Here is a 576,716-nt window from a genome sequence, read left to right as displayed (position 1 = left end):
ATCATATCGTATTTTTATTTTGTTTTGTTCATGTTTACTTGAGGCAGGAGGAAAATCAGATTGGAGTGGTATTAAAATACTTGAGTTCTCTTTGGCTCTACCTTTAATCAGCTTGGTGGCCCAAAGCAATTCAGTAAGTTGAATTAGAGGTTTTAACTAATGACTATTAGATCCTTTCAATCTCTAAAATAATATAGGTTTATGAAGAGTATTTGGGGAAAGAAATGGCTAGCAGAATAGTCTGGGATAAATTCTTTCCACAAGTGAGTGTTCCTATTTCTCTCCTATCTGAATTTGCCCCATTCCAACATGACCACTTCTCCAGTAACTTCTGATTCTCATTTCTCTACTACAACTTCACACTTAATTCTCTCAATTCCCTGCCTACTCAAACATCAATAATTCTTCTTTTTGAATTCCATGTCTTATAATTCCTATTTCTAATTCTTTTGTCTCCTGTGTCTTTATATATTTTCTTTGCTTTTTTATTTTTAATCTGAGCACAAATACAGGAGTTGGAGTAGCACAAATGTAAATGCGCAGCATGTGTATTAGCAAAACTTTTGGTTCAGAAACAAATATGATGTGTACTTTTTTTTTTACTACATAGTGATGCTTAGACTCTGAGCATCACAAACTGGATGATCTAATTAATTTTCCCAATTTAATGAGCATATTGTGTCAGGTATAGACATGACAAAGTCAATCTGTAAAGATTGTGTCTGTATGTAGTGCATGTGTCTGTATGTGTTTGTTTAGCTTAAACTCACATTTTAATTATATGCCTACTGATTTTCTAGAAATTATTGTTAGTTTTAATGAGTTTTAGTTTTGGAAAAGGTGACTTTTGTAATTTTAAGATTTTTCTTTATGTAAACTTCATAAATCAAAGTACTTAGCGTTTGGGGGGATTCTGACTTTCTATTAAGGTAACACAATACTGCTAATACTCCTAATAACAATCATATACATTAATGTAACAAATAAATGCCCTGATGGTAAAGAAATCGAGCCAATTTCCTGTATATTGTTTTTAGAAGGTAGTGTCCATTTCTAACTAATAGATGGAGAGAACTTTGATGTATGTAGTGTGGTTTGAAGTGTACTGAAAACACCACATTTCAAAAATACTTTCTATGCTATGCAGTTCCTGTGAATTACTAAGGATTGCTCCTATATTCCAGGAGACACACAACCACGAATGGGAAGTCCACTGTCTTTCAGTTATTAATTTATACTTACAATGGGTTTGAGTTTTCAAGTGTGAGAGTTCTGATCTACAACTTATACTATAGGAATAGAAAAGAAGAAATATTTGCGAAGGAGTTAAGTATCAAGGAATTTCTGAGGGAAGCTGACCCACCTGTAATGTCAGGGCAAGTTGGATTTTGCAAAGCCAGTAGGACAGCATGAGAAGAGAAGGAAATATAAAAAGGAATTGAAAAAGCGCATAGACGGGAGATGTGAAGGCAGTGTTCCTGACTTTAGGGTGCTGAAATTAAAACTTCATAGCAAACTTCATTAAAAAATTATAGATCTAAATTTTCCTCCTTAAAATTGGGTAGTGAATATTATAGAACAAATTTTAATATACCAATCAGTTGATAATTCATATTTGGAAGGGGAAACTCCAAGTTACTTTCTGAGAAAATTTCTACTTTTTCTTGCAATAATTTCTGTGTACAAGAGAAGTGGTACATTCTTTTTTAGAAGATTCGCTAAACTTTAGTTTTCATAATGCAGCTACAGACTCATTCTGGGTTTTAGAACATTTGAATTGTCCCTTATTTCATAGTAACCCTATACTTCTAGTAGTAAGAGAGTAAAGAGTAGTGAGAGAGCAGATTGGAACAGTCTTCTATCTAGCTCCTGTCAAAGGCAAAGTGATGCTTGGAGAAAATTTTATGTTTATGTCATTTGTGCTACTCAAAAATATCTTTGTATTAAAAGATACCATACAAAATATAACTTGGTCTAAAGATTTTAGTACAACATAAAACCACTTTGAATGAATTCAGTTTTGAAACTCACAGTGTGAAGCAAGGTTATGCTGAATAGTAACTCCCTAATCTCAGAGACTACAGATAGGTTTTATTTCTTGTCCATGCCTTATGTTCATTTCTACTCTCAGATGTCCTGCTCTGAATTATTCTCACTCTGGTACACAGGCTAAGGAATGGCTACAATCTTGAACATCATCACTGTACCATGACAGAAGGAAAAGAGTGCTGTGGAGAACCCACACGGGCAGTTAAGTAACACATGGCACTTACACTTAAGAACCATTAACTAAACCGTTCATATGGCTGGACAACCACAGTGAGCAAAGAAGTGCAGCTGTCATCTCTGTCTAGAAGAATGAGTATTGGAAATATCCAGGGAGTAGAATATATAATCAATACATACATAAATACCATAAACAAATATTAAAAAATATTTTTACATGGTCTTTTCCACCATGTTATACATATATTTGTTATACATATATTACTAAGAATATTTTTTATATGTATATTTGTTATACATATATTACTAAGAATATTTTTTATAAAAGTTAGAGTCTACTATATAAGATCCACATGAAAACTTATTTTAGATTATAAAATCAAGGAAAGTTTAATTTTTGTTACTTTTTACCCTGAGATTTACTTCCTGTCTGATAAGCTTCACTGTATAATTGAGTTTTTTTCTTTTGTGTCATGATTGTCAGGAAACTTAAAGTAAATTTGAAATTCAATCAAGAGTAATTTTTCTGAACTTTAGAATTATAAGGTTTTGTTTGTTTTTTCCTTAAGAAGCATTTGCTATTTGTATTTCTAGTTTAATATTTAGGTTAAACATTTAAAAGAATGAATGAAATAGATCTTTCTGGAAAAATAGGTCATTATGATTTTGTTCTACAGTGAACCCTGATTTCTTTTTAAAAAATTATTGTTTTTAATGTGGTAAAATAACTTAATCTGACATTTACCCTTTTAACTGAGTTTTAAGTGTATGATACAATATTAACTGTAGGCACAATGTTGTACAGTAGTTCTATAGAACTTATTCATCTTGTATTACTGAAGCTTTAAACCTGTTCATCAGTAGCTCCCCATTTTCTCCTCTTTCCTGCCCCTGGCAACCACCATTATTTCTTTTTCTATAAGTGTGGCTATTTTAGTATCGTTTAGAAGTGGAGTCATGCACTATTTGTCTTTCTGTGACTGGCTTATTCCACTTAGTATTATGTCTTCAAGTTTCATCCGTGTTTTCACATATTGAGAATTCCTTTCTTTTTTTAAGGCTGAATAGTTTTCCATTGTATGTATATACCACATTGTCTTTATCCATTCAGCCTTCAATGAGCATTTAGGTTGTTTCCACTTCATGGCTATTTTCAATAATGCTGCAATGAATGTGAAACTGCTAGTGTATCCTCAAGATCCTGATTTCAACTCTTTTGGATTAATACCCAGAAGTGAGAATCCTGGATCATACGGTATTTCTATTTTTATATGTTTAGGAAACTTGATACTGTTTTACATGGTTTCACTGTTTTTCCTTACCACCAATGGGAAGGGTATAAGGGTCCCAATTTTCTATATTTTTGCCAACATTCTGTCTTTTTTTTTCTTATAACAGCCATCCTGACATCCTGTGAGGTGATTTTCATTGTGGTTTTGATTTGTATTTCCCTGATGATTAGTGATGTTGAGCAGTTTTTCATATACCTGTTGGCCATTTGTATGTCTTCTTTGTAGAAATGTCTATTAAGTTCCTCTGCCCATTTTTAAATCGGGTTATTTGTTTTTATGCTATTGAGTTGTGGAGTTCCTTATATATTTTGAGCTCAACCATTTATCAGATATATGGTTTGCAAATATTTTCTCCCATTCTATACAGTGTCTTTTCATTCTGTTGATTATTTCCTTTGCTATTTAGAAGCTTTTTGGTTTGATGTAGTCCCACTTGTCTCTTTTTGCTTTTGTGGTCTTTGCTTTTGGTATCATAGTTGTGAAATCATTGCCAAGACCAATGTCATAAAGCATTTCCCCTGTGTTTTCGTCAGGAGTTTTACAGTTTCAGGTGTAATGTTTAAGTGTTTAATGTTTAATGTTAATGTTTAATGTTTAATCCATTCTGAGTTGATTGTTGTGTATGGTATAAGTGTCTTATTTCATTCTTTTCACGTGGATATCCAGTTTTCCCAACACCATTTATGAAAAAGACTTATCCTTTCCATACTGTGCATTCTTGACACTCTCATTGAAGATTAATTGACCTTATATGCATGGGTTTATTTCTGCACTCTCTATTCTGTTTTATTTGTCTGTATGTCTGTTTTTATGCCAGTACCATCCTGTTTTGATTGCTGTAACTGTGTAGTATATTTTGAAATCAGGAAGTGTGATGCCTCCAGTTTTGTTCTCTCTCAAGTATGATTTGGCTGTTCATGGTCTTTTGTGGTTCCATATGAAGTTTAGATTTTTTTTGTACATCTGTAAAAAAATATCAATGGGCATTTGATAGAGATTGCACTGAATCTGTAGATTACTGGGTATTATGGAACTTTTAATATTGTTTCTTCCAATTCATTAACACAGAATGCCTTCCCATTTGTTTGTGTCTTCTTTAATTTTTCATTAATTTTTTTGGAATTTTCAGTACATAAATCTTTCACTTTTTTTAGTTATTTATACTTAAATATTTTATTTTTTGTGTGTTGTTGTAAATGGGATTTTTCTCTTCACATAGTTCATTGGTAGTGTGTAGAAATGCAAATGATTTTTGTATGTTGATTTTGTATATTGCAACTTTGAGGAATTTGTTTATTAGTTCTAACAGTTTTTTGCAGAGTATTTATGGTTTTCTACATATAAGATTATATCATCTGGAAGAGGGACTTCTTATCAGATTTGGATGCTTTTTAGTTCTTTTTCTTGCCTAATTGCTCTGGCTAAGATTTCCAGTACTATATTAAAGAGGAAAAAGTGGCATCTTTGCCTTCTTACTGATCCTTTTTAAAAAAACTTTTATTTTTTCACCACTGAGTCTAATGTTAGCTGTGGGCTTTTTATATATGGCCTTTATTGTGTGGAGGTACTTTCCTTCTATTCCGAGTTTGTTGAGATTTTTATCATGAAAGAGTATGGAATTTTACCAAACACTTTTTTTTTTTGCATCTATTGACAATCATGTGATTTTTATCTTTCATTGTGTTAATGTGGTGTATCACATAAATTGATTTTCTATTTTGAACCACCCTTGAATTCCAAGGATACATACTTGAAATTTATCCATGGTGTATGATCCTTTTAATGTATTGTTGGATTCCGTTTGCTAGTATTTTGTTGGTAATTTTTACATCTATATTCATCAGGGATATTGGCCTGTAGTTTTTCTTTTTCATGGTGTCTTTGTCTAGCTTTGGTATTAGGGCAATGTTGGCTTCATAACATAAGTTTGGAAGTGATCCAAACTCAAATTTTTTGGAAGAGTTTGAGAAGTATTGCAATAATTTGTCTTTAAATGTCCTGTAGAATTCACCAATGAAGTGAATGGAGTGTTTTAGAGCATATTTCTCAAGGAAACAAACTGAAAACCTCTAACATGGTTGAGTCACCTTGTGATGCATCATCTGCATCAGAGGCAGTCAATTTGCATATATACTGTGAACATTTTCTAACAGAAAGCTATAAAATATCTTCTTTTTATAATGTTAGTATATTCTGACAAATTTCTGACATATGGAAATAAAGTATTTTGCAGAAGGATCTCGTCTTGATAATTTGTGTAAAAGCACTATAGAGGCTAGTAGTGGCCCTGTTGGCAGAAGTGTCACAATGTATTTTATTTCTTCAAATAAAGTGAAATGTTGACTTGATATCCTTGATGGAGACTCTTTAACCTTGGTCAGATTTGACAATGATGTTAATATTATCGAGTTATCTTTCTTAACATGATGCATTAGTATGCTCAAAGTACATAAACTTAAATATATAGCAATTAATAAAAGCATTTTCTTGAGTTAGTAATATATTACATTTAGATAATGCTTAAGAGTGATTTTTTATAATAAATTCAGCTTGAAGCTAGTTTATCTCCTATATACAATTATATAATCTTTTCAGCTCAGTCTTCACTTTAAGTCCTTGCATCATATAATACCAAATTTATATGATTTTCTTGCAACAGTTACTTAGGAGTTGAGATTTCTTTTCTGCAAAAACAACTTTCTCATTATATGGCCAGCATTATGCTTATATTTTAAATTTTCTTAATCACTCTATCTCTGTAAAGTTCATAATTAATATTCAGAAGCCAGATTTAATTAAGACGGTGCCAAAGAAGTGTATGTTGGTTCTGAGTGATTTGGGAGTAGGATTGTTTTCTGCGTGCATTTCAAGTTTGTAATTAAGCAAAATAGCTTTAGATGGAAAGATGATTTAGCATCCTTAACTAAACACCCACGTTTTTAAGCAAACTTGTAATTTGCATATTCTAGGTGATTTGCATTTGCCGAGCTTAAGCTATACCAGGCTATTTGAATTTAGGTAAGTGGGCAGGCAAATGGCACAATGCATCAATATCTATAACAACAACAACAACAACAAAAAGAACAGCTGAACACTGTTTATAAAGTGCCTTTGAACTTCTTTATAGTGATCTGCCAATGATCATGCCAGCTGCTTCAGGTGTAATTGGTATGATCAAAGAAAAGCTACCATGTCAGAGATAAGAAGGTAATAAGTGAAGGGAGGTGGAACCAAAGGAAATAATTACATTTGTGGATTTCAAAATGTATTTGATTGGAATATAAATTAATAAGCCTTCTTGAACAGGTAGGACTTTATTATTATATGTGAATAACTTTGATTTCATGCATTTACTGTTGAGAAATAATGTAATATAGTATTTTTTTTCTTCAGGTTTTAATTAAACATGACCCTAAGATAGAATCAAAAACCAAGGAATGAAATCACACTTTAAAACATGATCAAAAAATATGTGCATAATTAATCAAACATTCAACCCAACTGGCCCAGGCCAAAAATAAAGCCACAAAAAGGGAATTTTAACATAAATTTTAAGTAATTATTTATATTCATAAAAAATACTTCTTAAAATAATATGTGTTTTTCAGTTATCTCTAAGATCTTTTTGGCTGGTAACTAACAATTTTTGTAACTTTGGAAGGTTGAATACACTTTCATTATTAAAAATATGTTCAGTAATAATCCAGTCAACATGATGTAGTCTTTGCTGAATTATTTTTATTACAGAGCTTAAATGAGACATTAAATTGAAAGATTTGTCTTTGTCCTTTTCTGTCAACCCCACCTCCACATCAGCAACTCTCCCCTCTGGAGAGCCTATTCCTCCTTTCTGCTTGTTTTGCCTTCACCGAAGCTAGTTTCATGTATATTACATATAACGTAAAGTTGTAAGTAAACTGAAGTACTAGTGTACCCTTCTTTTAACCTCTTCCAAAATGAAAAGTTCGTCTTAAAAAGACTTAAAGGTAATTTGGATGTAATTAATCATATTTTCCCTTCAGTTTTCATTTAAAATTAAAAGTATATTATCCTCAAATTTGAGGGAATCAAGTTAAAAATCACCCTTAGTAGCAATAAGCTGTTTTGGGAGAAAACTGATAAAATGTCCTGATATATATATATTTATAATAGCATTCATATTGCAGTGGCAGAATTTAAACATTCAACTGACTCAATGCCTTGAAAATAGAGTCTTAGGAAAGACAAACTGTTCTTTAATGCATTCACCATTCATTTACTAGCTTATTATCCAGTAGAAGAGACTAGAAGTTAATTATTACCCAATTAAATGTAAAATTACAATCTGAAATAATACTGATGAAATGAAAGTTTCTTCGTGAACAAGTAGATTCTGTCATATATATTTGCATTCATACTAAAGTAAATAAATATTTCTTTTCAAATCCCAACCATTTTAGAATTTTTTATAAACTAAATTTATCTTATGGGTAGCATGCTGCTTTTCCTTAACAATCTTAGATAGTAGAAATTTTTCATAAATATATGTGGTATATTCTTGGGGATTAGAACCAGTTTAACTTTTTTCATGCAGAGATTTTAAATGTTATTAAAAATGTTAACATATTTCAGGATTTTGGTATATTTATTACATTTGTGAATTTTATAATATTAACTTTTTGACAAGTTAATACATATTACCATTTTGAATTATTTTTTTCTGAGTGTGAGAGACCTTCAGGGAACTCCTAATAAGTATTTATGTACACACATATATAAATAGTACAGAATATAATTTCTGAAACTTTATTCTTTATTTTGTTTTATGAGGGAACAAAGTAGAAGGCTTGGAAGTTTTTTTGTTTTTTTCCTTCTCATGTTAAAATTTGGATTTTTACATTCACTGTGATAGTTACAAATAGTTCATTTAAGAAAGCAATGCCACTGGCAATATTATTAACTCCAGGGAAGAATATCAACACTATTCATTTACTTATCATGACCATAATTTTCTCTACATTTATTGGAATAATGGATAAACAGTTTATTGGGAAAATGAATAAATGAAGTCATTAAATAATGTTTTACATATTTTATTAACTATTTATGTATATAGAAATAATTATTATATCATTTTCATTTTTTACTTACATCAGACTTTCCAATTATTTCTATTTCCTATTCCTTACATTTATATCTCCAGGTATGATTTGAAATTCATCTAGAAAGATGAGCAATTATAATGACCGCTCACACATTTATAGAAGCAATGTGTTTATTGGGAAAAAAATGGAAATGTAAATTTAACCAGAATTAAAGCTGTGAATATAATTGTGAGGTAGGAAAGCTTTTGTTTTCTTTAGCAGCAGATTTTTTTTAATGTCTGAAACATTTATATTAACATATTTCCATACATATTTCCATACAAATACAAATATAAGATTTTTAGAAATTTCATGTAATGTCTGAAACATTTATATTAACATATTTCCATACAAAAATCCCAATGAAAGTTTAGTATTAGTTGTTTTGTTTGTTTGTTGTTTTATACTGCAGGTTCTTATTAGGCATCAATTTTATACACATCAGTGTATACATGTCAATCCCAATCGCCCAATTCAGCACACCACCATCCCCACCCCACCGCAGTTTTCCCCCCTTGGTGTCCATATGTCCATTCTCTACATCAGCAGCAGATTTTTAAAAATTTAATTTTATTTATTTATTTTCTTATACAGTAGGTCCTTATTAGTCATCAGTTTTATACACATCAGTGTATACATATCAATCCCAATCTCCCAATTCATCACACCACCACACCCACCCCCACTTTCCCCCCTTGGTGTCCATACGTTTGTTCTCTACATCTGTGTCTCTATTTCTGCCTTGCAAACCGGTTCATCTGTACCATTTTTCTAGATTCCACATATATGCGTTAATATACAATATTTGTTTCTTTCTGACTTACTTCACTCAGTATGACAGTCTCTAGGTCCATCCATGTCTCTACAAATGACCCAATTTTGTTCCATTTTATGGCTGAGTAATACTCCATTGTATATATGTACCACAACTTCTTTATCCATTCATCTGTTGATGGGCATTTAGGTTGCTTCCATGTCCTGGCTATTGTAAATAGTGCTGCAGTGAACATTGGGATGCATGTGTCTTTTTGAATTATGGTTTTCTCAGGGTATATGCCCAGTAGTGGGATTGCTGGGTCATATGGTAATTCTATTTTTAGTTTTTTAAGGAACCTCCATACTGTTCTCCATAGTGTCTGTATCAATTTACATTCCCACCAGTGGTGCAAGAGGGTTCCCTTTACTCTACACCCTCTCCAGCATCTGTTGTTTGTAGATTTTCTGATGCTGTCCATTCTAACTGGTGTGAGGTGATACCTCATTGTAGTTTTGATTTGCATTTCTCTAATAATTAGTGATGTTGAGCAGCTTTTCATGTGCTTCTTGGCCATCTGTATGTCTTCTTTGGAGAAATGTCTATTTAGGTCTCCTGCCCATTTTTGGATTGGATTGTTTGTTTTTTGAATATTGAGCTGCATGAGCTGTTTATATATTTTGGAGATTAATCCTTTGTCCATTGATTCACTTGCAAATATTTTCTCCCATTCTGAGGGTTGTCTTTTCATCTTGTTTATAGTTTCTTTGCTGTGCAAAAGCTTTTAAGTTTCATTAGGTGTCATTTGTTTATTTATTTTTCTAATTTCCATTACTCTAGGAGGTGGGTCAAAAAAGATTTTGCTGTGGTTTATGTCAAAGAATGTTCTTCCCATGCTTTCCTCTAAGAGTTTTATAGTGTCCGGTCTTGCATTTAGGTCTTTAATCCATTTTGAGTTTACTTTTATGTATGGTGATAGGGAGTGTTCTAATTTCATTCTTTTACATGTAGCTGTCCAGTTTTCCCAGCACCGCTTATTGAAGAGGCTGTCTTTTCTCCATTGTATATCCTTGCCTCCTTTGTCATTGATTAGTTGACCATAGGTGCGTGGGTTTATCTCTGGGCTTTCTATCCTGTTCTATTGATCTATATTTCTGTTTTTGTGCCAGTACCATATTGTCTTGATTACTGTAGCTTTGTAGTACAGTCTAAATTCAGGGAGCCTGATTCCTCCAGCTCCGTTTTTCCTTCCCAATATTGCTTTGGCTATTTGGGGTCTTTTGTGTCTCCATGTAAATTTTAAGATTTTTCTCTTCTAGTTCTGTAAAAAATGCCATTGGTAGTTTGATAGGGATTGCATTGAATCTGTAGATTGCTTTGGGTAGTATAGTTGTTTTCACAATATTGATTCTTCCAATCCAAGAACATGGTATATCTCTCCGTCTGTTTGTGTCATCTTTGATTTCTTTCATCAGTGTCTTATAGTTTTCTAAGTACAGGTCTTTTACCTCTTTAGGTAGGTTTAATTCCTAGGTACTTTATTCTTTTTGTTGCAGTGGTGAATGGGATTGTTTCCTTAATTTCTCTTTTGATCTTTCATTGTTAATATATAGGAATGCAAGAGGTTTCTGTGTGTTAATTTTGTATCCTGCAACTTTACCAAATTCATTGATTAGCTCTAGTAGTTTTCTGGTAGCATCTTTAGGATTCTCTATGTATAGCATCATGTCATCTGCAAACAGTGACAGTTTTATTTCTTCTTTTCCAATTTGTATTCTTTTTATTTCTCTTTCTTCTCTGATTGCCATGGCTAGGACTTCCATAACTATGTTGAATGATAGTGGTGAGAGTGGGCAACCTTGTCTTGTTCCTGATCTTAGTGGAATTGGTTTGTTTTCACCATTGGCAATGATGTTGGCTGTGAGTTTGTCATATATGGCCTTTATTATGTTGAGATAGGTTCCCTCTATGCCCACTTGCTGGAGAGTTCTTATCATAAATCAGTGTTGAATTTTGTCAAAAGCTTTTTCTGCATCTATTGAGATGATCATATGGTTTTTATTCTTCAGTTTGTTAATATGGGGTATTACATTGATTTGCATATATTGAAGAATCCTTGCATTCCTGGGATAAATCCAACTTAAACATGGTGTATGATTCTTTTAATGTGTTGTTGGATTCTGTTTGCTAGTATTTTGTTGAGGATTTTTGCATCCATATTCATCAGTGATAGTGGTCTGTAATTTTCTTTTTTTGTAGTGTCTCTGTCTGGTTTTGGTATCAGGGTGATGGTGGCCTTGTGGAATGACTTTGGGAGTGTTGCTTCCTCTGCAATTTTTGGTAAGAGTTTGAGAAGGATGGGTGTTAGCTCTTCTCTAAATGTTTGATAGAATTCACCTGTGAAGCCATCTGGTCCTGGGCTTTTGTTTGTTGGAAGATTTTTAATCACAGTTTCAATTTCATTACTTGTGATTGGTCTGTTTATATTTTCTATTTCTTCCTGGTTCAGTCTTGGAAGGTTATACCTTTCTAAGAATTTGTCCATTTCTTCCAGCTTGTCCATTTTATTGGCATAGAGCTGCTTGTATTAGTCTCTTATGATGCTTTGTATTTCTGCGGTGTCTGTTGTAACTTCTCTTTTTTCATTTCTAATTTTATTGATTTTAGTCCTCTCCCTCTTTTTCTTGATGAGTCTTGCTAAAGGTTTATCAATTTTGTTTATCTTCTCAAAGAACCAACTTTTAGTTTTATTGATCTTTGCTATTGTTTTCTTTGTTTGTATTTCATTTATTTCTGCTCTGATCTTTATGATCTCTTTCCTTCTACTAACTCTGGGTTTTGTTTGTTCTTCTTTCTCTAGTTCCTTTAGGTGTAAGGTTAGATTGTTTATTTAAAATTTTTCTCGTTTCTTGAGGTAGGATTGTATTGCTATAAACTTCCCTCTTAGAACTGCTTTTGCTGCATCCCATAGGTTTTGGATCACTGTGTTTTCATTGTCATTTGTCTCTCGGTATTTTTGGATTTCCTCTTTAATTTCTTCAGTGACCTCTTGGTTATTTAGTAACGTATTGTTTAGCCTCCATGTGTTTGTGGTTTTTAGGGTTTTTTCCCTTTAATTGTTTTCTAATCTCATAGTGTTGTGGTCGGGAAGGATGCTTGATATGATTTCAATTTTCTTAAATTTACTGAGGTTTGATTTGTGACCCAGGGTGTGATCTATCCTGGAGAATGCGCTGTGTGCAGTTGAGAAGAAAGTGTGATCTGCTGTTCTTGGATGGAATATCCTATAAATATCAATTAAATCTATCTGGTCTATTGTATCATTTAAAGCTTGTGTTTCCTAATTAATATTCTATCTGGCTAATTTGTCCATTGGTATAATTGAGGTGTTAAAGTCCCCCACTATCATTGTGTTACTATCGATTTCCTCTTTTATAGCTGTTAGCATTTGCCTTATGTATTTATGTGTTCCTCTGTTGGGTGCATATATATTTATAATTGTTATATCTTCTTTGTGGATAGATCCCTTGATCATTATTTAGTGTCCTTCCTTGTCTCTTGTAACATGCTTTATTTCAAAATCTATTTTTTCTGATATGAGTACTGCTACTCCAGCTTTCTTTTGATTTCCATTTGCATGGAATATCTTTTTCCATCTCCTCACTTTCAGTCTCTATGTGTCCCTAGGTCTGAAGTGTGTCTCTTGTAGACAGCATATGTATGGGTCTTGTTTTTGTATCCATTCTGCAAGCCTGTGTCTTTTGGTTGGAACATTTAATCCATTCATATTTAAGGTAATTATTGATATGTATGTTCCTATTACCATTTTCTTAATTGTTTTGGGTTTGTTTTTGTAGGTCCTTTTCTTCTCTTGTTTTTCCCATTCAGAGAAGTTCCTTTAGCATTTGTTGTAGAGCTGGTTTGGTGGTGCTGAATTCTCTTAGCTTTTGCTTATCTGTAAAGCTTTTATTTCTCCATTGAATCTGAATGAGATCCTTGCCAGGTAGAGTAATCTTGGTTGTAGGTTCTTCCCTTTCCTCACTTTAAATATATCCTGCCACTACGTTTCTGGCTTTGTAGAGTTTCTGCTGAGAAATCATCTGTTAACCTTATGGGAGTTCCATAGTATATTATCTGTCATTTTTCCCTTGTTGCTTTTAATAAATTTTCTCTGTCTTTAATTTTTATCAATTTGATTACTATGTGTATTGGCATGTTTCTCCTTGGTTTTATCCTTCCTGGGACTCTCTGCCTTTCCTGGACTTAGGTGGCTCTTTCCTTTCCCATGTTAGGGAAGTTTTCGACTATAATCTCTTCAAATATTTTCTGGGGTCTTTCTCTCTCTCTTCTCCTTCTGGGACCCCTATATTGAGAATGTTGCTGCGTTTAATGTTGTCTGGAGCCTACCTGGCTCTCTGGTGGGGCTAATGGTGGACTCTGGGAGGGCTCACACCAAGGAGTACTTCCCAGAACTTCTGCTGCCGGTGTCCTTGTCCCCATGGTGAGCCACAGCCACACCCCGCCTCTGCAGGAGACTGTCCAACACTAGCAGGTATGTCCGGTTCAGTCTCCTATGGGGTCATCGCTCCCTCCCCTGGGTCCTGATGTGCACACTGCTTTGTGCATGCCCTCCAAGAGTGGAGTCTCTGCTTCCCCCAGTCCTGTCGAAGTCCCGCAGTCAAATCCTACCAGCTTCAAAGTCTGATTCTCTAAGAATTCCTTCTCCCGTTGCCGGACCCCCAGGTTGGGAAGCATGACATGGGGCTCAGAACCTTCACTCCAGTGGTGGACCTCTGTGGTATAAGTGTTCTCCAGTTTGTGAATCACCCACCCAACAGCCATGGGAATTGCTTTATTGTGATTTCACCCCTCCTACCATCTCATTGCAGCTTCTCTCCTGTTCTTGCATGTGGGGCAATTTTTTGATGAGTTCCAGTGTCTTCCTGTTGATGATTGTTCAGCATTTAGTTGTGATTCCGGTGCTCTCACAAGAGGGAGTGAGCGCACATCCTTCTACTCCGCCATCTTCAAGAGTTCTTTTCCAGATTTTTTTTTTCTTTTAATTAAGAATTTTTGTGCTAAATAAGGGCTGAATAAATGAATCCCAAGTATCTTAAGTAAAAGGGATTGGTAACTCCAGGTATAATTGTTATTTATCTTCTTGTGCCTATTTTCTTCTTCTTTTCCATCTGCCGCATTAATCTCTTTCTATAAGAGTGGAATTTAGCCTGAATACATCTTCAATAACTCAGAAAATATGTAAATTTAGCATACCAATAAGTTATCTTAATAAAGATTTACTAAAGGGACGACTATAGAAGCAATATGGATCTTAGGATAAATTTCACTGTATGTTTAGTAAAGATAAAAAATAAGTGACTGCTTTGTGTGAAATAACATCTATATTCTGACCTGAGGAATTAAACATTTATATCACAAACCCTGGCAGTTCCTCTGACCGCCAGACTCGCATATTCAACTGCTCATTCCACCTCTCTCTACATATGAACAGGAGTCACAAAATTAATATATCTAAAACTGAACTCCCAACACTTTTCTCAAAAAAGAACCTGTTTTTTCCCACGACATTTTACTTCTCAGTAAATGGCCATTTTATTCTTCCCGGTTCTTCAGGCTCTTTCTCTGACACTCTGCCTCTAATTTATCAGAAAATTCTATGAATGCTATCCTCAAAATGCTAACAAACCATTTAAAATAAAAGGAAGGGAACTTAATAGTAAAAAACCGTAGCTCTTTTCATTGGAACAGTTTTTCCTAGTCCTTAAATAATTGTAAACTGCCAAGTAAAGAATGTCTCTCGCCATCCAGTTCTACAGGGATTGAGTCCATAGCCACTGCAGTCACTGACCTTCAACACACCCTAAAGGAACTCCGGGAGATCGGGAATGAGGCACTCTGTGCTCTGGGAAAACTGGCTAAAAAGGACTTCAGATAATTAGGTATTTTCAGGAGAAAATTTTGTGAACCCCAATTTTTGCATCTTCCCATACTTGGAAAACACTAAAACCACTAACTAAGATACCTGTTCTCTGTGACAAGCAGTAACCTTCTAACTAGATGTGTGCTTCATCGCACTTACCCCCTTTGCCTAAATCACATGTATACTGACCTCACCCCTTACCTCTTCTGAACAGTTTCTCAGAATTATCTGATAGGCTCTTCCTAGGCTATAGTCCTCAGACACTGAATCAACTTGACCTCACACCTTTTACATTGTGTGGTTTTTTTTGATTCAATGAAACATAATAACAATTATTATGTTTACAAAAGCATAGGAAATTATTTCAGTAGGTCACTGAAGTTCTGATATGAAGGCAGATTATACAGATGATTACATGCAGTCTTTCATAATATCAATGAAGTCACTAATCAGTAAACCAAGGAAGCATGTCCATCAAAACTAAGCAAAATTTATCAGTCTTAATATACTTTATAACCCCTTCACAGATTCAGGTATCATAAATCAAGAAAAATAAAATTTAATTTCCAAATTTTATCTTTCATTATGCTCTTTTATATTCTGGAAAATGCTGATTACTTTAAAGCAGCAATTTTTAAAAAGCATTCATTTTTAAAAATAAATCATTAAATATTTTTAACATTTTCAGTTTTTATTTCTCATGTAGTAAAATAATGAAGAAAATTTGTGTCCTTGAAAAACAAAAAAGAAAGAAAATTTGTGTCCTCAGTGATTTTAAGAATGTAAAGTGATCCTGAGTCAAACAATTTGAGATCAGCTGCTTTAAGGACAAAACTACTCTTTGACCTTAGACACACACACACACACACACACACACATACACACACACACACAGTTTCAGAGTTTTATTGTTGTGCCACTATTGATGCTAGTATAGTCTCAACTACTCATATTAACTGCTACCTTTACCCACACTAACTGATTTCTATTTCACAGAGAAAACTAAGACATGGATAATTGAGAACTGTTTGCAATGTAAGCCTTTTAGCCAACTATCTAAGTGTTTGAACACACACTAGTCTCATTCACCAAAGATTTACCTTAGTTATTTGAACTTAAGTTATTTAAAATATTTTGAGAGTTTGCATTTACTGAAAGAATATATTTTTTGTAGTCCATAGCATTTAAAGTATTAGAGATTTAGTTTCCTTATTTCCGGGAAATTTTAGGAAAATTCTATTTAAATAAGTGCTTAATTACTTTTTAAGCTAATCAGAATAGATCTCTTTTAATTTAAGGGACTTTATAATCCAATTTATTAATACTCTCTGGAGAAGGGAAAATATTTTATCATCACACAAGTGGTCAAGACCTCTCTGAATTACAGACACATAGATACATAGATACATAGAGAGCTTATAACTTCATTTTACAATTTCAGCAACAAGTCAAGAGTACAAACAAACACAAGCATTCCTTCCAGACTTCAAAGAGCCTGTCTCCTTCTCAGTAGACATAAAATTCCTCATCGATTTGATTTTAAAACAAACAAATAGACAAACAAATACAAAGGACTAACAAACTAGCTCTTTACTGTCTCTCACCCAACAGATAATGTATCTGTATCATCCATCTCACATCAAATACTCAGACGATAAAACCAAAATTCCAGTCATCACTGACAGCAAGGGGAATAAGTTATCAGTCATGATCCATGCATGAACCAAAAACACAACAAAACACTATGTGAAATCAGTAAATAAAAAATTCTAAAGAAGCAGTTACAAAAGTTGAAGTTCTACTGTTGCTTGATATTCTGTCTGGGAACCATATATATGATATATATACACATACCTAGGCTTAATCTATCATAAGTAACACTTTATGACCGTGCGGTTTACCTCTCTCTATCAGGTGAATCTCTTTGGGGATATCAGTGGATAAACTCTAAAACTGTTGAAACAATTTTTTAAGGTAACTTGCATACAAGTATAAATTTAATGTGTGTCAAGGACTTTAATTTTGCCTTCACGAGGGAAGCAGTAAAATGTAAATATTGGTTCAAGGGAGAATTCAAAGAATACATACATGTACAGGTAATCAGAAGGGCTGAAATGAACCTGCAACTAAATGCAAAGCTGGCCTCTTTCATGGGTGGATGTCAACTGCACCTTCACTGGGAAATGTACATTTGAATTATTTTGAACAGGCTTATTTGCACCACCATCAGCCCTCTACAAGTAACTTCTTTCTCTACAAAGTTACAAAATAATCAAAGACAGTGAAAGATTCAGATCCCTACAATATCAGATAAATCTGGAAGGTGCATGTGGATGTATACAGTGCCTAGCATTTTACTGAAAGGATACCCATTTATCTTTTTGCCCCTTTTAAAATGTTTCACTTTTTTCCCTTGACATAATGTCTGCAAAAAAGAGGCTCTGGATTTGTTAACAGCCCTGCATCTGGGAATTAGGTATACAAATATGAATCCCTCTTATAAGAATTGAAATCAGTTTTATGTCTAGCAGACTCAGAATTCTTCTATGTACATGATTCACGTAGCCCTTAATAGACTGCCCATCTGTTTAATTCCTTGAGACTCTGAGATGAGTTAGCCATCCTCACAGACCTCTGAAGAAAAAAGCAACCTGAACACCAACATCAGTGTAGCTTATTATGCCAGTCATTCCCAACTTATGCCCAAGGTTTAGCAGTCTCATTCACCTCTGTCTGGGATCTCATTTCCATTGAAATCAGGAGCCCAATAGCTCTGAAGCGTGTTTTACTACTATTTCCAGACTATAGTTGGAAAACACCACAAAATTTTATGAGGATGTTGTTGGACCCCTATCCTATCAACCTATATAGGTAGATTTCTCTATTCTATTTTTTCCTGTTATATGTTTCTGGTACAGCAGCTGATTTATGTAGGACATCTGATGCCTGTTATTCCTAATAATGAACTTCTCTCTGATTGAGTCATCTCGATTTTTCCTCTTCCGTGGATTATTTATGTCATTCTTTCAAACCTTTACCGTACCTTTTATAGACTTTCTATGTTAATTATTTTGCTTATTACTTCCTTTTAAAGTTCTCTTATAGCAATATTTCCCTCCTAAAGATTTTATTTTATAGTCGTTATTATTGTTTTGTTATATTTGGTCATTTATCTCCTATTTCATGGTATATGGAGTGTATGTGCAAAATAGCATTCAAAATTATATTATTTTTACTGTATTTAGACTTCTTCCAAAATGTTTAGTCCAATTTTAGACATTCACTCTCAGAATATTACTCCTAATTCTCTTTTTGTTTTTACCTAAGTAAAGAATATTACCAAAACTTTTGAATTATTCAGATTTATATTCCCAATATGTACATCACCTGGAATAAAATAAGCTCTCAGTGTTAATAACATCAACAACAGAAAATAATGGAGTGAATTAAATATAGAGATCAAATTCAGAATTACATAATTCTAAAGAATTTTAAGTCCTAAAAAAGTCAAAAATACTCATCATGTTAACAATAGAAATATATCATGTTAAGAAAGATCTATTATGTATATATTTCAGTAAATTATAATTTAAAAATGAAGGATTTATTCATTGATGCTACCTAAATCCAATTGTGCAGACTTAACTGTACATGGCCACTGTTTTTATATCCAAGGATATCTTTGACTACTTCTTGCTACTTCTTACTTTCTTTCATTCAATAATATTTCTCACTAAAGTAATTTTTTTGCAGAAAATCAAGAGGCTTTATAATCTTTGCCTGTAATTCCCACTATTCCTGTAATTTTTATTAAAGAATAAAAACTACTTCATCACTGATGCAGTCAGTGAGAAATGCTACATGCTGGTTATGACACAGCAACCCTGGCTGTCAACAGCTCACATCTGAGGTCAATGATATAAAGGCTATAAGAGATTTTAATATCACATACTCTAATCTTTTAGTTATATATAGAAAGGACATGAAACTTGGAGATAAAAGTGATTTGTCTTAGTCACACAGCAAAGGTCAGAGCTGGTATGCTAAAAATTATATTCTTTTAACTCCCAATTACATATGGAAGGAAGAAATAGTTCAAAGTTTAAATTTTTCCAGGAAACATACTGAAGAGTACATACTTATCTCTTTTTATATTTGCATTCTTTATTGTGACTACATATAATAGATGAGAATGTATGTATGATGTGTATTTAAATAATAATAATAACGAACAATCTCACTTCACATCAAAAAATAGAATTCTACCAATATCTTGGAAGCCCCTTGTCTCTCTCTCCTCAGTTGTAAACTCCTACCTCATCACTTCCTTTTCAATTTATGATTTCATCACTAAAGAGATGAAATGATGCCATGGAGGACAGTGTTTTAAGAGAGTGGATTGGAGATAAAAAGGAAGGACTCATGTTTTTCAAGGACTCATAAAAAATAAAAATAGCTCGTTTTGCCCAAGGAAAATTGTTAAATTACAATCAACACCAAGACTCATACTCAAATTCAAGGTTAGAGAAGAAATCCTACAATAATACTAGCAAAAGATGTAGGAAAAAATCAACCTGGCATGGCTTTCACTCGGCAGCGTTGGTTTTCTGAAAATGGAATAATGCTTACAAAGCTCAGAAGGGAAAACTGTGTTACACAAGTAGTCTATATCTTAATTATTATTAAGAAAAAATCTGGAGATGTAAATAAGTCTTATGGAATTCAAAAATGTGAATGGAATTTACAGTAATAAATGTCAAGTAAGAAAATATTTAACATATTCAACAAAAATAGTCCTACAATTCAAAATATTGCCGACGTATATAAATAAGTTTTATTCAATTTATAACAACTTATGTAAATTCTATTTCTAACTTTAACAACTTCCTTATAGCATAGAATAATCTCTAGAGTTCAGAGAGTAATAAGTTATGTGAATGAACAGAGGGGTTTTTTTGTTTGCATTAATGAAACTTGTGCTTTGATTCCAACAGGACTTTTTAAATTTGCATTTTATACAGAATATTTTTAAAGGAATCCAAATCATTGCTATATGATTTATTTTTTTTATAAGTATTTTTAAATTTTTATTGGAGTATAATTAAATGATTTATTATCAGTGTTACTTATGGGGGGAAATTTGGAAACAAGATCTTAATGTAAATTAAGTTGTTCATGGGAGTTGCAACGAAATGCATATTTACCTTAACCAGAAAGAGATTACACCTCATTGTCATAAACTGAAGATGTTATGATTACAAAGCTCCAATTGAGAAAACTTGGTTCAGAATTTTTCCAGTGGGCTCATTAATATTACTAATAATGGATGAAGAAAGATGTATACTTTGCACTCATCTTAAATCAGGTAAATGGAGTTGTTACTGGCTATCATCAATACTAATTATATTTCCCCTCAAAAAAGGTTATAAAAGGACTCAAAATTCCTTTCCTTAGAGCCAAAAAGTTTGTATCGAACTCCATAAAATGTAGGAAGTCCATATCTACATAGACTATTCATCCTACAAACAAAGGTCAAAAACTCTGTGATAATACTGGAATGTTTTGAATGTTTTGTGTTTAATTGTTTAAAATTAGTGGATATGAAGCAGCAGAATAATAGCTGTCCGCCTATGTCATAGGTTCCAAGTATACTAGGTTTTCCAGCTCTTTGATTAATTAAATAGTACATCAAGCTTAGAAGGGAGTCATCCTCACAGTTGGCAAGTATCTATTATGTGGTATTTACAATTAAAGAGGATATTTGACACATCTGTGCCTAAGGAATCATGATATTTAAAGAGCACATCACTTTTTTCCCTTTCAATTCATCAAGATGTTAATTCAATTAGAACATTTAATTTAGATATCTGATTGATGTCAACATATATTAAAATATTAGAATAAACTTTGGAAAGCTTGATGATCCTCTGGAGTTTATTTGAATGATGAACTGTGTACATGTTCCATACACAGTAGCATGGAGATTTAACTTTATGATCATATGCTTTATCTGAAGGTGATTATAAATTCATGAGGAACCTCTCTTCGTTGTGTTGGTTTTCAACTTGTTCATCATCTATCTTTTGAAGAATCCCGTAGACTTTTAAAACCACACAACTAATCAATATAATAAATTCTGAGTCCTGGAGGAATATACTCATGTTAATAATCATCTTATACTCAGTTCTTCTTTGTCTTTCACCCTTAGATTCCATTTGCTTCCATGCTCTTGGGATTCCTGCCAGGAAAACTGGCAAACCCTGCAAATCCTTGGTGTGTAATCTATCTGCTCCCAGATAAATTCTTATACAGGAGTATATAGGGATTTAGCTCAGGAGACCTAAAATGAATCGGGGGCAAAGAGGGGTGATGAACCATTCCAAGGAAAATAAGCATCCTCTGTTAGACAATGAAACACGTAAAGTCCTTAAGACTTTTTGTTCCTAACTAATAAGGATCTACTGTATGACACAGGGAACTCTACTCAATACTCTGTAATGGCCTACATGAGAAAAGAATCTAAAAAAGAGTGGATACATGTATTTGTATAACAGATTCACTGTGCTGTACACCTGAAACTAACACAACGTTGTAAATCAATTACACCCCAATAAAAATTTTAGAAAAAAGAATCAGATCAAATTGTACTCTTGTAACCTATGGTGCAGTTCCATGTACATAATAGATTCTCAACAAAAAGGCATTGTATTGAAAAATTTAAAAAGAAAAAGACTTTTTGTTCCTGAAAAGATGTTTCTTTCAGGTACTTGTAAGGATGGGAATAGGGACATGTTGTTTCTACTTTCAAAAAATTTCGTGATATATTAGGGAGTACAACAGTACCAAATTTATGTGTGTCTTCGAAAGTTCCGTTTAGTGAGAATTGTTCCAGTGCTTCACTATCACTGCCCTTTTTTGAACATAAGATGCCTGGTAGAGCTGTGTATTTATTAGGTTCTTCTAATCTACAAGTATCGCATTCATGTTCTAGGATTAATTTCAGCCATGTCTGCCCTTTACATACTTCAGATAAGGTATTACTTTAAAAATATCAAGGAGGCTCTCTAATCTTTCTAATTTTTTAATCAGGTTTATTGAATTTATGAATTTAAGACATTAAATTTGTACTTTACTGTATATACTCTCTAGGGCAGCAGAAGATTTCAGAATGCCCAATAAGCTTTGTAATTGTCATTGATGCCATATGTCTGGTGCTAAGTCCACTTTTTCTACCAATGTTCAACTCTCCATCTCTCTTTAACCCTATGCCGCTATTGTTTATAACTAAAGCGATCATAGTACCACTGCCTTGGATTATTACTGTTTCATTTTTTTTTCTCCAGCAAGGAAACTGTCCATAAATTAATTAAATATATGACATACCAAGTTCCAGAATCCTATTTTGAGGGTCCTTTTCCTGGGCCTACTCATGGTACTAATTACTGTGTCAGTTCTGGTCCCAGAAGGATGGCTTACTCAAAGAGAAAACTTAAAAGAATTTAATAAGGAGATCATGTATAAAAGTATGGGTAGAATTAAGGGAACTAACAAAGGAAGATTAGGTACCCAGTAACTAGCAGCGATGTGAATTATTATTCATAGGTCTAAATGGAGAAGAACTTTGGTAAATTGAACCTGAGGAAAATTTCAATTTGGCAGAGGATGGCCAAAAAGGAGCTATGGCTACAGGTAGAAAATTGATGCCACTAATTCAACCACAGACTGGTGGGAGAGAACCAAGAATATAATTCCCCCCAAACTTCCTTCCAACCCACAATCTCCTGCCAATACTTTGCATTATCTGAACCCAACTAGAAATCAAGAGGAAAGGAATCCCAACTAATGCAATAAAATAAATTATCCTCATAGAGCACAGAGAAGGACAAAGAAGGGTAGAGAGTGTTTCAGAAGTGATAAATACAGAATAAACTTCCCACTGTATCAAACTTCATTGGCCTAAAATAATAATTGTGTTCCCACTGTTTTCCTCTTAGTTTACCAAATTGAGAACTGCTATATCCATTGACATAATTCCAGGAATTTCTGTGGCCTCAAAGAGTAGTAACTCCACACCTTTATCACCCTCTTCTATAGATTTCTCGTTATGTTCATAAGACTGGACTTTTGCTATTACATTCCTCTGGTTAGAACCATGGGCCTCTCAACGACTACTCACCATGTCCTATCCATAAAGTGGAATCCACTGCTGCCTCCATTTCTTATTGAGTCTCAAGAGATTTTTTTTTTTTTTGGTTGAGTTCAGATAACTTATCTGAGGTCAACTGGATATATTCATTTCTCTGTAACTCAAGGTGAAAGAAGGAAGGAAGGAAGGACGGAAGGAAGGAAGGAAAAGAAAGAAAAGGAAGGAAGGAAGAAAGGGAGAGAGGGAAGGAAGAAAGGGAAGGAGGGAGAGGGAGAAGGAAGGAAGGAAGGAAGGGGAGAGAGGAAAAGAGGGAGGGAGGGAAGGAGGAAGAAAGAGAGACAGAAAAGAAGACTACACATCTAAATTTGAATTCATCGTAAATCACACCATTCGAATCTGTTCCTCTGTGCGTTCTCCATCCTAGTGAAAGACACTGCTTTTCTTTTAGTTGCCAGCATCAGATATCCTTAAGTTAGCACTGACTTCTTTCCATTATGCACTTTAACCTACTTCCAGTTAGTGTCAATATCCTGTTAATTTGACCATCTAAATATTTCTCAATCAGTCCTTTTTCCTGATTCACTAATGTTAGCTAAATGTCTGCCTTTCTCAATTTGCAACTGCATTGCTTCAGTAGCTTCCTAACTCATCACTTTGCCCATAGATCTGTCCTTCCTTCTGGAGTGCTGTCTAAGTGATCTGTACAAAACACAAATCTTGATAGCAGTGACCTAAAAGTCATTCATGACTGTTCTCATATTGGCACACAACCTTCATGATCTGGTCCCTCCCTGTGTATGAAGCTGATTGTCCTTCATTTCATAAGTAACTAATGATACAGCAATGTTTATGGTTCTTTGGATATCTGTTTCTTCAATATGGAATACTATTTCAATTCATTCTTCTGAATTTATCTATCTCCAAACTTACTTAAAGTGTCCATTCCCTTCAAGAATCTTCTCTTACTTTTTTTCTGAATTGTTACTCTCTGCCCCCATAATTACTTTGCTTGCTTCTGTCATACTGTATTATAAGTATCTGCTTTTTCCACTAGTCTGAGATACTTGACTGTTAGACTGAGTCTTATTTATGTTTTGAGGTTTACAGCTCCAGTATCCAGCAAAGTATCTGAAACCTTGTAGATATGAAAAGAATATTTAATGAATAATGAATGAATGTTTGGATCTTTAAAAGATATATTCCTGAATAAGGATCACTCATTTGAATTCTTAGACCTGAAGAGTCCCCAACATTTGATGGGATTGGACTCCGTGGAGCTAAGAAGTAACAAATCGTTATTTCCACTAGTATAATGCTGGCCCCTGACTGATGTGGCAACACTGCCTGGCTAGTTTCTTGTAATCAGGTAAATAACTCTTTATCTTTCTCCTGTCCTGATTCATTGACCTCTAGCTAAAGTACTTTATACTTTCTTTTCTCTAACTCCTATGTGTTGCTCAATATATCAATATTGACTTATTTCCAAGTCATGAATTTTAGCATTTTTCTAACATGTTCTTATTGCCCCAACATATATGGAAATTCTCATTTAGATTTACTTTCAGAGCCAAAGAAATAACAGCTTTACGTATTCTCAACAATTGCAAAGATTTCTCCTAAAACACTAATTGTATTTGAAATTACTAAAAATCATTTAGAATCAAATCTACCAAATAAGGTGAATTAGAAAATTGGATAAAACAGTTTTGACCAAGTACACAAAGTTCATATAAAGTAACATCACTAATTTATTCTTGAAGATACCACATAGATGTCTAAAAAGTATAAGACAAAAGTAAATAAACATGTAAGAGGCTGCCATCAAAAACACAAAGAACCACAAAATAGCAATCACATTTTTTCAGTGTATTTTTATTTAAACTGAAATTAAATATTTTTTCAGTATAGTTTTAAAGTTTGATTTTAAGCATGAGAAAGAATATGATGGAAAATTATTGAAACAAACAAAGCACCTGCATCTCCCAAACTTGGATATGCTTGATCCCAGTCATCTGGTCACAATGTGTTCTCATGTATTAGTTTTCCTGGGCTGCCATAACAATATACCACAGACTGGGTAGCTTAAACAACAGAAATTTATTTTTTTCACAGTTCTGGAGGCTAGAAGTTCCAGATTGAGGTGCCAGTAGATTCTGTTTCTGGTGAGGCCTCTCTTTTTGGCTTGCAGTCACCTTCATGCTGTGTCTTTACATGACTTCTTCTCTCTGTGCACATCAGAGAGAGAGAGAGAGAGTAAGATTGCTAGTGTCTTTCCCTCTTCCTATAAGGACACCAGTTCTGTTGGATTAGGGCCCCACCCTTATGACTTCAGTTAACTGTAATTATCTGTTTAAAGTCCCTATCTCAAAATACTGTCACATGGAGGGTTAGGATTTCAGCATGTGAATTTTGTGTGGAGGGTGGGCACAATTCAGTCCATAACATCTTCTCAGCAAATATCATACCCTAAAACCAGATCTGATAAATGTAGTATCAGGAAAGGAGGCAAGTATACTTACATTGAGGAAAGCTTTACTCAAACATTTTAGGGAAAAAGTACAGATGAGGGGGCATTAATTTCTATCTTCAAACTAACTTCTACAGTCTGAAGTTGAAAACATAGCAGAAAATAACAGATAGTTCTGAAAGAATAAAACAAAGTATCTTTTAAACCAATCACAAATTAAAATGCAGAACTAAAGCCCACCAAATGTCTGTTCTCTGCTAACACCTATTCCTCGGCATTATAAAAGGAAATTTTAGTTGTATATTTTTAGTCATAAAACCTGTCATAATTGATCTGTGATGAACATGCTTTGCAAGTTTATTATAACTGATAGGGTTTATGTAAACATAAGCTAAACCAAGTGACATTCAAAGAAGGTGACAGGAGAAAGATCAATCTTTATCATTTTGGAAATTCTTTAGTGTAAGCAAAAAGATCTGTAGCACTTGACTATGCATGAGTATTTTGAATATGCATGACTGTTATAATGAGCGAAGTTTGCTGACCTCTAGTTGTAGGGTCACAAGAAAGTCAAAAACAACATTCTGTTAAGAAAAACTTTACTGGTTAAAGAAATAATCTGAAAATTAATAACTGAAAATCAGTTTTATGCAAAATAATCATGTCATTTTCTAGGAATGAAATTATTCTCCAGTTTCAAATAGATATTAAATCTTGCAAGTTCTTGTAGTGTTATTTACTACTTACGTAAATAAATGATATTAAATTTCTGTCTTTCTTTTATTGTACATAAGATTTGCTAGATGGACCTTTCAGAATCTATTTGATAAGTCTAAACTGAACCACCCTACTGGCTCTCTTTCTACATTTTATTCTTTATTGCCTGATTCTGTTTTTCTGCTAGATCTCTAAATATTGGCATGCTAGGGCTTGGTTAAAATTGTGCATTTAACCAGAAAAAAAATCATGTAAGAAAATAAAGCTCACTATACTTTTTTTTTTTTTTTTTTAAACAACAGCTCCTGTTTATTTATTTTATTTTTTTTTTATTTTATTTATGGCTGTGTTGGGTCTTCATTTCTGTGCGAGGGTTTTCTCTAGTTGCGGCAAGTGGGGGCCACTCTTCATCGCGGTGCGCGGGCCTCTCACTATCGCGGCCTCTCTTGTTGCGGAGCACAGGCTCCAGACGCGCAGGCTCAGCAACTGTGGCTCACGGGCCCAGTTGTTCCGTGGCATGTGGGATCTTCCCAGACTAGGGCTCGAACCCATGTCCCCTGCATTGGCAGGCAGATTCTCAACCACTGCGCCACCAGGGAAACCCTCACTATACTTTTGACATGAAGAATAAATTGATCTTCTTACATATACTCAGATATAAAGCAGAGAATCTATATATACTTACCAGGAATTAAATATCTAAATGTAAATAATCCAGATAAATTAGAAATGAATTAGCTGGCATTTGGGAAAAGAATGTCTGTGCCTTGTTTCAAACTTAGGGTTAAAATACTCAAAAGTCTTATGATTAAGTGTGATATTATATGTAGTTTTTTCAAGATGCCTTTCATCAGATTGTTGGGATTTCTTTTTCATTCATATTACTGAGAGTATGAGAGTTTTTCGAAATCTTTTTTTATCTGCAACTATTTAGATAGCCATATGATTTATTTATTATTCAGTTAACATGTTGAATTATATTGAATGATTCTTGAATGTTAAACTGACTTTTAATTCAATTAGTTGTAAAATGTTATCCTTTTTACATATTGCATGACTCAATTTGTTAATATTATGTAAAGTATTTTTCCATCTATGTTTATAGTTTGCATATCAGTTTGAGTACCAGGTTTCCATGAGTCTCATAAAACAATTTATATAAAAAAATGATTCTCTTTATTTCCTGAATCTCTTATTGAATTTACTAGTGAGGTCATATGGCTGGAATTTTCTTTGTAATAACTTTTTTCCTAATAATAATTCTCTAACAATAGTATTTAAATGACCTAATAGGTTATTCAAATTATCTACTCCTTTTTTGTGTCAGTTTTTATAAGTTGTGTTTCTCCAGAAATTTATAAATTTCATCAAAATCAGAAAGTTTATTGCCAAAAAGTTTTCATAATATATTCTTACCTATTTAATGTCTGTATTATTTGTAGTAATTTTCTCTCTTTCCTTTCTAATGTCTATCGATCTGTTTTCTGTTATTTTTTTTCTTGACTACTTTGGCTAGGAGATAATTAATTTTATTACTCTTTTCAGGAACCTACTTATCACCATGTTTTTCTCTATTTCTTGTACATTTCATTGATATCCACCATTATTCTTATTCACTCATTTCTTCTACCTAACTAGGTTTAATGTGCTCCTTGTTATCTACTGTTCTAAGGTGGAAGCTAAAATGATTGATTTTATACTTTTGTATGACAGAAGCATTTAAATCTATAAATTTCTCTCTAAGGGGTGCTTCATTTTTGACAGTTACTTTTGCTGTCAAAGCAATTCTTGGATGACAATTTTTATTCTTTCAGCACTTTAAAGATAATGTCCCATTATCTTCTGCCTTCATTGTCTGTGATGAGAAGACAGCTGTCATTCTTAACCTTTACCCACTGTATGAAATGTGTTTTTTATTTTTTTTTATTCCTTTACCCACTATATGGAATGTGTTTTTAAAATAGTTTATTTTTTATTTTCAGCAATTCACCTCTGATGTGCCTAAGTGTATCTCTATTTTTGTTTTTTCTTTTCCTTTTTTTTAAATCTAGCTTGGACACATTAATATTTCCATATCTTTGGGTTGATGTCTATTTGTAAAATTCTCGGATATTATCTATTCAAGTATTTCTTCTTCTCCATTTTCTTTCTCTTTCCTGATAGTATTATAGACTATTTGGCATTCTTCTATGGATCATAGGTACCCTGCTCCATTTTTGACTGTTTTTTCTCTTTGATTAACTTAATGATAATTTCTGTTTATCTACCTTTATGTTAATAATTATTGGCTATGCAATCAATTTTTAAGATCTTAAGTTGAATTTGTCACCTCAGATATCACATTTTTTTAATTGCTAGCATTTTCAGTTGACTCAATTTTTATAATTTCATCTCTATATTGATATTACTCATTATATATGCACATTTTCCATTCTTTACACTAATCTTTTATCACATTTATCATAGTTATTTTGAAGTTTTTTGATAATTCTTACATTTTATCCATCTCTTAGTCTGCTTTTATTGAACTTTTCTTCTCTTAATCCTGAGTCACCTTATGCTTCTTCACCTGCCAGACAATGTATGCTAGTAAATAGTACAAGTGAAGATAAATAATATTTACACCCAGAACAGGGATACCTCTTCTTCTCTAAGCCCACTAATCTGAATTGAGCAGAATGTATGCTGCATTGAAGTTAGTTCCAGTTTCTTACTTGGTTCAACGTTTTAAAATGGGATCTGTATTAAATGTTTAGCTTGGCTTGATATCTGAATACCAGCAACACGTATTCAGGATATTTTGCTCCTCTCCAACCTAGCACCTAGCTTTCTGAATCATGGGGAATTTTGCTCTGCTTTACCACATGGCTGCCAGTTTTCTGGTGTTCTAATGGAGTTTTTGTAGACTCTAATTTCAGTCCTGGCACTGAATCTCTCTACCTTAATGCTCTGTCTCCAACATTTGAAAGACCTGTTGTACCAACACACTTAGCAAAGATTCAGGGAGCTTCAAAGTGATTTCTTTCAGATCTCCTTTTGCACACCCAGCCTTCAAGAGCCAGAAGCCAACATCCAATAGCTTGCTCTCAACAAAGTCCAAAAATCTGTGGGAGAAATGTTTTTCAACTCTCTGGTCCTGCTTCCATCTTACATGATTCAGTGGTTAGCTTCTCAGTACCCCTTTTGACCCTGGCTTTCAGTATAGTCTTCAGAGATGTTCTTTGGGAAAGTGCGGATGGTGGGTACAAACTCTCTATGACAGGAGCTCCTGGTAATTTCTGTGTGTTACACCAGCTCCCACATGCATGCTAAAGTTTATTTAAAATGTGACTTTTTTCTTCCCCATATTTAATGCAAATCCCTCCTCCTCATGCCTCTTTGTCAGGTATGAATATAGCTTTAGGTATCTTTTTCCTAAGAATTTCTTGGCATTCTCTATATTTTAATGAATTCAGGTTTATTAGAATTTTCAGCTCTCTCATGAGGGAATAACATTATAGTCTGGTTTGTTTTCGTATTTAAGGTTGGGAATAAAAGTCATGAGACTTCCTATATCCTATTAAGAAGCAAAATCAAGTTTTGTTTTTGTTTTTACTGAAAACATAATCACAAGTTAGACATTAGTTTTAAAATACAAACTGGTTTCTTTTGACTGTTATATGAATAAAGGCATCTTAAGGTGTTCTTTAAATTTCTTCAATTTTTTAACAAATTTTCTTTAGTCAAATAACTATTGGGCATCCACTTTCCATCGTGTCTCCATATAATTGTTGATATTTACTGTAAAATGAATCACATCAAACATTACGCGTTAGCTTAAAAAGTGAAATCTAGACAGTTAGGAAGACAGAGTTTGGAGTTTTCCCTTAAACATTGAAACAAAACAAAAGAAAAATTACAAATCACACAAGACATTTCTCATAGAAATAAGGCCCACTTGTACTCTTGGAAATTTTCAGTGATAATGCCACATTTATTTTTTAACCAACTTTTCAAATACTGTGGCATTATTATACTTTGACTCATATCTCCATTTTTTACAAAGATTTCCAAAAATGCTGTGGTTATATATGGACCACATACATCATCTCTGTTTCTTCAACCACATTTTCTCTAAGTATGGACCACATACATCATCATTGTTTCTTCAACCACATTTTCTCTAAGTTCTGCTCTAGTTACAGTTACACTTTTTAAATTGTTTTTCCTTAAGTCTTTTGTTTTTAATTAAAATAGACTTTCTTCCAAAAATACAGAAGTACAGAAAAGGGCAGTGATGAAAGATCTTGCAGAGTACAGATAAGGAAGAAATCAATTTGTCCACCATACTTACTGATTAAAAATAAACAAACACCCAAACAGAGAGAGAGAGAGAGAGAGAGAGAGAAGGATCGAATGTATAATAAAATTATTTTCTAGTGATAAATTGAAAAATGTTGCAATGGCTACACAGAAAAAGCAAATTTCATTCAGTTACATGGTGATGTATTCCTGTCCATTAAGGACATGACCATGAATCAAATTCAGTATCGGTGTCTGATATTAATAGATTAAGACTGCCTTTAGATCCACGTTTTCTATTCTGATATATGATGACAATTAATGCCATTGTGAAAATCTATCAATACCAATCTGAATCTTGGACACTCAGGAATCATGTTTGTTCATGCATATGTAATTTTAAAATGTGGTAAGATAGTATGTATTCACAATGTTTGCTGATTGTATTTATATTATAGTAAAATTAATTAAATAGATATGGTGAACTTAAAGGGACCAAAAACAGAGTAATTACTTGATATTCTATAATTATAATGAAAAAGTATTTCTATATTTTCCACCTAAAATTTATGAAACTATATTTCATTGGAAAAATAAAAATCAATATCTATGTTAGTATTAAGAGTACAAGTAAATGTATAGTGATAAAACAAATCATCATCATACATATTTTTCCTAGTATGTTCTTTTCCTGAGCAAATCATCTCTTCCTCTTTTTACCTGAAGTAATTTAAAAAATACTGATGCTTTCATGTGATAATGTGGGCCCAATACTTCCTAATTTTATCTAGTTCTAAAAACTAACAAACAAAAACCTATTAAGCAGAAAGTCTTGTCCCAGTTTTCTTGGTTAGAAATAGGAATTAATTAAAATCTTAATAGATTCCCCATTTTTTGTTTGTACTTTTGAGACAAGAAAGGGTGAATGAAAGGTAAATTTTTAGATGCTCCTCATTCCCTAATCATTTCACATGTGTTTCTTGGCAATCTGCTGCTTAAAACTCAAGGGATTTAATGCTTAATGAGAATGTTTTCTTGATTAGGAAACAAAAACATATAATCTATGACTTTTGGTATGCTCTAATACACGTTTAAAAGATAGTCTACCAAGAATAGGAAAAATCCATTAAAAATATTTAGAATAATTAGCATCTAAAAATGGTTTTTGTCATTTTTATTGGTTTGCCATCTTTAAACAACTCATTTCAATATGTAATTATTGTAAAAAATATTAGTGAGATATTTTACCTTTTTTCACTTAGAAATTCTGACTAGCCACATTTCAAGTGCTCAATAACCACAACTGACTAGTAGATGCTATGTTAGAAAATGAACCTCTAGACTCTTAATTCAAAGAACATTTAATGAGCACACTATAAGCCATATGCTGAGCTAACTCCTAATTAATTAAATCAGTTTCCTGAATTTTAGAATTTGGTGATGAAGGAAGGTTAACAAATAGTCCATATAAAACAGATATTTCCACAGAGATTAAGTGTAATTTGGAGACATGGGATCATATAGACACTTTCCTTTACAGTGACGAGATAGGTATATATTAGTTTTTGAAAGGTTTCTCAAATTCAGAACAGAAAAGGTTAAAAAGAAGTGTTAAAAATACCTGAAAGTTATTTAAAGTTTTCGGAATCTTCTAAATGACTTTAATATAGTAGTAACTGTAGTAACCTTAAGATCACTTAGGGAGCCTTATTAAAATGCATCTGTCTTAGTTATACTTACAGAAATTCTGATTTAATGGGTGTTTTCTGGGTCTGGGAAATCGTATCCATTTATTAAACATCCCCATTGTTTCTGGTAGAAGTAGCCCATACATCACACTTTGAGAAACACTGTTCTAGTGTCTGAGTTTTTCCTTTAGTCAACAGTCTTTAACGGTTTTTTCTCTACATTAGCACTTTGAAGAAGCAAAAATTAGGGGAAATTTCTCCAAGTTATCTATCTATCTATTTGTTTGTTCACTTATTTTTACATTTTACACATAAAGGGATTACCAACATTAGCTCTTTTTCAATATTTTCAATGTTTTTCTCCTTGAATATTTCTTATTCATATTATGCTGTTTATGTTTTATGAGTCACATTACTTGAATTTCTCTAAGTATGTTAATTAGGGGCTTTTTGAGAATTATTTTGTTTCTTCCAAGTTCAGTTATTGGGACTATTTATCTTTCTTGTTCATTTTGATAATTATTTTGCACATGTATGATGATCTTGGTGGTCTAGTGGATCTACTTTACCAAAATAATCACACGTCAACATCAAGTTTGTTTTCACTGACTAACAAATCTTCCTTTGAGAGCTACAGAATATAGCCTTTTCTTTTAAACATTCTTCTGCCCTCCGATTTTTTGGCAAATGTTTTAGGGTTTTATGTTGTTGATTCTGATTAATAGCTCATTCTTTTTTTAGATCCCTAAAATCATTTATACTCTTCTCAGTTTTCTAATTTTTACTTGGCACAAAGACTTATTTTTTTATGACCAATTTATGATTGTTCAGGATTTGAGTGGGAATGTGAAAGTAATTTTATGGAGCACAATGTGTGTTTAGTTCAATAGGGCCTTTACTGAAGTTATACTTTTAAGCCTGCCCAAAAGTTACATTATTTTTGTCTTAGAGATATTTCAAAGCCCTCCAAAGGTAACTATTTCACTTGCTGTTGAGAAATCATAAAGTTATGTCCTTGTAAAGTACATTTTATCCACACTTCTTTCTTCTGTGCCTACAAAGTGAAATTAATACATATGGAAGATTTTAGAATTATATAATTGTAACTTTTAAAAATAGTCATTTCATATAGGATTTTTTTTGGGTTTTGCTTCAATTGCTACACAGGCAAAATAGCATAACCATATTTTTAGATGACTGCATTATTAGAAGTATGGAATAAGTGTCATGGTCCTGAAATACTTATGTAATTATATGCAAACAGCACAAAAGTACTAGATACTGAAGCGTTAACTTCATAGAGAACGTATCTGAGCATAACATGTCAGAACTGTTACCCCATACTGGACAATTTCACAAAAAGTAAGCTGGTGCCTGAGGAAAATACTTCTGCTTTCTCTAAATGTAGCAAAATCAACTATAGTGCAAATTAGTGGTTAGAGAACAAACTATGCTGTTTAGGAGTAACTACGTGAATAAACATATGCCTCTATTATAGCAGTCTTTTTCCACATGACTACTCCTAGGACAATTTTTGCAATCTGAATATGCATCAAATTAGGGATGGAGCATTAGAATTACATTTCTAGGCTTCATGAGAGATGGTGATGGAGGCAAAGATGCAGGAAATTTGTAGGGGATTCATATATATTCCTTTATGTAGTAAAGATGTCTGAACATTACCATATAGTTTTATCACATAATATGACAGAATTTTTATGTTAGAAGGAAAACTAAACTATGGGAATACAGATGACCTGTAAGTGAGGGCCATAATTTCAAAAGTAAAGAATGTTGTTGCAAATAAACTTGATACGTATGATATGCTTAATAGAGTGCCTGTCATGTAGAAAAATGGAAACAATTCTTTGGATAATTCACATTAACGTTAATAGTTCTATTTTCAAATACTTTTTAAAAATACTTTAAGAAAATAAGCAAAACTATGTGCTGTCTATAAGAAACTCACTTCAAACATAATGATTTAGGCAGGTTAAAAGTAAAAGGATGGAAAAATACACAGCATGAAAATATTTAGCAAAGAGAAGCAAGACTGACTATACTAATACCAGATAATATTAGCAAAGAAAATTACCAATGACAGAAAAGGGCATTATATAATGATAAAAGGTTAGTCCACCAAGACAGCATAGCCATCCTAAATGTATAGGCACCAAATCACAGAGCTGTAAAATATGTGAAGCAAAACTGATAGAACTGAAAGGAGACATAGACAAATCCATATTTAAGTTGGAGACTTTAATACACCTTTCTCCAGTTAATTTAAAAAACTAGACACAAAATCAGCAAGGATATAGAAAACCTCAACCAAACATCAATCAAGAGGTTCTAATTTACATTCATAGAACAATCCACCCAACAGTAGAATTTGCATTTTACTTAAGCCCTCACAGATACGTATAGGCTATATTTGGGGCTTTAAAATAAACCTTAACAAATTCTAAAGAATTAAATCCACACAGAGTGTTTTATTTGACCACAGTGGAATCAAACTATAAATAAATATCAGAAAGATAATAATAAAATCCTCAAACTCTTGGAAACTAAACAACACACTTGTGAGTAATCCAAGGATCAAAGAGGAGGTACCAAGAGAAAATGAGAAAATATATTGAATTGAATGAAAATACAATAGAGTACGTCAAAATTTGTGGGACAGAGTTGAAGGAATACTAAGAGAGAAATTTTAGCATCAAGTGCATAATTGAAATAAGAAAGGTTTTTAATCAAACTGCAATCTCAAGAAAACAGAAAAAAAGAGAAAAATAAACCCAAGCAAGCAGAAGGAAAGGAATAATAAATATAAAAGCAGAAATAAAAAAGACTGAAAATAAAAATAATAGAATTAATGACACAAAAACTCATTTTTTGAAACGATCAAGGAAATAGACAAATCTCTAGCAAGACTGACAAATATAAAAAGAAGAAAACATAAATTGCCAGTATTAAGAATGAAACAGGTGATATCACTATAAACCTTGTAGACATCAAATGCGTAATCAAAGAATATTAAAACAACTCTGCATACATAAATTTAACAACTTAGACAAAATGGACATGTCCTCAAAAGATGAGAACTATGACAACTCACGTGATATGAAATATATAATTTAAATAATTAATAATTTAATATTTTCTATTACTGAAATTGAATTTATAATTTTAAAAAGTGAATTTATAATTTCTCAAAGTAAAAGAAATCTCCAGACCAATATAATTTTACAAAAGTGTTCTACGAAATGTTTAAAGAAATATTAATATGAATTCTACACAATCTCATCCAGAAAATAGGAGTAGGAAGTGCTTCTCAGTTCACTTTGTGAAGCTAGTATTACCCTAATACCAAAACAAGGCAGTACAAAAATAAAAACTAAAGACCAATATATCTCATGAATACAGACACAAAAATTATTAACAAAATATTAGCAAATAGATTTCAGCAATATATCAAAGACTTATACACCACAACAAAATAAGGTTTATTGCAGTGATGAAAGGCTAGTTCAATAATCGAAAAAAATCAATGTAATTAAGCTAAAGACGAAAATCATATAGTTGTATCAATTGATGTAGAAAAGGTATTTGACAAAATTCAGCATCAATTTATGATAAAAACTCTCAGAAAACTAGAATTATAGGGGATTTTCTCAATTTGATAGAAAGCATCTAAAAAAACTACAGGGAACATTATACTTAATGAAAAACGATTAGCTGCTTTCTCCTAATTTTGGGAACAAGGCAAGCATGTCTGCTTTCACAACTCATAGAACACAGTGTCTGACTTTCTAGCCACTGCAATAATGCATGCAAAGGAAGTAAAATACGTTTAGATTAGAAAGGAAGAAATAAAACTGTTCCTATTACAGACCGCACGATTGCCTATGTAGAAAATCCCAAGGAATCTACAAAAATAAAAATAAAAATTCCTAGTCCTAACAAGTGAGTTCATCAAGTTTGTAGAATGCAAGATAAACATACAGAAATAAATTGTATTTCTATGTACCAGTAATGAACACGTGGTCACAAAAAATTAAAATGCAATACCATATGTACTTGCTCAAAATAATGGAGCATGTAGGAGTAAATCTAACAAAACGTAAAATATTTGCTTGCTGATATCCACAAAATACTGATGAAAGTAAGTTTCTAAAGATCTAAATGAATGGGGAAATATTTCATGATTATAAATTGAAAGACTTAAAGAGTAAAGATGTCAAGTCTCTACAAGTTGACATACAGATTGAATCAAATCCTGTCATACTCTCAGTAAAATATTTGTGTAAATATAGACAAGATTATTCCAATATTTGTGTAGAAAGGTATAGACTCTAGAATAACTAAAACAATGTTGAAAAGAAAAAGAATAAAGCGGAAGAAAATCAATCTACCTGAATCCAAGATTTATTATACAGCTGCAGTATTCAAGACTGTGCAAGTGGCAGAAGATTAGATACATAGATCACTTGAAAAGAATAGAGAACTTGGTAACGAATCCATACAACTATTCCTGATTTTGACAAAAATGCAAAACCCATTCAATGTTGCCTTTTCCACAAAGGTTGCAGGATCTCCCACTTTACACAAAACGGATCATGGACTTACATGTAAAACTATAAAACTTTCTGAAGAAAACAAAGAAAATCTTTGGGCTTCCACACTAGGCTAGGCTAAGAGTTCTTAAATTTGAGACCAAAAGCACAATCCATTAAAAAATATGTTGATAAACTGGGCTTCGTAAAAACTAAACAAAAATTAAATAAAAATTTTGCTCTATGAAAAATCCTTTTAAGTTACAGAAGATACAGACTGGAAGAAAATATTTGCAAATCACATATCCAGCAAAGGACCAGTATCTAGAATATATAGAAATTTCAAAACTCAATAGGAAGCAAAACAAGCAATCCAATTTGAAAATGGGAAAAAGTCATTAATATATCATTGAAAGGATACATGAAAAATAAATAAAAGATGTTCAATATCATTAGCTGTCTGAGTTCCTTCACTAGACTCCTGAAATAATGACAATTTGTGTTAAGTTTCTAAGAATATGTCTTGATGGTCCATATATAGCCTTGCCAGCCTGAGCTAGTGCTTCTCTGGTTATTATCTTGAGGAAAAAAGCAACCCTTTTTCTCTTCCTACTTTCTTCTTCAGGTTTGAGATCTAGAGGAAGTCGAGAGCAGTATCAAGTTCTGACATGCAGAATTTAGAGTCAATTGTTTCTTCCTAAATACTGTTTCACATCAGAGCTAAACATATCTAATTCATTTTGCCTGAGTCTAGGTTTCTCCTTTCCAGGACTCTATTTTAAAATATCTAGCCTAAGCACTTGTATCAATGTGTCAGCTGATGAGGAACCTGGAGCCTTTTTGCCATGCAGCTATTTTCAGGAACCACACGTGAAAATCTTTCCACAACCCATAACCCACACACGCAAGAATCATCTATTTGGGCAAAAGGATATCAGTATCTTAACAGCCAAAAGAAGCCCTTTAATGTGTTCATGTAGGTATGTATGCACAGGGGGAGCAAACTGGGAAAAATAAGAAGATAGGAAACCAGAGTAATTATTTAGGTCATGTAAACGATTAAGCAAAGACCATACCTGCTTTCCTTTTTAACCCCAAAAGTCAAAACACAGCAGAGATCAGATTAAAAGGAGAGGATGCCCACCTGGTAATGGATATAAAGCAGGAAGACAGCAAAAACGTGTCCCTGCCTTCCTCCTTCTCATACTGCCACCTATATAGGGACACTTTGCCACGTTTTGGGTCCCCTGAAGAGACAAGGAAAATATCCTGCAAACATAAACTAGAGAGGCAATAACTCTGAAGATAAAATGAATGTGGCTGAAGATGAGACATCAGCCTCTAGCACCATCAATATGTTCCTGTGGCTTTCTTTATGTCATCCCTGCCACCCAAATAAATAGTATTCTATGAACCAGGCAAGGCCAGCCCTAAATAGTTGTATTGTGCAAGAGAAGGATAATCACGACAAAGGGAATAAGCAGATCAGACCTTTTTCAGTTTTTTTTCGAGTCAAGTAAGTTCTGAAATGCCTGTTATAATTCAAAGAGGGAAGAAGCTTCCAGAGTAATAATTATAAACTAATTAACTGCAATGAATGGTATGTGTGTGTGTGTGTGTGTGTGTGAGTGTATGTCCGCAATTAACATGTATAATGAGAGGTTTCTTAAACTTCACAAATTGTGGGAAATTTTATACTTCTCATGAGTAGTGACTTTTTTTCCCCTTTCAATATTTAAAGTATATGGATGTGGAAACCAAGAGAGATTAAGAAGGCCTTTTGGGAAATGGTTCACTTATCATTATCATCTTTGCCAATTAGAATTTATTGAGCAACTGGGCACTTGGTACTTCAAGAGTCCCTTTGGAGACTCCATATTGAGACAGGTTTCTATATTCTGTAAATTTATGATCATCTGTAAGAGGACAAGATTAACCTGATAATGCATTGTATCATGTGAAATTATTCTTAGGTTTGTTTTTCTAAGGGAGATAATATTTTTAAACAAGTTAATCTGTATATCTCATTCAAATATTCATAATTGGAACTTTATTTTGTTTCAATAAATACGATTTTACAGAGCTGGAAAAAATTTTTCCTTGTAAATTGTTGCTGTGAACATTGGGGAGAGCTATGGACCAGTTCTTACTCACAGTGGCATAGATCTACAAGTTATATCATTTTTTCCAATCTGATTTTGCTGAGAGTAAAAAGCTGTTCCAATCCAAGGGAGGAATAATTTTCCATGTTAAATGTTATTTAACATTAAATTCACTCTAATGTTATCAGAATTTTCCTTTTTGTAGCAACTCTAATTTTATATCTTTTTTTGATAATTGTGGTAAAAGAATTGACCAATAGAAAATAGTGAGTATTGTCTGTGCTCATCTCTATGCTAAAAACTAATGTTCACAATTTCTTTTGAAGTCTGACACTTAGACCAAAAATTAGCTCTCATACATGCATCCAAAAACAAGGCTATTTTGAAGTTTTACAGAAGTAAACAACAGTTTTAAGTGTGTTGAGAGTCACAAATTTACTCTCTCAGAAAGTCAGATATAGAGAAAAAAATATAATTTACTTACCTTCAGCAAGAGACCCTACCTTCTTGGAGGGAGAAAAAAAATGAAAACAGTCTCAGCTGCTGATCACACAGTCCCTTTACGTAATGCTTATTTCTTTGAAATAGTCATTCAGTATTGCTGTTACTGTTGCCTCAACATTTGCTCCTCTCTGAGGTTGTTTGGATGTTCATGGGGAGAGAGACTCACGTGATCTCTTGGCAGCATCCTTAAGAAGGCAGATAAGTGTGGTCAGGCAGGGAGGATGCGATTGCACTCTAAATACTCCCCTGTACAGAACTGATGCTGAGTTGGGAGATAATAGGCTTACCATGAAGTCTGCCTAGGCAGGGGTGAAACAACCTTCTAATAGGCACTGTGTGTACAATATCTAATTGAGGAGCTAGATAAAGTCTGAGGCCGAGGATAATAAGTCAGCAGGTTTTAGTTTCCAAGCTCTGATTCATTTGAGAAAGATTACAACTCTGACCACAAATGCCAGCAGAAAGCAGCAGCAGGATGCCCAGGGATTGGACCAGGCTAGCCACACCCAAAAGTTATCAAACCAGCTACCTTGCAACTTGGCCAGAGGATTCAGACGGCAGCTTAAGGCAATCAAAATTCATTTATTTTGCCATTATGTCAGATGATGGCGTATCTCCCTGAGAGGAAATAGAGAGAGGATAAAATATGAAGAAGGGTGAGCAATTTTCTTCTAAAAGATTGAGCATTGTCTAAAATGACTGTATATATTCTTAAATTAGACTAAGTTATGAAATGAAAAGGACTAAACGTATTTCCCACCACTCAGTAGATCCCTCTACTCACCAAACTTGGTGCCCATGTACACACTGCATATACAGCCTCAAATAAATAACAAATAACCTTCTGCATAAGGTTCCTAAGAGAGGTACATCCATAGATAATGACAAACAAAATTGTATTTCTTTTATATAGTTAATCTTAAGTCTCAAGAACTCAAGAACCCTAATGAGTTGGTATAAACCTTACAAAGAGGTCTTGTACCCAAACGAGCTCTACTTAAGTGACCTGTAAAATATAAGGCCAGCTCTAACTACTTCACCTATATGAAAACCCTAATTTTTTCCTTTTTTTACTATTTTTTAAATTGAAAATATAGTTAATTTACAATTAACTATACAATGCCTATAATGCTGTGTTAGTTTCAGGTGTACAGCAAAATGATTCAGTTATATTAATATATATATATATATATATATATATATTCTTTTCCAGATTCTTTTCCCATTATAGGTTATTCTATAATTTCTTAATTTGAGTCTTACTCTTACAACCAAATGGAGAAAAATAAATTTATAAATAAAAAATAGTACAAAAAGAAAAACACGTGTTAGAACATTAATGCAAATGCAGTAGAGAGAGCAGGAAACAAGAAAAAGGGGAAAGCAATGACCTACTGTTTAGAGTAACATTGGCCTAAGCTCATCAGTCCGTGCTTTCTAACACAAGTAAATTAGTGCTGAACTTCGTTATTCTTTAGAAGAGATAGTCATTCTTTAGAAGAGAAAGGATACAAAGAGAAATATTTTGCTTCAATTTTTCTGTTCTATTTTACAACCACATAGGTAAGAGAGAAGTTGCTGGAACCACACATTTTTAATTCCTTGGAAAATACCATCCTGCTGGGTTGGGGGTGGGGAAGTGGTTCTAACCATTGGAAATCCAAAAGATAAAGTGATCTTCCTGTTAGGGGTGTGGAGATAGGGGTATAGTACAGCAAAAGAGAAGTTCTGATCCTGAATGCTCAAAAGATATAAAGCAGATAATTTATGATACAGTGACCTATAACGTATATCAGAAAATGAAAAGATTGTCTGAGTGCATCCTGCATCTCATCAGTTTGCCATCATATGAAAGTGGGCACAACAGAAATATCCATTTCTTCTTCTTATTTTCCATATTCTATAACCCCATTTTTTGACATTTGATGAACTCATAGAAACAAACTATGTGTAATTACTCCTCAGCCTACATGAAAACACCCATAGTGGTTCATTCTCTCAAATAAGCCTTGAAATAAAGATCTTGAGAGCAAGAATGGTAGTTATACCTGGCATATTTCAAATTTAGGAAATATGAAACCCCTACTCTAAACTTCTTGCAGTTATGCTTATATGGTATTATTTATTTTTTTCTCATAAGATAGGTAATTTATTCCATCTCCTTGCCTTCAGGTAAACTCACACACACCATTTCTAACCAGGAGATAAGGTCTTTTACTAACAAATTTCAAATAAAGAAATTTTATAATAAGTTCTGCTAATTCATTCTCATTTAGCCTCAACATGTCAGGAAATGTTATTTTACTTATAATTCACATACTGTTGTTAGCACTTTTCTCATAAGGAGAAATAACAGACTGTTGGGCAGATCATGAAAATTTTTCTATAGTCTCTTTTTCTAAACATTAAAAATATATTTATTTTCCTCAGTCCCCCATATAATTTGAAGTTTTGTATTCTCAGCTGTTACGTCTAACTCTCAAAATCTATAACTATTTTTAGGCTATCTTCTGAATTTCCACTTCCACTCATTTTCTAATTCTTCTTTGCCAATGAGGATAACAAATTTAAGACCATTTCTGTGCAGTACCTTTTCTCTTTATCCCCCTAGCTGTGTATAAGTAAATCACCTAAACCTCTGTGGTCATGCAAAATTCTTAGATTGTTAGAATTAGTTTACTTTTTAAAAAAATAGATCTTGCATATCCTCCAGTAGGTGAAAGAGAAAGAGTAGCTCTCCTACCACATTCTATCAGATTATAATAAAATATTAAAATTTTAGATAAAATTCTTTAACATTTACAGATGTAAGGTTGGTAAAATCCTAGCTCCCTGTTCTTTTTATTGCCCTGCAAAAATATTAAATATATCAACAGCAGAAAGACCCTAGCCAACTATCAAAGCCACATATAGAAGAACCAGCAGGGAGTCAAAGGACTATCTAGGGATTAAAACTAGGTTAATTCTCCTAAAGAAACACAGGAAGAATAAGATAAAGCATTTGTGTTTAATAACAGAGAGTAGACAATTGCTACCATTTAGGTGAGCAATTAGAGAATCATTTACACTTTTTCTATATAGAATTTAGGATGCTCACAACACATAGATTGATTATTGCTCTAAAATTGTTTTAATAATACTTTTCCAATTTTAACTTTGACTCCTAATTCATTCTAATTTTAGAGCTGTATGACTAAAAGATAGTTATTTCCAGAGCAAAAATTTAATGTTAACAGGGTAAAAATAGAGAGTAAGCCACATTGCTTCTTTTCCAGTTGAAATATCTTCACATTGATATGCAGGGAGCACTGATAGCAGGAATGACTATTCTACTGAGTACAGAATTTGCAATAAAATGAGCATTTATTAGTGTCTTTACCAGTATTGTGATGGTAATATGGCACATATGAGGTCTCACTAGAATATCCCAACAGAAAAAAAAAAAAAAAAAAACTTAGAATGGAAATACATTCAGTAGGGAAATGATTTTTATTTAAACCTGACTCTGCAAGAAAATCTATTTTCAGAGTTCTTAGCTCTTTATTAAATGACAACTACACATTAAAAAAATATTTCTAATGAGATGGTGACATTTCACCAATTTAAAATTCATTTCTAAATTATCTTACCACATACTTTTTGATCACTTTTCGGTCTGATTTATCATCTTACTCTAATTTGACTAAGAGTTTGGATTTTTTTTCCATAGGGTCTTATGTCTAGAATTGAATTTTTATGTTTCCTAGTAAACAATTCTGCATTAATTTTGAAGAAGTTGATTCCTCCCAAGGACTCAAAACTAAACTTGCCACAGTAATAGACAATGCAATATAGGGTTGCCGAGGTAAAAATAGCAATTTAGTAAACAGTATCCTTCCTAATGTTCGAGTTCAGTTAAAAATAATCTAATAATTATTATAGATTGAGTTCAAAGCCACTTTATTTCATTTTGTGATAACAAAAATCAAATGAGAGACCCAAGAACCTATGAATCCAGAAAGATAAACTGGACAGAAAAATACATTAGTGGAAATATAGTAGCATGCATAGTAATTAAACTAGTGTTATTGGGACCATTGTATCAAAATGAGATATTGGAAAATATATTAATATTTTAAAAAATATAAATCTACTTTAATTACATTTTTACCCTTTCATAGTTTGTAGAATTAAGCAGTTCATTTCTACCAAGGTAAAACAATGAATAAATCCAGTGACCAAACCTTAAGAGTTGTTCATGCCTAAATGCAGAGTACAAAAGCTATAAATGTATTCTAGAAGATAGTAAAAATAAGCACCTGAGCTCTGGAGTCAGGCTGACCCTGTTCACACCCTGTTTTTACGAAGTGCTAGTTGTGTGATGCTGAGCAAATTTGTTAATCTCTCCAAACGAATCTCTCTTCATCTATAAAGCTGTTTTCATGTATTATCATGAGGCTTAAATCAGTTGATATGTGTAGAATATTTAGAACAGAGCCTAGAGTATAACAATAGCCAATAAACGTTAGCATTTTTGCTGTTTGGAAAGTTGTCTTTCTCTGATTCTGAAAGGCAGTTTTGTACAAAATGCCATGAGGGAGATGAAGCTTCTGAGAACGTTTCATGTTTGCTGTGCTCACAGAAGAAGTTAACATCTATTTCATGTTTTGCTTTTCTACATTCGTCTTCTATTCTTAAGTATTTCTAAGTAATTAGTCTTAAAGGTTTTCACTGTAACTTAATTTCATTACAATCATTCATCTCTGTCTCCACTACTCTTAATTGCATCACATTTTCATAGAATCCTGTTTCCATTTTGTATTCCACGTAGTCCATCTTTTAACTTTTCTTGTATAGTTTCTCAGCATACTTATTCTCAGCCATTTATGCTACTTGTGAGTAAAATATGTACAGTTATGGTTAGCTTAGTAACTGCTAAAAATCACATAAATATTGGAAACGTTTTTTTTTTTTTTTGGCTGCGTTGGGTCTTCGTTGCTGCACGTGGGCTTTCTCTAGTTGCATCCAGCAGGCGCTACTCTTTGTTGCAGTGCCCAGGCTTCTCATTGCAGTAGCTTCTCTTCTTGCGGAGCACGGGCTCTAGGCGCGCAGGCTTCAGTAGTTGTGGCACGCGAACTCAGTAGTTGTAGCTCGCGGGCTTAGTTGCTCCATGGCATGTGGGATCTTCCCAGACCAGGGATCGAACCTGTGTCCCCTGCATTGGCAGGCGGATTCTTAACCACTGAGCCACCAGGGAAGTCCAACATTGGAAATTTTTACAAATAGAATTCATATTGTCCTTAAAAACATTCCCTGTTCTGTACTAAATTTAAAGTTTAATCCTAACTGATTTAAATTTTTATACCATAAACTTTCTAAGAGCAATTTAAAAAGGCATTTATTTAAAAAACAGAAACTAGCTAGTTCTTTATATTAGTTTTACTCATTATTTGCATATTAGAAGATGGAGTTTCAACTGATTTTATTTTACATTGATTTGATGCAATGTTTATAAGAAAACAGACTTTGCATAACTTCAGTCTTATTTTAGTGCATATCAATTGTCTATGATACAGAATGTGCCATGTGAACTTGAGAAGAGGGTATATTCTGCTGTTGGTGGAGTATCCTAGAGATGTCTCTTTGATCTAGTGGATTTATAATGTTGTTGATGTCTTCTGTTTCCTTATTGATCTGCCTAGTTATTTCATCCATTATTGAAAGTAAGGTATCAAAGATGCCAACTATTACTGTTAAATTGTCTATTTCTCTCTTCAATTCTATCAGTTTTGGCTTTATTTTGAGGCGTTGTTGTTAGGTACCTATTTTTAACTGTTATCTTCCTAAGGGATTGCTCTTCTAACATTATAAAATATCACCTCTAGTAAGAATATTTGTATTAAAGGTTTTTTTTTCCTGATATTAGTATAGTCACCCCAGCATTCTTTTGATTATTGTTTCCATGACATATCAGTTTCCATCCTTTTACTCTAAGGATGTGTGTCTTTGAATCTAAAATGTGTTTCTTGTAAACAGTGTAGAGTTGAATCATGTTTGGGTTTTTTTTTCCTTGTCTATTCTAATCTCTGCCTTCCAATGGAGTATCTTATCAATTTACAGCTAATGTAATTATGGAAAAGATAGGATTTGTCTCTGCCAACTTGCTCTTTCTTTTCTATATATTGTATGTCTTATTTCCGCTCTTCTTTTACTACTGTCTTCTTTTTTGTTAAATAGATATTTTCTTATATAGAATTTTAATTCCCTTGTTATTTCTTTTAGCATTTTAAGTTATTTTCATAGTGGTTGTCCTAAGTATTACAATTAACACCTTAAAACAGTCTGGTTAAGATTAATACCAACTTAGTTTCAATAGTATCCAAAAAACTTTTCTCCAATATAGCTTCATTTTATCCTCCTACCTTTGAGCTCTTGTTGTCAAATTATATCTTTATACATAGTAAGCACATAAGCACTTTTTTATAATAACTGTTTATGCAGTTGTATTTTAAATCAGATAAGAGAAGAAAAAGGCTACAAATAAGATAAATGTATTATGTCTTTTACATTTACCTATGCAATTACCTTTCAGGCATTCTTTATTTCCTTGTGTGGATTCAAGTTATTTTCTAGTATCACTTCACTTCAACCTAAAGATCCCATTTGGTATTTCTTGTAGGGCAAGCTGGTTGGTGATAAATTCTTTGAGCTTTTGTTTATCTGGGAATGTCTTAATTTTTCCTTCATTTGAAGAGTAGTTGTGCTAGATAGAGAATTCTTGATTGACAGTATTTTTCTTTCAGCCCTTTTGATATGTCCTCCCAACATATTCTGGCTCCCAGGGCTTCTGATAGGAAGTTAGCTGTTTGTCTTTTTGACATTCTCTTGTATGCTATGAGTCATTTTTCTCTTGCTGCTTTCAAGATTTTTTCTTTGCCTTTGTCTTTCAGCAGTTTGACTATGATGTAGCTAGGTGTGGTTCCCTTTGAATTGATCCTAGTTGGTTTATGTTGGGCTTCTGGGATGTGTACATTAATGTTGTTTTTTATTTTAATAAAATCTGGATAATTTTTGGCCATTTATTTATTTCAAGAGATTTTTTTTCTGCCTTTTTCTCTCCATTCTTTCCTTATAAGATTACCATTGTGCATATGTGGGTATGCATAATATCTCACAGGTCACTTAGGCCTTATTTATTTTTCTTCATTCTTTTTTCCTTACTGTTCCTCAAACTGGATAGCCTCAATTGAACTACTTTCAAGCTGATTGACTCTTTCTTCTGCCAATTCACTTCTGTTGAGCCTTTTAGAGAAATTTCCATCCCAGTTATTGTATTTTTCAACCACAAGTTATCCATTTCTTTTTTATAATTTCTATCTTTTAATTCATAACATTTGATAAGACATTATTCTCATGTTTTTCTTTAATATTTTAAACATGATGTACTTCAGAGATTTTTTTACCGTATTTATAATTGTTGATTCAAATTCTTTGTCTAGTAAGTTTAACATTGGACTCCTAGAGAACAGTTTCTGTTGACTGCTCCCCACCTCCATCCCAGGCATGGGCCATGTTTCCCTGTTTCTTTGCATGCTTCTAATTTTTTGTTAAAAATTCAGCATTTTTAATAATAAAATGTGGCAGTGCTACAAATCACCTTCCTGCTCCCTCCCCAAGGTTTGTTATTATGGCTGCTTTTTGATTTTTTCTTATAGTTATTATTACTTCTGTTTATTTATTCTGTGACTTTCTTGGACTAAGTCCAGGGTCTGTATTTCCTATATAGAGCAGGCACTGAAGTCTTTTCTTAATTAGCTTAGTAATCAGTCAGTAATTGAGCAGAGATTTCCTTAAATGCTTTGAACCAATCTGCCTATTTGCCAAAAGATTCTGTGTGTATCATGACGAATGCCTTTAAATTTGGCACTTTAAAATTCAGGCTTAGCCTTCAGTTTGTGTTCGTGCATGATCTCAATGTCAGCCGCACTTGAGAGATCAAGGCTTTCTCAGGTATTTCTGAGGCATATGCACTGACCTGCACTTGCATATGGACTCCTAGATCTCAAGGATACTGAAATTTTTCCAAGCCCCCTGTGGACATATCATTCTTAGACTTTCCTTGTAAGATTTTTCTTCCTTGCTTGTTTTTGGCCAGTCTTTTATTTGTCTCAATTGGTATTGCTGTCTTAGGCAGTTGCAATGTTAAGTAATTGCCCTTAATTGCTTTTGACAAAAATACTAAGGATAAGGCTTTTCTCACTACGAAAACTGAGTCAGGTCAAATAAAGACAAATCATAAGAATATGACTTTTCCAAGGAGCTACCAAGCAGATGAAACAATGAAAATGCTCTGGAGATGGTTCTTTTTGAGAAACCCCCAAAACTACCTCCCACCTGCCACACATACCTCAGTGATAGGTAGGGTACTACTTTTCACAACCACCATGGTTGCAATGCTGCAGTTCAAGACTAGCATTGAACTGGAAAGAAGGAGATGGGACTCAGACAAAGTAGAATACCACAAGATTCAGCCATTTTTCTTGAATAAATGCTCCTCAGGTTATTATTAACTTTTGGTTATTTTCCAGAGTCCTGAAAAAGTTGATTTTTACAATGTTTGCAAGTGTTCTCATTGAATTTCCCAAATGGAAATCCCTCACATATGTATTTTTAATGTTTGAAGACATCTTAGGGAGATAAGAGAAGTCTCAATCCTATATCTTTCACAGATTTTTTAAAAAGTCACTTCAGAATATGGCACTATTCTGAATATTGAACTTCTTTACTTTGTGTTGTTCCCTTAAGTACAAATTATACTATTATAGGACCTGCTCTTTTGAGGAGTTCAAATCTATATAATTATAAAAATTGATGTATTTTAAAGAAATATTTTATATAAATCTTATATTTTTGTGAAATATTTTCAGTTTTGTCAAGAAGGGTTGTCACAGCTCTTACATAAAAAGTGGATATTTTGGCGTCAATCTTTCAAATGTGATTTTCATAAACTCTATCATTTAAGATACTATATTGCTATTTCCAAGGACAAATATATTTATAGATTGTATTTCACTGTCTCATATATTTTTCTATTTTATTTATCTTGACATTCATCATTCTGTGTTTCCCCAATTTATTTTAATCAAAAATTTTTTAAAAAACAGAGAAAAAGAGAAAGACTAAAAATTCGGAAAAAAATGTGATTCTCTTTTGTCCCCAGTGTTTAGCGCCTTATTCTTTGAAAGGAAAATAGAAAGAGATTAGTCTAGTGTCATTTTGTTGTGAATGATTTCTTTACTCAAACAATATGTCATATTATAAAAGATACATTATTTCTGTCAATTTTGGTGAAAATCTACCCTTAGCATTCTAAATAAAGTCGTATTTTTTCCACCCAATTTATTTATTCATCCCAAGGCAAAGCTTTCATGGTGGAGATCATTTGGGACTCTTTTACTAATTTCCTACTGATCCAAAATGTGTCAAAAATTAAAAAGGAAAACAATTGTTGAATAGCCATATTGCAAGAAGAAAAAGAGGAAAGGGGAATTCTCATTGAGAACTGCCCTCTAAAGAGGCCCATCAAAAGCTTGTTGAAGGATATGCCGAGCTTGATTATTTGGAATCTCAACTGTACACATTTCCATTAAAATCCCATCCAGGTCTATTTAATTTATTTACAAATAAACAAAATGTTCTTTATTGCTTTGAATGCAGTTTTGACAGATGGCTCTTAGCATTCTGTCCAGGTGTAAAAAAACAAAGATAAATGAGTCTGTTCTTTTTAATTCACACACTTTATGACTTTCATCTCCACCTGAGAGCACCCTTTGGCTCTCTATCTTCTTCATGTTCCAATAAGAGACAGCTCTTTTTCTAGCTGGAGCTTGCTTCATTGTGCTCCTAAAGAGAAGCTACCTTTGCTTAAAACAATCAGTTGGGAGCACAGCAAGCAAACAAATGATTCTTTCTAAAATTTCAAACATATTATTATTTTTAAGCTTATTAGAATTGTCTTAAATATATATAAACCCATCAGAGGTATCTATGCATGGATTATCCATAACTAGAGTTTAAGGTGGTTAAGGCTTCAAGATATTCATTATTATGCAAGTGCTTAATAAATGTCTTTATCCATTGTGAAGCAAATTTAAAATTAGCTAAATAACTGAAATTATTGTTAATGTTATATTTCTTATTTATAACATTAAATTTTGAAAAGCTAAAACATTGAGCTTAAACTCAAATTACACCAAATTGCCAGTGTTCAAAATCTTCAGGTATGTTTTAAAATACTATTTCAAGGAATTCAGCATGTAAATTTTGTTTTAAATTATTACTACACATTGTTTTATGTGTAATAGAATAAACTCATTAGTTTTCAATAAAATAGGAAGAATTATGTCAAAATGTTAAATTCTTATGGATTAAAAATCACACAATGAAGTGAATGGTAAGATAGCCCCCCACTCCCATGACTCAAAAATAAATTATTCATTTAACACAGCAAAAATGAACTTGTCCTTACAGTTTAGTTTAGGGATAGGAATTTATTACAGTTCATTTTTACTGGTATAAAAAGCAATCTAATGGTGTAAAATTCAACTGTTTTTTGCTCTTTGAAAATATTTGCTTTGTATTTGCCGAAATATTTATATTGAATCCCATATAACTGAGGGAGTGGTTTCTGAACTGTGATCCATAGACTCCTCAGGATTGTCTAAACTCTTTCAGGTGGTTGAAAATTCTTTTCAGAATAGATCTAAGCATTATTTCATATTTGCCTTTTTCACCGTGTTAACATTTGCACTGATGGTACAAGAAAACTGGTGGTAAGTAAAACAACATGTGCCTTAGCAGGAATTAGGGCAATGGCAGTAAACTGAACTTGTAGTGATCACGTTCTCAACCACATTCCTCATAGGAAAGTCATACGTATACTAATCTTCATTTTACCCTACCTATCATCAGCGTTTGACAGAATTTTCACTCCCTTCTCTTGGAAAAAAAAGTCTTTAATTTGATTCAAAGACAACAAATATGCTTATTTATCCTTTAACTCACTGGTGGCTACTTCTCAATTGTCTTTAAATGTTTCTACTATCCTTCTATACCTTTTAACATATAGAATATGCCAGAGAAAAGTCCTTAGATACCTACATACCACTGATAAAATAAAAACTCTCAAATCAAGGTTAGACTCCATATATCAACTTGCTTACCCAGTATTTCTACTTGGAGGTCTAATAGATATGAAAGAAAACACTTTTATTTTTGGAAAACAGGGGAGATAATCATAATAGAAAAAGAATTCTTAGAAATTTCTAGAGCAACAGAACAAACAGGGTCAGACGGACGAAAGATCAGATAAAGGAGAATCTACCTGAGGAGAAAGTTTGCAAGAATAAACAATACAGCCACAACATTTCCTCTATCAGTGAGTGGTAAAAACATGGGCCAGTTGTGGAGGTATGCACTGAAGTGTGTTAATATGTAAGGCAAATACATATACATACACACTAAGGCAAATACTCAGTTTCTTATACACTGAGCAGCTGGCATTGTAATTCACTCCAAGAGGTTTATTCAATTCAGTCTGCTCCCTCAGTAAAGTCAAGGATTGTTAAGACACACGCTTAAATGTGAAAAATCAGTTAACATAGGGACAAAAATCCCTGCTATATTTGGGAAACCTCTACAAAAGTGAGAGAAGAAAAAGATGCTGACACAAATTAAATGCCATAATTTTCTCTGATTCTTTTTCTAACAGTTTTATTCAGATATAATTAATACATCCTAAAAATTCACCCATTTTAAGTGTACAATTCCTTGGTTTTTAGTACATTCACCAGAGTCTAACTTTAGAACATTTCAGTCATCCCCCCAAACAGCCACAGCCATTAGTAGTTCACTTTCCCTTCCTCCCCTTCCTTAGCACAAGGCAGATATTACATATCTACTAACTCTTTTTGTAAGTTATTTCTTAGCGTAAAGCTTTTAAGGTTCATCCATGTTGCAGCAGCATTTCATTCCTTTTTAAAACTGAAATGTTTATTGAAATAACTGTAGATTGACATGTAGTTGTAAGAAATAACACAAAGAGATCTCATACACTTTATCCATTTCCTCCCCAAAAGCAACATTTTGCAAAACTATAGTATAATACCACAACTTAGATGTTGCATTGATCTAATCCACTGATTTTATTCAGATTTCCACACTTTTACTTGTATTTTATTTTGAGTATTTGCATTTACTTCTATACAATTTCATTACATATGTAAGTTTTGTATCTACTAACAGAGTGAAGAATCTGGAAAGTTCCATCACCACAAGGATTCTTCTTATTGCCCTTTTATAATCACAGCAACACCTCTCCCATGTCCTTCACCTCCAGTAAACCTGACTCTGAAAACCATTAATCTCTTCTCCATTTCAAAAATGTTACATGAATGAAAGAATATTGTATATAACATTTTGAATACATTTGAATTCAACCTATTCAATATTTAAATTCTTTTAACTCAGAATAATTCTCTGGAGATTCTACAAAGTTGTTAGATATATCAGTAGTTAGTTAGTTTTGATTGCAAGAGTAGTATTTCATGGTATGTATGTAACAAAATCTGTTTAACTGTTTACCTGTTTAAGGACATCTGAGTTATTTTCAGTTTGGGTTATTACAAATAAAGCTTTTTATAAAAATTTTCATAGAAGCTTTTGTGTGAGCATAAGATTTCATCAACCTGGGATAAACATCCAAGGGTAGAATTGCTGGGTCAAATAATTGTTTCATGTTTAGTTTTTTAAAAATTGTCAAACAGTTTTCCTAGTATGGCTGCACCATTTTACATTCCAAACTTCAATGTATAAATGAATGATCCAGTTTCTCCACATTCTTACCAGAATTTGATATTGTCACTATTTTTAAAAAAATTTTAGCCAGATAGGTGTGTAGTTAATATCTCATTGTGATTTTTGTTTGCATTTCCCTCATAACTAATGATATTGAACATGTTTCATATGCTTATTTGTCATTTGTATATCCTCTATGGTAAAATGTCTGTTAATGTCTTTTGCCCATTTTGTAATCGAATTTCATATTTTTTTCCTGTTCAGTTTTAGGAATTCTTTATACATTCAACATAACAGTCCTTTGTTGGATATGTAGTTTGCAAATACTTTCTCCTAGTTTGTAGCTTGTCTTTGTATCCTTTTCACATGGGCTTTTGTTAGCCAAAGATTTTAATTTTAATGATAGCCAATTTTCCCTTTAATGGAAATTAATTAAATTTTCCCTTTTACGGATTGTCTTTTCACTATCAAATATAAGAATTATTTGCCTAACCATAAATACCAGAGATTCTTCTCTCCTATACTTTCTTCAGAGTTTATAATTTTAGCTCTTACATTTGGACCTGTAATCCACTTTGAGTTATTTTATACAAAAGGTGTGAGGTTTTAAGTCAAAGGTGTTTTTTTTCATTTGGATGTCTAAGTGAGCATCATTTATTTTTCTTTTATTTTTTATTTTTTTAAATTTTATTTATTTATTTATTGGCTGCGTTGGGTCTTCGCTGCTGCGCGCGGGCCCCCTCTAGTTGCGGCGAGCGGGGGCCACTCTTCGTTGCGGTGCACGGGCTGTGGGCAGGGGCCACTTGACTTCTCATTGCGGTGGCTTCTCTTGTTGCGGAGCACGGGCTCCAGGTGCGTGGCCTTCAGGAGTTGCAGCATTCGGGCTCAGTAGTTGTGGCTCGCGGGCTCTAGAGTGCAGGCTCAGCAGCCATGGCGCACAGGCCTAGTTGCTCCGGGCCATGTGGGATCCTCCCGGACCAGGGCTCGAACCCGTGTCCCCTGCATTGGCAGGCAGATTCTCAACCACTGCACCACCAGGGAAGCCCGATGTATCTTGTTTGATTCCCATGTGTTTAGATATTTATTTTTTTGTCTTTCTAGTAACTGATTTCTAGATTGTTTCTTTTATGCTCATGGAACGCACTTTATAATTTCAATTATTTTTAATTTGTTAAATTTTGTTTATTTGTTTTGTGTGGCTCATGATATAGTCTATCTTGGCAAATGTTCCATGGGCATTTAGAAGAAATGTATTCTGTTGTTTTTGGGTAAAATGTTCTGTATGTGTTCATTTAATCCTTTGGTCAATTAACGTTATCCAGGTTTTCTATATCGTTCGTTGATTACTTTCGGTCTAGTAGTTCTATCAGTTGCTGAGAAGCAGCTTCTGAAGTCCATAACTATGGTTGTGGATTTGTTAATCTCTCCTGTCAGCTCTATCAATTTTGCTTCATGCATTTGAGTTTCACTGATGGTGTATAGACATTTAGGATTTTTATGTCTTCTTATTTTTTATCATTATGAAATATCTGTCTTTATCTCTAGTAATTTTCTTTGCTCTGATATCTACTTTAGCAGATTCTAATTTGGCCACTCCTCCTTTTTTAAAATTAATGTTTGCATGTCATGTATCTTCCCATCTTTTTACTTTCAACCTGAATGTTGTAAATGTTAACTGTATCTACAAAATACCTTCACAGCCACATCTAGACTAGTGTTTGACCAAACAGCTGGGCATCAGAGCCTAGCCAAGTGGATATAAAATTAACCATAACAGTACAATTATACCACATTTTGCTTATCTACTCATTAGCTAATGAATATTTGTGTTATTTCTACTTTTTTTGGCTATTATTAATAATGCTACTATGAACATTTATAAACACTTTTTAATATTGACATATATTTTCATGTCTCTTGGGAAGAAATTCCTAGGAGAGGAATTGCTGGGTCCTGTGGTAATTCTCTGTTTAATATTTTGTGAAACTGCCGAACTGTTTTCCGAAGTGCTGTACCACTTCACATTCTCACCTGCAATGTGTGAGGGTACCAACTTCTCCATAACCTCACCAACATTAGCTTTTACTCTGTGTCTTTTTTTTTTTCTTTTATTTATTAAGATATGTGCTATATACATGGGTCTTTATTTTTCTTTTTGCTATATATTATATACATATATACACACACATATAGAGACACACATACATATTTATATGTGTATATATAAATATCTGTTACGTTCATTCACGTATATTCATTATGTTCATTTTTAAAAATATTTATTTATTTATTTTTGAATTTTATTTTATTTTTTTAATACAGCCGGTTCTTATTAGTTATCTATTTTATACATATTAGTGTATATATGTCAATCCCAATCTCCCAATTCATCCCACCACCACCACCACCACCACCCCCGCCTTTCACCCCCTTGGTGTCCATACGTTTGTTCTCTACATCTGTGTCTCTATTTCTGCCTTGCAAACCGGTTCATCTGTACCACTTTTCTAGATTCCACATATATGTGTCTTTTTAATTATACCTCTCCTAGGTTATCAAAAAGGAAGCACTTGATATAATTACAGTATAGTCTGTAACCAAGAGATATTAGAGAAAAGGATGAAATAGGTTGGCTCAGGCACCCATCCTCAATGTGTAGCTAGGCTTAGGAAGGCTTTTTCAGAGACTTGTCAAAATGTAATGATTAAGAGTACTACCTTTGTTCTAATCCTGCCTCTACCGTTTCCAAGTTATGTAATGTTGGGCAAGTTATTTAACCTCTCTGTCTTGCTTCCTTTATCTGAAAATAGAAATCATACAAGTAACCATCTAACTCAAGATGTGCTATATAATAATTTATGCTAAAATAAACTTAAGAATTGTTAGATACTATTTTTTTTTTTAAACATCTTTATTGAAGTATAATTGCCTTACAATGGTGTGTTAGCTTCTGCTTTATAACAAAGTTAATCAGTTATACATATACAATATGTTCCCATATCTCTTCCCTCTTGCATCTCCCTCCCTCCCACCCCTCTAGGTGGTCACAAAGCACCGAGCTGATCTTCCTGTGCTATGCGGCTGCTTCCCACTAGCTATCTATTTTACATTTAGTAGTGTATATATGTCCATGACACTCTCTCACCCTGTCACATCTCACCCCACCCCCTCCCCATATCCTCAAGTCCATTCTCTAGTAGGTCTGTGTCTTTATTCCCGTCTTGCCACTAGGTTCTTCATGGCTTTTTTTTTTCCTTAGATTCCGTATATATGTGTTAGCATACTGTATTTGTTTTTCTCTTTCTGACTTACTTCACTCTGTATGACAGACTCTAACTCCATCCACCTCATTACAAATACCTCCATTTCATTTCTTTTTATGGCTGAGTAATATTCCATTGTATATATGTGCCACATCTTCTTTATCCATTCATCTGTCGATGGACATTTAGGTTGCTTCCATGTCCTGGCTATTGTAAATAGAGCTGCAATGAACATTTTGGTACATGACTCTTTTTGAACTATGGTTTTCTCAGGGTATATGCCCAGTAGTGGGATTGCTGGATCGTATGGTAGTTCTATTTGTAGTTTTTTAAGGAACCTCCATACTGCTCTCCATAGTGGCTGTATCAATTTACATTCCCACCAACAGTGCAAGAGAGTTCCCTTTCCTCCACACCCTCTCCAGCATTTATTGTTTCTAGATTTTTTGATGATGGCCATTCTGACCGGTGTGAGATGATATCTCATTGTAGTTTTGATTTGCATTTCTCTAATGATTAATGATGTTGAGCATTCTTTCATGTGTCTGTAGGCCATCTGTATATCTTCTTTGGAGAAATGTCTATTTAGGTCTTCTGCCCATTTTTGAATTGGGTTGTTGGTTTTTTTGTTATTGAGCTGCATGAGCTGCTTGTAAATCTTGGAGATTAATCCTTTGTCAGTTGCTTCATTTGCAAATATTTTCTCCCATTCTGATGGTTGTCTTTTGGTCTTGTTTATGGTTTCCTTTGCTGTGCAAAAGCTTTTAAGTTTCATTAGGTCCCATTTGTTTATTTGTGTTCTTATTTCCATTTCTCTGGGAGCTGGGTCAAAAAGAATCTTGCTGTGATGTATGTCATAGAGTGTTCTGCCTATGTTTTCCTCTAAGAGTTTGATAGTGTCTGGTCTTACACTTAGGTCTTTAATCCATTTTGAGTTTATTTTTGTGCATGGTGTCAGGGAGTGTTCTAATTTCATACTTTTACATGTATCTGTCCAATTTTCCCAGCACCATTTATTGAAGAGACTGTCTTTTCTCCACTGTATATGCTTGCCTCCTTTATCAAAGATAAGGTGACCATATGTGCGTGGGTTTATCTCTGGGCTTTCTATCCTGTTCCATTGATCAATATTTATGTTTTTGTGCCAGTACCAAACTGTCTTGATTACTGTAGCTTTGTAATATAGTCTGAAGTCAGGGAGCCTGATTCCCCCAGCTCCATGTTTCGTTCTCAAGATTGCTTTGGCTATTCGGGGTCTTTTGTGTTTCCATACAAATTGTGAAATTTTTTGTTCTAGTTCTGTGAAAAATGCCAGTGGTAGTTTGATAGGGATTGCATTGAATCTGTAGATTGCTTTGGGTAGTAGAGTCATTTTCACAATGTTGATTCTTCCAATCCAGGAACATGGTATATCTTTCCATCTATTTGTATCATCTTTAATTTCTTTCATCAGTGTCTTATAATTTTCTGCATACAGGTCTTTTGTCTCCTTAGGTAGGTTTATTCCTAGATATTTTATTCTTTTTGTTGCAATGGTAAACGGGAGTGTTTTCTTAATTTCACTTTCAGATTTTTCGTCATTAGTGTATAGAAATGCAAGAGATTTCTGTGCATTAATTTTGTATCCTGCTACTTTACCAAATTCATTGATTAGCTCTAGGAGTTTTCTGGTAGCATCTTTAGGATTCTCTATGTATAGTATCATGTCATCTGCAAACAGTGACAGCTTTACTCCTTCTTTTCCGATTTGGATTCCTTTTATTTCTTTGTCTTCTCTGATTGCTGTGGCTAACACTTCCAAAACTATGTTGAATAATAGTGGTGAGAGTGGGCAACCTTGTCTTGTTCCTGATCTTAGTGGAAATGGTTTCAGTTTTTCACCATTGAGGACAATGTTGGCTGTGGGTTTGTCATATATGGCCTTTATTATGTTGAGGAAAGTTCCCTCTATGCCTACTTTCTGCAGGGCTTTTATCATAAATGGGTGTTGAATTTTGTCGAAAGCTTTCTCTGCATCTATTGAGATGATCATATGGTTTTTTTCCTTCAATTTGTTAATATGGTGTATCACATTGATTGATTTGCGTATGTTGAAGAATCCTTGCATTCCTGGGATAAACCCCACTTGATCATGGTGTATGATCCTTTTAATGTGCTGTTGGATTCTGTTTGCGAGTATTTTGTTGAGGATTTTTGCATCTATGTTCATCAGTGATATTGGCCTGTAGTTTTCTTTCTTTGTGACATCTTTGTCTGGTTTTGGTATCAGGGTGATGGTGGCCTCGTAGAATGAGTTTGGGAGTGTTCCTCCCTCTGCAATATTTTGGAAGAGTTTGAGAAGGATAGGTATTAGCTCTTCTCTAAATGTTTGATAGAATTCACCTGTGAAGCCATCTGGTCCTGGGCTTTTGTTTGTTGGAAGGTTTTTAATCACAGTTTCAATTTCAGTGCTTGTGATTGGTCTGTTCATATTTTCTATTTCTTCCTGGTTCAGTCTCGGCAGTTTGTGCATTTCTAAGAATCTGTCCATTTCTTCCAGGTTGTCCATTTTATTGGCGTAGAGTTGCTTGTAGTAATCTCTCATGATCTTTTGTATTTCTGCAGTGTCAGTGGTAACTTCTCCTTTTTCATTTCTAATTCTATTGATTTGAGTCTTCTCCCTTTTTCTCTTGATGAGTCTGGCTAATGGTTTATCAATTTTGTTTATCTTCTCAAAGAACCAGCTTTTAGTTTTATTGATTTTTGCTATTGTTTCCTTCATTTCTTTTTCATTTATTTCTGACCTGATCTTTATGATTTCTTTCCTTCTGCTAGCTTTGGGGGTTTTTTGTTCTTCTTTCTCTAATTGCTTTAGGTGCAAGGTTAGGTTGTTTATTCGAGATGTTTCCTGTTTCTTGAGGTAGGCTTGTATTGCTATAAACTTCCCTCTTAGCACTGCTTTTGCTGCGTCCCATAGGTTTTGGGTCGTCGTATCTCCATTGTCATTTGTTTCTAGGTATTTTTTGATTTCCCCTTTGATTTCTTCAGTGATCACTTCGTTATTAAGTAGTGTATTGTGTAGCCTCCATGTGTTTGTATTTTTTACAGATCTTTTCCTGTAATTGATATCTAGTCTCATAGCGTTGTGGTCGGAAAAGATACTTGATACGATTTCAATTTTCTTAAATTTACCAAGGCTTGATTTGTGACCCAAGATATGATCTATCCTGGAGAATGTTCCATGCGCACTTGAGAAAAATGTGTATTCTGTTGTTTTTGGGTGGAATGTCCTATAAATATCAATTAAGTCCATCTTGTTTAATGTATCATTTAAAGCTTGTGTTTCCTTATTTATTTTCATTTTGGATGATCTGTCCATTGGTGAAAGTGGGGTGTTAAAGTCCCCTACTATGATTGTGTTGCTGTCAATTTCCCCTTTTATGGCTGTTAGTATTTGCCTTATGTATTGAGGTGCTCCTATGTTGGGTGCATAAATATTTATAATTGTTATAGCTTCCTCTTGGATCAATCCCTTGATCATTATATAGTGTCCTTCTTTGTCTCTTATAATATTCTTTATTTTAAAGTCTATTTTGTCTGATATGAGAATTGCTACTCCAGCTTTCTTTTGATTTCCATTTGCATGGAATATCTTTTTCCATCCCCTCACTTTCAGTCTGTATGTGTCTCTAGGTCTGAAGTGGGTCTCTTGTAGACAGCATATATACGGGTCTTGTTTTTGTATCCATTCAGCCAGTCTGTGTCTTTTGGTGGGAGCATTTAATCCATTTACATTCAAGGTAATTATCGATATGTATGTTCCTATTCCCATTTTCTTAAATGTTTTGGGTTTGTTATTGTAGGTGTTTTCCTTCTCTTGTGTTTCTTGCCTAGAGAAGTTCCTTTAGCATTTGTTGTAAAGCTGGTTTGGTGGTGCTGAACTCTCTCAGCTTTTGCTTGTCTGTAAAGGTTTTAATTTCTCCATCACATCTGAATGAGATCCTTGCTGGGTAGAGTAATCTTGGTTGTAGGTTTTTCTCCTTCATCACTTTAAGTATATCCTGCCACTCCCTTCTGGCTTGCAGAGTTTCTGCTGAAAGATCAGATGTTAACCTTATGGGGATTCCCTTGTGTGTTATTTGTTGTTTTTCCCTTGCTGCTTTTAATATGTTTTCTTTATATTTAATTTTCGACAGTTTGATTAATATGTGTCTTGGCGTGTTTCTCCTTGGGTTTATCCTGTATGGGACTCTCTGTGCTTCCTGGACTTGATTAACTATTTCCTTTGCCATATTAGGGAAGTTTTCAACTATAATCTCTTCAAATATTTTCTCAGTCCCTTTCTTTTTCTCTTCTTCTTCTGGGACCCCTACAATTCGAATGTTGGTGCGTTTAATGTTGTCCCAGAGGTCTCTGAGACTGTCCTCAGTTCTTTTCATTCTTTTTTCTTTATCCTGCTCTGCAGTAGTTATTTCCACCATTTTATCTTCCAGGTCACTTATCCTTTCTTCTGCCTCAGTTATTCTGCTATTGATCCCATCTAGAGTATTTTTAATTTCATTTATTGTGTTTTTCATCGTTGCTTGGTTCCTCTTTAGTTCTTCTACGTCCTTGTTAAATGTTTCTTGCATTTTGTCTATTCTATTTCCAAGATTTTGGATCATCCTTACTATCATTATTCTGAATTCTTTTTCAGGTAGACTACCTATTTCCTCTTCATTTGTTAGGTCTGGTGTGTTTTGACCCTGCTCCTTCATCTGCTGTGTGTTTTTCTGTCGTCTCATTTTGCTTATCTTACTGTGTTTGGGGTCTCCTTTTCACAGGCTGCAGGTTCGTAGTTCCCGTTGTTTTTGGTATCTGTCCCCAGTGGGTAAGGTAGGTTCAGTGGGTTGTGTAGGCTTCCTGGTGGAGGGGACTATTGCCTGTGTTCTGGTGGATGAGGTTGAATCTTGTCTTTCTGGTGGTGTCTGGTGGTGTGTTTTGGGGTGTCTGTGGCCTTATGATTTTAGGCAGCCTCTCTGCTAATGGATGGGGCTGTGTTCCTGTCTTGCTAGTTGTTTGGCATAGGGTGTCCAGCCCTGTAGCTTGCTGGTCGTTGAGTGAAGCTGGGTCTTGATGTTGAGATGGAGATCTCTGAGAGATTTTTGCCGTTTGGTATTACGTGGAGCTGGTAGGTCTCTTGTGGACCAGTGTCCTGAAGTTGGCTCTCCCACCTCAGAGGCACAGCCCTGATGCCTGGCTGGAGCACCAACAGCCTTTCATCCACACAGCTCAGAATAAAAGGGAGAAAAAAATAGAAAGAAAAAAAGAGGATAAAATAAAATAAAATAAAGCTATTATAATAAAAAATAAGAAAAAAAATTATTAAGAGTAAATGTATTCAGAAAAAAAATTTTTTTAATTTTTAAAAATAGATTTATTAATTTTTTATAGTAAAAAATAAGAAAAAAATTTTTAAGAAAAAAATTTATTAAGAAAAATAAATTTTAATTTTTTAAAATAAAAAATATGAAAAAACTTATTAAAAATTTTTTTAATTTCTAAAAATAGAAAATACGGAAAAAATTATTAAGAAAACATATATTAGGAAAAAAAAATTTTTTTTAAGTAAAAAAACAAACAAAATAAAATGGACGGACCTAACCCTAGGACTGATGATGAAAGCAAAGCTATACAGACAAAATCTCACCCAGAAGCATACACATATACACTCACAAAAAAAGGAAAAGGGGAAATTAATATATCCTGCTCCTAAAGTCCACCTTTTGAATTTGGGATGATTGTTGTCTCTTCAGGTATTCAACAGATTCAGGCACATCAAGTTGTTTGTGGAGCTTTAATCCGCTGCTTCTGAGGCTGCTGGGGGAGATTTCCCTTTCTCTTCTTTGTTCGTACAGCTCCCAGCGGTCAGCTTTGGATTTGGACCCGCCTCTGCATGTACGTCGCCTGAGGGCGTCCGTTCCCCGCCCAGACAGAACGGGGTTAAAGGAGCAGCTGCTTCGGGGGCTCTGGGTCACTCAGGCGGGGGGAGGGAGCGGTACGGAGGAGGCGGGGCGAGCCTGCGGCGTCAGAGGCGTCGTGACGTTGCAGCAGCCTGAGGCGCGCTGTGTGTTATCCCGGGGAAGTTGTCCCCGGATCACGGGAGCCTGGCAGTGGCGAGCTGCACCGGCTCCCGGGAGGGGCAGTGTGGAGAGTGACTTGTGCTCGCACACAGGCTTCTTGGTGGCAGCAGCAGCTGCCTTAGCGTTTCCTACCAGTCTCTGGGGTCCACGCTGATGGCCGCGGCTCGCGCCCGCCTCTGGAGTTCGTCTAGGCGGCGCTCTGAATCCCCTCTCCTTGCGCGCCGTGAAACAAAGAGGCAAGAAAAAGTCTCTTGCCTCTTCGGCGGCTGCAGACCTCCTCTCCGGCTCCCTCCCGGCTCGCTGCGGCACGCCAACCCCTTCAGGCTGTGTTCACGCCGCCAACCCCAGTCCTCTCCCTGCGATCCGACTGAAGCCCGCGCCTCAGCTCCCAGCCCCGCCTGCCCCAGCGGGTGAGCAGACAAGCCTCTCGGGGCTGGTGAGCGCTGCTCGGCGCTGAGCCTCTGTGCGGGAATCTCTCCGTTTTTCCCTCTGCGCCCCTGTTGCTGTGGGATCCGCGCTGATAGCCGCGGCTCGCACCCGTCTCTGGATTTCGTTTAGGCAGCTCTCTGAATCCCCTCTCCTTGCGCGCCGTGAAACAAAGAGGCAAGAAAAAGTCTCTTGCCTCTTCGGCAGCTGCAGACTTTTTCCCGGACTCCCTCCCGGCTAGCACCAAAGCCCGAGCCTCAGCTCCCAGCCCCCGCCCGCCCCGGCGGGTGAGCAGACAAGCCTCTCGGGCTGGTGAGTGTTGGTTGGCGCCGAGCCTCTGTGCGGGAGTCTCTCCGCTTTGCCCTCCGCACCCCTGTGGCTGCGCTCTCCTCCGCGGCTCCGAAGCTTCCCCCCTCTGCCACCCGCAGTCTCTGCCCGCAAAGGGGCTTCCTATTGCCTGGAAACCTTTCCTCCTTCACGGCTCCCTCCCACTGGCGCAGGTCCCGTCCCTATTCTTTTGTCTCTGTTATTTCTTTTTTCTTTTACCCTACCCAAGTACGTGGGGATTTTCTTGCCTTTTGGGAGGTCTGACGTCTTCTGCCAGCGTTCAGTGGGTGTTCTGTAGGAGAAGTTCCACGTATAGATGTATTTCTACTGTATCTGTGGGAAGGAAGGTGATCTCCGCGTCTTACTCTTCCGCCATCTTGCCCCTACCTCCCTAGATACTATTAAGTAGAACTGCCTTTGATCTCATCCAAAGACAATGATGACTGATGGATAAAAACTGGTTGTTCTTTAGATACTTTAATGTCATGGACTCCAAAAATACTGTTGTAATACTTCTGTGTGCTTACATTATATATCAAATTAGAGTGTGGATTTTTATATGGTGCTATTTTAAATTATGAAAGATATTTTATAACCTAATATGGAAGCAGATTGATGCAATTGAAGCAGTGCTGGACTGGAAGTCCAGTGTGATTTACCCAGTTGAAATCACTTAAAGTCTTGAACTTTACTTTCCTCATCTTTACAATAAGGAGATTTGACTTGATAACCTCTGGGGTCCTTTAAATCTCCTCACTCATCATTGTGAATACAGTTTCCATATTTAAAGTGTCTTATTTAAATCACTCCCTCCTCCTATTTTAATGAAATAGTTATGTAAAACATATCTGTTCTTTTGTTATTCTAAATGCTGTCAGAATGGGTGTCAGGAATCAAGGAGACAGACAAGAGCTGTCATTTACTAATGAATTACTTTATTGATGAGGAATTATATATTCAAGCAATAATTGAACTTTATCCTACTTCACTGATATATTTATAGCTGAACTTACTTAATATTCTTGATCAAGCAAAATATCCCCTCAGGATAGATAGTCTCAGTAAAGTTGTTTAACGATGTTCTGGACCTCAAATCCACACAAGTATATCAGAATTTTAATGGAAAATTTTGCTATTCTTCTATATTCAACTCTTTATAAATGGGGGGGGGGGGCGCTTAATGCACCTGTGACCATTTAGAAACGAAATTAAATAGAAATCACAGAAAAGGAAATCAAGTTAAATGATTAGTCCATTAATCAAGCTTATTTGTCACTTCATTTGTCAATGAAGTCGTCCTGACACCTGGAAATCAAGATTAAGTCAGACAACAAAACTAAATATGCTCTCGTTTTGAGTTTAATTTCTTCCATCTGCAAGGCTTCAAATGGCCATTTAAAAATTCTCCATTATGTTATGACTCCAACTATCACTGGGAAAAGAAGCTTAGAACAAATTATTTATAGGACCATTATTGATGCAAATATGTAACTAAAGATCTCTTAGTAAATAATTTATTGTTAATCCTGGCTTATACAACTTCAAAATTATTTGCATATATCAATAATTTGCAAGTCCTGAAAATATCATCTTTTCTATATCTATATTTTGTATAGGTGCTTTCTCCTCCCACAAAGAAATTTCTTGTTCAGCCTTATCATTTTCAAGAGACAACTTAAAAGCCATATTTCTATAAATTTTTAAAATCTCTCGCTTCAACCATTATTGGCATAGGTCTGTTTGCTCCCAGAGTTTTCTGGTAGTAATGTGTATACATGTCTCTATTTTACTCTTAAGTTGTTTACTTAAATTATTTTTTCAAATGTTAATACTCTAAATAGGATTATAATTTTTTAAGGGCAGATATTGGGTCTTATGTTTCCTCATTGTGTCTTTGATGCCTGGCACTCAAATTGGTAACAACTCAGTAAGTTGTACAAATGTCCTCTTATAACAGAACACTGCTCAATAAATGCTAGTTGATAATTGTGAAATTGAGATTTCTATAGATAAACACTGTTAAAGTGATGAAAATTTTCTGTGAGAGCATAAATTGAATCAGTGTGTATCATTGCTTATGCATTGGTCTGAATGGGGCAGCCCATGTCTTAACAAGGGAACAAATAAAAGGAGCTATAGCATTTTCTTAACTTTGGCTTGATTTCTGAGGTTTCAGCCCCAAATTTGTCATTTTTCTAGATTATCTCCCTTTCATTCTAAATGTTAATCATTTGTTTTAAGCAGTGTGCAAATTCAGAGCAACCTGAACTAGGGAAACATCAAATTACTGCAGATTAAACCTCTGTCTTGGAGCTAAAATTGCTTTAAACTGTTTTCTCCTTTCTTATACATTAATTGTTTTCTTTATCCTCCAAACTCCAACCAGTTATGCAGGGCCTCATTCATATAATGTTTAAAACATTGTTCTTATTACAGATATTAATACATCATTTAGATAATTAGAAATTATGAACAAGAAAATTTTTAATATTTCCTGGAATTAAATTCTCAAAGGCAGCCATTTCTACTAGTTCTGTACACATCCAATCTTTTTCTCTTCTAATAATGATGTAAAATTGTATAAATTGTGCATATTATATATTATGCACTGTATGTAATACATTATGTGTTATGCACACAGACACTTTTGCAAAAACTGCTAATTATTTATCTCAATATTTTAACTTGATATTCCTATTGGAGATAATTCTTATGTCCTTGTATATGTGAATACATCTCTATTTTTACATTTCTTATATGGTACGATAATTGTTTGACAGATTATTTACATGTCTAAATATATTTTGAACTCAGTGGGGTCAAGTCGTGCTATATAACAAAAATGATAATGATGATGATGACGGTGATAACGATAAGAAGAAGAAGAAGGCAGAAGAGGAGGAGAATAGAATCTTAACACTGAGTATTTGTGTAGCTATTCTATAAGTAGGTACAAATGTCCTTCATATTTTACAGAAGAGGAAACAAAGCTTATATAATTTACATGTGTTACATACCTTCCAATGGAAAAACAAACACAAGCAATGTAAACGTCATACCCATGCTTTCACTGTTCCATGTTTTATAAACTAAAATGTATTTCATCAATGTCCCATTGGAGTGTGTTTAGGTCTTTCTTTTTTTCTTCTTCTGTTACAAAGAACACGTGAATAACTTTATATATATATATATCTTTGCATATATTTTTTAACATCTTTATTGGAGTATAATTGCTTTGAAATGGCGTGTTAGTTTCTGCTTTATAACAAAGTGAATCAGTTATACATATACATATGTCCCCATATCTCTTCCCTCTTGTGTCTCCCTCCCTCCCACCCTCCCTATCTCACCACTCTAGGTTGTGACAAAGAACCGAGCTGATCTCCCTGTGCTATGCAGCTGCTTCCCACTAGCTATCTATTTTACATTTGGAAGTGTCCATGCTACTCTCTCACTTTGTCCCAGCTTACCCTTCCCCCTCCCCATGTCCTCAAGTCCATTCTCCAGTAGGTCTGTGTCTTTATTCCCGTCTTGCCCCAAGTTTCTTCATGACCATTTTTTTTTTTTTTTTAAGATTCAGTATATATGTGTTAGCAAAAGGTTTTTTTTTTTTTTTTTTTCTGAATTACTTCACTCGGTATGACAGACTCTAGGTCCATCCACCTCACTACAAATAACTCAATTTCATTTCTTTTTATGGCTGGGTAATATTCCATTGTAAGTATGTGCCACATCTTCTTAATCCATTCATCTGTTGATGAACAGGTTGCTTCCATGTCCTGGCTACTGTAAATAGAGCTGCAATGAACATTTTGGTACATGACTCTTTTTGAATTATGGTTTGCTCATGGTGTATGCCCAGTAGTGGGATTGCTGGGTCATATGGTAGTTCTATTTTTAGTTTTTTAAGGAACCTCCGTACTTTTCTCCATAGTGGCTGTATCAATTTACATTCCCACCAACAGTGCAAGAGGGTTCCCTTTTCTCCACACCCTTTCCAGCATTTATTGTTTGTAGATTTTTTGAGGATGGCCATTCTGACCGGTGTGAGATGATATCTCATTGTAGTTTTGATTTGCATTTCTCTAATGATTAATGGTGTTGAGCATTCTTTCATGTGTTTGTTGGCAAACTGTATATCTTTTTTGGAGAAATGTCTGTTTAGGTCTTCTGCCCATTTTTGGATTGGGTTGTTTATTTTCTTGCTATTGAGCTGCATGAACTGCTTGTAAATTTTGGAAATTAATCCTTTGTCAATTGCTTCATTTGCAAATATTTTCTCCCATTCTGAGGGTTGTCTTTTGGTCTTGTTTATGGTTTCCTTTGCTGTGCAAAAGCTTTTAAGTTTCATTAGTCCCATTTGTTTATTTTTGCTTTTATTTCCATTTCTCTAGGAGGTGGGTCAAAAAGGATCTTGCTGTGATTTATGTCATAGAGTGTTCTGCCTATGTTTTCTTCTAAGAGTTTGATGGTGTCTGGCCTTACATTTACATCTTTAATCCATTTTGAGTTTATTTTTGTGTATGGTGTTATTAGGAAGTGTTCTAATTTCATTCTTTTACATGTACCTGTCCAGTTTTCCCAGCACCATTTATTTAAGAGGCTGTCTTTTCTCCACTGTATATTCTTGCCTCCTTTATCAAAGATAAGGTGACCATATGTGCGTGGGTTTATCTCTGGGCTTTCTATCCTCTTCCATTGATCTATATTTCTGTTTTTGTGCCAGTACCATACTGTCTTGATTACTGTAGCTTTGTAGTGTAGTCTGAAGCCAGGGAGCCTGATTCCTCCAGCTCCATTTTTCTTTCTCAAGATTGCTTTGGCTATTTGGGGTCTTTTGAGTTTCCATACAAATTGTGAAATTTTTTGTTCTAGTTCTGTGAAAAATGCCATTGCAGTTTGTTAGGGATTGCATTGAATCTGTAGATTGCTTTGGGTAGTATAATCATTTTCACAATGTTGATTCTTCCAATCCAAGAACATGGTATATCTCTCCATCTATTTGTATCATCTTTAATTTCTTTCATCAGTGTCTTCTGCATACAGGTCTTTTGTCTCCTTAGGTAGGTTTATTCCTAGGTATTTTATTGTGTTGTGCTTTTCTAATAATTTGTCCATTTCTTCCAGGTTGTCCAGTCTATTGGCATGTAGTTGCTTGTAGTAATCTCTCATGATCCTTGGTATTTCCGCAGTGTCAGTTGTTACTTCTCCTTTTTCATTTCTAATTCTATTGATTTGTGTCTTCTCCCTTTTTTTCTTGATGAGTCTGCCTAATGGTTTATCAACTTTGTTTATCTTCTCAACGAACCAGCTTTTAGTTTTATTGATCTTTGCTATCATATCCTTCATTTCTTTTTCATTTACTTCTGATCTGATCTTTATGATTTCTGTCCTTCTGCTAACTTTGGGGTTTTTTTGTTCTTTCTCTAATTGCTTTAGGTGTAAGGTTAGGTTATTTATTTGAGATGTTTCTTGTTTCTTAAGATTGTATTGCTATAAACTTCCCTCTTAGAACTGCTTTTGCTGCATCCCATAGATGTTGGGTCGTCGTGTTTTCATTGTCATTTGTTTCTAGGTATTTTTTGATTTCCTCTTTGATTTCTTCAGTGATCTCTTGGTTATTAAGTAGTGCATTGTTTAGCCTCCATGTGTGCATTTTTTACAGATTTTTTCCTGTAATTGATATCTGGTCTCATAGCGTTGTGGTCGGAAAATATACTTGATACGATTTCAATTTTCTTAAATTTACCAAGGCTTGATTTGTGACCCAAGATCTGATCTATCCTGGAGAATGTTCCATGAGCGCTTGAGAAAAAGGGTATTTTGTTGTTTTTGGATGGAATGTCCTATAAATATCAGTTAAGTCTATCTTGTTTAATGTATCATTTAAAGCTTGTGGTTCCTTATTTATTTTCATTTTGGATGATCTGTCCATTGGTGAAAGTGTGGTGTTAAAGTCCCCTACTATGATTGTGTTATTGTCGATTTCCCCTTTTATGGCTGTTAGCATTTGCCTTATGTATTGAGGTGCTCCTATGTTCGGTGCATAAATATTTACAATTGTTATATCTTCTTCTTGGATTGATTCCTTGATCATTATGTAGTGTCCTTCTTTGTGTCTTGTAATAGGCTTTATTGTAAAGTCTATTTTTTCTGATATGAGAATTGCTACTCCAGCTTTCTTTTGATTTCCATTTGCATGGAATATCTTTTTCCATCCCCTCACTTTCAGTCTGTATGTGTCCGTAGGTCTGAAGTGGGTCTCTTGTTGACAGCATATATATGGGTCTTCTTTTTGTATCCATTCAGCCAGTCTATGTCTTTTGGTTGGAGCATTTAATCCATTTACATTTAAGGTAATTATCGATATGTATGTTCCTATTACCATTTTCTTAATTGTTTTGGGTTATTTTAGGTCTTTTCCTTCTCTTGTGTTTCCTGCCTTGAGAAGTTCCTTTAGCATTTGTTGTAAAGCTGGTTTGGTAGTGCTGAATTCTCTTAGCTTTTGCTTGTCTGTATAGGTTTTAATTTCTCCGTCAAATCTGAATGAGATCCTTGCTGGGTAGAGTAATCTTGGTTGTAGGTTTTTCTCCTTCATCACTTTAAATATGTCCTGCCACTCCCTTCTGGCCTGCAGAGTTTCTGCTGAAAGATCAGCTGTTAACCTTATGGGGATTCCCTTGTGTGTTATTTGTTGTTTTTCTCTGCTGCTTTTAATTTTTCTTTGTATTTAATTTTTGATCGTTTGATTAATATGTGTGTTGGCGTGTTTCTCCTTGTATTTATCCTGTATGGGACACTCTGTGCTTCCTGGACTTGATTAACCATTTCCTTTCCCATATTAGGGAAGTTTTCAGCTATAATCTCTTCAAATATTTTCTCAGTCCCTTTCTTTTTCTCTTCTTCTTCTGGGACCCCTATAATTCAAATGTTGGTGTGTTTAATGTTGTCCCAGAGGTCTCTGAGACTGTCCTCAATTCTTTCATTCTTTTTTTCTTTATTCTGCTCTGCAGTAGTTATTTTCATTATTTTATCTCCCAAGTCACTTATCCGTTCTTCTGCCTCAGTTATTCTGCTATTGATCCCTTCTAGAGAATTTTTAATTTCATTTATTGTGTTGTTCATCACTGTTTGTTTGCTCTTTAGTTCTTCTAGGTCCTTGTTAAACGTTTCTTGTATTTTCTCCATTCTGTTTCCAAGGTTTTGGATCATCTTTACTATCATTATTCTGAATTCTTTTTCCGGTAGACTGTCTATTTCCTCTTCATTTCTTAGGTCTGGTGGGTTTTTGCCTTCCTCCTTCATCTGCTGTGAGTTTCTCTGCCTTCTCATTTTGCTTAACTTACTGTGTTTAGGGTCTCCTTTTCGCAGGCTACAGGTTTGTAGTTCCCGTTGTTTTTGATGTCTGTCCCCAGTGGCTAAGGTTGGTTCAGTGGGTTGTGTAGGCTTCCTGGTGGAGGGGACTAGTGCCTGTGTTCTCAGAGATGAGGCTGGATCTTGTCTTTCTGGTGGGCAGGTCCACGTCTGGTGGTGTGTTTTGGCGTGTCTGTGGCCTTATGATTTTAGGCAACCTCTCTGCTAATGGATGGGGTTGTGTTCCTGTCTTGCTGGTTGTTTGGCATAGGGTGTCCAGCACTGTAGCTTGCTGGTCGTTGAGTGGAGCTGGGTCTTGGCGTTGAGATGGAGATCTCTGGGAGATTTTTGCCTTTTGATATTACATGGAGGTGGGAGGTCTCTTGTGGACCAGTGTCCTGAACTTGACTCTCCTACCTCAGAAGCACAGCCCTGACGCCTGGCTGGAGCACCAAGAGCCTGCCATCCACACGGCTCAGAATGAAAGGGAGAAAAAAAAAAAGAAAGAAAGAAAGAAGAAGATAAAATAAAATAAAATAATTAAAATAAAAAATAGTTATTAAAAAAAATGAAAGAAAGAAAGACAAGAACAACCAAACCAAAAAACAAATCCACCAATGATAACAAGTGGTAAAAACTATACTAAAAAAAAAAAAAAAAGGACAGACAGAACCCTAGGACAAACGGTAAAAGCAAAGCTATACAGACAAAGTCACACAGAGAAGCATACACACACACACACTCACAAAAAGAGAAAAAGGGAAAAATATATATATATCATTGCTCCCAATGTCCACGTCCTCAATTTGGGATGATTCGTTGTCTATTCAGGTATTCCACAGATGCAGGGTATGTCAAGTTGATTGTGGAGATTTAATCCGCTGCTCCTGAGGCTGCTGGGAGAGATTTCCGTTTCTCTTCTTTGTTTGCACAGCTCCCGGGGTTCAGCTTTGGATTTGGCCCCACCTCTGCGTGTAGGTCACCTGAGGTTGTCTGTTCTTCGCTCAGACAGGACGGGGTTAAAGGAGCAGCTGATTTGGGGGCTCTGGCTCACTCAGGCCCGGGGGAGGGAGGGGTACGGAGTGCGGGGCGTGCCTGCGGTGGCAGAGGCCGGTGTGACGTTGCACCAGCCTGAGGCGTGCCGTGTCTTGTTTGCATATATATTTTAACTTAAGGGTAAAGAAAAGTATTGTGAAAATTTTAAATGTAAATAATAATTTTTTGTACCACCTATCAGACTCCATAACCAAATATTATTTTTAACAATTTTGACTTTCTGCCAGATGAAAAAAATGTGATTATTTTATATAACTGAATTCTTTAAATTATTTGTGAAGTTGGAAATCTTATTAGTTTTCTTTGCATGTTTAATTCTATTGTGGATTAAGCTACTCATGATCTTGATAATTATTCACTTTTGTTTTTGGCAATTTTTTGAATTATAATTTATATACAACAGGTTATATACATGTCAATAAATTTTGACAAATACCTGTGAAACCACCACCACAATGAAGAACAATCTTATTACTCCCCACAAATAATTGTCATTCCCGTTTGCAGTGCATCCCTCCATCCCTGACTCTACGTTTTTATATTATTGATTAGTTAGCATATTTTAGAATTTTAAATAGAATTGTAAAGAATAAAATTTTTTTAAATGTTTCCATCAAATGTGGGAAGCTTATAGACATTATTTCATGAAATATATATTCTCCCCATTTCTCCTTCTGATTTTCTAATTACAAAAATTTTGTACCACTTGATATTGTTCCAACAAACCCCTGAGGCTCTGTTCATTTCTCTTTACTTTCTCTCTCTTTTTTGGAAGAATTGGATAATTTTTACTGATCTTCCTTCAAGTGCATTGATTCTTTATCTGCCATCTTCATTATGTACACAAAGATAAGAATAGTAAGGAATGACTTCAACAAATTTGCCAAATAGGAGGTTTCAGCTCTCATCCCCCCCAACAGAAACATCAAGTTAATACATTTCAATGGACAAAAACACCTTTATGGGAGCCCCAGAACCCAGATGAGAGATTACAGCAGTCAGGTGAAGCACAGAAATGAGGAAAGATGCATTGAAGAGAGCAGGAAGGACAGTTTCAAATGACCTGTATTTGTGTTTACCAACTCTTGCTTGATCTTGTCTGCTCATTAACCCTTCTAGTGAATTTTTCAGTTCCATTATTGTATTCTTCAGCTCCATAATTTCTCTTTGGCCTTTTTAAAAATGTTCTCTATCTCTTTGTTGAAATACTCATTTTGTTCATACATCATTTTTCTGATTTCATTGAGTATTTTATGGCAGTTTTTAAAATTCTCTGTCAGATGATTCATACCTCCATAACTTTAGGGTCAATTTTTGGAGATTATTTTTTTTGTTCCTCTGTTTGGGCTACATTTTCCTGTTTCTTCATTTTCCTTGACACTTTGTGTGGGTGTTCGTGCATTTGAAAAAACAGTCACTTTTCCCAGTTTTTCTGGATTGGCTTCATATAAGGGAAGATCTTTGCCCGTCAGCCCTGCTAGAGCTTCTGGCAGCTTCTCACAACTTTTCTGTGGGTATGTGTTCACTAGACTGTGCAAATTCATAATTAGAAGGATTTTCTGGTTTCTTATTCAGGAGTACATCATTTCTTGCTGCCTCTCGTATCTGTCTGCTGTACTGTGGGTTCTGTGGAGCTGCAGCATACCACTCCACTCATTTTTTGGTTATCAGCAGGCCCCAGGCATCTAGATTTCTTCATTTCCCACCAGCACTTTGAGACAGTTGAAACAGAAACTAGTCTCTTGGGCAGCCTTCTGAAAATTCTGAATGTTGGATATATGTTTCAGTGTTCTCTTTCCATGCCCAGAGATATGCCAGAGGCTGTGAGTTTTCCTGACCTTATCACAGGGGCTCTGATGGTGATTGCGTACTATTCTAAGCCACCACCTTTGTTCTCAGTGGCCCCCAGGCAGCAAAAGTCTGCCAGGGTCCCCTCAGTGTTCTAACACAGGTGGTTCCGAATCTTGTCACTTCGGCAGCCCCCTGAAGAGCCGAAATGTTGGATGGGTGTTTGCCTGCTGTTTCTGCTGTGAGCTGGAGGGACGGGCTACAGCCAATGAGGGTGTCCTAGTCCAAACTGTCTCCTTTGTTCTTAGCAGCTCCCAGCTAAGAGGCTCTTCCCTAACAGTGCTTAGATTCAGGCATGACAGAAGCCAGTCCCTTGAAAAGTCAGAATGTTGGATGTACTACCTAGTCCTCTCCTTCCCTTGGGAGAATCTGGGCATTCCGAGTTTCCTCCTGATATGTGATTGTGTGGTACTGTGCTTGGGAGAGGAATTACAGAGAAAGTATGCCACAAATTTTCCTCCCAACTTCAGTGTGCCTCCCAGGGGGTCTCTGGATTTCTCACAAAAGGAATTCGTTCCTGTATAGTTGAATCATTGTGTCTGTGGGAGGTATAGGAGGGCTGGGGCTTCCTATTTCACCATCTTGCTCATGTTCCCCAACCTCAATTTTCTAAAGTCCTTTAGAGTGTTCTAGCTATTTATTGTCCAGTTGACTTCTAGCTTAATTGCATTGTGGTCAGAGAACAAGCTCTATATGACTTTAGTCATTTCAAATGTGTTAGCATTTGCTTATGGCCAGCCAGCATAGTATAAGTTTTTTGTTTTTTTTTTTTAACATCTTTATTGGAGTATAATTGCTTTACAATGGTGTGTTAGTTTCTGCTTTATAACAAAATGAATCAGCTATATGTATACATATATCCCCATATCCCCTCCCTCTTGCGTCTCCCTCCCACCCTCCCTATCCCACCCCTCGAAGTGGTCACAAAGCACCGAGCTGATCTCCCTGTGCGATGCGGCTGCTTCCCACTAGCTAGCTATTTTACAATTTGTGTTTGAAAAAAGAAATATGCCCATATTCTTGGGAAGAGAGTCATATATATATATATATACACACACACACACACACACGGCAATTTTGATTGTCTTCAGATTTTTTTAATCTTTGCTAATGTGTTTTGTCTTTTTAATATTTCATTAATGACTACAGGTGTATTAAAAACTCACTCTATGATTTAATTTACATATTAATTTTTGTATGGCTGTACCTTTTTTGTTAAATATATGGAGGTTATGTTTTAGGACACAAGTTTAAAAATTGTTATATCTCTTAGGCTTCTAAAAAATTTATTCCCCACTATTCTATTTAGTCTCAAGGCAAGTCTCCTGTAGTTCCCTGCAGAAGGTGGGACTGCTGGTGGTTTACTTTTGATTCATTCCTATTCTGAAGATAGAGTCAATGTAGACAAACATAAATTTGATGCTGAACCCCATTCTCTTTTTTTCAAGTCCATCAAAGCCACACTTCAGTTTCACAGCTTAATTTAATCTAATGAAGCACCTACTTTGAGTGTTTTGTTTACATCTCAGGATTTTCCCTCTCTCTTTTTTGTCCTGATAATTTGACTTTCAGAACTTTGATTGATTTTTGAAAATCATATTTTCATATTTTATCTAGAATTTTGAATTAAATATGTTTTGTTTTTCCCACAGGAAAATGCTTCTATATGAACTAGCCCACCATTTACTGAAAATTAGAATTCATGTCGTCAGTACTTTAAGAGTTTGAAGCTGCTGTTTAATTGTGCTTACCTGTAGCTGACTTCCAGAATTAGCTTCAGCTATACTGTTCTTTTTACTCATGGTTCCCATACTCTCTCTACTCTATGGTTTTGCTTGTATCTGGAATTTTCTTTTCTTCCTCCACTTGTATAACTAAGTCTCACTCATTCTGCAACTTGAAACTCAACTATAGGGAATCTTTCTCTTACCCCCCAAAAAGCTAAATTCTTTGTATAAAATAACTGAATGAAATAAATGAGTAAATAATAAATTGAAATGTAGAAGTACTTATTCAGATGTGCAATGTAAAAGTCTGCTCACTATTAATTTCTACATAATCCATGTTTGCTTAATTTTTTCTGTATATTTTTCATGATATTTGGATGGGGGAGAATGTGTCCAGGTCTCATTTGCCCATTAGCTTATTCTTTAGAATTAATCCTATTTTTCTGGTATTAAAGGTTTAAGTGATCCTTTCTGTCATTCAGTCTTCCTAGAAGAAGGAGATATATTACTGTGTACAGGCCACTGCATTCAGTGTACTATGTTCCTATTTGATTTCTCTGTATTCTGAAAACACTTCCCCTGGATTTTTCTGCTTGCTGTGTCCTACTCTGTCCCAATAATTCAAACCCCATTTGAGTTTGTTTTTGTCCCTGGTTTTAAGTGAACTATTTAATTGAGTAATTGGATTAGGATGAAGTACCTCATCAGGTGTTCTTATTTTGTGGATCAGAATATATTTTTCTGTGCATATCTATTTATGTTTGATAGTTGCTCTACAACTATAAAACTGGGTCATAGTTCATTCTTTGAGTTTCCTCTCATCTTCCCTCATCTTCACCCTTCAGTTCTACAAGAAGGCATGGGCAGAAAATATATAATTGCATAGTTTTGTTTTTATCCTGGATGCTAATGCTGATTCAAAATTTGGGAATGGGATACATGTGGGGCTGTTTCCATATCCTCTTGTTTTGAGAAGTCCTCTAACTCGACATCTTGTGACAAGAGGACAATGGGTGCTTTAGAAATGCATACACTTAACTTATATCACAGCGCACCTCTTTTGAGTAGGGAAATTGTCAATTCACAATTTCTTTTTTCCTATTTGATTTTAATTTCCCTAGATCTTGGAGTTACTTCTCAGAGTTTGTAAAATGACACTGTATCTATTTGCTAGCTTTAACATGGATGAAGTTTATATATCTCTATTTCTGGTTTCTTTCATTCATTTCACTGAATATCTTGGAAAGAGTTTATACCTGTATCTGCACTAGAATCTACCTTTGAAACTCTCATAATTGAAAAAAGAATCAATGGTAATAACATTATATATGTAACTAAAATCTTGGAATAAGTGATTTGCAAATTAATATATGAAAACTAATACAGGAAACAGACCATTTGAATACCTTATTCTAACACACTGTGTTAGCTTTAGACATTTGAATAACTTCTTGTGGGGAGAACATAGATACTCACTACTATATGCTGCCTTTTTACTAGCAAATAATTCAAGTTGATATCAAGGAAAGCTTCTAACTTTTAACAACTAAAGAATATATATTATGATAGGAGTATATTTTGAATAATGCTGAAAATTAAGTATATTTGACCCTTGAACAACGCAGGGGTGAGGGGAGCTGACCCTCTGCACAGTCAAAAATCCACGTATAATTTATAGTCATCCCTCCATATGTGTGGTTCCTCCAAATCTGCAGTTTCGCGTCTGTGGATTCAACCAAACAGGATCATGTAGTACTGTAGTACTTGCTATTGAAAAAAGTTACATATAAGTGGACCCATGCATTTCAAACCTGTGTTGTTCAAGGGCCAACTGTAGTTAGGAGGATGAATATAATTTCTCAGATGTTTCTCATATAGTACATTTATCCTCTATAAAACCGAGCAAGTTTTATTCTCCTCTATAAGCACATACTTATGACTATAGAGAGCTGGGTTTCTGTAGTACTGATTTTAAAAACATCTTTAAAAACCTTCAATATTGTATATAATTAGCACTTGGCTGTAATTATTCGAAACCTGTTATTTGCTAATACACATTTTCTTCAAATAAATTCTGACAGTTTTGCAGTCATAAAAGTCCATGTGAACAGTGTGAGGTATTTCCACATGACAGGCATATTAAATTAATTCAAAAAGGTACACTTAAATGTTTTTGTTATTTTTTTCCTTTTCAAAAAGGAAACAGACCAATTTGTCTATTTCAGGTGTTTGTCTTGCTGTGTGCAGCAGCAAGCTCTCATGTGCTTGTCTACTTGAAGTAAAAACTAAGGCCACCATATTCAGCTTTATAGCTATTGCCATCTTTAGGACAATAATGTCTTCAAAAGAGCTCTCTGCCTACCAGCATCATGACTCTCTTCTTTTGACCAATATCTAATTCATTATAGAAGACGTTTAGTGGAAGAATATCATTTTGATCATGAGCAACAATAAAGAAATAAACAAAAAATATGATGAAAGTGAATAAATATACTTGTTCTTCCTAAGTGAATCCATAAAGAGTGGTTAAAATAATATTCAGGACTCTCTATTGAATTTTCCTTGAAACAAAATTATAGTTTTCTCAACTCTGAATTATCCCAAGAGTGATAAAAAAGACAATCAGAATGTTTGCATTTTTCCTCTGACGTCCTACCAATCTTATCTTTGAGAAATCTGATCAAAAATAACATGGCAGTCAATCATGAGACGAAAATGAATGGGAAATGGTGTATATATTGCAACTAGCGAAGTTACTTATACACAGTAGGAAAATAAATAAAATAATTATAATAAATATTGACTTAGAAATAAATAGAGCTTAGTTTAGGGAAAACTATACCCTCCTACAAATCATGATAATAAATATCATTGTGAAAATTCGGGTTTTATAGCACTGTCAGAAAAAAGACTAATTTTGAAAGTTGACCAATTTTTCAACATTCGGCAAAATGTCTATTTCTATATAAAATTATTTTTAAACATCTATAAAATCCTAGAGATTTTAGACATTGAATCAGTTTATTCTTTATTCTTGTTACAAAGCTTTTCCTCCTACATAAGACGTAATTGTCAAGATCTGTTTCCTCACTAAAGTATACTTTATGGTTTGCAATGTAACATGTAGCACAGCTAAAAAGAAAACATCTTTGTTCTCCTGACAGAAAATTTTTTAAAAGACATCAAAAGATACATGCCATCACCATAAGAAACTTTTACATATTTGCTCACCCTCTTGGATTATTTCTAGTCGCTAACCTTCCACTGTCACCAGGATTCTGATTTTTTTATACCATAGATTCATTTTCCTGATTTTGAATTCTATATAAATGAAATTATGTAGTGTGTGGTCTTTTTTATCTGACTACTTTCACTCCGTTATTACATTTATAACAATCATCCATATCGTTAGTAATTATAGCTTATTCACTCTCTGTACTATATAGAATGCCATTGTATGAATATGCTCCAATTTATTCACCCAATATACTGTTGATGTACATATGAACTGTTTTCAGTTCAAGGCAATTATAAATAGCACTTTTATGAATATTTATGTACATGTCTTTAGATGAACATGTAGACCTGCTTCCAGTGGTTCCACACCCTTGTGACTATTTACTGTTAACAGACTTTATTTACAATATCAGTTATACTGGTAAGTGTGTAGTTCAGCTTTGCATTTCCCTGATGACTAAAAACTATGAACAATTTTTCATGCATTTATTGACCACTTGCATATCTGCTTTTATAAGTTTTTCCAGTCTTCTGTTCATGCTTTAAATTGGATTGTTTGACTTTTATTGAGCTGTAAGAGTTCTTTACGTATGTGGGATACTGTTACCGAAAGTGGGGGTCCGGCTGCTGCACGCTTTAAAAGCCAATAAAGAGGCAAGTTGGTGGAAAGGAAAGTTTGCTTTATTTCAGAGGCCAGCAGCCTGGCGGGGAGGCGAGCGTGGACTCATATCCAAAGGCTGACTCCTCCCACTGACAATCAGTGGGCAAGAGCTTTTATAGACGGCGGGAGGGGGCTACATGTAGAAACAGCACTTTCAGCTCTGTCGTCTTGAAATTGGTCATGCAGTGGTCTGATCAGCATCATCTTTACTGTTTTAAGTACAGTTAGTCTTTAGTTCCAGGGTCAGTTTGTTCCCATTTCTTTAAGGCCAGTTCTCAGAATTGTGGAAGCTTATCAGTCTGGGCACCATGTAGTTAGCTTCTTCCACCTGGTGGGGATCTCAGTATCTATAAGACAACTCAAAGCATAGGGCTCAGGATATGATCTATAGCCCCTGAATAGGAACTGAAGGTCCTTGACTTGCTTAATGACTAAACTATTATCATTTGGTCTCGTTTGACTCTTTTCCTTTGTTTCTGTATTTTCTCACTTCTCTGATTAAACTTATTCTTTGGCTAAAGTTTTTCTACAGACAAAAGGCAGGCTGAGGACATGGTGGGGGGCAAGGACCATAGGGTCCCACTGAGTTTCAGTCTTTTATTTGCGAGATATTTCATAGATATTTTCTCCCAGTCCCAAGGTATAGACTATTCATTTTAACTATGGTATATTCTGATTGGCAGAACGTTTAAATTTAGATGAGGTTTAATTAATCATTTTTTTCTTTTATACATATTACTTTTGTAACCTGTATAAGAAACTATTTCATATTACCAAGTCATGAAGATATTCTTCTATATTTTCTTCTAAGAGCCATATGGTTTTAGCTTTCATGTTTAGGTACATGATTCTGCTCAAGATAATTTTTTGTGTGATATTAAGTAGAGATTGAGGTTTATTTTTTTCCCAAATAGATATTCAGTTTTTCCAGCACAACAACTTGAAAAGATGTCCCTTTCCCATTTAATAGCTTTGGTAACATTGTGAAAAATCAGATGCCTGTATGAAAAGGGTTCTATTTCCAAGTTCTTTATTTTGTGGCATTCTTTGATTTCTTACTTTTCTTTGTAGTAAATTATTGTAATTCTTAACTGACAACTAAGACTTGTCAGTTAGGATATGTAATACACACTATTCTTTTTTTCCAAGCTAACTTCTCCATATAAATTTTAGAATCAACTTATTAAGGTTAACAAAAAAATGTCTACCAGTATCACGATAGGGATTATGTTAAATATTTACACATATGTGTGCACACACATGCACACACACACACACACACACACAGACACTACATTCTACATGGTGTGAAGCTCTTATTTCTTTTTCTAATGTGGTCCCGGAGCTGAAGTTGCAGGTAAGGCTCTCATAGAAAGATAATGATCATACAGTGGAAAATAAAAGTCAAATTGGAACATAACAAGATGGACTGGAATCCTCTTGGGTCTCACACTACTGTCAAGCCTCCAATTTTGATGATGTAAAGATCTACAGGAAAAGTGGTTAACTTTTGTCCTGAAGCTAAACATGCATCCAATCCAAGAGTTTAGAAAAGTGGAAGGAGAAAGTTTGGTGGGATGTGGAGCTCACTGCTGCCACATGAAACAAAGAGTATTTGTGATGGTGTTAATGAGGTGCAACAGCCTCACCTCCTGTCTTCCCCTAATCTTCACAACGTATATACAATATTGCAACTATTTCATGTCTGCCTTCCAAACTTCATTCAAAATGTCTTGTGCCCGCACACCAACCTGGATATGAACAGGAAGTGGAAATCTGGAAACATAGACCAGTTGATCTAAATTGACCCAATATAAATCAACCACAATTATTTTTGATGAGATTTTGTTCATTACTTTTTATTTGTACATAGGAAAACTATAGGTCATGGAACGCTGGTATAGATTTTAGGCAATATTTGTGAACTAACATATATGCCTGAGAGTTTAATTTTTTATTTTAGGTATTTTAATGATCCAAATCTCCTTACTGCAAAAAATTATTACATGACCCTTTAGATCTTTCTTTTCTAAAACTTCACACCTGTTATTTCTTTTACTTTTTCTATTAGTTTGTGAAGACCCCCCTGCAACAATGCAGAACAGTAACAATAATAGCAAGTGAACCAATTTTTTCCTTGAATTTAAATGAAACGTTGCTAATTTTTCATCATGACATATCATTTTTGCTAATAGCTTCTGATGGGTAACTTTAATCAAGTTTTTAAAAAGTCTAGTTTTCTCAGGTTTTCAAATATGTATTGAATTTTTACCATTTTTTCCATATAAACAAACATTTTAATATGAATATATTAATTTAATAAATTATTTATTTATCAATGTATTTCCTTAAATTAATCTCTCAGCATTATCCACTTCTTGAATTAAAGGCTAAGTTAATTTTCTTTCAATCTTTCTTATTATTAGATAAATAAATTTACTCCTATAAATTTCTCTCTCAAAATCACTTTGACTAAATCCCAGAGTTTTCATACTAGCACACAATGCCATTCATTTAATTTTTTTTCAGTTTCTGTTTTCATGTCTTCTACTCACAAGTTATAATAAAGGATATATTAAAATTAACTTATGAATTTTTTTAAAAAACTAACTTTTAGTTATTGGTTTATAATTTAGTTGCATGTGATAAGTGAATATTGCCTTATGATATTGATTTTGTTGTAGTTGTGAAATTCTTCAGGCCTATTATATGATCGGTGTTACCAATCAGGATTAGGTTTGTATATGAGCAATGGGAAGAAAAATACCATTGGCTTAAACTCGATAGAATTTTATTTTGCTTTCATGTAACAGTTTGGAAATAGGCTGATATGAAAACAGGCTGCTCCATCAATTCTCCAGAGATGCAATCCACTTAAGTCTTTCTACTCCACTGTCTCTTAGCATGTCCTTTATCTTCATGAAAGATCAAGCTTCACGTCCAATATTTACAGTCCAAAGATAAGGATAAAGGCATGCAAACAACAGGGCACTAGGTGTGCACTAGTTTCTTCCTAAGAAATAGTCCAAGAAACTGCCACATGACAATTTGCTTAAAGAGTTGTATCTGAAATACTACATCTGACTCAAGTCTAGGATCTCCACGTAGTGCTCAATCCTCTCTATACATGGAGTTTGGCTTTATAAGTGACACATAAACAAAGAGATGATTTATTTTCTCAACAACTCCCCAAATACAGTGGTTGAGTAAAAATGTTACATATACAGTAAAAACTCCCATTCAGAAAAAGGGAGGATGTGCAAAACTCAGCAGTAATTAGTTCATAGCATTGAAAAAATCCTACTGGATAAAAACTGGAAAGATTTCATCCCACTACTAGAGTATATGCCATGATTAGTCTATCAAGTAGCCCTTAGTTCTGCTTTCTGGGAAGAATTTACTTTTTCATCATCTCCACAGGCCCATGGACCCACGCTTCTCTCCTAGGGAGCTGTAGAGTTTTGTAGCTTGCCTCATATGAGATAATGTTGCTGACAATCTGACAGTACTGATTTTATTCTTAATTCTTTAAATGAGTGTAAGCCATGTGACTTGCCACAGTGGTGTCTGGGTCTGCCATTTCAGCCAACCCAATGCTACCATTGATACTTCATTATAATGGTTGTATAGTGTGTTCTTATAAACAACATATTGTTATTTGTACATTTATAAATGATATACAAGATTGATTGTTATATTGCTCTTCCTTAGTTTCCTCTGTAGTTATGTGTCTAGTTATCCAGAAAAACTTTACATGGAGTGGAATTATGATTGGTAGTGAGACTCCCAGGAGCATTTTTAAGTTTCTCAAAAGCCCAGGGATATATTATGTGCCTAGGCAGTATTCAGAGTTAGAATATCATTTCATAAACTTGTTAGGATAATTCATTACATTTGAATTTTAGAGAATTATCATTAAACTTACTATTATATTTATTTTTAGCAGATATATATGTCTGATAGAGTAATTTTATTTAAGATTATATAACCTTACATCAATAAGAATGATCTAATTAGAATAAACATGAAATAAATTAAAAAATAAACATATTTAACAGTAAAAAATGAAAGGAGTGACCTGATCACACAATCAACTAAACAAAAAGACAGCATCAAAATAAGTTAGAAATGGAAAGATATATTATAGAATTTTCTTAATATTTATGTTTTGAAAAAATGTTCTCCAACTTGAATGACTAATTGTTAAAATACAATATCTAAAAATGTCAGCACCTATTGTATTTAGGGAAGATGTATAGTGACTCATGATTGGTTATTCAAACTTAACATTCTATAATTGCTCCAAAACCCAAATTGTAAACAATTTAAAGTTTTTCTGCTACACCAACTTTTACAAGGCTGAATTTGTCTCTTTGTAAAAACTTTCTTTAAGTCTCTGAAGTATTTACATAGAGCACTTCAATTGTATGAATCAAAATATATTACCCATATATAGTCTATTCATCATAATAAATTAGGCTTGCTTTTCTTTTTTTTTTAGGCTTGCTTTTCTTTACACTAACAATAACACAACTGTAATTAAGATTCATAAGAATAAAAAAAAATTGCTGGACTTCTTTTTTACTGGACTAAATCCATTTTAATGATCCAAGCATTTGAGAAAAAACTGGGGTGGAATCACTGTGATGCAATTTTAAATAAAATCGTATGAGAAATGAATTCTTAGGGAAGGCATCTGGACACTTCATAAACTATATCATTGACTTTTACACACGGGCGTCTCTATTAGGTTATGGATGTGGTTAGCACTAACTTCAACTTAGAATGGCCTCTAAAGTTAAGAACTAACTATAAAATTACCTTGGAGGTAGAATAAAAATCTATAAAGATACTAGTAGATTAAAAATTTATAGGACACGATTATAATTTTAAAGTTCTTAAATAAGTCCTGTAACACTGTAGCTGATGTGGTTTTTCATGTAGGCTTTTTATACAGATACATCATATTTTTTTGTGTATTCCAATAAAACTTAATTTATTTTTTAACTTATTTTTTATTGATGTATAGTTGATTTACAATTTGTGTTAATTTCTGCTGTACAGCAAAATGACACAATTATACATATATATACATTCTTTTTATATTCTTTTCCATTATGGTTTATTCCAGGATGCTGAATATAGTTCCCTGTGCAATACAGTAGGACCTTGTTGTTTATCCATTCTCTTTGTAAGAGTTTTCATCTACTAACCCCAAACTCCCAGTCCATCTGTATCCCTCCCCACCCTCCGCTAACTTCCTTGGCAACCACAAGTCTGTTCTCTATGTCTGTGAGTCTGTTTCTGTTTTAGATAGGTTTATTTGTGCCATATTTTAGAGTCCACTTGTAAGTGATATCATATGGTATTTGTCTTTCTGACTTACTTCACTTAGTATCATAATCTCTAGTTGCAGGATACATCATATTTTTAAATATAATTCAAAAGATAGTGATTTTGTAAGGGAGAAATAAAAGAAATTCCTTCCCAGTTTGTAGATGATTTACCTTGGATCAAAAAATTGGTTGCTTCATTTCATACCAGTCTTTTGTACTGAAAGCTTAGTATGTAATTTAAGTAGAGAGATAACTGGGTTGTATGCTTTATTTTGTTGAGATAAATTTTAGGAGTTATTGTAATACTTAGGAAGATTCTTCACTTCTTTTTCTTTTTTTTTTTTTTTTTAAACATCTTTATTGAAGTATAATTGCCTTACAATGGTGTGTTAGCTTCTGCTTTATAACAAAGTGAATCAGTTATACATATACAATATGTTCCCATTTCTCTTCCCTCTTGCATCTCCCTCCCTCCCACCCTCCCCATCCCACCCCTCTAGGTGGTCACAAAGCACCGAGCTGATCTCCCTGTGCTATGCGGCTGCTTCCCACTAGTTATCTATTTTACATTTGGTAGTGTATATATGTCCATGACACTCTCTTACCCTGTCACATCTCACCCCACCCCCTCCCCATATCCTCAAGTCCATTCTCTAGTAGGTCTGTGTCTTTATTACCGTCTTGCCACTAGGTTCTTCATGGCCTTTTTTTTTTTTTCCCTTAGATTCCGTATATATGTGTTAGCATACTGTATTTGTTTTTCTCTTTCTGACTTACTTCACTCTGTATGACAGACTCTAACTCCATCCACCTCATTACAAATACCTCCATTTCATTTCTTTTTATGGCTGAGTAATATTCCATTGTATATATGTGCCACATCTTCTTTATCCATTCATCTGTCGATGGACATTTAGGTTGCTTCCATGTCCTGGCTATTGTAAATAGAGCTGCAATGAACATTTTGGTACATGACTCTTTTTGACCTATGGTTTTCTCAGGGTATATGCCCAGTAGTGGGATTGCTGGGTCATATGGTAGTTCTATTTGTAGTTTTTTAAGGACCCTCCATACTGTTCTCCATAGTGGCTGTATCAATTTACATTCCCACCAACAGTGCAAGAGTGTTCCCTTTCCTCCACACCCTCTCCAGCATTTATTGTTTCTAGATTTTTTGATGATGGCCATTCTGACTGGTGTGAGATGATATCTCATTGTAGTTTTGATTTGCATTTCTCTAATGATTAATGATGTTGAGCATTCTTTCATGTGTCTGTAGGCCATCTGTATATCTTCTTTGGAGAAATGTCTATTTAGGTCTTCTGCCCATTTTTGGATTGGGTTGTTGGTTTTTTTGTTATTGAGCTGCATGAGCTGCTTGTAAATCTTGGAGATTAATCCTTTGTCAGTTGCTTCATTTGCAAATATTTTCTCCCATTCTGAGGGTTGTCTTTTGGTCTTGTTTATGGTTTCCTTTGCTGTGCAAAAGCTTTTAAGTTTCATTAGGTCCCATTTGTTTATTTGTGTTCTTATTTCCATTTCTCTGGGAGCTGGGTCAAAAAGAATCTTGCTGTGATGTATGTCATAGAGTGTTCTGCCTATGTTTTCCTCTAAGAGTTTGATAGTGTCTGGCCTTACACTTAGGTCTTTAATCCATTTTGAGTTTATTTTTGTGCATGGTGTCAGGGAGTGTTCTAATTTCATACTTTTACATGTACCTGTCCAATTTTCCCAGCACCACTTATTGAAGAGGCTGTCTTTTCTCCACTGTATATGCTTGCCTCCTTTATCAAAGATAAGGTGACCATATGTGCGTGGGTTTATCTCTGGGCTTTCTATCCTGTTCCATTGATCTATATTTCTGTTTTTGTGCCAGTACCAAACTGTCTTGATTACTGAAGCTTTGTAGTATAGTCTGAAGTCAGGGAGCCTGATTCCCCCAGCTCCCTTTTTTGTTCTCAAGATTGCTTTGGCTATTCGGGGTCTTTTGTGTTTCCATACAAATTGTGAAATTTTTTGTTCTAGTTCTGTGAAAAATGCCAGTGGTAGTTTGATAGGGATTGCATTGAATCTGTAGATTGCTTTGGGTAGTAGAGTCATTTTCACAATGTTGATTCTTCCAATCCAAGAACATGGTATATCTCTCCATCTATTTGTATCATCTTTAATTTCTTTCATCAGTGTCTTATAATTTTCTGCATACAGGTCTTTTGTCTCCTTAGGTAGGTTTATTCCTAGATATTTTATTCTTTTTGTTGCAATGGTAAATGGGAGTGTTTTCTTAATTTCACTTTCAGATTTTTCATCATTAGTGTATAGAAATGCAAGAGATTTCTGTGCATTAATTTTGTATCCTGCTACTTTACCAAATTCATTGATTAGCTCTAGGAGTTTTCTGGTAGCATCTTTAGGATTCTCTATGTATAGTATCATGTCATCTGCAAATAGTGACAGCTTTACTTCTTCTTTTCCGATTTGGATTCCTTTTATTTCTTTGTCTTCTCTGATTGCTGTGGCTAACACTTCCAAAACTATGTTGAATAATAGTGCTGAGAGTGGGCAACCTTGTCTTGTTCCTGATCTTAGTGGAAATGGTTTCAGTTTTTCACCATTGAGGACAATGTTGGCTGTGGGTTTGTCATATATGGCCTTTATTATGTTGAGGAAAGTTCCCTCTATGCCTACTTTCTGCAGGGCTTTTATCATAAATGGGTGTTGAATTTTGTCGAAAGCTTTCTCTGCATCTATGGAGATGATCATATGGTTTTTCTCCTTCAATTTGTTAATATGGTGTATCACATTGATTGATTTGCGTATATTGAAGAATCCTTGCATTCCTGGGATAAACCCCACTTGATCATGGTGTATGATCCTTTTAATGTGCTGTTGGATTCTGTTTGCGAGTATTTTGTTGAGGATTTTTGCATCTATGTTCATCAGTGATATTGGCCTGTAGTTTTCTTTCTTTGTGACATCTTTGTCTGGTTTTGGTATCAGGGTGATGGTGGCCTCGTAGAATGAGTTTGGGAGTGTTCCTCCCTCTGCAATATTTTGGAAGAGTTTGAGAAGGATAGGTGTTAGCTCTTCTCTAAATGTTTGATAGAATTCGCCTGTGAAGCCATCTGGTCCTGGGCTTTTGTTTGTTGGAAGGTTTTTAATCACAGTTTCAATTTCAGTGCTCGTGATTGGTCTGTTTATATTTTCTATTTCTTCCTGGTTCAGTCTCGGCAGTTTGTGCATTTCTAAGAATCTGTCCATTTCTTCCAGGTTGTCCATTTTATTGGCATAGAGTTCCTTGTAGTAATCTCTCATGATCTTTTGTATTTCTGCAGTGTCAGTGGTTACTTCTCCTTTTTCATTTCTAATTCTATTGATCTGAGTCTTCTCCCTTTTTCTCTTGATGAGTCTGGCTAATGGTTGATCAATTTTGTTTATCTTCTCAAAGAACCAGCTTTTCGTTTCATTGATTTTTGCTATTGTTTCCTTCATTTCTTTTTCATTTATTTCTGACCTGATCTTTATAATTTCTTTCCTTCTGCTGGCTTTGGGGTTTTTTTGTTCTTCTTTCTCTAATTGCTTTAGGTGCAAGGTTAGGTTGTTTATTCGAGATGTTTCCTGTTTCTTGAGGTAGGCTTGTATTGCTATAAACTTCCCTCTTAGCACTGCTTTTGCTGCATCCCATAGGTTTTGGGTCGTCGTATCTCCATTGTCATTTGTTTCTAGGTATTTTTTGATTTCCCCTTTGATTTCTTCAGTAATCACTTCGTTATTAAGTAATGTATTGTGTAGCCTCCATGTGTTTGTATTTTTTACAGATCTTTTCCTGTAATTGATATCTAGTCTCATAGCGTTGTGGTCGGAAAAGATACTTGATACGATTTCAATTTTCTTAAATTTACCAAGGCTTGATTTGTGACCCAAGATATGATCTATCCTGGAGAATGTTCCATGCGCACTTGAGAAAAATGTGTATTCTGTTGTTTTTGGGTGGAATGTCCTATAAATATCAATTAAGTCCATCTTGTTTAATGTATCATTCAAAGCTTGTGTTTCCTTATTTATTTTCATTTTGGATGATCTGTCCATTGGTGAAAGTGGGGTGTTAAAGTCCCCTACTATGATTGTGTTGCTGTCGATTTCCCCTTTTATGGCTGTTAGTATTTGCCTTATGTATTGAGGTGCTCCTATGTTGGGTGCATAAATATTTACAATTGTTATACCTTCCTCTTGGATCAATCCCTTGATCATTATATAGTGTCCTTCTTTGTCTCTTGTAATAGTCTTGATTTTAAAGTCTATTTTGTCTGATATGAGAATTGCTACTCCAGCTTTCTTTTGATTTCCATTTGAATGGAATATCTTTTTCCATCCCCTCACTTTCAGTCTGTATGTGTCTCTAGGTCTGAAGTGGGTCTCTTGTAGACAGCATATATATGGGTCTTGTTTTTGTATCCATTCAGCCAGCCTGTGTCTTTTGGTGGGAGCATTTAATCCATTTACATTCAAGGTAATTATCGATATGTATGTTCCTATTCCCATTTTCTTAAATGTTTTGGGTTTGTTATTGTAGGTGTTTTCCTTCTCTTGTGTTTCTTGCCTAGAGAAGTTCCTTTAGCATTTGTTGTAAAGCTGGTTTGGTGGTGCTGTACTCTCTCAGCTTTTGCTTGTCTGTAAAGGTTTTAATTTCTCCATCGAAACTGAATGAGATCCTTGCTGGGTAGAGTAATCTTGGTTGTAGGTTTCTCTCCTTCATCACTTTAAGTATATCCTGCCACTCCCTTCTGGCTTGCAGAGTTTCTGCTGAAAGATCAGATGTTAACCTTATGGGGATTCCCTTGTGGGTTATTTGTTTTTTTTCCCTTGCTGCCTTTAATATGTTTTCCTTATATTTAATTTTTGACAGTTTGATTAGTATGTGTCTTGGTGTGTTTCTCCTTGGGTTTATCCTGTATGGGACTCTCTGTGCTTCCAGGACTTGATTAACTATTTCCTTTCCCATATTAGGGAAGTTTTCAACTATAATCTCTTCAAATATTTTCTCAGTCCCTTTCTTTTTCTCTTCTTCTTCTGGGACCCCTATAATTCGAATGTTGGTGCATTTAATGTTGTCCCAGAGGTCTCTGAGACTGTCCTCAGTTCTTTTCATTCTTTTTTCTTTATCCTGCTCTGTAGTAGTTATTTCCACCATTTTATCTTCCAGGTCACTTATCCTTTCTTCTGCCTCAGTTATTCTGCTATTGATCCCATCTAGAGTATTTTTAATTTCATTTATTGTGTTTTTCATCATTGCTTGGTTCCTCTTTAGTTCTTCTACGTCCTTGTTAAATGTTTCTTGCATTTTGTCTATTCTATTTCCAAGATTTTGGATCATCCTTACTATCATTATTCTGAATTCTTTTTCAGGTAGACTACCTATTTCCTCTTCATTTGTTAAGTCTGGTGTATTTTGACCCTGCTCCTTCATCTGCTGTGTGTTTTTCTGTCGTCTCATTTTGCTTATCTTACTGTGTTTGGGGTCTCCTTTTCACAGGCTGCAGGTTTGTAGTTCCCGTTGTTTTTGGTATCTGTCCCCAGTGGCTAAGGTTGGTTCAGTGGGTTGTGTAGGCTTCCTGGTGGAGGGAACTAGTGCCTGAGCTCTGGTGGATGAGGCTGGATCTTGTCTTTCTGGTGGGCACGTCCACGTCTGGTGGTGTATTTTGGGGTGTCTGTGGCTTTATTATGATTTTAGGCAGCCTCTCTGCTAATGGATGGGGCTGTGTTCCTGTCTTGCTAGTTGTTTGGCATAGGGTGTCCAGCACTGTAGCTTGCTGGTCGTTGAGTGAAGCTGGGTCTTGATGTTGAGATGGAGATCTCTGAGAGATTTTTGCCGTTTGGTATTACGTGGAGCTGGGAGGTCTCTTGTGGACCAGTGTCCTGAAGTTGGCTCTCCCACCTCAGAGGCACGGCCCTGATGCCTGGCTGGAGCACCAAGAGCCTTTCGTCCACACGGCTCAGAGTAAAAGGGAGAAAAAATAGAAAGAAAGAAAGAAAGAGGCTATAGTATAGTGAAGTAAAATAAAGCTATTGTAAAGCAAAGCTATACAGACAAAATCTCACCCAGAAGCATATACATATACACTCACAAAAAAAAGGAAAAGGGGAAAAATTAATATATCCTGCTCCCAAAGTCCACCTCCTGAATTTGGGATGATTCGTTGTCTATTCAGGTATTCAACAGATGCAGGCACATCAAGTTGTTTGTGGAGTTTTAATCCGCTGCTTCTGAGGCTGCTGGGAGAGATTTCCCCTTCTCTTCCCTGTTCGCACAGCTCCTGGGGTTCAGCTTTGGATTTGGACCCGCCTCTGCGTGTAGGTCGGCTAAGGGCGTCTATTCCCCGCCCAGACAGGACGGGGTTAAAGGAGCAGCTGCTTCGGGGGCTCTGGCTCACCTAGGCCGCGGGGAGGGAGGGGTGCAGAGGAGGCGGGGCGAGCCTGTGGCGTCAGAGGCCGGCGTGACGTCTCAGCAGCCTGAGGTGCGCCGTGTGTTCTCCCGGGGAACTTGTCCCCGGATCACGGGACCCTGGCAGTGGCGGGCTGCACAGGCTCCCGGGAGGGGCGGTGTGGAGAGTGACCTGTGCTCGCACACAGGCTTTTTGGAGGCGGCAGCAGCAGCCCCAGCGTCTCACGCCCGTCTCTGGGGTCCGCGCTGATCGTTGCGGCTCGCGCCCTTCTCTGGAGTTCGTTTAGGCAGCGCTCTGAATCCCCTCTCCTTGCGCACAGCGAAACAAAGAGGCAAGAAAAAGTCTCTTGCCTCTTCGGCAGCTGCAGACCTTTTCCCGGTCTCCCTCCCGGCCAGCTGTGGTGCGCCAACCCCTTCAGGCTGTGTTCACGCCGCCAGCCCCAGTCCTCTCCCTGCGATCCGACCGAAGCCGAGCCTCAGCTCCCAGCCCCGCCCGCCCCGGCGGGTGAGCAGACAAGCCTCTCGGGCTGGTGAGCGCTGCTCGGCGCCGAGCCTCTGTGCGGGAGTCTCTCCGTTTTTTCCTCTGCGCCCCTGTTGCTATGGAGTCTGCGCTGATAGCCGCGGCTCGCGCCCTTCTCTGGAGTTCGTTTAGGCGGCGCTCTGAATCCCCTCTCCTTGCGCACCACGAAATAAAGAGGGAAGAAAAAGTCTCTTGCCTCTTCGGCAGCTGCAGACTTTTTCCCGGTCTCCCTCCCGGCCAGCTGTGGTGCGCTAACCCCTTCAGGCTGTGTTCACGCCGCCAGCCCCAGTCCTCTCCCTTCGATCCGACCGAAGCCCGAGCCTCAGCTCCCAGCCCCCGCCCGCCCCGGCGGGGGAGCAGACAAGCCTCTCGGGCTGGTGAGTGCTGGTCGGCACCGCTCCTCCGTGCGGGAACCTCTCCGCTTTGCCCTCCGCACCCCTGTGGCTGCGCTCTCCTCCGTGGCTCCGAAGCTTCCCCCCTCTGCCACCCGCAGTCTCTGCCTGCGAAGGCGCTTCCTAGTGCGTGGAAACCTTTCCTCCTTCACGGCTCCCTCCCACTGGTGCAGGTGCCGTCCCTATTCTTTTGTCTCTGTTATTTCTTTTTTCTTTTGCCCTACCCAAGTACGGGGGGAGTTTCTTGCCTTTTGGGAGGTCTGACGTTTTCTGCCAGCGTTCAGTGGGTGTTCTGTAGGAGCAGTTCCACGTGTAGATGTATTTCTACTGTATCTGTGGGAAGGAAGGTGATCTCCGCGTCTTACTATTCTGCCATCTTCTCTCCTCCTTCACTTCTTTTTCTACTGGAGTACACATGCTTAAAATAGCATATTTAGGAGTTTAAAATCACATCTATATTACTTTAATAGCCATTTATTCTTTTGCCTACTACACTGATTGGATTAATGTTTTCTTGATGTATTGCAGGTTATTTCTAAATTAAAATAAAGATAATATTCTAAAATAACTTTTCAATACACTCTGATATGTAATATTCAGTTACAGTAAACATTTGATCAAAACTTAATTTGCCTATCATGCTGTTTTTGAGCATCAATAAAACATTTTAAAATCCCTTTTGATGCCAAAGATATCAATAAGCATGAATCTCATACACTGAAGTGACTTGCATTCTTGTTGCCAAGTGTTGCTTAAATGGAGAGTGCTCTCCACTAACCTTTGAGACAATATTAAATCATTTGGCAGCGATTAAGGAGCTATAGTTTTTAAAACTATATGTATTATTTTATTACTGTTAGTATATTGTCTTCAAGATTAAAGTTACTAAATTATTAAGTTTTTGTCACCTGTTTTGCACATTGTGTGCCAAAAATGGCTGAGGTCAACATGCTAACTCTGCCTAATTTAAGGTAAAGTTAAAACAAAGACTCATTTTTCAATAGTATCAAGCATAATATCAGGGTTTTTAAAAATCTGCTATTATATAGACTTAAGTTGGAACTACATAATACAAAATAAGCAAAATAAGAGAGAAAAAATTACAAGCTGGGTTTATGTTTCACTAATTATCAAAACAAATTCACTCATTTATCAGACATGATGTTTTTATCTACTCATTAGCTGGTGCTGGGTTGAGTTCTGGGGATAGGGAGAGTGGCAATGTATAAAGAAGCATCATAAAGCATACCATGGACAGCCCAATTGCACTGTGGACATATTCAATACATATGTAAAGAGTTCAATATAAACATTATTTACATGAATTTAGAAGATAGCAAATAATCATAAATCTGTGGTAGAGATATGTCTAATTCAGTTGTATTTTAAGACCAATGGGTTGACAAAAAAGAAATTAAGAAAAAAATTAATATATTTACTTAGCATTTATTTGGCATTCTTTGTTGCCTGTTGTTACCAGGCAGAGAATATAAATCCCGTGATTTCATTCTCTGCTATTTATTGCTACCCTGTACTTCTCCACACACTCATCTTTCAGCCTGTTTCCTGCATCTTCCTTCTCCTGCTCCAGAACACCCATATACCTCTACACTGGGAACAACCATAAAACTTTGAAGGAAAAAAGATTACTCTTGGCAATGGAGTCCCACTTGGTAAGAGCTGACTGAGGGCTCCTAGAGAACTCAATACCCATGAGATTCAGCTGCCTACCACAATCAAAGATATCAGAGAAGCAATAGGAGAATCTCTGAATAGATGAGAAATCAAGGTCCAGCTACTCATTTAAAAACTCTTAAAACCTCTTCTTTCCACACTGAGTCATTGGCTTGCAACTGTGGGCTAGTGAGTAGATGAGAATTTTTTTAAAAAATCAGTGATCAAAACAGAGAATCAAAATCATATTATTCTCATTAATATTGACAATGACTGTAAGCTTTTTCTGGGGAGTTATAATCAACCGTTGGATCCCCAAGGGAAGCTAAAGTAGTTGAAAGCACATGAATAAAGACATACTTGTAGAAAGGAAATGATAAGCATTGGTGAGAAATAGGAAAATAAACCTATAGAGTGTGTGGATAAAAAGAATGGCAACAGTGAGAATAGAGGAAGAAAAACTAGGAGGAGTCGAAGTGTGCTGGAGCCCTTATTTAAGAAACAGTATAGAAAAACAGCACAAAATTCATCCTTTTTCCCTCTGTGGGATAAATATTGCTTTATTTTTTGAAGCTGCCCACAACCAGAAGAAAAAAATTAACACCATATGCAACCTACGTAACTAGAGATGCCCTAATAATGTCAAAAGGATTTTTCTGTTACATAGGTCATAATTCTGATTTTCTACTATTGAATATTTACCAAATAGATGCATTACATAAGAAAGTGTACTACAGTTCTAATCTCCAAACTTCACATAATGTTTGGAGCTCTCCTTGCTAAAGAGACTGAAATGTTTGAGTTTAACGAAAATCAAGAAAATAAGAAGTTAATCGCCTCTTTAGATACCTGACTAAACCATTGGAAGAGACACCTGATTCCCAATTTTATGTAAACATATATAGCAATGAAGAAAACTGTAGTTAAACCCCTTCAGAAAATGTACTGGTGCTCAGCCAATAGAAAAACAAGGTGTTTGTGTAAATCAGATTTAGAGTTTTAGGTGTTACCAAAAGTGTGTTCTCATAAATTTCCTTTCTTATTTTGCTAGTCTCGCAAGTTTTAATGTAATATTTTGTGGTGCTTAGTGTCAAAAAGAAGTTGCTGTTAAGAAATAGTTTCTTGTTAACTTCCAAATATCATCTAATCATCCAATCAATCTCAAAACAATAGATACTAAACCTTTTTCCTAGACAGACAGTAGAAATGAAAATGCTTCTGACTCATACATTATAGGCTTTATATTTATTTAATTAATGACTGTGGAAGTGGATTTAAACCAATTTAAGCAGAGTAGCTCATATTGAATTGGGAAGAAAGGATTAAGGAAGATCTAGAAGGAAATGATATGCTAAATATTTATATGAAACTCAGTTTTCAAAAAAATTTAAAATTTTAATAGTCAAATATAGTTCTAAGATAGGAGACTTGTTGATTAGGTTTTACAGGTTTTAAGGTAGAAATCCATGATTAATATCCAAATTTAATTAAGCCCTTTTAATTTTCATTTTGGGTATTCCAAATTGTACAACCATAACAGTGCAGAATATATTATCAACTGCTACTTCATTTTATTTTAAATGTATTGACTGAATCTAGTATGATTTTCTCTGTTACTATAGTTCTGAATATCTAAAATTTACTTTTAAAAATATTAGTCAATAAGTCTATACTTGAGTTTGTCTTTGCTCATTCTACTAATAATTTATCTCACAGATAGCGTATTTTAACCTAACTGAGGAAACAGTAAGGTATCCAGATAGAGTAATTTTTTTCCTATCTGTCATTATTGGGAAAATCTGCAATATATAAAGCTGTCATAAGTAGCCTTAGCAATGCCCCATCAAAGTTGGCCTAATCACTACTGAATGTCTATTTAACAGCGGAATATGATAAATGGATTATTTTTGTCCTTTTTTGTAGATTTCTTTGGAAAGCTAACTGCACATACACTGAGAAGTTTGTTCTTAAGTTATATGGCATTCAGTAAGAAGGCCATGTAGCATAAGACATAATTTTTTTTGTTGTTTATTTGTTGCCATATGAAGCATATGGATTCTATGCTACATAGAAAACAAATAAACAATTATCTTCAAATAATGGGGATGAGTCATGTGGAAGCAAGTAAATGGTGCAATTAAAATTCTTTTCGTGTTGGCCTTCCTATCATTCAATGATATCACTTTGAATCTACATAGTTGACAACCATTGGCCTAAAAAAGTAAGGAGGAAAAAGAATGAAATCTTTTCTACCTCCTTAAAACTTTCAAAGAGCGGTGATTTATTTTTACTTTACCACAAGAGTTTTTCTTACATGCTTTATCCTAAAGCAAATACTGAGAATAAAGCAAAATGGGCTAATTCATTTCACTTACAAAATTGTCAGGTGCTTATTGTCTGTCTATACAAAGGTATGTTTTAACTTCATCCTGAAAGGTTAAAATGAGAGGAAACTATCTTTTGTAAGTAGAAATATGAAATCACCTACATTCTGCTAAACTCCCTGTATAAACCTTTAAAAAAATGATGATGGACCATTAAATTTTTTCTTTCAAGTAAGAACAGCTAAGGAGGGCCATGCAAGTACAAATTTTGGAAAACAACTAGGAAAAGTTAAACATCACACAGTTTTCCATTCTCAATACAATCATGAATATTCATGATAACATATTCATTTTAACTGTCTGGCACTAGGGTAAGGATTTCTGAATTGGCATGCCTGGTAGAGTACAGTGCATTACTGGAAGTTGAAATGAATGCTGGACTCCTTTAACCTTTATAAAATCTGTTTTTGAGTCCTTGCCTATTCCTTTTGCATCTCATCATAGCAGCCAAAACCATAAACTCAATGAAAAGACTGAGAAAATTGTCAGCAAATACAAAGAATCACCAGAATGATTGCCAGGAAGAGTAATGAGAATTTTCCAAAACTCTATTGAACTGTATTCTTAGGATACCAAATAGAGAAAAGCAACCATGATACATAATTGCCTTCTTATGACTTGAAACATAATTTTTTTCTTCAACTGGTATGAAGAATTTTAAAAATCTGGTAGGTAAATTATAGAAGACTTCTGAAAAATATAAATGTAAAGCATGAGAAAAATAAAGGATAGGAAAAAGAGCAAAACAGTTTGGTTTACTTTTTTAAATTATTTTAAAAATTTTTTTCGATTGGACCATTTTTAAAGTCTTTATTGAATTTGTTACTATATTGCTTCTGTTTTATGTTTTGGTTCTTTGGCCGCGAGGCATGTGGGATCTTAGCTCCCCAGGGATCAAACCCACACACCCTGCACTGGAAGGCTAAGTCTTAACCACTTGACCACCAGGGAAGTCCTTGGTTTATTTTTTTAAAGATCTAATTCAAGTAACTTCTCTTCAACCAATAGTTATTGAGTACAAATTAGAACAACATACTGTAACTAATGAGGACTAATAACAGCAAATAGTTATTGAGTATCTTCTGAAAAAATATCAGTCTTAGAAAATGAAAGGCTAACCATGCTTCTTAAAATTGTCCATATTTAGAGTTTGTCGAGGTGGTTCTTAATCTATTTTAAAAGTCAATAGAAACTATTCAGCACTTTTTCTTTGTCTTATTAAGATATTTGTTATCTTTTAAATAACCAGGAAAACAAAATGTAATATAAACATGAAGGAAGACTGTTGAAAACTTAAATCATCATTATTTCTTTCAAGATTTGTTTTTATTTTTTGCTTATTTTTCAAGAAGTATATATACATATATACATAATCTCTTTTGTATATCTGAGAGAATAAATGGTAGAAAAGGATGGACAATTTGAACAACTTTATTCAAAAGAAATATAGGTAATCTCAAACTATGATAAAGCAGATGAAATTGTCAGGGAATTATTCTCAGATACAGGGAAAACAGTGACAGAGAATCCTGAAAGACATACAAAAGATATGTCAGTGAAATTTAAGGTAAGTTAGAACACTAACGGGTTTTATTTTTTCATAGAAAATAGACAAATCTAAAGGAGGAAACATCTTTAAATCTACCAGGCTTGTCATTAGTCTCTCTATTTGAAGAAAAATAGAACTATCAGAAAACTTAGTGTGCTAATATAACAAAAGAAGTTCATGTAATTTCAAGAGTATGTTTTAGGACTTCCCTGGTGGTGCAGTGGTTAGGAGTCCACCTGGCAGTGCAGGGGACACCAGTTCAATCCCTGGTCTGGGAAGATCCCACATACCGTGGAGCAGCAAAGCCTGGCGTCACAACTACTGAGCCTGTGCTCTAGAGCCCTTGAACCACAACTACTGAGCCGGTGTGCCACAACTACTGAAGCCTGTGCGTCTAGAGCCCGTGCCCCGCAACAGGAGAAGCCACCACAATGAGAAGCGCACGCACCACAACAAAGATCCAAAGCAGCCAAAAATAAATAAATAAAATAAAGAAATTTATTTTAAAAAAGAGAGTATGTTTTAATGCAAACTCACTACTAGAATAGTTCCTAGAAGTAAGGAAAAGTGTCCATGTTGAGAGAAGTTGAAAAGTCAGAATTACTGTGGCCAATGATAAAGGTAGAGACTATATGGTTCAGAGAAGTGAGCAGCTTGAAGTCAGGAAAGTCTCCAGATGACTCTGTTCTACAGTAGATCCCAAAGTATACACCATTTACCAAACAAATAAGGAATGGATGGTGAGAGAGCCCCAGCATCACTAAAAAATTGGTGATGGCTTTCCTCTGCAGGTCCTAGGTAATGGTAGAAGAGGCTGTTACAGAACTTAGTTCATTGATTGCATAGGGATGATGACACTAAAACAGTAGAGGACAAGTGGCAGAATCTAAGTTCCAGAAGCTAGGAGAGACAATTAGTATAACTGGACAGGTCATAGTTTCAATCAAGGGGATCTGAACTGCATAGAGTTATGCAGAAGGATCCTAGAACATAGTATTCCCATGAGAAAAAGAAAAGTGGATAGACAAAAGCAGAATGTTACTTACCTTGTACAAGAAGGGTACATCCAGGATGTATAACAAGGAATCTGAAGGCAAATGTCTCAAAAAAAGTTCATGGATCCCTTGTCAATTTCTGAATGTGGGCTAAAGTTTAGACCTGGAATCTACTTAACAGAAGAGCTGGTCTGGAAAACTATGATGATTATATATGGTAATGATTACCCCAGTTCTTACCCCAAAGAGGTCTATGACTATTTACTTGGGCTACAGTGCACTGAGAAAAGGGGAACACCCAGACCTTTTGAGGACCTCTGAATAAAAATTCTGAGTTGATGTTGTTACCTAGAGACCATGGTACTCCTGTTAAGAGTGTGAACATATATCGGGCCAAGTAATGATTGGATTCCTGGCCAAAGTTGTCCATACAGTGGTCTACTGGGTCTGCAGACCAACCAGGTGATCATTTTCCTGGTCTGTATTCATAATTTGGATCTAGGTGCTTAAAACTTGATGCAGCCTCCTCATGGGATCCTTGGTCTGTGAGGTAAGAGCTTTCATACAGAGGAAGGCTGAGTGCAAGTCTTTGAAACTATCCCACAGTACCCCACAGTGTTAGTAAATCAAATAACACTGCATCCCACGTGTGTGCTGGGTAGGGTTTAAGGGAGGGTAGGGTTGTGATGACAGAGATTAGTGAAATTATTAAAAATATAAAACATGCCAGATTGGTGATTCTCATTACAGTTCTGTTTCACTTACCATTCTGGTCCCTGCCAAAACCAGATAGTTCCTGAAGGATGATTGTCAGTAGACTACTGAACCCTCAAACAAGTGGTACTTTCAATCATAGCTGCTGTGCCAGATATGTTGGATTTACTAGAGCAGATTTATATGGGCTTGGGTACATGATATGCAGACATGGGTCTTGCTGCCCAATTGTAGAAAATGCAGTCAGCAGTCAGAAGCTCTTCAGCATCTGTCTTAGCTGTAGAGAACTGCACTGCCTGAAGTCAACCCTTACAAGGCAGCCTGAATCCTGTTACTGAGCAAGGTGAGGTATAAAGTCCAGACCATACCATCCTGATACAAGACACAACTCTAATGGGTGATATCCACTCCAGGTATCTTTACCAAGTAGGCTGAGGATTTTCAGATCTTTTATTCAATACTCTTCCTCCCCATTTCTTTCACACATGTTGATCTTTAAAAAACTCTATCTTGATGATGATTTCCTTCTGTATGCAGAAGCTTTTTAGCTTGGTGTAATCCCATTTCTTCATTTTTGCTTTTGTTTCCCTTGTCTTTGAGTCAAATTCACAAAAACATCGCTAAAAGACTGACAGCAATGAGTTACTGCCTCTGTTTTCTTCTAGAAATGTTATAGTTTCAGGTCTTACATTCCAGTTTTTAATAAGTTAGTTTTTGTGTATGGTGAAAGATAGTGGTCTAGTTTCATTCTTTTGTGTGTGGCTGCCCAGTTTTCTCAACACTATTTATTGAAGAGACTATTCTTCCTCCATTACGTGTTTTTTGCTCCTTTGTTGTAAATTAATTGTCCATATATGTGTGGGTTTATTTCTGGGCTCTCAATTCTGTTCCATTAATCTGTGTCTGTTTTTGTGCCAATACCATACCTTTTGATTACTGCAGCTTTGTATAATAATTTGAGATCAGGAAGCATATCACCAGCTTTGTTCTTTTTTCTTAAGATTGTTTTGACTGTTTGGGATCTTCATCCCAAGCAACATGTCAGTGTCAGCTTCAAGTGTTTGATTCCTCTTTACTACAAATAAATCAATCAGCCAATTACTCTAGTTCCCTTCCAGTTTTTGACATCTTTACATTTAAGAAGATAATAAAAATATGTATCCTCTGAATTTTCCATGCATTTCTGCATCATTTTTAGGTGAATCTTATTAGTTATGAATAAGATTTGTTTTAGTTCCAGTTCTATAGTGGAACAAGGATAATAGTAAGTCCAATCAACATTTTTAATCTTCTCAAAAAGTGCTGATGGTAACAATGATGCCACTAGTTCAGTTTGTGTGTATCCTTCATATTTCATGGGTAGGTGCGATGGATATACAGTCCTTGGGTCACACCTTCCCAAGATTAATGTAGATTAATCTTGCCTGCTTTTGAAATTCAATAAATGGAATTATTTATTATGTATTTTTAAAATCAGGATTATATAACTCAACATTCTGTTTATCAGGTTTACACATATTAGTGTCTCTTTCTGAATATTATTCATTCTCATTGCTGTATAGTATATGTATATATACCATAATTTACTTATCTCTTCTACTGTTGAAGGGCATGTGGTTTTTTTCCACTTTTAGGCATTAAAAATTGTGAAGCCATAAACATTCTGATATATATGTGTGTGTATACATATATATGTGTGTGTGTAAATATATATATATATATATATATATATATATATATATACACACATGAATTTTGGTAAACATGTTCACATTTCTGTTGGGTATATGCTTACAAATAAAATTTCTGAATTATAAGGTATGAGCATGTTCAGCTTCAGCTATTACTCTTTTTTTTCCTCTTCTTCTTCTTGCCAGATATTTTTTTTTTGTTTCAGGTGTACAACAAAGTGACTCAGTTTTATATATATATATTTTTTCAGATTATTTTCCATTATAGGTTATTACGAGATATTGAATATAGTTCTCTGTGCTATACAGTAAATCCTTGTTGCTTATCTATTTTATATATAGTAGTGTGTATCTGTTAATCCCACATTCCTAATTTATCCCTGCCTTCCCTCCCTTTCCCCTTTGATAACCATAAGTTTGTTTTCCATATCTGCGAATCTGCCTCTGTTTTGTAAGCAAATTCATTTGTATTATTTTTTAGATTCCACATATGAGTGATATAATATTTGTCTTTCTCTGTCTGACTCAATTCACTTACTATGATATTCTCTAGGTCCTTTTGTGTTGTTACAAATGGCAATATTTCATTCTTTTTATGGCTGAGTAATATTCCATTGTATCTATACACCACATCTTCTTAAGCCAATCATCTGTTGATGGGCACTTGGGTTGTTTCCATGTCTTGGCTATTGTAAACATTGAGGTGCATCTATCTTTTCGAATTAGAGTTTTCGTCTTTTCTGGTTATATGCCCAGGAGTGGATTTGCTGGATCATATGGTAGCTCTATTTTCAGTTTTTTAAGGAACCTCCATACTGTTCTCCATAGTGGCTACACCAACTTACATTCCCACCAACAGTGTAGGAGGGTTCCCTTTTCTCCACACCCTCTCCAGCATTTATTACTTGTAGGCTTTTTCATGATAGCCATCCTGACTGGTGTGAGGTGATACCTCATTGTGGTTTTGATTTGCATTTCTCTAATAATTAGTGATGTTGAGTATCTTTTCATGTGCCTGTTGGTCATCTGTATGTCTTCTTTGGACAAATTTCTATTTAGGTCTTCTGCCCATTTCTTGATTGGGTTGTTTGTTTTTTGATATTGTGTTATATGAGCTGTTTGTATATTTTGGAAATTAACCCTTTGCCAGTTGCATTATTTTCAGCTCTTACTCTTTTGTCAAAATTATTACCTATCACATAACTAGAGTGTTCTTGTGAAAGATTTCAATAAATAGAATGACTGAAATTTATTATGTAATTCTAAGTATCTTTATATAATCGCTCTGCTTATTAATTTTTATTTATCATTGCATGAATTGGTTTTCCTGAACCAATTATCTCCACATTTCCTGTGTAAGTATGTTGAGGAAGAGGCTCTAGCAATGTTCCCAACTAGCTGTTTTCAAAACTCAGAGGTTCTTTTCTCTATTGCTAAGTTAGTTTTCTTATTTCATTTAGTTTTGTCAGTGTGAGTCTTGGTGTATTCATGCCCCCTTTACTTCTCTGAACAAAATAGGTTTATTTCACTTGTTGCAAGCATGGGTTTTGTATTTGTCACTTCAAATTGTGCACCTAAAGATGACTTCTGTCAATGTACTTTTTTTGGTGCATTCTGGGACCTATGGCCATTGGGTTCTAATCATATATGACAAGGGACTTTTATCAATCATAAAGAATTCTTAGAACTCAATAATAGAAAGGCAAATAATCTAATTAAAACATGGTCAAAGACTTTGTATAGGCAACTCTCCAAAAAAGAAATTCAAACTGGAAATAAGCATGTGAAAGGATGTTCACCATAATTAGGGAAATAAAACTCAAAATTACTTCACACTCACTAGAATAATTATAATAGTAATAAAAAACCTAGATGACCATAATAAAAAAAACTAGAAAGAGTATAATAAAAAAGGTAGAAAATAATGAGTTGGTAAGGATGTGTAGAAATTGGAACTCTCATACATTGCCACTCAGAATGTATGATGGTGCAAATACTTTGGAAAACAATTTGGCAGTTCCTCAAAATGTTAATATAGAGTTGTCATTTTACTCAGCAACTCCACTCTTAAAGAAAGAAAGAGCTTCAAAGAAATGAAAGATATGTACACACACAACACAGAGTGTTTCTATATGAATGTTCATATCAACATTGTTCATAATAACCAAAAAGTAGAAACAACTCAAATGTCCTTCAACTGATAAACTGATTACAAAATGTAGAATATCCATACAATGAAATAGTAGTTGTCAATAAAATGGAACAAAGTACTGATGTATATAACTTGGGTGAACCTCAAAAACATGCTATGCCAATCATTTCATAATTCCATTTATATGAAATATCCAGAATAGGCAGATCTATATAAATAGATGGTAGATTAATGGTTACCTACGGCTTGAGTGTAGTGTGGGGGAATTGAGAGTTACTGCTAATGGTTAGAGGCTCATTCTAAAATTAGGTTATGGTGCTGAATGCACAACTCAAAACCATTGATTGTACACTTTAAAAGGGTAAACATTTTTTATAAATTATATAGCAATGTACTGTTAAATATTAATTATTAATATATGCTAGGTACTACTCTAGCCATTATACAAGAAACTTAGGATCATTGCCTTTAATTATTATAGCCATCTTGCAAGTTTCCTTGTCCTCAAGTAATGATTAAAAAACAAAACACACAAACAAACAAACAAAAAACAAACAAGTTTTGTGAGTCCTTTGAGGCCACAGAACTAGCATAATAGAGGAAGAGATTGGAAGGCAAGTCTCCCTGACTCCAAATCAGTTTGCATTATTAGACATTGTTCCATCAGGATAATAATGTTCTTTGAGCTAATGCGTGTGGAAGAGGCTTTCTATACCACAAATCCCACAGGCACATGTAAAGTATTTTTTTTAATCATACTCATTGAGAAAAAATTTTTCCTTAAGTCTCATTAAAGGTTCTTTATGCATCTAGCACAAATCACATTTCCTTCAGTCAGTAACAGTAATGTGATAACATGAAGGCTTTACACACACACACACACACACATATCTATACAACATAGAAGAACCATATAATGAACACATAAAGGCATATAAGTACATGACAAGCAAAAAGCAAATCCCCCTTTTCCCCCAGAATTTTATATTTTACAGAGTACACAGTTTATATTTTACTAGAGAAATTATTAGCATTTGTGTGCTCTATTTAGAAATACCTTAGAAACAAAATAGTTTTTATCAAAGGAGTTTAAAAAAAAGTTTTTAAGTGGCAAACCATCTCCCTTTTTGGAAAAAGAAGTCTATTTCTTTTAGGCTTGATGAGGTAAAAGTCAGGCACAATCTTTCCATGTTATAAATCTCTTCCAGCTGTCATACAGAAGTAGCCTCTTGTAAGGAAGTATTTCCTTAAGTGGTTCTTAGATGCTAATTAACTTCATCCAAACTCTGAAATATCTTTCAAACACATTTTCATAAGTGTTTCTGGCATAAGTGAAATAGATTCCCATTTTACCAACATACATTGATACTCTAATAACTAAATCTTAGGACCTATTACTTAGTTGTTTTAATAACAGTGAACTTAAGTGAACGTCATATTGATGAACTCATTAAATCTACCAACTTTGTACAATGTGAAGGGTAATTTAAAAAACTGATCATTTCAGATTCATAAGCCAAGAAGTATGATTCACTTTGTTTTAATAGCCAATTACTTTACCTTGAGCCCTTCAGTGGTAGAGATTTTATATATTTGTGTTTTTCATAAATGTTAAAAAGAGAGATGCTGCAGACGTGGATATGTTGACAGAATACTAGCAGTTTGGTAAAAGCAGTTCTCCTTTCCACAGAGCAGAAATTTGCTTTGATTTTTTTTTTTTAGAAATGATTTTAGAAAAATCAAGCTTTGCATATCATGATAAGATTTCCCAGGGACAGCTGGAGAAAAATAATAGTTTGATGGACGGGGAGCCTGTAGGGCTTCCAATGTTCGGCAGGAACAGCCTCACTTGCACAAATGTGAGAAACAACTCCAGCTTCCTCCACCTAGAGATGGAGCTTTCTAATCTGTAGGAAAACATTTAGAGCAACAAGGGACGAGACTATTTACCTCCTTAACCTGCTCTAGTAATGACATTCCTAGTCTCCTTCTCAGGGACTTGAAGAGGAGTAGAGAAGCAATATCTCAGGTAAAGCAGCCCCAAAGAAAAGAGTTGCTCTGTCCAGCGTATGGATGACCAGAACTGTAGGTCATAGGGGTGATAGAGCAGGAGCAGTGCTGGTGACCATGGTGGTGGTCAACACAGTGTGCTAAAAAATGAAGCAAAAGGGGTCAAGGGCCAAGCACCAGGTGTTTATAAAGGTTGTCAGTTGTCAGAGGCCTAAGAGATGGTTTTAGCCTCACAACCAAATGCAGAGATTACGAATCCAAATGCACACAGAGGCCAGGAAAGTAACATAAATGACTGAAGCAGCGCACACTTAAGAAAAATCAATTTCTGCACATGGAAATATAATCAACATGCCATTAAGTTGTGAAATTTTTCAAAGATATAGACAATAGTACTATAATCAATACCTTTACACACGCCAGCTAGCTTTATCAAATGTTGCCATATTTGATTCAGTTATTTTCCTCTTTTAAACAAAACATTACAGATGAAGTTATAATCTCCTCTATTCCCGTCTGCATTTTATTTTTCTTCTTCCCCAAGAGATAAGCACAATCAAGTATTTGATATTTATTATTTTTGTGTATGTCTTATATACTCAGTTAATTTTTGAGTAATAATAATAGATGGTATGCATCATCTCACAACCTACTTTAATTGCTTGTATTAGGTTTTTGAGATATATTCATGTTGATACATATGACATGCTTATTTATTTTCAATGGTATGTATATACTATTTTATCATATAAATAAACCACCCTTTAATTAATCAATTTTCTTTTTTATGGACAGGTCATGTTTACATATTTTCTTCACCAAAAAACGCTGCAATATATAGTTCCTTGGAGAAATGCATGAAAATTTATTTAAAAGAATATATGAAATGATTGAGGCATAGGATATATGCATCTTCCATCTTACTAGTTGTCTCCAAATATCATCCAAAATTGTTGCTGTATACATACAGTCTGCACTCCTTTCCCATGGATGTGGAGGGTTAACTGTTGTACATATGCCATTTTATATCAGGGACTTGAGCTTCCTCTGATTTTGGTATCTGGGGCAGGGGCAGTGTTCCCACAACCAGTCTTTTGTGGAAACCAAAGGATGACTGTAAGTCAAAAATTTAAAACATGCCAAATGCCCAGGTTAAGAAGCAGAATGTTATCAGGATCTCAGGAGCTCCTTTGGGCTCCATACTGATTGCATTCCCATACTTTCCCAGAAGTAATTACTATTCTGACTTTTGTGATAATAGTTTCTTTGTTTTTTATTCTTTTATTGTATTCTATCAATACTTTATATTTTGTAACTACCATGCGTCAAAATTGATGCTTTTCTCTTGTCACACAGTTGTAGGCATTTTAATACATGTATACATTTGGATAGTCACCACCACAGTGAAGATGCAAAGCTGCTCCATAACTCAAAGATCTCCTTAGGCTATCCCTTCTTAGTGATCCCATCACCCCCACCCGTACCCCCTGATTAGCCACTGATCTGTTTTCCATGACTATGGTTTTGTATTTTTAAGACTGTTGAATAAATGGAATCACACAGTAGGTAATCTTGAGACATGTAATCATTCAACATAACGTCTTTGAAATTCATTCAAGACATTTGCTTTTATCAACAGTTTGCCTTTTTACTTCTAATAGTATCCCATTGTATGGATGTGCCATAATCTGTTTATCCATTAACCTGTTGAAGGACAATTTAGTTATTTCTATCTTTTGGCTATCACAAAGAAAGCTGCTGTGAACATTTGTGTACATGTTTTACTGTCACACATAAACTTCCATTTTTTAGGATAAATACCAAGGAGTGGGCTTGCTCAGTCATATGGTAAGTGTATGTTTAACTTTGTAAAAAACTGCCAAACTGGATCTGTTCTCAAGTTCACTGATTCTATCCTGTCATCTTCACCTACTAAGTCCATTCAACAAGTTTTTAAAATTTCACTTATTATATTTCTCTGTTCTATAATTTTCATTTGGTTCATTTTTTAAATAATTTCTGCTTCTTTGCTAAGATGTTTTAAATTTTTCAGTTATTTAAAGAGAATTTGTAATTTATTGTTAAAACATTTTATGGCAGCTGGTTTAAAATCTTCGGCAGATAATTCCAACATCTGGTTCATCTTGGTGTTGTGTCAGTTGATTGTCTTTCCTCACTAAAGTCGTGATTGTCTCGACTTTGGTATAAGTGATTTTTTTTTTTTTTTAAATTATTTATTTATTTATTTATTTTTTATTTATTTATGGCTGTGCTGGGTCTTCGTTTCTGTGCGAGGGCTTTCTCTAGTTGCGGCAAGCGGGGACCACTCTTCATCGCGGTGCGCGGGCCTCTCACTATCGCGGCCTCTCTCGTGGCGGAGCACAGGCTCCAGACGCGCAGGCTCAGTAATTGTGGCTCACGGGCCTAGTTGCTCTGCGGCATGTGGGATCTTCCCAGACCAGGGCTCGAACCCGTGTCCCCTGCATTGGCAGGCAGACTCTCAACCACTGCGCCACCAGGGAAGCCCGGTATAAGTGATTTTTAATCTTAACATTTTGTCTTTTATGTTAGGAGGCTCTGGGTCAACATTACCTCTTTCATTTTAGCGAGAAGTTACCCTAGTTGGATTTAGCACGTGGTCCTGGACTTCTTTTGTAGATTGTGGTTCCAATTACAATTTAATTTTCAGACATTTGAAGTATTATTTTGGCCTGCTGGTTTATTTATGCAGTGCTATTGTGGCTCCCACTGTTCTCTGCTGGCATTGCCTGGGGGAAAGGAGCGGGGCTGGAGACTTAGATCCAGAGTAATGAAGAGGCTGCTAGTGTCTGTGCCACCGGCCTACCTTGGTGTCTCCTATTAGGGGAGGAGAGTCTCTGGCCTGTGGAGACAAAAAGGCTTCCTTGACTGGGTGTTTTTCGTGGTGAGATCCTCCCACCTGTGACCCCAAGACTCCCTGGTGCTTTTATTATTTTAGAACTTCTTTCTGTTTTCACCAAAATTTTCTTAAACAACATTGTTCCAGATTATCGAATATCCTGGAAATTGATGAAGAAAATATTTTATAAAAATATAATTTTAAAAGACAATGTAGTTATTAGTAATAACAATATTGGAAATAATTTCATGAAGGCTTAGAATTTGTATAATAAACTTGTATCCGAGAGCTTTACAATATTCAGAAAAGTCTAGTGAAAACAAAATAGTAGATGCTTTGTGATCATGAAACGTTATCCATGGTGAAGAATATGGAATGGTTTTCTACCTATTAGCAAAGTAAAATGACTGGAATCATACAATTTTTAACATTGGAGAGTACTGTACAAAGGTCATTTTTTCCAACTCCCATCCTTTTCTTTCCTGGAATTTTTACCACAGCATCCAGAGCAGTAACTGTGCAGACATTGCTTGAATATTGACAATGGCAGAAGCAAAGAGGCGTTAGCATAGTTGCTGTTATGTTTCTGGTTTCAGAGAAGGACCTCAAAATATTATCTTTATATTATCACATATACTCTTGGGCTACATTAGGAAATACATTTGACGTGAAATTTTGAATGGCCTTTGCTTTGGTTTTCCATCATTATAAAAATCAATACAGAAGTGTCTATTCGATCTGAAGATCACTGCTTATATTGATAAATGATCTTTAGTTACAGAGATGATACTGTCTACAACTGTACATCTGATTTTTGAGTCATGCACTAATCTGAGTATTGAGAATTCCTGACATTTCCAGGAAAAAATATACTCAGTATGGAAAGTGTGTAAGATGCATGGTGTAAGTGTATGGAAGATAAAGCTGGATCATAATTTTGATATTATGAAATCTTTGCATTCTGCTCTAGAGCTATGGATATAAAAGATTAAATGGCATATATTGCTATATAAATGTAAAGTGCAGTCATTATTATTATTCATCACTCCTTCTGTCTTCACCAAAGTGTAATTTGACTTCTCAGCAATGTTCAATTTATGTGCCAGTTCAAATTAAAGATAGATCTTCCAGGTGCTTGAAACAGGGCTAGAAGGTATCTAAAGTTCCATATAGACACATTTGTCTATAAAATGTTGATACTACTTTTTTATAATCCTATGACATGCAGTTTTGTAGCATGTACTTTTAAAATGTCTGTAAGATTTCTATGAATTATTCCTTCTGAAAAGCTCAGCTTGTATCTGTTCAATGGCAATTAATTTTATTACTGTTTTCTTAACTCCCTCTTAAAATGATACAGATGTGTTCTTTTGCCTTTTTAAAAAATATCATATTAGTGCAGAACACCTTTAATTTACTCCTTTAATAATGGAGTAAACAGGAAGCTTATTTCCCTTATTCAATTCATCAAACAACGTTTATTTAGCACCAATTCTACCTAGCTCTGTTCTCTGTATACAAAATGAATATCACTATCATAAAAGATTTTATACTCTTAAGGCTAAAGATATTATAAAAACTTGCAGTGTTGAATAACATAAACTCTCACCTTTGATATTATGAAAAATTTCTGAAAGATGTGTTCTGTCAACTTAGGAAATAAGGACTTTTTGTAATAAGAAATTTTAAAAAATCATTTATTTAAAAATTAATTATTGTTCTTTCCACCCATTTTGCTTGTTAAAGTTTGAAGGTATAAATGTTAAAATCTATGAATGATTAGTTCAATATACACCAAGAATAAGCACAGATGATTAACCCAACACATAAATATATATGTGAGTGTTTTTAAATGCATTACATGGATTAGAGAGAAATCTTAACCTTCCTCCCTCCCTGCCTGTTTTTTGAGCTATATCTTAATTTTCAAGAAGATAACCAGAACCACATCTCCTGGTGCACTTACATTAGTTTAAATTACACAAGTAAAAATAAGCGAACAAAGAAAAACTCCTCAACCAAAAAAATAGTGTTATGAGAGTAAAATTTCTTAACTTTTATACGTGTGTATATATACATTGCATTACCAAAAGAGCATAAAAGAAGCCTTTCTATAGTTTTTTTCTCCTTTCAAGACATGACCAACCTACAGAAAAACATTTCTGGGAATTTGATAACACTCCGGATAGCGTTTTCAGATTATCCTTTAAGGGTAAGAAAGCATTATCTGTTCTAAGAGCTGTGACAAGAGCTGTCTGAATGCCAGCAGAAAAGGACATTAGTCACCAAGATATATCATTTACAATGTGGCCTTTTTATGACTCCTGTCAAGTTACAGCATGATCTGAAGAAAATCAACATCATTTAAGGTTGCAATGACCTTCTAAGGGCTTGTTTTTAAGAGCAGAGGTTAGAAGGCACAACAGTATGAGTCACTGAATATGATTGTACTGAAGCAAGTTTTCTAGAATGTCATTTTCTTTTAACTCTGCTTGTAAGTTCAGTGTCTATTATATAATTTTAAAATACTTTTGGAAAATTAAGGATCTTTGTTAAGATGTCTGGATTTTTTTTTCTTTTCCAATTTGATTTTCTGTATAAGCTTAATAAAGACATATGGGCATAATGTCTATTAAAATGTGAGCCTCTTAAAAAATGGTTAAGAGACCAAAAAAAACACATGAGCCTCAACATGATAAGGATATGCTGAATAACTTACTATAATCAGCTTATTATGTGTTGCTTTGTTTTTCATAAATTAAAACAAAGAACATAGCTCATCAATATATGAAGGAGACTACTGTGGAAGATATTTGGTGACAAATCAGAAGACAAGGCAATAATCCATAATGACTTGACAAACCAGATGACTTTTATAACTTTTGAAATGACCGACTAGGAGCAGTAGCACTCTAGAGCAAAGTTACAATTTATTTTAAACGTCAAGGAGAAGTTCTAGTCATGAGAGTAGAGACAAAGCACACACAATCTTTTCTTCTTAGGAAGCTTGAAAATGAAAATAAATTCTGAAAAAAATCAGTGTAGGAAATAAATAACAGACTAGTAAACAATCATGAAGAGAAAATAATTACTAGAATTTAGAAATGAAGACGTACCACAGAACATATCAGAGAGAAATAAAGAGATGATAAGTATTAAGAGTTGAAAGATGAACAGATTGAGAAGCTTCAATTTTATTTAAGAGGATTTTCAGGAGGAGTAATCATAGAAAACTGAGGAAAGAAAATATTCAGATATAATGCTTGAAATTTTTCAAGAATTGAAGAAAGATCTGAGTATTTGTATTGAAAAATTCATCAAGACTGAACTAACTGAACAAAAAAAAATCACATTTAGACAGATCATAGTCAATGAAAACCCTTTACTGTTTTATAGAAATCAAACGGACTACTTTCTTTTTCTTATAACCTATTCCCCTGTTATTTTCTATATAAACTTTAATCATTTCTGTCTATATGTTTAAATTTTTGCATTTTTTTCATAATATTACTGGAAGCTTCACTTTCACTTTTTGAAATTCTAACCTTCCACTATATTTAAAATATTCATTGGTCATCTCAAGGAGGATTACTTTCCCTTTAGTAATCACCTCTGGCCCCTTCTTTGTGTATATATTTTAATTATTTTCTTACTTTGTTAGCTAGCTTACTATACAAAGAAACATTTCTTATTTATATTTTCAACCTCTGTATTTTTCCAGTGTTCTGTGTATAGTAGACCCTCAGTAAACATTTTTTATATAAAGCAGTGAATGAATGAACCCAGATAAAGGCCTCCAATTATTCCCAGCCATAAACTAGGCTCTTATCTAAATATTTGATTTATTGGAAGGCTTAGCATTTTAATACTTTCGGATAAAAACACGATTGGCTCTCATGAGCTGTAGTAAAATTTGCTTAGTTATAATAAATAAAAAGCATCCTCCACAAAGATGTTTGTATTTAGTGAGTTTGAGATAAATAAGGATTAATAAAGTTTTCTTTACTGTAAGCAAGTTAAATATAGGAAGATTTTTTAATTATCTGTTACCACATGAATAATGTGAATAGATTTTCATTTAATGCCCAAAAAGGAGAAAATATAATAAATTCATGTGAGTTAGGTTAATAATAACATATTTCCTTATAATAAAGGTTGATAAACATTAGAAATAAAGATTTTGGGATAGGAAGGGTGGGAGGGAGGGAGACGCAAGAGGGAAGAGATACGGGGACATATGTATATGTATAACTGATTCACTTTGTTATAAAGCAGAAACTAACACACCATCATAAAGCAATTATACTCCAATAAAGATGTTTAAAAATATAATAATAATAAAGAAAGAAAGAAAGAAGGTTTCCTAACAATTGATACATGGAAGAGGATTGACGATCATCTGTCCTGAATTGTGCTAGTGGGATGCCTTGAGATCTTGAGTGGGGTTTTTCTGAGATACAAATAATCTATGATTTCTTTCTGAGCTGCAGCCTCTCTCTGTTTTGTTCATTCTGCTCAACTGGGGCCATTTCTCATTTCTCTCTAACCATTTAACATTAAGTTTGACCACTCCACTATAGATCAGTTTTCATTTATTCCTTCTATTCCCTTTCCTGCTTTAATATCAGGGAATAGTGTTTCAAGATAATTTGAAAGAAGTAGGCTAACAATTGTAGGAAAAAGCAAGCCTCTGTATGTATCTGTGTGTCTATGTCTATATTCAGTGCAGGACGGCTGGCTGATATGAAGAATTTTGAGAGATGAGTATTCTAGGTATCAGACTCTTCCTCCACAAACACTACAGGGCAGAAAAATACTTGCTTTTAAATTAATGGTATTTTGACAGTTGTATTTACATTAATGGAGTATTTAGTTGCTCGATGAGGATTAGAAAAGCACTGTACTTGGCTGATGAAAACTTATATTTTAACTATCAAATTAATTAAAAATGAGAATTTCTAATATGTATTCTTTATAAAGCCATATATAAACCCAAAATAGATCCTCAGAAAGAATAATAATAAATATTTTGCATCAAAAAAAGCAAATACTTGGATTTTGACTTTCTAAAATAATGGATATAAAAAGTGGACCATTTTCAGCTCACGACTAGTGAACACAGAGAAAACTTACAGATTCTGGTTGTCTGAGTGATCACGTTCTAATTAGGTAATTCCTGTCATATTGACAGCTTTGAGTCTTTCAGGTAAATATTTCAAGAGGAAAAGATGATGAATAATATGATTAACAGAGAACTTAAATTACTTAAATCTCAGGCTTTTCTGGTAACCCATGAAATGTTCTGGTAACCCTGCAAGTATAATGAATAATCTTAGATAATGGCTGCATAATGTAGGGAGTGCTCTCTGTTTCCATTCCTTCCATAAAGCAATTGTGGTTACAGTTGGCATTTTTGAGTATAAATGCTGCTTCTATAATACTAGCTCCCCTGAAAAGTTTGGCAATAAGTGAGACTGATGACTGAGAACTACAAAACTTTCTTGGAATCATTGGCCTTTCTGAAACATTCGGAGCATCCATCTTTGTCCTCTTATTTTGAGTATCACATAATTGGAAATCAGGTGATCTAGATTACAATTCAGGCTCTGCCTCAAACTGGTTGTGTGACCTTGGGCATCTCTCATAAATCTCTTGAGTTTACCTATTTTATTGCAAAATGAAGGGGTTAAATTAGATTGCTGTTAAAGTTCCTTATAGGCCAGCTCTAAAATTCTGTGAATCTAAAAACATCTGTTAATATACAAAAAACATATGTACTTTTTTATTTTGGTTTCTTTTGGAATGGGAAAGGAAAAAAATTCCTTTATGTTGGGTTCAAATGGGAAAATATTATCCATAAAGTCCACAGAGTGTTGGAGATGTGGGAACAGTTTCTTACACCATAAAACAGTCCCGCACCCACATCCCCACCAGGCTCCTTTTCTCCATAAAACTTAGGACATTAATTCTCTACCTTCAAACCTACTTGACTATACCTTCTTAGTAAGCAAAACCCCTTTTTTTTTTCTAGATTCCTTTCTCTTCTCTTGCCCTATTAACTCTCAGCCCCCTTAAATGATTTTCTGTCCCACTGAGAATCTTTTTCTGGCTCTATTTTCTGCTTCTATATTCAGTCACTTGGGTCGCTCTACTTCCATTGCTGATTGGAGATGACAGGTAGAAGGGAGGTTGGAAATGGTTCTTTGATCATGAACTGGCCTCAGAGTGGAATAGATAAAAGCTGATCCAAGTTCTCAGTATACAGAAAATTCCTGCTTTCATGTTGCCTCTATGATAGGAAAATGATGTATTTCTCTGTCTGTGCCCAAGAAGAGGGCGGGGAGGTGGACCAAAATCTGCTCTACCACCTGCTGCCCTGGTAGAATCCCTTCAGTCTTGAAAACTCCCTCTCTTCATAGTAGATAAAAAAGAATTCACTTGAACGACTGCTTGTCGCACAGCAGGTAGTTAATAGTTTCCCTGCCCACTTAGGTGCCTGCTTTAGGTCATCTGTCTGTGGCAACTTGTCATTTATTGCTTTGCTTTGTAATGGCTACTTTATAAATTCTCCTTTGAATATATTCATTCTTTTTTTTAACATCTTTATTGGAGTATAATTGCTTTAAAATGGTGTGTTGAATTTAAAAAAAAAAAAAATCCCACAAGGACTCAGAGGCAAAGAATATACAAATCAATTTTCACTGCAAAGTAAAGGAGCTGTTACAGTGGAGGATTACTGGACTGAATGTCAATATTATGACATAGTATGAGTGTGTTTCATGTTTGGTAATTGCAATCATTGTTGCTTTTGTTGTGGTCATCCATGTACAATGCTTGGTGTCAGTCTATTTATGTCTTGTAAAAATAAAATACAGTGTGTGTGTGTGTGAATAAAAAAAAAAAAAAAAAAAAAGAAAATGTAGCAAAAAAAAAAAAAAAAAAAATGGTGTGTTAGTTTCTGCTGTATAACAAAGTGAATCAACCATACATATACATATATCCCCATATCTCCTCCATCTTGCGTCTCCCTCCCACCCTCCCTATCCCACCCCTATAGGTGGACACAAAGCACCGAGCTGACCTCCCTGTGCTATGCGGCTGCTTCCCACTAGCTATCTATTTTACATTTGGTAGTGTATATATGTACATGCCACTCTCTCACTTCATCCCAGCTTACTCTTCCCCCTCCCCATGTCCTCAAGTCCATTCTCTACGTCTGTGTCTTTATTCCTGTCCTACCCCTAGGTTCTTCGGGACCATTTTTTTTTCTTTTTTAGATTCCTTATATATGTGTTAACATACGGTATTTATTTTTCTCTTTCTGACTTACTTCACTCTGTATGACAGTCTCTAGGTCCATCCACCTCACTCCAAATAACTCAATTTCATTTCTTTTTATGGCTGAGTAATATTCCATTGTATATATGTGCCACATCTTCTTTATCCATTCATCTGTCGATGGACACTTAGGTTTTTTTCCATGTCCTGGCTATTGTAAATAGAGCTGCAATGAACATTGTGGTACATGACTCTTTTTGAATTATGGTTTTCTCAGGGTATATGCCCAGTAGTGGGATTACTGGGTCGTATGATAGTTCTATTTTTAGTTTTTTGAGGAACCTCCATACTGTTCTCCATAGTGGCTGTATCAATTTACATTCCCACAAACAGTACAGGAGGGTTCCTTTTTCTCCACACTCTCTCCAGCATTTATTGTTTGTAGATTTTTTGATGATGGCCATTCTGTCTGGTGTGAGGTGATACCTTGTTGTAGTTTTGATTTGCATTTCTCTAATGATTAGTGATGTTGAGCATCCTTTCATGTGTTTGTTGGCAATCTGTATATCTTCTTTGGAGAAATGTCTATTTAGGTCTTCTGCCCATTTTTTGGATTGGGTTGTTTGTTTTTTTGACATTGAGCTGCGTGAGCTGCTTGTATATTTTGGAAATTAATCCTTTATCAGTTGCTTCATTTGCGAATATTTTCTCCCATTCTGAGGGTTGTCTTTTCGTCTTGTTTATGGTTTCCTTCCTTTGCTGTGCAAAAGCTTTTAAGTTTCATTAGGCCCCATTTGTTTATTTCTGTTTTTATTTCCATTTCTCTAGGAGGTGGGTCAAAAAAGATCTTGCTGTGATTTATGTCATAGAGTGTTCTGCCTGTGTTTTCCTCTAAGAGTTTGATAGTGTCTGGCCTTACATTAAAGAATCCATTTTTTTCTTTTTTTTTTTTAATAAATTTATTTATTTATTTGTTTATTTTTGGCCGTGTTGGGTCTTCGTTTCTGTGCGAGGGCTTTCTCTAGTTGCGGCGAGCAGGGGCCACTCTTCATCGTGGTGCGTGGGCCTCTCACTGTCGCAGCCTCTCTTGTTGCGGAGCACAGGCCCCAGATGCGCAGGCTCAGTAGTTGTGGCTCACGGGCCTAGTTGCTCCGTGGCATGTGGGATCTTCCCAGACCAGGGCTCGAACCCGTGTCCCCTACATTGGCAGGCAGATTCTCAACCACTGTGCCACCAGGGAAGCCCAAAGAATCCATTTTGAGTTTATTTTTGTGTATGGTATTAGGGAGTGTTCTAATTTCATTCTTTTACATGTAGCTGTCCAGTTTTCACAGCACCACTTATTGAAGAGGCTGTCTTTTCTGCATTGTACCTTCTTGCCTCCTTTATCAAAAATACAGTGACCATCTGTGCATGGGTTTATCTTTGGGCTTTCTATCCTGTTCCATTGATCTATATTTCTGTTTTTGTGCCAGTACCATACTGTCTTGATTACTGTAGCTTTGTAGTATAGTCTGAAGTCAGGGAGCCTGATTCCTCCAGCTATGTTTTTCTTTCTCAAGATTGCTTTGGCTATTTGGGGTCTTTTGTGTTTCCATACAAATTGTGAAATTTTTTCTTCTAGTTCTGTGAAAAATGCCAGTGGTAGTTTGATAGGGATTGCATTGAATCTGTAGATTGCTTTGGGTAGTATAGTCATTTTCACAATGTTTATTCCAATCCAAGAATATGGTATATCTCTCCATCTGTTGTATCATCTTTAATTTCTTTCATCAGTGTCTTATAGTTTTCTGCATACAGGTCTTTTGTCTCCTTAGGTAGGTTTATTCCTAGGTATTTTATGCTCTTTGTTACAGTGGTAAATGAGAGTGTTTCCTTAATTTCTCTTCGGATTTTTCATCATTAGTGTACAGGAATGCAAGAGATTTCTATGCATTTATTTTCTATCCTGCTACTTTACCAAATTCATTGATTAGCTCTAGTAGTTTTCTGTAGTAGCATGTTTAGGATTCTCCATGTATAGTATCATGTTACCTGCAAACAGTGACAGCTTTACTTCTTCTTTTCCTATTTGGATTTCTTTTATTTCTTTTTCTTCTCTGATTGCTTTGGCTAAAACTTCCAAAACTGTGTTGAATAATAGTGGTGAGAGTGGGCAACCTTGTCTTGTTCCTGATCTTAGTGGAAATGGTTTCAGTTTTTCACCATTGAGAATGATGTTGGCTGTGGGTTTGTCATATATGGCCTTTGTGATGTTGAGGTAAGTTCCCTGTATGCCTACTTTCTGGAGGGTTTTTATCATAAATGGGTGTTGAATTTTCTCGAAAGCTTTTTCTGCATCTATTGAGATGATCATATGGTTTTTCTCCTTCAATTTGTTAGTATGGTGTATCACATTGATTGATTTGCGTATATTGAAGAATCCTTGCATTCCTGGGATAAACCCCAGTTGCTCCTGGTGTATGATCCTTTTAATGTGCTGTTGGATTCTGTTTGCTAGTATTTTGTTGAGGATTTTTGCATCTATGTTCATCAGTGATATTGGCCTGTAGTTTTCTTTTCTTGTGGCATCTTTGTCTGGTTTTGGTATCAGCATGATGGTGGCCTCATAGAATGAGTTTGGGAGTGTTTCTCCCTCTGCTATATTTTGGAAGAGTTTGAGAAGGATAGGTAAAAAACATATGCACTTTGAATTGAAGGAAACTACTGCTATTATTTTGCAAATAAGTAAATGTTTGAATTTAATCCATGAATCTTGGATCAGCTACATTTTTGCCCATTGATATCCATTGCGAGCACATTTCTTTTTTTTTTAATGTTTATTTATTTATTTGATTGCACTGGGTCTTAGTTGTGGCAGGCAGCCTCCTTAGTTGTGGCATGTGAACTCTTAGTTGTGGCATGCATGTGGGATCTAGTTCCCTGACCAGCTATCGTACCCGGCCCCCTGCACTGGGGGCACAGAATCTTAACCACTGGACCATCAGGCAGGTCTGGATGAGGCCAAAGCCAGTTTTTTTAATCAATATAGTATATTGTTTGAATATTAGATTGAAACTGTATCAGAAAGATCAAAGAGAATAAGCCTTCTAGGATCACAGGATGCGCTGTTGGCTACATTGTATTCCCTGATTCATTGTATTTGGGTGTTTTATCTCTCCAAAATTACAAAACTCCTCTAGGGCAGAAAAGTGTGAGTCCTTCCCTTTATCCCGCCAAAGGGCTAGCACAGTTGGGGAGCAACATGCTTTGGTTGTTCCATTGGTAAATTTTATTTTCTAATATTTGATTTATAAGTACTCCCACAACATTTAAAAAATGTAGCTGTGTGAGAATCCAAGTGAAGTGGATGAACACACTGACTGTACAAACAGCAGTTTTCAAAATAATATTTCCTCAAGATTGAGGAAGAGGATGGATAGTGAAATTATTTTTTTCCTCCTGTTTTTGTTCCTAAACAAGCTCTGTTCACAATTCAAGTATCAATTGTTAAAATAATTAAACAAGGAGGCCATTAGACTGAGGGGGCTCTAATGCCTTGGTAGCCCACAAGCAAACCAAAACTTGAGCCAGAGTCCATGCACTAGAATGTAAGAAAATGAAACTCAAGAACAACCAGTCAGACAACGAAGTAGGCTTTACCAAATAAGGCAACTGCTTAAGCTATAACCAATCAAAGAATTGATTTGCTTTGCTTCGCTTCACTGACTTCTCTATAAAAACCTTGCCTCTAGCTCCTCTTAGTGGAACACTCCTTCACCTTTGGTTTCATGCTGCCAGATTCCAATCCATGTAAGCTCCAATAAACAGTTGAATATTTTGATGTGCCTCATTTTACCTTTTAACATAGTTTTCTGCCCCTTCTTCCCTACAGTGACTTTGTACAAAAAAGAAATTAGATCAGAGGAAGACAAGGGACAAAAAGGGAAATGATGTTTACCACTTACTAATAACAAAGAGAATAAAAATAAAACCTTCCAAAAATGAGGGCTTGGGAAGATATTTCATCTCTCTCAAATTTCAATGTAAAAATTGTTCATAAATAATTTCCTTTTCATTGTATGATTATCTAAACATAAATACATTTCTACTAATAAGAGATGCTCTGTAGTCACATTTCTATAACTTAGTTCAGGTCTACCTTCTCTCCTCTCTAATTCCACTAATTCTAGCTTCATCAGCTTTACTCTTGTTACCATAGGGTTCCCATTAAAAAAGTAAAAAGTAGAATATATTTCATTTCCTATAAAAGCAAATGCTACAAAAGAATTTAAGGAAATGACTTTGGTAGCAACACATAAAGCTTTCGCTTCTAAATGACAAGAGAGCTGTAGGAAAATTGGAGAGGTGTTATTTGTACAACAAACGCAGTAATTGTTTTTTCTGTGAGATTGGAAATCTTGATAGCATGTTTATTTACCAACTGTTTTCCTTGAAAAACTCACCTTATTTTATTTGGATGAATATGTTGTCCAGAATTGTACCAGTGACATGACTTGAATTATCTCTGTCCATAAAAACCATTAGTTGACAGATACCTTCTGAAGGTGAGATATATAACTTTACATAAACTGTGTTATGAGGAAATTTATCTTTTTTCAACAGTACTTTTAAAACCTCTGCATGGATATTTCCCCATGAAATAAGTGTTTAAGTAGCCAAAGGAAAGTTGATATATTTCTAATTATTTATTCCTAATGATAAAATATATACATTTGTTAATTACAGTTCTTCTGGGAGGGAAAATCCACCTTTTTTAGTTCACTATGGAAAAATTATCTGTTCTATAATTTATATAGAACTAACATTTTAAAATTAAACACGCATAGCATTTTGAAATTACTTAAAACCAATTGATAACATATTTCAAAAGAAAATGACATTTTGAGTTATTAGTGATAAATTTCTTGGCTCCAGAGACTGTTATTCTAGTGTCAGATGCATCATATCCAATCTTTATCTATAAAATATAATTTGAAAAATCTTACGGATATCTGGCTACTTTTCTAAAAATTCTTTGTTATCTGTCCTAGTTCCTAGATCAGCAGTAATGAGCATACATCAGGAAGCTAATACCTACTTGTCGATGGATTAAGTTAAATCATTACAGTCCAAAAATTTTATTGTGCTTTAAGTGAACTAGTCTTCTGATAATAAACCATTTACCTATTTTATGTTCTTAGTCTTTTGACATTATACACTTTAATTAGCAACGTACAGAGACATGAAATTATATAATAAATATAAAATTATATTTGATAGAAAATATTTGTCATCTTTTAATTCTGATGAAAGTTTTAGAATTATTAAATTTATTGCTTAGCATGTTTTGTTTATATTTTTTGGTATACTCATATCAGAAACATGAAGTGTATTTAGATTTTACTGTTTTTAACAAGCAATCCCTAAATTTGTATTCCTTAAAGTAATACAATTTTGATTTTTGTTCAACTATATTTCCTCACAAATTGAGAGGAACAGTTACTCATTAATTACTAAAAAACACAGACAGGTGGAGTATCCACCATCTTGGATGTTTCCCTCTCTTTGTCAAAGGGTCTCACACAGGCAATTAAATATCAGGCCTGAAAATGATATACAGGATTTATTTACCAGAACTACATGGAAATACCAAACACACTTACAAAGGAGAATGAAAAAAGCAATCCTACCATGTTTCGTGGAAGATATAGAGCTGTAATTACTTTTTGAGCAGCATAATGGCTACTACGTTGTTTGTTATGGTTTTTGTTGCAATGACATTTTATATATATTGTAATTGAGTATAGTATAGTGGCTAAAAGTGCATATTCTAGACCTGGAATGCTCAATTTTAAATCCTGGCTCTGCCATTTAATTAGCTATAAGTTGAGCAAGTTACTTAGATTCTTTGTTCTTTAGTTTTCTCATCTGGGTATGTTGGTATCTTCCATAAAGTGTCATTCTAAATGTTAAATATGGTAATATGTGTAAAACACTTAGAACAGTGACTGGCATAGAAACTGTTAAAATGTTGGCATATGAGGTCAATATAATGCTGTAAAATCACTTCTCAGTGTCATTGTAGATAGGATTTATATATTTCATGTCAGTGTATGTGAGTGCTTTAGGATTAATTGGATTAGATCTAAGATTCAAATATACTTGATGTATAGTTAAATGAACTGTCTTCTTTTCCCTGACTTTATGTGTATCTACAGATTCACAGGAAGATCTGAAGGAAAGAATCTCAAATGGGGCGAAGCATGGGCTGTGTCTTATATCAGCAAAAACAGCCTGGAAAACCTAAGACTGACAGAGATAAGTGCAGGTAAGGACAAGGATGGGTAAGTCCAGGCCTGGCCTAGCTGCAATGTTGCTCTCACAGTTTCTGGAAGGAGACTGCAATGAGTGAGAAGTGAGGACCCCTCTTTCTGTTGCAAAGATGGTGGGTAGGCTCCTGGTTCTGTCTTCCATGGCAAGAATTCCCAAAGCAGTGGCAGGAGAAACTCTGATTGGCAATAACGAGGAATTGTCTCTTACTGAATTTAGATGGTTCATAAGGAGAATATTCACAAAATTACTACGGAATTATCGGTAGTGATCTAGTTTTGAAAATGCCTTAAGTCTGTAAAATCTTCTTAGACATATTCTTAGTGTGGACAAATTCTTCGCCTAGCAGGAAATTTGATTTTTCATCAAAATTAATGACTGAATCACAACATGGATAATTATACTTGGTAATACCATTACAAAAGTAAGAATAACTATGAAGTAATGGTACTAGAGTTCTGTAGTTCATAAAATAATACTGTAGGCATTTCTTTTAAAAAGTTTTTTTTAAGTATATATGAGCAGAATTAATTCCAAACCTGATCTCTTTAAAAGTTAGCAATTGCTTGAAATTATGGGTATGATGATATGATGGTAGTTTCATTAAAATAAAATTTACATATATAATTATGTAGACTTGTTCATCAATTGTACATTTATTAACTTAATTATGACTTACTGAATAATACTAAAGGGACTAAATATCTTGGTTTGGTATAATTAAGCCCACACAGGTCTAACAAGTCACAGTATATATTCTGTAAATATGCAGGTTTTATTGGGAAAAAAATCACATGGTGGAAGGAGAAGCACATGGTTACTAGGTATTTAGTATCCTTGACTAGGTCATCTGAAAAGAAGTTCTTGTGGTTCATTTTGTAACTAGGTCCCTAGGCCAGCTATGAGCACATTTTGGCACTGATATGAATATTTACTGTCATTTCCCTCTAAATCTCTAAATAGGACAGCATTGATAAGGAAAAAAACAGCACAAGGAAGTAAAAAAAATCTGATCCATTGATCCATTGTGATGCTCAATCAGAACTCCTGTGAACACTCTAGATGAGGTGAAAGGATCCAGCTGCTCTCATTCCTAGTTTCCAGGATTAAACTGGGCCAGCTCTATGCTGCCAAATGTGGAGCTGCTTAGAGCCCTAGTGAGGGGGGACTCTTTCTTCCTCCTATTCTATTTTCTTACAATATGTGTTAGAAATACCTAATACATATGGTTTAAACAGAGCAAGGTTTAGACACCAAGGTATCTGAGTATGAAGGCCAAGTATACATGAAGATGTCAGGGCTTGGATGAATTTGAGCTTATATACAATGACCTTCGGTGAAGCTGGAAACAAGCCTGTAAGCAAAGAGAGCTTTCCCACCTCTTACACACTACCCAGTCTCCTAGAAAGTTGATCTTAGCTGCAGATTCTCCCCTTGGACCTTTAGAGAAATAAAAACTACAAATGTCCAGTCAACATATTGGGGTCTCTTATGACCATCTGCTTGTCTTGATACATATATTTCAAGCCATGTCTATATAATCCAAATACATCAGATCTGATTTTTAAAAAGTCAATCATAATGATCCCAGAAATCCAAATCTATGGTCAGGCTTCCATATTCATCAAAATGAGTCCTTCTTTGCAAATCAGTGAGCAAAAGAAAAGCTGTTATGTGGTCCATAGTTTTAATATATGAATATTCAACTCCTCACACTAATACTCATACATCAATTGAGGTCACATTTGCCACAAATTCTTTTAAAATTTGGTTTTAGAGCTTTTATGATTTTTGAAGATTGATTAAATTACATTTAATGATTGTGGATCTGACTTGCAGATTTATTTTAGGAACCAGGAATAAGGAAGCCTCAGATCTATTAACTTTAACTAAAGTACGACAAAATTCCCAAATGAGCATCATAATGGATCTCATGTACATATATTTTAAATGACTGGGCTATTTTTTCCTTATCCATACCAATTTTGTGATATTTAGAAGGCACCAACTGTAAGAGACCAGTATCAAAGCAAACAGGCATTTGCAGCTGGCCTAAGAAGCCACAAAATGTGCAGCAAGAACTTGTTCAGTTGACTGAGTCAAAGCTGGTAAATACAGAGTTCTAGGCCATGGGTTAAGACCCAAATTTTAATATTGAACAATCCAAGCAGATGCTTGAATTTGGTAGTTTTTGAAAGAATTTTTCATTTTCATATGAATATCTAGTACAATCAAAAATGTACAAATGCATGTATAGAGAAATAATTATGAGGCATGCTTATTAGAAACATATGTATATATGTATATGTATATGTATTTAGAGTGGCATTAAGATCACTCAAAACTAATGAGATGAAATCAGAGAAAGATAATTTCAAACTTCTGTTAAAAGCATTTGAATATAAATGAGAAGGAAATAAAATCATACTCCCTAAAGAATGATCCTTCCTTTTAATTTATTAATGTATATACTCATCCGTTTATTCTTTCAGTCAAGCAATATTTAATGAGTGCTAAGTTGCAAAAGTCAACATAATGTTAAGCCGAGCTTTGAGTTGCTCATAATATTCATCAAACCTTGGGCTAGTGGCAAGTATACTTTCAACTAATGAAATCAGGAATGTCTTTAAATTTAGAGAGTAAGTTCTTGGTGGCGGATAAGAACTTTGGATTTTGAGCCAATCATGACCCTGGGCATAAAATTCAAGTAGTGTAGCTGTGGCTTAACTTGTTTTTTTCTCAGCAATGCCTTTCCATTTATCCAGTATGTAGGAGAGGAGGTTTACATTATTGTACTCACACAGTAACACACTACATAGTGAAACACATGCACTTGAATACAAAGTTTTAAAGAACTCTTGGGAAAACTTAGTGTTTAATTTTACCCTTATCTTTTTTCTCTATCACTTGGCTACTACATAGATTTTGGTGATTTTTATATTTTATTCTCATTTTTAATAGAGAATTTTAGGTTACTGATTTAAGATTATTTCTTTTCTAATGTAAGTATTTAAAAGCTACAAGTTTCTCTCTATGCATGGCTTTATCTATGTGGTATTTTGAAATGTTACCAGATTCTAAAGATTTCAAACATGGCTTCTATTAGTTAACCTGTTTGATACAAATATAATTGAACAATCTCTGTTTACTGTTAAAAATAAAAATTAAGACTAGACAAGCTAAAGAACTAGTACTCAGAGTGTGGCTGAGAGGCACTCCAGCTTACCCATGCACACGTTTTCTAGTGATCACCGGAAAGTCCTCTTTCACCTTGAGGCGCAGCAAAAGTATGATTCTCACTCCCAGTACATCCAACAGCCTGAAGAGGGCTTCACAAACACTCTAAAACTTTTTTTTTTCTGCTCTTTTCCTCCTTTCTATTTTGTTCAGCCTCTTGAACTTTACAACTCTCAGGAACCAATCTTTTTTAGGCAGAAAGCTGCATGAGTGATAATCCAGCTGAGCAGTGTCATCCACCTGAAGGATGACACTGGAAATTGCATGATTTGTAAGGAAGGAAATTGTCACATTCTGAACAGTGTTTCACTATGAGTCCAAGCCCGAGGACATCTTCACACATACCGTTCGTCTCACACCCACCCCAAATTATACTGCTTCATGAACTTCAAGTCATGAATGCTCGTGTAGCTATAGTGCAGAAGGGCGATTTATTTAATTAATGTTCTCAAACAAGTCTCAAAGGTGAAAAATGCTATAAGTTGTTGGAGATAATTTGTTGGGTTCTATTGTGCATTAATGTTATTTATTAATGAATTGCAGCTAGTGTTTAACATTTGCTTAGTTCTAAATATAGATAGATTATTTCACTCTAACTCATGAAATATGAACTTTATAAACCAAGTACATTAAAGTTTTATTATTTTCAATATAAAAATTTTTCAAAATTATTTGAAAGTGGATTTTCTGTAGGGAAGGTGTTTGCATATGATTAACCATTTGGTAAAAAGCCTAAAGCAAGGAGAATTTTAATACTGAAATATTAACTTCATGAAACTATTAAAATATTTCAAAAATAAATTAGATATATACACTTAAGGGATCTGTTTATTGTGAAACAAGAGGTACATATTTTTCTGGAAAAAGCAGTGGAATGGGACAAATTGATTTTTGGCAAATTATGGATGTCCTCATAGTCTCTGACAGTCCTTATTTATAAACGAAGAACTTGTTGCTAAGGTCTCTTCCAGTCATAAAATTACAATTTTATTTTTTAAATAGAAATTCCAATATTCTTAATTCATAAGAATATTGAATGTTATAAATAGATATAAATTTAAATCTTGTATAAACGTGATGTAAACTTTGAAGACACTGTTGATTAAATAATTTCTTTTATATTATACTTGAATTCTAATTTGAATTGTCTATATTCATATAACTCAGTTTTGTATTAATATTTTCATAATTTCAAAACCCTAGAGGAACAATCATATTCAATGATATCTCCCGCAAGGTAGATATATATATATGTATAATTTAATATATATATAAGTAAATAGACGTCTAATACATCATTTTAATTCTTCTGTTTCTTTTTCTTCCTGGCTGCTGTGGGAATTATAACATGCATTTATTCATCATAATTCGGGGTCAGATTAATACTAACTTAGTTCTGGTAAATGTAAAGGCACTGTAGCCATTCAGAAAATGCAAGTTTCTCCTTCCCACCTTAAAAAGTATAATCTTGGGGATTTCGGGCCCTTTCTGTTCTTTCTTGTTTCATCTTTTGCCACTTTAGCTACCACAGCAAAAAGAAACCAAGGGATCCATTGAGCTAGGATTAGATTTATCATTTTTCAATTTTGTTGGTAAATTTTACCTCTCATAACAGATCACAGCTCAACTTCTGTTTCACATATGGGTGATTCCAAAGCAATCCAGGCATCAGGGCTTCAGCAACCCCACCTCTCCCTCTTTCTTTTCCCCAAACAACGCTTTAGTCATGTTTCTGTGAATGGAGGTCGTTTTAACAAATTCCATCATTGCTACTACTTGGATTGGGAGTCCCAAGGCCACTCACGTATTTGGTGATTTCCTAGACGGACTCAGGGGACTTGAAGGCTATTATACTCATGGTTGTGAAATACTACAGAGAGTGAATACACAACAGGATTAGCAAGGGGAAAAAGACACATCTCGCAGAGACTGAATGAATCCCACCACAGGTTTGCTATGTGCTCCTCAAAGGGGCGACAGAACACACGCCTTCCTCCACCAGTGAAATGTACACGACTTCCGCACAGGAAAGTCTGTTTGAGACTCAGAGTCCAAGGTTTTATTAGGGGCTGGTCACATAGGCACTCTGCCTAGCCACAGCTACCAAAATTCGATATTCCCAGAGAAGGAAAGCAGATGTTCACCATAAATCACATTGCCTATACAAACAGTCTACACAGAACAGTACAGAGACTTGATCAGTTTACAGAACATTTCAAAGCCAAATTTCCTGAAGCCAGCCAAGGGCCAGCTCTGCAAACAAGCCCTTCTAAGGATCAGTCCTGCTATGTTAACTGTGTCCTGAACGTCCTAACATGCTGTCATTACTCAATTCCCATTTGATGCTGTCTTTAATGCATGTTGTCCTATTACATCCTCCCAATAATTTACTGAGACACATATTGTTATTCCCCTTCTACTTTTCTGATGAGAAAACTGAGAATCAGAGAGAGAAAATTAATTTCAAAAGGTGATATAACTAGGAAGAGGTAGCAAGGTTTGACTTTGAAGTCAAGATTTTATTCATTAAATATACCCGCATCATATGTCTTCAAAAAATATTTACTGAATGAGCAGATATCAAGTGAATTGGGACTGAAGGTACCATATTATTTAAAATAACTGTATATGTGTAGAACCCTGTATTCTTACTGTAACTCTGTGAATTAAGGCAAAACTTATTATTGCCATTAGACAGAAGAGGAAAATCAAGAGCTGAAGTATATAGAAATATATAGCTACTGATTATCACTTAGGATTTAAATAAACTTACTAACTCATTCCATGCTTTCTTTCTACACCAAGAAATATGTGTTTCTCATTACAACTATGATTTTTAAATGCTCTAATTAATATGCCCAAGCACTGTCAGAGACAGGAAAACTGCTTGCAATTTTGGAAAGAGATAAAGCTCAAAGGATTAAATATAAGTTATAATCATTTTTAGAATGCAGCTCAGTTGAGTAGGAAAGCTTCTCTAGACTGTTCTTCAGGGATGGATATTAATCCAGCACACAGTAATTTGCTCACACATCACATCAAGGCAGAGCCACTAATGTGTGGCAAGCTTGAATTTCAGGGTTCTCACAGAAACAAATTCGTTCAGACAATACTCTTTTTTATTTTTTCATTGTAATACTAAATGCTGACATTTGTGCAGAAAACTATAAAGAAAAAGAAAAATGTTGGAGATTAGTCCAACAATTAATGTAATTTGGCAAGAGCAAAATATGGTGTACAAAATAATTTTCTTTACAATACTTAAAATAATCACAAATATTTGTCCCTAAAAGAGAAGAACTAGAAATTCAGACATTATCATGGAGGTAACTAAAGCATTTCTTTTAGTCAGTTGAGAATGTACAAGGAGTGTGCTTTTAGAGCTTAAGTTTCAAAAAATGTTAATATAAATTTTTTCCGGTCTTTCTCTCTCCCCTGATGTTAGCAGATTATCATAGTTAGTACAGATTTTAATATTTATTGTTAGTCTTTTAAACTAATAAGGGAACTCTAAATCAACACAAGGTGCATATACTGAGTGCCAACTATCAATTAGAAAGCTTTCTAGGTGGTTTAAAGTATAGCTAGGGCTGAGAACTATTGAATTAGAGAATGCCCATTCTGTTGTTTACAGAACCTTTTTCAGTTAACAATTGTGATTCATTTCCACGTCAACGATACCACATGTGCATTTTCTATAGCTAGATAGCAGTCCATATAAAATTAAATATATTGTAATTTTGAAGAATACAAGGCATACTTTTGTATAGATATCTTTTTTTTTTTTAATCAGGTACTTCTTGTTAGTTTATTATTGGTAAATGTATAGATGTCTTTATTTATTTATTTATTTTAACATCTTTATTGGAGTATAATTGCTTTACAATGGTGTGTTAGTTTCTGCTTTATAACAAAGTGAATCAGCTATACACATACATACATCACCAAATCTCCTCCCTCTTGTGTCTCCCTCCCACCCTCCCTATCCCACCCCTCTAGGTGGTCACAAAGCACCAAGCTGATCTCCCTGTGCTATGCGGCTGCTTCCCACTAGCTATCTATTTTACGTTTGGTAGTGTATATATATCCGTGCCACTCTCTCACTTTGTCACAGCTTACCCTTCCCTCTCCCCATATCCTCTAGTCCATTCTCTAGTAGGTCTGTGTCTTTATTCCCGTCTTGCCACTAGGTTCTTCATGACCTTTTTTTTTTTTTTTCTTAGATTCCTTATATATGTGTTAGCATACGGTATTTGTTTTTCCCTTTCTGACTTACTTTACTCTGTATGACAGACTCTAGGTCCATCCACCTCACTACAAATAACTCAATTTCGTTTCTTTTTATGGCTGAGTAATATTCCATTGTATATATGTGCCACATCTTCTTTATCCATTCATCTGTTGATGGAAGATGTCTTTAAATACCAATTTAAATTCCAACATGACATTTTACACAGAGAATTAGAAGACTGAAGATTTCATTTTAGTATACATAGTAATAAAAAATATTCCTGTTGGCAAATATAATATTTTTCAATTCAAAGGCACCTAGTCTCATAGTTGGCAGGAAATAAAACCTAAGCTTGCGAAATCAGCTAAGAGATCAGTTTGTTCATCACAAAGTCCTGAAAGGCAGTGTCATTGTCTTTGTAAATGTTACTGTATTGATTTAAATTTTCATCTAAGTTCTTTGGTTTGGCTTACAAATGCCCTTAACACACTAGCCTCTCATGCATTCCGAGTCAGTGTTTGAAGCAGCCATGCTCTTTCATGATTCCATAACTTCTAGTTACTTTATCTTCCAGAAATCTCCTTCCTCTATTCCTACTCGTCTCTTAAGACGCAATTCAAATTGGGGTCTTAACACCCCATAGTTTTTCCTTCATACTTTCTAATCTGGACTTAATGTTGCATCTCAACATATTGAAAAATATATTTTAATGTATTGTAATCTGATTATAAATCTATCTAATGTAATAGTTTGTGATCTCCTCCAAGCAAATAAGTTCTATATTATTCATTTTTACATCATGTAAACCAAGCCTAGTAATTCTTCATATATTTATAGAAGTTGCTTGGGTAATTACATACATACTCCCTCTTCTGTAAAGAGATTGAATTCAGAGTTTACACAGTTTCACATATGGTTACTGTTGGAAACATTGTTTAGCTGAGTGATTCCACAAACTAAGCAGCACACCGGAATCACTTCTTTGATATAAGGCCCTGTGCGTAGAGAGTCTGAGTCAGTAGACTATCCACGGGCCTAGGAATCTGTATTTCAACACAGATATCTGGAAATTCTCATGCAGTGACCTTCAAGAACAATGGTTGAGAACACTGATATGAAAACCACCAATTCATGCTGTCTTCCCTTTCATTTGTTGATTCAATATATACTTACTGAGTCTGGCACTTGCAAGGTGTTAGGGGGTTTAATTGGTGAACAGAAGAGCCCTTGTGCTTACCCTCAGGGAGATGACTGTCTTGTGGCAGTAACAGATTCCAAGTATCGTATCAATACAAATATAATTATAATTGGGAGTGATAAGTACTGTGAAAGAAAATGAGTCCTAACCAACGTTTTCAAAGAGGAAGAAAAGCTTTTCGGAAAAATGGCATTTAAGAAAAGACCATATAAAAATGAATGGAAGCTAACTATGTAAAGAAGGCACAGGAAGAAATTAGGTGACAAACATCATTTCAGGTAGAAGGGAATTCTTCTACACTCTGAGGAAGCAAGACGGAGCTTGCCACTTGGAGAAATCCAGAAACCCTTGTGACTGGATCAATGGAGATTTGTGCAGGGTAAGTTTAGAGTGTGTATGGGGAGGGGTGAGGAATCATTCAGTCTGGAAGTCAGGTTAAGGATTTTGATCATCATTTCAAAAATAATAGGACGAATTTTAAAGGTTTAAGCAAGACATTCACATGATGAAACTTAGATTTTAAAAGGACGCCAACTGCTGTGTGAAAACTCAGTGGGCTTGGGGTGGAGGGTGGCTGTAGTTGGGGACAAAAATGAGAGCAGGCAGGTCAGTAGAAGTTTGGTATTAAAATCCAGTGGAGGAGTAACGATACCTTAGCCCACGGTGACAGCCAGAGGCAGAGACAAGTGGACTTTGTCAAGACATATCAGGAATTAAGGAGTGCTTTTTGGTCCCTCAAAAATAAATTTGTTTCCTAATGTCTTTAGAATGGGATAACTGGTTTGCCTCATGTAGTAGAGGGTTTAGGACACAAGGTGGCTAAACATTATTAGGATGTGTACAGGGCATTGCACTCTTAGAAGAGGCAATAACTTGAAATGGAAAACACGATTGCTTTGGATTCAAAGAACTCATGCTCTGGCTCTGAGTTTACCGTCGACTTGTCCCTTAAGTAAATCTCTCAAGCTCTTTGTTCCTCAGTTCCTCATAAGGAAAATTGGAATAGTCTTGAGGAAATCCAAGTTCTGGTATGGTTTCACAGTATGAGACTATTTCTTAATTTTTCTGGAAGGGCTTGGTGGGTCTACAGTGCTATTTGATTATGATTTAGAAAACCCACTTTAAGACTTGATACTCAAATAAAATTTCCAGAAATTCCACTTGATATGCTACCATAAAATATGAATAATATCTTCGTTTTTGGTTTTCAGGCAACATCTTTGCCACATTTTGTGATTCATTTCTTTGAAATATTTTAGAGTGAAACTTGCAACAATCCCCATCAAAATTCCTCCTCTTAAAATTAGGCTTCAGGCTGAATGACAGCAATGTAATTACTTCTAGTTTTAATTAAAATATAGCTGATAAGTAACTATTAAAATGATAGTTTAATTTAATGGAGCTGTACATTTTACTTCAAGTGCTACAGTCCTTAACTTCTTGGAAATGATTGGTAGAGATAAGCCTTAACACACAAATGTTTTCCACAAGGATTCCCAGCGTCTTTAAGAATTAACCAACTATCCATTTTTTAAACAATTTATTCATTCATTTGATTCACATTTATTGATTGTCTACTACATGCCACATATAAGTTTGGTGCCCTAGAGGACATTATTTGGGGAAATGTTGTCAGGGAATATTTACCAGGAGGTGTGGCATTTAGGGTGAGACTGGAAAGTATTAGTTTCTCAGGGCTGCTGTAACAAAGTACCAAAAATAACAGATGGCTTACAATAACAGAAACTTACTGTTCACAGTCTGGAGGCTAGAAGTCTGAAATCAAGGTGTCAACAGGGCCATGAGAATCCTTCCTTGCCTCTTCTAGCGTCTGGTGTCTGCAGGCAATCCTTGGCATTTCTTGGCTTGTGAATGCATCACTTCAGTCACATGGCCATCTTCTCCCTGTGGTTCTTCATGCTGTCTTTCCTCTGTGAGTGTCTGGGTCCAAATTTCCCCTTTTTATAAAAACACTGGCCATACTGAATTAGGCTCATCTTAATGGTCTCATTTTTCCTTGATTACTTCTGTAAAGACCCTATTTACCAATTAGATCATATTCTGAAGTACTTGAGGTTAGGTCTTCAGCATATCTTTTTGCAACAAACACAATCCAGCCATAACAAAGAGTAAAAGTTAATCAAGCTAAAGAAAGTAAAGCAGTAGCAAGAGAATTCCACAGTTAAATGAGCTGTGTACCATTACTGCCTTGAAATTCACTCTGAAAATAAAAAGGTAAAATGTGGCTCATCAACAGGATCATTGTATATTCTTTAGAATAGTATCCCCAACTGCTTTGATTAGTCTTACGGGATGGAAGGGGAGGGTTTTAGCTAATGGTATATAATGTGAGACTCGGGAATGTTTCTAGCACCCACTGGTGGGGACTTCCTTCTCTCCCTTTTTTCCTCCCCTCTCTTGCTGTCAGCAGCCTCTCAAAGTCACTATACCATCACTTATTTAGGGGTGAGTGAGTGTTTTATTCTAAGAGCTAGTCCCCTAGGCAGGGATTCTGAAGGTCTGCAGTGAGATACCCAGGACAGCAGATGACCATGTCTGACAGATAACTAGACATTCTTCACTAGCTTGAAGTCTAGACCTTTCTATTTATCTCAAGAATAAATCAGAATGGGGACTTCCCTGGTGGCACAGTGGTTAAGACTCCGCACCATGGGTTCAATCCCTGGCCAGGGAACTAGATCCCGCATGCATGCTAGAACTAAGAGTTCGCATGCCACAACGAAGGAGACTGCATGCTGCAACTAAGGAGCCCACGTGCTGCAACTAAGGAGCAGGTGAGCCACAACTAAGACCCGGCACAACCAAATAAATAAATAAATTTTTTTTTAAAAAGTAAAAAAAAATAAGAATAAATCAGAGTGTATGGGAATAAAAGAGAGTTTATTAGAAACATATCCTTAATGTAAAACATAGAACTATATTTATTTTTAAAGTAAATTACTGAAATGGCAATACTTGGACAACCATTATTTATCCATGTCTTTTTTTTTTTTAATTTTTTTTTTTTTAATTTATTTATGGCTGTGTTGGGTCTTCGTTTCTGTGCAAGGGCTTTCTCTAGCTGCGGCAAGTGGGGGCCACTCTTCATCACGGTGCGCGGGCCTCTCATTATCGCAGCCTCTCTTGTTGCGGAGCACAGGCTCCAGACGTGCAGGCTCAGTAATTGTGGCTCACGGGCCTAGTTGCTCCGCGGCATGTGGGATCTTCCCAGATCAGGGCTCGAACCCGTGTCCCCCACATTAGCAGGCAGATTCTCAACCACTGCGCCACCAGGGAAGCCCTTCATGTCTTGATAGACGTCGCAAACACCAAACTCAGGGGGAAACCTTCAAGATAGTGGAGGAGTAAGATGTGGAGATCACCTTCCTCCCCACAAATACATCAAAAATACATCTACATGTGGGACAACTCCTATAGAACACCTACTGAACACTGGCAGAAGACCTCAGACTTCCCAAAAGGCAAGAAACTCCCCACATACCTGGGTAGGGCAAATGAAAAAAGAAAAAAAACAGAGACAAAAGAATAGGGACGAGACCTGCACCTCTGGGAGGGAGCTGTGAAGGAGGAAAAGTTTCCACACACTAGGAAGAGCCTTCACTGGCGGAGATGGTGGGGGGGAAGCTTCAGAGCCACAAAGGAGAGCATAGCAATAGGGGTGCAGAGAGCAAAGCAGAGAGATTCCCGCACAGAGGATTGGTGCCGACCAGCACTCACCAGCACGAGAGGCTTGTCTGCTCACCCGCCGGGGCGGGCAGAGGCTGGGAGCTGAGGCTGCGGCTTCGGAGGTCGGATCGCAGGGAGAGGACTGGGGTTGGCGGCGTGAACACAGCCTGAAGGGGGCTAGTGCGCCACAGCTAGACGGGAGGCAGTTTGGGGAAAAGTCTGGACTTGCCTAAGAGGCAAGAGACCATTGTTTCAGCGTGCCTGAGGAGAGGGGATTCCTTCCCTGTCTGCCCACAGAAGGCAAAACACTGCCTAAACAAGCTCCAGATATGGGCGCAAGCTGCAACTCTCAGGTTGGACCCCAGGGACGGGCATGAAACACTAACATTGCTGCTGCCGCCACCAAGAAGCCTGTGTGCGAGCACAGGTCACCATCCACACACCCCCAGGAGCCTGTGCAGCCCGCCACTGCCAGGGTCCCGTGATCCAGAGACAACTTCCCTGGGAGAACACAGGGCACGCCTCACGCTGTTGCAATGTCACACCGGCCTCTGCCGCTGCAGGCAGAGTGAGGGGATATGGGGATATATGTATATGTATAGCTGATTCACTTTGTTATACAGCAGTAACTAAGACAACATTGTAAAGCAATTATACTCTAATAAAGATGTCAAAAAACACCAAAAAAACCACCAAACTCAGTCTTCAGTCTTGAGAACAATGACAGTTCATTTATTTCAATTCATTCATTCATTTATTCTTCTAGCCATCAATTTGACTCACATTTAATTGGTGCTTGACAGATGCCCAGCATTGTGCTAGGTGATGAAAATACAAACAGGATTAAGCCACTGACCTTGCCCTTAAGTAGTTTGCAGTCTGGAAGTAGGAGAGAGCATGAAATAACTGTCATTCTGTCTTGATAATGCTGACCTACACCCCCCCCCCATCAGATACCTAAGCAGAAACATGAAAATGTTAAAAATGGCCAAGTAAATTACATCTTAAAAGTAGAAGGCAGTGTTAAAAGTGGCCAAGTAAATTTTATATCATAATAGTAAGCAAGTTGTATTTATAAGCATTTTCCCAATATCTAGTCCAGTGAACTGCCTCCCCCCAACAAATAAATAAATTTTAATTTAAAAACGTTTCTCTGGACTTTCAGTTTTCTCAGGTCTGTGGAGGAAAAGGGGTTGATTCTAGAGATACGAGGTTATATGCCTGTATTGGACCCCACATTTTATATTGTTTTAAAATGAGTGTATTAATTTGAAGAAATGTCATTATATAGAGAGTGAGGATAGAGAGAATTTGTTATAAAAAGTGAATCTTGTGGGTTTTTAGGTGCAGGGATTAGAAAATTGTGAAGAGCCAATGCATGGGCAGTAAAGTAAGAAGTTTAGGAATCAAAGGTGGGCAAAAATTTGGCGGGGTTATCAAAAGGTACTCTGATTAATGAATCATAAGAATAGATGGAATACTTTAAAGCAAAGGTAATATGAGGTGACCCAAATGCCCACAGCCTAACATACCCTGTCCCAGACACTCAGTGACACAGTGAACTTTCTGGTCCATTTTAAATGTAAGTGGCAGAATTAATGTCTTCCCAATTCAGTGCTTATGGGCAGCCCAGCAAGGTTACTGTCAGTGGTATTATCAGCCCTGCATTTAGAAAAACAAAATCTCTTCAAAACAGTATCTTCCATGATAGATGGGGCCAAAAAATTATATAACCATTATTTGGGGCAAAATTGTAAAACAAAGTCACAAAGTGTATGAGGACTATAAACAGTGTAATATGATCCTTTAGCCCATTGAAATTGCCTGCTGGTCTTTTCTGAGGATGGGGTAGAAAGTCGGAAGAATTAAACATGCTATGTCTCTAGCTAAATTAAAAACCATGAATACATCTTCTGATCCTGATACCCACTGAAAATATTTCAGGTACCTATCCTTGGCTTTTGTAGGTACACTCTATGAGAAAATTCATAAGCATTGTTAAGAAGATTGAAGTAGCAGCTCATTTCTTAATGATTCTGATAATTAAAAAAGCATTTTCAAAGTGTGAGGATTGGCATTGGTGAAGAAAGAAAGTGGAACTTCTGGGAGAAAAAAATCCAGCTTTGAAACTAGTACATCATACTCAAATTTAATTGCTTCCCAATTGCTCCTATAAGATGTACCTAACAGATTTGTATACATCTACTAAGGTAACCTTACCTTGTTATGGAAAAGAGCAAGTGACTGCTTAGCTTAAAATCTTTGCTACATCAAAGCCATATTTTATTAATTTAACCCTGGAAGTTACCTTTTCGGTTGTCTTTTCCCAATTCCTAGGTTTCAGCAGAGGCAAAGGTAGTCATAGCACACATGTATTAGTGATTTAATTCCAACTAAACATAAAACGATTGTACTACAGTCTAAGTAAATTTTTAATATTTTCTTCAGTAGTCTAGAAAAAGAGACTAGCTTTTATGAAGTGAATGACTATTTTTTAAAAAATCTGTTCAGGGATCTGCATGACATTCAAAAAGAGTTACATATCTCCCGATAAATGCCATTTGAACTATGTAAACTGGGAGGGGAAGTTTTCATGGTTGGCATTTCACTCATTTCCTTGAGTGGATACATAGAAACCTACCCTGTAGCTCTTTCACTCTCCTCCTAATCAAAATATTAATGGGTTTCCCTGGACCCAATGGCCAGAGGATAAAACTTAAAGTACACAGTGAGTAGGCCTAATCCAAACGTAAGCATGGGGTTCAGTGTTGGTGCTGAAATTCCCTGTCTATACATACTCCCTCAGTGAGAAAAGTCCCTCAGCCTGGAGGACATAAAAATCTTCACCACCAAATTTTAGAAAACACTGTATTTATGTTGAACTCCCAAAAAGTTATGCTGTGAACTATAACAGATTGTTAACCTGACATGGCATAATTTTATCTCTTGTAACTGCATCTGAAATACCTATTTTAATAAAGGCTCGTTAAAATATTTCTATGTGAAAGAATTGACTATTAGCTGGTTTAGCAGTTTTCAATCAATTGGTCTTTTCCTAGACAGTAATATGTAAGTTTTTAATGAATTTAGCAATTTACTCTATGGTTTTCTTCCCATAAAGCAATGAGTTATGATATTACACAGGCAAGCAAGATAAATCTCTCACTGATGATGGCTGATTTATAACAAGGCTTTGTAATTGAATATTCATGTTACAAAAAGTTCTTTTAAACATAAATGATATATAATGGCATCTATAACTCATTTTTCTTCTTTTACTTCTGTTCACTGCAACACTGGTATATTTCTTTCTTCCCCTGTCACTTTTATATTCTTGATTTACAGTTTCTTGAAATGGAAAATATATTTTAATATGCAGTAAGGTGTGTGCGTGTTGTGTGTATATGTATGTGATTATGTCACTGCAATCAGAGTAGCTGATTAAATTTTGACTGAAGCATAGCAAGATTAACATTTAAGCTCAGGAATAAACCACTTCAATTACCACAAATCCTCAATGAGTAAATAACTGGTATAAAAGCTCTCATGCACACCGTGTAAATCTTGGATGATAAGGAGGAAGGTTGTTCTCTTCTGTATTTCAGGACCTAAAATAGCTTCTTGGTATTCTCCATTGTATTTAATTTTTAGCCCTTTCATAGACAATCAAATTGATTTGGGTATGCCTCTAAGAACACTGGAAAATATTTTGATTTACTGGTCACTTTTGTGACTGATATTTGACCCGGACAGTATTTGTAAACTGGGAAATTTCATATAACCTGTGTTTCTAGATTTCCTTGAAAATTAAAAGATTGTAACGTTGAGCCTGTATTCTTCATAATAAAAAACTGAATGGTTCTCAGTAGCAGCATCTTTCAACAAGAAAGTGAAAAATCTTTCCCCGACTTAAACATTTCAAGTGGTTTCAAGAGCCAGGGAGACGATGCACATAAGTGATGTCAGTCAGACATAACGCATTAGGGAGCTCCAGGGCTACAGCAAATGCATGTCCTTTCTTACAGGAAGCGGCTGCTATCTGCACTATTCAAGTGTTTATTATGAGGGAATACGGTCTCATTGTTGCCACATCTTAGTTTTTAAGAAAATCTGGAAACTCTGATTATTATGTGGGTTTTCCCAGTTTTCAAGCACTGTGTGGGTCAAATGTTGGCTGACCGGATCCAGCATGCGACCACCAGTTTGCAACCCCTAAGGTAGAAGACTGTTTTTAAAAAATGTTTATTCAGGAGGATTTCAGACACATATGAAAGTGGACAGAAGAGTATAAAATATCAGTCTCTGGCTAGCTGTGTCCCATCTACATGCCATCCACTACTCCCATCCTGTATTGTTTAGAAGCTGATCACCAACATCACATCATATCATTTGTAATTCAGACTGTGTTAGAGGTTTCTTTAGGGAAATAAAATGGTAATATGTTTCAGCAAAAATAATATCTGTCCAAGGTCATGTGAGCAAACCTGACCACCAATGTTTTTTTTTTTTTTTTAAAGTCAGGGCATTTATTCTGACAAGGGAGGTTTTTTTTAAAAATTATTTATTTATTTATTTTTATTTATGGCTGTGTTGGGTCTTCGTTTCTGTGCGAGGGCTTTCTCTAGTTGCGGCAAGTGGGGGCCACTCTTCATCGCGGTGTGCGGGCCTCTCACTATCGTGGCCACTCTTGTTGCGGAGCACAGGCTCCAGACGCGTAGGCTCAGTAGTTGTGGCTCACAGGCCCAGTTGCTCCGCGGCCTGTGGGATGTTCCTGGACCAGGGCTCGAACCCGTGTCCCCTGCATTGGCAGGCAGACTCTCAACCACTGCGCCACCAGGGAAGCCCAACCACCACCAATGTTTTATTTGTTAAATCACCTAAGTTTAAAACCCTACTGGGCATCCAAAATTACTCAAAAACTCAGTATAGTTTCTAAAACTCAAGAAACAATATGGTTGACCTTTTGGATTCCTGTCTCATTCTGCTGTCTTATACCAGTGAGAATAAAATAAGGTATATATGTTGATTTGGGCATCAACTTGGGTAGATCCTGAGAAAAAACTTTACTATTGTGATTCCAAATTCTGGTTCATTTATAATAGTTGTTAGAGACTCATGATGATAATTCTAGTATTTCGTTGACATCTAGATGAGCAGGAACAGAACTCATGATAGGAGAGCATCTGCTCGTGTTTTACTGACAAAATCATAATATTTAAGGCCCTCACTCAGCAGATAAATAGAGCATGTGAAATGTTCATCCCCTTTGTGATTTCTTTGTTCTGGAAACTAGCACTGTGTAAATCCAGCATAAGGGTTTTGAATGTGATGGATAGTTTTAATGAATACCCTTCTGAATCCTACTGTTTTCAAAGTTGTCCATAAAGAGGTGGTGAAACTTGAGTATAAGCTGCTCTTATTTATTTCCAATTCATATTGTGAAACACTAACAATATGTACATGAATTTTCTGATTTTTAAAAAATCATGGTTACATTCAGTGCAAATATGTTTTTACCATAAATGTAAGAAAGTAGATATCCCCAGAAACCTCATTAGAAATTTGAATAAAAGTAGCAGAGTAAAATTATTTGCTATTCTGAATAAATTTTTTTAGAACATGCATCTTATTCTACAAGGCATTTTGCATTCAAGACTGCTTTGTCCCTAGACAGTAGGTACTAACAAAATGTATATTAAAATTTTTTAAAAGGAAGGAATTTCATAAAATTAGTATGTGTTTGTTTATAGGATGTGGATATTATAATAATTTTTCCTGGCTCTATGCAGCAGTTTAAAAATGAAACTACAGTAACATACTTTTCCCTTCATTTTCAAACTGAAGTGTCGAGCTTCATTAACTTTGTTGGAAACTTAGAAATATAATAAAACTGCTTTTCAATGCCCCCTTTAACCTATGATTTAGATGAAACTGAATTTCAAAGCAAAATGGAATTGAAACTAGACAACACATACATTTGTGGAATTAAGAACGTAGTGTAATTTCATGCCGTGGTACTTTATCAGACTTTCAATAGCATGGGGGTAATATTCTTGGGGAGAATAGCAAGTACAATCACAAAGCTTCCATTTAATTATACTTATATAAACCAAACTTTATACCATTTTTGGATTTTAAACCCGGATATTCAGTATATGCTTCCATCAGGAGGCAGACATGTCAGTGGTCTGCTCAGCACAACTCTTGGATGATAAGAGAAAAATGGTGAAGATAGGAGAACTTGCTCTGTTGTTTAGGTGGCTGGACTTCTCAGTTACCACTGTTCCCACCAAAGCTCCATCATGTATCTGCCAGTCATTCTAATGAGATGCACCTGGTCAATTAACTGAGTGATGCTAGAATGTTCAGACCTACACTTCATTCTCAATAATGCCAAGGACTTCAGGCAGGGGAGCATCATAACTAGATACCGGCATATAACAACATATGCCAGACAAGGTGGAATGGCAGACAAGGCGCTAATAACGAACCGCAAGCACAAAGAAACAGCCTTTCCAGGCTCTTCTCATTGCTCATTCACTTTAACTTTGCTGAGAATAATAGTTTCTGCTTTAAATAGAAATGAGAAAGAGGGCTGCTGGGAGGAAAAACTTGTTTCTCTCTTCAAATCAGTCTTGGTTTGAATTAAGGAAGAAAACAAGGACGCTGCTGTGAACTAGATTCTACACCAGTGATGTCTGAGGGATGAGAATCTGGTATTAAACACTCCTATCAAAAAATGTAATACAATTGATTAATTTATTAAATTCTTAGGGAACTGATTTTTTTTTTTAATTATTAGCACCTTTAATTATTATTTATTTATTTATTCATCCATTTGGCTGTGTTGGGTCTTCGTTTCCGTGCGAGGGCTCTCTCCAGCTGTGGCAAGCGGGGGCCACTCTTCATCGCGGTGCGCGGGCCTCTCACTATCGTGGCCTCTCTTGTTGCGGAGCACAGGCTCCAGACGCGCAGGCTCAGTAGTTGTGGCTCACGGGCCTAGTCGCTCTGCGGCATGTGGGATCTTCCCAGACCAGGGCTCGAACCCGTGTCCCCTGCACCGGCAGGCAGACTCTCAACCACTGCGCCACCAGGGAAGCCCAGGGAACTGATTTATATTTGATGTGGTTCTTCACGTAACTTATTTTGGTTATATCAAATATATATGACAGTTATAAAATATTTACCATGTTGCAACTTTAGCTGATTTTTATTTCCTCAAGATATAGTAAATACATATTTTCAACTATATCATTCTAGAAAATAGAACAAAATATCTATATTAATGATAAAAATTCTCATATGAAACCATTTTACTATGTAGCATATGAAGCATTATAATACTTTGCCCACCACTGAAATGCAATTATCTCTGAGCTGAACAACAACTAGAGTTTCAGAGCCTAGAACAGCAGTACATAATAGAAAAGAAATGACTTCTCCAAGCTGGAATCAGAGAGCAATTTTAGGTATGCAGAATTTAATTATCCTCAGAATCAGGCCAGTAGGCAAATCTTTATTCTCATGAGATGCCCAATAGTGTTTTTTAATGATCAAAATGAAGGGAATGTGGGTTTTCCACATCATCTCTATACAACTTCTTTCCTAGAACAGCATCTTTTGTTCCAGGAGCATGCAAATACGTGTAATGATTTTTTCTAAGAAGTCTAGTTATTTTTCTTGACCACGTTTTATCCCCAGACTGACCAGGACCAGTCCTTGTGGCCACAAGGTTTAATTAGTTTGACAGCATAAAATGTGCATTACACCTTTTTGTGTATTTGTAAATCAGCACTTTCAATCAGGTTGACATTTAAGAGACAGCCCATACCCACAAAGTACACACCACCAATCCTAATTACCACTGTCTTTATAAAATATTCAACTTTGGACAGGATAAAGGGAAGTTTTTATTCTGTTAATTTGAGGAATCTATATTTATTCTCTTTGTGTGTTCCTAGACTCTGGACTATTTTTTAAGGAAAAGAGTTTAAATTGTGCTTGCAATTAAAGGGAGTGAAACAGGAGGTATAATGGATGAAAAGTGCTGAGGAGTGAATGTTTGAGGGCTATAGGAGACTTGCATTCTCTGTTCTCTTACTAAGGTATTTCCTGTGAAATGTTGCTTATTGCTGATCATTCATTCTTTCCAAAGAAAGGCTGAAAGTTCATTTGTTCTGCTTCATTGTGTTTAGATATTAGGGATGTCTTCAAAACAGCTCAGGGATTTTTGCTTTTTATCACCCACCTCTAATGTACACTTTTGTCAAAGGTTTACAGTTTTTGTTTTGTTTTTTAATAACTTTTAGAAGAATCCACACAGATAGATAAAATCTCGACATTCTTAAGATGCTTTAAAAACTGCTTTTTATTGTTATCTTTTTTAAGTGTAGGTTATATCAAACAGTTATATCAAACAGTAGGTTATATCAAACAGTTCTTGGTAAAATTCACTGAGATTACTTTTAAAAAATAAAAATATATATAGCAATATCAATAATATTTATGGAACACATCTAAATTATCCATATAATAGCATGTATCCTATTTTTCAACTACAATAATTATAAAGGTTATTTCCTTCCAATATTTGCAATTTATCATTTCTTATTTTTTTAATTATGTGACTTTTTGTGAGATGCACATCATTTTTCTTTATCCCTTCCTTATTTTCCTTCATTTAGTTTCTTCCATCATTTACACCTCACATCCTTAAACTCAAGATTCAGCAAAGACATCGTATTTTGTTTCAGTAAGCATAAATTAACATCAGAGTTTGAAAAAGCAAAGAAATATCTGTGCAAAATTTCAAAATTGTTTTTTATCTCAAGCTATGAGGAACTATGCATTTTATGCTTCTTTATGCCTCATGCATTCCTGAATAATATTTATCATATATACAGCTACTGTTGGAAGATGGAATGGGAATATTTCAGTAATAATCCTCTGATCTGAAGAGGTCTTGAAAAGCATCAGTTAGTCTACTCCATAATGTGGTAAAATCAGAGCTAAAGACCCCAGGATAAAAAGTGATATTTTCTTTCTGTAATGGTTTCTATAAAGATTTCAAGCCTCTCACTGTAAGTACTTTAGCTCCCTGACATCCCTAACCATTTTTCTTTTGTCATATATGAATTTAACTTGCAATTAAAGCCCATTTTCTCATTTCAGAAAATATGGTGAACAGCTGTTGCCTTTTCTTCTAATAATCACCTCACATTTCCTAACATTTCATTATTGTCACCTACTTTGTTTAGGTTACTTCCTGGCATTGAATTTTCACTTTATTTTTTTGGAGCAAAATGAGGCACAAGTACTCACATCTCTTTTCCAATACGTATAAAAACATCACTCCCAACATCCCCTTCTTCTGCAATATTTTTATCCCTTTTTCGTCTTTCATATTATATATCCTACCAGGCTGAGGTCAATGAGTGTTCATTCCTTTTTTGCATTTAATAAATACTTGGAAATGGCTCCTCTATACCAGTCACTGTCCTAAACATAAGAGATATGGTGTCGAACAAAAGAGACAAAGTCCCTGTCCTCATGGAGTTTAGAGTCTAGCAGGAGAGGTAGACATTTAAACCAATAAACTAATACACATACAGTAGTAGGTCAAGTGGTGATAAAGTTACTCACCAGAGAAGAGTTAATGCAGCGGACCTGATGTTGCTCCCCTCTCCTGACTTCACGAGAGCTTGCTTGTGTGGGTGACCCCTGGATAGCCCTGGGAACTTAACCTTTGGAAAAGTCCCTGTGCCACCAATTGGTAAGGTTGTTTTCAATGCCTGTGGCACTGAACCGTACTGTACCAGCTTTTTTTTGTGGAAGCAGTGTGATATATGGTGGACTCTTGCTTTCCTCCTGGGTCTGGAATTTCAGTAATTATGGCTGGCTGCTTGCACAAGTGCTGTGTGCTTGTGTGAGCAGCCCTCTATATGAAGCCTGGATTCTGAGGCTCACGCTGGCATCTCTGGACAGAAACATCTCATATGTGTTGTTTCAGTTCATTGCTAGAGGAATAAGTGTATCTTGTATGACTTCTAAGGGAGAGAACTTCAGAAGCCTGCACCTGATCTCCTCCAGACACCACCTGATTCATCATTTTTCCTTGCTGAACCTGCTCTTTTAATGTGATAAACTTTACCTGTAAACCTGTAAACTTTTAATGTGATAAACTGTAACCTTGAGAATGACTACTTCCAGTCCTGCAAGTCCTTTCAGCAAATTACTGAATGGATTGTTGGTCATGGGAACCCTGTTCAAAACATTGTCAGTTTTAAAAAGTAGCAAAGTAAGGGGTTGAGGAGTGATAGCAATATTATATTTCAGACAGGATTATCAGGAAGTCTCTTTCTAAGGAGGGAGCCTTCCAGCAGAGGCCTGAATGAAATGAGGGACCAAGTTAGGCAAATATGTGAGAAAGAACATTCCAACTAGAGGCAAGAGAAAGTGCAAAGCCTACAGAATAGCTTGGTGTTTCCACTGTGGCTAAAGCTAAAGGAGTGAGGTGGAAAGATGTGTGATATAGATTAGAGAGATAGTTCTGGCACAGACAAATCAAAGAAAAACTTACAATATCTTACTTCTTGATAATTAATTAAGAAATCAAAGAATATATTTAAATGATTTCTGTTGAGAAAGGTAGGCCATATATTGGAAATGAAACTTTTCTCTCCGAATGAATTTGAAAATGTCCCTCAATAAGGGACATTGTAATGAAATTATATAAATAAGAGAAATAAAGTTTTTCTCTTGGCATTAAATGAATAAGATCCATATAGTATAAGATTAATGACCAGTAAGACAAAACCAAAAAATTATCTAAATATGTGACTACAGACTTTGAAAACAAGAAAAACTCAAGTCAAATTTATCTGAGAATAATTTAAAGGATGTTAAATAGGCACAGTATTTGAGAACTTAGAGTATCTTATTCACTGAAATGGAGCACCATATAAAACCGTGTGGACCAAGGGAGCACACATTTGTTTTACAGCAAATAAAGGAGTGTGCATCTATGCCCATGGGACCCAATGGTCCTATTAACTACTACACAGTCCAGGAGCTGCCAGACTATGTGAGTAATGAAACAGACTTTTGAAGGTGCCTGTGAAGTATCAGCTTGAAGACGACACTGCCAGCATGGGAAGCTATCCTTCAGGATGTGGTGTACACCTGGTGCAAGGAAGCTGGTCCTTGTTGGATCTATGCTTATCTCCAAGGATGCCTGGAGCCATGGCATTTGTTGGCCAAAATAAGGATGAAATATAGCAGTTGGTGATTTATAATGATCTGTTTAAAATCTGAAAGTCCCCTGAGGCACCCTGTACTAGATTACTTACATTGTTTATAAAATTTTACTGAAGGGTAGTTTGCACCTGATTTAACTTGTTACACAGACCAGTGCAGTACAATACCCCTTGGTAAACTCATACCTTGAGTTTCCTGAGAACAAAATCACTTGTATGTATCTAGGTAGTTCAAAATCCCAAGACTGAAGTGCATTCTGTGCAAAGGACCCAGGGAACAATGCCTGGAAGTTTTTCAACTTTTCTATGTTTGCCTGCACTTTCTTTCTCATGTTGTAGCACATCTTTTACCATTAGTGAAGCCTATGTGAGTATACCTTGTGAATTCTCAGCAATTATCTGACCCTGTATAATTTCTGCACATTGTAAGTTAACAACCATGTAATACTGCTCTGTTCACAAATAGTGTAGAGTGTGGTCTGAGAACCAAGAGGTGAAACCGAGTGATCAGCTTACTCATAAATGAGGCTTCCTTATGGAAGAGTAACTATTTGTTTCTTAGGTAATTCAATAAATATTATTGAGGACATTGATAACAAACACTGTCATACAATGTCACGCAATGAGGATATTGCGGTGAAGAAGGGCGCACAGTTCTGCGCTCATAAAACTTGCAGTCTAATGGGAGAGTAGATATTAAACAACTTATATTATTTGAGAACTATTATAATAAGTGCCACAAACATATTACATTTATTATTTATTACGCTCATTTGCATTACCAATAATCATTGAAAATGAATTTTTAATCTTTTCTAGGCTACATACAATATGTACATGACATGTATTCATATTATTTAATATATTCTATTATGAAATTTGGAATACATGATATTTAGGCTTCAGAAGTTTTTCTGTAAATGATTAATAGCTCTAAGCATGTTTTGAGGAGTTATTAGTGAAAGTGCTACACTGATTTTTGAGTTTACTAACCTTTTCAAAATCATCTTCAGAAGGAGAAAACATCACAGGTAATGATGAAAAAATGTGAATTTAGTCAAGAAATGAAATATTTGTATATTAAGCAAGGCATTGCATATGCTCAAACAAGCAGCCTCAACATAGCTTTAATCTCTTCTTTAAGAGAAATTTATGATCATAATACAAATCAACTTTATTTTTATATGAACAATTTAAAAAGAGAATGAAGGAAATTATTCTGACCTTTGGAACAATGTAGTTTCTACTCTTTACTTAGGCTTCTCTTGTTTTATTTCTTGTGAAGTGACCCAGTGATACAAAGACAACAGTGCGATTTATTATTTTTATTATACAACATTTCATATTACATAGAGATATTATCATTGAAAAAATTGGCTTGTACCTCCAGATGCAATAACAAAATGACAGCTTTTATGATGAACTTCTTACTCACCACACTCCTGTGTCTGTTCTTCTAGTCCTTGGGTTACTGGAAACTGAAAACTACACAATTATATTCATAAGTAGGAGTCCTTGTTTATTAGATATTTCTGTTTCTGGCTTTATTCTAATCTGCTTGTCAGTCATAATTGCCAACAATTTATTGAGACAAATGATAGCCTGTCACATTATTTGGAACCATATAAGATAGCTGTAGCATTAGTTCTAAAGATCCAATTCGAATGGCTCAGTTATATGACTGTAAATTACAGTGGAAGTTCAAATTGCTTATGGCCACTGGAAGTTCCTCTCATTTAACATTCAACCTGCCATTTGCATTATTTTGACTTAAAAATACAAGATAGCCCCATGACATGACATTTGTTGGAATTTTGTATAAAGCTATTTGGAAATTACGTGATGGGTTCAAGTAATTTTAATATGAAATCCCTAGCTTAACTAAAAATAAATTACCTACCCCTTCATTACTGCATTTTAGACATGGACATATTGTTTTATGACAGCTCTGTAAAAGAGAAGGAAATACAATATGTTTTAAAACTGCAACAATTGAGAGAGCAGAGGTAATTAGAAAGCCTACCAGGGATTTAAAATGTGACGATTTTAATGGCCTTCAGCCATCCCCAAAGTCATTAATGACAAAGAAAAAAAATCTTTGAAGTTGACTTACTGTCAGTAAGTGAGCAGTCCCTGATTTAAAAGACTATAAATATTTCTATGCTTCCACAATGCAAAATTTTCTCAAAAAATAAATTACCTTAAGAAGATGCTTAACCATTATACACTTCTATGAGGTTGCCCCAACATCCACCTAATTCTAGTTATTCAAATACTTAACAACTGTTTAAAAAAAACAGTATTTGATTGAATTCCAAAAGCACTTGCATACATAGTTTGTTATATTACTTCTAAATAGTTTATATATTTTCATTTATTTTAAGAGCTTTGTCTGTCCCCTTGTTTCTTTTAGTTATAAGATGAATAAGGTCTGAGAATCTAATGTATATAATGGTGACTATAGTTGATACCCCTGTATTGTATAATTGAAATTTGCTGAGAGTAGAATTTACATGTTCTCACCAAAAATTTTTAAAAAGGTAAATATGTGAGGTGGTGGATGTATTAATTAACTCGATGGGGGAATCCTTTTACAACATATATATATATATATATATATATACATTCACAATATATATCAAATTATCACATGTATACTTGAAATATCTTATAATTTTATCTGTCAGACCTCAATAACTGAAAAGTATATATATTTATACAAAAATTATATATAAATCATATTTATTTAAAGTATAATTTTGATAATATATATTGTTTAAATATAAAACATCCTTTAAAAAATTTTTTATTGAAATACAGTTGACTGTTGATTTACAAAGTTGTGTTTTGGGTATACAGCAAAGTGATCCAGTTATACATACATATATTTATTCTTTTTTACATTCTTTTTATATTTATTACAGTATAATTTCTATAATATATATTTTGAATATAAAACATCTTTCAAATTCATAAAAGAAGATTTTACATGAAAATTCTAGAGTTGAGCCCAATTCTAGATTTTCTAATTCAGTACGTTAGAGTGGAAGTCAGATAATTTGATTTAAAACACATCCCTAGGTAAAGCTCTTGCTGTTGGCCCAGGTACCATAGTTTTCAAACTGGTATTATCAGACTGTTGTAAAGTGTTTAATAGTCAGAATTGTGGAGTATATCCGGCATAGATTAAAATTCATCACTTAAAATCTTTGGCAAATTAATTAAACTATTTTTCTCCTGTATCCTTATTAATACACTGCTGGTGGGTAATATTAATACCTCTATGTAGGGCTTGTTGAGAAGTTACGAAAGACAGTAAATATTAAACGGATCAGAATTGTGTGCATAATACTTACTCAACTAAAGAAACCTTTAAAATTTATTTATTTTAAATAATATGCACTGAATGCTGCCTGGCATGATGTTCTTAAATGTTATTGAAGGTCATTTGGTGGTATCAAGATTTAGATTTTGTCATCATTTTTAAACTTTCTTTTTTTCTTTAGTTTGTTTTTTACAACTTTATGTATAAGTGGTATATAGTAAATTAGACATACTTAAAATTATTTACATTGATACATTTTAACATATGTGTACATCACTAAAATCAGCACCCCATCACCCCCCCAAAAATTTTCCTTTTACCACTTTATAAGGGCTGTTTACTGCCCTCTAGCTTCCTATCCCCATCCACACTGATCTGCATTTTCCAGAATTGTGTATAAATTGAATTATGCATGTGTACTCTTTTTTGTCATGTGTGTTATTTTTACCTGCCTTCTTTCATGCAGTATAATTATTTTGAGATTCATCCATGCTATTGCAGATGTTTATTTCTTTTCATTGTTGAGTAGTATTCCATTGTATAAATATACAATTTGTTTATCAGTTCTCTAGCTGTTGAATATTAGGGTTGTTTCCAGGTTTTTACTATTACAAATAAATCTTCTATAAATATTCATGGTTCAGTCTTTGTGGGAAGACATTTGTATTTCTTTTGGGTAAATTGTAGAGAGGAATGACTGGATTATATGTCTAACATTTCAGGCAATTTCCAAGCTGTTTCCCAAAGTGGTATTTTATATTCCCACCAGCAGTGCGTGAGAGTCCTAGTTACTCCACAACATTTTTTACACTTGGTCGGGTCAATGTTTTTAATTTGAGCCATTTTGGTGTGTGTACTCATATCTCTTGCAGTTTTAATTTTTATTTCCTTAATGACAAATGATGTTAAAAATGTCTTGTTGTGCTTATTTTCCCTCTGTCTTAGTCTGCTTGGGCAGTCATAACAAGACATCATAGACCGGGTGGCTTAAACAACAGGAATTTATTTTTCTTAGTTCTGGAAGTTGGGAAGTCCAAGATCAAGGTGCCAACTGATTTGGTGTCCAATGAGAGCTCTCTTCTTGGGTTGCAGAAAATCACCTTTTGCTGTGTCCTCACAAGGCAGGGAGAGAGGGAGTGAGCTCTCTGTTCTCCTCTTATAAAAAGAACACTAATTCTAATAGATCAGGGTTCCATTTTATGATCTAATTTAACCTTAGTTATTTCCTTATTCCAAATACAGCCACACTGGGAGTTAAGGCTTCAACATATGAATTTTGCGGGGGACACAATTCAGTCCATAGCACCTTCCATATAATTTCCTTGGTGAAATACCTACTCAAATTCTGTGCCTATTTATTCTTATTGTGTTTGTTTTCTAATTACTCTATTATAAGACCTCTTCATATATTCTTGATACAAATCCTATGTCATATATGAGTTTTGCAAATATTTTCTTTGAGGTTGTGGCTTGTCTTATTTTTTTAGTGGTCTCTTTTGAAGAGCAAAAAAAATTTTTTTGGATTAACAATCTACTGAATTTTTCTTTTATAAATCCTATCTTTTTGGTATATATTTAAGAAATCTTTTCCAAACCTAAGGTTTCTAAGATTTGTTCTTGTATTTTCTCCTAGAAATTTTGTAGTTTTAAAATCTTATATAGAGTCCTGTGATTCATTATGAGTCAGTTTCTGTATTTGTGTGAATGAGGTAATTATGGAAGTTTTCTTTTGTTTTGCACAGGTCAAAATAATTTGATTGGATTACCTTTCCCATTGAATCAATTTCACATCTTTGTCAAAAAACAACTGACTTTTATATATAGTTCTATCCTGTTCCACTGAAGTTTCATATAATATGTGACCCACACAATTTTTATTACCATAGCTTTATAACTGTTGAGATGAGGTAGCTTTTTTTTTTTTTTAATTATTATTTATTTTTTTTTTTTGGCTGTGTTGGGTCTTCGTTTCTGTGCGAGGGCTTCCTCTAGTTGCGGCAAGCGGGGGCCACTCTTCATCGCGGTGCGCGGGCCTCTCACTATCGTGGCCTCTCTTGTTGCGGAGCACAGGCTCCAGACGCACAGGCTCAGTAATTGTGGCTCACGGGCCTAGTCGTTCCGCGGCATGTGGGATCTTCCCAGACCAGGGCTCGAACCCGTGTCTCCTGCATTAGCAGGCAGATTCGCAACCACTGCGCCACCAGGGAAGCCCAAGGTAGCTTTTTTTAAGTGCTCCAACATTTTTCGTTTTTTTCAAAGTTGGGTTAGCTATCTATGACTTCTGCATTTCAAAGTAAAATTTAAAAGAAGCTTGTCAATTTATTTTTCAAAAACGTTCACTGTAATTTTGATTAGAATTGCATTGAATCTATAGGTCAATTGTGGGAGAATTAACATCTTAATAATATTGAGTTTTTTGACTTCTGAGCATGCATCTCTCCCTTTATTTTAGGTCTTATTTCATTTCTCTCTGTGATGCCTGTACTTTTCAGTAAACAAACCTTGCACATCTTTTGTCAAATTTATTCCCATATATTTCATATTTTGTATGTATGAAAATATGTATTATTTTAATTTAAGTATTTTTTAATTTAATTTCTGAGTATTTTTAATTTAATTTCTTATAAGTATTTTTTAATTTAATTTCTGATTGCTCATTACTATAAGATAGAAATATGATTGACTTTGTAAATTGATCTTAGATGCTGCAGCCTTATCAAACTCAGTTAATTCTAGGAGCTAATACTCTGTCCTGCTTAACTCTTTTCATTTTGGTCTCTTGGGATGCTTAGCTCTGGAACCCACAAGGCTCTGTTTTAGTTTTCCTTCCCTGGGCCAGCACGTGGAAAGTCTCTCTTAAGCAATAAGCTGTAGCAATCATAGGGCTCACCTCCTTTGTTTCTTGCCCTTTGTTTAATATCCAGTGTCTAACAATCCATTGTTTCATGAATTTTGATCATTTTTTGTTTGTTTCAGGCAGGAAACTAAACATGGTCTCTGGAACTCCACCTTGGTTGGAATCATAAGTCTACAACATTTACATTTAATAGAATTATTAATTTAATATTTAAGTCTATCATCTTGTTCTTGTTTTCTGTTTGCATAATCTGTTCTTTGTTTCCTTTTTAATATTTTTCTAACTTTAAATAAGTGCATTTTAAATAATTCCATTTATCTCCTCTGTTGATTTATCAGTTTTAACTCTTTGGCTTTTTTATTATAGTGGTTGATTTGGTGTTTATAGCTGTGATCGCAGACTTTTTCTGTAAAGGACCAGATAGTACATAAATGCTCATTTTCCACTCCTATAGACTCTGTCGTAACTACTTAGCTCTGCCGCTATAGCATGAATGAAGTTGTAGATAGTGAGTAAAGAATGGGTATAACTGTAATTTGATAAAACTTTATTTGTAAAATCAGGTGATGGACTGGATATGCCAACATCTGGATTATACCATACATCTTGATCTTAACCACAGTCTACCTTCAAGTGATCATATATCACTTCATATGTAGTATGAGAATCTCAAAAATTATACTTGCCTTTCTCTCCTCCCAGCAATTTTGCCATACATTTTACTATTAGATATATATATTAGAAAGTCCAGATTTTGTATACCTGTAAAAATATTTATACCACCATAATTTATGAAAAATTTCTGTTATAAAATTCAAGATTGACAGGTTTTATCTCTCAGTAATTTAAAGATGTTGCTCTACTGTCTTTTCCTTGCATTTCTTGATTTTGACAAGACATCTGTTGTCACATTTATCTTTGTTACTCTGTACATACAGTATCTTTACTATTTTTTGACAATTTGATTGTCATATGCTTGGTTGAAGTTTGCTGAGATTCTCAGATCTGTGGATATGGAGTTTTTGTCACATTTCAAAAAATTCCATCCATTTTTTTTCTGTCTCACAGCTCACTGGTACTCTATTCACTTTTTTCAAAATTTTTTGTGTCTATGCTTCATTCTGGATACTGCTCACTGTCATGTCTTAAAAGTAACTAAACTTTTCTTTTGCATTGCCTAGTCTGTCATTGATACACTCAGTGTATTTTTCATCTTAGACCTTGCAGTTTTCTCCTCTTGAAGTTTAGATTTGGTCTTTTCTTTTTAAATATCTTTCTTCACTCTACCTAAATGTCTGAACATATGTAATACCTTTATAATAACTGTTTTAACGTCATTCTCTGCTACTGCATCTGCTCTGGGTTGGTTTTGATGGACTGATTCCTTTCCTCTTGTTTGATCATGCTTCCCTACTCCTTTATATGTCTGGTAAGTCTAGGTTGTGTGTTAGGCAGATCTTAAAATGACTCCCAAAGATCTCTGCCTCCATAACTCACATTCTTTCATGTTCCCCTCCCACTGAGTGTGTGCTGGCCATATGACTAGCTTCTGACAAACAGAATATGGAAAAAGCAATAGAATGTCACTTAGGTTATGAGAGGTTGCAGCATCCACCTTGCGAGCCGACTCTATTGCCTTGCTAGCTTGCATGCTTTGAAGAAGCAAACTGCAATGTTATAGAGGCCCATGTGGCAAGAAATTGAGGGCAGCGTCTGGTCAACAGGCAGTGAGGAACTAAGGTAACCAGTTCAACATTTGCCTGCAAGGTGTACTGTATTGAATCATGCCAATAACTATGTGAGGTTGGAAATCCATTGTTTCTTAGTTGAGCCTTAATATAACCAGAACCTGGCAAGATAACTTCTTAGCCTGTGAAAGATCCTGAAACAGAGTCCCTAGCCAATCCACGCTCAGATTCCTGACACACAGAAACCATTTTTAGCCACTGAATTTGTCACACTGTTGAGGCAGTAATAGATAATTAAGTTTTCATGGTAGACCATGTGAAATTGACCTTTTCTGATGTGGTATTCCTGTGAATATTCTTGGGATTTGTTCCTGAGATGCTGTTAAGTTTCTTAGAAAAAGCTTGATACTTCTGGGTCTTGCTTTTATGATTTGTTGGGTGGGACCAGGGCAGTGCTCAGTCTAGGACTGTATATTCCCTAGTACTGAGTCAAGACCATTCTTAGTAGTCTACTAAATGCCCTGTGAATCATGGATTTTTCCTGTCTGGCTGGTGGTAAAAGGCATTAGTTCCACCACTTTGTGATCACCTTTAGGTAGTACTTTCTCCAGCCTCAGAGATTCTCCTCACATATATATGTACCTCAGTACTCAGCTGAATAGTTGAGGGTGACTCCCAAGTATTGGATAAATGCTTCATCTAAATTATACCTCAGGTGCACAGACTTTGAGTCATGCTTTGTGTAGTCTCCCAAAGGTCCCCAGAGGGATTGAACCACAGTTACCACAGGAATTACTTGCTCAAACTGTATATTAGCTTTATATTCTTCCCTTTCTCAGTTCCCCATTAAACTACCAGCATTTCCTGAGATTGCCTCCCAAACAATTTGCACTCAAATTGTGTCCAGCGTCTTTTTATGAGAGAATCTAACCTAAGACAAACCCTTTTGTTAGTGTTATGTTATTGTTATTTTATCAGAAATGATCATTGTTTTACTCAACCACTGTGTGTTTAAATTTGTCACAGCCCTATTATTTTATTTGCTCACCATTTCTTTTCATATCTAAGGCTTTCTATTAGGATCTCTTTCTTTTCCCACTTTCCCATACAGTATATTCCTGAGATATGTGTTTTTTTCTTCCAGTTTTTATTGAGATATAATTGACATACAGCACTGTATAAGTTTAAGGTGTACAGCATAATGATTTCACTTACATACACCATAAAGTGATTAATACAATGATTAATAAGTTTAGTGAGCATCCCTCACCTCATATCAATACAAAATAAAAGAAATAGAAAAAATATTTTTTCCTTGTGATAAGAACTCTTAGGATTTACTCTCTTTAACATTCATATATAACATGCATGCCTCTGATAACCAAAAATCTGATCTCTTTATCTATGAGTTTGTTTTTGAAGTATAATTGACCTATAATACTATGTTAGTTCATGGGACACAACATAGTGATTCGATATTTCTATACATTACAAAATGATCACCATGATGTCTAGTTACTATCTGTCACCACACAAAGATATTACATTATTATTGACTATATTCCCTACACTGTACATTTCATACCCGCGACTCATTTATTTTGTAACTGTAAGTTTGTATCTTGGGCTTCCTGAATTTGACAATAGATGCCTCTTGTCAATTCTGGAACATTCTTAGAGTTATCTCTTTGGATATTACCACCTTCTTATACTTCTTATCTCTTTCTGAAACTCCAATTATAATGATGTAAATCTCACACTGTTTTCATACTGAAGCTCACATTCCTTAGAGATTTATAAGAGAAAATTCTTTGAGACTGGTTTTAAAGTATGCTCCTCTAGAGAGTATTTCTGTTTGCTTCTGCTGGGTGTCTAGAGTACCGCCAACCTGGAACCACTTTCAGCAATGTACTCAGCTTGGAGATTTGGGGATTTCATTGGTAGCATTATTTCAGTCCCAAAATTACATGAGAGGTAGCCTGTGGTTACAAATTCAAGAGAAGATAAACTCTTTACACACACCATTAAAACTAAGTCAGGCAAGTTACCTTAGAGTCTTCTTTTTGGCACCTGTTTGTTCTGATTCATCTTTTCACGAAAGTGTGGTCCTTAATCGTTTCTGTCTTTCTGCAGGTTTCTGTTTATAAACTTCTCATATCCATACCTCCTGCCTTGCATGCATGATCAGTTGAAATTAAATATCTGGATTATTGGTCATCAAGAGTTACTATTGTTTTCTTAGCCCCTAAAAGAATCTTGATAAGTTGTAGATCTATGATATCTAAAATTTTTCAACCTAAATTTTAAATTGTTTTGAAATACACAGTCTCGTGTTTTAATATTGAAATTTCAGAGTAAAACTGTTACTTCACTCTTTTAAATGTTTTCAATAGAACCTAAGTAAGTTAATACCCACTATTATCCACATAAAATATATTGTAATGTTATGTTTCAACATTCATAAATCTTACATTGTTTTCTATGCTAACGTGGTCCCATGTGTAGCCCCATGTGTTGTACAAAGATTCTACAAGCTATGGTGTAGGTTAGCAACAGATTTTATTTGGGGGAAGCCAGCAAGGCTAAAGTCAGCCACAGAGAAGGCATGAGCCCCTATGCTCCCGTTGTCCCATGAGAGGGCAGCGTGCCCTGCTGGACATGCAATATGGATTGTATTCCAGTGGATGGACATTCTCCTCCATTTTTCCCCTTAAAGCTATGGAAAATGTGAGAACAATCTTATGAGTGAAGAGTCACATTAATATCCTGCACACCTATAAGTCAGGATTTGAATGACAGCATTTTACAAAAACTATTTGGAATACCAGGTGCTCATCACCTGGAAGCCTTGAGGTCAGTGTTAAATTGTAGACCCCTCTAGTGGTGGAAAAGCCCCTGGTCCCATTGGAAACTCATTTTTAATATAGCCTCTCCTTCTGAGAAAAGAAAAGAATCCAACTTAGCTCATGAACCAAGCAATCCTGCATGAGTACCTTGGATTATTTTCAGTCAACCAGGTGCCTTCCTTCATCAACTCGTATTTGCATGGCATTTCCTATACAAGAAATGTATTATGCTATATTTTATGCATGAACTTTTTTTGTGGCTCTATCATATTTCTCAAGTTAATTATATTTATAAATTGAAATTGATTTTTCAATTCCTATAAAGCTCTAAATGTTAACAAGGTTTCTTTGTATTAAATTACTATATAATTATTAATAGTACACAATTGATTAAAACATGAAAAATAAAATTTTACTGGAAATGTATTACTTAATGAGGTGGATAGGTCTCTTAAAAATTAATTCATGTACTCATAGATGAATGAGACTTATTGCTAGAATAAAGCAAGCCTTCAATGGAAATTAACAGCAAATGAAGAGAGAGTAGATGGTCTACCAATAAATTCGGGGCTTACAAAAGAGGCATTAATTATTGTTGTTAACAGTAGAATTCTCAACATATTCCAAGTAGATTAATATAAAATAAGTACATGAAATGCACAAATAATTAGGCATATAATTAGTTGGCTAGTGACAGTGAGCAGATAAGCATCCAAGTATAAATAACGCATAAGTATTTTTCAGTGTCCACTAATCTATTGCCAAAATTTAATGAAAATGACCCTCTTATAAGCTTCAATAATTGTTTAACCTAACTTATCTCTGACATATGTTTTTGGAATCAAAGATATAACTTTGATATGTCAAAAAATGACTTCTATTTGAAATCATGCGAAAAAAGCAGCTGAGGCAGTTCTTTGATTACAGAGACTATGCAGAGAAGATTATTTTGAATTGTTCTTTTAAAATGTTTGTTTTTTGAATCTTTTATTTCCTTCTATTTATTTTATCTTCCCTTTTTTAACCACTTCAGATTTTTTTATACATAGACAATGTAATTCAGTAAAATTTAGGTGGGTTAAAATTTTGATTTTTAACTTTTTTGGGGGCTGGGGGAGTGGGAAAATTATATTAGGAAGGGTAGGAGCGGAAACTAGAAATAGCAACGCTGCTGCAACTTTGACCACAGGCATATTCTCAGACAGATGAATTTTAGGAAAAAATACAGATGGAAGTTAATGTGAAAATAATTTGTTTAAAGCTGCTGTCTGTGCCCAGATCGACTAGAAAGTCCTAGTGTAATCTGGAAGCATACACTGAGGTTTGAAGACCTCTGCTCTGAGCCCCCAGGATCATAGAGACAAAAGGCTACAGTGCACATCAGACTTCATTTAGTGCTTTGCATTTGTACTTTCTTGTCCGGTTTTGGTCTCTAAGGATTTCCCGTACTTTCCTGCCACATGAGCATGTTAGTGTTCATTAAGAAAGTTAAAAATGTGAGTATATACTTTTTAAAATTTTGGGTGGTTTTTAAACTGGAAGTGTTTTGTCTTTTTTTTAAAGAAGGGGAGGGAGAATAGCTAATATACCAATATATGGAAAATAGAATGCACTATGTGTTATTTTAAAAAAAAGTTAAATATATAAGTTAATTTTTACTTAGTTTAACAATTTTTTATTTATTTAGGGTTTCTGAAAATTCTTAGATTAATTGCTCATTCAGACATATTTGAAATTCATGAGAAAAAGAATGTAGTTACTTACTCAATGAATTATTAAGTAGGTTATTGCTATATGCCCAGCAGTTGTTTAATTGATAAAATTAAGGTTATAAACAAGAGGCAGAATAGTGTCAAATTTGTGCTATGTAATAAGGATCTTCAGGGAAATGGCTTTTCAAGATAACAGAAATTTATTTTTCAAGGTCACCTGGCCACTGAGTCTTCTTTGTTTTGTCTTTCTGATGATAATGTGAGTCTAATGTTTGTATAATTCCCTCAAAAGGAAGGTGGTTAGTAGAAGATAACAGGACTGTTGATGTAAATTAGTATAAAATAGCAGTAACACATTAAGAATTACCTTTCAACTGTGTGAACTTACCTGAGATTCTAGGGGCCAAGAAACAGTTTTAAGCTACGGTGAATATGTTCTTGTCTTATGTAGCTACCACACTTTTGATAAGCTTTTCCAGCTCAGGTTAATCAGATGAGGTGCTAAAAATCAAGGGATATGAGTAAGTATTGCCTCTTATTAATCCATAATTACTTAACATGCTTCAGGTGGTATCAGGAATGGATTTGGCATGACAACCATGACTTCTGTAGTTCGGGTTTAAGGGAGTCAGAAAGTTATAGGAGAGAATCTTGAGCTAAGTATATCTCTTAGAGAATGGACTTGAGGACACGGGCGGGGAAAGGGTAAGCTGGGACGAAGTGAGAGAGTGGCATGGACATATATACACTACCAAATGTAAAATAGATAGCTAGTGGGAAGCAGCCACATAGCACAGGGGGATCAGCTCAGTGCTTTGTGTCCACCTAAAGGGGTGGCATAGGGAGGGTGGGAGGGAGATGCAAGAGGGAGGAGATATGGGGATATATGTATATGTATAGCTGATTCACTTTGTTATAAAGCAGAAACTAACACACCATTGTAAAGCAATTATACTCCAATAAAGATGTTAAAAAAAATTTTTTTTAAAAGAATATCTCTTAGAGACAAGCTGACGGAGGCCTGTATGACACTGAGTTTTTGAGGAAGATTTTGTGAGTGAGTTATATTTAGTGGGGTTTGGCACCATTCACCTCCTCTGGCTGATGGGATTGGTAGATAATTACCCCGATTCGTTGGGTCTCCCTAAGGAGTAAGTGCGATCAAGGATCTCCAAAGACAGTTGAAGATCCAAGGGAATGATGGGTGGTCCTTCACATTTAAGGCAGAAATTGAATTGATTGGAAGTTTTACTTGCAAGAGCAAATGAGTGGAGCTGAGAAAATTCTACACCTCTTATTAAGTAATTTTCTCTGTGTGATTTTGCATCAAGAAAGAGCCTGGTTCCAATGTAGTGTGTTCTTTTTGTTGTTGTTGTTAATTTGTTTCATCTTAGAACAACACTATTTTAAAATATATGTGCTAGATTTCCACCCTCACACAATTTTCTACTTGAGAATATTCGATATAGAGAGGTTGGGTTAAAATTAGTGTTCAATGGGGTCAAAGTTTATATAGGACCAAAACATGATACAAAAAAGTCTTTTTCAAGCTCTAGTTGCTGCCCACCAGACAAAGACCACCAGGACCATACCTCTAGTCAAACTAAGTGGGGTTTATGACTTCTTGCAACAAGGATGACTGCACACCACATGGAACCTGGGGCATGTAAACAAGAGGGTTTTGTTTTGCTTTGGTTTTTAGAAGAGGTTTGTAATGGGGGTTAGGCTTATGTTAGGTGTTTTAGAGGAGGTTTGTGATAGTTGTTCTGCTGAAATGTGGTTTTCTTGTGGATTGGGTATTGCTCAAAAGAGGGGAAAATTTTATGGTTGGGTTTTTTCTTTCTTTCTCTCTCTCTTTTTTTTTTTAATCTAGGAGGTGGAGAAACAGAGTGAGGCTAAAAAGGCATCTCATGAGAGAATTCTCTTATGTGAGCCAGGAGAATATGATTGGCTATTTTTGTGGCTTCAACCATGTCCTTACTTTTGTCTGTTTTTAAACATGCTTATGGAATGGTTCTACTTTTGAATAGCTTCATCATAGTCAGAAAGTGATCTTTGATGATGGTACACTCTGAAATTATTTACATCCTACAGAACTATCATATGATGATGGAAAGGGATGCATAATACAAAAGGTGTTAGAGAATTCATTACTACCAACCCCAAGGATTAATGTTCAATTAAAAAGCAAACAACTGTGTTATAATATGGATGCCATTATCATCCCCATTTTATAGATAGAGAAGATGAGGTTGAGAGCTGTGAGGTGTGCCCAAGGTTACACAGCTATTAAGTGGTGAAACAGGCTCACTCAAGAGTCTGTACTTAACAAACTGACCCTGCTACCCCATTTCCCCCAGGATCTATGATACTTAGATATATGACCTATCGAGTTTCAACAGACATTGTGGAAACAGATTTATTGGGATCAGACTCAGTATAAGAACCATTAAGATTTAAGGGTGGTATAGCAGAGTTGAGGAATTGTCTATAGGAAAATATAATTTCCAGAAAGCAGGAAGGCTGAAAGCAGGTATATTATTCAGTAAATCTGGGAAAATCACATGGATTTGACATTGCTGGGACTTACTTTCATTTAAGAAGTAAAAGACCCTTTAAATGATGTAAGCTTCATGTGATCACAGGGTAACTGAAATTTCCAGTGCTGATAAGACCCTATATTGGGTGAATAATCTCACCAAAAGGTGTATATATTTCTTTTTAAGTCTTGAGGTTGGAAGAGAATAGGATTTATTTATGCTGAACCTGCCCCTGGCTAGTGGAACCTCTTGATTCTGATAAAATGACATATTCTTATGTTGATAAATCAATAAACTAAACTAATGTTTTACGGATTGTGTGTTGGCAGGGGAGTAGGGAAGGGCATGTTCCTTCTTCCCAATCATAATCCATCTGATAAGAATCAGGGGCCAATAATCATTCCTGAAAAAAATGGAGTCTCTTGATTAAAATGGCATTCTGGAGATAGTGATGTGGAAATAAATTGCAGGCTGCATTGAATAACCAGAGAGATTAAAGTTAGGAAAAGAAATAAGGCATTTTCTATCACAGGGCATGTACTTTGACTAAGAGTAGGCAGTGGGAATGGAAAAGATACTGAAAATAAAATGCAGTAGAACTAATTATGAATTAACATTGGCAAAAAAAAAAAAAAATGAGAAAGAAAATCCTGAGAGTAAAGTTCAAACACTTAAGTGTTATAGAATCTCCATAGTAAGGGAGCTGAAGAAGAGAAGAAGGAGCTAGTAAAAGAGATGGGAGAAATCACAATGCAACTAATTATTTACTCATTAATAAATCAAGAAACATTTAATGAGTTGCTGCTTCATATCAGGCAAATCTCTAGGTGCTGAGGCTGCAGCAGTAATTTAAAAAAATAAAAAGACAAATTTCTTACCTTTGTGGAGCTTACATCATGGTTGAAGGAACAGATAACAGACAGATAATCATAGCTAAGTCAGATGGTGAAAAAGGCGAGAAGTTGGAGGGATAGTGATTTAAAAAAAGCATAAGCGTCTCAGAAACTAAGAGATTTCCTAAATTCTGTTTTATTTTAAAATAATTTGGTTTAAAACTTTGAAAGAAATGGGAATTTTTTTTATTTTGTTGGTTTTGTTTTGTTTTTTTATTTTCCATCATTTTATTCAGTCTTATCTCAAGTCAATTTAACTTTGAATAAGGTGGAAGGAACATAGGGGGATTCAAAAGATGAATTATGAGGGTTTGGAAGTGCCTCTATGGGGAATGAGAAAGGGAGTTGACAAAGGACAAATGAACCCAGCTGAGTGTTGGGAACCCAGATGAACCAGTGAGGTGGGTCATCATACATTTGTTATGTTGTTAGAAGATTAATAGTAATAATATCATTATATTATATGCTAAGCAATGTACTAAACATTTTACAATAATAATTTTAGAATAACATTTTACTTAATACTCAAAGCTATCTGTGAGGCAAATATTATTAATTCCATCTTAACATGTGCGGTAACTGAGGCTAAATGACTTATTCAAATTCACACAGATAATGAGTGGCAGTGTCAGAATTACCAGGCAGCCCTTTTTGACTCCATAGTTGGATCATTTAATAACCATACTAGCCTAGATCTAGAGGAACTTAGCTTACAGGTTTCGACATACTTTATCTCAACTGCAAAATTACTCAGCCAGAGGGCAAGCCCATCACTCTTTGAATGTAAAATGTGAGTGGCCCTGTTGGGAGTGAGAGGGGCAGGAGGAGTCCAAGGTAATCTCCAGTGTCCTCCCAGCTCAAACACTGATTCTATCCTATAGCAAATATGCTCAAACAGAGCTTCCACTAGAACGAAACACAACAACAGCCTGTGTGGAGTGCCTCTGATGCCTTGTATTTGTATAGGGCAGTCTTCTTTGCAATTGTTTCCAATTCAAACCGAGAATCTAAGCCTGACAGCTAATAATTTGTTCTCAACCACATTTTACCTTTTACCATCCTTGGCTATCAAGTTTTCTTATTCTATACAAATTTCCTGCATTTTGTCCCTGCTTTTTAGCATTTTTGTAATCATGGTAGCTAGCCTTTAAGTTTTCTTGACCCCTTGCAGACTCATCTCAATCAGAGTTAGCAAATGGATTGCTGAAAGCCACTGTTTAGCTGGATTGGAGAATAGGGCCCTACCTGCCTGCAGACAACTCCTTGCTGGGTATTTCTCAAGTCTAGCACATTTCCTGCTTAGATATATGGGTTTTTTTTCTTTTTTTTAACATCTTTATTGGAGTGAAATTGATTTACAATGGTGTTTTAGTTTCTACTTTATAACAAAGTGAATCAGCTATACATATACATATATCCCCATATCTCCTCCCTCTTGCGTCTCCCTACCACCCTCCCTATCCCACCCCTCTAGGTGATCACAAAGCACTGACTGATCTCCCTGTATTATGCGGCTGCTTCCCACTAGCTATTTTACATTTGGTAGTATATATAATTCCATACCAGTCTCTCACTTTGTCCCAGCATACCCTTCCCCCTCCCCGTGTCCTCAAGTCCATTCTCTACGTCTGCATCTTTATTCCTGTCCTGCCCCTAAGTTCTTCAGAACCATTTTTTTCTTTTTTTTTTTAGATTCCATATGTATGTGTTAGCATACAGTATTTGTTTTCCTCTTTCTGACTTACTTCACTCTGTATGACAGACTCTATCTCCATCCACCTCACTACAAATAACTCAATTTCGTTTCTTTTTATGGCTGAGTTATATTCCATTGTATACGTGCGCCACATCTTCTTTATCCATTCATCTGTCGATGGACGCTTATGTTGGTTCCATGTCCTGGCTATTGTAAATAGAGCTGCAGTGAACATTGTGGTACATGACTCTTTTTGAATTATGGTTTTCGCAGGGTATATGCCCAGTAGTGGGATTGCTGGGTGGTAATGTAGTTCTATTTTTAGTTTTTTGAGGAACCTCCATACTGTTCTCCATAGTGGCTGTATCAATTTACATTCCCACCAACAGTGCAAGAGGTTTCCCTTTTCTCCACACCCTGTCCAGCACTTAATATTTGTAGATTTTTTGATGATGGCCATTCTGAGTGGTGTGAGGTGATACCTCATTGTAGTTTCGATTTGCATTTCGTGATGTTGAGCATCCTTTCATGTGTTTGTTGGCAATCTGTATATCTTCTTTGGAGAAATGTCTATTCAGATCTTCTGCTCATTTTGGGATTGGGTTGTTTGTTTTTTTGATATTGAGCTGCATGAGCTGCTAGTAGATTAATCCTTTGTCAGTTGCTTCATTTACAAATATTTTCTCCCATACTGAGGGTTGTATTTTCGTCTTGTTTTTGGTTTCCTTTGCTGTGCAAAAGCTTTTAAGTTTCTTTATGTCCCATTTGTTTATTTTCGTTTTTATTTCCATTTCTCTAGGAGGTGGGTCAAAAAGGATCTTGCTGTGGTTTACGTCATAGAGTGTTCTGCCTATTTTTTCCTCTAAGAGTTTTATAGTGTCTGGCCTTACATTTAGGTCTTTAATCCATTTTGAGTTTATTCTTGTGTATGGTGTTAGGGAGTGTTCTAATTTCATTCTTTTACATGTAGCAGTCCAGTTTTCCCAGCACCACTTATTGAAGAGGCTGTCTTTTCTCCATTGTATATTCTTACCTCCTTTATAATAAATAAGGTGACCATATGTGTGTGGGTTTATCTCTGGGCTTTCTATCCTGTTCCATTGATCTATATTTCTGTTTTTGTACCAATACCATACTGTCTTGATTAATGTAGCTTTGTAGTATAGTCTGAAGTCCAGGAGTCTGATTCCTCCAGCTATGTTTTTCTTTCTCAAGATTGGGTGTTTGGGGTCTTTTGCGTTTTCATACAAATTGTGAAAAATTTTGCTCGAGTTCTGTGAAAAAGTCCATTGGTAGTTTGATAGGGATTGCATTGAATCTGTAGATTGCTTTGGGTAGTAGAGTCATTTTCACAATGTTGAGTCTTCCAATCCAAGAACATGCTATATCTCTCCATCTGTTTCTATCATCTTAAATTTCTTTCATCAGTGTCTTACAGTTTTATGCATACAGGTCTTTTGTCTCCTTAGTTAGGTTTATTCCTAGGTATTTTATTCCTTTTTGTTGCAATGGTAAATGGGAGTGTTTCCTTATTTCTCTTTCAGAGTTTTCATCATTAGTGTATAGGAATGCGAGCGATTTCTGTGCATTAATTTTGTACTAAAGTCATTGATTAGCTCTAGTAGTTTTCTGGTAGAGTCTTTAGGATTCTCTATGTATAGTATCATGTCATCTGCAAACAGTGACAGCTTTACTTCTTCTTTTCCGATTTGGATTCCTTTTATTTCTTTTTCTTCTCTGATGGCTGTGGCTAAAACTTCCAAAACTATGTAGAATAATAGTGGTGAGAGTGGACAACTTTGTCTTGTTCCTGATCTTAGAGGAAATGGTTTCAGTTTTTCACCATTGAGAATGATGTTGGCTGTGGGTTTATCATATATGGCCTTTATTATGTTGAGGTTGGTTCCCTCTATGCCTACTCTCTGGAGGGTTTTTATCATAAATAAGTGTGGAATTTTGTTGAAAGCTTTTTCTGCATTTATTGAGATGATCATATGGTCCATCTCCTTCTATTTGTTAATATGGTGTATCACATTGATTGATTTGTGTATATTGAGGAATCCTTGCATTCCTGGGATAAACCCCAGTTGATCATGGTGTATGATCCTTGTAATGTGCTGTTGGATTCTGCTTGCTAGTATTTTGTTGAGCATTTTTGCATCCAAGTTCATTAGTAATATTGGCCTGTAACTTTCTTTCTTTGTGACATCTTTGTCTGGTTTTGGTATCAGGGTGATGGTGGCCTCGTAGAATGACTTTGGGAGTGTTCCTCCCTCTGCTATATTTTGGAAGAGTTTGAGAAGGATCGGTGTTAGCTCTTCTCTAAATGTTTGATAGAATTCGCCTGTGAAGCCATCTGTTAGTGGGCTTTTGTTTGTTGGAAGATTTTTAATCACTGTCTCAATTTCAGTGCTTGTGATTGGTCTGTTTATATTTTCTATTTCTTCCTGGTTCAGTCTTAGAAGGTTGTGCTTTTCTAAAAATTTGTCCATTTCTTCCAGGTTGTCCATTTTATTGGCATATAGTTGCTTGTAGTAATCTCTCATGATGCTTTGTATTTCTGCAGTGTCAGTTTTTACTTCTCCTTTTTCATTTCTAATTCTGTTGATTTGAGTCTTCTCCCTTTTTCTCTTGATGAGTCTGGCTAATGGTTTATCAATTTTGTTTATCTTCTCAAAGAACCAGCTTTTAGTTTTATTGATCTTTGTTATTGTTTCCTTCAATTCTTTTTTATTTATTTCTGCTCTGATCTTTATGATTTCTGTCCTTCTGCTAACTTTACGGCTTTTTTGTTCTTTCTCTAATTGCTTTAGGTGTAAGGTTAGGTTGTTTATTAGAGATGTTTCTTGATTCTTGAGATAGGATTGTATTGCTCTGAACTTCCCTTTAAATTTATTTATTTATTTTATTTGGCTGTGTTGGGTCTTCGTTTCTGTGCGAGGGCTTTCTCCAGTTGCGGCAAGTGGGGGCCACTCTTCATCGCGGTGCGCGGGCCTCTCACTGTCGCGGCCTCTCTTGTTGCGGAGCACAGGCTCCAGACGCGCAGGCTCAGTAGTTGTGGCGCATGGGCCTAGCTGCTCCGCGGCATGTGGGATCTTCCCAGACCAGGGCTCGAACCCGTGTCCCCTGCATTGGCAGGCAGATTCTCAACCACTGCGCCACCAGGGAAGCCCTGAACTTCCCTTTAGAACTGCTTTTGCTGCATCCCATAGGTTTTGGGTCATCGTGTTTTCATTGTCATTTGTTTCTAGATATTTTTTGATTTCCTCTTTGATTTCTTCAGAGATGTCTTGGTTATTTAGTAGTGTATTGTTTAGCCTCCATGTGTTTGTATTTTTTACAGATTTTTTCCTGTAATTGATATGTAGTCTCAGAGCGTTGTGGTCAGAAAAGATACTTGATATGATTTCAGTTTTCTTAAATTTACCAAGGCTTGTTTTGTGACCCAAGATATGATATATCCTGGAGAATGTTCCATGAGCACTTGAGAAGAAAGTGTATTTTGTTGTTTTTGGATGGAATGTCCTATAAATACCAATTAAGTTCATCTTGTTTAATGTGTCATTTAATGCTTGTGTTTCCTTATGTATTTTCATTTTGGATGATCTGTCCATTGGTGAAAGTGGGGTGTTAAAGTCCCTCCTATGATTGTGTTACTGTCGATTTCCCCTTTTATGGCTGTTAGCATTTGCCTTATGTATTGAGGTGCTCCTATGTTGGGTGCATAAATATTTACAATTGTTATATCTTCTTCTTGGATTGATCCCTTGATCATTATGTAGGGTCCTTCTTTGTCTCCTGTAATAGTCTTTATTTTAAAGTGTATTTTTTCTGATATGAGAATTGCTACTCCAGCTTTCTTTTGATTTCCATTTGCATGGAATATCTTTTTCCATCCCCTCACTTTCAGTCTGCATGTGTCCCTAGGTCTGAAGTGGGTCTCTTGTAGACAGCATATATATGGGTCTTGTTTTTGTATCCATTCAGCCAGTCTATGTCTTTTGGTAGGAGCATTTAATCCATTTATATTTAAGGTAATTATCAATATGTATGTTCCTGTTACCATTTTCTTAATTGTTTTGGGTTTGTTATTGTAGGTCTTTTCCGTCTCTTGTGTTTCCTGCCTAGAGAAGTTCCTTTAGCATTTGTTGTAAAGCTGGTTTGGTGGTGCTGAATTCTCTTACCTTTTGATTGTCTGTAAATGTTTTAATTTCTCTCTCGAACCTGAATGAGATCCTTGCTGGGTAGAGTAATCTTGGTTGTAGGTTTTTCCCTTTCATCACTTTAAATATGTCCTTCCACTCCCTTCTGGCTTGCAGAGTTTCTGCTGAAAGATCAGCTGTTAACCTTATGGGGATTCCCTTGTACGTTATTTGTTGTTTTTCCCTTGCTGCTTTTAATATTTTTTCTTTGTATTTAATTTTTGATAGTTTGATTAATATGTGTCTTGGTATGTTTCTGCCTGGATTTTTCCTGTATGGGATTCCCTGCGCTTCCTAGACTTGATTGATAATTTCCTTTCCCATATTAGGGAAGTTTTCAACTTTAAACTCTTCAAATATTTTCTCAGTCCCTTTCTTTTTCTCTTCTTCTCTGGGACCCCTATAATTCGAATGTTGGTGTGTTTAATGTTGTCCCAGAGGTCTCTGAGACTGTCCTCAATTCTTTTCATTCTTTTTTCTTTATTCTGCTCTGCAGTAGTTATTTCCACTATTTTATCTTCCAGGTCACTTATCTGTTTTTCTGCCTCAGTTATTCTGCTACTGATTCCTTCTAGAGAATTTTTAGTTTCATTTATTGTGTTTTTCATCATGTTTGTTTGCTGTTTAATTCTTCTAGGTGCTTGTTAAACGTTTCTTGTATTTTCTCCATTCTATTTCCAAGAGTTCGGATCATCTTTACTATCATTACTCTGAATTCTTTTCCAAGTAGACTGCCTATTTCCTCTTCCTTTGTTTGGTCTGGTGGGTTTTTACCTTGCTCCTTCATCTGCTGCGTGTTTCCCGGTCTACTCATTTTGCTTAACTTACTGTGTTTGGTGTCTCCTTTTTGCAGGCTACAGGTTCGTAGTTCCCGTTGTTTTTGGTGTCTGCCCCCAGTGACTAAGGTTGGTTCAGTGGGTTGTGTAGGCTTCCTGGTGAAGGGGACTAGTGCCTATGTTCTGGTGGATGAGGCTGGGTCTTGTCTTTCTAGTGGGCAGGGCCGTGTCAGGTGGTGTGTTTTGAGGTGTCTGTGACCTTATGATTTGAGGCAGCCTCTCTGCTAATGGGTGGGGTTGTGTTCCTGTCTTGCTAGTTGTTTGGCATAGGGTGTCCAGCCCTGTAGCTAGCCAGTCATTGAGTGGAGCTGAGTCTTAGCGTTGTGATGGAGATCTCTGGTAGAGCTTTCACTGTTTGATATTACTTGGAGCTGGGTGGTCTCTGGTGGACCAATGTACTGAACTCAGCTCTCCCACCTCAGAAGCACAGGCCTGACACCCGGCTGGAACACCAAGACCCTGTCAGCCACATGGTTCAGAAGAAAATGGAGCAAAAAAAGAAAGAAAAAAATAAAATAAAATTTATTAAAGTAAGAAAAAAAATTAGAAAGTAATAAAAAATGAAGAAAAGAGTGAAAAAGAATGAAATAGAGAAAGAAGAGAGCAACCAAAGCAAAAAACAAATCCACCAATGTTAAAAAGTGCTAAAAACTATACTAAAAAAAAAAAAATGCCAGAAAAAACCCTAGAACAAATGGTAAAAGCAAAGCTATACAGACAACATCACACAAAGAAGTATACACATACATACTCAGAAAAAGAGAAAAAGGAAAAACATATATCTATATATTAAAAAAAAAGGAGGAAGAGAGCAATTAAATCAATAAACAAATCTACCAATGATAATAAACTCTAAATACTAAACTAAGATAAACATAAAACCAGAAACAAATTAGATGCAGAAAGCAAACCCCAAGTCTACAGTTGCTCCCAAAGTCCACCGCCTCAATTTTGGGATGATTTGTTGACTATTCAGGTATTCCACAGATGCAGGGTACATCAAGTTGATTGTGGAGATTTAATCCACTGCTCCTGAGGCTGCTGGGAGAGATTTCCCTTTCTCCTCTTTGTTCGCACAGCTCCCAGCGTTCAGCTTTGGATTTGGCCCCGCCTCTGCATGTAGGTCGCCTGAGGGCGTCTGTTCCCACCCAGACAGGACAGGGTTAAAGTAGCAGCTGATTAGGGGGCTCTGTCTCACTCAGGCCGGGGGGAGGGAAGGTTACAGAATGCAGAGCAAGCCTGCGGCAGAGGCAGGCATGACATTGCAACAGCCTGAGGCATGCTGTGTGTTCTCCAGGGGAAGTTGTCTCTGGATCACGGGACCTTGGCAGTGGTGGGTGCACAGGCTCCTGGTAGGGGAGGTGTGGATAGTGACCTGTGCTTTCACACAGACTTCTTGGTGGCTGAAACAGCAGCCTTAGCATTGCATGGCCGTCTCTGGTGTCCACACTGATAGCCGCAGCTCGTGCCCATCTCCGGAGCTCGTTTAGGCGGTGCTCTGAATCCCCTCTCCTTGCGCACCCCAAAACAATGGTCTCTTGCCTCTTAGGCAGGTCCAGACTTTTTCCTGGACTCCCTCCCTGCTAGCTGTGGCGCACTAGCCCCCTTCAGGCTGTGTTCACACAGCCCACCCCAGTCCTCTCCCTGCGATCTGACCTCCAAAGCCCAAGCCTCAGCTCCCAGCCCCCACCTCCCCTGCGGGTGAACAGACAAGCCTCTTGGGTTGGTGAGTGCTGGTCAGCACAGATCCTCTGTGCGGGAATCTTTGGGCTTTGCCCTCTGCACCCCTATTGCCCCTATTGCTGCACTCTCCTCCGTGGCTCCAAATCTTCCCCCCCGCCACCCCCCATCTCTGCCAGTGAAAGGGCTTCCTAGTGTGTAGAAACTTTTCCTCCTTCACAGCTCCCTCCCAAAGGGACAGGTCCCATCCCTATTCTTTTGTCTCTGTTTTTTCTTTTTTCTTTTGCCCTACCCAGGTACATGGGGAGTTTCTTGTCTTTTGGGAAGTCTGAGGTCTTCTGCCAGCATTCAGTAGGTGTTCTGTAGGCGTTGTTCCACATGTAGATGTACTTCTGATGTATTTGTGGGGAGGAAGATGATCTCCACATCTTACTCCTCCGCCATCTTGAAGGTCTCCGTCAGAATTGTTTAAAATTAAGAAATATCAATGACAATTAATAACTGTAATTTTTAAATGAATTAACCTGGAAAATGAGCCTCTTAACAATGTTTATTGCTTCAGGCTTTGGATGTTCCCTTCCATTATATCAGATTCTCTGGGCCACTAATCCCAATATTATACCTTGGAAATTTGTGTTTTCTCTCTAGCATGTTATGTAGCGCCCTCAATCATCTCCTTTTAGCTTGGTTCCTCAAAGAGTTTTGATTTGTACTGAATACAGGTCTGTGATTCTGACAGTCTTCATTTCTTTTTATATTTCATCCACTGTGCATTTGCTAAATCTGCATAAAAGTCGGGAGATACGAGTCCGGCCCAATTTTTGCCACTTACATATTTGTAACCTTGTACAAATCATGTAAACATTGTGAATCTATTTTATAATGTGTAAAAAGGGTATAATAGCATCTAACAACAACTATGAAAAAATCAAATGAGAATGTATGTAGAAAAGTGTTCCGTAACTGCAAAATTCAAAGCACATATAATTGATTATTATTATTTTTTTACGATGTTACCCTGCAGTGGCTTGCCAGCACTTCTTAACACTAATGCAGTTGAGATTCATTTCTCTTTTCTCCACTTCATCCTCAGACTCCTGATTTTAGAAATTCTTCAGCATTGCATATTAAAGGAGATAGAGTAATATAAAAAGTTCCAGAGCTTATATTAACACTTCCCATGTGTAAAACAGATAGCTAGTGGGAACTTGCTGTATAGCTCAGGGAGCTCAGCTTGGTGCTCTGTGGTGACCTAGATGGGTGGGATGGGGGTTGGGGGGTGGGAGGGAGGTCCAAGAGGGAGGGGATGTATGTATACATACAGCTGATTCACTTCGTTGTACAGAAGAAACTAACACAACATTGTAAAGCAACTATACCTTAATAAAAAAAAACAAACAAAAAACTCTTCCCTATAATAACTTCTTTTTTAAAAATCCTATGACTTGTAACAGAAATTTTGGAGTTCCTATCCTCTATCAAACTAATTCTGCCTCATGAAAATAGAGGACTCTATTTACAGCTGTAGGCCACTCTCATTGCATATATGATTTCCAAATGCTGCTTAACTGTAAGTGGCTGATTTTGCAGTCTTATTATTTGTGCCAGTTTTCAGTATCTCTTCCACATTCTTTCTACCATAGCATATGGCTTTGCATGGTCGATTCAGTAAATATTCATAATTATTCCACTGCGCTTTGGTGATGATGAATGTGTGTGTTATTGGAGATAAGTTGTGCAATCTGCAAGGAAAACAAAGATGAGTTCTTGCTTGGATATTTTTATGCATTTGGTGCTGGAGGCAGATGCTCTACTCCATAGAGAAGCAGGGCATTGCTCTGGGGAGAGGGATGCTGAGCCAGTCACATGCTTTTCCTCTTCCTTGTTTGTGCCTCATGACTGATTAGCATGCCTTCCCGAAACACTTCTGATATATGCATGTAACTACTTTCCATACAAGGTTATAAGAATGGGGTAATGCATGCAAAGGCTATTCCTTACCATAAGCAAAACTGAACTATGAATGTAAACATTTCATGATACAAAACCAAAATATTTTAATATATCTTGATTAAATATTAGAAGGTGCTTTCTTTCTTGTGTTCCAACACAATGAACACTTAGACAAAGGCAGTAGCTGAAGTTGTATCAGCAACCAGTAAAGGGTTTTTTGTTTGTTTGTTTTTTACTTTTCCTCTGCTGGCCATTATCCTCAAAACTAATAGAGAAAATCATGAAACCTCTCCTTTCTAAGTTTTACAGTGGAATAAAATAGTTACAAATAGTTCCCAGGAAGTCAGAATTACTACTGTCAAAGAAAACCGCATGCCCAATTACCAGTATTTCATATTTCTGGACACAAGTAAATATGAAGTATGACCCAAATTCGTTTGTGCTGCAAGGCTGGAAATACACTGGGATTTTCTCTTCTGTGAAAAAATGATTCTTTATAAGAAAAAGGATGAAATGGCTTTAATGTGGATTTACTACTGCCATTGCTGTCTGGGTAAAGCTTAACATTTTACTTTTGAACCAAAAACAAACCATCAAGTCACAGAAGTAGCGAGTGAGCGCTTTTATACAAGCTTGAGGTTTGATTCAGTAGAAATATATCCACAAATTCTATGAACAGAGACATGAAGGTCTGAGTACACCGGATCTGCAGGTTCATAAGAAACTAGTAAAGCAAAAGGCAAAGAAAGAAAGAAGTATGCCTTCTCTTTGAACAACATTCTTTGTATTCTAGCAAAGTCATTACAAAACACCCAGAGTACATTCAGGCACAATGTGATAATGCGCAATCTTCACAACTTGCTTTAGTTTATAAAAATGACTGCAACCCCATTTTGTTCCTGGAACTTCCAGAAAACAGTAAAACTTCTCCCTTATTTTAATACTCACCAGCCACCCAGCTAAATGATTTCAGTTAATAGCAGTTATAATATACAGAATATTAGTATTTGGAGGGATGTAGGGAGGGAACTAAATATCTTTATATAAAAAGCTTAGTATAATTCTCTTTTTATAAAGGCCTATAAATAAGACAACAAACAACTTTCCTCAGCAAGCCCATTCACATAGTCCTTTATCTTCCTTTGGAATCTCTTTTGCTAGGTCAAATGAAAGGAATTAGGGTATCTATGAAGGGAATGCAAAGGAAGGAAATGATGAAGAAGGAAAAGTGGCCTCATTTACACTTCCTGGGCTCTTGGCCAGTAGCCGTTGCTTAAGATTCTGCTGGAGGCATTCAGGCTGTTTCTAGGCGCTCGGCTGACTTCTAATGGACAGTTCAGGTCCTACTCAAAAAAAGTAACGATGACTGTGGTCCACAGGGGTGCCATTGACATTTCTCCCTTCTGTGTTTTTGCCTTTGTCTTTGACCTTAGAATGAACAATCCTCAGAGAGCTAGTATCTGCACTGACAATTGAAGCTGGAAGGTCTCTGCAGCGCCCAAGGGTGCACTATCAGTTCACTCATTAAGCAATGGTGACCTCGCTTTTAAATTAGGGAAGTTTGTTCTTCTGAAAATAACTCACAGACAATTAAATTTGTTTGTTTGTTTGTTTCTTTGTTTGCATACATTCAGGAAAAGAAAGCCTCCTTCAATTCTAAGGTACAGTATACTAGGAGATATTTCCCTGGTTCCCTGGGACTGAATTTAGCGATATTTTATATGGGAGAAGAGCCAAGGCATGAGTGTTCCATTAAAAAAGATGACAACAAATACATTTTGTGTAAGCAGAAATATCCCATGACGTACAGGGAAATGTTTATTCTCTCTCATTTTTCACTTATTCATCATTGCCCCAACTTCTTTCAAAATTGATTCAGGTCAATTTGTAAAAAGACCCAAATGGAGTGGCACATGTCTTAAGTTGGGTTCCTCAGAAACAGATTTTGAGATGAATATTCATATTAAAGTGAAATACTAGAAAGTGTTCTCAAGAAAAAAACAGTAGGAAAGAGGGGAATTGGGACTTGGAAAAGAATAAGGCCAAATAAAATCTATAAATATGTGTAGTTCTCCATTCCATATGAATTCAAACTACTTCTGATTCTCTTTCCTAATGAGTATTAAAGAGAACATACATTTGTAGATCAGTGTGCATACCAAGTGCCAGAGGGCCTGTTGATGTGTTCTGGTAAAGACACTACATCTAAAACAGCAGTGTGAGTAAATGGCCATAGAGTCCTTTGGGGGAAAGATTGGAGGAATCGCTACCGTACACACTTAACATTGTATTATAGGGTTCTTCCTAATCCACATTCACATTCTCTCTTAATGTATGGGCTCTGTTTCTTGGAACTTCCTAGAAGTTAATGTCCTATGTTTGTATTACAGTCATTCAGAGCCCCTTTTTTCCTAAAAGTTTAATGCTTAGTCTCAAATCTTGTTATACTCATTATCACTAGAGAGCCCATTTTCATAAATGCAACCTCTATCATTAACCCCTATGTGTATAGGATAGCTCACACTGAGCCTCTTTACAATGTCAGTGTCCCCCTCCCCTATCAAAGTGATCCTTATAGCCTTAGTGAAGGTAGTGTCTTCTGAGCTCTGTTAGAGAAAGAAGACAACTGGGGGAAGAGGTTAAGGTTATTGGGTTTTTCATAGCTGACCCATTAGAATAGCTGCCTCTCTTAGGCTACCTTTATATCCCTTTCATAACATTCTGCTAGGGCATGTCTGGCAACACTGCTTAATTATTATTATTTTTTCTTCCACTTTTACTGAGATATAATTGACATACAGCATTGTATAAGTTTAAGGTGTACAGCATGATGATTTGACTTGCATACATCACAAAATGATACCACAGTAAGTTTAGTGAATATCCATCATCTCCTATAGATACAAAATTTTTAAAAAAAGAAAAAATATTTTTCATTGTGATGAGAACTCTTAGGATTTCCTCTCTTAACAACTTCATATATAACATGTATCAGTGTTAATTATATTAATTATGTTGTACATTATATCCCTAGTACTTATTCATCATAACTGGAAGTTTGTGCTTTTTGACTGCCTTCCTCCAATTCCTCATCCCCCACCCCCTCTTCTGATAACCACAAATTGATCTATTTTTCTATGAGTTTGTTTGTTGGTGAAATATAATTTACCTACAACACTATATTAATTCCTGGTGCATAACATAGCGATTTGATATTTCTATACATTACAAAATGATCATGATAAGTCTAGTTACCATCTGTCACCATACGAAGGTATTAAATTATTATTAACTATTCCCCACCCTGTACATTTCATACCTGTGTCTCATTTATTTTGTAACCTGAAGTTTGTACCACTTAATTTCCCTCACCTAACAGTGTTTCACTCTTAATATGAACCATTACTTTTTCTAAGCCTTGAAGAGTCATTCTAATTATAGTCAACTATTATAACTGGATCAATAATGTCAAGGCTTGGTGAGTGGTAAGAGTAACAGAACTACAAAAAAGGCCAAATTTGGAGCCTCAGCAAAGTCTCCAATGCTAAAGTCACAGATGATAGGGAAAGAGTAGGACTCTGAGACTTGGGCTAGGGACATCTGAGAAGATTCCCTAAAGAACACTGAACCCCAGAACCCTCTTGGTCTGCTAAAATAAATTGCTATAGGATATCAAGGATAGGGTAGGTCTGAGGACCATACAAAAGATTCAACTGTGGTGGATTCCTTGCAAACTGATAATTTTCTTCCTCAAGATCTGGCATCCACCTCTTCTGGCTATTAAACTCAATAAGTAGGTCAAGCTGCAGCAAGGCCAGTTGGGAAAGATAGCCTTGCTATAAAGGAATAAAGGAATTACTGAAGAAAGAGCTACAGGACCTGACTAATATGTGACAGAAAGAATGGCAGAGCATGCCTGAGAATGGATTTTGAGGGTATATTTCTCATAGAGGAATAGGGAAGTAGGACCAGGAAGGGAGGGGGGCAAGTAAGGTTGCATTATCAAACAAAGTCATGCTCAAGTTAACTCTGGCTCAATTTGAGAGAAGAGCTGTGGAAACACTGAGGATCTCACCTCCAAATTGTCTGTTCAGAGGGGAAATGTATGGATTATTTATATCCCTATGTGCCTTAGGTATCGGTTAAAAGCTGCCCCTTTTAATCAAAAGGAATATGTAAATTTCCAGGCAAATTTGGCTCTCTGTGGGCAAAGGTAAAGTGATTTCTAGCAGCCTGACCAAAAAATACTGATGTTGGGTTTTTGTTTTTTTTTTAAACATCTTTATTGGAGTATAATTGCTTTACAATGGTGTGTTAGTTTCTGCTTTATAACAAAGTGAATCAGTTATACATATACATATGTTCCCATATCTCTTCCCTCTTGCATCTCCCTCCCTCCCGTCCTCCCCACCCCACACCTCTAGGTGGTCACAAAGCACCGAGCTGATCTCCCTGTGCTATGCGGCTGCTTCCCACTAGCTATCTGTTTTACATTTGGTAGTGTATATATGTCCATGACACTCTCTCACCCTGTCACATCTCACCCCTCCCCCTCCCCATATCCTCAAGTCCATTCTCTAGTAGGTCTGTGTCTTTATTCCCATCTTGCCACTAGGTTCTTCATGACCTTTTTTTTTTGTTTTCCTTAGATTCCATATATATGTGTTAGCATACTGTATTTGTTTTTCTCTTTCTGACTTGCTTCACTCTGTATGACAGACTCTAACTCCATCCACCTCATTACAAATACCTCCATTTCATTTCTTTTTATGGCTGAGTAATATTCCATTGTATATATGTGCCACATCTTCTTTATCCATTCATCCGATGATGGACACTTAGGTTGCTTCCATGTCCTGGCTATTGTAAATAGAGCTGCAATGAACATTTTGGTACATGACTTTTTGAATTATGGTTTTCTCAGGGTATATGCCCAGTAGTGGGATTGCTGGGTCATATGGTAGTTCTATTTTTAGTTTTTTAAGGAACCTCCATACTGTTCTCCATAGTGGCTGTATCAATTTACATTCCCACCAACAGTGCAAGAGTGTTCCCTTTTCTCCACACCCTCTCCAGCATTTACTGTTTCTAGATTTTTTGATGATGGCCATTCTGACCGGTGTGAGATGATACCTCATTGTAGTTTTGATTTGCATTTCTCTAATGATTAATGATGTTGAGCATTCTTTCATGTGTCTGTTGGCCATCTGTATATCTTCTTTGGAGAAATGTCTATTTAGGTCTTCTGCCCATTTTTGGATTGGGTTGTTTGTTTTTTTGTTATTGAGCTACATGAGCTGCTTGTAAATCTTGAAGATTAATCCTTTGTCAGTTGCTTCATTTGCAAATATTTCCTCCCATTCTGAGGGTTGTCTTTTGGTCTTGTTTATGGTTTCCTTTGCTGTGCAAAAGCTTTTAAGTTTCATTAGGTCCCATTTGTTTATTTGTGTTTTTATTTCCATTTCTCTAGGGGCTGGGTCAAAAAGGATCTTGCTGTGATTTATGTCATAGAGTGTTCTGCCTATGTTTTCCTCTAAGAGTTTTATAGTGTCTGGCCTTACACTTAGGTCTTTAATCCATTTTGAGTTTATTTTTGTGTATGGTGTCAGGGAGTGTTCTAATTTCATACTTTTACATGTACCTGTCCAATTTTCCCAGCACCACTTATTGAAGAGGCTGTCTTTTCTCCACTGTGTATGCTTGCCTCCTTTATCGAAGATAAGTTGACCATATGTGCGTGGGTTTATCTCTGGGCTTTCTATCCTGTTCCATTGATCTATATTTCTGTTTTTGTGCCAATACCAAACTGTCTTGATTACTGTAGCTTTGTAATATAGTCTGAAGTCAGGGAGCCTGATTCCTCCAGCTCCATTTTTCATTCTCAAGATTGCTTTGGCTATTCAGGGTCTTTTGTGTCTCCATACAAATTGTGAAATTTTTTGTTCTAGTTCTGTGAAAAATGCCAGTGGTAGTTTGATAGGGATTGCATTGAATCTGTAGATTGCTTTGGGTAGTAGAGTCATTTTCACAATGTTGATTCTTCCAATCCAAGAACATGGTATATCTCTCCATCTATTTGTATCATCTTTAATTTCTTTCATCAGTGTCCTATAATTTTCTGCATACAGGTCTTTTGTCTCCTTAGGTAGGTTTATTCCTAGATATTTTATTCTTTTGTTGCAATGGTAAACGGGAGTGTTTTCTTAATTTCACTTTCAGATTTTTCATCATTAGTATATAGGAATGCAAGAGATTTCTGTGTATTAATTTTGTATCCTGCTACTTTACCAAATTCATTGATTAGCTCTAGTAGTTTTCTGGTAGCATCTTTAGGATTCTCTATGTATAGTATCATGTCATCTGCAGACAGTGACAGCTTTACTTCTTCTTTTCTGATTTGGATTCCTTTTATTTCTTTTTCTTCTCTGATTGCTGTGGCCAACACTTCCAAAACTATGTTGAATAATAGTGGTGAGAGTGGGCAACCTTGTCTTGTTCCTGATCTTAGTGGAAGTGGTTTCAGTTTTTCACCATTGAGGACAATATTGGCTGTGGGTTTGTCATATATGGCCTTTATTATGTTGAGGAAAGTTCCCTCTATGCCTACTTTCTGGAGGGCTTTTATCATAAATGGGTGTTGAATTTTGTCAAAAGCTTTCTCTGCATCTATTGAGATGATCATATGGTTTTTCTCCTTCAGTTTGTTAATACGATGTATCACGTTGATTGATTGGCGTATATTGAAGAATCCTTGCATTCCTGGGATAAACCCCACTTGATCATGGTGTATAATCCTTTTAATGTGCTGTTGGATTCTGTTTGCTAGTATTTTGTTGAGGATTTTTGCATCTCTGTTCATCAGTGATATTGGCCTGTAGTTTTCTTTCTTTGTGACATCTTTGTCTGGTTTTGGTATCAGAGTGATGGTGGCCTCGTAGAATGAGTTGGGGAGTGTTCCTCCCTCTGCATTATTTTGGAAGAGTTTGAGAAGGATCGGTGTTAGCTCTTCTCTAAATGTTTGATAGAATTCGCCTGTGAAGCCATCTGGTCCTGGGCTTTTGTTTGTTGGAAGATTTTTAATCACAGTTTCAATTTCAGTGCTTGTGATTGGTCTGTTCATATTTTCTATTTCTTCCTGGTTCATTCTCGGCAGGTTGTGCATTTCTAAGAATCTGTCCATTTCCTCCAGGTTGTCCATTTTATTGGCATAGAGTTGCTTGTAGTAATCTCTCATGATCGTTTGTATTTCTGCAGTGTCAGTTTTTACTTCTCCTTTTTCATTTCTAATTCTATTGATTTGAGTCTTCTCCCTTTTTCTCTTGATGAGTCTGGCTAATGGTTTATCAATTTTGTTTATCTTCTCAAAGAACCAGCTTTTAGTTTCATTGATTTTTGCTATTGTTTCCTTCATTTCTTTTTCATTTATTTCTGATCTGATCTTTATGATTTCTTTCCTTCTGCTAGCTTTGGGGTTTTTTGCTCTTCTTTCTCTAATTGCTTTAGGTGCAAGGTTATGTTATTTATTCGAGATGTTTCCTGTTTCTTGATGTAGGCTTGTATTGCTATAAACTTCCCTCTTAGAACTGCTTTTGCTGCATCCCATAGGTTTTGGGTCGTCGTGTCTCCGTTGTCATTTGTTTCTAGGTATTTTTTGATTTCCCCTTTGATTTCTTCAGTGATCACTTCGTTATTAAGTAGTGTATTGTGTAGCCTCCATGTGTTTGTATTTTTTACAGATCTTTTCCTGTAATTGATATCTAGTCTCATAGCGTTGTGGTCGGAAAAGATACTTGATACGATTTCAATTTTCTTAAATTTACCAAGGCTTGATTTGTGACCCAAGATATGCTCTATCCTGGAGAATGTTCCATGAGCACTTGAGAAAAATGTGTATTCTGTTGTTTTCGGGTGGAATGTCCTATAAATATCAATTAAGTCCATCTTGTTTAATGTATCATTTAAAGCTTGTGTTTCCTTACTTATTTTCATTTTGGATGATCTGTCCATTGGTGAAAGTGGGGTGTTAAAGTCCCCTACTATGATTGTGTTACTGTCGATTTCCCCTTTTATGGCTGTTAGTATTTGCCTTATGTATTGAGGTGCTCCTATGTTGGGTGCATAAATATTTACAATTATTATACCTTCCTCTTGGTTCGATCCCTTGATCATTATATAGTGTCCTTCTTTGTCTCTTGTAATAGTCTTTATTTTAAAGTCTATTTTGTCTGATATGAGAATTGCTACTCCAGCTTTCTTTTGATTTCCATTTGCATGGAATATCTTTTTCCATCCCCTCACTTTCAGTCTGTATGTGTCTCTAGGTCTGAAGTGGGTGTAGACAGCATATATATGGGTCTTGTTTTTGTATCCATTCAACCAGTCTGTGTCTTTTGGTGGGAGCATTTAATCCATTTACATTTAAGGTAATTATCGATATGTATGTTCCTATTCCTATTTTCTTAAATATTTTGGGTTTGTTATTGTAGGTGTTTTCCTTCTCTTGTGTTTCTTGCCTAGAGAAGTTCCTTTAGCATTTGTTGTAAAGCTGGTTTGGTGGTGCTGATCTCTCTCAGCTTTTGCTTGTCTGTAAAGGTTTTAATTTCTCCATCAAATCTGAATGAGATCCTTGCTGGGTAGAGTAACCTTGGTTGTAGGTTTTTTTCCTTCATGACTTTAAGTATATCCTGCCACTCCCTTCTGGCTTGGAGAGTTTCTGCTGAAAGGTCAGCTGTTAACCTTATGGGGATTCCCTTGTGTGTTATTTGTTTTTTTTCCCTTGCTGCTTTTAATATGTTTTCTTTATATTTAATTTTTGATAGTTTGATTAATATGTGTCTTGGTGTGTTTCTCCTTGGATTTTTCCTGTATGGGACTCTCTGTGCTTCCAGGACTTGATTAACTATTTCCTTTCTCATATTAGGGAAGTTTTCAACTATAATCTCTTCAAATATTTTCTCAGTCCCTTTCTTTTTCTCTTCTTCTTCTGAGACCCCTATAATTCGAATGTTGGTGTGTTTAATGTTGTCCCAGAGGTCTCTGAGACTGTCCTCAGTTCTTTTCATTCTTTTTTCTTTATTCTGCTCTGCAGTAGTTATTTCCACTATTTTATCTTCCAGGTCACTTTTCCGTTCTTCTGCCTCAGTTATTCTGCTATTGATCCCGTCTAGAGTATTTTTAATTTCATTTATTATGTTTTTCATCATTGCTTGGTTCCTCTTTAGTTCTTCTACGTCCTTGTTAAATGTTTCTTGCATTTTGTCTATTCTATTTCCAAGATTTTGGATCATCTTTACTATCATTATTCTGAATTCTTTTTCAGGTAGACTGCCTATTTCCTCTTCATTTGTTAGGTCTGGTGTGTTTTGACCTTGCTCCTTCACCTGCTGTGTGTTTTTTTGTCGTCTCATTTTGCTTATCTTACTGTGTTTGGGGTCTCCTTTTCACAGCCTGCAGGTTCGTAGATCCCGTTGTTTTTGGTATCTGTCCCCAGTGGCTAAGGTTCGTTCAGTGGGTTGTGTAGGCTTCCTGGTGAAGGGGCCTAGTGCCTATGTTCTGGTGGATGAGGTTGGATCTTGTCTTTCTGGTGGGCACGTCCACGTCTGGTGGTGTGTTTTGGGGTGTCTGTGGCCTTCTTATGATTTTAGGCAGCCTCTCTGCTAATGGATGGGGCTGTGTTCCTGTCTTGCTAGTTGTTTGGCATAGTGTGTCCAGCACTGTAGCTTGCTGGTCGTTGAATGAAGCTGGGTCTTGATGTTGAGATGGAGATCTCTGAGAGATTTTCGCTGTTTGGTATTACGTGGAGCTGGGGGGTCTCTTGTGGACCAGTGTCCTGAAGTTGGCTCTCCCACCTCAGAGGCACAGCCCTGATGCCTGGCTGGAGCACCAAGAGACTTTCATCCACACAGCCAAGTACGTGGGGATTTTCTTGCCTTTTGGGGGAGGTGTGACGTCTTCTGCCAGTGTTCAGTGGGTGTTCTGTAGGAGCAGTTCCACGTGTAGATGTATTTCTACTGTATCTGTGGGAAGGAAGGTGATCTCCGCGTCTTACTCGTCCGCCATCTTGCCCAGACCCCTCCTGATGTTGGTTTTTAAAATAGAAGCTCTATTGTGCATTGTGCATAAAAATTTTCTAAGGATTCAAGTGTATATGCGCAGAACATTGACAGTATCAGCCACAAAACCCTTTTTATTATGCTACATGGTTCATATGGAAAATTACTCCTTCATTTAGAGTGAGGTAAATTTCCATTACAACTTGCAAGGGATGATCATAGGAATAATAAATACACTGTCAATTGGTTCTATAGGTGACAGTTTTAATCTATTTTCAGTGAAATGTATGCTTTTTCAATTGTTTTGATGAGTTTGTGTTAAAATTAAGCCATTCATGATTTACAAGCAAAAGTGTGGGTGATTAGCACAAAAAATTGGGTCTTGGTATGCAAACTGCAGCTGTGGAATAGATTTTTTTGCTCTTCAATGTGAAGGTTTAAAACAATTATGGCCTCATTAATTCTATGTACTAACCTATTTAGTAAAAGACTTTCTGAGAAGACTAGATGAGGAGTGAGGATAGACAAAGCCAGCGGTAAATTTCTTCAGGAAAAAAAAAAAAGATGAATGAAGTAATCAAATTGGAAGATATGAGGCTTAGAGAATAGGCACCATTCCTTGTTAAATATTGAACAAAAGACACATGTAGTAGAAAATTAAACTATCCTTTCAACATGATGTGAAAACTTTTATAGATTTCCAAAAATTTACACCCAATCACTAGTCTCCAGTAGACAACATGATAGGCATGCGTTTTCTAAAATTACATTATAGATCCATTTATTTTAGCTATAAGATTAACTTAAATTGTATAATAGGGGAAAGAGAAAAAAATAAGAATGAAATAAGAATGGCCACGGGAAGACTGTGTACTTCTGTTGTCTGACCCAAATTCACATGCCTCATGCACAGTGAGGCCAAACAAACTGAAACATCAAAGTTTGAAGAAGAGAAAGGTTTATTGCAAGCACCAAGGAAGGAGAATGAGAATGAGTGGCTTGTGCTCAAAAGCCTGAACTCCCCGATGTTTTGGGGGCAAGAGTTTTTATAGGCAAAATTTGAGGGGAGGTCTGCAGGGTGTGTGACCTTCCTCTGATTGGCTGGTGGTAAGGTAACAGGGTGGTGTTCCAGGAATCTCAGTCATCACCCTTCTGGTTCCAGCTAGTCTGGGGTCCACATGCTTGTGCTCAGCCTGAAGTTACAATCCTCCACCTGGGTGGGGCCTTAGTGCCTGTAGAAGAACTCAGAGACTCAGATGCATATCAGATTGCTATGCACATCCTGAGGAGGAACCAGGACCCTGCCCCATCCCTGCACTATTGTTTCTTGGCAGCCTTTCCTTTGTTTCTGCATTCCCTCACTCCTCTAATCAGTAACTGTTCTAATCTGCCCTTTGGAACTCAGGGAAGGTCTAGGTGGCTGAAACCTTTTTCCTACAAATAAGAAATGGGGGACATGGAAAGCCTTTTTGTCCCGGTGGACCCCACAGGGTCCTACTCAGTTTCACCTCATACTTTCTGGTCTAAAAAGAATGAGGAAATATATGGAACAGATGAGTATATCTCCCAAAAAGCCTAGCTGGGCCCCCTGCTGAAGTAGATTTGCCCCAATTGACTCATAGATGCACTGATAATAAAAATAAATGGTTGCTGGGGCAAGCCACTAAGATTTGGGATGGTTTGCTATTCCAATAGCAGACTAATACAATAAACCAGTCCCTTAAATATGAATATTCCATCTTTTTTATACCCACTATATATTCTGATACTACAAAATTATATCAAGTCTTTCCAGAAAAAGCTTTATGGATCTCAAGGGCAGATCTGTTAGGGTCAGAAAAAATGAGGTCTAAATGAAAATAAATCATTGTTTTTGTGTTATGCCTTTTAAGAACCTGAATCATCATTGACCTCGAACGTCATTCCACATCTCTGGAACTCAAATGAAATGCTAGAGAAGATGACCTGTAAAATTCCTTCAGTTTCAATATTCTATGATTAATTGCATTATGATTTTTGTTAAGACCTGCTATATGAGTAACATGGACTCCAGGTCCCAGGGCATGATGCTAACTGTGGGAGACCCAGTCCCCTCACCACCTATTCCATTCCCTCAATTTCACTTTAGTGAAACATAGGTGAATATATATATATCAACTACTCAGAGATGTTTACCCTTTGCAGAAGTCATGGCTGCAATTCGTCAGAATAACACAGGCAGGGTGGTAAGAAAGAACAAGTTTCTGTTCTGTATGAACATGAAGAAATATACAGGTAAGTTATGCAAACTAGTTCTGCTAACATCTACAGAACAAACCACATCTAAAATGGGTGGTACTAAACACGGCACTATACTTAACAAAATCTGTGATGTGCTTTCCCTTCCTCTGAGCAGTAGAGCCTGATCAACCCAACATGTGAAGTAACTCATGTGTAAGGAACAAAGTGCAAAGATGAACTGTAGGTGATTCTGCAGGGCTGTTCTACACTCTGAAGTGAATACCCTGTTCCCTGTCTCTGCCACCATCAGAATTAAATTATTCTGTCATTTTCTTCAACTGGGGTATGACTTGAAGGATGTCAAAAAGCCTCTTTCTCAAACTGTCTCTCTCACACTAGCTAATAAAAATAGCTCAAATATCGCCACTAGTCCATTTCCAATATTTTCTGTAAATCACTTCCGGAAGGATGACGTACTACATCACTTTGTAGCTATTGATATATTAGTGAAGATAAGTGTTCATATTCCTAAAGAAGCATGTTAGTGAAGGTTTCCTTCTTTATCTCTGTCCTCTAAAATATAATTGTGCCTCGGTGACTACTAAATGAATTCAAATCCTTTTAGCTTCCCTTAATCCAAGTTTAACTCCCTTTTGCCAGTTTATATTCAACCACCTTCCATGTCCAGCCATCTTTCTATATGTATTAGTTCTAGATTCAAGTCAGACGTAGTTCTGAGATTATAATTTACATTCTAAAATATACTTTTTCTTCTTTTATATATATGAAAAATATTCAAATAATTTCTATTTACTGTAGCGTGTTAAGTGATATGAATTACTATCAGGGAAAATAATTCCAGGAAGGCGAAAGGAAAGTGAAAGATTGCAATTTTAATTATACTGATAAAGGAAACATGTTGGAGTAAATGGCATTTGAGTAAAAATTTGAGATTGTGAGAGAGTGGGCCATATGTTTACTTGGGAGAAGAACATGCCAGGAAGAATTAGTACAAACCGGAAAGACTCTGAGGCAAGCACCAGCCTTCTGTGTTTATGATTTGAGATGGAATGAGCATAAGGGAGACTGCTAGGAGATGAGGTCAGAGAGATGATGGACAGGTAATGTAGAACCTTGGAGGACACTGTAAAGAATTTGCTTTCACTTCAAATGAGATAGAAGGCCTTGGAGGGTTTTGAGCAGAATGATGTAATCTGTTTCAAGTTCCAGCAAGGTCATCCTGGCCACTGCCCTGGCTGTTAATCTACAAGGGCAAGGGCAGATGTCAGAGAACTTGTCTATTGCAGTGATCCAAGTGAGAGAGAATAGTGACATGGATGACAGAGTTGTTGAAAGCTGATCAGATTCTGCATAGATGTTGAATCTAAAACCAGTAAGTTTTTACTCATCTCAGATATGACTTGTGAATAAAGAGAAGCATGAAAGAGAAGAATTTGGGGCTTACAATGGGAAGGACAGAGTTTCCATTAAGATGAGAAGATAGTAAATAGAACAGGCATGAAGGAAGATATCTGAAAGTTAGTTTTGAATGTGTTACATGTGAGATTTCTAATAGACCTTCAGATGAAAGTAGAATAAGAAGTTAAAATGCTAATCTGTAATTCAGCATAGAAATCCAGGCTAGATATGTGAATTTGGGAGATGTGACTACATAAATTATATTTAAAGCCTTAGACTGGATGAGATCACCAAGAGAGTGAGTGTGTAGATGAAGAAGAAAAAAGCATTGATTTAAGGCAAAAGCCGCTTAAAGACCAACAAGATGAGGAATGATTAACAACTGCAAGATTTAGCAACATGGACATAAGTATCCTTATTAAACGGTTTTGATGGAATAGTGGAGTCTAAATCCTGATTTTAGTAGGTGGAAAACACAATTTCAGGACTGAATCTAAAGAGGGCAAGTCCAGGCAAATTTTTTAGGAGTTTTGCTGTAAAAGAAAGAAGTGAAATATGAGGAGCTTTGGAATGAGGAGAGGTGTTTTGGGTTATTTTGTTTGTTTGTTTTAAAGATGGGAGAAATATGTTTGTATGCTAAATTAGGATGACTCATCACAGAGGTAAAAATTTATGATATGGAAAAGAGAGGGTAGAATTAAAGGAGCTATGTCTTGAAAGGAGAGAAGAAATGGGATCTTGTAAATAAGTGAAGTACTTGGCTACAGCTAGGACCACAAACATTTAATTCATATTAATAAATTAATTCATTTAATTCATATTAATGAGAGAAAGCAAAGTTTACAACATAAGATTTAGGAAGAGAGGTAGTTTTGGTAGTCCCTACAGCATGAGGAAATTCTCTTCTATATTTTCTTAACTTAAGGGCAATCATATTTATATACAGGGGCAACATTTGACATTTGAAGAGTGAGTAGGGTGTATATGCAATCTTGGGAGAAGGATAATGAACCAACCAGGGAAATGTAGTCTAATGCTGAGTCGTATTAAAGGTCCACTTGAGATGAATAGTCACGTATTTAGAGTGAGATCAGGCAATATGGCTGTGTTTTCTTCCCCCCAGAATGAGCTGCTAAATTTAGGTATGGAATAGGAGGAGAGTTTTATTTCAATACCATTTTTGTTTTGCCAAGCAAGTACGAGGAATTGAGAGCAGCACAAGGAAACAAGACAGAGAAGGGTGTGATTACAATGACTGACCATGGAATTTAAGCTGGCATAACAGAGTAAGGAGGAATTAAAGACAGGAGGGAGATGAAGATAGTGATGGGAACAATGACAGGTAGGGCCTAGTGAAGAAGGGTTGCTGGCATGGGAGTATAAGAGAGCATGAGAGATAAAGTTTGGAAGTGATAGAGGAGTTGGAAGCTGGGAAACTGAAATTATGAAGGGTTTGCTACTACAGGAAATGACAACATTTAAGGGATGACCATGGAATAAGTAGTTGCATGAGGGTGGAGAACATGCTCATTGAAGAGAGGAGGTTGAGGGAGTGCAGGCCTGGAGTACTGGAGCTATTGCCCCATGGGTATTAATCACTAAGAATTACGATAGCAAGATGAATGAAGAGAATGGCAGTGACCAGGAGCCAAAGGAATGAGAGACTTGGGAGCTCAATGCAACAAGGCAGAGCAGTGCCAGCACAGTCGGATTACATGAGATTAGCAGCCGGGAGTTTTATGGAAAAGAGAAGAACGACTGGGAGGGAGCAACAATGAAAATCAGGAAGAACCTTCACCTGCCTCCTGGCCAAAGGATGCAGAGTATGAGAAGAAAACTACCTCTTTTTGAGAAGGCTCCAGGGAAAGCAGTGTCCACAGGGAAGAATAACTGGAAGAAGCTGAGGGGAGCTTTCAGAGATACGGTGGCACATATGGGGGAGTGGGTGGATTATTTATGACTGACAGTGAATTCAGAAAGCATAGAGGCAGGTCTTCAGGACCCGTGGAGACACAGAGGAAAGTGTTATCAAGGTGACACACAGAGTCAAGTGGGTATTAGAGTCCCCATAGACAATGAAGTGACTGAGAAGATCTGTTACTTGATTTGTTCATCCGTATAGTCACCAAAGAATGTCTTGATATTTTGCACTAATTGGTACTGATAGAGTTATTAGATATTAAAAGTAGTCTAACTCCTTTATTTTTTAAAAATAATCTGAAGCCCAGGGAGAGATGCAGTACCTCGTTTGACTTCTTCCAAATGCAACTCACTGAAATGGTACATCTTTCATGGAAACTTCCTCCCATCATTATTCACCAAATCAAAGTTAATCTCTGGCATGAATTCTCATAGAAGTGTATTTGTCCCTGTTTAGTATTCTGATCACATCTTTCTTCTATAGTGGTTATCTGTGCTTATTGAGAGAGGACTGTGACTATTTCACTTCTGAAACCCCCATGTCATTTGACCAAGCACCTTGTTAATTCTCTTAAGAGATGCATATTTGCTAATGTGATTATGTACCAATGGACAACTGACTGAGAAAACGATCACATAAATTTTGATTTAGAAAACGTAGAGGAAAATTTGCACAGTATTAAAAAAGCAAGTTGATGGAAAACCAGTGATGATGGAAAACCAGTGATGACCTTATTGGGACTTTAAGAAAGCAAGAATAAAACCCATGTGTTCCTAAGGAATGGAGATTAGGGCTGAATCAAAAAGAAAGAGAATAGGCTAAAATAGCAGATAAAAAATGTCACAAAAGCCACTTAAATTTCACCAAAGTGTTGTCTTGTTCTTCAGAGGATCAGCCTGCCTGTAACTGCTAGAACTGTAAAGTGAAGATATTTATACCTATTGAGGCTCTATTGAGACTGAGTTAACAATTCATGATGTTCTACTCCAAGAATGAAAAATTATATAACCTGTATTCTTGCTTGCATAGCTTCATAGACAAATATTAGATATTTCTTTTCTATACATTTTCATGTGATACATCATAATTAGTATTATTAATTTTTTCCCAATATATGTGTGTAAGTAAGGAAATATATTCAACAATAAAAATGGTTTTCTCTGGGTAAACACATTATAAATGATTTTTCTTACCCTTTTCTTTTTTGAGGCAGACAACTGATTTACTGCAATGGATATATTTTACTGTTAAAATCAGAAAAAAAGAGTTATAAAATGAACATTCAATAAAACCTGTAATTTATAACAGAGAATATTTGTTCTCAACTAGCCAACTCTGTAGGACATAACACAGTTTAGATATTAACTGATTTTTTTCTGTAATCTCATGTTTGAGTGTGAGGGTAAGATATACATGAAAAGATCACTGGTGAGTTATAGAATTTGCTTGTTTGATTATAGGTGTTTTAATTAACAATGAATGTGAGGAAATATATTATTTTCTGAAAAAAATGTTTTCATGATGTGAGAGGAGCTAAGAAAAATAAGAAGACAATGCTTAGAAACTGAATAACACATATATAAGGGCTTTGCCCTTCATTCTGTAAATCATAAGAATGTGGAAGCTAGATGCAATTTGCATAATGAACAGTGAAGGAAAGGGAGGATATGCTAAAATATTAAGATTTTCCTTTCCTTCTTTACCTTTTTCGTAGTCTCTTTAATATGAATGTATTTAAAGAACATCTCCCAATCAAGGAACTATTAGCTGAGGTCAGATTTTAATCGATAAAACGATGGTAGAAACTAGTCAGCATCCAAGATCAATAAGATTTCATCATACAGAGGACCCTTTCTCCCTATAGCATATGAAGATTTCTTCTTTAGTTCTTTGATGACATGAAAATTCTAACTATGTTGCTTAAAGAAAGGAACAAAAAAGACTAAAGTTTAATTATACTGTTTTATTTCCCTTGCAGCTGTGTCGCATTAGCCACTGAGCAATGGGAAAGTTCTTTGTAATCTTTGACCCTCCTACCAATACAATCCTGTGCAAACTGGTAATTACAATTAATTATAGGCCACAGAGTGGTGAAAGAGACATTTTTTTTTCTCTTACAGAGTCCTATGAATTAACTTTACAGTCAAGCTATAACTCTTCAATTTCTGGGCCTGAAGCTACTAATAAGTTCAAGATACATGGTTGTCCTTAATATTGTAATAAGCTGCTAAGAATTGTGATGCTTCCTAATTCTAATTCTCATCATCAGAGGTCGATTTTTTTTTATGGGTAGGCATATTTTCACATGTTCTTGGGCATCAAGAGCATGCAGAGCTCCTAGGCAGAGTAATAAGAGCAGGGAGAATTGCCGTTAGGGAGAATAATAAGAGCAGGTAAAACTTAACCACATTTTTTAATGCAGTTAATTTATTAATGCATTCATTATCTTTGATATCTGCAGAAACCGAGGCATAGAGACTCTGAGTATTTCCTCAAAGTTACACAGGAAGTGCTGGCTTGAGGAATTGTACTCAAGTCATCTAGCTTAGAGTTCATCCTCTTACCTAATGTGCTATATGGCCTCATTGCCTATTGGGATCTTTATGGAACTATAAAAACTTCATGGGAAAAGGGCCATAGTAAAAGGGAGAATAAACAAGTAGACATAGCACTTACTACACTACTGAACAGCCCATGGGGATCAATAATTTCTTATTGACTGCCTCTTCTCTCATTTAGCTTTAAAAGGAATGACTTTCTACTGAAGATGTTGTGATTTATCAGATTCTCATCACCTGCCCACTGCAATGTGATAAAGGCAAATGGCATAGGTCCTACAGTTTAGTTGGAAGTGCCTAAAGATTATAATTTCTGATGTATCCCTGACCAATGCAGAACTAAGTAGAAGCTGGAGCTTTGAGTGAAGTATGGAGGAAGAGACATAAGTAGGTGTTTGGGGCCACATTCTCCAAATTTTCTGGGGTTCAGAGCAGCTTGTATCTGAGAGGAGGAAGGAACGGCCTCTTAAACTGTTACAGATGCTTAGGATATGATAAACTACCAAAAGCTTATAACCCCTGCCTCACAGGACAGCCTCACAATTTGCAGAGCCAAGTGTAGAATAAAAACACAGAGCCTTTTGTTTAAAAACTTTTAAGAATTTCAAGACAGCGAGAGCAGAACATGAAACCAAGCATGGGATCCTCTAAGCATGGGACTTCCTGTGACTGCACAGAACACACACCCATGAAGCTGTCCTGACTCCCCACCATTTCTCAATATTCGTTCTCACTAATCTGAGAGTGGCAGGCCAGCCTTCCTCACTCAACTCAAATACAGCTTTTCCTGAGGTCCTGCCTGTTCCTCCGTTCTAACAGCACAGTACACATCCTTCTCCAGTGGAACTCATGTGTCCAAGACTCGCAATCAGAGAAATGTTCTCCAGCCCATTCACGTCTCCTGCACACTGAGCTAGAAGTTGATTTTCTATCAGGTGTACATAAAGGAGACAGGCCAGCAGCCCATTCCTTCCTAGTCTCAGGCCTGACTGGTCCCAGAGGTACTGAAAGAGAGAAAAATCAACCCTCTTCCTGTTCTCTATGGCTTCATAAAAACTTGTTTTCCAAATATGATATAGAAAAACTTTCCTCATTATTCCCTCCTTCACAAAAGACTGAAGGATTAAGATAGCTCTATCAGTGATCTTTCATTCTTCCATATTTGCCAGAAACTAGAAATAAACTTTATAAAGGTCAGTTCTAGGAAATGCATTTAAAAAGGCAGAAAATTGTATGATAGTTGAATGTATCTTCATTCTAATCTTTTTTTCTGTATTGCTGTAAAAAGAGCTTGCCCAAGTTTTCTTCTTGGGGCTATTTCCTAGTTGCCTTTTTTCTTTTTGACAGCACTTTTGTAGAAAGTTTATCTTTTATTAGCTTTTAGGCCTCCAGTCATCATGCACTGCAAAATCCTCTGGGGCATGTTGAACTTTTATTCTAGTGTTGTCTCTCTCTCTCAAAGCCTTATCGCTATCATTTCTTTGAAAGGCTGTCCTCAGCTTAATATGTGAAGGTTAGTCTCTGACAGAACCTTTTAATCACACCAGCACAGAACTCAACCAGTAGTATTACCATTGCAGTCTCGTATTTATGAGTTTAATTAGCTTGGTTAAATAAATAGCAGAGAAACTTGGGCCAATAAAGAGAATTTGTTGATAACTATTTAACTTCTTGCCTTATTTTTTTTTTTTTTAATTTTCTGTACCTCTTAGGGTTGTGATTTTTTTTTTTAATATTTATTTATTTTTGGCTGTGTTGGGTCTTCGCTTCTGTGGGAGGGCCTTCTCTAGTCGCGGCAAGCGGGGTCCACCCCTCATTGCGGTGCGCGGGCCTTTCACTATCGCGGCCTCTCTTTTCGCGGAGCACAGGCTCCAGACGCGCAGGCTCAGTAGTTGTGGGTCACGGGCCCAGCCGCTCCGCGGCATGTGGGATCCTCCCAGACCAGGGCCCGAACCCATGTCCCCTGCATTGGCAGGCAGACTCTCAACCACTGCACCACCAGGGAAGCCCCTTGCCTTATTTTTAAGAATATACCTGAATATGCTTATAATTAAATAATTATACTTATGCTAAGAGAATAATTTTAACCACCCACCTTGAATATTTGTACATGTATAAGAATATAAATTTATATTATTATATTATATATTATATTATATTATGTATTTCTCTGCAACTTTACACCTGATTTTTACTGACCAGCTGAGCATCAATGATATGTTATATATTTTCCCTAGTAAATGGATGCCACTTAGATAAGAAAACACATTGAAAAAATCACATTAAGGTCACACTCTCAAAAATATTATTGTGTGCTTCATGCAGAATTAAACATTTTTGTTATTACCCTGAGGGTAGTGGTAATCTTTGAGGCTTATTAGCAGGAGAACACACAAAACTAGAAAGATATAAAGGAAGGTTTATGTTCTTTGTTGGGCTCCAACTAATTGCATTAAAATAAACCTAGTACTTTTGCCAGCTTTAACGCTCATAGAAGAGTAAGCAATCTAGACTCCATTCTTTTGATGTGGTCATATATCTATTGCCAAGTTTCTTTTTAAAGTCCCCCAGATAAACATGTATACCAATTAAGCAATATAAAATAGAGAGGAACTTCTTGTGCCCGCATGCCTTTTTCTCATTAATTCTAGGAAATGACTCCAGGACTTCTCATTATTATCCAATAGATTAAATGACATCTTCCCCCCAACTGACTCAGGTAAAAGTGCCAGGTTTACTTTCATCTTGGACTCTATTCTTTGAATGAAGACCAGACCAAACAGTGCCCTTTTGAGGTTGAAGATGCCTTTCTTCATAATGTCATCCATTAGAGAAAAGTTTGAGGAAAGGTCAGATCTATCCCAGTGTAAAAGAAAATGCTGACAATTCACATAAAGCCACTTATTGCTGCTTAGAAATACCCTCATTTCAAGTTTTGTTGCAATAATTTACCCATCAAATAGATTCAAAACACCAAATAATAGCATAGGTATGTGCTATATACCTATATATATAATTCAAAGTAAAAAACATTTCATTTACAGTAATGTAGTTTTGAAGTATGAAAGAAGAAATCATTAAACAGGGTAGAGATGACACTCTGTTCCAGTCTAGATTCAGGCATTAAAAAAAGCACTCTTGAAGTGTTAATTGAAGTGGATACAAAGAAAGAACTATTTACCATGGTGTGGCCAAGAATAGAAGAATCAATAAGATACTGTGAAGAACAGTGACAAAGAAGAGCGGGGAACCGTGATCATCTCTAGCTTTATACGGATAAGGACACAAAATAATATAACTAGAACTAGGCAAAAGCTATAGCCATAGGAGCTCTGGCTGCAAGTAAAGAACACAACCTCTGCCGAACCGTGGCCAGTGAACAGGTGGGAAAGGCGGGGAAGTAAGGACCAAATATTCTTCCCTTTCTCCCTATGATCTCCTAATGGTACCTCCCATTGACTAGGCCATATGGGAAGCAAGACTGAAAGATAGCATTAAAAATTAGAATTTCTGACCTCAAAAGAGGGCAGAAAAGAATAGAAGATGATCTGTGGGAAAATGAAGCAAAACCAGTACCCATATATTTTGGTCTTCTTTGAAACTGAACCCAGTATTTCAACACACATACTTTTTATCAGAACCCTTGACACTTTTGGAATAGAAGTCTGGAAACAGAGGTCTGCCAAGATGAGAATAGGTTGAAGAAAAAAAATAGTTTTATGGAAAAAGACATTAAACATTTAAGCTATTCTCGCTATTTAAATGAAATTATTATGTTAATAATTACATTATTTTATTTCCTTTTCACATTACTGATACTAAGATGTCCTCTGATAATTATAAACAGAGACTGCCATCTTGATTTTAGCCCCCTGGCACATTAATTATATATTCTTACTTCTTAGAGATCTTGGAATAACACAAGTTGGCTTCATATCAAAGAACCAGACTGGAACTTTTATTCACTTCATAATTCCTTACTATGATAGTCATAAAAATGAGCAATTCAACTGTTATTTTATTTTTTATCCTTAAGTGTTACAGCAATGAAAACAGGAAACAACTGCACAGATCCCTGTGCTGGAAATCCCCACATTATATTGATCTCAGCATAAGAAACACATTGAATTCCCCTCCGATACTTCAGAAAGGGCATCTTACCTTTATTTACTTTCAATAAGTTTATTAGTGTCTACAGGGCATATAATTGTGTTGTTAGAACAGAAATGTTTACATAATTCCTGTTCTCAAAATAATTAAAATTAAGATCAGGATCAAGACTTAAAGTTTCACATTAATACAATTGAGTAATTAATATAATATAAAATAAAATAAACTCTATCATAGGAAGAAACCTCACATTTTGCCATTCTTATATGTCCCAACCAACTCTTTAAATGATGCTTATTCATGCATCCCTTTGAAAAAAGATCATATGAATATGCTCCATGACCTTGGTAAGGAGTAGTCCCAGGCTATAAAAGAGGTAGAATCAAATTGTGAAAACTACTGATAATGTATCTGTAACTCAGCTTCAGGCTTATAAGTCAGGATATGAGGAAGAAAGACTAAGAAAGACAACAATATAGAATCCTCTTTTTCTAGGATTGATTAAATATTGGTATTACTCTTCAAATATCAATTTGAGATTTACCTGCAGTAATTTCAACAATGATCTCATATGTGTCTGCCTATGTGAAACAACAGAAAATTAACCTCCTTTGTATCTTAAGTCCTGATATATCTAGAGTAGCTCTAAAATTTTTCTCTTCAAGAATCTGTTTCCAGTACGCAGTTCCTTGCAGGCACTGGTTTTCTTTTAATTTTATATATTTAGTATTCATACAGTAAAATTCACTCTTTTTTTGGTACAACCCCAAAATCAGGACACCAAATGGCTCTATAACTCCAAAAAACTAGTTTGTATTATCCATTTATGGTCACACACACATACACACTTATCCTACTGATAGATTCTCCATCACAGTAGTTTTATCTATTCACCAGTGTCATAAATCAAATCAAATTATATTCATATATCATGTAAACATTTGAGACTGACTTCTTCCATTCAGCATGCTTTATATTCATTCAAGTTGTTGTCTGTATCAATAGTTGAGTTTTTGTTGTTTTTAGTTGCTGAGTTTGGTGTAATTATGCATACAGCTGCTATAAACATTTGTATACATTTTTTTTTGGTGATCATAAGTTTTTATTTCTCTAGATTAAATAGTAGTGATGTTGCTGAGTCATATAGTAAATGTACGTTTAACAACTGCCATATTGTTTTCTGTGGCTGTATCATTTGTTTGTTTAATTTTTTAATTTATTTATGGCTGTGTTGGGTCTTCGTTTCTGTACGAGGGCTTTCTCCAGTTGCGGCAAGTGGGAGCCACTCTTCATCGCGGTGCGCGGGCCTCTCACTATCGCGGCCTCTCTTGTTGCGGAGCACAGGCTCCAGACGCGCAGGCTCAGTAATTGTGGCTCACGGGCCCAGTTGCTCCGCGGCCTGTGGGATCCTCCCAGACCAGGGCCCGAACCCGTGTCCCCTGCATTGGCAGGCAGATTCTCAACCACTGCAACACCAGGGAAGCCCTGTGGCTGTATCATTTTTCATTCTCTTCAGTTATGGATAATAAAGTGACTTGCTCAGCATCCTCTCCGGTATTTCGTATGGTTAGTATTTTTTACTTTATCTACACTAATAGATACATAGTATGTCTCATGGTCTTAATTAGCATTCCCCTAATGAATAATGATGTTGTGTAGAAATGGTGTCTTCTCAAATAGTTGATTTCGCCAGGGAAATCATCTGAGCTGGTGATTTCTTTTTAGGAATATTTTACAAACTACATTTCTGTAAGAGCAATAGAATTTCTCTTGATAAGAACAGGTCCATTTGATCTGAGTTGCCGAATGTATATGCCTTAAAGTTATACATATTCCCTTGTTATCCTTTAAATATCTTCACAATCTATTGTGACACCCCTTTCATTGCTGACATTGGTGATTTGTCTCTTTTCGTTTTTCTTTGTTAATCTTGCTAAAAGTTTATCAGTTATATTGATCTTTTCAAAGAAGCAGATTTTGGTTTATTGTTTTTTCACTAGTGTAAGTCTGTTTTCAATTTCAGTGATCTCTTCATCACTTCCTCTCTTCTACTAATCTGGATTCATTTTGTTCTTTTTCTTCTTTATTCTAAGTAGAAGCTTAGATTATTGATTTGAAATCTTCTCTTCTACTATAAATTATTACTATTATAAATTTCCCTTTATGCATTGCTTTAGTTGCATCCCACAAATTTTGATATGTTGCATTTTCATTTTTGTTTAATTCAAAGTACTTCTGGGCTTCTCTGTGGCACAGTGGTTTAGAATCTGCCTGCCAATGCTGGGGACACGGGTTCAAGCCCTGGTGCAGGAAGATCCCACATGCCGCGGAGCAATTAAGCCACCCACGTGCCACAACTACTGAGCCCACGTGCCACAACTACTGAAGCCCACATGCCTAGAGCCCGTGCTCCGTAACAAGAGAAGCCACTGCAATGAGAAGCCCGCGCACCAGAACGAAGAGTAGCCCCCGCTCTCCACAACTAGAGAAAACCTGCGCACAGCAATGAAGACCCAACGCAGCCGAAAATAAATAAAATTAAAAAAAAAAAAAGACCCAATGCCTTCTTTAAAAAAGAAAATCTGATATCAAAATACTTCCTTATTTTGCTTGAGATTTTCTCTTTAACCCCAGGGGTTATGCATTTAGAATTGTGTTGATGAATTTCCAAATTATTGACTATATTCTTCTTATTTTTCTGTTATTGTTTTCTAGTTTAATTCTGTTATGGTCAGAGACATACATGTTAATTTCTATTCTTTTAAAATTGTTATGGTTTCTTTTATGATGCTGGGTATGGTCTATCTTGCTGACTGTCTCGTGCACTTGAAAAGAATGCATATTTTGTGGTTGTTGGGTATTTTTATTCTTTAAACGTCAGCTTAATTCAGGTGGTTCATGATGTTGCTCATTTCTTCTATAACCTTCTTATTTTTTGTCCACGAGTTCTATACATAACTGAGAGAGGAGTGTTGATTTCTCCAGCTGTAATTGAAAATTTCTTCTCTCAGTTCTGGCAGTTTTTTGCTTTATACATTTAGAAGCAAACATATGCATTCATATTTAGAATTGTTATATCTTAGGTTTGCTGATTTGGATCAGATCCATACATGTGCAGCTTGGGGTTCCATCCAGGAGTTTATAGACCACATTATGGGATTTATCGCCCAACCTCCTTCCCCTTAATGCTCTCCTTGGTGTTTTGTTTCCCTGGGGATCCCTTTTACTTTCCTTCAGAGAGAGCTGGACCTTTATTTATCCAGCTCTGTCACACAGTTCTATAGCTGCACCACATCTGAAGCAAGCCATCAGAAGACAGGGTGAGAAAAAAAGCCACATGGGTTTGTCCTCACAGTTTTGGGGCCCCGATCAAAGAGGAAAGTTCCCCTTCCTCAGAGTTTTGGCTCCTATGACTTTCCACTGCCAGCTCTGCTGCTATGCTCTGCAAATTGCTTGGGGGCTAGAGCATGAGACAGTGGAGAAAATAATTAAATTAAGGGGAAGGTGGGTTTCGCACTCTTCTTAAGTGTTAAGAGCTCCTTTTCCCACATCTGAACCAAAATGAGAGTGCTTCTCCAAGAACTCTCTTTGCACCCGACTGCCACATCTGGGGTTTCCTACTGCAGTGTGTTCAGGCTGAAGACTACTCAAGGGAAAAAAAAAAAAAATGGTGAACTTGCTGCTGATCTGGTGTTACTTTGAACTCCACTCTTCCCCAACATGACTGCTACTATTTACTTTTTAGTGTTCTCACATAGCTACTATATGCATCCTGTCCAGGTTTCATAATTGCATTCAGTGGGAGAGAAAGGATAGAATGCACTTATTTAATCTTATCACACACCCAAACACACTGAGAATTGAATGTGACTTAAGTTTTTGCAAAATAAAATTTATTTGCTAATGAAATTAAGAAAATATAGTGAAAACCAAGAAAATGCTCTTTTGGAAGATTTTATCATATTTCAACTATATTCTATTGATAATAATTACTTCTATTTTTATTATTTGTATATCACCTTTTAGTTTACAAAGTCTTATCTATAATTCTCTCCTACCTTAACACTAGTCAAACCATTTGAAACCATTTGAAATAGTTTGATGGGGCTTTGTGACATAGTGTAGCACATTTTCTACCACAGATTTTCCAGGATCATATAATGAAAATAAATTTATAAGACAGGTTTGGATAAGCAACTATTTCTTTGCTTCCTTGTTTTCACAGATGAAATTATGTAATTCCATAAGTATATTTTAGTCAACCAATCCTTTTGTTACATAATGGAAAGGTGACAGCTGCTCATTATGTTGTCGTCAGTCTACTAGTAGTAGACATCTGTGCTAGTTCTTCCCCCATTTTCTTGATAATACTGTTATAAGCAAATAAAGAGATAATTTATTTAATGACATAATAAAATTTTAATTAAAAAATTTCAAACTCAAGTTGTTTTTAAAGTTTTAAATATATATGGTGTTTGTTTAAAAAATTCCTGTTTAAAAGACAAGGGAAACATCAGATGATTTCCCCATATAATTCCTTCATTCCTTGTTAATGAGGATCTACATTTAAAAAGCAAGAGATCTTCAGTTTTTTTGTGAGTGCTGGTTTTATTTTAAAGTTGAACACGACTGAAAGCAGAAGTAGAACTTTAAGGCAATTAGTCTGGATGTCATAATAATTTTTCTTTTCTGAATATATTTGTTTTGATTTTTTCAATTTGCAATAAAAACAAAATAAAATATAAGTTGTAAATTAAACCTAAAGAAAAATGCTTCTAAGTGAACTTAAATAAAAGAATTTAACCTTAGAGATTTAGGTGATTAGATTTATTGCCTATCATTAAAGTAAAACTGGACAATTCATATTTGGACATATCCATATACAAAAAGTTTAAAATTTATTGAATTAATTTGACAAATTATGCAAAGTCAAAAAATTTCTTACAATGTAAGTGTACAACTTTTTACAATTTACTAGAATGGTTTCCAGATTTCTAAGCATAAAATGTGTCAAGTAGGTGAACTACAGTTTGTTCCAAATTTGCTCAGATGTATTTTGAGGACTTTTTAAATTGCCTTTTTTCACTACTCCTCTTCTCTGCCACTAAGAAGTAAACCCTTACTAAACCTATATCTTTAGTGCAATAAAAGAAAATACCATACCATTCTTTTAAGAGTTTCTATTGATCTCTTTGTGAATTTTTTCTAGATTTCTAGCAAGTAATATCCTCTTAGAACCTCTGCAGGTATAATACTGGATCAACTTAATATCTGTGAAGGAGTTAGAAAATATATGATTTTAGCTCTGTTCATAGATCTTTTGTAGAGTGTGAACCTACTTTATTTCTTCTCTTAGCATAATTCTAAATTGTTAGGTAAAATAATTGATTGCAGGTGAAAATAAATAAATTAGCAAAGCAGTCTTTCATTTTGAACTGTTCTATAATGCAAGATTGAATAATTTTCAGTTTAATACATATATTTTAAGGAAAAAATAATAACACTTTTAGGTTGTTAATAGTTGTCAGTTGTAGTCAGTCTAAAAGCTGGCACCTTCTACTAGACCAAAAAAAACAGAGAAAAAAAAAAAAGATGAGCGTCCATTCTGGATAACATATTTTGGGACTGGCAGATAAAGCAAGAGGTCACAGGAGACCTTACAGATACGTGAGAAAAGAAGGGACATAAGGGCACCATGGATAACCCCACAACTTTCTGCCTATTTTTACTTACTCTTAATGAACCGAATATGCTCAAGATTTATATTTTTGATTTTTATAGTTTTAAAGAAGTAATCAGAAAATTTCAAAGGACAATTTATTTCTTATGCTGTGGTTATTGAAATGAGCTTGGCCTCCATAATCCATGTAGAAATGTATTTCAATACCAACTCTGTTAGTTGTTTGCAAACTTGGATAAATGAGTCTCAGATTTTTCAAACAAAAACTAGTGTAATAGTATTTACCTCCTGTAGTCGTTATGCTGGTTTAAAAATTGACTGAAAACACTAGAACACTCTAAAGTGGAGCAAGTAATTTTTTAGAAAGTAACAGGTTAATTCATAACATTTGTGTTTTGTTTAATTGTAGGTAACAAAATAGTCATTAAAATGCAATGAGTGCTATAATGATTTGGATTCCAGCTCACAACTGGCTCATCCTAAAAGAGGCAAGCAACGTTCAAAAGGAGTGGGAGTGATTTCAGGAACAATGAAGCACAGATAAAGAAGCCGATAAACCTTAACCTGACCTGCCAGTGAGTTCCCAACGTAACTGGGTACTGTCTACTTCTTGATTGAACATAATAGCTTAGAGACTATGGGAATGTAAAGCATCAGGAAGTCCTTAAACTTTTTTTCTATTACAACACACATACCAAATATTTGCATGCATGAATGAAGTAGCCCTATGAATTCACCAGATTACAAGGTGTTAAATAAGTAAAAAGGGCTACAGGTTATATCAGTCTCTTGTTTTCTATGTCTTCCCTCTTCCATCAAAGAAAGTTCATAGAAGTGTGCATGAGAACAAGCAGGGTTTATTATATGGACCACTTTAGAAGTACTCTAATTTTAAAAAGTTAAAACCATTTACATAGTTCAATAACTCTAATTATTATAATATTATTTGATCAAACCCACAATGGAGTGTAATGACAGTTAAGTGCCACTACTTAGAGTATAGAAGGCATATTAAGTGTCATATAATTTTAAAATCTTACTCTTTGTATTATTTCATTTTATCATTATTGTTTATTGTAGTATATAAGTAGCTGCATTTTTATAGCTTATGGAATTATCACTCTGATTTTATTACATCTCATTTGCCTGAAGCCATTCAGACTGCTGAGATGTATACTATCTAGTGAAAAGAATGGCATCTAGTGACAACTCCTTTGAATTACATACTCAATTAGATCCTGAGGTACATGTATCCTCATCCAGTCTGTATTGTATTTTTCAAGTTTGCATTTAGCCCTTTTAATCCACCTCTTCCAAACCAATATTGAATTTCAGGACAAATTAAATTAGAATGTGAACTTCCCACCCCATATTGTTGCAATGTATCTATGAACAATGTGGGTCCTGCCACCCCTGACTATATGAGCTCTTGATGGACTTAGATAATATTGTTTCCCATAGTGATTACCTCTTAACTGAAAAAATCTGCCAGTAAGCTCAAGGAGAACAGCTTCACTGGTTCTCTTTTATCCCTATCATCAACACCATTATGGTGTATGAATCAGTTTCAATTTTGTCCTCTTTTAAAAGTCACTGACACAGCAAAGAAATTGATGTTTTGACAACCATAGCACACCAGAGCTACCAAACAGGAAAAGACACAACTAACATCATTTTTATAGAATGAGGAAATCTTAAAAAGAATTTTAAACCATTGCCCAAGAGGACTCTGTCAATCATTTGTTTAACCAATGCCATATGCAAACATAAAGGCCTACTTTTCAAGCTAATCAGTACTCACACATTCAATAGTCACTCAACAAATACTCATGCCTGCTGTGGGTCAGACACTGTGCTGTACATTATTCCCCTCAGCTGTCTTTGAGCTGAAGACAATTTCTCAAGTTAAAAGATATCTAGGCAGCTAGGGAAAAAATTCTTATTTGAATACAGGAAATGAAGAAATACACCTGAAAACTTCAATCTGTTACCTTCAGTCCAATATCTTTTCATGTGATTTTGCATACATACTCTTCTTTAGGCAAACACTTAAAAATCACATCCAAAACTGAATGACCAGGCAAGTTGACATTTCCCAGCCTCAGTGTGACAGATGTGAATACACCATGCTACTTCTTTAGCATTTTAACATTTTGCTGTTTTCTTCTTCGGCATATATATGTTCCAGAAAAAAGTTTTTAATGATTTGTCTGCCTTTTGATTTGCTTGCTTTCTAGAAGGGAAGTGATAGTCATGTACACTTCAGATGTTTTGCTTCAGGGAAGTGATGGTTGGTTAATAGCTGTTCTCAGAGGTTGCTTCCACTCAAACCCTGTGTACTGCAGGCAGGGAGCTGGACCAAGCATAATTCCTACTACAGCAATTTTCAGTAAATTGTTCTGCTAAATAGAAATATATTACTTGAAGGCTGGAAAAGTGATGATAAACCTGACCCTTCAGCTCTACTTCTAAAGATCATTTTGGTTAAATGTAAGCAAATTGTGGTACAAAGTACCTTTTACTTGCTGTTTCTCACTTATATCTCCCCTCATACCTCATTATGCTAATGTAGTGACTTATTTGACAGAGTAGTTTCATCCATAATCTTGGAAATATATAATGGATTTAATTTTCAAGGTTATATTTTCAGAAAACTATTAATGTCCCTTTCAAAGTCATTGAGACTGAATTATGTTTCAGCAAAATATTAAGTACATTAAAGGTCCCTTTTAGATTTGAGTAAAGCCAATTGGCAGTCCAGTTGCAATTATTTAACAGCTTTGAGCCTTGAATTGTTAAACTTATTATGAATTATCCATGCTAACCATTATCCTAAAAAATTAAACCTCTCTGCCACATTCAAACTTCCTCAGAGACTGTCACCAAAATAACTGTAGATTTTTTTAAACTGTCAGAGCTTTTCATTTTTAAATGTTCATTAGATAATGATCCTTAAGTATTCAGGAAATCTTCTTACCCAAATTGAATGAGACTGCCTCTTGTTAAAAAGTGACTTTTCTTTTCCAGTAGAACACAAGAATTTGTGTATACCATCTCCTCCATCTATATGCGTGTAACCAGAACTACTTAAATTGTGTACATAATATTGAAAAATCACCAGCACCAGATTATCATAATGATGATTGATCCTTATAATTAAGTTCAAAAATCTCTTCGGTCTGGGGTTGGTTCTAATTAACAATCTGGCCAAAAGCTCAGTATAAAACACATGTCATCTGGGGAAAGGTCTGCTCAATGGTCCTAAGAAGGCAATCTCAGTGATTCTTAGCCGGCAAGGAACCTATTCGAATCAATAGGTCCAATAGGTTTTCTTTGCACAGAAATTTAGATTTCTTTTATCATAGTTATCCTATAAAATGAAATATGTGGGATATGTCAAGATATGTAATTGGAATGGGTGGCAGTAAATAATATCAGACACATATGTATGTTTGTCATAACTCTTCAAGCTCTTGTGCTTGATACCTTACAAATTGTAGATGTCTTCCATTTAGAATCTTATTATCTAAAAGGTAGCACTAAACAAAAACACATGAGAAAGTGTATTTTAATGCCAAGAAGATGGCATTAACCGGTAGAGGAGGGTTAAAAGTCTTTACCAGAGGTGAGTGATGGTTAAGTAAATGTTGGTGAGGTTCTGTACTACTTATCATGTGTCCTTCTAACTCAAGGACATTATTCTATCACTTCAAAAATGGAGTAGGTATGGGAATTAAGTCAACAAGGCCCAAGCTCGCTGAACTTATGGCTTCACTATGCCTAGTATGTTGAGCTCACAAGACGACTCATTACTGTACATGCATTTTGGCAGGTGGGAAAGGGGGATGAGCTGAAGTGAGGGGCAGTACTTCCCCATTATGGGAAAGGACCAGAATTTGTACACATCACTTCTACTCATATATTATTGGCCACACCTTAGACACATGACCACTCTTAGTCATAATAAAATCTGAGAAATCTGGTCTTTATTGTGGATATCTGTGTACCTGGCTGAAACATTATGTTCCTGCAGCTAAGAGAGAGAGAATTAAAAACAAGACAGATATACTGTATAATTAGAGCATGTGGAACAGGCAGTTAAAGAAGAAAGACAGGGATAGAAGTAAGATTGCCAGGCCAGCCCATGAGAGGGAAGAAGGGGATCATTCAGGTTATTTACACATCTTTGGAGCAAAGTAATGGGATTACTAGTCATAGTTGTTTGATTGGAAAACAACTAAAACCAACTCTTTTTATCAAAGTGGAAAGGGATTTATTGGAAAGCATTTGGTAGTTCACCGACAAAAGGCTAAGAGAATGGCCAGGAGTCCAGAGAGCTTGGGTCTCTTAGTATACATCAGCTCATTGCCCAGGACCAGAGTAGTTATAAAGCCACCACCACCGGCACCTTCACCACCAGACACAGGCTGCTAGACTGCTGGACTCACCTCTGTTGCCACTGCTAAGTCAAAACCCTCTATGTTCCTCTAAGTAGGAACATACAGTTGACTGAGCATCTAAACACACCAAGCATCTGATTGTACTTCACATGCCAGGGCACTGAGAATTTAATTTAGCCTTCTTTCAGCTTCTTCAATGTGGTTGAATATAATTCATTACATTCAACACACACACACACACACACACACAGTCACATATTCTTTTTTTTCTTCCCCCTTTGGCTATCAGTATCAGGAATGCTATTTCCTGCATAATATTTTACTTTCCTCGTGCAATGCTGAACTGCCCCGACCCAATTTAGGGATCTCCCACTACCAATTCTTATTGTGTGACCTGTGGAAAGCATAAGAAATTGAGAATTTCTTCCTGGATTCCATGCCTACAGCAAGTAGAATTTAGTTCTAATCTGCCCTCCCTATGGGAATTTCCAGTGTCTGCTGATGGACCAGAATCATATTTTCTTATGGATGTTGGAAGCCAGTCCTAACTTCCCTTAAGTTCAAAGCCTCATGTTATAAATAATGACACCACTTTAAGTCAGATCACCTCTGAGCAAGGTATAGTAGTTTACCTGCTCAGAATAAGGTAACACAGAACACAGAAACAGTGGTGCTACCAAAGCTATTTTGCACACCTGCTTCAACACACACACACACTCATTCTAAAGAGCTTGTAAATTAGAATTTTCTTTTTAGGGGTTCGGGGCAAGATGGCGGAAGAGTAAAACGCGGAGATCACCTTCCTCCCCACAGATACAACAGAAATACATCTACACGTGGAACTGCTCCTATAGAACACCCACTGAATGCTGGCAGAAGACGTCAGACCTCCCAAAAGGCAAGAAACTCCCCACGTACTTGGGTAGGGCAAAAGAAAAAAGAAAAAACAGACAAAAGCATAGGGACGGGACCTGCACCAGTGGGAGGGAGCTGTGAAGGAGGAAAGGTTTCCACGCACTAGGAAGCCCCTTCGTGGGCAGAGACTGTGGGTGGCAGGGGGGGGAAGCTTCGGAGCCACGGAGGAGAGTGCAGCCACAGGGGTGCGGAGGGCAAAGTGGAGAGATTCCCGCACAGAGGCTTGGCGCCAAGCAGCACTCACCAGCCCGAGAGGCTTGTCTGCTCACCCGCCGGGGCGGGCGGGGCTGGGAGCTGAGGCTCGGGCTTCGGTCGGATCTCAGGGAGAGGACTGGGGTTGGCGGCGTGAACACAGCCTGAAGGGGCTAGTGCACCACAGCTAGCCGGGAGGGAGTTCAGGAAAAGGTCTGGAGCTGCTGAAGAGGCAAGAGACTTTTTCTTCCCTCTTTGTTTCCTGGTACGTGAGGAGAGGGGATTCAGAGTGCCGCCTAAACGAGCTCCAGAGACGGGCGCAAGCCGCGGCTATCAGCGCGGACCCCAGAGACGGGCATGAAATGCTAAGGCTGCTGCTGCCGCCACCAAGAAGCCTGTGAGCAAGCACAGGTCACTATCCATACCTGCCCTCCCGGGAGCCTGTGCAGCCCACCACTGCCAGGGTCCCGTGACCCAGGGACAACTTACCCGGGAGAACGCACGGCGCGCCTCAGGCTGGTGCAACATCCCACCAGCCTCTGCCGCTGCAGGCTCACCCTGCATCCGTACCCCTCCCTCCCCCCGCCTGAGTGAGCCAGAGCCCCCAAATCAGCTGCTCCTTTAACCCCGTCCTGGCTGAGCGAAGAACAGACGCCCTCAGGCGACCTACACGCAGAGGCGTGTCCAAATCCAAAGCTGAACCCCGGGAGCTGTACGAACAAAGAAGAGAAAGGGAAATTTCTCCCAGCAGCCTCAGAAGCAGAGGATTAAAGCTCCACAAACAACTTGATGTACCTGCATCTGCTGAATGCCTGAATAGACAACAAATCATCCCAAATTGAGGAGGTGGACTTTGGAAGCAGGATATAATATTTTTTCCCCTTTTCCTCTTTTTGTGAGTGTATATGTGTATGCTTCTGTGTGAGATTTTTGTCTGTATAGCTTTGCTTTCACCATTTGTCCTAGGGTTTGGTCCGTCCGTTTTTTGTTCTGTTTTGTTTTTTTCTTAAAAAAATTTTTTTCTAAATAAATTTTTTCTTAATAATTTTTTTCTTACTTTTTATTTTAAAAAATTTAAAAAAAATTTTTCTTAATAAATTTTTTCTAAATAATTTTTTTATTTTTTATTTTAAAAAATTAAAATTTTTTTCTTAATAAATTTTTTCTTAATACTTTTTTTCTTATTTTTTATATTATAATAGCTTTATTTTATTTTATTTTATCCTCTTTCTTTCTTTCTATTTTTTCTCCCTTTTATTCTGAGCCATGTGGATGAAAGGCTCTTGGTGCTCCAGCCAGGCATCAGGGCTGTGCCACTGAGGTGGGAGAGGCAACTTCAGGACACTGGTCCACAAGAGACCTCCCAGCTCCACGTAATACCAAACGGCGAAAATCTCTCAGAGATCTGCATCTCAACACCAAGACCCAGCTTCACTCAATGACCAGCAAGCTACAGTGCTGGACACACTATGCCAAACAACTAGCAAGACAGGAACACAGCCCCATCCATTAGCAGAGAGGCTGCCTAAAATCATAATAAGGCCAAAGACACCCCAAAACACACCACCAGACGTGGACGTGCCCACCAGAAAGACAAGATCCAGCCTCATCCACCAGAACACAGGCACTAGTCCCCTCCACCAGGAAGCCTACACAACCCACTGAACCACACTTAGCCACTGGGGACAGATACCAAAAACATCAGGAACTACGAACCTGCAGCCTGTGAAAAGGAGACCCCAAACACAGTAAGATAAGCAAAATGAGAAGACAGAAAAAAACACAGCAGATGAAGGAGCAAGGTAAAAACACACCAGACCTAACAAATGAAGAGGAAATAGGCAGTCTATCTGAAAAAGAATTCAGAATAATGATAGTAAAGATGATCCCAAATCTTGGAAATAGAATAGACAAAATGCAAGAAACATTTAACAAGGACATAGAAGAACTAAAGAGGAACCAAGCAATGATGAAAACCACAATAAATGAAATTAAAAATACTCTACTCTAGAAGGGATCAATAGCAGAATAAAGGAGGCAAAGAACGGATAAGTGACCTGGAAGATAAAAAAGTGGAAATAACTAGTGCAGAGCAGAATAAAGAAAAAAGAATAAAAAGAACTGAGGACAGACTCAGAGACCTCTGGGACAACATTAAACGCACCAACATTCGAATTATAGGGGTTCCAGAAGAAGAAGAGAAAAAAAAGAGACTGAGAAAATATTTGAAGAGATGATAGTTGAAAACGTCCCTAATATGGGAAAGGAAATAGTTGATCAAGTCCTAGAAGCACAGAGAGTCCCATACAGGATAAATCCAAGGAGAAACACACCAAGACACATATTAATCAATCAAACTATCAAAAATTAAATATAAAGAAAACATATAAAAAGCAGCAAGGGAAAAACAACAAATAACACACAAGGGAATCCCCATAAGGTTAATAGCTGATCTTTCAGCAGAAACTGCATGCCAGAAGGGGGTGGCAGGATATACTTAAAGTGATGAAGGAGAAAAACCTACAACCAAGATTACTCTACCCAGCAAGGATCTCATTCAGATGTGATGGAGAAATTAAAACCTTTACAGACAAGCAAAAGCTGAGAGAGTTCAGCACCACCAACCAGCTTTACAACAAATGCTAAAGGAACTTCTCTAGGCAAGAAACACAAGAGAAGGAAAACACCTACAATAACAAACCCAAAACATTTAAGAAAATGGGAATAGGAACATACATATCGATAATTACCTTAAATGTAAATGGATTAAATGCTCCCACCAAAAGACACAGACTGGCTGAATGGATACAAAAACAAGACCTGTATATATGCTGTCTACAAGAGACCCACTTCAGACCTAGGGACGCATACAGACTGAAAGTGATGGGATGGAAAAAGATATTCCATGCAAATGGAAATCAAAAGAAAGCTGGAGTAGCAATTCTCATATCAGAAAAAATACACTTTAAAATAAAGACTATTACAAGAGACAAAGAAGGACACTATATAATGATCAAGGGATCAATCCAAGAGGAAGGTATAACAATTGTAAATATTTATGCACCCAACATAGGAGCACCTCAATACATAAGGCAAACACTAACAGCCATAAAAGGGGGAATCGACAGTAACACAATCATAGTAGGGGACTTTAACACCCCACTTTCACCAATGGACAGATCATCCAAAATGAAAATAAATAAGGAAACACAAGCTTTAAATGAACAAGATGGACTTAATTGATATTTATAGGACATTCCACCCAAAAACAACAGAATACACATTTTTCTCAAGTGTTCATGGAACATTCTCCAGGATAGATCATATCTTGGGTCACAAATCAAGCCTTGGTAAATTTAAGAAAATTGAAATAGTATCAAGTATCTTTTCTGACCACAACGCTATGAGACTAGATATCAATTACAGGAAAAGATCTGTAAAAAATACAAACACATGGAGGCTACACAATACACTACTTAATAACGAAGTGATCACTGAAGAAATCAAAGGGGAAATCAAAAAATACCTAGAAACAAATAACAATGGAGACACGACGACCCAAAACCTATGGGATGCAGCAAAAGCAGTTCTAAGAGGAAAGTTTATAGCAATACAAGCCTACCTCAAGAAACAGGAAACATCTCGAATAAACAACCTAACCTTGCACCTAAAGCAATTAGAGAAAGAAGAACAAAAAAACCCCAAAGATAGCAGAAGGAAAGAAATCATAAAGATCAGATCAGAAATAAATGAAAAAGAAATGAAAGAAACAATAGCAAAAATCAATAAAACTAAAAGCTGGTTCTCTGAGAAGACAAACAAAATTGATAAACCATTAGCCAGACTCATCAAGAAAAAAAGGGAGAAGACTCAAATCAATAGAATTAGAAACGAAAAAGGAGAAGTAACAACTGACACTGCAGAAACACAAAGGATCATGAGAGATTACTACAAGCACCTCTATGCCAATAAAATAGACAACCTGGAAGAAATGGACAAATTCTTAGAAATGTACAACCTCCCAAGACTGAACCAGGAAGAAATAGAAAATATGAACAGACCAATCACAAGCACTGAAATTGAAACTGTGATTAAAAATCTTCCAACAAACAAAAGCCCAGGACCAGATGGCTTCACAGGCGAATTCTATCAAACATTTAGAGAAGAGCTAACACCTATCCTTCTCAAACTCTTCCAAAATATTGCAGAGAGAGGAACACTCCCCAACTCATTGTACGAGGCCACCATCACCCTGATACCAAAACCAGACAAAGATGTCACAAAAAAGAAAACTACAGGCCAATATCACTGATGAACATAGATGCAAAAATCCTCAACAAAATACTAGCAAACAGAATCCAAGAGCACATTAAAAGGATCATACACTATGATCAAGTAGGGTTTATCCCAGGAATGCAAGGATTCTTCAATATACGCAAATCAATCAACGTGATACACCATATTAACAAATTGAAGGAGAAAAACCATATGATCATCTCAATAGATGCAGAGAAAGCTTTTGACAAAATTCAACACCCATTTATGATAAAAGCCCTGCAGAAAGTAGGCATAGAGGGAACTTTCCTCAACATAATAAAGGCCATATATGACAAACCCACAGTCAACATTGTCCTAAATGGTGAAGAACTGAAACCATTTCCACTAAGATCAGGAACAAGACATTGCATTTCTATACACTAATGACGAAAAATCTGAAAGTGAAATTAAGAAAACACTCCCGTTTACCATTGCAACAAAAAGAATACAATATCTAGGAATAAACCTACCTAAGGAGACAAAAGACCTGTATGCAGAAAATTATAAGACACTGATGAAAGAAATTAAAGGTACAACAGATGGAGAGATATACCATGTTCTTGGATTGGAAGAATCAACATTGTGAAAATGATTATACTACCCAAAGCAATCTACAGATTCAATGCAATACCTATCAAACTACCAATGGCATTTTTCACAGAACTAGAAGAAAAAATTTCACAATTTGTATGGAAACACAAACGACCCCCAAGAACCAAGACAATCTTGAGAAAGAAAAACAGAGCTAGAGGAATCAGGCTCCCTGATTTCAGACCATTCTACAAAGCTACAGTAATCAAGACAATATGATACTGGCACAAAAATAGAAATGTAAATCAATGGAACAGGATAGAAAGCTCAGAGATAAACCCACGCACATATGGTCACCTTATCTTTGATAAAGGAGGCAAGCATATACAGTGGAGAAAAGATAGCCTCTTCAATAAGTGGTGCTGGGAAAACTGGACAGGTACATGTAAAAGTATGAAATTAGAACACTCCCTAACACCATACACAAAAATAAACTCAAAATGGATTAAAGACCTAAATGTAAGGCCAGACACTATCAAATTCTTAGGGGAAAACATAGGCAGAACACTCTATGACATAAATCACAGCAAGATCCTTTCTGACCCAGCTCCTAGAGAAATGGAAATAAAAATAAACAAATGGGACCTAATGAAACTTGAAAGCTTTTGCACAGCAAAGGAAACCATAAACAAGACGAAAAGACAACCCTCAGAATGGGAGAAAATATTTGCAAATGAAGCAACTGACAAAGGATTAATCTCCAAGATTTACAAGCAACTTATGCAGCTCAATAACAAAAAAACAAATAACCCAATCCAAAAATGGGCAGAAGACCTAAATAGACATTTCTCCAAAGAAGATATACAGATTGCCAACAAACACATGAAAGAATGCTCAACATCATTAATTATTAGAGAAGTGCAAATCAAAACAACAATGAGATATCATCTCACACTGGTCAGAATGGCCATCATCAAAAAATCTAGAAACAATAAATGCTGGAGAGGGTGTGGAGAAAAGGGAACCCTCTTGCACTGTTGGTGGGAATGTAAATTGATACAGCCACTATGGAGAACAGTATGGAGGTTCCTTAAAAAACTAAAAATAGAACTACCATATGACCCAGCAATCCTACTACTGGGCATATACCCTGAGAAAACCATAATTCAAAAAGTCATGTACCAAAATGTTCATTGCAGCTCTATTTACAATAGCCAGGACATGGAAGCAACCTAAGTGTCCATCATCAGATGAATGGATAAAGATGTGTCACATATATACAATGGAATATTACTCAGCCATAAAAAGAAACGAAATGGAGTTATTTGTAGTGAGGTGGATGGAGTTAGAGTCTGTCATACAGAGTGAAGTAAGTCAGAAAGAGAAAAACAAATGCAGTATGCTAACATATATATATGGAATCTAAGGGAAAAAAAAAAAAGGTCATGAAGAATCTAGTGGCAAGACGGGAATAAAGACACAGACCTACTAGAGAATGGACTTGAGGATTTGGGGAGGGGGAAGGGTAAGATGTGACAAAGAGAGAGAGTGGGATGGACATATATACACTACCAAACGTAAAATAGATAGCTAGTGGGAAGCAACCGCATAGCACAGGGAGATCAGCTCTGTGCTTTGTGACCACCTAGAGGTGTGGGGTGGGGAGGACGGGAGGGAGGGAGATGCAAGAGGGAAGAGATATGGGAACATATGTATATGTATAACTGATTCACTTTGTTATAAAGTAGAAACTAACACACCATTGTAAAGCAAGTGTACTCCAATAAAGATGTTAAAAAAAAAAAAGAATTTTCTTTTTATTAGTTTCAAAAATTAATGATGATTTAATGAGAGAGAAAATACAATACCCGCTGTTCTTTGTTGGAAAAATATTCTTCATAATTCAGTAGTAAATACCACTGGATAATACCATTTAAAATATACACTGAATACAAAAAATGCATGATTATGTTTCCCTTAATATTTATTATATAAAAGCAAGTGCAATTTAATAGAAAAATACACAAATTTCTTGTCAATAACTCCCCAAATCACTTTCCTTAATACCAATGTATCAGATGAGGATTTTAAATTTATTAGCAAATTTAGCAAATAATTTCTATTTTTTCCAAATACAATTAGAGAAGGAAGCAAAAATATAAACACAAAAAATAAGTAATAAAAATCATCTGAATATTAATTTAAAACTTTTTGCGGCACATAATGAAACAGACACAGAAATAATGGCTTAGGCAGATGTTACTTCTAGAATTAGTCTGTCGAATCCCCTACAGGGAATGATGACTTAAGCCAGAATGAAGGAAAAATCAGTGAAGTAGAAAAATGGAGTTAAGCCATCCAACCAGCTGACAGCATTATGATTAAATTTGACATACAGTAATCTAGAAATTAAAACTGCAAACTAGTTAAAACCAAAACAAATCTTATAACTTTAGAAAGATCAACCATGAAGACAAGTAAAGTCAAGTGTTGATAAACTGAACATACACACTGAAAAGAATAAAAGATGTTTCAACTTTTAAAAGGAAAAATGGTTTCTTTCAGTAAGAGTTAAGATGCTGGACAAAACTATAGCATAACCTGCATGTGTGTTATTGTACTTGTGTGTATTTGCTGTAGATTTTGGTTCAACTAGGAAAGTGAAGAAGAAAATTGAAATAAATAAAATAATGAGCTCTATGAAATAAATTTTTTCATCTGAAATAAAAAAAAACAACACAAGACATGAAAGAATAAGAGCTTATTTTGAGTTTAGAATGAAAGAAAAAGGTTAAAACTGTAAATAGTTACTAAACAACAACTGAAATATATAAAACCTATTTCCCAGTGAAGTTAAATTCATTCCCTTCAAGAACAAAGGATCAATGAAGAAAGAAATTAAACCATTCTAAGTTGGAGTGGGAAATTAAGTTACTGAGGGCAGCAAATGAGTAGGTGATGGATTACTACTTTCATTACCTTTGGGAAAAGGGATATTAAAGCCATATCACTGATGGAGTTTTGTACTTGTGGTGCCTAAGATAACTCGAAGGAATGTCTAGTGAGGTAGAAGTATGTTTGCCAAAGTATTCTATTTCATACTTGAACAAATTATCACACCTGAGACATTTTTCTAAAACATCATGCTTTTAACAATTAAGTGGGAAAAAATATGGAAAAGGATGAGAAGGAATTGTTTGTGATCAAGAAGTTAAATTTGTAAATATTTTAATTTCAATAAGCAGCTGGTATAGAATTTAAAACTAAAAATCCAATCACCATTTTACCTCAAGATTTTGTTGTAACAATTGAAATAAAGTATATGAAGCAGTAAAGCACTGATCCTGGCGCATAAAAAGTGCACATAAGTGTAATAACAATAACAACCATAACAACAACAAACAATAGTAGCAATAACATTCATAACAGTAACAGAAAGTTGAAAGATGATAGCCAATATGATATAATGATTGAGACACCTAGGATATGGGTTTCATCTCTTACCCCACTCGCTATTACATATTCCAAAGTTTGGGGATAATTCACCTAACTTCATCAAATCTTACACGTTTTATTTCTCAAATGAGTGTGGTACAGTAGCTGTTCTTGCTCTACTCTGCCTCCCAGCTTTGAGGCAAGTCCCAGTTTCAGAAAGAGCCATCTACTCTTTATCAGTGAAAGTTGACTATGTTTATTGCATTGGATTCTTTGAGTTGTAAGTAACCAAGACTCACATAGTCAACCTCAAATAGTGGAAAAAATTTTAAGGATGCATAAAAAGACACAGGTATCCAAGGACTGAGACATAGTTTGGAAGTTAGAAGATAACTAGTACAATTTACTACAAATATATCTATCAGCAATACTAGCATTCAATCATCTGATGGGGCTTAGTATAAAATTTGCTGCACAAAATATAGCCCACCATAACTGGGGTAAGTGCATTAGGTAGTCACACATTCATGATATTATGGCCTCACTGCCAACCTGTGAAGAATGCTCCTTGTGGGGTAGAGTCATTTGGTTATCACCATCAGATTGAATTGGGCCCTGACAATTACATTTACAAACTCCTTAACCTCAGTGCTAGAACCAAACTGTTTTATTTTTCCCATATCAGGATGTCTGTATACTACCAATAATCCCTTTTTCCACCACAATTCTAATAGATGCAGAGTAAGTGTAAAGTTGGCTAGCCAAATGAGATTCTAGTATTTTTAAACAATTATGCAAATAATGTACTTAGAACACCTAATAGTGTACTTTCCAAATACTACAGCAAATAATATAAACAAGAATGAGACTAAATTGAAGCTTCACACTCTCACAAGAATTTACTCTCTGAGTTTATAAACCCAAGAAACTGCATAACAAGATGGAATCACATCTTGAATAGTAACAACTAGTACTAATGAATTTCATGTAGTTCCTAAGGACACCATGTTGTCTCATGCCTCTACATGTTTCTATAGTCTCTTTCCTCTGCCTGGAACACCCTCTCCCACCAGTTTACCAGCCAAATCACTCTGTTCTCCCTCAATTCTCAGTTAAAGTTCCACCTACAATTTTAAGACATCTCTACTCTTCTGACAAATACAAGTGTTCTACTGACCAAGCTGGCATCACGCAAATTCACTTAGTTAATTAAACTGATTATTTGTCCCCTAGCTATATCCCATGTTGTTGAAATCAGGAAGCTAGATGTTTAATCTATCTACACCTCTGCAACCACCACAATGGCTAGCTCCTATTAGATGTTTAAAAAAGCAGTGTTAGTTGTTTAGGATGTTCTGTGGAAATATTTTTATCTCCAGATCCAGAGAGGAGACTGTGGCATTCATGAAAAGAGATCATTTACCTATATACAGTTCCATCTAACAACAAACAAGTTAGATTAATATTAGAACAAAAAGATTTATTTAAGTTGTATATTTATCATTTTATATCATTTTGTTCGAGCAGGCAGTTAGCCAGCCTTGAGCAGAGAAGGGAGGCAAGGGTCATGTGACAGGAAACCATACATCTTACAAGGATCCTAAAGGCAAACAAAGAAAGGTGGAAACTCCCAGCGTCTGAATGTAACATTTTTGCTCATTATGCTCTCATTACAGTAGAATTAGCATTGCAACCAGAGCAGTACACATCATGTACTGAGACCATGACAGATCCTAGCAAGACCAAATAAGGACAAAAACCACCCCCTCCCCTCGGGAAGGTGCAACTGAGACAAAAACCAGGAAATTACCCCCCCAAACTCTTCCCTCCTCAATGAATATTCTGCCCAATTATTTTCACATCCAATATAACCAGCCTGTCAATAGGAAATGGGGCAGCTGCTCAACTGAGCCTGCCTGCTCTCCCTCCTGAGAGTGTACTGTTTCTCAGTAAATCCTCACTTTGCTTATTTCGTCTCCTTGTCTCCTCTCTGAATTTTTTCTGTGATGAAACAAAACCTAGTCTCTGGAAACAATTTTGAAAGTAGCCTAATTATTGATCCTTTAGAATTTTTAAAAGTCATGCAAATAAGAGAACTTCGTGTATTTTGATGCAGGGCTTCGCTAAATTGGTGAGAAAAGGAAGCTGAATATACATTTTCAAGGTCAATCAGCCAATAGGAATTGGGTACCTACATTGTATATGGTACTAGTAGATAAAAAATTACATAATATATACATAACTTCCAACTTCTACAGATATTTAAGGCATAAATATTTGAAATATACGGTGTTAATAATACTAATATGGTTTAAAATGCAATGAGAAGAATTGGTAAGCAAAGAAGACTGCAGAACTTTAAAAATAAGTGTGTAAATCTCTTCCTGGGGAAATAAAAGGAGGCATAATTTGGGGCTTTTATTATTTCGGTAGGGACCTGTACCTTAAGCAAAACAGAAAATATTTTTTTCCGATAAATCAAGATTACTTAGCTCAATGGAAAGTGTAGATCACCTTCTTAAAAGAGAACATATTCCCTTTTCTAAATGGATTTACATTATAAATGCAAGTATCCCAAAAGTAATGGTTGTTTGGGATCTGCACATGCTTAATTTAACAGAACAACAACGAGCGAGAGAATCAATTTGCCTGAAGTACATACTGATGGTACTAACAATAATGAAGTCAAACAAGATGTCATAGCTGCCCTTGACCCAAGAGCCAGTCACTGAAATCAGGATGCCATACTCCCTTCCCTGGTACTACTCATCGCTGGCTCCCCCAGGTAATTTCTAAAAGTAACTCCTTCAGGCTGAATGAATCACAATTGAATGAATCAGTTGAAAAATATTTTTCAATCACAATTGAAAAATATCAGGGAAGGTCAAAATGGATCCAGCAAACGAGCCCCTCCTTCTGAGCAAGGTTGTGTTTAGTTGACAGCTTTGTTGTTTTTCCATTGGGTTAGAAAGAGTAAATATTTTTCAGGAAAAGAACTGATGAAGAAAGGAGGAGTCCACAAGAAGAAAAACAGGAAACTGAGGGCTGACATATCTCATCAAGAGCAACGGCACCTGGGAGAGCAACCTCCCCAGATGTAGGATTAATCTTCAGTTGCCTTCTCTGTAAACTGGAATTGCAGTCTGAATGAATCTGAGGCACATAGAGGTAAAATTACTTACCCGAGGTTGAGTGTGGTTTCAAACTTAAGCATTTTAGACCCTACTTTCCTAATTACTTTGTACCCAGCCTTTCCTCTTCAAATTATAAATTTCCTTTGTACATTGTAATTTCTCTCTGAAATTGCCCTACTTTTTATCATAGGAGAACTTCATTTGTTGGTGGAGTTGCCTGAAGAAATAGTGTAGTAGAGAAAGGAGACCTTAACCAGATTTTCTTCTCGTAAGTTTCAGTGCAGGGGTGGCAACAATTAATTTATAGAGTGTCCAGTACTCAGTGGCCAGTAGGGAGCAGAAGATTAGGAGGGCAGCCCATGGAGATAGAGAGGTAATGAGGAAATGACTTCAGTGCTAAGGAAACACAGCGAGGTACACTTGCTCTGTTTGAGAAGGATCAAATGTTTAATCCCACAAAGTGAGAACTGTTTAAAAGAGAAAGTCCAGGAGACTTCCCTGGTGGCTCAGTGGTTAAGACTCCGTGCTCCTAATTCAGGGGGCCCAGGTTCAATCCCTGGAACTAGATGGAACTATATCCCACATGCATGCCGCAACTAAGAGTTTGCACGCCACAACTAAGGAGCCCGCGTGCTGCAACTAAGACCTGGCGTAACCAAATAAATAAATGAATAAATAAATAAAAATAAAAGAGAAAATCCAAATCTCTAAATTAAAAAAAAAAAAAAAGGTGCACCAGCATTTTTTAAGTGCAAAACCAACAACTTTCAGATCAAACCTCTAATTCCAGGGGAGAACTTGTTATTTTTTAGGAAAGAAATGGTTTAAAGAGACAGCCATATTGAGGTGATTGGTGAGTTGGGCCTGAACTATGTGCATTGATATATCTATCTGTACCAGATCTGATTGGTGTCCTACAAGGTGGTGTGCAGTTGTTTAGCTACTCAGAAAATTCGAGAAGATCTAGCTAGAACTGAAACACGAGAGTCTGGCTTATGTGAAAATAATGAAAATTCATGCACAGCCACACAGATTTAAAACCTGAGTAAAAAAGATGCCCATCATAGGTAGATAGATAAAGTGTGGGATAGTCACATGATGGACAACAGTTGCATCATGAGTAGTTGCAATGAGAATAAACAAGCTACAACTACATACAGGAAAGTGGATGACTCTAACAAACACAATACTGAGGAGAAGAACCCAGACACCAAGAAGTATATACAGTATGGTTGCATTTACGTAACTAAAAACCGGACCAAACTAACCTATGATGTTTAGTCAGGACAGTTCTTATCCCTTGGGAGTGTGGTCTATTGTGTCTGAAAGGGGACAGTAGGAGGGTTTGGGAAGTAATGTTCTATCTTTGATCTAGGTTGTGGTTACATGTATGCTCAATTTGTAAAAATTGACAATTGTATGTGTGTGTGTGTTCTGCTTCAATAAAACAAGTTTAAAATTTCTGTATAAAATCTTAACCCAGATACCTGTCACTTCAAGCAGCTCCACCAATAAGTGGTTTCCTCCTTGCAAACTTTAAACTGATAATGGAGGGGGAAAAATAGACAGAGGAAGAGAGACAGATACTGTGACAATTAAAAATTAATTAGCTCTGTGTTTTAACACAATTGGATGCAATTATCTATGCCTTCAGACACGAAATATTATTCTTTTGTCAGATAGGTGACATTTTAAAATGCTAAACTTATCTGGGATAAAAAGATACACCTATTTCAAAATTCCTATTGTTTACTTATTTATTAATATAGACTCTTAGAAAGGGATTTCAGACTCCTCTGAAAAACTTCATTCTGTATTCTTTCTAACATCAGAAGGAAGTTGGCAATATTATTCACACATTTACTAGACAGAAACTGGGAAGAAAATACATAAAATTAATCTCTAGTGAACAAAATTTGAAATAACACATTTTATGTTTCTTTTATCTTAAATCTGAAAAAGTTTCTTTTCATGAGAACGTCTACACATTCTGTAACATGCTTTGCCCAGAGAATGTCCGAGCATAACATTTACTTGGAGATTGCTAATCAAGTATGCATGCTGTTGTGGTTTATATAACAAATTTGATTGACCCATTTAAGCAAATGTAAGGGCATCAATGCTCTTGAGCAAGCTTTCCTCCTCTTTAAACACCCTGTGGTTGATAACTTTTTAATGAGTCACTTTGTATTGGTTAAAACAGTTCCCTCCTAAAATTACCTCAAGAAAAGGGTAGCAAGCATTTTAAGAAAACCTGTAGACTGGAATTGTGATAGGAAAATCAGATGGAATGAGGCAGCTCTGAGAACCAGTTATTCTATATTTGTCCTTGGCTCCATGGGATTTATCATAGTATTCCTGCTTCTGTGCACAAAATCTCCATTCTCTTCTAGATACTGGTAATTTTCTTTCTGTTCTTTATCTCCTAGTTTTTCTTATTTATAGTCTCTCTTCCCTACAAACTGATTTTTTTAAAAATTAAGATTCTTGATTGCATATAAAAAGAGCCAACTAAAGCCAGCTTAATTTTAAGGGGAGGAGGGATATAAAGGTATACACAGGTAAGACCCCAAGGGCAGGGTCTTCCTTTTCAGGAAGGGAACCAGAATATTTTGCCTTGAACATTCATCTCTACTTCTCATTACATTTTTTTCCTTTATTCTTTTTCCTTCTCTATAGACCAATTTTCTCTGTTCCCCAGTTTGCATGATGAAATATGTCCACCCAGAATTACTAAGCCCACGTTCAGAGGTCAATATTATGAAGGACTTGCCTTTCTCTTAGTTCTAATTCCATCTTAGGAGAAAGTATCCAATTGCAAATATGGCCACAGAGCAGGGCTTCCCAGTGAAATAAGGCTGCTAGAAACTCACCACTGAGGAGGGGTAGGCAATTAAAGGGGAGAAGGACTGAGCAGAAAAGCCAGTGGTTGCATCCATCAACATGCAATGACTCCAAGTGTTGCAACTCTTTCCCCAGGCATCCTCAGCTTTGAACCTCTTAGCCTGCAACAATTAAGTCGGTAACTTTCTAATTCAAATTTCAGAGAGTGGATACCATTTCAAAACATTTCTTTCTTTTTTTTTTTTTTATAATTTTTTTAATTTTTATTTTTATTTATTATTTATGGCTGTGTCGGGTCTTCGTTTCTGTGCAAGGGCTTTCTCTAGCTGTGGCAAGCGGGGGCCACTCTTCATCGCGGTGCACGGGCCTCTCACTATCGCGGCCTCTCTTGTTGCGGAGCACAGGCTCCAGATGCGCAGGCTCAGTAATTGTGGCTCACGGGCCCAGCTGCTCTGCGGCATGTGGGATCTTCCCAGACCAGGGCACAAACCCGTGTCCCCTGCACTGGCAGGCAGATTCTCAACCACTGCGCCACCAGGGAAGCCCCCAAAACATTTATTTCTGATAGCTGGCCAGGCAGTGCATCACTAGTCCATCTATGATTTGAAACCCTTATGCCAGAGTCTTGAGGCACAACACATTATTGTCTAGGCATCAGAGGATCGATTAGAGTCAGTTTTTCCCAGAAGGCATGGCAGACATTCTAAGATTTGGCCTGTCCAGTACTGTGACTTAGTTCTCTGAGTTATATCAAAGAGAACTATCACAAATATATTCTTTGTATAGTGATGCTAGCTGTGGTCATTCCAAGGACCATTATTTGTTTGGAGATGTTTGTTGAAGGGGAAAATAAAATTCCATGGACAATTATGTTAGGGATAAACAGCAAGACTAATCCCCTTTTTTTTGAGATTTATAAAGTAGATTATCAGATCCTCAGAGAACATTTATACCTTTGTTTAACCCATTTTCCCACCCTTATTGGATGATACAGCACAGTTAGAGCTCTTATTTTGAAAATTACAGAAACCAATTCTTCAGGTCATGTTCTATGGGAAAAAAATGAAAATCAACTGCACATATAAACTAGGAACCAAGACACTAAAGTTCTTAAAAATTCAGGGACTGTCTTCTCTTGCTCTTCCTGTCTCTTCTCCCTGAATAACTACTTCAGTCTTCTCTCTAAGCAAGCCCGACTCTGTATTCAATCAGTATACAAGACAAAAGGTTACTCCATTAATTATTTTTTTAACTTCCTTTTTAAAATGCTATTTCAGATTTAGACTATAATCTTTTATTTCTGCTTGTATATTTCAAGGAAAGGCACTTGGGAGTAGTGATGGAGGTAGGGATAAAATTGGGTATGTGCCCAATTATTTACATACTGTTGGGGGGTCAGCACCTGTAAATTAAAGAAAAAAGGGGACATAAAACCTGCCAAAAAGGAGGGCTGGTAGTTCCCTGTCCAGGAAATTGGAATAAAGTGTGTTCTACGTTATGGAAAATTTCCTGTAGCACTAACATCAGTTAGCATTAAAAGAGCATGTATTATGAAACAAGTCTAAACATTCTATGTTTTTGAATTTATTGCATTCATATAATAAGTTTATGATGTAGTACAAATATTATTCTTATTTCCCAGATTAGGAAACCGAGGCACAGAAAGCTTTAGGTAAGTGGCTTAAAAGCACAAAACCTGCAATTTGTAGAGCCAGGATTTGAACAACATACCTGACCCTATAGTGTTGTGAATGTCAACAGATTTTTGTGTTTTTATATGTAAAGGTGAAAAGTAAAAGAAGTAAAATTTTCATTATTCAGCTCCGAATTTAACAATAAATCTATTAGAATTTTTAGCATGTTATGGGTCAGCGTTTAATTTTATACAAAGAATTTGTATATAGCAGTATCTCAAGGGATCTTAACTATAATTCTTTTTTCTTCTAACTTTAGACAAACTCCAGTCAAATCTGCCTTACCTAATCCTCTTCAGTTTAATTAAGACTTTTTCAAAAAAAGACTCACCCTAAGATTTGAGTACCTCAGTTATTTGAAAGATTCATGTGAGGTACACTTATGTTTATTGTCATGTGTGTAAACCAAGACTTTATAGTTCATCGCTTACATCTAATTGTGTGTTGATGACAGTGTCACATATTAAACAGAAGGTTTCCTTTATTGTTGAATTAGGCTATGTGCTTGGTGAGCTTTGATTAGTCAAAAAGCCTAATAAAATAAAATTTATCTCACTTTATTTGCCAAGTATATATCAAACCACCTTTATAAAAGCAGATTAAGTATGTCTCAGGTATTACCTCCATTTGCACTTTCAAATTCCTTTTCTAAAGAAACCATGTACTATTAAGTTTAGTATAGCTTAAAAAAAGTAATTTCCTGAGGGGCTAAGGAATGAGACCCAATGAGTACAAAAAGGAGTTGCCTGTTTACAGTACTTTCAGTCTGATTCCTAGAGAGCTGGGCTAAACCCAAGTGTGGGTTTATGCATTTTATACCCTTTAATGGCCAAATATACTTGATAATAAATCTATTTTAGCAAAGTCCACAGAACTGTTCCATCCTATTTTAAATTTGTGGAACAGGTTAAAGATACTTTTAATTGCATACTTCTTGGCATATTAAAAATCTTACAGCATTTCTCATAATTCAAAGGTTTATAATAAAGTAGTAACTTGAGAAACTACTGAAAAAATGCTCGCTCTCTTTTTTTTTTTTTTTTTGCAATAATAGGAACAGAATAATGCTCTTGTCTTAGTACAAGGTTAATGTAGTCACATCTCTGGCATTGTTTAAAAACAATTCTTAATAGTGGAATAATTATTCCCAGATATTTAAATATACATTATTTTAACTTTTTTTAAAAATTTTTATTTATTCTTTTTTTTTGGCCATGCCCTGTGGCCTGCAGGATCTTAGTTCCCTGACCAGGGATCGAACCTGGGCCCCCTGAAGTGGAAGCACAGAGTCCTAACAACCAAACTGCCAGGGAATTCCCCATAAATATACATTATTTTAATATAAATTCTGGATGGATGCTGTAGCAGAAAAAAGGAATTATCTGTCAAAAATCCAGGTTCCCTGTTACTTAGGTGCAGACTTCTTTCTGGAGGTGAATCCCCAGAAGGAGACTACATTTCCCAGAGCCCACTGCAGTTAGGTGTAGCCATATGACTGAGCCTGGGGCAATGGAATGTGAGCAGAATTTCTGCACATCACTTCTAGGCTTGACATATGAAAATCTCCTCTAAGTTTTGTTTTTCCAATATCTTTCCTCTTCCACTAGCCACAAGTTAAATCCCAAAGAAACTTTAGAAACACTGTTCAAAATGGCAATATGTATCACTCTGGGTCACTAAAAATCTGCATGAATAAAAGCCCTTCTGCATTGCAGTTCTGAGCAACACTGTATTGGAATGTAAGGTGAACAAAAAATAAAACTGTATTGTGTTTGTTAGACCTCTGAAATTTGGGAGTCTGTTTTAGCAGCTAACATTATGCTAACAAATCCAAAAGCAATAGCTGGAAAATTGTTCAAGACTATGTTATTCTTTAATGTGCAATGTTATTAAAGCTCTTTTCCTCTTTAAATATTTGAACTACTACTTTTTCTAATAATTATATATTTATGAAATATAACTGAAAAGCACATTAATGCATGATTTCATATAGTATGTATCTATTCAGGGAACTACTATATATAAGGTCCATTGTTCAACACTGGAGGGTTTAAGCAATATTTTCTACAGTCCCTGTCTGCTAGGAACTTACTCTGCTTGAGCAGAAAATAAAGCTATATAATTAATCAGTATATGATAAGTGACACTGAAGGTCCATCTATTGGCAATAAAGCATTTTTTTGAAGACAGAAAACAGCTCACATATAAATAAATAGTGGGGAAAGTTTGATACAAGAGGTGAAATGTCAACTGACTCAAACGGGAAATTGAAAAGAGAAAAAAATGGGAAGACATTCTTTGCAAGGAATTACATCAGATGGTGATGCTTAATATCCAATGGGAAAAGTGGAGGAAGTACTTAGAGGTGACAGAAAGTGGATAGGGGAAGAACAAGAGGACTGATTTCATTAATTACATTGGGAAAAATCTGGATTACTTATATTGGGAGGAGATTGAGTAACTACTCCATCAGGATGGATCAACAAAAAAGAGAGAAATTCTATCAGGACAAAGAACTAAATTTACAATAAGAGAAAGAGTTACTGTAGCCTTTTGAATAGGATAGGATATTATCAAAATATTTTTAGAAACGTGAATCTGTTGGCAGGGTATAAAGTGGAGGTCATCAAGAGTCAGGAAGAAGACTGAGAAGTTATGAAAAATGTCTGGATATAAGGTAATCAGAGTCGGAATGAGAGTTGTTGCAGGGAAAATGTAGAATAAGAAGCAGATTTTAAAAATACAAGTTCTTTTGAAAAAGGAACAGAACTTCAAGATTGGGTTGGATACAAAATCAGTAATCAACCACATATGTTTTTCGATTACTCTAAATTAAACAAAGAAATCTTCTAAACCATCAATATAATTACAAATCTATAGTCAGATTTTATTATCATCTACTATCTTGCTTGCAGATGCTTCTATGATTCCAGCATATAATTAATGATAAATAATCTCATAGGTCAAAGTAATAAGCAAATTCATGTTGGAATGTTTCCATAATAATTTGGTTTTCAGAGTGTTTTATTTCGTGATATTGTTATTATTTATTTATTTATGAAGTATAAATGCCATCAATTAAACACAATTACTTAAGCATTGACTGCCCCCCAAATTCCACTGTTAGAACAGATGTTCTTTTTTGATACAAATATCTGCCCAATGAGAGAAACATATTGTTGGCTAAGCAAGTTAAATAAATGAAGGAAAATTTCTCATGCTCCCCTTAATGTTAACAATAGATATACATTCTAGCCCTCTCCCGTAATATTTTAGAGAAAAAAATTCTAAAAACATTATGTATTAATATCAACAGAAATACATAACATTCTTGGATTTTTTTCTCTCTAAAATTTTAAGAGAGAGGGCTAGAATATATGTCTTGGTTTACATAAGGGCAACATAAGAACTGTTCCTTCATTTATTTAATTTGCTTGGCCAACAATGTATTTCATTCATTAGACAGACATTTATAACAAAATTAGAGCATCTGTCCACACAGAATCCAAATGGAGCATTGAAAATTTCATGAAGATATATAAAAAGCCAAATGTGGAGGCATTAAAACAAAAACCGTTAAATAAAAATTAAAGGCCCAATGGCAAAAATCTGTGTAGAATTTCCATTAATTACACTGTTGATTACAATGCAATAGAATCATATTTGGAATATCTACTACACACTTGAAGTCCTGCATCAGAAAAAGGCAAGTAATACTTAAAAAGGAAAGAATTGATTTTAACTCATCCAGTGTCTTGATCCAGTTCTAGAAAACAGGCATTCCTTTCTTTCTGTCTCAGAAAGGGAATGGCTGTATTCTCTTGTTTCAGTAAGCAAGGATGAGAGCCCTGTTTGGTCATTCCTCTCCCTAAACATCCCTCCATTCAATTCATGACTACTCCAAGCATTACATCTTGTGATGCCAACTTGCTTAAGAAAATGTGTTCAAACCAGGATAGATACAGAAAAAGCATTAATTTGTCTTCGTAGAGAGCTATAAGACTGTCTCTAGCGACTCTATAGTTTAGCCAGAAAATAATTGACCATAGTATATAAATGACTGCTAGGCACTGGAAATTGAAAGCCATAAAATTTCAATAGATCTCTCTCCATTCAAGTTGACTAAACAAACTAGCCCCCCCCATAAACCAAACAAAAACAAAAACAAACAAAAAAATTGTAAGCCTCCAAAAAAGTGTGCAGCATAAAGAAAATAAAACAATATATTGATACATTAAAAAGTGTATTTATATAATTTACTTTTCAGCAAAGAACAGATGAAAATTTCAGTACACACTTATTTAAGTCCACCAAAAGCTTAGATAAAATTCTCTAAAACAGGACTAGGGAGTCATATTAAGTGTATAGGCTGAAATGCAAAAATGTAAAAACAAAAGAAAAAGAGAAAAAAAAGTAAGAAAACCCAAAATGGAAAAACAAAAATCAATATTCTGGATAGCAAGAGGCAGAGAGGCAGGCTTAACTTTCTATGTAATTAAATGTGAGATGTGGGGAGAAACTATTCCAAAATGTCAAAGAAAATGACAAAAAATGAAAACAGTAAGTGGATGTGATTATCTCAAAAAGTGAAGGAAATAAACAAGAGTAATAAGAACAAAAATAAAATTCAAATATATAATTAGAGAAACTTTCCTCAAATTGAAGGATTAGCTTGGGCTACAAATATACCTTTATTCTTGAAGATACAAGATTTTGCTACAAAATATTGAAGCCTCACTTCTAATATAATAGAACATCTTCCTTTAGAAAACAAATCCAAAAAAATAAGGTAACTCCTAAAAGTATATGAATTTTTAAATTTAAATTCCTAAGAAAACAGATATTCATCTATTCCAAGATTAAGTTGAAATTGTAAATTCAGAAAGATGAAACTAAATATATAAAAAGATCAGAAGTAAGCACTAAAATCAGTTAGACTGAAAATTCCATGACAGTAAGCATTGCATCCTTTTTGCTGAGTGGTTTTTTCCAGTATGGGCACAATGCCTGGAACAGAGAAGATACTCATAAAAGTATAAAATATATAAAACTATTCAAATAATTGTAAATATGGTTACAAAATAGAATTCAAGCAAAATTACTTAAAATCAGATGTCTATTCTTAATTATGTGTAAAAATAATTAGGTTTATCAACATATATTAATTTATCAAAGATTGAAAGATAGAGGAAAAAACAAGGGCAATGGAAGTATCTGAAATAACAGTATATTTTATTTGTCTTTGATAATGAAAGAATTGTAAGTTTAAATATGAATTTTATAAGCTCAGTGATAGTCACAAATAGCATTAAGAACAGAACTTCTATCTCCTAAATCTTACAGATGATAAACACCAATAAAATATTATATAAACCAGGAAGAACTCCAAAAAAGAAAAAAAATTAAATTAAATAAATAAGATCTCATATAACACAAAAATATAAATTAAAATATGAAGTAACTCTCGGGAATTCCCTGGCAGTCCAGTGGTTAGGACTCCATGCTTTTACTGCCCAGGGTGTGGTTCAATCCCTGGTCAGAAAATTAAGATCCCCCAAGCTGCGAGGCACAACCAAAAAAAAAAAAAAAAATGAAGTAACTCTATATGGAATATTCTTTTTGAAATCAAATTTTATCTCATGTTACTTTACAAAAAACTGGCCTCAAACAAAATAATCCAGAATGTAAAAGTAGAAAAACAAAAAAGCTATACCCTACAAATATAACTAAACATTAATTGAGCAAGCAAGCTGTGGTGTTAATATACAAAAGAAAAAGAAAAAAACACCCAAGACAAACTGCATTAATAAGGACAATTGATACTAATGAAAATGAAAAGTGTATGAGTGCAGTCTCCATAAGGGCAGAAATATATGTTGGTTTTATTCACTGACTATCCGTGTACCTAAAAGTGTTTCTGGCACAAAAGTGGTTCTTGCACTGAATGCTGTGGTGTATCCTCCAGATCCCAGAACCTAACCCCAGACTAAGTTTGCATCTCCCAGCTGCTGGGAGTGCTAGCACCACAGCTGATTTCTCCTCCAAAACTAACCTTCAGCCAAAGACAGCCACTTTATCCACGGTCATGCTTCCTTCTCTGGTGCATCCCAGACCAAAAACTAGTTGAGGTTAGGATATAAGGTCCTACCGCTTCACCTGAATGCAGGACAATGCTGAAAGGCTGTCACAGCACAGAGCTCCTCACAGGAGCATCCCAGTCAAAGTTCTTTCTCCCCCTAATTTCACTGCTTTCATTCCTCAGCAGTTACTGTACCTGAGATGAGTCCTCAGTAATTTCCCACACAAAAATCTCTATCTCAGAGTGTTTTCCAGGAATCCCAACCCAAATCAGATCTAAAAAATTGTTAAATGAATAAATGATGAAAAATAATAATGATGATTGCTCATGAACTCTATACTAGCCTCAAAACTATAACCAAATAAAGCTTATGACTTATAAAGATAAATGTAAGTATTTACAAATAGGTTGGATGGTATCTACTTACTCCTAATAGTATATGGCAGACAGGAATATTAAAAACAATGATATAAAATAAAATAATAATGATTCTGTCGACTTTAATTTTCTTATACTTCTTTTTTCAAATTATTGTCCCTTATGCTTTCAGCTCTTAATTGTATATTTTTATTTCCTCTTTGAAGATATCTATTTATGTAAGGTCAGATTTTGTGTACATTTTAAAAAATTCATTGTAGTTTTCATTTTTGAGTTTTTAAAATTTTTAAAGATTTTTTTGTGACCCAAAATATAATTCGTTTTCCTAAAAGGAAGCAGTATTTGTTTCATATGAAAGTGACTGAAAGACATTTTCAGAGATGTGAACTTGAGAAATATACCTCCCCTAAACATTAGCACTAGCAATGTCTTTACATTTTTATATTACAACAATTGGCACGAGCTCTAAATCTTTAGAATAATGCATGGCTCTCCACAAATATTGTATTGTTAGCATGACTAAGCCTTCTTTTATGTATTTGAACAGATTTCTAACCTTTTCTTTCTAGTTCTAATTATCATGCAGTAAAAGAAAGAATGACACAAATAATACCAAAATGACATGAGCTGAACCAATAGGAAACACAGAAAATCTTGAAATTAAAAACAAGTCTTTTTCCTCTGGGGAGCCTCGTGTGTGTTGTGCTCAGAGCCACCATGTTACACATCACCAGGGGACATGATTCACATTGCATTCAGCTTGTATTCTTTTGTGACTTTGTTTTCCTTACATAATGCAAAATTTTCCCACATCTCTAACTTCATTTTATGTGCTTTATGCAACAATTTGCATACAGTTGATTTCATGTAAGCCAAATGCTATATATTAGAATTATCTATACATGTATAACGAGGTGAAGAAAAATTGTATTACCTTAATGTACTATACTAAGAGTAGCACGCTTTTGCTATACGCATAGAAGAAAGAGTTAAAGACAAGAATGGAACTAGGGATATGTAATAATTGCAATGAATTCCTTTTTCTAGCCATTGATAGTACTAATAATTCAATAAAATGTTGTAGATATTCAATGTAGTTAGAGATTGTAACGTGTTGTTAGGTTTCTTTGCTTTAGGCTGTATCCACACACATATCTACCACCTTCTACATTGATGGAGGACATGTTCCACATTATAAGATTAATTTTTCTGCTTGTGTTTCACATATGTCTTCTCACCTGTTTCAGGCCTCCATTTTAGTGATTATCACTTTCCTGTGTGTCTCTGGAACAGATGCCATAGGTTGATAAATCCCATCACCTATCCAGTTCTCTTCTCTCTTATCTGTCTCTCCTCCAAAGGCTATACAAGCTTTAAAAATGCTTGATTTCCCAGCCTCCCTTTCAATATTGGTTGATCATGTGACACAGTTCTGGCCAATCTGATATAAAAAGATTTCCAAAGTGCCACCTTTCTTTTTACCCCTTTTATCCTGCCCGGAAGGTAGATGTTGAGGCCTAGAATACAGTAAGCACTTGACCATGAGGCCACATGCAAGAGCAAAAAGGAAACATGTCAAGGATCATGAAGCAGACAGCTAGAGACAATTGGATCCCTAATGACAAGGTTGAGCTTCTACGATCCTTACCTCCAGGGGTATTATGTGAGAAGAAGAAACTCTTATTTCTTTTTGAAACTTTTAGTTGTATTTTCTGTTATTTGCAGGCAAAAATATTCCTATATACTCTGTTTCCTCTCCTTTACTTTCCACATGTAATCCTCAAATCTGTCAATTTTACTGCCTCTTGAATAATTCAGTATTGCTCTTTATCTTCATACTGATGCTCCAGTTCAAGCTATTACTATTATTTGTTGTAATTTTTTACAGAGCTTCCCGGTATCCCTGCAGGTACTCTCACACACCACCCAATCCAAACTCAGATCACCAGTGTTTCTTGATTATTTTCAGTAGGAAGCCCAAGACTCTTATGATGACACATGAGACCATTAAATCTACCTTTGCCTATGTCTCCAGTTTCGTACTCATCAAAATGCTCCTCCACCTGATACTTCAGTGTGCTACTATGGCCTCACATGTTTTTATGCCTTATACATGTTGCTTGCTCAACCTGGAATGTCCCGGTTTTCACTGTCTTATACCTTATCCTTATTTATTGCTCAGACTAGATCCTATATTTTTCAAGTCAGAGGAGTCTTCCTTAATGCTGTACTTTGGTTAGATATTACTACCACATGATCTGTCAGCACCCCAGGCTTAACATTACTACTACCATAATTGCTGTATTATGAATATGTTTGTTATCTTTACCAGCCAGTTCTCTGGATAAATTATTGATTTAGTTTTATTCCCGTATACCCAGTGCAATGGCCAGCATATAGCAGATTCTCAGTAATGGTTGAAAAATACACTAAATGGAAAAATGAATGGTAATTTAGATTGATTTAATCATATATATTATTAATTAATTTTATCAATAGTCTACATGTAAATTCAGCTTATTAACTTCCCAAAGTAAATTTGCATCTATTTTATTTTGACAATACTACATCTTCGCACAAAAGTATAGATAGCCCAAGTGTCGTTTTTCTCTGTGCGGCAGACCAGACTAAGGTACAAAGAGCAGACATGGCTTCCATATTTAAATCCTACAGAAGAATACTCAAAATGCTTTTTAAATTAATATCCCATAGAAACATTCATTATTTGTTGCAAATGTTACTTGTTGCAAACGGTACTGATGAACCTAGTGGCAGGGCAGGAATAAAGACACAGGCATAGCAAATGGACTTGAGGACACAGCGGGGGAAGGGGAAGCTGGGACGAAGTGAGAGAGTAACACTGACATATACACACTACCAAATGTAAAATAGATAGCTAGTGGGAAGCAGCCGCATAGCACAGGGAGATCAGCTCGGTGCTTTGTGACAACCTAGAGGGATGGGATAGGGAGGGTGGGAGGGAGGCTCAAGAGGGAGAGGATATGGGGATATCCCTATACATATAGATGATTCACTTTGTTATACAGCAGAAACTAACACACCATTGTAAAGCAATTATACTCCAATAAAGATATATTTAAAAAATAAAGTTGCATATTTAATACAATGTTACTCTTTTAATAGCACCAATATGTAGTTTCCTTCATTAGAGAAACATTCCTAAATTTGATTTTCTTTTCTCATTGGTAGAGGTGAGACATGTAAAGATTTGTCTTTCAATTACGTCTCTTACTTGGGGTGACCAAAAAAAAAAGAAAAATGTAGAACTTGCAAATATCTCTGCTTTTGGAAACATTAGTAAAAAAGGAAATATTCTCAGAATAGCAACGATATCAGAATCCTCTTCAGAGGTTTCTTCTGCCAGAAGCATTGTAATAACCTCCTCCTGGACCTCCCTACTCCCCAACAATCCATACTAAAGAGCAACCAGAGTGGTCCTGCTCAAATGTGTATTTGATCATGTTACTATTTACAGTTGACCTTTGAACACCACAATTTCGAACTGTGCAGGTCCACTTGTGGATTTTTTTTCAAGATACAAAAATATACATGTAAAACATTCTGCACAAGACATTTATTAAGGTGGACAGCCTATCCTTACATAGGCATGAGTGACATTAATATAAAATTAATAATGTGTTAGTTTTCTTACTGTTTTATAGCTTTGCTTTCAAAGAATTACATGACTGTATAGTATTCCTCTTTCTCTCTCATCACTGGAGAAACTGTATCAGCCTATCATCACAGGTTAAGTTCTTTTTTTTTTAAATACAACAATGTTTCCAATACTGTATTATGAATATGACTGTACTACTGAATCCCATAAAACTTTATAATGATTCATTCATTAGTGTATAGGTTACCATGAAACAATCCTATTGATTACACTAAGATACCATAAAGCAATTATATTGCTGTTTCTTCATTATCAGTGCATGAATTGTTATATCTGTAAATAAATATTAATTTCTTTTTCACATTATATTTCATTTTTGATGTCTAGTGTTAGTAATATGTATAACATCTACAGTGTTTTGTGTCCTATAAGGTAACATCAATATAGGTACTGACAGATGATTCATCTTATAAACAGATGACATAAATTTATGGTATTGATAAACAGAGTACAGTACTGTAAATGTATTTTTTCTTATGATTTTCTTAATAACACTTTCTTTTTTCTAGCTTACTTTATTGTAAGAGTATAGTATATAATACATATAACACACAAAGGGTATACACCCTCAGTAATAACAAGAATGCCTTCTGGGGATCTAATGTACAACATGGTGACTATAATTAACAGTACAGTGTTGTATACCTGGAATTTGCTAAGATATTAAATCTTAAATCTCTGTTTCTCTGTCTCTGTCTCTGTCTCTCTCCCTCATATATATAAATACATATATAAGCTGGGAAAAAAGAAAAACCTCATGTATCAATGCAATCAAATGCAAAATATTAGATTAGCATGCTGGTTTTGAAAGAACAAGTAATAAGATAGGATACATTTTCATTCAAAAAGTTAAGAAGCTGTGAGGATATTGGTACTTTTTTTTTCATTGCTTTTTTGAAACTTTTAAATGGTTGCTCCACTAATGTTCCTAGTGAATGTTTTCCACACCCTGACTACTCAAACTGTGGTCCATGGGGTAGAAGCAGCAACATCAACAGTAAGCTTGTTAGAAATACAGAATCTTGTTCCCACCCAGTCCAACTAAATCAGAAATTGCCTATTAAAACAACAGATAATTATATGCACATTAAAGTTTGAAAAGCACAGACCTTGATAACCCAAGTTTGAAAGTTGAAAAGTAATAGTAACCTTAATAACTTAATCCTTTTTTAGTGGTTTAGCAGGGTTTTCTCAGGAGTGGGGTTGGGCAGCGAGAGCAGTCTATTCTGGGTGTTGGCAATTGTTTAGAACTTAGACCACTATCAACCACAAAACCCTGGAAAGACATGAATTTTATCAGTGATATTGTTTCGAACTGTTCGTGAATGCTAATAATGTTCAAATACTGCTTTTAGTCAGTTTTATTATTGTTTTAAAATTCTCTGCATTCAGTCCATCCCCTTACTGCTCACACTTGGGGTGGACCAGCCTCATGGCCCCACTCTTGACATGTCACTGTTGTTTATAGAACACTTGTTGTTGTTATTGTGCTTTTATTTTGTGAGACTATTTTTCCATATATTTAATATACGATATTTATTGCGGATAGAAAATAGTCATTATGGTACAGGATATCTTCTAAAAATGATCCAACATCATACAAAGAATGGTCAGCAAGACTACAAAATGTAGAGCATATTTCCATATCTCCTGATTTTTTTGCCTAAATGTCCATAAAACTGCTTCCATAAAATGTAAATTTCCAGATCCGTTGTCGGGAACTGAGTAGTGGTAAGAAATTAGAGAAGTCTGTCTACATATGTTATGTGCAACTTAGACCTTTATGTCAGGTTTCTATCAGCCCCCCCAGCGCACACATGTGTGCATGTACAACAGGGAGAAGGCAAGGAGTGATGATAACTCCCGCCTGTGTTGCTTCTGTTGCGTCAGGTCTCCACGACTCTTTTTCTTTTTTTAAACAAAGAAGATGGAAACAGCTGTGTCGAAACATTTAAAAGCTGCATCCACTCTTGACAAACAAAAGAGATTTCCAAGGCATTTTTTTAAGCCAAGTAAAAAAGATCTTTTGAAATCAGAAAAGACAAGATAGCTTTACTCAATCTTTTTTTAGTACTTATGCATTTTTAGCCATTCACATTTTCTTTAAAAATCAAGTCAACGGAGTTCATCCCCTGTGGAGTAAAGCGAATAGCACTTTCAAGAGAGAATGAAGAGAGCAGCCAGTGTGAATGCTTTTGAACCCAGCATGATCAGTGCTCTCCAGCTCTGGCTGCAAAGAGAAGGTGCTGTGTTTCAGAGGAAAGTCTCCTCACGTGAGTGCCACTCGACTCCAGGGGGAGTTATCAAGGCCAAAGGGCCAGAACTTTCACTGCCTTCTCTGCCATTTCTCTCTCCTGAACTGAAGTCTCTCCATCATGGCACTGCACTGGACCGTAAGATACATTTGAAATAGAGTGATAGATGTGGGCTATTCATCTTTCTTTCAATCCATTAGATCTTTGTATTCCTTATAGAGGTTGTATGTGTTGTATTTGTTTTATTACAAGGAAGCTCCATCAGCCTTCCTTTATCTCACCCAGAATTTTGGAACTGAAAAAATGGATCTCATCTACACAGTGCTTACGATAGGAAGGTGAATGCAATGGTATTGCCAAGTGGTAACTCATCTTTCTAGTCTTTCCGACAAAGCCGGTTGACAGAGCACTATGAAAATCATTATTAATAACCAATTTGTGTTGCAGTAAGCAACGCAGAATATTGTCTAAGATGTGAAGAACTGTGTTGGTGATCATTCCTTATAATTATTAGAGGTCTACAACTGCATTAGGATGAGGTAAGACACTGTTCAAAAAGGAGGAAATTTTGTGCCGCGAGATGTTTGTTTGGGGCTCGTTCAGAATAGGGTTTGCTTTCCCGGAAAGATCAATGAAAAAGCTAACTAGTCTGTGACACTGATGCAGTGACTCCCAATTATGTCCACTCTAAATAATTATATAACTAAAAATATAATTTTAAACAAACAACTGATCACCAAAACTTGTTTACAACCAACTGAGAAAAGACTGAAGGATATGGGGTTAAATGAGAATTATATATAATTGTTAAGAATGGTAACTAAACTGATAATAGTTTTGCTATAAAGATTTCCTTTAAAAACAGTAATATATGGACTTTTCCTGAGCTAAAACATGTTGTAAGCCCTAGGTTGTATTCATAAACTCTTCTGCCCACTCATTTTGCCAGAAGTACAGTCAGGAAGCAACTGGAAGCAGCGCGTGAGGTACACTGTCACTGTATTTGTTGGCATTTAGGGCATCTGTCAAGGAGGTTTAAGCCACACATTTTCTCTGTCTGGAGTTTATAATCTAGTGAAGTAAATAAGACACATGCTAAAAATGTAACAAAAGTACAATGGCTGTACATGACTGTATCAGTTGGGGATTGCAAATTGTAAATGCTATTGCATTTAGAGTTACAAAGGTGGGATTTTTGTTGTTTGCTTTGTTTTATTTTTTAGTTAAAGGCTATCAAAGCTCCAGGTCATATACATATATTTAAAAAGCACTGCTTTGCTTGGGATGAACATATACACACTACTATATATAAGAGAGATAACCAACAAGGACCTACTGTATAGCACAGGGAACTCTACTCAATATTCTGTGATAACTTATATGAGAAAAGAATCTGAAAAAGAATGAATATATGTATATGCAGAACTGAATCACTTTGTTGTATACCTGAAACATTGTAAATAAAGTATATTTCAATTAAAAATAATTGAAAAAAAGAAAACATGCCCCACAAATGGGGAAAGGATATTCTAGGCAGTGAGAAAATCCACTTCAGTTGCCATGAATGAGGTAGGAGAGAATTTGGCATGTTTGAAGAAGAGCAAGAAGGCCGATGTGCCTGGATTGAGTGAACTGAGGTAAGAAAGGTAGGAAGTGAGATCAGAAAGACACAGTGGAGTGGCCAAAAGCAGCTCATGTACAATTTAGAACAGCTTTCTTGGCTGAAACTCTGTGAAATAACTTATTTTGGATCTATTCCATACTAGCAGATAGTTAAATGAGTAAATATCTCTGCCTTCCCAGAGTACACAGTATTGAGAGGGAGACAAACAAGAACATAATTGTAAGGCATTGTGATATGTTTTTTTCTAGGTATAAGCTCAAGTTGCTAGGGCACACTTAGAAGAATGTGTGTCATCTTCCTGGTGCAATCATGGAAGGCTAATTGGAGCACATAACACATCGGCTGAGTTTTGGAGGCAAATCATAGTTCATCAGGTGACCAATGAGATGAAAGTATCCCAGGTTGCCTGAATGGTTTATTCAAATGTACAAAGGCATAAGAAAGCGTTGCAATTTTAACTTGAATGGTGTAGTGGAAAAGTAAAAAGCGTTGGAGACAGACAAGTTTTTTCTCTGAAATAGAGAACATTACTTAATCTCCCCTTAGAAAGAGATTAATAATCGTGCCTATCTTTGAAGCTCATTGCGATGAGTAGTGATTCTAAATGGTAATGTGCCTGGCTTATATTGCATGGACAGTAAATCCTAGTTAGTTTTCACATAGAAAACTCTAGTATTCACAATAGGTACAGGGTTGGTTTCCTTATTTCATTCTCAGACTTTGCTCAGAATCTGAAACAGCATGGGTGCTCAGTGAATATTTGATATAAAAATGAATGAGCTGGCACAGTTTCAGTTTCCTTTCAATTGCAGTAATGCAGGTGATAGAGAATAAAAAACTGCATCAGAAAAAAAACAAAACAAAACTGCACCAAGACAATGGTGGTGAACATAGGAAAAAGGAGAGATGATTTAGAGATATTTAAGAGACAAAAGATACAGAATTTGTCACTAATTGGATCTGAGGGAGAAGGTTTCAGAAAAACTTCCAGGTTGACAATTGAGTAACTGGATGAATGTTGGTGACATTCACTAAAAATAGGATAATGGGGAGGAATAGGAGCTGGTTTAAGTGGTGTAGGGGGAGAAAAAAAAAAAAATGAGGTCAAGTTGACTTCATAATTTTGAGATACATACTGGCCACAGAGCTGAAAAAGCTGAGGTGGTCAGAAATGAAGTCTATTACTCAGAAGAGGGTTCAAGCAAAATAGATACACTGGCAGTAATTGAAGCTTTTTTTGTGGGTGAATTTAGTAGAGAGATTATTATAGAAGAGGAGAAAAGGGAGCAATAATATATTCATTTTGCATTTAAAGAGCAAGCATAACAAGGAGAATCCCTTGAAAGGATCTCATGAATTCACAGATGAGTTAAGAGGATCATGAGAGACAGCACTTCATAGTTTACTTTTCTGTGTATCCGTATAAAAACAGTACAAAGTATAGTTTGTTACAAGCTTGAGTATTCTCTCACTGAAGAACTCCCTAACTTAAATCACCTTAATGGCACAAACTCTAAGTGCTCATAATGGTGTGTGAGAAATGATCAATGATAGTAAGATAGTAAGACTCATAACTCAAAAGACAAAGTTCTGTTTGGTTTATGTGATTTAAGCATTATGAGATCATTATTTCTCATTTTCTTATTGGGCATTCAACTTAATATTATTCAGCAAGTAATGAGCAGAACACTCAGAGAGTGATACTGTTGATGGAAAGTTTTCCTTGGTAAGTATTATTTATATCATCTGCTCATTTCATCTGCTCATTTTCAAACTTTATTCAGAAAATATTTAAGATTTTTTTATTGTGTTCTCATTATGCTTGAATACACAGTTTGATACTAATCCAGAGAAGGCAGTCACTAACATTTTTTAAAAAAAATAGTTGGAAGATCTGTGCCCTAACTGAGATAAATGCCAACTTTCTTTTCATAGCATTCATTCAGTAATTGTGTCTGAAGATTTCCTCAGTTGTTTAAAAACTATTTTCATTTTCAAAATGCTATATTTTTCTATATTATTTTAGTTGATTATAATTTGGTGTTTCTGTGAATTGGGACTAAAATTCATTAAACTGTATTGTTTTGCTGTAAAGAATATCTATGTGGGAGTATAAGCACACATTTCACATTCAATTGAAAAGTGCAATGCTGACATTAATTATCATAATGTGATCCCAGTACCTCTAAACATGGTTTTACAAAAGCATGGTCTGGAAAAGTTCAGATATCAGTGAAAGGATGCCAGCATCCTGATGCAATGGCCTCTGTTACTGACTTAGCATTTATTCTGACATCATAGTTTAAGACATGAGCACAATATATTAAAATGTCATGAATTGCTCCTAACTCAAATAAACCATCACATACCAATTGGACACAGGGTCTTTTAGTTGGTTTTCTCTATGAAAAAAGAAAATTTCCCAATTGTTATAAATTATAAATTCTCCTGTCTCTAGGAAGAACCTACCTTATGCATGTTAATTAAAAATAAAGATATACCAGGAAAAACAGATTGTCTTTTTGTTGTTCACATTCATACATCAGTGAAGTAATGGCTTATAGTCTGTTTGTTTTTCATGAAGTATTACATGTAAAACAATTTAATCAAAACCATAAGTTTCTTGAGTAAATCATTTGCAGAAGATACACTTTTGATTGTTTATTTCTCAAGGGTTATCAATCAATGTGAGGAAAAGTAAGTGATGAAAAGCTAGAGGCAGAACAAAGAAGGCAACCTCAGCCAACTGGGTTCCTTTTTTATCTCCAGAAATATAAACAATGACTAGGCAGCTTCTGCATTATGAGAAGCAGAGGAAAATGTGTTTCTCTGAAAGCAGCAAAATGTTAAGAGGCCCTATCGTTAATTAGAATTGTGGCACATGTATTTCTAAATACATGATTTTATTGGAATTTGAAATATAATGTTTTTAAAGAAACAAGAACATTAGTTCATTGATTCCTCAGTAACAGTATTCTTCTTCAAGCTGATTTTTTTTGTTTTGTTTTGTTTTCTTTCTTTTTTTATTGAAGTAGAGTTGATTTACAATATTATATTATCTTCAGGTGTACAACATAGTGATTCAATATTTTTATAGATTATACTCCACTTAAACTTATTATAAAATATTGGCTATATCCCCTGTGCTGTATTCACATCCTTGTATCTTCTTTTTTTTTTTTTTCACATCTTTATTGGAGTCTAATTGCTTTACAATGGTGTGTTAGTTTCTGCTTTATAAGAAAGTGAATCAGATATACATATACATATATCCCCATATCTCCTCCATCTTGCATCACCCTCCCACCCTCCCTACCCCACCCCTCTAGGTGGTCACAAAACACCGACTGATCTCCCTATGCTATGCGGCTGCTTCCCACTAGCTATCTGTTTTACATTTGGTAGTATATATAAGTACATGCCACTCTCTCACTTCGTCCCAGCTTACCCTTCCCCCTCCCTGTGTCCTCAAGTGCATTCTCTACATCTGCGTCTTTATTCCTGTCCTGCCCCTAGGTTCTTCAGAACCTATTTTTCTTTAATTTTTTTAGATTCCACATATATGTGTTAGCATACAGTATTTGTTTTTCTCTTTCTGACTTACTTCACTCTGTATGACAATCTCTAGGTCCATCTACCTCACTACAAATAACTCAATTTCGTTTCTTTTTATGGCTGAGTAATATTCCATTGTATATATGTGCCACATCTTCTTTATCCATTCATCTGTTGATGGACACTTAGGTTGCTTCCATGTCCTGGATATTGTAAATAGAGCTGCAATGAACATTGTGGTACATGACTCTTTTTGAATTATGGTTTTCTCAGGGTGTATGTCCAGTAGTGGGATTGCTGGGTCATATGGTAGTTCTATTTTTAGATTTTTAAGGAACATCCATACTTTTCTCTATAGTGGCTGTACCAATTTACATTCCCACCAACAGTGCAAGAGGGTTCCCTTTTCTCCACACTCTCTCCAGCATTTATTGTTTGTAGATGTTTTGATGATGGCCATTCTGACTGGTGTGAGGTGATACCTCATTGTAGTTTTGATTTGCATTTCTCTAATGATTAGTGGTGTTGAGCATTCTTTCATGTGTTTGTTGGCAATCTGTATATCTTCTTTGGAGAAATGTCTATTGAGGTCTTCTGCGCATTCCTGGATTGGGTTGTTTGTTTTTTTGATATTGAGTTGCATGAGCTGCTTGTAAATTTTGGAGGTTAATCCCTTGTCAGTTGCTTCATTTGCAAATATTTTCTCCCATTCTGAGAGTTGTCTTTTTGTCTTTCCTTTGCTGTGCAAATCTCCGAAGTTTCATTAGGTACCATTTGTTTAATTTTGTTTTTATTTCCATTTCTCTAGGAGGTGGATCCAAAAGGATCTTGCTGTGATTTATGTCATAGAGTGTTCTGCCTATGTTTTCCTCTAAGAGTTTTATAGTGTCTGGCCTTACATTTAGGTCTTTAATCCATTTTGAGTTTATTTTTGTGTCTGGTGTTAGGGAGTGTTCTAATTTCATTCTTTTACATGTAGTTGTCCAGTTTTCCTAGCACCACTTATTGAAGAGGCTGAGCAATCTACCAATTCAATGCAATCTCTTTCAAACTACCAATGGCATTTTTCACAGAACTAGAATAAAAAATTTCACAACTTGTATGGAAACACAAAAGACCCCGAATAGCCAAAGCAATCTTGAGAAAGAAAAACGGAGCTGGAGGAATCAGGCTCCCAGACTTCAGACTATACTACAAAGCTACAAAAATCAAGACAGTATGGTACTGGCACAAAAATAGAAATATAGATCAATGGAACAGGAAAGAAAGCCCAGAGATAAACCCACGCACATATGGTCACCTTATTTTTGATAAAGGAGGCAAGAATATACAAAGGAGAAAAACAGATTTTGATTGGCTAGAAATTGAGAAAAATAGTAAAAGCAGAAGGTATTTAAGAGAAGAATGGGAAAGCAGATAAACAAGCCAGAAAGGAGTTGTGCATTGTGACTTAGGGGAAAAAAATTGAAACTGAAACTTCATGAACAGGAGCTGGAAAAAGAAAACTATGTACTGAATAGTTAAATAGTTCATAATGATTTCCTCCAGGCTGGATGCTTCAAATGAAATGCTACAAAGTTGTTATTAATCATTGTCAGGGAAATAGGATTGGGTGTGTCTTACATTCTAAAGGGAAAGAAAGTGTTCAGTATAGTATTATTTTCTCTGAGAATGGGACATTTAAGCCAACTATACATAATCATTGAACTGATTAAAATGAGAAATGAGATTTTACCACAGAAGCAAACTATGCTCCTCTCTAGAGGAGGATAATGAAAAGAGGGGAAAACAGGGATAGTTATGTCCAAGACATGTCTACTAAAAAATTGGAGACACTGAGTAAGGCAGAGGAACAACATTTTATATTCATAAGAGATTATACATATATAAACAACGGAAGATTATTCAGCCATAAAAGGAAGAAAATCCTGCCCGTTTTGAGAACATGGAAGGACCCTGTGGGCACTTTGCTAAGTGAAATAAGTCATCAGACCGAAAGACCAATACTCTATGTTCTCACTTATATGTGGAATCTAAAAAAGCCAAACTCATAGAAATAGAGAGTACAATGGTGTTTTCCAGAGGCTGAGGTGTGGGAGAAATGGGGAGATGTTGGTCAAAGTATGTAAACTTCGCTATAAGATGAATAAATTTGTGGGCCTAATATATAGTATAGTGACTATAGTTAACAGTACTATATTATATACTTGACAGTGATGAGAGCTGATCTTAAATGTTATCACCACACACAAAAAACACATAATTATATGAGGTGCTGAAGATGTTAACTAACCTTATTGTGGTAATCATTTTGCAATATATACATGAATCAAATCATTACATTGTACACCTTCAAATTATATATGTTGTATGTCAATTATATCTCAATAAAGCTTGGATAAAAATCCCAGTATTTAAGCAAATGTCTGCCTGGTAATAATGCCCCTTCTTGCATGCCCTCTTTGAGTGATTCCCTTGGCATTTCTCTCTTAGATTCAAGGGAGGGAGTCATTATTTAATGGAATGGAATGTAGTATATTCATTAATTATATTCTAATATTTAGTGATTACCTTAAAAAGGAGCTTTTCAGGGTCTGGGTACTCAGCACAGCAATGAACAAGACAAAGTCCCATCCTGGAAATGACTTGGGAAAAAACAAGTAATAAACTAGTAAATGAGTTAATATTTAAGAAGATCACAGATTCTAATAAGTTCTATAAAGAAAATAAAGAGTACCTCATGCCAGGGAATCCACTCCAGTTAGGATGGATCAGGGAAGGTCTCCCTGAGGAAGTGACATTTGAGCTGATACTCACTGTTAAGAAGGTTCTGGAGATAGAACATTCCAGGCAGAGAGGAAAGCAAATGAAAGAACTTAAAAAGACTACCATATGACCCAGCAATCCCACTCCTGAACATATACCCGGAGAAAACCATAATTTAAAAAGATACGTGCACCCCAGTGTTCATTGCAGCACAGTTTACAATAGCCAAGACATGGAAGCAAACTAAATGTCAATCAACAGAGGAACGGATAAAGAAGATGTGGTACATATATACAATGGAATATTGCTCAGCCATAAAAAGAACAAAAAAATGCCATTTGCAGCAACATGGATGGACCTAGAGATTGTCATACTGAGTGAAGCAACTCAGAGAAGGACAAATATATGATATTGCTTATATGTGGAATCCTAAAAAAATGGTACAAATGAACTTATTTACAAAACAGAAGTAGAGTCACAGATGTAGAAAACAAACTTATGGTTACCAGGGATAAGGGGGGGGGGAGGATAAATTGGGAAATTGGGATTGACATATACACACTAATATATATCAAATAGATAACTAATATGAACCTACTGTATAGCACAGGGAACTCTACTTAATACTCTGTAATGGCCTAGATGGGAAAAGAATCTAAAAAAAGAGAGTGGATATATGTATATGTATAACAGATTAACTTTGCTGTACACCTGAAACTAACACAACATTGTAAATCAACTCTACTCCAATAAAAATTTTTTTAAAAAAAGTATGGTCTGTTGTCTTTGAGGAAAATAAAGGAGCTCTGTGTGGCTGGAGCTTAGGGTGGGGGAAGGAAGCACTAAGAAGTGTGGTCAAGAGAAGTGGAGGGAGGCAAGGATTTTGTTCTAATCATTTATCAATCTTTGGGATTAATTGGGCTTCAGGCATATCTATTATAAATTGCATACAAGTGAATTATTTTCTCTCAATCTGATTTTTAAGTGGTAAATGATCTGTGATATGCTATGATAATTGTTAAATTTGTCTACATAATCTACCATCTTATGTTGTGTTTTACCCTCATAAGTCATCTTCTTTACCTTTTTCCTTTCCTTTTTGGCCTACTTCTGGTTTAGAAGTTAAAAATTCTACCTGAATATTTTTAGCAGTTATGGTCCCTTTTTTTTTTAACTTGCATACTTCATTTTTAAAAATGTATATACACTTAGTAATCCACCCTCCTCTAGAGTAGCAAGAAGTCTTTGAATGCTTTAATTCCAGTCACCTTTCTAGCTTTTATGTTATCAATATTCTTATTTCACTTTGCTTTTATATCTCCAAAAGTAGTCATAATTATGATTGTATTATTCAAAACATTCTTATATAAATTTACTGAAATATTTATCAATTTCTTTGCTCAACATTCCCTTTTACATCCCAGCTTTCCTCCTAAGTTCTTTTTTCTCTAAAGTATAGTCTATATTATTTCTTCATTAGTGGATTGTGATTGTTAATTTGACTGCTGTTTTACTTATTTAAATACCTTAACTTTATCTTCATTTTTGAATAATAATTTAGTGACATATATAATTTTAGACCAGTAATTATTTTTCCACAGTGCTTTTAGGAATATAAACCCAGTATCTTCCAAACTCTAAAATACTTGCTCTTAGCAATTATTATTGTTATTGTTACTATATTCCTATAATTAATATTATTATTATTTTGAGGTTAGCTGTAGTCTATTTGTTTTCTGTTTGTTAAAAATTTGTATTTCCTTCATATTTGATTATAAGATGTAAACTTTTTGTTAAGACCACAGACTAGACTAGAAGTGAATCTATTTATTTTTAATCCTATTGCAAGGAATTGTTTTCCTAAATCTGAAGATTCATATCTTTCATCAAGGTTCAACCATTATCTCTTTGAGGTCAAGACACAGATGCAAATGAGTATGGCTCCCTTAAGGAGATCCATCAGCTTGGAGATAAGCACAATAATGCCTGACACAGAAACTAAAGGAGTTTTTCAGTGGAAATAGAGATAAATCAATACATATTTGTTGAATGACTCAATAAAATGGCATTGCAAACAATAAAAATGTCTTCTTTTAACTTTTCTATATGCTGCAACAAAAAGGCAACTGTACAATGAATTAAGATAAAACATTCTTAGGTAGTGAGCAGAACCTAAATATTAACAGTTTTTTGTCATTCTGATGATAATTCAATTTGTTCTCAAGTTATCTGCAGAAGTCAATCAATATTTCCCTGGATATAGATTCTTTTATTATTTAAAAACAAGATGACATGTTGATTTGTATATCCCTAGGAAAGCAGTCAGTGATTTTGTCAAAGATGATGCAAAAACATTTAAGGCAATTGGATTCCAAATTCTAAATAGTAAAAAAAAGGAATGGATTTTGAGGAGACTACCCCAGCATGAATATTTTCATGCTTGCTGTGCTGTTAATTGGACACGGTGAACTGGAAAAAATAGCTGACTGGAGATCACATCAGTGGAGAGCTGCTGTGGTCATCGATGTGAGACCACTGTGACCAAGGGAGAAGACTCGCTTTCAGATGGCCAGAAAAACAGCCCTAACATTTAGAGTTTGAGGCATAAACACAGGAAAAAAAGTGAAATCCACTGAATGGGTTCAATTAACAGTTGTACAAAGATATCTGATGAGTTCCATGAAAATTTTAGATAAAATATAATGTTGCACTTAACCTTTTCTCAGCACTGAAATGAGAGAAATACATTCTAAAACTGAATTTTAGAGCTACTGACTTCTTCAGGCTACATCTCCCTTTCACTTTTCAAAAATTTGCATCTTTATTATATAAATTTGTATTTATGTTATTTATGGTATATACATTTATATTTATCTGCCTATCTATATATTATCTATCATCAAATGTTGTAAATACATTAAGAATAGTGTGCTTCATTGTGCAGAATTTCCTGAATTTCAACAACTGATTAGTTTACCGATTTAAGTTACATGTGTGACAATGCATGACCAAATACATTCTAAGTCAAAGGTTTTCACTGTTGAAACACATATGCAAGGGTTTGCCCTGGAATAAAAATGGTAATAACTTTCAAACTAGAGCCTAAGTTAGATCACTGACATTACATGCTGTCACTCAGTGGGAAATACCCCCACATAAATTGAATATTTCTTGATAACTTACATTCAGTGATGTCTACAGAAATTAGATAGTTATTTTCTGGGAAATATTAGGCACAGTAGTGCTAAAACACATTTAGAAAATATTATGACATCTTTTAGAATAATGCAAAATGTTTCTATAAATATTGCACAATCTCATTTGACAGGTGTTTATTTTGATATTTCAGTCTTCTTAATTAGATATGCATTAATTGCTAAAACTGTGAGAATATTTGTGTGTGTATATGTAGGCATTATGAGAATATTGTTCTGTTTCCTTGTTTAGTATCAGGGAAAGTACCTAGAGAATTCTGTCATATATTTGCCTCCATTAACAAGAATGAGTTGAACATATAATTTCAGGTATGCTGTCCCCAGTCAAAATCTTTGAGCAAAAAAAAAAAAAAAAAACATTTATAATTTACTCGTGTATTTTCTTTTTTAAATTCAAATTAATTTTTTTCTTTAGTATATATTTGAAGGAAAAAAGTGATTTAAATCTCAAAAGGTACTTTTCCTCTGAAATTTACTTTGAGATTCCAGCATTAGCAAAAGAGATGAAAACAATAGAAATGGCCTGTGGGAGCTGATTTGAACTGTCTAACTTCTTTTTGCTGACTTCCTTTACTTTTGCTTCTTTAAACTATCTGCTGTTCTCTTACCGATTTCACTGTCCTTGATTTTGCATACTCTTACCTCTGCCCTTAATAACAAACATTATCAGTTTTTCCAATCCCCACTTAATTCCAAAACCTTTGTCCTTGGGAGAAAAAAAACTTTTAAAAAATGTACATTTTCTTCATCTGTGATCATGACTTTCTACCTTGAAGAATATAGAGACATTTCAGATATAGGAAGATGTCTAGGCTGACTCAAATTATGTTTGCACAATTGTGGGAAATGCCTGATCCAAGCCCCTCATGCACTTAGCCTCTCTCAGCCATAAATGTCTCACGTAAATGGATGTGCTTATGGGGATCTTGGTTATAGAACAGAATTGGCCCATATAGTAATCATGTTCTAGCTAAGTTAACTGACTAGCTAGATTACCTATAAAACACTAAAACTTAAAGGACATTAACTATCTGAAGTTTTTAGAGTTTCTTGTTATAAAATGTGTTGTTATTTAACATCGAATGTATCAGCAAGGGCAGATTGCATCATGAAAGATACCCACATTTCTTACTTCCTGAGCCATAGTTTCTTACGTTTAAGCATACTAGTTTCTTGTTTAAAGATGAATCCCAATATCCAAGATACAAGAATTAAAAAAAAAAAAATCTGACAATTAAAAGAACTCCTTCCACCCCAAATAAGTGGTATTCTGAAATAAACGAATGGATTCATGCAACCAATTCAGAAGATTAATGCCTGAATATGAAATGTACAAAGCATAAAAGCTATGTTGTCGGTTGATACAGTGGCAGAGTCAGCAGATAAGTGAATATTCAGATTATTCAATATCTCCTTGGATTTTTTTAAGGTTAACTTAGTTGTCAGTTTCAGCACCTTTACAACTGCTGAACTTATTGGCAACAGTAACATAGCAAACGTGATCAGTCCTTTCCTAGAGTTAGTTTCCTTCCAAGTTCAGAGTTAACCACCTACAGAGTAAGGAATAAAGGTATTATACATTTCAGTAGCCGTGGAAACAGGTACAGAGCACATTATAAACAAAATACAATTTCGAGAATAAGTCCCAAAATTTGTAGCTCAGTGATTTCAACAGCCACATATGTTTAGAAAATTTTTTCCTTCAAAGTGTAACTCTCCATATTTGAAAATTAAAAAAAAAAAGATACAATCAAAACTTAGGGAAGTTGGAAAGTGGATTCGGGATGTGAGAAACCATGAGGAATACTCCTGAATCTGTTATTAACTTAATGTGTGACCTTCACCTAGTTACTTTTCAGTTCTTTATTTTTCCCGTCTGGACAACATTATCTGCCTTCCTTGCTGGAATCTTGTGAAGCTTAATTAATGTTTGTGAACCAGTTTGGCTTCCACAGCTGGAGGATGTTGAAGAAATGCAAATTATTATTATTGTTATTTATTATTTATTGTTCTCTCTCTAGACTTGGTTCCAGGCTCTGCAGGCTTACCCCTTGAGCCATGGAGACAAATTAATAATAAATGCAGTGCTAGTCCTTCAGCAAATACCAGAATGGCTCAATGGGAAACAGTTAAAAAAAAAGTCTACAAAATTATTACGCTTTACTCTTCTATTATAAAATTCACAAGAGTCAAAAGTTTAAAAAATTGCCAGAAATATAACAAATTTATTCTTTTTGACTGATTCTCCTTTACTTTGAATTGCTGAGGATTTTCATTGTGTGCAGTATTTTTATTCAGTTGAATTAATGCCATTTTGGATTGGCAACCTGTCTCTGCTTAATTTTTTTCTATTGGGAAAACTATACCATTGGTAGTTTTAGTCTTTTTCCAAAAGAAATCTACTTTTCAACTTTGTTTCATTTACAAAAATAAAATTTGAAATGATTGTTCTATTTTGCTGGACCTTTTGGGTTTTTGTTTCTAAGCAGATGCTCATCTTCCCTTAAAATAGGTCAGTTTGCCTTTTATAAAGTTTATAATTACCATATAACATGAATTATGTTTTGTAAATATTGAATAAAAATTATAGATGCTTTTGTATTGGATATTATTAAGAAATTCTTATTAAAATAAAGTTACTTTTTTTTGTAGGACATGATAAAAAAGTTTACTTTTAAAATGAAGAAACAGCATTCACATCTTTCCCAAAGATCACCTTTTCTTCCTTACTAATAGATGCCTCATTTTATGTTTAGATAACCCTGCAGATCTTGCCTAATGTCTGGGAAAATAGGGCCCTCCTGCATCCTCAGGGGATGGTTATAATTTGTGGAAGCCAAGAATGGCATCCTCTTTACCAGATATTCACTGTCACAGGCTCCCTTGTTCCTAGGATGACATGTGCCTGGCCAATGAGGTGGAAGAACTTCTCTGATAATCTTCTGGAAAGATTCCTCTGTCTTTTACTCAAGAAATATGTCACTCATGCCTTTCCTTTTTTCATGGAAGGATAGTACAGGACATTATGAATGCATTTTCCAGCCATTTTGTAACCAGAAGAGAAACTTGATAATTTAAAAGATTTTTATAAAAAGCCATGCTGTTTAACAAACCCTTGCTTGTCTAAATAGACTTTTCCTTATGATGAATGTTTCTTTTACTTTAAGCTCTTCAGTTTGTCAGTTTTCTGCTAGACACTGAAGAAAACAGTCTTAACTAATAGACGTTACCTGAGTACACTAACCTTCATTAATCTTCTCCTCCATACTTCCGTAGCGCTTGTAGTAACCATATGTAATTTAGTATTAAATTATATGGTAACTTGTATTGCTTGGCATTAGTTTTATAGATCTCCTGAACTAAATTGTCAGCCGTTTGAATGTGGAAGCACCATTTTATCCTCCCTGTGCTTTTCCCCTATGCCTTGCACTATGCTGGCTCAAAGGAGGCTCACTGCATTTAAAACAAACAAACAAAAAACACGTGTGTGTGTGTGGGTTTATGTTGCCTTTTTCTTGCCTTTAAACTCAAAACTCTGTCACAGCTCTTCTGGAACATGGCCCTTTGCCATGTTTTATTCTTCCTTAGACTAATTCTTCTGTTTTCTTTCCTGTTCCTTTTCTTTCTGTGGTCTCTTTGTAGGTATTCCGAAAAGCTTCATCTTTGGTCTTATGCTCCTTTGCTGCTCTGTTCTCTTGAAGATCATATCCATTATGACTCATCTACTTACGCAAAAATGACCATTAGGGGCTTCCCTGGTGGCGCAGTGGTTGAGAATCTGCCTGCTAATGCAGGGGACACGGGTTCGAGCCCTGGTCTGGGAAGATCCCACATGCCACGGAGCGGCTGGGCCCGTGAGCCACAACTACTGAGCCTGCGCGTCTGGAGCCTGTGCCCCGCAACGGGAGGGGCCGCGATAGCGAAAGGCCCGCGCACCGCGATGAAGAGCGGTCCCCGCACCGCGACGAAGAGTGGCCCCCACTTGCCGCAACTAGAGAAAGCCCTCGCATGAACCAAAGACCCAGCACAGCCAAAAATAAATAAAAATAAAAGTAGCTATAAAATTTAAAAAAAAAAAAAAAGAAAGAAAGAAAGGTAGCTGGATATTTAAAAAAAAAAAAAAAAATGACCATTATATGTGACTCCCAGTTTAATTTCTACCCTGCATATCTATCGGAATTCCCAACTACCTTTACAATTGGTACTTTCCACTGAATATACAATTGAAATTTCACTCTACCTTCAGTCACTGAAAGTTGAAGTATTCTCTCCTTCCTCTGAATTTCTATAGCTAAACCACACTCTACAACTACTGCTTGCATTAATAATTTATCCTGCTTAGACTTTAAACTCCTTGAGATCAAGGACTATGTCTTGTTACTCTTTAATTAACCTCCACCTATATATGTCTTATATATAAAATATGAAATCAATTAGTGTTTGAATGGATATATGACCACTTTATTCCAACATAGAAGCATGTCATGTTGAAAAATTGGTTATACTTTCTCTTTTTTGTCTTTATATATACTTCAGGATATTTGGGGGGTTTATATAAATATAAATATATATATGTAGAGAAGATATATTTTCATTGATATGCTTAGTATGTAGAAATTCTACCTGATTATGTTTTCAAATGTCCATATTGATGTAGTTCAATTAAGATCAACTTCTGGTTTTAGCATCTTTTTAGTACAAATAATTATATTTTATTAAGATTACATATTTTCCTAAACATGTACAAAAAAATACCAGGTATCATGTTATCACTCTTTATTACAAGGGTAAAAACTCCATGAATCTACTCCAAGAGAATTAAAAACATATGTCTACACAAAAACCTGCACATGGGGGCTTCCCTGGTGGCGCAGTGGTTGGGAGTCTGCCTGCTAATGCAGGGGACACGGGTTCGCGCCCTGGCCTGGGAGGATCCCACATGCCGCGGAGCAACTAGGCCCGTGAGCCACAACTGCTGAGCCTGCGCGCCTGGAGCCTGTGCTCCGCAACAAGAGAGGCCGCGACAGTGAGAGGCCCGCGCACCGCGATGAAGAGTGGCCCCCGCTCACCGCAACTGGAGAAAGCCCTCGCACAGAAACGAAGACCCAACATAGCAATCAATCAATCAGTCAATAAATAAATCTTAAAAAAAAAAAAACCTGCACATGAATGTTTATAGCAGTATTATTCATAATAGCCAAAAAATGGAAACAACCCAAATTTCCAACAACTGATGAATGGATAAACCAAATGTGGTATATACATACAATGGCATATTATTTAGCCATAAAAAGAATTAAGTACTGATACAAGCTCTAGCACAAATGAAACTTGAAAGCATTGAGCTACATGAAAGAAGCCAGACACAAAGACAATGGATGGTATGACTCCATTTATATGTAATGTACAGAACAGGCAAATCCATAGAGACAGAAATTAGTGATGGCTAGAGTCTGGGTAATGAGGGAAATGCAGGGTAGCTGCTAATGAATACAGGGTTTCTTTTTTGATGATTAAATATTCTGGAATTACATAGCAGTGAAGATTGTCCAACTTTGGGAATCCACTAAGAACCACTGAATTGTCATTTTGAATGGGTGAACTTTATAGTATGTAAATTATATCTCAAAGCCTTTTTAAAGACAAATTCCATGAAAACCCAGGATTCTTAGTTTTTATGATATTTAGATTCAGAACATAACAGGATATATAGATCAAGCACAGGTTTTAATAAAGATGTCTTAATTTTTTTCCAAGTATAAGAGATTTACCAAACAATGGCAACCTATACTTTGTAAATAATATAACATATTCCTATCATTCATATATTACTTCATTTATAGGCGATCTACTACTCTCCAGGGAAGGCTGAATTATAAGTTAATGACATGTATAGTAATAGTTATTATTCAATGAGTTTAACTGGCGTGAAAATGCTGCAGGGGAATTGAAAAGGATACTCCTCATTTTTCCAGGGTTGGAAGTACTGGATAGTGTTTGCTCTTGTTTTTAGAGGATGAGTAGAAGTTTACCAGATGGGATAACTTACTTCATGTGAAGGAAATAAAAATACAAAGGAAATCTATGAAATGATTAGAGAATGATGAGCCAACTCTACGGCAGATTTTAGGATGAATGAACCACAGTGTAAGAATAAATAGAGTTACCTTCTCCCTTCTTATGCTATTCTATGGTTTCCCCACCTTCCGGCTGCATTAAAAAGGAAACTGTTCCTGTTTTAAAGTAATTAATCCTTAAAGACCAAGAAATGGTTGAATTTTAGCACATCTATGTGTTTTATACAAAATTCATAGGTTGTTTTGCCTTAATGACAGTTGTACCACTAAATAAATATAAAGTAATGATTTGATTCATAAAAATCCTACTAGAGTCAACCAAAAATATACATGAAAATTATGTAAGTCATTATGCTAAGAAGTGAGGGGAGAGAGATAGGAGACACAGTCTGTTTTACAAGGCATCGAACAGTTCAAGTCTTTGAATTTAGGTCATTTATATCAACACTTGAAAAGACCCAGAGGAAATAACTCTGGAGGTGGGAGAAATCGGTCCTCTGCCACTTGTTAACAGGTAAATGGTCAGATTTATATAGAAGGATTTATGAGGGGAAGAAGATAAGGGAACGGGAAGTTGAAGAAAAGAAGGAGGAAAAGAGAGGCAAACTTTCCAGTTACTGCCCTCAATCAAGCCACAAGCTCTAAAATACTCAGCTACATTCTGTTCTCCTAGGAATTCAGCTGGGAACATACTACCTGAGGAGACTGCAAAACCCTCAGGTCATCCAAGACAGACCAAGAGTAATTGGTGCTTGCCTAAGAATAGTATCCAGAGAGATATTGCTCCAAACACTACTGAATAAATTTGAGCATTCTGCTATATTTCTCCGATAAAATTGCTTTCTCCCATGTAAAAGTGCCCAGAGTAACTGACAAAAGGTTAAAGATCTCTTTGGGGTATAGTAATTTACTAATTATTCAATTTATAAATTTAAAAAAAATAAAACCTACAGTTCTATAATGGCAAAATCTTGAATGCAGAGTTTGAAACACAAACTAAATCTCATTGTGGTTCACTTGCTCTTTGTGACATCAGATATTCTAACGTCAAGATAATGGGTGTTATGTTATTGAAAATTCAAAGTCAAAAATCACGTTTTTCATTCACCATTCTAATCTCTGATATCCTCCCTTTCTCTGTTTCCAGTGATCCTTTTAAAATATTTACTCAGAGGTAAATAGCTTATCTTAAGTTCTCCAGTTGTGTCTCTTCTTCACTTGCACACAAATAGGACTTTTTTTCTCACATATGATTTCTATGGATATTATTTCTCAGAGGCTCTCTCTTCTTCAGGATTGACATGCTGGTGAGTGTTCAATCAGGGAGCTCAGTAGATTTAATACTGAGTGTCATTACACAGTGACATTATGATCGGCATCAGATTAAAGCACCATATAGAGTGCCGAAAAACCACACTGATATTTGAACCTTTGCTACTTTGAAGAGGAATTCTTTCCCTGACCGGCTCTCCTACTCCCTTTTTTCCTTCACCAGTTTTTGAGCAGAAACATGGTGGGTAGGAGGAAATTCCAAAGAGACCAGAGCAGACTCTTTGTGAGGTCTGCTATGCCAAAAACTCTTCTTGTCATTTTTACACAGGTTTCCTTTTTGTTAATTCTGTAGTGAACTGGGAAAGAAGGGGACTAATATAGATGAGATAGAAGATAGAGATGAAAGATACAGATAGATCCTTTATTCCCAACATCCATGCCATTTCTAACCATCTCCCATGATCTCTGTTATCATCCACAGCTCCAACATAGGAGCAGTGACATGAGTGGCCATAGTCTCTCAGAGCTCCATTCAGTCTGGTATGCTCTGCATTGTGACGATCTCACCATCCCATGCCCATCACAATGCTGTCTATATGTTGCATCCTTCCCAACACAAATGCGCAGATTGGTGCACAGGGAAGAATTTGGATGTATGGCTAACTTTGGGAATTAATGCTTTCAAACTTCGGTTTCTATATAATCTCCAGTTGACAATTCACACTCTACTCTGCAAGAAAGTCCCATTTACAAATAAATATAAGAATACCTAAAGACTAAGGGAAATAAATCCAAGTTTTTTAAAACTATTTCATATACATGTCAGTCGCTTTATTTCAATCTTGAAATAAATGGTCAATTTAATATACAAGTAAGGAGCATCAATTCTGGAGCCAGACTTCCTGGATTTTAATCACTTCTCTGTTATTTTACTAGCTGTGTGAACTTGTGCTGATAAATTCTATAGATAATTCCTCATCTATAAGATGAAAATAGTAACACTACATCATAAGGGAGTTGTGAGGGCTAAATGAAGTAATATACGTAAAGGGTTTAGGATAGTTTTTAGTACATAGTAAGCACATAAGGGTTAGATATTGTTATCTTATATTTTCTCTGAAAATATCAAATAATCATAACTAGTATTTTATTTGTATTATCTGCTAAAATATTCTAACATGGCCCTCCCCCTTTTAACTTATAAAACTATTATTATTCTTTTAAGAATAATCAATTCCCTAGATTTTTTAAAACTGGAAATAAATCATGTAATATAATGGAAAGAGCATGGATTTAGCAGACAATACAGGAGTTTGATTCCTGGCTGCACTACTTATATCTGTTTTTTTTAGCTTTATTTTTCTGGCCAATAAAATGGAATTTAAATATTTAATTCAAAATAGTGAACTGAGATTACATGTTTAACTAGACACACTTCCCTTTGCAGATTCCCACCCACAAGAATGCCCACTAAAATTACAATAGATTATAAAAGTAGAAATAATGTGCATATAAAAACAGTAAATAAGAGAAGGCAACTATTACATACAGGAATTTCAAGAAATTTCTGCAAAATGTTTTAGAGATAAGACAGACTGAAGGTAGTATAAACTGTTCTCATAAAATAAACCCCACTAAAAACCTTAAGTTTGGAGCTCTAGGTCAAAATTCAACTTATTTTAATTGCTACCTGCATAAAATTTTAAAATTTTATAATTGCATATAATAAAATCCTATATATATATATATTATTACCACAGCAATATCACATATTGAGCAAACTCATAGAATAGTACTGTGTGAACTCACACAAATCAGAGATTTTACTCATTAAGCTTTACTAAGTATTAAGGACACAAGTAATCAAATGGCTCAGAAGAAGCAGTGAGGCATCTGGGACATTGAGAGCTTCTCCTAGGCCCTTCCTTTCTGTAGGGGTGTGCACCTATGACCCAGAACACATGAAATCTCTCACGGATGTTTGTAAGGTCCCTCACATAGTAGAGAGCATTTAACTTATGTAACATTTTTGTCTTTTTAGAAAAATAAGAAATAAAAATAAAACAACATTGCTTCCTCTAAATAGCTTATGCAAAGGAGATGCAAAAATGAAAAATATTTATTTGTATCACATGCTTATCTCAAAGGACCCTCAGGCTGGGAATACATTGGTCATCATCAGCATTATCAAGCAATATTGCACTGGGGTCAGAATGAAATTATTCATTTGACTTACAAATAAACTCATATCTATTATGAGTCCCCTCTTTATGCACATTGCCAATAATAGAATTAATAGGGTACTCATGCTATTGCTCACAGAACATTTTCTCCTGCGAGAAAATACTGAAAATTATGAACACTCACTAAAGCAGGACTGTTCCATGCAATGACCTGATGGATTCACAGCTTTATCTGAGAAGTTGTTTATAAACTTTCTGCTGTTCCCTGAAGAGAGAAGAGCTAACAGCATGATGATTGAAATTAAAATTTTAAGAATGGAGAGAGCATTTTTTAAACATGGAAAAATTGTCATCTCAATATTTTTAAAAGATGTTCAATATTTAAATAAGATCATTTCAATATCTAATGAAGCATATACAATATTTAATTGAATCATAATTTTTCTTTAGAAAACAGGAAGCCTCTCACACATTTTCATTAATTATGTAGTAGCTCTAAAGTTAAGATTTACCTTAACAAAACAAATTAATAAAAAAAAAAAAAACCACATATGTCTTTAACTATGCAAAATCAGAGAGGAACAGAGCACTAAGCTCTGTACTGGTAATGCATGGTCAGAATCAGTATTTGAGTAAGGGAATTGTGTCTTGATATATGATACATATAGGTAATGTATATTAGTGCAACATTAAAAAGACCCTTATCTTCTGGTAAATTGTAGCTAGAGACAGTTTTCAAAATTCACATTTTGAAATGTGGGTTGAGCACCTACACTCATTTTCAATTCCATATACTACTCATAAATAGCCAATATCACTAGTAAGTGCTTAAAATACTTGTTAAGTTAAAATACATGCACATTCATAATTTATTAATTTAACAAACTTTAACTGAGTGCCTAATATGCCACATAAAAAAATATTACCACATCAAGAGAAAGTAACTTATCTATATTTAATACCTTTGCCATTGTTTTTTTAAAATTCTTTATCTTGTAGTTTCAAGATAAATTACTTAACTAAAACTTCAATTTTAATTATTCTTTTCTCAACTCTATGAATTAAATTTTCTATTGCTTCAATTGAAATAGATGTCACTAATAAATGTCTTCTGCTCCAAGGAACATTGCTACAGTAGACCTTACCAATCAGGAAGATTTAAGTGGCTTCAATAGTGGCCCTATTGAAGAAGAACCGAAACCTTTTGGCATAATGTCTACCCAGGACTTCTTTGCTCTGAATTTCCTACCCCCTTAGCATTGGGCTACTGACAGCTACTCATGTGCTCTGCAATGCCACTTTCTCAGCTACAGGTGATTAAATAAATTCCATTAAACTTGGAACAAAGATTCAAAACAGATGGTTATTCTTTGCATGTGGCTAGAAATTTAACATGTAGCATGGGGAGCTGGAGGGCAGTTATATTGTACTGTGAAGATGAAAAGCAGAGGAGAAAGCTGGTGTGTTGAGAGAGAAAATATGGAAAATAAGTAGAAACATTTTTGGTACCCATTGTTCGTTTCCCAGATCCTGTCACCATCCCATCCTGGACCCTGGGAATATTCCTCCCCTTGGATTGTGGGATTCCAAGGCCTAACCAGGTAGTATTATAATAATATACCTCTCCCTTTGTTCCCTTGAACCACCTTGATTTGCTTATTTAAACCTACTGGGATTTAAATAATGTAAGACTTTATGGGACAAATGGGAACAGGAAATGAAGTGAATTTTTTTCATATCCATTTTTTATAATATTTTTATACCCATTAAAATTTTAAAAAAGAAAATTAGCAAGCTAAAGTTAATATCAACTTCATTTTTGCTTGAATTATTGACTCCTGCCTATCTGTTACCCTATTTTCTGGGGCCTTCTTACAGGTAAAACTCTCCATTACAGGTTCGACCACATCTTCAGATATCAAAGTAGCTTAGATGTTAGGAGCATGGGGTTTCACAAAATATCTTTCCATCTTTGCTATGGTCTGAATGTTTATGTCCCCCTAAGATTCCTATATTGAAATACTAACCCACAAAGGGGATGGATTTAGTAAGTGGGGCCTTTGGGAGGTGGAACCCTCACGAATGGAATTAGCACCTTATAAAAGAGGTTCCAGAGAGATCCCTTCTCCTTCTACCATGTGAAGATACAATGAGAAGTCTGCACCCTGAAAGAGAGCCCTCACCTGACCATGCTGGAACCATAATCTTAGACTTCCAGGCTCCAGATTTTTTTGAGGGATAAAAGTCTGTTATTTTATAGCAGCCCAAGCAGACCAAGACAGTCTTCCTTGCCAGCACTCCAAGTGTGGAGACTTCAGATGATCGCTGATGAGTAAGTTCATCCTAGAATGCCTGCTGTGAGCCCCTCTTCATTCCCAAATATCTCCTCCAGACCCCACTAGAGATACTTCTAACCCCTAGGTTTACTTCCTTCATCGGTTCTTCCTCAAAACTCCAATGGAAAAAAAAAGCATTATTACTTAACATTCATAATATTTTTCTTTTCTGTTCTCAATACACAACTTCTCTAATTTCAAGAAGAACAAGTTTGCTCTTATTTGAACCAATATTCTCATGCTTACAAATATTGTATGTAAATCTGTTTATCATAGGCTTAGAATTCTCAAGGAGAACTTGCTTTGGGGAGAGATTAATGTATTTTTAAGCAATTATTTCATTTTTTTCAGCAGCGTTTTAGTCAATAATAAGTAAGATCATTCCTGATTATTTGCAATCTCTATGGTATATAGCACTCTTTATGTTATCAGCAATAATAAATATGTAATTATGTTTAAATGCTCTCTAGCTATCTTTTTAAGGCTTCCCAGTGCCCCAATTTGTTCAGTTCATTTTTTAAAATACATCCTTAAAAATTATTAGCAGTTGTATAGAAAAATATAATCTTATAATCAAACATCTGTTTGAATCCTGGATCTACCATTAATGCCTGTTTATAGTCAGAAATCTTTAAGCTGCAAATGACAGGAACCCTTTTCAAGCAATCTTAACCAACCTACCCTACTCTCAACCAAAATAGAACTTATTGACTTCCATTTATTCATTCCACAAATTATTGAGCACTCACTATGTGTCAGGCAATGTACCAGGTGCTGGGGGTTTACCAGAGAACAAAATCCCTGCCCTCTTAAAGCTTGCATCACACTGGATGGTGGTGAGGAAGGGATCAAAAGGCATGATAAGACATGATGATAAGTGTTGTGAGGAAAAATGAAGCAGGAAAGGGGGTGAGAGAATGACAGTAGTGGCTAGAGAGAATTAGGGAGTGTTGCTGGGGAAAGCCAACAGAGAAAATGATATCTGAACATGATGATGGTAAGAGAATGAGACATGAGATTTCCTGCAGAAGACTGTCTCATGCAGAGTAAATAAGCAGTGCAAAGTTCCTGTGTCAGGAGTAGGCCTGGTATGTTTGAGGCACAGTAGAATCAGTATGATAGGGTAAGTGAGGAGGGTAAGAGCTGAGTTTAGTAAACCATTGCCACACTTTGGTATTTACTCTCATGTGACTATAAAATGATACTTTGGCTGAGATATAATAAGATATTGTTAAGACTTTGGCTTTTATTCTCATATGACTCTCATGTCCCAGGATTGAAATGGGCTTTACACCAAGGATTAAAAGGCTATTATCAGGATTTTCTTTTTCTCTTGTTCTTGGCTTTGTCTTCTCAGTTGGCAATTTCTCTCTTCAAGTCACGTATATGAGAGAGAGACCCCAACAACCCCAGAGCTCACATGCTTCTCAGTGCTAACAATTTCAGAAGGGGAGAGACCTTCCTTTCCTAGTACGTATGCATGTAAGTTCTCCCCAAAAGACTCCAATGGTCCAGGTAGGGTCATGTGTACAGCTCCACAGTGGGAAACCTGGATCAGTTCAATGACAATTTCATCCAAATCACATGAAATAGGAGAGGAGAGTTCTTAAAAGAAACGAGTACAGGGTTTCCAAAAGTTAGAGAGGCCTACTGATACTGTTTGACCATGAATAAGTTACATCATCTCTCCAAGCCTCAGTCTCCTCATCAGGAAATTGGAAAATATCATGCCTACCTCATATGATTGTTGAAACAAATTAGAAAATGTTAGCAAAGTGCTTTCCCTAAATGGCCACTATATGGTACCCATTATTACTATAACTTAGTGAAGATGTCTTTGGAAAGTCTAATATATACAATGAAGCATTAATTAGAGAATTTCAACTGTCCAATTATATTGTAGATTATATTGTATATTTCCAAGGGAAAACAGGATCTTAAAAATTGAAAACTTCGGGAGAAAGTAAGAACCTATAATAGAGAAGGTCAAACTATTTAAATTGATATCATCTGGTCATGGTTATTTAAGAGTACAATGACTTGTTTTAAAACTATAAATCACAACCGTAATGATAACAGGAACAAATATTTGACATTGGAATTGACTAAAAAAAATTTGTCTACCATAGACTTGGCCTTTATCAGAGTATCTTCTATTGTTCCCTGTAAGGTAGCATCTGACCTAGTGGTTTTGTTTTTCTCCCCTAATAACATTATCTGAATAGTTATGGCCACAGGATTAAAGGCAGTGGACATAGGATTAATGACAAGAGCCTTTGATATCAGGCATGTTAATTCCCTTTCCCAGGTCTCATGTTTCTTATCTATCATATGACTGTTTGGGACCAAATACTCCTGGAAATCTCTTTTAGGGGTATGATTCTTCAAATAAAAACTTGCCAGCATTACACTATATTCTACAACAGCCCAGTGAGTTCTGGAGAGTTGCTTTTATGGTTAATACATTCTTCTTTCCTGATTTTTAAAAATAAGTTATCTTGGGAACACTTTAATTCTGCATATTGTGAAGAGGGTCAGGTGTTAGCCTGGGCATTAAAAGAAGAAAAATTAAATTCCAACTTTCAGAAGCCAAGTATACACCTAAAGTATTTTGCTTTAATCCTTCATGGCTGGCTTCTGATTACTTCTAGCTCAGATGATAGAAAGCAATTTTCAGCTAAGTGCTTAACTCCAGTAGTCTGCTTTCACATCTGGACCTCCAGGGCCCTACTTATATATCCCATCATGTAAAGTGTCTCCACAATTCTCTGCCTTTCTTGGAAGAACAATCCTTGGAGGTTTTACATGGCTTTCCATTTCAATCATTCCATTAAGCCCAAAGCTCTGAACTTTCCTTGCTTTTTCTACTTTATGAACTACTACATTTCTTATGATGAAAGCAGAAAAGAAAAAATTGAAGTTTCTTGCAATTTAATTTCTGTCACACTAGATGTGTTTAACTGTTTAATCAAAAACAACAGAGAATTCTAAAGTATGCATTGCTGATCAGTTTACAACCACAAAATGGAATTAAAATAGAGTTGGGCAAAATGACTATGACAATTCTACACATCACATGTAGGTAGAAACTAAAAATCTATGGGTGGTTCTGCATAGATGAGCCATATCTCAGTGGAATAAAGATGAGAGTAAAAGAAGGAATTAGCCATGGCTAGTGTATCTTTAAATTTATTTGTTATTTTGGAACCTAGAGCATCCTCATGAGACAACGTTGTGGCTCACATAAAGAGCCACACAGGGACATGATAGTCAATGGTCATTTTTGATTCCCTACAATGAGTGTAAATTTTTCAGAGAAATTATGAAAAAAAAATCAGAGCATTAATATGTAGTTTTGATGAAGAAATCTGAGGATCTCAGTGAAAATCTTGGACCAAACTTAGAAACAAGGAAAGACACATAAAAGAATTTTACTAGAAGGATGTGGCCAAAGGTGAGAACAAAACAATGTCAGTAACATTTAAAATGGAATCTTTATATCAATATGACTTAAGAAATTTTTAAAATATGTTTAATTAAACTGTTTCACAATTAAATTTTAAACTAGGGGAGAAAGTTTGTGTTTTTCCTGTAACTGGGTTTTAAGACATGTATCTTCTTATCAGTAGAAAGTGAAAGAACTGCAGATAAACATTTAAAAGAATAAATTAGTCATCGCCAGAAAAACAAGATGGAAAGGTAGAATTGTAACAGAAAACTAAAGATATTTTTATGTCTCTATAAAAATGAAATGGATATAACCTGAATTTGAAAAGTAAAAGGTAGTAGGGTAGATCTATAAAGGAAGAAAGGTAATCAATGCAGACAAGTAAATGTTTAGGGGTCAATGGAAGGATCTCCTAGATACAGCACATATTTAGAGAAATTAATTCCCATTACTAGAGTTTATATGTATACTTAGTTTTACAATGACATAAAGTAGTGCCTTAAAAAAAAAAAAAAAAGAAACCTAATGCTAAAGTTCTAATACTCACAATTAGCAGCAGACAGAAGGAACTGACTCATTCTGGCAAGATAGGAGCAACTTATATATATAAACCTGATAAAATGACAGGTTTAAGTTGTAGAAAAATTTATTTAAAACACTAACTACATTCATTTTGGCATTGCATATTGTGGTCAAGATTTCAGGTAAGTGTGTAAGTTGAAAAACCTGTTTCTCGGATTACTTTACACTCATTAAAATGCATCAACAGGTAAATAGGAAATAGCCTACAATTTTTAGATTGCTCATAATGACAGTTGCTTCATTGATTCAGAAAACAGACTTCAGTTCTAACAATTGCTTAGTTATTTCTTGATGATGATCTCTCTAGAGAGCATTTACTTCCAAATGACTAAATTCAGAACTCAACTTAAAGATTAATGTGGCTATAAACCATTAACATAACCAAATATATGGTATAGAGCCTTCTCATTTACGCATCTCCCCAAAGGAACACCTCAGTCTTAAATAGCTTACTATGAAAAGAGCATACACTTTAAAGACTAAATTTATAAAGCCCACCATTTGCTTTATCACACCTTAGGGAAAACTTAAGAAACTGGTATTTAAAAAAAAAAAAAAGGTTGACCTCAGAATAGCTTCTTTTAAAATAAGTGCTATTCTACTCCATTCTTACTCCAATATTTAGTTCAAAACTCTGCAGACCTTCTCAGTGTTGGGAAATCCCAAAGAGTTCGTATATTTGCCTACATAAGTTATAAAGCTTATTTTGAAATCAGGAAGTATGAAGCCTCCAACTTTGTTCTTCCTGATTTCAAAATATATTACAAAGCTACAGTAATTAAAACAGTATGGTATTTGCACAAAAATAGACATGTAGACCAATGGGACAGAATAGAGAACCCTGAAGTAAACCCACACATACATTATCACCTGATCTTCCACAAGGGTGCCAAAAATACACAATGAGGAAAGGACAGTCTCTTCAACAAAAGATACTGGAAAAACTGGGCATCCACATGAAAAGAATGAAATTCAACCCATATGTATGTATGTACACCATACATAAAAATCAATTCAAAATGGATTAAAGATTAAACACAAGACCTGAAACTGAAACTTATAGAAGAAAACGTGGGAGGAAAACTTCATGACATTGATCTTGGCAACGATGTTTTGGCTATGACAACAAAAGCACTGGCAACAAAAGGAAATATGGACAGGTGGGACTACATCAAACCAAAAAGCTTCTGCATAGCAAAGGAAATAATCAACAGAGTTAAAAGAACGGGAGAAAATACTTGTGGACCATATATCTAATAAGGGATTCATATGCAAAACATATAAGGAACTCCAGAAACTCAATAGCAAAAACCCAAAAAAACCCTGAATGAAAAATGTGCAAAAGACTTGAAATATTTCTCCGAAGAAGACATACAAATAGCCAAAAGGTATATGAAAGATGCTCAACATCATTAATCATCAGGGAAATGCACATCAAAACCACAATGAGATATCACCTCATACTTGACAGGATGGCTCTTATCAAAAAACTAAACATAGCAAGTGTTGGCAAAGATGTGGAGAAAAGGAAACCCTTGTACATTGTTGGTGGAAATATAAAATGATGAAGCTGCTATAGAAAACAGTATAGACGGGCCTCAAAAATTAAAAATAGAACTATCATATCATCCTGAAATCCTACTTCTGGGTATATATACAAAAGAGTCAAAATCAGGATCTCAAATAGATACCTGCACACCCATATTCATTTCAGCATTATTCACAATAGCCAAGATCTGGAAATGACCTAAATGTCCTTCAGTGGATGAATGGATTAAGAAAAGTGGTATATATACACAATGGAATATTATTCAGCCTTAAAAAAAGGAGATCCTGCCGTTTGCAACAACATGGATGAACCTGGAAGACATTATGCTAAATGAAATAAGCCAGTCACAGAAGGACAAATACATCATGATTCTACTTAGATGAGGTATCTAAAACAGTTAAACTCATAGAAATGGATAGTAGAATAGTCTTCTCCAGGGGGCTAGGGGGAAGAGGAAATGGGGAGTTGTTGTTCAACAGGTATAAAGTTTCAGTTATGCAACATGAAGAAATTCTAGAAATCTGCTGTACCACATTGTGCCTATAGTTAACAATTGTGTATTGTGCATTTAAAATTTTGTTAAGAGGGTAGATCTCATGTTAAGTGTTCTCGCAATAAAAAAAAAGTGAAATTGTGAAGATTAAAATACAGCGAAGTTCACCATGAAGTAATAGAGTTTAGGAACATAGCTCAAAAAAGAGTATTCTACTTACTTTTTCTCTTATATTTTTGTTAAACACTATAAATTTTATGGAAAGAAATTCTGTTAAGAAATAATTAATGGTAAAAGCTCTAATTGTAACTAATTACTAAAATTAAGGTAGTTTTCCACCAATATTTTCTTCCTTATAAGTCTTTCTTCAGTACTGGCAGATACAAGGGAAAAAACAAACAATGATATTAAAATTCTATACTTAGAATACTCACTATTATAAACGGACAGGATAATTTCCTTTCTATTACCATTGGTTATCTCAGATCTCCAACTCAAACATGGAATTGGGATTTAATAACAGTCTGACATTGCTTAGTCCCACTTTCTTATAGTTATTTCTTGTTGACCTCAAATAACAAAAAGCAAGAGTATTGAATCTGCAGGCTTGCCCTATAAGTGAATGTGTGGAATAAAGCAACTTTTTTCAAGGGACCAAATGTATTCTTCATTTTCATGACAAGGTTTCTTGGAAATAAATCAGCATCATAAGACAAGGCAAAAAAGCAAAATAAAACTAAGATGAATGCTTTGCTGCGACAGCACTGACCTTAGATCTGGACAAGTAGCGCTCCTCCTGTGCCTCGCACTTCAGGATACCCCCATGTGGCAAAGACGAGACACCTAAAGACATTTTTATTCATCTCATAAGTGGATTTTTGTTTTGTATTGTTTGCTTTTCCAGGGTTGGTTTGTTTGGTTAAGTAACTGGCTAATAGATTGAGAGGGTTACTAGAGCTGAAGTGAGTCCCCAGGCCAGAGAATGCAAGGGTGAGCGCCTGAATGCAAGGGTAAGGTGTGTGGGGAGAAAATCACAAGTTCTGCCCTGGAAAACTGGGGAATTTATATAAAGTTAGTCCTCAGAATCATCAAATTATGGGTCTCAGACTGGGTTCTGCCAACAACCAGACAATTGTGGCCCCCCAGTTTTCTCCTTTGATGGTCTAGTTTGGGGAGGACAACCTGGAAATCCTGAGCTAGAAAAGAGAAGTGAGTGGATGGTAAATACACTGACCTTGGCTTCTTGGGAAGTTTGCTCTATCTTGCAGCCAAAATTCAGGTGGGTTGAGATCTGAGTCTCAGCCCAGCTTTGCTTTGTCTTGTCCCAGCAGATCCAGTTCATTCAGACGGCAGAAAAGAGCACCTTTGGGCTCCTGGTTACAAGGACCATCACTAGGGAGTAGGCTGGGACTCCTGGGTAGGAACATGAACAGGGGCATTTATATAAATTGATGTACAGCATTCAAATATTTAGGAGTCTGATACAGTGGTCACAGACTCCTCTGTACTTTCACTGTGTACATGGATGAGCATATTCTGCATTCCGCCGGCAGTTTAAGGCAGATGCTGCAGTTTGTCTCTGTCCAACTGTTGTACTTTTCCTACATTCTGATTTCCCATAGTCTTTTTTCCCCCCAAATTAATGAATAGTTTTCTATTTTTTATTCTAATAACTTTTCCCAGCCTACTGTAAAATTTTCCCCACCAAAAAAAGAAAAAAATTATATATGTATTATATATATATTTTATATATATATATATATATATATTTCTTTTCCACTGTGCCCTTGGCAGTGTCCTGTTCCGTGCAAAAGGTACTAGTCTTCTGGAAATGCCTTTGAATTGTTAGAGATGCTGAGGAAGTCTCAACGGGACATGCCTAAGCTGCTTAGACTCCACTCCTCTGTGGGTATTAAACACATATCAGAAAGTCTCAGGCTATTTGTGAGTGGAAGGGTAAGAGCTGGCAGCCTCAATGCCTGTAGTCTCTGACTGGGCACTTCAACCACAGCCTCTCCCTCCATTGCATAGGAAATCTCAGAGCAACTTATAGTTACTTCAACTTAGATGACGCTGCTGACTCAGACTTTGTACTTTGGCTGATAGTATGTCACCATTTTATCCTTTCTTCCTTATCACATCCTTTTAGATATTTATTGTATTTCTACTTATTTCATTTTCAGTAAAAATGCAGGCAGGAAGCAACACTAAAAGCACTGTAAATTATGGGGATATGCAGTGAACTGGGAGCTCAGCAGAGAGATTAAACTTGAATTTTCTAAGAGAGAATTCTTGTCAAAATCCTGACTGACAGAAGAAATAGTTAACGTTTGCTTAATGGGAGTAAACACGTAGCTATGTGACATTCTTCCATCAAATTAGGATAAGAACATGGCCTGCTTAGAGCTTATCAGCTTAATTTCTACAGAAACTCTTCAAATGGGTGTTTTTGTTTGTTTGTTTTTAATTGAAGTTTCAGTGTAATACAATATTATATTAGTTTCAGGAGTACAACATAGTGATTCAAAATTTTTATAGATTGTGCACCAAAGTTATTATAACATTACTGACTATATTCCTTGTGCTGTACATTACATCCTGTGACTTATTATATAACTGGTAGTTTGTACCTCTTAATCTCCTTTAACCATTTTGTCCATCCCCCCCACCCCCTTCCTCTCTGGCAACCACTAGTGTGTTCTCTGTATCTGTAAGTCTGTTTCTTTTTGCTATATTTTAAAATTCTAAGCTCCAAATAGGAAGCAGTCAGATGAATTAAAAAGTCCATATTTTCTGTAAAAATATGTTTGCAAGGATCAAGAAACACATTCTTCCATGAAGAAATGGCTGAGAATTTCCATATTCTTTTAACTTCTAGGAAGCACAGAAAAATATTTAAACTTAAACATTTAAAATTATATTAGTTTTGGTGGTAAGTGCATTTATTTTTATTATGTGATTAGCATATTTATCAATTTTAAATTGTTTTATATTATCTAAGTGGCTTTACTGATGAAACATATCAAATCACATTTAAAGGCATATGGGCTATAAATATTTAACTTATTTTAAATTGTTTTGAATAATAAATAATTTGTTAAAACTATAAGCTTCATATTTATTTTCCATTTATTTATTTCTTATGTTACTCATAATAAACCTGTCAGGTAGACATTTTCATAGATAAAGAAAGTCAAATTCAGAGGGTTTAAATGACTTGTCCTAGATTACTTAGTAATAGCAGATAATGAAATCTCCAACATCCAGTTTTCTTTAAATCTAGATTTCAAATAATAATACCATCAATATTAAAATCAAAAACAGAAGACATGGCTTTAGAATAAAATTTACCATCTGACATGTGTCAACGAACATGTCTGAGAGGTCAAGTTTTCTCAATTTTTTGCAAGTTTTTATTTTGTAGCCTAACAGAATCTAATTCAATGACTATATAACGTGTTTTATTTCTTATTTAATTAGTCCAACTAAAGAAATAAAATTAATAAAATACATTATGTGTATCTTGAATCTAGATGATGAAAATAATTATCATAATACTTTCCATTTTCTCAAATTTCTAAAATCCATGGTTTTAAAAAGCAACAAACTTTAAATTTTATTGTTTTATAAAGAAAAAGGGACTAATGACTTGCATATTATCATGTATACCATATCTATTTATGTGTGGTAAATATGTGGTTCAGTAAAAGCAACCAGAACATGATTATTTTCTCTCATCAAGTAGTAAATATTTCTGGCTTTGGATAAACCTATCTTTAACCCCCAAGCAGTTACAGATGGCTGATTCTTGTTGAGACAACTGAAAATCCTTTCTTTTTAGGAGAAAACTGACTTTTCTCCCTTCAGCTTTTCCTAATCCAAAGCAAGTCATGGTGTTTATGCTCCCATACTACATATTAAATGAGATAAAAGAGGATTTATCTTCTTGTGTCACCTTTTTATGAAAACATATTTACAGTTTAGTAAGTGTTGTTAATATATCCTCATTAACCTAGTTGTGGAAGTTTTGATAACAATTTAAAAACTTTCATGAAGCTTTTTAAAAGTCTAATGTATCTGTTTACCCTTTATAACTTATCCTTTTCTTTCCTTCTTTTAAAAATTTTTTTCATGTATGTTTTATAATTTGCTAATATTTGACTTTATGACCATTCAAATACCACTTAGCCAAATCTTTTCATATAACTTACAAATATTTTTCAAACTCTTTAACTATATGTGTTTTGGTTTGGAATGCTATAATAAATATAAAATTCTGGAAAACATTTGATCATATAAAGACTTTCGACTTGTGAAATAGTATAGTTTTGCACCATCATAACATAAGCATCACTATTGACCAAATAAAGTTTGTTTCAAAACATGCATCATATGTATCTACGTGGAGGTGAACACATCAGACAATTTTATTTGGCTTAGAAACTGGATTCCAAGTATCTCGAAGAGAGAAGGTGAAAAAAATCTAATGCTGTTAAAATCCAACACTATGTTTCTGCTATGTGTCATTCACTTTCCTACCTACACGCATTGATATCAGTTGCAAGGGCAGGCCTTAGGCAAATAGAGAAGTGGCTGTTTTTTGATGTCGTTGCTCTCCCACATGCCCTCTCAGGCTGCTCCATTGCCTCAAATCTACTTCAGCTAGTCTCCATCTGGCGCCTTTATTTGCTCCCTTGTGTGGGAACTTACATGTCCTACAGCACACATTCAGGGTCTAAGAAGTCAGCTAGTAAATTAGCTTAATTCATTAGATTTTACTAAAGGTCATTTGGAGAAATATTCTCATGAATTATACATATATAAGCAGTATACTTTCATTTTAACTTGGTCTCCTACAGATACTATCCACATATTTAATATTTACTGACGACTAAAGATTTCAGCAACCTTAAAGAAAATCTAATTCTGGGTCTGGCAGTGGGAGCTTAACTTTGTTGTTCTGTACATTTCCTTTCAGTCTTTCCTCCCAAAAACTGCCCACAAAGGCTGAAAATTCTAAAGTGGGTTTATTTGCATTTGTACAAGCTATCATTTATGTATCTAAACATAATGAAAGTCAACAAAATGAGCTGCAACTTGGTTACTTCCTGAAGCTAAAGACCATGTAATTTATCTCTGTAACCTCACTACCTAGCATAACACCTGAGGCACAATGGATGCTTGATATAGTTTTGTTGAATGAATGAATAAGTAAACGTACGAATGAGTAAATGAAGAGGCATTATAATCTATGGATATAGAAAGTATGTCTGTGGTCTATAATATATCCAATAGCTTACATTACTAGGAACTTATCTACCTACAGCTGAATATAATTTAAACCATATTTTTAAAAAAGGCCTTGGTCACATATTTTTTGGATGGGGAAATGGCCCCTCAAATTTCATACACATTTTGAAGAGGTCATCAGAAAACACTGATGTGTTCAATCACCCTCGATCATATCTAATAAATATTTTGCCAATTATCTACCCTCATTGCAGTGTTTAAACACTGAGAAAAAAATAATTTTTGTATAAATGCATATGCATTAAATCTTTATACACATATATATATATATATATATATATATATATACATTCAAGGTACATATTCAATAATGCATATATTCTAATTACTCTGTTAGTAATTAGAGAAATGAAATGGAATATTAATATCTCTCATTTAAAAAAACTATATATTATAACAATAAGAAACTAAAGCTTAATTCCTCTCTTTCTACAGATAAGGAAACAAGAATTTAAATGGGTGAAGTGATTTCCACAGAGCTACACAGGTAAGTAACAGAGATCAATATGTTCCCTATTATCCTGAATCCCAAATCAGTGCCCTCTTAATTAAAAGATGATACTTAGCTCTATAGCAGTGTTCTAAAATTATTATGTAAGATAATTTTATTTATTTAAGAGAGGGCATTTTGGGAGTGAAATCCACAAGATGTCAACATACTACACTAATGATAGAGCCTAAGTGTGACAATCTTGAGTAAGTTGCATTAAAATTGTACCATTCCAGATATTCAATAATTCATTCATTTTAGTAAACATTTATTGACCCTACTTTGAGTTAGGCATTCAATATGGAAATGAATATGAAACTATCTTTTGCTTTAAATAACTCACACTTTAGTGAGATGGACATGTGTATCAACAGATAAATCATAGAACAATGTCATAAGAAATGAATATGAGTTACGAGCAGAATAGGGGGAACAAAAGGTAAAATCTTATAAGATATCTTTATAATTCAGAGATGCTCTGCTCTTACAGAACTTAGCTGGATTTGGCCAAATTAAGAGTGAAGAGTACAGTTCTCCATATTGTTAAATCTAACCAAGACTTCTGACTCCAACTGCAAAGAGTGAGGGTCCAACTACAAAGTTAGAGAAAAGAGTCTACCAAAGACAACTCTCACTTCTGACATCAGATGCAAGTTTGATGGTTTCCCCAAAACACCCATAAGTTTGATAATTCCCTAGAAAGGCTCACAGAACTCAGTGAAACCTATTATACTCATAGACTACATTTATTGCAGGGAAAAGATATAAATTAGAATCAGGCAAAAGAAGATATGCATAGACCAGAATCTAGGAGGATTCCAACACAAAGCTTCTGTCGTCCTCAAGAAACATTACCCTCTCACACTGATACGTGATAATATGTATGAAGTATTACCAACTCAAGAAGCTCTGGATGTCAGTGCTTGGTTGTCCAGAGCCTATACTGATTGACTGATTCATGGGATTGGACTCATCTCTAGAACCACACTCCAACTCCTCCAGGAGACCCAGGCTAACCTCACATGGTCCAAATCCCCAAATCTCTAATCATGTGATTGGTGTTTCTGGAATAGCCAGCCCCCTAAGAATATTGGTTGTGTATGGCCCCACCCTGAGTCATCTCTCTACTAGGTGTGGTCCCATCATGAACAACAGGAATAACAAAGACACTTGGGATACTTCCCAGGAGCTGAAAACACTTTACCTCCCAGAAACTGAAAACAAAGGAAAGACCTCTCTTTAGGCAAGACTAAATTAATTATGACTCAGAACTGTATGTAATTTATAGATAATCCAAAGCATTTTTCATTCTATAATCTGTGAAATCTAATCTCTAATTAAACATTTTATTTGTGAATCTGAGTAGGTAAAATTATTTTCATGGTGTGAAAGGAAAATCAAAATGAGGTTGGTATTGCTAAGAGAGCCCTCTAAAATGGAGCCAGGAGGCTGTTGAGGAAGTGTGACTCGTGCACATCTCAGCCTGAATGGAATCTGACATTTGACCACTTATTGTCTTAATGCAGGCATCCAGAACATCTATCTGCCCAATGTTACAGAAACTCAAGATACTTATTGGACCCTTACCCCAAATAAGTTGACAACCTATCTCTTAAAGACAAATATTTCTTTTCTTGCTTCAGAGTCAATCATAATTCTCATCAGACAACTTTAGCAGCCATGTGATTTTTGCCTTTATAAGCCCCTGACTCTTTCTCTCCCCTGAAATACTCTTTCGGTTTTACCTGAATCTGTCTCCTGAATTGCAATTCCTAAGACCCCAAATAAACCCTTTCTTATTTGCAGTCTTCAATGTTTTCTTGCTCAACAATGGGATTCTTCTCATTTCTTTCAAAACATCATCAAACGAAGGTGTTTCCAAATAGAGAAAGATGCAAAAACAGGAATGTCATATTAAGAAAAAGGATTTCCTAAAGACTAAATATTCAACATCTGAATAATTATATGTAACAATAAATTCATTTACTGACTATCTCCTATGGTCAAGGCACTGTCCTAAATACTGGAGAGAGATTCACATAGATGACATTCTCCACCCTCAAACAGCACCCATTCTACTAATGGAAACAAACATAAGCATAAGTAACCACGGCATAGAAAGAGCACATTAAAGCACTCTGGCACAAGTGCAAAGGGCTATGGGACAAAAATATGGAAGAAAAGGTTGCACTGAGGCAATAGCACAATGGCAGTTAAACTTGAGTGAGGTCTTGAAGGGTAAGTAGATTTTAATAGGAGGACTATGGGGATAAGTGCATTTCTGTAAAAGATACAGTGAGAAAACTACAGTGTGTACTAGATGAATAGAAATGTATATGGAAAGAAGGGAACAAAGGATAATAGATGGAATATGTGGGTTTGGAACATCATTTGGGAAAGAAATTTAAGGTTAGACTGTGTGGGACTTTGAATTCCATGACAATGACTGTTGAACCTTTTTTGTAAACAGTCAGGAGATGTTTTGCTTACTGCAATGGCTAATCTGTAAGTAGAGTGGTGGTAGATTAATACTTTTCCCTTGAAAAAAATGATACAGTAATATACTCATATACCAACTTATTAAAGTAAGGTTTATCCAAGTAATAAAAATAGTGAAGGAAACATGCTACATCATAGAACATGAATATATGTAGTATGTTTCCTTTGCTATTTTTATTACTTGGGTAAACCATACTTCAGTAAGTTATGGTATAATTCATATCAATTTTCCATAATTATAGAAGAATTACTGAAGTGCAGAAATACACAGGAAATTTGAGGATATTTGGTCAAATCATGTACAGAGTCAATCAAGCTGTGTAATGTTTAGAAGAGTGTGTTCATGGACTTCTTCAAGATAGCATTTTCTGTTTTTTATTTTCTCTTACTAAACATTCCTGGAGGAAAGGAGATAATTTACTTTCTATTTGTATGGACTATAAACATTAAGAAGATGAGCCTTATACACATAAAAGGAAAGTGTTTGAAACAAGTGTTTGTGCTGCTCATTCAGAGTCCCTCATGATTTTCTTTCACAGGCTTCTTGACCTCTACTTCTAGAACTATTTCTATCTGAAAAAAAACTCTTTTCTCTCACGTATTTTTTACTTGTGTTTTTTTTCCCTACAGTATTGGTGTTGAGGAGAGTTCTAATAATAAAAAATTTACTCTTTCAATACATATAGGTAATGAGTACTTTTCAAATGAAGCAAGTTCAAGCATTTGTCCTGGGATTAACACATTGTCATTTATAAAATATTTCCTTTTCTCTCCTAAAGCTACCTTTCACTTTCACAGTAATTTTCTCAAAACTTTTGGATTAGAAGATTAAAAAATACTTTTTCATTTTAATATTTCTTGTCTTTTCTATTATCTGTACCTTGCCAAATTTACATAGTATTTGATTTACAAATTTATATTCTGCCTCATGATTGATCTACTCAAATGGCACCTCATCTTCAGATTAACTATCTGTATCTTGACTTACCAACTAATGCAAAATTAAAACAGTTTAATTTAGTGTGTATGATTAGGTTGACTGGACTTTATTCTATATTGTGTGTCAGAAAGAATTGAATCGCAAATCCAAATGTTTTTAGAATACTTACAAGGTAAATTACGAATGGAGAAAAATGGATGTTGTGATTATATTTTAAGAGGTCTGGGTAGGTGGTAAGATTTATGGTAACATTTTATTATTTACTTATAAAATATTAAGTACATTCTAATATAACATGAACCTTCTTATGAGTCACAAATTAAATAGCTTAGACACACCAGCAGCCTCTCTTTCTTCTTCCCTCTCCTCATTCTTTCTTCTGTACTCCTCAGGAAGAGCAGTCAGACAGGCAGCATTTATGTGTCAAGAGGATGTGGCTGTCTATTCGACAGACCAGATTATTAATAGTTATTTATATTTAAACTTTAGATGTCTAGTCATTTTCTATTTACCTTATGCTGTCTAGTACTTATGATTGAGAACTTCACAAATAGCACTTGAGAATCACAAATAAAGAAATCTCTCTGAGAAAGAATACCTAAAAGAAAATATCCAAAACAAAAATGGCTAAGTGAACAAGTATATCTCACGTATTCTGAGGCCACATGGAAATGTAAAGGAGTGAGGCTGACTTGTACTAAAGAAATAACATTAATTTCAATTTCCCACTAACTGATAGATCATGATGTCAAGGTCATGCGATATTCGATGAAACTATTACTGCAAGTGCCGTATGGAACATATCACATGAGTGTAGCTGCAGTCCTCTGTTATTACAGATATCACTTGGAGTTTGTAATGCCAGAAGGATCAAAGTAGATATATGAATTAAAATGACATGCTCATAAATTTGCAAAATACAAAGCTCATTAGAGTGTATTAACTACTTAGCACTCACAGGTCCCTGGAGTAGAAGGGGCAAAATTATTACTCCTTCAATAGAAAGAAATCTGGAAAGTTCAAGTGATTTTATAATAAATAAAATACAAATCAATGACAAGCACCCAGGGTTCCAACATCCAGGTACTATGACCTTTCTTCACCCCCACCCCTAATTTCCCAGAAATAACTAAGGCAATAGACTGCCTGACCATTTTTTTAGGTCCAAACTCTAAACACTGTGAGGGAAGCTCACCCTCATAAGTGGTCATTATAAGCAACATTAAAAAGTAGAAATAACATTCTCCCTGGCATTCAATCTGCCTGGAATTGAACTCCAGTACAGCCCTCTAGCAGCTATGTAGCCTTTAGCAAATTGTTTAATCTCTCTGAGCCTCAGTTTTGTAAAATAGGCCTGCCTTCACAGGATTTTGGTAAGGATTTGAGGAGGTGTAATTATTTTTGTATATTTGTTTTCAATGCAACTGCTATTAATATTAATTTTAAATGATCATTTAATTAGCCCTTTGAACAACCAAAGGAAGCAAATGATATTCTCCTAATTTTAGTGATATAGACACTGAAGCTTAGAAATGCCAAGTAACTTGTTCAGGATCACACTACTGAGCAGTGACGGGGCCAGTGTGCAACCCCCATATGTATAACTTCAAATCTCTTATTATTTTTTGACTTTAACATGGAAATTCCAGTCCTAACCAGGGAAATATGAAGGTCAAGAATAAACAAAAAGCAAAATGAGACTGGCCTGTTAATTTTAGCTTTCTTTCTTGACTTAAAACAACACTGTTGGGGCTTCCCTGGTGGCGCAGTGGTTGAGAATCTGCCTGCCAATGCAGGGGACACGGGTTCGAGCCCTGGTCTGGGAAGATCCCACATGCCTCAGAGCAACTGGGCCCGTGAGCCACAATTGCTGAGCCTGCGCGTCTGGAGCTTGTGCTCCGTGGCAGGAGAGGCCGCGATAGTGAGAGGCCCGCGCACTGCGATGAAGAGTGGCCCCCGCTTGCCACAACTAGAGAAAGCCCTCGCAGAGAAACAAAGACCCAACACAGCCATAAATAAAATAAATAAATAAATTAAAAAAAAATCATGTTAGTGAGAATAAAGGCTTTAAAAAAAAAAAAAAAAAAAAAAAAAAAAAACACTGTTAAAGGTTAAACCAATAAAGGAAACATTGATGAGGAATGGTATTTTTCCATAGTGCCGGGGTCTTATATATTGCTTAATGTTTAAAAGAGGAAAATATAGCTTTACATTGGAAGAACAGGGCTGATAACCATTGAACTGTGAGCGCTCTCTCAATGGATCACTAGGCATCAGACAACCAGACTTTATGGGGTCCTAATGATCACAGTGTCACATACAAAGGAGCATTCTTGTCAAAATGTTTAATCTGTGGTGGCACCCCATAAACACCTCCTCCCAGTAAAACATCTCAGCAAGCTTTTAGTAGAAATTGCTAGGCTGATTCTAAAATTTATCTGGAAATACAAAGGATCTAGGATAGCCAAAACAATCTTGAAAAGAAAGTTGGAGGGTTCACATTGGCTGATTTCAAGGCTTTTTATAAGGTAACTTTTTTCAAGGAAATGCAGTATCCGTGTAAACAAAGAGAAATAAATCAATCAAACAGAATGGAGAGTCCAGAAGGAGACATGCATATATGATGACTAAATTTCTTAAAAGATGCAGAAGCAATTCTCTAGAGAAAGTATTGTCTTTTTAATAAATGGTGATGGAATTATTGGATATTCTTATGTAAAAATACAACTATAACTTAGATCCATACCTCACACTGTTTATAACTGTTAATGGACTATAGTTCTACAAGTGAAACCTAAAACTATGAAACTAATAGAAGAATACACAGAAGAAAATCTTTATAATTTTAGGTTAGGGAAAGGCTTCATAGAGACAACACCAAACACAATTCACAAAAGAAAAAACAGAAGTTAAATTAGACTTCCTCAAAATTAAAACTTATACTCCTCAAAAGACATCATTAATGAAATTTTAAAAAGAACAACACAGACTGCGGGAGAAAAACAGAGACTGAGGAAAGAAAGTTGAAAATTATATGTTATAGAATTTGTGTCTAGAATATATAAAGAATTCTTAAAGTACGAAAACAACCCAGTTAAAAATGAACAAGATTCATAAATAAGCCTCAAATCAGGATTGAGATAACCTATATTTGGAGTTGTCTGTGTACATGTTGTGTGTGTGTGTGTGTGTGTGTTATTTTCCAAAGGTTATTTTTTTTAAAAAGATCACTCAGGGTAAGGATGTATTTTTCCCCTACCTTACTGCAATAACAACACCCAACTTGCATTCCTTACCTCAATAAAAGTGTCCTTCCTTCCAGGTGCATTGACTCAAAAATAATCCTTATTTTGTTCCCTTCCCTCTTCCTTCATTGCTAGATTCATTTAGTCACCAAATTCTGCAAACTATATCATCAAACTCTCCTTATTATTTATATACCGCCCCATATTTCTACTACCGTTGCACAGTTTTAGAATCCCTCTCATAGTTTCATCTCCTTATCTATAATTTCTCCCCTCTACAATTCCTTTGACCAACTGCAGCAATATTAGTGTTCTAAAATAGGTAGGTGATCATGTAATTAATCTCTGCCTCTGAAATTTCAGGTTGTCTTCAATGTAAAGGGAATGCCTGGTGTTTAAAGCTGTTCATAAATTTTTATTTTTCCTTCCAACTTAGTTTCCTATAACACCTCACTTATTAAATGTATGTGTTAGTCACACGTCAATCTTCTTACAATTGCCTGAATATCTCTTATATATGGATCCTTCATCCAAACTGTATTCTCCAACTATCCATATCTCCAATCTATTATTCCCCAAAATTCCAGTTCAGAGTTCGGCTGTTATTCTCGAATAAGCTTTTGCACATTTCCTCTATTGAAACAAATCTTTCCTTCACATATAATAAACTATGTAATGGCCATTATTATGTTAATATTAATTTTTAACAATGTGTATCTCTCTCATTGAATTGTAAATTCCTAGAGTTTAGGAATCATGTCTTTTGAATCTACATAACCTCCAAATACCCAATATTATACTTAGTAAATATTAAGCACTACATATATTTGTGGTAAATGCAATAACAAAACTAGGTTAGAATCAGCAGTATCCTATTTCTGCCCATCCATTGTTCTCAGAATAAGGTAAATCCTCTTTCTAATAAGAGGTCCTGGAAGTAGATAGGATAACATAGGAGCGATATAGACCACAACAACTGCATTTTGAAACTGCTAGAGCACACAAATGTCATTATTAGTAAAGGTAATTATAATATGTGCAATGTCTTTTGAATGTTCATTGTATCTTTAGAAAATTAAGAATATTTTAATAAAAATTATTTTATTACTCAGTTTTGACCATAAAGATATTGTATTACAATAAAACCTTGTTTTCCCAAATCACATTTACTCCTAAGTAACAGTTTTCTCCAATTCTGTGAATTTTTACTTGAAAATCCAAAATATTAAATGATATATTCATTATTAATTGAACACCGCTCTACCAATAATTTGAAGAAAAAATCAAGAGTGATTATTAGTTACCTTGTTGTGGTTTTACCTGTGTCCAGATCATGGGTGATCTACCAGGACATGAGCTGAACACTGGCTGAACAGAGTAAGAGTGAAATTTCCAGCACAAGTACCTAATGGCACTGTGAAATGTTTTCAAATTTATTTTTCTCTGAAACTCTGTCAACCCCAAACATCTACACGTAACATTTGCAGTGCAGTTGTAGACGTAGATAACTGAATGAAGTGAGCTGCCATTAACTCAGGAAAGAAGAATCTCTCTTGACCTGTCTTCACTCTAGGTGGTAAATCCAGATCTTTAGACATTGTTGCACCCTAACTGTACAGCCCACAGTTTATATGAATATGGATTATCTTTTTGAAAAAGAAGAGACATTTTTTATTCACTTGAAAATTGGAATGCTCAAACTGTCTCTCTCTGGATCATTTTTTTTTTTTTTAATCAGATGCTTTCAATATGTTCTCTAAGGACCACAATGCAATAGAATCCAAGATTATTGTATTCTGGTGTTGCTAAATATTTCACTGGAGGGGAGTAAGAGATATTGGTGAGAAAAAATAGAACAACATGTCTTTTGGATGGTGTGGCAATTGATGTATCATCTTAAAACTGTGCACAAATAAGAGGCACTATAAGGTTATAAATAATAAAGGAACATTATCATTACTCCTGTGGTGGAAACAATCACTCAGCTAAACACCAGTAAAGAACATTAGATTTAAAGTACTTTGCACTGTTTTAATGTAATAGATTCTTTATACATAGGTAGTAAAGGAATCCAATTTGTAAATAAATATTTTTACGAATAGAAACATTTTCTGTATGGTCTACTGCTATAATGCCATAATTTTGTCATCATAATGCAGAGTATAGTGTTAATATGGTGATTCTGTCAGCATAATGGGAAAAGAAAATACTAAGATGACAGTATAAATGGAGGAAATCTTCAAAACTTATAGACCTTCCATCTCTCTTTCAAAGACTGTGTTTATTAGAAAGGTAAATTATAAATACACCTTGTAAAATGCCACACACTGTTGTCACGTCACATCAATAATACTTGGTTCACAAAAAATTTCACAGAAACTACAGTGTTAAAAAGTGATTTTAAGAGTATCTAATGACAAAAATGTTCCTATCTTATCCAGTTCTCACTTTCTCTTTTTATTATTGAAATGTGAATGGCATAATTATGCTAGAAGTGGAGGGCTTACGTGAACAAAGCAGGTTATTTGTAAATTATAAAGTAAGTTTATACAATCCCCTAGTAACATTGCCAAATGCAAATCACCAGATATAATTGGATAGCTTTTCTTTACCTCTATCTCTCTGGGTAATGACTGTGTATGTCTAAGAAGTCTAAGAGAAATTACTAGGGAGCTGAACTACTATTATATGGAATTGAACTACCTGAATTATGAGTTTGAAGATCCTGCCTTCCGTCCCTTTGGCATCCGCACAGGTCAGAATATAAACACCAAATACTCATGAGACAAAAACCTCATTTCGGAGGTGTTATAAACCATTTTGGAAAAATAGAAATAAAAAAGAAGAAATACAACGTCATCCAGGTAGATTGGAGTTTTAGTATGAACAATCTGGCTGTACATGCAGTAGTTTTGATAAATCATACAGTATTCAAGCAGAATTCCCTGTAGCTTACTGAATGTTTCAGAGTGTAAAAGCTCTAATGTACATTTGATGAATTTCATTTTATCACCAGGAGAAACGCTGTCAAACTGCCATTAAACTGAGTTCCTCTCTAAAGTACACAAAAACAACACTTGAAAAATTTAAAAACCAGGCAAAGTAAGTTTCTCTACCACTCATAACATGAAAATGATATGAAGGAAATACTCTCAAGAAGAAGTAATGCCAATGGAGTAGCACAACAAATGTAATTGACTTTTTTTTTGTATTGTTTAAATATGTGTGTATGTGTTCATGTGTGTATCACTACCAAATCACCAAGGAAGAAATTTAAATACTTTTATGTTATCACATTCACTGTAAATTACTTGCAATGCATTTTAATGCATTTTAGACCAACCTTGGGAACACACTAGTCTCTATGAAGAACAAATAAAATCATCAATTTATTAAAATTGATGATTTGCTTTAGGACTAGAAACTAGGTAAGGCAATTATATTACACCTAATTTTTTTTCTACTTGGAAAAGGATTGATGTGTTTTGAATTTTTTCTTAATTTATTTTCCCTATAGAATTTATTCCCTCATGATTTTCTCAAGGAGAAATGCCAAGATAATTGCAATTTAAATAAAATCATGAGAATTATGAATTACCCTAACACCAGTTTGGCGGCCAATAATTAATTAAACAAATCTCTATTAAGTACCTATCATGTGTCAAAGCCGTGTTCAATGTGTTGGTGATACAGTTGTGAAAAAGATAAGTAACATATATATATATAAACATATCTATAAAAACAAACAAGTGAATAAATAAAGACAGAAAATTATTCCTGCTTTGAAGAAAATAAAACAGGGAAATAGGAGAGGGAAAATTACTTCACCAAGGTGCTCAGGTCTTCCCTGAAATCAAAGACAAGAATAATGATAGACAGCTATGTAAGTATCTGGTGGAAGAGTGTTCCTGGTAGAGTAGAGAAAAAACAAAGATCCTTGGCAGGTATAAGTTGGCTAAATGTGAGGAACAGAAAAATATGCCAATAGAGTATAATGAAGGATGAAAAGAGAAGACTAGATCAAAGACATGGGCAGAGGCTGATTCTATAAAGACTTGAAAGGTATGATATAGAGATTGAGTTTTATTCAAATGTCAATGGCAAATTGATATAATTCTGATTTTTAAAAGATCATTATGGCAAATAGACATAACCAAACTGTACTGGGGAATCAATGAAACCAATTAAGAAGCTGTTGTGTCAGTCAAAAGAAGAGATGATGGTAGTTTGGACTGGAGAGATAACAGAAAAATAATGTCATCAAAGTTGACACATATTTTGGAGACAGAGATGACATAACTTTCGTATAGATTATATGAGATGGTGTTCATGACCCAAAGGAAGAACTAAAACACAGTTTTTAGGTTTGGAGATTGAACTACTGGATAGATATGATGCCATACATAGAAATGTGAAAGTTCCACTCCTGATAATGGTGAAGTAGTTCATATTATGTCAACCCTCCTTTAGACAATAAATGTAACTCTGGATAAAATTAAGAAAAATCAAGTATGTGAAAGTACTGGAACATGAACAAAATCAGAAAGAAAGTACAGGGAAATTGATAACTGAAAGAAATGGAACAGAATGAATTTTCCACTTTTATGGCTTTTTGGAAGGGGATACTCCCCAGTCAGTATCTTATGGGGACAGCCAAAACTCAGGGAGAATACTGTTAAGTGATTGGTTGAGGAATCAGAGGACAGAGTTTCAGGACAATTCAGAAGCTGGGAATTGGGACATCCATAAAAGAGAGAGCCACAAAGAGAGAACCTCATATACTGGATATAAGTTCTGAACAAAAGTATAGCAAATTCCTGAATTATATGTTAATGAGGTGAACTCAAAGCATCCCACTAAGGCTAGAAGAGCTAAGAGAAGTTTCAGCTGGTGCCAAAAGGAAGAGAGTTTGAAGTTTGACTTCAACTAACTTAAATGCTAAATAAATAAAAATTTTAAGTCACAACAATATTTAGAGAAACACAAGAGAATATAGAATCTTTGTATGTATAATTCATAATGTCCAGGATAAAATCCAAAGCAAAATAGACAATTAAAGAAAAGAGGAAATATGACTTCAGTCAAGGGAAAAAGAGCAATTTATGGAGACTTAGAGATGACTAAGACAAGATTTTTGAATTATTAGAGAGGTTTTAAAGATGTTATTGTAAGCATGCACAGGAACATAAAGGAAAACACACACACAACAAATGAATAGATAGGGAATCTCAGAGGAGAGTGAGAAAATACAAAAAGGACCAAATTGGAATTCTAGTATGGATAAAAATATATGTAATATATAAAAAATACTGAATGGGTTAAACAAAACATTGGAAATAGAAGAAAGAGTCGGGTTCCTTGATAAGAAATCAATAGAAATTTTAAAATGCAAAAAAGGAGAAAAATGCAGAATAAATAAACAGTCTTGGTAGCTTATTAAAAATACCAAATATTTTAACTTACGCATAACCAGAGCTCTAGGAGATGATAAAAGAGAAATGAGGCAGAAAAAATATTTAAAAGAACAATAGCAGATAATTTCCAAAGTTGGTGACAGAAAATTAAAATATGATTAACACACAAGCACCAAGAAGGTATAAATATAAAGAAAGCCATACTGAGGCACATCATACTGAAACCCCTAAAAAACAAAGATAAAGTGAAAAGCTTGAAAGCAGCCCCCAAAATATGTTACATTAAGTGAAAAAAATGATATGAAGAACTTCAGACTGCTATGGAATGATGACCTAAAAGTGCTGAATTTAAAACAAAAACGAACTGTCAATATTGAATTCTATATTCAGTGAAGGCATCCTTCAAAAACGAGGGCAAGATATCTTCATATAAACAAAGCCCAGTAGAATTTGTTGCCAGCAGAGCTGTATCATAAAAAATGTCAAAAGAAATTTTTCAGCATAAAATAAGACCAAATGAAAACTCAGATTCTTAGGAAGGAATGGAAAATGCCGGAAGTGGTAAATGTATGTGGAAACATAAAGTATTATTATCTCAATTTCTTTAAAAAACCTTTGAATTTAAGAAAAATATATAACTTTATATTGTGAAGTTTATAGATGTAATACTTTAGCCTAAAAGATGTTTAAGGACTATATAAAACTAGTCATAATATTCTTAAATTTTATGTGAAATGGTACAAAATTAAGTCTAAATTAGAACTATGGAAAGTTATGAAAGTATATTTTAATCCCTAGAGCAGCCAGTAAAAGGAATGCAAATAGGTATATGTTAAAAAGCTGTTAGGGAAATTAAATGCTAAAAAGTACTCAATTAGCCAAAAATAATATATACAATAAAAACAGAAGAAAAAATCTATGGGACAATAAAAAACCCAGAACAAAATGATACAAGTAGAATCTACTCAATAATTGAATATCAGGAATCAGACTCTGCCTCCAAATTTGCATCAATTGAACAAGACAGTCTCCATGTTGAGATACCTTCAGTCAACAAAACCCAGTCATGTTATAGTGCCTTGGACTCAAATATGACAGACAACTAAAAATAACTAGATACTTGAGCGAAACCTCTAATTTTAAAGATAGTAATCAAAAACAATCAAAACAACAGCAACAAAGAGAGGAAGAAATTTGGAGGAAATTCAGAGAATGTAAGGAGAAAAATAAAAGATAAGAGAAAATGCATTCAGAGCAGAAAAATGAAAATTCAAGAGGATAAAATAAAAGTTGTACTCAAAGATTTGAAAGATAAAGTTGAAAAATCTCATGAAAAGCAGAACCTATAGAGATAGAAAAAAAAAAAAAATATATATATATATAATTTCCAGAATGAGGAGACATTGTGGAACTTGAGGGAGGAAATTGTTCAAAAATAATGCAATACGCCAAATTTTAAAATCCTAGGAATTAAGGGAACAATTGGCCACATTTTAAGGAATTACTGCTGCTTAGCCCAATACATGTAAAAAGATTCACAACTCAGGATAAGACCATGAAATTAAAAAAAAAAAAAAAAATTCCAGGTAAAAATAGTATCCAAAAACCTGCCAGAGAGAAAGAGTGGAGAGAAAGGTCACATGACAAGTATTAGTAATCAGAATGGTGTCTGATATCACCACAGCAACACCAAATTCTATTTTTTTTAATGAAGCAATATCTTGACAATCGTAAGGAAGAATACCCAGATGAACTGTCAATCAAGTCTAAGGGTAGACTTTTCATATATGTCAGGACTCAAAATAGTTTCTTCTCATGAACCATTTCTCTGGAAGCAGCTAGGGGATCTCTTTTCCCAAATTGGAGGAAAAAAACAAAGGAAATCTACTGAATGCTAAGTCCCATGTCTTTAGTTGTGAAGCAGGAGAAGAAATCAACCACCGCAGAACAAAGCAGAGTGGGAAGGTGGTGAAAGGAAAACCTCCAAAAAGAAAGAAAAAAAGAAGAAAAAGGAGGAGGTGAGCAAACTGAGATGTCTTGACATATTCGATCATATTGAGAAACTTTAAGGTTCAAGGGGAAAATTGGCATTGAAGTCATTAAATTAACTATAGGAAAAACCAAAAAGTTGAATAATAAAGAAAATGTAATCATACTATACAATAGGTTACTAAAAGCAATATTTTATTATATTAATAACACAAACACTAAATATTGATTTAAGAAGTTTGTATATATATACGAGTATGTGTGAACTGGCAGTATGTGAGAGAGCCAGATACTTATTTTCTAGTTTAAGAAGTGAAAAGTCATGTTCAAATTGAAATGTCAATACAGATCAATACAGAGAAGCATAAAATAATATAGGAATGGAGAAGAAAATAAAAGGATGGAAGCTTTCTTTAGAGCTTAGGAAAGTGTGAGTTCAGGTAGAGAGTATGGGGGGCAATGAATTACTGTTTTTCATTATAAACCCTAAAATACTATCTTAAAATACTTTCCGAATACTTTAAAAAAATAAGCACATATAATGTTTTCTTAGAAATATAAATTTTAACATTATATTTGATTCAGCATTTCCACTTCTGGGAATTTATCCTAAAAAAGATTATTTCAAAGTAGAGTAAAGGTAGAGATGTTTAACTGTCTATAACAGGAAAATTTGGAGGGCAACTTACATTACTAATAAAGTTTCAGTAAAATGCATTTTATTCAGCCCTTAAAAATAATGTCAGAAGATAATATTTAATGACATGGAAAATTCTTTATAAATATATATTATCATCATTTAAAATTATATATATACATATCTATAGCATTTTAAATCTTATATAATTTTATATATATATACATATGTGTATATACACTCTCACTAATCATCATTTTCAATGTTTCAGACCTGTTCCACTCTCTTCAAAAGTCTGACTCCCCCCTTTGTCACTGAATTTTTTACAGACAAATTTGACTTCTATTCCACAAAGATAGTAGAAAATGTAAAATAAGCTACACCACCACATTTCCCACCAAGTTAAGTCATCTTGGATCCTACCCATCCTCCTTTCCTATTACAGTGAACAGAATACCTTTCTCCAATGGAAGATTAATTCCTCCTGTGTCATCTGAATCCCATATCTTGTCATCTTTCTGAATTTCTACTCCCTATTTGATATTTCTTCTCTTTCTACAACTTCTTTTTAATCTTTACTGTGTCCTTCCAATAAGCATTCATACATGCTCTAATCTTTTCCATCTTACACAAACAAAACACACACACACACATACATATACCTTTCTGGTGCGAATTGAGGTATCACATATGCACCTCAAATTAGGTACCTAATTTGAGGTGCATGTGTGTGCATTTTGTGCACCCCTATGAAACTTGGCTCATCCAAGTTAAGGTTTCTGCATCCATCCAGTGTTTTTTCTGAATGAAATGGCACATAAACAAGTAAACATTCAGTAATGCTTAATTTTTTTTCTAACATATCCATCCTGACGGAACAAATTCACATTTTCCAGACAAGCATAAATTGACTGTACATTGCAATTTTTCTTTTATGGAATACCATTCTAAGTTTTAGTTTCAAATAAAGCATCAAATCTTAAATGTGAGTTAAGCTTGAAATTCAAAAATAATACTAAGAGTTTAATCAAACTAGATTGATAAAGAGAGATACGTTCCAGATTTGCATGAATTGGTTGGATACAATGTGCTTGAAAGTAACAAAAAATCAACCAACCAAACAACAAATAAAAAATAAAAAAATGTCTTCTGACAAATATAATCCTCAATTATATACATAGAGATAATGCTGAAGCCTTTTTCTGTGCTAAAATGAATGGTTTTGAATCAAATGGAACCACTAAAACTAAAATGTTCAGAGAAATCCCAGATTACCTATCTTACTTTTCAATAATAAAAAAAGCTTATTTTGCATAGAGAAATTTTATGCAACATAAACTTAAATTGCCTAGAATCTGTGCAACAGAAAAAATAGGTGGTGTACAGCATGAAGCTTCCTCAGTTATCAACATCTTTGGAAATGAAGCTCCTCCAAGCATGCTGTAAATACCTGTTTTGTGAAATGCTTCCTTGCTATACAGTCAAAATGTCAATGTTGATGCTCAACAATATTATGGTGTGTATTTACTGCCTCGTAAAGTTAAACTAACTATGTGTTGGCCATGGCGATGATGGAAACTTATCTTAACGCGATTTATAGTGGTGCTAATTCTGCTGGGGTCCCATGCCACAACAGGATGAGGTAGTAATGCAGTCATTAATTAGAAGGATGAAACAGACTTTTCACATGTGGCTCAGAGCCCAACTTTAATTACCCTTTGGCGTCAAGGCCTCTAGTAGGATTATTTCTCCAAGTAGTTTCTTAGGTTGCTGACAGTGTCTTATATACTTGACAGACTCCGATAAGGCAATGGCAATGGTTTCACTACTTGTATTCTTAAATTTCATCTTAAGATAATGAGGAGTACTTAGCTGGCTGGTTGGAAATGATTTAAACTTTCGTTGGCAGCCTTACATGAGACACTGCAAATTATTTATAGACTTATATGTAAAATCAATTCTATGCTGTTATATTTTCTTCTGTAGTTGTGATATTGGTAGCCATCCATATTTATAGCATGAAAGGCTGATTTCAGAATACTAACTATCAAGCCTCAGTACTCATAAATCCTCCACCAATAAAACCCCAATCTGGTAATAATATTACGAGTAAATCTAATAATATGAATGGACATATACTGAGGACTCACTATGTGCTAGGCAGTGTTCTACGTGTTTTAATATATTATGTCATTTATATCTCTGCCAACATCTGTTGGGGTAAGTTTTATTATCATCTCTATTTTAGAGATTCCCAGAGGCACAAAGAGGTTCAGTAACTTTCCCAAACTCTCACACCAATGGAGTAACAGGTCTGGCAGGCTTGAATTAGTATGCACTCTCTTTTTCTGCACCTTTGGATCAGTTTAAAAATGTCCACGGAGACCTATATTCAATATCCTATGATAAACCATAATGGAAAAGAATATTAAAAAAAGAATGTATATATATGTATAACTGAATCACTTTGCTGTATAGCAGAAATTGAACCATTGTTAATCAACTATATTTCAATTTTAAAAAATGAAAAAATAAATACACACTGCTCTAAGGTGTCATTTCTTTTATGATTAGTCAGTGGGAAGAAACACACACAGATCGTCACAGATTCATAATGATATCTGCAATAAAAATTCAATGCCACAATTAAACACATAAGAAAACATAGGGGAAAACTTCATGGCATTGGATTTGGCAATGCTTTCTTGGATTTGACACCAAAAGCACAGGCAACAAAAACAAAGATAGATAAACTGGACAACATCAAAATTATTAATAGTCATTTCTCCAAAGAAGATATACAAATGGCAAATAAGCACATGAAAAGAAGCTAAACATTACTAATCATAGAGAAACGTAAATCAAAACCGAAATGAGATACCACCTCACACCCCATTAGGGTGGCTACTATCAAAAAAAGAGAAAGGAAAGGAAAGGAAAGGAGAGGAGAGGAGAGGAAAGGGAGAAAGAAAGAAGAAAGAAAAAGATAACAAGTGTTGACAAGGATGTTGAGAAATTGGAACAGTTGTGCTGCTGCTGGTGGAAATGTAAAATGGTGCAGCCACTGAGGAAAACAGGGTGGTGGTTCCTCAAAAATTAAAGAGAGGATTACTATGTGATGCAGCCATTCCACTTCTGGGAAATACTCAAATGAATTGAAAGCAGAGACTTGAACACCTGTGTTCACAGCAGCATTATTCACAATAGCCAAAATGTGGAAACAACCCAAGTATCCATCAATTAATGAATGGATTAAAAAATGTGAAATACATATATATATATATACACACACACACACATATATATATATATAATATGGATATTATTCAGCCTTAACAAAAAAGGAAATTCTGACACATTCTACAACATGAGGATGAACCTTGAAGTCATTAGGCTAAATTAAACAAGCTGGTCACAAAAGGACAGGTACTGTATAATTCCACTTATATGAGGTACCTAGAGTAGTCAAACTCGTAGAGACAGACAGTATAATGGTGTTTGCCAGAGGCTGGTGGTAGGGCAGAATAAGGAGTTATTATTTATTGAGTATGGAGTCTCAGTTTGGGAAGATGAAAGTTCTGGAGATGGATGGTGGTGATGGTTGCACAACAACGTGAATGTACTTAATGCACTGAACTGTACACTTAAAAATGTTTAAATATCAACAGTTTTACACACTGCCGCATCCTATAATACACAAAAGTGTTTTGAAATTACATCTGTAGTACAAATAAAAACTAACCTACTAACTTAAGCTCAATTATTCTTGCACTTTTTTGTTCTATAAAATAATATGAAATATGAAACAGTGCACCAGTTAAAATACCAGGTTGACAAGATATTTGAATTAATTCATATTTATTTCTGTTTGTAAATAATTTTTTCTTACTTAATTTTTTTTTTAATATTTAAAATATCGTTAGAATGTAAAAGAAAAAACATATGGGAACTTACGCACAGAGAAGTCTTGCTGTCATCTCAATGCCTTCTACCCCATTCCCATCGCTCCTGTATCCTTTAAGCTTTTTCATTAGTTTCTGGTTTATCTATTGTTTTCTTTTCCTAAAAACAGGAAAACACACATATTTATTTGTGAACAATTTGGGATATAATTGGCAAATATAACTGATATACAATAAGCAGCATGCTTAAATTTGGTAAGTTTGACATAATATAAATTTGATGTATTTGGCACATTGGCTTATGAAATCATCACCATGATCAAGATAATAAATATGTTTATTGCCTCCAAAAGTTTTCTCATGTGACTTTATAATGCCTCCCTTTTGACCTTCTCCATTTACTACCCATCACAAGGCGACAACTGATTTGCTTTCTCTCTCACTATGGACGTGATGGGCAGGATACTAAAATGACATTCTTTGAGTGACGCCCTTTATAATCTTGTCTCCTGATGTGTGAGCAGAACCTGTGACTTGCTTCTAGCCAACAGCATATGGAAAAGGTGATGAGATAATCACTGCCTTGATTATGTTATGTTATGTAAGACAATACATCTTAGCAAAGTAGAGTGACTCTTTTGCTAGCTTTGAAGAAGTAAGCTGCTTCGTGGTATGTTTTAAGAGGGCCACATGATGAGAAACTTGGGGTGGGGTGTAGAGTATGAGAGCTCTAAGAACTGAGAGTGCCAAATAGAAGAATTTCAGTCTCACACCTATAAGGAAATGAATTTGGTCATCAACCAAGTGAGCTTGGAAGAGGACCCTGAGCCTCAGATGAGCCACTAGACCTTACTGATACCTTGATTACAATCTTGTGATATCTTAAACAGAGGATCAAGTTAAGCCATGTTAGAACTCCTGACACATGGAAACTGAGATAATAAATGTATGCTGTTTTAAGATGCTAAATTTGTGGTCATTTATCATTTATCAACAGAAAAGTTATGCATTTCATTTTGTAGAATTTTATATAAATGGAATCATATAGTATATATCAATTTCTGTCTGGCTTCTTTCACTCAGTATAACTATTTTGAAATCCATGTTATTGCATGTATCAATAGTTCATTCCATTTTATTATTAAGTAATATTCCATTGAGTTACTACATCACAATTTGTTCATCCATTCACCTGTTGATGAACATTTGGGTTGCTCCAGTTTTTGGCTATTACAAACGAAGCTGCTACAAACTCTCATGCACAAGTCTTTATATGGACGATGTTTTCTTTTTCCTTGGGTAGAAACCAAGAAGTGAAATGGCTAGATGATATGGTAGTGTATATTTGTTAAAGTGGTTGTACTAGTTTACATTCCCACCAACAGTGTGTGAGAGGTTCAGCTCCTCTGCACTACCACCAACACTTGGTATGGTCAATCTTTTAAATTTCAGCCATTCTAATAGGTGTATATGGATATCTCATTATTGTTTTAATGTGTTTCCCCAATGACTTATGATGTTTAATTTTGTTTGAATTTTCAGTTCACGTTTCTGTTAGTCTATGCTCTTCAGTGTCTCCATAGCTTCTCTCACATAGCAGTTTATATAGATGTGTTTATACTAATAATTATAGTGGTTTCATATTTACTTTAGCTGTTTTTTTACTTCTTCTATTCCTTTCTATCCTGGGGCTTCCTTAACAACAAGAATTATTTCCACTTACATAGCACTAGCACACAATATGAGATAAGCAAATTATATCATTGGATATTATTATTTATTTTAATTTATTTATTTTACTTTCTGAAACATAATTATTATTAAAGAAAATAAGATTTTTATACTGTTTGCAACACCTAGCACAATCCTTGAGTGGAAATTGTTTAAGTGATGGCCTTAAAAGGCTGAATGAATCTTTTACAAAATTTTTAAAATTAATATAATCGATCATAGTGTTAAGACTCATTATATTTCCCTATTCCTGAAAAAACAACTTTTAAGTAGTACTATTTAGTAGTACTATTAATAGTACTACTATTTAATCACTATACAATAAAAAAAATTCCCTCCCTATAGCTGGATAAAATCTTTACTACATTTGATTAAAAATATAAAATGAAACAAAATGTATTGTGTTTATATTGGATCAGTGAAAATCCTTGAGGATCTTTTGCTGAAGTACTCAATGATTCTTTAAACTAGTATGTCTGTCTGTTAGGAAAGAAGATAAAAATATAAATGTTTTGCACTGCTGATTTATAATTCTGGGCAAATTTGTTGTGTTGCTAAATATGGTGGCCTAGTTTACAGAAAAACAGAAGCTGTTTATAAGTTGTCAAATTAACAGATCTAAATTAAACCTTCCAAAGACACTAATAACAGCTGTGCTTTTAAATATTTTTTTGAGCCATTGCAGTCTGCATAGAAACATGTGGTGTGGCAGCTACTGCAGTGAGTTCTATATAGGATGACTTTAGAAAAAAAAAAGGAAGGGGTTGTTATGTTTTTAACTTGAAACTAAATATTTATGAAGGTATTATATGAGATGGGGTGCTGAGATATATTTAGGAAGTGTCATGACCCTTACATTTAAGTGAGAGATGTATTTATATCAACCTTATTATTGTATTATAACACTTTGTGTAGCACGTTATGGATAATTGTGGAGCAACCAACTTAAAACATTTTCAAGAGGAAATTTACATTCTGAATTTCTACATTGCTAGTAGTAAATTAATCTAAAATAAATAAATGTCTGTAGAGTGTACTTAAATCATCACATAGTTTACTTACTTATAATGCTTTCTGAAAGTAACACAGACTCTCCTCCAGTTGACCATTAATGAGGGGAGGCTTAATAAAGCTGAAAGCAGTGACTCCTATTAGTAGAGTAAGAGCTGAAATCAGTTTAAGACACTGTTCAGTTTATTTTAAAAGTATGTTTGATTGAAGTGTCTTAACTGATTATATTATTGGGTTGGCCAAAAAGTTCGTTCGGGTTTTTCCTTAACTCCTTAATGGAAAAACCCAAACAAACTTTTTGGCCAACCCAATACTATTGTGCAGACAATTCCATTGTCACTGTAGTAAACCTATATCTTTCACTTTGCTTAGTTATAAATATATGCTTTTTCCTTTCATCTGTTACTTATTACAGGTCATTTGTATTTGACAATTATGAGAACACAGGTAACAATATATGCCCATATTCACTATATACGTAAAATACTAATCATAATTTTCTTTTTCTTTTTGGAGATTTTTTCTTTTGTCTTGGTGTATCATGTAAAAAATGCAATATAAATAATTTTTTTTATTTGGAGAGAAAGGGCCAAAAAAAGGAAAAGCCTGTGCATTATGTTTTCTAGTTATTTTGTATTTTTATAATGTTTTAATTTTCCTCAAATTTGAGAATAAGATGTATTAAATGTAACATAATTGCCAGTAGATCTCAAATTCTTTTTAAGGCAAGTAAAATGTACTAAATATAATAACTATGATTCAGTTATGCCATTATTACAGGTTGTGAAATGTAATACAATTTAACTTAATTTCAACACTACGTTATGTTCAAGGTAATATGCCACTTGACATAAATTAGAGAATCAGGGAAAACATTTGCATTATTCTAGAGTCTATACACTAATTCTCCATAACTTAAAGAATCACATTAAGAATAGCAATAAATCCAAAAAGTGCAAAGCAATGAAGGAAGCATTTTTAAAACCTTAGTTCTTCAATCATTTTAGCTTGAATAAATTTAAGGCATTGTTGGCTGAAGCCTCTTATTTGTCCGCAAGTCTACACTTAATACAAAATTACTCACTCAAATATGCATATAAATGTACCAGAGAAAATGACACATTAATTGTAATTTTATAGGTTAATGAAATATCTGGAATAATTTCAGAAATGCAGATTATTTGGAGGTTTCTTTTGGATATCTGGTTCCTGCTGAGTGCTTTGTGAGGAAAAAAGTGATTTACATGCCTTCATGCTATCTTCTAATTAAATCTAAATTGGAACTCCCATGATTAATCAAAATTAGAATTATTTTATATTTTTACAAGGTAACATATCTTACAATTATATATTATAAAGCAGATGATCTGTTTTAGAAACTCTGCATTTTGTTGTATTTCTTTGGAGAGTGTTGAGTTTATTCTTAACAGGTAGTTAAATTATTGACAGATCTTGACTTTCTAGAGGCTTAGTATGGGGTTTCATTTGGGAGTGTTGACTGGCCTTCCCTTTTTATTTTTTGTTCTGTCCAAGTTCAGATTTTATATCAATTTTATGTTCGTCTCAGATTATGAAGAGTATTTCCACTCCTATCCTCTGAAATGTGTATAAAAGAGTGAAATAAACCTTACCTTGAATGTTTGATAGAACTGACTATAATTTCATCTGGACCTTGTGATTACTTATGGAATGATTTTCTCTTCTGATTCAACTTCTGGAATTGTTAGAGTGACAATAAAAATTTTGTTTAATTATACATCTATATTATTATGACAATTTCCTTTAACTTTTCTAGTTTGTTATAGAATTTTGTTATTCTTTTTAATCTCTGCTTTATATGTACTTATTACCCTATTCTTTTTCTAACCATTTTTTGCTTGAGGTATAGTTTTTTGTTTTGTTTGTTTGTTTGTTTTGGCTGTGCCACACAGCTTGTAGGATCTTAGTTCCCCTACCAGGGATTGAACCCGGGCTCTCAGCAGTGAGAGCGCAGACTCCTAACCACTGGACTGCCAGGGAGTTCCCTGAAGTATAGTTAATTTACAATGTTTTGTTTGTTTCAGGTGTACAGTAAAGTGATTCAGTTATGTGTATATGTTCTTTTTCAGATTTGTTTCCATTACAGGTTATTACAAGATATTGTATATACTTCCCTGTGCTATGCAGTAGGTCCTTGTTGTTTATCTATTTTATACGTAGTAGTGTGTATATGTTAATCCCAAATTCCTAATTTAACTCCCCCCCCTCCCCCTATTCCCTTTGGTAACCATAAGTTTGTTTTCTATATCTGTGAGTCTATTTTTGCTTTGTCAATAAGTTCATTTGTGTCATTTTTTTTTAGATACCACATATAGGTGACATCATGATATTTGTCTTTGTCTGACTTACTTCACTTAGTATGATAATCTCTAGATCCATCCATGTTGCTGCAAATGAAATTCTTTTTTATTGCTGAGTAATATTCCATTATATATATGTATCACTTCTTTATCCATTCCTCTGTCAATGACATTTAGGTTGCTTCCATGTCTTGGCTATTGTAAATAGTGATGTAATGAACACTGGGGTGCATGCATCTTTTCAAATCATGGTTTTCTCTGGATATATGCCCAGGAGTGGGGTTGCTCGATCATATGATAGTTCTGTTTTTAGTTTTTTAAGGAACCTCCATACTGTTACCCTTAGTGGTTGTACCAATGTACATTCCCACCAACAGTATAGGAGGGTTCCCTTTTTACTGCACCTCTCCAGAATTTATTGTTTGTAGACTTTTTGATGATGGCCGTTCTGACCGGTGTGAGGTGACACCTCATTGTGGTTTTGATTTGCATTTTTCTAATAATTAGTGATATTGAGCATCTTTTCATGTGCCTGTTGGCTGTCTCTATGTCTTCTTTGGAGAAATGTCTATTTAGGTCTTCTGTCCCTTTTTTTGATTAGGTTGTTTTTTTTTGATATTGAGCTGTATGGGCTGTCTGTATATTTTGGAAAGTAATCCCTTGTTGGTAACATCGTTTGCAAATATTTTCTCCCATTCTGTAGGTTGTCTTCTTGTTTTGTTGATGGTTTCCATTGTTGTGCCAAAGCTTTTAAGTTTAATTAGGTACCATTTGTTTGTTTTTGTTTTTATTTCCATTATTCTAGGAGATGGATCCAAAAGATACTGCTGTGATTTATGTCAAAGAGTGTTCTGCCTGTTTTCCTCTAGGAGTTTTAGAGTATCCAGTCTTAAATTTAGGCCTTTAATCCATTTTGAGTTTATTTTTGTATATGGTGTTAGAGAATGTTCTAATTAATTTCATTCTTTTACATGTAGCTGTCCAGTTTTCCCAGCACCACTTATTGAAGAGACTGTCTCTTCTCCATTGTATATTCTTGCCTCCATTGCCATAGATTAATTGACCATAAGTGTGTAGGTTTATTTCTGCACTTTCTATCCTGTTCCATTGATCTAAATGTCTGTTTTTGTGCCAGTACCATACTGTTTTGATTAATGTAGCTCTGTAGCAGAGTCTGAAGTCAGGGAGTATGATTCCTCCAGCTCCATTCTTTCTCAAGATTGTTTTGGCTATTTGGGGTCTTTTGTGTTTCCATACAGATTTTTTTAAAAATTGTTCTAATTCCAGGAAAAATGTCATTGGTAATTTGATAGGGATTGCACTGAATCTGTAGATTGCCTTGGGTAGTATGGTGTTTTAACAATATTGATTCTTTCAATTCAAGAACACAATATCTCTCTCCATCTGTTTGTGTCATCTTCAAGTTCTTTCATCAGTATCTTATAGTTTTCAGAGTACAGGTCTTTTGCCTCCTTAGATAGGTTTATTCCTAGGTATTTTATTCCTTCTGATGTGGTGGTAAATGGGATTGTTTCCTTAATTTCTCTTTCTTATATTTCATTGTTAGTGTACAGAAATGCAACTGATTTTTCTATATTGATTTTGTATCCAACAACTTTACCGAATTCATTGATGAGCTCTAGTAGTTTTCTGGTAGCATCTTTACGGTTTTCTATGTATAGTATCATGTCATCTGCAAACAGAGAGTTTTACTACTTCCTTTTCAATTTGGTTCCTTTTATTTCTTTTTCTTCTCTGATTACTGTGACTAGGACTTCCAAAACTATGTTGAATAAAAGTGGCAAGAGTGGGCATCCTTGTCTTGTTCCTGATCTTAGAGGAAATGCTTTCAGCTTTTCACTGTTGAATATATTGTTAGCTGTGGGTTTTTCATGTACGGCCTTTATTATGTTGAGGTATGTTCCCTCTATGCTCACTTTCTGAAGAGTTTTTTATCATAAATGGGTTTTGACTTTTGTCAAAAGCTTTTTCTGCATCTATTGAGATGATCATATGGTTTTTATTTTTCAATTTGTTAATGTGTTCTATCACATTGATTGATTTACAGATACTGAAAAATCTTTGCATCCCTGGAATAAACCCCACTTGATCATGGTGTATGATCCTTTTAATGTATTGTTGGAGTCTGTTTGCTAGTATTTTGTTAAGGATTTTTGCATATATGTTTATCAGTGATATTGGTAATTTTCTTTTTTTGTGATATTTTTGTCTGGTTTTGGTATCAGGGTGATGGTGGCCTCATAGAATGAGTTTGGAAGTGTTCCTTCCTCTGCAATTTTTTGGAATAGTTTCAGAAAGATAGGTGTTAACTCTTCTCTGAATATTTTTTAGGATTTACCTCTGAACCATCTGGTCCTGGACTTTTGGGAGTTTTTAAGTTACTGATTCAATTTCAGTACTAGTAATTGATCTGTTCTTATTTTCTATTTCTTCCTGGTTCAGTCTTGGGAGATTGTACTTTTCTAAGAATATTTCCATTTCTTCTAGGTTGCCCATTTTGTTGGCATATAATTGCTTGTAGTAGTGTCTTATGATCTTTTGTATTTCTGTGGTGTTGGTTGTAACTTCTCCTTTTTCATTTCTGATTTTATTGATTTGGGCCCTCTCTCCTTTTTTTTTCTTGATGAATCAGGCTAAATGTTTATCAATTTTGTTTATCTTTTCAAAGAACCAGCTTTTAGTTTCATTGACCATTTCTACTGTTTTTTTAGTCTCTATTTCATATATTTCTGCTCCAATCTTTATGATTTCTTTCCTTCTACTAACTTTGGGTTTTGTTTGTTTTTCTTTCTCTAGTTGCTCTGTTACCCCATTCTTAATATTATTTATTTATATTTTCTCTTTTATTCTTCATCATTTCACCAGAGGATTTTCTACTCTAAGTACATTCCATGGGAATGTTGGAGCAGAATAGTGTGCAATAAAGGAGTTAGAGATATGTCTGCCAAGGTATGGATGCCCTCATACCCTCATACCTTGGAGACTGCAAGGGCCAGCAGCAATGAAACATCTGTCTTTGAACCTTGAACAGCCTTATTAGTTAACCCCTGAGTTTTGTACTATGACATAATTTTTTAGATGTGTCAAGAACCAAAAATATTTGGGAAGCACTAGTTTATTTTATTATTTTTTCAAGAACAAAATTTTGGATTTGTTGCTTACAAAATAAGATATATACAAATACCAAATAAGCACTTGAAAATATGTTCAACTCTTCACTCTTCAGAGAAAAAAATACAAATATATACCAATATGTATTCTTTAGAATGGCTAAATTTAAAAAAAAGGGCTTCCCTGGTGGCGCAGTGGTTGAGAATCTGCCTGCCAACGCAGGCAACACAGGTTCGAGCCCTGGTCTGGGAAGATCCCACATGCCGCGGAGCAACTAGGCCCGTGAGCCACAACTACTGAGCCTGCGCGTCTGGAGCTTGTGGTCCGCAACAAGAGAGGCCGCGATAGTGAGAGGCCCGTGCACCGCGATGAAGAGTGGCCCCCACTTGCCGCAACTAGAAAAAGCCCTCGCACAGGAATGAAGACCCAACACAGCCAAAAATAAATAAATTAATTTAAAAAAAAAACCTGAAAATACTAAATGCTGATGAAGATGCGGAACAGCTCAGATTTTCATACAATGATGGTGAAGTGTTTAAAATTCCACAACAACATTTTAAAACATTTTGAAAGTTTTTATAATGCTAACTTAACTTATGCCATAGCCTACTAATTACATTCCTACATATTTACTCAAGATAAGTGAAACATATGTCAAAAAAAACTACTTGTACAAAAATCTTCTCAGCAACTTTATTTATATTAATCATAAACTGGGAAAAATACCCATCAGGAAGTGAATGTATAAACAAATTGTGATATATGCATACAAGAAAAACACTAAATAAAAACAGCTATCTGGTATTCTTCAAAACATAAGTAAATCTCAAAAATATTGTGTTAAGCACAGATACAAAAGTATATATGTTGTATGATTCTCTTTGTATGATGTATGAGAACAGTGAGGTAATTCAGAACTGTGGTTGCATCTAGTATGCAAGGTTTGATGGGATAGAATGTAAGAGATCTTTCTGGAGTGAGTGAAATGTTTGAATGGGATGATAGTTACACAGATGTAAATACAGGCAGTTCTCACTTTGTACAATAATGTGGGACCATTCAAGCTGAAACGGTATAAAGCAATCTTAACATTCAATGGGAAAATTGTTTTATTGTTCTGTGACCTTTAAAATTTTTTGTCAAAATGTTAGAAACTTTTTTATTGCCAATTATAAATTTGTAGGAAAATGGAAATAAAACTAGTATTTATTTAGTACACTGTGATTTAAAACATTAGAAACGTTGAGAATAAAAGTGTTTTATTTCTTTGTAAAAAGGGAGGGAGACACAAGAGGGAAGACATATGGGGATATATGTATATGTATAGCTGATTCACTTTGTTATAAAGCAGAAATTAACACACCATTGTAAAGCAATTATACTCCAATAAAGATGTTAAAAAAATAATGTATTGAGTAGTTTGAAGTTTGAATGGTACTTGCCTTCCTATTTTATTCATATAACTTATAGAATGAGACTCTTTTCTGTACCTAAGTGAGAATTATACTCTTTCTAAGTTTGAAACAGCTTCCAAGATTTTATCCCTTGTGCTTTTAATATCATGAAGTATCTCTGTGAGATTTATTAACGTGAAGTTTTACCGGCTTCACTTCCTCTGGGACATCTTCATCCTTTTTGAAACAAACTATTTATTTATGTCAATATGTTCACCTTCACTAAGATATGGCTTCATATCTAGAGTCTGTTGAGTGGAGGTAGTGCCAACATTCCTACAGTCAGCTATTTCTTCTATAACTCTATTTATGTTCTATTCAAATTTCACTTCCAGCATTATCAGTTTTTCTTTTTTGCTGCATCTTCATCTTTGTTGGCTAATGTTCTCTCTTAATCACCCATATTTGTAAAATGTCACATGGGTTTCATTGAGAGAACAGGAGGCAATACAACTACATGTTTTACTGTCTGTTTATGATTTGAATAATAGACTGCAGCAACCAATCACTGACATATTTTGAAAGAAGTGATGTGAATGGTCAGTAATCATGATGTTCATCTGTTATTTAAATAGGGATTTGTGGACTAAAGAAATAGCAGGTGGTTTCCTGATAGCTTCCTTTCTTGCTGGCCTGGTGGTAGGAAGACCAAGGAATGGACTAGGGAAATAGTACATTGGTAATTACAAGGGTAATGTTAATAATATTCTAATTTGTAACCTTGACCATGAAGCAGAACATACAGTGGAGTAAGCAGGACAGGAGCAAGTAGAGATTTTTTGTTTTTTACATAGAATGGGAGAATAATGTGCTTTCATGCTTATGTAGGGACAGAGAAATTCATGAGAGAACAGAGAGAAGGTGGATTATGCAGAAACAAAATTTTCTGAAAGGTGAAAGAGCATGGGACTCAGAGCCCAAGTACATAGGCTGGTCTTTGTAAGGGACAGGAACATCCACTCATAAAAGCAGAGAGAACAAAGGCTAAATATACAAATATTTCTGGGTTGACTTGTTTGGTAGGTAAAAGATAAGGGAGCTCAAGATCTTCAGCTGGTGGTGAGGAGACAAAATAATGTGAGTTAAGAGAGAAAAAGTTATGAAATAGCCTAAAATAGAAGGGCAAATTTCTTACTTGTGTACCCTGTGTATTTGTGGCCCAAAAACCTATCATATTAATTGAAGGTCCCAGGAAACTACAGTCTGGGAGAAGCAACCAAAAATACAACTGTGGGACTAACAAAACAGCATGAAATTCCCTACTACATGAGGCCCTTGACACAAATCATCAAGACTTACAAGCTACCATTCTAACTTTATTTCAGTCAGAGTTATACAGATGAATACAGTTGTAAAGTCTAAGGAAATTTTGCCAATGGAAATATTTATAGTTTCTCTTTCTGCATTGTAATTTCTCATTGTCATTGCAAAATAAAGCCATTTTATATTTTTCAATGATAAAAGAAAATAAAAAGTATGTTTTAGAACTCCAGTTATTAAATTAAATTCCAGAAAAAATTAAACCCTCTAACATTGTTATTTGCAGGTTTTGCTTTGTAACTAGCATTACTTAAAAGGAACTGAGCAGCTGACAATCACAATAGTAACTAGAAGGGAAGAGTACTGGCGTGGATTTTCAGTGTAAGTGAGGTATTTACAATTGCTGTGTTAAAATAAGTGTTCTCCCTCAAAATTTCTGAGGAGAGATAAATACTTATATCAAGATATTTCTGTTTCATGCACAAGCATACAAATATGGTTGATTTTGTGGGTTTTTAAAAAATTGTCTTTGGTGCTAGATTTCCAAGTCATGAAGAAAATCAAAGTCTTTATAGACTTTAGACTTTAATATGGGTCCTACAAACTCAGAAAACCAAAACATGTGTTAACCAGTGCATCTCTCAGCTACTAGAATGCATATGCTCTTTCTCCTATAAAAAAAACTAAGGCTCACTCAAATTTCTTTAGCCAGGCAAGTGCGTAACTTTTAAGTGTTCTGCCTTAGGAGAATGTCTCACTTTAACTTTCCCCTTTAAAGGGACTTATCCCAGGGCATAATCTTTCCTTGATGAACTATCCTGCATCAGATTTCTATCCCTCTCAATGCTCTGGCCCCTCACATAGGCCTCCCAAGTGCACCCACAAGCCTGTGTGTAACCTGCCACAATACAGTCACACCTTGATGTCAGATAAATGTGGCATTATTCAACTAACTAACTATTTGTTCACTGCATCCACTTAATGTTTGTTCAAAAATTATGGTTTACCTTTTAGATAAATTTGACACTATAAGAATATCAATATTTCAAAGAGCTTCAGCTTCTGTAAACAGGTCAAAAGCAACAACATGATATTTTGAATGCTCTTAAAAGGGACTACTTCATAGATTGCAATGCTAATATTCATGTTTGTGTTTATATGCTAATCCATTACAGAATAGTCAAACCTATCAGTGTACCCCTATCTATATAAAAATATATATGGAATCTGTACTTCAGTGGTATTTGTTGACTTTTTCCTACTTTGTTTTAATTTTTAAATTTTTGATTATTTCTTTTCCCTGGAAGCGTATTCCTATAATTGCCCCCTCATTGTTGTACTGTATCCACAGTGTATTACACAGTGCCAAGCATTGTAAGCATTATTAAAAGTAGCTATATGATTTTAATATTAATATTTAAATTATTGAGACTAGAACATTGCTTAGAAATGTCTAGACATGTAGAAATCTTTTTGAATATTAGTTAAAATAAGTGAATATAATATTCTCAAATTGCTTATAATTTCATCACCCTGTGATACTCTGATCAAAAAGAAAGGATCTGTTAGTGAAATGAAAGTAGGGAAAAAATACCATATCATTTAAAGTGATGGTAGAAGAAAACTAAGCACACTGAAAAACAAAAAGCAAAACTGGCATGCTTTCTCAACCTGGTCCTTCAATGGCCTGTGAAATTTTAAGGAATGTTTCACATACAAAGGACACAGCAAAGGAAAGACCGAAAGGAGCTAACACTCACAAAATTACCTACATTTGAGACCGACTCACACTTAGGAAACAGAAGTTACTTTTTCTTTTTCTTACCTGCTTCGTCCCTAACACAAGGAAATAGTGTTGGCCACATTCTAGGACATTAATGGCATTAAACCTGGAGTGGCCAAGTGATGATGCGATAAAAATAAAATGCAGAAGTATGTCTCTAAGATGTAGAAAAAATCTTTACACAGTAAAATAGCAGACCCCTGAATATTGATGTCTTTCCCCAGCTCCATCCCTGCTAACAAATCTAAAATTGTAAAAATGCATTAAGCCCAAGTGTTACCCTCTCTTAACCTGAGAATTTCCTCACTCCTTGAAGGCCACTGTTTTGGGACTTGCTTCCATGAGGCATCGAGGAAGCAATAGAGAGCCTCCTCGTGATAGAAATCTTGACTTCCTGTATATTCTTCACATTGATGGTTGAGTAACAAAATGAGCAAAATAAGCAAAAGATTAAATTGTTATTATCACTGTTTCTCAAACCTGGGCAAATGTTTTACAGTCTGGTCTAGTGAAAAAAGAGAGGAGTATATGCTTAATAAATTTCAGATCTGAATTTTGATCATAAGCAACTTTCTCTTATTGAAGATAAAAGGCAATATACTAATATTTGTTTTAAAAAAACTCTCTGATAAATTGATTTTTAAAATTTATACACAAATAAGAGCTAAACAATTGTAGACATGGAATCATAATCACTAATTCAATTAAAAAATAAGCCATACTATTCCAATTTTATTTAAAAGCAAATTCAACTGGAAGAACAAGAAATATGATAGCAACTGAAATATGATTTCAGTAAGAATTGTGAAAGTTTCTCCCTTAAGACCTAAATGTAGAAGTTGGAAATAAAACTGATAGAGAAGTTAGTTCTCAGTTAGACAGTTTTTCAGTACAAGTAATAGAATGACTAAAGTGGCTTAAACAGTAGGGGTTTATTTATTTATTTATTTTTGTTATCTTTTTAAAAAATTTTGTTTTATTTTTGGCTGCCTTGGGTCTTCGTTGCTGTGCGCGGGCTTCCTCTAGTTCCAGCGGGCAGGGGCTACTCTTCGTTGCGGTGTGCGGGCTTCTCATTGCAGTGGCTTCTCTTGTTGCAGAGCATGGGCTCTAGGCACATGAGCTTCAGTAGTTGCAGCATGTGGGCTCAGTAGTTGTGGCTCACAGGCTCTAGAGCGCAGGCTCAGTAGTTGTGGCACACAGACTTAGTTGCCCTGTGGCGTGTGGGATCTTCCCAGACCAGGGATTGAACCTGTGTCCCCTGCACTGGCAGGCAGATTCTTAACCACTGCACCACCAAGGGAAGTCCCAGTAGGGGTTTATTAATGAATCTTACCTACCAGGCTTTCTGGAGATAGATGGTCCCAACATTGATTAACTCAGTGGCTCAGTGTGTTAGGACTCTGCACTTCTCATTCATATTCATTCTCTCTCTCTCCTCCTCCTCCTCTTCCTCCTCATCCCCCTCTTCCCTCTCTCTCTCTCTCCTTTACAATCACAAAATGGCTGCCAAAATTCCATGCAACAGGATGCCCTGCAACAATGTCCAAGGAAGAAAGGAGGTAAGCAGGATTAAGCAGAGGAAGAAGTCCAGCTATAATGTAAGTACAGTGACAGCCTCAACTGACTCCATGGGGAGCCGATATTACCCCAGAGTTGGCTGATACGGACAGGCCTTTATACTCCCTCACTGATCACTTATTAGATGTATACCTCCTCTGCAAAGGATGTCATGACCTTGGGCAAGGCAGCTTTCTGCAGTAGGGGCAATGCCTCTACCTAATGGGGCTGGCGGCTAAATAAATAAATGGAGAGATGTCATGTCTGTGAATTGGAAGACTCAATATTAAGTATGTTAATTATCTTCAAATCAATCTTTGTAATCAGCACAATTGTATTTTAAAATTCCAGAAAATATTTTTATGAAAATTGGTGAGTTTCAACTATAATTTATATGAAAATACAAAGGGTTAAGAAGGTAGTAGACAAGGTAATCTTAAGAAAGAAAAATAAAGCTGGAGGACTTACAGCATCAAATATCAAGACCCATTTTAAAACTATAGCAATTACACCAATATGGAATCAATGCAAGGACAAACAGAGACCAATGGAACAGAATACAAAGTCCAGAAACAATTCATTCATATATGTTCTTTTGATTTATGACAAAGTTTACACTTCAGTGCAGTGGGGAATGGATGATTTCTTCAATAAATATTTGTTGGGTCAACTAGATATCCATGCAGAGAAACTGAATCCTAAAACTCCTACCTCATGCCATTTGCAGAATCAAGCCCAGATGGATAGGATAGGGAAAATATGAAAGGCAAAAAAAAAATAAAAATAAAAATTTTAGAAGAAAACATAGGTGAATGTCATAAGAGCAAATAAGGTAAAGATTTCTAAGACAGGACACAAAAACTACTATCATGGATATATTTGAATATATTAAGAACTTCTGTTCATCAAAATATATCACGGGGCTTCCCTGGTGGCGCAGTGGTTAAGAGTCTGCCTGCCAGTGCAGGGGACACGGGTTCGAGCCCTGGTCTGGGAAGATTCCACATGCCGCAGAGCAACTAGGCCCGTGAGCCACAACTACTGAGCCTGTGCGTCTGGAGCCTGTGCCCCGTAACAGGAGAGGCCGCAGCAGTGAGGGGCCCGCGCACCGCGATGAGGAGTGGCCCCCGCTTCCCGCAACTGGAGGAAGCCCTCGCACAGAATCGAAGACCCAACACAGCCAAAAATAAAAATAAATAAATAAATAAATTTAAAAGAGGGATTGCACAATCAAAGGGTATATGTGTTTAAAAAAATATATATATATATATATATGTCACTAAGAGGTTAAAAAGACAATTCGGAGGATGAAATAAACATTTGCAATACAAATATCCTAGAAAGGAGTTGTTGCCAGAATATAAAAAGAACTCCTATAATCAATAACAAAAAGTTGAAAATACAATCTAAAGATGAGAACTGAACAATGACTCATACATTTACCAAAAACAAAAGAAAACAAAGCAAAACCCAATTTCATTAGTCATTAGGAAAATGCAAATTAACTCCATAATGGGTTACCACTACTAGCAGAATGGCTAAAATTTCAAAGATGAATGCATGAATACTGACTGACAGTTCTACTTATTATTGCTGAAGATGTGGAACAACTAGAACTCTCAGTATCTATTATATCTGAATATATTCCTCACTACAAGCTTGTAATTTTCTCCTATATATGTGAATATACATGTATATAAACATATACATATATTCACCAAAACAAAATATCTAGAATGTTCAAAGCAGCACTATTCAGACAATACAGATTATTCAGATAATATAGGCCAATCTCATAAACATAATATTAAGAAGCAGAAGAAAAACACAAAAAAGAACATTGTATTATTCCATTTATGTAAAGTTCAAACACAGACAGAACTAAGTCATGATGTGAGAGGTTGAAGAGTGCTTAGTTTTGGGGTGGGGAGTGACTAGAAGGGGGCAAAAGGAGGCATTTTGGAATACTGGTAGCATTTTATTTTTTAAGCAGAGCCCTTGTTTCAAAGGTGTGTTCACTTTGTGAAAATCCATCAAGCTTTACACTCATAATTTGTGCACTCTTCTGAGTGTAGAATATATTTAATAAAAAATTAAAGTAATAAAATCCATTCAATTATTCATCTTTCAGTCATAATACCTCTTAGGCTGATGCTACTTTTTTTCACATGTTCCTAAAGTGCTTTGATTGAATGACTTTAACTAGACTGTCTAGGATTTCTTCAAAGTTCTTTTTGCCTTCATCTCCTGATTTCTCTCCCTGCTTTCTTTATTTTGACAGTCTCTGTACTTCTCACTTCATTCCTGTATTTTAAAGTCTTGTGATTCTGATGGGAACCATCACTTTTTCTTGGCCCTCCTCATTTCTTAATTTTCCTAGAAGTTCTCTTCTCTCCATCCTCTGTGTTCTGTAGATCTCAGAGGAACCTGTCCTTGAGGTAGGGCTTCTCTGCTCCTTTAATTAACAGGGCCCATCAGTATTGATAAATTCTTTTTTGACACCCAACTTTTGCACACAAGCCGAAACTATAGATTTATAGTTGAGTTTGCTCTTCAGCCTGACATTCATTATTCTGAATAACAGGCCAAAATATGTGTCTTCTAAACTACAGAAATAGTAAGCAGAAGCAATTATATTTTCTTAAATATTAATTTTAATTCTTTTAATTGTACTTTATTTAACTATAAATATTTGTTGGCCACAAAATCCAATTTTATCATGTTAACATGTTAGATTCTTTTTACTTAAATATAAGTTTTGAACATGTATCAATAAAAGAGTTATGAGTATTTAATTTCCCTGAAATAGCTGTAAAATTAGGTAGGTACTTCTGGTATCTTTGATTTAATAAACATAGGATTTTTAGGTACTCTTTTGATCACCAGAGGTAGCTTATATAGTATTACTGAAATTACAGTGTGAAGCAATATAAAATTAATTTTAGATAAGAAATACAGGGAATTTAAATTGTAAAATATGTTAAATCTCTTGTGCATGTCAGAGTCCATGGTAAGTAGAGATTTTTGTTAAAGTCATGTTTGGTTTACAGAAAGACCATTGATTTAAATAAAAAGTGAAAACCTCATGTATTTCATATGACTTGACTTCATAAAATTGGATATCAGAAAAATATTAATTGACTTATTGTTTAGCATAGGAAATATAGATCATTGATTATGATATCAAATAACAATTAGTTTGAGGTCACAAGTATAGAGAAATATGTAGAAAAAATACAGCAAGGTAAAATGAAATGTAACATCATTTAAAGTAGAAAGAAGTAGGAATTATACACAGAATGAGGACTACACGGTAAAGTGCTAACCTAGCAAGGAAAAATGTCACAATCACTCCAGATTGTAGTCTGAATCAGCAGGACTGATAAGAAAGGAAACATACTGCATGGATTAGAGAAACTGCATTCTCTAACTATACTATTCATCTAAAGCTCAGCACAGATGCTGAATTTTGAAAAGGATTAGAAAATAGAACATTTAGGAAATGATAAACAAGTTCAGGTGATACAGCACAGTGAAAAGAACAGTTGGTAGTGAAGGCAGGTGTGTCCCCGAGGTTACAGCAAGGTCACCAGTTAACAGAGGCCACAGTCAAGTCATTTCATGTCCCTTAGCCTTGCTGTCCTCTTTTGTCAAATGAAAAAATTTAGAAAATCACCTCACAGTTCCCATGCAGGTCTCAGATTTTACTATGATATGAATTAGGAATACATGGGCAATTGAGAGACTACTCATACAGTGGATTTTAAATAAGTATAAAGGTATTCTATAAAAGTTGATACACTATTTACTACATTCACTGATGACAGAAATGGAACAAATGGACTTAATCAGAAGGAAGAACAACATAGTTTAGGCCAATGGTTCTCAATTCTCACTGCCTTACATTCAACTGGGGATCTCTTTACAAAATACAGACAGTAGTCTTTACCCCCAGGATTCTCTTTCAAATGGCTTGGGGTGAATCCAGGCATCAGCATATCTTAACAGTCCCCCTAAATGTTTCTAATTTTCATCCAGGTTTGGAAACCTCTGGATCAGACATAATAAAATATTACCTGCCAACGAAAGATTACAGATATCTTTCTCTAGAGCCTATAAATAGTATAAAATCCATTTATTAACTGCAAAATGAACACTATAATCACAATAATAATTAATATCTATTTATACCATATTTACTAGACAATTTTCTAGGTACCTTGAATACATGAATTAATCCTCTCAACAGTGTTATGTATTTACTTATATTTTCTTGTTTTTAAAGATGAGGACAGAGTCATAGGGAGTTCATAAATTGAGGAGTTCTGTACACACATTATGCTAGATCCTATATGATTTTACCTTCAGCTAGAGTTTCATTTGCCTTCAGTTCAATACCATACTGTTGTAGTTATGACTAAAAATAAAGGAACAGAAGAATGTCAGTTCTTTTACTATGCCCTATCTTCTCCCCAAAGCATTCCATTAATATAAAATGCCTATTTAGTGATTTCAATATACAACATGGCTTAGTTTTCCCACAAAATCCATATCTCCAAATTAAACTCTTTCAAATGTATATTTTCTTTGAGAAAATGTCATTTGTATTTTAATTATTTGCATTACTTTAGATTTCCCATTGAGTTTGGTGTTCTAGTAACTAGGACATAAAATTGCCATGTTCTTTTTCAAAGTTTCTGTTGAAGTCAGTATTATGACTTTCACTATATCAGAAATTCTCTCCTCTCTGTTGTTTCAGGCAGTCCCTGTGTTGTAGGCATTTTATGACTCTTTAAGATTAAGATATCTCAAACCTCAGTGGTTATATGTTACCACTGGGATATTGGAAACAGTCTTTACAGTCTCCACAATGTGATTTTTAAAATAAAATTCCATAAATTAAGGCTCTTATAAACCTTTGGAAATGCTGTTGTTGTGAACAGCTGTTTTGTTGCATTTGATTGCCACACTAAGGTAGAGTTCATGGAGATATGGTATTTAAACCTGGACTGCCCTTAATTAGCATGAAGGTCTTGTGAAAAGATTATGCCTTGGCAAAGAGCTTATGCCTATTAAAAAATTTCAGACAGAAGATCAATATGTAATAACCACCTGAAATATACTAATCAGAATACACTACCTTGAAGAAATTATCAACTGTACCTGTTTACAACACAGCTAAAGGCCTGGCAGTAGAGGGAGGCTAAAACTGGGTTAGGGTCAATGAAGAAATTCAAGCTTCAGTTTCCATCCCACAAAATAAAATATACAATATAAAAAAAATCTTTTCAAGGGACACACATTGACAGCATTGGAATCACTCAATCCAAGGGACCTTAATATTGTAAATTTCGCATTTGAGCTATGAGTACCTAAATGAATAGGAACTCACATTTATGGATTTGTTTCAATTTCATATACCTTCAGCAAGAAATAGCAGACAAGAGGAGACCTCCTATGAATCAGGATATAGACAAGGACAGTGATGATTAGGGGATGATTCTGAAAAATTTGCTATTTTTACTATTGTTTTCTTTGTGTCTCTATGGGAATCAGGAATAATACTTTCAAATGACTTCTAAGTAAAAGCCAAATTTTTTATGGCATTATTGTATCCTGTCAAAATTCATATATTTAAATCTTAACCCCCAAGATGATGATATTAGGAGGTGGGGCGTTTGAAAGATACTTAGGTCAGGAGGGTAGATCCTCCATAAATGGGATTTCTGCCTTATAAAAGAGACCCCAGAAAGCTAGCGTGCCCCTTCCACTAAGTGAGGATCCAGTGAGAAGTCAGCAATCTGCAACCTGAAAGAGGCCCTTAACCAGAATCCCACCATGCTGGCATTCTGATCTTGGACTTTCAGCCTACAGAACTGTGAGAAATAAATTTCCATTGTTTATAAGCCACCCAGTCTGTGATATTTTGTGATAGCAGCCCAGACAGGCTAAGACAAGCAACCTGCAAAGCTTTCAAAAATGTGTGCTCCTTCCACACATTTTTGAAGTGTGTGAAAGGAGCACTTACAACTTCGACCTTTCTCAGCAAATGTCTCCCCTCCCTCTGCCCCAATCACACAGGCTGACCACACCAGGAAAACTCCCTCTGCAGGATCTTTGCACCCACTGTTTCCTCTGCCTGGCTTGTCCTTGTTCTCTCCCTCCCTTCAAGTTTTAACCCAAAGTCTTCTTAGTGAGGTTGTTCCAGATCCCCCTATCTAAATTGCAAACAACCGTTAACCACCTACAAACTTCGTGGATACCACCCTCTTATTTTTTAAATCACATTATATATTTTAAATATTTATCTTGTTAATTCTCTGTCCCCTTCCTTCCTCACATGTAATTTGGATTAGGGTAAGAATTTTTGTTTATTGTTCACTTCTGTAACACTAGAATCTAGAACAGTGCTAGTCATATAGCAGATACTCAATAATTGTTGACTAAGTGAAAGAACTTTTGAATTATGCTTTTTATTTTCTTTCATGTGTGGAGACAATAAGGAAAGTCAAATTTAGGGAGAATATGGCTGACTCTAACTAGACTTGAGGGGGACTGACTCTAAGAGAAAAAAGAGGTGGATAGCAGTATTAAAAAGGAAAAGAAGGAAGTGAAGTTAAGCTGAGTCCTATACTTTTCAATCAGCTAACTTCCCCCTAAGACTTTCAACCTGCACCAAGAAGAGTAAGCTCAATTTTTCCTCTCTCCTCTCTACTTCTCCACAATAAGGGTTAAGCCCTTGACCTTATCTCAAACAGTTTATTTTTCCTGACGCTATGCAATGTCTCCATATCTGGCCTTTCGTTGCATTACAACAGCTGTGGACATCAGTTACTATTTTTCTAATACCAATTTCTGGAACTTGTTGCTTCCAACTCATCCTAATGATAACCACATCTGATACAGCTCAGTTCCTAGTCCCTCCCATGGAGCCCTATGTCACAAGACATTCATTTTGCACTAGTTGTGATCATGAGTTAGAAAGTCAACAAATAAAATGGAAATTCTCCCTTTCTATTTAGTGGTGAAGATTCTGTATCAAGCTCTGTTGGTTCTGTCCTATGGAAGGAAAACAGACCAATTTATGATGAGATTAGGAAACAGTAACTGCAAATCTAGGGCGAAGATTCTTCCCTGTCGATACCTCTGTCTTGTTTATAGGTAGAATGTGCTCTCCTCTCTACTTTTCCAGAAATAAAAGTAATACTTTATCAGAGCAAGAAAGCTATGATTAAGTGAACTTTCAAATCTCAACAGTGGGGATAGTATCTCAGAAAATTTAGAGCTTTGGGTTTGAAAATACTTGTCTGGTCACTTTTTATATGAGATACAATCAGTCTGGAGTTCCACAGAATGGGATGAGAGAGCCATTTGGGGCTATGCACCACGACACATGCTTTGTTAAGGAAAATAATTTACTAAATACACTGATAATCTCAGGAGGGAAGCATATACAATTATTTTATCCATAAGAGAAATAAAATTTATCCATGTTTTATTTATCTTCCTATTATCAATATACAGCATTGAGCCTTAGCTAACATTTACCAGTCTCTTACTGGGCGACAGGCACTTTGTAAAATGTATATTATTCCACTTAATCCTCATAAAAGATCTGTAATATAGATTCTACTATTATTCTATGTAGAGGATACTAAAGCCAAAATAGTTCAGGTAATTTCCCTAAGATTATACAGCTAAGTGCAGAAGTGGGACTTCTACCCAAATGTCTAAACTACAGAAGCCCCTGATATAACCACTGGCTGATGTAAGGTATTACACATACACGTAAGATCAGACATTTAAATGGAAACTTCAATTGATTTTTAAAGGGTATATTTCCTGTTTCTGATAGGTTCCCTTGTTTTGGAATATGTGCTTTAAAACCTGCACTACCACCAACCTAAACAACTAGGCCATTATCATCCTGTACCTGGAGCTGACCTAACTCTTATTTCTTCCACTCTTGCCCCCAACTGAAATCATGTCTTTTCCTTCCTTAAAACTCTTCAGTGGCATCCAAACACACTTGGAATTCCACCATGACCATAAAACTATCTCTAGATTATTTTACACTCATTTTGAGCCACTCTTCCCCTCCTTCTTTAAGCTCAAGTTACATGGTATTGTTTTTCTCTTCCTTCAACTTTCAAATGGCTTTCCTTCCTTATGGTCTTTACAAAACTTTCCATCTCCCTATACACTGCATCTTTTCAGGTAGTATGCCTAATTTATTCTTATCCTCTAGATTTCAGTTTATATATCACCTCTTCAGGCAGGCCTTCGGTGTCCACTCATCTAAAATACATGTGCTGTTATTTACAAAACAGAAACAGACTCACAGACATAGAAAACTCATGGTAAACTTATGGTTACCAAAGGGGAAAGGTAGGAGGGAGGGACAAAACAGGAGTTTGGGATTAACAGATATACACTACTATATATAAAATAGATAAACAATAAGGTCCTACTGTATAGCACAGTAGGCATTCACTATATTCAATACCTTGTAATAACCTATTTTGGAAAAGTATCTGAAGATGAATATATATATATGTATTCAATTATACTGAATCACTTTGCTGTACACCAAAAACTATCACAACATTGTAAATCAACTATACTTCAATACAAATAAAATGAAATACATGTACTGTTCTTCTGTTCTAAGTTATTTTCTATATCAACACTCTGTCTTCCTTATGATAGTTATTATAATTCATACTCATTTTGCTTGTTTAGTTACTGTTTTGTTTTTTAACTTATTATAATGCCAACTCCATGAGAATAGTGATTGTGCCCATCTTTTCATTACTGATCCATTGATATTTCATCATTCATCCAATATCTAGATTGGAGCCTATAGTAGCCCAGTAATTTTATTTGAGTATATTATTTTGTTCCCCAAGTTAAAATGAAAATGACTTTCAATTTCAGATAAGATTGAATTTCAAATTACTTAGCCCAGCATTCAAGGTTCAGCCAAGCCTTTACTTGGTTCTCTTTTCTCCTAAATCTATTGTAAACATTCTACAAACCAGCACGTCAAATCCATCCAATGTTTTCTTATCTGGACGTCTTTACTCACAACATTCTTTTTCTTGAATGTCTTCTACTTTTCCAAATTGTGCAAATTTCAAGATAGGAAGCCTATCTTCTTTCCCCATTATTCCCTTTCCTCTATTAAGGAAAATTAATTGACTATAATCTGAATTTCCTTTGGACTTTGAAATATTCTGTATATAGAGGAGTGCTTTCAAGTACTGAAGCAGGAGAAACCTAGTTGCCCTAGTTGCCCACCTTACTCCACCATTTACTATCTGGGAATCTTTGTTTCCTCATCTATAAAATTAAAATACTAGAGAATGGACTTGAGGATACGGGGAGGGGGAAGGGTAAGCTGGGACAAAGTGAGAGAGTGGCATAGACATATATACACTATCAAATGTCAAATAGATAGCTAGTGGGAAGCAGCCACATAGCACAGGGAGATCAGCTCGGTGCTTTGTGACCACCTAGAGGGGCGGGATAGGGAGAGTGGGAGGGAGGAAGAATCAAGAGGGAAGAGATATGGGGACATATTTATAACTAATTCACTTTGTTATAAAGCAGAAACTAACACACCATTGTAAAGCAATTATACTCCAATAAAGATGTTTAAAATAAATAAATAAATAAATAATAAAAAATAAAATTACAATAAAATTTATATCTATAGCATCATTTATATTTTTTTATACTTTAAATTTTTTTTGTGTGGGATCTGCCTGAGCCAGGGCTCAAACGCATGACCCCTGCATTGGCAGGCAAAGTCTTAACCACTGTGCCACCAGGGAAACCCCCAACTGAGATTTTTTATTTTTTCCCAAAATTTCCAGTATTTTTGAGTAATCTTTCCTTTTTAATTAATTAATTTATTTATAATTTTTTTCAAGGTAACAGTAGTGTGTGTGTGTTTTTAATTGCACACATCGATAAACCTAATAAATAGGTTTTTTTCTATTATTTTTATACAGCAGGTTATTAGTCATCAATTTTATACACATCACTGTATACATGTCAATCCCAATCGCCCAATTCATCACAGCACCACCCCCACCACCCCCCGCGGCTCTCCCTCGTTGGTGTCCATACGTTTATTCTCTACATCTGTGTCTCAAACACAAACCGGTTCATCTGTACCATTTTTCTAGGTTCCATGTATATGCGTTAATATACGATATTTGTTTTTCTTTCTGACTTACTTCACTCTGTATGACAGTCTCTAGATCCATCCATGTCTCAACAAATGACCCAATTTCGTTCCTTTTTATGGCTGAGTAATATTCCATTGTATATATGTACCACATCTTCTTTATCCATTCATCTGTCGATGGGCATTTAGGTTGCTTCCATAACCTGGCTATTGTAAATACTGCTGCAGTGAACATTGGGGTGCATGTGTCCTTTTGAATTGTGGTTTTCTCTGGGTATACGCCCAGTAGTGGGATTGCTGGATCATATGGTAATTCTATTTTTAGTTTTTTGAGGAACCTCCATACTGTTCTCCATAGTGGCTGTATCAATTTACATTCCCACCAAAAGTGCAACAGGGTTCCCTTTTCTCCACACCCTCACCAGCATCTGTTGTTTGTAGATTTTCTGATGAAGCCCATTCTAACTGGTGTGAGGTGATACCTCATTGTAGTTTTGATTTGCATTTCTCTAATAATTAATGATGTTGAGCAGCTTTTCATGTGCTTCTTGGTCATCTGTATGTCTTCTTTGGAGAAATGTCTATTTAAGTCTTCTGCCCATTTTTGGATTGGACTGTTTGTTTTTTTAATATTGAGCTGCATGAGCTGTTTATATATTTTGGAGATTAATCCTTTCTCCATTGATTCGTTTGCAAATATTTTCTCCCATTCTGAGGGTTTTCTTTTCGTCTTGCTTATGGTTTCCTTTGCTGTGCAAAAGCTTTGAAGTTTCATTAGGTCCCATTTGTTTATTTTTGTTTTTATTTCTATTACTCTAGGAGGTGGATCAAAAAAGATCTTGCTGTGATTTACGTCAAAGAGTGTTCTTCCTACGTTTTCCTCCAAGAGTTTTATAGTGTCCGGTCTTATATTTAGGTCTCTAATCCACTTTGAGTTTATTTTTGTGTATGGTGTTAGGGAGTGTTCTAATTTCATTCTTTTACATGTAGCTGTCCAGTTTTCCCAGCACCACTTATTGAAGAGACTGTCTTTTCTCCATTGTATATCCTTGCCTCCTTTGTCATAAATTAGTTGACCATAGGTGCATGGGTTTACCTCTGGGCTTTCTATCTTGTTCCATTGATCTATGTTTCTGTTTTTGTGAGAGTATCATATTGTCTTGATGACTGTAGCTTTGTAGTATAGTCTGAAGTCAGGGAATCTGATTCCTCCAGCTCCGTTTTTTTCCCTCAAGACTGCTTTGGCTATTCAGGGTCTCTTGTGTCTCCATACAAATTTTAAGATTTTTTGTTCTAGTTCAATAAAAAATGCCATTGGTAATTTGATAGGGATTGCATTGAACCTGTAGATTGCTTTGGGTACTATAGTCATTTTCACAGTATTGATTCTTCCAATCCAAGAACATGGTATATCTCTCCATCTGTGTGTATCATCTTTAATTTCTTTCATCAGTGTCTTATAGTTTTCGGCATACAGATCTTTTGTCTCCTTAGGTAAGTTTATTCCTAGGTATATTATTCTTCTTGTTGCAATGGTAAATGGGAGTGTTTTCTTAATTTCTTTTTCAGATTTTTCATCATTAGTGTATAGGAATGCAAGATATTTCTGTGCATTAATTTTGTATCCTGCAACTTTACCAAATTCATTGATTAGCTCTAGTAGTTTTCCGGTGGCATCTTTAGGATTCTCTATGTATAGTATCATGTCATCTGCAAGCAGTGACAGTTTTACTTCTTCTTTTCCAATTTGTATTCCTTTTATTTCTTTTTCTTCTCTGATTGCCGAGGCTAGGAATTCCAAAACTATGTTGAATAATAGTGGTGAGAGTGGACATCTTGTCTTGTTCCTGATCTTAGAGGAAATGCTTTCAGTTTTCACCATTGAGAATGATGTTTGCTGTGGGTTTGTCGTATATGGCCTTTATTATGTTGAGGTTGGTTCCCTCTATTCCCACTTTCTGGAGAGTTTTTATCATAAATCAGTGTTGAATTTTGTCAAAAGCTTTTTCTGCATCTATTGAGATGATCATATGGTTTTTATTCTTCGGTTTGTTAATGTGGTGTATCACATTGATTGATTTGCGTATAGTGAAGAATCCTTGCATCCCTGGGATAAATCCCACTTGATCATGGTGTATGATCCTTTTAATGTGTTGTTGGAATCTGTTTGCTAGTATTTTGTTGAGGATTTTTGCATCTATATTCATCGGTGATATTGGTCTACAATTTTCTTTTTTTATAGTATCTTTGTCTGGTTTTGGTATCAGGGTGATGGTGGCCTCATAAAATGAGTTTGGAAGTGTTCCTTCCTCTGCAATTTTTTGGAAGAGTTTGAGAAGGATGGGTGTTAGCTCTTCTCTAAATGTTTGATAGAATTCACCTGTGAAGCCATCTGGTCCTGGACTTTTGTTTGTTGGAAGAATTTTAATCACAGTTTCAATTTCATTCCTTGTGATTGATCTGTTCATATTTTCTATTTCTTCCTGGTTCAGTCTTGGAATGTTATACCTTTCTAAGAATTTTTCCATTTCTTCCAGGTTGTCCATTTTATTGGCATAGAGTTGCTTGTAGTAGTCTCTTAGGATGCTTTGTATTTCTGCGGTGTCTGTTGTAACTTCTCCTTTTTCATTTCTAGTTTTATTGATTTCAGTCCTCTCCCTCTTTTTCTTGATGAGTCTAATGGTTTATCAATTTTGTTTATCTTCTCAAAGAACCAGCTTTTAGTTTTATTGATCTTTGCTATTGTTTTCTTTGTTTCTATTTCATTTATTTCTGCTCTGATCTTTATGATTTCTTTCCTTCTGCTAACTTTGGGTTTTGTTTGTTCTTCTTTCTCTAGTTCCTTTAGGTGTAAGGTTAGATTATTTATTTGAGATTTTTCTTGTTTTTTGAGGTAGGATTGTGTTGCTATAAACTTCCCTCTTAGAACTGCTTTTGCTGCATCCCATAGGTTTTGGATTGTCGTGTTTTCATTGTCATTTGTCTCTAGGTATTTTTTTATTTCCTCTTTGATTTCTTCAGTGATCTCTTGGTTATTTAGTAACGTAGTGTTTAGCCTCCATGTGTTTTCTTTTTTACTTTTTTCACCTGTAATTCATTTCTAACCTCATAGCGTTGTGGTCACAAAAGATGCTTGATATGATTTCAATTTTCTTAAATTTACTGAGGCTTGATTTGTGACCCAAGATGTGATCTATCCCGGAGAATGTTCCGTGTGCACTTGAGAAGGAAGTGTAATCTGCTGTTTTTGGGTGGAATGTCCTATAAATATCAATTAAATCTATCTGGTCTATTGTGTTATTTAAAGCTTCTGTTTCATTATTTATTTTCATTTTGGATGATCTGTCCATTGGTGTCAGTGAGGTGTTAAAGGCCCCCAATATTATTGTGTTACTGTTGATTTCCTCTTTTACAGCTGTTAGCAGTTGTCTTATGTATTGAGGTGCTCCTATGTTGGGTGCATATATATTTATAATTGTTATATCTTCTTCTTGGATTCATCCCTTGATCATTATGTAGTGTCCTTCCATGTCTCTTGTAACATTCTTTATTTTAAAGTCTAATTTTTCTGATATGAGTATTGCTACTCCAGCTTTCTTTTGATTTCCATTTGCATGGAATATCTTTTTCCATCCCCTCACTTTCAGTCTGTATGTGTCCCTAGGTCTGAAGTGGGTCTCTTGTAGACAGCATATAGATGGGTCTTGTTTGTGTATCCATTCAGCAAGCCTGTGTCTTTTGGTTGGAGCATTTAATCCATTCATGTTTAAGGTAATTATCGATATGTATGTTCCTATGACCATTTTCTTAATTGTTTTGGGTTTGTTTGCTTGTTTTTTAATTAATTAATTAATTTATTTTTGGCTGTGTTGGGTCTTCGTTCCTGTGCGAGGGCTTTCTCCAGTTGTGGCAAGTGGGGGCCACTCTTCATCGCGGTGCGCGGGCCTCTCACTATCGTGGCCTCTCTTGTTGCAGAGCACAGGCTCCAGACGCGCAGGCTCAGAAGTTGTGGCTCACGGGCCTAGTTGCTCTGCGGCATGTGGGATCTTCCCAGACCAGGGCTCAAACCCGTGTCCCCTGCATTGGCAGGCAGATTCTCAACCACTGTGCCACCAGGGAATCCCTTTGGGTTTGTTTTTGTAGGTCCTTTTCTTCTCTTGTGTTTCCCACTTAGAGAAGTTCCTTTAGCATTTTTGTTGTAGAGCTGGTTTGGTGGTGCTGAATTCTCTTAGCTTTTGCTTCTCTGTAAAGCTTTTGATTTCTCCATCGAATCTGAATTAGATCCCTGCCAGGTAGAGTAATCTTGGTTTTAGCTTCTTCCCTTTCATCACTTTAAATATATCATGCCACTCCCTTCTGGCTTGTAGAGTTTCTGCTGAGAAATCAGCTGTTAACCTTATGGGAGTTCCCTTGTATGTTATTTGTCGTTTTTCCCTTGCTGCTTTCAATACTTTTTCTTTGTCTTTAATTTTTGCCAATTTAATTACTATGTGTCTCGGCGTGTTTCTCTTTGGGTTTATGCTGTATGGGACTCGCTGTGCTTCCTGGGCTTGGGTGGCTATTTCCTTTCCCATGTTAGGGAAGTTTTTGACTATAATCTCTTCAAATATTTTCTCGGGTCCTTTCTCTCTCTCTTCTCCTTCTGAGATCCCTATAATGCGAATGTTGCTGCGTTTAATGTTGTCCCGGAAGTCTTTAGGCTGTCTTCATTTCTTTTCATTCTTTTTTCTTTATTCTGTTCCACAGCAGTGAATTCCACCATTCTGTCTTCCAGGTCATTTATCCATTCTTCTGCCTCAGTTATTCTGCTATTGATTCCTTCTAGTGTAGTTTTCATTTCAGTTATTGTATTGTTCATCTCTGTTTGTTTGTTCTTTAATTCTTCTAGGTCTTTGTTAAACATTTCTTGCATCTTCTCCATCTTTGCCTCCATTGTTTTTCTGAGATCCTGGATCATCTTCACAATCATTATTCTGAATTCTTTTTCTGGAAGGTTGCCTATCTCCACTTCATTTAGTTGTTTTTGTGTGGTTTTATCTTGTTCCTTCATCTGGTACAAATCCCTCTGCCTTTTCATCTTGTCTGTCTTTCTGTGAATGTGGTTTTTGTTCCACAGGCTGCAGGATTGTAGTTCTTCTTGCTTCTCTATAGCATCATTTTTAAATTAAAGTTACAATACCTGTAATGCCCAGGTACAGTGATTACTATCATATACTAAGGACTCTATATAAGTGTTCATTATTCCAAACAGTAGAGTTTACATTTAGTTAGTATTACATTTATTTGGATATATGCCTTGGAACTACAAAGGGACTATAAACTTCCTAAAAATCTATTAAAATATATTATTCTGATCATGTTCCACAATCTTCTGTGTAAAGAAGGTATTCGATTATATCTGTTGACTTGACTGATTGCATAGATTAAAGAACACTTTTTCAAAATGAAGCTTTGCCTGTAAGTATATTTCTTCCAAAAATAGGAAAATTGTAATTAGCTCTTATTGTGCAGAAAATTCATAAACCTGAATTGCTATGCAGTCCTTTTTCTTCTACAAGTATATGCTGTATATGATGCTTAAAAATCATTAGAAACCCTTTGGAGGTAATCAGCTTTCCTTCATACTCTATGTAGAATATTTTAAACAGCATTTGAGTGAATCTTGTGGTTTGAATTCTATATGATGTTAGTTTTCACTAGAAGCCCATATCTGATGGTTTTTCATTTAGAACAGTGGCTCCCACATGCCACAGACTGGCTAAATTAGAATCACCTGTGGTGATTATTAGCCTCACAGCTTGCTGGCCTCCATGTTCAATCCACTCATCAGATTCTCTGGGGGTGAGGCCCTGGAAATTATACTTTATACAAACACCCTTAGAGATTCTGATGCATGGCCAGGTTTAAGAAGCTCTCCTCTAGAAAGCAGCTCAATGTTATCACCATGTACAAAATAAAAGGCAGTAGACTTTTATATTAACTATCATGCCTATTATGATCTGAAATGAGAGAAATTTCATGTTTTAGGCTTTACTTTCACATAGAAGCCTAAATGAATATCCAGTATATTTTTTCTTACTACAAAATTAATGATAAATTTAAACTTACAGTTTCCCATTTTTAAACTGATAAAGGCTTTTAAATATCCTGATGGGGCTATAATATTAAAAATGTGTACTTTATAGAACTAAAAGGGTATCATTACAGGATAAGTATCAATAAAATTTTAAAAATTATGCATGATTTTAGGATCATGATCTTTTAGGATGCCACTTTTAGGATCTGACTGTGGCAGCAGATTTGAAAGTATATGTTCATTTTATTGCTAAGTAGTATTTATTTTATGAATATACCACATTTTGTTTATCCACTCACCAATTGATAGTCATTTGGACTGTTTTCTATTTTTGATTATTATATAATGCTGCTATAAATATTTAAGTATAAGTCTTTGTGTGGACATATGTTTATATTTCTCTAGAGTAGCTACATAGAAGTGAAATTGCTGGTCCGTATGATAATTTCATGTTTTTAAGGTTTTAAGTGTCAAAATGTGTTTTTGCAAAGTGGCTTTACCAGTTTACATTTCCATTAGAAAAGTATGAAGTTACCTGTTTCTCCGCATACTCTCCAACACTTATTATCACATGCTACAACATTTATGAATCTCAAAAACATTATTCTATATGAATTGTCAGGTGCAAAATACCACATATTGTATGATTCCATTTATGAAATGTTTGGAAAAAAATCCATAGAGATAGAAATTAAATCAGTGATTGCCTGAGAGTGGAAATAGAGGTTTTACTGCAAATTGTTATGAGGTATATGGAATAATAAAATGGAACAAAATATTGGTTTTATAACTATGTAGATTTACTAAAAATGTATTAGTTTTATGATATACTAATAATACCCAACTAAGGATATCTATGTTTAGATGTAAATGCATGTGCAAGTATATGTGCATGTATACATATATATATATATATATATTTATCGAACTGAATATACATTCAGTTCAATTTTTTCAAAATCCTTTTATTCCAATTACCAAGAAACAGACTTCCCTACTATATTGAATATAGTAAATGAACATGAGAGCTCATGGAATTATCAACAAAGTTAGTGGTTATGTCAATTATCAATTTTTCTGTGTCTTTTTAAGTAGAGAATCATTTCTTGAAGAATGTGTAAAAGACAAAACCATGTATTCCAGAAATGCCTCTTCGACCAAAAAAAAAAAAAAAAGCCATTTTTTTTTCAATACTCAATTTCCATTATAATATCTTCCTTGACTCATGTGCAGTTGCGGCACATGGGCTCAGTAGCTCCACAGCATGTGGGATCGTCACGGACCAGGGATCGAACCCCAGTCCCCTGCATTGGCAGGCAGATTCTTAACCACTGCGCTGCCAGGGGAGTCCCGGAATATAATATTTTTAAAAAAAATCTCTAGGGTGGCTACAATAAAATCTTACATTTTAAACCAATTAAATAAATTGCCCAGTCCATGTAACCAGACATAAATTATATAAAATCATATGGGCATGCAATGTGAGTGATCTCACACCTGCTTGTTTGTCGCAGAAAGTGATTATTGAGAGTGCTATTTTGAGAAATTTAATTTGTAAATCTGAATTTGGGCATATTCTATAGAGGTATCTTTTGCTTTTCTTATTAGATGTGCTTCCTTTTTTTCACTGCTTATTGTCAACCCTCAGAGGTTTATCTCTACACCTGCTACACTCTTTGAAAGTTATTTTCCTGATTAGCATTTCTTATTTTAATACATGAACATCTGGTAAAGGTTTACTTTAGAAATCCCCTAGTCAGAGTTCATCTGCTTCTAATATTTTACTTTCTAACTTTACATTATCCTCCTGAGTTACAGGACAGTGACATTTTAGCCCCAGAAAACAATTATTTCTGATGACTCTTTAATATTCAAGATGATAATCAACAGGATTTACTGGGTACCAATTTTTTGCTCAATACTCTGATGAGCCCTGAGGAGGAGAAAGTTATATGACTTCATCCTTGTTCTGAAGGAATTTACAACCTGGTTGGGACAAAACACTAAAACTCAAACAGAGTGAACAGTACAAGGTAGTGCATCATTAAAATTTTTATTTTGTGGTTTTACAGAGAGAAAGAGATGAGGGCTGAAGAAAAGAGAAAAGGTTTCATAGAGGAGATGTAACTTGAGCAAAGGATAGACTTCGGGAAGATAGAAGTTAAATTATACATTATTATAGCCAAGGGAAATACCAACTAATTTATCGTGTGGCAGTATTACTTACTTTTATTATTTTATTGAATTTTACCCCCAAGTTATTCCTGGTTTCCTTTTTTTATTAATATAACCTTTATCAAATTCCTTTAGTTAAATTATAGACTTAAAATGTTTGTGATCTTCCAGTCTTGATTAATAAGGACTTGATTTCTTAAGAGTGGTAGATGCTATTTTGCTCATGTGTTTCCTAGACCAAAGTTGGGGCTGTGGAGAAATTTTCTGCTGCTATGAAAATGTCTTACAACCTTTTTACTAACTTTATTTTATTGACTTTATTTGAGGCGATTAGGAAGAAAATATTTGGGCCTCTAAATCTAAGCTACAATTTTACTCTTTCACCCTGCTAATAAAAATTTAGCTCATAAAATGTTCATCATTTTTATACAAAAATAACAATTTCCCATTTTGTTGAGTACTTCTCCGTAAGGAAAATAAATCAGTGAACTTCACAAATATAGGATACAAACCAATTTTTATATTGATAAATCAATTTGTCCTTCTTGTTTCATACAAGTAGTACTATAAATACAGGTTAAACAGTCGAGTATGTGTTTAAATAAGGTAATTCTATGGCAATTTCTTCACCCAGCCAATAATTCACCATTTATGTATATCATAGCTGATATCTAAGTTGAGGTTTAAATTACACTGTTTAACACATAGGTGGAACTAATTTTAAGAGGATAATAATTCTCTCATTCATCTGAAGATTCTGTTTTAAAAAACATTGAAAAAAATAAAATCTTTCTTTTGGTCTACAAAAATAATATTGTTGCTGATTGTTGGACAGCCGAAGAAAAATATGGAGTACCCCCATATTCCAGCGTTTCATGTAAATCCTATGATTTCTGGCACTCAGAATGCTAAGAAGTAAATTCAAGACTCAGGAATTGCAGAAAATTAAGGAATAGAAAGAGTCAATTCTGCTATATATCCTCTTTCTCACTAATAATTTTTCAAAGATGTCATTTTAGAGCAATCCTAGAACTTGAGGCTTTAATTTAAGAGGGACATCCATCCATCCAATGCAGAATGATATGCTCATTGCCTGTTCTCTGGGACCTATTTTATAATGATTTCAGAATGGCACATTTGCAAATATGTGGGACAAATATCTACTGAATCACTCACTTCTGAAACATGGAATATGTAAGTCATGGAGGACTTCTTCAGCATCCACACTGAATCAGTTATTCAATTCTATCGATGTTTCATCTTAAATACCTCAAATTTATTCTTTTTGAAACTATACTTCCATTTTGGTCTTGGTTCAGCATTAAATCGTCTTTTTTCACAGATTTTGGGCATAAGCAAATTGTCCTAAAATTGAGCATGTTTGCATGCTATTCTGGCAACAGAGGGAATTGACAGACAAACAGGTCTTTAAACAGATAAGGATCATCTCTCTCTGTATACACACCTGTGCGTGCGCAAACACACACGCACACGCATGTGTGTGTATATACAAAAATCCAAATACACGTGTATGTGAATATTTGTTAAATAGAATTTACCAGTTTCCAAATTTCAGTCGTAGTGAAGGCTCGGGAATAAACAAGATCCTTCTTTATTTGTGCTGGTTCTGCGCTCCCTCTAATCCTTCTTGCCTATTTCTCCTTTCTATGCTGGACCACACTGCTCTATGGCAATACCAAAAATGATATGCTAATTGTAGAGAGTCTCTGAAAATGCGCCATAACTATTCCTTAAAATATAAAGACTTTATATCTTGAATACAGTTTTTGATCAACTGTATTTTATGGCTTTAGTTGTTCTTTCCCTATTTTGCTGTTTCACCTGCAGCAAGTCAAAAATCTCAAGATATGCAAAATCCACCTTAGATTCAAATGTGCTCTGAAAAATCCTTTCAGTCTTTGAATAACTTTTTCAAATATCTTTTGTTCTGCAGGTGAGATGGAAAGAATATTAAAGACTTTCTTGAATTTACAGGGAGAAATTATCTTCCAGGCTGTGTATTGCCTGGACAAATCTTGCCAACATTCCTAAGAAGTTTTTTTTTTTTTCTTTTCTTTCATTTTTTTCTTTCTTACCATTAGGCTCAGCGTTTCAGTTCCCTGTCCTCAAAACTCATATTTCCCATCTTGAAGTAATTAGTGGTAAATGCTTTAAAGATTCTTTAACATCCCTTGACATGAGAGAGTGGCATGGACATATATACACTACCAAATGTAAAATAGATAGCTAGTGGGAAGCAGCCGCATAGCACAGGGAGATCAGCTCGGTGCTTTGTGACCACTTAGAGGGCTGGGATAGGGAGGGTAGGAGGGAGATGCAAGAGGGAGGAGATATGGGGATATATGTATATGTATAGCTGATTCACTTTGTTATAAAGCAGAAACTAACACACTTGTAAAGCAATTATACTCCAATAAAGATGTTAAAAAAAAAAGATTCTTTAACATCCTTATATTTCACAATTACAAAGTTAAGAGGAGCTCTTTGTCCTGGAGTTAAAGGTTTAAATTATTGCTTAAGCTTGATTAATATAAATTGCGTTGGGCACTAACCTGAGTAATCAGTCTTCTAATTTTTTCATCATGTCTTCTTTTCCTTTAATTGAAAATACTGTTTTTGTGTACATGTAACTTATATTTGTTCTGTATTATAGTTCTTTCTTTACAGATGGCAACAGGTAAGTATATCTGCTCTTGAAAAGCACCAAGCGAACTACTGTCCCTGATATTCCCATAACCCAGGTGTAATCAGGATTTGCATTTGCATGTCCATTCTTTCAGGCCCTTTTCTCAAGACATCAGATCTCTCACCAGTAAATGTGACCAAACTGGAGTAACTATGACCTCACTGTACTTACTTTTATTAGATGTTTTTTAGTCATGTAGGTATTTTCTATGAATTTTTTAAAATTAACTCCTTTTAATCTATTTTCATCTATTTATTAAGATATGAGTACTTAGCTATCTGGACATTTTAGACAGCAGTATAAAAAACTGAGAGCATTGAGGAGGCCAACACAATTTTCCAGCTGATTGAATGGGAGTTTTAGTCTTTTATTTGATTCCACAGATATTTGCTGAACAATAGTGTTAGTCACACTGAAATGCTAAAATGGACCTCGGCCTCAAAGGTCCATTTTTTTTTACTGCAATATTTAAAATGAAATTCAGTCACAAGAAATAGAGGTAGGAAATAATTTTCCCTAGTATTGCATGTTTCCACATTTGTCTGAAATTCAATTTATTGGGGTGTAGAGGGTTGATAGAGGGAGAAAGAACCAAGTACATATAAATGCAAATTACCTAAACAAGAATCAATACTTATGAATGAAAAAGTGCTGGCTACTATTTATCAAATCATTACATCATTAAACAATAGAAGAAAAGGACTTTAAATGAAAATGAATATATGATACATATATAAAATGTGTAATACCTGTAAAGTTATATTTTTAATATGCAGAAAATGTTCCCATGGTCCTAATTCCTGTGCTGCCTGGAAGACTAGGAATGTTCAAGAACTGCTACTGAAACATGAGAGACAGTAAGAGGTGCAGAGACAGAAGCAGACATTAGAAGAATTACAGGCAGTTCAGCATATAGAATAGTAAATAGGACTGTAAGAAATAAAGTGGGATGGTAAGTGGGAGCCAGAACCCCAATGACCAGAAAATTTGGACTTGATCCTAAGAACAATGGAAAATCCTTGAAAGTATTTAAAATCAAATGACATGACTAGATTCGTGTTTTGAACGGTCCTCTAGCTGCAGGGAAAAGAATGGATTTGAGGAGGTAAACCTAGAGGAAGGTGTTGTCATCATCTAGTAGAGAGGGAATGATGCCCTGAACCCTGACCGTGAAAATGCAGTCCTGTGTGGACAGCTCAGCCATGGAATGAATCAACTACCTTTCCAATGGAATCTTAGTCTAAGTGGCAGAAAGTCTTCCACCTTGTGTTGGAAACAACTGCTATCACAGTGAATGGGAAAATAGGCTTCTGTGGAATGAGTCAGCTACAGCCTAAATCGACTAGATCTTTTCTCAGAATTTCCTAAGTTTTCTACTTATTGAGGATAGCAGACCACATGGATTAACTCCACATCTACCATGTTGTTTCAGTGTTGAGTCTTTGGGAAACTTAACCCCTCTATGTCTCAATCTTCTCATTCACAACATAGGGGTAACAATAGTAGCTATCCAGTGGTGTGCTGGCAAATGTTTAACAACTGGCCCTTGGGGAAGAAGGTGGGGTGGGTAGCCATACTTTGTAGTGCTTATTGACTTCCATGGTGTAAATTATTCCACTATGGCCACTTTCAAACTACTACAACTTGATATCAACTAACTAACAAAATTCCTAAAAATTTAACTACTGGTTCTCATAAGCCAGTACAAATCTGCTCTGGCACATCTCTATTTACCTTATAAGACTATTGTTAGGACTGAACGTTCAAATACATGTGAAGTACTTACTGTACTGCCTATATAGTACTGCCATATTGAGAGCTCAATTATGTTTATTATTATATTGGTTCTGATGATTTTCATCCTCAATTCTATTCATGATTATGTAAAAAAATACAATTTGATTGCCTCATTTTAAAAATTATATTTTAGAAAGTCCTCAAGCTTTACAAATTTCTAAATAAACAATATTCATAAAATATCTCATTTCTTATGGTCTCCCAAAGTTACATAGTTTCATTCCAGTGAACTCTGGGAAGTTATTTCTGATTATTTATGAAAATTATTTCATTTTTCTCATTAGTTTTATTGAACTTAAATCAAGTTACCAGAGAAAATTCACAATGAATTCTTATGAGGCCTTTTTTGAACATGACTTTACACTGCAGATAATGTTTGTTATACTTCAGAATAAGTGCTATATCTATAGAAATTCATCTTGAAAAATAGTAAGTATTGCTAGTATACACTTAAAAATTAATTCCTAAAGTACAGATTCTTACTACCAAAAATGAGGTACAAGTCACTATCCTTCATCAAATCATTATAGTATATCTTTATGTTTTTTTACTTTATTTTAAAAATCATTTTTATATAAAAGTAATATCACTGAGAAATTCATAACTTGGAAATTAGTGTGCAACAACAGATATAATGAAATTCAGAAATGGAAAGAAATTAGTTCCACTTACTCCTTTTTTATGACTAGTACCTTATATGAATAATCATTTCTAGGGTAGGATTTGTGAAACTAGCCAAAAGGTGGGAATTTGATAGAGAACATCTTATACTAAAATAATATAATTGCTAAAATATGTTGCTAAAAGGCCTTGCTACAAAGCAGTTTTACCTGAAAACTAGGATACCTGGAACAACAGGAATGACTAAATTCATGGAGATATCATAATAGAAGGCTTGAAATCATGTGTCCTGAACCATCAAGAAGTTATGGTAGTGTGATAAAATTTTATCATGGGGTTCATGATCAAATATCTATCAAATTCAGATAAAAAATATGTATCAAACATGTATCAAATTCAGATAAAAAATAGTGAAATACTAAAGAACTGATCCAGAATATAGATGTACTATATTACCGATTTAGACACATATATCTTTCACCTTAGATTTTAATTTGAGTCATTTGTTGCTATACTAGCTGATAAACACATCTTAAACATCAGTTTTTTACTTAGCTCATTTACCTTGAAGATAGCTTAAAAATATTATTAGGCTCATACACACACACACAAAAATACTGACCAATAAAGTTTGCCTAATACCTCTTTATATTTACAAGCTTAATTCTTTCCTCACTGTGATATTTTTCTATGTTTGTTGGCATTATAATCTCCACCCCCCCGCCTTGCTCTAAGTTTATTTCATGAGTGATGAGAAAAATTAGTCTATATATTGAAGGTGCCATTTCCACACATCAATGACCAATAAAACCTCTAGGAAATAGAACCCACTCACCAGACAATTAATCAGTGTTTTCTCAACACTTATTTTTAGGACAAGAAGACAAATCACAAGAGACAGTGTGCAAAGAAGTATATTCAGTTTGACTGAACAGACTTGACTCACAGGGGTATAAACATGGTCCAATTTTATTTTCCAATAACTTCTACGAATCTGATCTGTTAACCATCCCTCACCCCTTTCTGCCGAGTGGCAGTCATCTTTAGTGACAGTTCAGTCTGATTCTATACATTTTTTCTGTCACCTTTGGTTATTAGAAGTGTCATTCCAGTTCTTAAGACTCAGTCCTCTTCATTTTAAAACTAAGTATTACCATGATTGTTTAACCTCAGTCAACATTTTGCACTGTTTCCCAGAAGCACAGAAAAGTCATACCTCTTTGCCATGCTGCCTCTGCACACCTCGTCTTACCTTTGTCATCTGTTCCCAGTCTCTCTCTCTATGTCTTGGCAGAGTCCAGCACATCTGCTCAGTAACTTTCATACGGGAGACAACCGCCCACCAGTCCTTGAGTTAAAATAGGAGGGATGATGGTTAACCAGTCCCAGTTTTGTAAGAATGGTCTGTCTCTTCTGAAAACAAGAAGAGGAGAAGGACTGCTTTTTTAAAAAGAATAAATAAATACAGAAATAAAAGCCTGCTTTTAGAAAAGGCTGCTAAATCACTTTGGTTTCTCTGGCTCTAGGATCTCTCAAGAGTCACAAGCCAAGAAAAAAGCTTGTTAAGAAATTTTCCCAGAAGTCCATATTTTTGCTAACAACCACATAATGTCTTCTCTGTAATTTCTGAAGGATTCTTATTTAATAGAAAAATATTTTGCAACCTAGTGATAATAATATATTACAGGTAACTTTTTAGGCTATCTTGCAGTCAATACATGTTCAGTTCTAAGATTGAGAGCAGTAAGTCTGAAGATATTTATTCAGTGTCCTCAGGCATCAAGGAGAGATTAAATACATTTTTATTAAAATGTATAATTAAAATCAAGATAACACAAAATCAAGAAAAACATTTAGTAAATGTTAAATTCAAAACGATTTTTGTTAATTACCATATTCCATATGTTGCAACTCATTGAAGCTTCACTATATTATATTCTGCAGGGAATTAAAAAGCAATAGAAAGCACCATCTCTAAATGCCAAAACTTCCAATGCAATGCATAAGTATCCCCAGAGCATCTTTCTGAACAATTTAGGTTCATTGATTCTACTCAGGTCCACCAAGGTGTGTTATTAAGAAAGAAGTAAACTAATGTTAGCAACCCTTTTTTCCAGTTCCACCTGAGAAAATAACTAGCTTTGTATATCTTAAGGAGCTAACTTGGTCTTATACTGTCATTGACTAGGGGTATGACAGGAGAGATAACAATTGTCAGAGGTAAAGTCTATGTTTCAGGACGATTGGGAAGCATTTAGGATGGAGGTTGACACTTTGAGTGGGAGAAGATGAAGTTGAGGGCAATAAAAAGTTTGAGCTTTTCCAAAAGTTGAGAAGGAGTCTGATTGCATGCGGGGGAGTGGAGTCATCCAAAGGCTTATTCACCCACCTATTGATGTTGGTAGGTTGATAATTAGAAAGCTCAAACAACAGGAGTCTAGAAGAGCCCCTCCTTAGGCATCTTTCTCTTATGTACAGTCTCAGTATGGTCTCTTTAGAATGGTTGCTTCAGGGTAGCTGGACGTCTTACTATAAAAGCACAAGTTCTGAAAGACAAAGGGAGAGAGAGAAAGAGGTCAAGCAGAAGGTATATGCCTTTTATGATCTAGCATGAAAAACCACACAGTGCCACTCTCAACCCATTCTAATAATTAGAAGCAAGTTTCTAAGGTTGGCCTACATTCCTACATTCATGAGGGAAATTAGGCTGCAGTTTTTAATGGGAGAATGCCAAATAATTTACAGAAATGTTTTAAATTCTCTGCAGTGAAGAAGGAGGAGGAGGAGGAGGGAGAGGGGGTGGAGGGGAGGGGGAAGAGGAGGAGATTTATTTTAGGAATATCACAATTTATGTCTATGTACATTCAAACCACAGGCTTAGAATTTTATTTGGCACAGGGAAAATTACCTTCATTATGTGTTTAATCATCATCTCTGTCAAAATAAAATACAAAATGGACACCAGAGTTGAAAATTCCTTGAACACACAAAACCAGGTAAGCGAAACCTAAATTAGCTTATCCTGCAACATAAGCAAAATTTAACTTGTGTTGTTTCTTGTAAATGCCTCTGAAAATCATAAACAATACCTAAATTGTTTTCCAAAAATGACATAATCTTTTAGCCAATCCCCTGTCATTGGAAAAACCCTAATGCTACAACCAATCATTATAAAGATTAAACAGCGTCCATGTTTCCACTATATAAGCTGTCCTAGAACAACATGCCTCTGTGCTTCATTCCACTACTGGTTTGAATACTCCCAGTCATGAACTGTTCTTCTATGCACAATAAATTCTGAAGATGCACAGCATAAATTTGACTTACATACATCATGAAATGTTACCACAATAAGTTTAGTGAATATCCATCATCCCATTTTGACACAAAATAAAAAGAAAAAAAAATTTTTTCCTTGTGATCAGAATTCTTAAGATTTACTCTCTTAATAGCTTTCATATATAACATACAGCAGTGATAATTATATTTATCGTGCTTTATATTACATCCCTAGTATCAATACTGATTTATCTTATAACTGGAAGTTTCTATCTTTTGACTACCTTCGTCCAATTCCCCCTCCCCCCAAACCCCACCTCTGGTACCACAAATCTGATCTCTTTTTCTATGAGTTAATTGTGTGCTTGTTTTTGAAGTGTAATTGACCTACAACACTATGTTAGTTCCTGTTATACAACATAGTGATTCAATATTTCAGTACATTTCAAAATGATCACTAGGGTAAGTCTAGTTACCATCTCTCACCATACAAAAATATTACATAATTATTGACTATATTCCCCACACTGTACATTTCATCCCCATGGCTCATTTATTTTGTAACTGGAAGTCACCTAAATGTCCCTTACCTATTTCTCTCCTCCCCCCACACTCCTCCCCTTTGGCAACCACTTTTTTGTTCTCTATATCTATAAGTCAGTTTCAGTTTTGTTATGTTTGTTCATTTGTTTTGTTTTTTAGATTCCACATATAAGTAAAATCATACAGGATTTGTCTTTCTCTGCCTGAGTTATTTCACTTAGCATAATACCCTCTACGTCCATCCATGTTGTTGAAAATGGCAAGATTTCCATTCTTTTTCATGACTGGGCAATATTCCATTATACATATATATATCACACCTTCTTTATCAATTAATATATAGATGAACACTTAGGTTGCTTCCATATCTTTGCTCTTGTAAATTATGCTGCAATGAACACAGGGGTGCATATATCTTTTCAAATTAGTGTTTTTGTTTTCTTTGGATAAATACTCAGGAGAGAAACTGCTGGATCATATGGTAGTTCTATTTTTAATTTTTTGAAGAATCCCCATACTGTTTTCCACAGTGGGTGCACCAATTTACAATCCCACCAACAGTGCATGAGGGTTCCTTTTTCTCCACATCCTTGCCAACACTTGTTATTTGTTATCTTTTTGATAATAGCCATTCTGACAGGTGTGAGGTGATATCTCATTGTGGTTTTGATTTGCATTTCCCTGATGATTAGTGATGTTGAGGATCTTTCCATGTGTCTGTTGGCCATCTGTATGTCTTCTTTGGAAAATGGTCTATTCAGGCCTCTTCCCAATTTTTAATTGGTTGGTTGTTTTCTTTGGTGTTCAGTTGTTTGAGTTCTTGGTATATATTGGATATTAACCCCTTATCAGACTTACCATTGCAAATATCTTCTCCATTCAGTAAGCAGCCTTTTCATTTTGTTAATAGTTTCATGCAAACAAGGGTTGTGACTATAAAGAGCAGTAAAGGGTGCTCATGGGAGCAGACTGGGATCTTCTTAGCAGATTCAGGAGTCTAGGGTGATTTTGAGGCATGTGGGCCAAGGACAACACTCTGAGACACACAGATAGAGACCAGTGGTCTCAAATGAGTATCTCCCAGGCACACCAAGACCACTGATGGGTTCCGTTTGGCCATTGGTGTTCAAAAAGTATTGCATTCCTTCCTAATGTTCAACCACTGAAAATTTTCACATAAAAATCCATGTTCCTGACTTTTTTTTGAAAAATTAGAAAATGCAGTGATGCTAGGCTGTCAGCCTACACGGCTATAGTCAGCAGGAGCTGGGTGCTTAATGCCCCCTTTTGTGGATTCCAGGATGCACCCTTTTCCAGAGTTTCTCTCACGCTAAGCTTTGGAGTCAGTGCCATTCTATGAACTCATAAGCTGTTTGCTTTATCAATTTCCCCAAAAGTCCCCTGTGGATATTTGAGCTCCTGAACTTCATCTGGCCTTCATGTATGACTGTCTTTTAGATAACAAAGCTTGAGGTGAGCTTGGGTGTCTCTCTGACTCATTTCCTTCATAAACTTGAAATTAACAGTCATTCTGAGGAAAGAGGATACTTTCTAGGTATTATCAGAGACTTGGCCTCAACAGTTTGAGTTATGTTTTATCTGTCCTTAGGGTAATGACACAAGGCACATTCAGTTTCTAAGTCCTACATTTGGATCTCTCAGCACTAACATATCTTATTTATAAACCTGACCTTCCTATCTACATGGAAATCCCTATACACCCTTTAAATTCACCTTTTGTAAAAACATTTGACTGTTGTAAAATGCTTTGACTATTTTAAGTAATATACCTTTAAAACTTTAATCACTGTAATAATGTCTTTGGTAAATATAATCAAATTTTAATAATTTTACCTTTTAACCTATTTTAAATGCAGCACTTGCTCTTAAGTTTAGTACTTGATGGAATAATCCATTGCTTAATTTCCTGTTCAATTGTAAAACACTTGGATTTTTCCAGGTGGGCTTTGCTCTTTAATACATGAATTCTTCCACCCTCTAGATTCTCCAAAATATATGCTCTAGCTGTGAAAGACATGGAATATCATTTTTCTTTCACCTCAAACAGTTGGAGAATTATAGGGTCTAGCACAGGATTAACACTTCTGGTGGAGGTCATGCATGAAAATTAAAATACCATTTTTCATTGTGCTGTATTATACATTGCTACTGAAGCTGCAAAGAAGTTCTCATTACTTCTCTTCAAAAACACTGTAAATTTTGTTAATGCAAGCATCCTGCTATGAATGCCAATTTACTATTTTATATTTTTACATTCTGAATTTTTCCCTTTCTAAAGGGCAAATGCTCAAGTATTGACCCTAAGTATCCTTTCTTTAGAAAACGGTCTATGTATATATAAGAACTAATCTCTAAAATATTTCTGTCCTCACTACTTTTACAAAAGTCGCTGATTAAGAAATGAGCTGAGGACATCCACAGACATTCTAACTGGACTAAGTCATGGATCAGTGGCAATCTGCTTTGTGTCCAACGTCACAGTCTCAGTTGATTGTGTCCAAGGACATTGTCTGAGTTGAAAATTATAACCTGAATCCATAATGTTTACCTGCTAATTCTAAGAATGTCAAAGAATCTAGGTAAATACACTTAAAAGTCTATCTAAATTAAACCATTTAAGTCTTTGGCTTTAGTCTCAGTTTCACTCAGGGCCCCAAGAAAATAGAAGTCAACATTTTCATATCCAATACAGGTTGGTAATTCCATATTTGCAAAGGACAGTTCCAAAAAAATTTTTTGCAATTATTTTTCCTCATCCACATTAAGGATCTAAAGATTTGGGGTAAGAGAATGAGGTGCACTTTGAGTTCCACCACGGAGAAAAGGCAGGCTGGAGTGGCTTTTTTGCATCTCATGCCAAGAGAAAGGGCTCGATGAGACCATGGGAAAAGCTTGTATTGTGACTGTTGGAGCTGTGGGTCACAGTAGACTGATACCTACTCATGCATGAGGATCTAAAGGACAATCAACGTAGCTACTCAGAGAGGAACACTGAGATTAAGCTTTACTTTGTACCTTTGACAGGGACAAGGATAGATAAATGTTCCCCATGAACAAAATATGCTCACAGCATGATGAAATAATGCTCATATACATTACTCTTCAAAAGGACCACCAACAGTGCAAGAGGGTTCCCTTTTCTCCACACCCTCTCCAGCATTTATTGTTTGTAGGTTTTTTGGTGATAGCCATTCTGACCAGTGTGAGGTGATACTTCACTGCAGTTTTGGTTTGCATTTCTTAATAATTAGTGATGTTGAGCATCTTTTCATGTGTCTCTTGGGCATCTGTATGTCTTCTTTGGAGAAATGTCTATTTATGTCTTCTGCCCATTTTTTGGACTTAGATAGAGTCTGTCATACAGAGTGAAGTAAGTCAGAAAGAGAAAAACAAATATCGTATATTAATGCATATATGTGGAATCTAGAAAAATGGTACAGATGAGCCTATTTGCAGGGCAGGAATAGAGACACAGACGTAGAGAACGGACATATGGACACAGTGGGGGAAGGAGAGGGTGGGATGAATTGGGAGATTAGGTTTGACATAAATAAACTACCATGTGTAAAACAGATAGCTAGTGGGAATCTGCTGTATAGCACAGGGAGCTCAGCTCAGTGTTCTGTGATGACCTAGATGGGTGGGATGGGGGTTGGAGAGGGAGGTCCAAGAGGGAGAGGATATATGTATACAGATAGCTGATTCACTTTATTGTACACCAGAAACTAACACAACACTGTAAAGCAATTATACTCCAATAAAAAAAAAAAGGACCACCTAGAATGGTAGAAAGAATTCAGAAGAAAGCAGCTTGGAATGGACCATAACTTGCCTACTGATAAAAAGATAGATATGTAATCTAACAGGACTCTATAGGGCCTTCCCAGGACAGACGGCCCCCACCCCGCCCCAATGTCCTCTGTCTACCTCTTGTTTGTAGAAAAACTTTAGTCTCCCAGGCCTTCCCTGAGTCACAAAAGGCTAGCTGAAGAATGAACAATTGAAAGAATGTGGACATGTAGTAACAAAAAATAGCAGTTGGACTAGGAGAACTGGTAACAATTTAAACAGTAAATCAGCCATACAGCAGTCACAGAATCTTTAGTTCTTCCCTGAAGGACACAGATAACAGTGTCTGATGCACATACCTGAGTTGCTTTACAGATACTAAAACCCCACCAGACAGAAGAAGCTAACTGCATGATGATCATGAGGCATAGCCTCCACAATGGCTGGAGCCTGAGGATTGATAATGTCAACTCCTGTGACACTGCCCTGTTACCTCCCTATCAACCAGAGAATTGTGCAGGAGCTGATCATGCACCCTGTGACTACCCTCCCTCACTTTGCCTTTAAAAACTCTTCCCTAAAAGCCATTGGGGAGTTTGGGCCTTCTGAGCATTAGCCACCTGTACTCCTTGCTTGGTGCCTGCAATAAATGCTGCACTTTCCTTCACCACAACCTGGTGTCAGTAGATTAGCTTTACAGTGTATGGGTGAGTGGACCCAAATTTAGTTCAGTAACAGATATTAAAAAAACAAAATAACAGGCAGATGGAGACCCCCATGACTAGGGGACCTTAAAGCTAGAAATTCATATCAAGTTAGGAATCTCAAAGTGTCTTTTAATTAGAACACATTCCAAGCCCAGTGGTGCCAAGGCCAGACCATTTAGTCCTGGAAAATTCATAAATGTTTCACCCCTTACCTCTACTTCTTCTTCTTCCACTATTCTTCCTCCACCCATGTTTAAACCAAAGAAGCCAGAAGCAGCCTTTTGAGTGGGAAGGAGAGGTGGGCAAATGGAGGAGAAACTGTCTGATCTTTTCCACTTTGGGTGATGGGGGTAGTCTTCAGAAGTCCCATGCTAGACAAGGAGAAAAGCCATAAAAATTTTAAAAAGCTATAAGCATTTGACCATTATTCTATACAGGATATAGTCATTACTAAATTAAAACCGATTTTTAAAATAAAGATCATAAAAATTTTTTGATCACCTAAAAATAACCAGAAATATCATGAGACATGCTAAGTTTCACCTAAGTTGCTGAAAAACTAAGCAACTCTTCAAGGTGTGTTTGAACCACCAGAAAACTGAATTAAGGTGATTAATGACTATTGCCACCACCCCAGCTTCTTCCAAAGTACAGTGATGACTATCACCTGAAACACCTCCTCCTGGGACAATCATTCCTAAATATATGTCATGTCATATATTAATATGGTGTCAGGTGTCATATATTAATATATTAATATATTAATAAAGTAGTCTTGTTCAGGCTTCAGAGGCAGAAGCAGGCTTCTGATCAACCTGTGACCTTGCCTGGACAGCGCTCCTGCTTGCACACCTAACAATTGCTGCTAACAAGTCAAACGGCGCTTACAATAAAGGGAGCGGGTCTTGGAATTTCTTGAGCCCTGGGGACCTGGGCAGTCCCCAGGGGTCTGGAAAATCTTGTGACTCAAGATGAAATTAACAGCATTGTTACAATTGAACCAGAGCTGCATTTTTGTGCACAAACTGACAATATCAGTTTGCGGCCTGGAATTATAAGTGGAAGCCCCCAGAACTCCAATCTGAAGTCTCACCCATGGGGTGGGTGCACTGTCCGGGACCCCGGGCTCCAGATTGCTGTTACTTGGGACTTCCCAGCTGCTGTTTGGATCTGGAAGTGGGTGTCAGGCCAATTTGGTGATGTATACCCTATTATGTTTCTCTAATATTCTTATTCCTTTCCTTCTAATGATTGTATATTAAAATTAAGCTAAATCACTTTTCATTAAAGAATTGATCAGAGCTGTTTATTTGTGTGAAATGAGTGGTTATTTTGCCAACAAATCCAACGAACCTTAAAACCGAAAGCAGGCTTATGGCAAAACAGTCGGGATCAGCTGTGGGTGGCATTTCCTGCATTGTGACAATGGTCCAGCAGGTAGGCTTGTCAGATTTAGCAAATAAAATAAAGGATTACAGGTTAATTTGAATTACAGAAAAGTAAGGAATACTTACTTCCAGTATAAGTGTATCCCGACCATAGCATAGGATATACTTATACCAAAAAAAAAAAAAAAAAAATCATATATTTGTCTGAAAATCAAATTTAAGTGGTGTCTTGTACTTTTATCTGACAGGCTTAACAGGGCTTCTTGCAGTGACTGAAAAAGGCAAGGAACAGACTCCTGAAGGCCCACTCCTGTGAAAAGTTGTGAGTGGTCAGGGTTGGGTGAGGTATTTAGGACAGGAGCAGAGATTGGGAAAGGGAAAAAATGGAAATAGGGGAAATCATGAGAAACGTTTAAGGCAGATAGGACTTTCCCAAGATGTCAAAGGTAAATGTGGCATTATTTAAAACTTAACATTTCTTTAAAATAAAGAAGTGTAGTAAATGTTGGTGAAGCCCTGGAATGATAAGACAATATTGTCCTATGTTTTCTAAAAAATTTCATTCTGTTGACAAAAATAATGGAAACAAAGGTTTTCAGAGACCTTTGATAGATGGGCCCTGTCAGTATTCTGTTTTTCACTGTCTCTCAATGTCATGCTTACTCTTCCTTTTTTTCGAACTGTGAATTTTGTGTGACTAAAATTCAGCTTGTGATTCACTATAAGCTCTGTTTTATGTTTTTCTGTCATCTTATATAGACATCCATTCTCTCAAGATTTTTTTTAGCTCAATTAGTTAAATGTTCGGTCCTGTATACATCTCTTTTAACTTATCTTTATTGAACTTTATAAATCCACACTTCCATTTTGTAAATTACATTTTGTAAATTACATTTCTATTAAATAAGTAAATTTCTATTAAATAAGTAAACTTTTTCTATTAAATAAGTAAATCCAGCAGGAAACAAACTTTCGATCAAATTTGGAATTTAATACTTAAATTGTGTCTTACTTTGATTTACATTCAAGAGCATATTTTTTTATTCATGCACCTGTAAATCAACATTATGGAGACAGCTATCCAAGTGTAAGAACAAATGAATATGTATAAACAAAGTTGTGTTCGTAAATATGTAGACTGAGGTAGTAAACACCTTGAACACTAGTTAGAAATCTGTCACTGATTATACATAAGGCAGAAAGCAAGCATCACATTTTTAGTAAATAGCTTAAGAATTTTGGAAATATCAGTGGTCCAAGTAAAGTTTGCATTCCATACTGATAGGTTGGATATAATCTTTGATTACAGATATAGAGACATGCATGCAGAATATAAATACACACAGTCATATTTACAACATGTTGTAAACTTGAAACAACTATTTTTCACACAGAGGGCTCTGAACAATCTATTATATAATTGAACTTTTAGAATATCATCCAAGAGCACTGTCCTTTTTATTCTGTCTTATTGGAAATAAAAATGAGTGGGGTTATCAGGTTAAATGTATTTTTAGTATACCTTTCAGTGACAATTAATAGCGTAATATATTTTTGTCCCAGGATAACATTATCTTGGCATAGCTGATTCTGGTTTCAAAAGATTTTTTAAGCCTAATGGGCTAAAGATAGTCAAGCTCATGCCTGCGCCTCCTGACTCGTGCTCAGGCTTGTCTCTACCAGCCAGAGTCACTGGGCCCCTTATTTCAATTCAATGGTTTTTTTCACAAAGGACATGAAAACCTCTAAGTCAACAGCATGGCTCAGCACCTCACAACACTGAATTGCTCATTTTCCCAAAGAAACATCAAAAAGTCTCTTTTCTTTACTTTTAAAGTATTTTATTAAAAACCAATGATCATATACAGTAAAGAATATCACAGTGAAATAATGAATATTCTCTTGTCAAAATCACAGAGCATTTTATATGTTTGAGGACAGAGAATAGTATGGAGGGGTATACCCCAAGGGAGTATGAAGAGAAGGGCAAAGAAGATTCTTTATAACTTTATTTTATTTTTGGCTGCATTGGGTCTTTGTTGCTGCGTGCGGGCTTTTTCTAGTTGCGGCAAGTGGGGGCTACTCTTCGTAGCGGTGTGCGGCCTTCTCATTGTGGTGGCTTCTCTTGTTGCGAGGCACAGGCTCTAGGTGCGTGGGCTTCAGTAGTTGCCGCACACGGGCTCAGTAGTTGTGGCTCGCAGGCTCTAGAGTGCAGGCTCAGTAGTTGTGGTGCCCGGGCTTAGTTGTTCCGAGGCATGTGGGATCTTCCTGGACCAGGGCTCAAACCCGTGTCCCCTGCATTGACAGGTGGATTCTTAACCACTGTGCCACCAGGGAAGCCCAGAAAATTCTTAACTGTTTTTTAATGTATCTTTTGATTGTTTCACTCATTACAATCAGCATATTTTAATTTTAATTAAACAATTAATTAAGAAAATCATATGGAAATAAAGACAAGGTAAAATAAAAGGGGCAGGGAATTTTCTCAGCCTGTGTGTGAGTCCTCTATTATGAGAAAATTTGAAAAGATTTGCAGAAACTCAGTGAAATACAAGATTTTCTCAGTCGAATTACAGAAAAGACTTCTAGGGGAACTTGCTAGGGTAGCAAGGTTGAGATATTTGGGCATCACTTCCTTGTATTGATTATATTTCTAAATCTCAAAAATAATATATAAAATTCAAAATCTTGAGAGAGTGTCCATGATGGAGGTGTAGGAAGACCCTGGGTTTACCTCCTCTTATGGGCACACCAAAATTACAACTACTTACAGAGCAACTATTGATAAGAATGACCTGAACTCTTGTAGAAAAAAATATTCCACAACTAAAGATATAAAGAAGGAACCACAATGAGATGAGTAAGAGGAACAGATATGCAGTATAGACAAGACAAATAGCCCCAGGTGGGTAACCCACAAACAGGAGAATAATTACAGTTGCCGAGATTCTCCCCAAGGGACAAGGGATCCAAGCCCCACATCCGGGTGCCCAGCTCTGGAATCCTGCACTGGAAAGATGAGCCCCCAGAACATTTGGCTTTGAAGGACAAGCAGGGCTTACTTTTGGGAGACCCATAGGGCTGTGGGAAATAAAGACTAAATTCTTAAAGGCACACACAAAATCTCACTCACTCCAAGACCCAGGGCTGAAGCAGTAATATGAAAAAAGCCTAGGTCTAGACCCAGAACAAATAATTTTAAAATTTGTATGGAAACACAAAAGACCCTGAATAGCCCAAAGTATCCTGAGAAAGAAGAACAAAGCTAGAGGTATCACACTCCTTGATCAAGCTATACACAGCTACAGTAATCAAAACAGTATGCTATTGGAACTAAAACAGACACAATGGTTAGTGGAACAGAATAGAGAGCCCAGAAATAAACCCAAGCACTTATGGTCAATTAATCCATGACAAAGGAGTCAAGAATATACAATGGGGAAAAGACAGCCCCTTTAATAAATGGTGTTGGGAAAACTGTACAGCCACATGCAAAAGAATCTAACTGGGCTACTTTCTGAAACCATATACAAAAATAAACTCAAAATGGATTAAACACTTAAATGTAAGATCTCAAATGACAAAAATTCTAGAAGAAAACATAGGCAATACACTCTTTGACATCAGTCTTAGCAATATTTTTTGGATATGTATCCCCAAGCAAGGGAAATAAAAGCAAAAATAAACAAACGGGACTAAGTCAAACTAAAAAGCTTTTGCACAGCAAAGAAAACTACCAAAAAAATGAAAAAGTCACCTACTGAATGGGAGAAGATATTTGTAAATGACGTATCTGATAAGGGGTTAATATCCAAAATATACAAAGAAATCATACAACTCAACATCAAATAAACAAACAACCCAAATAAAGAAGGGGCAGAGGACCTGAATAGACCTTTTTCCAGAGAAGACATATAGATGAAAAGGCACATGAAAAGATGGTCAACATCACTAATCATCAGGGAAATGCAAATCAAAACCACGAGAGGACTTCCCTGGTGGCATGGTGGTTATGAATCCGCCTGCCGATGCAGGGGACAAGGGTTCAAGCTCTGGTCTGGGAAGATCCTACATGCCGTGGAGCAACTAAGCCCATGAGCCACAACTACTGAGCCTGTGCTCTAGAGCCCATGAGCCACAACTACTGAGCCCACGCGCCACAACTACTGAAGCCTGCATGCTGAGAGCCCATGCTCCACAACAAGAGAAGCCACCGCAATGAGAAGCCCACACACTGCAACGAAGAGTAGCCCCCACTCGCCACAACTAGAGAAAGCCCATGTGCAGCAACGAAGACCCAACGCAGCCATAAATAAATAAATAAATGTATTTTTTAAAAAAATCCAATCATGGTTAAAAAAAAAAAAAAAACCACAGTGAGATATCACTTCACACATGTCAGAATGGCTGTTACCAAAATGATAATAAACAACAAATGTTGGTGAAGAAATGTGAAGAAATGGGGACCCTTGTGCACTCTTGGGCTAATGTAAATTGGTCTAGCCATTGTAGAAAATAGTATGGCGGTTCCTCAAAAAATTAAAAGTAGAACTACCATAGGATCCAGCAATTCCACTTCTGGGTATTTGCCCAAAGAAAACAAAAACACTAATTGGAAAAAAAATATGTACCCCATGTTCATTGCAGGATTATTCACAATAGCCAAAATATGGAAACAACCTAATTGTTGATAGATGATAGATAGATCTATCTATAGATAGATATTGATAGATGAATGGGTAAAGAAAATGTGGTATATATAATATTACTTAGCCATAAAAAACAATGAAATTTTACTACCTGTGAGAAAATGGATAGACCTAGAGGGCATTATGCTAAGTGAAGTATGTCAGACAGATAAAGACAAATACTATATGATTTTATTTCTATATGAAATTTAAGAAACAAAACAAATGAAAAAATATAACAAACCAGAATCTGACTCATAGATACTAGAACGAACACGTGGCTGCCAGAGGGGAGGAGGTTGAGGGGATGAATAAAATAGGTGAGGGAGATTAAGAGGTGTGAACTTCCAATTACAAATTAAATGAGCACAGGATGAAGTTTACAGAACATGGAATATAGTCAATAATACTGTAATGGCTTTGTATGGTGACAGATAGTAACTAGGCTTATTATGGTGATAATTTTGTAATATATAGAAATGTCAAATCACTATGTTGAGCACCAGGAAATAACATAGTTTGTAGGTCAATTATACTTCAAGAACAACAACAACAATAAAAACAAACTCAAAGAAAAGGAGATCAGATTTGTGGTTATCAGAATTAGGGGGTTGGGGGAGGTGAATTGGATGAAGTTGATCGAAAGGTACAAACTCAAGTTATAAGATAAATATCAATAAGTACTAGGCATGGAATATATTGGATTGGCCAAAAAGTTCGTTCGGGCAACATGTTACGGAAGAACCCAAACGAACTTTTTGGCCAACCCAATACAACATGATTAATATAATTAACTCTGCTGTATGTTATATACAAAAGTTTAATAGAGTACATCCTAAGAGTTCTCATCACAAGGAAGAAATTTTTTTCTTTTTCTTTTATTTTGTATATATAGAGACGATGGATGTTCGCTAAACTTATTGTGGTATAATTTCATGATGTAGGTAAATCATTGTACATACAACTTAAACTTACACAGTGTTGTATGTCAATTATATCTCAATAAAACTGGAAGAAACAAATTTAAAATCTCCTTTGCTGAAATAATAATTCAATGAAAGGAGACTAAAACCGCATTGTATCGATATATATTAATACTTGTTGATCTCTCCTTGCTCTATTTTTTATTGCAGATCTTAATCTATTCCAAAGGAAGGCTCTCTTACTAATTAGTATGATTGTCTGGATCCAGTAACATGCATATATATTATTACCTAAAGGTACAAAATTGTTTTGTGTATTATTTCATTAATTTTCCGTGAAGATTAAAATATCAGGTTTTTATATCTATGTATTTGTATCTTTGAGAACTTGATCTTTGCGACTTTGATGGTGCAATTGATGTTGAAGTTTTTGTTTTCTCTGTTTTAAAATAACATCTTCAAATGAAAATGTTTTTGCTTTGTTTCAAGATGAGTTGGAAGAAATGATTTTTAATTCTTGTATTGTACTCTTGCCTTGGATCACATAGTATTTATTTATATAACCCTTTCTTCTCTTTTCTGTGCTTTGCAAAGAACAAAGAATTCCACAACACTTCTCTAAAGCATATAGTTTTCCTCTTATTCTACAGTACAACAGCTTAGATTACTGAACATCATATATTATAGTGGTTTTTTATACCAAATCTGAGTCTGATTCACTGTGAGCCAGTAAGTGATTGACCTAAAACACTAGCTTGTATAAGATAAACTTCAATATATGAAATATCCAGTGGAATGGAGGGGAAGTTACAAAGTTATTTTTTGATGGAACCTGTTAAAGTCCAATTTCAGTCAACATCATGAAGCTGACTGAGTTTTTTGTAGCAAGAAACTGATTCTTGTACAGACAGTTCACTTCTCACCTGAGCCTTAAGGGTGATAGTATAGCAGGGAAGTTAGCTCAAGCTTATCCTGTGATACAGAAACCTAGCTGAAAGAGTAAAGAAATATGTATGAGAAGGATTTATTCTTCTGAGGACAAGGAATGTTCATGAGAAAAAAAAACATCATGAGGGAACCACGTTTAGGCAAATACATTCAGTTTAAGGACAATACACTAGCAAGTGAAAGAAGGTCATGCTGAGTGTATCATAGAAGTCTCTGTCATAGACCCCATGAAGTTACATCTTATTAGTAGGGTAAACTAACTAAAATAGAAAAATAAGGGAAAAACAATTGAGCAGGACAGAGAGACTGCAAGACATCAGAAGAATACTTTCAGAAGTTTTGCCAGCAACTGGAGACTGGATTCTCTGTGCAGGTATTAAAGCTCTTTCTATAGGTACAGAACCAGAAATGATAACTACTGAGGAGGCAGCCCCAAGTTATCCCAATCTTATCATTGTAGACAGTCTTCTATGCAGTATGGTCTGAAAGATTTCAAAAATAATCTGTTTCTACAATCCTCACTTCCAACTGAAAGCAATCAGGCACGATCAAGAAGAGTTGATAAGGCATTGCCTACAAACCAGCAATTCTACTCCTAAGTATACTCCCTGACACACCTCCTTGCCAATGTTCACTAAGAGATATTCACAAGGATGTTCATAGCAGTAATGTTTGCAACAGAAGACATTGGAGACAACATATATGTATAGATATAATTTCATAATAATAAAATATTTTATAATATTAAGAATGAATTTAAAATGAGACAAATAAAATACATATACAAAAAAAAAAAGATCCTCCCAGAATATTCCTAGGAAGGACAAGCAAGAAAAGGTACAATCCTGAAGGCCCAGGTGAAGGTGGTAATAAAGAGATTTTTCCCTAGACCAAGAAAGAGAGCCATGAAATAGACTATGAGTACACCATATCCAAAACACTCCTAACTGTGACTTCTATAGCCTCTTTTCTCCTTCTTTGACCATGTCTCATATTATCTTGCTTCTTACACTGACCTTCCTTTGGTTTCTCCAAAACTCCACAGTTATCACTTCAGGATAGTTGCACTCTCAGTTCTTTTCACAGGAAATTCTCCTCCTCCAATCTCCCTACGGTTTATTTTTGTTATTGGCTCAAGTGTCATCTATTCAGAGAAGTCTTCTCTAACAACCAAAATTAGAATTCAGTTCTAGTAATCAGCCCTCCCATTATCCTGTTTTATCTTCTCTGAGTTTATGTATTTTGTGTATTTATCCAGCCCCCCCCCACATCCCTACTAGAATTTAATCTCCATGGGAACATGGATATTGTCTCATTCACTGCTGCATTAGGCTCCAGAATATTGCCCGACATAGAGCAGGCTCTCACAAAATAATTTTTGAATATTTTTAAGTAAATTAACTCAAGGTGGAAATAAGGAATCTGCGCTTTCAAAATTTCTCCAAGAGACTCTGACAATCAGAATATTTAGAAACAAGTAACCAAAAATATATTTCCTCTACTATCACTTGTCTTTCTGACTTCTAGAAAAGATTCCCTGTTGGGGGTTCTAGCAAAATGAAATGAAATCCCCCTGAACTGCTAATACATCCTAGAAACCTTCTAATCTTAATCAAGACAATCTTAGTATAGTATAAGGAGGCAAGTCTCAGGACCAAGTATTATCTCTATTCTTGCCTCTGAAATAAATACTTTTCGGAAATGAATATGGAGGGGGAGTGAGGAATCTAGTAAACAGAAGCAGTGATCTGTTAATTCACATGATTCACTTCCTTCTTCTACTTTAACAAAGTTCTGACTATAATCAGCTTGTAAGAATAAGGTTATTTCTATTTGCTGCATACTTTCAAATTCATTTTAATTATCTAGACTTCTTGGACGTATTCTTTCTATTTTGCTTTATATATTTGAAAAATGAAGATCTACCTGTAGGTAATGCAATAAAATATATCAGTGTACTATGCTTTATGACAACATACTATAATATTCAACATGTTTCACCTTATCAAATTGGGAGTAAAAGTTTTCCCTTTGAAAGAATACCACGTATATCATCTATCATGACACTGTAATCTGGTTTTTCAATGAATTTGTATGGCTTGCCAGGCTTCAGATCAAATCCTTCTTGTATCAGTAAAATACTATCTCTATGTATTAAATATTTAACAGACAAAACAGCAAAAGTAGAAAATTGTCACTCTCTTTCAGACTGGAACCTATGACCAAGTTAAAAGATTAGGATGTTTAGCTTTTCTGGAAAATCAGTTAATAATAATATTCATGGCAATATGAATATTAATAATAGGTAGAATTTATGTAATAACTGCTATGAGATAGGCACTAGCTTTACATGTTAAACTTACACTTAACAATTACTCTACAGGTAGGAAATATTGCTTTCTCCATTTTACAACTGAAAATACTGTGATACAGACAGGTTGAATAGTTTGTCCTGGGTCACAAAGCTAGTAAATGATAGAGTTAGGATTCACACCTAAGTTTTATATCTAGAGTCCATGCTAACTTATAGCCAGTTATTACATGGAAAGGTCATTTGCAAATATTCTTCTTTTACATTGTAATCAAAATACAATATGTGGTTTTAAACAGAGATACTGTTCTTAAGTATTGACATAGACTTAAAGAACAATTATCTGTGTTATTTTTACACACACACACACACACACACACACGCACTGCCTGTTTCTCTAAAAAACTAACAATTATTAAATGCAGTCTATGTTTATTTACCAGAGCTTCTTTTAGATAAACATCATCATTGCTACAGTAGAATTTCATATTCAAGGAGGGTTACATCCTGAAAGGTGCAATGCAGGGAGAGGAAGTTTAAGAATATTTAAGACACTTTGGTTTCCGCTTGTGAGATTATGGAAATTACCATCAGCTGTGAAGTATGACTCACATCTGAGCACTCCAAACAATATTTTTTTTCTCTTTCAAAAAGAAATCCTTTTACCAAGACTGAGTTGAAGTACATAACTATTTAAAACATGGTAATTCTTTTGCATTTCAACTCATTTGATCTCTGGCCTTGGACTTGAGGAAGATGGTGGTTATTTTTGAAGAGAATATAAGAGAATCGAGTAGTGATTACAAGTGTTCGGCAAGGAAATAGACTACATTTTATTGGCAAAAAAAATTAAAGAGTGGCATGGTGCTGGGCAACAATCTCATGGGTAAAAAAAATGAGCAAACAAATGGTAATTTCCTGTGTAATCACCATACTTTACCTTTGAGTTTTATTTGGCCTCATACAGAGAATATCTTTCCAGTCAATATCTTTCCTCATAATAATCTTACCACTATTTCCTTCTGACTTTGACAATGCTATATTCAGTCACAAAATTGACTGGTGAAGGAAAATGTTTATTCTGCCTTTTTTGATGGAAAAATATGTTTCCTATAGATATATATCAAAATATAAAGCCTAGGGTACCTGAAGTTAATTGTATTTAATATGTAGTATATGTGTTTATTTCATTCAATACTTTCTATTTGTATGTTTATCTAGACCATATTAGTCACATCATCCCTATGTTGCACACTGTCTGCAGGTGGTAAGTGAAAATATTTTATTCCTGCAAATTATTTCTTCAATCCTCACTTCAGTGGAAGAAGTGGGGGAAATATATGAGTAAATGTGGTAACCTGTTGTTTTTATGATGACCCAACACTTCTGCTTCTGATCTGCTAAGGCACTTACAGTTGTCCGAGAGTGCTTGATTGCATTGACTTTTGTCTTGTCTTATTTCACCCTTCCCACAGAAATGTGTTACTTGAGGACAGGAATCATATCTTATGCATTTTTGTTTCACCTTAAATGCCCATCAGAATGTTTTCCATATTATGAGCACAAAACAAGTGAATAAAATTCGTGTGAAAAGAATGAATAAAAAGTGATTTAAATAGTATTTTATAAAACTGTGCTTTTAAAAACACTCGAAAACTTTCTGACACATGTCTCTAGCTCCCCTTTCCTGTGAAATTTTATCTTTCTGTGTGATTTCTACTTTTGCCAGAATCTCTGTTGCCTATTTTGACTATCTCTTAAACCCAGATTCAATCTCTTTCTACTATTAACAAAATTTACTGGAAATGATCAAATATATTCATCCCTCTTAAGTTATAAAAGACCAATACAAGATAAAAAATAAACGTACAGGGCTTCCCTGGTGGCGTAGTGGTTAAGGATCCGCCTGCCAATGCAAGGGACACGGGTTCGAGCCCTGGCCCGGGAAGATCCCACATGCTGTGGAGCAACTAAGCCCGTGCACCACAACTACTGAGCCTGTGCTTTAAAGCCTGTGAACCACAACTACTGAGCCCGCGTGCCACAACCACTGAAGCCTGCATGCCTAGTGCCTGTGCTCTGCAACAAGAGAAGCCACGACAATGAGAAGCCCGTGCACCGCAACGAAGAGTAGCCCCCGCTCGCAGTAACTAGAGAGAGCCCACGCAGAGCGACGAAGGCCCAACACAACCATAAATAAATAAATAAATAAATGTATTTTTTTTTAATTAAAAAAAATAAAAGTACATAAAAATTTAAAAGGGAAGAAAAACAAGACAACATAGCACAGTGGCTAAGAATCAAACAAAACTACATTTAAATTCTGTATAGCATCTTATAAGCTACGTGACAAGCAAGTTAACTAACCTTTCTAATTCTCAGTTTCCAAATTCAAAAAGGGAAATGATATTTATTTCATAAGGGTCATTTTGAGGGTTAATTAAACATCAAATATAACCAGTATGGTGCTTGGCATATTGCAAGCATTCATTTACCGGTATTCATTACCATTAATATTATTTTTGATTATTATTATATTATTAATTATAACAAAAATTATCAATAGCTATTGATAGAATATCAGTAAGTTGATTAGTATATTGACATATTGATAACATAAATATCAATAATAATATAATAATTATCAATAACAATAATGAATATATAATATTAACAAGGAGCAAATCTAGAAGTTAAGAGAATCTATCTTCAAATTTAGGTATCTGAGCATCTCTGAATGGGTGGGAAGGAGGACTTTCTTCTGCCTGCATTCAAGATGAAACAAAAGGAAATAACTATGTTTCCATCTAAAAAGATTCCCATGTAAATATTGTGAAAATCTAGCTTTGATAACATTTATAGAAAGAAACTGAACATACACATAATGTAATTGATGATATCAAAAGATCTTGATCTATAATACAACTTTTTTCATTGAAAGAGCTCCAGTATTGGGGGAAAACCGCGCAGACTGCTACTGTTACGTGGCAACTAACAGTCTAAGTAGCAGTTTGTGAGAATATGTTTTAAAGTGAGCATGCTTCTCATAAAAATATTATTCTCAAAAAATATGTATATGATGATTATTTATTACCACTGACCCAGTTTTTCTGAACAATAAATCATCAAGTGACGGTCTCAGGTTTTCTTTGTTTAGGATTGTTCTGGAAATCTGGAGCAAAAAATATAGTCCTCATATAAAGATTGGGCCTAATGAACCTGAGGGACTTTCACCTCTTCTGCTAATCGTTGCTCTCCCCATGAAAATAAAATGATTTTTGCCACCAAGGAAAAGACAAAAATCATAATTTCAACTATGAGCCATGTGTGCTGAAAATAAACAATAAGTGTTAAAGATTTTTGTTTAATTAAAGTTCAGTGCTCTCTGTATCAAGTCAGTGACAATTTAGCTAGTTTGCAATGCTTTCTTGTTTCTCTCTGTGCTGGTCCACATTTTCCAAACTTATTTCTGTCCTTTTATTTATCAATGACCAGTTGTCAAAACATTACCTTGCAAACCAAGGCAAGAAATAAAAGAACATTCACTTTACCAGACTCCTTTCTTCCTACTTACCTCCCCCACTCTTCAATCTTCCAAAGATTTAGGTAGAATGAATTGAATTAAATGAGCTCTTGAGTACTCCTTTTTTATTATTATAATTTTATTTTCTTGGATCTATAGCTGAAGTATCACTCAGGGTACAAAACTGTGGCAATACCTTGCAATTAGATTGATATGCAAGGACTAGAGGCAAAGTGAAAAGGCCATCTTTCTCAAATGACAGACTGCAGATGCTTCAAAAGGATGTTTATTTCCAAGAGGCAGCCTTCTATGCAAAAAATTATCATCCCTGAATTCAATTTACTGCAGGTTGAAATACAAGGACAGTTTGGTATTCTTATAATTATCTGACTTAAAAAACTGACAAACTTTGATTTGAAGAGGTCTTTTTTTCCTGAAAGCAATAGATTCTAAAGACGTACAATGATATAGCAAGTATTTTGGCCAATATTCTATGCAAGCAGTAGTACTGTTATAAATTTTAACATATTATCTTAAGATGAATATTGAGATTCAGAAGGAAAGTAAATGACACCTTAAGAATCATAAAATGTATAAAGCAGTTGTAGATTGTGGGAATTATGGTATCTGGAGAGAAACATCTGGACCCCCATGGTTAGCTCTGGCCAGATCACTGAGTCTCAGTTTTGAAACATGATAAATACTGGACTACTGGATTTACTCAGTGAGTCTGCACATGAGATTGTAGCTTCCACCTGTATGCTCCCCAGGTCTCTTCTTATATGAGTATGTAAACTCTATCTGTCTAGAGGAATTTTCATAAATAAGGGCAAGAACCACAGGCTATAAGATTAGTAGGTTGACAGGGAAAGAACACGTGAGAGGATCAGAAGTGATTTCAGGTCACTAAAGAAGAAACTACAAAGAAGAGAAAAATTAAAAGTTGACAACATAAAGAGAGAGAAAAGAAATTTTTCTTCCTTAGAAGTAAAAGGATTTTGCATTTAATCCCTGCTTTTCTAGGAGAAGGAAAGCTAACTCCACAGACTGTTAATAATTACAGAGTAACTTTCAGATTTCTGCAAAGTGGGAAAGAGATCAGATATCCTCCAAAGCATTAGAAAAAGCAGTTTCTTGCTGCGTCAAGAATCAGAAGCTTCTCCCCTTCTCCCCTTCTCAGCAAGGCAATGTCTCTCGCAGGACCAAAACATGGTGGCACTCGGCAGAAAAAGGAAAAAGGAGACTGCCAGCTTTGTTATCAGCAACTATATTAATGTTAAACATTATTTTTTGATTAAGTATGTTAATTTCATACTCTGCCAGTAAAGTTTACAAGAAATGTTCATGAGATAAGGCACTAACTTGTTTAGGGTCAAACAGTTTTCTCATATAAAATACACTGAAGAAATTAAGATATTTATAAAAATTTTATACAAGGCATCTTGAGCAAGAGGGGCTATGAGGTAATATGCATGTCACTTCAATTTCTCATTTAAGATAAGTATTTTTATATCAAGTTGAAAAGGTTTTTCCCAAAAGGTTCTGAGAAACTTTTTTAAAACTAGTATTCCATGGAACCTAATCTACAAGGTATTCTTCCCAAAAATGGGTTCTGTGGCAAACTCAGTTTGAGGAAGATGCACACTAGATTTCCCCGCTTGGATATTTGCCTTGATTATAAGCATGTTTAAGTTTCTATAGTAAAGAAATACTTTCAATCTAGCAATTTCCCAGCCTCTTTAAGCATGAAATCCTCGCTCTCTTCTCGACAATCATGAACACCTATTGGCATCTCTTAGAACCACTGTACCACAGAATATATTTTGGAAAATGCTATTTTAGGATAAGATAAAAATATTGTTAACCTATGAAATATGAAGAGGTTACTCAGTTTATATTATTTTTAAGGTTGCTTATTAGTTTGAAAATCAAATTAAAAGCTGAAAAGCCATTTTTGTTTCATTGGTAATTTCTTGAGAAAAGAAAAATCTGCTTATATAGAAAACTATCAGGCATACTTTTCTTGAGATCAAGTTAAACTTTATTCGGACAAGTTCTTTTAATTTTTTCATGCCAAATATTTTCCTCATCTTTACTATTGTATTAAAACATCTTTGTGTTAATTATTGGCTAGTTATATTCCCAAGTTTAAAAATTCACTTGATTGAATTCAGTCAACAGTTTGTATTGATTTCACCTAAAATAGATTTTACTCAAGACTTCATCTCACTTCTAACTCTTGATTTATTCGTGCACCAAAGTGGTTAGTTACCTTGATTGTAAGAAAATCAGATCTTAACCATTCACCATGAGAAGAGAACACGGGTCACTGACCCTCAAAAGTAACAAAAATAATCATATTATTTTATATACACCTCCTCCAATATGAGGTGTTTCTTGACAGAGCTGCTAACAAGTGGACATATATAAGTTTTACTACCCTTGCCCCTCAATTTAATATAAACAAGCAATCATAATGTAAGATGCCTTTGTAAGCTACATGTCTGATAATCAGTCCAAGAGTAGGAAAGAACGGACAATACCTTTAAAATGGTTTGGCTCTCAATATCCAGATTTGCTCTATTTATAATGAGAAATTATGCCATTTTGCTTTCATATTTGAGAACTGCAGAAGAGTAGTGAAAGAATGTAAACTGATCTTCACTTAACCTGTCCATAGAGCCAGCTGCTTTAATTTGAAATATTCATTGAATATGTGTTCAATAACCATGGCTAGACCAAATGTATTTCAGGAGATACAGCTACTTATTAAGTGCATGGAGTTCTGCCAATCTACTCTGTTTGAAAGTAGGTCATAATTAAAATGAAATCACTTAGTTTCACTGGAATTTCTGCTTACGCTTAAGAGTCAGAATGAAACAAAATCACAGTAAGAGGTACTTCTACAATGGCAGGAGAGATTTGTCTTCCTTTTGAACTAGGCTTTGCTTTTACTCTTCAATGTTGCTTTTTCCATGACTTATTTTCTTATTAACCAAAAAGATGGTATAAAAAGATGAAAGGACTCACGGGGATCCATGATATTTTAGGCACGGATGTTACTTATGCCCATTTTCAGGCACTTTTCTATAAGGTTTTCCCTAGTAAAAGTTAATGAATATCTCTCTAACCTAATTTATAATAATTATAGAAGACATTTAGCTACTGAGAGTAGTGGAGTAATGCATTTACAGTTCTAGGGAATTAGTCTGAGAAATTTGAAAGAATATTTAAAACTTAAAATTCTTTGAGTAAGTCAACTCTTCACAACGTCTAAGTAGAATAATATGCAAATGATATTTTAAGTTAAATTCTATAAATACGTAAAGATAAAAAGATACAAGTTTAAAATTTAACCCAAGTAACAGCTGTGCAGCACATTCTGGAACTTGTGAAAAAACTTCGTGAGGTTCCCTACCTTAATTTCAGGAAATTTATTCACTAAGAGAATGTGATTCATATTAGTTTGTAAGAAGAGTCCTCTCTATATTATTAGGATTACAACATCTATCAATGTCAAATCTATAGTCATCAACCAAGACCCAGTAACAAGCATTAGATTTTTCCTTCCACCTTTAACAACTAAAAATACAAACAAACAAAGCAAAACAAACAAAAAATATGTATATACATACATATAAAACAATGGTTTTCAGGCAGCACATGACTGATTCCTTGAGAGAAGGAAAACAAACAAGTTGATCCACATGACTGCACTAGTTTACTGTTGGTAATGAAAGCAATGTCCAGGCTGATGCTCAGGGTGGGCAAAATGCAGCAGAGCCTAATCGTTTTAGTTAAATTTAAAAAGACAGAAACTAAAGAGTACATAGTTAAGAAGTGAGCCAGTTTGTCACTACATATAAACATCTCCCTTGGGAGACTTTACTAAGATGGTTATTAGAATTAGTGATAAAAGAAGAGTTTACCAGTCTCTCTGGTAAATAGTTGTGTTTGGTTTAACGTAAGACAATTAGTATCCACTGTTACACAACTGAGAAATTCACAGGAGGGACAAACATTCAAAATTGGGTTAAAGGAAGAATACACCATATTTACAAGGAAATTAGAACTGTCCCTCTCCACCCCCCACCTTGATCTGCAATGGAGCGCCTCCACTGAGGCAACAGAAATGTTGTTAGTGCAAAGTCTGGCAGTTTCTGAATTGAGAGGACCAGCTGAAGATCTGTGGCCACACATCAGTTAAGTAAGAGATCCTGAAATATAAAGTAACCTTTCTAGATTTCTGCTGCTTTGGAATACAAGCCAGACAAACCACGTTCTCCAAATTCAAGATTTTACTACTGAATAGTATGAATAATACAGGCTCTGAAATCCTATCAGGATCTCCATATGATTAGAAAATATGGCAAGCTAGGAATTTTTCCTGCAGGAAAAAGGAATTTTCTCTTACTCTTTTCTCTTAAAGGGGTAATAACTCTGTCATATCTGAGGTGGGTATATGAGAATCCAGTCTTGCAGTGGTCTATGGACAGTTACTTTGATTTGGTTAAACAAATGTATTTGCTCAGGCTCTTAGGCCTCATCCTAGGCAAGTAAATTACTGGCATTTATGCAATAAATATAATTCTAAGAAAAACAACTAAAAATAAGTTAGATTGCCAAAAGAAAAGATTGAGAAAAATGGAAGAGAAAATGTGAGAATTAAAAGCTCTTTGCCTTTCACAGAACCCTCCTCCTTTCTCTGCTGTCCCTGCTGCATCTCTTCCCATGGAGAGAACCTCTTTATCCTTCCCTGCCCCACACTGACTTTGGTGAAGGGTCAGGTGATGAGTTTTTAAGAGGGTAGCTCCCTTCACTAGTAAATTTCTCTGTAAAGAATGAGGGCACGACTTCATTACCTGTTCTGTTTAAGGTCACAGGCTTATGAGCCTTGTGGCCCAACCTGAATCCATTTCATGTCTTTGCCCAATTCCACCTCTAAGCATCACATATCATCCAAATACCATGCAGTTAGGGAAGCAGACATGATAGAGACCTAATCAGAGAATAACTGAGAATTAGATAAAAGATAGTATCCCTGTGTGAAGACAATAGGATGGAGAATAGCTGCACTAATCACTTGGAAAAAGGCAAACAAACAAGCTATTAAGCTGATGAATTAAGGGAGACAAAAGTATCAGATAATTTACATTTCTCTTAACTCAGTGTGAGGAAAACCAGTCTTTCCTATTTGGATAATTTTTGAAAAGCTACCCAGGACTCCCAGTCATCCACATACCTTGAATGCCAGCTGATATTAATCACTTAAGGACTTCTTTTCCTTGTGCCCAGAACTTTGCAGAAGAACCCCACCCATGTTTCAGTTTATAACCCCATGCATGATAGGTACCCTGGCTCCTGTATAGAGTTCTGCAAACAGCAGAATTTGCTCCTTTGATGGAGTAATAAGCATGTCAGGGTCCAGATTTCCACATCAAGGAAAATGGTAGCTGAGGGAAGCTGACTATCCGCACAACTCCACAAACAGTAGAATGCATCTTCATTAATTTTTGAGAATGACAAAGTAAAAGTAACTAATATGTATCCAAGTACTTAAGCCTTAAAATTGACACAAAAATGTTTTGTTAACTGGTTTTATTGGACGGATGATGTAAAAAAGAAAAAAAATAACATCTAATTTACAGATAAACAGAAATCTGGCATTATAGAGAGAAACTGCAAAAAAAAATCGACTTGATTAACTTTGGGATATAAGTTCTCTGCAGACCCAGAATAGATAAAGAAAAGTGAATGCCAATTGTTCATGGAAATTTGATTGACTGTTACAATAGTATAAACAGTGATTTATACTGGACACAAAAAGAAAATAAAAATGTCCTATAGGGTAAGCTTGTCTTCAACACCTAAACAATTAAACACATATAAATTAAACACTGGAAGTTTAATTTGTACCTTTTAATGGATGCCTCATAATCAATCTTTGACACTAGATGATGGCTGCAGGTCTTTGTATTTCAATTTTGGGGAAAATTATTGGGGTAGACAGAATAATTACTACAGGGCCTAAATCATCATATAAATATAATGCTACTTATATGATTGACTAAAACTTAGGAGAAATTTACTAGACCTTGCAAGGGAATCTCTTAATTAAAATTTTAGATTATCAGGCTCTAGAGTCAAGCTACTCCTTAGGCTTGGATTGGGCAAGACTTCATAAGGAACTACAAATAATTTTTAGATCATTAATCATTTGAAAATGCAAACAATAAAGAAGATATCACAACAATTTGTAAAATTAATGTATGACTAAGAAAAATATTTGTCTATTGTTAATCAAGAATCTGATTTAACCATTCACCATTGATATGATATATTCAAAGTTTATTCCTTTAAGGCAAATAATGTACTAACTTTTAAAAAAATTCAGTAATTCTGTTATTTTACAGTGATTTTGATAACTGTTTTGCTTTGCGATAGATTTGCTGCATAGTTAGACAGCTGTAAATTTCCTAAGAACCTAGTAATGATCTCCTTGAAATGTAATTTTCAAGAAAGATAGTGCCCTATTTCCCAGTTATCGTGAGCAGGTAGAAGCCTAACTTCTGAGGGAGCCTAGCTCCAAGTTTCAAAATTGCCTCTTGTCATAAAGGCATAAGAAGTTTATTTTTCCTTTGGATTAAGTCAATTAGCTAACACAGGTGATCACTCCAACTACCAAGTAAATTTAGAATAAACTATATTTGATAAATGGTGCTATCAAGTCCTCTCATATGAGGACTAGTTATTGTTTATTTTGAGAGCATTTATGTAATGGATTTTATCTGCTTGGCTATATAAAAGGCGAGATTCCTTTCTGTCTATCTTTGTAATTTCTTAGTGGATCGCCTGTGATCTGCATGACATTCTGGTTTAATGCCTCTACATTTGTGAGGAGTTTTCTGGATTGGAAGAAAGTAGATATGGGATATTTGTACATTAAACAACTCACTTCTAAATACATCGGTCAAATTTGAAATCACTAAGGAAATTAGAAAACAAATCCAATTGAATGATGATGAAAATTCTACATAATAACATTTGCAAGATACAACTAAAGCAGTGAGTGCTTAGGGTAAAATTTGTAGCTTTTTAATGCTTGTACTATAAAGGAAAAAAGTTTAAAGTTAATGATCTAAGTTGCCATCTTAAGAATTTAGAAAAAGATGAGCAAGTTAACTGCAAAGTGAGTTGAAAGAAATAATGAAATAGAAAGCAAAGTAGAAGGAAAGATATCAGTGCATTCAAAAATAGAAGAACACTAGAGAAAATAAAGCCTAAAGTTGGATCTTTATAAATTTGTAACATTTAGCAAGAGTGCTCAAAGAATGAGAGAAAAAGCAAATTATCAATATAAAGATAAAAGAAGACAGAACTAAGGATTCTGTAGACATTAAATGAAGACAAAGGAATATTATAAAGAGTTTTTGCCAATGAATTTGATAACTTATGTGAAACGGACAAGTTCCGAAAAAAATTACACCTCTCCAAAACTGGCATATAAGAAAATAGAAAAATCCGCATCATCCTCCATTTTAAAATTTAAATTTATTAGAAAAAAAATCTTATAAAGAAAATTCTGGGTCCAGATAGGTTGATGAGTGAATCTTATCAAAATTTAAGGAGGAATAATATCAATATTGAACAAATTTTTCAGGAAATAGAGGCCAGTATAACCCTGATACCAAAATCTGTGTCTTTAAAAGAAAATAACACTACAGACAAATATCATTTTAGAGCATGTTTAAAATTCCTTTATAAAATATTAGCAAATAAAAATCAAAATACATAAAAGATAATATATGACCAAAAGAGATTATATCAGGAATGAAATGTTAATTTAAAATCTCAAAAGCAATCAATGTAATTCACTATATTAATAACTAAACAAATAAAAAACATTATTTTCTTCATAGATTCAGAGAAAGCATTCTAACAAAATTCAAACACTCTCTGCATACTAGAAATTAAAATTTCTCAATCTGATAAAGCGCAACTATGAAAGACCTCAATTAATATCTGAACAAAAGACAAAATATTAAACACTTTCATCCTAATATCTGGGACAAGACAAGGCTGTCACCCTCACCAATTAAGTTTAACACTTTACTGGAGGTTTTAGACAATGCAGTAAAGCAAGAAAAATAATAAAAGCATAAAGATTGAAAAGGAAAAAAATCAAACTCTATTCATGGAAGACATGATTATATCTATGTAGAATGACTAAATTATTTATAAAGCAATGACTAAAATTAGTAAGTGAATTTTGCAATGTTACAGGATACAAAGTCAAAAATTATTTGTTTCTATACAGCCATATTAAACAAAAAAAAAGTGAAATGTAAAAAACTCAATATGTAATAACATCAACAACCACAAAAAATATTTATAAATAAATTTAATAGAAGTTGTATAAGACCTCCAAACTAAAACATTCAATATAGTCCTGAGATAAATTAAAGAAGACCAGAATAAATTGAGAACATGTCCATAAATTGACACACACAATATTGTTAAGATACTCCTATACTGATAGGCAGCTATATTGCAATCCCAATCATAATCCCTGCAGGATTTTATAGAAACTGACAAGTTGATTCTAAAATTTATATGATAATCCAAAAGACTTTTTTAAAGTAGAAAAAAATTTTTGATAAGGCAAAATAAAGTTTGAAGATGTATACTACCTGGTTTCAAGAATTGTTTTAAAGCTACAGTAATCAAGATAGGCTTGTTGTATAAGCATAAGGATAGTTAAATAGATCCATGAAACAGCTTAGAAAACACATTCACTCAATTTTAACAAGGGTACCACTGCAATTTATTAAAGATAGGGAAGTCTTTTCATTACATAGTGCTGAAACACTTAATAATTTATATGGAAAGAAAATGCTTTCACTCAACACTTACCTTACAGTATATATGAAAATTGATTTGACATAAATCACAGACCCAAATATAAATGCTAAAACTATAAAATGTTAAAGAAGACACAGAATAATATATTCATGATACAGGTATAGCCACGGGTTGTTTTGTCACATCACAAACAGGAATGACTAAAAAAGAAAGGAATGGAAATTTGATAGTCTTCATCAAAGTTAAAAATTTGGCCTCATCAAAAGACATAATTAAGTAAATGAATATGCAAACCAAAGACTGAAGAAAAATATTCACAGAAGATATATTTGACATATTTTTTTCTGAAACATACAAAGAGATCTTACAAGTCGTTAATAATATGCAGGTTTTTAAAAAATGGTCAAGGACTGGAATATACACTTCTCAAAGGAAGATATACAAATGATAGATAATCCCATGAAAAGATGTTCAATATCATTAGAGAAATGTATATTAAAACCACAGTGAAATATCATTATACAAACAGTGGAATTACTAAAATGAAAACAACTGACAACTCCAAATTTTGAAAGAATGTGGAGCAACTGAAAATCTCATATGTTGCTAGTGGGGATGTGAAATGGCACAATCACTCTGGAAAAAGGTTTGGTAATTTCTTAAAAAATTAAGCATACAACTACCATAAGACTCAGCAATTCCATTCCTAGATATTTACTAAAGACAAATGAAAACATAGGTCCACATAAAAACGACTTATACAAGAGCTCTTTTATCATCATAATAATCCCAAATTTTTAACATTGATTTGATCATTTGGATGAATGAGGTGGGCTAGAACACAAACTTTCTTCAATAGTAAACACATCTACTGAAAACCAGTTGTTGCAGAGGATCAAGAGTTCCCTACCCTGACCTAGACAAGAGAGTTTTGAAGGTACTCTGGGCTCTAATCTCAATGTAAAGTTCTATATTACAAAGATTTTCCCAATTCATAATTGAAAGTCCCTTTTAGTTTGGTTCATATGTGTTCATTCTAATTTTCTAAATTTCTCTATCCAATAATGTAAAAAAAGAAGAAAATATATTCTTTTGGGAGCAAAAGCACATAAAAAAATAATAAAAATAAAAGGAAATGGGTTAATAATACTCTATTTTAAATGCTTATTGTCTCTCCTTTTTCCACAAACTTGCAAAGCTTTTATTCTATTTCTCCTTCTGGGAAAAAAAAAAGAAGTTACAATAGTTGGAAAGGCAATTATGTTTTCCAAAATATTCTCTGGAGAGTGATAGCCTGCTCTTGGTCACAGGAGCTGGGGTCAATTTTCCAGGAGTGATGATGACACATCACTGCACTAGATTATGCTGGCCTGGCAGTCTCAATTTAAGTAATTCACTATGTGTCATTTCCATTCTGAGGAGTGACAGTGTTTCCTCTCCCTCAGCCAAAGGCTTCCTCAGGAGAGAGCTACTTCTGGTCTGACAAAGGTTTAGCCGCTTCAGGCATTCCCCAGGGAATTATCTAATGAACTCTTTATGACAACTGATATTTAATGGTGATATAGTCATCAGTCCAGAGATGTGTTACAAGTCATATAGTCGTTGGGTAGAGGTAAAGCAAACACACCTCTGTCATTCAACATAATCGTAAATTTGGATTACCAACTGTTCATTCCTGCATAAGAAACAACTTAATTATTAATTCCACAGAATAGACGGATGGGCAATTTGGAGATGAAACTAGTTAATTTTCCCGGAGGTGCTAGTTATCTTTTCCCAATAAGTGGGAGAATTAACATTTATTGAAAGCCTAGCCCTATTGCTAAGCACTTAATATAAATGATCTCAACAATTTCCTCCTTAACAAACAAAGAAACATACCTAAGAAGTTTAAAGTTGTCCAGGGTCACACAGCTAATAGGCATTGGCAACTATTGCATGGAATTTAAATTACATGGAAAAAATAAATCTTCATGAGTGAGCCACTTATAGAGCAAAGAAAAACACACATTTGGAGAAAAAGTGTACCAGTGAATCCATTTAAAAATGTTTACTAGAAATCTCTTCTTCATGCAAGTTCAGAAGAACCTAATCTTTGTTACCTACAAAAATAACAGCAAATGGTATACACATTCAGAGACTAAGATGCATCTCTTCAAAATGGGAATGCTGCAGTAAAAATCATAAATGTGCAAACAGCTCAAACTTAAGAGCAGAAAACATTGCACTATAAAAACTAAAAGAAAAGGACAACCTCTGAAAATCAGTTAACAATGCTGTATAAGCATCAACAATATTTAACTATAGTGTGCAGACTAGATCCACTATGCTACTGACAGACTTGTGTTTTAAAATTCATTAAATTCAAAGGAATCAAATTCATATGAATCAAAATTCACAGTGATATCAAAGGAAATGAGCAAATTGCAAGCAAAGAATTTTTAAGACAATTTAACAATATCAACTACTGACTTTCCGACAGAAAATTAATCTGACAGATTAACAGAAAAATAGAGCGGTTACTGCAAACATCTGGATGAAAAGTAAAAGATTTAGTTAATAAGCTTTCAGTCTACATGATGCCTAACACTAGGTTTCATAAGCTGATATATCAGTTTGTCAAAAATAAAAACAATATAAAAGAAAAAGAGGGAAAAGTATGTTTTCTCTATTACTGTGCTTATAAGAGTATGCTATAAAGGATTGGACAATAACAAGATAGACTTGAAGAAAGTATGGTTGTAACTAATTTGACAATACTGGGTCTTAGCAAATAATTTAGTTTTCTAAATTTCATTTATTTTTCCCAAAGGCTCAGTGATCTAGGACTCAGGGTTTATTTCCATCAATTCTTGTTGGTTAAATTCTGTCTAAAGATTTACTAATCCCATGGTCGTGAAAAAGAATTGTTTATAGTGTTAAACCACAAAGGGGCTTGGGTAACCACAATGATATCAGAGAAGATTAGACATTTTGACGAGAGTACATTGAGGTCTGTCAGAGCAAAAATTGCACCAGTCAGGTAAGAAAGAGTTTCTTCAAGGTTATTGCAGTAGGAGAGAGAGACCAGAACTAAAATCTGAACTCTACTATGCTAAAGCAAACAGTGGGAAGATTTTTAAGCACTGGGGTGAGAATGAGAACACAGGTCATGTGTGTTTGCTAATCACTTCACCCAAAGGAAAAAGCTTTGTATCTTCATGACAGGAGATAGTTTAGAACTCAGAGCAAGGCACCCACCAGAAGTTAGGTTCTTACCCTCCCACAGAAACTGGAAGATAAAACTGGCATGAGACTTACATACATCTCAAACGGGCAGAGAAATAATTTGCAATTACAAGTTTTCTTTTAATTTTTTTAAATGTTATTTTTAAAATTTTTCTTTAATATTTTTAAAATTTTTTATAAAAAATTTAAAGGTTACTTTCCATTTACAGTTATTACGAAATACTGGCTATATTCCCCCTGTTGTACAATACATCCTTGAGCCTATCTTACACATAATAGTTTGTGCCTCCCACTCTCTATACCTCTAGATTGCCCTTCCCCCCTTCTCCCCACTGGTAACCACTAGTTTGCTCTCTATATCTGTGAGTCTTCTTTTTTGTTATATTCACTAGTTTGTTGAATTTTTTAGATTCCACATATAAGTGATATCATACAGTATTTATCTTTCTCTGTCTGACTTATTTCATTTAGCATAATGCCCTCCAAGTCCATCCATGTTGCTGCAAATGGCAAAATTTTCATTCTTTTTATGGCTGAGTAGTATTCCATTGTGTATATATATATATATATATATATACCACATATTCTTTACCCATTCATCTGTTGCTGGACACTTAGATTGCTTCCATATCTTGGCAATAATAAATAGTGCTGCTATTAACATTGGGGTGCATGTATCTTTTCAAATTAATGTTTTTGTTTTCTTTGGATATATACCTGGGAGTGGAATTGTTGGGTCAAATGGTAGTCTTATTTTAGTTTTTTGAGAAACCTCCATACTGTTTTCCACAGTGGCTGCACCAACTTATATTCCCACCAACAGTGTACAAGGGTTCCCTTTTCTCTACATCCTTGCCAACATTTGCTATTTGTGTTCTTTTTTGATGATAGCCATTCTGTCTGGTGTGAGGTGATATCTCATTGTGGTTTTGGTTTGCATTTTCCTGATGATTAGCAATGTTGGGCATCTTTTCATGTGCCTGTTGGCCATATGCATTTTCTCTTTGGAAAAATGTCTATTCAGTTCTTCTGCCCATTTTTTAATCGGGTTATTTGTTTTGTTTTGGTTTTTTTTTAAGTCTGAAAACTATAAGACACTGATGAAAGAAATTGAAGATGACATAAACAGATGGAAAGATATACCATGTTCTTGGATTGGAAGAATCAGTACTGTTGAACATACCCAAGGCAATGTACAGATTCAATGCAATCCCTATCAAAATACCAGTGACATTTTTTACAGAACTAGAACAAATAATTATAAAATTTATATGGAAACACAAAAGACCCTGAATAACCAAAATGATCTTGAGAAAGAACAACAGAGCTGGAGGAATCACGCACCCTGTCTTCAGACTATACTATAAAGCTACAGTAATCAAAACAGTATAGTACTGGCACAAAAACAGACACATAGATCAATGGAACAGGATAGAGAGCCCAGAAACAAGTTTTCTAAACTGAATATGTTACTAAACCAAACTTGGATCCACTCACCACATGCAGTAAAGCCAATCTACTGACACTGAGTTGTGGTGAACAAAACTGCAGCATTTATTGCAGGGCACCAAGCAAGGAGTCTGGGACAGCCAGGGCTCAAAAAGCCCAAACTCCCCAATGAGTTTCAGCAAAGCATTTTTAAAGGCAAGGTGAGGGAGGGGTGTCCCAGGATCTGTGAACAGCTCATGCCTGATTCTCTAATTGGTTGATGGTGAGGTAACAGGGCAGTGTCACAGGGGTTAACATTATCAATCTGTAGGTTCCAGTAGGCCCAGGGGGGTATGTGCTCATGGTCATCAAGTAGTTAATGTGTTCCATTTGGTGGGGATTTTAGCATCTGTAAAACAACTCAGGAACTGTGCATCAGATACTGTTATCTAGGTACTTTAGAGAAGAGCTAAAGCAGAGGATATGGGGGCGAAGCCTGTCCTGAGATGGCCCCATGGTATCCTGCTCAGTTACAGTTGCTCTAAGAAAAGGGCAGCGAAGGCCTAGAGTCAGGAGGAAGCCTGTCTAAAGTTTAGTCAGGCTGAGGAACATTTAGGCTGTCTTGGTAAGTCCTAGAACTAGAAACTCTGGCATAAAATATAAATAACTAGAAGATAAGTTATAATCATTGGTCTTTGATCAGGGGGACATTCTAACAACACAAATGTTTTCCAATAATAGGCCCTAAAGCCTCTAAGAAGGCAATGACGATATATTGTGGGCAATTACGACTTAGAGTTTTTTGAGTATGTTTTGAAATTTGGGTTGGGCCGAAAGCATGAAAATGCATTTTCAAAAAATGACCAGTTATCAGTGGCATTAATGTGTGTTTCAATTTCATCTCTGGCCTTATTTTCTATTCCTTGCCCTACTGCAAGTCCCTTCCCCCATTCACTCTTACTACCACTCTAGCTTTGGTATTTGCATTTTTGCATTTGAATCCCTTGATCTGAGATATGAAACTAATTACAGAAGGTTTCCATTGTTCCTTCTCTTTGTCCATTCCTACAATAAACCATATGACTTTGTGAACTGATTCCAAGGATTAACCATTACACCAAGGCTACAGTAAGTGCAAATGGTCTCTATAGAAATATGAAATTAGAAACTGGTTTTGTGGGTTGATGGATAAGCAAAGTTGGTGAACAGAAGGATAAGCTAATGACAATCAAAGCAATTTGGGCTGACACCTGGCAAATGCATTATGTTTACAGTTGAATGGCTATGTGTATAGCAAGAAATTAAAGCCCCAATATAAAACTAATAGCATTAATGCCAACTGAAAAAGAAGTTTTCAGCAATGCATTGACATCATAGTTGACTCTCAAAATGCATGGATACCACATGGAACGGTAATATAATTGGAATAGCACTAAGAGATCAGCACATTTTCAGCCTGAAATAGTTTTGTCTTAGTTGTAACAGAGATGGAAAACAAACAGCATTATCACTCTCCTCTCTCATCATTGCCAAAATTCTCCCTATTTTCACTCTACCTTAATTTTTTTCATCTAGTATTAAAGACCATATTCTCATTCCACATATATGAGGTAAATGCCAAAACCTTTTCTGTCACCTGTTCTCGTATTTTACTCTTTAGTCACTTGCTTTAGTCTCCTTCCTTTCCATCTACAAGCATACTCAGAATTCCCATCTTTAAAACTTTTACTTAAACTTGTTACCTACCCACAAACTGTTATCTTGTTTTTTTTTAATACCTTTATTGGAGTATAATTGTTTTACAATGTTGTGTTCGTTTCTGCTGTACAACAAAATGAATCAGCTATATGTATACATATATCCCCATGTCTCCTCCCTCTTGCGTCTTCTCCCTCCCACCCCTCTAGGTGGTCACAAAGCACCAAGCTGATCTCCCTGTGCTATGCAGCAGCTTCCCACTAGCCATCCATTTTACATTTGGTAGTGTATATATGTCAATGCTACACTCTCACTTTGTCCCAGCTTCCCCTTCCCCCTCTGTGTCCTCAAGTCCATTCTCTACATCTGCATCTTTATTCCTGCCCTGCCACTAGGTTCAGCAGTACTGTTTTTTTAGATTCTATATATGTGGTTAGCATACGGTATTTGTTTTTCTCTTTCTGACTTACTTCACTCTGTATGGCAGGCTATAAGTCCATCCACCTCATTACAAATAACTCAATTTAGTTCCTTTTTATGGCTGAGTAATATTCCATTGTACATATGTGCCACATCCTCTTTATCTTGTTTATCTTCTTATTTTTACAACTAAAATTCTTAAAATGTATGCCACACTCACTGCCCCCACCACCTCATCTCTACCTTGCACACTCTTTAATCCACTGCTTCAGAAGTTTGTCTCCATTATTCTACCAAAATGCCATTTAAGAGATCACCAGTGACTTTTAATCTTGAAATGCAATGACCTTTCTTAAACCTTATCTCTTTGAGCTCTTGATAGCATTTGACACAGCTGATCAGTCACCTCTTCCTTATAATACCTTCTATTAGAACAAAACTTTTCCATATTTGAAGTACTATCACTTGCAGTATCTAATTTCATTCTGCTTTTAAAAGATTTCAAAATCACACAACTAATGACTGCGTGTTGATCCTTGGTCCAGTGCTACTGTCATTATGTCATGCTGTTGAGATAGCATGGTTCAGTGAATAAGACCCGAGCTCTATAATTAGAAAAAATTTCTCATTCTAATGCTCATTTTACTTTAAATTTTCTGCATTACAGTTTTCTTATGTATGAAATGGGAATAGCTGTGCCCGCATCATAAGATTATGGTTGGGATAACAGTGTAACATAAGTAAAGCCCCTAACTAAATTTTGTCATACATGATACATAATAGACATGGTTATTTCCATCTCCAAACCATTATCTACATTCTCAACAATTTAGGTAAATAGTAACTGAATGTTTCTTAGTCCTTAGAGAAAACCAGAGACTAAGCAGAAATGGAGCTTGTAAGAGTTTGCACTTTGATTACTTCCTCTCTTTTCTCTCCACTTTTGTGACACTACACTATCCATATTCTTTCCTACTGTTTGCTTAGTCCATTCCATTTATTCTTTTCCTAGCGAGTCTAATTCCTCCTCCTTATATTAGGCCATACCCCAGAGTCAGTCCTCAGATGTCTGTTATTCTCCATGCAATCTCTCCTATAGGTATGTAAAACTTCTCATGGTCCAGCTGTAACTATCTCCTAAACTTTAATTTTATATCACCAACTGCCATCTGTAAATCTTTGCTATATATTCAATGTCTCAAACAAACCTATCAACTAGCGATTAACCAGATTCATCTTAAAAATTTGCCTATTGCTACCAGCCCTGATGCCCTAGAGGAGTTTCAAACTGAGCATTTATAACTCTATCATCCTACCTTCCCATAAGCTTGTAAATATTTTCATATCCCCTAGCTCTCTGATGAGGCCACCTCCACCTGACTTCTAAAGCCAGAAACCGTATAGTTATCTACTGTCCCTGCCTCTCCTCGACTCATCTATGCTACGTCCTTAATTTCAATCTCATCCTCCTAGATTTTTTCCAGTGTTCATCATCTCACACCTGAAATACTAAATAAACAAACGAAAAGCAAAAAAGCTCCTTAAAAATCACCTTTTCTGATACCCATTCTCCTGACCGCAAACCTTTCTTGCACCCTCACCATTTGCAATGCATTCACTTTGTGCCGGCAAATTGATAATGTGCATATTTCACACCATTGTCCATCAAATTACCTCTCCATTGCCTCATGGATGGAACAACACATTGAACATGTGCTCAAGAACATACTTCATAAGCAGAGTTCTTTTTTCAAAGTAAACTTCATGCAACCAGACTCCCCTGCCATTAGTCTCCAGCCTTACAGCCAATAATCAGTGTCACACACCTTCCATACTTTTCATAACTGTGCTTTCTCATACGCTGTTCATTTGCTCAGAATGTTCTTCCCCACCGGTGTGCCTGGAAAAAGCCTAGTAACCCTTCAAAATCTTGTTATTAGCAACAATGGCTCCCTTATTTTGAAGTGCTCACTATGAGCCTGGCACTATGCACATTCACTTAACCCATTAGATTCTCATCACAATTTTTTGAAATAGGCCCTGTCATTATTCTCATCTTATAAGTACAAAAACTTTGACACAGAGAGACTAAGTAACTCACTAAACATTGGTAGAGTTAAGATTCAAATTTCATTTTGGCTTGACCCCAAAGTTATCCTGAACCATGCTGACCCCACAGTGTTTATCCCCTCTTCAGTGAAGCCTCTCCTTTTCCTCCCACCCACTGTGCCCCAGTCCCAATCATTTATCATTTCCTTTGCTGTGGCCTTCTGTACCTTGCCTGTACTCTCACTTTCTGTATAATAATAATAATAGCTACAGATACTTATATATGTCTGGCAACGTCCAAAGTGATTTTACAGTGTAATATTTTTTGATCCTCACAGTAACCTTATGAGAAAGTCTATCATTATACCCAATTTTCTAATGGAGAAACTGAGGTACAGAAAAGTAATTTCTCCTAGGAAACACATAATTATAGTTTCATGGGCATTTTGAGAACAAAGCTGTTTTTTTTCATCATTTTATCCCCTGAATGTAGAAAATACTTGCCCCCTGGAGGAGACTCCACATATATTTATTAAATTGGCTATCCTTGCCTGTCCCTGTCCACTAACCCTACCTCTACAACTTTATTTCGCAACATAGATAATAATTCATGTATTGAGCATTTACTCTGTGTTCAATATTCTCAAGCATTTCACATACATTATGTAATTTAAAATTTAAATTTCATTTTCTAATAGGGAGGCACAGACTCAAAGGAGCTTTTTATACCAGCCAACGTGGTTCTGGATCCCCTAAATTTTCATGTGTTTCTGGGCTAGAATGTTCTCCAGTGACTTAGGATATTTCAGACCCAGGTGTCATCAGGGATCATTTTCTAATTTCTTCTTTTTCATGACCCATTCTTCAATTTTCTGCAACCAAAAGGTTAATGCCTTATTCAAACTCTTTCAACATTTATTATTTGTTTGTCACCTACCATGTTACTATATCAGATGACCCTCATTGTTATCATGCTTGTTTTATTTCTGTTTTTCTTCTGGAACTCAAGTTTAAGCCTCCTTAATGCAGGAATCGTGTATAAACATCATTTCATCCATGTAACTTTTCATAATGCCTTGTAAATATTATCTGTTTATAATGACAGGGCATTAGATATAGGCGGTGGTTAAGAGTTTTTATTCTCCTATAATCACTATGAACATTGGGAATGTGATGTAATGTAAATATCCACATCAGGAAAAAATGGTAAATAGATGTAATTAATTCATAAGTTTCTTATGAGAGAAAAAGTAAATAAGGATGTTTGACAGAGAACAAGGTTTAGCAGAGCTAGGTTGTCAAACAGATAACTTCTTTTTATGTTTTGTTTTGTTTTTTTAATCTTGCCCTGTGGAGATTCCATAGATATTTCTGATGTTTTAATTTTTCTCTGCAATAGTTAGATAATTTTTTGAGATGCCAATTAGTGCCTACACTTTTAGTGAACATAACCATAAATAAGCATGTTCGTGGAATCATTATATAAAGATTTGCATTTTCAGTGAACAAAGAATTCCCTTCATATGCCCTTTCTTAGTCATTTTTTGATCTTTTAAATCAACCTCAGCAATTCTTATTATTATCTGAGAAACAAACAAATAATCTTATCAATATTTAAATGGATTAAATTATGTCATTGAAACCATCAAAATTTTATGTAGTCAAGTGATGGTAAACCATAATGGCCTTATAATAGATGAGAGAAGGATAAAAATACTTTCCATTTTTCTTAATTTTAAAATCAAGAAAAATAGGTCCATTATATGAGAAACAAAAAGGTTCTAGCATGAAAAGACTAGAAAAATCCTCCTCTAGAGATCTAAAATCTCCTTGAGAATTCAATCAGAAAGAAAAACTGCTTGTAAATCATTTTAAATTTGCATTCATGCTTTTGACTTAAAAAAAAAAACTTTCAGGGGCTTCCCTGGTGGCGCAGTGGTTGAGAGTCTGCCTGCCAATGCAGGGGACACGGGTTCGAGCCCTGGTCTGGGAAGATCCCACATGCCGCAGAGCAACTAGGCCCGTGAGCCACAACTACTGAGCCTGCGCGTCTGGAACCTGTGCTCCGCAACAGGAGAGGCCGCGATGGTGAGAGGCCCGCGCACCGCGATGAGGAGTGGCCCCCGCTTGCCGCTGCTAGAGGAAGCCCTCCCACAGAAACGAAGACCCAACACAGCCAATAAATAAATAAATAAATAAGTAAATAAAAATAAAAAATTAAAAAAAAAAACAAAAACAAAAAACAAACTTTCAGCTTCATCTATAAGAAATATGTAATTAAGAAACTATATTCTTCAATACTCTAAATGATTTTATAAAATCAATTCACCATTTTTAAAGCAAGACTTTCTTTCCTCATAGGTGTAAAATTTGTGCTGAATTTCTCTTAACTAGCCTAATAATGTGGCCGTTGAATTTTTAAAATTGGAATCAATAGGTTTTAATCACTAACCAGAGTGCATGTGTTTGGGATGTGACTACCCAAAGTTAAGTTATGAGGTGCTATCTAGGGAATAAATTACATTATGAAAGACCAATAGTTTAAATTTTAACAAGTAATATTAGAATTTTAACCTCAGAAGATGGCAGGAATAAATTAAGTAGTTAGATAAGATAGAATTCACATGATCAAACTATAGTCTGCTAGTACCTTGAGCATTTTACACATATATCTGACATATCATTGGTAGTTTTGTTATTTTAATAATGTGTATTCAGTTTCTATAATACTGATATGCAGAAACAAGTAAATTTTTGAGAGTTCTTTCATTGCTATTTTTTGGGATTTGGGTTGTCTTTAAAGTACATGAAATATGTGGCACACTTGATTTGGGGAGAACAGTGAAAGCATATTTATTTGATGATATATAGCACATGGAAATGTGCTCTTCATTTGAAAAATTTATTGAAACTTGTCAGTAGCTTACTTCTTTTGTTTATAGCCTGCCTAACCTATTGGAAAAGGGGTTTAACGGCCAGCCTGAGCAGATAAAGAATACACAAAAGTTCAGCCTGAGTGGAGTTTAGATTTATAATTCAGTTCCAGCACAAAACAATGTCTTTATGACATTGAGACTAAAGAAATTATCCTCCAAATTAGACTGAAAAAAATTATCTTCAACAATTTCTAAAGTGTTTGTAATGATGCCACCAACATGTTCACTTTTGGGTTTTTTTGAGCTTTTTTTCTTCAGATATTGCTGCTTTGAAAGGCAACTTTTGGGTCTCCACTGGCACATGGTCCCATCTCTTCATTTATAATGTGCTCAATTCTGATTTCAAATGGCAAGTCAATCGACTGTTTTTCTGATTGTTTATTTAAACCATTTAATAAAGTCCTGTAGAAATTTTTTAAAAGTCAGATATTATTTTTAGTCCAGATAATATTCTCAGCTTATATGAACAGAGGAAAATATATATACATATTTAAGTAAAATGGGATTTTTAATATTAAGTTTGAGATTAACATTTTAATTTTGAATTTTAAAAAACAGACGAGAAATGCAGAAAACAGATTTAGTGGGAGCTTAGAATAATGCATGAGAGATTTCAAAGTTGTTATAAAAAGTGTGTCTTTAAACCTTCCATGATCTTCTCTGCCATTTAGAGCACTGTTCATCTATATTTCATCTATATTTCACTTCTGTCAAATCATAGAGCCTCTCAGTCCTCAAAATAACTTATCAAAGACTTACAGCTAAGAGTACCACTTTTTGAATACCAAAGTATTGTAACGGCACGTAAAATGAATGAATTCAAAGAACAGAATAAAAAGATGATGTTTCCTTAGTGAAATCTTGTTTTTCAGAAAGTCTTTGTTTTTTCTATAAATTGTTCTCTTTAAGCCAAGGAAAATCTGCCTGTACCATGGCACACTACACACCCTTTTGTTTTCAAAATGTTCAGTAGAAGACTCAAGTAAAATTTCACTAAACATTTAGCTCCATATGAGTAAACTATGAGTAATAATAGGTACATTTTGAACTAGTGATTCTCTATGAAATTTTAAAAGTAAATTTTGGATGTAATTTCATTATCTTTCTCCTTGAAAATTCACTGGTGTTGACTTTTCAAAGTTTGGAGCATACTTCATTATATTCAGCTTGATGGTAGTTCTCCCTTATATCAAAATAATATTGAATTGCCTGTATACCTAAGGATTATTACAATTGAATCTATATTCATATTCAGTATAGGAAATTATAAATATAGTGATATTTATATTCACTCTAGACACCCAGGTTCTTTAACATGAAAGTGTGTCAACGGTTTAGTAGCACTTTCATAGACATAGTAGACTGAGTGAGACACCAAGCTGAGCTGATTTGATACAATTATACAATTCAAAAAATGCCCCCACTCCCACCCTACCCAGGGTATCTTGTTTCAAAATATCTCTGCTGAAATTTCACCTTCACAGATATTCTAAGCTCCCACTAAATGTATCATTAACAAACTCTGTCAATTGTATATATACTTGGGAAATTTAGGTACCACTTATAAGGTAATATTTAAATCAGTTACCTTTTCAGAAAAGAGTTCTGGTGATTTCAGAGGTAGCCACAACTACTACTAGCCAGCATGTATTAGATAAAAAGTTAAAATATAGTAGTGCTGAACCTGGAGCACAACCCTGCCTGTGTTTTGAACTGGGCACAAGTGGTTAACAAACAAACATGGATGCAGAACAGGAGCTGGGAAGAGAGCAAATTGAACTTCACCTAAAGGTCCTTGCAGCAGGATTTAATTTTATATATATATAATTACACATGGTATAATATTTGCCATGCTGCCTTCTTTTCAAAAATTTTGCTAAAGAATAATCTATTAATTTTATAAAAATAATATACATTCTTTATTAGATTTGGAGCACCATAGTAAATCACAAAGAAAAGTGAATATTAAGGGAACATTATTCCATACATATCTTTATGTGTATATAGAGCTAGGAAACATAGAAAATAAATTTAAAAATTTGTAAATGGTATCATGTTATACAAGCATTAATTTCACTTGAGTTTCTTAGGTGAAAAATCTTAAGTAAAGCTAAGTAAACTGATAAACTTCAGCTAATATTTTATATAAATAATTCTTTATCAAAAGAATTTCTCCTACAGATCTAAAAAGTTTAATAAAAATTAATAAATGGAATCTTTGTGTTTTAACACTTTTTCTAGACAGTATTAATGGACCCTCCACTTAAAAAAAAATTGAAGATATGCAGGTACCAGTCAAATATATATTATTATTTTTATTGTACTTAGTCTTCAAATGCTCTCCCCACATTTTTTCTTAAATCTACCGCAATCACACTTTCACTCCAATCAAACTTTGTTAATGATCTCCACATTGCTAAATCCCATATTCAATTATTTTTCTTTGTTTTACATGAACCAACAACAGCATTTAATATAATTGATCCTTCCCTCCCTTTCTTCACTTGGTTTCAAGGACACCAGACTTCATAAGTGGTTCTTTTTCTGTCTTCTGTGCTTGTATCTTCACTCTGATCTTTTATCATTGTAGAGTTCCAAAACTCAAGGTTTTGGACCTCTCCTCTGTTTACACTCATATCCACTTACAAAACATTAAAACCAAGTATATATGGGCTCTCTAATAACTCATGCCCTGTGCCTTGAACTTCGAATTCATATATCCAATTGTTTACTTGAACTTTCATGTAGATGTCTAATAGATACTTCCAATATAACATGTCTCAAACTAAACTTTCAACAGACCACAAACAAACAATACATAAATGAATAGTAAGTAAATAAATAAAACACCTTCTCTATTTGTTGCCTTTTACATCCTTTCTTATAGACAGCGTTAATTCCATCAGAAAAGTCTCACTGGCTCTACAGTTACAATGTGTCCAGAATTTGACTTCTTCCACCATGTCTACTGTTACCACCTTGATATGATCTACCATAATCTCTTGCCTGGATTAGTGAAATCACTTTCAGTTGTTTTATCAAAAAGAGATCATGGATGCTATATTCTCTCATTCTTTCATATTTTGGACGGTCTGGTATCTATAATTGAACAAGAAACTGTTCTCATTTCCTCAATGTAGAAATTGCTCAGTTGTCTTGTGACATTGACTAAATTGTTCCTCATTCATCTCGTCTCTAAGCGACTTGTTTTATTTGACCTGGATGCCTGAAGAGCTCTTTGTAAATGCAGTTCAATAACTTAAAAAGGATATGTCTTAATGTTGATCATTCTATACCAAGATTTCCCAGAAAAATACAAGTTCTTTTGATTTTCAAACTCAGTTCTCCCTTTATTTCAGGGAAATTATTAAATTATATTTTTGTTAATAGTACCTCAATTTTGGGGGACTCTGCTAACAATTATTTGGCTTCTCTATATTTTTTTTAACCACTGTAACCTCTCTGCCTCTTTTTTCATTTACTCTCATTATACCACACCTTTCCTCTGACTCTGAAACTCAATTTTAAACAATATATAGTCTATTGCCTTATATATATAATATACATATGTTAGTTCTATAATCAAGTCATTCTGATATATTATTACATCAATGAATTTTTATACTAAAATAAGTTTTATAAGTCCTATAGCAAAATCACCATTTTTTTTCTTTTCCTTGGGTAATGTTTGTTTATCCTCTGGGATTTTTGTTGTCTTTTCCTTTTCTTTATTTTTTTTCTAGAAAGTTTGTTTAATTGCTACACTACATATCTTCTTCTTTCTCATGCTTAATATTAGCAACTTAGTCCAAAATTTCTATTATCTCCTATGTAATGAGGGTGAGTTTTCCTCGACACTGGTCACACTTTACCTGATAGCTGGTTGACACACTCTCTTGAGCTACAGTTTGGGAATTGGAGTTTTGCTGTTATATGTACTTTTGGTACTTTAAAGGTGTGGGCAGATTAGAGATAAAAATCTGTATTGTTTGAGTGCAGGCTTTTTTGAACAGCCAGGTCCCTGCTCTCTCTTTTGAGATTTTGTTAAGTGTTTTTAGCAGAATTCAGTTCACTGAGTTCAAGTGTATATTATTCTGGAGGAAGGATCCACTTGGATTTTTGATCATTCTCCTGGAACACAGTGACCCCTGGTGGCTTTTCCTACCTCTGCTGAGAGCCTGATAACCTGCTGGTAGCATAGACAAGATTCTGTTCTTAAAGAGCTTTTCTCAAATTTTCTCTGTGCTGCCTAATTATCCTCTCAATCTGCTTTTCTAAGTATTTTTAGAATGTTTTCAATTCATCCTCTTTTCTCTTTATGGCATTTGAGAAACAGAGACAGGGATGAGGATTAAACTGCTTCATACCAGAATCAGTTACTTTTCAAAATTTATATTATAAGGTTGAATTACTTTGCATATTTGGATGCTGCTAGTGAATTCATTGCTGGTTATGCCAGAGAATGGCGGTTGTCTACTCTCATTACATCTTCTTCATTTCTTCCCTAGTAGTAGAACATTTACTCTATTATTGTATACATGACTTCTTAGAACAGAAATTACATATGCCAGCATCTGCTCTAGCTAAGTGTAGGCATGTAACTAACTTTCGGTTAATAAAAAGTAAGAAGAGTTATTTTCTGGCACATTTTACTAAACCTCCTTAAAAGATAGTAGACATGCTCCCTTTGCTATTTTCTCTCCTCTTCATCCTGCTGTGCTGGCCTAATACACGGAGATGATGGATAGAACTCTAGCCACCAATTTAGAACCTGAGAGGAACAGTCACATTTTAGGAATGAAGGAGTCAAAAGCTGAAATAAGCCTGGGTCACTGGCAGTTCCATGAACGCACCAGAATTCTCTTATATGTGAAAAATAAACAGTACATTGTTAAATCTACTACTATTGGGGGCTTTTTATCACATGGAGTTAAACGTAATCCTAGTAATAGGCTAGTTTTACTCTTTTTTGTTAATTGTTTCAAGTATTGGATAAATGGAGATTCTGTGATCCAAATTTGTTCCTCCATTATCATCTAGTGCTTATTTTTTAAGCCAACAATTGTGTGGTGATTTGTTATTTTAAAAGTATTTCATATATATGTAAATTTAAATATATGTATACATACATAATTTTTGTTAAGCTTTCAAACTTTTTGACATAGTTTGTCATAAAATATCTTTTTTCATTCCTCATATTTTGCTTATTTGTGTCAGCTCATCACAAAATTTGTCTATTTTTAAATTTTTCAAAAAATAAACTTTTGGCTTTTTCCATACCATTTTAATTTTGTTTCCTTTTTCATTAATTTCAGTTCTTACCCTTATTGTCTCCTTTCTTCTACTTTCTCTGGATTTATTTGACTCTTTTATCTTTAGTTTCTTAGTTTCGGTTCCTAGCTCATTAATTTTTAGCCCTTTCCTTTTCAATTTTGCTACTTAAATTAGAATTTTTCTTTAAGATATCAATATTGCTCTGACCATATAGTTTGATATGTTCCAGTTTCCTTGTTCTTTAGTTACAGTTATTTTAAAATTTTATTATGATTTCTCCTTTTACCTATGAGTAGTTTAGAAATGTGTGTGTGTTTTAATGTCTAAACATGAGGGGAGGGGCAAATTTATATTTTGTCATTGATTTCTAAACAAGTTGTACTATGCTAAGAAAACAGGGTCTAGTGTTATACTCATGGTATTAAAATATGTAGATACTTGATCTGTAGCCAGGCGCATGGTCATGTTGTTAATGTTTGTCCTGTTACATAACTGTTACATAGCAGGTTCCATATAAGTAGGGTTTCCATAGGACCAATTGGCCTAGGTGAATCCTCGTTATGCTTATTGGCCCAATGTAATCATCTATAGCACCCCTCTCACTCATAAACGTTTACTATAAATTTTTTGGTTGAAACATTATACTATTATAAAATCAAAAATAAACTTGTCCTTATCAATTGTGAAATTCAAGTCTTTGGTATCTTAACTAATTTTTTTGCCATTTGATCTCCTGATAAATGAGAGAGATTTCTCTCCCACTGTGGTGATGCATTTAGCAATTTCTTCCTGCAGTTCTATTCATTTCTTCTTTATTTATGTTAAAAAATATTTTATTAGATACATAGATGTTTACAACTGTCATAGCTTTCAAGTGGGTTGAACCTTTTCTTTTTTCATTGGCTGATTTCTCTTACTAACTCATTTTTGTCTTTATTAGCTATTTTAGCAAAAAAAATAATAATAATAACTAGCCACAAAGCTTTATCTTAGTTTGCATTTTCTTGTTTTACATTTTTTTACTTTCAAACTTTTGTTTTATGTTTTACATGAGGCAAGTCTAAAAAGGGATACCTATGTATTTAAGGTTACCACTCAATAAGAGACAAAGACAAAACTCAAAACCAGGTCAGCTGATTCAAAATTCCGTGTTGCCTTCAATAATAATCACAAACATTGATTCAGGGCCCAGTTGAGTCAGGTACTATACTAAAAGCTTTATATATAACATATATACATACATATATACATACATACATATACAAATATATTATCCCTGCTATTTCCATTAAACTCTAGTGCTTCTTCAGATCATACATGGCATTAGTATGTGATAGGTGTTCTAATATAAATGAAACGATAAATAGAAAAACAAGGGAATCATTTGAAGGTATTTTCTTTCTTGTTCCAGATAAATGGTGTACTATGAAAGCAGACTGAAGGAGAAATTAATGGTTTTAAATCTAGGTTAGATGTGCACATGATTTCTTCCATTTCCAGCTGTTGTTGGTGAACACTTTAGGTTAGCCTGTCTGCACTTTGGCACCTCTTAGATAGGAAAAACATGTGTGTATTGCTATTTTTGAAACTGCTAAGAGTGATAGGGACAGTCCCCTGGTGTGAAACTCATCAGAAATTCAACTCCTTTATTTGACCTACAATCTCAGCCTTTTATGAAACTGCTGGTTTTATATCAGAGCCTCAAATGATACTTCTCAGGAAGCTGCTCCAAAGGCCAGATCCCATGGAACTAGAAGGATTCTTTTCTTTTTCCTTTCTTCCCTTTTTTAATTCTATGTTTAGATTAGACCTGATTTGTAATTGGAAGAATCTAAAGTCTCCTAGATTGACTCTTTTCAGCAGTCATGCAGAATAAGACAGCACAAGGTCCATTTGAATAAACTTGACACTTATTTACCTTATCTGGCTTTCTGTTTGCAGACCCTCAAACCTAATTTTTATTGAGCCAATTGCTTAAAAAGAAAGGAAAAAAATCGGTAAAGCACAATAGTATTATGTCCTTAGTTACTTTGATTCTCTCTGCAAAACAGTCATCGCATGTACTTATTACATTATCGCATGTACAGTTGCTACCCCACATGGCTGCTGGGTGACAAGCTCTAAGTGCAGGTTGATTGTCCCCCAGAACCTAAAATCCCTTCTGTCCAAGGCAAGAAACCTAGCTCATTACTGAGGTTGTTTTGTTAGGTTCCTACTTGAACCTTAACTTATTCACTTATTCAACAGACTTTATTCACTGAGCCCCTTCTGTGGGCTAAGCACTACTCACAATCTAGTAGGAAGACAGGCAAGGAATAACAATGAGTTAAAAAAAATAGAGAAGTATAACATCAGAGGCAACACAGAGTAATATAAATAGAGTGAATCCTCTAATATACCAGTCATCCTGTTACTGAGTTCTCTACCTATTACCTATGCTCATCTCCGGTATCCCCACTGTAGGAAGTCACTACCAGTTACTGGATGTTCCCATTTACCTTGCTGCACTTGAACCAATATTCTCCTTCACTCCTGCTCTCAGATGCCTAAGTAATCGTTGTTAACAGTAATCGTTGTTAGGGCAGTGAGCATGTCTGTCTTGCTTAACCCAGTGTTCTCAGCAGCTAGCAGAGTGCATGTGGTTACATGGTTACATGTTTAATAAATAACTGCCAAGTATATAATCAAAGAATAATCTTAGAAATGGCATGAACCATTGCTAAGCACTCAAATCCCATCCTTTCCCAGCCCACACCACCGCATTCTCATGTCACATACCTCCATTTTGGCTCACACGCCTGTGTGGCCACACCTGTCACTGCCTGGCATGCTCCCTCTTTTCCATTCTCTAATCCAGTGGCTCCTTTGGGATTCCCATATCTCATCTTCTACCTGACTCTGACACGTTCCTTAAAGATTCAAAGCTGTGAGAACACAAAGCCTGCCATGGAAGACAGCCAGATCCTCCGGGAAGAAAATAGCATACTAGTGGGTATTTGACAGTGCTGCCTTTGTAAATAATAAGTGATTTGACATTCAAGACTATTTAAGGAGGTGTGTATGGAAGAAGAGTCAGCTGCCAGGGAGGTTTAATTAGCACAAAGGTCACGGCTGTGCTGCACATATTTTTGTAAGATACCATATCTAATTGTTAGGGAGTTAGAGTGTGCTTATTTCAGACTGCTGGGGTTTTTTGCTTTAATGAGACAGTGCAGTGCCTCTTCACAGATCACTGACCATTGTTTGAAGCATTGTGATGATAACTGCATTTAAAGTTATTGAGCTTGAGTTTAAATAAATTACACAGAGGTCAAAGAACACATATTTGGTGTTCTATAAACAGCTAGAACCAGCGAATCACAGCCTCTGAGAGAAAGAAAATCATTTTTTAAAAAACTCATACTCTGCATCTCACTGCTAGGTTTTTCTTTAGGCATTCCATTATTTTGTAAAAATAAATGATTTTTGTAAATGACCCCTGAAACTTTTCTATAGGTTACATGAACATTTTCATATATCTTTTATTTTATTAGGTTAGGACTAAGTAATATGTACTGAAACTCAGCTGGCCAAATACTTTGAATTATAAGGCTAAACAGTAAGAATATTCAATTTATTTTCAAGTAGGTAGAAAAGGAAACCCATCACTGAAACATGCTTATATAAATGTTGTTACTTTCTATAGATTGAAAAAAAAAGATGATAGTTTTGTGAAAATCATCATTGTCATTTTTGTAAACCTTGTTTTGGTAGCTTCCCAATTTATATATTAAGCACATTTAAAATTAGATAATGACATTTAAATAAACAGTATCTTCATTAAAGGAAAGTGGGTGAGTGGGTAACTGAGCTCCAACTATTTGCTGGACTTTATTTTAGAAGCTTCCATATATGATCCTATTTACTCTGTACCACAACATTATCATGTTAGTGCCATTATCCATATTTCAAATGTGAGGAAACTGAAGCACAGAGAGGTTAAGAAACATGCCTCAAATTATACAGCTAGTAAAAGAGAGTCCCATGACTTAAATTACGAGGTGTGGGCTCCTTCTACTTGATCCCATTCTTTAAATTTCAAATTTTACTAAATGATACATTTAGGAAATCTTAGATATATCTAGGAAAAAAAATGCTATAATTATTATTTAAGTAATATAAATACTGTAATAGTTAATGACACCATTATAGTCTGTTATTTTACAAGATATTTATTAACATACAAACAAACACACATATATATCTGGCTTACCAAAATGTTACAAACAAATTTGTGGCAGATGCTGTAAACTATGTTGCTTAATTCCTTTCCCTGTGTCCTCTATAATGTAGGCTAAAAAATTAAAATACTGAACTTTGCAGTACTCCTTACTAGTAGGAGTAGTCATACGACTCAGTTCTTGTCAAGGAAACGTAAGTACGAGAGTGAGGGTTCTTGGGCTTCCCTGGTGGCGCGGGCTTCCCTGGTGGTGCAGTGGTTGAAAATCTGCCTGCTAATGCAGGGGACACGGGTTCGAGCCCTGGTCTGGGAGGATCCCACATGCCGCGGAGCAACTGGGCCCGTGAGCCACAACTACTGAGCCTGCGCGTCTGGAGCCTGTGCTCCGCAACAAGAGAGGCCACGATAGTGAGAGGCCCGCGCACCGCGATGAAGAGTGGCCCCCACTTGCCGCAACTAGAGAAAGCCCTAGCACAGAAACGAAGACCCAACATAGCAATCAATCAATCAATCTTTAAAAAAAAAAAAAGAGTGAGGGTTCTGCATCTTCTCCTTCCCTTTCCTACTTGCCTGGAACAGATACATGAGGCTGGAGTTGCAGCTTTCACCACTAGGATGGTAGCCCTGGAAATCAGAAGGAGCCTGATTTCTGAATGACATTGAATGACATTTTGGTTCACATTGGTGAACCACTCTGCCAGCCATAGCTTTAGATTCAAAATATAAATCAAGTTCTCTGTGTATATGTACTGAAGTCTCATTTCAGTTAGAAGTAGCTCAATAAATCCCTAACTGATACAATCCTCACCGTGCTGACTTGGCCTATGGATTCAATAGTAATTGTTATCAAAACTAAGTTTGGGGGTTAGTGTCCTGGTATAAAATTCAAGCTTAATTAACACACATCTTCTCTTACTTGAATTAAGTGATTCCACATCCTTTTTGTAAAAATGGATAATTTTATCCACAATAATATAGCCAAAAAGATTTTACAGATTTGTTTTTTATGCCGTCTCCAGTCTCCTAAAAGAGCTATCTAAAAGTCTTGGCTGAAATTGGGGAAAGACCTTCTAACATACAGTTTAGGCAACATCTGATCCTAATGCCTGGTTCAGTTGAGCATTTGGTCTTTGATTCCACAATGGCTTACTCACAAATGGATAGAGTCAACCATCAGGTTGGAGAAACACAAGATTGCCTTGCCCTCAAGCCTGGAATTAAGCAATGTTGCCAGGTGACCCTGCCCCTATTCTGAACTCTGAGCCCCTCATAACAAGTGTCTTTAAGAAGTTCGTTCTATGAAAATGGTTTTTGGCAAAGATAGTCTAAAGAACAGATATTGCTGGCCAATAATAGTCACCATGAATAGCCCAAGAACAATCAGGAGACTGAAAAGATCTAAATCTTCTCCAATAAAATAATTACCATTGAAATTTCTCATCTAATTTTAATTTCCCAGTTGCTACTTACAGAAACAGTTGTACAACTTTGAAAAGAAAGATAATATATCTGTTCACAATGTTACAAACACAGACTGGAAACTATCCCCCAAACAGAACAAAATATTCTAATAAGACTTTCTAATTCCAGGTACAATTTACTCTACCGTTCTAAGATCATTAGAGCAGCATATATTCCTCTAATTCCCTAACAAAATTTTTTACACAAACTTTTATAGTGTCAGTGTCTACACTCAGTTATCTCATCTTTATTCCCAATTAAGTTTAAATATTTTTGTTCCTGACTCTTCAGAACCTCCTCTCAATTGTCTAAGTAAATCAATCTTCCATTTTCATATAGTTCTAAACTATATAGGGGGTGAGGAAATGGAAGAAGACAGGACAAAGAAGAGGGAAGATGAGAGAAGCCAGCAACAGCTGGGAGCCAGCTGGGTCAACCTAAGGACTTTTAAGAACAGAATTAGATTATTCTAAATGAAGATAAGAGCTAAATTTCATGGTCAGGTTAACATCATACATATTGGAGAGAGCATAGGACCCTAGGAATTCAAAAAGATTTCAGTACTTTGGATTCCACTAACCATGGATAAAACTTCAAGCAACTTTAACTAAGTAATAATGCACTGGAAAGCTGTCCAGCCTTGGCCACGCACATACTAGAGACAATCTTAAGAACTCATTTATCTCTCCTTATGATTACAAAAAAAAAAAATGTGTTTAAAATGCATGTGTATGTAATTTTTGTGAAGAAATTAAAACCTGGATATTACAGCTGTTATTTCACAGAATTCTAGATTTGAAAAAATGCATTAACTGACCCAGAAGTAGTTTATTTGGAAAAGTTTCTTTATAGTTATTTTGAGTAAAGAGGGTGTGCACTGAAATGTTTCAATCTCAGGACTAACTCTGTGGCTGAACAGATAAGATTTAACACCTTCTGAAAGTCCCTTATATGAACTGCTGAGCTAAATAAGACATTTTTAAAGAGATCAATTGAATTAACAGGAAAAATGTCATCTATAATTTTATGTATTCTATATGAGAGACTTGAAGACATAGGTTAAAAGATTTTTTTTCTTTAATGGGCAGAAATGTAAGAATTTCCAAAAATATCATGACCCAGCCCTTCAGTATATGCCTGAGTTGAAGTGTCTGGACAGTCTTAAGCCTCCAAAGAATATTAGATCACTGCAAAGATAGCTAAAAGATCAGATATGTTTCTCCCTGGGGTGTTAGAAAGGAAAATAATTTTTGTCTTTTTATCTAAATACTTCTTATAATAAAAATGTAGCTGTATTAATGACAGATTACCTTTTAGTTGTAATTTTAGCTTACATTCAAAAGGAATATGCATGATGACTACTAAAAAGCATAAAAGATAATACTGCTCTAACCACATTAATTAATAATGGATTATTACTTAAAGAATTAATCTGAAACTTTAGAAATCCAGATTTTAATTGAAAGGTAAAAGTAAATTATTAGGTCTACTGCTATCTACTTTGAATGCACTTTTAAAGGGATTAGGAACATTCTCTATTGCTGTTATTGATTATTAATAAGAATGAGAACCATATCACTAACTCCTTATCATTCTTCTTCACTTCATATTAAAAACAAAAAAATATAGTGAGAAAGAGAATTTTAAAATATGAAAGAATTTTAAAATAGATTTTCTAAGTTAAGTAGAAACTGTTTAAAAAGAAATAGTTTTAAAACAATAACAATCTAAGAATTACACACAAGTCTTCTAATATGTGAGATTACTTCACTTTGCAGAAGAGAAAGTAGTATCATAGAAAAAATACTTGACCTAGAAGAAAGTGTAGCTTTTTTCTTGAAATGCTTTTTAAAACCACTAGAACTGGTATAATTCAGTAATTTGTATTTCTGAAAGATTAATTTTCAGTATCTTGTCATTAATCTGATTTTGCTGTCACATTGCTGTTTGGTCCATATTTACCTATCACTACAGCAAAACTCATATTGAGTTCCTACATTATTCTAAAATGTCTTTCCTAATATAAATATCTTATAAAACAATTTACCCAGTATAAAGTCCCTAATTTATTCCTTCATTTATATAATTCTCTTACATACCAAACAGTATCTCAACTGGGTTTTGAGGCTTCCTTTCTCTTTTTGCTATAACATTAGTTTTTACTCTCCAGAGCAGGAAACACTTTTCTTCCTCCCGCCCTTGCCAGTGTTTATCAATTCCTGCAGCTTCAGATGCCATGACTTGAACTAGGAAAAAACAAAAAAACAGAACTCTGCACTACTCTATAAAATAAAACTATCCTTCCCTCAGCACTACCTCTGTTAACCATGAGCAAGGCTTTACTGAAGAAATAATAAGAGAATCAAAAGATGGCCTGGCAGAGATGAGACAGCCACACAACTGAGCTCTTCATAGTGCACATGCTCAGTAGCTGTTCAATAAATGGACAAATGGACAAATAACTGAAAATTAGGAAAATGTTGTGCTCCTACTCCTGCACTGAAAAAGAGGATAAAAATGTTTGTGGAATCCAAACTCATAGCATATTTTATTATAGAAACATTGTACTAAATTGTGGTTAAATGCTACTCATATTGTAGTACTTGTTAAATAAATTTTTATATAACAGTCTCAGCTTCTATACACTATTAGTTGAGTTTCAAATAAAAAATAAACACAGGCTATATACCAACTGTATTAGTCAGGGTTCCCCAGAGAAATAGAACCAATAGAACTGCATATATATATATATATATATATATATATATATATATATATATATATATATATATATGAATATGAGAGAGAGAGATTGATTAACTCTTTATATTGGCTCATGTGATTATGGAGTCTGGCAAGTGCAAAATCTGCAGAGCTAGAGCCAATGTCTCAGTTTGAATCCAAAGGCTGGCATACTGCTGTAGAACCAGGAAGAACCAATATCCCAGTTTGAAGGCCATCAGGAAGGGGAATTCTCAAGGGAGGGTCAGCCTTATGCTCTTGTCAAGCCTTCAGCTGATTGGCTAAGGCTCACCCACCTTTTGGAGGGCAATCTGCTTTACTCAGTCTACCAATCTGTATGTTAATCTCATCCAAAAACACCCTCACAGAAACACCCAGAATTTTTTACCAAATTTTGGGCACCCTATGTCCCAGTCAAGTTGACACATAAAATTAACCATCACACCAACTAAATAGTAAGTCATAAACTTAGCCTCTGGAATGTTCCATTTCCATGTCAGGAACAGTAGTGAAAATGTCAGAAGATCTAGTGTGAATTCTCTATCCATTAAGTATAAGCTGTATTATTTTGGGAAAAAATAAACTTTTCTCTAAAAGTCTCAGATTTTCATTTGTGGAATGCATGGTAGCTTAGCTGACATGTGTCAGTGGAATAACTAAAATTCCATGAGAAATTCCCAAATTCTATTTCTCTCATTTTAATATCTGTAAGAATGTTGTGATCAATCATATAGAAAAACCATGAAAAGAAATTCAGCATTCAATCAAATTAAAAGTTTTAAGCCTTGCTATAAAGATATGTAAATATGTCAAAAAGCCAATAGAATATAAAATTCAAATTTGTTAATTTAGCCATCTAGGTAGACATTACTCCTTGAGTAAATGGAAGACTTAGATAATGACATGACCCAAATCCTGAGATGTGAGTCAGCAGGCAATGATAGGACAACTAAACATAAGAAACATCAATTTCTTATAGTTGATAAGTATACACTGTCTGGTTCAATAATTTCTTTTGTTAGGCAATCTCAAACATCAAAGAAGGGATTCCCAGATATCATTTAAAATGAAAAATGTTTCTTCAATGGATATGAATCTTTTAAAAAATTTTATTGAAGTAAACTTTACAAAGAGAAAAGTGCATGGATATATTTTTTTTAAGTGCCTGGATATTAATTGTGTCATTTGATGAGTTGTTATACATGCAACCACCCGTGTAACCACCATCCCAATCAAGATATAGGACATTTTTATTGTGCCTAAAAGTTTCCTTTTGACCCCTTTCAGTTAACCATCATTGCCACAGGAAACCAGTATTTTGATATCTATAATGATAAATTAGTTTTACCTAGTTTAGAGCTTCAAGTAAATCAAATCATATGGTATATACTCCTCTTTACAGCTTCTTTTACTTGGTATAATGTTAGTGAGATTCAACCATGTTGTTGAGAGTATCAGTATTCATTCTTATTGCTGAGTAGCAATCCATTTTATGAATCTGCTACAGTTTGTTTATCCACTCTTCTGTTAATTGACATTCAGGTTATTTTGGAGATGTCTCATCATTTTTCAACATGTCCTTTTACTCTATATATTGAGTGAATGAAAGTTTTGTCTTAGCCTAGCAAAATAGAGTCACAGCCCTTAGGATTCCTTGAGCATAGTATTGTGTAAACTATAATTCTGGTCTTTGTAATGAAATTTGCTATCCTCAGAACTGTATATATACTAGAACTGTGTGTAATAAACTGATAAATTCAAGTCTTTGTGAAGCTCCTGTGGCCTGGGTCATCTAAACCAAATTGAAAACATTTTAAAGTATACCTTCCATTTGTTTATTTTTGTTTTTATTTCCATTTCTCTAGGAGGTGGGTCAAAAAGGATCTTGCTGTGATTTATGTCATAGAGTGTTCTGCCTATGTTTTCCTCTAAGAGTTTTATGGTGTCTGGCCTTTCATTTAGGTCTTTAATCCATTTTGAGTTTATTTTTGTGTATGGTGTTAGGAAGTGTTCTAATTTCATTCTTTTACATGTAGCTGTCCAGTTTTCCCAGCACCAATTATTGAAGAGGCTGTCTTTTCTCCATTGTATATTCTTATCTCCTTTATCAGAAATAAGGTGACCATAGGAGAAAAGGAAAATTTAAAAACAGCGTTACAATGGGCAGGATCTCAGAGCTCCTGGGATCATATTCAATTAAAAACATTCAGGCAATACCATAAAAATAAATAAATAAATAAAGTATACCTTCCATCTTTCCTCCCACCAGTCTCTTTTTACTCTCTTAAAATTTCTTTTAACTTGACCTCTAATATCTCTAGATCTGGTGCTTTTAGATACTTCTAAAGCATCCCAAATACATCTAGAGAAAAGGTATAATGTCTTCAAGTAGAGATAGCATTTCCTCCTGAGAGGTAACGAGCATTCTAATTTTGGGGACTTGCAATAATTCTCAGATGCTAAATGATTTTTGGCTGCTCTATATTTAATATGAAAGATACATAGCAGACATTTTCTAGTCTATATGCCCCAATATAGAATATATAATACTTTCTATTTTGTTACATTTTATAGATTATAGTATTTTAAAGTTGTATGAGAATATTGTGAACATGGTAGCAGCCACTACATTATTTCCAGGCCCTGGCCATTGTGTAATAACCACGGAATTGGAGTGGAATTGATCCATACACCCAGATCCAAGTGAGGACCTTGATGATACAAGCCAATCAATTATAGTAAATATATATGTATGTGTGTATAGTAAAAGTTATTAACTTGTCTCAATCTACAATAATTGTTTCAGGGGTTGACAGCTGACACATGACACGAATTGGACTGATCAGAGTGAGGCACAATACTTTGCTGATGATTAGGGGAAGAAATGTGAACAAGGAAGCAGGTAACCCAGGCTTCTGCTGGGAACCACCCTAAAGCTTTGATGAGAACAACCATACTGAAAGTTAGAGGTAGAATATCTGAACAAAACAGTCCCTATTGACATTTTAAGCCTCTGAATAAGCCCTCACTTAAGCCCTCACTTACATGAGTAGAAGATTTCCCTTTGTGATTTAACTCAGTTTGATTTAAGCTTTCTGTTATTTGAAGTTGAAAGTATTTTAATTTATACAAGAACCTTAATACACATCATCTGGTGAACCTCCAGTTCCAAAGAGTTCATGTAGCAACTTAAAGGCAAAATGAAGACTGAACTCAGGTATTTATATTGTCACTTCTGTAGACTTTTTGTTAACTTTCCTCATTAGGTATAAATTCTCATTTTCATCTCCAATCATAGCTGTAGTTCTCTTTAAAACTTGGGTATGATAACCTTAGACCCCTGTAAAAACAGTTTTATTATTTGTTTCTTGGAAAAAAAGATTTTAAACACTGAAATAAATATCCATATAAAAATGAAGCCCTTAATATTTCCCTCAAAGCTGTTATTCTATTATTAAACATTAGTTAAACATTTAATCTAATAAGGATCTATTCAAGAAATGGAAACAAAATACCCCTCACAGTCTGATTGTTAAAGCAAGTAAATGAATATATAATTATGGCAGGCATGTTAGGTCCTATATAAGAAAGAGAACTGTAAAATGCTATAGAGTTCTGTAGGCTAGACTATAAAGATTGGATAAAGCTTCCCACAAGAAATAACATTTAAGCTTGAAAGATGAAGAGGGGTTTACATAGAGGGCTGGGAAAGTCACACCAGGCATGAAGCTTAGCACAAATATGAAACTGTACTTGCTTTAAGAAGGAATATAGAAGATCAGAGAGAAATAAGACCTACGATTACTTACTAATTAACTAAGATCAAATACGTACCTTATACGTTTAATTTAAAAGAATACCAGAGGTAAAAATGTACAACACATTACTCATAGTCTCACAGTTCTGTATGAGGCTAGAGATGATACTAGAAAATAATGGAGTAGGTGGGAATGGTGGGAATGGTGCAGCTGTACACAGTGTGACCAGAACAGAACTTAAAGACTCACTTGTCCAGGACTGTCTACCTCACTGATCTGCCACAGTGCTCCTGAATGTATCTTCAAAACAAAGCCCTGGAAGGATAAAGCCTTTTTATCTATGAAGAATGATGACTTTATTCAAGCAACAGGAAGCAGAGACTCTCAGAGCCTGAAAGAAAGGAACAGAGGAGATGGCCCATGCCGAGGAGGGTGATCCAGAGGGTCCATGTAGAAGGCAAAGGACAGTGAAGTCCTGTGGTCCTGGAGGGTGGAGGCACCAGAAGGGGACAAAAGGAGAACAAAGGCAATCCAAGTCATTAGTTACTATTCCTAGTAAGTAATCATGGAAAGATATGGGTAGAAAGTGGTTGATTCACCCAGTTTAATAAAGAAAACTTTAAGGGAAGACAAGAGTTTTAGTGGGTAAAACATAGATAAAAATATCCCCTTTACAACAAATGAAATGTTTTAGGAAAAGATCAAGAATAGGAGAATGTAAAAGCAGCTACGTCTCTTTTTTTCCATATCTCTGGTTACACGAAACAAAATTAAGTAGACCCCTATATCTGAAATAAAGAATTTAAAAGGTAAATGATACAGCTGATCCAGCAAAATCACAAATGGAAAAATGAGTCTTTAACTGAAAAAGGCCTGTTAAGTTTGCGGTTTGGCCAAGCCATCCTATCCTAGATGATTTACAGTCAGTAAGAGCTTATCTGCAATTCTAAAACTGCAGACTTCTGTTTTCTAATCTGAATAAGAAGTAAACTTTGTCATAGATTTTGGAAGAAAATCATTGTTTTGGATTAAAGTTTCCTATTTATATTCACAGACCTACAGTTGGTGAAAGCTTAGTGGCTAGAAGACTATTCTGATAAGAATAATAATAATAGCTCATTGAATAATCACTCTAGGCCAGGCCTTGTTCTAAATTATTTACTTATATTTTTTCATTTTATTATTTCAATAAGACTATGAACTAAGATATTATTATCCCAAATTAATAGATGGGATGCATTGGGCAGGTTGCCTCTGGTCCAATGCCACACAGTAAGTGGCACAACTTAACAAGAACTAGGAAGGGAGACCCAACCCTATTCTCTGCCTGCCTGTTAAGTAGAGATTTTCTGTGCTATTTCTTCTTTAATCTTCTACATTTTAATATCACAGGAAAAATAACAACCGCAGCTATAATTGCGTTTAAGGTGTATTAACTAGTATATTTGTGTGGAACTAGGAATCAAGAAACTTGGGTGTGTGACCTCATTCTGCCACTGACCTGCCATGTTCTCTTCAGATATGTTCTTCATACCTTCTGTCATTAGTTTTCTTATCTGTACTAAAAAAAATGTAATATACTTTAAAAGTGATAATGCTCTAGGATTTTAGAACTATGCTAGCTAAACTTATCTAGTTTCTTAACTTTCACAGTTCAAAATCGAGTGTGTCTAACATTTATGTTTTTTCCACCCCTTTCTGATATACCTCAAGTAATCACAGGGCACCATATGTTTTTGAGACTGAATTGCAAGTCTTTTTATTCCTTTACAACTGCATCTGATTTATTTTAATGTGATTTCATCTAATATCAGGGCAGATAACACGTCTTTTTTGTTAGTGTCTTCTGAAGTAGGAAGCATCCTCAACATACTAGATCCTCAGTTAAAATACAACTGAATCTCATTACCCTTTGACAACTTTAGTAGAACTTTGAGACAGAAAGAAATATCATTCAACCAGGGGTTTCTATAGGGTTCGTAAAGTATTCCAGGGTTACTCTTATGTTTGGAGTGTAAATGCCACAAGGATAGGGAAATGTTGGTGGACTCCTGAAGGGATATAGTTATATATTCCTCAAAGGAAGCATAAAGAACTCACACATGCCTTGAGCAGCTGATTAATCATTGCCTCAGCAAACATAACAATATTTCATTAGAAAAAGTGCCAGTGGGGAAATGTATATCAAATACATGGGACTGCTCATGGATGATTCAATTTTAAATATTCTATCCAATCATCACATTGCATATCTCCCTTTTTTTCAACTGGAACAGGTGTTTGGTAGATATAGAATTTTATTAAGGAAGCTACAACTCTTATTCATATATATTTTTTCTTAGAGTTCAGGATATCTTGTCCTCTTTATGACACAGGATGTTTCACGTGTTGATTTGTTTGGTGCCTGAGGAGAGGGATGCCTTTATGCTTTTCTCTCTGGGCATTTCCTACCAAGCTTTCCCTCAGAGTTTTGAGGTACTCTGCTTTGAGTTTTCCCTCAGAACTAGTGACTCCCAGGTATAATTTCCAAATTCTTATTCCAAATATGCTGTTTGCATTCAGTAGCCACCTGTGGTTATGTTTCTCCACATAATGTTAGTTGTTCTTAGACTTTTTTGTTGTTGTTTGCTTTCAGGCACTCATAAGAATACAAGTGTTACAGCTGCATCTGAGATGCTGTACTGGTCATGGCTTAGGGCTAAAACATCACAGATATGTGTTGGCTGCCTGTCACCTAAGTTCTCATTTATATCTAGTGGCAGCCTCCAATGCCTCTGATCCCTCCTGCATTCATCTGAATTAATGAAATGTCAGCCTCCAACATGTAAATACTGAAGTTTTGAAACTCAGATTTAAGTTACCAGAGAGGCTGCTCCTTTATCATCTTCACAGATGTTCATTGACAAATGACAACATTTTTGTTGCAACAGAAATAAAATCCTGTATACAAACAGTATGTAAGCCACAAGCTCATTCATTTCTACCATCAGATATGCTTCTGAAATGTTTAAGGTCTTCTTCTCCACCTACCCTAGACCCAACTTACTTCTCATAATGATAACTAGGACCTCTCACCAAATTCAACTATATCAATTGCTTTGCCTACTGGATTCTGAACATGCTCAATATTTGAGTCCTATAGCTTTACTCTGTGTTTTATACATACACTATTTTGTACTTATACAGTATTAAATATAAGTAACTAGGGAATCTTTCCCTAGTAAGAACAGGAGTATGAAATTAAGTACTATATCTTCTACCTCTTCATTATTCTTTATAGTACTTTCCATTAGTCTGGAAATATAGAAAACACTCTCTAGCTTATGTGCAATTTATCTTATTGGAAAATTTTAAAGATTTTTTTCACACCCAGAATCAGTGAGAGTAAGGAGAACAGAAACTCTTACAAATTTGGCTTCCCTGGTGGCGCAGTGGTTAAGAATCCACCTCCCAACGCAGGGGACACGGGTTCAAGCCATGGTCCGGGAAGATCCCACATGCCGCGGAGCAACTAAGCCCATGTGCCACAGCTACTGAGCCTGCGCTCTAGAGCCCGTGAGCCACAACTACTGAGCCCACGTGCCACAACTACTGAAGCCCACATGCCTAGAGCCTGTGCTCTGCAACAAGAGAAGCCACTGCAATGAGAAGCCCACGCACCGCAACGAAGAGTAGCCCCTGCTCACTGCAACTAGAGAAAGCCCGCGTGCAGCAACAAAGACCCAATGCAGCCAAAAATAAATAAATAAATAAATAAATAAATAAATAAATAAGTTTATTAAAAAAAGAAAGAAACTCATAAATTTGTTGTGAATATAAATTGTTGCAACCTTTCATGGAGGCATTTTGTCATTATCTGTCAAAATTTTCAGGGTGCATACAGATGAATCAGGAATTCCACTTCAAGGAACCTAGTCTATGAATATTATCACTCAAGCAAATAAAGATATACTACAGGATTTTGTAATAGTGTTACTTCTATTAGTAATAAAAAGGAAGTCAATCTGTACATTCATCAGAATGAGACTGGTTAAGTGATGGTATATTCATACCACAGACTACGAAGCAATGCTCTAAAAAATAAAGTAGACCTAGGTATACTAAGAAAAAGAAAGTTCATATATACTGTTAAAGAAAAGACATCAAAAAACACTAAGCAACAAACAAAAATATATAAAAAACCCATATTACAAAATAATGTATAGGACAGTCTGTTCTGGTAGCACAAACACACCACATGTGTTTGGGGAAGCTGTGGGTATGCATATCAAATGGGGATGGAAAAAGGAGTCATTTTTTTACTCTGACTACTATTTTGGATGGCTTATTTAATTAATAACTTATTTGAATGCATATTAAATTCCAGACACTATGTGTGATGATTTCATTTTAATGCTTTCAACACTGCACTTCCTTAATCATTTGAAAATATTTGTTTTTTTAATATGTTTTCTAACCATAAATATTATCATGGTTCATCATAGAGCATGTCTTTGGGGGGCTGAAATTTGTTTATACAGGTCACTCAAGGAAAATGACAAGATTATATTCAAACAAGTTAATGCTGCAGGCATATAGAATTCATTAAGCGTATCCTGACTGCACTAAGTGAAATCCCTAAAACAAAATCCTATATCAAGATGAAAGGTGCAAATTTTACATATGAATGCATATGAAATTTTTACAGGAGTTACCGAAAAAAGTGGTGGCTTTCTAGCTAGACCATAATTAAAAGGAACTAACTGCCTTAAAAGTTGGCCCATACTTCTGCTGAGCATTACATAGAATCATAGTACCTCTAACTGGACATGACTATAGACATCACCTTGTTCTTAATTGTGGATGAAAGTCATGTATTGCAAAAATAAATAGCATAATAGTTTGGAACAGACAGACCTGATTCAACAAAGCCTTTCTCATCCACTTAGTAATGTGATCACTTAAAATCACTCCTTCATTTTCTCCATCAGTAAATAGTTGATACTAAACATACGTTACCTCATATGGTTGTATAATTACTCAATAAGTTAATGCAGTTAAAGCATTGATACACAGTAAGCAACAAATAAATATCTTCTGGTACAGTTGTTTATAATAATTTTGATGATGGAATTTAGAGTATGTGATTCTTTTGGGGAGACAAATTCTATAGAGGGTCTATTCATATTTTTTGTAATATTATTCCACTAGTTTTACTACTTTCCTATTGCTGCTGTAACAAATTACCATAAACTTATTGGCTTAAAGTAACACAAATTTATTTTAGAGTTCTGAAGTTCGAAAGTCTAAAAGGGGTCTGGGGCTTCCCTGGTGGCACAGTGGTAAAGAATCCACCTGCCAATGCAGGGGACACGGGTTGGAGCCCTGGTCCAGGAGGATCCCACATGCTGCGGAGAGGCTGAGCCCGTACGCCACAGCTACTGAGCCTGTGCTCTGGAGACCGCGAGCCACAACTGCTGAGCCCGTGAGCCACGACTGCTGAGGCCCACCCACCTAGAGCCCGTGCTCCGCAACAGGAGAAGCCACCGCAATAAGAAGCCTGCACACCGCAGTGGGGAGTGGCCCCGCTCGCCACAACTAGAGAGAGCCCGTGCACAGCAACAAAGATCCAACGCAGCCAAAAATAAAAATAAATAAAAAATAAATAAATTTAAAAATGTAAATAAATAAATAAAATGTGTCTGCAGGGCTGTATTCCTTTTGCAGGCACTAGCATATAAACCATTTCTTTGCCTTTCTCAGCTTACAGAAAGCAGCTACATTGTTTGGATTGTGGCCTCTACCTCCATTTTTAAAGTTAGCAATGGCTGGTCAAATCTTTCTCAAGTTACAGCACTCTGATGTGCCACTTCTACAGTCAAAACTCCCTCTTCCTTCCTCTAATAAGGATGTTTGTGATTACATTGGTCCCACCTGGATAATCCAAGGTAAGTTTCCCATCTCAAAATCCTTAATTAGTCACATCCTCAAAGTCCTTTTTACCATGTACAGTAACATTCACGGCTTCTGGGGATTTGCCATTGGCATCACTGTGGGGCCATTATTCAGCCTCCTACAACTAGCAAATAAATCCAGGCCAGTTTGAGTAAATTCTTGAAATTTCTGTTTCTATAGCAATGAATTTGAAACAGGTTACCTCATCAAAAACTTGTAGTGTCATTTACCTGTTACTACCAGGACAGTGTGCTAGCTGTAAAGGACATGGGTGACAGAACACTTTCTTTCTCTGCCCTTAAGGAACTCCAGGAGACAAAGAAACAAACAGTATTTACAGTACAATATATTGTGGTAGGGGACTAAATAAATTTGGTCAGGGAAAGCTTCAGAGAATAGATGACCCTTGGAAGGAGGAATGACTAAAGGAATATAGAGTCTCGAGCAGATAAAGCATGTAGGAGGAAGAAGGTCACAAAGTAAGGGAAAGAAAGAAGCATATAAAAAGGCAGATAAGATTTAAGAGTATGAGATGTTCAGGGAAAAGTAGTAGTTCAATTTGGCTGAAGCAGAAGGTTCTGGTTAAGAAGTGGCGAGAGATGAGGCTTGAAAATTTGAGATTAAAAATTTATTATGATTATATTAGCATATTAATTAACTTGATAAATTATGCAAAAATAAATCATTTTTATTTGGAATTTCATAGATTTTATAACCCCACGAAATTTATTTTTTTCCTTTTATTTTTTTCCAGAAGATCTTTGGAAGTGAGTCCATTGAACACCACTACAGGAAAATGACTAATCCAGTGCTTCTCAAAGGCTGTTCCTGACCTAGCAGCATTAGCACCACCAGGGAACTTTTTAGAAATGCAAATTCTCAGGCCCCACCTCAGACTTACTTAATCAGAAACTCTGAAGTTAAACAAACTGTTTAAACAAGATTTCCTGGTGATTCTGATACTTTGCTAATAAGTGAGAACTACTGCTCTTAATCCAGTCTGGTTGCACAGACAAGAATGCTCAGCCCTGGAGAGTTTAAAGGCTCCTTCTGTCCCCGTAGATCAGAGATTTATCTTAGGCATTGTCAAATCTTAGGCACCCCAAGTTTCAAATTATTCTGCCATTTGATCAACTCTTCCTATTGCTCCACAGTAACACCCATGTCCAGCATCGGCCTCGTAGCAACAGGCTGTGTGATCTCCCTGTACAGGATTTATTGTCTTATGCTTATGCTTTAATTCTGTATCTCTAGCTAATATTTATAGGTTGAATGGCCATAGTACATCATTAATACTACCTCTGTCCCTACTCTAAGACAAATGGCAGATCAAACTATTGTCTCCTTATGTGCAAGAAGTCTTTTTTTCTATCTTTCATCTAAGAAATGGTTCTAAAAAGCCTCAAGATTCTTCTCTGGAGGCCACCTTATCTTTCTGAACTGCTCTGGAAATAATCTAGCATCCTGGAGTATTACTAACATACTATTAGAGGAGAAAGACAAATTAGACAAGCAAGGAGGATGAGGTGACCAAATTTTATAAAAGAGGAAAGAACTCTAAATTTGAGTTAAGAAAGATAACTGGTAAAGATTAAAAAAATATAAGGAAGAAAAGTGATAACAGAAAAATTTTATTTGGGTTAGTTCTGTGTTGGTGGTGGTGGTGGGTTTCTTACCTTAAGAAAGGGAAAATGATAAGGATGGCAAAATTTGATTTGGAAAGCAAAAATCAAAAAAGAAAGCCTTTTGGGAATTTAAAAATTTTTATTTGTTATAATCACTGGTGTTCTAACTTTCCAATTATATACAAGTTGAACAGAGGAAAAGCAGTTCTTCCTTAGCCATTTATGAGAAAGTATTACCCCAGTGTGATTTCCTCTCCAGCTGTCACAAGCTGAGAGGATATATTCCCTCTGTGTAAATTTAAGAAGCCTGGCAGTAACATGAGTGAATGGCAGTAAATAACACTGCCACCTGCATTTAAATGGAATTTCTGATGTCTTGTTTTTCATTGCTGTCAGTAGTGTATCTCTCCTTAAGACAATATTTCATCAGACTTATAATGATAATGATAATGTGGCCATGGTTTGTTTATAGCATATATTTCTATAGGTTGGGTTGAGTTTTTGTTGTCATATTAATCAAAAACAAAATTGATTTTAGTGTAGCACTTGAAACTCTTCAAAAATACTTTTCCAACATAAATATGTTTAAAAACATAGAAAGAGCCATATTTTAAAGCCCCGCACATTCAGTGTAACATCAGTTGAAATAATGCATTTTCCTTTATTAACAATTTTGGTGAGAAACAAAATTTCCAGGAAAACCAAGACAGTATGGCCATATTTACCCAGATAAAATTATAATTTCTCCCAAAGGAATTTTCTGAAAAGAGTAAAGTGATCAAGAGAGCTAAATCACTAGCCACTGCCCATATTCATATAGGTTGGAAGAATATACGAGACATGAGATCCCTTTTAAATGAAATGACTTTCGTTTCAACAATTCTGGGGCTTTTTATCAAACCTAACATGTTAATAAACATGCTATCTTTATGAGATAAAAAGCAAAGAATAGCATACTGTATGCTCAACACTGAATTCATATTTCATATTCAAAATTCATATCACAAATCCATAATTTATAGGTATCTGACAGAATCAATGAGAATAATTGGTCATAAAAGTGATTTATAAGGAGGAAAAAAAGTATATTGTTAGCAGAGGGGAAAAGCAGGCAAATTTAAGTTCTAGCACTTATTAGTTGAATGAAGTTATTTAAACCCTCTTAGTCAGTGTCTTCACCTGTAAAATGGGTATAATAGTACTTACCTGAGGGGGTTGCTCTGAAGATTAATAAGTTAACATTTACAAAGTGCTTCAATAAGGTCTAGCATATAATAAGAGCTAGATATGTATTTGTCAAATGAGATAAATAATTAAAAGGGACCAAATGAGTTGGGGAAAATGGTCATTATCCTCATTTCAAATTATTTCTAATAGTGTCTCTAGTAATTGAGCACTGTTATCCATAAAAAAATGTAATTCATTAGGAAATTAGTGCATCCAATAAAAATGAGTTTAATGTTAATAGTAATTTGAGAGTTAGGCGCTGACCTCATGAATTTAAAAAATTAAGAAAGTGTAAAAGAAAAAGAAGGAAATGTTACATATTTAGCAAGACTATTTTTGCATTCTCTATAACCGAGCCTTCTTCAACGCGAAAATTGAGTTCAAAATATATTACATTTACATGTCAAATAGCAGAGTAAACAATGAAACAAACACAAGTGTCCACCGTAGGGCAAAGGAGATAATGCTAACTTACAAAGGGCAAAATATAAATAAGTACATAAGTAAGAAAATAAATGATAAACTAAAATTAATTAATTATATAAGCATTCATATATGAAGCTGACCCCAAATTGAAAAACTGAAATAAACGTTTGCACATTTGTCCATTTCACATTAATCTAAAGAAGTTACCTACCACAAAACTAACCAGTTACTAGAATTACTATAAAACTTTATTAAAATTACTGTGGTTGTATAGTTTGGTGGGGGAGAGTAAGTGGCTAAGGAGAGTTTTCTATCTAATTAATATTTAAATTATACCATATCATACTGTGAGAAATACAATGAATAACACATATGAAAATAAATATATCTCACTAAAAGGCAACTCTATAAGTGGTGCATTTACTTCATTTGTGGGCACCAGAATTTTAACTGCAAAAAGTCAGTCCAAACAGTAAGTCTAGTGAACAATGCTGGGAGGAGGTCTTTGAATTGGAACCTTAAAAAGCAACAGAAGTGACTATTTAAGAATAATTAGTCCATCCAATATGGCTACAGGCATGGACAGTCTATCTGTGGGACCCTCCAGGAATTGATGTTATGATAGGCTTGTAAGACAATGGAATTTAGGGTGTGGGCAAGTGTAGTTGAAGTGATGGACAACGGACTATAAAAAGGAGAAAGAGGAGTTTCTACATTTGAGAAAATAATTCCATTCAATCTGTACTTGGAAAATATTTGGTCTAGTGGAATGGAAGAATTTTTCTCTGATATTTTGGCATTCTTGAGATATTTTCTAGAGCAGTGGTTCTTTAGCCACTGTGTCACATTGCTTTGGGTTGCTATGAACACATCGTAGATGCCCTGGCATATTTTAACTATCTTGCAATATTTTTTTAACTCTAACTGAAGATACAAGTTATTATGATGATTTCCTTCAGACAAAATACTGTGTTCAAGAAAAACAGAACATAAGTTCAGGTCAGTACCAAAAGGCACATGTGTGCTGAGGGTTATATTCAAGAACTTTGACTACTAATCTAAGAAAATAAAGTCAGGGAAGTAGCGGTTCTACTCAAACAACATGTTGAAGGGTACCTAAATGAAGAAAGTGAGCATTTCTGATCCTGTTAGTCAATCCAAAATATATATCTGGTTTCTGTTGACTGCCAGACAGGCACTTTTATAGGCTCTACAGTGAAAACACACAGTGAAACATTAAAAAAAAAATAATAGAGGCTTTCTTGAAACTATTCCTGCCCCATTTATAATTGTTTTGAATTTTGTATATTATTATCCTGTATTGTGGTGAAAATTTTCATAAATTCAAGTATTCAAATATTTCCCCCAAATACAGAAAGGATGAAAACCAAAATTAGAAAGAGGCCCTGTGATTTCCTCAAAATATTATTCAGAAGAGAAAGAATACTATTTTATGCTTGTAATAATCATCATTGTCTTCTATATAACACCACATAAATTTGGCCTGTTGAGATTAAGATAGTGTCTCTCAAATTTAAAGTTTACTCATGTGGTGGCCCTAATAGCACAATAACCTTTTAAATCCTGTTTCTCTGAAAATTGAGCTAATGGTAAAATATGCCATTCCTCCTTCTTATTACTGAGCAGATTGAAGAAAGGGGAAAAGGCAGGAGGACGCTTCATCCATTAGCACTGGTCTAAGTGACTACAAATGAACCTACTGAAAGCAGCATCAAGGCTATGGCAAAAAATCCTAGTAAATATCTGTCATAACCTGAAATTTCAGAAACTCATCATGCAAGGTGACTTGCACACCAGGTCATTTTATATCTTTCAATATGCAGTTTAGCCACAATGGCAATTATAGCAGTTATTGATTTAATTTGCAGTGTTTTAGTTTTGGAGGAGATAAGACTAGTAATATCTGATTCTATAATATAATAGATGTTTCACTGAGTTGATATTTCAATAAGGATATGGTAAACTGAAAATTCTCTAACTTCTATGGCTATAGTTAAAGATATATCAATATATATGACCTTCATTGGCATTTAACAATGTTTTAAAAAAAGTATTTCTGAACACCATAGGAAGTATACCTAAAAGTAATACAATGGCACTTCTGATGAGAAAATAAAGCTCAAGGAAGCTGAAGAAAGTGCACAGTTAAGATACTACTCTTGTGCTCATAATACCTTTGTGACCAATCAAGATACTGAAACTATTAGTGTGCTTTTATAAATAAAGATTTTAAAATGAACTTCATAGGACTATTCCAAGAATGAAAATTATCTAGACTACCTCAACATATAAAAACGTAGCTGATGATGAGTTAATGTTTTAACACTGTATTTCAAGCTATAATGATCTTTATTACCAGAATTCTGAAAAGCAACATGAACAATAAGGATCATTAGTAGAAATATTAAAAATTCACTCCTTTTCTGTTTCTTTATTTCATATAGGTAGAAGTATTTTTGTTTGTTTGTTTGTTTAATTTTCATCTTCCCTTCACCACATTTAGCCAAGATTGCTTCAGGTAGTTAGAGAGAACTAAGCAATCTAAGGTTCTCATAAAACTTCTCTATCTATTCACCTGCTTATCTTCAGTTATCTTCTTTTCATAAATATAGCAATTTTTAAATGTGGTCCCAAATTCTTTGACACTACTCTTCTGTCACTACTTGATCGAAAGAATTCAGCCTCATGACCAAATTACCTCCCAAAGGCCCCACCCCTAATACCATCACACTGGGGGTTAGGATTTCAACATATGAAAGGGGACACAAATATTGAGTCCCTTACCACTCTTTAGGTTAGAAAATAAAACTCTTCTTATTCAAAGACTATTCAGATGTCAGAATAGTCTCAAAGAAAGAGTGTCTCAAACCGAAAGTAAAATCCATGGTAAGACAATAAGATCCTTTGTTAAGACCTCAGAAAGATCTAAAATGGTGCCTGCTGGAAACTTTCAGCCAGACAAGGCATGCTTTGAGTATACCTCTCGTTAAATAATGAAGTTTCTCCAAATTTCTAAGTAACCTGAGGACCTTTCTCTCTTTTAAACAGTATAGCTTCTTAGAATATTAGGGGCGTTGTCTCATAGCATCACATAAATCCCAAGGTAGAAACAGACTTATCTCAAAGAGATTTATAGTTTTTGGTCAAATGAAGTGAATCTGTTCTAGACCGAATGTTCTAGACTGTTCTAGACCAAACACATATGTTGAAGCCCCAACCCTCAATGTGAAAGTATTTGGAGGTGGAGTCTTTAGGAGGTAATTAGATTTAGAAGAGAGATGCACTGAGGAAAGGCCATGGGAAACACAGCAAGAAGGTGGCTATCTTCACACCAGGAAGAGGGCTCACATGAGAACCTAAATCTTCCAGCACCTTGATCTTGGACTTCCCAGTCTCTAGAACTGTTAGAAGTAAATATTTGCTGTCACCCAGTCTATGGTATTTTGTTATAACAGCCTTGCCTAAGACAGAGCCCTAAAACAGTTCATAGAAACTCCGTAGTTTTTTTTAAAGGTAATCGTTCTGGTGGAAGCACCAACTTGAATTTAAAAGGACAGAATCAGTACAAAATGAAAAGACACCTTTGGGCGTCCAAGCTCCTATGGGCAAAAGCAGACTGAAAAAATTACTCAGCTTCAAATGGGGACTATATTTTATGGAAAAGGAACGATAATTCAGAGGATGAAACCAAGACTTCAGAGGACAAAGCCAGGAGATGTGGGGACTCATTCTCAGTGACTACAGTATGTCTTGTGTTTTCCCCCTTTTGAATTAGAATGTCTGTTGCAGTTATCCTATGCTGACTCACCATTATATGTGGAGTATATATGTGGGAGGAGGGTGGTGCAGATCACTTGCCTCTTTAGTTCATAGGACTTCAGATCAAGAAGGAATCTTGAAAAGCTGTACCCAAAGAGCTGAATTCAAGGACATTCATTTGCACTTAGACTTGATTGAGATGGTGAGATTTTGTATCTCAAGCTTTAACTTGTTGTTCTAATAAAATGGGACACTGGGGAGGTCTTGGGTGGGAATTAGTGAACCAAACATATGGAAGAATTGCAAATAAGTTTTGGTCATTTTAAATTATGGCCTAGAAATTTTTTGACATTCCTCTTATCAAGACATGGGATATATATCCCATCATATTGAATCTTATCTCTCTACTAAGCAGTAGAAAACACAGGCATACTTCAGATATATTCCAGAATTGGTTCCAGACCACCACAATAAAGCAAATATCACGATAAAGTGAGTCACACAAATTTTTTGTTGCTGAGCAAGAATACCTGATATGTGTTTCCTGGAAAGTATGCAGTCCACCAGTTCCAGTTGGAGGGCACAGTGGCTGCTATGTGATGTGGGTTATAATCTCAGCCATTTGAAATCAACTCCGCTATTGACCAGATCTTCAGCAGATCTGACAAGGATCACTTGATTTAAATGTCTTTTGAATGATACTTCAGCTGTTGAAGTATAGATTGCACTAGATGAAAGGACTTGATTTTGACCCAGCATATTTCTCAAAGGCAACCACTCTCTGCACTCTTTAAGTGGGCTTGGTGTATGCCTGCAGAAATTGAATTATAATTGATGTAGTACCTCCCTCAATATATTTCAGAGAAATTAGGCATTGAGAGAATTCAGAAATTCAGGCAAGCAACATCAGAGTTTCCTTGATTACTCAAAGCATTCTCCAAAACAAGAAGAATACTCCTTCTAAAGTTCATATACTACTGATTATTGGGTACTTTAGCTAATGTCTAAAAATACTGGATTACTGACATACTTGGTACACTAAGGCACTTTTGTCTTTTGTTGAAGTAGAGTCTACACAAGCTTTGGAAGAAAATAGTCTTAGGTTGAAATTAGAATTCCACCACATAGCCAATTGAATCCTGGAGCACTCACTTAAATTCTGAGTTTCAGTTTTCACATCTATAACATAGAGGTAACAACTTTTCTTGATTTTAAAATTTAGTGAGAAAATAATGAATACAAAACACCTAGCAAAACATTTGGTACCCAGTAAACAGAAGCTACCATGATTACGTGTAATATGTAAGAAAAATCTTGGCCTGCCCCAGCACTAGGTCAGCTTCCACAGATCCAGCCCAGCCTCTATGGACCCTGGCTCCAGGCAGCCGACAGCACCAGGCTGAACTTGGGGTTCCAGACTCCAGGTCCATACCTAAACTCGTCCCAGGCTCCTGGCCCCAGGCTCGAGGCCTACCCCTCTTGTCCAAGGCTCCAGGCCTGCCCCAGTACCGAGCCAGCTTCCATGGTCCCAAACAGCAGGCATGCGCTAATGGACCAGCACCAGGCCAGCCACTGTAAACTCAGGACAAAGCTCATCCCCGAAGACCCAGACTCCAAGCCCACTCGAGCACCAGGCTAGCCCCCATGGCCCCAGGCTCCAAGTGTACCTCCACAGTCCCAGGTGCCAGACCTGCCCTAGTGGATTCCACTGCCCAGCCTTTTCCTGTACACTCAGGACCAGACTCATTCCCAAGGATCAGCATCAGCCCTGCCCCAGCACTAAGCCAGCCCCTATGGACTCAGTCTCAAGGCCCACCCCAGAGGATCCCTGCACCAGGCCTGCCTCCACAGTCCTGGAACCAGGCTTGCTCTGTGGACTCAGGTGCCAGACCTGCCCTAGTAGACTCCAGTGCAATGCCCACAGACCTAGGTTCCGGGCTCAGCTCACCTCATGGACTCAATAGCCAGGCCCACTACAATGGACCCAGGCACCAGGCCTGCCCCTGTGAACACAGATGCCAGGCGAGCCCCTGTGTATTCAGATGCCAATCCTATCCACCCATTGACTCAGGCACCAGGTCAGCCCACCTGAGGATTCCAGCAGCAAGCCCACCTCTGTACTCCACCAGGTGGCCCACCCAGAATCTTTGGACAAGCTAGCTAATGAAGGGAATTCCCTGCCAAAGCCAGTCTTTAAAGACTGGAAGAGGTGCCTACTTCTTCAAATGCACAGGCACGGTGAAAAGCCACCAGGATCATGAATAATCAGGGAAATATGACACCATCAAAGGAACAAAATAAGGTACCAGTACCAACCCTTAAGAAAAGGAGATCTATGAAATTTCTGATAAAGAATTCAAAACAATTACCTTAAAGAAGCTCAGTGAGCTATCAGAGAGCACAGATATAGAACTAAATAAAATCAGAAAAACAATACCTGAACAAAATGAGAAGTTCAACAGAGAAACCATTAAAAAGAATCAAACAGAAAATCTAGAGATGAAGAAACAATGACTGAAAGCTTCAACAGCAGACTCTATCAAGCAGAAGGAAGAATCAATCAGTGGGCTCAAAGACAAGTCATTTGAAATTAACCAGTCAGAGGAATAACAACAACAACAACAAAAAATTTAAAAAGAGTGAAGGAAGCCTACAGGACTTACAGTACACTATCAAACAAAGCAATAGATGTTTTATGGGAGTCCTAGAAGGAGCAGAGAAATAGAAAGGAGCAGAAAGCTTACTTAGAGAAATACTGACAGAAAACTTCCCAAATCTGCAGAAAGAAATGAACATCCAGATCCATGAAGTCTGTAGAACTTCAAATAGATTAAACATAAAGAGACCTTCACAGAAACATACTATAATTGAATTCTGAAAATGTAAAGACTAGGAGACAATTTTGAAAAAAAAAAAAGACAAAAGTGACTCATTACATACAAGGGAATCCCCATAAGACAATCAATAAATTTCTCATCAGAAACCTTGCAGACCAGGAGAGAGAGGGATGCCCACTCTCACCACTTCAATCCAGTATAGTAGTGGAAGTCCTAGTCAAAGAAATTAGGCAAGAAAATGAAATAAAAATATATAAATAGGAAAGTAACAAGCAAAACTGTCTCTGTTTGCAGATGATATGATATTATATATAGAAAACCCTAAAGACTCCACCAAAAAAACTGTTAGAACTAATAAACCAATTCAGTAAAGTTGCAGGATACAAAAGCAACATACAAAAATCATTTGGTTTCTATACACTAACAACAAGCTATCCTAAAAAGAAATTAAGAAAACAATCCTATTTACAATAGCATCAAGAAAGAAAGGAATGTTTAGGAATAAATTTAACCAGGAAGGTGAAAGCTCTGTACACTAAAAACTATAAAACATTGATGAAAAATTGAAAAAGACACAAATAAATGGAAAGGTACCCCATGTTCATGAATTGAAAAAAATAATATTGTTAAAATTTCCATACTACCTAAAGCAATGTACAGATTTAATGCAATCCTCATCAAAATTCCAATGGCATTTTTCACAAAAATAGAAAAAAAAATCCTAAAAGTTATATGGAACCACAAAAGACCCCAGATAGCCAAAGCAATCTTGAGCAAGAAGAGCGAAACTGGAGACATCACATTAGCTGATTTCAAAATATGCTACAAAGCTATTATAATCAAAACACTATGATAGTGGAATAAAAACATAAGTAAAGACCAAACAGAAATGAAAGTCCAGAAATAAATCCATGTATAATGTTTAAATGTTCTTCAACAAAGTTTCCAAGAACACACATGGGTAAAGAACAGCTTCTTCAATAAGTGGTGTTGGGAAAACTAGAAATCCACATGCAGAAGAATAAGATTGGACACTTATCCACACCAAATACAAAAAATCAACTCAAAATGGACTAAAGACATGAATGTAAAACCTGAAACTATAAGACAGTTATAAGAAAACATAGAGAAAAAAGCCTCCTGATATTGATCTGGGCAATTTATTTTTAAAATTTGACACCCAAAGCATAGGCAACAGAGGCAAAAATAGACAAATAGGGTTGCATCAAACAAAAAAGCATTTGTAAGCAAAGGAAATAACAGAATGAAGAGACAACCTATGGAAAGGGAAAAAAACATTTGCAAATTATACATTTAATAAAGGATTAATATCCAAAGTATATAAGGAACTCATACAAGTCAATAGCAAGAAAATAAATAATCTGATTTAAAAATGGGTAAAGGACCTGAATAGACATTTTTCAAAAGAAGACATACAATGGCCAACAGGTACATGAAAAGGTGTTCAACATCATTGATCATCACGGAAATCCAAATCAAAACCATAATGAGATAGCACCTCAAACCTGTTAGAACGGATATTAACAAAAAGACTAAAGATAACAAGTATTGGTAACAATGTGGATAAATTGGAACACTTGTACACTGTTAGTGGAATATAAATTGGTATAGTCATTGTGGAAAAATTATGGATGTTACTCAAAAACTTAAAAATAAAACTACCATATAGTCCAGTAACCCCACTTCTGGGCATTATATCCAAAAGAAATGAAATCAGTATCTTGAAGAGAAATCTGTACTCCCCTGTTCACTGCTGCAGCGTTATTCACAATTAGCTAAGATAGGGAAATAACCTAAATGTCCAGTATACAGATAAATGGATAAAGAAAATGTTATATATATATACACGTACAGAAAGAGAGACAGAGACAGAGACAGACAGACACTCCCTGACTCATGATGATTCAACTTACAATTTTTTGACCTTACAATTACGCGAAAGCAACATGCACTCAGTAGAAGCCATACTTCAGATTTGGGATTTGATCTTTTCCCAGGCAAGCGATATGCAGTACAATGCTCCCTCGTGATGCTGGACAGCTGCAGTAAGCCTCAGCTCCCAGTCAGCCATGAAATCATGAGGGTAAACAACCAATACACTTACAATCACTCTATACCCATACAAACATTCTATTTTTCACTTTCTGTACAATATTCAAGTAAATTACAACACTTTAATATAAAATAGGCTTTGTGTTGGATGATTTTCCCAACTGTAGGCTAATGTAAGTGTTCTGAGCACATTTAAGGTAAGCTAGGCTAAGTTATGATGTTCGGCTTTAAATTCATTTGACTTAGATATTTTCATCTTATTGGGACATAACCCCATTATAACGAACGAACACACACACATGATGGAATATTATTCAGCCTTAAAAAGAAGGCAATCCTACCATTTGGGACAACATGGATAAATCTGGAGGACATTATGCTAAGTGAAATAAGCCAGGTACAGAATAACAAGTACTACATGATCTCACTTATATGTAGTATCTAAAAAAGTCAAAGTCATAGAAGTAGAGAGTATAATGGTGTTTGCCAGGGGCAGGGGTAAGGGAAATGGAGAGATGTTGGTCATAGGGTACAAAGTTAGAGTTATGCAGGATAAATATATTCTAAAGAACTAATGTACAACATGGTGAATATAGATAATAATACTGTACTATATACTTGAAATTCGCTGAGAGTAAATCTTAAATGTTCTCATCACAAAAGAAAAATATGAAATGATAGATATGTTAATTAGCTTGATGTGGTAATGTTTTCACAATATATATATACACCAAAATACTACATTGTACACCTTAAATATATATATTTTTTATTTGTCAATTATATCCCAACAAAACTGGAGGGAAAAAACAGAAAATTTTAAGCTTTATGGTTTAAACCATAGTTTTCAGAGCAGAATTATTTTGCTGTTATCTGCTAACATGTCTGCTATCATAGAAATTTTGATTAAAATTACAAGATAAAAATAAATGGAAATAAATGGAAGATCCTATTTTAATACAAAATTATCTGAGAAATTAATACAGGTTAGATAAGAACTGGGTACTGTAGTTAGTGTGAAGACGATTTTAGTGGTTTTATCTGATATGAAATTCAACATGAGTTTGTGATATGTTTCCTAACATAGTCTTAGTGTCACTAATAGGAAAGAATTTCAGATATATGAAGTATGGTGTCATTCTCAGGGACAAAGATGAAACATCAGGTCTACCATTGCATTTGTTCTAAGTACCTAATCTTAAAAGGAATATTGACAATAAGAGGTGAGAGACTAAGAAAGTGGAGAGTCTGGAATTCATTTATAAAGAATGATGAACTCACATATACCTACCTTGGAGTAAAGAAAAATAAAATAAATAATAAAAACAATTAGCTTTAAATATATTGAGAGGGGAGCAGATTCTTCCTCCAAAAAAACCATATCGACAATCAATTGAAAGGATGCAGCCTCTGGCGGGGGGTCAGTGCTCTTGGGATATGATGATAAGTTAACAGTGAGGTATTCCCTAAGAAGGAAGGATATTAACCTTGGTTATGCACTTTTTGTGTAAGTAATCTCAAGAAGCATGACATAGAATGGTGAATAATGGAATAAAAGCTGGAGAACCCTAGGTGATCTCTATGGCCCCTTTCAACTCTACACTTATAAATATTCAAAGGTAATTTCTTTTTAAGAAAGGAAAAGGTAAGACAAATGTAGGGACATTGAAAGGCAATAAACTGTTATGAAATAGCATGCATTTGAAATTTTTTAAATCCCTGCTCTGCCCCTTACCAGGCAAACACATTACTTTACTTTTTTAATCCAATAAAAGAGAAAAAAATAAGCTTATAAGTTTAATTATTAAATTTATTATCCCATTTATTTATTTATTTATTTATTTGGTTGCACTGGGTCTTAGTTGCAGCAGGCGGTCTCCTTAGTTGTGGCTCACCAGCTCCTTAGTTGTGGCATGCAAACTCCTAGTTGCAGCATGCATGTGGGATCTAGTTCCCTGACCAGGGATCGAACCCAGGCCCACTGCATTGGGAGCAAGAAGTCTTATCCACTGCACCAGCAGGGAAGTCCCTATTATCACTTTTAAATGTATGTAGCATGCTTATAAATAATCAGAGTTTATTATAAATATGTGAACTCATGACAAAAGTGTCATAAATCTTATATGTACATATATATACATATAAAATCCATTTTTTTAAGAAGTCAATTTGAGAAAAACTGATTTAAGTTTTCTATAGAAAATAAGTCTATAAACATAAAATTATCATTAGAATTTAAAATATTATTTTAAATATACTTAGTACACAAAGATTTACCGCCTTGGATTAAATAAATAATTCATCATAGCCTATTTAAAAGATAGTTCCTTTACTATCATATATATTCCAATGAATGCATATTAAGTTACATTTTTCATATATGTTTGAAAAATGTAGGCAATATGTCATTATAGTTTCTAATCTTTCATTGATCTATTGAAACTGAAAAAAAGCTTGCCCAGATTTTACTTAAAGTTTTGCTCAAATACATGATTTCTTCACATGGTATACAGCTAGGAAGATAATTAACTTTGCTGATCAAGAAAGAGTCTCTTGTTTGTCTTTCCATGAACTCAAAATTCCCATTTCAGGTATTCAGTCATCAAATGACCATTCTCATTGATCACTGAGTTTGTTTATCCCTGTATTTCAGAAAAATGTACAGCTGTATGATTCCTCTTATGAATTATAATGAAAATGTTTAAAACAAAACACCCTCGGTTTCAGAATAAAACTACTTGGAAATTTTAAAAATTTAATATACACATGCTTTACTATTTAATTTAAAATTTAAGTCTAAACAGAGAAATGTAGAAACAATAAGAATTATTCCAGCTCTAAAATTAGCGATTTTATTTGGTATTAAGCATGTTCAGTTTCAGCTTTGGCTGAATCTAGCTCCACAGTTAGTTCATTTTTAACAAATAGCTGCAATATTCTAATTGATTATGTGTTTTGAGCATGGCTATTTTCCCACTCACCTCATCATGTGAATTTGTTATCTAGTCAGGTGTTAACTAGACAGTTGTGTCCATACAAATGAAAGGCAAATTGTTCTATAGGGCAGCTTTTTGCATATAGAAAAAACAATGTTTATGGAGACACAGTGTTTGAGCTAAGTACTAAGTTTACTTGCCCCTCTGTTACATGTGCACAACCATAATTGAGTTGTTTTTCCAGTTTTGACAACTTTCTTGAGCTCAGAGAGTTACAGTCACAAACCTAGATATTTTCATTCCATAGAAAGTTTCATCTACAAACCCATCCATTTTTTCCTAAGAACTTTTTTTTCCTCATCGTTAGATGTGCAATGAGGATAGGTTTTGAAGTTAAAAACAAACTCTTGGGTTAGAATCCCCCCACCTGCTGACTACATGTGTAAACTTGGACAAGCTATTGATATTTAATGACTCTCTGAAACTCAGCTTCCTCACTAGCAAAATAAAAATAATGAGAAATTAAATGAGATTAAATGTGTATCAAATGTTTAACCCAGTGCCTGGCATATAAAAATACTTCATTAATGTTAGCTATTATTTCATTATTATTGTTATTATCATGTTTCTTTCAAAATTCTGCATAAGTTTTCAACCAATACATATTGGGACATACTATCTGTTCTCCTAGAGTTTAAGATGAAATGTAAATATATAAACTATTTAGAAAAAATACTACAGTGATATAAGTGCCTTCTTTTTTTGATATAGTTTAAGCAGCTCTATAAATACATGAGGAGCCATATTAGATAGATTATCTTTCTTTTACATGTGCGTATATTGAGAATTAGCGATTAGGCATATTGAAAATAGAATTGCAGAGCAAGTATTCTTTGTATAGCAGCACGCTACTATTCACTCTTTAAAAAGAACTAAGTTACATAAGTTACATGTTTTCATCGGTAAAATAAATTTTTGTCATTGGCAGCCAAGATCACCATGGGCAAAAAAACACATAAAGAGAAGACTTCATGGAAGAAGTCAGAAGAATGTGCCTGGATGTAGGTATATAAGAGAAGCAATTCACACCAGGGAGGGTCAAAAGCATTGCCAAAAGCAAGGAAGAAAAAATAAAGGTTTCTTATGTATAGGACAGAGAAGATTTTAGGAGCAGAGGACACATGTTGATGAATTGTGGTAGGGAAATGGCTGTGTTTAAAGCAATCAGTTCATGAAGAACCTCAAAACTCAAAAGTATGAAGGAGATTCTAATAATGAAACTTTATTTTGGAGAAAGAGTGACATGGTAAGAGGGTGGAGTTAAAACTCTTGTGCTTTCTAGATGATGCCCTCAGTGTGTTTTTATATAAAATCCACAATATTTTATATGGAGGGCCTACACAAATACAACATAAATGTGATTTTAATATCAGTGAAGAAAACTAAATGCTATCAAAACTAACTCTTCCTCTATTCCTTCTTCCTTCTTTCAGCATTAGACACCATTTTCTTAGCATTTCATTTATAGCATGATCCTCTCTAAGAAAACACTGTATTTCTCATGTAACTATCCAAATTGTTAGGATATACCTACCTGATGCAATTTTCTAGTGAGTTTCATCATCTTTGACATGTATAAAGTAGAATGTTTTAACATAAGTTTGAATTTTCAAACCACCCAAGAAATAACCATGAAAAAACTGTATTAAGATAACAATTTAGATATAATCCCCTTCACATTGGAATGGCCACTAAGCATTCCATTAAACAAACAAACAAAACAAAACAAAAACCATATCAAAATAGAATAAAACCATACCAAAATAGAATAAAATTTGGGTGGTTGTTAATCTCCTACAGATAAATCAGGGCTCTTTTTCTCAATCAAGCTGTGGGAAAGCCTTGAAGGGTGATGGGCATAAAACAGTACTGGAGCCATGAATATTCACAGGATACCATCTTTTAGTCACTTAAACTGCCTAGCAGGCTCAGCCTTCTGGATCACTGATGTTATTACAAATCCTGAAACCTCCAAAGAAGACATACAGATGGCCAAGAGGCACATGAAAAGATGTTCAACATCTCTAATTATTAGAGCAATACAAATCAAAACTACAATGAGATATCACCTCACACCAGTCAAAATGGCTATCATCAAAAAACCCACAAACAATAAATGCTGGAGAGGATGTGGAGAGAAGGGAACCCTCCTACACTGTTGGTAGGAATGTAAATCGGTACAGCCACTATATGGAGAACAGTATGGAGGTTCCTTAAAAAACTAAAAATAGAGCTACCATATTATCCTGCAATCCCACTCCTGGGCATATATCCGGAGAAAAACATGGTCTGAAAGGATACATGCACCCCGATGTTCACTGCAGCACTGTTTACAATAGCCAAGACATGGAAGCAGCCTAAATGTCCATTGACAAAGGCATGGAGAAAGATGTGGCACATATATACAATGAAATATTACTCAGCCATTAAAAAGAATGAAATAATGCCATTTGCAGCAACATGGACGGACATAGAGATTGTCATACTGAGTGAAGTAAGTCAGACAAAGAGAAATACCATATGATATGGCTTATAAGTGGAATCTAAAAAGAAATGATACAAATGAACTTATTTACAAAACAGAAACAGACTAATAAACTTAGAGAACGAACTTATGGTTACTGGGGGAAAGGATGGCAGGAAGGGATAGTTAGGGAGTTTGGGACTGACATGCACACACTGCTGTATTTAAAATGGATAACCAGCAAGAACCTACTGTACAGCACAGGGAACTACTCTGATCAATATTATGTGACAACCTAAATGGGAAAATAATTTGAAAAAGAATATATACATGTATATGTTTAAAAAAAAAAGTCTGGAACCTGATGCTGAAATATTTGCACTAAAAAAAAATGATTCAAGAAATTCCAACTCCCACAAATTTAGTAATGCAGAGGAAGACTCTCATTTTTATAAGAATTTTTCTTTGAAAAGCTGAAATTTGGAATCTATTTTTAATTTAGCAGCCTAAATATCTTATAAATAGGAAGACTACAAACTAAAAAAGTTGATGTTTCCATAATTTGCAAAATTCCAAATCTTTTTTAGAAATTTTAAAATTACATCACAGGTTCGATTCATCATAGAGACATGTATGGATTCAACATAACTGAAAAAAAATTGAATCTGTGTGCTTGTGAACTTGGAGGCAGACAGGGTAGGGAACAATTAGAAGGAAGACAACTGCAGTGGTTAAGATAGGATAGAACATTTGTTTTAACAGATGAATAGGGAAAATGGAGTAATAGGTGACTGGCAGTTGACAGTCAATTTCTTCCATTATTGGGCTTTATGTTATAATTCTGGTTACAAAACTGATATTGAGGCCAGTAATTGAGCAATGTCTTATTCTGCTTGGAAGCAGAGATTATCTTTTTTTGTTGTTTTGGGTTTTTTTTTTTTTTTTTTTTACATGTCTTACAGTCATCTGTGTGGGTTTTGGTAAAGAAATAAAGAATTCTAATCTGATTCTTAACACTTACCAAAAGGAAGAATTTTAAAAAGCTAGATAATGCAGGAATTCACAGTGACATAAAAGGGGCAATACAATCTATATCTACATCATTTATATTTACATCTATCTACACAGACTCATATATTCACTTTTTTGTAGTTTGTAGTGCCCACCATGTTTCCACAGTGAAGTAAACTACACAAAGTATTTCACTAAATAGAGAACTATTTTTCCTCTCCTTCTGTTAGATTCATTGCTTTAGTTTGTGTTCTCCCTAAAGCAAACACTGAGACAGGGACTTGAATGCAAATAAGTTATTTGGGGATGTGATCAGGGAAGCATAAGTAAGGGAGTCAAGGAATTAAGGGAGTAAAGGGAGAAAAATCTATCAAGGGTTTTTAATTAGCTACTTACCACCCTGGGAATCTGGGCTCAACCCCACTAGGAACTCTGAGGAACCATAAAGAGTAAGCCCCAGAATTGACCCACCATAGGATGGGAGCTGTTATCCACTGACTTCTGAGCCCCATTGGTTAAGGTTTGTCACTGAGGGAGTTAAATCCCTTGCATTTAATAGATTACACATGACCTGCGGAGTGGTCTTTCTGGTGTCTGACAGAGAAAGTTTATGCTCTTCCTTTTAATTAAAGTATAGTGACTTACAATATTAGTTTCAGGTTTATAGCACAGTAATTTGGTATTTTTTAGATTATACTCTATATAAAGTCATTAAAAATATTGACTATATTCCCCATGTTGAACATTACATCCTTGTAACTTACTGAGTTTACACCTAGTAGTTGGTACCTCTTAATTCTCTTCACCTATTCGCCCCTTCCCTCTCCCTACCAACCCTCTCCCTCTGATAGCCACTAGTTTGTTCTCTATCTGTGAGTCTGTTTCTGTTTTGTTATATTTGTTCATTTGTTTTATTTTTTAAAGATTTTTTTTTGATGTGGACCATTTTTAAAGTCTTTATTGAATTTGTTACAATATTGCTTCTGTTTAATGTTTTGGGTTTTTGGCTACAAGGCATGTGGGATCTTAGCTCCCCAACCAGAGATCAAACACACACCCCCTGCATTGGAAGGCGAAGTCTTAACCACTGGACTGCCAGGGAAGTCCCTGTTTTAATTTTTAGATGCCACATGTAAGTGAAAACATATAGTATTTGTCTTTCTTTGTGTGACTTACTTCACTAAGCATAATACCCTCCAGGTCCATCCATGTTTTTGCTAATGGCAAAATTTCATTCTTTTTTAAGGCTGAGTGTTGAATAGGAGAAGATATTTGCAAATGATATGTCTGATAAGGGAGTTAATATCCAAAATATATAAAAAACCCACACAAGTCAATATCAAAAACAAACAATTCAATTAAAAAATAATAAGCAGGGGACTTCCCTGGTGGCGCAGTGGTTAAGAATCGGCCTGACAATGCAGGGGACACGGGTTCGATCCCTGGGCCGGGAAGATCCCACATGCCACGGAGCCACTAAGCCCGTGGACCACAACTACTGAGTCTGCACTCTAGAGCCCGTGCTCCACAACAAGAGAAGCCACCACAATGAGAAGCCCATGTGCTGCAACGACGAGTAGCCCCCACTTGCCGCCACTAGAGAAAGCCTGCTCACAGCAGTGAAGACCCAACGCAGCCAAAAATAAATAAATAAAATAAATAATTTTATATTAAAAAAATAGACATTCTTCCAAAGAAGACATACAGATGGCCAACAGGCACATGAAAAGATGCTCAACATCACTAATCACCAGAGGAAGGCTGGAAGATGGTGGAGTAAGAAGACCCTGAGCTCCCCTTCTCTCATGGGCAAACCAAAATTATAACTATTTACAGAGAAACTATTGATGATAAAGACTAGAAAATGTCTTCTATAACTAAAAATATAAAGAAAAAATCACAACAGGATGAGCAGGAGGGGTGGAGTTGCAGTTTAGTCAAGACCCATACCCCTGGGGTGGGCAACACAAAAACACTAATTCAAAAAGATATATGCACCCCAATGTTCATAGCAGCATTATTTACATAGCCAAGATGTGGAAGCAACCTAAGTGTTCATTAACAGATGAATGGATAGAGAAGATGTGGTGTGTATGTGTGTGTGTGTATATATATATATACACACACACATATACACACACACACACACACACACACACACACACACAATGAACTATTAGTCTGTACTCTTGACACAGGAGCTGACATGAACAGGGAACTGTCCATCATGGCTACGCTAAAATCAGTCACATGCACATGACACATTTGTTTGTTTGTTTGTTAGTTTTCAACAATCATGCATTTACATATTTCATTCAGTTTCAAAGTGTGGTTGATTTTCAAATCACTCAGACCTGCTTTTAAACCCCACTTTGGTATTTACAAATCTATATGACTTTGAACAAATTACTTAATCTTTCTAAATCTGTTTCATAATCTGTAAAATGGTGCTAATAATTGTACCTACTTCTTTAGAATTGTTGTAAAGAAGAAATTATGTATTGCATGAACAACTCTTAATTTAGTGATTGGGGGAGAATAAATACCCATCATTATTACCCCAAGGCATTAAGCCTGAGATGGATGTATGAGCTTTGAATTGGTCAGACCTGGGGTCAAACATATGTATGATTTTTAAAGAGTAATTTAACCCCTTTAATTATTAATCCCTCTAAATTTCATCTATTAAAAGGTGTAATAAATATCAGTTTCACAGGTTTGCTGTGAGAGACAATATTTCACAAGTAAAATATTACACGTAAATCACATAGCCTGGTCCATGGTGGGCAGTCAGTAGATGTTGGTTGCCTTTCTCGTTCCCTCTTCTGCAGTATTTATTAATTTGTATGTTTGTGTATTTTTATGAGCTCATTCAACAATGCTGGCCTCTGGTGTTATAAACATGTGTTAGATTTATGGGTTTTTTTTTTATTTCAAATAGCTCACAGGCTAGTAGGACACAGATAAAGATTAGAAAATATGTTACACTACTGTATAATACAAGCTCTGGGAATTTGAACAAGTGTCTATCTTACCTCAGAATGTCAAGGAAAACATCAAAGAAAAGTTATTATTTGAGATCAATTAAGGGGGTATATAATTTTACTTCTGTCTTATATTCTATTAGTAAATACTTTTGTCTAATTATGCCTCATGAGGAAGCAAACCATTTCATACATGGAAAATCACTCTGACCTTGGAGCCAGGCTCCCTGGGTCCTAATCCTAGCTCTGATACTCAGCAATTGAAGGAGCATAACCTCTGTGGACCTCAATCTTATTTGATAAGAACCTTTTCAAACTCTCAACTTCCACACTGCAGTAGTGGTATAACGAATTATAAAAATAAATGAATGAAAAATAAGTTTGGACAGATGGATTATTTTCATATCCCTTAGTTATCCTGGATGATACAACAATATACTCCTGGAAATGTAAAGGTAAAGGCTGATAGCTTCACAAATGCAGCCCGTGAATGCTTTGTTAGAAGCTTTAATATTGAGGTCATGTTATTAAATACCAAAGGGCATTTGGGCTAAAGACATTTTACAGAGAAATTGGTTTAGCTGTCTCTCTCTAAAAAAAAAAAATTTAATTTTATTTTTGTTTTCACAACACTTGTCTTCATGGTGAATCTAGAACTATTTTATTTATTGTTGATATTTATAATTACCTTCCACAAATTCACTTCCTAAATGAAAGGCCCATCTTTTGATAGCCCTGCTTATAGCCAGATTTATAAATCACCTAGGTTTAGAGAGAAACTAGGTTTCTTAATCTCCTTTCGAAATTTATCTTTATAAAAAAGTATTGATGAAATATTGATTCTCCCTTTTCCATAAATGAGATGAATGTTAGCCAAACAAAAAGCTAAAACCAGGGTGCCTTTGTTTGCACTTCCTTAAGTTTTTCTTTTTCCTCAAGATGAATCCTGTTTTTAAATTTTAGCACTTTGCTTTTTCACTTTTGCAATTTCAGTGATGAAAATGTTTGTGTAAGGTATAAAAGCATAATATCTATCTCGATATTAACAAGAGGTCAGAGAGAAGTATTAGAATGGTCAGAGAGAAGAATTAGATTTCCCATGAGGCTTCTCTCTTACACAATGGAATCTGGGCAAGCAATAGCAAATAAAATGTGGTGAAATGTAAAAAAAAAAAAAAAAAAAAAAATTTCCTAGTCAACTTCCAACTTTAAAACAAAACGGTCTTCTTTCATCCCAGTGGGTCAGCTTTGAAGCAGCCAAGCTTTCCTCCAGAGGTTCCTGGTACTACCTCTGCTGCTCTTTGCTGATAAAATGTAAATATTCCTCTCTTCAAAACTGTGTGGAGGCTTTTACTTCTTATGCATTGTAGTAAAATAAAATGTAGCTTGTTTCAAAGTTACTTTTTTAGGCTGAGGAACTGTTTACATAAAAAAACAAGAAACATTTCTTGAGAAATAAGTACTTGTTGGTTCCTTCCACTTTTAGGAGGTGAAAGGAAACCTATGGCATGATCGTTATTAAAAGTAAAAGCACTCATGAAGAATAAAGAAAAGTGAATAAAAGAAAAGGAAAAATAAAAGCCATTGCAGTATCCTCAACTACTCATGAAAAATTCTTTTTGAAAAATTCATTAGGGGATAAAAGATCCGAAGAGACTGTCCTAACGCATATTAAATAAAAAGAACTGTGTGAAAGGAATTCCAAGTCTGTGTGTAGACACAGAATTAACTTAGGAAGTATATTTATCAGAAGAGAAAATTCAGAATAAAAGTACAAGGAAGAGTGTTATGAATACCTTAGCCACATGTGCTCACTTTTTTGGCTGCGTCACTGTCAGAGTTTTCATTCTGTCTGCTAGACAGGAAATTTGCCTCAGAGGACAGGATGGCTGATTACATTGTCTAAGGCCATGTTATATCCTGCTGTGTTCTAATCTCCCAGGGGGTATCTATGGTAGTAGTTAATCTTGGAAGTCAGTAGGGATTTGTGTAGATATGTACATTTGAGATTCAGCCTCCACTAACATGATGGTGGTGCATGTTAAGTGGAAGAATTCGCACAGCTAGTTTTGGAAAGGTAATGCTCCTGGATGGAGAAAGTGAATTTGCTTTAGAGTTAATGAGTGATGAATTTGTTCTATGATAATGTATCATTAGATTCATGCTAAGAAGGGAAACTTCAGAGGATCATTATGAAACTCAACTAACTAGACTAAGTTGTTTCACTTTAATTGAGAAATCTGGTTCGAAGCATGGCCCCACACCAGGTCAAAAGTGCACAGAGTACACAAGCACAAATAAAAGCAATTAGACCTACCACCTTTGGCCTTGTTGGAGTCTGCCTCTTTTAGAATGCCTGATTAAATTCTAGTTTCAAAGGCAGGCTTTAATGCAGTCACTTGACTCTTTGTCCTTGAAGTAGGGAGGGTTGTAAGGGCTGTTTCTAGGGGGGATGGGAAGAATGATTCACTCCTGAAAAAGTAGCAGTGCTTTCTCCCAGGTAGATCCTAAAGCTGAACAATGCCACATATATACTGTTGCTTCACACTATTCCTTAAGAATCCTGGATAAATATAAGAATCTTATAAAAATGATTTCCACATTTTTATAAGATTCCTATAATATTTTTATAAGGTTCCTATAACCACAGCTCTTCTTCTTTGCCAAATGGACAATTTTATTTTCTAAAATTCTTACCTAGCTATCCTGGACTCCCTAAATTTAGACCCTAGAATTTTCCTTTGAGAAGTAATGTTCTGCTCTTCAAGTCTCCAGGGATTGTTTTTAATAATTATTGCCACATTAATAGTATAGTTTATCTGGTTTGTTATTATTCTTATTTCTCAAATTAGATTTACAGGCAGGGAACAGATATTCAGTAACCTTTCCAGGGTTCTCCTAAATAATTTTGGACTAAAGGTAAAAATATTCTTCGCATGAAAAGTTCTCTCTTTGAAAACAGGATTAAGTCATGATATCTTCACATATTCTCTAATAAACACTTTCACTCATTCCAGTCTAGTTTCTGCTTTCCTCCTCAATACACACACACACTCACACTCACATCCACACTCTTCCTATCTCTTTCTACTGAGATTGCTCTTATCTAAATCAACTGTGATTTTTGACAAATCAAATATGCACTACCCTCTTTGGGGCTTTCTTGGCCTCTCAGCAACATTCAACTACTTGATCACTCCCTTCTCTTGAAATTCTTTCTTTTCTTGGTCTATATGACTTCACAGTCTCCTGGCATTTATTCCATCTCTCACAAGCTACTCCTTCTCAGTATCCACTACCAGACTGATTGTTCTACTGTATCTGATGTCTAAATATTGAAGTGTCAAAAACCTTATGACTTATTTCTCTACAGTCTGTCCTTTGGTGATTTTATGTATTCTCATGATTTAAAAATAAGCAAGAGATCTTCCAGGTTCAGCTACAATGTGAAGAGTTTGGAAGCCATTCCTCTTTTCCTTACAACAAGAAAAAGCTGTATAAACTGAAAATCAACAATTTTTCTTGAACCCATTAGAAAGCAGAGGTCGTAAGGCAAACTGCCATCTCAAAATCTAGAGAGACAAGTGAATCTAGAGAGTGATAGCCAAGATCTGCTTACCTAAACCACTGGAGCCATAAAACAGTAGTAATAACTGACTGGATATTTTTACAAATTGCTGGAGGCTGAGTGTGGACTAGCTTAAGAATGAGAAACTCTTAGGGGCCACAGTCATAAAAGGGCCATTACCATAAAAAGGCCGCCACACGTTAATGAGTTTTACCTGCAGAAATCCCACAAGGTTCTTTCTCATGGTGAAGAGACAACAGAGATCCCTTTGTGGCTTTGGCATGGGGAGAAGAACAGCCACTGTGAAATAGGTACGAAGTATTCTCTATAACAAAGGCCTATTCTATTAAAAAAAAAAAAAAAAGGGACTTTAACAGAGTCTTATTCCACTTGGGGAAAGAGTACTTCTCCATCTCCAGCCCCCTCTTGCCTTCATGTCTCACCAAAAGGAGGAGTATGGGAAGCAAGAAATACATGTGAAGGTACAGCCCAGGAATACAGGTCCACTACAAGACTGAGATTTATTCATGAGATTACAGAATACTTCCCGTCACTAACACCTTACCACCATATCAACAGGACTCCAGTAAAATAATAGTGGATGAGATGTAAGAAATGAAAGCATAGAGTCTCTCTGAGGAGAAGTATATAGGGAAACCCAGTCTAAAAAAAGAAGGTACAAACAAGGATGCTAGAGGAATTTGAAGCCCCTTCAGCTACCGCAAACATTAAACACGGTCAAACTCCTAGCCAGATTAACATAAAAACTTATACTAAAGGCCTTATTTACCTTAGTTCCTATTACCTGATACATCATGTCTCAACAAGGAAAATCACAAGGCATGGTAAAAGGCAAGAAAAAAACATAGTCTGAAGCAATAACATAAGTAGAAGCAAACTCAGAAATAACATCAATGTTGGAGTTATCAGAGAGGAATTTAAAATAACTGAGATTAATGTGTTAGGACTATAATGGATAATGTAAGCAGAGAGATGGAAACTCTAAAAAAAATCAAAAAGAAATACTAGAAGTTAAAAGCATTATAACATAAATGAAGAATACCTTTGATGGGCTTACCAGTAGACTGGACACAGCCAAGGAGAGAATCAATGACCTTGAAGATATATCAATAGAAACTGCCCAAACGGAAATGCAAAGAGAAAAGAGAATGGGGAAAAAATAGAGTACCCAGGAGCTGTGAAACAATTACTAAAGGTATAGCATATTAGTAATTGGAGTACTAGAAGAAGAGAGAATGGAGCAGAAGAAATACTTGGAGAAATAACAGTCAAGAATTTTCCAAAATTAATGACAGACACAAAAACACAGTTTTAGAAATCTCAGAGAATGCTAAACAGGATAAGTGCCAAACATCTACATCCAGGCATGTGATAGTCAAACTGCAGAAAGCGAAAGACAAAGAGAAAATCTAGAAAGATGCCAGGTGTGAGGTGTGAGTGGGAGGGCACCTTATCTATAGAGTAACAAGGAAAAGAATGACCACAGACTTATTTCCAGAAACCAGTCAAGCAAGAAAATGGTATAATGTTTATAACAAGAGAATGTCATAATGAAAATTAATTTAGACCAGTTTAAAATGTATATTGCAAACTCTACAGCAACTGCAAAAAAAATTAAAAAGAAGTATAATTACTAGGTAAAGACTGGAGTGGAAATATAATCATATAAAATGCTCAGTTGAAACCAGAAGACAGAAAACTGGGGGGCTGAAAAAGAAGAAAAATGTAACAAATAGAGAAACAGTTACCAACATGGTAGATATTAATCCAATTATGTCTACATTCACTTTAAATGTGAATGACTGTAGTGCACAAGTCACAATACACAGACTGTCAGAGTGGATTAAAAAACAATAATAATAATAAGACCCAACTATATGTTGTCTTCAAGAAATCCACTTTAAATTTAAAAACTCAGGTTAAAAGCAAAAGGCAGAGAAAGATATACCATGCTAACACACATCAGAAGAAAGTAGGTGTGGGACTTCCCTGGTGGTCCAGTGGTAAAGAATCTGCCTTACAATGCACATGCCGCGGGGCAGTGAAGTCCCTGCACCACAACTACAGAGCCCACATACCTTGGAGCCTGTGCGCCACAACTAGAGAGAAGCCCACGCACTGCAACAAAAGATCCCACATGCCCCAACGAAGATCCCATGTGCCTCAACTAAGACCCGATGCAGCCAAAAGTAAATAAAATAAATTAGTAAATAATAAATAAATCTTTTTAAAAAAAAGGAATAAGAAAGTAGATGTAGCCATGTTAATTTCAGATAAATCACTTCAGAACAAGGAATATTTTCAGGGATAAAGAAAATCATTACATAATGATACAGGGGTCAATCCCCTAAGAAGACACAACAATCATAAATAATTTCAGAATAATTATTGTATAGAAACTAGTATGCTCACTAGTCAAAATATTAAGCAATACAAAAATAAGGAAAGCTAAAAGTACATAAAATTTCATTGCCCCCAAATTACCTGTGTAACCTCAAAATTACCTGTGTAACTGTGAGGTTAGCTCCTGTGAATCTCATTTCAGATCCATCTATGTAGATAGATAGATAGATAGATAGAGGAGTAGTGTCGTTTAAAAAAAACAATAGACAGGATCCATTAATCCATTAATTCTTTAAAAGTACTAGCTCTCCAAAATCCTGCTTATATTAAGAATAATATTATATAAACATTAAGAATTTGGTATCATTATACTTCAGCCACAATTTTCTAATATAGTTTTGAATGACTCCTTGCCTTAAAAATAAGATTATTCTTCATACTCTTCTTTCTGCCTTTCCCTCAACTTCTTCCCAATTAGTTAGTCATATGATTTTCCTTCTTCAAATTTTATAATATGACATCATATTTTTAAATCCAAATTCCTCAAGTTTTTTGTCCTCCTTCTATGCTTAAAAGCTCACTGTATTAACGTTCTGTTGCTATGTAACAAAGTAACACAAATTTGGCAGCTAGAAACAACACACATTTATTATCTCACATTTTCCATTGGGTTAGGAGTCCAGGCATGGTTTAGCTGGATCCTAAGCTCAGGCTCTCACAAGAGTGGATTCCAGATGCTGGTTGGCTGAGCTCCTTCTGGAGCTTGTTCTCTTCCAAGCTCACACAATTATTGGCAGAATTCAGTTACTTATGATTATAGGACCGAGGTTCCCCATTTTCTTGTTAGCTGTTGGCTACCAGCCACTTCTCTTCATAGGCAGATTATAACATGTCTGTTTGCTTTCTTTCAGGCCAGCAGGAGAGTGTCTCTCTGAAACTTCATACTCTTTAAAGGTCCCCTTGATAAAGTCAGGCCCATCCATGATGAACTCCATTTTGGTTAACTCAAAGTCAACTGATTAATAACCTAACAAGGAAGTGACATTTGATCATATTTATTAGACCTATCCACACTCAAGAAGAGGGGATTATATAAAGCACATAAACCAGGGCATAAGAATCTTGTTGGGTCATGTTAGAATTCTGCCTACTATACTTATTGCAAATCCATTTCTATTCCTGAATTCTTATTTGAGTCACTTTTGATTACTTGGACTTCATCAATGAGTAATTACTTTGAGAAAAGATCATATGAGCTATAGTCCCTGAGTTCGTTCTTCTCTGAGGATGTCTGCCAAATGTTGTTTTTACTATAAATGATAACTTAGCTGGATAAATATTTTAGGTCAGTTTTGCTTTCCTTCAGAATTTTATACTCTCTAGATTGTATTGAAAGTTGTAGAGAAATTTGCGATATTTATGACTTCCTACTTCCCACCTTTCACAGGAGACAGAAAAAATTTTCTTTCTTCCTAGATGTCTAAAAAAGTCTTTCTTTCTCAGAAGTCACAATTTATCTAGGATATATTCTAATATCTGTCTTAACTTGGGAGAAAATGTCCCCTTTTGTATCTCTTAATAGTTTTTCTCTTCCATTAACTGTATTCTCTCCTTCAAAGACAGCAATTGTCCCTATATTAGATCATCTTTGGTTTCCAAATTTCTCATCTTCTGTAATTTAAAAAATCTTTTGTTTATTTTTCTCCATTGAATTTATTATCCTAAGTATTTCCCCCAGGGCAGAAATTCAATATTTTACTCTGTCTTTCCTGTCTCTTGTTGTTTGTAATTTATTGTAAATGTTGTAAATGATGATGTTTTAAACTTGATTTGTTTTACTAGCTCTGAAATTTCCCTTTTCATTTTATTCTCTTGTTTAGTGCCTTGTCTTTGACCTGTTGTTTTATTGATTTTGTGTTTTTATTAAGTTATTTATAGCTCAAAACATACTTGCAAAGTTTTCTTCCCTTCTTTGGACAATGTATTTTTCTGAGTGGGTACTTAATCTGCTGTGCACTGCTGTAGTCCATTGTTTAGCTGCTGACCATTTTTTAAAACTGTGTTGATAATTAACATGCCTCTAATCCGAAAGCTAATATTCTCTGACATTCTGAAGGTACCTTCTCCTTGACACTCTCACATTTTATCCAAACTAAAGTTTAAGGACAAGATCTTGTTTTCTGTTCATTTATCTGCAGTCTGAGAGTTCGTAGTGCTGAAAAAGGGAAGAGCACACGTGAAAATAAACGCACATCTTCTAAGGAAATTGTTCTCTGTTTTATCTCTGGAACTCTTTTAGATATTCTATAACGAGCACAATCCACATAACCAGGGGTATTTCCTGTCATAAAAGACTTTGGCTCATTGGAAAAGGCAACTTCCTAGAGACCATTTTCAGTTCTGCTAAGATCCTACTCTGAATAGTTTCATTTTGACTTTATCCTACCCTGCCAATTCATATTCTGTCTGCATCTCTCCAAACTGGGGTTCTCAGTGAGAAAATCCCAGGATTTTGTCAGCTCACCTTCTATTCTCATTTGCCCTTCTGGCATGGAGACTGGGATGGCAGTAGAATTAGGAACTACTTTGGTATAGAATTTTCTGTTTTTGTCATCATTTTTCAAAGTTTATAGCATAAGATTTTACCACTTCATATTTATTATATATTAGGGGAACTAAAATCAGTGATGAAGCTTCACTCAATTATCTTTACCCAAAATTTCTATTAGTCTAACTCTCTTTTTAAAAAAAAAGTAGAATTAAAATATTAAAAATATCTAACTAAATATCACTGGTTAAAAAATTGTTGAATGCCCATGTAGCCAAAAGTAAAAGGAAGCACTTATGTGTTAATTAAAATATCTCCAGGATACAAAGTTACGTGAAAAAGGAAAAATACAAAACAGAGTATACAATGGGCTTTGTGTGAAAAAAGGGTAGTGTAATAATGGAGTATATGTTAATGTACTAATATATGCATCAGTTCCTCTGGAAAGATACATAATTAATTGATGGGGATGAGAGACTTTAGACTGTACTATTATATTCTGCTTTTTGATTTTTTAAACATATGAATACTTTACCAATTCAAAATTTAAAGAGTTAACTTTAAAAAAAAATGCATTATCATCATATGTTATTCTGAAGTCTGTCAAAACTATAGTTGCCTTTCTTCCTCTTCAAGTTAAAGCATTATGAGCATAAGTTACTGCCTATCCTTATTTCCTGGGGAGGCCAGCAACGCTTCTTCCTGAAAGGATACAATGAGTAGTTTGTCCATTATTAGTTTCCTAGGGCTGCCATAACAAAGTACCATAAACTGGATGGCTTAAAACAAATTTATTGTGTCAAATTTCTGGGGGGTTAAAGTTCAAAATCGAGCTGTTAGCAGAGCCATGCTCCCTCAGAAAACTGTAAGGGAATCCTTCCTTGATTCTTCCTAGTTTCTGGTGCTTTCCTTTTGCACTGGCATTCCTCGGCTTGCAGATGCACAACTCCAACTCTGACAACATCATCACATGATGTTCTCCTTGTGTATCTGTGTCTTCACATAGTATCTTCTTGGAAAGACACCAGTCATGTTGGAATAGAAGCCCACCCTACTCAAGTATGACCTCATCTTAACTAAATTACATCTGCATTGATCTTTTATCCAAATATGATCACATTCTGAGGTAGTGAGGGTTAGAACTTTAACATATTTGGAGGATGACACAATTGCTATAATAGCTAGACTTCAAAATACTAGAAATATAATGATTCCTCTAACACTTGAGCAATTCTCCTATTGGAAGAACAGTGTGATGTATCATATGTATTCAATGTTGAAAAGATCTAAAATAAAGGTTGTAAGATACTTATAAGGGATAAAGAAAACAATACATACTACACCCATGTATATGCCAACCAGATTAAGAAAGAAAAAATTATTATCACTTTGAAGGCGCTTCTATATTCCTTCCTAAACCCATTCACTTTCTTATCTTCTTAGATGAGACAACTATACTAAATCTATGTTCGCATATCATTGTGTTGTTTAATTTTGCAGGGTTTTTCGAAGTTTACATCAGTTGAATTGTGCTATGTGTATTCTCCTTGTTTCTTCTGCTTAAGATTATGCTTTTTTGCAAATTCAGCCTTATTGGTGGATATAGCTCTAGTTTGCTCATTTTTCACTACTCTATAGTATTGGATTATGTGAATACAACAAAATGCATTTATTCATTTGATTGTTGAAAGGTTTATGTGTTGATTTCCAGAGATTTTTTTTTAACATTACTACTTTAAATATTTTGTACATGACCTAGTGCACGTATTGGAGTTGAATGAATGTCTTATATAGGCGCTGAATCAATGTTAGAAGAATGATCATGCTTAAGTTTACTAAGTTATTCCAACTTGTTTTCCAAAGCAATTGTACCAGGGTATAATGATTTTGGTTGTTCCACATCATCGCCATCACTTGGTATTCTCTGGCCTTTTAATATTTGTCTCTCTATTGAGTGTTAAGTGCTATTTCACTGTGGTCTTATTTTGTGCTTATTGGAAATTTTGGTTTCCCCTTCTGTGAAGTGCATACTCAAATCTTTTACCCATTTTTTATTGTATTGTTGATTTTTTGTCTTATTGATTTCTTGACTTTTTTATATGTTCTTGGTACCAGTCCTTTTCCAGATTTATTTGTTACAGTATTTCCTTCCAATTTGTGAATTGTCTTTCCACTCTTTATGATGCCTTTTAATTAACATTAGTTCTTATCTTTAATGTCATTAAATTAATCAACCTTTTCCTTATGTTGTCTCTGCTACTTGTATATATGTGTGTTTAAGAAAACTTTCTTTACCATCACGTCTTAAAAAATATTCTCCCATATATTTTACAAACGTTTGTAGCTTGCCTTTCACATCTAGGTTCTTAAGACAACTGAAATTGATTTTTGACATGAAAAGTAGGATTCTAATTTCATTTTTATTCCATCAAGATAATTATGTGGGGGCTTCCCTGGTGGCGCAGTGGTTGAGAATCTGCCTGCCAATGCAGGGGACACGGGTTCAAGTCCTGGTCTGGGAAGATCCCACATGCTGCGGAGCAACTGGGCCCGTGGGCCATAATTACTGAGCCTGCGTGTCTGGAGCCTGTGCTCTGCAACAAGAGAGGCCGCTATGGTGAGAGGCCCGCGCACCGCGATGAAGAGTGGCCCCCACTTGCCACAACTGGAGAAAGCCCTTGCACAGAAACGAAGACCCAACACAGCCATAAGTAAATAAATAAATAAATTTAAAAAAAAAAAAAAAAAAGATAATTATGTGTCCTAACTTCATTTAATCAAAAATGTTTCTCTACTATTTTGCATAAATCAGGTTACTGTTTCTATAGATGCTTTTCTACGTTCTCATTTCACTAGTTAATTTGCCTATTTCTTCACCGTTAAACCATTGTATTAATTACTGTAGTAATAAAATAATTCTTGGTATACAAAAAGGCAAGTATCCCACACTTTGCTCTACTTCGTGATTAATTGGTTATTCTTTACTCTTTGCTCAATCACATAAATTTCAAATAAGTTTGTCAAATTATGTATGTGCACACACACACACACACACACACACACACACACATTCACATTTACATAGAAGCCTGTTAAGATTTTGATTAGAATTGCTTAAATCTATTAATATAATACTGTGACTTTTAATCAATGAACATGATATATATCTCCATTATTTGGTATTGTTTCAATATTTTCAAAATTTTCTTTTTTATCCATAAAGGGCATGCATAACTTCTTTTAAATTATTCCCAGATACTTTATATTTTTTGTATTTTGTATTATAATTTCTTGCTTTCTCATGTACAGAAATTTGACTGATTTGTAGATAATGAATTTCTTATCCAAAAAACTTTCTAAATTCTCTGATTAAACTAGTTAATTGTATTCCTCTCATCTTTGATTTATCAATTCTCAGAAGGGTGAGTTAAAATTTCCTACCAATATTTTAATTTTTTTAAGATGTCTTAATAGACCTTCTCCTACCTGGCTAGAAGTACAGACTATTTTCATTTTTGTGAGGTTCACCTATGGCTTTATTTCTAGTTTTCCCACCTAATTATGCATTCCTAAACAATATGATTTAGTTTTGCCTATTGTTGAAATTCATATAATTTAATTACACACTATGTATAATGTTATGTCTAGTTTCTTTCTCTCAATTCACCTTTTTGTGTTGTTGAGTTTCTGTTTTTCATAATTGCTGTATACTACTCTGTTGTATAACTACTCTATGACTTAAATAGCCATTCAAGTGTTAAGAATATTTCTTACTTACAAAACAGAAATAGAGTCACAGATGTAGAAAATAAGCTTATGGTTACCGGGGGGAAAGGCGAGGGGAGAGATAAATTAGGAGATTGGGGTTGACATATACACGCTACTATATATAAAATAGATAACTAATAAGGACCTACTGTATAGCACAGGAAACTCTACTCAATACTCTTTAAAGACCTAGATGGGAAAAGAATCTAAAAAAAAAAGAGTGGTTATGTGTATATGTATAAATGATTCACTTTGCTGTACAACAGAAACTAACACAACATTGTAAATTAACTATATTCCAATAAAAATTTTTTTAAAAAAGAATATTTTCAGGTCACCACAACACTGAAAATTCAGACTACAATTATGGATTAAAAACCAGTTTATTTTTGCTAATTTTCAGGATAAGTTTTTTACACCTCCAATCAGCACCAATATTCAGAACAGAACAATTATCTTTGGCATTTCTTAGGGTAGTTAGTTAACTATTTCTAGTTTGCCTTTATACCAATGGTGATGTCTTTCATGACTGCACTTTATAGGAAGTCTCCTATTTGACTTCCTACCTTGTGTTTTTATTCCTATCCACTAAGACCTATGAAACTCAAATTTACTCAGTTTTACAAATGCCTTCAAGGCAAGATCTAGCTTGTGTCTTGCCTATTTCTTTTAGCATGTACCTTTACTTAGTCTTTGGCCTGACTATTCCTTTATTTCTTGTCAGCAATCTGATGTATTTAAGGATGACGTCCTTTTTATGATATCCAGAGTTGTAGCTGCTGTTAGTAAGAGGCTCAATCTTGGTACCTAGTTCACCACGTTGCAAGAAAAGGAAGTAATTACATGCAATTTTTCGGTGTGCTTCCATAGCAATTTTTTAAATGGCCCGGAATTTTTTCACAATTCTCCCTTTGAGAAGTGCAATCTACATCCCCACTCCTTGAATCTGAGCCCTGTGACTGCTTGAACAGTGGGATACACTATAAACGACACTGTGCTTTCAGGCTCAGGCCTTAAGAAAAATGTAGCATGTATTTCTCATTTCTTGGGACATTTGCTCTTTCAAATTACATCATGTTGCAAATATTTACTTTGTTTAACTATTCCCACTAGTTGATCCAGTGCTCAATTATCTCAATCACTGAACCAGGCAAATCAAAGTTGTGGTCTCAACAGTTATTCTACATGTTCTGCATAACTCATCAGTGTAATAAATGCATAGCAAAGTATTCATAACATTTTCAGAGAAAAGAAAATTATTGTGAGTGTAATTAATGACTTCATTCATATTTAATATATACAATGGGTACTAAGCATATATTGAGCATCAAATATTAGTAATGCGATCATGCAAAATACATAATAAGAAATAGGTAGATATTTTTTAAAGCACACGTGTATTATTTGGAAAAAATGTAATTCAAAAGATATAAAGTGGGTGATTATTTGATGTGAAATAAATATAAAAGGCAAATAATACTGTCTGAAGCTGTGATTCTCAGCTGGTACTCCAAATTAGAATCATATAGGGTTTTAAAAAAATACAAATAGCCAAGCCCCATTAATACCCAAGGAGGCAGGGTTGAAAAGAACTGGTTAAAGCAGTGGTTCTCAACCGTGGCTTAACATTATAATCATTTGTGAAGATTTTAAAGAACAAATTTCCAGGCTGTATTCCAGGCCAATTAAATCAGAATCTCTGGGGGTGGGATCCACGCATCAGTACTTTTTAAAGCTTCCAGACTTTTCCAATGTGCAGCCAAGTTGAGGACAACTCATCTAAAATATCTGATTGGTTGCATATACTATAATATAGGAGAAAGACTTAAAAATTAAAAATTCTATATAATAATTATGTTTGCATTCCTATTAGCAGTTCAGTTTAAATTAATGTAAAATTTGACCACAAACTCTCTTTAGTACATTTTTCTCAGACTAAGAAAAATGAATCCTCCTACAAAGAAAATTTCAGTGATTGATAGAAAATTTAAATGAATGGTCTATTCAACTTGGAAAAACTAAGAACGTTTTTCTAATCAAGAAAGTAAATTATTCAATCAAAGTCAGAATCTGATATTAATTTAACACTACACAAGCATGGCTTCTTGCCCAAGTAAATAAGCAAAATATTGAATGTATTTCATTCAATCATAAAAAATATTTTTGATCATCTTGATGTACTAGTCATTGGCTTAAATCCTGGAGACACAGTAGTGAGAAAAATCAAAGATGCCTACTCACTAGACATAATCTAACAGGGGACGGACAATTTTAAAAATCACGCCAATATCTGTGTAATGACAAGCCATAAATGGGACTATGAAAGAAAGATTCAGGGTGCTATAAGACATCTTATAGGAGAACAAGGGAGAAGTGACACTATGCCAAACCTTATGAAAGTGGCAGCTTCCACTTCCTGTTTATCGGATCCTCATTCTTAGAATCTAGCTATCATGAAGTAAGGAAGCACAATCAACACGTGGAGTGATCTATATGGAGAAGAGCCAATGCCCACGGGACAGAGTGTTGGCTGAGTGCCAGCCAAGAGCCAACCCCAAATTGTCATTCATGCGCATGTGCAATCTGGAAAAGTAAATCATACAGTCCCCTCTTTCCTCCAGTGTGGGGAGTCAGGAAGGGCTTCTTGGAAAGTTTACTTCTGAAGAGAGAGCAGGAGTTATGTGCAAACGCCTCTGGAAGAAAGGTTGCTTACAGTTATGACCTATCTGCTAGTCACAATTTTTTAATTGGGCAATTGACTGGATTATGTGGAAATCTAATGACCAATACTTAAAAAATATTTTGAGTTAGAAAACAAAGGAAAATCAAATATATTTTGCATAAAACATCACTATTAATTTCATATTAACAGGACCAAAATGATACTAAAGGTAAAAGCAGTATATGGTAAAAAATGTGACTAATGGCAGACATAGATAGAACAAACTAAAATTTTTTTAATTCACTCTATAATTTTCATATCTAACCATGTTCACTAGAATATTATGTTATTTTGTTAAACCACAAAAGATGCTTTTTTTAAGGACCCAGTAAAAGTGTATGAGATCAATAAACTTTTTTCCCTGCTTTTATTTTACATTAAAAGAGAGTAAAAATGAAGTCTTCTCATCAGTTCCTGTGAAATACTTGTATTGAGTCGAGTCGTATGAGTTCCAACACTCGAATACCTGTGCACACACTTAAATATTCAGTTTCAAACCATTGATTATGAATTATACTCACACTTACCTAAGCACATCCTTGCATAAACATTCCGATGTAAAGGGGAGCTGGAAGATGAGCGAAGCATCGTCATTATATTCAGCTCTTTGCCTGCAATTTAGAAATAAATGGATGTTGAAGTGTTTTCCTGTCCATGTATTGCCCTTTTCCTGGCATTTATCAAGATATAATTGAAAATAGTGATACAGTATTAAGGCTCAGAGAAAATCCTGACGTGTGATGGATTAAAGCACAGAATTAGTCAGACCTTATGATTTTCAGACAGCTTCTGCAACTGCTTCTCTTTGATTCACCAGTGAGCTGAATTGAGCATGAATTTTTATCCTTTTCAGTGCTCAAATACATTCATGACCTACCAGCTCTTTTTTAGAAAGCCCATGCCCTCTCTTAAGCCTCACTGTGTTCTCCAACATCAGCAAGAAATTATAATTTCTTGAGTTAAGTACTCAGCTACACAGTAGTTCATGCTGTCCTCCTTTTTTAATGTATCCCATTGGGTATTAACAGTGTTCAGGTTTATTTTTCATAATTTAGAACTTGCCTTATAAAATATTAAAATGCTTATTAATGTTTGGAAAAGTGGCAGAGGCACTAATATATATTGCAAGCAGCACAATGCTGTTCTTCAGCCTCATACTAATTAGCCATACATATAAAAATACCTCAATTAAATTTTGTCTTCATTGTTCAGAAGGCAAATAGAAAAAAGGACATAGAAACACATTTAAAGACTCTTAGGACAAGTTTGTGTTTATCTGAAACTGTAACCATTGGCTCAAACTGGTCAGATCATATTTATGAACACACATTACACACATTATTAACACACATTATGTACAATAATTTAAAAAGGTTTCTCATCTTCTCACTGATAAACAGAAAATAGTGAATTCCCATATATTATGAAAAAACAAAATAAAAATCATACACTTTCAAATTATGAATCTTTTGTGTTTCTCAGTCACCGTTACCATACCATGTCAAGCGCTTTTTTTCTTTTAAGAATGATAATGAATTCAAGTTGTTCCATTCACCCTTCTGACTGACTCCTATAAGCTGCATTTGCCAGATAACTAAAAATATTAAAAAATAACCCTCTGCCCATGGAGAATTACTGTACATGTATAGTACTCACTTCAGCTGATCTCACTAATCAAAAAGTAAAATTATTTTACAAAATCATACATTATGGTGTCTGATATCCATATTTCTACAGAATTACCAAACAATAACTTTTGCCTTCTGACACCAGTCGTCAATATAGTAGTCAACATCAAGCAAGATTAAGAATAATTAGATCAATACTAAAGATGAGTCATTAATTTTGATTTTTAATTTTAGCAGCATTAAATTTGTAGAAATGCATTTTATAGGACTTTTGCAAATAAAGATGCTTTTGACCTATTTGCTACTTGATGATCTTTCCTGGAATAGAAGATAACAGAAGTGAAAAATTAAGGACAAGGCAAAATAAATTCCCCATTACTGGAATTTTTGACATACTGCCGTTGCACCAATTTCACCAATAACCCCAATTTAATGAATTAATCACAGATTAGCAATTCTGCCCTGTATGTTAATGTGGTTAAGACCAAATTTGTATTTCTATTCAGATGACCTCCTTGTTTCCACTGTGAGAGTGCATCCTGCTTTTCCTAATACTAGTGAGTAACACTGGGCAACTGTTTCATCCTTATGAGCCTCAGTTTTCCAATCTCATAGAAATAATACAATAGAAATAATAGTACCTACCTCAAAAGAAATAATTAAATGAGACAAGTTTCATAAATCACTAATCACAATGTAATCCCTTGAAAAGTATTAGCTCTTATTGCCCTGTTAAACATATAAAAAGCCATAATTTCTGAAATGATTACATTCAATATTTTCAATGATCTAAAATCAAAGCAAAAGTTTAGAAAGTTACATAAGTTATGAAGGGAGGAATAGGAAATAAGGCATTGTAAACTTCAACTGGATGAGTACTTTCCATATCCCCTAGAGCACAATGCTATCATTCAGAAGATTTTCTATGTTTATGCTTCTTTTCATTATGAAATTTATTATTTATATTTCAGATAGATGTTGTTGGTTTTTAACTGGAACACACAGATTAAGGTCAACGTTTTTATGAAGCATTTTGTGAGGAAATTATAATATGCTATTTACCCAGAGAAGGTTGACAAGCCATCTTTGTCTGATCATTTTTACTGTAAATACATATATTGTGATCTTGACTGTGGGACAGTGGAGTTTTGCGTGAGTGCACACAAGGACACAAGGTATTGCAAACAGGTGGATGACTGAGTGCAAGTCGACTGGCAGGAAATTAATAGGAAATGATTTTCAGTGGAGGGTGTATATTGACTGATGCCTGTGCATTAGCCTGCATTATTGTTAATGGAGTATCACCATATGAATTGTGGAATAAGATAACTCAAGAGACTGCAAGAAATTCTTATTTATTCTTTGCGACTGAGGATTAAATTTTTGTTGGTGTGAAATCTACTGTGAATAATACATATGTTATGAAACTTTGGCCCAGAAAGATTAAAATACACTGTTCTTTTGTCATTTCATTGCCGTTTTCGCTTAAGCCCTGAGGTTTTCATAGAGACCAAAAATTAAATAAGATCAAGAAACAGGATTATCTCTCCCTTTCCTTCTCTCTCTCTCCCATCTCTCTCCTTCTTCCTAAAAGATTAAAGAAGCACCTTTCCCTACTGTAGATAAGTAAATTAAAAATAAGATGACACAATTCATAAATTAATAAAGAAGATATATAAATATGTTTGTTCACTTCATATTTATTAAGAAGATTTTTCAGTGTATAATTGAATAATAAGCTTATCATCAGAAATATCTGCTAACAGACCTTACTGATTCCTGTGCAGTATACAATGTATGTATGATGTTTCTCTTTATTTTTCCTTATAAAAATATGTGACTTTAGAATACTGAGCCTTATTAATTTACATTTTGTTTTATTTAAATCTCTCTCTATATTGTGATAAATTTGTATAACTTTTACCATCTGTTGTGGAATCTTTTATTAATACACAGCAGTATTTATTACTTTTTGGGAGAATTACAAACCACTTTTAAGGAACTAATGAAACCAGAAAAGACACATACAAAATTTAAATACACACAGAGACATACACATTTTTCTACTATATGAAGGGGCTTATATATATCTTGAAACCCATCCTTTCAAATTAGGACCACAAATAAAGAAATCCTGATCAAAGGTTATTTTAACCTGAGGGTACATAGTGTTCATGCTTTTGACAGTTTCCACGGCTTTGAATCAAAAGACATGGTGTTCTCTCCAAACTCCACTCCTCATTTAACCTTAGTAGCCTCATTTATAAAATAAAAAGAGGGGGAGCTTCAAGATGGCGGAAGAGTAAGACGCGGAGATCACCTTCCTCCCCACAAACACATCAGAAATACATCTACATGTGGAACAACTCCTACAGAACACCTACTGAACGCTGGCAGAAGACCTCAGACTTCCCAAAAGGCAAGAAACTCCCCCACGTACCTGGGTAGGGCAAAGGAAAAAGAAAAAACAGAGACAAAAGAACAGGGACGGCACCTGCACCAGTGGGAGGGAGCTGTGAAGGAGGAAAGATTTCCACACACTAGGAAGCCCCTTCACGGGCGGAGACTGTGGGTGGCAGAGGGGGAAGCTTCGGAGCCACGGAGGAGAGCGCAGCCACAGGGATGCGGAGGGCAAAGCGGAGAGATTCCCGCACAGAGGCTCGGTGCCGACCAGCACTCACCAGCCGGAGAGGCTTGTCTGCTCCCCCGCCGGGGCGGGCGGGGCTGGAAGCTGAGGCTCGGGCTTCGGTCGGATCACAGGGAGAGGACTGGGGTTGGCTGCGTGAACACAGCCTGAAGGGGCTAGTGCGCCACGGCTAGCCGGGAGGGAGCCCGGGAAAAGGTCTGCAGCTGCCGAAGAGACAAGAGACTTTTTCTTGCCTCTTTGTTTCCTGGTGCGGGAGGAGAGGGAATTAAGAGCGCTGCCTAAACAAGCTCCAGAGACAGGTGCGAGCCGCGGCTATCAGCGCGGACGCCAGAGACGGGCATGAGACGCTAAGGCTGCTGCTGCCGCCACCAAGAAGCCTGTGTGCAAGCACAGGTCACTATCCACACCTCCCCTCCCGGGAGCCTGTGCAGCCCACCACTGCCAGGGTCCCGTGATCCAGGGAAAACTTACCTGGGAGAACGCACAGCGCGCCTCAGGCTGGTGCAACGTCACGCCGGCCTCTGACGCCGCAGGCTCGCCCCGCATCCGTACCCCTCCCTCCCCCCAGCCTGAGTGAGCCAGAACCCCCAAATCAGCTGCTTCTTTAACCCCGTCCTGCCTGAGCAAAGAGCAGATGCCCTGAGGCGAGCTACACGCAGAGGCGGGGCCAAATCCAAAGCTGAACCCAGGGAGCTGTGCGAACAAAGAAGACAAAGGGAAATCTCTCCCAGCTGTCTCAGGAGCAGCGGATTAAATCTCCACAATCAGCTTGATGTACCTGCATCTGTGGAATACCCGAACAGACAACGAATCATCCCAAATTGAGGAGGTGGACTTTGGAAGCAACGATATAAATATTTTTTCCCCTTTTTCTCTTTTTGTGAGTGTGTATGGGTATGCTTCTGTGTGTGACTTTGTCTGTATAGCTTTGCTTTCACCATTTGTCCTAGGGTTCTGTCTGTCCATTTTTTGTTGTTGTTGTTGTTGTTTTAGTATAGTTTTTGGCACTTGTTATCATTGGTGGATTTGTTTTTTGGTTTGGTTGCTCTTCTTTTTTTTTAATTAGTTAAACAATTTTTTAATAATTTTTTATTTTTATTTTTATTATTTTATTTTATTCTGTTTTATTTTATTTTATCTTCTTCTTTCTTTCTTTCTTTTTTTTCTCCCTTTTATTGTGAGCCGTGTGGATGACAGGCTCTTGGTGCTCCAGCCAGGCATCAGGGCTCTGCCTCTGAGGTGGGAGAGCCAAGTTCAGGACACTGGTCCACAAGAGACCTCCCAGCTCCACATAATATGAAATGGTGATAATCTCCCAGAGATCTCCTTCTCAATGCCAAGACCCAGCTCCACTCAACGACCAGCAAGCTACGGTGCTGGACACCCTATGCCAAACAACTAGCAAGACAGGAACACAACCCCATCCATTAGCACAGAGGCTGCCTAAAATCATAATAGGGCCACAGACACCCCAAAAAACACCTCCAGATGTGGACCTGCCCACCCGAAAGACAAGATCCAGCCTCATCCACCAGAACACAGGCACCAGTCCCCTCCACCAGGAAGCCTACACAACCCACTGAACCAAACTTAGCCACTGGGACAGACACCAAAAACAACGGAAACTACAAACCTGCAGCCTGCAAAAAGGAGACCCCAAACACAGTAAGTTAAGCAAAATGAGAAGACAGAGAAACACACAGCAGTTGAAGGAGCAAGGCAAAAACCCACCAGAACTAGCAAATGAAGAGGAAATAGGCAGTCTACCTGAAAAAGAATTCAGAAAAATGATAGTAAGGATGATCCAAAATCTTGGAAATAGAATGGAGAAAATACAAGAAACGTTTAACAAGGACCTAGAAGAACTAAAGAGCAAACAAACAGTGATGAACAACACAAGTAATGAAATTAAAAATTCTCTACAAGGGATCAATAGCAGAATAACTGAGGCAGAAGAACGGATAAGTGACCTGGAAGATAAAATAGTGGAAATAACTACTGCAGAGCAGAATAAAGAAAAAAGAATGAAAAGAATTGAGGACAGTCTCAGAGACCTCTGGAACAACATTAACCCCACCAACATTTGAATTATAGGGGTCCCAGAAGAAGAAGAGAAAAAGAAAGGGACTGAGAAAATATTTGAAGAGATTATAGTTGAAAACTTCCCTAATATGGGAATGGAAATAGTTAATCAATTCCAGGAAGCACAGACAGTCCCATACAGGATAAATCCAAGGAGAAACATGCCAAGACACGTATTAATCAAACTATCAAAAATTAAATACAAAGAAAAAATATTAAAAGGAACAAGGGAAGAACAGCAAATAACACACAAGGGAATCCCCATAAGGTTAGCAGAAACTCTGAAAGTCAGAAGGGAGTGGCAGGACATATTTAAAGTGATGAAAGGGAAACACCTACAACCAAGATTACTCTACCCAGCAAGGATCTCATTCAGATTTGACGGAGAAATTAAAACCTATACAGACAAGCAAAAGCTAAGAGAATTCAGCACCACCAAACCAGCTTTACAACAAACACTAAAGGAACTTCTCTAGGCAGGAAACACAAGAGAAGGAAAACACCTACAATAACAAACCCAAAACAATTAAGAAAATGGTAAAAGGAAAATACAGATCGATAATTACCTTAAAGGTAAATGGATTAAATGTTCCAACCAAAATACATAGACTGGCTGAATGGATACAAAAGCAAGACCCGTATATATGCTGTCTACAAGAGACCCACTTCAGACCTAGGGACACATACAGACTGAAAGTGAGGGGATGGAAAAAGATATTCCATGCAAATGGAAATCAAAAGAAAGGTGGAGTAGCTATTCTCATATCAGACAAAATAGACTTTAAAACAAAGACTATTACAAGAGACAAAGAAGGACATTACATAATGATCAAGAGATCAATCCAAGAAGAATATATAACAATTGTAAATACTTATGCACCCAACATAGGAGCACCTCAATACATAAGGCAAATACTAACAACCATAAAAGGGGAAATCGACAGTAACACAATCATAGTAGGGGACTTTAACACCCCACTTTCACCAATGGACAGATCATCCAAAATGAAAATAAATAACGAAACACAAGCTTTAAATGATACATTAAACAAGATGGACTTAATTGGTATTTATAGGACATTCCATCCAAAAACAACATAATACATGTTCTTCTCAAGTGCTCATGGAACATTCTCCAGGATAGAGCATATCTTGGGTCACAAAACAAGCCTTGGTAAATTTAAGAAAACTGAAATCGTATCAAGTATCTTTTCCAACCACAACGCTATGAGATTAGATATCAATTACAGGAAAAATTCTGTAAAAAATACACGGAGACTAAACAATACACTACTTAATAACCAAGAGATCACTGAAGAAATCAAAGAGGAAATCAAAAAATACCTAGAAACAAATGACAACAAAAACACAACAACCCAATACCTATGGGATGCAGTAAAAGCAGTTATAAGAGGGAAGTTTATAGCAATACAATCCTACCTTAAGAAACAAGAAACATCTCAAATAAACAACCTAACCTTACACCTAAAGCAATTAGAGAAGGAAGAACAAAAAAACCCCCAAAGCTAGCAGAAGGAAAGAAATCATAAAGATCAGATCAGAAATAAATGAAAAAGAAATGAAGGAAATGATAGCAAAGATCAATAAAACTAAAAGCTGGTTCTTTGAGAAGATAAACAAAATTGATAAACCATTAGCCAGACTCATCAAGAAAATAAAGGGAAAAGACTCAAATTAATAGAATTAGAAATGAAAAAGGAGAAGTAACAACTGATACTGCAGAAATAAAAGAGATCATGAGAGATTACTACAAGCAACTACATGCCAATAAAATGGACAACCTGGAAGAAATGGACAAATTCTTAGAAAAGCACAACCTCCCGAGACTGAATCAAGAAGAAATAGAAAAGATGATAGAAACAGATAGAGAGATGTACCATGTTCTTGGATTGGAAGAATCAACATTGTGAAAATGACTGTACTACCCAAAGCAATCTACAGATTCAATGCAATCCCTATCAAACTACCACTGGCATTTTTCACAGAACTAGAACAATAAATTTCACAATTTGTATGGAAACACAAAAGACCCCGAATAGCCAAAGCAATCTTGAGAAAGAAAAACGGAGCTGGAGGAATCAGGCTCCCTGACTTCAAACTATACTACACAGCTACAGTAATCAAGACAATATGGTACTGGCACAAAAACAGAAATATAGATCAATGGAACAGGATAGAAAGCCCAGAGATAAACCCATGCACATATGGTCACCTTATCTTTGATAAGGGAGGCAAGAATATACAGTGGAGAAAAGACAGCCTCTTCAGTTAGTGGGGCTGGGAAAACTGGACAGCTACATGGAAAAGAATGAAATTAGAACACTCCTTAACACCATACACAAAAATAAACTCAAAATGGATTAAAGACCTCAATGTAAGGCCAGACACTATAAAACTCTTAGAGGAAAACATAGGCAGAACACTCTTATGACATAAATCACAGCAAGATCATTTTTTAACCCATCTCCCAGAGAAAGGGAAGCAAAAACAAAAATAAACAAATGGGACCTAATGAAACTTAAAAGCTTTTGCACAGCAAAGGAAACCATAAACAAGACAAAAAGACAACCCTCAGAATGGGAGAAAATATTTGCAAATGTAGCAACTGACAAAGGATGAATCTCCAAAATTTACAAGCAGCTCATGCAGCTCAATATCAAAAAAACAAACAACCCAATCCAAAAATGGGCAGAAGACCTAAAGAGACATTTCTTCAAAGGAGATATACAGATTGCCAACAAACACATGAAGGAATGCTCAACATCACTAATCATTAGAGAAATGCAAATCAAAACTGCAATGAGGTATCATCTCACATCAGTCAGAATGGCCATTATCAAAACATGTACAAACAATAAATGCTGGAGAGGGTGTGGAGAAAAGGGAACCCTCTTGTACTGTTGGTGGGAATGTAAATTGATACAGACACTATGGAGAATAGTATGGAGGTTCCTGAAAAAACTAAAACTAGAAGTACCATATGACCCAGCAATCCCACTACTGGGCATGTACCCTGAGAAACCCATAATTCAAAAAGAGTCATGTACCAAAATATTCATTGCAGCTCTATTTACAATAGCCAGGACATGGAAGCAACCTAAGTGTCCATCAACAGATGAATGGATAAAGAAGATGTGGCACATATATACAATGGAATATTACTCAGCCAGAAAAAGAAACGAAATTGAGTTTTTTCTACTGAGGTGGATGGACCTAGAGTCTGTCATACAGAGTGAAGTAAGTCAGAAAGAGAAAAACAAATACCGTATGCTAACACTTATATATGGAATCTAAAAAAACAAAACAAAACAAAAGGTCATGAACAACCTAGGGGCAAGACAGGAATAAAGAGACAGACCTACTAGAGAATGGACTTGAGGATACGGAGGGGGGGAACAGTAAGCTGGGACAAAGTGAGAGAGTGTCATGGACATATACACTACCAAATGTAAAATAGATAGCTAGTGGGAAGCAGCCGCATAGCATAGGGAGATCAGCTCGATGCTTTGTGACCACCTAGAGGGGTGGGATAGGGAGTGTTGGAGGGAGGGAGATGAAAGAGGGAAGAGATATGGGGACATATGTATATGTAAAACTAATTCCCTTTGTTATAAAGCAGAAACTAATGCACCATTGTAAAGCAATTATACTCCAATAAAGATATTAAAATAAATAAAGTGTCATATGCAATGGGAAAGATGGCTTAACCACAAAAAAAAAAAAAGGGCTACCACTATTGCCAAGAATGAAGTGGATGTTTAAAAATTAAAAAAATTAAAAAATAATAATAATAAAATAAAAAGATCCTTTGTATTTCTGCAGTGTCAGTTGTTACTTATCCTTTTTATTTCTAATTCTATTTGTTTGAGTCTTCTCCCTTTTTTTCTTTATGAGTCTGGCTAATGGTTTATCAATTTTGTTTATTTTCTCAAAGAACCAGCTTTTAGTTTTATTGATCTTTGCTATTGTTTCCTTCATTTGTTTTTCATTTATTCCTGATCTGATCTTTATGATTTCTTTCCTTTTGCTAACTATGGGTTTTTTTTGTTCTTCTTTCTCTAATTGATTTAGTTGTAGGTTAGATTGTTTATTTGAGATGTTTCTTGTTTCTTGAGGTAGGATTGTATTGCTATAAACTTCCCTCTTATAACTGCATTTGCTCCATCCCATAGGTTTTGGGTCATTGTGTTTTCATTGTCATTTGTTTTTAGGTATTTTTTGATTTCCTCTTTGATTTCTTCATTGATCTCTTGGTTATTTAGTAGTGTATTGTTTAGCCTCCATGTCGTTTATTTTTTACAGATTTTTTCCTGTAATTGATACCTAGTCTCATAGTGTTGTGATTGGAAAAGATACTTGATATGATTTCAGTTTTCTTAAATTTACCCAGGATATGACCTATCCTGGAGAATGTTCCATGAGCACTTGAGAAGAAAGTGTATTTTGTTGTTTTTGGATGGAATGTCCTATAAATACCAATTAAGTCCATCTTGTTTAATGTATCATTTAAAGCTTGTGTTTCGTTATTTATTTTCATTTTGGATGATCTGTCCATTGGTGAAAGTGGGTGTTAAAGTCCCCTACTATGATTGTGTTACTGTCCATTTCCCCTTTTATGGCTGTTAGCATTTGCCTTATGTATTGAGGTGCTCCTATGTTGGGTGCATAAATATTTACAATTGTTATATCTTCTTCTTGGATTGATCCCTTGATCATTATGTAGTGTCCTTCTTTGTCTTTTGTAATAGTCTTTATTTTAAAGTCTATTTTGTTTTACATGAGAATTGCTACTCCAGCTTTCTTTTGATTTCCATTTGCACAGATGAATGGATAAAGAAGATGTGGCACATGTACATAATGGAATATTACTCAGCCATTAAAGGAAATGGAATTGAGTTATTTGTAGTGAGGTGGATGAACCTAGTGACTGTCATACAGTGTGAAGTAAGTCAGAAAGAGAAAAACAAATACCGTGTGCTAACACATATATACAGAATCTAAAAAAAAAAAAAGTTTCTGAAGAACCTAGGGGCAGGACAGGGATAAAGACACAGACCTACAGAATGGACTTGAGGACACAGGGAGGGGGAAGGGTAAGCTGGGATGAAGTGAGAGAGTGGCATGGACATATATACACTACCAAATCTAAAATAGATAGCTAGTGGGAAGCAGCCACATAGCACAGGGAGATCAGCTCGGTGCTTGTGTCCACCTAGAGGGGTGGGATAGGGAGGGTGGGAGGGAGATACAAGAAGGAGGAGATATGGAGATATATGTTTATGTATAGCTGATTCACTTTGTTATACAGCAGAAAGTAACACACCATTGTAAAGCAATTATACTCCAATAAAGATGTTAAAAAATAAAATAAAATAAAATAAAAAGAAGTGGTGTCTAAGGTCTGTTCTGACACAAAATTTTCTGGATGTAGGCAAAGAATAAATTCCTTTAAGAAAAATAAAACTGTGTTTGAGAGTTGTAAAAAGAAAGTCATTTACAGAATATGAAAAAGGTTTTTCATTTTTCTATAGCTTGTTAACATAAGGAACCTTGAATAGAAAATGCATGTTCTATCTGAATTGTGTTAACATACATGGCTTTATAGCTTTTTGTAGTCTTAAATGTTGGGGAAAAGAAAAGGTAAGTTAGTTCATAAGAGTCATATTTATATATGATGATATGAACTATGTTTTGCATATTTTCTATGTCTTTTTCAGGGGTGGTTTAATAATGTTAAATAATAAATTAATTGACTGGATAGAAATACATGCCTAAATTAAACATTTAGACAATAAAAATTCAGTTCTATAAATGATATTATCATTTATAATAAGTGACTGAAATGTTTGGAAGGAATTGTCTATCACTGACTATTGTTACTGACTCAGCCTTACACACTGACAAAGGAAAAATACGTACTATCATCAACAAACATACTTTGGTTGAGTTAGCTTAACTTTGAAGTTTGAAAAGTAAAGAGGGAACATATTTCTATGTGGAAATGTCTTAATACCCACATCTTCCATCACTAACTTCAAATGCAATTTTTTGAACACTTAGGTTAGAACATAAAGTGAGAAATAGAATCTAATTCTCCCTCCCCAGAAACTAGGGGAGACCTGTAGCAGCAAGGAAAACTAGAGAGGATGTATTCTACTTGTAAAAATATCAAGGAAAGAATGTATTCTACTTGTAAAATTGTCAAGGAATTTCCATGAGGTATAGGACATAGGAGACCATACTGAAGGAAGGATTGACTCTAAACTCTTATCCTATAAGATAATATCTTGCTCAGAATTAGTTGGAACATGCTACCACAGAATCTGGCATGTGAAACTTAAGAAGGCATAACCAGTCCACCCTTGACTGGTTAGCTTGTTGGGGGAACCTATCAATTCAATGACCACTGTATAAAGTATTCTTGAATCAAGATATCATGAATAAAGGGGGTGAGAAGAAACTTTTAGAGATGATAGATATATTTAAGGCATTGATTGCAGTGATGGTTTCGTGGATGTTTACTTAGCTCCAAACTCATCAAGTTGTATACGTTAAATATGTACAGCTTTTTGTATGTCAAGCATACTTCGATAAGGTGGCTAAAATAATAAAAGAAAGCCCTAGGATGAATGAGGAGTATGGAGACTCTTCTCTGCTGGCCTACAAGAATTATCAAATTCTGTTTTAAGATGAAGCCTCTACACCCATAATGTAAACTAATTAGATTAAAGGATGTGCCTTAACTGTATTACAAAAGTCATTTGATATGGAATATACAGCATACATTCTATAGATACAGAATACACTTTAGTAAACCAGCTACAATCTCAGAATCTATAATAATTTACCATGAGTAATATTAAATTTATCAAAGACAAATAATTTATATGGCAAACTATGTTTTAAATAGATTGAAGTTTACTGAGAATAAACTTAAATTTTAATAGCTTTTAGAATAAATTATTCTCACACAAATGCAAAATTCTAATTAAAGTTGACTTTGACGCCTCTATTTGAAAAATACTCTATTAGCAGTTAATTGCTGATGTACGTGAAAACATGTGTTTCTTTGTTTTAAAAAATTTCTATACTGCAGCTTTTCACTAATTCAAACTGACTCCTCAAACTGCTTCTCACCTCTGTGATATTAATTTTTTTTATTTTTAAAAAATTTTTATTAAGGTATAGTTGATTGTGATATTAATTTAAATAGGTGATATTTTACTGCTATGGCATTCACCATTTCCAATTAAGAGTGATATCAGACAAATCAAATTCAAAATAAAGCAGAGGCTGCAAAACTAAATTTAAAAAAGATAACGTGACAGCATTTTTTCTGGCTTACACGATATAAAGACACTTTTGTCATTAGCAATAGAGGCACGACCATTTTAAACTCTGGCAAACATGACAAACATCAACAAGAGGTACATTAGCTACATGTCAACTGCCACCAACCTAATTTTGGACCAGATATCTGTTTCCCCAAGTAGCTAAGTTTCTAAAATACTATAATGCAAGTAACATAATTCTGAATTTTCCACCCTCTGTGCCTCTAGGTCTGTTAGATTTAGACCAAGATCCACATCAATCTGAGAGAAAGCTATCAAATCAAACTCTTCTTTCAGCCAAATCTGAGAGTGAGTAAATCTTCAGATCCTTCTCTTTAATGACGTGGAAATGGAAACAAGTCATCATAACCACAAAAAAATATGTGGTTCTAAATAAGGACCCGTATTATAAGTCTGTCCCTCTGAAGTAGATAAACGGTGTGAAAAAGAAGAGAAAGAATATATAATTTAAAAATGTGTATTTAATGTTTTCACCAAGATTCAAGATAACATTGCATCTGTGAAATTAGGCTGGCAGTTATGGTAAGAGAATAAATTGAGATCAGTAAAGATAGTATGAAGATGTAAAATTGACAACTAATTTTAAAATTGTATTAGAGATAATAAGCAGGATACTGAAGGCTCAAGAAAATAAAATTCATCAAGTAAAGTACAAATACATTCTCAAAACTCAAAATAAAATAATAAGGAAAACAAAATAAAAATGAAAAATGGGGAGCAGATCCAATACACTTATAATAGGAATCACAAAAGGAGCAAGCAGTTGATTGAAAGTTGATGAGTCTGGACATTCAGCCCAAGAGATTATACCAGGAATCAGAGCTGTGCAGAAGAAAAGGCATAGCATATCTTAAGATTCATTTCACATGAGGACCATTTCAGTAGAATTGAAATCTGCATCTTATATTAGGTGATTACGGAAGGTAGGGGAGGATTCAGACTTTCACAACTGAACAGGTACAAAGAAAGAACCAAACCCAAATCAGAATTGTCAAAAACTAAGAGATCACCTTGGGAACTAAAATTCAGAAGTTGGACTCTACAAAGTGTTAATGTAACTGGGAGATGTGAATCTTTCAAAAATTTCTGTGGATGAGGATGTGATAAGCTAGACAGCTGAGAGTGTTGAGGCAGTTTGATTAGATTAAGAAGAAATGGCAATTAAATATATAAGAGGAAAAAAGTTTCTGAGCTAAAGAAAGTTCTGAAAAGTCCTTTAGTATCAGGCAAAATTGTGGAAGTAGGGCAAAACATAGATGTATTCTAGAAACATTATAAAGATTTAAAAATCTAAATGAAATTGATAATTGGGGGAGGAGGCATATGAATCATAAAATAGACTCAAAAATAAGAAGCAGTCCACAGACAGAATTCTTGTTCTTTTTCCTCCCCCTCCTTCTGTCCTCCTCCTTCTTTCTTTCTTTCCTCCTCTACTTACCTGCACCCCTCTCTTTCTGTCTCTGCTGCATTAGCTCCATTTAAGGCCTTCCAACCGATTAAGCTAGGTTCACCCAGAGTATTATCCCCCTTACTTAAAGTCAATTCCATTTACTTAAAGTCAGCTGATTTGGTACTTTAATTATATCTGCAAAATCCCTTCGCAACAACACACCTTGATTAGTGTTTGATTGAATAACACAGGACTACAGCCAAGCCACGAGGACATCAAAAAAAGCCATCTGGACAACCACAACAGAAAATAAGACTTTCCATCTTTTTCCTTTTTGCCCTCAACCACCCCTTTCCATTTAAAGAAGAAGTCAGAATCCATGGCTAGTGAGCTGAGGTGGGCAGAATAGAGGACCCACAAGACAAGGTTTTGAGAAGTTGACTGACCACATGTCAAACAACACATTGCCTTCCAACCTCAAGGAGTACAAAATTGTTGGAAGGGAAGAAACTTTAAGTTCATGGTTTTTGTTATTACACTGAATAGGTCACTTTAACTACTAAAATTAGACCACTCTTGTGACTGAAAGTCATCATAAAACTTTTAAATGGGAGTAATTTGAAAATGTTAGGGGCCTACCAAAGATTTTATCTGTGATTAATTAAAAAAAACAGGCCACCAAGCAGAGTTACAAAGAGACAGTAAAGAAGGAACAGAGTTGTTTCTTCTTGAACGCTATGAAATCTCTTTTGTTAAATGTAATAGTTTTTTTTATAATAATTTACATCTTCAGTGCTAGATTCCCCCCCCAAACTTAAGAGTAATATATCCAACTTCTTCAATATTCTAATTAGAGGTCCAATACTTACCATATCTGAACTTGATTATACTCCTAAATCTGCTGCATTCCAAGTCCTCCACTTCTCGGGAAATGGCATCAACCTCATCCTGCTTCTCAGTACAAACACGGTTAACTCATCCTTTTGCATCTTATTTTCTCACTATCCAAATACAATACACTGGATTTCAAAAAATTTTCCTAAACTAACTCTTACCAACATCCATTTTCACTCCCACCTTAGTATTATTCCCCATCGACTCTGGTCAGAAGTCCTATAATTACCTTCCAATAGCTCTTCTGTTATCCTTGCCCCCTGTAAATCAGTTTTTAACTTGGTAGTCAGAGTTAACTATTTAAAACAGGTCACAAAAGTGAACAGACCCCATAGAAAGCAAGGTTAGGAAAACAGAAGAAGGTAAGGAAAAAAATGAAAATGTAAAACAGAAATAATGAGATTAAATAGATCCAAGGGAAAGTGATCAAAATAGTAGACATGCAATAAATATTGACCATACTATAATAGAGTAGGAAAAAGAAAACCCTATATTTCAAAAAACTTTCTGAAATAAAGACTTGGAACTAAACATCAAAAACATACACTGTGTACCTGGAAAAACTTATAAATAATGGTCAATATCAGGATATATTCTAGTAAAATTACTGAAATTTAAAGATAAATAGAAAAAATACTATAGGCTTCTAGACATTAAGGCCAATTCACATATATGAGATAGAAAATCTGATGAATATAAGATTTTGAAAACAAAACTTTATAGTAGAAAAATGAATTAACATATTTAAGATACTCAAGGAATAGAAACTGTGCATCAGTGTTTTACATCCAGCTAAACTGACATTTTCATACAAACCCCACACGTAATCATTAAATTTAAAAGGTAGGGAATAATGTTCCTGAACTTATTCCTATAAAATCTACCAGAGAATACACTGTCAACAACCAAGAAATGACTTAGAAAAATTTTACATAAAGACTGGCTATGAGCACGAAATATATTTAACTATAAAATGAAGGCTATATGGTTGTGTTTAAATGCGACAGACTGTTATGTAATTGTATTCAATATTTGCCCTGGTAATATAGGTAAGATACTTGCAAAATGGGAAGGAAGTGGGAGAGTACATATATGGAAAGTTAAATAAGCTCATTGATTGCCGTATAGTTATTAGCAAAAATACACATACATATTACTTTCAATTGATGCTGTGGCAAAGAAAAAGCAGTGGAAAGAAAAGGTTATTAAGAGACAAAAAGAAGAGACTACTAGTAGCTTCAATACTATTCATAGTAAACAACCAAGAAAGAGTGTCTAAATGAAGAAGAGTGAAGGGTGTTATATAAAAATCTTAGTTGTAACTTTTAAAAAATCCATTAAAGTAAAAATATAAACTTTTCTAAATACCAAAAGATAGGGCTTCCCTGGTGACGCAGTGGTTAAGAATCCGCCTGCCAATGCAGGGGACACGGGTTCGAGCCCTGGTCTGGGAAGATCCCACATGCCGTGGAGTAACTAAGCCCAAGAGCCGTAGCTACTGAGCCCCTATGCCACAACTACTGAAGCCCGCGTGCCTAGAGCCCGTGCTCCACAACAAGAGAAGCCACCGCAGTGAGAAGCCCAAGCACCTCAACGAAGAGCAGCCCCTGCTCACCACAACTAGAGAAAGCCCACGCACAGCAACGAAGACCCAATGCAGCCAAAAATAAATAAAATAAATAAATTTTAAAAATAAACCAAACAAAAGATATAACAAGGGAAAGTGGGGCAGGGTGAGTGAAAGCATGCAAAGGAAAGGAAATAAACTATAAAACTATATATATATATATACACACACACACACACACACAAATATATGTGTGTGTGAATAAACACTGATCATTCAAAAATATGTAACTGGACACAAAACACCTATTAAAAGAAAAAGTAAATTTTTCCTATAGGCTAACAAAACAAAGTCCAATTCTATGCTGTATTTAAGATAGAATTAGATGATAGATAGATAGATGATAAAAGGCAAATAAAAAGAAGCAGAGGTCACAACTCACAACCTCGCCATCCAACAAAACAAAATTTAGACCCAAAAATTAAACATTAAAATGGCAAAGGACACTTTATAAAGCTAAGACTACAGTTCACCATGAAAATATAATTATTATTACTTATGAATCCCATGAAAGAGCAGCAATTTTCATAGGGCAGAAACTATAGGCATGGAAGAAGTGAAAATTTCTAAAACATTAATAAGAGATACAACACACTTCTGTCAGAGAATAGAAAAATTGTAAAAGAGCTTCACCACTCCTCAAGAGAGTGGGAAATAAAAGTGGAAGACATAAACGGCTATGCCAGAGTTGTGAACTGGATAAATTCATTGTTACCTAAGTGGTTCCAGAGCACAGAAAAGGAGGAAAAACTTGAAAATTATTTTTATAAGACAAATATAATGTAACGTTAACATAAAAATAAGACAAGATCAGACAAAAGACCTTACTGATAAATATTCCTCATGGATATTAAGGCAGAAATCTAAAATATTAGCAAAGTAAATCCAATAGCCTGTTAAAAATTAACATATATAGACCATAAGGGATTTATTCCAGGAATGCAAGAGTGGATCAATATTAAGAAAGCCATTAATTTAATCCATCATTGAAATAAACCTAAGCTTTTTGAAAAAGCATATGAATATCTCTTTGGATCTTATGACACTTAACAACTTTCAAAATCCTTTCATGTTAAAAGCATTCAATAAAATAGGAAGTGACTTGACTTCCTTAACATGCACTCACACATACAATCACACACACACAAACACACATAAGCCGTTATTGTGCAGTATACGAAACAACAGAGGCATTCCTGCAATGAAAGCAACAAAAAAAAGGATCTCTACTTTCTCCACTATAATTGAGCATTGAGTGGGAATAATTGACATGAGCAAGCTGCTGGATACAAGTATTTTTAAAGGACCAAGTAAACCTACCTCTATTTATGGGGAAATAATTGTATAGCTAGAAATCATCCACCAAAAATATTAACAGAAAAATTCTTATAAAATATAAGGGAACTGAGTAAAGTGTAATGATCTAAACCTAACACAGATAAATAGATAGTCTTCTCATGTAAAAATTATAACTGATCAGAAGATTCAGTGGAAGGAGAAACTCCATGTATCATAGCAAACAACAATAAAGGTACAGAAACTATGAGTACTGAAATAAAAAACATACACAAAGAGAATTTAACAAGTAGAAACACTCACCATGGCATAAAGAATATTCAATATCACATATATGTCAATTCTTTCTAAGTTTATTTATAAATTTAATGTAATTCCAATAAAATTATCATCCGTGTGTTTTTCCCTGGAGCTAGACAAGTACATTATAAACTTCATATGGAAGAATGCATGAGAAATTAGAGCCACAATAACCCTGAAAACAAGAGTTTTCACACACACACACACAGACACACACAAAAAAACACACATACAAATCCAGTTAAAAAGAGTACATGTGTATAATTTATTTAGATTAAATTCAAGAATAGTCATAGCTAATATTGTAACATGAGTCAAAAGAGCGGTTACCTTTAACTGGGAGAAGGCAAGGAGGAATCTGCTGTGGCAATGAAATTTTTTAAAATCTTGTTTGATTGTGACTGTATGAGTATATGCATATATAAAAATTTTAAGATTTGTGCAATTTATAGTACATGGGTATATTTTTTAATTAATAGACTTTATTTTTAGAACACTTTTAGATCCTCTGAAAAACTGAGTGGATACTATAAAGAGTTCTCATATAACCCCCTAACCTGCACACAGTTCCCCCTATTATTGATATCATGCATTAGTGTGGCACACTTGTTACAATTAATGAACCAATATTGACACCTTGTTAATAACAAAAGACCGTAATTTACATTAATATTCATCTTGTGTTGTATAGTTCTATGAGTTTTGACAAATGTATAATGTAATAAATCCATCATTACAGTATTATTCAGAATAGTTTCAGCATTTCAAAAATCCTCTGTGCTTCATCTATTCATCCCTTCCCTCTTCCCTGGAATCCCTGGCAATCAATGAACTTTTTACTGTTTTGCCTCTTCAAGAATGTACTGTAGTTGGAATCATATAGTATGTATAGCCTTTTCACACTAGCCTCTTAGCAAAATGCATTCAAGGTACGTAAGGTACGTCCGTATGGTTCCATGGCTTGATAGCTCATTTCTTTTTATGTAATATTCAACAGATTGTTTATGCAATCACCTACTAAAGTACTTCATTATTTCCAATCTTTGGTGGTTATGAATAAAACTGCCATAAACATTTATGTGTTGGGTTTTGTGTAGATGTAAGTTTTCAACTTAATTGGGTAAATACCTAAGAGAGTGATGGCTGGATTGTACGGTAAAATTATGTTGAGCTTGCTTTGTAGGAAATTTCCAAATTGTCTTCCAAAATGGCTGTACTATTTTGCATTCCTACTAGCAATGAATGAGAGTTTCTGTTGGGTCCCATCCTCACTAGCGTCTGGTGTGCTATTTTTTGGATTTTAGCCAATCTAATAGGGATGTTGTATCATCACATTATTATTTTAATTTACAATTTCCTAGTGACATATGATGTTTAGTATCTTTTCATATACTTATTTGCCAAATGTATATCTTCCTTAGGGATGTATCTGTTCAGAGATTTTGCCCATTTTGTATTTGGGTTGTTTGTTGTCGTATTGTTTAGTTGTAAGAGTTCTTTGTATATTTCTGGATATAAATCCTTTATCAGATATGTGTTTTGCAAGTATTTACTCTCAGTCTGTGGCCTGTCTTTTCATTATCTTAACAATATCCTTTTAAGGGAATAAGTTTTTAATGTTAATAAAATCCAATTTAATTTCTCTTTCATAGACTGTGCTTTTGGTGCTCTATCTACAAACTCATTGCTGAACTCAGGGTTACTTACATTTTTGGTCAGTTATCCTCTGGAGTTTTACAGTTTTGCATTTTACATTTAGGTCTATGATCAATTTCAAGTTAATTTTTGTGAAATGTTAAAGTCTGTGTCTACATTAATTTTTTGCATATGAATGCTCAATTGTTCTAGCACCACTTACTGAAAAACATTTTCTTTATTGAATTGCCTTTGCTGCTCTGTAAAAGATCAGTTGACTATATTTGTATGAATCTATTTCTGGGCTTTCTGGTTTGTTCCATTGATACATTTGTCTATTATTTGGCTACTACCACACTGTCTTGGTTACTGCAGTGTTTTACTAAATCTTAAAGGTAGTGTCAATCTTCCACTTTTGTTCTTCTTCAGTATTATGTTGTCTATTCTCGGTCTTTTTGCCTGTCCATAGAAACTTGAGAATAAGCTTGTATATATCCACAAAATAACTGCTGTGTTTGGGATTAAGATTGTATTGAATCTACAGACCAAGATGGGAACTTGAACACGAAATAGCTCTCCATTGTATAGAGATTCTCTGATTTCTTTCATCAGAGTTTTGTAGTTTTCCTCATGAGATCCTGAACATATTTGTTAGATCCAGACCTAAGTTTTTCATTTTTCTTGGTGCTAATGTAAATGATATTGTGTTCTTAATTTCAAATTCCAAATTTCATTGCTGGTATATAGACAGCAATTGACTTTGGTTTATTAACCTTATATCCCTCAACCTTGTTATAACTGCTTAGCTCCTGGAACTTTTTGTTGTTATTAATTCTTCGGAATTTTCTACATAGATAGTCATGTCATCTGTGAACAAAGACAGTTTTTTTCTTCTTTCTTAATCTGTATACCTCTTATTTCTTTTTTTAAATAATTTTTTAAAAAAAATTTATTTATGGCTGTGTTGGGTCTTCGTTTCTGTGTGAGGGCTTTCTCTAGTTGCGGCAAGTGGGGGCCACTCTTCATCGCGGTGCGCGGGCCTCTCATTATCGCGGCCTCCCTTGTTGCAGAGCACAGGCTCCAGACGCGTAGGCTCAGTAATTGTGGCTCACGGGCCTGGTTGCTCCACGGCATGTGGGATCTTCCCAGACCAGGGCTCGAACCCGTGTCCCCTGCATTGGCAGGCAGATTCTCAACCACTGCGCCACCAGGGAAGTCCCCCCCCCTTTTTTTGTTCTTACTGCATTATCTAGGATGTCCAGTTCAATCCTGAATAAGAGTGGTGATGGTGACATCTTTGCCTTGTTCCCCATTTAGGGGGAAGGTATTGAGTTTCCCACCATTGATTATATTAGCTATAGGTTTTTGTACATGTTCTTTATCTGGTTGAGAAAGTTGTCCACTATTTGTAGTTTGCTAAAAGTTTTATCATGAATAAATGTTGCATTTTGTTAAATGCTTTTCTCCAGTGATCATATGATTTTCTTCTTTACACTATTATTGTGAATGATGACAATTTTTGAATGTTTAACCAGCCTTGTATACCTGCAATAAATAGTACTTGGTCATGGTGTGGAGTTCTTCTTATACATTGTTGGATTTGAATTGCTAATATTTGTTGAAGGTTTTTTGCATGAATGTGCATGAGAAATATTGATAGGTAGCTTTCCTTTCTTAAAATGTCTTTATCTAGCTTAAGTATTAGGATAATGCCTGCCTCATAGATTGAGTTAGAAATTATCCACTCTGCTTCTATTTCCTCAGAGACATTGTAGAGAATTGTTAGCATTTCTTTCATAAATATTTGGTCAGAATTCACCAGTGAAGCCATCTGGACCTGGAGCTTCCTTTTTTGGACGATGTGACTGGTTAATTTTAATGTGTCAACTTGAATTTGCCACAGGGTGCCCAGAAATTTCATCAAATATTATTCTGAATGTGTCTCTGAAGGTCTGAGGGGATGAGATTAACATTTGAATCAGGAAACTGAGTAAAGCAGATTGCCTTCCCTGATATAGGTGGCCCTCATGCAATCCATTGAAGGCTTGAATAGAACAAAAAGGCTGACACTCCTCCAAGTAAGAGAGATCTCCTTCTGCCTGACTGCCTTGAGCTGGGCAGTCTTTTTCCTCCCTTCAGACTCAGTTTGAAAAAGTGGCTTTTCTTGGGTCTTAAGCATGCAAGCTTCTGAACTGGAACTTATGGGCTCTCCTGATTCTCAAGCCTTTAGACATACACTGTAACTATACCATAAGCTCTCCTGGGTCTCCAGCTTGCCAACTGCAGATCAAGGGACTGAGATTCTCAGTCTCCATAATCACATGAGCCAATTCCTTATAATAAATCATATATATATGTATGATTTATATATATCCTATTAGTTATATCCTATTCATTCTATTTCTCTGAAGAACCCTCACTAATACAGAAGGTTATTAATTATTGATTCAATTTTCTTAATCAACATAGGTTTATCTTGATTATGTCTCCTTTTGTGAGGTGGTAGCTTATGTCTTCCAAGGAACTGGTCCATTTCATCTAAGTTATCAATTTGTGGGCATACCATTGTTCACAATATTGCTTTATTATTCTTTTAATGTCCCTCAGATCAGTAGTGATAATCCCTCTTTCATTTCTGATATTATTACTCTGTAACTTTCTCTTTTTTTCTTAGTTAGCCTAGCTAGAGTTTTACCAATTTTACTGATAATTTCAAAGAACTAGCTTTTGATTTTAGACATGTTAATTTTCCCTGTATTTGTTAATATTTTTCACAAGTAGCTTTTTATTTTGTTTGTGCTATCCTTTATCATTGTTGTTTTTTAATTGTTTAATGTGTGTGTAGTTAAACATAAATCTTTTCTTTTATGACTTCTGGGTCTCTTAAATAGCTTAAGAGAGAGTCTCTTACTCTATCTCACCTCCCTGAGGTTATTCAAATATTTTCCAAGCTTTCTATAGCTTTTTTGGTTTACATTAGACACTTACATGTTAATATAACCAAAATTTATTTTACCTATTATAAAGTGTGTATCTCAGTTATCTTCCAGATAAAAAGTCTGCACCATTTATTAAACGAACTATTGTTCTAGTTCAAGGACAAGCTAAACTATAGAAGCAGAGACAAACTTTCCATTTAATTCAGGTATATCACCCTCATCACATAGCATTCATCTCTGAGTCATCAGTTCCCAGATACCAAGAAGGGAAAAGGGAATATGAGAACACATACCCAATCATAAAGACAAGATCCAGAAATGACACATTCCACCACCTCATTTCCATTTTCTTTCCATTTCCCTTTGAGCAGTGTTTAGTCACATGGCCATGCCTAGATGCAAGGGAGCTTGAAAAATGTGATCTTTAGCTGGTGGGTCATGTACCCTGCCTAGGTAAAACTCTGTTAACATGGAATAGGAGGGAAAAAGGTTAGGACACTACTAGCCATCTAACACAATTGTTTTCCTCCTTCTAAATTAAAATGTCCACTAAATCCTTATATATGCTAGTTTTTTCCCCTGGATTTATTCTCTTCTACCTGTCTTTTGTTCTGTTGCTATACCAACACAATTACACTTTCCTTACAGTGATTTTACAGCAAGTGTTACCCATTGATGAAGTTTCTCTGCCCCCGTAATTTTGCTTAATTCTTCCACACAAATTTTGAAATTATTATAAATCTAAACCATTAATATTCAAATTAAATTGTGTTAATTTTGTTTACTAATTTTAGTGTATCTTCTTGTGATTTGAGAAGTCATTTTATTCAATGGTTATAACAAGCTTGCTAAATAAAAGTACTTCTTAAGTTTTCAAAGCCTGAATATAATGTGAGGTTTGTTTATTGCAATAACCATACATTACTCATAATTTCTTCATGTTTATATATTTAGCTTCATTAATATGCCACTTAGTGTTTTTCTATCAAAGTCACAATATTAATATTGGTATTCTTACTTTCTTTTTGTTTACACTTGCCTTATCAAGCTTTCCTTGGAATTCTGAAATTATACCAAGAGATGTTTCAGTGTATGGGGAGGCATTTCTATTATTTATCACTGAATTTTGGAATTAATTCTTCATGAAAATAAGTGAGTCCTTTTAATTTATAAACTTAAGCTCTTCCTTTGATCAAGAAACTAGCTCCATTACTTGTAAGATTATAAATTCAGTATCTGTTCCTATTTCTATTTGTGAAACTCATCTTTTTTAATTTTTAAAATTTTATTTTTATTGAAGTACAGTTGATTTAAAATGTGATAGTTTCAGGTATATAGCAAAGTGATTCAGATATATATATATGTATATATATATATACACATACACATATATATTCTTTTTCAGATTCTTTTCCATTATAGGTTATTACAAGATATTGAGTATAGTTCCCTGTGCTATACAGTAGGTCCTTGTTGTTTATGTATTTCATATATAGTAGTGTGTATATGTTAATCCCAAACTTCTAATTTATCCCTCCCCCTGCTATCCCCTTTAGTATCCAAAAGTTTGTTTTCAAAGTCTGTGAGTCTGTTTCTGTTTTGTAAATAAGTTCACTTGTACCATTTTTTTAGATTCCACATATAAGTGATATCATATGATATTTTTCTTTCTCTGTCTGACTTACTTCACTTAGTATGATAATCTCTATGCCCATCCATGCTGCTGCAAATGGAATTATTTCATTCTTTTTCATGGCTGAGTAAGATTCCATTGTGTGTATGTATATGTATGTATGTATGTATGTATGTATGTGTATATATATATATACCACATCTTCTTTATCTATTCATCTGTCATTGGACACTTAGGTTGCTTCCATGTCTTAGCTATTGTAAATAGTGCTGTTATGAACACTGGGGTGCATGTATGTTTTTGAGTTAGAGTTTTCATTTTTCCAGATGTATGTCCAGGAGTGGGATTGCTAGATCACATGGTAGCTCTATTTTTAGTTTTTTAAGGAACCTTCATTTTGTTCTCCATGGTGGTTGTACCACTTTACATTCCCACCAACAGTGTAGGAGGGTTTCCTTTCCAGCATTTATTATTTGTAGACCTTTTGAGGATGGCCATTCTGACCTGTGTGAGGATAGCTCATTGTAGTTTTGATTTGCATTTCTCTAATAATTAGCAATATTGAGATCTTTTCATGCGCCTGTTGGCCATTCTGTACACTTTCCTTGGAGAAATGTCTATTTAGGTCTTCTGCCCATTTTTTAATTGAGTTTTTTTTTTTTTTTGGATATTGAGCTGTATCAGCAGTTTATATATTTTGGAAATTAATTCTTTATCGTATCTCATATTTTCATTAACTATTTCCAATTCTTTGTGGTAAGATACATCTTCTACTGGATTTTTCCAAGCACTCAATCAGTTCAGCAGTAAGCACATTATTTTTCAAAATATTTTTTAATTTTTAAATTTAAAAATCACATTATTTAGTTTATAAGTCCTTTGGGGTTTATAGAAGTAATTAGGACTCTTGATAAATATTCAGTGCTCTTCTCCTTCTAAGCACATGGTATGATTAAATTTTCCTACCCTTACAATGTACCTTGTGACTCTCTTTGGCCAATAATAGATAAGCAGCAGTAATATGTGTTGTAACTGGGCAGAACTTTAAGAGTTCATGTGCAATTTTTCATTCTGGGTTCATTCTGGCTTCCTTTTCCCCAGCCTTAATAATCATCGAGCAGCTTGCCCTTCCTGATTTCTGTACTCAAGTAGAAATGGAACTAGGAGTGAGATAGACTAGGGAAGTTCACTGAAGCTGCTATTTTCCCAGGGGTCTCATTATACCTTTCCACTAGTGAATCCCGAACCACTGAGAGCTGAACACACAATAACTGTTTTAGAGTTTTGTGGGAGTTTTTTCTAAGAAGAAAACATTGGAAAGGTCAGGGGGAGAAAAACGTAGATTTCACAGCCTACTGAGAATGAGTGAATACACTATACATATACACTATACATAACTGGAGAATCCACTATATATAACTGGATCTGTTAGCACCCAAACTAACAAATTTGAAAAGCATATGAGGGTTAATGAGGGTCATGTCTCCTAATAGTGACATACTTTGTTCTGTGTCTTACTCTTGATAAACTAAGCATATCAATAAATATGTTTACTAAAATTGTATCAGGTAAGTTTAAATAAAGGTAAATATGATGTTTGTCCTTACAACCACAATTCTGGCATCTGTTATTCCATCCTCTTTCTTCCTTGGTATAGTCTAAACAGGTATAGACGTTCATTGCTGCTAAATCTCCCCTCAGTAAAGGAACATCCAAAGAACCCTACTCTATATACCTAACTAACATATTTTGAAAAGTTGGGACAGTTCCTATGGAACAAGCAGAAAGAACTGAGTCTAGTTAGTTTTACTGCTACAGAGTGTCTGTTTTAAAGACTCATTCTATACAGGCAGATAGGCAATAGTGTTTTGTAGAATAAACCTTACTATTCCCTGCTCAAGCTTTGGGAATTCTTTGGGAGATGATTAAATGTACTTAAGACCAGCCAAAATTGTTACATACTTGGGCTCCCAAGGTCCCAATTCTTCCTGATTAGCTTTTTCAGTTCCCAATTACTTCCCTGAGAAGACTTTTCCTAGGAAAACATCAAAACTGATTATAGTATCTGTCTCCATATGGTTACAGATCATATCAATTTCCACCCATTTCACCTCCAAGGATAAGAAAACTTAAATCTTTGAAATACAGAAGATATTCTTATACCACACCCCCATCCTTCCTTTGAATAATCAGTACTGATCAACCTATAGTTGGTCCTGGGAGTTCCCCAAATGATTCCAAGATGTAATTTCTACTTTTTTGGACTCTGCCCTTTTACTCTACTCTTTTAAAGGCTATATCAGTGATTTCAAGGTGATTTTTCCATCTTGGCCTTTGTGATGAAGTAGCTGACATTTCTTTCACTTAAAAACGAGGTAGGGACTTCCCTGGTGGTCTAGTGGTAAAGGATCCGCCTTTCAATGTAGGGGACACAAGTTCGATCCCTGGTCAGGGAACTAAGATCCCATGTGCCGCGGGACACCTAAGCCCGTACCCACAACTACTGAGCTTGCACACCTCAACCAGAGAGAGGAAAAAAAATACCCACACGCCACAGCTAGAGAGAAGGCCGCGGGCCACACGAAGAGCCTGCGCGCTGCAACTAAAAGACCCGACACAGCCAAAAATACATAAAATTAATTAATTAATTAATTAATTATAGTAAAGGAGGCAAACAATTACCCTCTGATAGTAGGGGTTGAGATATTTAAATTTTATCTATAGCGGTTTTGGTATATATATCACGCACAATAATATTCTTTAGTGAAAATATGTTGTTTACCTCTCCAGTGTTGAATTCTCCTTCCTTCCAGCAATAATATTGTAAGTTTCTATTAAAGAATTTACTCCTCTCCAGCTCCCTGCCAATGTGGTTTAACTAAAGTTGACTCTACCCTTGGGGCCCTAATTGGTCTAAGTTAGTTAGTCTATCTCATCCTTTGGCTAAAGTGAATAGGTCAGAGAAGGACACAGAGTAAATGCATTTTTCCTGGGGCTCCGGTAAGAGAGATTTCTTTTTTCCAGTGGCTTATTTATGTGACGTAGGAGGCTTAGATATTCTACTATAATCATCCTACTATCGGGCGAGGATGATGGCAACACACAGAAGAAGAAGATCTGAAGGATAAGTCCTGATGACACCATTTAGGGGAGCAACAAGGAAGAAGGAGCCTACCTCCTTGGCATCTTCATGAAGCAGAGCACCATACTAGCCAGGTAGTTTCGTGGAAAAGAAAAGAAAGTCCCACCTTCTCCAAGATACTCTTATATTAGGCCTCTGGTACATGCAGCCAAACATATATTCAGACTAAGGCATATCTAAAAATATAAGCATGATATAAGCAATTAAAATATGTTTAATTAACATTGAAATGGTGTCCATTCTTTAACCTCAGCAGTGGACCCAGAAAATCTAGTGAGAAGAGAGAGATAGAGTATAACTTGGTGGTGTCATGTATTGTTTTCATTTCTTTTAGAATCATGAAACCACTTAATACTGCACATTTAAATAAACAAGGCATGTGGTGGGTTTTGACAGAGTAATCTCAATAGCTACTGTGTTGTTATTGTTGTTACTATTTTTAATGAATGTTGAAACTTTACATAAAGTTTACATAGCCAAATTTGATGACTATTAATAACGTTCTTCCTGTATAATTAGCACAATAATTCTCTATCCTACAAAAATTTTATTAAAGTCACTAATTACTCGTGAAAACTACTTTTCATTAGAGGTTTTAAAACTCATTGGTACTTTAATAAAATTCATTGAGCCTAGCATTACAATGAAAAAGTTGTTACTTTGGTGCAAATGTTCAGTTTTGTTGATTTTTGCCTGATATTAGGGTAAACATGGACCATGTTTTAGGAATTCAATACTTTGGATATGCTAGATAATAAAATGAAGAGTCCCACTCGGTTCATAACAAAGTGGTCCTGGCAGACACACTGACAGAGGGGCCCAAGGCAAAGGTCTGGACTTGTAATTGGAGCATATGTGGAACTTCTCGTGGGTCTTCATTCCTCTGTGGTAGTAAAATCTGGGTCCTTCTTTCTCTCTCATCCACATTCTCCCTTCCCACAGGCTCACATCATTTCTGTAGAAAGCCTCTCCTGTTCCTAGCAATGCACAACAAGCTCTCTTACCTCAGAATTCATAGAACATACTGTCTGTACCACTCATTTAATACACATGTGAAACCAGGAGCCAAGTTTAATAAGAAGTTGTATTGAAGAATTAAACTTTTATGCATTTGTGCCATTTTGCCAACATATTTTAAGCATTTTAAGCACAACAGGCATAGTTATTATTAAACATATTTATAAATACACCTTTATTTCTTTGGTATTATACTGTATCTTTCTGAACACAAAATACTCCATAAAGGTTTTGTTGAAATTAGTCTGTCATCATTTTTATTCTCTTCACTCCATAATAATTAATGGATTACTGACTATGTAAGACTGAACTGCATATGACTGAACTACATATTGATGATTTAAACCACTTCAAAACTGTTCTCAATGCCTTTTTGAAACAAGTAAATATGAACAGTTTCTTTATACTTTGTGTGTATATATATAAAGATCTAGAGCTAGGTTGATCAATTTCAATTGGATTGTAAGGCAAGAACTAAGATAATTATTTACTTTTGACTAAGAATTTTAAAATAAGAGTTGAGAGACGAAGTTCCAGTGCAGGGTAAGCACATCCTACTCTGTCTCTCCTACTGAATGCAGCTGTAAAACCTGGACAGAATGCATGGAACAGCTATTTTATGTCTCTGAAAAGTAAATAGTAGCATATAGATAAGGAAAGAAGACCAGAAACAGTGATAAGTTTTCCATTTTTTCCCCTTCAATCTCATCTCAATGATGTTCAAAACAGAAAGGAGTATTGGGGTGCAGATAGAGAGCACTCAGGAAGGAGCACTCTAGCTCTGACTCAAGAATTATAAAGGGAACTCCTAAAACACAGAGTGTGGAAATGCCTTTTTGTCTTTTTCTCTAGTCTCTCACACCTTAGCCCAAAAGCAATCCTGTGGTGAGGTGGCAGCAGGAGTGGGAACTGGACCCTGCAGGAAGCACAAAAATCTGAAGAGGGAACCTATCTTTCTGGTTGGTAGAACTGTAATCCCATGAAGGTAGGTCACATGACCCATTGCTTTTGCCTCTCTGTTCTCCAGATGTGAGTGCAGTCCTGGAAGCAAGTAGCAAAGCATGGTTATAAAGCATTACTTTACTAAGACTGAAAAAGGGAGCCTCAGAAAACTGGTAAGTACTGGAGAGATTGCACAGAGAGAGAGAGAGCAACTCAGGAAAACAAGCCTTTAAAGTTGTTTTTGAACTCCATGGGCTCACCCTCAAGCTGCATAATGTAGATCTGATCACCCGTCCAAAGAATTTATGAAGTGAGCTAACTTACAGATTGCCATCCTGGTCCCTAACAACTGGGTGATGCACACAAGGTTTAAATTTGAATAGCACTGAACAGGCTTTGAGAACTGAACTGACAATGGAACCACAGCACACAGAAGGTGTGTTGGAACTTGTGTTCTGAACCTAACTAGGTTGAGTGTCTGCTAAAATAAAGTGACCAACATGTCATATAGGATTTACAACAAGATTCAGAAATTTGTAACATAATATTTAAAATGTCCAGATAGCAATCCTAAATTACTTGGCATATTAAGAACCAAAAAAATCTCACCTCACATAGAAAAAGACAATCAACTAATGCTAATGCAGAGACGACAAGATGTTGGACTTATTTGACAAAGACCTAAAAGCATCTATTATAAAAACATTTCAACAGGCAACTGTGAACATTCTTGAAACTTAAAATGAGTGGAAAAATATAAAGAAACACCAAAGAAATAGATACTAAAAAGAAGAAATAGTAATTTTATAACTGAAATATATATAATAGAAATTAAAAGCTCACTGGATAGGCTTAAAATTTAAATGGAGATTACAGAAGAGTCAGTGAACTTAAAGAAAGATCCATGGAAACTGTCAAATCTGAACACAAGCAAGAAAATACATTAAAAATAAATAAATACAGCCCCAAGGGCCTTGGGACAATAACAAAATGTCTAATATTTGTGTGTTCAGAGTCCTAGAAGGAGAGAAGGAAGAATGTGGTGCTGAAAAATATTTTGAATAATGATTGAAAATGTCCCAAATTAGATGGAAGACAAGAACCTACAGATTCAAGAATCTAATCAAAGCCCAAATGGGATTAACTCAAAGAAATTCACGTATAAACACATCATAACCGAATGTCTGAAAACTAAGAACAAAAAGAAAAAATCTTTATAGCAGCCAAAGGAAATGGCACATGTCCTACAGGGAAAGAATTCAAATGACTGCAGATTTCTCATCAGAAAACATGGAAACCAGAAAGAAGAAGGTACTTGAAGAAAAGAATTGTCAACCCATTATTCTATAGCCAGCCAAAATATCCTTCAAGAATGAAGCTAAAAGAAAGTCATTCTCAGGTGAAATTAAGTTAAGAGAATTTATAACCAACATACCTATTTTAGAAGAATTGCTAAATGAAGTTTTTTAGTCAAAGAGAAATATTACCAGAAGTAAACTTGGAAAAATCAAGAATAAAGACAAGCAATAGAAATAGTAAATATCTGAGTAAATATAATAGATCACTCCTCTTCTATTAGGCTCTTTACAATATGTTTGACAGTTGAAAGCAAAAATTATAACATTGATGAGAATTTCAATTTATGTATATGTAATACATGAGATGCCTAAAGCACAAAGGAGAGAGGTGGTTAAAGAAAGCTACACAATAGTAAAAAATTGACATTCCACTTGCAGTGGTAGATAATTTATTCTAAGTAAGTCAAATGTTAAGTATTCATGTTATAATCCCTACAGCAACCATTAAAAAATACAAAGGTATACAGTCAAAAATACAATGGCAAAATTAAAATGCAACATTAAAAAATGTTCAAATAACCCACAGGAGGCAGGAAGGGGAATTAAAAAAGAAAGAAAAACAAGGAAAAAAAAACAGAAAAAATGATAGAACTAAAACCAAACATATTAAAATTACATTAAATGGAAATGTCCAACAAAACCAATTAGACAGATATTGCCTAAGTATATATGTTTTTATTCAACTTGTTAATATTTATATATATACATATATATGTATGTATAAATATAAAAATCATGACTAAGTGAGTTTTTCCTAGTAATGTAGGAAGAAAAACTACATGGTCATATCTATTTATGCAGTAAAATTATCTGAAAAATTCAATATCCACTTATGATTTTTTTTTTAATTTTTTGGCCATGCTGCGCTGCATGTGGGATCTTAGTTTCCCGACCAGGGATCAAACCCATGTCCCCTGCATTGGAAGCACAGAGTCTTAACTACTGGACCTCCAGGAAAGTCCCGTCCACTTATGATTTTTTTGAAAGAACTCTGAGCAAACTAGGAATAGAAGAAACTTCCCCAACCTTATAAAAAGCATCTACAAAAAAACTATAACAAATATCATACTTAATGGTGAAAGACTACATGTATTTTCAATGATTGGAAATAGGACAAGGATGTCTACTTTCACCACTGTTGTTCAACGTGGTATTGGAAATTCTAGTCAGTACAGTAAGTCAAGAAAAATAAAATGGATATGCATACGAAATGAAGAAATAAACCTGTCTGGACTTCCCTGGTGGCGCAGTGGTTAAGAACCGCCTACCAATGCAGGGGAAACGGGTTTGAGCCCTGGTCCAGGAAGATCCCACATGCCGCAGAGCAACTAAGCCTGTGCCCCACTACTACCGAGCCCGCACTCTAGAGCCCGAGAGCCACAATTACTGAGCCCATGTGCCACAACTACTGAAGCCCGCACGCCTAGAACCTATGCTCCGCAGCAAGAGGAGCCACTGCAATGAGAAGCACATGCACCACAACAAAGAGTAGCCCCCGCTTACCGCAACTAGAGAAAACCCGCACACAGCAGCGAAGACCCAACGCAGCCATAAATAAATAATTTTTTTTAAAAAAGAAATAAACCTGTCCATATTTATATATGATATGATTATCTATGTAAAAACCTGAAAGAATCTACAAAAAAAAATTCTAGAACTAAGTCAGTTTATCAAGTTTGCAGGATATAAATTAACACACAAAATCAACCATATTTCCACATACTAGCAATGTACAATTGGAAACCAAAGTTTTAAAAAAGAATTACATTTACAAAAAATAAAGTACTTATGTATAAATCAAACAAAACATGCACAGGATCTGTGTAATAAAAAAAAATACAAATTCTAAAGAAAGACATTAAAGAAGAAGTAAATAAACAGAGAGACATATCATTTTAATTAGAAAATTCAACATAGTAAAGGTGCTAAATCTCCTCAAATGAACCTACAGATTTAATGCAATTTCAAACAAAATATCATAAGTCAGCCCTGTGGCTTTGGTAGAAATGATTGACTTACACTTAGCTAGGTGCACAGGGCCAGGAGACAGACTGCATGGTTCAAATCCCATATTTACCTCTTCATTTGTGACAACATAGATGGACTTGGAGGGTATTATTCTTAGTGAAATAAATCAGACAGAAAAACACAAATACTGTATGATATCACTTATATGTGGAATCTAAAAAATAAACTAGTGAATATAACAAAAAGAAACAGACTCACAGATATAGAAAACAAACCAGTAGTTACCAGTGGGGAGAGGGAAGGGGGAAGGGGCAACATAGAGATAGGGGTTTAAGAGGTAAAAACTACCAAGCATAAAGGATATATTGTACAGTGTAGAGAATATAGCCAATATTTTATAATAACTATAAATGGAGTATGATCTTTAAAGATTGTGAATCACTATGCTGTATACTTGAAACATAATATTATAGATCAACTATACCTCAATACAAAAATGTATCATAAAAATTTTTGTAGCTATGGACAAGGTGGTCTTAAATATATTTGGAAAATAAAAGGAACTAGAATAGCTAAAATAATTTTGAAAAGAAAACTAAAGTTGAAGAAATCAAACAACCTAATTTTAAAACTTACCACGGTGTTACTGTAATCAAGATGGTATGGTACTGGCAAAGGGATATAAACATAGACCAATAGAACACTTCAGAAAGTCCAGAAATTGACCCATACAGATATGGCAAATAGATTTTTCACAAGTGTGAAGAAGTAATTCTGTACAGACAGAATGAATAGACTTTTCAACAAATGATGCTGGAACAACTGGATAACTGTGTGAAAAAAAAATGAACACTGACTTAAACTTCATGAAAACTATTATATACAAAAATTAACACAAAATAGATCTTAACTCTAAATATAAAAGGTAAAACTTTTAAAAGAAAACATGGGAGAAAATGTTCATGATCTGAAGTTAGGCCATGAGTTCTTATATAATAATAAATTATACTGCATTGAAATTAAGAGGGACTGTTAAGAGAATGAAAAGACAAGCTATAGATTGGGGAAAATATTTGCAAATCACATAACCAACAAAGGACTTATGTTTAGATAAAAGAACTTTCAAACTCCAAAGTAAGAAAACAAACTAATTAAAAAATGGGTAAAAATCTTGAACAGACCCTTCACCAAAGAGGATATAAGGATGGTATAAAAGCACATGAAAAGATGTTCAATATCATTAGCCATTAAGGAAATGAAAATTAAAGCCATGATGATATATCACTACACACTATTAGAATGGCTAAAAAAAAAAAAAAAAAAAACGAACAACACTGGTAATACCAAGCTCTGGCAAGGATGCAGAGAAACTGGAGCTCTCTTACCTTGCTGGTGGGAATGCAAAGTGGTATAGCTACTATGAAAAATGGTTTCATAGTTTTTTACAAAAGTAAGCATACACTTACTTGATGACCCAGTAGTGCCATTCCTGGGTACATAAATGTTTATAGCAGCTATTTTCATAATTTCCAAAACTTTGAAACGAGCCAGTCTCAAAATGTTATATACTTTCAAATTCTTTTTATACGACATTCTTGCAAAGACACAAGTAAAATGATGGAAAACAGATTAATGGTTGTCAGTCATTTGGGGTGTTGGGAGCACATGACTTTTTGATACACAAGGGAGTTTTGGCAGTAAAGAGCTGTTCCACATCGTGATAGAGGTGGTGGTGATCACATGAATCTATACATGTGTTAAAATTCATACAACCAAAAAAAGTCAATTTTACTGTATAATAACTTAAAAATTAAAATATAGTTGCAAGACAAATGACAGAAATGTTAGGATAGAGGAAGAGAAAAAGATAAAAATACTTCAGTGATCAAATAATGATTATTATGCTTGCCATAATGATTTTATATTTGTAATCTCTATGTCTCTGATAGTGAAAAAAAAACATGTATTCTGTTTCCTATAAATCCTGAATATAATATTTTTTGTGCCTGATGGATGCCCTAACACATGATGCCTGACTGATGGCTATCAGCTCACATATTGTACACCATTTAAACACTGTGACAGGGGAGAAATTTCTGTTTGGGGATTTTTGCTGGCTTCTATGGATTTTGAATTATGAGGTACAAACTAGCCACATGTCTTTTTCTATAAATCTAGTAATAAATTTCTCTCCTATCTGAGTTGTACATAGGAACAAGAACATAAAGGTAATACATTCTGACACAAGGGGTGAAGGTAGGGATAGACTCATTTCCCATTTTCCTTCTTCATTGTGGGTAGGAGCATTAACTGTTGTCCTGGCTAAGTTCCAGCTCTGGTGATTACTTTCACCCAAAAATTCCCACAGTAGTTTTAATTGAACAATTTATTTTCTACTTCCTGTCTTAAATCATATGCCTATGCCTATCTCTTTACCTAAGGTAAAATTCAAGAGGCTGTGGATGTTGCCATTCTCATAGAAAAAGCAGTACACTTTTTTTAAAAAGCATTTTATTCTCTTTCTGGATGAAAAAAGCTGAATAAGGTTAAAGTAAGAAACTCCCCTTCTTCAATGTAAAGGTAATTTAAACAGACTACTTACAAATATTTGATATCATTGAGTCTTCCTAATACAGAAAAGGCAGCAAGGCAGTGGACTCGTTAACATCTGATATTTTTGTAATACCTGAGAAAACATTAGATCTCCATTTTTCATTCTCAGTGTCAAAGAGATATCCACACTAGTAGAAACAGTGACCAGCCATACCCACTTATAAGTTTTCAGAAATGGTTTTTCATTTTTTTCATTTTTTTTTCTGGGCATCAGAAGGTAATCCTGAAATCTAAATGTCAATCCTAAGTGAGTATAACGTACTTTAATAAAGAAATGAGGCATTATTATTATAACTAAATACAACAGCCCTTTTTTGAAGATGGATTTGATCAGCAGGTCCCAAACTTGCCTAAGAATTGAGACACTTGCTTAAAATACAGATCTCCACGCCTCTCTTGGAAATCAGAGGGAAAGTTGTTATATAAGAAAATTTGACCTTAAAAACCCTCCATCATCCTTCCCAATCCAAAGTCTTCATGCCAATTCCCCATCTACCAGCCCACATAAGGCTCTCTCATCTCAAGAATGGCTACAAAGTGGAATTGTCTGACAAGATTTTAAACTGATGCCTGATCCCACTGCAAAAGATTCTGATATGCTAGTTTTGAGAAGAAGAGTAGGCATTTGGTATTTACAAAGTTCCCCAGCTGATTCCAATGTGCACCCAAAGTTGAGAACTGAATAAGAATGGTGCTAGAAGAATCCAGAACAAAAATGATGATACTTCTGCCCTGGCTTTCTGACCACACTAGAGCAGTACATTGGGTTCCACAGAGATGCAATGACTAAGTATAATAGAAAGCACAACAAGCTCAAGAATGACACAGATCTGGATTTGAATCTCAGATCCATCAGTTTTAACATGAACTACTGCCACTTAAAAGATGATTTGCCTGAGCCTCAGTTTCCCAGTTATGTAATAGGGAAAATAATGCCCATGAGTCAAATAGGTGAAACACTTGCCTACCATATTCAACTTTCTCTTCTGCCTTAGCCAACCTTTTCCATAGGCCCAGGAAGTTACTGTCTTATGAGTGGGGTGACCCTTTCTCTCCATCTACCTAGAAGGGTTCTACTTATGCTTATTAATTATTAACCATGCCAGCTTTTATTCTCAAAAGTTCTCCAGTCTGGAATACTAACTAAGTAGTCATCTTTCCCATATACCACATTTTCCACTCATCACTTAAAATTGACTTCCTTAAGGTAGAAAACTGACCTATAGAATGAACTGAACCTATCCGATTCTGTATATAACGTTAACTAAAAGACGGAGTATATAAGTCATGTAAGTCTATCTATGCTTCATAGCAAAGTACCCAAAAACTTAGTGGCTTAACACAACATGTATTATATCATAGTTCCCACAGGTCAGGAATCCAGGGGTGATCTCTCTGCTTCAAGGTCTATCACTGCAATTAAGTTCTTCTGACCTAGTGATCAAGAAGTAGCAGCTACTTTAGACTTATTGGTAAAACAACTGCATATCAGAGGATGGGAAATAAGTCCAACAAAAATTCAGAGAACTTCTTCCTCCGTGAAATTTCTCAGGGTCCAGTGGTATGGGGCATGTTGAGAGAGTGAAGAAAAAAATGAAAAAAAATTGCAGGCAGGATGTACATTTATACATTTTCAGGGTAAACCAGTTAGCTGTAGTAAGCTAGTAAAAAGGTCAGTTAGGGCATTATATTCATGAGTAGTCAATTACTCACCAAAAAAACAAAACAAAACAACAAAAAAAAACAGTTCCAATTTTCCAGCAAACCTTTATCTATGAAGCAAATGTGACAGCTCTATGTATAAACTCTGCCAGGCCTTTTTAACCAACACCTTATCCTTTGGCCAGTTCTGCTCCTTTTTCCTTGTCAGAAACTTCTCACCGTGTAGCTCCACACCCAGGCAACTTCCCACTTTTCAAAAGTCCCCACTGAATTTCAGAGTCCATGCCAATGAAATCCATGTAGGGTTTTTTTTTTCCCCTTTAATTTCCTTAAGTTAATTCAAATGGATTTTTGCTTCTGCAATCAAAGAGTCTTTCACTAAAACAATTTAACTGAGTTACTGCAAAGATTAAATGAAACAGTGCAGACAAATCATGTAGAACTTAATTGGGACTCATAAATAGAGGTTCTTCTAAGTCATGACTACAATTATTGAAAGGACTAAACTAACTGAAGCATATGCAGAAGCAAGGGAATAAGTGGCTAAACAGTCTCAAAACCACGTCTCACAAGGAATTGCTAAAGGAACCAAAGTGTTTAGTCAGGACAAGAGAATCCTCAGAAGGCACGTGGCAATTATTTTTTCCAAACATTGAAAGCCTATCATATGGAAGATGACTCCACATACATAAAAGCAGGAAGCTGTGTGTAATGAAGAGGATGGGTGGAAGTATTTTAAGGGGCAAGACCTTCTTCCCCATTAAAAGAACTCAAGCATAAGAAGCTTTGTTGGGAATGTAGAAGATTTAAACCAGATGATATTTAAAAGCTTTATAATTCTAAACATATATAAATTTGTGAAATAAAAGGAGAAATTTGATTTTTCTGGGCCTTAGTTTCCTCTTCTGTAAAATAGCTATGATAGTAACTGTCTTATCTACCTGCAGTTGTTGGAAAAGTCCAGTGAGACTTTAGAAGACTATCCAATATTCTATAAGATATAAATGGAAGAATCAACCCCTGACTAATTAAAATCTCCATAAAGATATGAGATACATAATTTTAATCCTTAAATGAAATATTTATTGAGTCTTTATTATGTATTAGGCATTCCTTTAAGTTGTTAAAATACATTAGTAAACAAAACAAGGTAACAACTTATTTTCATATATAATGCCATATATGACCAAAACAATTCTTAATACTCTGGGGAATCTTAACCATGATAAATCTGCAACATGAGCTCAAGACTCAACCACCTTGCAAAACCACGGGGAAATAAAAAAAGAAAAGAAAACACTGAGCACTACCTACTAGCAGGAACTAGAAGGCAGAGGTAAAACTAGCTTTCGAAAAAGAAGAAAGTACTAATAGAGTGTTAATCTCAACCTTCCACTTACTCCCCTCACCCCCTTCCACCACCACTCCATCATGAACAAGAGTAGCTTTACCATTTGGCCTTCTCAGTATCCCCTGTTCTATCCCCAGGGTTTGAGGTCTCATGACACTATCTACTAAGGTAGTGCTTAGGACCTGTTTCCCTAACCACGGATAGTCTGATAATTGGATCACTGACACTGCCCCTGCCTCCCAACTCCCCTTTGAGAATTACTATTGTTTTGACAAGTATGTTCTGAGAGGCTCCTTAGGAACCAGGCACTGGGTTCTAGGCACAGGGGATACAACAATGAATAAGACATTATTCTACCTTACTGTGTTTGTAGTCTAAAGAGGATATAGATAGAGAACATATGTATAGAATATAGATATATCGATATGTTGTATACTTGTGTGTGTGTATAAGAAAATTAACAATTTTCCTTTTTAGATCAAATAACAGGTAGATATCAAACAATTTTCCTTTGTAGATCAAATCAACTGGAAATTTTCTCAAAATATATCCTTATATATTCTAATTTAGTAGATCTGAAGAAATGAAATTTGGAAATTAATTGATAGGTATATTGGATTCCAAATCATTGTACCAACAAGAGAATTAGATTAAAAAATAAAATTAACTGACAAAGTTTTCTCTTCCACTATCCCATCCCATTTATAGCAAAAACCTTTAGTTTTATGTGGCTGAATTAAACAATGTGCGTGATTTGGTATTTATTTCGTGTTCATTTGTAACACAGACTTCATTTAAAATTTTTAATATTTTAAAGTTTCTTTAAATGTTTATAACATAGCCCAGTCTTTCCTAAATCATTCCTAATATAAGAGCCTGTTTAATCAGAGAGCTATAACTACTGTATCTCAAGTCAACTTGAATAACTGTAGTGGTGAGTGACAAAGCCTTCAATAGCTTTGCTGAGTAGAATGTTTTTAAGTAGGAAACAGATGTAGAGCCTGTACTATATTTCTCTTTCCATTCACATTTTCAAGAATGGTGTGTGGCTTTGTTTATCTTTCCTGAAAGGTATGAGGCCTTTTGCACTGTTTCATTATTGTTACTGTTTCACTAAAAGAAGCTGACAGCTCTCTTAACATTTCCTTCTATTATCATGCACTCCACAATGCTCAGGTTATTTTCACTCCGATAGAATGAAAATACACCACACTTGATCTGAGTTGTTCTCCCTATAGAAGAATGAAGCCAGACTAACTACAGGCCCTAGACTGCTTCTATTGTTCTCTTGGGTGATACTTAATCACCATCAGGTTTATAAAACTACTTTTTAGGTCAATGTAAGCAACATGGCATAGCACAATGGACACTAAAACCATAATTTTTTTTTTTTTTTCCCAAGGAAAATCTCAGATTTTAAAGGATATTTAGCAGGTACCCAAAGAAATAATAAAGCAGCTAGATAGTTCTGAACATTAAGAAGCAGGATATTATAGTGAAAAGAAATGGAGAGAGACCAACCTGGGTTTGAATCCTGGCTCTGACATTTTCACTGTAGCTTTAGGCTACCATAACTGACTATTTGCCTCATCCTTAACTATAAAATAAGATTTTAATACCAATCATTCAAGGTTGTTGAAATAAGTGAAGATGTATCATAAGCTCCTAATATAGTCTGAAAATAGTAACTAAATGAATGGACACCTGCATGAGAAAACATCTGCCCTTTAGTCAGTCAAAATGCACGTATTATGAACAGCAACTAAATAAAACATGGTGTGAGACACTACAAAACCATTCAAATGCACTAGTAATAAAGGCCTTTTAGTTATTCATCTAGTATTTTTATCTAGTCTCTATCAGGAATGACTGATAGAATCATTAAATGTATAGGTTAACTTGTTCCTATCATCAGTGAGATTATAGGTACATAATGAATCAATGAGTCATCCTTTCTGAAGCTGACCTTCAGGTTGCCACCCATACAATAATCTCTTCCTTTAGTTTCCCCCCTCCCCATCTCTTCATTTACTGGAGTGATAGACTTCTACAGGATTACAAAGGAAGAAGGAAGGAAGGAAGGAAGGAAGGAAGGAAGGAAGGAAGGGAGGGAGGGAGGGAGGGAGGGAGGGAGGGGGAGGGGAAGGGAGAGAAGGGGAGGGGAGAGAAAAGAAGAGAAGGAAGAAAGACACAAATAGAAAACTCTGAGATTTGGTTTAACCTGATTTAAGAACAAGCTGTATTATAACTCTCCTTAAAGAATTAGTTTTGGTTTTGTTTTGGTCCTAAATAAGTGGTTAATGGAAGGTGACTTTAATAAATTTAGGAAAAAAATCCTATCCTTCACATATTTTTTTCTATAAATTCAATGTTGCCTTCTTTCTTAATTAGGCAAGAAATACATGATCTACCCTATTTATAAAATGTTCAAATAATATACACACGTACCAAAACACGAAACTACTCTGCTACCTCCATCTGCTTCCTATTATTTTCTATCGTCAGCAGTCCTTTCCTGCACTCTAATATAAATACAAAATATATACAACATGAATAGATGGATCAGTGCATGAATGATTAGACATTTGCAGTCAAGCAGCCTTGGGTTTAAATCCTGGCTCTTCTTCCCAGCTGTGTGACTTTGTGTGTATTACTAAATATCCCTAACCTCAGTTTCCTCATGTGTGAAAGGGGATAATAATGATACTTTCTTGCAGGGTCACTGTGAGAATTTAATTAGGTAAGTCATTCAAGTTCCTCAGCATAATGTCTGGCATAAAACGAACATGCAATAATTCGAGCTGTTATTGTTCTTTACATCTTCTTCATATATATATTTTTTGTTAACTCCCTTGTTTTCTTACAATGAACTAATGCAATTCATTAATATATGCTATTTTTAATTTTCATTTATTTTATGTTTTAGTAGACTAAATTTTTTTAGAGCCGTTTTAGGTTCACAGCAAAATTGAGAGGAAGGTACAGAGAATTCCCATATGCTCCCTACCCCTACACATGCATAGCATCCCTCATTATCAACATCCTCTACCTGAATAGTCTACATTTGTCATAATTGAACAAACGTACCTACATTGATGATGAACTGATATTAATACAAAATCATCATCCAAAGACCACAGTTTCCATTAGGACACACTCTTGGTATTGTACATTTTATGGTTTAGACAAATTTATAATGGTATGTATCCATCTCTATAGTTTATACAGAGTAGTTTCTCTACTTTTTACTTTTTATTTTTTTTTTTAATTTATTTTATTTATTATTTTTGGCTGCGTTGGGTCTTTGTTGCTGCGCATGGACTTTCTCTGGTTGCGGCGAGTGGGGGCTACCCTTCTTTGCAGTGTGTGGGCTTCTCATTGTGGTGGCTTCTCTTGTTGTGGAGCACGGGCTCTAGGCACGTGGGCTTCAGTAGTTGTGGTACGTGGGGCTCAGTAGTTCTGGCTCGTGGGCTCTAGAGCACAGGTTCAGTAGTTGTGGCACACGGGCTTGGCTGCTCTGCAGCATGTGGGATCTTCCCGGACCAGGGCTCGAATCCATGTCCGCTGCATTGTAGGCAGATTCTTAACCACTGTGCCACCAGGGAAGCCCTAGTTTCTCTATTTTTAAAAATCTGAGTGCTTGCTGATATTCAGGAAATGTCTTCTATTTATTAAGAATATTTCTTGCTTACCCTTCCATTAAGACTACTAGCTTCAGAATTTTGTGACACTTCCTTTTTATTTACCTGTGTGTTTTGCTTACATAGGCCAACTTTTCTGTACATAAAATGATGGTCACTCTGCTGTAGTGTCCAAGCATCAATACAGGTATATCAATCACACTCTTCTCATAGAAGAAGCAAGGGAGAAATTACAAAGAGCAGTGATAAAGTCCGAGCATTGAACAAAAGAATGAGTAGAAAAGTGTCAACAAAATACGTTCATTGCACACATCAAAATGAAGAAATATAGACCCAGAGGAAATCCATATAATATTGCAGACTGAGAAAAGTAACAGGAATACCTGTGACACTAGAATAGTCTTCTCTTGAGAAACACTGTAGCAAGACAAGCTTAAAGATTTGCACAATTTCTGATCTGGTGTGGTATGAGAGCAATGAGAAGCTCATGGCAAAAACTATCCCCTTAGCTATCTGCCAAGATGCCTGAAATGTCACCATTAGAGTTTTTATATTTATATTCTTTATTAAAATACAATGTCCATAGAAAGGGACATATTATAAGTTATCAGCCTACATGTAAGAGAAAATGATTAAGGCTAATTGAGAGCAAGGCACTCTTGGTAAGGAAAACAGAATAGGTGTCTAAAGAGAAGGAACATTTCTGGTGTGGGAAGTTATGTTTGAATACAAGGGAAAGCCAAACTAAAAAGAGAAGATGAAGGAAATTATTATATCAAAGACTAAAGTGAAAACAGTCCAAACAGGCAAAATTTCTCTCTTTCATTTAAGATAATGACCTACAAGCCACTGTTATACCTAAGCCCTCCAGAACGGAATTGTAATAGCCCATCTTCAATGATAAAACAAAAAGAAAAAAAAAAAAAAATCAGAGACTCTAGGGTTGGGTGACCTTGCAAGGATTGCCATAGCTACAGACTCTCTGATTTATGGCAGTGTTAGGAACTGGGGCCTTCTCCTTTCTGAAGTACTACAACATGCTATAAAAGGGCACTCTGAATCACAAGGCATGAAACAGCATGTCGAGGGAGGGATATTCCAAGTCAAAAATAATGGTAATAAATCAGAAGCAGTGAATGTGGCTATATGGTTTTATTTTGTTAAATAAAGTTTTTGCTACACTTTTTAGTACACTCTGTTGGTGACTAAAGCCATGACTGTCACACACAACTATAGGGACTTCTCTATTTAATAAGTATTCTCAAGCATGATACACTATCCTGCACTCAAATATTACAGAAATGAATATATTCAAGATATATATGTATAAGACCATATTTGTTTCTTTAATAAAGTAACTGAAAGCCATTCTTATTTTTAAAATTAACTATAGTTTGCCTGTAAATATATAAAGATGTAACAAAGCCCTGCTTTAATTATTAAAGCACATAGTGGGCCCTATGTGTGTGTATTTTAATTTTTAAATTCTCAAAAAGAAAAGCATAAATTTATACAGAAAGATCAAAGTTGATTTAGTTATTGAATTAATTAGACATGAATAGTAGTACTTTCCTCAAAGAACATTCTGTAATCTTGATTTGAATTGAATAAATTTTAAAATTGTAAAATTTCTTAGATTTCAAAGCAGTTCAATAGGTTCAGTCACATAATTAGTTATTTGTGAATACATGTAAAAATTGTATATTTGAATAATTAGACTGCCATCTGTTTGTCATGCAGTTTGTTTCATCCTAAAGTAGATTCTTGGGTGCCAGGGCTTTAAAATTTACTCTTTTGAGTACTTATAAGTGATTTCAAAGTCCATGACATAATAACTTACAGTTTGTCTTTGGCACAAATTATCATGTCTTGGCTCTCATTGACCTAAGCCAAAAGTTACTGTGGCTTCATGTTCTTCAGGTTTACATGAGTAAATCCCATGTTTGATGTTCATATGCAGAAAATCACCCTCTCCCACCAAATAAATAATTAAACAAATAGAAACCAATTGCTGGTACTTGTGAAGGCTATAAACAGACTGAGGAGAGAGGGGTAATTAATTCTTAATCCTAAATCAGAGGTTTAAGGTAAATTAAAAATAGAATTTTGAATGACATTGTTTATTATTTTACCACTTACTCTATATAAAAAAACAAGCAAAAAATGATGCAAAACTGGTTTAGTGTTCCAACTAGTGGACAACTGTCCATCTATTAAGATAGAAAACTGAAATCAAAATGGAAAAGGCGATGATTTTATGGTACAAGGATGTACAAAATGACTAATGATTCCTAATGGAAAAGTGATTCATGTGAAAGCTTTTAAAATATGTTCATGTTTGTGATTTGAGGCATCATAAGGAATCTGGTTGATTACCTTTCACAAACATCAATATAAGAATAGCTTTTTTCTTAATATACAAAAGAGGAAGGTGTTATACTTTAAAGAAAAGGCTATACCCTGAAGAATCAAATGAACCTAAATTCCAACCCAAGCATCACTTTTTAAAAAAAAGTGGAGTATAGTTGATTTACAATGTTTCAAGTGTATAGCAAATTCATTCAGTTATACATATATATGAGTTATACATATATATATGAGTTATATATATATATTCTTTTTCAAATTCTTTCCCATTATAGGTTATTAAAAGATACTGAATATAGTTCCATGTGCTAGATGGTAGGTCCTTGGTGTTTATATATTTTATATACAGTAGTGTGTATCTGTTAATCCCAAATTCCTAATTTACCTCTCCCCCTTTCCCCTTTGGTAACCATAAGTTTGTTTTCTACAAACATCAATTTTTAATAGTCATGTAACCTTAGAAAGCTACTTAACCATCTTTAAGTCCTAGTTTCCCCATCTGCAAATGGGACTTAAGGTTGTTGTGAGTATTAAATGAGGCAGTTTACAAAGTGCCCGCATATAGGACGCATTCAATACATTTTTTTTTTTAAGAAAAGCAAGTGATATCTGATTTAAGTTCTTTTTTTTTTTCTAGTGGAAAAAATGACTCCATACTATTATTCACCATAGACATTTGTGTACCCTCCAATACTGAAGTACAGTTTGTGGCCACAAGCCAAGTCTAGAGCCAAGAGCCTTAGCTTCAAAAGTAACTGATTCATCAACTACTCATTGATAACACATTTAAGTAAATAACCTAACTGGTCAGATAGGCCAAAATTTACATAGATTAAAAAATAATAATAAGTTAAATCATAAACTAAGCATGTATTTTAGTTCAAATTCCAAAGTCTAATTATTTCTTTACTAAAATACAGGAAACCACTTAATTATAATGTTGATCAAAATGCATAAAAATGAACTATGTCTTCCTTCCATGTATATAAAATGGAGTCTCATGAATATTCAAATATACTTATAAAATAAAACCATTATTTTATCTATCAGTACATTTTTAAAAACATCTTTATTGGAGTATAATTGCTTTACAATGTTGTGTTAGTTTCTGCTTTATAACAAAGAGAATCAGCTATACATATACATATATTCCCATGTCCCCTCCCTCTTGCATCTCCCTCCCACCCTCCCTATTCCACCCCTCTAAGGGGACACAAAGCACCGACTTGATCTCCCTGTGCTATGCGGCTGCTTCCCACTAGCTATCTATTTTACACTTGGTAGTTTATATATGTCAATGCCACTCTCTCACTTCGTCCCAGCTTACCCTTCCCCCTCCACGTGTCCTCAAATTCATTCTCTATGTTGCATCTTTATTCCTGTTTTGCCCCTAGGTTCTTCAGAACCATTTTTTTTTTTTTTTTAGATTCCATATATATGTGTTAGCATACGGTATTTGTTTTTCTCTTTCTGACTTACTTCACTCTGTATGACCGACTCTAGGTCCATCCACCTCACTACAAGTAACTCAATTTTGTTTCTTTTTATGGCTGAGTAATAGTCCATTGTATATATGTGCCACATCTTCTTTATCTATTCATCTGTCAATGGACACTTAGATTGCTTCCATGTCCTGGCTATTGTAAATAGTGCTGCAGTGAACACTGTGGTACATGACTCTTTTTGAATTATGGTTTTCTCCGGGTATATGCCCAGTAGTGGGATTGCTGGGTCGTATGGTAGTTCTATTTTTAGTTTTTGAAGGAACCTCCATAATGTTCTCCATAGTGGCTGTATCAATTTACATTCCCACCAACAGTACAGGAGGGTACCCTTTTCTCCACACCCTCTCCAGCATTTATTGTTTGTAGACTCTTTGATGATGGCCATTCTGACTGGTGTGAGGTGATACCTCATTGTAGTTTTGATTTGTACTTCTCTAATGATTACTGATGTTGAGCATCCTTTCACGTGTTTGTTGGCAATCTGTATATCTTCTTTGGAGAAATGTCTATGTAGGTCTTCTGCCCATTTATGGATTAGGTTGTTTGTTCTTTTGATATTGAGCTTTATGAACTGCTTGTATATTTTGGAGATTAATTCTTTGTCAGTTGCTTCTTTTGCAAATATTTTCTCCCATTCTGAGGGTTGTCTTTTCATCTTGTTTATGGTTTCCTTTGCTGTGCAAAAGCTTTTAAGTTTCATTAGGTCCCATTTGTTTATTTTTGTTTTTATTTCCCTTTCTCTAGGAGGTGAGTCAGAAAGGATCTTGCTGTGATTTATGTCATAGAGTGTTCTGCCTATGTTTTCCTCTAAGGGTTTTATAGTGTCTGGCCTTACATTGAGGTCTTTAATCCAGTTTGAGTTTATTTTTGTGTATGGTATTAGGGAGTGTTCTAATTTCATTCTTTTACATGTAGTTGTCCAGTTTTCCCAGCACCACTTATTGAAGAGGCTGTCTTTCCTCCATTGTATATTCTTGACTCCTTTATGAAAGATAAGGTGACCATATGTGTGTGGGTTTATCTCTGGGCTTTCTATCTTGTGTCACTGATCTATATTTCTGTTTTTGTGGCAGTACCATACTGTCTTGATTACTGTAGCTTTGTAGTATAGTCTATCAGTACACTTTTAGTGCAGCTTATGGTATTTATTTATTTAGTAACTGTAACTTAGGAAATTAGTAGCATAGGTTAAGAGAAAATTCAATTAACTAATCCACCAAGTTTTTATTATTCTGCTATCACTTTTGATATTAACTTGCTTTTGATCTTCAGTCAATATATAAAATATATACTGCTTTGTACTGAACTATAAAGTTTAAGAAATATTTTTGAATTAGGATTTTACTGTACAATTCACTATAAATAACAAATCTTACTTCATGTTTTATTTACCTTTTCAAAATTTTTAAACCACCTCTGTTAAAAAGAACCTCCTGGTTTAACATGAAGATTAAAACAATTTTTCTCCAAGTTGTTAGCAAATAGCTTGCTTTTCTTTCTATTCCATCTTCAAAAATTGACAGTTATCATCTTTTTAAGAAAGTAGATAAAGAAGAACAAGATACAGATCACTTTTGCATAAACTCTCCATGACATGAGTTCATGAACATGAATCAATCAGGGATCAACAGGAGGTAGTAGAGAAGGAGCAAGGGCCTGGCACTTTGCTAGGTACTATAATATGGAGCCATTACAAGAATTAAGTCCAGAGATAAGCTAAAACTATGTATTGTACATCCTAATCAATATTCAGAATAACCGTTTAGTACCAAATCAAAAGGAGGCTCTGAACTGAAAATATATCAAAAAGTTATCTTTTGTTGTATAAACTGTAATCAAATACTGACTACATCTCTGCTTGTCAGGTTGTAAAATAAGGTTGCTAAAATGAGTAAGATTTCAATGTCCTCTCTCTGGATGATTCAAGGGGACATAAATTATTGCCCAAGTACAAAAGCGTCTTTGATCACATTATGGCAACAGATTATTTTGAAAGTGTTATAAGCAATTCATTCATTAGTTTTTCAAAACACGCCTTAGACTTTGAAGTTATATTTTAAACAAACCCCCAATTACAATTTGTTTATACGGTCTTACTATTCAACATGTTATTGATAATACTTAATTTAATTTAATATCTTATGCTAGTAATAACAAGACATCAGTTCAATAAAATAGATTTATAAGTTAGTCATTGACTATTGTTTAAAATTAATTAGTTTACTGGTAACCTACCTCCTTCTTAAAAGCATCTGTGATGGTCTACATACCATCAAACTGGAAACTATTTAAAACAACAGAAGACTAAAAATTACAACTTGAAGGAATGCTGGCTTAGGAAAAACTATAAGATTTAAGTTCAAAACTAAATTCTGAAACTCTTATTAGGAAGAGTGAAAAGAGCAAACGTTACTTACCAGTAGCAAATGAGGGAGAAGAGTCCTAACTTCCTGTTGCAGAAGTAAGAAAATAGTTTGCATAGGTTCACTGAATTTACAAAAAAGAAAAATGAAATGAGAAGTATTGCATTGCGTATATATTAGTTTTAGTGAACACATTAGAAAGTACTTCAAAAAAGGCAATTCTATGGGGTAGGGCTAAACTAAGTGGATAGGGAGAGAATCTAGATATGAAACATCTCAAAACCTTATTATTCAAGAACAATTAAAAGTTGATGCCTCAGTTTGTCTAAAGTTTGACAGTAGATTAATGATAGAAACATCCTCACTATCTACTAAGAACCTAAGGTGCAAGTATTCTGTGTACTGTTTGAAAGAAAATGTGTCAGATACCAAGTGTTTGAATACTCTAGTAAAGTTATATTGTAAGAGATAATTTTTAATTGTGTAAAGTTAAGTGTCCACTTGAATTCTTGACTAGGTTTATAGCTACATAGAAGTAGGCTGCAGGAATCTCTTTAGATGGGGCCTATATTTTTTTCCCTGCAAAATAATTAGATCTGCTCATATTGTCAGTTAAAATATCAAAGTTCTATATTGTTAATATGAACAAGATAAAATTGAATGATCATTTAAAAAAATATTTTATTCAATATTGTCTCTTCACCTTGATTTTTTTTTTTTTTTTGACCGCACCCTGTTGCATGTGGGATCTCAGTTCCCTGACAAGGGATCAAACTGGTGCCCACTGCATAGGAAACGCAGAGTCTTAACCACTGGACTGCCAGGGAAGTCCCAGAATAATCATTTGTTACAGAAGAAGTTATCTAATGTTATCTCTACCTCTGAAAAATGAAAATATGGGTTCTGTAATATCTGGACCCTCATTATCCTTCTTCCCCTGACACAAAGAAGAAGTGTCCATTCCCCAAGCCAATACTAACCTTTTCACATGTGCCAGTGGATATCATTCTCCCCTACTTTCTCCAGGACTATACTCTTATCAATTTTTCCTTTCTAGTCCTCATTATCCTTTTATTTTTTTACTGGTTCTACTGGTTTTGAACTAGAATGTTCAAATTATTCTAGTTTCTCCAATTTTTTTTTTTTTAATTTTCTATTTGCCCACATCTCCCTTCAGTTACAGATTCCTCTTACTGTTTTCTTTTCATAGGCAGGTTTGAGTTTGATGCTGGGAAAATAAGTAAGGAGCACATTCATCTAAAGACTTCTGTTTTTATTTCTGAGTTCAGGAAAGAATGGGTCAGAATTTTGAAAATAGTTGATAAGTTTGGAACAAGCATCATGAAGAGAAAAAAAGGGCTTACTAGCAATGCAAATTGAGGTTATTGAGCTATTAGAGTGACCACAGCTGATATCAACTTTCTCATCTAATTATTATATATGTTGAGAACTACATGTCTTTGGTAAAGAATAAGACAAGTGAAAAGATTCCACTTAATGAAACTGTAATTTTGACTATGAAAACTAACTCTTAAACTTGTGATTTCAACAAGTACCTCAATCTATTTTGCCTTAGGCTTCCATATTTGAACATATTTAGATATCAACCAAATGGTTATAACTGATAACCTTTTGAGTTTCTGAATATTATATGACTGGCTTGAATAAATATACCTTCACTATTTTAGGTCCATAAGAATATTTTCAATGAAAAATTTACCCTTGAGTAATTATGTCATTTTAAAAGAAGAAGTAAAACTGTCACTGTTTGCAGATGACATGGTACTATACAAAGAGAATCCTAAAGATGCTACCAGAAAACTACTAGAGCTAATCAATGAATTTGGTAAAGTAGCAGGATACAAAATTAATGTACAGAAATCTCTTGCATTCCTATACACTAATGATGAAAAATCTGAAAGAGAAATTAAGGAAACACTCCCATTTACCATTGCAACAAAAAGAATAAAATACCTGGGAATAAAACTACCTAAGGAGAAAAAAGACCTGTATGGAGAAAACTATAAGACACTGATGAAAGAAATTAAAGATGACACACACAGATGGAGAGATATACCATGTTCTTGGATTGGAAGAATCAGTACTGTGAAAATGACTATACTACCCGAAGGAATCTACAGATTCAATGCAATCCCTATCAAACTACCAATGGTATTTTTCACAGAACTAGAACAAAAAATTTCACAATTTGTATGGAAACACAAAAGACCCCAAAGAGCCAAAGGAATCTTGAGAAAGAAAAACGGAGCTGGAAGAATCAGGCTCCCTGACTTCAGACTATACTACAAACCTACAGTAATCAAGACAGAATGATACTGCCACAAAAACAGAAATATAGATCAATGGAACAGGATAGAAAGCCCAGAGATAAACCCACACACATATGGTCACTTTATCTTTGATAAAGGAGGCAAGGATATACAATGGAGAAAAGACAGCCTCTTCAGTAAGTGGTGCTGGGAAAACTGGACAACTACATGTAAAAGAATGAAATTAGAACACTCCCTAACACCAGACACAAAAATAAACTCAAAATGGATTATTTAATGTAAGGCCAGACACTATAAAACTCTTAGAGGAAAACATAGGCAGAACACTCTATGACATAAATCACAGCAAGATCCTTTCTGACTCATCTCCTAGAGAAAGGGAAATAAAAACAAAAATAAACAAATGGGACCTAATGAAACTTAAAAGCTTTTGCACAGCAAAGGAAACCATAAACAAGATGAAAAGATAACCCTGAGAATGGGAGAAAATATTTGCAAACGAAGCAACTGACAAAGGCTTAATCTCCAAAATATACAAGCAGCTCATAAAGCTCAATATCAAAAAACCAAACAACCCAATCCAAAAATGGGCAGAAGACCTAAATAGACATTTCTCCAAGGAAGATATACAGATTGCCAACAAACACATGAAAGGATGCTCAACATCAGTAATCATTAGAGAAATGCAAATCAAAACTACAATGAGGTATCACCTCACACCAGTCAGAATGGCCATCATCAAAGAGTCTACAAACAATAAATGCTGGAGAGCGTGTGGAGAAAAGGGTACCCTCCTGCACTGTTGGTGGGAATGTAAATTGATACAGCCACTATGGAGAACATTATGGAGGTTCCTTCAAAAACTAAAAATAGAACTACCATACGACCCAGCAATCCCACTACTGGGCATATACCCGGAGAAAACCATAATTCAAAACGAGTCATGTACCACAGTGTTCACTGCAGCACTATTTACAATAGCCAGGACATGGAAGCAATCTAAGTGTCCATTGACAGATGAATGGATAAAGAAGATGTGACACATATATACAATGGAATATTACTCAGCCATAAAACGAAAGGAAATTGAGTTATTTGTAGTGAGGTGGATGGACCTAGAGACTGTCATACAGAGTGAAGTAAGTCAGAAAGAGAAAAACAAATACTGTATGCTAACACATATATATGGAATCTAAAAAAAAAGTGGTTCTGAAGAACCTAGGGGCAGGACTGGAATCAAGACGCACACATAGATAATAGACTTGAGTACATGGGGAGGGGGAAGGGTAAGCTGGGACAAAGTGAGAGAGTGGCATGGACATATATACACTACCTAATGTAAAATAGATAGCTAGTGGGAAGCAGCCACATAGCACAGGGAGATCAGCTCGGTGCTTTTTGTCCACCTAGAGGGCTGGGATAGGGATGTTGGAGAGAGACGCAAGAGAAAGGAGATATGGGGATATATGTATATGTATAGCTGATTCACTACGTTATACAGCAGAAACTAACACACCATCGTAAAGCAATTATACTCCAATAAAGATGTTTAAAAAATAATATAAAAACCATCTAAGAATAAAAAAATAAAAAATAAGATGTGTGACTTTGTATTCAAAATGCAAGAATATGTTTTCTGGATTGAGATGTGGTCTCACTCAAAGGGTGTTCACACACTCACACAAAAAAAATGAAGAAGAAGAGCACAGCAGAGGTAGATTGAGTATTCAATGTAGTGGTGCAAGGAACATACAGAGTAATTGGTGGGATCTACACAGAACTCCAATCCCTCATTGCAGTCTGTTCCTGACATAAATCCCAGCCTTAGGAGCCCATAAAATTCTTCTATAAATCCTCCTTTTTAGTTAAGCTTAGTAAAATTTTTCTTGCTACAAATTTCTAGCTAAATTATTTGCAAAGAATTGTTTCTATAAGCCATCTCTACTTGCTCACCTCACATCATTCAAAGGACTTCAGTCCACCTTTCACCTATACTACTTAAGCAACATAAAGATCAAATAGAGCATCTTCTATTATACTCCATCAATGATTCAAAATTATGTCACATTTTAGTTTGCTTCATAAGTGGACCATAGTATTCTTGCACATGCTTTTGTTTTACTTGGAGTTTCTCCTTACATTGATCTTTCTTTTTCCTGAAACATGCAAACATATTCCTTTCTGAGGCTCTGAGGAGGAATGCTCTCTGCTTCTAACCCCATGAAACCCAACTACACAGACATAAAAGTACAGACACTGCTGTCTTGCCGTGGTTAATGCCTGTTCACTCTAAAGTTCTCAGTTTTACTATCGCTTCCATGTTAAGACCTTCTCTAACTCTACCCAAATAAATTGTTTCCCTGTTTTACTCTCATAGCATGCTATACTTCTTCATGGAAATAATCACAATTTTTAATCATTATGTAATTGTTTAATGTCTGTCCAAACCCCTACCCACCCAACATCCTTTAAAAAGCTATGGACCCCCCTGAGGAAAGATGCTTTATTTATTTTATTTAACACTGTATGTCCTATGCTTTTCCCACACTTCATGCCTAATAAATGGTAATACTTCCTCTCTAATTTAAACACAGATTTATGTTTATTAGCCAAGATATTGTTAGTACTCATATTATTCTTTGGTTATAAGGGGAGTATCTGAGGGTGTTAATTCTTTCAAATGTGTAATTCTCAGAGCATGAATAGAAAATAGTTTCTTCTTGTGTGTCAATGTTTATCTACTAGTATTCACTGTCTATAATGCAACCTTGAGATGGACTCTGAGGCTGAGGTTAGGTTCAGCAGGAAAGAGTAAGTAAGAGAGAAATTCTCTCTGCTAGGGACAAAGGAAAAGTTAGTGGGATGTAGTTCTTCATTCTCATGTTTGACATCTTTGGCCTAGTAAAATTATATTACCCATGGTGCTAATTACATATCTAGTTGATTAACTGTCTTAACTGAAGTATTACTGAGATTGAAGTTCCAAGATCATCTTAGCATTTTACTGGTTTGAAAGAAATACAGGCATGAAATTTAATTTCCAGGTTAGTCCAAATGCTTCTATAGCCTGAATCCATTCAAAAGGTCTCTTTGAGTAAGTCAGTGGGTAGATCCTAGTTTGCATATCATATTACTAAATCAAGACTCAGGAGAATTTAATATCCTCTTTAACTCTGGCTCTGAAGTATCTTAACCTCACTAGTTTCATTTGCCCATCTGGAAAATGAAGATCATAAAACCTTACATGAGTAACTATTAAATGAAACTATACATTTTTAAAGTTATACTTAATTACATTTTTGTGAAAACAATATTTTTTAATATTGGCTTCAATCTTGGTGTGATGAAATGGTAAGTGGCAAAACATCAAAAGATGATAGCTTAGACACAATTTCTAAAAATGAATAACCACTTTGATTTGAAGCAGTAATGTATGTTAGTAAAGAGAGGACCCAGCCTTGGATATGATTCCAGAAAAGATTTTAATAGTTTCATTTGGAACTAATACCACTTAACTCTTACAAAGTAGGACTCAGTAATTCAGGTTTCATTATGTAAACACCTTTGGCATTTCACTTACTTTCTGGGCATAAACAGCTCGTAAAACAATAGAAGAACAGGATTATCTCAATATTAGTTCTTCGATTAATTCTCAAAATGGCTTGAGGACAGAAGCAAATGTTTCAATCTGTTGTGTACTACGTGAAATTAGGATTTTTCTTCTTGAAAAAAATATAATAACTTTTAAGGTAAAATCTGTTTGGAGCTCAGTATTATGATTTGTGATACAAACGAACAACATCAAGAAAGTAAGCAAACACAAATGTCATAGTCAGTCCTACTCCCAGGTTGTAGTCTAGACATTGTCATTAACAATATCTATATCCCTTCCTTAGTCTTTTTTCAAGTACCTCAGTTTCTGTCTCTTCCTAGTCCTTTTAGTACTATAATCCCAATAACTTTTTAAAATCTCCTCTGTGACCTATAATAAATTGATTATATAAACTTCCATCACTCTCATTTCTCCATTTTACACATTATCCAGACTAGCTTCCATGTTTCTTCATTAAAATCCCTTGCATATACTTTAAAGGCTATGCTAAGCTAAATCTCAACTCACTATCTACTTGATGCATATGAGCTCTATGCAGCCAGGTTGCGCATAAATTTATGACCACAAACCTCAGGTAGGCCTTAGTGTAGTAATGAATCTACTAATATTTCCTACCTTCTCAAAGTTCTAACGCTTCTTCTTTCATCCTCACCTCAGACCATGATTTTCTTCCAATTTTACTGAAACACACAAGCAACAAGAAGAGTCCTATTCAAGCACTTGGACACAAGAACTGCCTCTGTCTGCTTACATTCACCTCTCTTATTAGATGAACCAGTTGTGCTCCTATCTAAAGCCAATCGCTCTACTGTGCACTAGATTACATTCCTTTTGCCAAAGGAATGACGTCACATCACTCTGGCAACTTTCCCCTATTTTTCCCACAAAATGAATTATTTTTTTCAACTACATTTTTCTTATCCACAAACATTACTTTTATCATCTTAAAAAAACAAAAAGAAGCACACAAAAATGCTTGACCCTGCATCCCCATCTAGCTACAACCCTTTCTGCTCACTTTTACAGCAAAACTTATTGAAATATTTATCAGTATTTGCCACCTCCTCCCACTCTCTCTTGAACTTGCCCCAATTAGACTTTCACCTTACCACTCTACCAACACCGCTCCTGACAATGTCCCCAAAGAATTCCATGTTGCTCAATCCAATGATCAATTCTCAGTCCTCTTATTACTTGATTTATCAGCAAAATTTGATATAACCAGTATCAATGGCCACTCTTCAGTCTCCTTTGCTAGTCCCTCTTCATCTCCCTAACATCTAAGTGCTGGAGTATACATGAACTCAAGTCTCTGTACTCACTCCATACGTGATCTCAGCTAGCATTGTGTTTTTAAATTTCATCTATAAATTATTTCCAAATTTATAGTTCCATTAGATACCTCTACCTTGAACCCCCAACCTGTAGTTCCAATCATTTACTTGACTTAGCTACCTGCATATCTAATAGGCATCCCAAGTTTTACTTGTCCAATACCAAACTCCCAGTGTTCTCCCAAAAACCTGATTCTCCTAACATTCTTCTTCTAAGTAGTAGCAACTCCAGTCATCCAGGAGTTTTGTCATTCTGGGACAAAAGCCCAGAATCATGTTTGACTCATTTTTTATTTCACAGTCCAAATCAACACGTTAGCTAATCCTACTAGATCTACCTTCAAAACATCACCTTAATCTGTGTATTTCTCATAACCTCCATTTCTGCATGATCAAGGCATAATCATCTATCACCTAAACTAGTGCAAAAGCCATCAATATGGTTTCTCTGTCTTCTGCTACTATCTCCCTTGCTCACTTTGCTCCAGCCACACTAGCTTCCTTGATGACTTTGAAACAGGAGAGGCATGCACCTGCTCAATGCCTTTGTCCTTGCTGTTCCCACTACCCAGGTTGTTCTTCCCCCAGATATCCACATGCTGCATTTCCATCTACTCCTTCAGATATTTCTTCAAATATCCTTTCTGGTAAGGCCTTTCCTATCTAATATTATATCCCATCCATCTCACTACATAACCTTAGTAGACATTTTATATGTGTATATATGATATACATTTGATATATGAATGTATTCTATATGGTATGTCAGAGACAAGCATTTTTTTTTTTCAAAGCAGGATATATTAATCACTCAAAGCATCAGCCATTAATATGGTCAATCACATTCCTTTGGCATGCTTTACTTTTCTTGCTGACCTGACAAATTAATTACATAGACAATATTTTCTACTTTAATATATCATTAATAAAGATATGGCATTAGGTTTAGAAGAAAAACATAATAGGCCTGAGATAATTATAAAATCTAACTTCTATTAATTTCCTTAGGTTTTTAAAAAATTTTTTTATTGGAGTATAGTTGCTTTACAATGTTGTGTTAGTTTCCGCTGTACAATGAAGTGAATTAGCTATATGTGTACCTATATCCCCTCCCTCTTGGCCTCCCTCCCACCCCCCACCCCGCATCCCACCCATCTAGGTCATCACAGAGCACCCAGCTGGGCTCCCTGTGCTATACAGTAGGTTCCCACTAGCTATCTATTTTACACATGGTAGTGTATATATGTCAATCCTAATCTCCCAATTCATCCCACCCTCCCCTTCCCCCAACCCGTGTCTACATGTCCATTCTCTACATCTGTATCTCTATTACTGCCCTGCAAATATGTTCATCTGTACCATTTTTCTAGATTCCACATATATGAGTTAATATTTGATACTTGTTTTTCTCTTTCTGACTTACTTCACTTTGTATGACAGCCTCTAAGTCCATCCACAACTCTACAAATGACCCAGTTTCATTCCTTTTTATGGCTGAGCAATATTCCATTGTATATATGTACCACATCTTCTTTATCTATTCATCTGTCATTGGACATTTAGGTTGCTTCCATGTCCTGGCTATCGTAAATAGTGCTGCAATGAACATTAGGGCACATGTGTCTTTTTGAATTATGGCTTTCTCAGGGTATATGCCCACTAGTGGGATTGCTAGGTCATATGGTAGTTCTATATGACTCTCATTCACATTTTTCATCTTTAAAAGAATATAAGCTTTAAAAAGAAAACAATATATTATTTTCTTCTATAATTTCTTATAGTAGTGCATTTTTTTGAGCAAATAAAATTTGGTACCAAATCAAAAGTTTCAGTAGTAGCAACACTACTTTTCAAACATCACTGATGATTTATAAAAGCAAATAAAATCATTAAATGTAAGAATAAAAGCAAGGGTTGACTTGACTGAAGCCTTTAATGCTACATTTGCTAGCCACATCAATGGTCTAAAATCGTGTTCTCAAATTTTATCATTCATTAGAATCATGTGAATGGCTGGCTAAAATGTAGATGACTATAAACCTCATGCTATAGTTTTTGACTCAGTAAATCCTGCATGAGGCCCAATAATTTGCATTTTTATCAATTCTCCAGGTGATATTAGCTCAGAAACCACACTTTGAAAACCGCTGGCTTAAACTATCTTGCAGATTTACTGAAAGATAAACTCTTTCCAGAAAAAAAAACAAAAACAAAAAACTCCCACTTTCCCCATGCTTAGAGTAAGGAGATGGTATTCATTTTTTTGTTCACCGTTTGGTGTTAGAATTTCCTTTTGCCTTTGTGGGATTCAGACCACACTTCACGCTGATACCACTAAAACAAAGCAATTTTAGGGCAATATGGCTTTAGGACATGTATCCAATAATATTGTAATGTCCTAGATTATGTAGCTACGGCTATAATTTATAATCTTATACATATGACTCTCCATTGCGTTACTTCTGAAAAGGGAAATCCGGGATAAAATGAACAGAAGTTTTAGAGTATCGTGAAGAATTATATCAAAATCAAAACAATGGCATTTCAGAGAGTCTGATTATGTGGTATTATTCTTGATTTACTAACTAGATGTGCAGCTGAATCTTTTAAAATCCAATTGCCAACATAAAGAAAAAGCCCTTAGCCTCTCCCTCATAGCTCCTACTTTCCATTGACATTTTGCTATTAAAATATGTCTTCTGACAATCTAGATGATTTTACAACCACCATCGTTTCTCTTCACACTCTTTTCAAGATTAAAGGGGCTATGAAAAGAGATAGAAAAATAAGACTATGGTGTGTACTGCTGACTGGAAAGTAGTTAGTGTGTGTGATTCACTGTAAAGTATAGCTTGATTGAGAAAAATGAGACTCTGGAACTTACAAGGTTTATCTATTCCTTTTATTTACAGTTCCTGGTAAGCAGGCAACTAAGAAGGCAACTCCTAAAATGATCACAGTACATCACAGTTAGCTATCATGACTGAGCCTACTCAACAGGTAACATTTGTTTTGGCTATTGCTCTTAATCCTAGTTTAAGCCACTTCTTTCACTGTACTCCCATTCACTGCAGTCTGTTAGAAGGTAATACAGTACCATTTCATTCTGCTACATTCATATTTTAAAGGTAATAAACTCTAAGGCATTTGTATTCAAAATAGTGATATCATTCCCATCTATAAATTTTATACACTAACATATCTAAGTATTATGATTTTTAAAATATGTAGTACTTTTTGTTGAAAATGTTGACAGAATAGGAATGTTAAAGTGACTGCTATACAGTCCCCTGAGACATAGAAGCACAGAGTTATGAAGATGAACACCTTCATCTGGGCTCATAAAATTTTAACACATATCTTCTGTGGTGGTTTAATTTCTAAATTTAATTCTGAATCTATTTTTTTAATTACTGTCTTGATTGTTGTTATAGAAATTAGTGACTGAAGAACAATTATGGGAAAAAAGCTCAAAACCAGAATTTCCATAGAAATATAGGACTGAATGTGATCTACAGATTATTCTGACTATTCAGAATTACTGAGCATATGATGTGCTAGAAGAACACCACAGATTTACAAAACTCAAAAGCTACCATGACTTTTTCTCACAAAAGAAAGGGTATCCTACACCAGAAAATTAAAAGTATTGATTTAACAACTGTGCCAAGATAATCATGAGTTTGGCACACTTTGTCTCTATGGCATGACATTAAAAACAAAATCCAAGGACCTAAATGGAATATATTAATGTGTGGAAGTCAATGAAAACTCAAGATACTGAAATTGAGAATAAAATTTTCTTTGATTTATATGAAAAAAGCCCTTGATCATCAGCTACTATCTAATGGGCTTCTCCATTCCTTAGGAATAAGTAAAAAATAAATCTATGAACCTCATGATAAATACCACAAATAAAATATCAGATGGTTTAAAATAAACAAAAGCAAACTAAGATTTTAATCACTATTGACTATGTCTTAAGAAGGAATGAAATACAATTCCAGAAAATTAAAAAACAAACAACAACAAAAAACCAAAAACGCTTTCTCAGGAAAAGAAAAAAGAAACAAAGGAAAGTTTACCTTTCAGGGATTTCCCATTAATACTAGAAACTAAAATCTCTGCCATAATTCTAAACATATTTGTTAGATCCAGCATGGTTGCTCATGTCCAAAGCAGTGGAAAGCAATAGGCAAAGGATTACTGGGGCCTCATTTATCCCTTTGTATTTATGTGCTTTTTTGATATTCTGCTTCATTTTTTAAATGATTGAGGATGCTTTCACAGTTATGGTGTAACAAGGTAAAAAGTGGATGGGGAAATAAGGGCAAGAAAAAATAAAGATTGGAAGATAATAGGAAGTAGGATAAAATATACAGATACAGCTGATGATATAGATAACGTTAGATATATAGATATAGATACAGATGTTGATTACAGTATAGGTACCATAAACTCCTACAGTTACCAAAGGTGGGTTACAAATTTGCCTCTAGGCTTAATTTTTTTTTTAATATTTATTTATTTGGCTATGCCAGGTCTTAGTTGCGGCACGCGGTATCTTCATCGCCGCGTGCAAGATCTTCGTTGCAGCATGTGGGATCTTTTTTAGTTGCAGCATGCGGGCTCTTAGTTGCAGCATGCGGGATCTAGTGCCCAGACCAGGGATCGAACCCAGGGCCTCTGCCTTCGGAATGCAGAGTCCTAACCACTGGACCACCAGGGAAGTCCCAAGGCTTAAATTTTTTAATTGAGAAAATCACATTTTCTAAAATAGTCAATTTTATGCAACCAGTAATGATCAAAAGTAAATGAACGTATTTGAACCATAATAATTTCTCATTTGTTTCTGATATTCTTCAGATTTCTCCACAGTCCTCCCCTAAAAGTTCCCAAATTTTATATTTTGCAACTGAAAGACAACAGTTGAAACTTAACTCCTCTTATCTGCTAACAACCTTGATTTTCAAGGTAAAATATTGCTATATTTGAGATCTATGTAGGACTTTAATACACTGTTTTCTGTGTTTTTTTCTCATACCATCACTACTAATTCATCTACATTTCAAGTTATTATTACTCCCTAGAGGAAATCATAAATCATGTTTAATATATTTTTTCATAGGCAAGGGAAAAAACTGTCCATTTTGCATTATTAATTAAAACAACAAGAGTTAGTTTAACACTTACTGCTAATGGGGTCAGGAGCCATTGACTAAGCAGAGTAGCACTGCTGCTTTTCCAGCCTTTATCTAAAGTGCATGCTGGGTGACTTTATCCACCCATTTAATCTCCTAAACTTTTAAATCTAATTTCTCCTTTTAAATCCTCTTTTCTTGTTTTGTTTTGTCTCCTAACCCTTGAAGTTCTCTTAGATAAGCTCTAAATTCAGTTGAAATAATCCCTATTGATTCTTGTGTTTCTCATAAAGTTCGAGAACAGGAAAACAAACTCAGATCAAAAGCTGAAATAAATGTCACTGAGCTAATAAAAACAATAAATGCATTTAATATTTAAGCCAGCAATAGATATTTTCAGCAGAAAATATACATCCAATAACAGCAAACCTCCATAACATTTACTAAATGCTCAGCTAATCCTTATATACCCCTACATGGCAGGTGCCATTATCCGCATTTTACAGATAAGGGAATTGACAAGAGGTAGATTAGTTTGTCCAAAACCACATAGCTACTGAGGGATGGAGCTGTGATTCTAATTCTAGCAGTCTGCTCCAGCCCATGCTGGAACCTCTAAACTGCATCCCCTAAGAGGGAACTGTTCAAAGGCTGATCACCCTGTTCCATATGCAGCTTCTTATATGATCTTGATTATTTGCGCTCTCATATCCAGCTGCTCACACTCCTTCTTAGCAATTTAATGTTACCAAATAAAGCATTTAAAATTTACACAAAGGAGAAAAATTTTGAAGTCAGATATTACACAGGACTGGGTCCTGATAAATAGATTTTTATAGGTAGAAATGGGAGAAGGGCACTACTAATGGAAGAAACATCAAGAGCAAGGACAAAGTGGCAGGGAAGACAGATGTAGGCTCTGGAGTGGCAGCTGCGGAGCATGCCTTCAGTGTGCAGTGTTAGGAGAAGTCGGAGTGAAATAACCACTGAGGACCAGATGATGCGAACCTTGAATTTCAAGAAAGAACACAAGTGGAAGTCCTAGAAGATTATGGAATCAGAGAGTAATATGATAAGACATGTGAATTAAGAAACTTTCTTTTGCAGCAGTGAGAAAAATTGATAGGGAAGGCTGAAGGCTAGAGATGATGGGAAGACCAATTAGGAAGCTATTACAATTGTCCAAACTATTGGAAAAGAGGGTTGGGTCAGGTCAGTGACAATGTTAACAGAAAGGAGAGGATGGATGCAAGAGAAACTGCAGAAATAGAATTGACTTTTCTTGGTAGTTTCTTACACTTGGTTTCTGAGATAGAGAAAAGAAAATTAAAAATTAATTCTAAAATGTCATGACTAGTTGATTGCAAAAAATATGGAGCCATTAACCCAGCAAAAGATCATAAAAGAAAATGCTTAGCGTTAAGACAAGTTTGATTGTGAACATGATTAATGTGAGGTGATAGGACAAAATCTATGTAAAGAACCCTATCAAGTATTTATTGAGTATGGAACTCAATGGAGAGATTGAGGGGATAGATGTATATTTTAGAGTTGTCAATATAGATGATAGTTGAAATTATGGCAATAAATGACACAGCAGAGAAAAAGAAAAAGAGAAAATAATATAGAAAAGGAAACCTGAGAAGAGATTCTTGAATACATATATTTAGAAATAAAAGGAGAGTTAAGAAGGAAATGTCAAAAGGTTAGCATAAAATAATCACACAGAAGCCAAAGAATAAATTTTCATAAAGATGTGTAAAGTCTAGTTTCTGTAACAAGGTCCTTAATTCCCAGAACACCCATAATGGCTCTGCTTCCATGATACTAGCCTGACTATGCTCTACGGTGGATATTACAAGAACTATGTGAAAATCATGATTCTAACAACATAATTAGTGATTAAAAAAAAAAATGAAGTCAATAAAGATATCTTGTGAACTATAAAAAAAGAAGATAATGAGGTAGAAAAAGATGAGAAATGAGAAAAAGCTATTTGATTTTATAATTAGGTAACTTTTGTTAGAGAAATTTCAGAAGAGTGATAGGGATAAAATTTATATTACCAGGTACTGAAATGTCAATATATAGTATACACGGAAGTGAAAGCAAAGAGTAGGTTCACTGAGAGTTATTAAATGGTAAAATATACTGTTGTAAACATTTGTTATATTGCTATTTATTTTATTTTAATTACTTTTGGTAGCCCAGCATGTGAACCCTGTCTTACATTTGTGGGATGTCCCATTGTATACATTTTGGTGGGTGACTTGAAAAGCTAGAAAGATGAGGCACACTCCTTTAAGCCCACCCTAGCAGCTTGGGTGAGAACACAGGGCTGGGGCTTGTCCTTGCACATGCTTTCACCCACAACTTTGATTCTGGAGTGTGCCACACACTCCAGACAAGGAAAGAGAACAGACAGTTTCTTTGAGGAGCACCAGCAACATCCTATTTCTAGAAGCAGCAGAACCAAGTGCCAGCCACAGCAGCTAGTGTATAGTGGTGGTGGTAATGGCACTTCTCAGGCCACTTCTGACACATGAGTTTGGCATAGTCCTGGCTGTGTTGCCCATCTTGGTTCTTTTCTAATTTTTGACTCTGGTTTTCTAGCCTTCCAGACAGTTTGGAGAACTGCTCGATATGCTTTAAATACATGACTTACCTGTGTATATCAGATAGAATTGATTTCTGTTTCTCACAGCTAAGAATACTGATTGATGAGTATGACAAAAGATCAAGGTAACTAGGAATTTTAGGCCTCTTGCTTGAGAATATTTGAAAAGTCTCAACATGGTATACAGGCTGGATAAGAAAGCAAGTGAAAATAGTGAAGGATTAATTTTATGGAGTAATGAAAAGTCCATAAGGACTTGAGAACTTGATGGGGATAAATAATAGGTTCATAAGAACAAAAGAGTAACAGAGATTAGAGGAGAATTTAACTGTTCAGTGTAGCACAAGTCAACAGATGATAATGATTCCATGCTTTCCAGGCAACTACATGGAATCAACCTGACTTTGCCACTAGCTACACCCCCTTAAGGAGCGGTTGCCAGACTAACAGGAAAGAGAGAGAGTCCATATTTATGTTACTTAGTGCCACTGCCTCCAGTTTAGATCTTCAGATAGCATTTCCTCAGCCTCTTGATTCTAGTGCATCTTGTGGTTCTCCCTGACTGACTTGATATCACCTGATTTACCTTACATTCCTTTTAAATGTTTATGTCCAAGTAATACTTGCATATAGCAAAAATTGAAAAAGAAATGAAAAGCATGTAAGGAAAAACAACAGTTTCCTGCTTCAATCCTCCACAGCCTAGTCCTGTTCCCCAGAGGAAAATATCTCTATTTCTATTTTTAGTTCTTCTGAAGTAAGAGTAAATTAAAACAAAAACAAAAGACCTTGAAAATCCCCCACTATGTACACTGTATACAAAATGAACCAATATTGTTAACATTCTGGGAGTGAAAATCTTGAAAATATATATAAATAGAATTGCCATAGGGTTACATGACTATGTAACCCTAGTTTACTCTGCAAACTTCACACTTTGTTTCTTCTAAAACAAGATTCCTGTGTTGAGTGGTATGGATATGTTAGCTTGTCTATTCATTTGTTTTTGTTTGGGAGTTTCTTTAACATGGAACTGAACCTCTGAGATTGGAGACGGAGTGGAAAGTGGTAATGGCCTTTACTCTTTTTAAGTAATCAAGGCAAAGCAAAAATCAAAGTGTACCGTTATTCATATTTTATTTGCCTAAGTATCTAGTGCTTTTCATTTTAAATGACTGGTCAATTTTTTTTTAAGTACTTATCTTCCCCCAAAGAAAAACATAAAAAATTAAATTTGGTTGTAATTTATATAAATTAAGATATCATCTAAATAATGATATAGAATTTAAAAATTACAAACCTAACTGACTTCAACTACCTGGTATAGAATATGTAGACATTTATTATCAGAATATTTAAAAATTTTAAAAACACGTCTTAGGGTCAGGGTTAAAAATGTTATCTATTTCATCCTTCTATCCAATGGAGAAACTTTGTTGGAATATTTCTAATTCAGAACATCTATAGCTTGGAAAACTCTAGTTATTAGAAAGTTCTTCCTTATTTTCAGCCAATGTGCTTTCTCTAATGTTCCCTCTTTTGTCAAAGTTAAGCTGACTTCAAAAACACAGCTTAAGTATCCTTCATTCTCCAGAAGCTTAAAATATTAAATAAAACATTTCTCCTAGCTAATATTCACAACTTTAATTACTTTTCATATGACACCCAAACCTGTTTGTCAGTCTCTCTTAAAATATGTTGACCTGAATTGAACACAAGATTCCAGGCATTATATCATTGGTACAAGCATTTCACAGGATCAGAATGTTCTACTTCTAGTAACACAGCCTAAGAAAGAATTAGCTTTTTTGACAAATGTGGTATCATATTGACCCTGTGGTCTTCCAAAGTCCTAAGTGTTTTTCATGTACTGCTCTCAAGTCAGGTCTTCCTTTAGACCATTAAATTTGCATAAGTTCTGTACCTATGATTCAGTGGGGAAAATGGTGTGTTCACTGCATAGTTCCATTTAACAATGTTTTCAGCCATCATTAATTTACTTATGCACAGCACAAGCCAACGAATGATTTCAAAGACCACAGAATAAGTTATCAGCTTGCTATGGGCTTGACATAATGAGGCTGTCAACAATTTTTTACTCAAGTGAAATAAATAGCCCTAAATAATAATTATGTATTCATTTAGTGTTATTACTCCTCAAGGCATTTTTCAATCACTGATTTCCAGCACATCATGTAATATAGGCAAGAAAATGTTTGTTATGATAGGACTTACCACATGTGAAAATATATTAGCTTTATCTTAATATAAAATCTTGAAAATTCTTGCAGGAAAGGGAGCTCCCCTCTTGGTAGTAGGCGTAGATAACTTTGTTTTCGTGGTAGCTCTCCAATCTGAGTTTTACATAAGTCACATTTTTGTCTTTTCATTCTAAATGCCTTTCCAATTACCACTTTTCTTCCAGTATCTTTATTTGAATGATCATAATTTCTCCTCATGATGTCATGACTTCCTGTGGGGAAATAACAAGGGTAGTTATAGTGAATGCCAGTTGGGTATAGGAAAATTCGGGCTTCTCTGACTTAGCTTCAAAAGAAAACAGGGGAAACAAACAATTACTGACCATCCTCTGTGGTGCAGACACTAGGCTGAGATATTCCAGAGATATGATCTCATTTCAGTCTCATAAGATCCTGTAAGGGACATATTATTTTATTTTTGTTTTATAAATAAAAAAAATTGGCAGAACTAAGACTCAAAGAGATTATTTGGCCCAATAGCAGAATGTGACTTAGCTGAGATTCAAACACAGGTTTTCCTGATTCTGTATCTATTTTCTTTCCTCTGAAAGAGCTTAAGTGAAATTCATTACATATAGTAGGGGAATTAGGAATGCTTTTAAGCACCAAAAAAAAAAAAAAAAGTGTGGCATAACCTCTTCCTGTACCCAGCATAAAGAGATTCTGCAGAGGCATCAGAACCCCAGTTTCCATATACAACAGGGCTAAAGAGCTTTAAATATGAACACTGTTTTAAGGAAGTTCCAGGTGAAGAAACAGATTGAATATTATATTTCATTGCACAAAGTAAAGTTGAACAAAATTCACAAAATCAGTTCCATGGCCTACTAGTGAGAGTTTAGAAATAATTAAGAGACCCCAGAAGACTTTGAAGAATCCAGATACAGTGGGATAGAAGAGAGTTACATAAGGCATCTGCTGCATAACCGTCACTAGCCTGTAGATGTGATGATCTCACTCTGCCTGTTTCCATCTACTTGTGCCAATTTCAAGGTGAACATCTTACCCATCAAACTTGTCCATTCATCTCCCAACTGTTTGATTTTCTTTGCAAAGATGAAGTAACAAGGTGATATTTTATGTTGTCTTTTGTCTTTCATGGGTTCAAAAAACTAGCTCAGTTTGTTCAAATTTTCCATATCTTGAAGGAATGTCTAATGCAGCTTTTGCTGTGGATGGATTTCCTTTTCACAGGTGGCTGGCTTGCTTAGCAGCTGTTGTTTGATAGTTATTACAGTTAATTTACTTAGAAAATGAGGCTTTACTCTGCAGCACAAGAGTATTTTACACTTAGCTGACAAATCCAATGCCCTTCTAATTGCACTGGCATACTCAGACTGCCATGCCTCACCTTACTTATAAATCTCTGGCTCAGAAGTGTAGGCAGTACCCTGGGTTTAGAAACCCCTTAGCAACACACTTGCAATCAAGAATCATACTAAGAGTTCTATTTCTTCACAACTATAGTTGGAGGGTTACCAGATGAGCATGGGAGAAGAACATTTCAATCTTTGGAATAGAAATCAGAACACCAAACCCTGACTCATTACGAGGAAGAGAAGTATATCTAATCTATTTTATTGTATAGTAAAATCCCCTCAGATCTTCACAGCTTGCATTCAAAAGCACCAGGTCCTTGGATTCAAGGAGCTTAGGGTACCATGGTGAGAGAGTTACATGGTGAAAGTCAACTCAGTTGTTCTTTTACATTGTTCAATTTCCAGTCAAACAAAAGTTTTGTTTCTGTCATTACTTCGATGCAATTGCAATACATATAGTGTGTTGTCAGGACTGTTAATGAAAATGGATGAAAAAATTGTCTAAACTGGATGTTTGGAGGAACACCAAGAAAACTCCATGACTCAAAACAAATTTCCTACTCAGATGCTACACCTTTAGAATGTTATTAATTTGTGCGGTTTTTTCTTTGAAGTGTATTTATATTCCCAGGGTGAGCCACATGTTTAAAATGTTAATGTGATATTAGATCTTTTCAGAATGCCTTTTTCCTAACAGGAGCAACTCATGGAAATAAGTTTATATATAATTATTAAGTGAAAAAGATAAATAGAAAATTACATGCATATGTATATGTATGTGTGTATGTGTGTATATGATCACAGCTATTTAAGACAAAAATACAGAAACAGATTGGAAGGAAATACAACAAAATAGTAACAATCATTGTTACCAGGAGTGTGGATTCTTATATTTACTGATTCTGAATTTTCCAAATGCTTTATATATTTTTTAAATAAAATTTTAAAACAGTAGGCTCTTGATAACAATGGTTAGTATGCATTTCATATTATTGAAAAAGGTAAAACGAAACACTGGCACTAAGAACTGGCTCTTAATGCACCCTCGTTGTTCCTCCTCCTATAAGTTGCCTGGCTGGTTCTCTGGCAGTTGTTAGCACCCAGGATGTCCTCCCACTTCAACTGTAATTTTGTGGGTCATGTGTTCCCCTGACCTTGGTCAGCTCTCATGCTCTACAGAGTTATGTGAAGACTTCTCTGTAACTTTCCCCATGTCTGTAAGTGCTTAGTTTCTACATGTCACTATCACATTCCTCTGTAAGGGTGAATCAAATTTTGTTGTATTTCCCTGTCCTTTTATTTAAGAAGTGTCTTTCCCAAGGAAAGGTATTTGAATATCTTTCCACAAACATCAATCCACTCTTCTTTGTGACATTCATCTTCTGTGGGATTTTGTATCCCCCATCTAGAAACTGTCCCTTAACACATCATGGCATTGTTCTTTTTCATAGTACTATGATGTACTGAAATCGTATGTCAGCCTGTTTTTCTATTTTGTTCCTTCAGCTTTTAAATTTTTTTCCCAAGGGAAATAGGTGTGAGTGTCTCTTATTAAAGGCATCACAGTGCAAGCCAATTACAGTCTCATAATACATCATACCGTGCCTCACACTGGGTTGTTTTCCAAACTAGTGAGCTACTTTTGTTCTATCTGTCTGCCTATAACTTGGTTAAATAATAATAATAAATTAAAAATAAAAAGTGAGGTCATAGGATAGTAAGGCAAATTCCCTAAAAACCTTAATGTACAAATCAAAGAAGCCTGTTGAGAACTGAATGTTAATAACATTTTAGAATACTATGCCTTGTTAAAAAATTGTTAACCAGTGAAACCACATAAATCAGGTGTTTAATTCAAGGGACTCCTTGAGCTAGATTTAAAAGGAGAGGAAGAAAAACCTATGATTGGCTGTGATTTAAAAGAAATCATACTGGGCATGGTTTAAGATTTGTTACGTCTTTCCTGAAAGCTCATAAAGCAATTGATTAGCAATATATTTAGCAATTTTCAGAAACCTTGAGGATGTAAAATGTCAAATGTAACCAGAAATCTTATTTTCAGGGAGAATATATATTTCAAGATTTCATAAAAAAAAGAAAAACAAGAAATAAACAAAAGAAAGGTTTCATTAAAATTAGGAGAGCAAGGGTGAATTGTATTACAGAAAGACTGTGAATTTGAAAGCAGACATTGTCATCTGGAGTTTGGGATCAGCTTCTCAATTTCTCATCCGATTTGTATTAGACTTCTCAGATGTAGAAAGATTGTGAGGTTAGCTAGGGCTGTGTCTTGCAGCTGCTCTGCTTTACTGAGGAGGCTAGTCCAAGGAAGCTGAGAGCTGCTTCAGGTCCTTTGGGCAAAGTCGATCCACCGGTTTCACACCGCATTATTGCCTTTCAAAGCTGAATAATGGATTTGCAAGTGGATTTAAGAAAGTTAAGAGGAAACAATAACTTCTCATTATAATTTATTCTTATGTCTTTCTCTTTCCATTAACCTATCTCAGGAAATATTAAGCATCATACTTATTTTCATTGACAGCTGGAAATATTTGCTGATTTTCAGAAGTAAAACTACTTCCATTTCCATTTTATAATATTGTTTCTATTCAGAGATAAATTTTTATGTTTAAAAATATTTTGATGGCATGAGCTTAACACTGACAAATATACTTAATACAAGATAAAAAATACTGTATTTAAATTAGACACCAAAATGTTGATGTTAGACTTTGAAAGAGACTCTCGTTTTAAATGTAGATCCTGTATTATTCCCAATTGATACATGAAAGCTAACAGATGGTATTAGTTCTCAGAAACAATTGACAAGTGTGATATTTGTTTTTCCTTTTCCATTTTAAAGGGGAATAGGAATATTTTTTTAAAAATTATTTTCCCTTTTGTTATATAAAACCTTCCTGCTTTGAACTTACCCAATTCAGCATGGATAGTTGAAAAGTAAAAGATGCTGGGATTCAGTTACTCATTTGTTTTTTGTTATGCCTAACAATTACTTTGAATTCTTTATACTTCCACAGTTTTCTTCTGGTTTGATTGTTCAGGAATCAAGTAAATACTGTCTGGATCTATATGGTATCTATCTCCCTTTACTGTCTTTTGCCCCACAGCAAATTCGAGTTAAAAAGCAGGTGGTATCTATTATGTATGCCTCCTCCCTTCACTGAAATCACTTCCTTGTGCTCCTGGGTAACATAAATTAAGACTAAGACAATTGGCCTGCAGGAATATAAGAGATTTCATAGTCCTCATGGTCAAGACTGACCCAAGGGGCTTCCCTGGTGGCGCAGTGGTTGAGAATCTGCCTGCCAATGCGGGGGACGCGGGTTCGAGCCCTGGTCTGGGAGGATCCCACATGCCGCGGAGCAACTGGGCCCGTGAGCCACAACTACTGAGCCTGCGCGTCTGGAGCCTGTGCTCCGCAACAAGAGAGGCCGCGATAGTGAGAGGCCCGCGCACGGCGAGGAAGAGTGGCCCCTGCTCGCCGCAACTGGAGAAAGCCCTCGCACAGAAACAAAGACCCAACACAGCCATAAATAAATAAATAATAAAAAATAAAACTTTCTTAAAAAAAAAAAAAAGACTGACCCAAGAAGTTAGAAGCTTCCAAAAGATTTCATATGCTTCCAAATTAAAATAAGGAACCAAGTTTTCTCCTACCAGCTACATCTTCTCCCAGTCTCAGCATCACACCATAATCACCCATATCCATAGACAAGTAGGGGAAAAGTGAAGCAGACAGAAGCAGGTGGGAAGAAAATGATTCATCAGGCTTGCATTCTATCCTTTCCTTACATGGGAGTAGGAAAGCACCCCCAGAAAAGAAGGGAGGTGACCTTGTCAAATTCCTTTCTAAGCATGTTAATGATAGGCCTCTAGTCAAATATACAAGTAGTATTTCCTAGAAAGGCTTTATGGATAGAATGCTTCTAGCAGGATGTACCAGCTCTGTCTAGGATTACCTATGGAAAAACACAAATAAACAAATAAAAATAAAGAAAACTCAGGAATCTATGAATAAATAGAAATAACATGTAGTCTACATAATCATAATTATGTATACAGAGAAGTAGCATAACTGAAGCAATCCCTTTTGGGTATGTGATTTAGCCAAACACATCACTCAGAGAGGTCACATGTTAAATCTTGGCCAGAGCATGCGACCGAAAAGGGACCTGGGGAATGACATCAGCTATGTCAGTCCCCTTCAAGCTTCACTATTCTTTAAGACTACTGTATCCTTGAAGTTATTAGTAAAGCTCACACAAGATAAGATCTCTCACTCTCATAAGTTTGATTTAAAATCAGATCTGTTGTTATCTCAAGAGAAATAACTCATGGCTGCCCCCTTTTGTCCTGAGAGGTCTCTGATCCTGTATTGTCCATTTGAGTTTCAACATTTTATGATTCCCAACATTCATCCACAAACCCTCCAAATTCTGGATTTTAGCGGACATTTTGGCACCCTATTTTAAAACCCCAAATTTCCAATTTCTGGATTTTTATGTACGAGAGCCTGAAAAACATATATCCTTGCATTTTACCGCCAAGCCTACATTTGTTGAGAATTCTGGCTAAACCAAGGTCTTAAATTATGTCTGTTTTATACAGATATTCTACTGCAATTAAAACAAAGAAGATAATAGTCATCCATAACTTTTCTGCCTTTGATAGCACTCTTCCAATGAAAGGACAAATGTTTCTGCCCCTACTATTCCTAATTTTATTTTAATATTAGAGTTCGATGCAATTAACATTCTAACTGATAATTTTATATCAGATATAAGCTTAGTAAATCAAATATTAGTCATTTTGAGTGTTAATAGAATAGCGATATGTTAAAATTTAGATACTCAATTATTCATAAAGCATTTATTTTTTTTCCTACTATGTGGCAGATGTGGTACTATGCTAAAAGCTATGGCAAATATAAAATATTATCATGATTCTTTCTTGGAAGAGTATTTAATATGTAGAGAGAGTAAATCCAGTAACCAGGTAATTAAAATAAAATGTGACAAATGTTAGATTAAGTGTTGAGTGCTATGGAAACACAGAGAAAGAACTGATGAGCTGGAAGGAGGAGTCAATAAGATTCCTCTGAATGGGTGGCTGTTTGTCTGAGAATTGAAGACCGAATGAAGTCAGGTCATTAGGTGCAGGAGGATGGAAAGGGCATTTCACTGAGAGGAAAAAGCAGGCATGCAAGCAGAGCATGAAAGATGGTAACTGTTCAGAAACAGATAAGAGAGTGTATGGAGTGACTGGAAGACAAAGGATGTGCTGGAGTACCACCAGTCTCTTGTAGGATACCATTTTGGAAGCTATTGCAGTGGCTCTGGCTTGAGATTTTGATGGACTCAATTAAGGCAGTGGCAGAGAATATTTTTAAAAAAGAAAGAGAAAAACAGGAGATATTCAGTAGGTTTATTGAGTATGCTATGAGTGAAAAATAAAAGAATAATATTTATACAATAGAATCTTACTCAGCCGTAAAAAAGAATGAAATAATGCCATTTGCAGCAACATGGATAGATCTAGAGATTATCATACTGAGTGAAGTAAACCAAAGACAAATATCATATGATATCACTTATATGTGGAATCTAAAAAAAAATAAGATACAAATGAACTTATTTGCAAAACAGAAACAGACTCACAGACTTAGAAAACAAATGTATGGTTACCAAAGGGAAGAAGTGAGGGAGAGGGATAATTTAGGAGGTTGGGATTAACATACATACACTACTATATAAAAAATAGATAATCAACAAGGACCTACAGTACAGCACAGGGAACTCTACTCAATACTGTGTAATAACCTACATGATGAGAAAAGAATCTAAAATAGAAAAGATATATGCATATGTATAACTGCATCACTTTGTTGTACACCTGAAACTAACACAATATTGTAAATCAACTATCCTCCAATATAAAATAAAAATCTTTAAAAAATGATTTAAAAAATTTTTTTAAAAATAAAATAATAAAGGAGGATTTGTAGCAGTAGCAGGCCTCTAGGCCTTTGGGTTTAACAATCTGGTGATGAGATCAGCTTGCATAAGGATTACAGGAAGAAAAGCAGGTGTGTTGAGAGCCAGACACAGACCACGATTTCAACCCACTGAATTCCTCCCAGTTCTTGGAATAAACTAAAATTTTGTATATGCCTCTGAGTCCTCTGTCCATTCTATTCCCTCTGTCTGGGATGCACTACCACATTTTACCCTTCTTCATGACAAACTTCCTCAGGGCTTTCAGACACAGACCAAATATTATTTTGCAAATATTTCACAGGGGAGTAAGCATTTTATTGCTTATATATCTTCCTCTATTATGTACCTTCCTCACATGCCATCATCATTATTTCTTAGCTTTTCTTCTTCCTCCACTCAAACTATAAGGTACTCCAGGGCAGAAGCCATGCTCATTCCTTTAAACTCTGCACCTATCACAAAATAAGCACATGAACATTAGTTTTTGTTTCTGGTGTTTGTTATGCCTTTTCTAAATTAATGTTAAGAGTACTAAAATTGGTTAACTTCAAATTATGTTTTGTGCAAGCAGAAAATCCTGCATACGTCTTAAGAATCAGATATAGGCATGGTTATTCACCTTTGCCTGTAAAATAATGTCACATGTTTTCTTGTGTGCATGTAAGCATACAGTTAGTATACATTTATGTACATTCACTAGCCAGGATAAAAACTATAATAATAATAACAATAACAACAACAATAATAATAATAATTCATTTGATGCTTCTCTGAACACCCAAAACATTTGAAAAGACAATTAGTTGCTGTTGTTGGCATATGATGTCTGAATTTTTATGATTCTAGTCAGTCAGTGAATCAGGAATCAGTGAATTTGTCACTTTCTATTTTCTAGCTTGGTTGCTTTTGTGCGCCATCATTCCACCAATGTCAAGTGTTAATGCAATTGACTGGTAGTATGTACAAAATAATCTCTCTCTCTCCTTTTTTTAGTAGACTGTGGTTTTAAGAGCTAAACTGAAAATCTTTTTGATCTAAACAGTTCTAATTACCTTGTTTTAAAAAAGTGTCCCTTTAGTTGATTACCATTCTAAGTTATCTCACTAGGAACATGGCATTCTTTTTTTTTTCACTAGGCTCTGTTTCTTTCAACGACTTTCCAGAACTCCCAATGAAGTATAAAAACCCAATAGTGTACAAAAACTTTGCAATTTCCACTGGGTTCAATTCCAAATAAATCAAATTTTGAGGTCAGTCCTAAGGGCTACATGATATGTCCACATTAGAGCAAAGTAATAAGTGAACCCGAAACATCAATAGCTCACAGAATCATAAGCGTGGAGAATTAGGGAAAGGGGAACTTTTCCTGAAATGCTTCTAATCAGAATATGAGCTCTAATGACCATGTTTATATTAACTTCCAGCAGAGATGGCCACCCAGGCTGGAGTATTTTCCTGCTACTGCGTGCTCAAAAAAGATTTCTGTGTTTTGAAGCAATTTAACCATCACATTCATGGCTGCAGCTTCTTGTTGCTTTATTTTTATAAAAAAGCAGTTCTTTTGGTGTTTGGTGTTCTTTACTGTTTAGACGTTCTGTCAAAAAGGAATTTTTCAATAAAGAAGTCAGTGGATACTGTGTGCCATTGCTCCCACACTCATTTGAAAGCTAACAGGGAGTCTTAGGGCTTTCATTCACTCTCAAGCACCATTACTGCTGAGTACATTAAATAATACCCCCTTTTTAGTGCATTTTCAATCTGAAAGAGAAATCTTGGATTTTAATATGAGATGTGCACTTGTACTGACAAATTTTCTTTAAAAAATCACTCAAAAGTTCAAAATTATAAATTGCTGAAAACTGTTTTATCAATATTGCTTTGAAGCAACCAAGGATTTCAGGGCATAAAAATGTTGGAAATTTCCATTATGAGGCCTTGTGTGTGTCTTCAAGTGGTTTTCCCTAATGAAGTGGGATACTCAGTGTTCTTAGAGAATTTTAACATGATGTAATTTCCTAAGGGATTTCCAGATAATCACAACTAACCCTAAACCAAATGCAAATTTCCCAAGGCAGTTTTATATCATGGTGCATCTCCCAGATTTAGGCCTGTCCAATCAGAGTTCCAGCCCGGATGTTCTGGGTACCTCTGAAGGGCAGTGCCCATCAAGGATGTCACTGTGATAACATCAGGCTACCCTTCTTAATGGGTGGCTCAAGGATGTTCCCAGAATGGAAAGTCACATCCTTGAAAAGCCTCTATTTTTTTCCCCTAGCAATGCCAGTCAGTTAACATTAACTTATTGTTAGACAAGAAATTGATGATAAACAGACAACCAGTTTTACTTATCTAGGATTAAGAAGGAAAGTAACTTTTCGTATAACATACCAGAAATCATGTGAAGCACTTTATATGTTTAATCCTACCAAGAATCCTAAAAAGAAGTCGACATTACTTCCATTTTTCATATGAGGAAATCCCTAATCATAGAAGACAATATCCTAAATATGATAGCTGCTTGCTTTGTATATTGTTTCATTTTTTAAATACTCTAAACAAAGAGAGATCCTTCAAAGGATTCACAGCTGTTCATGTCACTCATCTATAATAATCATTTACTGCTTTTCATAAAAGCATGAAGTCCAAACTCCTAACTTGATACTGAGGCTCTCTCTACCATCTCTCCATAAGCCACATTCCTTTCTTCTCTCTAATGTTCCAGATAACGTCTTCTGCTTCCAGCTCTCCCAACGAGCTGGTTCCTTCCTATCCTAGGCAGCATATGCTGTCCTTTCCATTCAGGAAGATCTCTCCAATCATCTCCACTCCCAATTCATCAGGTTAACTTTTACTCATTCTTTAATTCTTGGAATAAATAGCACTTACTCAAGACAGTTTGAAACTATAATTTCTGCAAGACTATTGAAATATATTTTGGTACTATGAGGGCACATACTAAATCTTGTTATATATTGTATAACAAGATGCCCTCAAAACATCCTCTGTTTAGTCCCCTGAGTATGTATTTCCATTTCAATTAATTAACTTTTTTAATCATATACTTTTCATATCACCTATAACCACAAGGTTTAAGGGGGCATGAGCTATCTGCTTCATTTACTGTTGTACCCACATGACCTAGTGGCACATAGTAGGCATGCAGTAAATATTTGTTGAATGAATAAATGACTTTCCCACATAATTAGCTTCCTATTTCACTTCAAAAAAATCTTAGGGGAGTTTATTCCGAGTTAATGTTTCCAAGGATTTTTTTTTTTTTTTCAGTTTTCTTCCATATCTTAAAAGCACTTACTTGCCTTTCTATGAAACATGGGAACACACAAGGTTGTAACATGTTAAAAAAATAAAATAAAAGACTGTTGTTTTCACTCTTGAGGCCCCCGACTGCATTTGCATCTGTACATCTTAATATTGATTATATAATTTAACCGACATTCAACAAGACATCATTTTGCTTCTTGACACTCTCATTTAATATACTGTGTTGTTTATTACAAATATGTACTTTGGCGAGTTATAAAGAAAATTTGAGGTTGAGTAAAAAGAAATCCATCTACCAAAAACATAGCCTGACATTCATTCCACTACTAAAATTGTATTAAATGTAAATAAAAATGAAATACATGTATTTGAGTTTCTTTATAAAAGAAGAAGAGCACATGTTCTGATTTTACAATTTCTATCTTGTGTGACCCCTTTGCATCACTAAACACTGTTGATAAGTCCTTTCTTAAATCTCCTCTCTGAGTTTCAATGACACAAAGCTTTTCCTCCTAATTGTCCTCCTTTTTCTCTTATTGTTCCCCATCACTCCATTTTCTGGCTTCTGTTCATCTATACATTCCTTAATCAAGCATATATTAAAAGGTCATTATGTATCTTGTGCTGAGCTTCATGCTGGAAATATGATGATGAGGAAGACAAATACAGTCCTTATCCTCATAAATCTTACTCTCTTTTCATCTCACTAAATCACTTGAAGAGTATCAACACAATTTTTGCAAACATCTATATGTTGATAACTCCAAAATCTGTATCTAGCAGACTGCTCTCCTAAGCTCAAGGTTCACATAACTACCTGTGTAATGGGTATAACTACCTATATGTCTCACAGGCACCTCAGACTCAGCATGCCCAAACTGAACTTGTCATTCTCCTCCTAAAACATATTCAAACTCTAATTTCTAACTGCATAATGCTTCCTGTCTCCCAGTCTCCCAAACAAGGAACATGGAATTCATTTTGACTTTCCTTCTCCTTTATTCTTCAAATGCAACTGGTCCTCAAGCCCTATCTGACTAACCTTTCCTTATAGCCTTTCTCACTGTCACTGTCCTAATCTAAACTCTCTTCACCTCTCTTCTGTATTACAATATTTACCTAATAACTGGTCTTCTCTTTTTCATTTCTTTTTATCTCTAGTCCATTTATCATACTGCCACCAAAGTGGTATTTCTAAAAATTCAAATACAGCCCATGCTTCAACCCACTGATCACTTTTCATTCGCTAAGCTTTGTAGCATGATATGTGTGCTTATCTGATCAAAAGTTGCCTCTCCAGCTTCCAACTCTTTATCCATTATATCATATAAAGATCTCTCAATGAGACATATTATTTTAGACTTCTGTACTTTTATAATGCCTTCCCTCTGTCAGAAATACCTTTCCCACCTTGTCCATCAGTCAACCTTAACTACTAGAATTCATATTAGACACGTTTTCTATGAAGCCTTCACTGAGCTCTTCAGAAAATGCTCTGCCACCAAAAATGTTTACAAATCTAGAACATAGTATTTTCTTCTGCAAATATAAATTTACACACTTAGCTCCTCTAACTGTAAACATATTTAGACTTTAGGACCTAGCACCATGAACCATAGCACATAATGGCTCCTTAACAAGTGGTTGTGAAATGAGTGAATTAATGACCATAAATAAAGTAATAAAAGAGTAGAGTTCTCCTCTGACAAAAAGTCCCTGCAAATGAAAAGTCAACTAGGGAAGTAAAATTGGTATCACTAAACCATATTTATGGTAATTCAATCTAATATTTTATTAACTATTATAAACTAGAAGAGAAGAAGTTGGGGAAAAGGTTTTCACCTGTGGTCAGGAGGGAAAGAGGTCATGCTTGGGTATTATCATATATTAAACTTCGGTGTTTTGCTTCCGAAATGCCACCTACCTCCTACCCTAGTCTCTGAATGATTAGGTATTTTATTGAATTACTGTGTTCTTGACTGTACTTTCTTATTGCTTATCTATATATTCCTTAGCCACAACTTGAGTCTGATTCTTTTTTTTTCTTCCAGTTTTATTGAGATATGATTGACATACAGCACTATGTAAGTTTAAAGTGTACAGCACAATGATTTGACCTACATACATCATGAAATGATGACCACAATAAGCTTACTGAACATCCATCATCTCATACAGACACAAATTAAAGAAATAGAAAAAATATATCTTTCCTTGTGATGAGAACTCTTAGTATTTATTCTTTTTTTTTTAACATCTTTATTGGAGTATAATTGCTTTACACTGGTGTGTTAGTTTCTGCTTTATAACAAAGTGAATCAGCTATACATATACATATATCCCCATATCTCTTCCCTCTTGCATCTCCCTCCCACCCTCCCTATCCCACCCCTATAGGTGGACACAAAGCACCGAGCTGACCTCCCTGTGCTATGCGGCTGCTTCCCACTAGCTATCTACTTTACATTTCGTAGTGTATGTAAGTCCATGCCACCCTCTCACTTCGTCCCAGCTTACCCTTCCCCCTCCACGTGTCCTCAAGTCCATTCTCTACATCTCAGTCTTTATTCCTGTCTTGCCTCTAGGTTCTTCAGAACCTTTTTTTTTTTTTTTTAGATTCCATATATATGTGTTAGCATACGGTATTTGTTTTTATTTTCCTGACTTACTTCACCCTGTATGACAGCCTCTAGGTCCATCCACCTCACTACAAATAACTCAATTTCATTTCTTTTTATGGCTGAGTAATATTCGATTGTATGTATGTGCCACATCTTCTTTATCCATTCATCTGTCGATGGACACTTAGGTTGCTTCCATGTCCTGGTTATTGTAAATAGAGCTGCAATGAACACTGTGGTACATGACTCTTTTTGAATTATGGTTTTCTCAGGGTATATGCCCAGTAGTGGGATTGCTGGGTCGTGTGGTAGTTCTATTTTTAGTTTTTGAAGGAACCTCCATACTGTTCTCCATAGTGTCTGTATCAACTAACATTCCCACCAACAGTGCAAGAATGTTCCCTTTTCTCCACACCATCTCCAGCATTTATTGTTTGTAGATTTTGTGATGATGGTCATTCTGACTGGTGTGAGATGATATCTCTTTGTAGTTTTGATTTGTATTTCACTAATGATTAATGATGTTGAGCATCCTTTCATGTGTTTGTTGGCAATCTGTATATCTGTTTTGGAGAAATGTCTATTTAGGTCTTCTGCCCATTTTCGGGTTGGGTTGTTTGTTTTTTTGATATTGAGCTGCATGAGCTGCTTGTAATTTTGGAGACTAATCTTTTGTCAGTTGCTTCATTTGCAAATATTTTCTCCCAATATGAGGGGTGTCTTTTCATTTGTTTATGGTTTCCTTGGCTGTGCAAAAGCTATTAAGTTTCATTAGGTCACATTTGTTTATTTTTGTTTTTATTTCCAGCTCTCTAGGAGGGGGGCAAAAAGGATCTTTCTGTGATTGATGTCATAGAGTGTTCTGCCTATGTTTTCCTCTAAGAGTTTTATTGCTTGGCCTTACATTAAAGAATCCATTTTGAGTTTATTTTTGTGTATGGTGTTAGGGAGTGTTCTAATTTCATTCTTCCGCATGTAGCTGTCCAGGTCTTCCAGCACCACTTATTGAAGAGGCTGTCTTTTCTCCATTGTATATTCTTGCCTCCTTTATCAAAAATAAGGTGACCAAAGGTGCGTGTGTTTATCTCTGGGCTTTGTATCCTGTTCCACTAATCTATATTTCTGTTTTATTGGCAGTACCATACTGTCTTGATTACTGTAGCTTTGTAGTATAGTCTGAAGTCCGGGAGCCTGAATCCTCCAGCTCCGTTTTTCTTTCTCAAGATTGCTTTGGCTATTTGAGGTCTTTTATGTTACCATACAAATTGTGAAATATTTTGTTCTAGTTCTGTGAAAAATGCCAGTGGTAGCTTGATAGGGATTGCATTGAATCTGTAGATTGCTTTGGATAGTATACTCATTTTCACATTGTTGATTCTTCCACTCCAAGAACATGGTATATCTCTCCATCTATTTGTGTCATCTTTAATTACTTTCATCAGTGTCTTATAGTTTTCTGCATACAGGTCTTTTGTCTCCTTACATAGGTTTATTCCCAGGTATTTTATTCTTTTTGTTGCAATGGCAAATGGGAGTGTTTCCTTAATTTCTCTTTCAGATTCTTCATCTTTAGTGTATAGGAATGCAAGAGATTTCTGTGCATTAATTTTGTATCCTGCTACTTTACCAAATTCATTGATTAGCTCTAGTAGCTTTCTGGTAGCATCTTTAGGATTCTTTATGTGTAGTATCATGTCATCTGCAGACAGTGACAGCTTTACTTCTTCTTTTCCGATTTGGATTCCTTTTATTTCTTTTCCTTCTCTGATTGCTGTGGCTAAACCTTCCCAAACTATGTAGAATAATAGCAGTGAGAGTGGGCAACCTTGTCTTGTTCCTGATCTTAGTGGAAATGGTTTCAGTTTTTCACCATTGAGAATGATGTTTGCTGTGGGTTTGTCATATATGGCCTTTATTATGTTGAGGTAAATTCCCTCTATGCCTACTTTCTGGAGGGTTTTTATCATAAATATGTGTTAAATTTTGTTGAAAGCTTTTTCTGCATCTATTGAGATGATCATATGGTTTTTATTCTTCAATTTGTTAATATGGTGTATCACATTGATTGATTTGCATATATTGTAGAATCCTTGCATTCTTGGGATAAACCCCACTTGATCATGGTGTATGATCCTTTTAATGTGCTGTTGGATTCTGTTTGCGAGTATTTTGTTGAGGATTTTTGCATCTATGTTCATCAGTGATATTGGCCTGTAGTTTTCTTTCTTTGTGACATCTTTGTCTGGTTTTGGTATCAGGGTGATGGTGGCCTCGTAGAATGAGTTTGGGAGTGTTCCTCCCTCTGCAATATTTTGGAAGAGTTTGAGAAGGATAGGTGTTAGCTCTTCTCTAAATGTTTGATAGAATTCACCTGTGAAGCCATCTGGTCCTGGGCTTTTGTTTGTTGGAAGGTTTTTAATCACAGTTTCAATTTCAGTGCTTGTGATTGGTCTGTTCATATTTTCTATTTCTTCCTGGTTCAGTCTCGGCAGTTTGTGCATTTCTAAGAATCTGTCCATTTCTTCCAGTTTAAGGTAGAATTTTATTGCGATAAACTTCTGTCTTACAACTGCTTTTGCTGCATCCTATAGATTTTGGGTCATCGTGTTTTCATTGTCATTTGTTTCAAGGTATTTTTTGATTTCCTCTTTGCTTTCTTCAGTGATCTCTTGGTTATTAAGTAGTGTATTCTTTAGCCTCCATGTGCTTGTACTTTTTACAGATTTTTTCCTGTAATTGATATCTAGTCTCATAGCGTTGTGGTCAGAAAAGATGCTTGATACGGTTTCAATTTTCTTAAATTTACCAAGGCTTGTTTGTGACCCAAGATATGATCTATCCTGGAGAGTATTCCATGAGCACTTGAGAAGAAAGTGTACTCTGTTGTTTTTGGCTGGAATGTCCTATAAATATCAATTAAGTACATCTTGTTTAATGTATCATTTAAAGCTGGTGTTTCCTTATTTATTTTCATTTTGGATGATCTGTCCATTGGTGAAAGTGGGGTGTCAAAGTCGTCTACTATGATTGTGTTACTCTCGATTTCCCCTTTTATGGCTGTTAGCATTTACCTTATGTATTGAGGTGCTCCTATGTTGGGTGCATAAATATTTACAATAGTTATATCTCCTTCTTGGATTGATCCCTTGATCATTATGTAGTGTCCTTCTTTGTCTCTTGTAATAGTCTTTGTTTTATAGTCTATTTTGCCTGATATAAGAATTGCCGCTCCAGTTTTCTTTTGATTTCCGTTGGCATGGAGTGTCTTTTTCCATCCCCTCACTTTCAGTCTGTATGTGTCCCTAGGTCTGAAGTGGGTCTCTTGTAGACAGCATATACACAGGTCTTGTTTTTTTATCCATTCAGCCAGTCTATGTCTTTTGGTTGGAGCATTTAATCCATTTACATTTAAGGTGATTATCGATATGTATGTTCCTGTTACCATTTTCTTAATTGTTTTGGGTTTGTTACTGTAGGTCTTTTCCTTCTCTTGTGTTTCCTGCCTAGAGAAGTTCCTTTAGCATTTGCTGTAAAGCTGGTTTGGTGGTGCTGAATTCTCTTAGCTTTTGCTTGTCTGTAAAGGTTTTAATTTCTCCATCAAATCTGAATGAGATCCTTGCTGGGCAGAGTAATCTTGGTTGTAGGTGTTTCCCTTTCATCACTTTAAATATGTCCTGCCACTCCTTCTGGCTTGCAGAGTTTCTGCTGAAAGATCAGCTGTTAACCTTATGGTGATTCCCTTTATGTTATTTCTTGTTTTTCCCTTGCTGCTTTTATTATATTTTCTTTGTGTTTAATTTTTGATAGCTTGATTGATATGTGTCTTCGCATGTTTCTCCTTGGATTTATCCTGTATGAGATGCTCTTTGCTTCTGGGACTTGATTAACTATTTCCCTTCCCATATTAGGTAATTTTCAACTATAATCTCTTCAAATATTTTCTCAGTCCCTTCCTTTTTCTCTTCTTCTTCTGGGACCCCTATATTTCGAATGTTGGTGTGTTTAATGTTGTCCCAGAGGTCTGTGAGTCTGTCCTCAATTCTTTTTTCTTTATTCTGCTCTGCAGTTAATTACTTCCACTATTTTATCTTCCAGTCACTTATCCATTCTTCTGCCTCAGTTATTCTGCTATTGATTCCTTCTTGAGAATTCTTACTTTCATTTATTGTGTTGTTCATCCCTGTTTGTTTGCTCTTTAGTTCTTCTAGGTCCTTGTTAAACGTTTCTTGTATTTTCTCTATTCTATTTCCAAGATCTTGGATCATCTTTACTCTCATTATTCTGAATTCTTTTTCAGGTCGACTGCCTATTTCCTCTTCCTTTGTTTGGTCTGGTGGGTTTTTACCTTGCTCCTTCATCTGCTGTGTGTTTGTCTGTCTTCTCATTTTGCTTAACTTACTGTGTTTGGGGTCTCCTTTTAACAGGCTGCAGATTTGTAGTTCCCATTGCTTTTGGTGTCTGCCCCCAGTGGCTAAGGTTGGTTCAGTGGGCTCTGTAGGCTTCCTGGTGGAAGGGACTAGTGCCTGTGTTCTGGTGGATAAGGCTGGATCTTGTCTTTCTAGTGGTCACTCCCACGTCCGGTGGTGTTTTTTGGGGTGTCTGTGAACTTATTATGATTTTAGGCAGCCTCTCTGCTAATGGGTGGTGTTGTGTTCCTGTCTTGCTAGTTATTTGGCATAAGATGTCCTGCACTGTAACTTGCTGGTCGTTGAGTGGAGCTGGGTCTTAGCATTGAGATGGAGATCTCTAGGAGAGCTTTCACCATTTGATATTACATGGAGCTGGGAGGTCTCTGGTGGACCAATGTCCTGAACTCAGCTCTCCCACATTAGAGGCACAGGCCTGACGCCTGGCCGGAGCACCAAGACCTGGTTATCCACACGCCTCAGAAAAAAAGGGAGAAAAAAAGAAAGAAAGAAAGAAAAAAATAAAATAAAATAGAGTTATTAAAATAAAAAATAATTATTAAAAAAAATTTTTAAGTAATAAAAAAAATAGAAAGAAGAGAGCAACCAAACCAAAAAACAAATCCACCAATGATAACAAGTGCTAAAAACTATATTAAAAAAAACAAAAAAACAAAAAATGGACAGACAGAACCCTAGGACAAATGGTAAAAGCAAAGCTATACAGACAAAATCACACACAGAAGCATACACATAGACTCCCACAAAAAGAGAAAAAGGAAATATATATATATATATATATCATTCCTCCCAAAGTCCACCTCCTCAATTTTGGGATGATTCGTTGTCTATTCAGGTATTCCACAGATGCAGGGGACATCAAGTTGACTGTGGAGATTGAATCCGCTGCTTCTGAGGCTGCTGGGAGAGATTTCCCTTTCTCTTCTTTGTCCGCACAGCTCCTGAGGTTCAACTTTGGATTTGGACCCGCCTCTGCATGTAGGTCGCTTGAGGGCATCTGTTCCCACCCAGACAGGACGGGGTTAAAGGAGCAGCTGCTTCGGGGACTCTGGGTCACTCAGGCCTGGGGGGAGGGAGGGTACAGAGGAGGCGGGGCGAGCCTGCAGAGGCAGAGGCCGGCGTGACGTTGCACCAGCCCGAGGCGCCGTGTGTTCTCCCGGGGAAGTTGTCCCTGTATCACGGGACCCTGGCAGTGGTGGGCTGTACGGGCTCCCGGGACGGGCGGTGTGGAGAGTGACCTGTGCTCGCACACAGGCTTTTTGGAGGCGGCAGCAGCAGCTCCAGCGTCTCACGCCCGTCTCTGGAGTCCGCGCTGATAGCCGCGGCTCGCTCCCGTCTCTGGAGTTCGTTTAGACGGCGCTCTTAATCCCCTCTCCTCCCTCACCAGGAAACAAAGAGGCAAGAAAAAGTCTCTTGCCTCTTCTGCAGCTCCAGCCTTTTTCCCGGACTCCCTCCTGGCTACCTGTGGTGCGCTAACCCCTTCAAGCTGTGTTCACGCCGCCAACCCCAGTCCTCTGCCTGGGATCCGACCAAAGCCCGAGCCTCAGCTCCCAGCCCCCCCTCCCGCCCCGGCGGCTGAGCAGACAAGCCTCTCGGGCTGGTGAGTGCTGCTCGGCACCAAGCCTCTGTGAGGGAATCTCTCCGCTTTACCCTCCGCACCCCTGTGGCTGCGCTCTCCTCCGCGGCTCCGAAGCTTCCCCCCTCCGCCCCCCGCAGTCTCCGCCCACGAAGGGCCTTCCTAGCTTGTGGAAACCTTTCCTCCTTCACAGCTCCCTCCCACTGGTGCAGGTCCCGTCCCTATGCTTTTGTCTCTGTCTTTTCTTTTTTCTTTTACCCTACCCAGGTATGCGGGGAGTTTCTTGCCTTTTGGGAGGTCTGAGGTCTTCTGCCAGCGTTCAGTAGGTGTTCTGTAGGAGTTGCTCCACATGTAGTTGTATTTCTGATGTATTTGTGGGGAGGAAGGTGATCTCCACGTCTTATTCTTCTGCCATCTTGAAGCTCCTCCTATCAGTATTTACTCTCTTAACTTTCATATATAGCATACAGCAGTGTCAATTATATTTATCATGTTGTACATTACATCCCTAGTACTTACTTATAACTGTAAGTTTGTACCTTTTGACTGCCTTTATCCAATTCCCCCTGCCCCTACCCCCAAGTCTGATTCTTTTTTTTTTTTTTCCCCCCAAGTCTGATTCTTGACTATTGCTTTACTTGACCTTAAATTATAGCAGAGGATATCATTGTTTGGTTACCCAAAGTCCTCTCCCTTCTTTCAAACATGGGGGAGCTTATAGAAAAGTTTCCTCAGTGGTAAAAGTAGATATCCAGAAAGATTTGTTCCTTCTTCTTCTAATGGAGATATATATGAATATTTTCATGTATGAGATAATTGTTTCTATCTGAACATTTTTTTCAAGATTCAGTTTTCTGGAAGACATGAATCATTTTCTGTTATTGTTAATAACATTATAGTCTTTTCCATAAAGATGATGATAGCACAATTTTAAGAATCTTTAACTACCATTTATAAAAGAATTGTGTGTTGGTTTTCTTGTCCAAAAGTTACAACTAGAATATTTTTGCTTTTGCAGTTGATGTTATTTGTACCGAGAAAAAGTCATAGCTAGTAAGTTCTTAATGTTTTTCTACAAAAAAGTGATTTTATCTCACTTTGGGAAAAGGAAAACTGGGAGTCATGATGATTACATTTTGGTTTGGAATTTACTTCTCTTGGAAAATTCATTATTGTAAAGGCAGTCTTATTCTGGTACATGTGACAGAAACACAAAAATGCTAAGGTTCTCAATATTAGTTAAACTTTGTATCCCTAAGCAAGAAAATTATTTATTCCATAAATAATGAGGCCCACACATCTTTAAAAGATCTTAAGGGAATAGAGAAGTATGCTTTAGTTTCTGATGTCGCAGCCTTGAGGAGGTGGACCAGTGGGAAGCTGATCTTGCCCTAATGCACGGGAATAAGAGAATACTGTAGGAGGACTGTTATGAAGTAGAATTGCTGCTAGTGGTTAACACCACCTATCTTGTTTGGATGCCTCTGCAGGCTCACACCTTTTCCTCTGTAGCCAGTCTCTTTTGCAGCCAGTCTAATCCACCTCTAGGGGAAGAGTTCCTAAAACCTGAGAACATCTTGCCCTAGGAAAACAGGATGGGCAGATTGCAAATGACACTTCCTTCCATGTCCAGTGTGCTAACAAATCTGCCCTTTTTCCTTTTTCAAAGCCACAGCATAGGGTGTGCTCTATCTATTGAGAACATTTGAATGGGTTAGGAAGGATTAAACAGGCTGGCCTTAATATTTCAATATAATTCAGAACTCTGTGCAACAATGATGAAAGTGGTAGTGAATTCTAGGATACTGTTTCAATCCCAGGATAATGATTTTAAAATAGGTGAAACAATGAAAGATCTCGCATGCCTCAACAAAGATATTGCATACCGCAGCTAAGACCTGACGCAGCCAAAAAAAAAAAAAAAAAAAAAAAAAGTGAAAAATCCCACTATAATTTCTAAATGAAAGGATCCCCAGGAATTCCCATGACCTTTTCAATATCTTCCAAACTTCTTAATGTTGTCTATTTATTTATTTTGAGTAATTAAATACATTAGCTTTAAATGTCTAACTTTCTGTAAGGAAATTTTAGTTCTAGTATTGTTTTATTTTTTTAAGTATAAAAATGAAAATAGATAGAAAAATATACCAAATAATAAATAAAGATTTACTATAAAAATTAACTGGGTTACGAAGGAAACTTGCCATTAACAGAACTCTCCAAACCTAAGATTTAGTAATCCAGACAAGCATACTGTAGACTGGAAATCAAGGCACAGCTATTACAACATACAAAACTAAGTTTCATTATGTAAATCCGTACTAAGGATACCTTATCATAATATAAAATCAAATCATTCTAATATAAATGTACAGCATTAAAAAAGTTATAAAAGAGAGTTACTATGCATCCAGAAAGGATCTAAGTTCAGTAGAAATCCAATGAATTTTTGTAACTTTAAATTGCCTGAGTTTATTACTAAAACACTTGAAATCTTTGTAATTCTGCTCTCATTTCCCTAGAGCCCCTAAGTGCTGTCAGGTGCATCCTTGGAAACATCATTGCTTTTGTTTTCATCAGTTCACATATTCCTGGCATTTTCCCATTGCTTGTCAAAATAATTAATATCCGGAGTGGAAGAAATAGGTATACTGCATTTTAATACAAACTTTTTGAGAGAAACATTGTTAAAGGAACAGTCTATTAAAAGTGAGCTTTCTGTCCTTGACCTTTTGTTGCATTGCAAAACACTTCTGATCTACTTAAAGAATTTTGGACCCGGTTGTCATCTCTGAGGAATTAATGAAGGATTTATTTTCAAGAGAATATCTCGCCAAGGTTTTGGAAAAGTTTAGTTATTAATTAACTTAGGGTCCATTTCACAGTCAATGAGAATAAATATAACAAATCCATTCTATGGAATAAGAGTGAAAGCTTATAAGAACTCGAAGTGCCTATCTCTTTGAATATATAATTTTTGCTTGTTTATCAATAAACATATGTAAGAAATTGTTTATTCTTGCTAGCTACAAGTAGGCTATCGACTACCTCACTGTGTGACCATGGAGTCAAAACATCTTGGTAAATCAGCAGATCTAATTCTTTTCACAATCCACTATAAAGCATGATAGTTCACTTTCCCAGGGGTATGACAACTACCTGACATCTTGCATCCTCCCTTCCAGATGCTAAGTGTATTTAGCATTACATCATTCTCCATATAACACACCTGGAGTTTTTAGGCCCTGCTGCCTCTGCTTTTAGTCTATGGTTAGTAACCTTTGTCCTTTTTTGTATGGACACCCTCTGTAGTCACAAATCAACACAAGTGTACACAGTCCCATTAAATGGGTAAACATTGAAAGTACTAATGAAATCACAAATATTTGGAAAAAAGAGAATACAAATAGTTTTCCTCCCAACATACTACATTTTTCAAATTCAATCTTGTACAAATTGAAAGCAATTAAATAATGAAAAGAGTTGCAAATGTCAAACAGATTTTTAGAGTATTTCATAACACATACTTTTCTCCATTGAAAGATCCAATGATGTAAGGGCAAAAAAGGTGTTTGATGCCTTTAAAAGACTCTAAATTTATACAGTCTATAAGACTTTTGCTTCAGAATTTCAGATAACCAAAAAGAATGTATTAAAAAAAACAACCTTGATCTCCAGAATCCTTAAATGTAATTCATGTGTTATTTTTTAAAAAAGAAGTAATTATTAGAGTAAAAAAAAATGTATATGAAAGTGTCTATGAGAGTATCTAGCACAGAGCAGACACTTAGGAGAACCAACATTCTCATTCCTTATCCCTCTCTTACCAAAAGAATGGATAAAATTTCACAACAAGCAAAAGACTTTTCAGAGATGCTAAAATCTCCTCTTCAAATGGCAGTTTTCACACCCTGGAATTTAATTTAATTTAATTTAATTTTTTAAAATTTTACTTATTGATGATCTTTAAAATCCCTAATTGGTATTACAAATGGCAATTAAATCAAAGCAGATAATAGTTTTATATGCGTTCATGAAACTTTAAGGTAAATCAATGTAGAATTCAAATCAGTTTTCTTTTTGAAGTATATAGTTTCATATTGCTGCACAACGTCCCAAATAATAAACCTTGCACCAGTTGCCTGCTGATGCCTAAAAATCCTTTAACAGAAGACAGATCTTTTATTCCACAATTATAGTTTAGGCTTAAGTATGCCAATATAATTTGAAAAGAGTAACAATTTAACTTCTATTCACCTCAGAGTTGAAGAAACTGATTTGTGAATCTCCCTGGAAGCCAGTGTTGACAGGAGTAGGAGAAGAGAAGATTAAAGAGTACTGTGGGGGTCAGAAGAGAAAAAAGGTAAGGAGCTGATGGGGAAATGAGTTAATCAAGGGCAAACTTTGTCTTTTACCAACAAGCCTCCTCTTCTGCCTTTCCATTTTCCTGTCTCTTTCTTTCCCTCTATCTTACATTTCAAACACTCCTTTCCTAGTGAACGTTGACAGCTGTATGAGTTTTCAGGATCGTGAAGGTCAAGAGGCACCAAGATAGACCGTTCTCCATGCATTCTTTTCAGGTGTTCTAGGTAAAAGAATTGGTCTAGGGGTGGGATTTAAAAGATTGAAAGAAAAAGAACCACTGCAATCTCCCTTGAGTTTTTTTCCTAGCCCTGGAATTATAGTTAGTGATTCCTCCTCCGTCCCCTTTTTAAAAGAAGCTTTACTACTATGGCAACATGTTTACATCTAGTCTAAATATACAGAATTCATGAAAAACTGAATTCATGGACATTTTCCAGGACCATAGCATAGTTTTTTTGAACTTAAAAGCCAATTTCCTTTTATAATTTACTCCCTTCCCCAGTTAAAATAAGATTTAAAAAATTATATCTATTCCCGTCATTTACAAGACATGGTCACTATTTTATTTCCTCTCTGAATTCTCTTGCCCTTCTAGTCTTCTTGCAGTTTGCTGAAGGTCAAGTTACATGAATATTTGCTTCTACTGATTAGAATTGAATAACCAGTAGGTGGTAAAGTTGAGCAAAGTTCAGAAAACTGCACTGCAGACACAAGACAGAGATGCAAGGTGCAATGAATTTACGGAACAGCATGGACCTATGTAATTTAGCATGACCTTTCTGATTTTCTATGCCGGAGTGTACTATTCATTGGCAATTAGAGGAGTTTAGTATGAACTGTGTGAGACTTATTGAGTTTGAAGTTTTATACTGAATTTCTTGGCCTGATTGCATAGCAGCAAACTGTATTTATTTTTCTGCTCTTTTCCCTACTTCCAGCACTACCACCTCTGGAAGAGCGCATTTAAGAAATAATTTCCTGAAGATTAAAACTCCTTCAAGGGCATCTTAGTATTTTATATTTATAATGAGAGAGTTCTCCCCTTTTGGTGCTAGAAAGATCATACCTAAAAATAACTAGATAGTAAAAGCTGTTGGAAGGAAGGAAGGGAAGGAGGGAAGGAGGGAGGCAGGGAGGGAGGAAGGAAGAAAGGAAGGAAGGAAGGAAGGAAGGAAGGAAGGAAGGAAGGAAGGAAGGGGAAAGCAGAAAGAAGAAAAAAGGAGAGGAAGAAAATATACACATTCAGAATTTTTTCTTTTCCAGGAAGGTGGATTATATATCTTGTTAATTTATGCTTATAGGATAAAATACTTTATTGTGGATCAAAATTTACCTTATCAACTGTAAATACAAGTTGATTGTTTTTCAGGGCTGTCTCTGTGACTGACCACATTTCATTTGCCTAATATCAATAGTTTTACTTTAGCTATTCTTTTCTGTGGATATTCTCAAACTCTTGGTATTATTAACTCATTTAAGCAATAGAGGTTTTTCCGTTTGAACTTCGGGTGTTAATTGCATTAAAAGCATTAATTGCAATTATTTTCTAAAATATATTTTTTTTAATTTTGAAAATAAATCAATTGCTTGAAGAATAATTATTCCTTCTCAAAAAGTGCAAGAGTAGGTAGACAGGAGTAACTCAGTGAAGAAGTCATTTGAATGCATTTATCATAATGTCTCTTTTCTATTGTGCAATTGGAAAAAGTACAATAGTGGTGAACCATTCAGAGAAATACTGTGCTTAATGTGTTTAAGAGGCTTTGAGAAGAGGGAAATAATTTTTCCTTTCATTGATACTTCAGGAGTTGAGTCCAAGAAGACTACAGTTGTGATACGAATAGTATTTGAAATGAAAATCTGTATATTGAATTAATTCTTAAAGATGTTCAATGATATTATAATTTATTGATAGTGTGAAGGTAACATATGCTGAAGAATTAAATAGCACTCTCCACCAAAGAATTAAATGAAAATTTGGATTATAGATCAGGATTCCATTCATGCTAACTGATCTTTAAATAGTTGAAAATTTTCTATTTTTATTTCTAATATTAAAGAAAAGAGTAGCAGCATCTATCTTCTTGGAGTTCTAGTGTTTTCTTTTAATTTAACCTTGCCATCAAGAAATTTGGGACTAATTAGAATTTTGGAGCCAGGAAAAGTATGATTTTTTTTTTCCCTAAGCAGAAATAAAAATGCTCTTTTCTAAGGTCAAATATGAATATGGTTATTTCAACTGGTCCATTTTGTATGTTGAAATTAAAATGAAAAATAAAATCTTAATTTAGGGAACTGCAGAAATAAATTTATAGATTCCATAGACTGTATCTAAGTTCATACTAAATTTTTATTACCAATTCAAGTAAAGACAGTTGAGTTTTGAAATAAGTCGTATTAAAAATTTGGTCTACTTGAATGTTTCTGGACTGATTTGGCAGGACATGTTGATCAAATAATTGAACTTATTTGTTAAAGATAGTGAACAACACAGAGTCTCAAGCAGCTACAGGCTGATACAGCCACAGATTGTTTTACAGGCAAGGGTTGGGGTGTGGGGGAGTGTGGATTCTGATGGATTCTGATGCGGAAATGTTAATTCCCCATCTGCCTACCCAGACGGCCCTGTCTCAGAGAATTATACCCACTGTCACAGAGCAACATTCTTCCCTCAGCACCTGGAATAAGTTTTCAAGTAGTAATGAATTAACAGTTGAGTTCAGTAGAAAGAGCCCTGGACTTGGAATCACAAGGACTGCTTTTCATTTTCATCATTGAATAGCTTCACACTCTTAGATAAAGGACAACATCTTTTACCCACATTTTCTCTCTCAGCTCTAAAATGAAAGCTTAGACTTAATGATTTATATGGACTTTTGCAGTTCAAATTCCTGTTACTTGTCCCAACCATACTCTGTTACTCAATTCATCTTCTGTCATTTGTAAGATCACTGGCCAGACAATATTAGGAATGAAAACCAAAGTGAAATCAACTTAATTTTCATTGGAAAAATGAAACTAGAGTTTCTATTTCTATTTTATTAACTTACTGTGTAATCAAAGCAGACAGAGAGACAGCAACAGAGACAGAGACAGACAGAGGAAATAGAGGCAGCACTTAAAAGTTAATTTTCTAAAAAAAAAAAAAAAGAAAAGTTAATTTTCTATATTTCTTCCTCACAATTTTTAGAAATTAAATATCTTCAAGGTCTAGTCTATAAGCATGCTCAAGAGAAAAATCAACATATAAAAGGATCTTTGTAATTGGGTAACAATTTATAAGATAATTTACAAAAATTATTGGATATAAACTAATCATATATAACTGAATTTTTATTACAGATGGTGAATCAAATATAGTGCACTTTAGTTTTTATCCTAATTTTCCTAAAAATATTAAACTAAAATATAGACAGTCATAACTTCTTTTATTAGGTACACTGTGTTCCTCATTCTGTATTTCTACTAGAGAACTGATTTTTGAGTAGTATTTAGTTATGAGGTTTGGGGTCCTTAAAGAGCTCCATTAATCTAGGTCCATTAACTGATGAGAGCATTCTCACACCATCGTTTCAAAGCGTCTTCTTATTATTAAAGACTAAGGAAGCTTGTTTAAGTGAAGCTTAATATGGCTTTTTTCACACCCAAAGACTGCTAATTTGCCACTGCAAATATATGACTATGTACAGTAGTTATTCATCATTTTGACCCTCCAGCAAAATGAGAGCATTTGTGTCCATGCTATTAAAAGGCACAGAGGACATCGTTTAATACCTTTTTATCTTCTCAGACTTACAGATACATTGAGATACTACCGAGACACAGTCATGCAGCCTTAGAATAGTCAGTGGTTTAATAAAAAACAATTTTGAGGCTGTTTCATGAGAGATGATGAACAACCTATTAAGTCAAACATGAATATGAAAGGAAATTAGGAGTTATCTTCATAAGTAAATAAGCACAAAGACATTGAATCTGAATTGAAGAGTACTGAACAACAAAACTATATAAATGTTTAATTTCTCTATTTCTTGGAGTAGCAGAACTCCTTATCCTCTTAAAAAGCTTAAAACAGTTAATATATTAAAAATTCAAAAAAACTATACCATTTGTTTTTCAGAATATCTGATCTTTTAGAGTGAAATCAGCAGGTACTATATATTGGATGCCACATACTTATGTTGTTTGGTTGTTGATGTTAAAAGGTAAATTAGGTTGAAAAAAGGAAAGGAACTAACTTTTACTGAACATATAATGTGAGCCTGTCCCTATACTAAGTGTTCTAAATTCATCGCATTTAATTTGAGTTCATCAAAGTACTGTGAGGGAGGATTTGCTCCTTAGATCCATAGGTCAGAGCTCTTACAATCATGAGGAACTAAAATGGCTTTGACTGATTATATACTGACAGCAGGAATAATTTTGAAATGTCCCCCTACACCACAGGCCCATAGTTCTAATGGGGAAGGTTTGGAAGAAAATACCAGAACCACATTAACTGTAAACTGTAGCCATTCTACATAGTTCTCCTTCCACAACATGGGATTAGCCACTTTATTCTTTAGTTGTAGTGAATTTTTCAGATCTTTTAAAAAATATCTATCTAAACCAGGTGGATACAACTGATAATTATAGTCATCATACTAATTCCCAGTGTAAGCACACCAGGTAGGCAATTACCTTCATCCATGTTGCCTTAATAAAGAATTATTCTATCTTGCTGCCAGTAATTTCCTTTGTTCCTACCAAAAAGACAACCATAGAAGCAATCTCTTCATTCTAGTGCATCAAATCACTGGAGAATAAGGGTAGTAGGGTCAAGGCTATGTGGGAAACAACCAAATTAATTGTTTGAATGTACTAACAATTAATCTGATTTACTAACTTGACTAGTTCATATATTTATTGGTTCATCCATCAGTAAATACGGATAGAGTCCTACTCTGTGCCAAGCACTCTGCTAGCTTCTAGATAACAAGTGTCCACAAACTAATCATGTTTAGAGTTCAGAGTCTAGTGGGAGACATAGACACTGAATAAGCAATCTCTCAAAAACTTAATTTACAATTGTGATAAGTGCTATAAAGAAAAAGAAAAGGCCTATGAAAGGGAGTAATCCGGAGACTGTGGGTAGACATAGCCTGAGTCAGAAATGAACCAATCAGGCATATATGTGAGTTAATGTCATTGAATATTTTTTAAAGAATGACTGAATTTTGTATTTCATAAGAATATGTTTTGCCTTTGGAGATTTTGTTAGAAAAACCCACTGGACTTAGCAGTTCTTTTTATCTCTTACTGGTCTTTCTTCATGCCAAACAGAGTTTTGCCATTTGTCTTTTTAAAAAATTTTTTCTCGAAACCTAACAACTTAAGATTTCCCAAGCATTTTATAGGGCAAGAAGATGATATAAATTATTCACTTTGTAAATGTCTTTCTAAGGAATTATGCCAATACCAGCAGGAATATGTGTTTTGGAAATTATTTTCTGGCTCAAGAAAAATTAGTCTCTACCTGTTCATCACATACTATTAATATATCATTCATAACTTATCTATAAGATGTGTTAATATTTCCAGGGTGTATGCTGAGCTTATGTTTCTGTTTAGGTAACTAATATCTTAATAACAAGAATAATAATGATAAAGTATACCATAATTTAATACTTATTTGGATGACTTACATGATTATATACTTTTAACCAAAGGAACATGCATGGTATAACAATATTGAGCCTTTACTCTTCTATGTACACTGAGAATCTTCTGATCAAATATAGTTTGATTACTCAAGCTTAAAGATCTTGTCTTTCATACCAGCAAATTACCAATATTTCAAGTGTGTGTGTGTGTGTGTGTGTGTGTATTTAATAGGAGAATTATCTTTAATCACATTTAGTGTAATGACTGAATCTTGATTTCATTACCTCCACGTTATTTCATTTATGCTTATTAGCTATTTTCAGCACTTTTTCTCTTCTCACAGCAATTCTGAAATGTAGCATTATAATATCCACTGTCAAATGGAAGGACTCTGATTTTGATGACAGTGCTTTGGGTTTTTAATCTTTGAGTATGATTGGACTTTTTAAAAAATAAGTTTATTTATTTATTTATTTATTTTTGGCTGCGTTGTGTCTTTGTTGCTGTGCACAGGATTTCTTTAGTTGTGGCGAGCGGGGGCTACTCTTCATTGGGGTGCTCGGGCCTCTCACTGCCATGGCTTTTCTTGCGGTGGAGCACAGGCTCTGGGCGCGCGGGCTTCAGTAGTTGTGGCTCACGGGCTCTAGAGTGCAGGCTCAGTAGTTCTGGTGCATGGGCTTAGTTGCGCCGCAGCATGTGGGATCTTCCCGAACCAGGGATTGAACCCATGTCCCCTGCACTGGCAGGCGGATTCTTAACCACTGCACTACCAGGGAAGTCTCTGATTTGACTTTTTCACATTATAAAAATGTATTTCTACTTTATAGAAATGTTTGTATCAGAATTTGATGTTAAATTTTATCCAATACACTTCACACTGTTAAAATAATTACATTGAATTTTTCTTTGCTCTTTTGATGAACTCAGTTATGCTTGTCTAATATTGACCATCTGCCTAATCCTGAAGTAAAATCTCCTTGGTCATAGCATGGTATACTCTTAATATACACCATGTTTTCAATTGCATTATTTTATTAGTATTTTTTACACCTATAGTCATGAGAGAATTTGGTCTTTGGTTTGCCTTTTGTGCTTTCTCAGGTTTGGGTTTCAAACAAGTGGGCCCTGCAGCATCTTCATATGAATTCCTGCTGGCTGGCATAGTATTGTGTAGGGCTTGCCAAGTAGGTTACAAGCTATATTCAGCACCCTCCCCCACTCACCTCCTTGGTCGCTGCTCCTGAGCAGTGAACACCTGCACAACCCTACATGGTAACCCTAGCATCAAGGTCACACTAGCTTCCTTAAAAGGAACTTCTCCACCTTTGTCTATGTTCTGAAACAGTTTATATAACATTAGAGCTATCTGTTACTTGACTTTGAATAAAAAGTGACTGTATAACTATTTTATCCAATGCTTTTCTTCAAGTAATGCTTCCATGATATTTCTTCAATGATTCAGACTATTTTTTACTTTTCATTTTGAAATATTTTTAGACATAGAAAATTTGCAAGAATAGTACAAAGAACTCCCAAATAACACATAATCCAGATTCATCAAGGTTTAATATTTTGCAGAATTTGCCTTACCTTTCCCTAGCTATATCCTTTTTTTTTTTCTGAACCATTTGAGAGTAGATTACATTCATCAAGTTCTCTACTCCTTTAATGCTTCAGTATGCATTTCATAAAAACAAGAATATCCTCTTATGTCACCCAAAAAGAGTGAGCAATTTCAGACTATTTAACACTGATACAATATTCTAATGTAATCTACAGTCTTACTACTTCAATTGCCCCAAATCTTTATAGCATTTTTTTCTTCTGGTACAGGGTCCAGTCCAGTATCAGGTGTTATACTTCAAATGTCCCTTTGTCTTCTTTATTCTTTGTCTTTCATGACACTGACAATTTGAAGAATATGTCAATTACTTTATAGACCTCGCAATGTGTTTTTTGACTTTTCTTCACGATTACCTTTATATTATGCAGCTTGACTGGAATAACACGTGACACCATGTCCTTCTCAGAATATCACATGACACCAATTGCTTCTTACTGGGGATGTTAATTTTGATCACTTCTTATCTGTCTGTTTTTTCCAATGCAAACTTACTAATTTTTCTGCTTTTCTATTAGTAAATAATTTGTTGGGAGATACTTTGGGACTATGTAAATATATGTTCCTCATTAAAATGTCCCATCCCCAGAAACTAATTATTCTTGCCTGAATTAATTTTTATTATTATTTTTGTCATTTTGCTCTTGTCATTCTCAAGACCTAAAAAAAAAATGGGACCTTTTATTTGAACAAGTGATCAACCTGTCTATACTTTAGCTTCCTCATCTCCAGAATGGTAAGAAATTATATTTCTTATGGTTTCTGTGACACTGAAACAAGACAGTGTGTATAAGTAAATTAACATAATGTCTAGTATAAAGTAGAATGCAATAAATGTTAGTACCCCTGATTTATTCTGTCCAGCAGATAGTTTCTAATGTATTTACTTTAAAAGTTCCTGCCAGATTTATGCATAATAAATGTTCTAATAAATGATAATGTTCTAATAAAATGATTTCTAGATAAAAATCATTCTGCAAATCATGCAATTTCATCTCCTTTGAATTAAGCACATTGTTAATATGACCATTTTACTGAGACAACTTTAGCTTTGCCTGATACCAATATTTGTATTTTCCTGATTAGATATGGAGTTTCCACAGTTCCGTAATGCAGCTGTTATTTGAAACATCAATACAAAGTTCAGCTGCAGTCTTGGAAGTAGATTTTATGTTTTAACTTTAGATTTTTTTTTTAAATTTCTGTCAGCCTTTCTAATAAAAGACTCAATTACACTGCCCTTGATATGTATTTACTCCCATTCTCAATATTTTCTGTTATTTATTTTTCCAAGGATAAAGCTCCATTTGTGGTAACCCTTCAGGGTCCTGGTTATCCGAAACAAAAAGACTGAGGAAAATACTGGTCTCACATACCATACTGGTCAGCAAACTTTGATAGCGTAGTAAGGGGTTGTAAAGGGCATACATGGTTTAAAGATCCCAGAACCATTATAGGTATCAAAGATCTCTGAGTCCCCTTTCAATTTGCCTTGGGCCCTTTGCTAACATACCACACAAACCAGTCAACGCTACACACATCTTTGAACCTTTGCTCTTTCTCTGAGTTTGTAAACATGAGTCATGACAAGCCTGAGGAAAATATGTTTCTCCCCCACCTATGTGTCCCTTATCCTGAAAGTCACACCTGTTGGGAACTGAGTGAATGCAATGTGTTCCCTTTCCAGTAAAGAAGTATTTCGGGGAGTGATGTCAGCAAAATGGCAGCGTAGGAATTTCTAGCACTTGTTCCCCTGCCCCCCAACCAAGCATGAATTTGAACTACTATCTTCACATGAAAATATCCTCACAAGAGCCAAGGATTCCAGATGAGGGATTACAGTACTTGAGTGAAGTACAGAAATAAGAAAAGATGCCTTGAGGAGGGTAGGAAAGATAGATTCACATTACCCCATCACACTTCCCTCAAGCCATAGCTGCCCAGCTCGCAGAAAGATACACTCTGTCTGGGAAAAGAGTGAAATGAGCACTGCACTTCGCCACGGACCCTGGTCTGCCCCAGCACCAGGCTGGCTCCCACCGCCCCAGGCCCCTGGCTCACCTGAGCATTTGACTGGTCCCCACGATGCACACTACAGACCAGCTCCCTCAGACTTAGGCTCTTGGCCTGCCCCAGCAGCCAACTAGCCCCCATAGACCCAATGCTGGCACTGTGCTCCCACTTTGCTCTGGCGTCAGGTGGGACCCCAGTGGTCCCCGCACCTGGTTGGCCCCTCTGGATCCAAGATCCAGGTCCACCCACTGCAGACCCAAGCAACAGGCCTGCCCACTTGCTAACCCACTCACCACACCTGCCCATCAAAGGACTCCAGCAGCAAGCCTGCCCTCAAACACCACTGGACTGCCCACCCACAATCTCTGGACTGGCTGACTGGTGAAGAGCTTTGCCTGCTAAAGCCAATGTAAAAACCAAAAGAGGCGTCCACTTCCTCAAATGCTCTGTAAAGTTGCAGGATCCAAAATCAACAACAAAAAAATAAGTTGTGTTTCTATACACTAATAATGAGCTATTTAAAAAGAAATTTTTAAAAATCCCATTCACAATAGCATCAAAAATAATAAAATACTTAGGAATAAATTTAACCAAGGAAGTGAAAGATCTGCACACAGAACACTACAAGACATTGATGAAAAAAATCAAAAACACATATAAATGGAAAAATATCCCGTGTCCATAGATCAGAAAAATTAATATTGTTAAATGTCCATACCACCCAAAGCCATCTACAGATTCAATGCAATCCTTATTAAAATTCCAATGACATTTTTCACAGAAACAGAAAATTCTAAAATTTGTATGGAACTACAAAAGACCCAAATAGCCAAAGCAATCTTGAGAAAGAAGAACATAGCTGGAGACATCACACTTCCTGATTCCAAATTTTACTATAGAGCTATAGTAATCTAAACAGTACAATACCAGCATAAAAATAGACACATAGACCCATGGAACAGAATCGAGAGCCCAGAAATAAACTCTCACATATAAAGTCAACTAATATTTGACAAAGGAGCCCAAAATACTCAAAGGGGAAATGGTAAGTCTCTTCAGTAAATGGTTTTGGGAAAACCGGATAACCACATGTAAAAGAATGAAACTGTACGACTATCATACACCACTTGAAAAAATTAACTTGAAATGGATTAAAGTCTTAAATCTAAGACACAAAATTGTAAAACTACTAGAAGAAAATATAGGAAAAAACTCCTTGACATAGGTCTTGGCAACAATTTTTTGGATATGACACCTAAAGCACAAGCAACAAAAGCAGAAATAAACAAGTGGGACTAATAAACTAAAAAACTGCTGTACAGCAAAAGAAACAATCAGCAAAATAAAAAATCAACCTATGGAATGGGAGAAAATATTTAAGTCATTTAGCTGATAAGGGGTTAATATCCAAAATATACAAGGAACTCATACAAATCAACAGCAAAAAAAAAAATCTAATTTAAAAATGGGCAAAGGACTTGAATAGACATTTTTTCAAAGAAGATATACAAATGGCCAACAAGTATATGAAAAGATGCTCAGTCACTAATCATCAAGGAAATGCAAATCAAAACCACAATGAGATATCATGTCACACCTGTTAGAATGGCTATTATCAAAAAGACAAGAAAACAATAAGGCCGTGGAGAAAAAAAAAAAAAACCTCTTGTGCACTGTTGGTATGAATGTAAGTTGGTTCAGCCATTATGGAAAAGAGTATGAACATTCCTCAAAAATTAATAATAGAACCATCACATGATCCAACAATCTCACTCTGGATAGATTTCCAAAGAAAATGAAATCACTTTCTTAAAAAGGTATCTGCAACCCCATGTTCATTGCAGCATTATTCACAAGAGCCAAGACATGGAAACTACCTAAGCATCCATTGATGATGAATGGGTCAAGAAAAATTCATAGTGGGATTGATAGGAAACTGATAATCTGGTTGGAAGGGGGCTGTCCTTTGAGGTAACATTTCAGAATGTCTGTGTGGGAAGGAGCCCCTCTTTTGTTTCTTATAATGGGATGTCATAAGAAGGGACCTGCTGAAATGGTCACTAGGGCATGAAATATTTCTTTTATTTTTAGCAATTTTAGCTTCTGTTTTTTAATGTTTAAGATAGTAAATTTTGGGACTTCCCTGGCAGTCCAGTGGTTAAGACTATGCGTTTCCACTGCAGGGGGCATGGGTTTGAACCCTGGTCAGGGAACTAAGGTCCCACATGCTGCTGGGCGCAGCCAAAAACAAAAAGATAATAAATTGTATTTATTTATTTCCAACGTTACTGAGATATTGACATATAACATATATTGACATATAATGTAAGTTTAGTTGTACAATATGACAATTTGATGCAAGTGTATACTGTGAAATGATTTTCACAATAAAGTTAGTTAACACCTCGATCTCATCACATGACCACCAGTTTCTGTATGTGGTGATAACATTTAAGCTCTACTCTCTTAATTTTCAAATATATACACAATATTGTTAATTATAGTTATCATGCTGTATATTAGATTCCCAGAACTTATTCATCTTATAGCTGGAACTTTGCACCCTTTGACCAGCAGCTCCCCTTTCCCCCACACCCCAGCCCCTGGTAACTACCACTTTACTCTGGTTCTACAAGTTTTTTTTTTTTTTATATTCCACATATAAATTATATCATACAGTTTTTGTCTTTCTCTGTCTGACTTATTTCACTTAGCATAATGCCCTCAAGGTCCACCCATGCTGTCACAAATGGCAGGATTTCCTTCTTTTATATGGCTGAATTGTATATGTGTGTGTGTGTGTGCATATATAATCACATTATCTTTATGCATTCATCATCAATGGATACTTAGGTATAATGTCATAATTCCATTCCATCAACAGATGCTTAGGTATACTTCGATTACACTCCCTTATCCCTGCTAGTCATAAAGAGGAAAGGGGAATCCAGGGAGTGGCATCAATTTATGTCTTAAAATAACATAATTCTTCCCTGTCCCATAACAGGACAAAATTCAAGCCCTTCCTACAAGTGTAAATTAATGAAAACAGAAACAAAAATGAGACTAATTCAGTCCAATGTGTGCATACATTAAATCTCTATCTTTTAGCTGGTGATGGGACCTACTTAAATAGACACTAGTTAAGCACATGGTACTTTGTACTCCAATCAATTTGCTTAAAAGGATAGCAAGACATTCATCAAAAAATCCCAATATATATAACTCTATAATAATAAAGGAAGTACTCTGGTTCCTAAGGTTTCTGCAGTCAACTTCCTTTACAGCTCCAGGTTCCTATGGTGCAAATGCAAGTGGCCTAGTGGCAACCTGCTAAAAATTTCATGTGGCCTTTGCCCTCAGAAAACAAAGACATTCACTTTAGCCCTTGCACCAAAATATAACAAGCTGGAAGCCAATGTCTCCCCAGGTGGAAAGAAATATCGCTCTGTCTCTATCCTTCAGGAGGAATAATACAGCTCCCACAAAATCCATGGGAGTTAAATAAATGTTTGCTAAAAATAACACTGGTATTTGGAATTCATTATTAGGGATTTGTTCTAATGGATTTCTCAGACTGTTCCTTGGATACATCTTCTAACTACCCCCTGATAAGCAGGAGAAATGCAGCAACTCTTAAATTGGCATGATTAACCTGATTTCTAAGTTGACAACATGTTTTGTGCCATATCTCTTTTTCAACTTTGAAGCTAACAAACTTTTCCCAGAAAAACACAAGAATGCCATGAATTTTATTACTTTAACACATGATTATTTATCGTATCACTTCACTTGACTATCAGGAGGGAGATTTGCATACTCTGGAATAATCTACATAAACTGTAAACTGCTATACAAATATAAGCTAGCATCTGCATTACTATCACCATCATCCTCATCCTTAACAATGTGTCTTTTTTCTCTCCAGAATTTCCCTGTGAATCACCATTTCCTCTCCTGTACACGGTCACTGCCCTTTTAGACACTTATTGCCTTATGCCTGAATACCACAATGTGTTTGTAAATATATTTGTCTAACTCCATGATCTCCCAGCCCCCAATTCATTCTGTATAAAACCACCAGGTTTATCTTGCTTAAAAAAAATTCATTCACTGTGTTTGAAACACTCTAATTCAATATTCACTTATTGAAAACATACTATGTGTAAACATATGCTATGAGGAAAGCAAAGATAAACAAGACAGGAAAACAAAAATGTATACACAAATTATTATAGTCCTAGGCAGAACTAATAGGTGACAGAGCAGAATTTAAACAGGGCTACGGAAACTCAGAGATGGGAAAGCTTAATTGGTTGAGAAGATTTGGAAAGGTTTAATCGAGGTGGTAGGATCTGGAGGTAGCTTCAAAAAAAGGATGAGTTTTAAATGGTAGAGATAGGTAGGGAAAGCTAGAGGAGGAGAAAATTGTGAGCACAAACAAGCAAAAGAGTATAGGTTGTTCCTTGCAAACAGCAACTGAATGATTATGCCAAGAATGTAGAGTGTGTGAGGGGCAGTGTTTCCCATACCCATTTCCACTGTAGGTATGTAGATCCCATAGCATCCTCAGGCCATCTGTCATTAAGCATCCAGGGGGAGAGTTGAAAAATGGAGGAAAAATTAGAGTTCCTTTACCTCTTTTAAATCACCTGTTGGATGAGGATTTTTTTTTTTTTTTTAATTTTGCCAGGCCAAAATTTTTAACTTACCTTAAAATGGAAAAAAGCAGTTTCCAAGAGAGAGACCCTCAGTTCTTCTTGAAGAAAGCAAGTAGTGACTCAGGTAACTAGTAAGAAAAAGGTTTGGATAGTTATCTTCCTTATAAGTTGGTTTCCTTGCTGCTTTTCAAGTTTAATCTAATAACCCATCTCTGCTTCTAAGGGCCACAAGCAACCATGGGCACCTCCAAGCAAAACACAGATCACATTCTCTTTTCAGCTCTGCCATTTGCCTTTCCATTTTACTGTTCCAGTTGTGACACAGTTCCCACTGTCTAACCTCCAGTTGCTGTGCATTGTGCACACAAAAGTGTGGAATAAAAAATGCCCAACAATTCATTTCATTTTGTTCTCTGAGTCTTATTTTATGTTTCTTATTCTCTGGTCATTGTGATTTTTTTTTTTTTTTTTTGCTCATATCAAAACCCATGTTTTTATCAGGTATGACAAAAATTCAAACACAGAAAAACTATTTATTTGAACTAAATTTATGGCTCTTGAATGAGGATAGGACTGGTATTAAAAGGTTGAAATTAGGTACAGGAGAGATAAGAAATCCTGCTCTTGGTCGGTACTCTTTATTACTCAAATGACAAAAGTTGACTTCTAAGGTAAAAAAAAATGTTTAAGTCCTTAACTATGAACTCCTTATCATTGTGTATTAAACAAGACAAGACCAATGGGACTAAGAGTCCAATTCCTCCTTGCCAAAGTGGCTAAAAAATATTGTTATCATCTTGCTGCTTCTTCTTCGACTTCCTGAGTCTTCTCTTTGTGTCTCATGTTCTTATTCACTTGCATCTGCCCATCATACCTGCTCTTGCTTCAGGGCTCTTGCTGGAGTTACTTCTTGGTCTTTCCTTAATATCAATACTTTAATAAAACTGTGTTTAAGTACAAAATATTTATAAGTTAAATTTACTCATGTGTCCCAAGGGTTAAATTAATCCACTCCTCCTCTTAAGGCACTTTCATCACTGGATTGTGTAAGAACCCTCTCTTGATGTATTTACTTAGTTATTTCCTTTTGTGGGAAATATGTCTAATACATTTTGATGTATTCTACAAAAACATGTATTGTAGTTTGGTATGTAAAAAATTTTTAATTTTTGTTCTACAGCTCTCATTGTAGTTCTTAGGCAAAATAATGAGCTTCAGAACAAGAACTCTGCAGGCAGATTGCCAAAGTTCAAATCCCAGCATATCCACTTACAGTGTGACATTATGTACCTCAGTTTCTTCAGCTGTAATAATAATACATCACAGAGTTGTGATAAGCTCACAGCAGTAATTGGCACACAGTAAATACTACATAAGTAATGCCTATTATTAAGATTATTGTTATTTTTATATAATAATATTGCATAAGATTTATCCACGTTTCTGTGTATAACTGGGTTGTTCTATCTGCTGCATCCTATCCCGAAGAGTGTATTCACCATATTTCAGTTCTCCATTCTCCCAGCCAAACTGCCTTCAACACTCCACCATCATAAACAATGCCCCTCATGTGTGCCCCTGTGGACTCACGTGAAAATACCTGTGGGGTATATACCCAGGAGCAGGACTGCTAGATTACAAGTCATGTGCATATTTAGTCTGAGTAAATACTCTCAGGTTGAGCTCAGAAGAGCTGCCTGCCCCAGATTACAGGCCCACTAGTAGCACAGGGGAGTTCATATATTATGCATGGCCAATCATATGGGTATAAAGTGATGTTTCATTGTTGCTTTACCTGCATTTCTCTAAATAACAATGAGATTGAACCTCTCTTTATATGCCAGATAACTTTGGGGGTACTTTTTCTATGAGTAGCCTATTTCTACCTTTGCCTATATTTCCTTATGGTTAAATTCCTCATGTGCTATAGATGTATGTCTTGTCAGTTTTAGACATTGTAAGTAGCTTTCCCATTTTATTCATAATACCCAAAATGAAAAATAAATCTTCAAGTTTTACGTAATAAAATTAATCCATTTTTACCTCGTGAATTGCACCTTTGAGGTTTTCTTTATGAAGTCTTTCCTCAACTTTATGTGACAAAAATAATCTCTTCCATTACGTCTATTAACTTTGCAGAAATAATCTACCTGAAATTCAACTTTGTAGTGTTAGGTGAAAATGCAGGTTTATTTTTCCATACAGTGAGCCAGTTTTTCTGTTATTTATTAAACAGTCTGTCCTTTCTTCATTGATTTGGGGTGAGATGATTTCTATGAAACACTTTGCATAGGCAAATGCTTACTGCCTGCTATATCAAAGCTATTATAATGGTCAATTCTGTTTGTTTCTTTCTAAGCAGATCACAGAGTTCTTTGAGTCTGGTGTGCACCCAAAGCTTTTATGCTTAATCACCTCAGCTCAAATTTATGTGGGCATTTCTTTCACTAAGCTCAGGTGGGAGAATAAACTCAAAGCAAACATGCATCTCACCTTCCCATGCATCCCCAGAGACTGGTCTGCTTGTTTAATGGACAAACTTAAACAGGGCCTAATTTGGCCCTGGCTTTGGATCCCATTACTGAGAAGTGGACCTAGCTTTCTCTGTGCCAAAACTTGCTTGGAAGCCTGTCCTCAATTTCTAGTCCTCTAACTAGTGTTGTCCCTCCCTTCTGACTCTCTACCTCACAAGGATTTTATCCATTCAACAGATTTGGAGCACCTGCTAAGCACAAGGCAAAGTGTTAAATAAGTAAAGTAAAGGAAAAAAACAAACCATAAACATGGAGAAAATATTTGCAAAACTGATATGTGATAAAGGGCTTGTATCCAAAATATGTAAAAAACAAAACGGCAACAAAAAACCTCTTACAACTCATTGATAAAATAATCTAATACAAAATTTATAAAAGCTCTAAAGTACAGAGCATAGTATAGTACCCATCATCCAGGTTTTAAAATTATCAATATTTTGCTAATCTTATTTCATCTCTCTTCCCATATTCTTAAAGCATATCTTAAGCAGCATATCATTTCACCTAAAAATATTTCAGTATGTATTTCCAAGTGTTGAGGACTTTTTAGCATAACCATAATATCATTGTCACCTCAAACAAAATTTACAGCAAGTCCTTAATATCATCTGATAGCTAATAAGTTTTGTTTTGTTTTTTGATTTGGGGGAAATGATAGGGTGTTTCTATGGTAATGAAAATTATCTAGTAGAGAGGAAAATGATGATGTAAGACAGACAAAATAATATTGTTGGAGCAACATCCTTGAGCAGGCAATAGAGGCATGGAATCTACTGCACAAGAAGAGGAATTAGCTTTAAATAAGAACATGAATAGTTCTTCTGTGGTAACAAGTGAGAAGGCACAGTATTTGCTGTGGTAACAGATGTTGGGTACCTTGACAAATAGGGTGGTGAGAGTGTGTGAAATTTCACTTCCATTTGCGTCTATTTTTAGTGAATAAGATTTGAGTCATTTGCTGAAATGCAGGATGGACTGAATGGTGCTGGGGATTGGCAAAGAGAAGATTGTCAAATAATATCCAAGAAATTAAGAGAGTGAATAACTAGGAACAACCACTATGATTTTAAGAGTGCACTTGAAAGTTGTAGTTGTATATTTAGGGTGAGACTAATCAATGTAATTGGGCATGTTCCTCCCACTATACTCATTTCCAAAATGGTGGAGCTATCCAAGGATATTACAGATTTATGTGGATCTCTAATCCCAGCAGTCAGAGAAAATGCATTTTGAATGTTGCCCAATCTGAGCCTAAAAGAATAGGCCCAATGCCCAATCTGAGCCTAAAAGAATAAGTAGAGATTATCAGAAAAATAAATGTAGTAAGAGGGAGGGTGGGGATAAAAAAAGAGACACTAAAAATACACAGAGGAATAGAGGTGAGAAAGAAGTGAGTTAATAAGGTACAGCACTTTGTGCTGAAAATTAAAATGTAAAGAATGGAATGGTAACACATCAAGCTAGAAAGGGATATAGATCATGGAAAGCTTTAAATAGAGCTTAGTTTTGTCCTATAGGCAATGGAAGGCTAATGAAAGGTTTTATGCGGGAGAGTAAAACAGGTTTAGTTGTAGAGTTTGAATAAAATATTGAAATAAAATATAACACATGTGAAGATTCGAGGAAGACACATGCAGAGTCAAGAAACCACAAATAGAGTCATTTGCAGCAGTCTAGTCAAATGGGGTCTGAACCAGAGTGTGAAAAGAGGTAAGAAACGAGAGGAGATCAATTAAACATATACTTCAGAAGTAGAATTAGCAGGATTTAACATGACAATATGTTGGTTGTGGGCAATAAATATTCGAACTTTAATTTTTATCTTAAAACATAAAAAATAGGCTTTCCTTACATTTAATATATGGATTGATAATACATGTAAATAATACCTAAATTAACTCATTTTGGAGTGGTTGCTTAGTATATTTTACTAAGTAAGAAGATCGAAAGAGTCTGGACACCATTAACTTATTAGATGTGGGTAGGAAATGGGAGGGAAAAGGAATACGGAAGACTATGGTTTCGACTTGAGTGACAAGATGCAATTTGTGCTGCTGTTGTTACTAAATGTGATTTAAAATGACAGATCAGAAGCCAGTTTTAGGGAGAAAAGAAAATAGATTTAATTTTGAATGTATGTTGAGGTATCTGAAGGACACCTTAGTAGAGCTTTCCAGCTGATGGTTGATTTTGGATGAACAGGGGAAGAAAAAGATTAATTCTACATATACCCACTTTAATTCTCCATCTCCATGCCCATAAATCCTAATCATCTTTAACTGGACTATTACAATAATATTGTTTCCTAGGAATGAAAAAAATGAAGAAAGAACAAAGAGAAACAATATCAATGTTAATAGTAACAATAACAACTACAAGGAAAATATTTAACATTTAATTCTCATTGGGGCAACCCATTTAGGTAGGCCCTGTTTTTCTTTCATTTTCATAGATGAACAAACAGAGACAGAGTAGTGAAGTTACTTGACGAAAGTCATACAGCTAGTACTATAGAAATGATTGCTGAACACCTTGAGATCAAACCACGTGTAACACAGAGTCAGCTTGGTTCACTTTACCTCCCAGAATCTAAGTAAGACTGGACTGAAGGCCCAGGGATTTTCCCAGAGCCACCTCTGGCTGTAATTTTCTATGTCTATTGAATTTTTAGTCTTGGTTCTATGTCATGAAGTTGTTTTTTTTCTGTCCACTCTGGACTAGCTAAAAATGAGGAACTCAACCCCTCCTCTTTAGCTTCCACAAAAAGAAACTCCATTTCATGTGTTGAAAGGCCATACTTTAGAGAAAGTTCAGCTAACTGGAGAGCAAGAAGTAATATCACAGCAAAAAGAACAACTTCACATTCAGTATCATTGTTTAGTAAAGTCCTTTGGACAATTCTTCCATGTTGCTTGATTCCATCTCTCTTCTCCTTTCATTGCTACTCTCAAGACCCAAAATGCTGGCATCTGATATTTTTTTATACAGAGTAATTTTGCTCTAGCATTAAAAAAAAAAAAACTCCTTCAGTCCCATTTCCCTGGTGTCTTTCCTTCTAATCTTAAGTTACCAAATCACTTACCTTTGTTTTCCTAAGCAAAGATAATTCCTTTCCTAAAAGGAACTCTATTTCCAGTGAATAAAAATATACTTTTTCCCCATTCAGCTATACATATAAAAGGTTTGGGTCATGAATATTTTGATCTATGATCACAATTGATTAAATCAGTTGTTTCTGCTGACTGTAGCCATATTTAAAGCTTAATAATTACAAATGTGACCTCAAAATAACTAAAGCAAAATTGGAAATCTGCCAAAACTAGTGGTTAACAATTTAATTATTTTCTCATTGAATATATGTTTGATGTTTTTCCTATGAATGATTTAGTACAAAAATGAACTTTGCAAGAACCCACAGATTCATAATTTGAATAGAAATATACTTAATATAAGCTGCATTGTAGGAAAACAAAAATTAAAATAATACCACTTTAAAAATTGTGAATCACTATTTTGTACACCTGAAACTTATATAATATCGTTCATAAACTATACCTCAATAAAAATAAACAATAAAATAAAAAAATAATAAACCTTGGAGGAAAAAATTATACTAAAAGAGAAAGGTACTCATTAAGCAAATAACAGTATTGTCTCAGTTGATTATTACATTTGTCATCATATCACATAAAGAATAGAAGTGGAAAAATTATAATTTACCTTCAAGGCTGAGTTAAATTGTAATCTACATGAAGGCAGGCATTGTACTGACAAAGAAACAAAGTTTCAAGGAAGTTAAACAACTAAAGATGACTGAATCTTCTGATGAGTTATTGTTGTTCTAAATACCACACCTAACTTGGACATTAGTAACAGTATGAGAATTAGAATGGTCTACTAAAAATCTCATTTACCTATCCACTTAACAAACATTTATAGACCATCCACAATGTGCCTGGACCTGTGCTACATATCAGGTAGTCTTGCTTATTAAGTATCTCTACCTAACTTTCTACACAAATGATCCTTAAATAATTAGTCTCAATTTCTGTATAAAATAAATCTATTTTAATATTATTTTCTCTATATCCTAACTTTACACTCTGATATTGTAGTAATATTTCAGAGAAAAATAGTTATACTGAAACCATATTTGGAAGTCAGGAAGAAGAGAGATGCAAGATAAACAAGAAGACCATTCCGGGCTTCTAGATTAGCCTCTTAAGAGCATATGTACTCACCTTTTCAAATCCATCATTGTTTTAGTATGGGTTCCCCAGGGAACAGACTCTGAGACAGGAATTCACATGTAGATACTTTCTTGAAGAGTGCTCTTGGGAATGAGATTTGTAAGGAAGCGAAGGAAGTAGAATTGGGCAGAAAGGGAATTTATTGATAAATTGTGTCACAGTGACAACAGGGGACTCAGAAGGTCACACAGGATGTTCTAGAGCTACGATGACTTTTCATATGTGCCCAGAATTGAGGGAAAAAGACTAAGGTTCCTTGAAACCCCACAATGACTAGTCATTGGATAACAGGGGTGCTCCCAAGGAGGCAGCACGATCTTTTGCAAAGGAAGTCCTTTTGGTTAAAGGCAATTGCTAGAGAGGGACTCAACTGCGAGCCAAAAGCAGCCAATATACCTGAGAGCTAGGGAAATAAGTGGCTAAGCCATGAAGGAGAGACCTGAGCAGTGTACCACAGTATCTACTACAGTACATCCTTTGCACAAACTGGATCCAATTACTTTGTATAATAAGTTTGTTCAATTGAGAACAGCTCAAATGTTCTCTTTCACTGGTGAAACTTAAAAAAGAGAAAAGTTAGTGGGGAAAAAATATAGCCTCCACTACTGCTTCTGATCTTATAGCCACCATCAATACGCATCTTCTCCCTCTTCCGTAATCCACTCTAGATTCCCCTCACCCTCAGCTATAACACTGCTGATATAGGTGGTTTACCTGGTGGAGTGAACCAGAGTTTTACCCCTGAAGAGTCTGAGTCCCTGGTCACCATGCCCTCCTCAGACCATAACTGCTCCACTCATACACATATCATTAAACTTGCCAATGTATAGCAAGAGGTGTCCTCAAGGGACACCTGGGAGCAAAGTGTATTCTTCTGGCCCCCATTCTACAAAAACAGCCTTTCCTCTCCATGGTGATCAGGGTTAATTATCCTTGCCAGCAGACTAACTTCTTTCCTTGCTTGCTGTTCTCTTACCACAAGACCCTTGAAGGGACCAGGGAACATCCACAGCTTCAAATTTAATAAGATTCATGCTGTGTCTCGTGGTAGATGCATCCTCCCCCTCTGGGAAACAAGAGCTCTAGTTCCTCAGAACCTAAAATGTGGGGTTGGGAGGCACAAGTTCCCCAAATGGGTTACTGGGAATAGTGATAAGTTGGGCCATTCCTACTTTCACGTCTTGATTCCTGGTCTCTTGAATCTACATCCCTATAATGATATATAGTTATCTTTGAGTGTGTAGTATTCATTTTTTTAAATAGGTCTTTATTGGAGTATAATTGCTTCACAATACTGTGTTAGTTTCTGTTGTACACCAAAGTGAATCAGCCATATGCATACGTATGTGCCCATAGCCCCTCTCTCTCGAGCCTCCCTCCCATCCTCCCTATCCCACCCCTCTAGGTCATCGCAAAGCACTGAGCTGATCTCCCTGTGCTATGCTGCTGCTTCCCACTAGCTAAATATTTTACATTTGGTAATGTATATATGTCGATGCTACTCTCACTTCACCCCAGCTTCCCCCTCCCACCCCATGTCCTCAAGTCCATTCTCTATGTCTACATCTTTATTCCTGCCCTGCAACTAGGTTCATCAGTACCATTTTTTTTTAATTCCATATATACATGTTAGCATACAGTATTTGTTTTTCTCTTTCTGACTTACTTCACTCTATATGACAGACTCTAGGTCCATCCACCTCACTACAAATAACTCAATTTCATTTCTTTTTATGCCTGAGTAATATTCCATTGTATATATGTGCCATGTCTTCTTTATCCATTCATCTGTCGATGGACATTTAGGTTGGTTCCTTATTCTGGCTATTGTAAATAGTGCTGCAATGAACATTGTGACACCTCTCTTTTAATTATGGTTTTCTCAGGGTATATGTCCAGTAGTGGGATTGCTAGGTCATATGGTATTTCTATTTTTAGTTTTTTAAGGAACCTCCATACTGTTTTCCATAGTAGTTGTATCAATTTACATTCCCACCAACAGTGCAGGAGGGTTCCCTTTCCACCACACTCTTTCCAGCATTTATTGTTTCTAGATTTTTTGATAATGGCCATTCTGACCGGCGTGAGGTGATACCTCATTGTAGTTTTGATTTGCATTTCTCTAATAATTAGTGATGTTGAGCATCTTTTCATGTGCCTCTTGGCCATGTGTACATCTTCCTTGGTGAAATATCTATTTAGGTCTTCTGCCCATTTTTTAACTGTTTGTTAAAACATTGTTTTTTTTTGTTTGTTTGTTTGTTTGTTTTTTGATATTGAGCTCCATGAGCTGTTTGTATATTTTGGAGATTAATCCTTTGTCTGTTGTTTCATTTGCAAATATTTTCTCCCATTCTGAGGGTTGTCTTTTTGTCTTGTTTATGGTTTCCTTTGCTGTGCAAAAGCTTTTAAGTTTAATTAAATCCCATTTGTTTATATTTGCTTTTATTTTCGTTACTCTAGGAGGTGGGTCAAAAAAGATCTTGCTGTAGTTTATGTCATAGAGTGTTTTTCCTATGTTTTCCTCTAAGAGTTTTATAGTGTCTGGTCTTACATTTAGGTCTTTAATCCATTTGGAGTTAATTTTTGTGTATAGTGTTAGGTAGTGTTCTAATTTCATTCTTTTACATGTCCACTTTTCTCAGCACCACTTATTGAAGAGGCTGTCTTTTCTCCACTGTATGTGTATTCATTTGAGTGCCTCAGCTGCCGCTTTAAAATGCCATTCCATTGCTCTATAAGGTCAGCAGCTTCTTGGTAGACAACATGTGCAGTAATGTTGCACTTTCTTTGCTGCAAAGTGAGTCACTTAGTCCCATGTGATGTTATGTGGAATATCGTGTCAGTGTATCATGACTAGTGATGTTGGCTAAGGCTCAGTGACAGGAAATATAAACACATACCCAGAATACGTTTTGATTCCATCCTGGACCCACTCTGTGCCTCCGTGAAAGCTAACATTTTCCAGTCACTTATGAATGGGCCAGAGCATTACGCCCAGGTTTTAAGAATTAATGAGAGGTAATAATTTGTCCTATACTTTGGAGGGGTTGCCCCCAGCAGGCCACAGACCACTCTCTAGGTAAAAATTTCATTGACATAGTGAACCAATGAATTGTTGTAGGATTTAAATTCACCTCTAGGGATGTCATGTTCTATAACCATTTGTAATGATCTCTGTGAGTCAGTACACAAACACAAATACACACACACACACACACACACACACATACGTCTCAGTCCTTGCCACTCGTTACTTTGCTTCAGGTGGTTAAGTGCTATAACCTGCTCTCTATTACTTCAGAATCCTATCATTTCCATTGCTATTAGGGAGCCCAGTTCTGTAACACCATCTATCATCAGCTGTGATCTACAGAGGAGAGCCACAAAGATTCTCAGTGATACTGGTTCCTTTCACCAGAACATTTCTTACTGCTTTGGAAAATGGAGAGGCCTCTGTACTCACAGAGTACATTTCTCTAGCATGCTCACTTCTCTGTGTCTTTTGATTTCTTCTTCCATTATCTGCCATGACAACTCTGGCATTTCTACATCATTTAGTGTGGACCATTGCCTGCTCTAAGTTTCTAAGAGTCAGCTTAGCTGAATTTTAGTAGCATTTCCCTGGGTCCTTGACAGTGCTAAATCTTATATCAAAAGAGAGTACTTCCATATCAATAAACTACTCATTTAACTTAATGTTCTGTTCTCTCTTGATTCAGTTATACCCAGAATCCAGGCCCACATATATTCTTCAGACTCCTGCTAGTACATGTTGGCTAAGTCCTTTCTCTTACAGAGTAAGCCCACAATTAACCTGCTTGAGTTATTTTGATACTTGACAAGTGGAGAAATGGAGGATAATATTTGTTGCCTATATCATCTTCAAAAAGAGGTGGTGTGCTAGTCTTCAAAAAGGAAGAGTGGGCCACTTCCATCGGTTCAGAGAGTTCAGGGAATGGGAGGATTCAAGGTTTCCAATTGTGTTGACCCAGATATCCCCATCCCAAATCTCAAGATCCCACATCTTCCCAAAAGAGTCTTGACCTTGATATAGAAGACTTGCAGGGTTGAAAAGAAAGCATTCTCTGAAGCTCTACTTCCTTATAATTAAGTCTTAGGCCTGATTCTCAGTATATTCTGTGCTCCATCTGCAGAAGATTATCTGCTCCTGTAGAGTTTACCATTCACCTTACTCGACAATGAGCAATAAAACCAGGGAATCATTATTACCCTTAACATTTACACCCCTAAATTTTTGAAATATTGCAATTCCCTTCTCTGACTCAACTTCCTCCTCCTACAGCTGGACCTACTAATCCTGCTCTAAACTCAATGTAATTTAATGTTGAGACTATTATCCCTCCTTGATTTCATTTCCTTCCCTATCCAGTCTAAATTTCATTTCTTCTCTTAGAAACATTCACAAATCCCAGGGCCTACCCAACTTTAATCATAACAAATTCTCTGATCAATCCTGGAGAACCACAATGTTTTTTTCTTATTTTTTTCCTCTGGACTATTGCACATGCTGGAGAAAATTCACATAACAGTAGAGATCAGCTACAATAAAATTTGTGATTTTCACCTTCAATAACTCAGTGTTTTCTATCTACCTCTGTCCTCATCAATTTCTCATAATTCTCTTGTCAACAGAATAAAGTTGCTTCAAGCCAAATCTAACATGATTAAGCCCTCATTCTTAATTAATTAAACTCCCTTCTTTGTTAAAAAAACAAAGAAGGGAGTTTCATATTTTCTGAAGAAAAATAAAATACCATAAATGAGCACAAAAAGAAATAAAAAACTTGAATAGACAAATGAGTATTAAAGAAAAAGAAACTTTAAAAAAAATTCATCCAAGACAAGACAGTTTTATTTTGGGAATTCTACCTATTTAAATTAAACTCCCTTCTTTGTTAAAAAACAAAGCAAAACAAAACCTGAGTTCATGTGATATTTCCTCCTTCAATTTCAGCTTACCTCCCAGGTATAATCTATAACATCAATCCTATCTTCCTCAGTGAGAAAAACATGTTTCCGTTCTTCTGCACACCAACATCTCCATCTATGATTTTTATTTAGGAGCTTCCTAACAATGACAATAATAGCTGTTACCTATTGAATGTTAACTGGGTGCCAGTCATTAGAATAAGCACTTTAATTGTAAGATTTAATCTTCACCATAATCCTAAATTATCCCCATTTAATAAGTGATAAAACTGAGGCTTGTACGTTCACACAACTAATAAAACATAAATCTAAATTCAAACCTTAGTGGTCTAGTACCAAATAACACAAGATTAGCATTGACCAATACTGCCCCTTCTCTTGTTTATCCTCAATCTATTCTTGTCCTCTTATTCCTCTTGTTCTCTAAACATGCTCAAGTATTTTTATCCTAAAACTACCTTTCTTTAGTCTTGATTTCCCTTCAAACCACCCTCTAGCTTCTTCCATTCCTTTATGATCAAGCTCCTTAGCAAATTAAGATAATTTACTTTCTGCCTCTAGTTTCTCTCCTCCAATTCACTCATATGTCCTCTGCAGTCTGCCTTATTCTCTTATCATTCTAATAAAATTGCCATCAATCACTTCCTTGAAAACCAGTAGCCTCCTGTCAATCCCATCCTACTCAACCTCTCTGTGGTATTTGATTCTTCTCTCATTCTAGAGTCTCCTTTTCTTGACTCATGATACCATTCTCTTTGGCTTTCCTCTTTCTTCCTAAGTTTCCTAATTCTGTCTTATTTATTGCTCTTTTTTTTTTTTTTTGCTAAAATATTGGCCTCCTTGCCCTTCTTTCCCATTATCCCTCCCCTACATGCACGCCAGTACAAACACTTTAAAGAGCTGACCACTGTCCTGAAGAAGCTTATTAACCAGTTCACTGAGCTATACTATACATAATACTCCAAACACATTTATAGAACTTGTAGTGACCAGATATAAATTACTGTACAAAGCATTATGGTACATTAAGTGTTTGAGGAAGCACAGGATAGAAGATTCAATTGTTAAGGTAATACATTAAGGTAGATTTCTCAGAGGAGCTATATGTTGAAGAAGCTGAGGAAAATGAATTCTCTCTCTCATCTACTTAACTTGGAAAAGATGATCATGCATTCTCCCTCATCCTCAAAGAAAGCCAAAGAAAACAATTCAGCAAGCTACTTAAGTAATCAATCCTGTGTGTTTAATGATCCTTCAGCTATTTTAATTTAGTCATCCATGAAATCATGAAAAAAATGTCTGGTTAAGTTCAAATTCATAGTCTTTACCATCACTTTGTACATGATCCACATCAGGACCAATTAAATAAAATTGGCTTAGCTTTTATCAAATGCTGGAATGGATAGATTTGAAGATGCTGAATATTCTTTTTATAAATGACTTACTAATGTGCTCAAAGCCATTCTGTGGATTCCATTTTCCCCTCCTACAGGCCCCACAGCCATAGCATCTTTACCATCCAGAGCTGGTTCAAATCCTTACATGACTTTTTATTAGCAATGCAACCTTCTGCTTACTACTTGAATTGAATCTTCATTTTTTCATATACATGGTAGAGACAATTATATACACATACAACAATTAGGATATTGTTGTGAGAATTAATGAGATAATTTGTATGAAAGTACCGAAAGAGAGTACTCACCAAAGGATGGTCCTCTTTCCTTCCTTCCGTTTCCATCGCAAATCCGGACTACTTTCTTTTTGCCTGTTTTATTCTTCATTTATAGCAAATAAAGCATTAGTTTTGAAAAAGAATTTTAAAATCAGGTTGTTTTCAATTTGTTGGCATTATGAATGTGCAGCAATATGCCTTGCACCTCTCTCTAGCATACTGTGTTTGACATTCCCAAGAAGACTTAAATAGATATATCTTCTGTTGAAGTCACTGTGTGCTATCACTGTAAGAGTTATGATAGAAATAATTATGAAGATATTGCCAATCTATCACTATGATGGCTCTGCACACTTTCCTGCTGCTTATTCTCTCCTTTCCATTCTATATAAAGAAATATTATATGGTTCTTTTTACTATAGAGAAGGTAGTAAAAAATTAGAAATCCAAATAGGAAAATATGCAAGGAAAATTATGCATATTAGAATTCAATGGACATTAAAATTTGAAAAAAATATGTGTTGTGGGAGTCCATATAAAATATGGAAAAGACCTTCACAGATAAAATAGTAAAGTTAACAAAATGTCTCTAAAACCCATTAAGAATAAGATGTTATGGAGAAGGCTTAAAATCTCGGTAGCCACAGAGACTTTAAGGTAGACTAAGGTTAATTTAATGATAAAATACAGTGTTTCTTGGGGAAAGAAATAATGAATGTACCTTTTTGCTTGTCCACTAAAAATGGCTATATAGGCTACGCTGAAGAAATTGAGATGTCCATTTTTCTAGAAGAGAAAGAAATGGATTTGAAGGAGATCAATATTGCTTGAAGAGCAGAAGAAACATGTAACTTATAAAATCAAGTCCATTTGGGATTCATTCCAAAGGTGAAGAAAGTGGCAAATATTAGGAAAAATCTCTACCAGCTATATTTCATATCTCCCTATGAATTGGGATGGGAGCTACAAAGTTACAAAAAAATGAACATAGTTCTATATAGAAAAGCACCTTTAAAAACAGTAATGAAGGTTTGATTACTTTTATTTTCAGGGAGCAACAGTGTTATAGAATGTGCTAGAATTTTTTTCTGACCCATTTTGTCTCACGGTTTTCATTTATTGGTTCTAAATGGTATGTCTCCTTCAACAATTTCTAAATTTTTAAAGTTAAGATTACTTTGCATTTAAGATGCTTTGGCAAGGACTCTAATGAGAATTTTAAATCTGTGCAAAATCTCTTGAAGTTCTAAATGAGGCCATCAAAGAGAACATTCACCAGATGGAACCAGTGATTGATCGAAAGCCTGGAGTGTTACTTTTAATCTCTTGTTTCCCAGCAAAGAGAAATTTTGCAGAATCTTCTCTCTTCTTATAGACTTAAACTAAAATGCATAGTTAAAATAGAGGCACTATACTTTAGGTATATTTACAGAATGGAAAGTAGAAAAATCTTGTGCCACATCCCAATCAAGAGATAGGATACTCTAAAGACAATGTGGATACTTGCAGTTCTTTTTTTTTAAATAAATTTATTCATTTATTTAGTTTCGGCTACACTGAGTCTTCGTTGCTGCGTGCGGGCTTTCTCCAGTTTCAGCGAGCTGGGGCTACTCTTCGTTGCGGTGCATGGGCTTCTCATTGCAGTGGCTTCTCTTGTTTCAGAGCAGGGGCTCACGGGCTTCAGTAGTTGTGGCATGCTGTGGCATGCGGGCTCAGTAGTTGTGGCACACGGGCTTGGTTGCTCCGAGGCATATGGGATCTTCCCGGACCAGGGCTTGAACCCGTGTCCCCTGCATTGGCAGGCGGATTCTTAACCACTGCGCCACCAGGGAAGTCTCAGGGTTCCTGTTCTGCTGCTACTCCTAGGTTCATTTTTCACTGCTGGATGGAGGGCAGTCCCCAGAGTTCTCATGCCCCTAGGTGATGGCCTGTGTCTGAGCCTAAGATTGCTCACCAAGATCTACAATTACCTTTGATTCCTTGAGACAATGCTAGACTGCATTTCTTAGCTCCTTTCCACCTAGGCAGGACTTTTCCTCACTCTCTCCTTTCCCCATGTACAGCTAGAAAGAGTCTGAGTGCTTGATTTGTCTCATGGATATTAAGCTTTTGTATAAAAGATAAATAAGTTTTTTTGTGTGTTAAGTCCCCAAAATCTTGGGTTTGTTTATTATTGCAGTTAGCCTAACCTTTTCATACCATATCTCCTTGAGGATATTGCACAAAAACACAGAATAGTTCAATGGAGAGGAAATTGTGAAATACAGACGGTATCTGTCTGAGCTAATTTCACAAGTAAAATCTGCTTAAAGGTTTTTAACATTCCTAGTGAGAACAATGACTAACTCCATCATTAGTATCTGTGATGGTTAATTTTATATTAACCTGTCTATGCCAAGGTACTCAGATATGTGGTCAAACACACATCTGGATGTTTCTGTGAAGGTATTTTTTTTTAGATGAGATTAATATTTAAATCAGTAGACTGAGTAAATAACCCTCCATAATATGGTTAGGCCTCGTCAAATCAGTTGAAGGCCTTAAGAAAAAGAATAGCCTACCCTGAAGAAAAGGGAATTCTGTTATCAGACTGCCTTTCGCCTCAATTTGCATCAGCTTTTCCCTGGGGCCCTAGCCTGCTGGCCAACCTTACAAATCTTGAGCTTGCCAGCATCCACAATCACATAAACCAATTCCTTAAAATTCTTCTCTCTCTCTCTGCCTCCCTTACTCCTCTGTGTGTGTGTGTGTGTGTCTGTGTGTGTGTGTGTGTATGTGTGTGTTAATTAGCCAATGTCAAGTAAAATGGCATCTTACATTCATTTTAGAATTAATACACTTGTCATGGAAATATGTTTAGATTTTCTTCATGACTCTTGCTACTGCTTTTTGTATCACCAGTGTATCTCATCTTTTCAATTATAATTATAAACAATAATGACTTAAAATTTTAAAAAGGCTGCCCCTAGAAGGTTCAAATGGAAAACATGCACATGAACTTGAGAATAATCACTCTGTTTGAAAATTGCTTATTGGACATTTGTTCATATTGGTCACTGTGTTAGGCACAAGGAATATAAAACTTAAGGGGGGAAAAAAAAGGAGGAAACATAGTTCCTGGCTATGGCAAGTCATATTTTCCAAAAAAAGCAGTAACAATACCTTCTAACCTTCATTCTTTTCTTACTGTGATTTTGATATTCCTCCCATTGGGAGGCAGAGTCTGTATCTCCTCCCCTTGAAACTGAGTCAGCTTTTGCCTCAACAAATATAGTATGTCAAAAGTGATATAATTTTCAAGGCAAGGCCATAACAATGCCATCCATGTTCTTCTGCCTTGCTCTCTTGAGACCTTTGCTCTGGGGAGAGCCAGATGCTGTGTAAGCAGTCCAACAACCCTGATTACTATGCCGAGCCCAAAATAGTTCTCATGGAGAGACCACATAGAAACATCCTAAGAAAATGTGGAGAGAGGAGAAACAGAGAGAAATTCAAACAGTTCCCATCTGCTCCAGCCCCCTGTATTTCAGCTCCATCCACTGACTGACTAAACTACATGAGAGACTGTGATGAACTGAGTTGTGTGGCCCCTGCCCAATGGTCATATGTTGAGGTCCTAAACCCTAAAGTGACTTATAAGGAGATAGGGCCTTTAAGAAGGTAATTAAGGTTAAATGAGGTCATACGGGTGAGGCTATAATCCAATAGAACCAGTGTCCTTATAAGAAGAGGAAAAAACACCAGAGACCTCTCTCTCTTTTCATGTGTGCACAGAAGAAAGACCATGTGAGAACACAGTGAGAAGTCAGTAATCTGCAAGCCAGTAAAAGAGGCCTGACAAGAAACCAACTCTGCAGGCACCTTGATCTTAAACTTCTTGTTACAGCAGTCTGATCAGACTAATACAGAAACTGTGAGCCAGAACCATACCGTCAAGCTCTCTCCAAATTCCTGACCCACAAAAACCATGCAAGGTAATAAAATGATGATCCTTATTTTAAGTCACTAAGTTTTGGTGTGATTTGTTATGCAGCCACAGATAATTGGGACACTGTTCTTGAGGCACTCGTCAGTGAGATAAAACACATAACTAATTATACATCAAAATGCTATATTAGTTATGTATCAAATTCTATGAGCTAGGAAGTAAACAAAGGGAGATCCGAAGATATTTTTGAACTGGAAATTTTAAAATAGTAAATAGTTAACCAGAGGTAGACCTAGGATGATAAAAGCTTACACGGGTTTGAACTGGGAGATGGTAGGTATCACTGAAGGAGATATCACTGAGATATACTATGAACTGAATTATGTCCCCCAAATTTCATATGTTGAAGCTCTAACCCCCATGTGACTGTATTATAGATAGGGGTCGTTAAGGAGGTGATTAAGGTTAAATGAGGTCATGAGTGTGGAGCCCTGATCCAATAGAACTGGTACCCTTATAAGAAGAGGAAGAGACACCAGAACTCTCTCATCTGCAAGCCAGGAAAAGGAACCTTACTAGAACCTTATCATTCTGGCACCTGATCTCAGGCTTCTAGCTTCCAGAACTGTGAGAAAACAAGTTTTTTTTGTTTAAGCCACCCAGTCTATGGAATTTTTTTATGGCAACTGAGCTGACTAATACAGGTGTCTTCATACGTTTTTCAGGACTTAATTAGATTGGGCATCAAACCCTTAGTATATGTGGAGAAGAAATAAAAACATGTGTATCATTTGCTTGATCCACACATTAGTCTATGAACAACTTCAAAGCTAGAGTTATGTTCACTGAAGTATTTCTAGCACCTAGATCATGATCATGGTCTATATCTGAGCCATAAAACTGCTAAAGGAAAGGAGAAGGGGAAGAAAGAGGAGTTAGAAAACTGAAATCTTTCAATGATATAGAACCTAATACCATCTGGTAGAATCTCTAGGATAACCCAGGGAAAGCAACCTTCCAGAGAGAAAAAGTGGAACAGATCACTTAATGGAATGGAACCTGCCAAAATGGAGGAAGGCTCTATGAATCTTTGGGTTAACCAGTGATGGCAGTATGCAAAAGGCTGATTTATTGCCTGTGCTTCAGGCCACTCATTCTCAAAACTTTCTTCCTACTCATTATTCCCCAATAATTATTCAGTGCTGCTAGAATCACTTGTTGTGACCAATCTAGGGTATGTGGCCTCCCGCTAGTCTATACCTTGCTTTCCGACCTCCAACAGCTCTCTCTGCTGACTCTAGCGTTACTCCAAAGGCCTCCCTACACTCACTGTTCAATTCTTCAATGTTAATACACATCTAGATTTGAACACTTTTAAATACAAAGAGTGTAAATAAATGCACCTCATACAAATCATTTTAAAAGAATTTAAAACTTTTTAAAGGTTGAATGCATGTGAAATAATCATTAGGAAAGAAAAGACCATCAATTGTGTACTGAAGAATTCAAAAGGGAGTGTAGGGAGGAAGTGAAAGACAAGCAGAAAAAGAAGTTCGGGTCCAAGATCTCTTAGTACAACATTTTTCTTTGTCTTTGTGATTGTAAGCACTCATTTATAATAAATGGAATCGTTAGTGAACTTACTCTAGATCCAGTTTTCACCTGGCCTTTTTACTGTAATCAAACATGAAAGTAGGAAGAAAGACCAGGCCAACCCTTAATGCCTGTGGGTTCTGCTCCTTTGATTCCATAACTTTAGGGCAGATTTGGATTTGCCTGTTTGATAATGTATAGGGTTTCCAAGGGGGGAAATTTTTGAACTGGAACTTCACTTTCCTTTAGACTGACTGAATATTACTTTGTAGTGGTTTGCTGCCTAATGGTAGGTATACCTTGACCAGTCATACTCTACAGTTTCCCCCAAAGGGAGTTACTTTTTATTGAGATGGGACTAGATGTCCAAATTTACTTTTTATATAGACACATATTTCCTACTGGATCTCTTACTGGGTCTCTGCAACAGTGGAACCTATTGGAATGTGGATTATGTATGAAGGATACATATTTCTGAATATGACCCAACTCTAAATGTGTGATAAGAGTTGAGTACTGCATTGCAGAATAAACTAGCATATTATAGTGCCCTAACTATAAACCACATAACAACTCTCCGGTACAGACAAACCCTGAGAGAAAATAGGATTGAATCATGGATGATCAGCTATAAAGACACTACTTTCTAGCTAGAAGGCAAAACCCCTGTGTTTCAGTTAAGATAGGTGACATCTATTTTATCTTCCATGACTATTTGCAGAACCATTCTGATTGCAGACCATCTTCAAAAACAACTTCAAACACTACTGGACAACCCAGGCCATAAAAATTGACTGGTTGGTCTGAATTAAAAAGGTGAATAATTGACTCAAGAGGAAAAGAACTTTTCTGGCACAACTGTAAAAGATATAACTTTAAAGTAATTTTTAAATTTCCACAGAGCACACACTGAAATCAATATATTGCTTAGCAAGTGACATGTTGCATCATCTAATTCATATTTAGCGTTTAGGGTTTTCTATTGTTTACAGAGTACAATATAATCCATAGTACAATCTCATAGATGGAATTATGATCATTGCAAAGTTTGTCTCTGATAGAAATATTTTAACATGCAACTTAGTGCTGCTTCAGGTTTATAATTATTTTTGTTCTTGAGAATTTTGCAAATAAAATTGGCACAAAGTTTTGTTTATATTCCTAATGTAAGCAGATTTCAGCTTCTGAAAAAAAGAGTTTCTGGGCCCTGATGACTTCTCATGGATTTAATCTCTGTAGCACTGATATATGCTAATCTGACAGTGAATCCTTTGCAAGTTTTTGGCCCCAGACTTCATGTTTACCCTGCTCCAGTTGGACTTCTTACTGTACTTGGTTTTTGGACACGCTGCTCACTCATTCCACAGCCGCACTCCTTATTCCCTATTCCCTGACAATCTCTGAATAATGAGTGAGTCTTCAATGGGTGATTGCTTTGTGAAATGAATAATTTACCTGATAATCATGGTCATCTATCAGGCTATGCATTTTTTCCTAATAAGTGATTTTGCTATGTTTGCTTAAAACACGCTGAATTTTTCATGAATTGGATGAGTGCTTTCCAGCATCTGTTTATAATGTCAACTAACATTTTTTATGAGATGAAACCTTGGGAGATGGGAACAGGAAAACTGGGTGTTTCAAAAGATACATTACCTTTCAGAATGGGAGCTCTCTGCACCTGAAATATAAGAAAGTCCAGAGGGTTCAGAGCGGTTTTGCTGTTTTCAGGTCTTTTGTTCATGCTGCTCAGCATACTGGGCATCATTTGCCCACTTCTTGAAAGATCAGTTTGTACTTAATTCTTTGAAGAGAGGGCATCATGGGAGCTGAGTACTTATACTGAAATATTCTTGTTGAGTAACATCTGAAGGTCTGAACATTAAATCTCCTATTTAAAACCCTAGCTTAAAGCTTAAGAAAGAAGGTAATGTGTCTGAGAGTATTAAAGGCATAAAAGCATATTTTATTTGCTGTGATTACTACTGATGAAATATTAAATAGAATGCACAGTAAAGAAATTTTAAATAATTATAAGATACAATTTATGTATTTCTAAGGAAGTATTAACATTGTAAAAAAATCTGCACAGTAAATTGTAGTTTCGAAAGTACTTTTAAATGATTATCATGTTTCATATATTTTTAAAAATTGGAAATTCAGAATTTTAACTTATTTAAAAAACATATTCAACCTAGAGGACCTTCAAGATGGTGGAAGAGTAAGACGTGGAGATCACATTCCACCCCACAAATACATCAGAAATACATCTATATGTGGAACAGCTCCTACAGAACGCCTACTGAACGCTGGCAGAAGACCTCAGACTTCCCAAAAGGCAAGAAACTCCCCACGTACCTGGGTAGGGCAAAAGAAAAAAGAAAAAACAGAGACAAAAGCATAGGGATGGGACCTGCACCAGTGAGAGGGAGCTGTGAAGGAGGAAAGGTTTCCACACACTAGGAAGCCCCTTCGCGGGTGGAGACTGCGGGTGGCAGAGGGGGGAAGCTTCGGAGCCATGGAGGAGAGCGCAGCCACAGGGGTGCGGAGGGCAAAGTGGAGAGATTCCCGCACAGAGGAGCGGTACCGACCAGCACTCACCAGCCCGAGAGGCTTGTCTGCTCCCCCACCGGGGCGGGCGGGGGCTGGGAGCTGAGGCTCGGGCTTTGGTCGGATCCCAGGGAGAGGACTGGGGTTGGCTGTGTGAACACAGCCAGAAGGGGGCTAGTGCGCCACAGCTGCCGGGAGGGAGTCTGGGAGCTGCCGAAGAGGCAAGAGACCATAGTTTTGGGGTGTGCGAGGAGAGGGGATTCAGATCACCGCCTAAATGAGCTCCAGAGACGGGCGCGAGCCGCGGCTATCAGCGCGGACCCCAGAGACGGGCATGAGATACTAAGGCTGCTGCTGCCGCCACCAAGAAGCCTGTGTGCAAGCACAGGTCACTATCCACACATCCCCTCCCAGGAGCCAGTGCAGCCCACCACTGCCAGGGTCCCGTGAACCAGGGACAACTTCCCTGGGAGAACGCACGGCGCGCCTCAGGCTGGTGCAACGTCATGCTGGCCTTTGTGGCCGCAGGCTCGCCCCGCATTCTGAACCCCTCCGTTTCCCCGGCCTGAGTGAGCCAGAGCCCCCGAATCAGCTGCTCCTTTAACCCCGTCCTGTCTGAGTGAAGAACAGATGCCTTCAGTCGACCTACATGCAGAGGTGGGTCCAAATCCAATGCTGAACCCCGGGAGCTGTGCGAACAAAGAAGAGAAAGGGAAATCCCTCCCAGCAGCCTCAGAAGCAGCGGATTAAACCTCCACAATCAACTTGATGTACCCTGCATCTGTGGAATGCCTGAATAGACAACAAATCATCCCAAAATTGAGGCAGTGGACTTTGGGAACAACTGGAGACTTGGGATTTGATGTACGTGACTGACTGGTTTCTGACTTTCATGTTTATCTTAGTTTAGTTTTCAGCACTTGTGATCATTGGTGGATTTGTTTATCAGTTTGGTTGCTCTCTTCCTTCTTTCTATTATTACTTTTTTATTTTTTTATTTTAATAATATATTTTTTAATTTTTTATTTTAAAAATTTAATTAATTTATTTATTTTTTCTTTCTTTCTTTTTTTTCTCCCTTTTCTTCTGAGCCGCGTGGCTGACAGGGTCTTGGTGGTCCGGCCAGGTGTCAGGCCTGAGCCTCTGACATGGGAGAGCTGAGATCAGGACACTGGACCACCAGAGACCTCCCAGCCCCACATGATATCAATCGGTGAGGGTTCGCCCAGAGACCTCCATCTCAATGCTAAGACTCAGCTCCACTCAACGACCAGCAAGCTCCAGTGCTGGACACCCCATGCCAAACAACTAGCAAGACAGGAACACAACCCCACCCATTAGCAGAGAGGCTGCCTAAAATCATAAGGTCACAGACACCCCAAAACACACCACTGGACACAGTCCTGCCCACCAGAAAGACAAGATCCAGCTTCATCCACCAGAAGAGAGGCACTAGTCCCCTTCACCAGGAAGCCTACACAACTCACTGAACCAACTTTACCCACTGGGGGCAGACACCAAAAACAACAGGAACTACGAACCTGTAGCCTGAGAAAAGGAGACCCCAAACACAGTAAGTTAAGCAAAATGAGAAGACAGAAAAACACACAGCAGATGAAGGAGCAAGGTAAAAACCCACCAGACCAAACAAATGAAGAGGAAATAGGCAGTCTACCTGGAAAAGAATTCAGGGTAATCATTGTAAAGATGATCCAAAATCTTGGAAATAGAATGGGGAAAATACAAGAAATATTTAACAAGGACCTAGAAGAACTAAAGAGCAAACAAACAATGATGAACAACACAATAAATGAAATTAAAAACTCTCTAGAAGGAATCAATAGCAGAATAACTGAGGCAGAAGAACGGATAAGTGGCCTGGAAGGTAAAACAGTGGAAATAACTACCACAGAGCAGAATTAAAAAAAAGAATGAAAAGAATTGAGGACAGTCTCAGAGACCTCTGGGACAACATTAAATGCACCAACATTTGAATTATAAGGGTCCCAGAAGAAGAAGAGAAAAAGAAAGGGACTGAGAAAATATTTGAAGAGATTATAGTTGAAAACTTCCCTAATATGGGAAAGGAAAGAGTCAATCAAGTGAAGGAAGCACCAAGAGTCCCATACAGGATGAATCCAAAGAGAAGCATGCCAAGATACGTATTAATCAAACTATCAAAAATTAAATACAAAGAAAAAATATTAAAAGCAGCAAGGGAAAAACAACAAATAACATACAAGGGAATCCCCATAAGGTTAACAGCTGATCTCTCAGCAGAAACTCTGCAAGCCAGAAGGAAGTGGCAGGACATAATTTAAAGTGATGAAAGAGAAGAACCTACAACTAAGACTACTCTATCCAGCAAGGATCACATTCAGATTCAACGGAGAAATTAAAACCTTTACAGAGAAGCAAAAGCTAAAAGAATTCAGCACCACCAAACCAGCTTTACAGCAAATGCTAAAGGGACTTCTCTAGGCAGGAAACACAAGAGAAAGAAAAGACCTACAATAACAAACCCAAAACAATTAAGAAAATGGTAATAGGAACATACATATCGATAACTACCTTAAATGTAAATGGATTAAATGCTCCAACCAAAAGACGTAGACTGACTGAATGGATACAAAAACAAGACCCGTATATATGCTGTCTACAAGAGACCCACTTCAGACCTAGGGACACATACAGACTGAAAGTGAGCAGATGGAAAAAGATATTCCATGCAAATGGAAATCAAAAGAAACCTGGAGTAGCAATTCTCATATCAGACAAAATAGATTTTTTTTAAAACATCTTTATTGGAGTATAATTGCTTTCCAATGGTGTGGTAGTTTCTGCTTTATAACAAAGTGAATCAGTTATACATATACATGTCCCCATATCTCTTCCCTCTTGTGTCTCCCTCCATCCCACCCTACCTATCCCACCCCTCTAGGTGGTCACAATACAACGAGCTGATCTCCCTGTGCTATGTGGCTGCTTCCCACTAGCTATCTATTTTACGTTTGGTAGTGTATATATGTCCATGCCACTCTCTCACTTTGTCCCAGCTTACCCTTTCCCCTCCCCGTATCCTCAAGTCCATTCTCTAGTAGGTCTGTGTCTTTATTCCCATCTTGCCCCTAGGTTCTTCATGACCTTTTTTTTTTTTTTAGATTCCATATATATGTGTTAGCCTATGGTATTTGTTTTTCTCTTTCTGACTTACTTCATTCTGTATGACAGACTCGAGGTCCATCCACCTCACTACAAATAACTCAATTTCGTTTCTTTTTATGGCTGAGTAATATTCCATTGTATATATGTGCCGCATCTTCTTTACCCATTTATCTGTTGATGGACACTTAGGTTGCTTCCGTGTCCTGGCTATTGTAAAGGGAGCTGCAATGAACATTTTGGTACATGACTCTTTTTGAATTAGGGTTTCTCATGGTATATGCCCAGTAGTGGGATTGCTGGGCCGTATGGTAGTTCATTAATCATTAGAGAAATGCAAATCAAAACTAAAATGAGATATCATCTCACACCGGTCAGAATGGCCATCATAAAATAATCTACAAACAATAAATGCTGGAGAGGGTGTGGAGAAAAGGGAACATTCTTGCACTGTTGGTGGGAATGTAAATTGATACAGCCACTATGGAGAACAGTATGGAGGTTCCTTAAAAATAGATTTTAGGGCTTCCCTGGTGGCACAGTGGTTGAGAATCTGCCTGCCAATGCAGGGGACGCGAGTTCGAGCCCTGGTCTGGGAAGATCCCACATGCCGTGGAGCAACTGGGCCCGTGAGCCACAACTACTGAGCCTGCGTGTCTGGAGCCTGTGCTCCGCAACAAGAGAGGCCGCGATAGTGAGAGGCCCGCGCACCGCAATGAAGAGTGGTCCCCGCTCGCCACAACTAGAGAAAGCCCTCGCACAGAAACGAATACCCAACACAGACAATAATAAATAATAAATACATAAATAAAATTAAAAAAAAAAGATTTTAAAATAAAGACTATTACAAGAGAAAAAGAAGGACACTACATAATGATCATGGGATCAATACAAGAAGAAGATATAACAATTGTAAATATTTATGCACCCAACATAGGAGCACCTCAATACATAAGACAAATGCTAACAGCCATAAAACGGGAAATCAACAGTAACACAATCACAGTATGGGACTTAACACCCCACTTTCTCCAGTTGACAGATCATCCAAAATGAAAAGAAATAAGGAAACATGAGCTTTAAATGACACATTAAACAAGATGGACTTAATTGATATTTATAGGACATTCCATCCAAAACCAATAGAATACATGTTCTTCTCAAGTGTTCATGTAACATTCTCCAGGATAGATCATATCTAGGGTCACAAATCAAGCCTTGGTAAATTTAAGAAAATTGAAGTCATATCAAGTATCTTTCTGACAACTATGCTATGGGACTAGATATCAATTACAGGAAAAAATCTATAAAAAATATAAGCACATGGAGGCTAAACAATACGTTACTAAATAACCAAGAGATCACTGAAGAAATCAAAGGGGAAATAAAAAAATACATAGAAACAAATGACAATGAAAACATGATGGACCAAAATATATGGGATGCAGCAAAAGCAATTCTAAGAAGGAAGTTTATACCAATACAATCTTACTTAAAGAAACAAGAAAAATCTCAAATAAACAACCTAACCTTACACCTAAAGCAATTAGAGAAAGAAGAACAAAAAAACCCCAAAGTTAGCAGAAGGAAAGAAATCATAAAGATCAGATCAGAAATAAATGAAAAAGAAATGAAAGAAAGGATAGCAAAGATCAATAAAACTAAAAGCTGGTTATTTGAGAAAAACAAAATTGATAAACCGTTAGCCAGCATAAGCAGGGAAAAAAGGGAGAAGACTCAAATCAACAGAAATAGTAATGAAAAAGGAGAAGTAACTGACACTGCAGAAATACGAAAGATCATGAGAGATTACTACAAGCAACTATATGCCAATAAAATGGACAACCTGGAAGAAATGGACAAATTCTTAGAAAATTACAACCTTCTGAGACTGAACCAGGAAGAAATAGAAAGTATAAACAGACCAATTACAAGCACTGAAATTGAAACTGTGATTAAAAATCTTCCAACAAACAAAAGCCCACCACCAGATGGCTTCACAGGAGAATTCTATCAAACATTTGTAGAAGAACTAACACCTATCCTTCTCAAACTCTTCCAAAATATAGCAGAGGGAGGAACACTCCCAAACTCATTTTACTAGGCCACCATCACCCTGATACCAAAACCAGACAAAGATGTCACAAAAAAGAAAACTATAGGCCAGTATCACTGATGAATATAGATGCAAATATCCTCAACAAAATACTAGCAAACAGAATCCAACAGCACATTAAAAGGATCACACACCATGATCAAGTGGGGTTTATCCCAGGAATGCAAGGATTCTTCAATATACGCAAATCAATCAATGTGATACACTACATTAACAAACTGAAGGAGGAAAACCATATGATCATCTCAATAGATGCAGAAAAATCTTTCAACAGAATTCAACACCCACTTGTGATAAAAACTCTCCAGAAAGTAGGCATAGAGGGAACCTACCTCAACATAATAAAGGCCATATATGACAAACCCTCAGCCAACATCATTCTCAATGGTGAAAAACTGAAACTATTTCCTCTAAGATCAGGAAGAAGACAAGATTGCCCATTCTCACCACTATTATTCAACATAGCTTTGGGAGTTTTAGCCACAGCCATCAGAGAAGAAAAAGAAATAAAAGGAATCCAAATTGGAAAAGAAGAAGTAAAGCTGTCACTGTTTGCAGATGACATTATACTATACATAGAGAATCCTAAAGATGCTACCAGAAAACTACTAGAGCTAATCAATGAATTTGGTAAAGTAGCAGGATACAAAATTAATGCACAGAAATCCCTTGCATTCCTATACACTAATGATGAAAAATCTGAAAGAGAAATTAAGGAAACACTCCCATTTACCATTGCAACAAAAAGAATAAAATACCTGGGAATAAAACTACCTAAGGAGACAAAAGACCTGTATGGAGAAAACTATAAGACACTGATGAAAGAAATTAAAGATGACACACACAGATGGAGAGATATACCATGTTCTTGGATTGGAAGAATCAACATTGTGAAAATGATTCTACTACCCAAAGCAATCTACAGATTCAATGCAATCCCTATCAAACTACCAATGGTATTTTTCACAGAACTAGAACAAAAAAAATTCACAATTTGTATGGAAACACAAAAGACCCCGAATAGCCAAAGTAATCTTGAGAAAGAAAAACAGAGCTGGAGGAATCAGGCTCCCTGACTTCAGACTATACTACAAACCTACAGTAATCAAGACAGTATGGTACTGGCACAAAAACAGAAATATAGATCAATGGAACAGGATAGAAAGTCCAGAGATAAACCCATGCACATATGGTCACCTTATCTTTGATAAAGGAGGCAAGAATATACAACGGAGAAAAGACAGCCTCTTAAATAAGTGGTGCTGGGAAAACTGGACAGCTACATGTAAAAGAATGAAATTAGAACACTCCTTAACACCATATACCAAAATGAACTCAAAATGGATTAAAGATCTAAATGTAAGGTCAGACACTATAAATCTGTTAGAGGAAAACATAGGCAGAACACTGTATGACATAAATCACAGCAAGATCCTTTTTGACCCACCTCCCAGAGAAAGGGAAATAAAAACAAAAATAAACAAATGGGACCTAATGAAACTTAAAAGCTTTTGCACAGCAAGGAAACCATAAACAAAACTAAAAGACAACCCTCAGATTGGGAGAAAATATTTGCAAATGAAGCAACTGACAAAGGATTAATCTCCAAAATATACAAGCAGCTCATGCAGCTCAATATCAAAAAAACAAACAACCCAATCCAAAAATGGGCAGAAGACCTAAACAGACATTTCTCCGAAGAAGATATACAGATTGCCAACAAACACATGAAAGAATGCTCAACAGCACTAATCATTAGAGAAATGCAAATCAAAACTACAATGAGGTTTCACCTCACACCAGTCAGAATGGCCATCATCAAAAAGTCTACAAACAATAAATGCTGGAGAGGGTGTGGAGAAAAGGGAACCCTCTTGCACCGTTGGTGGGAATGTAAATTGATACAGCCACTAGAGAGAACAGTATGGAGGTTCCTTAAAAAACTAAAAATTGAATTACCATACGACCCAGCAATCCCACTCCTGGGAATATACCGTTAGAAAACCATAATTCAAAAAGAGTCATGTACCACAATGTTCATTGCAGCACTATTTACAATAGCCAGGACATGGAAGCAACCTAAGTGTCCATTGACAGATGAATGGATAAAGAAGATGTGGCACATATATACTATGGAATATTACTCAGCCATAAAAAGAAATTAAATTGAGTTATTTGTAGTGAGGTGGATGGACATAGAATCTGTCCAACAGAGTGAAGTAAGTCAGAAAAAGAAAAACAAATACCATATGCTAACACATGTATATGGAATCTAAAAGAAAAACATGGTTCTGAAGAACATAGGGGCAGGAGGGGAATAAAGATGCAGACATAGAGAATGGACTTGAGAACACGTGGAGGGGGAAGGGTAAGCTGGGACGAAGTGACAGAGTGGCATGGACATATATACACTACCAAATGTAAAATAGATAGCTAGTGGGAAGCAGCTGCATGGCACAGAGAGATCAGCTCAGTGCTTTGCGATCACCTATATCAGCTCGGTGGGATAAGGAGGGTGGGAGGGGGACACAAGATGGAGGGGATATGGGGATATACATATGCATATGGCTGATTCTCTTTGTTGTACAGCAGAAACTAACACAACATTGTAAAGCAATTATACTCCAATAAAGATGTTAAAAAAATAAATAAAAAATAAAAACACAAACATTAGAACTGACAGCCTGGGTACTCTCTCTTCTGCCCCTCCACCTTTAAACTCCTAGGCTCTTAGATTACAAACTGGAAGGTCAACCTCCTCCCAATGTCGTTTATTCCAAAGAAAAGCCCTCACCTAAAAAGAGGCTTATTAGAAAGATAAATGGCAAAGATTACCCATTGTCTAGGGGAACCTAGTGTTTGTGTCTTAAGGCTTTTCACCTCCTTTATTCTCAGTTTAACTAAAGGGAAAGCACATTAGGTCTGGCCTTTGCACTTCCCCAGTACATTTTACCATATACAGAAGCCAGTATCTCCAGGTGATACAAATGCACAGGCCAAAACTGTACTGAGCACAATTATCTCAAATATTACAATCTGAAAAAATACACTATCTGAAATAGAACTAGTAGAACAGATGGACTCAGTGTCTTAAATCAACTTCCTCAGAAGCAGAACCTGAGATAAAGAGTCTTGTGCAAATGATTCTCAGGAAAAAAAATTGGTAAAAGAGTTGGGGAAGTGGGACTTCCCTGGTGGCGCAGTGGTTAAGAATCCACCTGCCAATGCAGGGGACACGGTTTTGAGCCCTGGTCCAGGAAGATGCCACATGCCACAGAGCAACTGAGCCCTTGTGCCACAACCATAAGCCTGCGCTCTAGAGCCCGCGAGCCACAACTACTGAAGCCTGCATGCCTAGAGCCCGTGCTCCACAACTAGAGAATCCACCGCAACGAGAAGCCTGCACACCACAATGAAGAGTAGCCCCTGCTCGCTGCAACTAGAGAAAGCCTGCACGGAAGACCCAATGCAACCAAAAATAAATAAATTAAAAAAAAAAAGAGTTGGGGAAGTAATAAGGGTGTGGTATCAGGCAAAACACTGTAGATTGTAGCTTCAGTCTGATCCTTTGAAAGTTACCACACCTCAGAGTCCTCCTGACTCAAGACAAGGCAGAAGGACCTTTTATAGTCACATCATTTATGGGGAAGAAGAGAGAGGGAAAAGGCAATTTGCACCTCATGTGGCTCTCCATAGGCAATGGACTCTGGTATCTAGTAACAGTCCTCTGAAAAAGAACTGTGGGTGCTGCCTGTTAGAAAACTTGCCAAATACTAGGGGATCTGAGTGGAGCACTAACATTATGTACTTAAATTCTCCTCTTGTACCATTCAGATACCCTTGCAGCACACATTACATTTACTCCATCCTGTCATGGATTGAATGTTTTTTTAATTTTTATTTTATATTGATGTATAGTTGTTTAACAATGTTTTGTTGGTTTCAGGTGTAAAATGATTCAGTTATACATATACACGTATCTACTCTTTTTCAAATTCTTTTCCCATAGAGGCTGTTAAGAATATTGAGCAGTTTCCTGTTCTATACAGTAGGTCCTTGTTGGTTTTCTATTTTATAAATAGTAGTGTGTATATGTCAATCCCAAACTCCCAGTTTATCCCTACCCCCCACCTTTCCCCTTTGGTAACCATAAGTTTGTTTTCTAAGTCTGTGAGTCTGTTTCTGTTTTGTAAATAAGTTCATTTGTATCTTTTTTTTTAGATTCTGCATATAAGCAATATCATATGATATTTCTTTGACTTACTTCACTTATGATAATCTCCACGTTCATCCATGTTGCTGCAAATGGCATTATTGCATTCTTTTTAATAGCTGAGTAATAGTCCATTGTATATATGTACCACATCTTCTTTATCCATTCATCAGTCGATGGACATTTAGGTTGCTGCCATGCCTTGGCTATTGTAAACAGCACTGCAATGAACACTGGGGTGCATGTAATCTTTCAAACCATGGTTTTCTCCAGATATATGCCCAGGAGTGGGACTGCTGGATCATATGGTAGCTCTATTTTTAGTTTTTTAAGGAACCTCCATACTGTCTCCACAGTGGCTGTACCAATTTACATTCCCACCAGCAGTGTAGGAGGGTTCCCTTTTTTCCACACCCTCTCCAGTATTTATTGTTTGTAGACTTTTTGATGATGGTTATTCTGACTGGTGTGAGGTGATATCGCATTGTAGTTGTGATTTGCTTTCTCTAATAATTAGCAATGTTGAGCATCTTTTCATGTCCCTCCTCGCCATCTGTATGTCTTCTTTGGAGAAATGTCTATTTAGGTCTTCTACCCATTTTTTTGATTGGGTTATCTGTTTTTTTGACATTGAGCTGCATGAGCTGTTCAGGGTCCAACCACATAGTAATTTGAATAGGGTGAGATAAAGCATTATTCATTATAATAGGGGACTGGGATAACAAAGGATTGGCTAGTGGAAGCAAAGAGAATTCTAAATAATATAGGAATGCCAAAAATAAGGAATAGCTACTACCACCAAGGCTGAGATAGAGCCCCAAGGAAAATCCTACTTAATATAAATTCATGAGCATTTGGGAGAGGATAAGGAAGAACTAGACACGTTTAGAAAATAATAAACTGTTTTGTTAAAAGAGATAAAAATATTAATTTTTAAATAGGCAAAAAAGTAGAAAAAAACAGGAAGAATGGGATAAATTAAAATAAAAATGTAAGATTACAAATATGCAAATACATAATCATTGTCAGTTTACACTGATTTAATTAAAAAGCTCATGCTGTCAGATTGTATTTTAAAAAATCTAGCTACATGCTGTTTATAAAAGATACATCTAAAACATAGATTATGCAAAGGCTGAAAGTTAAAAAAGGGAAAGTATGTAGGAACAAATGAACAAATCATGCTGCCCTACTAACATAAGAGAAAACAACTTTAGATCAAAAAACTTCATTAGAGTCTCTAAATAATACTAAAATATTTAATTCACTGAGAATATATAAAACTTTCTAAATATGCAGGCATAAAATAAAATACCCTCAAAATATATAAAGCAAAAATTGAATTATAGGAAGAAATTAACAAATCTACCATCATGGTAGGTGATTTCAACATAGCTCTAAATTACTGATGTGTCATAAGAAGATATATAAGGAGATTAAAAATACATTTGTAAACTACTAACAAGCATAATTTTATACACACACATTCACAAGTATGAATCACATTCTCTAATGACAACAACTGAAGTGGAAGTTAATAACAAGGTAAGTTTTAAAAAACTCTATGCATATTTAAGATTATAAAAACTTAAAAACTCAGTAATCAAACTATTATAATGTAAATTTTAAAATCTACATAAATAAACGATAATGAAATACCACATCTTTAAAGGTACAGTGATAGCAGACCTACAGGGGAAAATTTTAACCTAAAATGTACATTTTAAATAAGAAATTCTGAAAATTAGCAAATTAAGTATCTCACTTATAACTTAAAATAAAAATAGAATATATCTGAATAAAAGAGAAAGAAAGAATATAGTTAAGAGCAGAATTTTTAAAAAAATTGAAAACAAAGACACATTGCAGATGATCAACAAAGTCAAAAGTTGGTTCTTTGAAAGGAATAATATACTAGACAAACATCTGGTAAAATCTTATGAAAAAAAAGAGAGAAGAGAGAGCAGGCATAGATAGCATTTTAATGCAAAAAGGGGCATAACTATAGAAACAAAAGAGTATTTTTTTTTAAATAAGAGAAAACTACTAACTATGCTAATACAGTTAAATGCTTAGTAAAATGGATATATCTCTTTAAAATATAACTTAACAACTTACAAAAGAAATAATAGAAGGCAGTCATTACAAATTTTCCCCAAAGAAACCACCTAACAATTACAGAGGCAAGTTTTACCAAATTTTAAGGGAAAGAGCATTTCAATTTTGTACACTTCCAAAAAACAGATAAAAATACACAGTTTCAGTTATTTAATTAATCCAGAATAATCTAATAATCTTAATTCAAAACTGAAAAAACACATTATAAGAAAGAAAAAGTCCAGACCAATCTTTCACGTAAACATAAATGCAAAATCACAAACAATATTTTGGCAAACCAAGTCCATATATTTATTGAAAGAATAATATGTATGCCCAGTAGGATTTATTCCAGGAATTCAAGAATGGTTTAATATTAAAAAACAAATCAAAGTAGTTCACCAGATTTACAGAATTAGGGAAAAAAATATCCATCAATTGATGAAGAAGTAGAACTTAATAAAATTAAACCTATATTCATGATTTTTAAAAAAATTGCCAACTAGGGGAAAACATGAACTTCTTTAAACTGAAAAAAATATATCTATAAAATCCTACTGTAAAGATTATACTAAATAGTGAACGTTTAAAAGATTTACTTTTATAATCTGAAGCAAGACAAGGATCTCCACTGTTGCACGTTTTATTCAGCATCATACTAGGTGCTCTAGCAAATTATACTAGATATCCTAGCAAGAGTGTAAAAAGAAAATAAATAAAAAGTGTGAAGATTGGAAAGTTAAAAATGAAATTTCAGTTCTAATCATATCAAAGATGATTGTATATAAAGGAAATCCCCCCAAAATACACAGATAAATTATTAGGATAGATTGTTGGATAGAAGATTGTTTTGCACAAATCATTTGCATTTTTACATACTGGCAGGAAACAAAAAATTAAATTCAAAAAAAGATTTCGGGTAGCATGAAAATATTAAATACTTAGAAATAAATAGATCAAACTTAGAAATAAATAGATCAAAAGTTGTGTGAAATCTTGATGCAGAAATTTACAAAAACTATTGAGATTAAAAGAAAAAACTCCTAAAGAAATGAAGGGATTAGAAGATTCAATATTATGAAGATGTCTCTTCCCCCCCAAATTGATCTATCCATTCAGTGCAATGCCAAACACAACCTTATCGGATTTTCATGTTGGGACTGGGATAGAACTGGTAAGTTGATCCTGAAATTTGTATGTAATGCAAAGAACTAAAAATATCCAAGAAACCCTTGAAGAACAAAGTCAGATAAAATTACTTGCTCTACTCCATATCAAACTTATTAAAGTATAATAACTAAATCACTGTGGTATTGGTTCAAAAATGGGCAAATATTCAAGAAGAAGCAAATAGGGAGCCCAGGAACAGACCTTAAACATACAGAGCACTTGATAATTTATGAAAATGTCACTTTAGAGCAAAACAATTTCTACAAATCAATAATAAGATATGCAACCCAGTTGTAAACAAAAAAAGGGCAAGAGGCTTTAACACACAATTTACAAACAAAAATATACAAACAGCCAGTAAATATATGAAAAGTTTTCCAACCTCAATAGTAAACAGAGAAATAAAAATTAAAACCTTAATATACAATTCCAGTTTTGAGGTTAAGTAAATTAAGCACACTCCACTCTGTCTCCCTCAATGAATACAGCTATAAAATGTTGATAGACTATGTGGAACAGCAAGACACATAAAATTAAATATCAGAGGAGGATTGCAGAAGAAGACCAAAATTAAAAGTGCTACTGAATTGTCAGTGAGTTTGACATTTTGTTCTTCCAGTATTCCCTGACTTGAACTCAAAGCACTGACAACCCAAAAAATGGGCACCTGTTGAGAATCTCTCTGGTTCTGGCTCAAGGAGCTGAAAAAGGAACTCCTAATGCTCAGAGAGAGAGCACAGCATTGTATTTTTTTTTTTTTTTTCTCTCTTTTATCTCAACCATTGTCTGGTACTCCAGCCCCCAAGCACTTCCATGGTGATGGTGCTGGTGTCAGTGACTGGTAAAGAGAATTCACAGGAAACAAAATTTGATAATAGGTAACTTGCTGTCCAGTTGGTGAAGCTGGGGTTCCAAGAAAATGGAGCCAAACCCCATTGTTTTTTGTTTTCTTTCTCTGTCCTCCCTTGATCAATCACTTGGCCCTAGATGAGAACACAGTTGTGAAATTACCCAGTGGAGGGGGATTGTTAGTTAAACCAATAGCAAAAGTAGTAGCAATGTAGTAAAATGTGTGGCAACATTGCAAGAAGGATGGGAGGAATTGGGAATATATGGTCATAAAATTTTTATACTATATGTGAAGCAGTATATTACTGGAAGGTAGGCTGTGATTAAAGATAAAAGATACATATAACTACTATATAGTTATATATAATATAGTTATATATGTATATATACTGATATATATAAAACTAATATGACAATAGTTATATATTGATAGTTATATATGTATATATATATATAACTACATATACTGCTATGTAAATAACTAATAATGTGACAATAGTGGAGATAAATAAAACATGAAAAATATTCAATTAACCAAAAATGGCAGAAAAACAGGTAAGTTAAAGAACAGAAGAAATAGAAAAAACTAGCAAGATGGTAGGTTTCCATCTAATTATATCAATAATTAGATTAAATATAAAAAAATCTGACCGCCAACTGAAAGAAAGATTGGATCGAAAGCAAGACTCACCTACATGCTGTCTACTAAAAACTCACATTAAATACAAAGACATAGATAGGTTAAGAGTAAAAAGAGAGAATAAGATATACCACGCAAAACTAATCTAAAGGGAGCTGCTATTTCTGTACTAGTAAAAGGCAAGGTAGACGTGAGAACAAAGAATGTTATCAGGGATAAAGCGGGATATTTCATATACATAATGGGGCTAGTTCACCAAAAAGACATAAAAATCCTAAATGTGTATGCATCTAAACAGAGCTTCAAAATTCATGATAGAATTAAAAGCAGAAATAGGCAATGTAGAAGTATAGTTGTAGATTTTATCATTCTAGCTCAGTAATTCATAAAACAAGTAGATAGAAAATCAGATAGTATATAAAGACCTAAACAAGACTATGAACCAACTTGACCTAATTAATATTTACAGGATACCTCATCCAGCAGCATCAGAGTATACAATCTTAAAAACTGTACATGAAACAATCACCAAATAGTCCATATACTAGGCCTTTAAAAACGCTTAACAGATTTTAAATGATTAATATAATATAAAAGATGTTCTCTGATCATAATGAAATTAAACTAGAAACTAATAACTGTAAAATATCTGGAAAAAACCCCAAATATTTGGAAATTAAATAGCACAGTTTAATTAACTCAAGGGTCAAAGAGGAAGACAAATGGAAATTAGAAAATACTAATTTTATTTCTTGAGCTGGGTTATGGTTACATGGAGTTTCTCTTTATCAAAACTCATAAGCTGTACATTTTGTTTTATGCACTTTTCTGTATGTGTGTTATATTTCTCAACAAAATGAAATAAAAAATGGACAAATTCCTAGAAAAATATTTTTTAGCAAAACAAAGTCAGGAAGAAATAAAAAGGGAAGTTGGAGCAAGACTGCAAGCTGTAGTGGGCAGACTCGTTGGGTAAATCCCCAGGCCCCCTCAGAATCCAAGTAAATAAGATAGCAAAGAAAAAAATCCACAGACAAAAGCTAAATACAACAAACTAAATGACTTGTTATCACCACAGACTCCAAAATACAAGTAGGTGCAGCAAAACAGCTACAGCAAGACAAGTGTGGTATTAGTGAAATGCCCAACAAAAAACAAAGGTAAAGCAAAAAGACTTCTAAGAATCCCAGAAACTAAATTGTTAGCATGTATTCACTTCTAAAGCAGCGTCTCTACTCCACAGAGAAAGCTCAGCTGACCGATCTGAGAGGAGCAGACAAATCTATAGCAGAGCTCATGGGTAAGAGCCAGGGGAACACAAAATGAAATTCAGGTGGTGGTGGAGTGATATGGGTCGTAAGAACTTTTGAAATTAGCCAAGTGAAGCTCTCTTCTAGGACAAAGCCCTACAAACAGGAGAGCTTACTCAGAGAATCTAAATTGAGCAAGACAGAGACAAAATGGCTAAGAAAAGGGACGTTACAGATAAAAATGGGGAAGGAGAGGAGACACATCTCAGAAAGGTCATACTTTTGAACACCTCAGAATAACCACAGGAGAGGAAGCCGGAGAGAGCCGTGAAGCTAGGAGTGTCTCCTTGCCCACACTTCCCTACTGAGTACAGGGAAATCATCTTGCTTATACTTGAACAACAGAAAAAGATGACAGCCAAATCCTGAACAGAGCTAAGTAACAAAGTTATGTAAAGTTTTCTAGTCTTTTAAGAAGACTAGAAAATTATCAAACCAAGGCCTTTATTAAGTGGTAACAATTTATTGTGTTATAAGATCATATGACACGAGAGAAAGATGATGCGTTGTGTGGAGCTTATTAGCATCCATTGTTCTCAAGTTTTGGCAAAAAAAAATTATACTAATATAACTACCATAATATACGTAAAACTTAGAGAGGTAGAATTTTTGCTCGGTATTTCTCATGGTTAAAATGCATCACTGGGTCAGTAAAATATCTTAAAACTTAAAGAAACTTTTCATGATAGTAGAGAAGATAGAAGATGTTTGCACAGTGATGGATGACAGCATAAACCTAGATATATTAGATTCAGGAACGTGCATCATTAATATCAGTAATTATTTCAAGCAGTGACTGCCCAGAGGAAAAGTGATCTGAGTCACTACAGAAAACAACATAGCAATAGCTTCTGGCCATTATACAGATTTACAACTCTACACACACTCATTAGTTTCAGTTCTGTTCTTTCTTCAAATACCTATGGTGAGTTTAATGAAATTGGACTAAACAGCCAAAAGAAATAGGCACACACTTGTAGGGGCAGTTATAGGTAGAGTTCAGGTTTTGATTGAACATGAAGCCTTTGACTATGTTTCCAGCCATGCCCTACTGAACTTCCATTTTTCCAGGCTCAACTTCTGAAATTTTCAGCTTACTTTTTACTTTCCTCTTAAATTTTGTTGGTTGGTGCATCCTTATTGAAAAAAAGGTATTTCTTTTTGTTAATTGCACGAATATGAGTCTATCTGGTGTGATTGCAGCACTTATGTAACTGCCAGAGACAGTCTTGTCAAAATAGATGTTTGAGATAATTATATAAATTTAGATATCAAAAATATATTTAAAATATTTAATATGCTAATAAAAGCATAGCATCCGCAGTAACATTTTCAACCGAGAACAGATGATACCTTTTAAAAAATGATAAATCCAGTGATAAAAATTCTGAAATAATGACTCACTGTTAAGGTTTTGATAAGGTATTAAGTTACTCTTTGTAACTTTCTTTTACTGTTTTACTTTTTCCAATTCCAATCTTCCTTTGATATATTAAAATAAAACCTTTTTATTTCAAATAAAAAAACAGAAAAGCAAAATCTTTTGGCTTGGACTACTGAAGTAGCCTATTTAATCTCCTCACCTCCGTTTCTGCCTCTGCTCTACACTTGACCACCAGCTATTCTGTTACCAATATAAGATATCTTCCTGTCATATTTATCATCCCTCCCTCCAAAATCCCATCAAAATAATAGCAAATGGGTAAAAAAAAAAAAAAAAAAAAATTTAGTCCGTAACAGCTTTGTGGATTGGATTTGGGAATATCAGAAAACCAAAGGATCAAGATGATTTCTGCAAGATGAAAAGAAGGGGCTATTGAGAGATAAGCCAGGGTTGGAGGTAAATCTTGGATACAGAGAAAGATGGATCCATTGAAAAAGCTATTCCTGATCCAGTCATCAGGTATGGAGGGCAGGTTAGGCCACTGGAACATTATACTCAGGAAGAGCTAGGGCTCCTGGGTTGGGGGCCAGGGGTTAATGCACAGTCAGTCTACCTGCTTGGTTCATACTTTCACAAAGTAAAATCTGCCAGTGGACAATCTTAATACATATTTGTTAAACAAATTAATAAACAAATGCAGAAAGAGTACTTCTATTATACACCAGCCATAAGGAAAATCACTGACCTGAATTGCAATCCTGGATGCACTCAGCTCCAGACCCACCATTAGAGAAATTTCAACTCCACCCACTCCTTAAATGAGACTGGAAAAATCAGGAGAAAATCCTCAGCAACAACCTTTTCCAAGGGTTCACACTATCTCAGCCCCCAACATCAATTCACTATTGCTCCTAACCTTCTACTCCCCAGCCTCAGCCATTACTGCAGTAGTAGTTTATGACTCCTCTCCAGTTGCTCCTAATTGTTCATTGTTGTAGGTGCTACCATCCTTCTCCAACTCATCCCCTGGGAACCATAGCTCCTTCCACTTCAACAGAGAAATTTCTCTCAGTGTGACACTGATTTCAGTCACCTTAGACAATTGGATTTCTAAGTTATGAAACTCTTATTTCCACCCCAAGTAGCTATATTCTTTTAGGAAGTTATGTCACATGCCACAAGAACCAGGCTTGAGCTGTGTAGAGTACTCTGCCCTGGTCTTGGCCAAACTTTATTACCCAAGACCTTTAATCCTGATATTGGCACACATGATCATCAGTTTTAGTCTTTCCTTCACTGTCTCTTCAAACTGCCTAGTGAATCTTATGCACAGAGAATTCCAGTGACCTGCTAAGATGATGTAGATTTCCTGAAATGAATGGTCCCCCTAAGGTAAATTAAATAGTTATCATTACCATTGTCTACTCAAGGTGTTTGGAAGTCTTCCATTTGAGTAGCCTGCTAACTACATTATTTTCTCAATGACTAGAACTATTTTAGTATCTGATAGAAGAAGTTTCCACATATTGAGGCATAGGGAAATTATTCTGGCTTATACATGATATAACTTAAAATTTAGGCTTATTAGAACACCCTGTTTTGTGGCTTATTAAACATGCATTGTACATCTGCTTTAACCATTAAATAAAACAATGCATTTAAAAATCAAAATGGAGTAACTGTAGTTCAGGCATTCAAAATGGATCTGGGTGGCCATTGTGGATGTGATTTCAGACACATTCCTGTATCACTGAGAATCTGAATTTTCTGAACTACATCATACTCAAGGACACCACCAGCCATTCTCAAAATAATATCTGCTAGTATAGCTGCCAGCTGCAACATTATGGTCTCAAGTTCTCCCCTAGGAACTACACAACCATTTCAAACCCCGACCAATCCTTGCTTAACATGAACCCTTAATTCTTGCCAGATCCAATCTTAATTCTTGACACACAACTTATGTAATTTTGTGGTTTTTGCCTTTATAAGACTCCCCCATTTTGTAGTTTGGTGGAACACAATTCAGGTGCTTCTTGAATCTGTGTCTCCAGGGCTACAGTCCTCAGTTTGGCTCAAATAAAACTCTTTTCTATTCCTATTACAGATTGGTTTATCGATTATTTTCATCGACATATCAATTACTTCTTTACTCTTGAAAAACAATTATATATTATGAATGTAAAGTTATTAGTCTGGCTTATTCACTTGAAGATATTGGTTCCCTTTCTTTTTAGTCATACGTTATTTTGACCTCAGATGTCCCATTGCCTTCCTTTATCTAATTTTTTTCACCATGTTCCAAAGGTTAACATTTGTCAAGCCAAACTGATCGTGGCCAATAAATCTCAGTGGTTTAACATTGGTCAGTCAAAACAGGAACTTTTATAACTTAAAAACTTGCAAAAATATCCGTGAGAGAAACTTGAGCCAAAAAATAAGAGTTGATGCTGTGAACTTTGTGTTTCTTGATTTTTTACTCCGCTGCTAGAGACTTTTTCATCTTTTTGTTTTTCCCTTCCATGCATATCAGAATCCCTGCACCCTCCACCACATTGATGCTAACAACCTAGTTTGTATTTTTCCATATTTTTCTTTGTGTTCATATAACAATTTACACACACATACATGTATACGCATACAGGTTTTGTTTAAAAACAAAATAGGCTCATACACATATTTTCGTGTATCTTGTTTTTTGCATTCAAGAATACTTCATGAAAATCTTTCAGGTTAGCTGACAGAGCTCTAAGTCATTCATTGTGTAGTGTGTAGATGCGCTGTGATTTAGTTAGCCCTTCTTCTGTTGATGGGCATCCGCTTTGTTTCCAGTTTTTCATCATTAGAAACAATGCTGCCATAAATATCCTTGTACTAGTGTCTTTCATATGGGTACCTTTATTTCTGTGAGAATCAACTCCTAGGAGAGGAATTGCTGGGTCTATAGGTATAGGTATTTCTAATTTTAATAGACGTTGCCAGATTGCTTTCTAACACTTTGCTTCTCTGCCAACTATACACAAAAAGTATTGCTCTAAAGGTTTTCCTTCTTTCGAAGTGCAAAATTTTAAATTTCTATCTCATTAAACTTCAAATGTTCAATATTTTTAAAGGATGAATTGTTACTGATATTGCTTTTCATTAAACAGTTTAATATAAAATTTATGAATCCAAGTACTGTAGTTTCTCTTAATTTTCCAACCTTATCTGCATTAGCAATTTTGCCATCAAATTTAGAAAAGCAAAGGGGACTAAACCCATGCTCTTTCCTACTACTTTCTTGGGCACTCAGTATCCTTTAAATTCAGTTTACTGCCAAAGTTACTCTCATGGTTTAAAATCTTGCCTTGCAGGATTCAAGTAAAGAATTAGCTCCCTTCCCTATCTCTATGCTAAAAATGGTTTTCCTGTTGATTAGGGATTTTATTTAAACTGAAATTAAGGAGAATGGGAATAAGATGAGGCCACATAATAAATCTCAGTCACAATGTATTCTCAATATAAGGGATTCTAATTGGCAGAAGTTTTTCACTGTTGTCTGTACCCAAAGGCAAACTGTTTTAAGACAGTCTTTCTTGCTTAATACCTGGGTATTATTTTTGAAGTGTCAAATGCCCATTAAGTACTGGTTAATTATAATTATAGACCAGATTCAAAGACAATACAGATTTGTTTCACTGATATATCTGTAGAAAAAGAGTAGCTCAGGACTATTATAGTCTCACAAATTATCTTAAAATGTTTTATTTAAACAAAAAAAAATGTGTATTTATGTAATAGGTCAAGTTTCCATGACTGCACAATAAAGATATCATCTCTGTCAGTATTCTACATTACTTATAATTCTCATTGAGTTTTTTTTTTTAAAAACAAGAAACAACTGAGGAATTTCATATTTTAGTACCTAGTATGTCCACAACCCTTACTGTTTTATAATCTCACTTAATGTTCTTTTTTTTTAAATGCCAGTGGAATCTGGGAATGAGCTCACTTGAAACTTTGATCAGCAATCTGTGCCTCACTATTAACTACCCTTCAGTAACATGGCACAGAATATTAGAACCAAAAGTTAGACTAGGATGACCCCAAGAAGTCATGTACCCTTGTTCTACACCAGAAGAAATGAGGTCCACAAACATTAAGGTGCTGAGATGACCTGGTTAGTTGTTTATGGTACCAAGACTAGAATACATGCTTATTGATATTCTGTCCTAGTGTTCTTCATTGCACAATGCAATATGATTAAATATGAAGAGGTTAAAGTTAGGTAAAGCTCTAGACTGAAATACAGAACAGAGGTGACTTAGAAGGAGAACTGATAGGATCAAATTAGTTGGTTCCCTTAGGAAAATTACTGGTAAATAAAGAGGTGTGAGGGTGATGGAGAAGAGGTATTGATAACAAATTTCCTGACAGCTTTGTCCAGGGCCAATGCTGCAGACATATAGCATTTTAAATCAGCATTAAACCTACTATAAAGACTCTCTCACAAAGTAAAAATAGTACGGATGGTGGTCTTTCAAGGTTACATCCTTTCATCTACTCTCTATGGCTGTTTTACAACAGTCAAGAGGATTCTGTACAGTGCTTTATTTTAGCTTTGCTCTCATTAAGGACTCATAAACTTAATTACTTAATATTCCTTAAGAAACACAGCTTGAAATAATTACTTCATTAGAAGAATTTAGCAGTGTTCATTTAGACTCTCTTGAATAGATTCTTGTTCTAGAGTTGCTGAGGGTTTTATTTGTCCTTTTGTTTTGAATGCAAACCTCTTAATCTTCACATCGCTTGTAGAATTGCATTTCAAATACCATTTAAGGAGAAATTTTTTAAAAACCTGCAGGAAGTCATTTTGAAGGATGTTCCTTATTAGCATAAACCACAGCTTAAAAAGTTCTAGAGATGTGAACTATTGGTAACTACTATGAGGTATATGGTATATGGTAAAAGAATGAAGAAAAAAAATTGGTTTTTAATAAATGGTTTTAAGCATAGCATTTCATTTATAATGGATCGATATATTTAATAAAATTTGTGGAATAAGTAAAATACTACATCATGTTACTATACTGCTGAAAAATCTTCAATATTACTTACAACCTACAGGAGAAAGTCTGAATTATTTGGCCAATCAAGCTTACCTTCCAGTATTTTTCCTTAAACAAAACCCCCACTCTAGCCAGAGGGCTCTACTGAAACTCCTTAAGGTCTCTCTCTGCTCAGGCTACTCTCAATATGCCCTCTGCAGCTCCATCCTGTGTGCTCCCTGCTGTTTTGCTTTATTCCTATCCTTTCCAGATGAAAATCCTGCCCCTCCTGTGATCAGCTCAAGGTATTGCCTCCTCCCTCTGAGTCTTTCTATCACCAATTGCTCTTGATATTGCTCAGGATTTAAAAAATAGGAACCTGTACACTTGTCTTTTCTGTTGTATGAGTTTTATCACTCTCAGTCATAAGCATCTTGAAGGTAGAGATTAATTGTCTTATATTTGACGTCTGAGAGTAGACTCTCAAATACTCATCAGTTTGAAATTTATTTCATCATCAAACAATCCTATAATATGGAAGTAAATAATTTCCATGTACAGCATGTATGAGTTTAAATATTGATCACTGCTTATATTGTACTATTAATAAAAATAAACAAGGAATTTTAAATGATCTACATAATATGATCACAATTTTGTCCATATATAAAGATTACATTTCACTTCATGAGAAATATTGGAGATATGTATATATAATGTTAAAAAAGATATATTTGGGTGCTAGAATTGTTGTAAAGATGAAATATGCATACAGATACATTGAAAACAATAAATCACTATACAAAATTACAGAGTTTTTGACACTTTTTTCTTGGAGTTATTCTGTCTTTTCAGTGATGATATTAGCTGTATTCTGTATACTCTTCTAGACTTGTCACTTCTGTTTCCTCTGTTTTTTTTTTTTTTTTTGCATTTAGCTCTTTGGGGAGAATTGGGCTTTCTGAAATCCTGGTGAGCCTAAGGCTGTGATGCTGCTCAAGTATGTCTGAGCCCTGATTCAGCTTTCTTCCCTAGGATGAGGATGTAGCCTGGATGTAGAGTTTGGGTCAAGGACCAGCAGAACCAAAGATTGTAAACATTTCTTTAACCAGAAGAACCTGAATAGTTTGAGCAAGCTCTTTCTGAATAATGATATGAGCTCCAAGAATAGAATAATGGTAACAAAAGAAATTGAGCTTTTTGGAATCTTAGACCACATTTTGCAGATTTGCTGGCAGATAAGCTTCTCTTGTTATTGACTTAGGGGCCAAGAAAGTAGAATTAGGTTATATATGCAAAAAAATTATCATATAGAATAATATTCAAAATACCTAACTCCGGTCAAGTTTGAGTTCACTGATGAGATTGATACCCTAATGGCTATCTTTAGATGTCCCAGCCTTCATCTATAGAAACAAGGCTTCCTTGATAGTACACATATCTACTAGTCAAATGGTATCTATTATGTCTGCAGAACTGTTTGCTGATTGCTAAAAATATCAATGAAGGGTATGATGAAACTTTAATTGCTTTTGTGCTAGACAACACACTTAGATTTTCAATATGAAATCCCATAAAACACTATGAAATTAAGAACATGCCTATCTAGGATCATCAAAAATTATTCCGAAAGGGGAGCAGAAATGGGGAAACTCAAAGAAGCTGACAGGGTATTTAATGCTAGATACCATTAAAAACGAACAAACAAACAAACAAAAAACATGTGACTTCAGTCACTTAACGCAAGGTTGATTTTTTCCTCAGGTCACAGTCCAATGAGGGTTGATAGGGAGGTTTTGTTCTTCACAAATTTAAGCATCCAGGCTCTAGGGGCAAAGAGAAAGAAAGCTCATAGAGAAGACACACCTGCCCTTTATGCTTTGGTCTGCTCACTTAACATTGGTTAAGCTGATTAAATGACCTGTAATATACTTAATCTAGGAAGAGGAAACCGATTGGTGAACATTAATTAGTCTCTGCTCTACCCATCATCCATTCTAATGAATTTTTTTTCAAGTCAAAATAATTTGACAGTAAAATGATAGCAAGCAAAATACTAATTTGAAAATTTTTCTCTGAGGAAAATAACAAGAAAAACGTAGGCAGTTATGGAGATAATTTTGGTTTGGAGCATTTTGGTTTTCATTATCTGATGATTTACAGTGAAACTGTAGTTAATTATATTTGATGTTGTAAGAGGAATGATTACATTTTAGAGGTGCTCTGAAAAGGATGAACTTTAGCATTTTAGGAAAAGGCTAAATGTAAATGTCATTCAATAAAAAACAGCTGACACATATTATGATGAGAGCAGATAAATGCTTAAATCCTGGATTAGATGATCAAATGTTAACAGCCAACATTTTAATAACTGTCTCTCCCAATGTATCTCAAAAGCACTCTATTAGCAAACATGACAGTTCAATTATTTCCATGGTGCTCAGTATTTCATGGTGGCCTATTGCCAATGATAGAATATGGGGTGGGAAGTGTGCCAAAGAAGTTAAGTGATTTTTAAAAGCTAAAATATTGCTAGTGCTGAAAATTCAGGGTTTATGTGAGGTTAACTGCCCTGACGCTGTTTAA

General features: G+C 35.3%; 2 long non-coding RNA genes across 4 annotated transcripts; both read right to left on the bottom strand.

The window, feature by feature from the left end:
- Positions 1-154,977: 154,977 nt before the first annotated feature.
- Positions 154,978-157,479, bottom strand: LOC118905443. Its single transcript, XR_005022229.1, has 3 exons — positions 157,373-157,479; positions 155,420-155,481; positions 154,978-155,142 (listed from the first exon to the last, which is right to left on the bottom strand). It is a non-coding gene; the product is annotated as an uncharacterized LOC118905443 (long non-coding RNA).
- A 28,804-nt stretch (positions 157,480-186,283) lies between these two features.
- LOC118905081 lies at positions 186,284-482,518 on the bottom strand. 3 transcript variants are annotated; one of them, XR_005022156.1, is made up of 13 exons: positions 482,394-482,518; positions 475,929-475,998; positions 462,975-463,058; positions 461,009-461,202; positions 460,424-460,524; positions 427,029-427,112; positions 332,531-332,689; positions 326,369-326,525; positions 325,232-325,392; positions 286,194-286,301; positions 262,950-263,128; positions 262,485-262,558; positions 186,284-187,640 (listed from the first exon to the last, which is right to left on the bottom strand). It is a non-coding gene; the product is annotated as an uncharacterized LOC118905081 (long non-coding RNA). The 3 variants fall into 3 exon arrangements; XR_005022154.1 differs by lacking the exon at positions 186,284-187,640 and having other exon boundaries at positions 261,922-262,558; XR_005022157.1 differs by lacking the exons at positions 186,284-187,640; positions 460,424-460,524; positions 461,009-461,202; positions 462,975-463,058 and having other exon boundaries at positions 261,922-262,558.
- Between the last annotated feature and the right edge of the window lie 94,198 nt (positions 482,519-576,716).

The sequence above is a fragment of the Balaenoptera musculus genome, chromosome 12 (assembly GCF_009873245.2).
Source record: "Balaenoptera musculus isolate JJ_BM4_2016_0621 chromosome 12, mBalMus1.pri.v3, whole genome shotgun sequence".
NCBI classification, from domain to species: Eukaryota; Metazoa; Chordata; class Mammalia; order Artiodactyla; family Balaenopteridae; genus Balaenoptera; species Balaenoptera musculus.
This window is presented reverse-complemented; position numbering and strand designations above follow the sequence as displayed.